This window comes from Carcharhinus amblyrhynchos, chromosome 10 (assembly GCF_965287045.1).
Source record: "Carcharhinus amblyrhynchos chromosome 10, sCarAmb.v2.hapA, whole genome shotgun sequence".
NCBI classification, from domain to species: Eukaryota; Metazoa; Chordata; class Chondrichthyes; order Carcharhiniformes; family Carcharhinidae; genus Carcharhinus; species Carcharhinus amblyrhynchos.
The window spans coordinates 76,707,397-77,190,962 of NC_137333.1; the positions used below are offsets into that span (position 1 = coordinate 76,707,397).

Here is a 483,566-nt window from a genome sequence, read left to right on the forward strand (position 1 = left end):
TGGGAGGATTTAGGATTGATACCCAATTAAGCCCACTTACAGTAAGAATTTGCTGAATTGTTAAAAACATCATTGTAAGAATGAAGTATTTTTTAAAATGTAATTGTTCCAGGAAGCATAAAGTAAAATATGGTATCCCATAAGCAACTTTATCCCAACAGAAGGTATTTGTGATAATTGTTAATCAATAAAAACATCTATCTTCCAGAATGTCTTATCTTAGGCTGACAGTAAGAAGCTGATGAATGCACAAGGCATCTTATCTCGCTTTAGTAGTATGCAGTTTAACATGCAATGATGCCCTCTCTTGGCTAAACAGGTCATTTGATTCAATTACTCTATACATAAATGGAGTTTTAGAAAGGTATGTAACATGTACTGTTGACTCAGTTGGTTTATATCTCTTCATTGAGAAACATGTAATTCTCAGCTGCGTTCGTTGTACTCTGAGAATTGAAAATATAATGAGGCAGTAGAATTTTCACTATTAGCTTGTCACCAATTGTTTGGACAATTCAGTTAAATATGTTAAAAGATATCTTTTTGTATTTATTAGCTTGAGATTAGAGGATAGTAGCGAGGATAGGTGGGTAAATGTGGATAGCAGCAGAGTACAGTGTGACAGAGTAGAATAGTAGGGCGTAGTGGGGGATCAGGATGGTGGGCAACTGGAAAATTGACGGATTGACAAACATATGGGCATCTTCCTGCTCAGAAAGGACAGTAGGACTAGAGGGCACAGCCTCAGGATAAAGGGGGGGGCGGTTTAGAACGGAGTTGAGGAGGAACTTCTTCACTCAAAGGGTGGTGAATCTCTGGAATTCTCTGCCCGTTGAAGTGGTGGAGGCTGCCTCACTCAATATTTTTAAAGACGCGGGTTGATAGGCAAGGGGATTAAGGGTTATGGGGAGAGGGTGGGAATGTGGAACTGAGCCACGACAGATCAGCCATGATCTTATTGAATGGCGGGGCAGGCTCAAAGGGCTAGATGGCCTAGTCCTGCTCCTATTTCTTATGTTCTTATTATAATTCTGGGAATAATAATTCACTAATGTAACATACACATTATATCACAATATATCTGTGCCATTTTGTATGTACCTTTTAAAGATGCAGATCTTACACTGTGGTCAATCACTACTACCAGGACAGAATGTGATTTATTAGTCCAGTAACTCTGGATTCAGTATACAGCAGCCAAGGTCAGATGTGCCTCACAGTCTTGCAGTTGTGTAAGTATATAGCATTATCTTCAATTAGAGAACGCATATTATTAGTTTCCCAATCTGTACCGTATGATTTATACATTTACGTTGAGCAGAAGGATGTAACATGGTGGCAGTGTGTTTTTTGAAGATTTGCCTAAGAAGTGTACAAGCCACAACCTTTCATACACAGCAGAAGAACTGCTCTGGAAGCAACACAAATCAAGTCCCAATCCACCTTGGATAGCTAAATAGTGGGGGGGTGAGGGTTCAGTTACACGGAAAATTAGGAAGTCAAAGTTAAAGAAGGCGTAATGATAAGTCTGAGTGCTAACAGAAAACAAAAGGTAGTGACAGATCATATGAAAACTTGTAAGAAAGGCACGGGTGATTTTAACATGCATATTGATTGGAACAATCAAATAGCAAGGGTAGCCTTGAGGGAGAGTTCATTGAAAGTATTAGAGATTGATTTTGGGGCGATATGTTGTGGGTATAGTGGTTGCCCCAACCACGGAGCAGGCTATTTTACATTTGGTATTATGTAATGAGTTAGGGCTAATAAAAGATCATGTAGTTAAGAATCCTCTAGGGAATAGTGATCATAGCATGATACAATTTCAAATTCAGTTTGAGGGTGCAAAACTGGATCCCATACTAGTATTCTGGAAGTAAGCAAAGGAAATTACATAGACATGAGGACAGATTTGGACTGGATTGGGCGGGAAGACTAAAAGGTAGGACAGTTGATGAACAGTGGCAGATATTTAAGGAGATATTCATGTCCTTCCAGCTAACATATATCCCAGAGATGAGAAAATGTGGTAAGAGGGAGCAAGGACTTCCATTGTTAAGCAAGGCAGTTAAGGATAACATAAAGACAAAAACTAAGGCACACCATATTGCAAAGGCCAGAAGTACATTAGAAGAGTGGGGTTTTTTTTAAAGATCAATAAGCAGTCACTAAAGAAATATTAAAAAGAGTAAAGGTAAATTATAAAAGAATACTAGTGCAAAATATAAAAAAGGACAGCAAAAACTTCTATAAGTATATAAAGAGGAAGAGAATTGCTAAAATGAATATTGGTCCCTTGGAAGATGAGACTAGGGAGTTAGTGGGGAACTCAGAAAAGGTTGAGACACTAAATCAATGTTTTGTCCTAATTTCACAGGAGAGGACACATGTACCATCCTAATTGTAACAGTAAGTGTAGAGGTTATTGAAAGGGAGGAACTTAGAACTATAATCATCACTCAGGAAAAGTATAATATGAATGTGGATGACCACAATATTTCCAACACTCAATTGGAAGGCAACAGACCTCTGATCTGATTCATTCTGAAAATGCATAGAGCAATGTTTTATGGACCTCAATATTTCTGACCGAGATAAACAAGCCATTAATATTAAAAATTGCTATAGGCAGTGAAGGTCTACACAGTCTGAACATATTAGGTATGTCAGATGATAACCTTAAAAATCTCGATAAATATGGCCAATGCTCAATTACAAATGAAGCTCAACTTCTGAATTCACTGTCTGGAATTCATGTGTTTTACAGCAACAACCAACAGATACCTTGATCAATTCAAGAAATAATGGATGATTTTATTGTGACTTTATTACTGAACTTGTTTTTTTTCATGGGATGTGGGCATTGATGATAAGGCCAGCATTTGTTGCCTATCTCTGATTTGCTTTCCTAATTAATTGCATACTAGCCTTTTGCAATTCATGCACTAGGACATTAAATTCCTCTGCACCTCAGAGCTCTGCAATTTCTCACCATTAAGATAATATACTGCTCTTTTATTCTTCCCACTAAAGTGGACCATTTCACATTCTCCTCCATTATCCTCTACTTGCTAGATCTTTGCCCGCTTACCTAACATCTCTAGACCCCTTTATAGCCTCCTTATGTCCACTTCACAACTTTTTTGCATTACCAGAAAATTTAACAACCATACCTTCAGTCCTTTAACCCAAGTCATTTATATGAATTGTTACAAAGTTGACACCCCAACACTGACCCCTGTGGCACACCACTCATTACATCTTGCCAGCTAGAAAATAACCCACTCATGTCTACTCTCTATTTCCTATTAGTTGGCCAATCTTCTATCTATGCCAGTGTTATCCACTACACAGTAAGGTTTTATTTTCTGCAATAACCTTTGATGTGGCACCTTATCAAATACTCTCTGGAAATCTAAGTATTATATTCACCAGTTCCCCTTGATCTATCACATTTCAGCAAACTCCAATGAATTGTTTAAATATGATTTCCCTTTCACTGTGAATTTTTCCAAGCGCCCAGCTATAAAGTCCTTAATCATGGCTTCTAACACTGATAGATGTTAAGATGACAGAGTATTCTTCTAGTTCAGAGGGGGGGTGAAAAAAGAGAAGTGAAAAGGGATTATGAGAAAGACTGGCTGACAACATAAAAGTGACTCCCAAAGTCTTCTGTAGGCATATAAATTGTAAAAATGTGGTAAAAGGAAGGATAGGCCTGATTAGGGATCTAAACATGGAGGCAGGAAGCATGGCTGAGGTGTTAAATGAATACAAAAAGAGAAAATGCTGGAAAATCTCAGCAGGTCCAGCAGCATCTGTAAGGAGAGAAAAGAGCTTACATTTCGAATCCAGATGACACTTTGTCAAAACTAAAAGGCATAGAAAGTGGGAGATACTTATACTGCAGGTTGATGGAATGAAAGATGAGTCATAGCCACAGAAACCAAGAGAAAAGACTGTGAATACCTGTCCGCAGAAAGAATAAAGGGTATGAACGGCTAAGTGGCAGAAAAGCTAAATGAGGGTAAACTGTGACAGATGAAGATGTTGGGGGAAATGGATGGGACAGACATAACATTTAGAAAAGGGAGACAACGGGTAGGGAAAGGGGATAAAGTTGGGGGGGGGGAAGAAAAATAAAGAAAGGCAATAAAGAAATAAAAGGTAGAGAACAGTAAAAAAATTAAGGGATCAAGGTAGGGTAAAGCAAATCATCTGAAGTTGTTGAATTCGATGTTGAGACTGGAAAGCTGTAAAGTGCCTAGCCAAAAGATGAGATGCTGTTCCTCCAGTTTGCGTTGAGCTTCACTGGAACATTGCAGCACGTCAAGGACAGACATGTAGGCACGGGAGCAGGATTGTGTGTTAAAATTCAAGTACCGGAAGGTCAGGGTCCTGATTGCGCACAGACCGAAGGTGCTCAGCAAAGCAATCACCCAGCCTATGCTTTGTCTCTCCAATATAGAGGAGACCACGTTGGGAGCAGCAAATGCAATACACCAGATTGAAAGGAGGTGCAAGTGAAATATTGCTTAACCTGGAATGAATGTTTTGGACCTTGGATGGTAAGCATAGAAGAGGTAAAGGGACAGGTGTTACACCATCTGCAATTGCATGCGAAGATGCCATTACTGACAGGAGAGGTGTTGAGTATAGTGGAGGAGTGGACTGGGTTATCCCGGAGGGAATGGTCTCTGCAGAATGCTAACAGAGTAAGTGAAGGGAAGATGTATTTGATGGTGGCATCGCGCTGGAATTGGCGAAAATGATGGAGAATTATGCTTTGTATGTGGAGGCTGGTGGGATGAAATGTGAGAACAAGGAGGACTCTATCCTTGTTCTGGGAGAGAGGGGAAGGATTGAGGGTCTGGCGCGGGAGATGGACTGTACTCTGCGGAGGACTCTGGCAACAACTGTAGATGGAATCCAAGGTTGAGGGGAAAGAAGCACATATTAGAAGCACCACTTTGGAAAGTGGCATCATTGGAAAAAATGCGACAGAGGTGAAGGAGTTGAGACAAAAAGATGGAGTCCTTACAGGATGTAGAGTGTGAAGAGCTGTCGACCAGATAGCTGTGGGAGTCAGTGGGCTTGTAATGGATATTGGTAGATAGTCTATTGCCAGAAAAAGAGACTGAAATGTCAAGGAAGCGAAGGGAAATGCTGAGCCAGGTGAAGGTGATGGAGAGGTGGAAACTGGAAGCAAAGTTGATGAATTTTTCGAGGTCTGGACAAGAGCATGAAGCGGCACTAAAATGGTCATCGATGTACCAGCAAAGGAGTTGTGGGAAGAAACCTGGGTAGGCCTGGAACAAGGAATATTCCACATCTCCCATAAAAAGACAAGCATAGCTAGGATCCATGTGGGTACCCGTTGCTACTCCTTTTGATTTGGAGAAAGTGGGATGAATTAAAGGAGAAGTTGTTTGGAATTAGAACGAGTTCAGCCAGGTGAAGGAGAGTGGTGGTGGATGGGAATCGTTCAGGCCTCTTTTCAAGAAAGAAACAAAGAGTTCTCAAGCCGTCCTGGTGTGGGATGGAAGAGAGATTGACCATCCATGGTGAATAGGTGACGGTTAGGACCTGCGAACTGGAAGCTGTCAATATGATGCTGTGCATCAGAGGAACTTGTTAAACAACTTGTTAAATGAATACCTTGCCCTCACTATAAAGGAGGTAGGTGCTATCCAGATCTTTTTGACAGAGGAAAAAACTATGCAAAATTTTCACATCCGGCCTGCGAATGGAATCATTGTGGGCAGGACAGAAACTTTGGACCGTTTAAAGGTTTGTTGACCTTGGCTAGGAATTTCCAGTCTTGGGGTATGTGTGGCCAGAAAATCCAACGCAGCGTCTCTAGAAGAACTCAAAATTGATAAGGAAGCAGTGTTGAATAGATTGTCGGAACTTAACGTTCACAAGGCACTAGGACCAGATGAGATCATGGATCATAGAATCCTACAGTGCAAAAGAAGGTCACTTGGCCCATTGAGTCTGCACTGACCACAATCCAACCTAGGCCCTACCCCCATAACCCCTTGCACTTACTCTAGCTAGTCCATCTGACAACGAGGGGCAATTTAGCTTGGCGACAGTACCTAACAGACTTACCTGTTGATGAGATGCATCCAAGGATATTGAAGATAGTGAGAATGGAGCATGCAGAGGCACGGACCATAAAATCTTTTAGTCTTCCTTAGACGCAGGGGAGATGCCAGAGGATGAGAAAATAGCAAACATTTCAACGTTGTTCAAAGAAGATAGCAAGGATAAGCCCAGAAATTACAAACCAGCCAGTTTAACTTCAGTGATGGGGAAGCTTCAAGAAATAATTATTTGGCATAAAATTAATGGTCATGTGAAACTGGGAATATACCTTCATTCGGCATCCAAGAGGGTTCTAGATGCATACACAATAGGCTTCTCTGTTCTATCTCTTGAGTGCTGTGCCAGTACTGCTCCAACCTTATAAGGGGAGGCATTATGTGTCAAAATAAGGTCCTTTTTGGGGTCAAATGAGTCAATAAATTAGAGGACAAAAGTTGTTGTTTAACTCTGTTGAAATCCTCTAGCTGTTGTACCCCCAAGACCACCTTTAATGTTTTCATAGGAGGCTATGTGGGGTGGGGGCAGTGGGGGTTGGGGGGACACTGAAAACTAAATTCATAGTAAACTTCCTGTAATAATTCACAAACCCCAGGAAGGATTTCAATTATGTGGGGTTCTTTGCAGTTAGTGTCTCCTTTATGGCCCTCACTTTGTCTTCCACTGGATGAAGGCCCTTGCCATCCGCCTGATAGCCCAAATAGGTCATGACACTTGCTTGGAAGACACATTTTTTTCCCTTTTCACATGTATCCCAACCTCCAAAAATCACCATAAGACCTCTTCCAGATTCACTAGATGTTAACATTTGAAGTTCCGGTGACCAAGACATGGTCTAGGTGAACCGCTACCTGAGATAATCCTTGGAGTATGTTCTCCATGACTGTTGAAAATAGGTACATGGAGATGAGACCCTAAAGGGCATATGAATGTATTCATATAGGCCTTTGTGAGTATTAATTGTTATGTAATTTTGAGAGGCCTCATCTAGTTCAAGATGAAGATATGCATGGCTCACATCCAACTTTGAAAATGTTTGGCCCTCAGTTAACCGGGCATACAGGTCTTGGATTTGTGGTAACTTATTTATCAAGCTTAGAAACCCTACTGATCATAAGCTTATAGTGTTGTAAAAATCAGCCTGTTTTAACCCTACTGATCATAAGCTTATAGTGTTGTAAAAATCAGCCTGTTTTAACCCTTATACGGTGGACAAATAACTTTGAGTAGACGTCTTAATAGTACAAACAATATTTATTTAAACCCACATAATCAATCATCACCCACCTGACCAACAATAAGTTATCTTACAGAAAATGCTAGAATTCAAGTACAATACAAGACCTTGACTTAACTTTGTGTGACTGACAAATACCCAGACAGATACTGGCCTTTATCTGTGTGCTGGTCTTGGTAGTTGTCTGTGTAGTTTGGTCCTTTGCTCTGGTCTGGCATTCTGGCTGTAGTCTCTCTTTCTTCCTTCTCAGGTGTGGTGGCTCTCCTTTTGCTGGCGATGTTCACCATTGTTGTAGCTCGTTCGTGGGGTAAGAGAGAGAGAGAGATTCCTGGTTGTGCAGCATCCTTTATACCCCGTTTGGTTTCATGCCCTTTTTTTTGGCCATTGCCAATCAATCGATCAGGACTTGATCACCCTGATCGATAAGAGTCCAATCAGGTGCTACCACACCGATCTCTGGGTGTGTCCCCGGCAGCCATCTCCGTAGGTGTTGTAGGCACATAGGTCACATACCTTCCTCCTAAATAAGGATTCACGGTGCCTTTACGTCTGGCACACAACCCAGTGTGACCAGAAAGTCTCTTTCATCCTGGAGATAGCCCATATCCTGTGTATTCACTCATCAGGGTTGCAGCCTGTTTGTCTGTCTTTAAACTGCAGCCTGTCAGTTTAGTTTCTTGCCCAGTTGTCCCAGAGTGCTTTACAAAACGCCATTTAGATGGCCTGTTTGGCTACAATAGTTTTCACAAAGTTGGACTAACTTATCTGGTTTAAGAACAGGAATAATGGGTACAGCCTACTGTGCGAACTATAGGGTCTTCTGATGCTCAGCTTTTCCAGGTTTCTACCTTTTTCAATAGGGATTATTGAAGTGGTCACGCTCTAAAATATTTAGGCATAGCATCGAGGTCAACATAAATTTTAGTTTGTCTCCCCTTATTTTCCCAAGCCCTCCTTGGAGGACTTCAGGATTCATATGATGACTTTGTATAGTCCCCCCATGTTTAGCCTAAAGAACTCTAGCCAGTCCAGTCTAATGCATTGGAGTCAATCCCTCCGCATAAGGCTGAGTCTTTATCTCCGTACAATGATAAGTAGAAGTCGAGCCAACTGTTGCCTGTAAGTCACAAGGATAACCGTGGTGCCCTTTATCTGCAATGGTTCCTCTGTGTAGGTGGCAGCCTGGCCTTTGTGCTTTCTAAGTTCAGGCGGTGAATACAACCCAGAGACAATTATAAGCCTGCCTCCCAATAGTGGAGACTACAGTCCATTTCCATTTTAATGGGTGGCCACTTACTAATAAATCCACCATTATAGGGGCAACCTTTATGCTGGAAGTACAAATTAATTGCATTGTGTCTGGTTGTGAGCCTATCTGCAAGATATGGTCCAATACTGGCCTTGGTCTTTTTTCAAAATTGCACGCATTTTAACTGTCCCTGTACCTTAGCCTCAATTGTGATATTCTGCACCACTTCCAATAGTCTGGAAAAGGCTTCATAGGAGTCTGAAAGCAGTCCTCAACTTCCCTTAACTGCCTGGTGATGCCACTACGGCTCCACCACTGCCTGGGATGCTGGGATATTTACAGCTGAGGGATGGGCATTGCATAAGGCCCCTTTCCCAAACTGGAAGACACTGCTATCTGCAATTTTCTATAGTTCCTGATCTCTTTTGTCTACATTCTCCAATAATAAGGCTATCTCAGTGGCCTTCTTTGGGTTCTGACAATAATTTATTTTGGACTGTTACCTCATTCATTCCATAGACCAGCCTACCTTGCAACATCTCTGCACATTCCGCTCCTTTCTTTGTGTGATTTTGGCCTGGCCCTTTTTCCTCTTCGCAACACTTCATAGAATCAGAGAATTCCTACACTGCAGAAGGAGGTCATTCCACCTATTGAATCTGCACCAACTCTCTGATAGAGCATCTTATCCATAACCCAATGCATTTACCCTGCTAGCCTGCACATCTTGGGACACTAAAGGACAATTTTAGCATGGCTAATCCACCTAACCTGCACATCTTTGGACTGTGGGAGAAAACGGGAGCACCCAGATGAAGCCCACACAAACACGGGGAGAAACAAAAAACAATCGCTCAAGGCTGATGCTGTGAGGTGGTAGTGGTTACACTGTGCCGCCATGCTGCGCCTAATTTGCTTCTTAATCGATTTGGGATCATGTTTATTTAATCTGAGCTGCTAATAGAAGTGGCGAACTCCTTCTTCCATTTTTAAAACTGAAGTGTAAGTATTTTGTAGGCCCCAAACTATTTCCATCAACTGCTCTTTTAATCGTTGTTGATAGTTTTCCATCTATGTTATAGCCATTTTAAAATAAACTCTCCAATCGCTCGTCAGGCAGAAGTTTTAACAACTTTGTACCCATATCCTCATTAATAATAGGATATTGCATTATAAATATCCTTCTATCAATCGCATTAATTTTCAGTGGATTATTATTGCTGGTGCCCTGGATGAATCGGTAGGAGACGCTGTTGGTCGCAATCTACCTTGCTGAATTTGCTGGAGTGTGGGATCGAGCGGGATGGTACAAATTGCTGCCAATCCGACCCAATCCGGTCCGTTCTTTCCCGACCGGTCTTCGCAGCGCCGGCGGAGCGGCCGCTGTGATCTGCCTGTGATAGCTCCGCACCGGAGCGCAGGTAGCTGCCCTTTGCACTGATCCTCGCTCAGTACATGGCGGAAGGTATGTCCATGGTGTATTGTTGATGCAGGCGAGGAAGCCGGCGTCGGCTAGCGAACACTGATTTGCGGAAAAGGGATCAAAGATTGCAGTCTGTGCAGGGGCAACATCTGCAGAAACACCACAGCTGTCAGCTGAGATGCTTTGTGGGCAGATGTGCGAAATGTGACAATAACTCCTCGCGTTCTCCTGTATTATTTAGTGTAAGGGAGGCAGCTGTTTGTCTTTCAGTTGTGTTTACAATACATAGCTGGGAGAGGCGAAGTGTGACTGGTCGTAACATCTAGGATCTCCTAGAAGGGAACTGCAGTTTCAAAATCTCAATTGATTTTCTCCAAATATTGAAAAGTTGTGCGGGTTTCGAGAAGGACAAACAAAAGCACCGAAAAAAAAAGCCTGAAGAAAAATCTACTTGTGATTATCATGTTGGTTTTACTGGACATTGAAGGAACATATCAGTATCAGGCTCGTTAATAAATAGTCTAGTTATAATGCATTCATTATATTCTATTGCACAACTTCTTGGAGTTTTGACCATCAGCCTCAACCCCAATAACATTCTCTTTTGTTACAGGAATAATGTTGTTTTAACATCAAGAGAGTCTTGTTTTTCGCCAATAATTGTCCTTTCTGCTATTCCTGGTAAGTTATTTCTTGTCACTTAAGTGTGACACTATCAGTACACTAACTGCGTCCTGCAATTGATGTGGAACTAAGGCTGTCGTGTTTGAGATATAAAGCAGTCAAATTATCCATTACTTTGATCAGCTAATTCTTATCAGACGGACTCGGTTTCTGAAGAATAGCTTTCATTCTGGTAGGTGCCGTTCACGGTCTGTTTGATCTATACTGTAGTTGCAGACATAACGAATTAGTTATTTAATCGGTTCGTTCTGCTCCAAGTAATGGTAAAATTGGAAGTGAGGGAGTTATTTTGGCAGGACAACAATGGAGCAGTTTTATGGTGCTAGAGTTGGCCGAAGTGTCAGCATGCTTAATTTAGTGCTGTAAGATGTTAAATATGGAAGTGTTAAATCCTTAACTGTGTAGGTGCTCTGAATTAATGAAAAGTTGAAATAAATCTCAAGTGAGGTAATTTTCCCAATTGCATTAAAGGACCCTCCATAGTCCATTGTGAGATAATGACAACACAAATATTTAACATGTGCTTTTCTGATTTGCTAAGCTTAGTTGAATGTCGGTGTTGGTAATATCTTTAATTGACACTGCTGAATTGTCAGGACAATGCAGTTGCACAGTTTTCTGTATACAGATCTAGTGGCTGTCGTTGCACACCTTTCTTTAAACTTCTGCACAGATCCTGTCCGCTAATACCAACACATGAAAAGTAGGGAGTGATTCCCTAACCCACCAGACTGCACCTGTCCTGGAGAATAGCGTCTGGGCCTAAAAATCCATTATACATTCAGCATCGTACAATTTGCAATTTACCAGACCCTTCCTAATGGAACAAACAGGATGGCTGGGAGTCCGATTAGCATATTTAAAGTAGTATTTAAATAAGCATAGCCTGTTCAAATCTCAGCGTATGGAATTCACCTGCCTTCAGGCGCGATAAGTCACTATTGGTCTCCGCAAGCGGAGACCTGTTGCGATGGGTGTGCCAGGGGGCTGAGAGGCTACTGGAGCCCCTGGGTGGTCAGGGGCATGACCAGGTAATGACCATTAGGGTGTGCCCACCTGCCACTAGACAGTTGGGCACTGTCAGTGTGCCAGGGCACTGCCAAGGGGTGGAGCCTGAGTGGAGGCAATGGCAGGGGAGGTATGCATGGGCGAACAGTGACCACAATTCAGTAAGCCTCAAGGTACTGATGGATAAAGAAAAGTGTAGTCCTCAGGTTAAGGTGCTAAACTGGGGAAGGCTAATTACAATAGCATTAGGCAGGAAGGGAAGAATGTAGATTGGGAGCAGACGTTCGAGGGCAAATCCACATCTGGCATGTGGGAGGCTTTCAAATGTAAGTTGATAGGGATTATGGTGAGGATGAAAGATAAGTATGGCAAGTTTTGGGAACCCTGGATAATGAGAGATATTGTGAGCCTAGTCAAAGAGAAAAAGGAAGCATTTGTCAAGGGTAGGAGGCTGGAAACACATGAAGCAAGTGTGGAATACAAGGAAAGTAGAAAGAAACTTAAGCAAGGTACAAGGAAGACTAAAATGAGTCATGAAAAATCATTGCCCAGCAGGATTAAGGAAAATCCCAAAGCTTTTTATACATATATAAAGAGCAAGAGGATAGCCAGTGAGAGGGTTGGCTCACTCAAGGACAGGGGAGGGAATCTATGCATGGAGCCAGAAGAAATGGGTGAGGTATTAAATAAGTACTTTGTGCCAGTATTTACCAAAGAGAAGTTCTTGGTGGATGATTATTTTGGGAAAGAGTGTGGAGATAGTTCGAGTCATGTTGAGTTCGAAAAGAAGGAGGTATTGGGATTCTTGAGAAACATTAAGGTAGACAAGTCCCCAGGGCCTGATGTGATATACCCAAAAATACTGAGAGATGCAAGGGAGGAAATTGCTGGGGGCTTGAAGAAATCTTTGTATCCTCACTGGCTGCAGGAGAGGTCCCAGAAGATTGGAGAATAGCCAGTGTTGTTCCTTTATTTAAGAAAGGTAGCAAGAATAATCCAAGTACTTACAGGCTAACGCCATTGGTAGGGAAATTATTGGAAAGGATTTACTCTTGGAAATAAGTGGACGTATTAGCGAGAAGCAACATTGTTTTTGTAAAAGGAAGTTCATGTGTCACTAACGATTGAGTTTTTCGAGGAAGTGACAAAGATGATTGAGGGTAGATGAGACAAAGATGAGTGGATGTTGTCTGCATGGACTTCAGGAAGGCCTTTGACAAGGTCTCTCATGGCAGACTGGTGCAGAAGGTTAAGTCACATGGGATCAGAGCTGAGCTGGCAAGGTGAATACAGAACTGGCTTCGTCGTAGAAGACAGGGAGTAGCAGTGGAAGGGTGTGTTTCTGAGTGGAGGGCTGTGACAAGTGGCATTCCTCCAGGATCAGTGCTGGAACCTTTGCTGTTTGTAATATATAAATGATTTGGAGAAAATGTAACTGGTTTGATTAGTAAGTTTGCAGATGACACAAAGGTTGGTGGATTTGCGGATAGCGATGAGGACCATCAGAGAATACAGCAGGATATAGATCGGTTGGAGACTTGGACGGAGAAATGGCAGACTGAGATTAATCTAAACAAATGTGAGGTAATGCATTTTGGAAGGTCTAATAAGAATAGAAAATATACAATAAATGGCAGAACCCTTAAGAGTATTGCTTTGAGACAGGATTTACTCCCACTTGGAAATAAATGGACATATTAGTGAGAGGCAACATGGTTTTGTGAAGGGAAGGTCATGTCTCACTAACGATTGAGTTTTTCGAGGAAGTGACAAAGATGATTGAGGGTAGGGCAGAGGGATCTAGGTGTACAGGTACACGGGTCACTGAAAGTCGCAACGCAGATGGAGAAGAGAGTCAGGAAGGCATACAGCATGCTTGCCTTCATCGGCCGGGGCATTGAGTTTAAAAATTGGTAAGTCATGTTGCAGCCCTATAGAACCTTAGTTGGGCTGCACGTGGAATATAGTGTTCAATTCTGGTCTCCACACTACCAGAAGGATGTGAAGACTTTGGAGAGGGTACAGAAAAAAATTACTAGAATGTTGCCTGATATGGAGGGCATTAGCTATGAGGAGAGGTTGGAGAAACTTGGTTTGTTCTCACTGGAATGACGGAGAATGAGGGGCGACCTGATAGAAGTCTACAAGATTATGAGAAGCATGGACAGAGTGGATAGTCAGAAGCTTTTTCCCAGGGTGGAAGAGTCAATTACTCGGGGGCATAGGTTTAAGTTGTGAGGGACAAGGTTTAAAGGAGATGTACAAGGCAAGTTTTTTACACAGAGTCGTGGATGCCTGGAACTCGCTGCCAGGTAGGTGGTGGAAGCGAGTTCCAGGCATCCACCACTCCCTGTGTAAAAAAACTTGCCTTGTACATCTCCTTTAAACCTTGTCCCTCACACATAGTGAGTTTTAAGGGGCATCTGGACAAATACATGAATAGGATGGGAATAGAGGGATATGGTTCCTGGAAGGATAGAGGGTCTTAGTTCAGTCGGGTAGCATGGTCAGTGCAGACTTGGAGGGCCAAAAGGCCCGTTCCTGTGCTGTAATGTTCTTTGTTCTTTTGTTCTTTGGAGAGCTGATAGGCTGGGTCATGCAGCGATGGATTGAGAAGGCGGTCTTGATGGGGGGAAAGTGGGGATCCTGATAGGAGTATGTTGGCGATGCTGATTAGGGAGTCATGTTGGGGTCTTGGTGGGGAGCATGTCTAGAATGGGGCAGAGGAGATCTCTGGGGAAGAGTTGAAGGAACGTGCCATCGATTGGGGTTCTTGATTTTTGTGGTGTGAGGGAGGGGGTCTACCAGTGCAATCCGAGATAAGGCTGCCCTTGTGAAATGGTGCCCAAGCACTCAGGAGCTGAGCTCACTGCACTGGCATGTGTAGGTCCCTCTTCCCCTTCTCCACCACCACCACCCCCCCCCCCCCCCCCCCACCCCCCAACCAGCGCAAAATTCCCAACTCTGCAAAAAAAAGACTGTAATCCTTTCACACTCAATGTGGCACATTCCTGAGAGACCAGTATGGATCACCCTGTTATTTTTGCCATTATGACACATGGAAATTTTTGGGGGGAATCCCAACAGTAATTTGTTTTATAGATAAATATTGAATACCTGCCAGAGTATTTTCAGAAGCTTATCTTTCAAAAGGATATCAGATTCATTTAAATCTGGGACACAAAGTGGTCAAAATGTTGAAATGCCAATGGCCCGTGATGTAGAGTGACACCATGTAGCTTGCGCCTGTCTGTTTTCCCCACAGAAAGGGTTGGAAATCAATGGGTGGGCCACTGTTATGCACAAATTAACACTTAGGAAAGCATGGGCACAGACCAGAGGCCAGTCATTTGCCCACCCACTTGATTGCAGGGTATGTTGAATAGAATAGGAGTTTCAGGAGATGAAGGAAAATAAGTAAAATGTTTTTGAAAAATAAAAAAGTCTGATAGCAGATAGGAATTTTCACATGAGGAACAATTCTTTTGAGGAATACCAATAACTGGTTTTGTGCATTACTAGAGGCTTGCCTTAACTTCCACCATACTCACCTTTACTAGTTGTAAAGAACTCATAGGCTTCTTTGTTATAAACAAACGATAAGTTCAGCTGCACTTGCTGTTCTCCCTCTTGCCACCAACTCTTGTTTCCATGCTGACTCTCACTCTTACCTGAATCTCTCCTTCTTCCTAGTTTATTTCCCATCTGTCTTCATGGAGCTTAACGCATCCAGGAGATCCACCTCCTCCTGCTCCCTCAATCCCATGCTGACTGCCAGTTCTCTTTTTGTGCACCCCAACCGCACCCCCTCCCACCACCCACCACCATGCTAACAGACATTATAAATGGCCTGCTCTCCTCAAGTACTATTTCGCTACCTTTCAAAACAGCCATTATCATCCTTCTTCAAAAATAATCCAACCTCCAGTCTTTGCAAAGACCGCTTTCCTCTCCAAAAATCGCGAATGTGTTATTGCCTCTCAGATGCACACCGATGTCTGTTTGAAACTCCACAGACAAATTTATGCTTCTCTTTCAATGTCCCATAATGTACATTAAATGTAAGGCAACAATCATTAGAAATTACTGGTAAATAATTCTGAAGTTGCTTATTTTATGAATTGACCTGGCATTTCTCATTAATTAGGAACGCTGTTTAGTGATAGAATACAGAGATTTCAGTTGAAAAGAGACTCCACCGTTAATAAATAGGTGCACATTATGATGCTACGCTTGGGTATTTTGTAAAGAGATGCACATTTTTACGTGCTAGTTTGGTCACAGTGTGATTTTCTGTTGTTTTTATTGATTATTCAAATAAGTTGAAAGGATGTTAAAACCACAATCCAAAGCACAGCTTAATTCAACCTTTATTAAACAGTGCAATAAAACCAGAAAGAATTTGCATTTTAGCTCATTTGAAGATCTGTTAACATTCTTTTTACTAAGGGCATCTTTGTAAAAAAAACATTTTCATTGAACTCGTCTCCAACTGCACTCAATTAACAAATGGAAATTGAAGTCTGCAATCTTTTAAATTTAATTTAAACTTAAATTTAGCCTATTATTAATTGATTATTTTAAATGCAATGTAAACATCAGAAGCCCAGAAGCACCTTTGAGTCTGTGCTTGCTGCCTCTCTCTCAGCATTAATAAACTAAGCAGCCAGATTGACCAGCTGGGGGAAATAGCTTGCAGGTGTGCTAGTTTAGGAATGGGAAATGAAAGACAATTAAGTGACATTAGAACCTTCTCCTGAGGTTAGAGATTCAAATATCACAAGTTGAAACGCATTGAAGAAGGGGTGGTTGAGTTTTGGCCTCAGACAAGACTATCTCTATTAACAAATCACGAATTATTTATGTACTTTGAAAATAAATGTACTTCCCGACCAACAGTTGGAACTTTCTCTCACATGCAGGAGGTCAGATATTGAATTAATGTATCAGAATTCCCCACCAGAAAATTTTGACATTGATTCTGCATTCAATTGAGTGCATTCAGTTCCGCTCCAAATTGTCGGTGCATCATTTAACATCAAATGGTGCAATTTGGTGTGAGTCTTGTTTGCAAAAACAATATTCATTTGTCATCACCTATGTGCTCTTATTAATGACGTCACAATAATATGTGCAGTTGTCAAAGTTCCACTGATGTCAACACCAGTCAAGCAGTCCAGTGATGGTTGTTTATAAAATCCAAAACTTTGAAGACTACTTCTTTGTCCAGAGTTTGCTGTAATTGTCAACTTTAAATTCATCTTCAAATTGCTCCTCTTTCGGTCTAGCTCTTTTGGGAACACGTTTGCGCAATCTTGCTTTCCTTTCAGCTTCCAGCAGAAGGGAAGCATCGACTGGCATCACATTAAGTTTTTTAGGCTCCTTGTATCGGATATTGATAGTGGACCCATCAGGTCGAACTACCAAAACAGGATACAGTCTGGCATAGACCTGCCTTCCAAAGGGAATTACTGATGTTCTATTGGAATTGGTCCACCTGGGTAAGCTGACCAGGAAACACAGCAGGAAGCAATCTTTCAGAAGACACAAACCGCCACAGCCGCGCGCTGCAGCCCACAGCCCGGGTGCACTGCCTCCAATTTTTTCTGAACTGCGCACGCGCAGTTCAGAGATCTGGACGGTCCCACAGCGCAGACCGGATCAGAGCTGGCAAAAAGCGTAGAGGCATGCTGGAACGAGGATTCCGGCCCTTAGGCTCTGATTGGTAAAGTTGGGCACATTGTGTTCATTGAACTTCACTGCATGATGGGAGCACTTTTATGCTCAAAGATCATCACAGCTTGTTAAATTTGTGGAAGCAATCATTAGGCATCAAAGGAAATCATTAGGCATTAAAACGATCAGGAGGATATCAATGCAACTTTTCTACATGTTATGATTCAGAAAATAAACAAATTTTATTGTTTTATTATCAAAGTTTTTTCTCTCCCTCAACTCATCCATTGCATAGAAACATAGAAAAATAGGAACAGGCGACCATTTGGCCCTTCAAGCCTGCTCCGTTATTCATTTTGATCATGGCTGATCATCTAATTCAGTACCCAGATCCCATCTTTCCTCATATCCCTTGACCCGTTCGTCTCAAGTGTTTTAGCTAACTGCTTCTTGAAAACATTCAATGTTTTGGCCTCAACAGCTTTCTGTGGCAATGAATTCCACAGGCTGAGCACTCTCTGGGTGAAGAAATTTTTCTTAATCTCTGTTCTAAATGGACTATCCTGTATCCTCAGACTATGATCCCTGGTTCTGGATACTCCCATCATCAGAAATATCCTTCTGGCATCTATCCTGTCTAATCCCTTTGGAATATTATTCTTCTGTACTTCAGCAAATACAATCTTAACCAATTCAATCTCTCCTCATATGCCAGTCATGCATTTCCAAAACTGCACACAATATTCCAGGTGTGGCTTCACCTGACTCTATATAATTGTATTAAGACGTCCCTGTCTTGTAGTCAAACCCTCTTGCTGCGAAGACCAACATATCATTTGCCTTTTTTACTGCCAGCAGCATCTGCATGCTTACCTTCAGGGACTTGTGTACCAGGACACCCAGGTCTCATTGCACATTCCCCTCTCTAACTTATGACCATTCGGATAGTAATCTGCTTTCCCATTTTTGCTACGAAAGTGGATAACCTGACATTTATCCAAATTATACTGCATCTGCCAATCATATGCCCTTTCACTCAACTTGTCTTTTCACACTGAAGGATCGCTGCATCCTCTTCACAGCTTACCCTCCAGCCCAGTTTTGCATCATCTGCAAATTTGGAGAGATTGTATTTAATTCCCTTATCTAAATCAATATATATAGTGAATAGCTAGGTTTCCAGCACTGATCCCTGTGGTACCCCACTAATCAATGCCTGCCATTTGGAAAATACTCATCATTCCTACTGTTTGTTTCCTGTCTGCCAACCAGTTTTCTATCCATCTCAATACACTACTCTCCAATCCCATATAATTTAATTCTACATGCTAATCTCTTATTGGGACTTTGTCAAAAGCCTTCTGAAACTCCAAATGATCACACCCACTGGTTTCCCCTTATCAACACAACTAGTTGCATCCTCAAAGAATTCCAGTAGATTTGTCAAGTATGATTTCCCTTTCATAAATCCATGCTGGTATGTAACCCCTTCCCTCCAGCAGCTCTGCTGTGCTGACTCTGCCAAGGTGACTCGCTCTGGGGGGCGGGGGGGGCGGGGGGGGGGGGGGGGGTGGAACAAGGTAAGTATCAAAGTAAATGTGACACCATTAAGAAATTAGGATGCAGAGGAGGTAAATTTCAAAGTATAGCATGAAATGATAAAACATAAAACATGCAAGTCACTAAGGCTCTGCAATAATCTTGGGCCTTAACAGCATTGCCCCCCCCCCCCTTTTCCCCACCACCACTGCATCGCCCCCACCACCATTCCCAGTTCTGGGCCTAAATCCCGCCCCCCCCCCCCCAGTCTCAGGCCTACACCCTCCAGTACTCCAGTAATCCCCAAGTCTCAGTGCCTGCACACCATGCGATGTTTCCCCATCTGCCCCCCCAAACAGTGCCAAAATCTGCAAACTTCATTCCCATCCCTCAGTCTCAAGGCCTATATCCATTTCTGGATTATACACCCCTCCCCAGTCTCAAGGCCCACATCCTCCATAACGTCTCTACCCAAAAGTCTCGAGACCTACATGCCCTACCATCCCCCCAGCTTCAAAGCATACATGGCCCAACACTCCTCAACGTCAAAGCCTACACTTACCACCCTTCCTAGGCCTGGACCTCTTCACCCTCTGCTGACCTTTGCACCTGAACCTTCAGCCTCCTGCCAAACCTCAGCCTCTCCTCCATCACCCTGCCACCCAATTGTTGGCCCATGTGATAATTTTATATTGAACAGTATGTAAATCTGGTTTAACATCTTAAATGCTTGGAAGGGAGCTCTCATTCATCATGGAATGGACCAGTCACCATTTAAGTTTCTGAATAGTATATAAATAGTATACAAAACTAATGCTCTGGGTTTAAAAGTCTCACCGCCAGGATTTCACATATATTGTAAGATAATAATCTACTGTGTATTATTAACAACTTGCAGATTTGATGCAATGAAAAGTGCCTTAGGACATTTCTGAGAGATCTAATATTAACACAGATTTCTGTCAAATTTTGACTGACAATACTCCTGGTACATTTGCATTATGCTAAAAGCACTATATAAATTCACATGTTATTGTTTTGTGAACCAATTAGTAATTTTATTTGGAAAATTGTTTAATGCACCCGTTCTTTCGGGTCTTTGCACCCAGTGCTATTACATTCACCAAAGTGATTTGTGCACTGACCCTATGGCGAACACTCTATCAGCTGGGATTTAGTAAAATCTGATATATGAAACTTTACAGTCCTTTATTACTTAAGGCATCAGTTCAATGCTTTCTGCTGAGCGCTTTGATGCTGATCATGTTGTTGATCACCAATTATGTCAGTTGAACACTTAACCATTTTGAAGGAAAATAAATGTTCACAATTGATGAGGTTTGAGTGTGTCATTTCAGGTCAGTGATTTCATTTGATCACTGTTAGATGTCAAATTATGACCAAAAAATCACTTCGGAATGCAGATTATCACAGACGAGTACAAATGAGCACAGAACGATGTCAAAATTTTTCACTGTACTAACATGCATTAGACTTTTGGAAAATTGTGTCTCACCCATTACTTTCAGTGAAATGATTCCCATTTAGTCTGGAACCATTGTTTAAAACTTGTGATCTAAATTTGATAGCTTCTGAAAACTGGCATCGGAATAGCGATACTGTATAGGCAATGGGCCAACTTTATGCTGTCTGTTCATTTGAATAATTTCTGCGTACAGCCGGGGTGAACCATTCTGCTCATTAGCTTCATGCAGTGTTCCCAAAATTGTAACTTCGTAACACTGTTTAAAACTAGCTGCACCTCTTTAAAAGGGTGCTGCATTCTGACTTTCAATGAAGTTGTCAGTCTTGCAAGAAATGACTATGACTTGGGAAAGTTTGGAGAATGGCACGATGTCGGAGAGAGGACTTCAAATGACTTCAGTCATAATGTGACATCTAACAGTGATCAAATGAAATCACTGACCTGAAATGACACATTCAATGCTGCATTGGAGGCCTTGGTGGTGGAAGTGGAAAATAGGAGAGATCCTGTAATTGTATGGGCCAGGAGGTCTTCCAAACGCACACATAAGGCACATAACAGGGGAGTGAATACCAGGAGCCAAGCGCAATGAATGGAATGCAGTATCAAAAAAATTCAATGCTCTCACAAGAAGCTAATGTTAGTGAATGCCTCTTCAAATGTCATATCCTACCAAATTCACCACTAGCTTCTGATTCTGCACAAATCACCACAGTGCCATATTACTTACCAACAATCTCTGTCAATCAGATACCAAATACTCAAATGCTTTACCTTACCCTCACATACTTAGCACTGCAACAAGCCTCAGATTAAATTCTCGCAGTTATTCAACCATGCCAGCCACATCAACCAAGCAGGTTGCATGACATTTATTGAAACATTTCCCACTCTCTTGCAAAGCAAGGTCCATTTATGGTGTCTATGGACACCATTTTAGAGCACTGAGAGCAGTTATAGCACCCAGAAAATGGGCACTAATGAATCTAATTTCTTACTTGCAGTGTCTAACTAGGAAGTATGTTAGAATAGTTATTTCAATATCAGGTCATCTATGGAAAGTGAAGTAAAGAAAGACAAAGAAAGATGGGATTAAGAGAGAGAGAAATAAGAGGCAGGAAGAAAAAGTTTACATTTAAAAAAAATTCTAGCAATATTTAAATCAGAAGGAATGAGACTCCATGGTTGTAAAAGTTCATTTTCAATGACAGAGGAGTTGTTTGGAAGTAATTAGGACTTATCATGCTATTACAAATTCATTTAGAGCAGTAATTTCCTCCTGAATGTTTAGTGGATATTTAGCATGTAATTACTGCAATTTCAGGCCCTATGTCTTTCAATAGGAAGCACCTAGTGAGATAATATTAGGGCAAAGCTTTTAGAGGAGAAGAACCAATTGGACAGCAGCTTTCTGCTTTCTGCATTTAACTGTGACTGTGCAGTTACTGGACATTGCTGCCCAATTTACCCTTTGATAACGGTGAGCGTTCGTAGCTTCACTCTTTTACTGCAAAATCTGGTTCACTGTAATTAAACTGCATTTTGAGATTCAGTTTAAATGTGGGTTTCGTTACAGCGGTTTTATGCATTTTTATATAACCTATGTTTCTGATTTATTAATGTAATTTGAAAGGAGTGCATATGGATGCATCAGTTTACCGGATGTTCTTCTGTAGTTGTTGTTGATGTAGGAAAGTGCTTTTGATTTTTCTGTATATATGCTGACCCAGATAGTGTTGTGATAATAGGTTTGCAAGTAATCTGATCTCCAAGCACTTCTCTCCTGTTATTGAAAATAAAATCTCATGTGATTTTGAAGACAGCCTATTTTGAGAACTGAAATAAAAAAAGGCTGGAAATACTCAGAAGGCCTGTTAGCATCTGGGGAAAGAAACAGTTTTCAAATCAGTGATAATTTACTAGAACTGAAGGAAGTTAGAAGTGCAGTGGGTTTTAAGCCTGTGTAAAAGGGAAGAACATAAGGCAAGATCTGTAATCACATGGAGAGCAGGGGAAATTAAATGACAAAAGGTTCAAAGTATAAAAGTCAATGAGAGTGGCAATGGATAAAGTGAAGTAACAAAAGATGTGCCCAGATGAGGTACGAATAGCTAAAATTTCAGCCACTTGAAAGCAAAGTGAAGAAATAAAGAAAGAAACAAATCACAACCAAGTCAACAAAAAGGCACATAGAACAAAAGGGAGGCGATCTAAAATTGTTGAACTCAGTGTTTAATCCAGAAGGCTGAGGCTGTTTAATCCGGAAACTGAAGGGCAGTTTCTCAAGCTTGCATTGGATTTCATTGAAACATGAGCAGGTCAAGGACAGAAAGGTCAGAGTGGGAGCCAGGTGAAAAACAAGGTCTGCAGGAGGCTGGGGATGATTATCGAAGGTTGTTTTTTGTAACTGGAAGCCTGTGTCCAGTGGTGGACTGCAGGAATTTGAACTGGGGTCCTTGCTGTTTGTCATATACATTTAGTGATTTAGATGTGAATGTGGGAGGAATATGATCAGTAAGTTTGCAGATTACACAAAAATTGCTGGTGTGATAAATGATGTGGTAGAAAGCCATAGATTAGAGGGTTATATAGTCGAGCTGGTCAGACGGGCAGAACAGTGGCAAATAGAATTTCAAGTGCTTATCTAAATGCTTCTTAAATGTTGTGAGGGCTCCTGCATCTACCAGCCTTTCAGGCAGCAAGTTCCAGATTCCCAGCAACTTCTAGATGAAAAGGTTCTCCCTCAAATTCACTCTAAATCTCTTGCCCTTCCTTTGAACCTATGCACCCTGGTTATTGACCCCTCTACTAAGGGGAAAGATTTCTTCCCATCTACCCTATGTCCCTCATAATTTTGTACACCTCGGTCAGGTCTGCCCTCAGCCTTGAATTGCTGCAGTCCATGTGATGCAGGTACATCCACAATACTGTTGGGAGGGAGTTCTACGGTTTTGACCCAGCAACAGTGAGAAGCAGCACGGTGGCACAGTGCTTAGCGCTGCTGCCTGACTGCGCCAGGGACCTAGATTCGATTCCCAGCTTGGGTCATTTTCTGCACATTCTCCCTGTGTCTGCGCGAGGGTTTTCTCCAGATGCTCCAATTTTCCTCCCACAATCCGAAAGATATGATGGTTATGTGCATTGGCCATGCTAAATTCTTCCTCGCTGTACATGAACAGGTGCCAGAGTATGGCATCTAGGGGATTTTCACAGTATCTTCATTGCAGTATTAATGTAAGCCTAATGTAACCAACAGAATAAACTGAAGGAACAGCAATATTTTTCCACATGTGTGAGCTGGAGGGAAAATTGAAGGTGTTGGCATTCCCATATTTCTGCTGTCTTTAGATCCTTCTAGATGGTAGAGATTGCAGGTGACTTTTTTGCTATGTGACTCTGTGAATAACATCACCATATGTCATTTTGGGTAGAAAATATTTTCCCCACTATATTTAAAACCACCAGCTTCCCATTTGTTTTGTAGTAAATTGAAATCCAAGTAGAAACAATGTTTTTGTATGACCTCATGTTCTACTAGATGTTGAAAAACATTTTAAACGTCAATTGCAAGTATTCTTACTTAGTTTCAATTTTTGAAATGCCAGTGAGAAGAAGATTGTAATTTAGAAGACGAAAAGCCTGCTTTTCCTGAGAAGAAGTGTTAGAAGCTTTAGACTGAATAAAGACCTGTGATTTGATTCCTCAGGAAATGGGCAATGTCTTTGCAAAGCTCACCACTTGTCTTGCAGCATGAAAACCACAGCAGCTTTCATTTAATTTTGTAATGGAGTTCCCTTAAGCTTCTGGGGAGATTATGCTGGCTTTGCACACGAAGTACAATGTCGGAAAGTTATCAAAGCTGTGGTGTGTTCACTGTACTTTGTACATCTTTTTGGTTAAATAGATACATTTGCCAAGGCAGTAGATTTCTGCACACCAACAGAATTCCCAGTAGTGTCAGTTGGACTCAGACTAGCTTGTACTGTAATACATGTGTGTGCATGTGCTTGCGCATGTGCATGCGGGTCATTGCAGAATCTCCAGAATTGCACCTTTCTGGGTCAGCCAGTACAGCAAACTGACCTGGCTGCAGAATGTCCACCTCTTTGAACTAGTCCTAAAAAAACATCATTTCTGCGTGTGACTCCAGCTTTTGAATTTACTTAACCTGCACTCTAACATTGTGTTACAAGTCTTTACTCTTCCTTTTCCTACTGGTTCTATTTGTTGCAATCCATCAGGTTTCAGCAAAAACAAGCTGTCCAAATCGCTACTCTGACTGCTAAGATATGCTTTGCTAACTTTGTATTAGCGACCATGAAGGCCATGTTAAAGACAGCTTCACCTATACCTGTGTAGGTGTAGGTACACCTACACCCGCACAGATATAGGTGTAGTATAGACAGGGCCATGTAGATACAAGGCAGCGTGTTGGATATTGACGAAGGGTAGAGAAATGAAAGCACTTTGATTCGAGACCCCATTTCCTTGTCCTCTCTTCCCATCATCGCTCCCATGGTTCACTGACACTTCCTGCTGGGAATGAGCAGACTTCTTTGTCAGTACAAAACATTATCCCCCTTGAACCCTTACAGCGCCTGCATTATAAACAAAGAACAGCCTTTTAAAGCATGCACTCTATTCTGTTACTTCCTTGTGTCCTACTCCCAAAGCCAGAATCCATCAAATTTCATGCTTGCAATGTCCCTTTATTCTGGAACTGAAATCAACTTACACGGTAAATTATCATGCCTGCTCAATGTAATTGGTTTGGAAGCCTGTAAATAATGTGATAATAAAATGGCTGAATTAATAAATGGCTGACAGATATGCTGAGTTTACTTCTGGGTCTCTTGCAGACTCCTTGACTTTATCTCACCCACTCTGATATTGTCAGCAACTTAAAATCCAACCATTAGAGCAGATGACCAAGAGTTTAGTCAAAGAGATAGGTGTGACCTTAAGTCATAGAATCCCTACAGTGCAGAGGGAGGCTATTTGGGCCATCGAGCCTGTACCAACAACAATCCCACCCAGGCTCTATCCCCATAACAGCACTTATTTACCCTGCTAGTCCCCCTGACCCTAACGGGCAATTTTGCATGGCCAGTCATCCTAACCTGCATATCTTTGGTGTGTGGGACAAAACCGGAGCAGCCGGAGGAAACCCACGCAGTCACAGGAGAACGTGCAAACTCCACAAAGACAGTTACCCGAATCCAGAATTGAACTGTGTCCCTGGTGCTGAGAGGTAGCAGTGCTAACCATTGTGCCACCGTGCCACCCAGTTAGTCACTTAAGGAGGAGTGAAAGGTGGAGAGACTTAAGCTTGAGGCCTAAACATTAAAAAACCAAGAGTTGCTGTGAGGAGCCATAACACGAGTAACAGGGGACTGAGGAGGAAATTGTCAGAATGTCTGATGAGGGACCAAGAAACTTATTTCACAGAATTCTGCTGAACATAATTAGAAGCATGGATATAAAAGCACAAAGTAGCCTGTCATATCTAATTTTAGAATGCTGAAATATAAATGGAGATCACTTTTCTTGCTGTTTATTTAAGACCCAATAAAGTTCTGAAATATTTTAAAAAATTCTTCCATGGGATATGGGTGTTGCTGGCAAGGCCGGCATGTGTTGCCCTTGAATTGAATGGCTCGTTAGGCAATCTCAGGAGGCAGTTTAAGAGTCAACCACATTGTCTGAAGTCACATGTAGGCCAGAGCAGGTAGGAATAAGTGCTTTCCTTCCCTCATGGATATTAGTGAACCAGATTGTTTGTTGTAAAAATCCATGATAATTGACTTGGTCACCATTAGTGATACTAGCTTTCAACTCCAGATTTATGAACTGAAATCAAATTCCATCAGCGTGAATCTGGAACTTTGGACTAGCAGTCCACTGTTATTATGGTAGGATATATACTATGCTATACTAGTATATACTATACTATGTCCAAATAACCTGTATGACAAGCAACTATTTAATTCTTTTCATTCCGTATCCTTATTCTTTATATTTTGAGATTTTAGAGAACAAGCTATGAGAAATTAAGTGCTAATTGACATACATAAATGTATAAAATTAATGCATGCCTGTTCTTTGGAAGAAATTATTTTCTCAGTACACCTGTACCTTTTGTTAGCAAGTGCCCAGTAAAGGATGTAATTCTGACTAACGTCATATTACTCCCTTGTCTTATCACCGCAACCTGAAGAATGAATTCTGTCAACAGATGGATGATTTGTGGCCTGTGCATAATCGATATAATGGCAACATTTGGTTAATGTTTGTGCCTTAGGGCGACGAATGTCTTCAACCATCCAAATCGAGGGCTCAGTGTTTGATTTTTATGCTTTCATGGGTATAAATGGCATGAGTTAACCATCGTTGGTGACAAATGTCTCATGTGAATGTCATCATTCTACTGTAAAATCTACTGCTTTTTTCATTTTTCTGTGCTTAGTCTGACTGACATTTTTAATTCCTGACAAACCTTTCTTTATTGTTGACTGACAGCAAACCCTTCTCCTGAGCTGCTGCCAAGTTGCTCATTCAGTGAACAGAAGAATCTCTAGAAGTTATTTTGTTGCATAATTATTACTCATAATTTTCACTGAGACATTTTTGGAATGTAATACCTCATTCAGATTTTTCAATCTCCTGGCAAGCAAGTTATTGTTGCAATAATAGTCTTGTTTTGAGGAATACGTCCAATATCTATATGCACATGATCCTGCTATGTATGCTGCAGGTGATTTTAATTCTCCTTTTGCTGGTGGTACTAAATCTTCTGTGCCAGTTTTTATGTTTCCATAAAGAGGCACTAATCGATATTTGTGGGGAAGGTAAAATTGACACCTGAACAATGCCATGGGAGATCTTGTAGTCTATCAATAAGAGTCCTGACCCAGTAATTCAGTATGGTCAATTGCACCAAATTTGAACCAGTGAGTTGGGATTTGTACTCGCCGATGCTCTGCAGAGCTTAATTTCTATGTTTTGCAAAATAAATTTGTTTAAATATCCACTGGCGATTCTCTAGTGAAAATCCAACATGAAATGGGAGTGCTATGCTGAGGGATCATGCAAATTAGTGTGCAGCCATTAAAAACATAAGTCTGTTTGAAAATTACAACACTTAGCAGGGGTCAGGGATGGTCAGTAATTGGAAAAATATTTGACTCTGTGAGTTGACTGGCAGGTGAGTGCATTGAATGATGCATTTGAAGTTTGTACCACTCCTCACAAGTGCTTTCCACTGGCAGTCAAAAAATGACAAAGAGCCTTGCAAGGAAGATGAGTGTAGTGTTCAATTTCAGTGAATTGCACTTCCAAATGTTCTTGATTGGATTCAGCAGCAAAGAAATATGAATGTCCATGGGAGGAAACCACAAAAATAAGTTCCATGTAAAGAAAGGTGATAATGGTGTATATTGCCAACTCTCTCAGTCCCAGAACTGTACATCAGTGTGGGAAGAATTTAGTGACCTTACAATATCAGTCAAAGGTCACATTGCTACTCCATCTTCCTTCCATTACATCGAGCATACTTTGTTTTCAAAAATTAAGAACTGCACAACTAATTTTTCACACCGTAATCTAGTTTCAGGAGACATCATTTGAAATGTTACAATATGTGATACCATTTTCCGCAACAACGATTACTCGTTTGCAAATAACCCCCAAACTGCTTCTTTAACTTTGAACAGGATGATATTAGCAGAGCTGTTACACCAACTTTCCAGTACTGTCCAGACAATCATAAAAGCCATCCTTTAGTTAACCTTGACATCACAATGCCTGCGAGAGGCAGGAAGTTGTTAGACAATTGTTTTTGAACTTCAACAATGATGTTGCATGGAGTGTGATTACAACATTAAGGGGGGAAATGCAAAGGCAAGTTCCCTGAGACCTTGGACCTGGTTCATGTCCCTCTGTCAGCATTAAAAACAACTGGCATTTATATAGAGCTTTTAACATTGCATGGAAGTCCTCAACCACCTCACATAAAAGTTAACACTGAGCTACAGAAAACGATAAAACTGCCACAGAAAGTGATATTAGGGCAGGTGACCAAAAGCTTGCTCAGAGAGATAAGTTTTAAGAGGGTGGTGGAGAAGTTTAAGGAGACAATTCTAAAAATTAGGGCTTAAGCAGCTGAGGTACAGCTGCCAATGATGCAGTGATGAAAATTGACTTTGTGCAAGAAGTTAGAAAGAATGCAGAGATCTGGAAAGATTGTGGGACTACAGGAAGTTGTAGAGACATGGAATGGTGAAGCCAGGGGACAACTTGTCCAGAAAGATGAACATTTGAAAACTGAGAGATTATTGGACTGGGAATAACTGTAGCTGAGGATGCACATTATTGATAATTGTGTCTTGTGATGAGTCAGGTATGGGCAGTACATTTTACCTGTGCTCAGGTTTAGAGGATAGAAATGGGAGGCTGAGCAGTGTTCAAGTGCTGAGGTAACAAAGGCATGGATGATGGTCTCAGTAGCAGATGAGCTAAGGCAGTTTTTCTCGTTTCCATTCGTCAGCTCTAACACTTGCGTGGGTTGGGTGGAATTATGTAGTGCTGGTGGGGATGTGGCACCAGGTGAATCACAGAGAACAACAGGAAAAGGTTGCTCTGGGCTTCAGAGCAATGGGACCCATAACTCATGGTACTTACCCGAAAAGAAGGTATTTAAGGAACATATCAAGCTCTGAGCTCAGTTTTTGATATGTAGCAGGTTTAACTCTGAAACTTACAGCTAATATTTGGAGCAATGTCAAGGGAACATTTTATTCATTGGAGGCATAATTAGAGCATATAACAGTTTAACTGAAATCTTTAGCATCGCACTAGTCCTAAGAATAGCATTGGAGCCAACCTGTGCCATTAGTTCTATGAAGCCACACAGAACCACACAGGTTGAAGTAGGAGAGTAGTTTCCACATCCTGGGAATTGAGTTGCAATCTGCCATTTCAAGATTTGCCATTGTGCAGGTCAGTGGGGGCACAGTTCCAGAGCTCAGAGGAGCGGCAGAGGCTGGAAACGATTTAATTTTGATCTGATTTATTATTGTCATATGTATTAGCATACAGTGAAAAGTATTATTTCTTGTGCACTATACAGACAACACATATTGTTCATAGAGAAGGAAATGAGAGAGTGTAGAATCTGTGGGTTCTCAGGACTTCAGCATATTTGTCCAGTTAAACATTAGGAAGACTTGAAACTATTATGGTTGGTCTCCAACCTGTGCTCCATAGGCTTGTATCTGATTCCATCCAAGCCATTGTCAAAGACGCTCTCATTATCAATCTAGTACTTCTCCTAAGTGTGGCCTGAGGCACAAGATGTTCTTCCAACCACATATCCTTTCCATCACAATGTATGTATCATTTGGCATAATACTCCTAGGCCAGAATTTTTCAAATGGCTGAGTTTCCCTTCCTGCCATCCAAGGAGTTGGCAGCAAACACATTCCACCCAGTATTGGCTGCCTCGCTGCCATTTCGCACTGCAAGGAGTATTAATTGGCTGGAGACAGGACTTCTACTCCTTACTCAGGAGTAAGTGCCACTTCAGAGAGCTGCTGATCTATCTGATAGGCCAGCAGCTTTATAAATCCAGCAATGCCTAAGGCTGCAGTGGACAGGACTAAGGGTGGAATTCTCCCAGGCCTCTATTGGTGGGGTCAGTGGTGGGTGGGAGGAGGTAGAGAATTCAACAGGAGTCCAAGGGCAAGATTTTCCTGCTGCGCTCATCCCAAAACTGGAAAATCCCACCCCAGGTTAATGGATCTTTGCATGTCCACTCTCACCTGCTACAATTCCTGTGGCGGGTGGAACAGGAAATTTCCCTCCCAAAAATCGGTTTTATGCAGGTGCCAACTTTTTGTGGGAACTTCCGCTAATGTTCACCTTGGCAAGTCAGGAAACCCACTGCAGCCTAGCATGAAACAGATTTGCATCCTGCTAATGTAATGCAGATGAAGGCCTGACCAGAATCTCAACCCATACCCAATTCTCTGTGACACCAGCAGGAAATACGCCAGTCCAGAGCATGTATGAACAACATGGCATGAACAAAGCCTGGGGCTGCCTTTAGAGTTCAAAATGGAGGTCACCAGCAACACTTGACCCTAGAACACCACAACAGAGGACAGGACAAACATCTACAAGCGAATCTTCCTGATTTAGTGTCACTGAGAAGCTCCATGTTCCAGCCTCAGTGTTCCTGGGAGTCCATCTTTTTCAGGAGTTGCATCTTTCCTCAATGGTTGGTCAGTTATTTAAATATGGCATCCAGATGTGCAGGCAGGCCACATACCATTATGCCCACCCCATCAGTGAACATGTGCTAAAGCTTGGGTGGAGTCCAGAAGATATGACATAGTTTGCTGTTGCCCTCCACAGAGGGAAACAATCCCTGTTCCTGCCCCCACCACAAGACTTCATCCCAGATGGGAGAATTCTATCCCAAGTTCTGGGAGTCAAGGACCAAGTAAGTTTTTGAGGGTCCAGGGTAGGGAGAGGAACTGTGGCCTGATGGGGATAGTGGTATGGGCAGAGTGGCATAGTGGTATTGGTGGAGAAGCTGGTGAGAAGGAAGCATCCACAGTGCCCAGATCTTTTGGAGGGGCCCCCATTGTCAAAGGCTGCCATTGATGGGGGTGAAGGGATGCTCCTTCCTATTCATGGCCAAAACTGGAGGAGGGAGGTTTTTCAAGCTTCCCCATTACACAAGAACTCCTCCCACCAAGCTGCAAATTGAAGCTGGCAGGAGACAACTCTTAAGTGGTCATTAATTGACCACTTAAGGCTCTTATTTGGGGGAAAAAAAAACAGGGTTTGGGATCAGCGGCTCAGACTTGAGCCGTCCCACCATAAGATTGTGAAGAGCCCTAGGAAAGGTCACTCAAAGAATTTTAAGGTCACTGCCTCCATCTACAAACCCACTGGCAGGGAATATAAAATTTTGCCCCCAGTATTATTAAAAACTGGGTGCAACAAGTTTGTGGATGGCACTTGCTTCTTAGAGGGAAATGGTTGTTTTGGAGAAGTTCTGTTCTTCTTAGCATTATATGCATTTACTACTGTATATGGGTCTATGCATTGGTTGGTTTTTGCTAGATATCCCTGTATATCTTCTGATTTTTTTCCATCTAATTCTCCCTCATACTCCTCAAACACTTCCTGTTAATACTGTGTGCTCTGTTAAAGCACTGCCCCTCAGAAAAGATTGAATATAATGCATGAAATTTGATATTTGCCCTCCAAGCTTTCAGTTCCTTCCACCCTGTCATTTAAATTAGATTATACCAGCCCTTAGGAATGATTCCAATTTAATAGGAAATATAGGCTGTCATCTGTGGCTAGTCGATAGTCATGCAGCTTCGTACAGTATAATGATTTAAATTAAAGTCCCCATTAATGAGAATTTATTTAACTTGATTATGCAGATTAGGTGCTAGATTTGAGGTAGCTGAAATATATTAGCTGTTGAGGGATTAGCAACTCAACAATATATCAGTACTTTTAATGAAACAATAGTAACTTTTTACATTTATGTTCTCCCATGCAATACTGAATAATTCCACTGTAGCAAATAGTTAATTTGATGTGCGACATCAAACAGACTAAACAAAGAATTCAAGTATCACTTCTTTCTTTGATGTGGAATTGCACATTTCCCCTATGGGATAGTGGAGAAAATATTGCAGAGATAGCAAAAAGCTTAGTACTGTATTTGCATATTATTACTTCACAAAAGCGCAAGATTAGCAATTCTATCACTTAAGTACAAATATCTTCTGAATTAAAATAATAGACCATACTATCCATTTAAAATATTGGCCTTTTAAATCATTATTTTAATTTAACCCTTATTATGGATTCCTTTTAATTTAAAAAATATGCAGCATTGCCATTTGTAATCGCATCTTTTTTCTACTAATACAACATTGTAAAGATTATGTTAGCTGGGGATTGTTTTATTTCGGCTCTGAGCTGTTCAGTTTTTAATCAACAGTACTGTTCAGTGCTTGTTTCTTGGTGGCCAGGATGCTAATTAGGAGGGGAGATGTTTGGTGGTTACACCACAGGGGATCTGTGCTCACCACTCCCCAATTTTAACAAACAATGGAAGCTTGTATAATTATTGTTGTCTGGGGTTGCAATCTGTTTTGATGTAATATTTAAGGATACAATCATTAACATATTAAGGCAGGCATACTGCTATAAATTAATGCCTACTTTGAGCGCTGGAACAACTGCTGATCCGACGATAGTAAGTATAGATCCAGTTTCAAAATAATCCAGTGAGAGAGGAAAGCTTAGAGCAGTTGATTGATGGTATTTATATATTTTTTGCACTTTATTGAATCTTTAGGTGTGCTTTTTCCTTAAAATATTTTTACTATTTATACAGTTCTATGAATTAAATGTTACAACAAGGTTAGGAATTACTTAGGCACAGCGTTTGATATTAATTATATTTTAAATCTTCTGAGTATAATTGAAAGGTATCATAGCATGAATGATTTGTCACGCTATGTTGGTAATTCCTTAGATAATTTTTGTCAATTGCTATGAAACACAGAAAATATTTCTAATTGTTTATCTAATTTTATTGCTTGTATAATTTATCATGTTCTGTTGATTGTTAATGTAAAAATAGGCATAATGCTCCCTGTTGTTGTTTTAGGAGGTTTTATTTGTTTATGTAAATGAAATAATAATTTACTGTTCAGTTTGCTGAATGGGGGGCATAATAGTGTTTGTAATATGATGATTTTAAAGATGCTTCATGCATTGTAGGAAGCATGTTAGAATTTGTTTCTTGTAAAACTCTTTATTTTGAATGCCAGGACCCTGCTGAGATTATATTCATGTGCTGATAAATTTTTAAAGAGGCATGAAGCATATGAGGATTGTTAAAAAAGCTAGTTTGTCAGGCTGGTCATATGACAATATGATTTGAACACTTCCACATTAAATCTGTTCAGATACATGATCTGTTTTACATAAAATGAGTATAGCAACATTTCTGCAAATATGTTTTATTTTATATTTTGTTGATTTATATGTAGCTGTGATCACTTATTTATTGCCCTACAGACAAATAACAGAATTGATAGTTTATTTGACAGGTAGACAGACAAGGTTACTGTATTGAGCAGTTGGCAGTTTTTGCATATTATGTATGACATGTATCATTGCGGTCTTGCATGATGATTAATGCAGATTATAACTAATTTAACCAGCAGTCTCATGGTACAATGCCAGCTCTATCTACCAGCAGGTGTAATAAAATCTGGTGAATAGATTACATTTAGAAAAACTGTTTAATTTTTGTCAAGTAACATGCTAATAATTCAGTAATATATCCAGTAGGGACCCTTGCAATAAAGAAACTCCTAGCAACATTTGTTAATGTGCAAGTACTTAGATGTGGTGTAAAAGACCAGTGTGAATGTGAAGAAGACTACGGTAATGAAAGCCACCCCAAAAAACCTGTTATGTGTACAAGGCATGATATTTTCCTGTCAAGTAAAATCACGAGGTCCATTTGTAGCTGTTTTATCCATGACAGTTTAAGACAATTGCGAACTTGACACGCAGTACTTCATTGTCTGAATTTCCTCAGCTGGTAAGCATTTTTTTGCAAACTATAAAAATTGCTTCTAAAGGAATAAATTAGTTTTGGTTTGTTTTGAAATACATTGCCATTTCTCACTTTGCCCATTGGGTTTCCAACTGTCCATACTCCAATAAATACTTTCACAATCATCTGCCAGAGCCTCTAGCAGGATGACAAAAAGAGGTCAATCCTTCTCACTAAACTTCTGGATGAACTTTGTTCTGAGCTGTTAGTTTGTCCTGTTACTTTGACATTTTAACTTGGGCAGTTGAAAAGTTAGGATCAGGATAATTACTGGATATCTTCGTCTTGCAATATGTTTACTGTACCTTGGAAATCTGCAAGCTTTGTTCTCCACTAACATTTAAAGATAATCTGACAATTTATGCTGTGGAAATGGCTTTAGTGCATCCCGTTCACTTTCACAGAATTGGACACGTATCTGGGACTGGGAAAAATGGAAGCAAAGCTGGGTATGTTATGTTGTCACGCAATACTGTGCAGTTTTATGTGGGGCAAAATTTTCCCAGACATTGGCAAATGCCAACAGAAGGTGAGAATAGTGTTGTTGAAGCCTCTGGCACCAACAGCGACTTTCTACAACATTTATTTGGGACTTGGGAAAAACAACAGTAAGAGAGCAGGTCCTATGATGTCATGCTGGTGGAGTGGGCCCACTACACCAGCAACTTAGTTTTTTGACCGGGTATGGTTTTTAAAGGCAGGGCAATACAAGGTATAAACTTCTTCCCCACTTGAGTGATTTACGGACCTGAGCTCTTCTGGGAGGTCTGTTTGCCAGGTGCATGCCTTGGAAGACCAGGTGGGTTTCACGTCGGCTTGCCCTCACACTGATGTGAATGGACTTCCTTATGGGTGGGGGCGGATGGTTCAGGTAGAGGCCTGATAAGTGTATAGCAATTACGTTCCCAATTTTCAATGCTCTACGTCACTGGCGAGAAGAGGGGACAATCATGTCATGTACTTACATTGGTGTGAAACATAATTTGGACATTGCATGAGATTTTCTGCTCGATGAAGATGAAAGGGGAAAATCCCAACCTTAGTGCTGGCAGTTTATTGTGACTTGAATTCATTCCACCTGAATCACATTCAGCAAGCAAAAGAACTGACTTTGTAAATGAAGAGAATAATTCCAAAAGATAGGAGCTACTCCCAAACACACAGGGCCTGATTTTACCATCGCGTTGCACCCGTTTTCGGATGTGAAAAGTCGGGCATGAGGCAAGTAGTGTGATCTGTGCCTTTCTCCACGCCGGTTCCCCCTTTACCAACGCCCGAAAACGGACGCAGTTGGGACCGCGTTTGAAATGGGCATTTGCATGCATTTAAATTGACTCAATGGACTGCATGCCCAACTTTACCAGCACTTCCCCTTTTACCACTGCGTTCGGCCATCCAGAATCGGCGCAAAACAGACATCCTCCACAAAAGTCCCATTTGGGTACTCCAGTTAGTGAGGAGGTAGGTGTCGGTGCAGCAGGCGACGGTGCAGAGGGACCTCGGGGTCCTTGTGCATGAGTCGCAAAAACCCAGCCTGCAGGTGCAGCAGGTGGTCAGGAAGGCGAATGGGATGCTGGCCTTCATAGCGAGGGGAATTGAATATAAAAGTAGGGAGGTCTTGCTGCAGCTGTATAGGGCATTGGTGAGGCCGCAGCTGGAGTACTGTGTGCAGTTTTGGGCGCCGCACCTGCGCAAGGATATTTTGGCCTTGGAGGGAGTGCAGAGGAGGTTTACTAGGCTGATACCAGAGTTGAGGGGGTTGAGCTATGAGGAGAGGCTGAATAAACTAGGCTTGTACTCATTAGAGTTTAGAAGAATGAGGGGAGATCTCATTGAGACGTATAAGATGATGAATGGGATGGATAGGATAGAGGTGGAAAGACTCTTCCCGCTCAAAAAAGACAGTAGGACTAGGGGGCACAGCCTCAAGATAAAGGGGGGGCGGTTCAGAACGGAGTTGAGGAGGAACTTCTTCACTCAAAGGGTGGTGAATCTCTGGAATTCTCTGCCCGTTGAAGTGGTGGAGGCTGCCTCGCTAAATATTTTTAAGAAGCGGGTTGATGGGTTTTTGATAAGAGAGGGGATTAAGGGTTATGGGGAGAGGGCGGGAAAGTGGAACTGAGCCACGACAGATCAGCCATGATCTTATTGAATGGCGGGGCAGGCTCGAAGGGCCAGATGGCCTACTCCTGCTCCTATTTCTTATGTTCTTATGTTCTTATGTGTCCGATGTCCGACGGCTCTCTGCTTTAGATCGGTGGCGGCGGGGGGTGGTGGTGCGGGGGTGGGGAGAAAGAGGAGGAAGGGGAAGGGGGTATCCGCTTCCAGTCTGCCTGAGATCAGTTGGGGGAAGAGGGGGTCCACTGTCACTCTACCTGAGATCAGTGGGAGGTGGGAAAGGGAGGAGGGGCCCACGATCGGTCTGGGTGACAAAGGGGGTGGGGGGATAAGAGGGTCAGTAATGTTGGGGGATGGGGCAATGTCTGTGGGAGCCAGGGGGAGGCATTCTCCACCCAGGAGGGATGTGGCAAGGGAGCAGCATTCTATCTTTTTTTTCTGCATGTGCACAGTTAGAGATGCCAATTGGAACTGCAGGATTTTGGGCGCATTAAGCCCCGCCCGTGGGCTTGTGTGCGGCGATTCAGAATGGCTGATATTTTTGCAGGCAAAGTGCATACGGGGACACCTGAGAACGGGTCTAAAAGTCAGATCTAAAACACTCCCAGTTTTAAGTCCACCCAGCACTTAGAATCAAAATGGTAAAATAGGGCCCAGATTGTTAATGTGACTCCAGATATAAAATCTAAAAGGCGAGATCAATGAAGAATGAATTATTTGCAAAATTGGAGTTCTGTCCATGTTCTTATTTTCATTAAATACTGTGTGAAAGGATGAATTCCCCAAATTGAAATGACTATTTGCTTTAACAGGAATTTAAATTAGAATCAAGTTATTGTAGATGTACAGACTTACAGTCAACTCACATTTTAAGAATGTTTGTTGTTGAAAATATACTCATTTTGGCAATTGTTGCTCTATTAGCAAACTAACAGTGGGTGGAGAGTGTCCAATGTCTGCCTAAGAATTCTGCAAAGCACCAATTATCTTAATTTTTTTCGGATGTAGTTTCGGAAGAAATTTTGACTCTGCAAGTGAGTTCTCACTGACCTCTGTCAGGGGCTGCCAAATGATTTTACCATTTTTTAAATGCACTAGCTTTCCCAGTGATGTTAAGATCAAAACTACCATGAAAATCTTTATTCCTGGTTCCTTCCAGGTTCTTAGTTGTGATTATTTGGGGATCTGTCAGTCAAATGGTATACAAAACATCATTGCTCTGCATGGCATCCAATTATAAATATTTTTCTAAAGCAGTGAAAAGTTGCAAAGCTTTAGACCTTTTCATGTTTCCTATGTAATAATCAGTTCATTAAAGTAACAGTAGGGGCTGTTTATAGTATTTGATTATTTTCCCCATGATGACTATATAGTTCTATATGAGCTTAGTACATCTGTCATCAATTTGGACATCGCCAAAGCTTTTGTTAGAGCCTGGGGTACACTTCTGAATATGTTATCATATGGTTCTTTTTCCAAAGCAATACTTATGACAAGCTCATTCCCTCAAGGTTGCTGTAATTGATGGTTGTCCCCTGCCTCTTTTTTTCATCAAATCAGAGATTGCTCAGAGTTTTGTTCCCCCTCGGTTTGTTCTTCATTTTAACATCAAGTTTGTTTATCATTCAGTTCTGTCCACTCTATATTGAATTGTTTTTTGCACTCTATATTGAATTGTTTTTGCACTCAAGTTCTAATTGTACATCTCAAGTGCACACATCACCTGTTCCTCCAGATGAACTGGTTACCTCTTTCATTCCAGTTTTTCTCCCCACCCAGTGAATTAAGCAATTTGTACTTGGATATGCAAATTCCTTTGCTCGTCCACAATTTCTAATCTCTGGCCATTAAGGAAATAAAGTGATGATATTTGCATATGTTGTGCTTCATTATGTCCTGACTATGATGTGTGTTTATATATGACTAGAGTGTTGCAGGAAATTAAGAAAGCTAATAGAACGTTACCATTTATTGTGAAGGGAATTGATTACAAAAGTAGGGAGGTGATGCCTCAATTGAACAGGGTATTGGTGAGATGATCTCTGAATGGCTGTAAATTGGGAGAGAGGAGTATGTAGCAGGACCTGGCTGTCCTTGTGCACCAGTCACTGAAGGTAAGCATGCAGGTGCAACAGGTGGTAAAGAAGGCAAATGGTATGTTGGCCTTCATTGCTAGAGGTTTTGAGTATAGGAGCAGGGATGTGTTGCAATTATACAGGGACTTGATGAGGCCACACAAAGTATTGTGTGCAGTTTTGGTCTCCTTTTCTGAGGACGGATGTTCTTGCTCTCGAAGGAGTGCAGCGAAGGTTTACCAGGCTGATTCCAGGGATGGTGGGACTAATGTATGAGGAGAGATTGTTGAGGTTAGGATTGTTTTTGCTGGAGTTCAGATGAATGAGGGAAGATCTCATAGAGACTTACAAAATTCTAACAGGACTAGACAGGGTAGATGCAGGGAGGATATTCCTGATGGTGGGAGAGTCCAGAACTAGGGGTCACAGTCTGAGGGTTCAGGATAGATCATTTAGGGTGGAGGTGAGGAGACATTTTTTCACCTAAAGAGTGGTGAGCCTGTGGAATTCATTACAACAAGAAGTAGTTGATGCAAAACACTGAATGTATTCAAGGGGTGACTAGATATAGCACTTGGGACGAATGGGACCAAAGGTTATGGGGAGAAAGCAAGATTAGGCTATTGGGTTGGATAATCAGTCATGATCATAATGAATGGCAAAGCAGGCTTGAAGGGCCAAATGGCCTCCTGTTGCTCCTATCTTCTATGTTTCTATGTTATTCCAGGACTGACTTTCAACACCAATTTTTAGAGTTGAAGCCATTTTATATTTGGGCACTTGATTTTAATACAGTTGGATTGCATTAAGAGATTATGGGTGGATTTTTACGGCTTTGCTCTACCCAAGACCGGAAAATCCCACCTGAGGTCAACGGACCTTCCCATTATCCATCCCTTGCCCTCTCTGATTCTGTAGTGAGCAAGGCAGTAAAATTCTGGTGAATGCCTTTATTTTTTTAATTCACAAGTTTTAATTTGAATTTAAATATCATTACCATTTTCCACTAGTTCAACTGCTTTTGTAGATGTTTGGGATTTCTTAATTGTATCTGGGCAGAAAAGAGTCATGATGTGGGAATGCTGGCGTTGGACTGGCGTAAACACAGTAAAAAGTCTGACAACACCAGGTTTTAGTCCAACCGATTTATTTGATAATACAAGCTTTCGAGGGGACTGCCTCTTCGTCAGGTGAATGGAGAGTTCACTCTCCATTCACCTGACGAAGAGGCAGTCCCCTTGAAAGCTTGTGAGTATTATCAAATAAATCAGTTGGACTAAAACCTGGTGTTGTCAGACTTTTTACGGCAGAAGAGGCCAATGTTCTTTTGACAATAATTGTACTTCCTAATAAGATATATGTATAGTATTTCTGGCTGCAGTGTATCTGTGTTTCACTGATTGAACAGGAGCTTGTCTACATTCTGCATATCTGTGAATGTATTTGCTTGTGCAATGCCTCAGCTAAAGGCAGTAAATCTATTTCACTATTTAAATTTTATGATAGTGATAGTATTCCTCTCTAGAGAATAAGAGCTTAAATGACGAGGTCAATTGGTGTAGGTCAAGGCTCTCCAATGGTACTTGTGAGAGTGAGGGAGGGAGGGGCAAAGGGAATTTCATTTGAGCACATAAGAGACAACGGGTTGAATTTCATCTCAGCCTGTGTTCAAAATGGGGCATATCAGATACGGTACACGTTGTATGTAGTACCTAATATTCAGTTGGCTGTGTGGGATGGAGGGAGGGGGGAAGGGTGGTCATGTGTGGAGGAGGAGAAAAGTGAATATTGTTAACTTACATAAAAGTGGCTTCACTGAATTGTGTTAATTACTGGTTGTCCTTGACCTCAGCTGTGACTCATTAGTTTGGTCCAGGAGAAACTTCACAGGTAAATGGTCATTGATGCCTTGTCATTCAGCCATTAGAACAAAATACTAAAAAAAACTGATAAAAGGTATTGAAGCTAATAAAGATGTTTGTTTAGTATAAACATTTCCTCTTTTTTTTTCTTTCTGGAAATCAAATCCTTTCCCAGGATTTAAGAGCTGAAATTGGTCGGCTTCCCAATATTTCCTGCAGATTTGTGGATGTTTCTGAAACAACCAGGATTTCTGGATGATACATTCTTCCAGCAGAAACCTGACATCAGATAGAGGTTCTATGCTGAGTACTGAAAAGGCCACAAATATCTGAAATGGGAAAGATTATTTTCAGATCCAATCTTTAGTTCATTCACGCTCTCTTGCCACCCTCATTGGATTCACGGAAGTACGGAATTGTTATGGCACAGAAGGACACCATATGGGTCCATCATGTCTGCACCAGCTCTCCAATCGAGCATTATGACTTAGTGTCCGTTCCCCTGCATTTTCCCCATTACCCTGCATATTGTTTCTATTCAGATAATCATCTAATGCCCTTTTGAATGCCTCAGTTTAATCTTCTAGCTCTTGTACTCTATGCTGAGAATACTATGTGCTTTATTAACTGCTGTTTTCACCTGTTCTTCCTCCTTCATTGATCTATGCACATAATCACCCAGGTCCCTCTGCTCCTGCATTCCCTTAAGAATTTACCCCTTATTTTTATGTTGTCTCTCCATGTTTATATTATCTCCATATTTTTCCTACCACAATGCATCATCTCACACAGCCGTGTGTGCCATCTACAAGGTGCACTGCAGGAACTCACCAATGTTCCTTCGGCAACACTTTCCCTAAACACTATGACATGGAGGTTCCCCTCCAAGTCAGTCACCATCCTGATTTGGAAATATATTGCCATTCCTTCACTATCACTGGGTCAAAATATTTGAATTCCCTCAAACGGCAGTGTGGGTGTACATATACCTCGGAGACTGCAGTAGTTCAAGAAGGCAGCCCACCACCACCACCTGAAGGGCAGCTAGGGATGGGCAATAAGTGTTAACCCAGCCAGTGATGCCTAAATCCCATAAAATTTAATTTTAAAAAATGTGTCTCTGCATTGAACTTCATTTGCCACCTATCTGCCCATTCCACCAACTTGTCTATGTCCTTTTGAAATTCTCACTGTCCTCTTCACAGTTTACAATACTAAGTTTTTTATGTCATGTGCAATCCTTGGAATTAACCTCAGTACACCAAGATTTAGATCATTAATATATATTGGGGAAAGCAAGGGTCATTTTGGTGTCAGGGGATTGGCAGTGTAAATTTGATTTATTATTGTCACATGTATTAACATACAGTGAAAAGTAGTTTCTTGTGCGCTATACAGACAAAGCATAGCATTCATAGAGAAGGAAACGAGAGAGTGCAGAATGTACTGTTATTTGTGGGGTTACAGGGATAGAGCCTGGGTGGGCTGAGTAGCCTCCTTCTGCACTGTAGGAATTCTATGATTCCCAACACTAATCCCTGGGGAACACCACTACAAACTTTCTTCCAGCCAGAAAAATATCCATTGACCATATTCTTTGTGGTCCTATTATTCTGTCAATTTTGTATCCATATTACTACTGATCCTTTTATTCCATGAGCTATGAGTTTTCTCACTAGATTGTTGTTCGACATTGTACTGAATGCCTTTTGAAAGACCACGTGCTCCACATAACAGCATTTGCTCATCAGCTCTGTTGCCTTGCATTTGGATTTCCCACCAAAGCTGCTGCATCCTTATGTCTGTAGCTTGCCCAACTCAAGTACTAAAATGGCCTGTTCTTACTGGTGCCCTGAAATTAAAGATGCAAGTCTTATAGGGACTTGATCTTGGATAGAGAAGAGCCCTGTACTATTAGCTCTGTGATTTTATCTGATTCAAAAGTAATGGGCCGAATTCTCTGACCTTGGTCATGGATGGGATTCTCCCGTCCCATTGCAGTGAATGGAGTTTTGGCTGAACGCCAGATTCTCCACCTCGCTGGTAGCAGAGGCATCAGGGAATTCTGGCCAGTATCCATATCTCCCATTGTTGCAATTCAGAATTCTGATACCTTTGATGTGCTCAATGCAAAATGTAAATTCTCATTGCTGATTCTGCATTTCCTATCAACTGAAGGTAGAATGATCTTTAAAATATGTGAGAGATGCATTTTGGTTATGCAATTCTTCATCTTAGCCTTTTCACACCTTAACGTAGTATAGGCCATGGATAAATTCTTTCCGTCTAACCCTGTTTTGGGCCAAACTCTGCAGTTGTTACCATGTATAGCCCTTGGCTGTCATCTCCGTTTGTATCCCACATCTGTGTGTTTCTTAGTCTGCCATGCTTTCTTTTCCTTGCAGGTTCCATGTGACAGCTTGCCATGTAAGGTTGTTCTGAAGCTTCCTCAAAGTATGGCCTGTCCTTTTCCATGTTCACCTTTTTGAGTTGAAGGACCATTGAGTCTTGTTTTGTCTCCTCCCATAGCCTGATATTGTTGATGGTATTTGGTCCTTGGGTATCCTAAAAATCCTTCTGAGGCATCTGTCAATGACGGATTGGATTTTGGTGTCCTCCATGTTTCAGAACCAAGAAGGAGAACGGCTTTTATGTTGGAGTTGAAATGTTTGTCTTTGTAGCCTTGGTGATCTCTCTTGATTTCCTTGATATTGGAGAGAGTGATGAATGCTGCTCTAGCCTTCCCAATTCTGATCTTTACATCCTTGTCTGTCCCACTAATTGTACTTACTACACTATTCAGATTGGTAAAAGATGTTACATCATCCAGCTTGGTGTTCTTTATGTTAATAGAATTGTTGATGTCACTGTTCCTACCTTTGCTCACGTTTGATTGGATTTTGAGCCAAACAACATCAAACAGAAGAAAAGGGGTACAGTAGAACCTTGCAGTACAGCTAGAAGATTTAGACTTTGTGGATGACTTGGCTTTATTGTCACAACCACATACAGATGCAAGATAAAACCCATCACGTGATACAAATATCAGCAAAAGCTGGCCTTAACATCAATATAGAGAAAACAAAGATGACGTGATTAAATACCAGGAACAACAGTTCTATTAAGATAAGATTATGCAAGAGCACAATCTATTCACTGTGCCCCCTAGATGTCTCTATATAAGTGTTAAATGCTGCACTGATGCCATGCTCATGCCAAAAATTATTAATGTTTCTGAAAAAATAAATTATTCACAAAAAAGAATGAGCCCGTGACTATGTGAACATAATCCCATTTGTTCCAAAGTTTTTAAATGTTATCAGTTCTCTCCAGTAACTTTGAACAGGAATCAGTGATGAAATAAATGAACCTGACAGAAGCCCTTGATGTGCTAATTTGCACATTGCAGAGAGAAATATTTTTAAAAAATTGCTTAATTGCAGCACACTAACCTGGTGATATATACCTTTTTGGTTTGGATGCCTGAGATAGAACAAAGGAAGAAAATTATCCTTCCCACGACTGACCCATTTTCAATCATTTTCTGGACGTTAGAGCAGAGACTGAGGAATCTGTAGGTGCAAACAATCTCAGCCAGCACCAAACCTCAACATTTGATTTAATTCAGTTTGGTTTTTTATTGATTACTACTTATGACTGAGACATCAGACAATTTTTGTAACAACAGAATTATGAAGGCCAGTATATATTTCAATTAGTCTGCTAGCCCACAAAGTGGATAAAAGCATTTGTAATTAATTACAGCAGCAGTTGCTTCCAGTTTAGATTTTCCAATAACTAGACCAGCCTGCAAGTTCATTTTAAAAAAAAAAGTGCAATAAGTTGGACAAATTGCAATAATGAATGCAGTGTTTTCAATGTGTGATTAACCAATGTTTATCTGTTGTAATGGAGACAGCACACAAATTCTACTCTGATTGTTAATTTGAATTATACTGGGATTCAGTCTAGCACTGAGTAAGCTGCTACACACCTTAGCAGGATCCCTAGTGTGCAGATGGCTAGCAGAACTTAAAGATAGCCTACAATGTCTAAAGCCACTTGGTAAGACACTTTGACCACCAAGGAAAGTGGAAACGGTATAGTCAGCTCAGGTGTGCACTTTAGGGTTCCCTGACATATGGAAGCATTGGTGCATGTGATAGTACAGGAGGAGAGCGATCCTTCACCCAGAAGGAGCCAGGAAACTCCCGATGTTGAGAAGGCAATGGGAACAGATAGCCATCACTGTCAATGCAAACGATATAACTCTGAGGACTGGAATGCAGTGTTGAAAGAAGACCACATGAGTGGTCATGTTCAATTAATGCATCTACAATTGTCATATCGTTACAATTGTACCACTAGACCTACACTAATATTCTATTCATCATCCCTCATTTCACCATGAGTACATTCCATCTGCTTCTCTCTAGTCACAAAGATAATGAACTTCCTTCTCCTGAACCTTAGTAAGTAGTCTCACATCACCAAGTTAAAGTTCAGCGGGTTTATTTGGTAGCACGACCTTTCAGAGCGTCGCCCCTTCATCAGGTCACAATCCTGAATCTTGGTCAGCACCCTCATGAAACATTGGCATGTTAGTAGGTGTTACAGATATCACTGTTTATCCTAGGAGGATCCCAATGCACTGAAATTCAGGGCTAGTCAGTTTCACAGCCCCTGGCAACACTCTCATTACCTGGTCTGAGGTTCTGCCTGAAAGAGATGGGAGATTTTCATGAGCACCTCTTCTGTAAATCAGAATCAAAACACACACCGTGCTTGACTTAGGCTGAGGGAGGAGACGTGCTCCTGCAAGACTGTGGATAGATAAGACACCCTGCAGCTAGCCGAGTTTATCCTTCCCTTATTCGATCTACCAGAAGTGAGGCCCCTCCAGTGCTGTCTTTGCTCCCTCTCCCTGTCATACTGCAGATCAAAGAGAGTGGTAACTGTATTCCACACACACACACACACACACACACACACACACACACACACACACACACACACACACACACACACACACACACACACACACACACACACACTCTCTTAGCCCCATGGCTGGGAGCAAGTGGTTTGACCAGAACCCTTGAAGTCAAAACCAACACCTCTTCCACCATCAGCACTACTCCTTGTAGACTTCGTCAACTTTTTAAACAACTGCAAACAACCAAGCAGTTCTGCAAATGCAAAAGCAGAATCTTATTCCCTTTAAAAAGTAATCAAGGGTAAGAAGCATTTCTGGGGCCTGACCCTGCTCTGCTTGGAGATGGCCAATTGAGAGACTGGGTTTTCTGTCTACTTAAAGAAAACAGGTGGGCTCCTGAAACTATGGACACAATCTGCGGCCTGATCTGCCTTGGATGGACAACAGCCTCACCACAGAGGGAAGCTCTGCACAAGATGGATTGTGGCCTGCTGATCAATGCTGTTCTGCTGGTGTGTAAGAACAAGAGACCCTGTGAGACCATTGGATAGCAACCAGCAAGCTGTTAGCTTGGCCCTCGCCATTCAAGATGGTGTCCCCAGCCAGCCCACAAAAGAGCAGTAATTATTCAAATTGGTTATTCATCACTCACGCTGATCATGATCTGTCTACTCTACATGCTTCCAACACCTGTGCCTAATCCCTTTACTAATGATGGCTCCAAAATGGCATTTGTGGAAGCCATGTTGGAATTGTGCATTTGAAACATGGAAGTCATTTCAGAAACAAAATGGCTTCCATAGTGCCAAAACCATAGGTGTTATGGAGCTGGATTTTGAGACTAATGTGAATGATTTCTGATGAATTGAAGCTAGCTAGTATTGGAATCTGTCACACGCTTCAAAACAAGACATACATGTGTAAGTACTAATTATCTTAAGAGTGTTATTTGCTGCTGAGCTACACTTAACATATATTGACCATGATGGGCGAGTTGTGACATTATTCTTTGCTCCTGCATCATATTTTTGCTCTTGTTAAATTGTTTGCATTATATTGTTGGAACCTTCCATCTCACTAAAGTCAAGACACTGTTTTAATTGTAAGCATGGAACCTTCAGAGCTAAAATCATTTACTGCTAAGAAGATATGTGCAGCTTTTGTCAAGAGCAAAATATTTTGGCACAAAATCATTCTCAACTAATTTAAAGGCTACTATCACATTTGATGTATCTGTTGATACTTTCAATCTTTTCAAAAGTCTCACTGTTCAAGATTGTGCCTTATTCATTGTAGATGTATGTGCAGATGGTGTGGGCGATTAAATGATAAAGCTGTAGCTTTAATCAGTAAACATTTATTATGACCCCCTCAATCTCATGTCACAGAAAGTGACAGTTCATCAGATAAAAATGATCAACAGCACCTGCCACCATGGAATAAAATGTATCTGTAACAGCCATACCCTGCTGCTGAGGTTTGCAGTTCCACCTCACTCTGCGTTTGACTTTAAATTTGAGTTTAGTTCATATTTTCTGTCTTTTGTGTATAGCCCATTTTATTTTGAAATGAAATCAGAAAAATAGAGTATAAACTGATTCTGCCACAAGAATTTGGAAAATACACTGAAATGTAAGAGCGAAAGAGCCTTCCATTGCTAAAGGTTGTTAACATGTGCCAGATGGTCATTAGTGTCTGGGGTGTTTATATGTACAACTATTTTTACAAAATTTGGCAGTGCACATATGGAAAGTTACTACAGAGTTCTAGTTGGGTAACTTATGAAAGGACTGATGATGATGCTCTGTTCAAATACATTTATTGTTCCTCCCAGAAACATTTAGAAATATGAAAGAAGATTTTAACAAATTGTAAAACTCCACTGGGTGTGTCAAAAATTGGCCATTTTTTAAAAAATAATGGCCAATAGAGCCAAAAATAATAATCTGGTTTACAAAGAGATGCTATCAGCGACTCATTATGTCATGGATCAAGGTTTCTGTTTTAAGTTTTCTCACCCTCTCCCTGCTTGATGAGAAGCCTACCTTAACTTTGCCAAGTTGTTGTTGTTATTTCATGTGCAATCTCAAGCAGCAATCATTGGCACCTTACTCAACACAGAATTGCATCATTGTTACAGCATAGAGGGAGGTTATTTGACACATCGTGTCTACACCAGCTCCCCAGATGACCATTATGACTTAATGCCATTCCCCTGTCTTTTCCCCATGTCCCGCTAAATTGTTTCTATTTAGTTAATCATCAAATGCCTCAATTGAACCTGCCTCCGCCTGCCACTTCCAGGCAGCGAAATAGGAACAAAGACTGTGCCTGGAGGAGACTAATACAGTAAGTGGTGGGGTGGTTGGGGGAGGGGGGGTGAGATTGGGTAAAATAAAAGGTGGGGGTTGGCCTCGAGGCCTGCATATCAAAGCTTTGCTTCTGCACTAGCATTGACCATTAACTTTATGCAATATTTTCTCCTTGATGTTCTCAGCAGTACTCAGGATACCTATCCGAATACTAAATACTGCCAGATACTAGAGAGAAGTGGAAGGCCTATCCTTGTCCTCACTCATTGACACCAGTAACTCCTGCAGTTGTGAATAATCAGGAGTTGGGACTCTGTTCCATTTCTTTCTTCCTACACTGTTACACAATTGGACAAACTGTAACACTTGCTGTCCTTCATTAAGCTATTACTACAGGGCAGACCAGGAATTAACAGAGAGATTAGTCAGGTGGGATTCTTTGCTCGAGTGAAATCTGAGTATAAATTGGTGCGTTTGACTTTGTGCATGCCTCATGTTATTCCTGATCAAGGTGCTTTAAACCTCATCACTACAATAAAATGTCCCTCTGCAAATAAAAAGTAACTGCAAGGTTTTCCTCCCTTCCTTGAGATGGTGGGGTGGGTTTGATTATGGCAGATTTTACTTTGACACGGGAGCCTGAAGCTTTTGGTATACTATTGCATTGCTGGTGGATTCTGTTGTGAACCAAAAATATTTTTATTGTGATTATAGGGACAGAAAAGTTTATCTTGACCAATACATTTAGGCAATTCAACTCATTAAATTTTAACCTCTTTAGCCTATTCCCTTAACCACCCAAGATGCCAGGAATAGAATACTGCCCAGCATTACAATGGCACCAATGCTGAAAGAACTACAGCATCTTCTCATTTTGTGTGGTTTTTCGATTGCTCATTTTCAGGTGGACCTGTTCTTGCATCACTTGTCACCTCGAGTGGGAAGTTCTAGAAGTGGTGGAATCTCTGAGGAGTTGGTGGCACGGTTTCCCAACTTTCTATCCTCTGCTTAGTGTGCCCAATCTCATGCCTGCATAGTTCATGGAGTGTATATGGTATATTTTTCCTTTGGGTAATTTGAGTCCTCAAGTTATTCTGGTTACTCTGCACAATAATAAATAAGTGCAGTTCAGTGTCATGATTTTGGAGATGTTTCCAATCTGATCGTGCTTTGTCCGCTATGATCGGAGCCTGCACAGAATCATAACATTTTATCTCACTGTTTGATATTCATTATGCATTATGTCAGACATCAAAATGAACAGTGATCGTGAAAGAGAAATGTATTCCCTACTATTTGCTGCCCAACATTTGATCCAGGCTGTCTAGAGCATTGAACAAACTAGTTTGTATTTTAATCACTGCACCAACTCATATTCATTGTGCTTATATGGTGGTGTATCACTGGCAAATGGTCATTAATATGACTTGGCCAGCAGCACCAATGTTATTTTGTTTCTTCAGCAGCTCACAGTCATCAGTCATGATGCTGTAAATATCTCCTCTGAGATGATGTATCAATTTTCGTATGTTACTAGCACATAAAAAGTTGAGTACTAACATTTGGCTCTCGGAGCTTGCAGCCTTGTTCTTCCATAAACCTTCCCTTAATATTTTGTTAGAATTCATTTCATCAGGAGGAGTGAGAATGAACGGCCACCTTTTACTGCTATCATTGGGTGTAGCTGTGTTTTCCTGGGCCTTCTGTGGCTTTCACTTTAAATTAAGATTGCAAAGCCTCCAAGGATGACCCTGGAGTCCCCGGGGATTAAAGATGAATCACCTGGACGCTGCAGCAAACAACTGCAAGAAAAATCATAGCGGTATTAAAATGTGCAGTTTCTTTTAACTTTCTTCAATAGTTATAAAAATATTGGCAATGGGGATAAAAGCAGGAAGAGTCTGAGGATAGAGCTGATGATGGTAGATGGGAGCCAGAGGTTATGTGATGAATTGGCCTGGAATGAATCCAGACTTGGCAACTTTACATCAAACATGTGAAAGAGCATCTGAATCAAAATATAAACTCTGAAAGCAGTCATCATGGAAATTCACCTTGTGCTGCCATATCTAATGCATTGATGGCATGATGATCTTATGAATAACATTATGAACACTCCTAGCAATAATTAAATCTTCTGGATTATTCTGTAATGCCACAATTCAGTATCTGTATCTACAAATGCTACCCAGTACTACCCTGAGGCATCAGAAGGTTGATCGAATAGATGGAGTCAACATTACGCTGATTGTCTTTGGATTTATTGTGATCTGTTATGCAGCTGTACACTTTGTAAGATGCTGATCATGATCCCTTCTATAACTGCATGTTGAAACAGTCAGTTGCTTTCATGTGAACTATTTTGCAGGGAATGGTAAACTTTGAAAGAAATAATGTGTAAATAATACTGGTAATCCTGATAATACATTTTGATTGATCCTTAATAACGTGTTCAACAAGGAATAGCCAAGCTCTTCTCAAAAAATAATTCCAATGCCCAGCTGAGCAGAAATAGTAATCCAAGCTTTTAAATGTGATTGACTTAATAAGCACGGGGTAACTGCCAAATTGTCTGGCTTACAGTACAGATATTTTCATTAGAAGTGGTACAATTCTAAGTATTAAATTTCACTTGGCTATATAGGGATTGTGTAATTACGATAAAGAATATTATTATAATAGTTATATTTGTAGATGAAAGAATGCGAAATGAGGTGATTGTGAACTCATTAAAACTGATTTGGTCCATTGTTTGAGTAGAGTGTGTTTTCAAGTACAAATAATGGGACTGCCATTCCTCAGTGAATCTTAATGAAAAGGTAGACAGGACTGAAGGGTAGTGGGATCTTGGGATAAAGCAACAAAAGAGGCTTGGATTTCCTGCTACTTGTGTGCTTTTTCAGTGCAAAAGGTTCTGGAATTTTAAACACATTACATTAAGTGCAAATTGAGTTTCCATGATCATCTTTGTTGATTTTAAAAACATTGTGCTGGAAGCAGGCCCGCTCTCAAAATTGGTCAAGTCCCCACATCGGATTAATCACCATGGTGAACTTCTGTTCATTATAATTGTGCACATTTACAGGCCATTGAAGAGCATTTTAAAATTAAGTTTTTTTTTGAAGACACAAGGACACCCTATTGAAGTTTCTAAATAATAAAACTTCTTTAATTTACTAAGAAACTGACTACTCTAACACCAGTCAACTACCAATTGTTTCTGTAAAGTCTTGGAGGTCATTTTAGGTATTTAATACAATGGTGGTGGATTATTTAGTTTGCTTTTTGTGCTAAAACCAATTTCAGATATATTGAAAAAGTGCCATTGGATTATTGTTCTTAAATGTATGAAGGATTTTAAAAATGAAAACAATTATATTCCCAAATGTTGCTGGTTCATAGAAGATTTTGCATTTGCTGATGTGCAAGTGTGTTTGAATGGAAACTTGAGCAATAAATTAATTTTGGAAAACCACCACAGTTTTGATTGCAGTTTGAATCTGGTTTACCAATTGGGCTCAAAGTGAATACGCAGCAGCTTATCTTTTGTGCTTAGGGCTACTCTGAAATTCCTACCCTTCAATTTAGGTTTTTAAAATGGAAGGGGAAGGTTCAAAAGGGCCAATTTAAGTCTAAAAGGCTTTTTATAAAAAAAAAACATACAAATTAGGAACTTGTACAGCATTCAATAGCTGCAAGGCACATTGAAAATTGAATGCATTGTAACAGTGGTTACACTTCAAAAAGTTCTTGGTTTTCTGTAAAGTGCATTGAGATGTCTTGAGGTTGGTAAAAGCACCAAGCAAATTCAGGTTCTAACATTAATTTAGTAAGCCTCAGGTTATATCCAGTTTAAGCTGATTTTTCAGGTTCCCCTCATCTTCTGTGGTGAAATCTCACTGGTCTACTTTTACTGTGGAAAGCTTTCATCAGTGAGACAGAATCTGACAAGACCCAGTTCTGTGGCAGCGCACCTCTTATTGGTTCATAAAAGAACAGCATGTATGTTCTGATGCTAAGCCATCCTTTCTCAGGATATCAAGACCCAAATTTTCACTACCAGGTCAGGTGTGCAGAGATGAGAGAGTTCCTAGTTCTGTGAATGTGACCTTTGAAAATGGCAACCCACAGTTTAACTTTTTGTTGGGCTTGATTCGTAGTCAGGCCCATCATCCTGAGGCTGAGGAGGCAGACTTGTCAGATGGCCTGCTTCTGTGCTCAGGCGCTTTATTTAATTAAATAAAAATTGATAAAATAAAAATCAGCCTTCAACTCTCCCCCTCCACATATTTCTCATACCAACCTATGTCACCTCATGCCCTGCACCCACTCCATGGATTCTCATGCATTTATGCCAATCCATGCCTCTGCACCTGCTCCCCCATGCCTTCCACATCTCCTTGGCTCTTTTTCTAGCACCTATGCCAATTTATTTCCAATTCTTGCCGATCCATCACCCTTTGTCCTTCCCCCAAGCCAACTCAAAGCAACAGTAGTTAACACTGCTGCTTCACAACACTAGGGACCTAGTTTTGATTCCTGGCTTTGGTCACTGTTGAAGGCTTCATGCGTTTCCTTCAGGTGCTCTGGTTTCCTCCCACAATCTGAAAGATGTGCTGGTTGGGTGCATTGACTTGAACAGGTGCTGGACTGTGGCGTCCAGGGGGAATTTCACAATAACTTCATTGCTGTGTTAACGTAAGCCTTACTTGTGACTAATAAATATACTTTTACTTTTAGAATCCACCATGTGCAAATCTCAGGAGGTGTGCTGTCATAAACTTGTGTATCTATTAATGACATCATTATTATAAACAAAAATGCACTCCCACTGATGATGACCACAACATTCCATGTTGTTCATCATGAAAAAATATTTCAAAGCTTTTCCTGGAGGTGAGAATGGAAACAGATATACAAAAAAAATGATTACTCGAATGTTTGGTCAAAGCAATATGTTATAAGGAGAGTCTTATTGGAAGAGAGGGAACTATAGAGCCAGAAGGATTTAGGGATGAAATCATAAATAATGAAAACATGGTCACCAATTGAACAGTAAAGATAGGTAAGAATGCACAAGAGACAGAGCTAGGAATAGAGAGTCCTAAGAGAGTGGCATTACACCTCCCAAACACAGCATTGTCACAAATACAACTCATGGTGCATAAGCTGATGAAGAACTGGAAAGGAGGCAAAGTCATTTTACTCGCCTTTTAAACTTTACCCTACCTCCAATCCATGATTCACGTCTCCATGCATCTGGTTTAAATGCCAACTCTACTAAAGTCCAGCCATCTCAATGAAACTTAAACTTATCCCTGATGATGGGCTCTGAATGAGCCCACAATGCACTCACACGCCTCCATTTATAGGAGTGGGAAGGTTCTAGGGCCTGGTCATTCCCCTGGCCCCTGCCTGCATGAAACAGGCTGAGATTGGGAATGGAGGCAGGACATTTGGCTGCCTCACTTGGTAGCCTTTTATTTTCTGTTGCATCAACGTTTAATCCCAGTTGACAAGGCTAAAGAGGTTCGGGGATGATGAGAACTGGAAGGAATGTCAAGCCTAAGAGAGAAAATAAAGTTCTCAACAAAGCAAAGAAAGATTATGGGCAGGATTTTCCAGCCACGCTCACCCCTAGACTGGAAAATTCCACCCGAGGTCAACAGACATTTGCGTGGACAGCCCCTGTCTGCTATGATTCCTGTGGTGTGTAAGACAGGAAAATTCTGTCCTCTGTTTGAGTATCTTTCTGTAATAACTTTAATCAGGCAATTGAAGTTGGCCTGTTAGAATATGAACTCCCTGATTAAGAGTCAAATTGATGGGCCTATCAGGGGGCTTCTTGCTTTGTACTTAACCAGGAGTGTCAGTTCCTCTGGCACTCCTCGTGTAAACTGCTAATTGAAAGCACTCTGTATACTGTTGTCAGATTTGTAAATAAAGGGATCTTGGGGAAGGGACTTCTGTCTCTGAGGACTTATTACACTTTCAGACTCCACTAAAGAGAATCCTTAGAGCTTTCGGTCATTCATTAAGAAAATCCAAAACGAAGAAGTGAACCCTTCAGATATCATAATAGAGTTATATGTGATCCTAAGGGCAAAACAGAAACACTAAGTGATCTATTTTCCAGTTTTTACCAGAGAAAATTTAACATCCTTGCCCAGTTTAGACAGTGACCACTTACCAAACATACTAATCCTCATCATTGGCAATGAATAGGTGGGATTTTGTTTGACCTGAGACCATAAAATCCCACCTGAGGTCAAAGGACCTTCCCTGTGTCTGCCCCTCACCCACTCCAATTCCCGTGGTGGGCAGGGCAGTAGAATTTCAACAAATGTCTTTTAAATGTAAAAAAAATTGTTCATGGGATGTGGGCTTTGCTGGCTAGGCCCAGCATTTATTTTGATCCTTAATTGTCCTTGAGAAGATGTTGGTGAACTGCCTTCTCGAAGTGTAGGTACACTCACCACCCGTGGTACTGTTAGGGAGGAACTTTCACAATTTTGACGCAGCAATATATTGCCAAGTCAGGAATGCTTGGAAGGGGAATCTCTGGTGGTGGTGTTTCCATTTGTCTGCTGCCCTTGTCTTTCTAGATGGTAGCTGTCATGAGGTGTGAAAGCGTCCTGGTAGTTCTTGTAGATGGTACGCACTGTGTGCCACAGGAGCACTGTGCTCCTGTAGAGGGTGTGAATGTTTGTGGATAGAGTGCCAATCAAATGGGCTACTTGATCTGCTTTGACTATTGTAAGAGCTGCATTTCCCCAGCAAGTGGAAAATATTCCTGACTTGTGTCTTGTAATTATTGCAGGCTTTAGATGATCCTAGTTACTCACTGCAGAATTTTCACACCAGGATTCAAAACAAAGCTAAATACCCAATGGATGGGAAAACAGGAGAATTTCCAGCCAATTTTTTTGGGCATACTTACCAGAATGAATCTCTGACGCTCTGTGCGATGCAAAGTGTCACAGAGTGATACATGCTGAAAAGTGGGGAGCAGGGCCTCTCCCTGCTGGAAAGGCCAGCAATATTGTGCTGAACAGGTCACTGTGTGTGTGCCGACCCAACCGCCGCCCCCACCCCCACTCCATTTCCAGCCTATTGATCGCTGGCCTTCCCAATGTTCCCGAACACCCTCACCCCCACGTGCTGGTCTCTTCATACCCTCTCACTCCATCTCCTGCTGTTCCCACTTGCAGAGTGGCAGTACCCCCCACAGCAATTGTGCTGCCCAATGGGCAGTGCCAAAGTGCCCAGCAGACAGTGCCAGGCTGGCTCTGCCCAAGGAACATCCCACTTGCCTCCAACCTCTTGGGGGAGCCTCAGTGGCCTCTGTCCCCACCAGCTGGGTGAGGATGCCTGTTCCCTGAAGGCTACCGTCTGGGGCTGGCTAATCATATTGAAATAGCGATTTCAATATGATAATCACCCATGTGCTGATTTCCATCACAGAGCTGTTTGCACTAAAAAAAAGCACTTCAAAGATTCGCAACCAGCTGGTCTGCTCTTGTAGTCACTGTATTTATATGGCTAGTCCAGTTCAGTTTCTGGTCAATAGTAACCCCAAGATGTTGATAGTGGAGCATTCAGCAGTGTAATGACATTGAGTGTCGTGGGGAGATGGTTAGATTCTCTTGACGGGGAATGGTCATTGCTTGGCACTTGTGTGGCGTGAATGTTAATTGTCATGTATCAGCTCAATCCCACATATCCAGGTCTTGCTGCATTTGGACATGGACATTTTGAAATTATGGCAGTAAATACATCCATATAAAGCTTTGGGTCCAGATGAAATCCCTCTTTTAGATTTTAAAGCTTGCAGCTAATGAACTGGCTACAATGTTTACCAATCTCTTTCAAGTGTTAATCAGGACCAGCTACCTACTAGATGAGAGGAGGCAAGCTATCATCAGTGGCATATTCCAAACAGGGAATAAAAGTCAGGCAGAAACTACAGTCCGGTATCTCTCAGCGGTGTCATTTACAAATTGCTTGTACTTGTTGTTCATTCTGCTGTCATGGAGCACTTTGAAGTTCACAATGTCCTGGTAGATACTCAGCATGGAAAAGTTACAGCACCATAGAAACATACAGAACCATAGAAAAGTCACAACACCAAAGGAAACCATTTGGCCCATGCTAGTCCAAAGACACCCAGGTACCCTTTCTAATCCCACTTTCTTGCACCCAGCCCATGGCTTTGAGTGAAGAGACCTACCAAAACAGACTGTCAAAGAGCTAGTTTCAAGTCTCAAAAGATATGAAACTATTCATATGGCAATACTAAATTTCTTAAAAGCCTTCAACAAAATTCCTCATGAAAAGCTCTTGTGGAATTACAGTGATATTGTTAAATTAGATCTGGCATTTCCTTATCAACAGAAGACAAGGAGTGGTATGTGATGGGGAATCATAGAGAGATCTCCTCTCCAGGCTGCCTTAAGGAACTGCATTTGGACCTTTACTCTTCTTGACATATCTAAACAACCTTCCCCACATGATAGTGCAAATGTGTTTTTCTATGTAGTTTATGAATGAGAAAAAATCTATGTTATATCAGTTCACTGCAAAATGATCTTCTGGAATTGTAAAAAATGGCAATACCATGAGATGACGTTCAATGTCAAAAATGTTAGGTTTTGTGCATTAACAACAGAAAGGACGCACTAACATATAGCTTTAAGTTCTGTAAAGAAATGCGCTCTGAAATGGCCTAGCAAGCCACTCAGTTCAAGAGCAATTAGGGATGGGCAGTAACTGCTGATCCAGCCAGTGACACCCACATCCCATGAATTAATAAAATAATCAAATTCTCCACCAGGCAGATACACAACCATACCTGGGAGCTCTTCTTAAAAATAATCTGCAGTGAGGCTTCCACATACAATAGTTAACATATAAAGCAAACAAGGTTCTTGAATTTCTGAGGAGGAATCTTTGGTATTGCAACAGAAATATCAGAGTTATAATTATTCATCCAATCCTGGGAGTAGGTAATTTGTGTATGGGATCATTATATGGTGAGAAATGTTAATAAGACTGAAGACATCCAAAGACAGTATGGGAAATCACTGGTGTCACATTCTTGATCAAAGATTTGGAATGGGAATCACAACAGCAAAACAGGGAGAAAAGTAAACAGACTATACAATATAGAATGGACTGGTCAGAATTGACAGGACCAAGTACCTGATGCCCACTGACAATGACAAAACATGAAATGGTCATCCAGACAAACTTACAAAGAACTTTTGTTTCCAAGATATTGGATAAACAATCTTTCCTTCCAAGGATAATTCCACATTGGAACAGGCTGCCAATGGAAGTAGTCACAACCCCATCAATGGAAATGTTCTAGACTCAGCTTTCAATTATTTATATTATCAGGACTAGCTTCTCAGCAGGCCATGTCTGATTAGCAAGCACTACCCATATAAATGTTGAGTACTGCTGAGAACCAAGATGTGTTATTGAAACTTTTGCCTTGCTCTCATCGAGCGCAAGCCTACCATTACACCCTGCCAGCTGACTGCGGGGAGAGTAGGTAAGACCATGAGAGAGCCAAGAAATCAGGTTTGCGTCCAGATTCTCGCCTCTTAGCACCAGATATCTGGCGTGATCAGCCTCGCGTGCTTTTCATTATATTATTTAAATATATTTAAATCCTGCTTTTAATAGAATTAGCAAGCCCGGGACAGAATTTTCAGACTCGTTTGCCTCTGTGGCCTTGCTGGAAAAGGTCCTCTCCAGCGCAGACCACACATGGTCCCCCATCAACAGGGTCAGACGAGATGGCTTCACCAGGAGACCAGTGAGACACTCCCTGAGGTTGGAGTCAAAGGGGTGCCCCTTGGGAAGTGCCAGCCTGGCAGTGTCCACTGGGCACTAGGAAGTGCCAAGGGGTGGGTCTGGCAGGGGTGGGCAGGGCCAACTAAAGGGCATGGCGCCAGACCAGGAATGGGCTATCTGGTCAGACCGGGGCAGGGTGGGGGAGGTACGGGGGGAACTGCGATGCGCTCAGCAGTAACCCAAAAAAGGTGCAAATTTCTCTCAAATTCATGCTTGTTTGGCACTTAAAACTTTTTTGGTAAGATTGCCTCCATCAGGATAGATTCACAAGGATGCCAAATTTCAAAGGGAACAACAAATATGAGAAGGTTATAAATGTTGGCAGCATACAGCTATTAGTCTGTGATCCTGAACCATAGCTGAGAAGCAGAATCGGGAGCATGAAAATCTGGCCTTAAATCTTCAGTATTCCCAATGGATAGCTGAAGCCATTGATGACATTATCATGATTGGTTATAATATGCAGTCTGACAACACAGGTGCAGTGGAGGAGTTAGAACGGGTATTGTCAGAATACATCTAAATGCTAATTTGTGGATGCTCTTGGCAAGGTGAGCTTAAGAACGGGATAGGACAATGGGAGTGACGGTGCAGTGGGGAAAGGGCTACAAATAACATCCTCTAAGACTGTAACCATAGTGCACTACCCTACCTCATGCTTCTTTACCTCTGCAGCTCTGAAACAATTGATTACACTCTCTTCCTCCAATGCCTCATTTCCATTGTCCTCTTTTGTGGGATTGCCTTCACTTAGTTCAATTTTCACCTGTTCAATTGTAGTATTTCCTGCACTATCACCTTAGGAGATTCATAAAATCCCTACAGCGCAGAAGGGTTAAGGTTAGAACAATCCCAACTAGGCCCAATGCCCATAACCCTGCTAATCTCCCGAAACTAATGTGTAATTTAGCAAAGCCAATCAACCTAACCCGCACATCTTTGGACTGTGGGATGAAACAGAAGCACCCGGAGGGAACCACACAGACACAGGGTGAATGTACAAATTCCACACAGACAGTCACCAGAGGCTGGAATTGAGCCCACTTCCCTGGCGCTGTGAGGCAGCAATGCTAACCACTGTGCCAGTATGTTGAGTTTACCAAGCCTCTATTTTTATCTCTCTTCCCTTTCTCATCAGTATGCTACACCTTTGTGACCTTACCTGCAAACATGGGGTTAGCTACAAAATGTATATTGATAATGTCCAGCTTCACCTCTCCATTTTTTTCTGTACCCACAGACGTTGATGTTGTGGGAAGAGCCTTAACTTTTTCAGCTAAAAACTGGATCTTCAGCCTTTGCCACAAACTTCATACAACTGTTACAAATCCCACTCCAATCTCTGGCCATTGTCTTAAACTGAACCAGATTTTGCACAGCCTCAGTGTCTTATTTGACTGCAAGCTGAGCTTCCAAGCCCTGGTTTCCTGTGCCACCAAAAATTGTCTGCTTTCAGCTCCATAAATTTGCCTACTTCTATTCTTGCCCCAGCCTTTCTGCTACTGAAATTCACATCTAAGCATTAGTTCTGATGAAAAGTCATCAACCCAAATGTTAACTTACGTATGTATTTATATTATATTAATAATAATATGTACAATTCATCCAGTCAGTTGAAACACCTTTCAGTTACATTTATTTTAAAATTATATACAGGATATTCTTGGTGTATATTTTCTGCTATTCAACTTAGTATTTACTCAACTTTACCTTTTTGAACTTCCTTGCTGCACTTTTTCTCTGTGGTTTCTAATGTGAGCTGCCCATGCCTTTCACAGAAAAATAAATGTGAGAATATATGTGGAACCCACATGACCAAAGAGACTATTAACGTATTGTGGTTTACCTAGATATTTATGTTCTTTATATATTGAAATATATGTACATCCTCTTTATTACTCACTTATCACTAAAAGCTATTATACCTTGATAGTTTGCTGGTGTTATTGTTATAGTTGCTTTGTTTTTTTTTGAGGTAATTGCTGGAATGTGTTTCAAATATGAACATAATTCACCTTTTCCTGTGCCTTTTGGGGAAAAGTGTATAATTCTGCTGCACCCCTTGCGTTGACCTTTAAATGAGAAAGGTATGGAGAAAATGAATGTTAAGATTCATTAATAATATTACAGGTAATGGCACATTTGCACAACATGTAATCCATTCCTGCTCCAGCTGTGACAAAAAGCCATGACACAAATTGTTGGCTTGGCAACTCACCGAGTTTTAAAGAAAACTTTGCTGTTCAGTCAAGGTCACAGGCAGAAAGAGATCTATAAATGAAACATTTCATACTTATTGCATTTCCAGTTGAAATTTGCAGCACAGTAAGCCCACCATCTGCCAAAGAGTGTATAGGGGACAGCTGATCCCTATTACATTCCTGTCACTGATATCAAATAATTATCTACTTAATGCATCAACTGAAGAAGTTCTTTATTGTGCTGAGGTTTCTAGCCCTCTGGAATCTGTCTCTGTCTCTAAGACAGAGTTTAAGCACTTGTGGCAAAAAGAGCTCAACTGCATGTACAGATGTCTACAAAGATGCAGTTGTTCTGACTGCCAACTTTCCCTATTAACGGCTTTTTCTGAGCAGCCGTCCAAAAATATGCCATTCTTGGTCTGCACAGGGCAAGTTGTAGACACTGAGGGCTCAGACCAGCCACTGCTAGCCTATGTTGTCTAGTTTCTTTAGCAGTTTCATTTACTTCTGTTACCTTTGACACAGGGGAAACTTTATATCCAGAGATAGATCTCTGTGTTGTTGCAGGCATTAGCATTGCGTGTTTACATTATCTACAAAGTAATATACAGCAGCACGGTGGTTAGTACTTCTGCCTTACAGCGCCAGGGACTTGGGTTCGATTCCAGCTTTGGGTGACTTTTTCTGCCTGGAGTTTGCACATTCTATTTGTGTCTGCATGGGTTCGCTCCAGTGTCCAAATATGTGCAGATTAGGTGGATTGGCCATGCTAAAGTGACCCAAGTGTGTAGGTTAGGGGGATTAGTAGGGTAAATTCATTGGGTTACTGATTAGAGTGGTGGAGTGGGCCTAGCTAAGATGTCCTGTCCAAGAGTTGATGCAGACTCGATGGGCCAATCGGCCTCCTTCTGCACTGTAGGGATTCTGTGAATTCTATATTATACTATGAAAAAAGGAAATGGAATGTGAAGTGTCATGGATCGGAATTATATTTATAATACAGTCCTGCCACTTGCATCTTTATTGACGTTTAGCAATAAATAATGTTGATCATCTGAGTAAGAGCTCTTAATTGACTTGCCCTCAGACCTCTGATAATTAGACTGTTCTCATAGAATGATTGAATTACCACAGATATCAATATTGAGGAAATATAAAAGCAGGGAGGCCTTGCTGCAACTGTACAGGGTACTGGTGAGGCCGCAGCTGGAGTACTGTGTGCCGTTTTGGTTGCCGCACTTGCGCAAGGATATATTGGCCTTGGAGGGAGTGCAGAGGAGGTTCACTAGGGTGATACCGGAGATGAGGGGATTGGACTAGGAAGAGAAACTAAATAGACTGGGTCTGTACTCGTTGGAGTTTAGAAGGACGAGGGGGGATCTTATAGAGACGTATAAGATAATGAAAGGGATGGATAGGGTAGAGGTAGAGAGATTCTTCCCACTTAGAAAGGATAGCAGGACTAGAGGGCACAGCCTCAAGATGGGGGGGGGGCAGTTTAGATCGGAGTTGAGGAGGAACTTCACTCAAAGGGTGGTGAATCTCTGGAATTCTCTGCTCGTTGAAGTGGTGGAGGCTACCTCACTAAATATATTTAAGTCACAGGTAGATAGGTTTTTCACAGACAAGGGAATTAAGGGTTATGGGGAGAGAGCGGGAAAGTAGAACTGATCCACTTCAGAATAGCCATGATCTTATTGAATGGCGGGGCAGGCTCGAAGGGCTAGATGGCCTACTCCTGCTCCTATTATGTTCTTATGACATTTCTGTCAAAATATTTCCTCAAACAGTGTAATACAGAGTTCATAACATCTACACTGATAACTTTGAGGTTTTATGAAAATAACCTGTGTGCTGTTTTTTTGTTATGCACACAAGATATTGACTAATTTTATTTTAAGTGATCTTGCCCAACATGACAGTCATTAAGGAGACCTTGGCCTGGATTTTCACTACCAAGGCAGGTAGTTCAGGTTGGAAAGTTCCCCACTTCAATATGCGCACTTATGTTTCAGGGAGATGTGGGCTGATGAATTTGGGTCTGATAACCCAGAAACAGTTCAGAGGCAGCCCCTCAGAGGTAACTGAGTGCTAAGATGGCTGAATAGAATGTCCATCTCAGTTCTTTGAAATTTTGGTCCTGTTGTTTTAAAGGCTGTTTGGCCTTTGGACCTCATTCTGAATCCTTACCTACCCCAAATGTCTCTCATTCCATCATCCTATGCCACCTCCATCTGCCTGATATCCCCCATGCCCCCCATCCCCCACTTGTATCTACCAATTCAATATTCTGTGTGGGAAGACCTCAGGAGCCATATGGTGACGAAACATAAATACATTTCTAACAATTTGAGAGCTCAAACTCGTACTCAATAATGAAAAAACTCTCATTCATGGAGCCCATTTAAATTTTTAAAATCACCTAAAGTGGTAATGTGTAAAAACAAACAAGCTTCTAGTCACTAATTACATCAAAGACAGTCAATCCTTTAATAGGCTGTTAAAATAATCAATCAACAATTGAATTCAACAGTCTTGCTCAGATAAAGGCTGGGATTTTACCATTCCAGTTGCCACGAGAATCAGAGCCGATGAGAGGCAGACCATGGAAAGGCCTGCTGACCTGAGGAGGGATTTTATGGTTTCGGGACGAGCAAGTCTGTAAAATCCCACCCACGTAATCTGGAAGCCTTTGAAAGTCAGCCAAATATTCATTATTGACTCAGCTATAATAAGAATATCTGGGAAATTTCAAAAAGAAGTCGTCAAACTGCAGGGACAGATGGAAAATGTTTTTTTTCCAATCTACAGTAGATGATTCACCTTCCAGAGCCAGATAGGGTTGGGGGGTGGGGATGCTGAGTGGTGGTAGGAGGGGAGGGAATGGCAGGAAATTCTGCATGGGATGTGGGGGTTGGTGGTGGGACCAATGATCAGGGGGAGTGATCAGAGCTGACGACTTGGGGTGGGGCGTAATGGGGCTGGCGATTGGGGGGTTGAGGCACACGTCAACTGATCTCTCAGTATATTGGGATATTGACGCACACATACTGGCCCCTTCAGCAATTTGCCTCTCAGGTGGGATTAAACTCCAACCCTCCACTCCTCACCGCCCGCACCCCCCCCCCCCCCCCCCCAACACACACACACACACACACACACCTTTATCGGTGTAAATCCCCTGATGGCCTCTGTAGTGCACAGAGTGCTGGCAATTCATTAAACTAAGCTCTCCCAAAAACAGATGGGAAAAGCTCCCATTTTCCCACCTGTTGGGAACTTAGGGTGGGATTTTACGACCTCCCTCGGGCAACATCGTAAAATCCCATCCGAGGCCAGCTGAGACTTCTGTTCTGCGAGCCTTGCCAGCCCCAATTTCCGGGTGGGCAAAATGGTATCGTTCCGGCCTTAGTTTTTTTTGGGAACTGAACTCACGCTGAGGAATTTTGCAGGAGACTTATTGGGTTGGATAGATTCCGTAATGGACATGGTTTGATGGGCTATTGATGGGTCTTTTCTTATAACTTACTTTCTAATTTACGATACTTCCAGTACTATTTACAGCTAACTAAACTGACATGAGATGCTGACTAAAACAAAGATTAATGCAGTTTTATAAACCAGATTACACAGGTGATACAGTTGCTCTGGAAGGAACCAATTTAGAAAAATGCAGAGCATTTAATATTATAATGTCACTTGTGGCATTTTCAAACTCATTCATGGGGAATGTGTCTGATAGAACACAAAATATCAATCGAGAGTTTATAGCTGTGTACTTGCAGCAGTGACAATGAATTACAGTTTTCTGGACAATGTACAGTTTGTAAGTCAGTTATAATACTGAATCAGCTTCAACATTTTGTTGAACAGTGGTCAGATTAATTCTTGAAAGGGTGTGATCTGCTGCCAAGTAGGCAATGACCATGATCCAAGAATGTTCTTGTGTACAATGTATTTTCTTTTGCTATGTCATGTTGTTACAATTCTTGTCTTAAAACTTTTCTTTCAATTGTATGTTCAATCTTTCCGTTTCATTTGTTCCTTCTTTCCTGACATGATTGAGAAATTATTTCAAGACACATTTTTATTTGGAAAACCTAACTGTTTGTTATTGTATAGCGACTGTCAAATGTTATCATATTTATTCAGCGGCAGTGACTTCAAGAGCAGTGTGATAACCCACAAGGTGCCATCTTCTTATCAGACTGTTTCTAATTGTTTTAAGCTGAGCTGCGCAACCAGGTTTCCAATAGCTGTTATCACTTTTTTCTCCAAGGTCCACAAAACCATATATGGCATTTGACAAGGGTGAAACCACATTGTTGTTAATATGAGAAACAGTGATATATGTGACCATTCCTTGCAGCCACAGATGCACAGGCTTACTTGGGTTAATGGTATCCAAGTGAGCATTTCGGTAGTTCCAATTAAGTCCCTAAAGCCCTGAGCTAGGCTTCTCTTCAGCCCATCTATGAAAATAACCGTTATTGTCACTGCAGAAGTAGTAAGTCCCTTTTCCAGATGTGCTGAAAATGTACTGCAATTATCTTCTAGACTACTATATTGACTGGGTGATTCATGCCGTAGTTCCTGTATTGTATTGGTTGCAGGATTTCTTCAATTCATTCACAATTTGGAACATGTGCATGGAGACTGACCGTCTCTACTGCCTGTACATGCAATTAATGTTCCTGAAACATAGCTCCGGGCTCCTGAAATATTGATTCCTGTGTTGCTCAGCTGAGGTAATTTGTTTCTATCTCGGGAGAGAGAAGATTGTTTATTTGTCACTTCCTCCCAAATCATCCTGTTCACTACCCCTCCGTGATTCAAACTGTGATGTATTTACTGTTTACTTATTTATTCATAGGATATATTTGGAATAAGTGCCACACAGAATTGGTTGATTAGGTAAATGAAGTCAATGTGTCCCGCAGATCTCTCCGCTTTTTCTCAGAGGTTTCTTTTTGTAAATAGGCAGCATCTGTGAGGAACTCAAAATACATGATTTTTTTGTAGGGTGAGTTCTGGATTGTGCATCAGAAAATATAGTAAAGCAATAACTGGGAGGCCTTTCAAATAACCAGAATGTTTGAAGACAACTACATCTCAAGAGTCTTATAAGTAATCCATCCCTTAACCAACCTGAACCTGACAGCTTTCCTCCAACTTCCCTATTTTCCATTCACTCCCCTGTGTTTAACTGCAAAGAGGCTAAAACGCTTCCTCCTCATTTCACAAATCTACAAATTATTCCTCAATCCTTTTCTCTTTCTCACATTGTTCATCTTCTCCTTCCTCTCTCACTCTCTTCCTTGATCTGTCTCATTCACCTCTGTATTTCTTTTCAGTCTTGAACTGATTTAGCTTTCGATCACCAGATCTAGTTAGATCAAATCATTCACTCTTCATTGTCAAACTCGCCCATTATACTCAAGCATCATCCTAAAGATAAAAGATAAAGCCTGCTGACAGTCTACATAAACCCCTCTCTTCTGCCCCTCCATTGACACCTCTGACAGGTGCTATGAGCTTAGTTGGCTTTGTTACTAGGATTTATACCATTGGTTAGCTGCCTCTATTGCATACTCTCTATCTCCAGCTCTGAATTCATGCATTTTCTCTAGTTTCTTCGCCATATCCTCATATGAACTCTCTGGGCTCATCTTATCCAAGGGAACCCACCTCTCCCCCCATTGTTGCTTCCATTCCAATTCCCATTAAACTGAATCCGACTTCCCTTCCTAGCCCATGTGCTAGCCAACATTGTATTTCATTCCTGTCAAAAACTGCTTCCTCCCCTTCAAAATCTATCTCATCACCAAAGTTCCACAATCAACTCCTCCGTCCTTTCAAAATACATCTCTAACTTCCCTTTTCATTCCAAAGTCCTTGATTGAGTTTGTCTCCCAATTCTGTGCCCAACTCCCCTGCAGTTCAGTGTTTGAATCCTTCCCATCAGTCTCTATCCCACTGTAACACTTGTAATGGCCCTTATCAAAACTCCTTAATATGTTATATTTATGACAGTAATTGGAGAGGAAAAAGTGAACCATGTGATTATCTAATAAAGTTCATTCCTCATTGTAAACTAACAATTATGTGCTTACCTCAATGTATTCCAGCAGCATCAGTTGAGTCAATGGACTTTCCTCATCAATGAAATTTGAATCAGTGCAGCCTGTCATATCCTTTTTGTGAATTTCTTCCTGCCATTCTTTTGCACTTATATTATCAACTGTTCGTGGGCACTTTTTATTTATATAGTATTATAGTTTTTTTTTCATTTTCCTGGCCCATTCCCCACCCTATCTGTTTTCATGTATAGATGATCAGGTGAGTGTGAGCTTGTGTTCAAATTGTGTTCATGTTTTAACCTACAATATTCCTGCTGCGGTTTCAGCATAAAGTATCAGTCTATGGTGAACATTAGCAATTATTCTGACAGGATCCTAGGGTGAAACTTAATTAGCTTGTGTCATAGCACAAACAGAAGGAAATAGATTAGCTGAATGTTGTGATGACTCTACCCACCATACATGACTTCACATTTTAGAAATAAAACCAAGGGAGTCACATATTTTCAACAAAATGTCTTTCACTGCAAGTTTAATATCAGCAGCAGAATAAAAACGACAGTTTTAATGTTATTCTGTTCTTTCCTTCTACTCTGACATTTAATAGTGCTTAATAAATTCCATCTTGGTAGTGACTTAAAAGCTTTCCAAAAGAAAGATTTATTAGTTTAGCAGCCTCTAGTTTGATTTAACATGGAGGGTTTCTAATCAAGGTTTTATGTTACCCTGATGAGTTCCCCATGGCTTTCAGTAGCAAGTTCAATAAATGGCAAAGTGCCTGTTACTAGATTCCGGTAAGCTTCAACAGATTTCAGTGGACATATGACTAATTATCATTTTAACTCTTCATATAAGAAAACATGTAGTGTCTGAGTACAGTTAAATATTTTTACTATGTATCATGTTATTGATTTTAAAGTTTTTAGTTTTCTGACTAACTATATTTCTCTTCATAATTATCTATCCTACTCAGTTCCAAATTGTATAAAATTAAATTCAACAACTCACGCTAATAGTATAAAAATTAATCTGTTGTTACTGATGCATTTGGTCTGTTTTTACAAGTCTTTTCAAGGCCTAGAGGCAGCAAAGGCTTTCAATGTAATAACCTGAATTGACCATAAATCAATGATGCACACTGAAATGTGATGAGTTCTTAGTTAATTCTGTTCCTTTGAAACACTCTACTTTGCTGTCCGTGACCTATAAGTCAGATGGTTGGTCAGAAGTATTCACCAAGTTTATGGTTTTATATGTGGCACATCCAGTCCTTTTCCCAAGGGTATCACACCCACAGGTAGTGCTTCAGGGCGTGTTATGCTGCATTAGGTTATATGACAGGGCCACCTAACAAGAAAAGTGTTAAGTATGATTGATAGGAGAAGAAATGCAGTGGATGTGCTGTGTGTGAGAAAATTCAGAATGCCTTTGTCAAGTTATTTTACAGAAATCTATTGAAGTTGATGAAACACAATGGAATTGGGGGAAGCGAGCACTGTTCAGAAGAAGAGTGGGGTTCAGGGAATGTGTTTACAATGGTTGGAAGTGGACAGTGATTGGGTTATAAATAATTAGGCTTTAGGCGTAGTGGGGAATCGTGACCAAATTTATTGATGATATTACAGTGGGTGGCATAGTAAATAGTTCTGAGGGCTAAAGGATTGGAATTAAAATGGTGAACTAGGCAGAAAACAATGGATGGCACAGTGGTTAGCACTGCTGCCTCAAAACACCAGGGACCTGGGTTCGGTCCCTGGCTTGAGTCACTGTCTGTGCAGAGTTTGCATGTTTTCCCCATGTCTGTGTGGCTTTCCTCCAGGTACTCCAGTTTCCTCCCACTTCTAAAAGACATGCTGGTTAGATACATTGGCCACGCTAAATTCTTCTTCAGTGTACCCAAACAGGTGCTGGAGTGTGGCAACTTGGGAATTTTCACAGTAACTTCATTGCAGTGTTAATGTAAGCCTACGTGTGACTCTCATAAATAAGTGAGAGTGGAATTTAATGTCAGTCACTGCAAGGTGGTATATTGTAGTTCAATAAAATCAATGTTATTATTATACTGTGAATGGGTGGAAACCCGATGACGTGGCTGAGCAAAAGAATTTGAGTTTCAGCTTCATGATGTTGTTAGCATATCTTCACACCCATACTACTTTTTTTAAGCTCTTGGGGAATAGTGAGGGAAGTAGTGGAAGGATTTCCATGCTGATTATCAGCACATTGAACGCTCCTTTTGTGCCTAACAAGTCCTAGCGTTGGACTCAACGAACCTGGAACTTCTGGTTCAGCAGTAGGCGCACAGCCACTATGCCACAAAGCCTCTTCAGGTTCCCTAGAAAGCAGGACCTTGATTGGCTATGGCCATAAAAACCTTGCAATGCTGTATTTTCTATCAAGAGATCAAGAATATGAAAATAATGAGATATACTGGTGAGTGTACGTAAAATCTCAGACCACAATTGCAGTGCGATAATATTGAGGCAATTGAGAGAAGATAAGTGCAAACTCACTGGGATATTGCCTCTAAGAGGAAATATAAATACACACAAAGACTTAATAAAAGTGTTTAAAATTGTGAAGCGATGCAACAGACCAAATAGAACCACTGTTTGCAATGATTAAGGAGTTTGTAACAAGTGATTTTGAAGTCTATGGTTTATGAAGCAGGAGAAACTGTTTTACAGAGCAGGAGTTATTATGTAGTCATGGCAGGCACTATAGATTATTTGGTTTGTACATAAACAGAATAGTAAACTCCAGCTGCCAGAAAGATAGATGGAATTTGCCCAAAAGACAAAATCAACCTTTCCAGCATCCGACCTGTAAGATAAGAGTTCCTAAATGCATAAATCATTAAGGACAAGTAAAAGATTAATGACAAATTACAGATACTGCTGAAAAGCTCCAGTAAAAGAAGCAGAAGAGAATGGCAAAAGAAAAGTTGGAACTCATGAACCAGAATGCAGAAGTGAAGCAAAACAGCAAAATGTGCTCTTGTCCCCATTGGGGCCCTAGCAACCCCCCCACCCACAACTTAGACATAAATCTCACCAAGGGCGTTGAAAATTAGGCATATATAAAAACATAACAACCTAAAGGAAAATTAAAGCAGCATAAACCCTGACATCAACCTCTTCTCACACACACGAACAAAAATTCAACCCAGACAATCCCCATCCAGCTGAAAATATAAGAATGGTGACACTCCCACGCAGAATAATTATCACTCACGTTGGATAAGATCATCCATTGAAAGAGAATTAATTCCTTCCATCCTGAGATTGTTCATGCTGAAAGTGAGACAGGAGAAAAAAAGTGAAATTTTATTTAGCGTTTTTCATGATCCAAAATAACAATGACATATTGATCAGATAATTTGGTTCAGTGTTGTTATTTAAGAGATACATGTTGACCAGGATGTTATGATCCCAGTTGGTGTTATAACTGGACAGGAAGATCCCAGGATTGAATGCTGGCTCAAGGACTGTAACTTTTGCTTTTATAAAAAAACATGGAGGATCAGAGTCACAGGACCACTAATTAGTTTTAACAACAAGAAAAAACATTTATTAAACATGGAAAAATTGGATTATAATACAATATTCCTTTACTCTCCCCTTATCTTAACAAATACACACACAAATTTTAAGATTAACACGGATTACAAAGTACATCTTAAGCTACAATGGTTTTATCAACACCAAGTCCATTTAAAGCACACGCATTTCGCTCTGAACCTACATTAGGGTCTGTGGATTTCTTCTCAGAATTCCCCCAGATGGTTGTCCCATGAGAGTTTCCAAACTCCACCCTTTAAAAAGGAGTAAAATTTTCTTCCATGGTAATGCTTTCCATTAGTGATTTGCATTCTGAAATCCAGTCCAGGTTTTTCAAATGACTTTTTAAAACACAGTTTCCACTCCACTTTTACCAATAAATCCAGTACCCAGGTTTTACACCTCCCCCTTCAGAGTTTTTGTTTGGACTGCAATATAAACAATTCACAATTACTTCAATTCCCAAACTCTACTAAAATGGCATCAAGCATTTGATTTACCTCGGACATCTGCTTTCCCACTTAAAATCAGTTACTGAATTGTCCCTTTAATTCAAAACACTTTGTTTACTTTTAAGAACATAAGAACATAAGAACATAAGAAATAGGAGCAGGAGTAGGCCATCTGGCCCTTCGAGCCTGCCCCGCCATTCAATAAGATCATGGCTGATCTGTCGTGGCTCAGTTCCACTTTCCCGCCCTCTCCCCATAACCCTTAATCCCCTCTCTTATCAAAAACCCATCAACCCGCTTCTTAAAAATATTTAGCGAGGCAGCCTCCACCACTTCAACGGGCAGAGAATTCCAGAGATTCACCACCCTTTGAGTGAAGAAGTTCCTCCTCAACTCCGTTCTGAACCGCCCCCCCTTTATCTTGAGGCTGTGCCCCCTAGTCCTACTGTCTTTTTTGAGCGGGAAGAGTCTTTCCACCTCTATCCTATCCATCCCATTCATCATCTTATACGTCTCAATGAGATCTCCCCTCATTCTTCTAAACTCTAACGAGTACAAGCCTAGTTTATTCAGCCTCTCCTCAACCTTAGTCTATGTTCTCTTAACTTCAGTCATCTTAAGACATTCTTTCTGTCCAATTCCCTGGTTATCTGGACTATATCTTGTTACTTAGGAAGCTTGCTTCTTTACACCAGCTTCCCCTTACAGAACTGAGAGATATTCACTTCCTAGTCTCCTGTCTCCAACTGCCAACAAATTCAGCTAAAACTAAGAACAGAGGAAATCCCTTCCATCTGGAATATGGTCCCCTGTTGCTAAGCAATGGCCTAACCTTTGCTAGGTTTTTGTCCACTCTTTGCACTGCAACTCTCTCAAAGCCCAATAGATTCACAGATTCACTTAACCGACCCCCACACGGACAAATTATTTTGTCCAAAATGAATCTAACTATAGGTTTTACCTTTCTAAGCATAGAAACATTAAATTAAACTTGCTTAAAACTATACTTTTTTTTGTAATGTTTACCCATACCAATATAAATCCCTTAAATACTTTTGTTAATCTAACAACTGCCCCTGATTATTTTTAATATAGCCATTAAGACAGGCTTACAATTCATTACTTCATCCAAGAGATAGCTCTTCTGACGTTGCAGCAAATCCCCAGTAGTACACTGAAGTATCAATCTAAATTTTGTGCTTATCTCTACTGTGGGGCTTGAGCGTATGACTTTTTGACTCCATTGAACCAAGGCTGACACTAGTCCTGGAACACACATTTCATGAACTAAATAGCTAATCCCAAAGAAACCTTGAGAGATTTCAGTTAGGTTACATAATTGATGTAACTGTCCGGAAATTCCTGGATGCCTGTTCTGTTGATGTAAGTGTTCAGAGCAGAACTTAGGACTGAAGGATGACCCCGTCAGAAATTCCAGCGCCAGAAAATCAAATGATGCTGTCAGAGTAAGGACAGGATGCCAACCAGCATGGAGGCCAAATCTGCTGAGGAGCTTTGGGACATGTGTGCAAAGAAATAGAACAAAGATACAAATTCCCTACTTAAATACCTACCTTATAGTAAGGAGCCAAGACAGGTTCTTGGCAGAGGGGCCGAATGGTTGGAACTAAAGCAGAACAGAAAATGAGCATCGCATTTCTCTGAGGCTGACGTGGAAATGCTGCTGACCCAAAATAGAGAATGGACAGATGGTGTTGTTGCAGTGCCAGAGAAGAGATCAATACATGCATCTACCTGGAAGGAGGTGAGTGTTATGGTTGCATGTAGATGCTTCATAATGACAAGGAACTCCTTAGTTACAGTAGCAAGTATTGCTGCAAAGCAAGCCTTTACAGTCTACTCTACTTTTGACAATCCTAGTGACTGCCCATCCATACTGTCATTCATCCTGTCCTTTGTGCTCAGCAAACCAGAAACACATTCAGATTTGTAAGTGAGGAATTGACATGTAATGGAGCCCAGAGCCCTACGGTGTGCCGAGAGATGTTGCACATGTTGCAAGACAGCTGGAGAAAGTGGAAGCTGCAGCAATATTGGCAAATCTTTCCCTACTTCATGAGAGACCCAGGCAAGTTAATGTGGACGCACTGAATTAAGTACTTCAGGTTTTGGGGAAAATTACCTTGAAGGGTTATTGTAAACTCAGTTGTCAAGTATGCTGGGCAACAGAAAGAGTATGGAAATTGCTTGATGATGAGAGAACACTGTTTATCACATCGTGTTGATTGTTGGGACTATGATATATTGTACATTTAACAGGAATGTCTGATTCACTTTAAAGTGTTAAATATCTCTTTTATTTTGTCAGACGTCCCTTGTAATATAACAAGTTCAAAATTTAACCTATTCATAAACGTCATGTTCTGTAAAGTGGGATAATACTTGCTTGAATGACATACTGTATAATTGTTTCTGTTTATGGATACTCATTTTAGGAAATCAGTTAAACTGCCACTTATTCCACTTGTTCCTAATTTTCATATCAGTCGTTATACCAATTAAAAGAGACAAACTGAGGTTGTGAGTGAAAAGGAAGAAAAATAATTGCAGTAGAAAAATTCATTTCAGTTTATAGGTGTAAAAGCTCTTTTAGTTTTAAGTGCTCGAGGCATCCATTAGCAATGGATTAAAATACATGGAGAGCTGACAGAAGTGAAAACCTCCCATGAACATGTGATTTTCAAGTGTCGTTTATCCCCTGTTTCTGATTAGAGAATTGCAGGTTTTTGCAAGAATATAACTTGGGTGTATTTATGCCCGTGCATCTGCTGAGTGCAGGTGTTTTGAAGGAGCAAATGAAGTTTTATTATTTGTGTGTGGTGGTGATCCCATACTCACAAATGCAGACACATTATACATTTTTTACCTGTTTGAGACTGTATTCAGAATTTCTGTTTATTCTGGATGCAAATTAAATTAAGCTGTCAAAATATGATTGAGATAGTAGAAAGTAAACCAGATGGATTTGATCTTTTCTCATCAGCAATCCCTTTGTTCCTACAGTCTCTGCTTAAATTCTCTTTAGAATAATTCAATTTAAACATTTACATGGAGTTAATATTCTTCACTTTCCTATCAGCAAGCAAGTTTGAGTGTGCAGGGAAGCATTTTCTTATTTGTTTCACTACATTTGGCAGTACTCTTGCCCTGAGATTGAGAGTCATGAGTTCAAGTTCCGTTTCACGATTTGGACACATGGAACTTGGATAGCCATGCACTGAAAGATAGAACACTGAAGCCTTGCCTTTAAACAAGTGTATGCTTTTATATACATAGATGTATCTGTAGCTCCAGGCACTCTTTCAGTCTCACCTATGCCCTTTTGTACATAACCTATTCAGTATGCACCTGTACTATTTTGGTTAAACTAAATTAATCAAACATGGGGATAAAGCCTGCACCAATAATATGCTCTTTTGCAAACCAATATGATTAACTAATTAACAAATAAACTAATGAACAAATTAATAACCCACTTAAAAGGGAATATATGGCACAGGCATACATGCAGCATCTTATCACTTTACAAGTGCAATCACTGTTATACTGAGAAACAAAACAGCCAGGTATATACAGCAAGATCCAATACACATCAAGTGAAATGAATGACCAGCTATTTTCCTGTTGGTGTTGTTGGTTGGAGATTCATTGGTTAGAAGAACTCCTTGTTCTTATCCAACTATCTTTTCTATCTACAAGAACTAGGTTTTAATATATTGTCCAAAAAATAGCACTTCCAGCAAAGCACCAAATTGACATCCACCATCCGAATACAATTATATCCAATTGAGATATACAATTAACAATTGTTATTCCAATTCAGTAGTAAGGAACTGGTGCTTTGCCAGAAGTGCTATTTTTTGGACAATATATTAAAACCCAGTTCTTGTAGATAGAAAAGATAGTTGGATAAGAACAAGGAGTTCTTCTAACCAATGAATCTCCAACCAACAACACCAACAGGAAAATAGCTGGTCATTCATTTCACTTGATGTGTATTGCACCTTGCTGTATATACTTGGCTGTTTTGTTTCTCGGTATAACAGTGATTGCACTTGTGAAGTGATAAGATGCTGCATGTATGCCTTTTCCTAATTTTCACAGATAGCTCTGACATAATTCATTGTTTTAGTCAATTTTGCCTAACCAACTGAGGAATTAAAATGTAAAAAAAAACCCGAGAGTCTTCTGGCTCTTGCGCTCTGCCAGCATCAAATATTTCCTGTCCAGGAAGGGATGGGGGAGAGTGGAGAGTTGACACTGTACTGTCACAGCATTGATTCTTTCAACACACAGTGCAAATGTGCTGCACTCTAGGGCATGTATTGTAGGGCATGTCTGCTCAATTCTTAGAATTGAGAGAGTTAACCCTGACTTTAGAAGAACACATCTCCTGCTTCAGACTTGTGACATTTATCTATTTTCTATTTCAGGCAGAGACAGATTTTTGGCCTCTCTAAGTGAGCTTACCTAATTAGAGCTGAGTTATGGGCTGTTTTATGTTGTGGACTTGTGTCTGCTGGGAACTAAATTGAAACTGCCCAGACTAATTTTAATTTAGCTGATCAGACATTAGAGCATGAAAACTTCATCCAGTCTGTGTGAATTAGATTCAAGTCCATGTCTGTTAAGCTCTAGCATGATATTCTAATGTGCAGTTACACTTTGTCCATCAAGACTCATTCATTTGGGATTCTTTACATCTATTATTGAAGGCAAACCTTATCCATCACTAGTCTCAGAAGTACGTTTGAAAATTGATAGATCATTAGATGAAGGATCGATTATGATTTAAACCATAGTACTATCAAAACATCCACACACATAATATGATCTTGACCATTTGTTGACAAAGAGGTTCTCTTCATTATTCTTACAATTCTAGATCTAGAGCAGTAGAAGTACATTAATCAATGCCACCACATTTAAGCAAACCCATTACAATATCTGAGCATAGAAAGGTCAAGAGAAGTCCCATTTCTTGTGCACGCAGTTCCTGTGAATTTTGCAGGCAGTCAGACATTCAACAGCTCATTTCACCGAGGTATGATCATCTTAAATTAGCTCATTAATATGAACCTATAGGAAGAAGATGGAGAGAACAGGCCGAATGGCCTGATAAGTAGAGCAGAATCTGAGCCCAATGTTCATTCACTCTTGTTTTTTTTTTGCCCCATCTGTTTCCTATAATTGACACTACTTCATTGCTGTGTATTTTCTGCACAGCAGTTCTAGTACAATGCATAGCTAGTTATGGAAATTTGAAAGCTGGTGATTTAAACCATAATGTCATTATGGCATAATAATGATCACAAACAGACACTGAGTGTTGTCTGTTTGACTGCTCAGAAGCATTAGAATTTATGCTTAATCTTGGTCTAATACAATGTTCAGGGCTAAAACTTTGATAAGACCAAAGTACAGGCATGGGGATCACAATTTAAACAAAAAATATTCATTCTTGGACTGTGAACATATCTGGCAAAATCAGCATTTATTGCTCATCCCTAATGTGTGATTATGGCAGTAATGTAGCAGCGGATACAAAATTGTCAACAAAAGAGGAAACTGGTCAATGGATACTTTTTTGGGCTTGAGGAATGTTTGTGGTGGAACATAGAGCATAGAAAAACTACAGCACAAACAGGCCCTGACATCTCCTTTTGTACCTACTCCCCAGCACCTTAAACCTGTGTCCTTTCGTAGCGACCATTTCAGCCCTGGGAAATAGCCTCTGAGAATCCACCTGATCTATACCTCTCAACATCTTATAAACCTCTGTCAGGTCACCTCTCATCCTTCGTCTCTCCAGGGAGAAAAGACCAAGTTCCCTCAACCTATCCCCATAAGGCATGCCACCCAATCCAGGCAACATCCTTGTAAATCTCCTCTGCACCCTTTCAATAGCTTCCACATCTTTCTTGTAATGAGGCAACCAGAACTGCACACAGTATTCCAAATGGGGTCTGACTAGGGTCAGAGTTCTCCGGTAGCCAATATTGGGTCCTTTGCTTTTCCTGATATAAGTTAATGATCTAGATCTTGGTGTATAGAGCCCAATATCAAAGTTTGCAAATGTCAAGGAGCTTGGAAACATTGTAAACTGTGAGGAGGACAAAATAAAAATTTAAAAGAGCGTAGACAAATTGGTGGAGTGGGCAGATAGGTGGGGGATGAAGTCAAATGCAGAGAAATGTGAAGTGATGCATTTTGGTAGAAAGAATATGGACAGACAATACAAAATAAGGCATACAATTCTTAATGTGGTGCAGGAGCAGAGGGACTTGGGTGTGCATGTGCATAGATCATTGAAGGTAGCAAGGCAGGTGGAGAGAACAGTTATTAAGGCATGCAGTATCCTAGGCTTAAAAGGGACATAGTGTACAAGGGCAAGGAGCTTATGATGAACTCGTACAAGATGCTAGTTAGATTAGTTAGTGTATTGTGTATTGTTTTGGATGCCATACTATAAGAAGGATGAGAATGCTTTGGAGAGAATGCAGAGGAGATTTACAAGAATAGTTCCACAAAGGTAAAAGGATGAGAAGAGAAGGGATAGGACCTATAAAAGGTGAAGGGGGTAAGGTCTGTGTGGAACCAGAAGAAATGGCAGAGGTGCTTAATGAGTACTTTGCCTCAGTATTCACAGTGGAAGCTGATCTGGGAGATTTTGCTACGGATTTGCAGCAGATGGAAAAGATTGAGTTTGTTGATATTAAGGTGGAGGATGTGTTAGAACTTTTGAATTCTATCAAGATTGATAAGTCGCCGGGACCAGATGGGATATACCCCAGGATACTGTGGGAGGCGAGGGAAGTGATTGCAGAGCCCCTGGCGATGATCTTTGCGTTGTCAATGGAGACGGGAGAGGTTCCGGAAGATTGGAGGATTGCGGATGTAGTCCCTATTTTCAAGAAAGGGAACAGAGATAGCCCGGGAAATTACCGACCGGTGAGTCTGACCTTAGTGGTTGGTAAGCTGATGGAAAGGCTTCTGAGGGACAAGATTTACGACCATTTGGAGAGGTTTGACATGATCAGGAATAGTCAGCATGGATTTGTCAAGGGCAGGTCGTGCCTTACGAGCCTAGTTGAGTTCTTCAATAATGTGACTGAACACATTGACGAAGGAAGTGCCGTGGACGTGGTGTACATGGACTTCAGCAAGGCGTTTGATAAGGTCCCCCATGCAAGACTTCTTGAGAAGGTGAGAGGGCATGGGATCCAAGGGCCTTTGGCCTTGTGGATCCAGAACTGGCTTGCCTGCAGAAGGCAGAGAGTGGTTGTGGATGGGTCTTTTTCGGCATGGAGGTCAGTCACCAGTGGAATGCCCCAGGGATCTGTTCTAGGACCCTTGCTGTTTGTCATTTTCATAAATGACCTAGATGAGGAAGTGGAGGGATGGGTAAGTAAGTTCGCTGATGACACGAAGGTCGGTGGTGTTGTGGATGGTCTGGAAGGATGTCAAAAGTTGCAGCAGGACATAAATAGGATGCAGGACTGGGCGGAGAAGTGGCAGATGGACTTCAACGCGGATAAATGCGTAGTCGTCCATTTTGGCAGAACCAACGGGATGAATGAGTACACTATCAAGGGCAGGAGTCTTGGTAGTGTTGAGGAGCAGAAGGATCTTGGGGTCCGGGTCCACAGGACTCTTAAATCGGCCTCGCAGGTGGAAGAGGTGGTCAAGAAGGCGTATGGTGTACTGGCCTTCATAAATCGAGGGATTGAGTTTAGGAGTCGGGAGGTAATGCTGCAACTTTATAAGACCCTTGTCAGGCCTCATTTGGAGTACTGTGCGCAGTTCTGGTCGCCTCACTATAGGAAAGACGTAGAAGCTATTGAAAGGGTACAGAGGAGATTTACAAGGATGTTGCCTGGACTAGGAGGCATGCCTTATGAAGTTAGGTTGAGGGAACTGGGTCTCTTTTCCCTGGAGAGACGTAGGTTGAGAGGCGACCTGATAGAGGTTTATAAAATGTTGAGAGGAATAGATAGGGTGGATTCTCAGAGGCTATTTCCCCGGGTTGAAATGGTCGCTACGAGAGGACACAGGTTTAAGGTGCAGGGAGGAAAGTACAGAAGTGATGTTAGGGGTAAGTTTTTCACTCAGAAGGTGGTGAGTGAATGGAGTTGGCTGCCGTCAGTGGTGGTGGAGGCGAACTCACTGGGGTCTTTTAAAAGACTTCTGGATGAGTATATGGGGTTTTATGGGATTGGGGGTTATAGATAGGTGTTGATGTGATCGGCGCAACTCGTGGGCCGAAGGGCCTGTTTGTGCTGTAGTGTTCTATGTTCTATGTTCTAAACGAGAAACTTCAGTTCAGAGGTTAGGACTATTGTCTTCAGTGAGAAGAAGGCTTAAGAGGAGATTTGATAGAGGTGCTCAAAATCATGAGGGGGCTGGACAGAGTAGATAGGGAGAAATTGTTCCTGCTTGTTAAAAGATCAAGAATGAGAGGGCACAGATTTAAAATGATTTGCAAAAGAAATAAGTGTGATGTTGGCAAGAAACTAAAATTAAGGAATCTAATAATTGGGAGTATGGTCTGGTGAATGTTTGCTTAAAAGACAGCAAGCTATTTTAAAATGAGAATTGGCCAAGAAGACAGAAATAAATGACGTCATTAATATGTGGATTAGCCAAGCAACACTGTAAATAGATATATATCAGCAAAAAATGAATAACAATAGAGCATAGAGTTTCAGGAGTTAAAACACAGAAAGTAAACTTTCAAAGGATGAATTTCACACTTACATTTCTGTAATTCTGACTGATGTTATGATTTACCCACACTGCATAACTCTGACGGATGCACTTAACACCCACACCAATACCCTTGGTATTGTCATCATATGGGACAATGAGCATTAGCCATGCTTGAGATGGTACCAAGGAAACTCCCCTGCCCACTTTTCCCTCAACCAGCTGCCATATTGCAATGGAACCCAATTTGCCAGGCCCAGTTTCCACCAGGAATATTGATGGGCAGGAATTAGAATCCTAACCTCAGCATGTTTACTCAATGTGGAGATTTAAAAACAAACTCATTATTGCGAGATTAATACTCCTTTATGTGATTTAGTAAAAACTCAAATTGAAATTTTGCGTTACTGGTTATTTATGCAGTATGCTCCCATTGATCACTGTGTGCTAGCGCCATACTTGAGTCAGGATGACTGATGAAATGTTGGCAAATGTAATGATGATGATATTGGCCCTACAGCCCAAAATGGAACAGTGTTGAAGCTAGGCTTAGGATGAATGATATTTCAGCCAATATGAAGGCATCCTTATAAAAGAAAAGTGGTTTGCAGACACTTTCGTTTTCTTGATGTGACAGAGGTGTGCAGTTGACAAGATCGTGGGTGGAATTCTCCAATTTTCAGACTAGGTGCTGTGGTGGAGCAGGAACATGGAATGTTTCCTGCTGCAAAGACTGATGGGAAAACATGGAAAACCTTTTGACCCCTACCTCATTAATTATATACCCGAGTGTTTTACACTGTACTCCATGGCAGGGTGGGCTTGGATGGTGCATGGTTCGCCATTGTGTCCAGGTATTGTTTTGAAAAACACCCATTATAACTGACCCATTATTTCAGAAAAGAAGTGGACCACCTGAAAATGAAGATGGATTTCCTGGAGCACTCTGAGACTGGAGGGTGGGCCTCCTGAGAATGAAGATGGAACAGCAGAAACACTCTGAGGCTAAAAGTTGAACCTCTTTCAGAACAACTAATCTGCAAGGTTCACCTGCAGTGCACCCCCAACCCACAGCTGCAGTGGTCCAGGGTTCCATGAAGATCCCTCTGTAAATTCATGCCAGTGTGAAATGATTTCTGAACTTTCCACCATATTCTCCTACCATCGAACCCACTTAGGAGAATTCTGTCCTATAATATTAATACAATTAAGCAGCCATTTACTCCAATTTAATTCGCCTTCCTCGAGAAACCCAAAGTCACATATCACAGCATCCAAATCCATCCTTGTTAATGAATCCATCTATAGTTTCATCCCAGTCTATACCAGAAATGATGTATGCTATCCTGAATACCCAAATTCCTCTGACTTCAACCTTTTGTTCATCCTTCTCCACTTCTCATCATGATAGTACCGCTTGCAGTTGCTTTGGTCCCACACTCCAAAACTCTCTTCTTAATGTGGCCAGGTCATTTGGCTTGACCAAGAGAATTAACAATTCTTACCAAACACAAGAAACCCATTAGATATGAACCCAGTATTCAAGAACCGGAATTCATTGCATTCTAACATGTGCTCATTTCTATTAGAGCAGACTGAAGCTGTGGCTGTTGGATTGGAAGTGCATGATGTGTAATGTGCATTTTGTAAATCAAAACTTGTAAGTATTTAAAGTCTTGGCTCCAGTTCTCCCCTTTACCATCTTGGTGTCTGAGTTCTAACACCCTGGCATGGGGTTTTAAACCATAATTCTGATTTAGTGGTGCGAAATTATCACTGAACAAGGCTCACCTGACTATTATGAGTAGTGTTTATATAAATGTAAGTTGTTGCTTCTGTTAAATGACTGCACAATCCTCTTAGAGCAGCTTGTAAAGAAAACCATTCAAAATACAAAAAAGACAATTTTGGATTAATCTCGATGTGTCCTTTGTCCTACTTTAACTTTTGAAGTATGCTGTCTGTTTACATTTTATATGCTGCTTAATATACGTTTAAAATAAATATTCTTGTGCATGTGAGTGACCAGTTTATTCCGAATAATCAATTTCATTATTTTACTATTTATTGATGGAAACTAATTAACCTGCAGTTCTCTGGTCCGTTTTATTACCTTTTATCGATTACACATGGTACGTTAACTTCCACTCCAGCTGGAGCTTCGCAACATTCCCTCAACATTTTTCAAATCCCATTTTTGTCTCTTAGTATCCTGGGACAAATATTACTTCTCCCTTGGAATTTATTTGCTTCAAGCTATTTATAAGGCCATCCTGTAAATGTTGAAGTTGTTGAGTCTATAAATTATTTCTGATAATGGAGAATATGGTGCTATTCTTCTGTATAAAAGGTACTAAGCAAGTTTTATTTGTTTCAACCCCATTAGCACCCTTTTATGGGTCTCTTTCTTAAAAGCACATCTGTACTCTAGAGCTGAAGGAATTCCTGGCTGTTACTCTTAGTCTACAGCTAAACTTATTGTAGTCCCCTGACTGTTGGGCCATTTTCTCTTTGCTGACCTGTTTTTATATTCTTCAGCTTTTTTCACCTCAACTTTCTCTGTTCAGACCTTTGTAAGTGTATTTTCCTTTCTTATTTCACATCCTATCACCTTGTTGAATCATTCGAAGCTTGCTTGTTTATTCTTTTCTTGCTAATCCTTGCCATACAGCTACCCTGCATGCTCGGCATTATGTTCTTAAAGGTATTCAATTTTCTGTGACAGGCGAAATGTTGTTGAATATTGACCCCCCCAGTCAATTCGCTAAACTCTTTCTCAATCGCTTGAATTCTGTCTTTTTTGAAATTGTTTGGTTGGACATGGGTTCTCAGCAGCATTCAGTCTTAGATCATATCAAACTTAATTGTGTTCTGATCATTATCAGCTAAAGGTTAAATTCATCTGATTGTCCCACCTGGCTTCATTTGAAAGTCCTGCCAGGATAACCTAGTAACTGATCAACAGGCAACACTTGCAGATAAACAGCTGACCTTCATAGCGGCTGCTATGCATGCAGGGAAAATGCTAGAAATCGGAAACAAAAGCAGAAAAAATCTGTGGCATGAACAGTTGATATTAAGGGTTTGTGCCTTAATTCTGAAGGGAGATGTAAGCTCCATATGTATATTTTATTCTCTGTCTGAAGCATGATTTGGCTATTGATGTCCTAATGTTAAACATCTTTTCCAAAAGAGTTACAGAATGGCACCGTTTTCTATTGAAGATATTTTTAATAAACCTGAGGAAAAATTGAATTTGGCTGGAAAATGTGCACAGGAATTGCAATGTACAATTAACCCATGCCTGTTTGTGGTGATGCAGGGAAACTTTATGCTGTCTGCTAATTTATTTGATGATAGCATACATCCCAAAGGCAAGCATGCTGTTGAGTAGCTACATGCCTTAGCAGGAAGCTCATTTGTGTGAGGCCTGCACCACTTAAAGCATAACCTGCCTACTTAAAGCCAGTCTGTACTACTTAAAAGTGAGGTGCATTCTAACTGCAGCAGATTCTGGAACTCGTTACAGAAGAATCCCTGAACAAAAAGAGTGGAAATGGGGCCAAGTTTCACAGCCTTTTGGCTAAGATCAAGCATCAGACCAAGCCTAAGATGGGCTGCAATGCCTCATCTCATCAAGATGGATCTTGTTTATCTCCCTTATGGGGACCTTGAACAGTACAGTGGCACAGTGGTTAGCACTGCTGACTCACAGCACCAGGGACCCAGGTTTGATTTCCTGCTTGGGTCATTGTCTGTGTGGAGTTTGCACATTCTCCCCGTGTCTACATGGGTTTCTTCCAGGTGCTCTGGTTTCCTCCCATTTGAAAGATGTGCTGGTAAGGTGCATTGACCCAAACAGACGCCGGAGTGTGGCAACTGGGGGAATTTCACAGTAACTTCATTGCAATGACAATGTAGCCTTACTTGTGACTAATAAATAAGCTTTACTTTAACATGAAATGGATTCAATTGGATTTTGAATTTGGAGCAAACAAAGAATGGATTTGGGTTTGCTCAATCCACTCTGAGCATTCACTAGCTTTGTAACATTTAAGGATGGAGTAAAAAAAAATTAAAAGCCCAAGGGTGTGCTCCAGAGTTTTCTAATGCAGCACTGGAGCTCTTAGTGTAGAACATAGATAGGAGGAGAGAGATCTTCTACTCCGGGGAATGAGAAAGCAAAGCGGAAGCAGATAACATACATTCAATGTCAGCAGTCCAGTCTTGAGGACCTGGTTACAATGTTGAAAGAGTTTCAGTGAACTGGTCAAGGTCAGTGAGTGCATCTTCAAATGTCATGCAATTAACAAGTGAATGCAATCATCTCATGTACTGCTCAATGCACCGTATCCCTTTCACTCACTCAGCGAGCTATCAAATCTATACCAAATTTCACATTCGTAGCTTCACCTCACCTCATGAAGCATTGTAACAAGTTTCATACCTATGTCTTACAGCTTCCTCACACTGCCAGTATTCATCCACAACAGGCCATCACCCAAATATGTTACACCACTGAGGGGGACAGGCACGCTTGCATGTATTCACCTCCTTGAAGGAGACAGTGTTTTCCCTCATTGGATTGGCTGCAACTGAAGCTGTGGCCAGCAACAGGGCTGAAACCATATGAGATGGGAATATATTCCTCCAAATCTACCTTCTCACATCCTATTCTCCCCTCATCCCACAATCTCTTCCGAGTTACAAACTTGGGGTTTGTGTGGGTTAGGTTGATTGGCTGTGTTAAAATTGCCTGTTAGTGTCCTGGGATGCGTAGGTTAGAGGGATTAGTGGGTAAATGTGTAGGGATATGGGGGTAGGGCCTGGGTGGGATTATGGTCGGTGGAGACTCGATGGGCCGAAGGGCCTCTTTCTGCACTGTAGGGTTCTATGATCTATGACCTATTCCTTCCCCAGCACTTCCCTCATCATAATCCTACTATTGTGCCCTTTCCATTCAGATACCCAAGAACTGTTAGCCGTGAAATCATTGAATGTTTATGACACAGAAGGTGTCATTTTGCGCATTATATCCAGCCAGGGCAGTGGGAAAGGATAATGTATACGCTAGCTCACCAGTAGGCAAGGTTACAAGGATTTCTGCAACAGACAACTCAAATGAGAACTTTGCTGGGGTGATGTGTGAAGAAAGAGCTGCATGCACAAAGAATTTCCTGGTGCATTAACAAAGCTGCCAGAAATCCTGATGTCAGTGTCGGGAGCATGGAGATTTTGTACATGTACAAGACTTTGTCTGTAGCTTGAAGTCTATCCCTTCCAGTTGGAATTGATGGCAAACTCCACAAAAACACTTGCTGAACCAATTATGATGCAGTAGCTGCTGACCAATGTCTCAGTTTCCATTGCAACATGGTCGAAAGTATCTTGAGTTCAGCTGTGGAAACTTAGATCAAGGTCATGTCATCTCAGGTTTCTGCCATGCAGGCTGAGACCTGCTGCCAATGTGGCTGTGGCTACCAGTCCTCAACATTCACGTAAACAATCACTTCTTCCACCATTGGTGCACACTGGCAGCAGTGAGTACCACTCACATGATGCACTGCAGCAACACCAAGGATCCTTCAATATTACCTTCCAAGTGTATGACCTAGAACAACAAGGACAGTAGATGCAAGGGAATGCCACTACCTACAATTCCTCTCCAGGTCACACACCACCCTGACTTGGAACTTCCTTGCATTCTTTTACTGTCGCTGGATCAAAATCCTGGAATTCTCTCCCTATCACACTGTGTACGTGCACCAGATGCACTACAGTTCTTCAGGAAAGTGGCTCACTATCACCTTTTCAAGAGCCATTAAGGATGGGAAATAAATGCATTGCCCAAAAATTAAAGAAAAAAACTTATATGCAGGGTTTTACAGTCTTGCTTGTCCTGAAACTGTAAAATCCTGCCCGTTGTTTAAGAAGGGTGGCAGGCAAAAGGCAGGGAATTATAGGCCGGTTAGTTTAACGTCTGTTGTAGGTAAAATGTTAGGATCCGTCATCAAGGAGGAAATAGCAAGGCATCTTGAGGGGAATTGCTTGATAGAGCAGACGCAGCACGGTTTCGTTAAGGGGAAGTCGTGTCTGACAAATTTATTGGAGTTCTATGAGGATGTGTCTAGGGCGGTGGATAGAGGAGAGCCGGTGGATGTGGTCTTTCTTGATTTTCAGAAGGCGTTTGACAAGGTACCTCACAAGAGGTTATTGCAGAAGGTAAGGGGGCATGGAGTTGGCGGTAGGGTGTTAGCGTGGATAGAGGATTGGTTGTCAAATAGGAGGCAGAGAGTGGGGGTTAATGGGTGCTATTTGGATTGGCGGTTGGTGACTAGTGGAGTGCCCCAGGGGTCGGTGCTAGGGCCTCAGCTATTTACCATTTATATACATGATCTGGAGGAGGGAACCGAGCGTATGGTGTTGAAATTTGCTGATGACACCAAGATTGGTGGAACGGCAAATTGCGCGGAGGGTGTGGAGAGTCTGCAGAAGGATCTAGATAGGCTGGGCGAATGGGCCAGGAACTGGCAAATGGAATTTAATGTTGGCAAGTGCGAGGTGGTCCACTTTGGTAGGAATAATGGTAGGAAGGACTATTACTTACGTGGAGAAAAACTGCAGCAGGTGACGGTGCAGGGGGACCTCGGGGTCCTTGTGCATGAGTCACAAAAACCCAGCCTGCAGGTGCAGCAGGTGGTCAGGAAGGCGAATGGGATGCTGGCCTTCATAGCGAGGGGGATTGAATATAAAAGTAGGGAGGTCTTGCTGCGGCTGTATAGGGCATTGGTGAGGCCGCAGCTGGAGTACTGTGTGCAGTTTTGGTCGCCGCACTTACGCAAGGATATTTTGGCCTTGGAGGGAGTGCAGAGGAGGTTTACTAGGCTGATACCAGAGTTGAGGGGGTTGAACTATGAGGAGAGGCTGAATAAACTAGGCTTGTACTTGTTAGAGTTTAGAAGAATGAGGGGAGATCTCATTGAGACATATAAGATGATGAAAGGGATGGATAGGATAGAGGTGGAGAGACTCTTCCCGCTCAGAAAGGATAGTAGGACTAGGGGGCACAGCCTCAAGATAAAGGGGGGGTGGTTTAGAACGGAGTTGAGGAGGAACTTCTTCACTCAAAGGGTGGTGAATCTCTGGAATTCTCTGCCCGTTGAAGAGGTGGAGGCTGCCTCGCTAAATATTTTTAAGACGTGGGTTGATGGGTTTTTGATAAGCGAGGGGATTAAGGGTTATGGGGAGAGGGCGGGAATGTGGAACTGAGTCACGACAGATCAGCCATGATCTTATTGAATGGCGGGGCAGGCTCGAAGGGCTGGATGGCCTACTCCTGCTCCTATTTCTTATGTTCTAGGTCAACGGATCTTTCCTTTGTCCATCCCTCGTCCACTCCAATTCCCGTGGCAGGCAGGACGGTAAAGTTCCGGCTATATGGTCTCAAGGTGGTCTAGCAACTTTGTTCCAGAGATTTTTGGATTGCTGAGGTACTGTCGTGGAGAAGTGGCTCTGTGGAAGGTAAACGTTCTGTTGTTTCTCAGGGGGGGGTAGTCCATAGTCCATCAGGGAGTCAGTATTTGTGTTCCCTCTCCTGCCACTCTGCCAGATGATGCCTGTCAGCAAGCCCAGACTGCTGCTACCCGTGATGCAGTGGTGTAGTCCGAAACAATGCACTGTTAGCCATCTTTACTATTGAAAATCAGTAGCCATCCAGATTTTCAAAAGGCCTTTGATAAGGTTTCTAATGAATGTCAGAGAATGTGCTGCTATGCTCAAGACTACAAGAAACTATAAAAGGTTGTGAATGTAGCCCAATCCATCTCGCAAACCTGCCCCTCCATCCATTTATTCTGTCTACACTCGCCCCACCTGCGAAAAGCAGCCAACATAATTAAGGACCACATGCATCCCAGACATTCTCTCTTCTACCTCTTCGTCGGGAAAAAGATACAAAAGTCGAAGGTCATGTACCAATTGACTCAACAACGGCTTCTTCCTGCTGCCATCAGACTTTTGAATGGATCTACCTTGCACTAACTTTCTCTACACCCTACCTATGACTGCAACACTACATTCTGCACTCTCTCCTTCTCTGGATGGTATGCTTTATCGTATAGTGTGCAAGAAATAATATTTTTCACTGTATACTAATACATGTGACAGTAATAAATCAAATCAGGGACAAGTAACAAAATGAATTGCTTTCAGGCTTCAACACAAAGCAGTGAGTGAGAATAAAGGGTAGCTATTCAGAGTGGCAGAAGGTGGCTTGTGGTGTTCCACAAAGATCAGAGTGCTGCTCACAATTCAATTTGGACTTTGAAATCAAAAATATCATTTGCGAATTTACAGATGATACCAAATTGGGAATTGTTCAATACTGAGGAGGATTGCAACAAATTACAGAGGGACATTACCAAACTTGCAAAATGGGCAAATAATTTAGAAATTAAGTTCAACACAGATCAATGTGAGTTACTACATTTTGGCAGGAAGAATATAGAGGTCACTTACTATTTTGACAGTGCAAGTCTAGGTAGGGTAAGGGAAGAAAGTGATCCAGGAGTACAACTACACCAATCCCTAAAGGTTTGTCATTGGTTAGCAAAGCTCTGACACAAAACCAAGCACTAGCTTTTATTTCTAAAGGGATACAATTGAAAAGTAGGAAAGTTGTATTAAACCTTTATCAAATTTTGGTTGGACCACACATACAGACTGTGTGCAATTCTGGTCACCATATTATAGAAAAGGACTGAGTGAGTGCAGAGAGGATTTCCAAGAATGATACTAAGAATGCATGGGTAAAAACATCAAGAAAAGATTGATAGACTGGGTCTCTTCTCTCTTGGGGGAAAAAGGTGACCTAATAGAGGTATCTATAACAATGAAAAAATTTTGATAGTGGATACAAAGTGAATGTTTCCTTTTGTGGGGAAGAGTAAAACTAGAGGACATTGAAAAAAGATAGTCACTGAGAAATCCAAGATGGAATTCAGAAGAAACTTCTTTATCCAAAAAGTGGTGAGAATGTGGAACTCAGTACCAGAGTGAGTGGTTAAAGTGAACAATATAGGGACATTAAAGGAAATTTAGATAAACATATGAGAGAGAAGGGAATAGAGGATCATGATAATAGAGTCTGAGGAAAGATGTAGGGGGCTCCTGTGGAGCATAATCACTACATAGATTGATTGGACTGGCCTGTTTCTGTGCCTAATATGCTATATATCATATGTAATCTTATGTAAACCATCTACAGCCCTGTAGCTACCATAGGAATAACACTGCATAGCAACAAAGAACAGTACAGCGCAGCAACAGGCCCTTCAGCCCTCCAAGCCTGTGCCAATCACGTTGTCCTATCTCGATCAACTGCTTATATCCCTCTATTCTCTGTTTGTTCATTTGTCTATCCAGATAAGTCTGAAATGTGGCTAACGTATCTGCCTCAACCACCTCATTTGGCAGTACCTTCCAAGCCCCCACCACCTTCTGTGTAAATAAAACTTCCCGCACACGTCTCCACTGAACCTTTCCCCCTTATCTTGAATTTATGCCCTCTGTAATTGTCATTTCTGCCATGGGGAAAAAGCTTCCAACTGTTCACCCTATCTATACGTCTTATAATTTCATAAACTTCTGTCAGGCTGCCCCTCAGCCTCCGCCTTTCCAGGGAGAACATAGAAATAAAACATAGAACAGTACAGCACAGTACAGGCCTTTCGCCCCTCAATGTTGTGCTGAGCTATGTCCAAACCCAAGATCATGCTATCCCATTCCCTGTAATTCTGGTGTGCTCCATGTGCCTATTCAATAACTGCTTGAAAGTTCCTAAAGTGTCCGACTCCATATCATAGCAGTTAGCGCATTCCACACCCCAACAACTCTGAGTGAAGAATCTACTTCGGACATCCCTCCTATATCTCCCACCATGAACCTTATAGTTATGCCCCCTAGTAACAGCTACATCCACCCGAGGAACCAGTCTCTGCATGTCTACTCTATCTACCCCCTCATCATCTTATGAACCTCAAATAAGTCACCTCTCATCCTTGTCCGCTCTAAAGAGAAAAGCCCCAGCTCTCTCAGCCTTTCCTTATAAGACCTTTCCTTTCGGCCCAGTTCTGCATCCTATCAATGAGTCTTTGCAGCCTGCAAGAGCCCTCTGCCTCTCCACCAATCTTGGTATCATCAGCAAATTTACTAACCCACCCTTCAGTCCCCTCTTCCAAGTCATTGATAAAAATCACAAATAGCAGAGGACCCAGCACTGACCCCTGTGGTACACCGCTGGTAACTGGCCTCCAGTCTGAAAATTTTCCTTCCACCACCACCCTCTGTCTTCTATGAAACAGCCTGTTACTTATCCAATCGGCCAAATTTCCTTGTATCTCATACCTCCTTCTTCATGAGCCTACATGGGGAACCTTATCAAATGCCTTACTAAAATCCATGTATACACATCAACTGCTCTACCTTAGTCTACACACTCAGTCACCTCCTCAAAGAATTCAATCAGATTCGTGAGGCAGGACTTACCCCTCATGAAACCATGCTGACTATCCCAGATTAAACTGCATTTTTCCAAATCGTCATAAATCCTATCTCTCAGGACCTTTCCATTAACTTACCAACCATTGAAGTAAGACTAACTGGCCTATAATTACCAGGGTCATTCTTATTTCCTTTCCTGAAGACAGGAACAACATTTGCCACTCTCCAGTCCTCTGACACAATCCCTGTGGACAGTGAGGACCCAAAGGTCAAAGCTAAAGGCTCCGCAATCTCATCCCTTGCCTCCGAAAGTATCCGAGGATGCATCCTATCTGGCCCAGGGGACTTATCAACCCTCAGGTTTTTCAAAATTGCTAATACATCTTCCCTGAGAGCATCTACCTCCTGCATCCTATCAGCCTGTATCACACACTCATCCTCAAAAACATGGCCCCTCTCCTTAGTGAGCAATCCTAGTTTATTCAATCTCTCCTCATAGCTAATACCCACCATACCAGGCAACATCCTGGTAAAAAGATGGACACAGTATTCCAAATGTGGCCTAACCACTGAGCCAGGCAAAGGCTGAAGCAAGACAGTCAGAGGGAATGCACAAGAATGATGAGTTGACTTTAGGATGGAATATTGGATGGTTTATTTGGTAAAGTTGCTTTGGAATCTTTGTTTTGTGGTAGATTTTATTTCAGCATTCTGATCATGAGGACTTGGTGTTGGTCAGTATCAGAGGGATGGTAAGGTGACTTGTACAATAGAGATTTGGGTTTGTTTTTAGTTGACTGCAGTCAAATACAGCAATTATGGACATTTAGCTGGCATAAGGATGTGCTGGTTTCCTCTTCCCTTCCTCTTGTTCCTCTTTTTCCTCCGTTGTCGGCTCCTGTTACGCTTGTTGTGTCTCTGCCTTCCTGATGCCCAGATCATGGAAAATACAGAAAACTATTACAAATTGGGACACCTGCTCCAGTAAGTACTGGAGAACTTCTGCAGAGTGGTACAGGCTCAGAACCATTGCTTCAGCAATCCAACGATGCTATATAATGTTTCATGTGGCAGAATAGCTTTGACTGTACTCATACTGGCCATGTGTGCTTGGGTGGTGAGGTAAGGCCATGATCCAGGTATTAAGTTTTTATAGTCCTATTGGCCTAGCAGCCATCCTCAGGTTTGATATGGTGGCTCAAATACCAAGGGAGCTATGGACTGGCACAGAACAAATGCATCATGGTTGCTGTCAGGATAGCGTGTATTCACCAGCATGATGTACTGAGCATGGTCATGCATCAGCTGCCCCTTCAGTGGGTGGTTACTTTATGGCTGCGATGCATATCCATATTTAATTTGCAGAGCTACATAGTGCAGTTGATGGCACCCTGCACCATGAGGAAGCTCTTGGCAAAGCTATATGCACACATTGGTTGCTTCTCCTTGGCCAGACAGAATGCAATGATTTCCCCTTCCTGCCATAAAGAGCATCCATCACTTTCTTTACGCAGCACTGGATGGAGAACTTAGAGATGTTACAAATGTCAGCCTGCTAGCACTAGGAAAGATCTTGAAGCACCTGGTCGTGTTATCCTTGTTCTGTTGTAAGGTTGAAGTCTGGATGCAAAATTAGCAGAGTTCTATCTGGCTCTCATACTGCAGGCAAAGAGGAATAGTAACTCTCCTGGTGTTAGGAGAAAATGGTCTGATCAGAACACTTGAAGTCAGAATCAATGCCATCTCCACGTGCAGCACCAGTCCATTTCGACTTCCTCAATTTTAACCAATTCTGGAAACCACTGAGCACCTTCACAAACTCAGATAGAAATTAATCAGCAACTAACTTGAAAGTGGTTGATGATCTCTTTAGGTAGGTCTGATGGGTGTTGCGGGGACCCTTCCAGCTACTGAATATATAATCAGCTATGTGTGTTTAAGAAAGGTTATTACTCAAATCTGCCTGGCATCACAGTCTGCCAAATGTAAGCATACCTTAGGCACATGCTCATGCCTACTCTTAATGCCCTCACTTGAATGGCACTCCGTGTGAGCCATGTTGGAAGTGTGTGTGCATGGTTGAATACCATTTTAGCAGCAAAATGGACCCTATATGCCCAATTATTTGGTGCCAAGACTTCAGATTGTGATTACTATTCACACTTTATTCAGAAAGAAAATGATAAGTTTTCATCTTTAGGGCTTCTAGCACGGAGTCTGCTTGTCAGAGATTTTCCTTACAATTTTTGGTGTGTGCCTGAATTGTAGACTCAGTTTTGCATTTATTAATCTGATTTGTGTACTTCCAGTTCATGAAGTTTTGTGCCAAGAGTACGAAAGATCGAAATTTACCTGAAGGCCTTTTAAAAGTGCATCCAATTATTTCCTTGCTCGAATTTCAATTGCAAGTCTGGCCCTAGGTACAAGGACTTCTTTGTTTCTGCTCTTTCAAGATCCACGGTCTGCAACGTAGAAATGGTTCCTGTGATGTTTTGCTTTTTAAACTATGGTGATTGTGGTTCCAGCTATGAACTTGAACTGCTCATTCAGTCTCCTCGATGAAAGTAATGATATACAAAATAACATGGCCATTGATAGAGGGATAATTTGTACTTGTATAAATTGATTTTTGGGATTGGAGTTAAGGAGAGGCAGCTTACCTGCCATATCCAACTTTAGATCACATCAGGTTCCAATTTTGATTCATTGCTCACCCTCCGGAGAAGCAGTCTGATTTTCTATTCTGGCAATTCTCCACAAACATCTGTGACATTAACCAGTGCATGCCTTAGATTGTAATTTGATGTTGCCCAGTTTACATTTGGCTTCCTGACTCATTAACTTCCTAATCACCATTAAAGATTTGTAGATCATGAAAAAAAAGTATGGAAGGAGAATGTCGTTCCATAATTCCCCGAATGAGCAATGTCGTCCTTCATTGCTGAGGTAACCCAGATGTTCAATCCTTGTTCATCTCCCCTGAGGAAAGAATTACTTTAAATCAGGAATTTAAGCTTAGTGCAAAAAATGATGATAGTTGTGGACATATTGCCTTGTGTGTTTATGGTTTACTTTTGAAGATATGTCTGTTGTGATTGGAGTTTTGTTTAAATGTTCTTCTCAGTCAAAAATGTAGGAGGACTTATGGTGTACAAGTGCACGCATTGCAATGACTTAGCTTTTGCAACTTGCATAAAATGAAATTGAAAATATTGAAAGCAAAAAAAAGTGATGAATTGTTTTCCTATTATTAGTATCTGTCTGAATCTTAATGTACTATTTAGTGCTCTTCCACATGCTAGTGCTGCTGTTGCTTTGGACATTAGGGAGGATTTAGTATAAAATTTGAACGTCACCCTTACTTAAAGTGATGATTTGTCCATGCTGCCTGGTGACTGTTTGAGTATCACTGGGGTCAGGTTTCCTAATACACTTCATTTGTGGTTGCTAAAATATCGCAAGAGGCGACATAGCAGCAATGTTCCATCTCTTCCAAGGTGACCTGAAGGGTATAACAGATCAGTCCTGTATGGGAGGTCAAAACTATAAAACCCTGTTGGCAGCATTTAGCATGCTACATCAAAGAAAATGTGACTTCCCTGCCATCCAATGTGATATGTTGTGGAAAATCTACGCCACCCTTAAGGGCAGGAGGGGAGTCTGTTATATGCTGTGTAACATGCCGTGGGCCAAATTATTTTTGGAGCAGTGAACTAGAATTCTGCCCACAGTGCCTAATTTATCTTGGTGATTACTGAGTGCTAGCCCCTGCACTGGTTTCTGCCTGTTTATCTTTTGTATTGTTTAAGTTTGACAGATAAACTTCAGCATAAAAGTATTCTATGCTTCACAAATTAGTAAATAACTTCTGGGAAGTGTGGCATCATTAACTCATTGCACACCGAGACACTATATGCTCTGTATATATTTGCTGCTTCATAATATGTGAACATAATTTCCAAAAAAAACTTTGTGATTGTCTGGCAAATGGGTTAGAGATCTACAAATTGCAATATATCAATCCTATATATTAGCTGAATATACAATTTACATCATTTTTAAAACTTAAGTTTATTTATTAGTGTTGCAAGTAGGCTTACATTAACACTGCAATGATGTTGACTGCAACATGTGTTCGGGTATGTTGAGGCAAAATTTAGCATGGCCAATGCACCTAACCAGCACATCTTTTGGACTGTGGAAAAAAACAAAGCACCCAGAGGAAACCCACACAGACACGGGGAGAACGTGCAGACTCCACACAGACAGTGACCCAAACCAGGAATCAAACTCAGGTTCTTGGTGCTGTGAAGCAGCTGTGCTAACTACTGTGTCACCATGCCACTCCCTTTATAACATAATTGGATAATTTTATTCATGTGCTATTGAATACGTGCACTGTTGAATTTATAATCATGAAAATAACAATAGTGCATAAGCTCCGAAACTGTAATCTGGTTTTAATTTTATTGCTGAAGTGATTGCTTTCAAAGTCAGTGTCTAAGAACAACTTTTCACCGCCAGGGTCACAGGGCAACAGATCTCATTATAGCCTTCGTTCGGTCAAGGAAAAGAGCTAGATTCAAGAGATGAGGTGATAGAGACTTCCCCTGACCAAATAGTTTATAAAGGAGCCATAGCAAAATTGAAACCAGTAAGAATTGAAAACTCCCCACTGGAGTCAGAACTGCAACAAAGGAAGATAGTTGTGGTTCTCGGAGGCTAATCATCTCAGCCCCAGGATATCACTGCAGGAGTTCCTCAGGTTTAGTAACCTAAACCTACAATCTTCAGTTGCTTCATTAATGGCCTTCCCTTCAACTAAGGTCAGAAGTGGGGATGTTTGCTGATGATTGCACAATGTTCAGTATCATTTGCAACTCCTTGGAGACTGAAGCAATGTTCAGGCTTGGGCTGATACATCTCACAAATGTTATTTGCCATTTATGTGGCAGCAAAAGATTATCTCCAATCATAACCAACTTCTTTTGATGTTCAACAGTTTTACTATTGCTAAATCCCCCACAATCCTGAGGTTGCCATTGATCAAAAACTGAACTGGGCCAGCCATGTAAATACTATGGCCACAAGAACAGATTAAAGTCTGGGAATTCTGCAGCAAGTGACTCACTCCCTGACTTTCCAAAATCAGTCCACCATTTTCAAGGCACACATAAGGACTATGATGAAATACCATCCACTTGCCTTGGCGACTGTTTCAACAATGTTAAAGAAGCTCAATACAATCCAGGCTAAAGCAGCCCTCTGGATTTACACACCTTCCACTCTCTTAATCATTCATTCCTTCACCACTGGAGCACAGTAGCAGCAATACAGATTGAATACCCGTTATCTAAAATACTCAAGGCCAATCGCATTTTGGATTTCAGATCATTTCAGCTTTTGGATACCGTATAATAGCTGCAGCCTAAAGAAGAGAAACATCAACAGAAAATAACAAAAGATAAAGAAAAGCTGGCAACATGCAGTTCAAGCATTCCAGGTACTCACATTGGGACTGGTGGAGATCTTATCTAAAAACTTGTATATTGCAAAATATATGAATTGTTTCTGAGAAACCACTTTGTATTGTATGCAACACGGTTTCTGTCATTTCATCGTCAGATGAATGCTTACTGACAGATTAAGAAGCTTTTAAACAAATGTCATTCATTTTAGTGTCCTCATAAGCCAATCTGCTTTAACTGTAACTGGTGAAGTTACAATGGCTAATGTCTATTTTTCCAGTCAATTCTATCCTGTCCTCCAGGTATTGACCCCATTTTATGGTAAATAGTTGATACAGGGTACGTGTAATAAGGTTGTGTCAGCTCAGGCCAGGGACTTCCCACACTCAAGGTCAGGTACAGTCGTCAAGGTTCATTTTGGCTTAGGTCAGGGATTAATGATCAAGTTGCAAATGTCGGGGGGAGAGGGAGGATAGGATCAGTAAGTTTACAGAAGACACAAAAATTTGTGATATGGTAAATAGTGGAGAGGAAAGCCTTGAAGGGTAATATAGACAGGCAATTCAGATGGGCAGAACAGTGACAAATGGAATTTAACCCTGAAAAGTGTAAGGTGATTCAGTTTAGGACTGCTAACAAGGCAAGGAATTACCTAGGATGTTAGGAAGTACAGAAGACCAGAGGGAACTTGAGGTACACGTCCCTAGGTCCCTGACGGTAGCAGAACAGATAAATAAGGTGGTTAAAAAGACATTTGCCTTTATTAGCTGAGGCATAGAAGTAAATCAGGGATGTTATGATAGAGCTGTATAAAATGCTTGTTAGGCCACTCCTAGAGTACTGTGTGCAGTCCTGGTCACCTCATTATAGGAAGGATGTGATTTGCTGAAAAGATTCACCAGGATATTGCTTGGGCTAAAGCATTTCAGCTATGAAGAGAGACTGGTTAGGCTAGGGTTGTTCTCCTTAGAGTAGAAAAGGCTGAAGGGAATATGATTAAGCTGTACAGAATGATGAGGTATGTAGATAGGGTAGATAAGAAAAAATGTTCTCCCTGAGTAGAGGGGTGAATAACCAGGGGATGTAGATTTAAGTTAAAGGGCAGGAGATTTAGAAGGGATTTGAAAATCTTTCATCCAGAGGGTGGTGGTAATCTGGAACTCGCTGGCTGAAAGGGTGGTAGAGGCAGGATCCCTTATAACATTCATGAAGTATTTGAAGCATTCTGAGGTCCTTATCTGCTTCAAGAAAGTGACCATCATTCCGGTACCTAAAAACAAAAGCCAAGCAGCGTGCCTTAATGACAGTCGGCCAGTGCTGTGACACCCATCATTATGAAGTGTTTCGAAAGGTTAGTTATGACATGAATCAATTCCAGCCTCCTGGACTACCTGGATCCACTACAGTTTGCCCACTGCCGCAACAGGTCCACAGCAGACGCCATTTCCCTGGTCCTGCATTCAACCATGGAACACCTAGGTGACAAGGATACCTATGTCAGACTCCTATCTATTGACTACAGGTCAGCCTTCATCACTATTATTCCCGCGAAACTCATCTCCAAACTCTGTGGCCTTGGCCTTGGCATCTCCTTCTGCGATTGGATCTTGAACTTCCTAAGTCACAGACTACAATAAGTAAGGATAGGCAAAAACACCTCCACGGTCATCCTCAACACTGGTGCCCCACAAGGCTGTGTTCTCAGCCCCCTGCTATACACCTATGACTGTGTGGGCAAATTTCCCTCCAATTTGATTTTCAAGTTTGTTGACAACACCACCATAGTGGGTTGGTTCTCAGACAATGATGAGACAGAGTACAGGAATGAGCTAGAGAATTTGGTGAACTGGTGCAGCAACAATAATCTCTCCCACAATGTCAACAAAATGAAGGAGATTGTCATCGACTTCAGGAAGTGTAAAGGAGAATATGCCCCTGTTTACATCAGTGGCGATGAAGTAGAAAGGGTCGAAAGCTTCAAGTTTTTAGGTGTCCAGATCACCAACAACCTGTCCTGGTCCCCCCATGCCAACACTATAGTTAAGAAAGCCCACCAACGCCACAGAAGACTAAGGAAATTTTCACATGTCCACTACAATTATCACCAACATAAGAACATAAGAAATAGGAGCAGGAGTAGGCCATCTAGCCCTTCGAGCCTGCCCCGCCATTCAATAAGATCATGGCTGATCTGTTGTGGCTCAGTTCCACATTCCCGCCCTCTCCTCATAACCCTTAATCCCCTCTCTTATCAAAAACCCATCAACCCGCGACTTAAAAATATTTAGCGAGGTAGCCTCCACCACTTCAACGGGCAGAGAATTCCAGAGATTCACCACCCTTTGAGTGAAGAAGTTCCTCCTCAACTCCGTTCTAAACCTCCCCCCCTTTATCTTGAAGCTGTGCCCCCTAGTCCTACTATCCTTTCTGAGCGGGAAGAGTCTCTCCACCTCTATCCTATCCATCCCATTCATCATCTTATACATCTCAATGAGATCTCCCCTCATTCTTCTAAACTCTAACGAGTACAAGCCTAGTTTATTCAGCCTCTCCTCATAGCTCAACCCCCTCAACTCCAGCATCAGCCTAGTAAACCTCCTCTGCACTCCCTCCAAGGCCAAAATATCCTTGCGTAAGTGCGGCACCCAAAACTGCACACAGTACTCCAGCTGCGGCCTCACCAATGCCCTATACAGCCGCAGCAAGACCTCCCTACTTTTATATTCAATCCCCCTCGCTATGAAGGCCAGCATCCCATTCGCCTTCCTGACCACCTGCTGCACCTGCAAGCTGGGTTTTTGTGACTCATGCACAAGGACCCCGAGGTCCCTCTGCACTGTCGCCTGCTGCAGTTTTTCTCCACGTAAGTAATAATCCTTCCTACCATTATTCCTACCAAAGTGAACTACCTTGCACTTGCCAACATTAAATTCCATTTGCCAGTTCCTGGCCCATTCGCCCAGCCTATCTAGATCCTTCTGCAGACTCTCCACACCCTCCACGCAATTTGCCGTTCCACCAATCTTGGTGTCATCAGCAAATTTCGACACCATACACTCGGTTCCCTCCTCCAGATCATGTATCTAAATGGTAAATAGCTGAGGCCCCAGCACCGACCCCTGAGGCACTCCACTAGTCACCATCCGCCAGTCCGAATAGCACCCATTGACCCCCACTCTCTGCCTCCTATTTGACAACCAATCCTCTATCCACGCTAACACCCTACCCCAACTCCATGCCCCCTGACCTTCTGCAATAGCCTCTTGTGAGCTACCTTGTCAAACGCCTTCTGAAAATCAAGAAAGACCACATCCACCAGCTCTCCTCTATCCACCACCCTAGACACATCCTCATAGAACTCCAGTAAATTTGTCAGACACGACTTCCCTTTAACGAAACCGAGCTGCGTCTGCTCTATCAAACAATTCCCCTCAAGATGCCTCGCTATTTCCTCCTTGATGATGGATTCTAACATTTTACCTACAACAGACGTTAAACTAACCAGCCTATAATTCCCTGCCTTTTGCCTGGCACCCTTCTTAAACAACGGCGTAACATTAGCAACCTTTTCAGATGCACCATTGAAAGCATTCTTTCTGGTTGTATCACAGCTTGGTACGCCTCCTGCTCTGCCCAAGACCACAAGGAACTACAAAAGGTCGTGAGTGTAGCCCAATCCATCACGCAAACCAGTCTCATCTACACTTCCCGCTGCCTCCGCAAAGCAGCCAGCATAATTAAGGATCCCAGGCACCCCTGACATTTTCTCTTCCATTTTCTTCCTTCGGGAAAAAGATACAAAAGTCTGAGTTCACGTACCAACCAACTCAAGAACAGCTTCTTCCCTGCTGCTGTCAGAGTTTTGAATGGACTTACCTTGCATTAAGTTGATCTTTCTCTACACCCTAGCTATGACTATGACTGTAACACTACATGCTGCATTCTCTCGTTCCCTTCTCTATGAATGGTATAGTTTGTCTATTTAGCGCACAAGAAACAATACTTTTCACTGTATGTTAATATATGTGACAATAATAAATTAAATAAAAATTTTTAAAAATCATTTAGATGAGAATTTGAAACATGATAGCATATAGTCCAAGTGCTGGAAAATGGGATTAGAATAAATAGGTGCTTGATGCCGGTGCAGACACAATGGGCAATGGGCCAAAAGGCCTTTTTCAGTGCTGCAACACCTTTATAACTCTGTCTTCCTATGCTAAAGGTTGATGAGATTCAGAAAAAGTCTGATTTTTGGATGTATTCAGTTTTTGGATTTACGGATGACAGAAGGTCAACCTGTAAATACTATATAAAAGATGCACTGCAGCAATTTGCCAAGGCTTCTTCACCATATTCAAGATCACAATCTCTACCACTTAATAGGACAAAGCCAGCAGATACATGGAAACACAGCCACTTGCAAGTTCCCTTCCAAGGCACACACCATCCTGACTGAGAAATAGATCGCAGCTCCTGAAGCTCCCTTCTTAACAGCACTGTGAGTGTACCTACATTAGATGGACTGCAGCAGCTCAGATGGGTGGTTCAGCACCATTGTCTCAATGCCAAATTAAGTATGAGCAACAAGTGCTGGCCTTGCCAGGGATGCACACATCCCATGAACAAAGGAAAAATAATGGGTATTATCTGTGTCTGACTCATTTGATAGCCTTATATTGTTGTCCCAGGGTAACCTCCTGGCCACCTTCCCTTCATTAGCTGGGTAATGTAATTTAATTTAATGAATGAGGCCTGTTGATATGGAGCTTGACCTGGCAAGAGATGTATGTGAAACTGAAAGGTTAAAATTGGTTGCTGTTACCAAAAAAAAAGATGTCAGCCTTGCTCTATTGCGAACATTCTTGACCCTGAGCCAGTCCATTACATCAGGCCTTGAGTATGTAATCTCGACCAAGTGCAGCTTTGAGGAAACTACTCCATTCTCAGAGGTGTTACCTTTTGAGTGAGATATTAAACTGAAACCCCACTGTGAAAGCAAATAATTCCAAGGGGCATTGCTTGACAAAGGACAGCAGAATTCCTTGGGTGTCATGGCCAAAAATTCCCGCTTAGTCAACACCACCACAAGACAGTGTATTGGATATTCATTTTGTTTGCTGTTTGTGGAACTTGCCGCTTGAAACTGGCTGCAACGCCTGCCTACTGGAAATCTTTTTAAAATCTGGGGAAGTGGCCCTTGCAAACAGTTTTGTTTTGAGTTTTACTCAGAGTTTAGTTTTACACATTCAATATCTTAATAGACTGTAGGACTTTGGAGGAAAAAGGTGTGCTCTTGTGAAACTGGTCTATATTTGCTTTCATATGGTAGAATTGTTCTCCTTTTTTAAGTCTCACTGGATACAGTCCTGCTCTGTTACAGCTGACTTCAGTTGATCCTGCTGCAATGTGTAACAGGATAAGAAGAAGTTGAAGGGGATATCAGTTGGATTGTGCAAATTCTGCATGTGTTCCCAGATGTAAGAATCTACATCAGAATGGCTTTTCATGGAATCTGCCTTTATATTCACTGGATATGGAAAACAAGTGGCAACCAGCAAATGGAGCTTTCATGAACTTAAGGGAACTCTCAGACCTTACAAGAACTGCTGGGTCTCTTTCGTAGAGAATGAGGGGAAACAAACACAGGAGATAATATGGCAGCTGGCTGCAGCAACCATATCAACAGGCCAAGTCACAACTCCCTGGCAATGATGGAAAAGAACTCTCCACAGGCTCTGGTTCAGTGGGGAGGCAATGACAGAACACTACCATCTGTTCTGTGGAGACCTACAGCCAAACTCTATCATAAAGCCAATGCTGTCAGTAATATATTACTGTGGCCCTCAAATATTACGCCTTGCTTCTGCCATAAGGGGAGATTGAAATATCAGCCAATTTGCTGTCCAGAGATTTATCAAACATCCGATAGATCCATTATTCAATACTTTTATGTTCATTCCCAATGAATATCAATAGCAGCATAAGAGAGCTTCCCAGTTTGACCACATTGCTGTACAGTTGTGACCCACTGTTGTAGTAAAATATTTTAGGCTGGATTTTCTGGTCCTGCCAGTGTTAGCCATCATTGTGAGCAATTAGAAAATGGGGAGAGCCAAACCTATGATAATGTCCATCATTGGTGGTGCTGAAACTCCTGGTCATAGGCTGCAAAACTTGGCTTCATAGTTGAAGTAGCTTTGGTGCTATGTTTTGGTTCCAAAATAATGTCTAGTTGTGCACACACTTGTCTAGCATGCCCGTTTTGAGGAGTTCGCTAACACGGGCATTAGAAGCATGCGCGAAACCAAGATGTCAGCAGGTAAAGCTGATTTGACACAATTGCTCCCATTTTCAACTACACTACTGCAACTAATGTCCTCTGTTAAACAAAGACATATGCATTCAGCAATTGAAAATAATTCCCACACCCTTATGCTGAAATACTGACGCTACTTTGACCAGTGGGAGATTGTGACCTGGGGAATCATTGTAAAATAGTAAATGACTATAGTAGAAAAAAAACACTCTCATCATTGGTTTTGGACCAATCCACAGCCATATCTCAGTATGAGGCCCCACAATTGACTCGGGCCCTGCGCTGCAGCTTTGTGTTTCATTGCAAGTCCACCCATCTCTGTGTTCTGGAAATCTGAAATAAAAACAGAAAATGCTGGAAAACTCAGCAAGTCTGGTACTTACTGGCATGCATGCTGTGGGCAGCACGATGGCACAGTGGTTAGCATTGCTGTCTCACAGCGGCAGGGACCCAGATTCAATTCCAGTCTCGGATCACTGTCTGTATGGAGTTTGCATGTTCTCCTCGTGTTTGCGTGTGTTTCTTCTGGGTGCTCTGGTTTCTTCCCACAGTCCAAAGATGCGTTAGTTAGGTTGATTGACCATGCTAAATTGCACCTAGTGCCAGGGGATTAGCTTGGTTAATGTGTGGGGTTTACGGGGCTAGGGCCTGGTAGGACTGTCGTCAGTACGGACTCATTGGGCATAATGGCCTCCTTCTGTTCTGTAGGGATTCTATGATTGACCCTTTAAGGATCAGTTGGCAGAGTGAGGTTTACATGACCCGGGGAATCAGTCAGGGAACAGGATGGAGGATCACTCTGGGAAGCAGGGGTTGCTATATTGGGAGCTGACTGTAACCATGAGGTTGCAAGCCTCTGTATTGCCTTATTGCCTTTACCTGTAAATCAATGTGTTGTTTTTCCCTAAAGTAGTGGACAAGAATTATTACACATACTTAAAAATAAGACAGAACTTGCATTTATACAATACCTTTTGTGATTTCAGGATACCCAAAGTATGTCAGCACCGGAAAAGCACTTTTGAATTGTGACCACTGCTGTAAAGTTGAGCATGCTTAACGCAGTTACTATGTATAGAAAGGTGTGGGTAACCTGAGTTGGGTAGTTTTCTGCCAGACTGCCATCTCCTTCCTTATTCATATCATGGCCACTATTTGCATGGAAAAGTTTTCTTAGAATGGCAAACAGCAATACCTTACTTTACTCCACTTCCAGAGCATGGGCACAAGTGTTTCTCCTGTGAAGTTGAGTGTGTGCTGTCACTCCATTTCATTGCAGTCATTCACCTTTAGTCGCCTGAGATTGCTGGTCAATCAATAAGGCAACCTGAAATGATGCAGACCTTCAAAAATTTCTAACAACCTCAGAGAGGCGGCTAGCTCATTGTATGGATAAAAGCTGAACTTGAATTAGGTTTTGGCAGGACTGTCCGTGCCTGCAATTTGGTAGGACCTCCCTCTCCTTTGTATCCCAAGATGTATTGGTTAGGGGATTAACAGGGTAAGTATGTGTGGTTACAGGGATAGGGTCTGGGTAAGATGCTCTGTTGTAGACTCAATGGGCTGAATGGCTTCATTCTGCACTCTAGGCATCCATGAAAGATAGCAGTGCTCACAAGAGAATAGGGATTTTCATTGTCGTTTCAGCAGAAATATCACCATTCGTTGAAAAATCTGATGAATATGCTCTGACTTTTAAATTGGCACCATTAAACAAGTTTCAGTTCCTGGTCCGGGTGAAAGAGTTGTGAAGTTACTAATTAAAAATTTCAATTATAGAAGTTTAATGCAAAGATTTCACTTTTGCTTTTAATTTTTTTTGCTGAGTATTACAGCAGGTTAAAAGTGAAATGCTGACAGAGAAAACTGAACACGTCCAACTATATATAGCAATATATGCGCTTAGCAGAAAATGACAGCTTTTTTAATATTAGAACTTGGAGCAGTATGAAATTATTAAAGAACTTACCCATGCTCAGTATTAAAATGATTTAATATATAAGGAATTAAAACACAAGTATTAAAGCAAAGCATATATAGGGTAAACAGTCTATGTTATAAAGTACAGAAGTTGATGTCATAAACCACAAGTTCTGTAAACATCGCCTCCTCACTGCTACCTTTTATTTCACAGCCTGAGGACGATCCTAAACATCTCCCATAAATTCATAGCAGAAATTCTGTCTGATCCTGTAAGCAGACATCTGTATGAAAGCTCACATCACCTAATCTCTACTGACAGATGCTGAATGCGAGGCAAAGATTTTGAATGGTTTCAAAATTGACTTGGACAATATGAGTAGGATTAGAGGACACAATGAATATAAAATTCACAAGAAGAAAACAAGGTTAAATATTAGTAAACACCACCCCATCCTCCACACCCTGCCCTGCCTCCCTGTCTTCCCAGAACATAGTGGAACAGAGTACAAGAGTCATTGTTTCTGGTCAGTTGACATTTTTGACATGAAACAGGACCTATACCTGTTAGGATGGGGATATGAGGATTATGGATACATTACCGCCACTGCTTATACTTTTCAGTGATGATAGGGGAATGCAGCTAGGTTAACTTTAACCAGGCAAGAAAGTGACAGGTATTATTTTGGTCACCCAGTTTACACCACACCTGACATGGAAAGTTATTTGGGTCAGGTGTAAAACAAGCAGTTCGCCAAATTTCCTGTACCTTGCTGGCACAAAGTTAAAATCACCCTTTTGCTGTTCAGGAGATCAACAGATAGTTGGAGAGAAACTCATGACTAAATAATTGAATGTGAATCCATCATAATATGAGATTAATGGGCTGACTTGTATTTTGTTATTTTCTTAAGGGGTGATTTTCCTCAGATATCTTAAGTGTGAAGGAGACTGCAGTGCCAAGATGGGGTCTTGAGCTGCAACACCAGTTTAGCTTGAGTTTAGAGCAAGATGAAATCCAGGTGAAGGAGTTGAAGCAAGCATTAGAAACAGCTGCCCACAACTTTGTTACGGCTCTGACAATTAAATTGCAGGCTCGTACTCATTATTGAGGCTGTGTGGCTATCTTAATGGCTAGCATTCCAATTAGTGAAATATTTTCCCTTCAGTTTTCAATGACCAAAACCGTAGCGGGTTCGTCCTTGGCATTTCAGGGCGTACACAACATCCGTGGCAGTAACGGTCTTGCGCTTGGTATGTTCGGTGTAGGTAACCGAGTCCTGAATGATGTTCTCCAAGAAAACCTTCAGGACTCCGCGTGTTTCTTCATAGATGAGGCCTGAAATACGCTTAATGCCCCCACGCCGAGCAAGCTGATGGATTGCAGGTTTAGTTATTCCCTGGATATTATCGTGGAGAACTTTCCGGTGCCGTTTGGCACCGCCCTTCCCAAGACCTTTTCCAGCTTTACCTCTACCAGACATCCCGCCCTGACAGCGAGTTCAATAGTGACCTCTCATAACAGTGGGCAACAGAACAACAGTAATCAAGTCCGTGCTGAGAATTTCAAACTCTCCTTAAAGCTATGAAGAATGCTTAAAGAAGAGGAGACAAATTGGGCTTGTCATTTCTGTGTTGTCTCTATAATGGTAAAACGTGCAAAGTGATAGTGTACAGAGATGTTGGAGAACTAGGAAGCTGGTAAAATAGTTAGAAGTGAGTGACAGGATGGAAAATGGAAATGCCTTTTCGATGTTCAGATCAGAGAAGGAATTTAAGTTATCACTCTTGGCTGGCAGCATTGTACAAGGCAATGAACAACTTCAGCAGTGATTAAATCAAAGTAGAAGGACCATTTGGTACTGAGAATTGCAGACACATTTTTCAGTGTATTTGGATTTCAGCCTGATGAATCCACTAATGTCACATTAAGATTGGATTGAAGGCACTGGTCCATTTTCTTCCAAAGCTGTCAAACGAGCTGCAGTATCTAAAGAACTCCAGTCACTAAATGGGCAGTGATAGTTTTCCCAAGGTGCATTTTTTTAATTGGAAGAGAGATAAATATTCCCTGATGCTGGCTGTTCAAAATAGTGCCTTGGGGTCTTTTGCATTCAACAGAAAGGCCAGACAAGGCCTCATTTTAACATTCCCTCCAAAAGAACAACACCGCATTCCCACAGTGTGAATCCAGCCTCATTTTGGGCTCTGGAGGGGAATATGAACTTCCAACCTTCTGACATATACATCAAAATTTTGCTGCCATTTCTGCTGGCAGGATCTTATAATCCCACGACAGTGCTCCTCCGTTTTGGGTTTCCTGACGATGAGGATATGTTCAATAGGAAATACTGTTGACAGTGGTGGAACCATAAGATACCACTGCCAATAAGCGGCGCACTGCCTCCTGCCACCGTGAAATACACCGCACCCATTGTTAGGACTTCTACCCACTGAGCTACTGCTGACATTTGCTCATCTGTCCAAATTCAATGGTGGAATTTGTGTGGAATTAATTTATTAGGCTTGGTAGACTATTAAACAAAGGTTATCCTTAACATATTGGTACCACTGCCACCTCAGTCAGATTGGCATGGGCTCAACTCCTCCTCCTCTGTAGATTTAACCATTTAATCTAGACTAGTACTTTAGTGTAGAATTGGTGGTGTGCTACGTTGTTCAAGTCAGCTGTTAAACTGAGGCTCAATTGCCTTCTGAGTTGTAAAAGATCCTATGACAGTATAAGAATCACAGTGGAGTGCTCCTGTTGTTCTGACAACATTTATCCCTCAACCAACAGCTAAAAATGGATTACCTTTTCTGTGTGCAATTGGTAATGTTTCCTGCATTACAGTAGTGATGGTGTTCCAAATTTATTTAATAAGCTGAAAAGCAATTTGGGATGTGATTTCTTCCTCTCACAATTCCTTCTTTCCACATTGACCCAACTTTGTCAATTCAATTTGTACTCCAGCATCAATTGCAAAGGCTTTAGGAAGCTAGTTAAATAAACAGAATGCTTCAGAAAAAAGGAAGCAAAATGAAAGTATGCAAGATTCTCAATGTACAAGTCAAGAAAGGTTTCCAACAACAAAATAACTAGACTTCAACAGTTACTGAAAAAATACCAACCCTGCTACTAAGAAGTACCAGACCCATTTCGATATTAGCAGCCATTTTATCTGGACAAAGTGTGTGCTTGGCGATGAACTTCATCTGGATTTATACATAGATTTTGATTGGCTTACATTTTAAGTAAGTCCCATCCACAGCTTCAGGTGAATGTCATTGCACCAAATTTAATCTTAGAAAATTAGGTGAACCATGAAACAGGCATGCGTTGGTTGCAAAATATGTCTTTCAAAGAAGTCTTTGGGCAGGATTTCCCAAACCACCCCCCACCCCAGTGTCTTATAGTGGAGGCAGCCCATCATTGGCTGGCAGCAGAATCTTCCAGTCCTACCGCTGTCAACAGATTTTCTCATTGTTTGCATCTTCCACCATCTGGAATCCTGTTGTGTGGGGGGTGGGGTCACCATCGGTGGAACCAAAAGATCCCGCTGGTGGGGATGGCAGGAAGATCTTGGCCTTCCTAGTTTTCTGCTTGTTAACAGCAAGTCTTTACTAACTACTTGTAAATATACACAATGAAGGGTGTAAGTATGGAGCTATGTCCATCACGTTTCTAGCAAAAGTCACACTGACCCTTGGTCGAGGTCATGTGCTTTCTTCTATCACTGTGTGGGTGGTACTGTACTCAGTCCCATATTAAACCTGTAAATACTGGACCCTTCTCCTACAGTGTGCAATTTTGTGGGCCTGGCGTTTTAATCTGCATCTGACACTAGCACTGTTGGTGAAGCATCGTAAAAATTAGCTCATGTGTTAGTCTGTTTTCTTAAGATTTCATTTTATTGTTTTAAGTTGTTGACTTGTGTTAAAGTTTGAAAAGTTTATTTATTAGTCACAAGTAGGATTACAATAACACTGTAATGAAGTTATTGGGAAAATACCCTAGTTATCACACTCCGGTGCCTGTTTGGGTACACTGAGGGAGAATTTAGCATGGCCAATGCGCCTAACCAGCATGTCTTTCGGACTGTGAGAGGAGACTGGAGCACCCGGCGGAAACCCACGCGGACATGGGGAGAACGTGCAGACTCCACACAGACCGTGACTCAAGTTGGGAATCTAACCCGAGTCCCTGGCGCTGTGAGGCAGTAGTATGAACCACTGTGTTACCATGCGTTTGACTGTTGTGATGTTGTGGCTGGAGTTTACTCTATGGGCCTGATTTTACCAACGATTTGCGCCCGTTTTTGGGTGCGAAATCGCAGTAGATTTGGGTGTCAGGCCTTTAATACGATCTGCACCTGAATCCGAGCAAATCGCGACTTTACTGACACCCGATTTGGGTGCAGATCCAGTCCGCATTAGCATGCATTTAAATTCATTTAATGAACCACGTGCCCAACTCTACCACTAAATCCCACTTTACCTTCTTCTGGTCCGTTCCGAATCTGCGCTATAAGCAACCTTCAAAATAAAAATTCAAAGTGGATTTCTATTCTGCATGGAACTTCTGAAGCTCTCTCTGCCGAACCTCCGAAATCTCTCTGGTGTAAAGTCAGTCTGCAGCCGCCATCCTTCTCAACCATCCTTCTCAGAGTGCCCCAATATCCAGCCCACGCCCCCCAGCAGAGGCATTTCCTCTACCCCCCTCACCCTGGCAGACTCCCCTGCTAATCACCCTGACAGACCAAACCCCATCCCCTGGAGGCAGATCCCCTCGACAGGAGGCAGACACCCCCGGCAGAGGACCCCACCCCCTTCTGAGCCCCTCGGGATCAGACCCCTTGGGAGGTAGGTCCCCCTCGGCAGACCACACCCCCAACCTGCCTCGATCGCTGGTCTCCCTCCACTATCCTTCTTGACCATCTTCAATCCTTCGAGAGCCTGCAGCACCTTCCTGGCCACAGACTTGGAGCCACGGCTAAAGTGACCAGGCTTGACCATTCTGCTGGTGTCTGCCGGAGGTGGGGGGAGGTGCTCAGATGGATCTCTGGTTGGGGGGGGTGGGGGGGGTGCTCAGAAGGATCTCTGGTTGGGGGGTGAGGAGGGGGCTCAGATGGATCTCTGGTTGGGGGGGGGGTCTGCCGAGGGGGGCCTGCCTCCCAGGGGGTCTGTATTATTAAACAGGCCAAAAGGTGGGTGTCCTGGGTCATGTGACCTTGCTTCTCCACAAAAAACTTCAGAAGGGATGTTTATCTAATGTCTGGAATGGGGGTGCTCAGATGGATGTTTATCTAATGACTGGAATAGGGGGCATAACTCAAAAGACTGAATGCACATATATCACAGCGTGAAAAGCCAGCATTCTTTTAGATGAAATATACAGTTACCATAGACTTTTTGTCAACTGCAGTAATGACTGAAGTGGCCAATATAGTCGGAAGAGAGCTGACAGCCTCCAGTGTAAAGTGCAGCAAGACATTTCAGAGTCCAGTGAATGGTGAGATTTTTATTTCAGCATCAAAGGCAAAGAAGATAATTTATTGACCAAATTCAGTTGTTCCAGGTGAGACTCGATGATTTCCAGGCAGCTGGACAGAGATATTGGTACAGATGGATCTATCACTGACTGATAGACTAGTCTATGGAAATCTTTCGGCATCCACTCATTATCTGTGTTTAACAACACAGATTTGTGGCATCATGAAAATATTGGAAGTTACTTCTGATCAGCAAGAATGATGCAAACTGCAAATGTAGTTACTTATGTGCAGCTGCGTTTATTGCTTCTGAGTGGCTTGCACAGGAACAGGTTATATTTCTAAACTAACAAATAATTGTCTTTCTGAGTGAGAAATTTACTCGCAGGTATGATTTTAAGTCAAAGCATCATTTCTCCTCCTCAGATCTGTGATCTGATATGGGCCTGTTTTTTCAGATTTTTTTCGAACTGCACGTGAGCAGTTCAGAGCTCCAATCATTCCGGCAGCGCTAAGCCCCGCCCACAGCATGGATCAGACTGGAGCTGACAAAAAGCATATGGGCATGCTGCTAAGAGGATTCCGGGCTCGGATCTGTATTATGCCCAGATTTGGCACTTAGACTCAAAATGGTAAAATCGGGCCCTATGTTTAGCCACTGCACCACAAATGCACTCAGGAGATACATTATCTGCACTTGAAACAAATGGAGTATAAAGTCACAAAATCATCAGAAGAGAATGCACAAGGAGTGCTCAATCTGTATATGGGAGTGAGACTCTAACTGCAGTAAAGAGGAATTAAATTCACAACACCATAACTCTCTTTTCAAATGTAGAAATATGTAACACTGCAGTTTGTTGGCTTTTTTCTCCATCAATTATTTGAAGCCATCTTATAAAGTCATCATGTTATACAACACAGAAAGAGGCCCTTCAGCCCATCGTGTCTGCACTGGCCTTCAAGCACCTATTCTAATCCCATTTTCTAACACTTTGTCCATAGCCTTGTATGCCGCCTTTGTTCAGTTAAAATTTGTTGTACTGCAATATCTTCATTAAGATTAGAAAGCATGGAACATGTTGATGTAAATCTATGGAATCACCTTGATGGACATTGTGACACATTCAGGCTATTTTAATTGTTATAAAGCAGATGTGATTTTCAAAGTTCTTCGAATTATTTATAAACAGAGCACTCAAAATATGTGCCGCAATATCAGTAAGTTATCCTTTCAATTACCTTTCTACAGAGTGGAAGTACTCCACAGGAGTATCTGTGACAGCAATTGTATTTTCACCAGATCAATACTGTTTTCAGATCAGCACAGAGATTGTTGCATTTTGAAACTTTTTAGATCAAATTGCAGTCACTTTTTCAAAAATGTTTTAAATGTTTATCTGAAAATTTCAATATGTAGTATTTTGAATATTATCGATTATCTGAAAAATACCATATATACCTATCTAAAAGTAGATTTCTGAGACACAAATTTTTAGCCAAAAAACAGGGGATTGACGTACACAAAAGCAGGGATTAAAATCTACCCTCGTTCATCATCTTGCTCCTTAACTGTTTATGGCAGTACATCAGCTAATCGCAGAGTGGTCAGGCTAGAGCGCAATGGGAGCCGTAAAGTATTTTTATTGTTCTGCACAACCAGGAAGAGCTGAACAGCCCCCTTTGAATGAGTAGGTTTGCATCAGGATGAGTTTGACTTCAAAGAGCAGGAGATAAGTATAAGGAGTTCAGAATTTTGACCAAAGGTCAGAGTTTGATTTTCACGCAAGATCTATTACATGAGTACATGTGATATTCCCATGTTCGTGGATCTTCTGTGACACTGCATATTGCAAGATAGTAGTAAAGCTTTTGCAAGAGAGCAGTCAGGTTTTTGTAAGCCTATTTCCCTTTCTCATACACAATCAAGCACTATTTTGATGTGGTTAAACAGAATTATTAATTAACCATAAGAGTTGTTTTCATTGAGGTCAGAGCATCATTGCAAGATGCAATATTAAATCAAAAATAAATATTGCATCTTGGGTGCAATTCACCTTAATCATTTCCCATTGATGTTAGCAATGCCAGCCAGGTGGGATTCACCCACCTGATCAATGCAAAGTTATGCACCTCAGGAGACACGACAGCTGGTCTAGCTTTTCTAAGATCAGAGTGCTCTTTGATTGCAGCATTCAGACATGGGCTCCCTTTCCTCTCACTATGGAAAAAGAGACCCCTTGCTGGCAAGGAGAGCATCCCCCAACCCCCTCAGCACAGTGGGGAAACCTTCCCCTCCCCTCCACCCATTACCAAGAGAATGGGTCACTCTCCTCCCACACCACACAGACATGAGTGTGGCCTGACCCCCACCCTACAAGACAAAGACTGTGAAATAGGATCCTCTCAGGCCTAGTCCCTTCAGGTCCTGCCTCTTAGCAGTGCCAACCTTGCACACTCCTCTGGCACCCTGCACTGACATCCTGCCAATGATCCCCTGATCTGGGGTGTTGGACTTTGAGGGGGGGGAAACGCAAGGAGATAAGTGCTGTGCCCACATGCCCCTCTGCAGACATCTCTCTGATCAAAATCTTAATTCTTTTCTGTGTACTGTGAATACTGGCTAATTTAATCTCAATCCCCCTTGGATACCTGGAAGGCTTCCAAATCCCAGCAGCGCTCCATTCTGCAGAAGGGATTCCCTTTTCTTGAAGAAGAATAAGTTGCAGGTGTGAGAGGACCCCTTTAAAGTCCACTGACTCACAGGAGGTCAGTTTTACTGGGGAGCATGTTGGTGGGAGGGGTGGAATTCCCTCCTTCACAGCTGCTCACTCAGTCCCAGTCTTTTAATATTACACTTTTTCAAGTTTTTAAGTCTTCCTAGAAAGCTCAATGTTTGCAAAACTTTGTTTTCATTCAGTTTCATGGTCTGGTACCTTCAACTAGCCTTTGATTGACAGCTTAATGGTTTTTACGCATGTTTGAGGTTTGTTTATTTATCTTTCCCTTCACAGTTGAATGCGTCTAAAGTACCTCCCATTGTTCCTAACTGCAATGTTTATAAACATCCTGTTCTGCTTGACAGCTGTAGGCAACTTTAAAGTGGCTAAGTGCTTTTATTTCTTCTCTAAATGCAGCGTTTATTGAAAATAGTTAATTTTTTGGAGCAGCAAGAAAAGCTGCTTCATAAGTTATGTAGGGGATAATTAAAAGTGTAGCAGATACTCTGGCTATGATCAGATAGGCAAAATTGGAACCAGGCAAGGCGACAGCTAATCAACTAAAAAGAGAAGAAGGTAAAAGGCAAAATACTCCTAATGCTGGAATCTGAAACAAAAACAGAACATGCTGCAAAATCTCAGCAGGTCTGAAAGCATCTGTGGAGAGAGAATAGAGTCAATATTTCGAGTCTGACACTTCGTCAGAGCCAAAACTCTGTTGGCTCTATTCTCTCTCCAAGAGATGAAGAACATAGGAAAAGGATGACATGGTTGACTGTGTTGCAGCAAGTTTGAAAAGGCCAAGGATAGGTTATGCACCATAGTCACTGAGGCCACAATTGGTTATTTTGATCAGGGCTGTTTCTGTACTGTGGCAGAGATTTAAAAAAGAATTGGAGAAATTCTTATTCATATGGAAATTCATATGGAAAAGGCGGGCATGGATTTGGGAAGCCACAACACATTCAACCAAAACAAAAAATGATAAACTGAAGAGGTCTGGCAGCATTTGTGGAGAGAGAAACACAATTAAGGTTTTGAATCTGTATGACTAAAGTTCACCACCAAAAGTATGAAGAAGGGATTAGGAGAATTTACTTTAAATATAGAGGCTTTTTAGGCCATGAATTATCCTATCAGAAACAACTTTGGATCCAGGATCTACAATTATAACTTTTAAAAGGAAAGCTGATAAATATTTGAAGAAGAGAAACTTGGAAGGGTATGGGGAAAGGGCATGAGAATATAAGAAAGTGAATAGTTTCCCATGTCTGTATGGATTTGCTCTAGGTGCTCCGGTTTACTCCCACAGTCCAAAGATGTGTGAGTTAGGTTGATTGGCCATTCTAAATTTATCCTACTGTCAGGGGATTAGCAGGATAAATATGTGGGGTGATGGGAAAAGGGCTTGGGTGGGATTGTGGTCGGTGCAGACTCAATGGCTCCTTCTGCACTGTAGTGTTTCATAAATAATTTTTAGTTGATAGTAGTTTCATAAAGCCTGAATACTTCGACTGATGCATCAGTAACGAAAGCTACATATATTTATTTTTCTTATTTGTCAAAAAGGATAAGTTGCTTCATATTTGTCTAATCTACTATCGAACCTGATCCCATCATCTGAGTCGGTTTTGCTCCCTTTGGACCTTGACTTCCTCCTACTTAATGACCTGTTCACATTTTACACTCTTCAGTATCATTATAGAACCTGGTCAGCACAGGAGACTTGAAAATAAATCTTTATGGAACTTCATTTTCCACAGTCAGAGTAATCTTTCCTTTAACATGACCTTTTGCTTTCTATTACTATGTTTTAAGAACATAAGAACATAAGAAATAGGAGCAGGAGTAGGCCATCTGGCCCTTCGAGCCTGCCCCGCCATTCAATAAGATCATGGCTGATCTGTCGTGGCTCAGTTCCACTTTCCCGCCCTCTCCCCATAACCCTTAATTTTCAAGCAAGTTAACTAATTTACCATTAATTCCATGAATCTTAATCACCTCTAAAACTGCTAGCTTGAAGGGACTTTCAAAATGCATGCAAATACATTGAACAAGTGCAAATTGCCTCATTATTGTGGGGAGTATTAAAGCTATCTCAAATGCTTATAATAACTTTAATTAAAGAATGCTGTTTTAATTGTTATAAAGTATGCTCCTGGTAGTTGCAGGGTACGTTTTAATCTCTTTTGAGGAAGAACTTCCTCTCTCATTCATAAATCATATTATTTCTATTATCACCAGTCTTCCAGCCCACCTGGTCCTTGTACTGCACAAATTCCTTTTAATCATATTGATATTTATGTTCACGTCTTTGTCTATAGACAGAAGAGTCATACGCAAACTTTGAACAAACACAAGTAAAAAATTCTGCTTTCTTAACTTGCCTCAGTTAGAACATAATCATAATTAGAATTATTTTTTATAATTAGGTTAGTTTTAAACATCCTTAGCTTTATCATAGAATCAAAGGATACCTACAGTATACCTACAGGATACCTAAAGATACCTACAGGAGGCCATTCACCCCATCACATCTGCACTGACTCTGACAGGTTGTCTTAATTTCACAAATATCAATATCAAGATGCTGCCCTGCTTTCTTCAACTCATGTTATGCACTGTACAGCCTACCCCAGTGCATAGAAACTTCACAAAAGACTGAGAGGGTACAAGGTATCAGGAATGATTGAATAAGCTGGAGGACATTTGCTTAGAAAAAAAACCTAAGAGTGACTTGATGGGGGTCTTGGAGGTAATGAAAGGGTTTGCCAAAGAATGCCAAGGAAATATGGGGAAAATGTTTCTACTTGTGGGGGTTACCAAAATTAGAGGCTATATAATATAAAACAGTCACCAATAAATCTAATGGAACTTGTAGGCGAAACATCTTTAACATCTTTCCAGGGGCTGGTAAGAATGTGGCATGTGGTAATGCAAAGAGTAATTACTAAGCAGTAAAGATGCATTTGAAGGAATGTTGGATTACCATGGGAGGAAGAATTGAATAGAAAAGTATGCTATTAGAATTAGATGAAGAGGTGTGTTCATAAAATCCCTAAGGTACAGAAGGAGGCCATTCAGCCTATTGAGTCTGCACTGACTCTTGACAGAGTATCTATCTTACCCAGGCCTTGTCACCCACCCTATGTGTAAGACAACACATTTACCATGGCTAATCTACCTAACCTACACAGCTTGGGAGACCATGGGGTGATTTAGCATGGCCAGTCCACCTAGCCTGCACAGGGAAACTGGAACAACCAGAGGAAACCCATGCAGACACAGGGAGAACATGCAAACACAGACAGCTACCTGACGCCAGAATTGAACCTGGGTTCCTGGTGCTGTGAGACAGCAGTGCCAACCATTGTGCCACCATGCTGTGGGAAGAGGCTGGGATGGACCAGTTGGGCTGAATGGCCTGTTTTTTGTGTACAAGACTTGCCATTGCTTACAGTAGCATCGTGGTTATGTTACTGCTGTAATCCATATGGTCTAGGTATACCCACAGATGTTGTTTGGAAAGGAATTTCAGGATTTTGATCCTGTGACATAAAGGAATGGAAATATGGTTCCGGGTCAGATGGTAATAACTTAGAGGGGAACTTGCAGCTGGTGGTGTTCCCATGCATCTGCCGCCCTTGTTCTTCAAGATTGTAAAGATAGCAGGTTTGGAAGGAATTGTTGAAGGAGGCTTGGTCTGGTGCTGCTATGGATCCTGTAGACAGTACACACAGCTGTTGTTGCCTATTCTGGTATTTCTACAAAGTGCAACCCAAGTGGCAGGAATGTGCAAGGTGGACTCCCCCTGAGAATCTGAAGAGGGCAGCTCAAATATCCTCCTGTGACACCCTTGAGAGGCCTTGAATCATGATGGACTTGTTTCAAGCTACACTATCTCTGCATGAACTTGTATAGTCATGATGTAGATATGCCAGCGTTGGACTGGGGTAAACACAGTAAGAAGTCTCACAACACCAGGTTAAAGTCCAACAGGTTTATTTGATAGTAATCCCACAAGCTTTTGGAAACGGTGTTCCTTTGCCAGGTGCGTGGAAGGTTCTGATCGGAGAAGGGCATATAAAGTCAACACACAATTTACAGAATACTGATTAGAAGACATTGTCATTCCCTTGAGCTTCCACTACAGCACATTATCATTCCATTGAGCTTCCGTTACAGCACATTATCATTCCATTGAGCTTCCATTACAACACATTGCCATTCCATTGAGCTTCCATTACAGCACATTCTTATTCCCTTGAGCTTCCATTGCTGCATACTGTCATTCCCTTGAGCTTCCATTACAGTACATTGTCATTCTATTGAGTTTCCATTACAGTACATTGTCATTCTATTGAGTTTCCATTACAGCATATTGTCATTGCCTTGAGCTTCCATTACAGGACATTGATATTCTAGTGAATTTCCATTTCAGCACATTGATATTCCATTGAGCTTCCATTATGGCACATTGTACAAATACACAAACATGTGTGGGCCTGATTCATCAATCACCCATCAAAGGTCATTGCACTCTAGTAATACTTAGCAGGAGACCATTACACCCCATTGAAATGCACCGGTCTATTGTTAGAAGCCCAGATCGGGCCAGAAGTTCTGTCACCGAGAGTTCCTGCAGTTGGCTTAAACTGTTAACAGGTTACATGTAAGCAACAGCATGGTGTCCTGTCAGGCAGACATCAAGAAACCTACTGGGTATTGGAATCCCCTGCTGGGACCTCATTGGCCAGAAGCCAGAGAAGTTTCTGGAAAGGCAAGCAGGCAGGGAATAAAGGAACACATTTTCAGACACCAGCAGCAAAGACTCGATGAGGGAAGCACATTGACCATTCGGACGACTGACCAGAGAAGGAAGAAGCTGCCATGGAGACTCACCTTTGTGATGGAGGACCAGAGGGACTCAAAATCGAGCCTGCAGTTTTAACCAAATCATCTTTGCGGGTTGTATACTTGAATTTGGGGTATCCTGTTGTTTTATGTGGGTAATTTAAGGGTTAATAGTGTTATTATAAATAAAATTGTTGAACCTTTACTTGTGTTTATCCTTTGTCCACCTTGCAAATAAGGGCACCTGGGTAAAACCTTGCAGTAAGGAAACTGGTAGAAAGTATCTGGGAATTAACAGGTACAACACCTCCTCCACTGTACTGCCTCCATCAGTGCTGTCTCTGTGAGCCCTCTCTCTTGTACCTTGAGCAATCCAGATAGGTGCCTGTCGTCTGTCAGCCAGCACACTCCACATCGACAGTGCAGGCTACAATATGGTGTTCCAGCAAAACTGCTTCTAATTTGTATTTGAGTGCTAAATGTACAGGTCAATGTTTTAGCACTGCTAGGAGTATTTCAATCATGGTAATGATCAATTAGCCCCAGAATTTTGGGCTAAAATCAGAAATGTGAATAAGCGTGACTTAATAGCATAACTCCAATTTTTCACCATTGCCCCAAAATAACGCTCCACCATTGCCCCCCACCACCCTCCCACGTTTACTTGTAAATTACATTCCTCAATCAAGCATGTTACACCCATTTCTGGAATGTTCTAATATCCATTTAGCTTTGATATTTTGATGACGTATGGGTGAAATGTGCTGTTAGCATAAAAGATGCACTTTACTTCTTTCATGCAGGTTCACAAATCCATGAAGGTTGCGTCATAAGTGGAGAAGGTTGTTAGGAAGGCGTATGGAATGTTAGCCTTTATAGGAAGGGGTATAGAGTATAAAAGCTGCCGTGTAATGCTTCAGTTGTACAGAACGTTGGTTAGACCGCATTTGGAGTACTGCGTCCAGTTCTGGTCACCTTACTACCGGAAGGATGTGGAGTCTCTGGAAAGGGTGCAGAGGAGGTTTACCAAGATGTTGCCTGGCATGGAGGGGTTGGGTTACGAGGAAAGGTTAGAGAAACTGGGACTTTTCTCCTTGGAAAGACGGAGATTGAGGGGGGACATGATAGAGGTATATAAGATACTGAAGGGAATAGATAGAGTCGACAGTGAGAGACTGCTCCCTAGACTGGGCACAAACACGAGAGGTCATGATTTAAGGGTGAGGGGGGAGAGGTATAATTTGGAAGTGAGAGGAAGGTTCTTTACGCAGAGAGTTGTGGGGGTGTGGAACGCGCTACCGAGTAGGGTGGTGGAGGCAGGAACATTGGACTCGTTTAAGGTTCAGTTAGATAGACACGAGTGAAACGAGGATGGAGGGTTATGGTAGGGGCTATTAAATAAGGTTAGAACCTCGGGAGACACCGGAAAAGCAGGCTTGTAAGATTAACGTTTTTGTCTTTTTATTCCGCAGGTGGAGGTCCACCTCGTTGTCAAACGAGGGGCATGCACACGGTGGGTCGTGCGTGGGCTGCTCTTGGAAGTTCCGGGAGTGGCCTAGTACTTCGTGTCGGTGTGTGTGCTTGATCCTGGACCGGTATACAGGCGCCGCAACAGCTCAGTGACTAGCACTGCTAGCTGTGCAGATACATGGATTTGGGCCTGTGTCTGTGGGAGTTTGCGCATTCTCCCTGTGGTTGTGTGGGTTTCCTCCCACACCCCAAAGATGTGCTCTTAGGCTGATTGGTTTTGCCAAATTGACACTATTCTCCCCTGAATCTGGCTAAGTTAGGAGTTCCATTCGTAGACATGCAGGGTAGAATAGGTGTGTAGGGTGATGCGGCGGCACGGGCTCGTTGGGCCGAAGGGCCTGTTTCCCGTGCTGGGTTGTTCTTTGTTCTTTGTTCATAGGATGTGGGTGTCAAAGGCTGCTACTGAGGAAGTGACAGTATCTACTGATGCCACTACTTGGCATTGGTAGGCTACCTTTATGATTTGCTTCATTGTAGTGGTTTGATATCATTGAGTGTCTAACGAAGTCACTGTAGGTCACTAAGTAACACTCATAATGGTGTTGAACTTGACTCACATACAGACCAGACTAGGTAAAAGTGACAAGCTTCCTTCCCAGCAGATTAGTGAACCAATTGAGTTTTTACAACTATCTGACTGCTTCATGGTCATTTTCGTTGATACCGGTCTTCTTCAAATTCTTAAAAAACAATTCTAAATCGTGTTCTCTGGGATTGTTTGTCCAGAACTTTGGATTGCTCATCCAGTTATATAACCATTGCAATACATTATTAAATATGCAATGATACTGGGGTAATTTTCTGTATGCTATTTCCTGGCACTAGCACAGTCAGATGGCATGACACTTCAGGGGTTTAGCTCTCATGCCAGAACTCTGCCATGCAACGCAGTGTGACTACATTGGCCAGTGAGAACACGGACTGTCGTTGGTCTACCAGCATGGGGTGTTCTGATCGACAGCTGAGAGAGAGAGAGAGAACATTTCTGTCCTCGTGATATTATTTGTTCTTATTTGTTCAGCAACAGTCTTCCCACAAAGCAGCTGACTATAATCTCCGACAGCTCATCTCATCTATGAATACCCAGTGAGCCAGTGGCAGTTTGGCATCCTCATTGTAAAAGTGAGACAGTGTACTACTGAGTATTGGACCGTCATTTCAAGCTTTGTTATTTTCTTCCATTGCTTTTTGCATTGAGAAGCCAAAATAAAATCAGGAATTGTTACATTGATGCCCTTTACATTATGGGTGTCTTGCTTACACATTAGAATTAAAAAACCCCTGATCTGTTTTCACTGAAATTAAACTGACACCCACCCACTTCCACCCTCAGCTGAGTTAAACTCTACAGAAAGAGACTCCTGTGGCAGCTGCATAATTACAGAATGTAGAAACAAAGATATGAAGCACATCCATTAGGTCTGCAGTTTTATTCTGTCAAATACATATGTTTGTTCTCAACCATGTTGATGCTGCAAAAATGTGAAGCTGATGCGCTTCTGCACAGAAAGAGAGAAAAAGATAGCATTCTTCAGGCTAATTTGCCATGCTTCTTAGAAGCTAGTTGATAATGAGATTAACAGAAGCCAAGGAGAGTTTGTCCACCTCCTTTCTCTTGGCCACAGATTAAGAATATTTTAGTGACTGAAAGACTGGAAGCAGAGCAGTGAAGGTATGTTTTTTCTTGAAAAGTGGTGAATCTGGAAACATCGAATGTGTATCTCATATTTGTGTTTTGTGGCAAAAGAATTGGCAGTGTCCATTCGGTGTAAAATGTATTCCATGTAATCTTATTCTAATATCTAAATCTTTAAAACATTAGTAACCTGTTGGTATTATTGCAATGGGAAGCATTTATTGTCCATCCCAAACGACCTTGAGAAGGTATAGTCAGCTTTCATAAAAGTTGAAGCTCAGTAAAAACATGTTGGGGTGTTCTAATTGCTTGGTCTCATTATAACCTCATTGTCATATGGTCAGCTGTAACCACTTGATGCAACTGAGTGGTTTGCTAGGTCACTTCAGGAGCATTATGTTGGCAATTATTCCCTGGAGAATAGAAGAATGAGAGGTGACGTCTCTGAAACATAAACAAAATCTAATGGGACTTGAATGGTGAATGCTGAGAGAATGTTTTCCCTGGCTGGGGAGTCTAGAACTACGGGTCACAGTCTCAGAATAAAGGATCAGCCACTCTGGATTGAGGTGAGGTGAAATTTCTTAGTCAGAATGCTGTGAACCTTTGGAGTTCTCTATCCCAGAGAACTGTGGATTGTTGAATATATTCAAGACACATCAACATATATTTGCGTACTAAGGAAATCCAGAGATGATGTGAGAAAGTGGACTTGTAGTAGAAGATCAGTTATGATCTTATTGAATGGAGCAACAGACTATGAGGGGCAAATGGCCTAACCATCTCCTACATTTTAGGTACTTACGTTTCTTTCCCTAAAGAATACCTCTGAACTAGTTGTGCTTTTATAACAATCTGACAGTTTTATTGAAATATACCAAACCAGATACTTGTAAACTTAATCTAGTTCCTCAAACTGAGACTTAGGGCAATGTCCTCTGGATTATTAGTCCTTGACACTGAATTGTTAGCCTGGTATCAAGCACAGTACATAAGCCACTATGTGGTAATTCAGTGATAGATATCAAAGAGCCTGGTGATTGAGATTGATGCGAATGAGCTGTAGAGGCAACAGAACGTAACTGAGAACAACCATGATGACACTATACTGAAGATAAAGGATGCAAAAGGGAAAGCCATGTGCAGAACCTCCCCCTTTCCCAATGTTTTGATGTATATTTAATCATAATGGGAGACTTTCAGTCATTGCCCCTTCAGCGAACTGGATTATTCTAGATTTTAAAAAAATCATGTATGCTAATTGAATTGATATATTGTTTATGATATTACACTAAATACTCTGATTTCAAACCATTCCGTATTATCACAAGATCAAGCAGCCCTTTAATTTTTTATTTTGTTGAAGAATGATCATGTAATGAATCTTAAAACACATTCTACATTCTTTCTTCTGCATAAACTAAATGTTTGGCAAGAATGATGGTACAGTGCACTGAGTTTATTTTGGTTGAGAGAAAAACCTTCATATCTATCAGTCATAGAATTTCCCAGCTAATTACAGATTATTTCTTGATGAATAGTTCATTTATTTGTTTTTGAGTACCATATATCAAGGATACGGAACTGCACAGCGGTTTGGTTGGTCCCCATGCTACCAAGTGCTGATAGCATTAGAATTGACCAAGGCTGCACGCAAGACAATTAAAACCATATATATTGTGTATTTTGATCGATGACTAGGCTGTAATAAAATCTCCAGTTTCAGATGACAATTCTAAACAGTTTAACTCCTTTCTTCTGGTTTATGAACTCATATGAGTTCTTAAATTAAGTTAGTTTTGCCCTCATTCTCAGATATCTGTTGTTCCATATATAACTATCATACCTTTACGACACAAGTTATGACACCCTTCGCTCCCATGGAATGAATTTGGCATTTGCCATCAATCTCAGACAGGTCATCAGAGGATATGATGATCTGACAAAAGATATTTGTACATAAAGGGAAAAACTCAGCTCAAAGAATTACTCTTACACTTTTCCCAGCAGCATAAACCAGGACCTCAGAGCAGACCAACTGACTGATGTCTGGAAATGGTGTGTGAAAATGGTGGGGAAAAAAAACAAAACTTGCTGTATATAATGTGTATTCTCTAGCCAGCCACCTTTTATTGTTCCTGTTTATGACAGATGATTCCTGCGTAGTACTGGGAGAAAAACTGAAAATGACTGCAAATACATTATCACTTATCTGGCTAGTGTTACAATATCCTTGTGGGAACCTTAAACTAAAATAACCAAATTTACCAAACGCCCCCCAGATAAAGAAATTACTAATAAGATTTCACTTTTTTGTAATCTTTACTTTGACACAAATCAGAACTTATGCAAATTAAATCTTAACAGGCAAATAATGCTTCAAATTAATGTGCATAATGTTCATGAGGTGGTCATACATCATCTGGATGGTCGTGGAGGTATCTTTTAACAAGGAGCATCCCATATCAAGACAGAGCTCGAAGGGTGACGTAGGTGCCATCAATGGCCCCTTTAACCTGGAGCATCCCTGGGATCCTGGTGGGCCTGAGGAAGGTGATGTTGTCTGATGCCCAGGTATACAGGACATCTGTCACCTCACAGATGCATCCCAGTGCACAGAGGTTTGTGGTGTTCTACACAGGTCCCTGCTTGAGCCCCGGAATGATCGAGATTAAAAAAAAAAATTCAAAGCAACTCTGAGCTTCATGGCCACCAGAAGAAGGTGTCTTTTTCCAGCTGCTGTTGTTGCCAGGTGAGCAAAAGTCTGGCATAGTTGTTGCACCATCTCCCTCTGAAGGTGTAGTCTTCATCAGCACTTCATCTTCATCTGACAGCTCGTTGAATGATCAGCGCCTCCTGTACACCCATGGCCTAGAGAAAGGCTGTCTTCATATTCCTCCTTGGTCTGATGGGCAGCTGTGACAGCCCCCACATGTTCAGAGTCTGGTTTCTTGTGATGTTGGATCCGGCATGGGATGGCTCTGGCACTCTCGCCAATATCTATCTGCCTTGGCAGCAGACAATATCATGAAGGCTAGCTGGCCTGGTTGGAAGCCAAAATTTATCTTCTCTGTGGGGAGGAAGAAAGAGAGAGAGATAGACAATCAACATCATTAACCATCCTGTTGCCTTCAAGTCCTCCCTTACCCCTGAATCATGTTGCTTTTGAAGGCTAACCGGTGGTCTCCATTGCAGGTCTAGAGCTGCTTTCTCCAAGAGAGATATGGCAGGGTCACAAACCCTGGATCTTGATCCCTCAGACCGGCCTCTGGTTTGGGTGATCCCTAACCTCACTGCACCATGTTTGTTGAGCTTCCTGCATTCTGAAAGTGGAAGCCCCTCTATAGCCCCATGTCCACAGGCTCATGGACTGCCTATAACCATTTCATGTTAGTTGGATGTTAAGGCTGGGGTTTTCTAAGTTCTCTTTCATAATAGTCAGTTGATGGGAGGCTCTGGGCTAGCAGCTAGGCAAAAGGGGTCACGTGGGCAATATGAGCAGGCATGAGTACAAGGCCAGCCTTTTGATGGCACGTTATCACACTCCAAACTGCAGTGTGGCCACAAAAGAACTAGGCAACTTTCCCACTCATGCCTGATCCAAATGTGTCTTCCCCACTGCCAACCTTCCCCAAGCCCTTCCAAAGCTTCCACCTCAGTTGACAATGATCTCCCCCCGTAGGTGACCTAGCAACTGCCCTTTGGGGTTTGAACCCTCAGACCTCACATATGCTCCCATCCACATGAAGAGCCTGCATCCGCAACTGAAGGTGTCTACAATGGGCTCTACTGAGCTCCTGCATTTCCCTGGGAGCCCAATGGAGCAATGTTTGTTAAGGGACTCAGGCACCTCCCTATATGAGCTGTGTCAGGACATTTGTGGTGGAGATGTGAATCCTCTGCCTAGGAGGAATGGGCTGTCATACAGCTCCTCAGATCTCAAAGACGGGTGGTGGTTTAAAAGATTTAAAATTTAAAAATCTTATCCACTGGCCTGTAGATGTGATCAGATTGAGTAGCTGCGGGGCTGAGACATAAGGGATGATTTTTAACATCGCATTGCACCTGTTTTCAGGCATGACATGGTGGTAAAGTCGGGCTTAAAGCGCTTAGCACAATTGGTGCCATGTTCCGAGCGCCAGATTTCCGGTGCAGTCAGTGTCACACCGAAATGGGGGAGAGGCAGGTTAATGTATGTAAATTTATTTTGGTACGACTTTACCACCCTTCATAACCTCGCAGGAAAAGGTTCATGCCGGCGAGGAATGGACAATACTCCCTATGGACAGGGAGCATTCGATTTTGCCACGTCGGTGGAACACGAGGCCATTGATGCCCCCTGGAGAGGCCGAGGGCAAAGCAGGTGTAGGCAGTGCCAGACTAGCAATGCCATCTGGACAGTGCCAATCTGGCACCTGGGCAATGCCCACTGGGCAGTGCTGGGGCAGGGCTAATGTGGGGGAGGGGCCCACTGCCACTCTGCAATGATTGTGGAGGGAGGGAAGGCAGGAGAGGGAGAGGAGGTGCACTGCCACCGTACAGCGATTGGTGGGGAGAGGCCGACGAGTCCACGATTGGTGAGGAGTTGGGGGGGGGGGGGGGGGGGGGGTGCGTGGTGGGCGGTGTCGGTGGGGACTGTATCTGTGGGCCCCCATGATTGCAGGGGACATAGAGCTGCTTCAGGGGGCTGATAGCTCTCTCTTTTCTGTCAGACCCTTGCTAATGCAGACATGCAACATCAGAGGCCTGCATATGCGCACTACCTCCCCCTCCAGGGTTTTGGGTGCATTAAGCCCTGCTCACAGCTTCTGCAGAGAGCAAAAGGCTGGCTGATATTTTTGCAGGCAAAGTGCATGTGGGAGGGCCTGAAAACATGCCCAAAAGGCGAAATGAAACTCTCCCAGTTTCAAGTCTGTCCAGCACTAAGATAAAAAGTGATAAAATCATCTCCAAAGAGTGAGGTTCTTAATGGGGTCTTGAGTGACTGGCTCAACAAGCAATTCCTCTATTCCTCTATGTCACATGGGCTGACTGGCAGAAATCAGCTGATACTGATTGATGTGTTTGTTCAGATAACTCCCCTTAACTGATCCCCTCATTCACCAGTTCTGCAACTGTGACTGGTAGGAATTGAGAGAGTTTATACAGAGGCCACAGTCAGTTTTCATCGGGTGAAATCCCTATCAGGACTGACAATCCCCATGACTAGGAGAAGCTCATGGAGCATGCCACCAGCTCTGGATCATTGACTGAACCATGGGCAGGCCCAGTATACGAGTGGATTCCTTAGGGAACAATGTGGGCTTCTGAATGGACAGGGTGCATGGAATTATCATTGGGAAGGAGACATCACAGCTGAGACAGGAAACCGATAGGAATCAATATAATGACAGGCCAGCTGCCTGAAAGTGACGCGTTAATGATCATTCTCAACTCCTGCGCCACAACATAAGGATGTTCAGCTAGGCGACTCAATAGCTGGACCTGCCTAGGTGCATTGGCATTGTGTAGAAGATTTTATTTTCAAGAAGCAATACAATAAGAAACAGTCCTCCAGCTCCCTCCTATTATATCCCACACACTGCCCACAGTCTAACTATACCACCTCATGCCACTTCATGCCTTTTTCTCACCCACATGGCTTTTAAGACCCTTATACCAATCTATGTACCTTTACCCACTCCCATAGCTCTTTCTGGCCCACGTGCTAATTTCATCCCAGCTCATACCAACCCATGCATACCCCACCCTTATACCTACCTAGTATCTACCAGTATCCCAGTATAGACCTCTGCAGCAATACTGAAATTAAATAGAATATTATTCTCCATATTTATTTCAGACTTTATTTAAAACAAAATCATTCATAAAAGCCTATTTACTAAATTTACATGTCCTCAATTGCATCCATAAAGCAAACATTTCATTCAAGTTCTTAATTCCTGAAAAAAAATTGGAATTCACAGTCCCACTTCAAAGAATCTATAACTTATTAGATCTGTCAATCACACTGAGAAATGACAGGCACACCCTACCAAGCAAATGGAAGGTTCTGAATTCAGTTATGCAGCACTAAGCCAGTAATTACAGCCCTCAAACCTACGTTAAAAGACAGAGTTAAATAGCAAGCGATGTTTTCTTTAAACACTAATTTTTTTCAAATACTTAAAGGACAAGATTTGTAAATGCCTTGACAGCTTGACTGTTACTTTTGACAGTTCCGTTGAGCTTGATAGATTTGATTTATTGTCACATATATTTGCATATAGTGAAAAATATTGTTTCTTGTGCGCTATAGTCTAAAGCATACTGTTCATTGAGAAAGAAATGATAGACTGGAGAATGTAGTGTTACAGTCATAGCTAGGATGTAGAGAAAGATCAACTTAATGCAAGGAGGCCCTTTCAAAAGTGTGACAGCAGCAGGGAAGAAGCTGTTCTTGTGTCGGTTGGTACATGACCTCAGAGTTTTGTATCTTTTTCCCAACGGAAGAAGGTGGAAGAGAGAATGTCAGAGGCGCGGGGCATCCTTAATTATGCTGACTGCTTTTCCAAGGCAATGGGAAGTATAGATAGAGTAAATGGATGGAGGCTGGTCTGCGTGATGGATTGGGCTACATTCACGACCTTTTGTAGTTTCTTGCGATCTTGGGCAGAGCAGGAGCCATACCAAGCTGTGATACAACCAGACAGAATGCTTTGTATGGTGCATCTGTAAAGGTTAGTGAAAGCTTTGGCTGACATGCCAAATTTCCTTAGCCATAGAGACGTTGGTGGGCTTTCTTTATTAGCCTCAGCATTGGAGGGGGGGTGTCAGGATAGGCTGCTGGACACCTAAAAACTTGAGGCTCTGGACTCTTTGTACTTCATCCCTGTTTATGTAGACAGGGGTATGTTCTCCACTACGCTTCCTGAAGTCAATGACAATCTCCTTCATTTTGTTGACGTTGAGGGAGAGATTATTGTCGCCACATCAATTCACCAGATTCTCTATCTTAGTCCTGTACTCTGTCTCATTGTTGTTTGAGATCCGACCCACTATGGTGGTGTCATCAGCAAACTTGAAAATCGAATTGGAGAGGAATTTGGCCACACAGTCATAAGTGTATAAGGAGTATAGTAGAGGGCTGAGAACACAGCCTTGTGAGGCACCGATGTTGAGGATGATCGTGGAGGAGGTGTTGTTGCCTATCCTTACAGATTGTGGTTTTTCTTAGGAACTAGGATGATGATCGTCTTCTTGAAGCAGATAGGGACCTAAGATTGTTGTAAAGAGAGGTTGAAGATGTCTGTGAATACCCCCACCAGCTGATCTGAGCAGGATCTGAGTGTCTATCTGGTACCCCATCTGGATGTGGAGATGCCGGCGTTGGTCTGGGGTAAACACAGTAAGAAGTCTCACAACACCAGGTTAAAGTCCAACAGATTATCCAATTTCTCAAACCAACTTTGCACGACTTTCTTTGATGGATTCTCCTGCTTCAGTTTTTGCTTGTAAGCCGAGAGCAGGAACGCAGCCTTGTAGCTTGATTTGCCAAAACAAACCTGTTGGACTTTGACCTGGTGTTGTGAGACTTCTTACTGCGTTTGCCCCATGTAGGTTGACCTTCGAGAAAGTGTTCTGACATCTGCAATGGTGACCCCAGATACAGGTTGATCTAGGGCTGTCAGAGTGGAGGGTATGCTCTCACTGACCTCTTGCTCAAAACAGGCATAGAATGCATTGAGCTCATCAGAGAGGGATGCGTTGAAGCTGGCGATTTTACATGTCTTCATCTTGTAGCCTGTTACGTTGACAGACCTTGGCATAGTTGGTGGTGGTATGTATGGCTAGTTGGGACTCTAGCTTGGTCCGGTACTGTCTTTTAGCATCTTTGATGAATTTCCTTAGATTGTATCTGGCTTTCTTGTATAGGTCAGGGTCGCCTGACTTGAATGCCTCAGACCTGGGCTTCAGAAGCAGTGGATATCCTTGTTTTTCCGTTTGGGGAACATGCAAATTTGCTTCTTTGGCACACAGTCTTCTACACACTAAGTAGTGAAGTCAGTTACTGTAGTGGTGTACTTATTCAGGTCGCAGAGTTTTTAAATACTGACCAGCCCACTGACTCCAAGCAGAGATTATCTGATTTCTCAGACCAACTCTGCTCGACTTCTTTGATGGATTCTCCTGCTTCAGTTTTTGTTTGTAAGTCAGGAGCAGGAGCACAGCCTTGTGGTTTGATTTGCCAAAGTGTTCACGGGTGATAGAGCGGTAGATATGTTTGATATTTGTGTAGCAATGGTCTAGGATATTTAGGCCTCTGGGGGAACAGGAGATGTGCTCGTGGTAACTTGGTAGTACACTCTTGAGCTTGGCCTGATTGAAATGATGAACAAAGCCTTGGGATGTTTTATCTCAAGGCTACTTGTAGTTGTGTATATTTCATCTAGCGCGACCTTCATGTCCACATGGGGCGGGATGTAAACTGCCATCAGGGTAATGGAGGTGAATTCCCACAGAAGGTAGTAGGGGCGGCATTTTAGTGTCAGGTATTCTCGGTCTGAGAGTAGAGACTTGCCAGTATTGCTATGTCTAGTACCACTAGGTGTTGATTAGGAAGCAGACCCCACCTCCTCTAGCCTTGCCTGAGACCACTGTATGGTCCATTCGATGGTTTGAGAAGCCCTCTGGTTGTAGGGTACAGTCTGGTGAAGCAGAAGTGAGCCATGTCTCTGTGAAACAGAGTACACAGCAGTCCCTCAGTTGTCTTTGTTTGATGGTTAATGTGCTTCTGCACTTTTTCAGTACATTCATGTCTAATTTTAACAATTCCAATGAGCACCTGACCTGTTTCAAATGGGAGCTCCCAAAAAGTGTTGTTCCATGATCATATCCAAAGGGGCAATATACACTTCAAAAGGGTACCCATCTTTTTCAAGGGCAGAACAAAGTTTAGACCTACTCCTACCAGGCTTAATCTGTGCACCTTGTATTTCACACACCAGGGTCACTAAAATTAGACCTGACTGGAGGCAGGTGCTGATTTATAAGAACATTGAAATGTACATGTACAAATCTCAACCTGCGCCTATTCCATCCCCATGAAAATGATAGGTGCCACGGTCAAAGACAGGAATTTCAGATTTCAGCTTCTTCCATCATTTGTGCAGTCAACAACTCTCCATCATTATGAAAGTCCAGGCCTAAAAGTAATTAGTTTCAGATAAACCTAAACAAAGCAATTAAACTGTGTAGCTTTAAGGGAGTAGGTTAGATTAAAACTCGTCAGTAATTCACAATGGAACTATCATGGAATCGTAAATTCTTGGAATCCCAACAATGCAGAAGAAACCATTTGGCCCATCAAGTCTGCACTGACCCTCGGACAGATTATTTTACCCAGGCCCACCCGCCCTGTCTCCGTAATCCCACTAATCCCCCTAACCCACATATTTTGGGACACCAAGGGGCAATTTGGCGTGGCCAATCCACTTATACTGCACATCTTTGGAGTGTGGGAGGAAACTGGAACATCCAGAGGAAACCCACACAGACACAGGGATAATGTGCAAACTCTACACAGACAGTCACCCAAGGTCAGAATTGAACTTGGGTCCCTGGAGCTATGAGGCAGCAGTGCAAACCACTGTGCCATCGTGTCATCCATTGTGGAATTGGAATTGCCCATTGGAATTATCCATTATGCATTACATGAATTATTACTACACAATAAGATATCATTTGACTTACTCTGAGATTCACTAGTATAACAAAATAATTAGCTGATATTTTCTTGATGCTGACCAAGCATTATTTCTAGGTGGTAGCTTGTATTTTCTTTTTCATCAACTGATTTTGGTAATGATGAGTTCTGTGACCCTCGAATTGGATTCATGTAGTGGAAAAAAATATTAATTATACTGTCCATAGATCCTGAGGTTTGGCCTATTGACAAGGTACTTCATCATAGCCATCTGTGGACAGAATTTCTGTATCAGCTGATGCAAATTTTTGACAAATGTTAAAGAAAAGAAAGCCCCTTTGAGCCAACAGTGCTTTCAAGTTGAAGAAGCAGCATTTTTATTCAGGCTGTGTTTGATCTCTGCAGATTTTTATTCACCATGTTGATCGAGTGCCCAAGAAACCTTGACAAACATCTGTTTGCACAAACTATTTTCAACATCAAATGAGGGTAAATTTCAATGAATGAGCAGCGACACATTTTTATTGAAAGTGCAATATGGTGAAAATGAAACATGACAAGAGCATTTTTTATGCTTAGTACAATTCATTGAGTCAGTTTATTTCCAGAATTACTGTTGCTGATTTGTTGACTTTGATTCTTAATGTTTGTCACTGGGGAAAAATGAATGAGAAAGTTTGCAATCATGGATTAGAATGACCAATAGTAATCTCTTTACTGATTTCATAGATTTCTGGTAAAGTTTGTATCATTCTTTATCTATTGCTAGATAATGTTATCTTGTATATATTTCTCCAACATTGTATGCAGTGCATAGTAAATCAAGATTGCCTGAGTTCTCAGAGCAATGATTAAACTGCTGTTGTGACAGCAAGGAGAAATTACTTAGTTTACCAACTTTTAAAAAAAGTCTAAGATGAATGGCCAATGCCCGTTGGTGCAGGTTAACAACAAAGCTGAAGAGATGAATGATTAAATGACCTTGAGCTTTAAAAGCATCAAGAGTATTAAAGTATTGAACAATTGTGGAATTTCAGGAATGCCAGTTATAAGAATATTACAAATAGGTGTAGGCCATTCTGCCTACTGAACCTGCTCCATCATTTAGCTGGACTATGAATGATCTGCACCTTAGCTCCATTTCCAGCTTTTGCTCTGTAACTTTCAGCATCCTTACCTGACACAAAACTATTTGTCCCAGTTCTGAAAACTTCAATTATCTCAGCATCACCTGTCTTAATGCCTTTTATGTGAAGAAATGCTTACTGGATTTACTCTTGAATGGCCTAGCTCTAATTTTAACAATAGGTCTCCTTATTCTGGATTTCTCTTAATCTATATTTGAAACCTGTTGGAACACTCTTCAATCTTTTGCAAATAGAAACAATATTCATGAAACTCTCCTCAGAATTTCACTCTATATGTGCTGCACTTCCTCCAGGACCCTACTTGAAATTAGATACTCAAAATTAAACATTGTCCTCAACATTTCTGACCCCATGGTGGCACAGTGGTTAGTGCTGCTGCCTCACAGCAACAAGGACCCAGGTTTGATTCCCAGCTTGGATCAATGTCTGTATGGGTTTTCTCTGGGTGCTGCAGTTTCTTCCCACAGTCCAAAGATATGTGGGTTAGGTTGATTGGCCATGCTAAATTGGCCCTTAGCGCCAGGGGGTTAGTAGGGTAAATAAGTAGGGTTCTGGGGATAGGGCCTGAGTAGGATTGTAGTCCATGCAGACTCGATGGGCTGAATAGTCTCCTTCTGCACTGTGGAGATTCAATGATTAAGGTTCTGTACACCTGTAGCATAACTTGCTCTCATTTCTGTTGCATTCCATGGTTCCCTTGACCTTCTCAAGGACAACTAGGGATTAGCAATAAATGTTGGCCAACCAGTGACGCGCATGTCTCATTACTGAATTAAAAAAACATCAGGGCCAACAATCAAAATCAACCACCCTGATTGTTTTCTGAACCTGTCCACTAGCTTTTAATGAATTGTAAAATTGGATTCCCATGACTTTATGAAATAACATTCAATGAAGAGCTCAATGTTTGTTTTGAAAAGCCATTGCTGCCATACAAAAATGTAAATTATTTCAATTTAGAATAATTATAAGAATTAAATAACCATAAGATGCAGGATTTTGAAAAGATGAGTATTTTCATGTTTAATTTCATAGAAAATGTTGCTATGATAGTATATTATGCATGAGGGTTAAATTGTTAGGTTGCCTGCAGATGTCTTTTGTGGTACACGTTGTGCTACATTCTCATCTTTAACAAAGATCATAAGACAATATGATTTTTATATGGTCATATGGGAGCCGAAGTAAGCCATTCAGCCCATTAAGTCTTCTCTGCCATTCAATGAGATCATAACTGATCTGATGTCTCTAGTGGTGAGCCTCAGGGGTCAGTGCTGAGCCCATTGCTGTTTGTTATCTATATCAATGATATGGATAAGAATATACAAGGCATGATCAGTAAGTTTGCAGATGGCACTTAAATAGGTGGTACTGTGGACAGTGAGGAAGGTTATTAAAAATTGAAACCGGATCTTGATCAGCTGGGGAAGTGGGCCGAGAAATGGCAAATAAAGTTGAGTACATATAAGTTTGAAGTGTTACTCTTTGGAAAGTCAAATCAAGGTAGGACACGGTGAATGGTAGGATCTTGGGGAGTATCATGGAACAGAGAGACGGTTCTCTAAAGATGGAGTCACAGGTAGATAGGACAATGAAGAAGACTTTTGGCATGCTGCCCTTCATCAGTCAGGGCATTGAGTGTAGAAGTTGGGAAGTTATGTTGCAGTTGTACAGGACATTGGTGAGGCCACACCTGGATTACTGTGTTTAGTTTTGGTTGCCTTATTATAGGAAAGATGTTACTAAACTGGAGAGAGTGGAGAAAAGATTTACAAGCATGTTTTCAGGACTTAAGGGACTGAATTATAGGGAGAAATTGGACAGACTAGGACTCTTTTCTTTGGTGTGTAAGAGACCGAGGGGTGATGTTATAGAGGTGTATAAGATCATGAGAGGCATGGAAAGGGTTAATGCACTTAGTCTTTTTCCCAGGATTGGGGAATCGAGAACTAGAGGGCATGGTCTTGGTATGTATATGGAATGAGCTGCTGGAGGATGTGGTTGAGGGAGGGACAATGACAACATTTAAAAAGCATTTGGATAGATACATGGATAGGAAAGGTTTAGAGGGATATGGGCCAAATGCAGACAAATGGAGTTGGTTTAGAGGCATTTTGGTTGGCATGGACCAGTTTGGACCAATAGGGCCTGTCTCTGTGTCGAAGGTTCTATGATTTTATGTAATATCCTCAACTCTATGTGCCTGCCTTATCCCTATGACTCTCGATTCCATCACTGATTAAAAATTTGTCTATATCAACCTTGATCATATTAACCATCCCACGTCTACAATCCTCTGTGATAAAGAATTCCACACATTCACTAACCTCTGAGAGAAAGAAATTCCTCCTCATTTCTGTCTTAAGTGAGTGACCCCTTACTCTGAGATTATGCCCTTTGGTCCTAGACCTTTCCACAAAGTGGAAGTGGGAATTTTTGCACCATACAATTTTTAATGATTATTTGTTGAGGAGCAAAATAATGGAGACAATTGTAAAAAAAAATGCTTCAATTTATCTTCTTTACATTTATTTACATTTTAGGCTAATCACTTCTGACATGCCCTGACATGCCATCTTACTTTATGTTGGTGATCCTTTTGTATCACTACATTCTGCTTCTTAGTCTGTGGGTCCTGGGTGTTCCCAGCAGTTTGGTAAATTGAATCACTTACCTCTTTGCTACTGACCTGTTTTGAATCATAAGCACGGTGGCATTGAAACTACTCAGCTCCTTCAGCAATTTCTGCTTTAATTTTGATGAGGTAAGCTGGAACATCTATAAACTCCACCAGGATCTAGATGTGCCAAACTGAAATCACATGGGGGTTTCTGCTGACAAGAAGCCTTGCATATTTCTAAGTCAGGATGGCGAGTGACTTGGAGGGGATGTTCAGGTGGTGATGTTCCTAGATATCTGTTGCACTTGCACTTCTAGATGGCAGTTGTCATGGGTTTGGAAGATGCTGCTTGAGGAAACTTGGTGAGTTCCTATAGTGCACCTTGTAGATGGTACATACGGCTGCCACTGTTCATCAGTGGTGAAGGGATTGAATATTTATGAAAGGGTTAGCAATCAAGCAGACTGCTTTGTCCTGATAATATTGAGCTTCTTGTTGTTTCAGCTGAACTCATCCAGACAAGTGGGGAGTATTCCATTACACTTCTGACTTGTGGATGGCAGACAGGTTTTGGGGGCTGTCAGGAGATGAGTTACAGCATGATTCCTAGATTTTGACCTGCTGTGATAGCCACAGTATTTATATGGCTAGTCCAGTTCAGTTTTGGTTATGTTAATAGTGAAGGATTCAGTAGATGGTAATACCTTTGAATGTCATGGAGCAATGGTTAGATCTTTTCATGTTGGAAATGGCCATTGCTTGGCATTTGTGTGGTATAAATGTCACTTGCCACTTGTTAGCCCAAGTCTGAATATTGGCACAACTTTCACAACACCACTGACAAGAGAAAACGAATAAACGTCCAGTTATTTTTACATATAGTCATTTTAAGAAGTGCACCAGAACAAAAAGGCAGCAAGGACATGATGGTTCTTTAAGGTTGCCACAAAGAAGGTTGCTGTCTTAGAATGTAACTGCATTGACTTACTTTGTCAAAGACTGGTTGGAAATTGGTTTTGAGTCATTATTTCCCCATTTGCTACTGATGAAAATAATGAGCACAAGATTAGCATTTCACGTAGGGAGAGACAGGACCTTGAAGGGGAGTTACATGAACTGAGAGATCGTCATGTATATGGCCAGACTGTAAAGGGATTAACAGAAAATATGAAGTCACTTCCTATTGACCCTGTTTGAAGAATATAGAAAATAAAAGGAGAGATAAGACAATTAAGTGTAAATTAAAAACTGAAATAATTTCTAATAAGTGTTGAGAAAAAAATGGTTTATTTTAACTTATGAAGTGATGCAGGCACTCTACAATGCTTGATTCCTCCCTCATTGGAAACTGCTCCCCCCTGCCGCACCCACACCACCAATCAGCCAAAACTGCTTCCCATCCACCAACCCCCATGATGGGGCTGCTTCGCCTCAATATCAGGCTTTGCTTGCTGCACTCTTCAGCTATCTTCCCACCAGAAAGACAATCAAACTGTCAGTCTGGCTGTCTGTAAAAACGTTTTAAAGAAGATCTTGCCATTAAATATGGTAGAAAACCCTTAATTCTATGCTTTCCAACCACAATCTCTTGCCTTTGCTCCGTCTGAACTGTGCAGTTATTTGCAAGGCCATTTTTATGTTTCTCATGTCTGTTTTTTGATGCCACAATATACTCAGCTCTTGTGACTTTGAATTACTACAAAAATATAGTGTTGAATTTTGTCGTAATCTGCATTGTGGATTCGTTACTCAAGGATTTTAGTTACCCTGAGGATAGAATAAACAATTATTCAGGACCAGCAATTCTGAAAAATAGGATACTAGTTGCAAGCTATGAATGATATGTTCGCAAAAGAAAGGAAAGCTGTGGATGCTCTGGAAGCTGTTAGGAATAACTATATGGAAAAAAAACAGAAGTTTTTCTTAGGACAGAATTTAATGCACTCTATGGTGATAAGTTTGTTAGTGGGGGAGCTTTTATCAGGTAAGTAGGGACTCTGACACCTTCCCACAATTGCCTAGATTAATTCAGGGCATGATAGCTCATACACAGCCCACTTAATGCCTGCTTAAGAGCCTCATCCCACTGCTGCTGGTATTAACCCAGCACTGGGCACAGCAAGGAAACTCTGGGGGCTTGTGGACTCCTAGGATGTCTTTCATTCAAAGGCACTCACTGCCTAATCAAGAGATACATCATCAAGATGGGGAAGAGTACAGAGTCAACCCCTTCCCCTGCTGCTGACCCCCATCCCCTGCAACCCCTATCTCCTGCCATCATTTACCTGTGACCTGAAATCACCCTAGGTCTTGGGAGGTGTCATTACTAGCTATGTCTCCTCTCTGGTGCTGCTGCTGTTCAATAGAGCTGCTGCTGTCTGATTGGCCTGCAGCTTTCAGAGTAAAGGACTTCTGTCTCCAGGGTCCTTAGCTCCTGGGGAAGGGCCTGTCACTAGCCTGTCAAATGCCTGAGTAACACATGATGTGGCAGACCTTCCCAAAAGGAGGTACCAAGTCCCCCATCACTTTCATTAGATTCTAGTCTTGGTCTTATATATTCCAAATAGTTGGCATTTTTGAAATACTGATTTTATTTTAACATATAGAAACTCGATTTTTGCCCTCCTCATTTTAATGTATCTTTCTTCCACGAGTGCACCTCAAGGTAAAGAGCTACCTCTTTTTCCTTTTGTCCCATCGAATTTAACAGATTTCCAGCATTGGGCACCATACTTTCAATTGTTCCTTTCCTAAACTCTGGATTTCCATCCCTAACCCTCTTCACCTCATTCTTACTTTAAGATGTCTCTTAAAATCTGTCTCTAAGAAAGAAAGCTGTCAATCAAGTGAAGATTTCGCTTAGACATAGCCATTTCAACCAACTAATGAAGGAGTGGGCTTTCAGCAAAGGCTTGTTGTGCATTTTTGGCATTTGCCAATAGGTGGGTGGGTATATGGGACATGGGTCATCATGGGGGAACCTGAAACCCAGCAGGGTCACTTGAAGTTGGTGCTGAGTTCAGACAGACCCCTTTTCAACTGGAGAGGGGGCCTTATCCCTCAGTGTGCTATTTATAATTTTTTAGTGTTGATGTAAATGCTCAGAAAAGGTAGATAAAGGATATGGAACTGTCAAACTATTTAAATCCCATGTCCTTCAAAGTTTGGGAAAAACAGCCTGTCTCGAAGTTGACAAAAATCTGTGCTTGCTGTTTCAATACATGTTTGTTGTCAGAACTCTAAGTGCTATCGTTATAGTATTGAGTTTAATTGTTAGTGTCACAAGTAGGCTTTCATTAACACCGCAAAGAAGTTACTGTGAAAATCCCCTGGTTGCCTCATTCTGGTGCCTGTTCGTGTAAACTGAGGGAAAATTTAGCATGACCAATGTGCCTAACCATCACATCTTTTGGACCGTGGGAGAAAATCAGAGCACCCGAAAGAAACCCGTGCAAACATGGGAAGAACGTGCAGACTCCGCACAGACAATAACCCAAGCCAGGAATCAAACCCTGGTCCCTGTCACTTTGAGGCAGCAGTGCTAACCACTGTCCATCGATTATTGCTACTTGACAGCGGGGGAGTCTCGTATTTTCAGTTTGATTGGCAGTTCCAAATGTTAAAGGGATTAACTGTCTTTGATGTGGGGTTAAAAATACTAACATTTTATACCAGATTAAGTACTTGAGGGGATTTAAATGTATTGAATAGCCTTTCATCAATGAGATTGCTAGCGAAATGAGGGAGATAATGCTCAGGAGGTATGTGCTCCCTTGTCCCCCACTGGTTCTGCTCTGCTCTGCTCTGCTCTGCTCTCTTCTATTGTGTGCTATCTTGCCTGCAAGAGAGAAGCTGAATTTCATACTGTGTTTGGATGATGTGGATAGGTGTAGGCATGGGGAGACAGCAAGAGATGGATGTGTGCCTGGCAGCATTGGTAAATGCGCGGTGGTGAGGTATAGTACCTGGATGTTAGGCATAGCCCTAAGTGCCAGTGAGTGCTAATGGATGAGTGATGGGAGTTTGGTGGGCATTGAGTAGCGTGAGAGGTTGGTGGATCTTGACCATCCATTTTGACATAATTAGACTTCTTGTGACAATTGCTGCAAGGCCCTTGGGTTAAACTGCCTGCTGCTCCCACTCCTTTTTTTCTGAGGGTGATCATTCAGGGTCTCCTAACCCCCACAGAACCATGGCATCTCCCAATGATGTTTCCAGTGCCACATCTGTCACTGTAGAACCCCCCTGTCTGCCCTGGTGTTGGAATAGTTTATATTGCAGGCATACTTTGTGCAGCTGTAGTAGGTGGTCAGCAAACAATACTGCTGGCACTCCAACTGAGCATAGAGGCCTCTGACAGTGTGGAACTGCAGACAGTAGCACAGGACCCCCTCTGCCTACCCTATATCAAAGAAATGAGGTAAGTCTACCAGACCTGCATCTTGTGCACCACGATCTGCATAAAGCGTGGCTATGCAATTTCAAGCTCACGGAGATTCACTATTAAATTCTGCCCTTTGGGAAGATGAGACAAATTGGACAAGAGCGACAGTGTTTCCTGTGGGGATCCCTCTCATCTTGTGTTTGAAAAGGAGAGTAATGAAGAAATTAAAGAGGCTGGATCCAATGAACTTAAAGTGAAGTATCACAGAAGATGGTTACAACATACTGGTACCCACTCCTTTCCAATTTACAGACCTCAGAGCTCTTGTGAAGATTTCTCAGCCCATCAATTATACAGAAGGCTGCATCTTCCTCCAGTAATTTATGGGGAGGTGTACCATCTGTTCACTAAAGACCCACAGCCACCCTCAGCATTGTTTGTAGCTGTCAAAGTAAAAACTGCCTTGAATTATTTTTACACAGGATTGTTCCTTGTAACCGAGGATGATCTTTGTGACATTAGTCAGGCAGCAGCTCACTGCTGTGTAAAGAAGTCACCGATACCGTATTCATGCAGTCCTCTCGATTCATTTATTTCTCAAAGGAAGTCGCAAATCAAAGAGCAAGCGATCCAGTTCCATATGTTAGCAGCATTCCCACAGCTGCAGGAACCAATTGATTGTACGTGTGTGGCTGTGCATGTCTCTACAGCAACCCCTCAATTCCATTAATAGGTAAGGATCTAATTTAATCAATATATAATGCCAATATCTTTTCCTCTGTGTAAATGCTTGGGAACCTGTCACATGCCTGTCCATAATGCCATCCAGAAGAATCTAGGATCAGTATCAGGATGATTTCCTCATAACAGAGGAAATCCCCTCGTGTCAGCCTTCGGAATTATGAGGAAAGATTGGGCTAATTTGGAGTTTTTTCAACTGTCAAGGAGAGACCTAAGGTGATCTTATAGAGTTAAATATAATAGTAAAGATTAATACAGAATTCTATTTTAAAACAAATGGTGGAAGTGGGACATGGAGACAAAGGTTCATAACTAATAAAAGTTAATTTTAGAACTGATACCTCATCAACCAGAGTCATGGTGGTGCAGACAAACCTGGTGGAATCATTTAAAAAATAATTAAATGGGTGTAATGTGGGATTGTTTGGGAAGAATGAATTAAGATGGATCAAACAGTCTTCCTGATCCAAAAGTGTCTTCTGATCTTCTATTTGTACATTAAATGCAGAGTTAGTACCTGACCTGAGACCGGAGCTTTGGAGAGGCAATTTCACTTAGCTTTCCTTCTGGATGAGCTCAGATTTTGATAACCAGATGTGCAGGTTACAGAAATTGAAGAAATTTAATTTTGGAATGTGGCCAAAACAATTTTGCTCTAATGCTAAACTTGCAGTTTGAATTTGCCATAGTCCATTTTTCTCACACGTTTTTGCACCAGTTGTGTTTATGTCACAATCAACACATTATTCACACTTTTGAAGCTAACAATTTCATCTGATGATTAGGGTAAGTGCCTCTTTTATTATCAGGGAAATTGACTTGCCTATAACCAAAAGCCTAGGACTCACTGCACACAACAAACTAGTGCTTACAAAATTCAAAACATAGGATGTGATCTAGCGGCCAAGTTAGCTGCTAAATTCTGTATTGTCTGCTAAATAGGACAACACGGTGACATAGTAGTTAGCACTGTTGCCTCACAGCATCAGGGACCTGGGTTCAATTCCCAGCATGGGTCACTGTGCGGAGTCTACAAGTTCTCCCCATGACTGTGTGGGTTTCCTTTGGACTGTGGGAGGAAGCCACAGGACCCGAAAGGCTGATTTAGGTATATTGGCCAAGCTAAATTTTCCCTCAGTGTACCTGAACAGGCACCAAAGTGTGGTGACTAGGGGGATTTTCATAGTAACTTCATTGCATTGTTAGTGTAAGCTCACTTGTGACACTATTAAATACGTACTTCAAATCTCGAGTGGCCAAATAGGGGATTTGTGCTGGCAAGAGCTCAGAAGATCCTCTGTGTCTCCCGTTGGTGACATCATCAGGTTCACATCCAGAAATGGCATGAAGCTGATTTCCATACATTTGAATTAATTATATAATTACCCAGTATGAAGTCTTAACTTCTGCCACTCCTCTGGTCACACCACCGTGAATCACTACTGGTTTTCAAAACAAAAACCAGTTAGGATGACCATGCTGGCTGTGTGAAGATGCCTGTAGCCCCTGGGGGTTGAGAGGCATGCCTTGGCAGTACTCCCTGGCACCCTGGCACTGCCTCCAGGAACAATGCCAGGAGGCACTGACGGGGAACTATCCATCTCCATCTGGGGGTGCTTCCCCTTCTGTGTGTGGGGGAGATAGTCCCTTTATCCACCAGGGGCACCTGATAGGCAAAGGCAGTTGTTAAGCTGGTGAGTTTCACACAGCTTTTCTCACCTGATACAACACTGTGTACAACTCTGGGAGGATTGCACCCCCAGTATCCAACATTAGATGTGATTCTGTGACTGGACAGCACTTTTGATTTCATTAAGAATTATACTGAAAACCAGTTTAATATTTTGTTTCCAGTGCGTCTCACTTACACAAGCTAGAAGCCATGCATATCCACACACACACACACACACACACACACACAGCCCTGTTCTTTGCAGACAGAACGAACATGCCATCCATTGTGCCTTTTCCAACTAAAGAAAAACTTGGGGGAACAGCCATTCCCTATGCATTCTCTGTGGCATCCCTTGACAAATAAGTGTCAACCTGCCTGTTTTGAATTTGTAAAGCTCGTCGGTTTACTGTTCTCTGCTGCATTCTTCACGGCAACACCTTTAAAAATCAGAATCTGATTACCAACCAATCAGCACTCTCTTCTCACGCAATATAATTGTTGTTCCATTTATTGTTGGTTTATCTTGTGAACTGTCCTGATGAAAAGCCTCGATAGCATGTCTCTTTTTTCAGCAATATTAAACTTATGATTTATAGATGGATAGGCTGCCTCCTGCAACCTGTGTGGTGGAGGCAGATTTCAATTTAGGATATGTTGTTAAGTTTCAGGGGATGTCTAAAGATTGCCCATTATTGATAGCTTTGGTGCAACAGAAAGAGATATCCTTTGTTTGACGACTAAAAAAATGTACTGTAGAATCTTAGAATCCCTATAATGCAGAAGGAGGCCATTCAACTCATTGAATCTGCACTAAATCTTACACAGGCCCTATCCCCATAATCTCGCATATTTACCCTGCTAATCCCCCTGTCCTTTATATCTTAGGACACTAAATGGCAATTTAGCATGGCCAATCCACCTAACCTGCATATCTTTTGAAGTTTGGGAGGAAACTGGAGCACCCAGAGGAAACCCATGCAGACGCGGGGAGAACATGCAAACTCCACACAGTTATCCAAGGCAGGAATCGAAGCAGGGTCTCTGGCACTGTCAGGCAGAAGTGCTAACCACTGTGCCACCAGGAACTGATATATTCTGTGTTCACTATAAAAGATTGTGATTTTATTATTCACCTACAGCGAACAATAAACAACCCATATTTTCAAGAAAGCTGATGATATTGCAAGGCAGTTGGGTAATCAATCTCCATGCTGTTCTTGATAGGTAACAATAGGAATGGAACACAGTACTTGTACTGTGTAGCAACAGCACCATTGGAAGTTTTCATTTTAAATAAATGCCATAGATTAAGCATTATTATTAAATTCCATATTCATGAACTGACTGACAAAATACATTCTAGTTGTGACATATCAGTTTAGAAAAGTGTAGGTTCCTTCTTGCCAGTATGCTGAGGGTATATAATAAATACTGTCTGTCCAGTGATTGTTTAAACAGTGAAAGTGAGAAACGACAATATTTTGCATATACAGTAACTCATTCACAGCAAAACTGGATGAATAATTCCTTCATTTCATGTCAAATGCTGCTGAGAAGTTTAATGTTTCATTTCATAGTTGATGTTTTGGAGTGTACAATATTTACATATTCCAGGATTTTGGGTAACCATTCATTATTAAGCCATTAAGTTATTGGAAGAAACATTGTAAATACACAAGTAAAATCTTCTGCTTGTTTTGATTGTTGTGCATAGAACTGGCAGTGTGCAATAAGCCATAAATCAAAATATATTGTTGGAAATGTATGCATTTGCAGATGCAGGAATTACAGTCTAATAATAAATGCAATTCAGAGATTAATGGGCAAAGCCTGCTGGCTATAAGGATGAGACTAATTTGCACAGTCTCAGTTCAGTTCCTGGGGCCATGTGGCATAAAACTTGCAATTATTGTCAGTCTCATTTACAGGGATCATAGAATGGCTGCTGTGCAAAGTGGCTAAATGTCACTGATGCAGTTGAGTGTTTCTGTGTAGCATATTGTTAGAGTATAGAATGCTGGAGTGCTATTCTACATTTTACTGTGTTATACTGCTGATTATAATTTAAGGTAGTGACAAACATCCAGAAGGTGAAAGCACAGATGAGGAAAATGGATAACAGTCCTAGATAGTCTGCCAAGTTAAGGGCAGTCAAAATTGTAAATATGAAAGCATGCAAACCACGAGCCGTTTCCTCTCGTCCATATAAGCTGTAATAAAACACTTCCTTCCAAACTTCCTGTACATATTTTATTTCACACTGTTGCCACATGTGATGATACTGTACTATTTTGATATATTTTGTGTTTAAGGTGGAGCTGTTTTGAGAGGCAGTGTTTTGTTTGTTACAAGAGTCGATTTGCATGGGAAACACGCAGCAGATGTTTAGAATGTAGGCTAACAACAGACTTTAGCTAGGCTTGTGCCACTTTGTAGAGTTAATATATCTTTTGTTAAGTTCTCCTGGAATTTTAGACTAGTATATTGTCATGTGAGTTCTGTTTAGTCGATTGATGGGGACAATCATGTGGATAATGGAAGGACCTACATTTGCAGGAAAGAAGCGTGTTTCATTTTCATTTTAAACCAAGAGCAGTTGTTACCTGAAGAAGTGTCTTTTTGTCTCTCTCTCTCTCTGTCCAGAGGCTTACAGAAAACTCCAAGACTCTCAAGCTAAGTCAAAGCAAGTATGTCTATGTTTTGCTAACTAATTTTAAAGAGAGATTTTAAGTTTTTAAGAGGAATATTGCTTGAATTGGAACTCTGTGATAGGTTAGGAGCTAAGAATTGTATCTTGTCATGTTTATATGTTATTCAATTGTTAAAAGTTAAGCTAATTAATTTATTATAGTTAAATTGTGTTATTAAATTTGCTTTGATAAAAGTTTCCTAGTTTGTTAGAATCACACCTGGAGAGAAACATCTTCACACAAAATAGAAAATTATTGGGGTCTATCTCCCAAGTTCACCCTTAGCCCCACCTTCAAGTTACTTCCACCAGGTGTTCCAATTCCCAGGTGTTTTTGGCTGTCCTGGAGGATTTGGAGAATGTCTGTGTTCCCTTATTGTCATCTTGGAAGGCAAACACATTGGTGGAATGGGATAGTTATGGCATTTACAATGATATGAATGTAAAGGTAGTGAAGACCAATCAAAGAAAAACTGATTCAAGAGAGAATCCTCCAAGAGTTCAACGATCAGAACTCCTTCAAAAGGAAGACAACAAACTGAATTTCTCCATTATCTTTTTGCTGCATTACACACTGTAAGGGTACCAGATCAGAAACTTCAAGATATGTTATGAAGCCAGACTAGACCCCAACAATTTTCTATTTTGGCATTTGTGTGAGGATAAGATCTTTTCCTCCAGGTGTGGTTCTACTGAAACACTGGGAAGCTTTTATCAAAAAATATCTTATTTAACACCACAGTTTAACTATTGCAATTGAATTAGCTTAACTCACAATGCGTATGTATGGCAAGATACAAGTCTTAACTGTTAACCTATCACTGAATTCAAGCAATATCCCTCTTATAGACTGTTTAAAATTAGTTAGCAAAACACAGGCATATTTGCTGAGTCTTATGTTACAACCTAGGAGCTTTCAGAAAGGTCTTCTCAGAGAGAGAGTCAAAGCTACTGCTTTCTTCTGACAGCATATACAGAAACATCCTTTGTTTTTTAAAATGAAACTGAAACAGTTTGGTTTGATTTGATTTAATTTATTATTGTCACATGTATTAACATGCAGTGAAAAGTATTGTTTTTTGCGCGCTATACAGACAAAACATACTATTAGTAGAGAAGGAAATGAGAGAGTGCAGAATGTAGAGTTATAGTCATAGCTAGGGTGTAGAGAAAGATCAGCTTAATGCAAGGTAAGTCCATTCAAAAGTCTGACAGCAGCAGGGAAGAAGCTGCTCTTGAGTCGGTTGGTACGTGATCTCAGACTTTTGTATCCTTTTCCTGACGGAAGAAGATGGAAGAGAGAATGTCTGAGGTGCGTGGACTCCTTAATTATGTTGGCTGCTTTGCCAAGGCAGCAGGCAGTGTAGACAGTCAATGGATGGGAGGCTGGTTTGCATGATGGATTGGGCTATATTCACGACCTTTTGTGGTTCCTTGCAATCTTGGGCAGTGCAGGAGCCATACCAAGCTGTGATATAACCAGAAACAGTGCTTTCATGGTGCATCTGTAAAAGTTGGTGAGAGTCGCAGCTGACATGAGAAAGTAGAGGCATTGGTGGGCTTTCTTAACTATAATGTCAGCATGGGGGGGACCTGGACAAATTGTTGGTGATCTGGACACTAAAAACCTGAAGCTCTCGATCCTTTCTACTTTGTCACCGTTGATGTAGACAGGAGCATTTTCTTCTTTACGTTCCTGAAGTCGATGACAATTCCTTCATTTTGTTAACATTAAGGGAGAGATTATTGTTAGCGCACCAGTTCACCAGATTCCCTATCTCATTCCTGTACTCTGTCTCATCATTTTCTGAGATCTGATCCACTACAGTGGTGTCGTCAGCAAACTTGAAAATTGAATTGGAGGGGAATTTGGCCACACAGTCATAGGTGTATAAGGAGTATAGTAGGGGACTAAGAACACATCCTTCTTCCATCAGAGTCATTAAAAGGATGGGTGAAGTTTATACCTTGCAAACTGGTAGTGATAGAATTCACCAGCAGCATTTGCCTGGAATTGTAGTGAAATTACAATGTGGAAATAGGCTATTCAGCCCTATCAGTCCTGTTGGTCTTTATCATTATTATTATTGTTATTATTATTATTACATGAGCAGTAATCATAATATCAATGGGCTGCTGTGTTCCTGTGTCTTTCTTTTTAGTTTGCTTTAAGCAATTATATAACATCTTAAAATACCAAAATGGTCTCTACTTCAGTCACTATTTCCAGTCGGGTATACTGCATCCTCACAACTTTCTGTTCAAGGTTGCTCCCATTTGTGGTATTAAATTTTTGACGTTTAATCTTTGGCTGATAATTCCCTATTCATGATTCAAAAAACTTTTTCAACTCACTCTGTAATCTCTTATTTTAATAAAAGTAATGCCATTTCATTGTATCTTACTTTTTCATTAAAGGCAGCATCCTAGAGAAACTGTGCTGAAATCACTCTATTGCCTCTACATGCTTCTTGGTGTGGGGTCCAAACAACCCTCATGGCTTGTTGGGTCACACAAAGTTGTCTTTGGGTATTCTCAGTACTGGCTCTTTGAAAGAGTTGTCCAATGAATCTCACTCTCTGTTTTCTCTTTAAGGTCCTGCAAATGTTTTCTTTTCAAGAATACTCCAATAGTGACCTTACTAAAGTTTTATATACGTTCAGTCATATATATCCATTAACAGAATTGTGGTCTGAGCATGGAGCATTTGGCAGCTGCAGTGTCCATTGCTGCTGAGGCTCTAATAACAATCTTTTATAAATATCAAAACAGTTGTGGTAGCCTTATCATTTACTGTGCTTTTTGCTGCTCTGTGCAGTTTACTGGATATCCTGAGACACCATCCAGCAATTGAGGCATGCTGGAAATGGTCAAGGCTGCTGCCTCTTTGGACATTGTCATAAGCAGCTCCTTCAGTTGTGCCCAAAAACAAATTCAGGAATTGCTATCAGCACTAAAATGCAAGCAGTGAAAGCAGCAGAACCGCTTAATGGCCCAGCACAAAGGACTGGGAAGATGTTAGAATTTCAAGATGATTTCACTGATACACACTCACTCTTTCTCCAGGAGCAGATAGAAGGAGCACAAGTTTAAATTTTGTATCTCTCAAAATATGTATTGTTACCAAGGCAAAGCTTTGAAGCAACAGGTATGTAACACTTACAAATCATCAACTGGATAATGAACTTAGCAGTCATTCGTTTTAACTGTACTAAGTGATGGGCTAGAATGAGCTAATAGCAAATTAGAAGTGTTAGAATGATCCTATATGATCCATGAAGAATATAGAATTGTGTGAAGGCCACCAGTGACCAGGTGCTCTTGGGGAATCTGATTTTTGAAAAAAATTACAGAGCCTTCTTATTCCCATGAAAAATGAGATGAATATATTTACCTTGCTGAAATGCATCAAGTCACCTGGTTGGTACGTCTGTAGACTGAAGGTTAATTGATACTCTTGTGGCACCAAAGTTCAGGTCTGTGGTAATCTTGACAGGTAGTGATTGAGATGACTGGAGATCAGATTCTAAAAGTCGGCACAACCTCTGTCAGTGGCTCCCTGGTGAAATGGAGCCTGCAAAGGCAGTTTCCTTCAAGCATTCTAAGCATGATGTACCCCTGCCTATTAACACAGCTTCATGAGCTAGGGCTGATGCATGGTTGCTGTGCTGGACTGCAGTTAAGATGTGGTTGCTGTTCAGGTATGTTGCTATGGTGACATGGAACAGATTACTACAATTGGACTGGTTTATACTGAGCATGTGAAGTTTGAATGGCTTCCATTGTGTGAGGTAATTTATCATTGATGTTTCTCCAGTTGATTTATTGTATGCCTTGATGTTGAGAAATTAATGCCATTTTAAAAAACTTATTGCCTTATATTCTACAGTTCTGAAAGCATTGATAATGCAAGTTCACCATTGCAGTAAAACATAAGACATTAAATTTTGTGTTTTTGCTGGATTGAATCAAAATCAACAAAACATTGAGGTGATTTTGATAATCAGCTTTATTGACAATCTTTCTACCTTACTAATGTCACAATTCCTGGCAGACTCTAGGGAAATCAACGGACCTGAATTAAAAAAGCTCAAGGTTAATTGTTATCACAAAAAAAAGCTATAAATATTAATTAAAATATCTTCCTAGGGATAATTCCCTGATTTGGTACTCCTAGCAAGGCATGGTAATCAGAGTTTATCTGTCAGGAATGATTCTGGTTTTGGATTGCGGCAGAGATTGAGCAGTTTCCTGTTGTGTTATGTAAATTATCTTGTTGCCGTGAGCAATTAGCTGGTGGTAAGGTGCAGTATTACAATAAGAAAAATGGAGAGGGGGGTTGGTGTGATGATGGAACATTGTTTGATCACAGACTTCACTAAAACAAGATCTGTGAGTGTTTCATTGAAGAAGATTGTGTCATCATGGAGTAGGCAGAGGATGGGAACAAATTTTTGAGAACAATCCAATTTGAGGACATTCCATAAGTCCTTGCAGTTGACAAAATCAAAGACTTTTATCAGGTCGAAAAGGGGCAACTGCCTTCTATGGAACTCAGTTGTGGACTGTTGAGTGTGGCTATGAGATCTTGACAAGACTGTGTGTGCTGGGGACAGACCTGTGAAAATCAGCTGTTGCCACTCTCATTTGGTTTGTCTGCAAGGCTTTTGAGGCAAGCCATGGCTTCTCAGTATTGAATGACAGAGAGGGAAAAGCCTGTGTAAAAATCCCCTATAGCAGCAAAGCATTTTGTGGCAACATTACTGGAAGTTTTCATATATTAAAAGTCTTTGAGAACTTTTGCCATCAAATGGAGGTTTGGTTTACCTCTGAGTTTACTTAAAGCTAAAATTTTGTGGGGAATGTTTCTAGCAGTATTATTAACTTGAGTCTTTCAGGGTTATTTATTTTTCCTTCTTTTATTTTAATAAATATTTAAATTTACTTTAAAATCTCCACAGGTGGTCTGAAATTTATTTCTCCTGACTTCAGATACCTCCTTATGGCATACAAATTGTAAAATTGTTGTGGAAGCTTGTTCAAGTTCCCTTTTGGGATTTGGGGAGTCTGGCACTTAGCATCTGCTGTATTAACAATACCACTTGGAGGAGTTTCATAAAGACAAGCATGGGAAGTAATTTAGCATTCATATGGTTGAACTGAATCACTAAGACTCGAATGATCAGAACCCCTTTGCAAAAGAGCTTCTACTAATCCTCTAAAAACATAGGAACAGAACTATTCCATTCGGTCACTCGAGCCTGCTGTGCCATCCAGTTAAGCTCGACTGACCTGTGCCTCAATTCCATTTACCTTTACAGGTATGCTTAGTTAATGGAACTGCATCTATATCAGTCGTCAGAGCTCCAGTTATCCTGCCATTTACAATTTTTGGATGAGAGTTCTAGGTTTCTACTACTTTTTATTTATGAAAAAATACTTCCTGATTTTGCTCCTGAATGATCCATATCTAAGTGTAAGATTATATCTCCTTATTCTTGACTCCTGCACCAAACCTCCTTATCTACATTTTTTAAATATCTTGATCAGATCATCCATCGACCTTCAAACTTCAAGCTAAGTGCGTGCAGCTTGTGCTCATCATTTAGCCACAGTTTAAGACATTTCCATATTTAAAGTAAAGTTTATTTATTGGTCACAAACAGGCTTACATTAACACTGCAATGAAGTTTCTCTGAAAATCCCCTAGTCGCCACACTCTGGCATCTGTTCAGGTATACTGAGGGAGAATTTAGTATGGCCAATGTGCCTTACCTGCACATCTTTGGACCATGGGAGGAAATTAGAGCACCCAGAGGAAACACAAGCAGACACAGGGAGAATGTTCAAACATCATACAGACAGTGACTCCAGCCGGAAATTGAACCAGGTCCCTGCGCTGTGAGGCAGCAGCACTAACTACTGGGTCGCCCTGAAGGGGGTGGCCATTTTGGTGGTAGGCCCTTTTTAAAATGGAGTTGGCTACATTGCCAGTCTTACCAAACCATCACTTGCCTCATCCATTGCAGTTGAAATCATTCCTTATGTTTCTCGACACAGACCTTCCCTGACGGATGGATGAAAAATGACACCACCTAACTTTATGGATGAACCCATCCGTGGCCAGAGCAAAGTGACAACAAAAGCCATTGAACATTGCTTCTGTAACTGTATGTCGTCTCTGGTGGTACATTGATTCCGCTTGCTCAATCTGGAGTTGGTGCTTTAAATCCAAACAAAGTATTGATTATATCAACTGGCATTGCAATGTAGAAATCATTAAATCCTCTCAGGCCATATCCTAATGGGTAGCATCAGGGCCACTTCGTTAAACAGTAATTTTTTTTAGAAATCAAGTGATCAATAGGAAAAAATATCAGCCAGCTGTTAATCTTTCTAACAGTTTGATCTTTAAAACAAACACTGCAGCTGCAGTTGATTTCAAACGTGAAGTTTCAAGGCCAATTGATTACTGCTTCTGGCTCTGCTACCGATGCAAAATGTATGACAGTAAGCACAGTGTACTCTTGGATGTAGCATATAATTTGTGCCCACTCAGTAGTTTGAACAAATTTTTGTGTGTTTTTTTTTTCGGAAATAGCTTGTGCTAAATTTGTGCTGAAAAGAAATTTTTGATTTCTTTTAAATACCTGGCAGATGGCCAAGGCTGGGGAAGAAAAGGGGCCAGAATAACGAGCAGCAAGAGAATCTCCAAACTGCAAAGGCAGCAGTCGATGGGTGAAAAGCAAACATGAGGTAGAAAAAGAAGCAAATTTTCCTGCTGCTCTGTCTGGTCGTGGATTTGTAATTAGACGTTTGAGGGCTTGCCTCAGAGAAAAAAAAATTCACACTCCATTGGCAATAACTGACAATTCCTGCCTGAGTTGCCCCCTCCCCCTCCCCACTCCATGACACACACACATACATGCACACACCCACCATGAACATGGACACCTTTTTTTTCACTTTGAGACAGCCTCCCAAGAGATTGCTCAACGTTCAGTCAGGAGTCACCACAATAGGAAGAGGGCTGAGCTGATTTTTTTTCTACTGAATTGTCTTGAAATCACAGTTGATTTATTTTTAGAGTAAGGAAATGACGTACATTTGAAACAAAAATATACTTGCTCTGTTGAGGACAAATGCTTTCCTTTTTACAATGAGAATGCTTCAAATCTGATCAGAAGCCTTCTTGCTAGTATCTGTTTTGAATTACATTTTTGAATTGAATGTGAAATTTTGGAGCAAGCAGTAAAAATATTTATTGTGATTTGGGTAATCACGTGCATGCAGTGAGTCTTTTGCACTTACGTTTTAGGCAGTGGCTCTGTCTGAAACATAAAGGAAACTAAATATATCCAGTGAACGGTGATTATTCTTATAAACATTTATTTATGGAAATGTTTAAAATGTTTTATTCAAGTTGAAGGATGCATTAATTACCCAATTTTTTTGTTTAAACTGGAAAATAAAGCATTTTGCCATAGTCTGTTATCCAGTCAAAAAGAACATGATAATTTCCTCTGATGACTGAGGCAATTACATTGCCTTGATCCTACGCCAAATGTATCGTTATAACTTGACGGCTACCTTTCGAGCAAATTAAAAAGTGCTTTTTTCTTCCAGTTCAGACTCAGACAAAAATAATTCCTAATTTTTTACGCTTATTAAATCAAAATCTTTGGTAACATTCAAAGGGAGCATGGGGAGTGGGGGGGGTTCACATTTTGCACTCATGTTCCTAGTAGGAAAGGCAAATAGAAAGGGCTATATAGAGTATGCGAATAGACTTGCAAATAATGTTTTAATCTCATAGCATCATGTGGTCTAATTTAGTGATTACAGAGGATAATTTAAGACCAGGACTTGGATTTTCAGAATCATATCCAATCTATGCCTTAGCCAAAATGGTGTTAAGATCTTGGATCCGGACATTACACGCCCAGATCCTATTTTCCCCAGTGGGGAGAGCAGCGTGATTCATGCGTGGAAGAAACCTAATCCAACAGGGGTATTTGAACTCTGTGCTGAGTTCAAACAAAACCATTTTTACTGGTGTGAAGTTCGCTACCTGCAGTCTATGACTTAGATTTTTAAAAGTAGACTGGAATTTGCTTAAAAGGTGGATACGGTCTGTGCAACTGTGGAGCTGTCAAGTTTATTAAATCCCCTGTTCTTTAAATTTGAAAAGAAAACAGCCTTTAGTGTCTCTGAATTGAAGAAAATTGGTGCTTGCAGTTTCTATAGCTGTTTGTTGACATAAGCCTCAGAGTTTCATGATGGTATTATAACTGCGTTGTTGCTTCCACAACCTATCATTATCACAGTGGGAGGCTTGAAAATTCAGTTTGATTGACTGACCCAATCGGTTATAAGCTTGCCAGTTATGAATACAAATTTTTTTTATATGAGAGATTAAATACTTAAAATTGTTTGAGTTTATTGATTAGCCTTATTTATATTCATTCAAGGAATACGGACTTCGTTAGCTGCCCATCTCTAATTGCCTTTGAGAAGTTGGTGGTGAGCTGACTTCTTGAATCGCTGCAATCCCTGTGACATAGGTACACTCAGAGTGCTGTTGGGGAGGGAGTGCCAGGACTTTGACCTGGCGACTGTGAAGGAAAGGCAATAATTTCCAAGTCAGGAAGGTGAGTGGCATGGAGGGGAACTTCTAGGTGGTAGTATTCCCAAATATCTGCTATTCATGACCTTTAATAGGCTAGTGATTGTGCATTTTGGAAGGTGCAGTCTAAGGAGCCTTGGTGAGTTCCAGTAGCTCATCTTGTAGATGGCACGCACTGTTGTTAATATGAGTCAGAGGTGGAGGGTGTGAATGTTTGTGGATGGGTTGTCAACCAAATGGGCTGCTTTGGATTATGTCAGGCTTATTGAATGTTGTTAGAATGGCACTCATCCAGGCAAAAGGAAAGTATTCCGTCATACTCCTTACTTATGCCTTTTGGGGCTTCAGGAGGTGAGTTACTTGCCACAGGACTCCTACCCTCTGACCTGTCCTTGAAGCCGCAGCATTTATATGGTTTGTCCGCTTAAGCTTCTGGTCAATGGTAATCCCCAGGATGAATTCAGCAAGGGTTTACTGACGATCAAGAGTAGACTCAAGGAATGGTAACTGGCCAGGTTAGATTTGTTCTGCTTCTTGCATCCAGAACATACCTGTGCAATTTTTCATATTGCCAGGCAAATGCCAGTATCGTAGCTGTGTTGGTACAGCTTGACTGGGAATGGCAAGATCTGGAGCACAAGTCTTCAATCCTATTGCCGGAACATTGTCAGGGCTCTTGGCTGTTACAGTATATGGTTGTTTTTTGATACAGCTGGGAGGGAATCAGATTGGCTGAAGACTGGTATCTGTGGTGCTGGGGACCTCTGGAGAAAGGTAAGATGGTTCGTTTGCTTGGCATAATTGCAAATGCTTCAGCCTAATTGATTGTACTGATGTGCTGGGCTCCCTCCTCAATGAGGATGGGGATATCTGTGAAGCCTTCTCCTCCAGTGAGTTGTTTAATTGTCCACCACCATTCATGGCTGGATGTGGCAGAACTGCAGGTTTTGATCTGATCCGTTGGTTGTGCAATTGCTTAGCTCTGTCTATTACTTGCTGCTTATGCTGTTTGGCACGGAAGTAATCCTGTGTTGTAGCTTCACCAGGTTGACACCTCACTTTTAGGTATGTCTGATGCTGCCCTGGGCATGCCCTTCTTACTCTTCATTGAAACAGGTTTGGACTCCTGGCTTGGTGGTAATGATAGAATGGAGGATGTGCCAGATCAAGAAGTTACAGATTGTGGTTGATTCTGCTGCTGCTGATGGCCCACAGTATCGTGTGCTTGCTACATGCTTTAGTTGCTAATTCTGTCCCTTTTAGCATGCTGTAGTACCACACGACATGATGGAGGGTATCCTCATTGTGAAGACAGGGCTTCCTCTCCATATTGACTGTGTGATGGTCACTCCTTCTGATACTCTCATTGACTGATGCATCTAAGGCAGGCAGGTTGGTGAGGATGAGGTCAAAGTATGTTTTTCCCTCGTATTGGTTCCCTCACCACCTGCTGCTGACCCAGCCAGGCAGTCATGTCCTTTACGACCTGGCCAGCTCAATCTGTGGTGATACTGCTGAGCCACTATTAGTGATGGACATTGAAGTTTCCCACCCAGAGTACATTCTGTGTCTTTGCAACCCTCAGTGCTTCTTCCAAGTGGTGTTCAACATGGAGAAGGACTGATTCTCCAGCTGAGGAGTGGGGTGGTATGTGGTAAGTTTCCTTGATGCCATAAGTCTTCGTGAAGGCTCCCTCTTGTCTCTATACCACAGTGTGGCCACCTTTGCCCTGCTGGTGGGACAAGACATACCCAGGAATGGTGATGTGGTGTCTGGGACTGTATGCAAGATATGATTCCATGAGTATAACTATGACTCACTTGTGTCACAATTATACTCACTATAACTAGCTCTCAATTTTGGCACAAGCCATGTTGCCAAGGAGAATGTTGCAGGTGGGATTTGAACCCAGATTCCCAGAGCATTACTCTGGGCCTCTGTATTACTGATCAGGCAACTATATCACTTTACCACCACCATCAATAAGAGTGTTGTGAATATGTGAAATCTGTCATAGATACTTAGAACTTTATTTTACTTAATCTCAGCAATGCTCTTTCAGTGTTGAAATATGGGTGAATTAACATGGATGATGTAAGGGCAAAGAGTGGTGGTTAAGGGACATGGATTGGCATGAGTGGACACTGAATTGGCATACAGGCTATAGTGCCAAGGGCATGAATAAGGGTCAAGGCTAGCATTAGTCGGCACTATAGTTGGCTTAGGGACCATTAAGGGCCATGGGGTTAGATAGAGGGGTAGGGATTGGTTTGGAAGTTGAAATACCATGGGATTGGGTGGGGCCATGAATTGATGGGGCATGGGGAAAGGGTGAGTCATGTGAGGAGTGAAGGCTTTTGAGACGAACTACTTTCACTACGGGTGTAACAATGCGCCAGAGCACTGAAGCGGGCCTGTGAACCAGCCCGCCATGGCACTCAGCAGTCGCTGCTACTGCCTCCAAACTATTTTCAGAGGTAGTGGGCCAAACTTCAGCATGCAGTCCCAGAACAAGAATGTAACATCCAGGAAGACCTGGAATTTTCCTGACTCTGCACACTTGCCTTGGGAGCAAAAATCCCAGCCCAGGTTTCCTTGAAGAACGCCACTTACAGATTGGCAGAAATCATGGGCAAAAGTCCATGTTTCTTTTGTTTGTCTGGCAATCATTAAAGGCACCTTTCCTGATTGAAACAGATGCTGCATAAAGTGGGTGTGAACATAAGATATTGGAGCAGGAGTAGACGATTTGACCCCTTGAGCCTGCTCTGCCATTCAATATGATTCTGGCTGATCTTATACTTCAGCTCCACTTTCCTCCTTGCTCCACATTCCCCTGATCCACTGATAGATCAAAAAACTGTCTATTCCAGTCAGTAATTGAATCAATGATGGTGAATCTACAACACTCTTAGAGAATTCCAAAGATTAACAACCCTTCATTTCAGAACTATTTCCTTATCCTTAAACTGTGTCCACTTGTTTTAGATTCCCCACCCAGGGGAAATTACCTCTGTGATCACCCTGTTGAGTTCCTTCAGAACCTTGTATGTTTCAGTGAGATCACCACTCATTCTTCTAAACCTCCAAGACTATGGACCCAATTTACTCAACCTCACCACAGGACAGCCCCCTCACACCAGGACCAAACTAATGAACCAGATCAGGAGAGGTCAATTGAGGGGATTACCTTTAACAAAGCATTATAACATCAGGAGTAGCTTTATAATAGTAATATTAGCCGTAAATTGCAAAAAATACACTTAAAAACGCATTAATTCGTGGACCCTGGACTCTGAAACCACCTAGAAAAGTACTGATGCCTTTTTCAGGTCTTAAGATGCCAGATATGCAGCAAGAACTAACTTTTACCTGCTGATGATCCTGTTCCAAAAGTTAGGTGTGGATCATTTAAGTATTTGGGAAGCGCATCTTGTGGCTGTTGAGGTGCAACTGAAGCCTATGTCCCTACATTACTGCTGGAAGCTTGGAATGTATTATGTCACTTTGAAAGTGGAAGCCTGAAGCAGATTGGGCCAAAAAGACAGATAAACAATTATTTTGATTTTTCCAGATGGTGTTGTAGGCTCAACTTCTGCAAAAAATAGGAAAATTTGTAATAGTATTTGATTTCATGGAGTTCTGGAACTGGCTCAATAGACCTAGACCAAAGTCCATAATGATCTGAGCAGTTATGGGTGCCTGGGCCTGTCTGATTCTTCGACTAGTAATTTGGGGTTACCCTGGAATGTTGTCAGAATTCCTTAAAATGCTGCCACAATAGAGGAATGCTGAGCAAAAGAGGTGTTAATTCCCTCACTTCTTCCATTGGAATATACAAATTGGGCAGAAACTTGTTTGTTCCAGATTCTGCCCAAATTGCAACACCCCCAAAACAACTCTACAACTCCACCGAGATTCCACAATGTCCGGGGTCAAAGTTTTCTAGCCTATTGAAAGAATTACGGCAAGCAGTTTGAAATAAAAAAATTAAAACACAAAGGAGAGAATTTTATAATTTTTTGACTAAGTATCAACTCGGGTGAGAAAAGCAGCGTATAGCCCACTGGCTCCACTGCCCAAATTTCCTGCCTTTTTTTTGACACGTTAAAAAAATCCTGGAGACAGGCCCCACAACGCCACACTGGACATAGCTAGAATGCTGCTTAGGCATGACTCCTGGGGCTGTGCTTACCTGTGTGGCCTCGGCAGGTTATCTTTGCCAGGGCCCTGTTTCTCAGGACTTGTTGTAAACCCCACTGATGTGACATCATATTGGTAGGATGGGGAAATCCTATTGTGGGGGGAATGATACAATGGAGAAGTCCATATGTTAATGTATGCTAATGGAGTTTCTGACCTTTCATGGGACGGGGACGAAGGGAAATCCTGCTGGTGTGAAACCCATTTGGGGACTCACGTTGGATTCTTTTCCCAACAACTTTCCTACCTCCTGAAAATGGGAGCAGAGAATGCTGGCCTAAATTCCAACAGAACATCTTCTGGCAGAATCTTTACATCAGCCAAAATGCTCAGTAGACTTTTATCCCACAGTATTATTGTCCAAATTATGACCATTTTCTGCTCTTCAACTGGGAGGATGCAACTATAGATTTTCAATTGTTGAATAAATATATATTTGGTTTGATGTGAGGTGGTGACATTTTCAGGGTTACAGTGCAAAAACTCAAGAATTGTAGCCGTATTTAATTATTTATCCATTGTGGCACCTACTGTATATTTTTGTCAGCACAGCTGCGCTTTAACATTCTTGAGCTGTTTTTACTGGATTCAGAAATGTACTGCGTTGAAAAGAAAAGGCAACTCAGGGAAGCAACCTTGTGCCACAACAAAAATGACTTGAAAGGTAGCTGATGGAATTCGATTTCTTGTACTATAAGTAAATGACAATATCAGTTTGCTAATATTTCATCAAAAATAAAGAATGTTTGTTTGATGTTGCTGTGATCAGAGGTGAGTCAATGATCCATAAATAACCAAGGAATGGTTTCTGTTACTGTATCAGGGTTTACATTAGAGACTTGTTTTACTGGCAGTTAGCCTTTTAGGCTGGGTGTTAGAGCATGAAATTAATCTGTGCCTGTACCTGTGGTGTTAAATTCCACTGGGTGCGTCAGATATTTTGGTTAAATATAGTTTGTGCACTTGGCTAATGCTCCAAATGTAGAGACTGACGATCTGTTTCTGTGTATGATTTTTTTTCAACAGATCAACCAGTCTCTATTTCAAAGAACCTGGGAAAACCTTTCAGCTGCATTGAGGATTAAGGAACTGCAGGGATAAGGATAAAGAAGCTGGTTTGCTATAGAACACAAGATCAGCACTCAAGGGGTGACAACATTAATAAATGAATGTGAAAGAAAAGAATAACAGGAGTGAAAAAATTCTACAGTGAGAAACAGTAAAACAAACACGCTTGTAAAATTCTAAATTGACTGTGGAAAGAACATTTTATCAACACATTCTTGCACAAGGTTCCTTCACTAACAAGTCATCAAAAGATATAACAACATTGTCAAAGTGAAGCTTATGTTTCTTTCCATTTAAAAAAAAAACACAGCCACATTTAATATTTATTTATCACTAACAACTCTGGTCTTCTATTGAAGTAATAATATAAATCTGAAAGGGGAAGGAAGACAGAGCATGACTTCTTCAGTTCAGAACACCACATTCTGCACTGACAAGGAGGGCAACAAAAAGGAAGTAAAGAATAACAATGAACAACCAGTTGGAACAGATGGAGATACCAATGCAAATGAAATAACATCCCGGTCTTATATCACAGAAGAAAAGGAACAGAGACAAAATCTAACAGCTGACATTATAAATGAGCATCTACACATGCCAAAGAACATAACAATGCCGAATAAAACGCTGGATGACTCTGTGAAGCAAGGTGGGGAGTTTCAATCAATTGAGGTTGGAGATCAGTTTCACAGAAGCAGAAGCCTAGAGTTTTCTGAGCCAAATAAAATTGGAACTGTGGAACTGGAAAATACCGAATCTACTGAACACCACGATGAAGCTTGCAGTTTGCAGTGTCCTGACAGGGAAGATCGGCAGTTTGGTATAGGTAAAATTGTTAGTGTTTCTCAAATTCAAAAGGAATGGTATCCTCTAAAAAGGCACACCTACACTACTGAAGCTGCTGCAGAGCATGAGTGGCCAAAAATAGATGAAAATAAAAGAACGCATTTCATACCGTTATCATGCAAGGACTCTTCACCTTTCAGTTCATTGGAGAAAGTTACTAAAAAGGATTTATCAGTAGAGGTTGCTGCATCCAGAAAAGATGGTGTTGGGTGTTTTCCAGATAATGTCTCATTGACTGACTGTTGTGTTGGATCATTGAATTTTCAGGAACTCCAGATGAATGCCAGTGATAGCACTCATGATTCACGGAGGGCATCAGAGGATCTGTGCAAAGCTATCTCCCCATCTGACTTCACCTCAGCTGAAACAATTGCGTTTCATTCTAACTCATCTACCTCTGAAAATAAGAAGTCAGCTCCAGAACTACAATCGAATGTAGAGAGGCCACTTGATCTGGTCAATGTAAGCACATCGCATTGTGAAAATATAGTATCTGTCTTAGATCCAGGTTATGAACCACAGGTGGCTATTGTCAAATCTGAAGTCCAGTTAAACTTGAATGCATTGCCCAATAAGTATAGGGCAATTGATGAGCACAACCAGCCCTCTACACGTGACTGGCAGGAAACTGGTGATTTTTTGTCTGAAGTAACAGGAGTTCAAAACAGGAAAAGTATTTTTGAAGTAAAAGAGGAAGTGGAGCCTTGTGATATTAATCAACAATCACCCTCCAGCCTTCCTGAAGAGATAGCTAAAACAGTGCAGCACCTGCCAGACAGCACAAAAGAACAACACCTTAATAATTTCAATGTTGAGAAAGACCAATTCTCACACCAACAAGCGAAAAGTTATGTTGGTGATAGTCCAGTATCTGCAAACAATTCTTCAGTATTAATGAAGCAGTGTTGTCAAAATAAAATCTGCGGTCTAATACATACAGAACTTGGTGCCCAACATTCCATAGGAGCAGCTGAACATCTTGGAAGCTCATTTCCAAATGCTACTAACAATGTGGCCAATGTGAAATCTACTATTTCTGGAGTTTCAAACATGGCCTATGAGGCAGCTAACAACATTGGAAATGGTAAAGTGCCATGCACACAAATCAATGAACTTTCGAAGCAAGAATTTGATAGCCTTCATGATACCTTTGAAATTATTAGGGACATAAAAGACACAAGGCGATCTTGTGTGAGCGGCAGTAGTTCATTAGAAAGTGAACCCGTTCAAGTGAAAAGCATTTCTAAGTTGATGGAAAAGGATGGTGCTGAAACCCTTAGGGTCACACACTCAGAGCTGTCAAAGCAACATCCTTGTCACCAAGGTGCAGATACAGGCAAGGATATATTGCCAGGACCAGGAGTTAGTCATGGTCAGCACATTGATGAATGTTCTGTCGAAAAGGCAGAGTGCTTTTTACAAAAGGAACTGAATGAAATAAAGAGTAATGTGATGATAATTGGAGAAAATCAACCTGTGCGGATTTCTGAAGAGCTTCAGCACTCTGAGAACCTGGTAGCCTTGCAGACTGTAAATCCTGCATTTACTCCTTCTACAGAAGTTGATATGAAAGTTACCAATAAATCCTCAGATCTTGCTGTTAAGGAAACCTCCCTGTCTCATGCTGAGGTACTGTCAGAATCTTCGCTACTCCCCCCATTAGAAGCACAGACAGCAAACTCATTCCCTAAAGCTTCTGATAAAGCTGTATGTAACAGTGGAATCCCTAAACCAATACTGCAGCATCCCAGGACTGTTCTAACAGACAAAGGAGAAGCAGAAACAAATTACCAGTCCAAGCCTGAAGGAAAGACTGAAGCTAAACTCATTCCTAAACCCAAGTATGTAAGACCTAAAATTATAACTTACATTCGAAAACCACTTCAGGTAAAACCACTGGATGCTTTACATGATGCTTTGGGACTATCTCCAAAACTCTCAACATGGACCGAGTCCATTTCAAAACCTTGCATTTCAAAAGAGTACAAGACCTCTACATGTGAAAATAAACCCCTCTCACTGCTCAGTGTTCCCAGTTCCGCTCATGACAGGAGACCGGAGTTGCAAAGAACTAAGATATATACGACAGGGCTGATGGTATCTGGGATCAAACCTCCTACTCAGCAGGCTTTTCCCAGAATGATGGGAAAACCATTTCCTCCTTCCAGTGATATCACATCAAAGAAAGCTACTGAAGTGTTTACGCAGGAGAGCATTTCTGAGGTAAGAGCAGCCTTTAACATTTTAGGTTGTGGGTACATGTATTCTCATCAATTCGAATTAGAGTCAGTCAAGAAACTATTTTTGAGTGCAGGTTGCCGGATTAGTGAGACAGTAAATGGATTTTAAGAAGTATTTAGTCCTGCCCCATGTAAAAGCTTGAGTTGCACGAGAAAGCCAAATAGAAATGCATTGAAAAGCAAAATGTTGAAAATTTGAAACAGAGTTAATGTTTCAGAACAAAAGGTCATTGACCGAAATGTTAACTTTGTAACTCTCTGCAGATGCTGCCTGCTCTGCTGAGCATTTTCAACGTTTCCTTGTCTTATTGGTAATGTATTAAAGTGATTTTAAAAAAATGATTTGATATAACAAATTAAAAGCCATCGGGCTGGGAGTCAGTTAGTCGTATAGCTGAGGAATCGGTTAGACTGGAGTCCTTTCAAAGGTGTCCAACTTTGCAGATAATATCAAGATGGGAGAAATGTCAAACGTGGAGGACCAGAGTACGCAAACTCAAGAGAAATTGGAGATGGTGAGTTTGTATGCAGTAAAATGGCAGGTTAAATAAATCGTAGCCAAATCTAAATTGATGAGATGGACCAAAAGAAAGTGGACGTGGCAATGTACTATAGAACAGGAGGGAGCCCCTGGGAAATTAGTGCCCTGGTTAACGTCAGCCAAGTGTTGTAGAGAATAGAGAGGGCAATTAAACTGTTGGTTTTTATCACAATTGTCAGGATATTTAAATTGAAAGAGATCATTTTAAAATTGCATAGGGCTTTGGCACGACCATGGGTGGAACTTTCGAGTGATAAGTTCATGGGCAAATGCTATCATCACAATTATATTGCCTATGAATAAGAATGTTGATTAAACATGTCAAGCTTTTATATGCAAACTTCCAAGATCAAATGTTTCTACCCTTGTATCTGGAATATCGTGTAGATTTGGCCCTAAAGTAATTTTCAGCTTTTTAAATTAAGGTTCCTGACTGATGATGGACTAGACACTGTTATTGAAAATGCTTACTTTGTTATAATGAAGCCTATTACTTTAAACTGCACTGTTAGTACTCGTTAATATATCAAGGAGTTTTTCTAATGTGAAATAAAAATAATTACGTTCCAGATTACTACCCAGTTGCGCTGCATGCTTCATGGCATGATTTTACCTTGCAAATCAATCTCCACGAAAACTTTAGGGAAAAAAACTCCACCGTTTGATGCAGCTTGTGTATAGATTGACAGTTATGCCCAAAGTGTGATGTTTGCTCCATCTTCTGAGTTTCTGGTGTGAACCGGTATATTTTATTGGATGTCTGTGTTGTATTTCAGTGCTCATTATTTACACACCAGCCTCGATTTCTTTTTGTCCGCGTTCGCTGCTAGCGCAAATGGTGAGGTGGGAGCAAAATCATTCGAGACTCGGGAAATGAGAATCTGGCCGGCGGAGTCCTGGGGGTGGATTCTCCCAGCCCGCGGGAGACATCAGCCGAGGCCAATTAGCAGGCTCTGCGCAGCTCTGCGTCCCGGAAATTGGCACGGAGCTGATTTAAATATTTAAATATTTGTACTTCAATTCTATTAGCGGGCCTTGGACTGACGTTTCCAAGCTCACAAGCCTCTCCTCCTCTCTTCTCCGCCCCCCCCCCCCTCAGGGGAGCTGCAAGCTCACTGGAGTGAAGGGAGGCCATCCAGATCTCTCAGGGACAAGGGGGTATGCCCCCTGGGAACTGCCAGCCTGGCCCCCTGGCACTGTCCAACTGGCAAAATGGCAGTGCCAAAGGGATGGGGCCAGATGGAGCAGGGCCTATGAGGGAGAGATTGGTGTGGTGGGGTGGGGGTGGGGGGGGGAGGTGTTCCTGCTGCTACTGCTACTGCCACTCTGCATAGGCATCAGTGGCAGAGGGAGAGAAGGGGCTGATCGGGGCTGGCCACCCTGGTAATGATGTGGGATCAAAGGGCTGGCCGGCAATCAGGAACCTGGAGCTATGAAGCAGAAGTGACCTGGGTTCAATTCCCTGCTCGGGTCACTGTCTGTGTGGAATTTGCACATTCTCCTGTGTCTGCATGGACTTCGTCCGGGTGCTCCGGTTTCCTCCCACAGTCCAAAGATGTGCAGGTTAGGTTGATTGGCCATGCTAAATTGACCGTAGATGTAGACATGTGTAGATGTATAGGTTAGAGGATTAGTGGGTAAAATATGTATGGATACGGGGATAGGGCCTGGGTGGGATTGTAGTCGGTGCAGGCTCAATGGGCCGAATGGCCTCTTTCTGTACTATAGGGTTTCTATGATTTCTATGAAGTCCTTAAACATGTTCAACAGAGAGAGAGGTATTTTAATCAGTTGGAGAATTAAGGGTTATGGGGTGATGGCTTGACCTCCATAGAATTGCCACTCTTTGAGAGTAGAAATTCATGCTCAATGAGTTACTTCAATGAACACCCCATACTCTGCAACCGTACCCTCTGTTCTTACACTCTCCCAATGAGTGGAAACATCCTCCCAACATTTGCCCTGTTTAAATCCCGAAGAATCTTATGTTTCAATCGTATCACCTCTCATTCTTCTGAATTCCAAGGAATACAAACCTAATCTGTCCAATCTTTCCTCATATGAATCCCTCACATCCTAGTAAACCTCCTCTGTACTACCTCCAAAAATTATGTTGAAATTCTCCAGCTGTTTACACCTCATCATCACTGCCAGTGAGAACTGGGAAATTGACGCTCAGCCAAATCTCCATTCAATGCAGTGGGACCAGAGAACCCCAGCTGTGGGAGAGGTTGAAAAATCCGGCCCTATATTTCCATAAATAAGGGAACCAAAACTGTACAATGTATTCTAAATGTGGCATGACTAGTACCTTGTACAGTTGGAGCAACACCTCTACCTTTATACTCCAGCCCTTTGAAATAAAAGCTAGTATTCAATTTGCCTTCCCTGTTACCTTCTCATAGAAATCAAAGAAACCCTACAGTGCAGAAGGAGGCCATTCACAATCCCACCCAGGCCGCACCCCCATATCCCTACATATTAACCCATTAATCCATCTAACCTACACTTCTCAGGACACTAAGGGGCAATTTTTTTAGCATAGCCAATCAACCTAACCTTTGGACATCTTTGGACTGTGGGAGGAAACTGGAGCACCCAGAGGAAACCCATGCAGACACGAGGAAAATGTGCAAACTCCACACAGACAGTGACCCAAGCCGGGAATCAAATCCAGGTCCCTGGAGCTATGAAGCAGCAGCGCTAACCACTGTGCCACTGTGCTGCCCACCTGAATGCTAGCTTTCTGGGTTTCATGAACAAGGACTTCCAAATCCCTCTACACTACAGTTTTCTTCACTATCTCTCCATTTAAATAATAATCCTGCTTCTCATTCTTCCAAAATGAACAATCTCACACCTTCCCACATTGAATTCAATTGCCAAAATTCTGCCCACTCACTTAACCTGTCAATATTTCTGTGAGCTATTTATATCCTCCTTAGAGCCTGCCTTTCCTGCCACCTTTGTGTCATCTGCAAATTTGGCCACAGTTCACTCTCTTCCTTTCTCCGAATTATGAATGGCTGGAATTTTCCAGCCTTCTCCTGTCTTGCTGCAGTGAATGGAGATTTGACCAAGTGCCAAAGTTTCCATTCTTGCTGGCAGCAGCAATGGGGCATGTGAGACCAGAAAATTCTGGCCAGCATAGATTGTGAAGAGCTGCAGTTCCAGCGCTGATCCCTGTGGCACTCCACTGGTTACTGCCCTCCAACCTGAGAGTGACCGCTTATTGCTACAGACTGCTTCCTGTTAGTGAGCCAACCCTCTATCCGTGCCAGAATATTACGTTCAACACCATGAGCTCCTACTTTGTATAGTAGTTTTTTGTGTGGCACCTTATCAAATGACTTTTGAAAATCCAAATGTACAACATTGACAGGTTCTCCTCTATCCACCTTCTCAAAGAACACTTTGTCAGACATGACTCCACCTTCATAGGCCAGTAAGTTTGACGTCGACAATGGGCAAGTTATTGGAAGGTGTGACAAGGGATAGGATCTACAAATGTTTGGACGGTCAGGGACTTATTAGGGAGAGTCAACAAGGCTTTGTGCGTGGTAGGTCATGTTTTACCAATCTATTAGAGTTTTTCGAGGAGGTTACCAGGAAAGTGGATGAAGGAAAGGTGGTGGATGTTGTCTACCTGGATTTTAGCAAGGCCTTTGATAAGGTCCCTCATGGGAGTTTAGTTAGGAAGGTTCAGTTGCTAGGTATACATGGGGAGGTAGTAAATTGGATTAGACACTGGCTCAATGGAAGAAGCCAATGGAGGATTGCTTCTCTGAGTGGAGGCCTGTGACTGGTGGCGTGCTGCAGGGACCTGTGGTGGGTCCATTTTTGTTTGTCATCTATATCAATGATCTGGATGATAATGTGGTCAATTAGATCAGCAAATTTGCTGATGATACAAAGATCGGAGGTGTAGTGGACAGTGAGGAAGGTTTTCAAAGCTTGCAGAGGGATTTGGACCAACTAGAAAAATGGGCTGAAAAATGGCAAATAGAATTTAACGCAGGCAAATGTGAGGTATTGCACTTTCTACTTGGAAACCAAAGTAGAATGTACAGGGTAAATGGTAGGACTCTGAAGAGTGCAGATGAACAGAGGGATCTGGGAATACAGGTACAGAATTCCCTAAAAGTGATGTCACAGGTGGGTAGGATCGTAAAGAGTGCTTTTGGTACATTGGCCTATATAAATCGGAGTATCGAGTGTAAAAATTGGAGTGTTATGGTAAGATTATACAAGGCATTGGTGAGGCCGAATTTAGAGTATTGTGTACAGTTTTGGTCACCTAGTTACAGGAAGGATGTAAGTAAGGTTGAAAGAGTGCAGAGAAGGTTCATGAGGATGTTGCCGGGACTTGAGAAGCTGAGTTACAGGGAGATATGAATAGGTTAGGACTTTATTCCCTGGAGTGTAGAAGAATGAGGGGAGATTTGATAGAGGTGTATAAGATTTTGATGGGTATAGATAGAGTGAATGCAAGCAGGCTTTTTCCACTGAGGCTAGGGGAGAAAAAAAGCCAGAGGGCATGGGCTAAGGGTGAAAGGTGAAAAGTTTAAAGGGAATATTAGGGGGGGGCTTCTTCACGCAGAGGGTGGTGGGAGTGTGGAGTGAGCTGCCGGATAAAGTGGTAAATGTGGGGTCACTTTTAACATTTAAGAAAAGCTTCGACAGGTACATGGATGAGCGGGATGTGGAGGGATATGGTCCACGTGCAGGTCAGTGGGACTAGGCAAAAAATGGTTCGGCACAGACAAGAAGGGCCAAAAGGCCTGTTTCTGAGCTGTAAATTTTCTATGGTTCATGAAACCATGCTGTCTCTGCTTGATTAGATTATGACTTACCAAAATGCACTGCTATTCTCTCCTTAATAATCGATTCTGATATTTTTCCAATAACTGAAGTGAGATTCATTGGCCTGTAGTTTCCTAAATTTGCCTCCTACCCTTTTTGAGCAAGCTTACCACATTGGCAGTTTTCCAGTCCTTTGGCACGGCTCCAGAATCCAAGGATTTTTGGAAAATGACTACCAATGCATCCATGATCTCTGTAGCTACTTCTTTTAAGGTCCCTGGGGTACAATCTGTCAGGCTCATAGGAAGTATCAGCCTGCAACTCATTCATTTGCCTAAAACTAATTCCTCTGGTGATGGTGGCTGTATTTAATTCCTCCCCTGTATTTTTTTTACTATTTCTGGGCTGCATGTAGTATTTTCTACATTTACAATGGGGACTGATGCAGAATTTCTGTTGAACTCCTCAGACATTACTTTGTTCCGAATAATTACTTCCCCAGCTTCATTTTCTAAGATGCCTATGCTTTCTTTTACTTTTCTTTTAAAATCTCTTACTATCTGTTTTTTGTTTCTTGCTAGCTTGCCTTCAGTTTATTTTTTCCTTCCTGATTATTTTTGCTGCATCTTGAATCTATCCCACTCTTCTGGCCTACCACTAACCTTTGCCATCTTATGTTCTGCTTTCAACTTAATACTCTCCTCAACTTCCTTGGTTATCCATGGTTGTCTTCCTCATTGGAATGTATTTTTGCTGGGAGTCATGGGGCAGGATTTTCCGGCCACACTTGCCTGAAACCAGAAAATCCCACCCAAGGTCAATGAACCTTTCTGTGGTCCACCATTTGCCTGCTACGATTCCCGTGGTGGGCAGAATGGGAAAATTCACCCCATAGAGTCCCTACAGTGCAAAAGGAATCATTTTGGCCCATCAAGGCTGCACCAACTCACTGACAGAGTTTCTTACCCCATCCCTGTTACCCCTCTAATGTCCTTAACTTACACATCTTGGGACACTAAGGGGCAATTTAGCATAGCTGATCAACCGAACCTGCACATCTTTGCACTGTGGGAGGAAACTGAAGTACTGTGACAAAATCCACAGAGACACCGGGGAGAACATGCAAACTCCACACAGTCACCCAAGCCCAGAATTGAACCTGGCACTATGAGGCAGCAGTGCTAACCACTGTGCCACCATGCTGTCCCATGATAACTCGATCATGATTTATCTCCCTGAATATCTGCCACTACTCATCTATTGCCTTACCTACTAATCTATATGACCAGTCCACTTTGGCCAATTACATCCCCATACCTTTGTAATTTCCCTTGAGCTGAATGTTAAATTCCATCAGACTGTGATCACTACTTCCTAGAGAATTCTTAACTTTGAAATCATTTATCAGAACTACCTCATTGCACACTACCTGATCCAAAATAGCTTGATCCCTAGTTTGCTCCATAACATATTGCCCCAAGAAAACATCCCGAATGCATTCCATAAATTCACTCTCTTGACTACCATTTCCAATTTGAATAGCCCAATCTATATGAAAAAGTAAATTCTCCCATGATTAATACATTGCTCTTTTTAACATGCATTTGTTACTTCTTGATTTAAACACTATCCTACAGTAAGGCTCCGGAAAAGTAGCCAATAAAATACTCTTACTGCGCTCTTCTGACCTTTGATATTTGTCGCTTCCACCCAAATCAACTCCACATCCCCTTAGCCAAGGTCATCCCACTGCCTTGTCCTTGCTAGCCATCATTCCTAAAAGTCAAATAACCCTGAATATTGATTTCCCAACTTTGATCTCTTTGCAACCATGGCTGAAATTTCACTGCCCACTTGCCACGGGAATCGGAGCGGGTGAGGAGCGGAACATGGAAAGGTCTGTTGACCTCAGGCGGTATCTTCCGGTTTCGTGACAAGTGAGGCCGTAAAGTCCTGTTCCATGTCTCAGTAATGGCTATCAAATCGTACCCATTTAACTCTGTGCAGTCAGTTCATTTATCTTGCTATTTATGTTACATGCATTAAGACACAGAAAACCCCAGAAGGGTATTGGTTTCGGTTCTATTAGGGTGTACCCATCCAATTTGTACAGGTTCCACCTTCCCCGGAACCTGTCCAAGTGCCTCAGGAATCTGAAACTCATTCCTGTCTACCACCCCTCTAGCCATGCACCCATCCTACCTCTCCTCTGATTTCTGCTGTCCCTAGCATGTGGGAGTAATCCTGAGATTATTACCTTGGAGATCCTGCTTCTTAATTTAACACTGATCTCCCTGTATTCAGCTTTCGGAACCTCTTCCCTTTTTTACCAATGTGTACCATGACCCAGTGCTCTTGGCCTTCCCCTGCCAAAATGTTCTGCGGCCACTTTGTGACATGCTGAACCCTAGCATCAGAGAGACAATATACCATCCTGGAGTGAGTTGGTTGGGAACTTTGGTTGGGGGGGTGTTCCCCTCGTATATGTGAGGGGTGGTGTTCCTGTTTTGTTCTATCAGAGATCAGGGTGTCCTTTTAAAAAGAGCACCCCGATCTTGGGATTGCTGCTGTTGGCTTTTTTGGCCCTATCCTGCCAGTGTGATACACACCTGCAGATTTTTCTGCACAAAGTGCAGGATTATCTGACAAGAAAGATCGGCTGTGCGAGTTGCTTGCTGATTTTTTCAGCTCAGTCAGCACTCTGCAGAGTATGGAAAATTCTCTTGGGCTCTCTCACAGGGCTCAGTTAAGATTGGTTAAAAACAGCTGATTTCATTGACTTGATCACACAACAAGAAATTATTTTAAAATAAACATTTTCTTAGCAAGCCTAAAGTCAGATATTAAATAATGCTTAAAAATATTTCTATGATTCCTACCCATTAGCGGATCAAATTATAGGCCAAAATTCTCCGGCCATTCACATTGGTGGCATTCTACAGTCCCACTGGCAGTGCACCCCTGCCTGTGGGTTTTCCGCCTGCATTGGGTTACGTTGATGGGAATTCCCATTGACAGCGACAGGACTAGAGAATCCTGTCACTAGCAAACAGTGCGCCACGTCCTTCTAGCTGGAAACACGAGGCTGGAGAATTTCACCCATAATGTTCGAAACAATATTAATAGAATTTCCAACATATTTTAGAGACACAACAATCAAGCGTGGGCCTATTTACAAAAAACAAACAAAAGGACATTCTTTGGGCCAAAATCCAAGAATAGTCCAAACCTAGCAGCTCCTAAATCAGTTTCAGCAAAGAGTTGCTGTTTACATATTGCCTATAAGAACATAGAATCATAAAAAATAGAAGCCAGAGTAGACTATTCAGCCTTTCAAACCCATTCCACCATTCAGCAAGTTCATGGCTGATTTGATGTGACACTTTCCTGCCTGTCCCCATGACCTTTGACTAAAACCTATCTAACTCAGCCTTGAATGTATTCAATGGCTTTTAGCCAGTGCTGCTTGTGTAGAGAGAGAGTTCCAAAGATCAGTGGCCCTCCTCATCTCCAACTTAAATGGGAGACCACTTAATTTGAAACTGTGTCCCCTTATTCTAGCTAAAAGGAGCAGGTTTTTCACAGACCCTCCCTTACTTGAATGACAGTACATTTCCTCCTTATCTGTTTGTCTGCCGCTCTTATTTTGGAATATTTGTAAGATTGTATGGCATGCTCTGGCTAGTTAGAGTAGTTAAATCTCTTTCAGTCATGAGCATTCACGTGCGTCTGAGAATAAAAACCTGAATCTTCCTTAACCTCATTAACGCAAGAAAACTGTTAATATTTCCTCGTACAAGGAACTATATATCCGTATATATATTTAGGGTGGACAGTGATAGCCTTTTTCCTCGGGTGGAGAAAGCTAGCACGAGGGGACATAGCTTTAAATTAAGGGGTGGTAGTTATAGGACGGATGTCAGAGGTAGGTTCTTTACCCAGAGGGTGGTGGGGGAATGGAATGCGCTGCCTGCTGCAGTTGTAGATGTGCCTAGTTTGGGGGTGTTTAAGAGATCCGTGGATAGGTTTATGGATGGAAAGGGATTGGTTTAGGTTAGAGGGTCATTGCTTTTTTCTTAATTGGTCGATGCAACATCGTGGGTCGAAGGGCCTGTTCTGCGCTGTTATGTTCTATGTAACTATTATGAGGTAAACAATTCAAATGCACCAAGTAAAATGAGAAAACCTGAATGAAAAAGAAAATGCAGCAGACGCTGCGCATGTGGAAACAGTCAGCAAGTCGAGCAGAAACGTAGAAAATATCATATTTTACATGTGACCCGATTAGATGATCTGGAGGAGGGAACCGAGTGCAGGGTGTCGAAATTTGCTGATGACACCAAGATTGGGGGAACGGCAAATTGTGCGGAGGGTGTGGAGAGTCTGCAGAAGGATCTAGATAGGCTGGGCGAATGGGCCAGGAAATGGCAAATGGAACTTAATGTTGGCGTGTGAGGTGGTCCACTTTGGTAGGAAGAATGGTAGGAAGGACTATTACTTACGTGGCGAAAAACTGCAGCAGGCGACGGTGCAGAGGGACCTCGGGGTCCTTGTGCATGAGTCGCAAAAACCCAGCTTGCAGGTGCAGCAGGTGGTCAGGAAGGCGAATGGGATGCTGGCCTTCATAGCGAGGGGGATTGAATATAAAAGTAGGGAGGTCTTGCTGCAGCTGTATAGGGCATTGGTGAGGCCGCAGCTGGAGTACTGTGTGCAGTTTTGGGCGCCGCACCTGCGCAAGGATATTTTGGCCCTGGAGGGAGTGCAGAGGAGGTTTACTAGGCTGATACCGGAGTTGAGGGGATTGAGCTATGAGGAGAGGCTGAATAAACTAGGCTTGTACTCGTTAGAGTTTAGAAGAATGAGGGGAGATCTCATTGAGACGTATAAGATGATGAATGGGATGGATAGGATAGAGGTGGAGAGACTCTTCCCGCTCAAAAAAGACAGTAGGACTAGGGGGCACAGCCTCAAGATAAAGGGGAGGCGGTTTAGAACGGAGTTGAGGAGGAACTTCTTCACTCAAAGGGTGGTGAATCTCTGGAATTCTCTGCCCGTTGAAGTGGTGGAGGCTGCCTCGCTAAATATTTTTAAGAAGCGGGTTGATGGGTTTTTGATAAGAGAAGGGATTGAGGGTTATGGGGAGAGGGCGGGAAAGTGGAACTGAGCCACGACAGATCAGCCATGATCTTATTGAATGGCGGGGCAGGCTCGAAGGGCTAGATGGCCTACTCCTGCTCCTATTTCTTATGTTCTTATGTTACCATTGCATCAAATGGGCGTGAAAACTTGGTAAAGTCAGGTGTGAGGTGATTAGCGCAATCTGTGCCCTTGTCCATGCAGATGCCCACTTTACCAAAACCCGAAAATGGCCACGACCCAAACCGTGCCTGAAGTGGGCGCAATGGCGCTTTAAATACCTTTGCATGTATTTAAATTGAATTAATGGGCTGCCCACCCAACTTTGCCAGAATTCCCTCCTTTACCATCGTCCATCCAGCTTCAACGTGAAACAGATATGCTCGGCAAAGGTCTGTTTTGGGCACTCCAGCTTCTGAAGAGGTAAGTTCAGAGCTTCCAATGGCTCTCTGACTGAGATCGGTGGTGGGGGTCAGATTATTCTCTGGTGGCGGGGGGAGAGAAACAAAGGAGGGAGGCCCGATCATTCTTAGAGAAGGTGGGTCAGGTGTAACTTGTGTGGGGGGTGTGGCCTGATCATTCTCTGGTGGGGGGAGAGGGAGGCCCCATCATTCTTTCGTGGGGGGAGAGGAGAGAAGGGAGGCCAGATCATTCTCTGGTGGAGGGGAGCAGGGGGCAGTAGGATCCACTGCCACTTTGTGGGTGATCGGTGGGGGGGGAAGGGGAGTAGGAGGTTGTGATCAATCTGAGTAATGGAGGGGTGGGTGGATAAGGGGGACAGTTATGTTGTGGGGATGGGGTGATGCCTATGGGGTCATTGCTCTCACTTTTCACTCCCAGGTCGCTTTATCTGCTTCTTACGGCCTGGGAATGATGTGACGGGCACATTTTTCAGATTTATTTTTCACTGCGCTTGCGTGGTTCAAAGCTCTGATCAGAGTTGTAGAATTTTGGGTGTGATAAGCCCCACCCACAGTGCGATTCAGATCGTGATTTTTTTTTCGGGCTAAGTGCATATGGGGGCACCTGAGAACAGTTTTCCAAGTCAGTTCTGAATTGTACTTAGAATCAAATTGGTGAAAATGAGGCCCATAGGCTGGAATTTGGCAGCCCCTCCCCTTGGTGGCTCACCATTGGCTGACTGTGACACTTTCATATTCAACTACTGTGTTTTGCAAGACTCATCCAATCTGCTCAGGGCAAGAGTTGACTTCAGTGGGACCAGAATTTACCCTGTTGGCAGAGAGGGCTGGAAAATCCAATCCATAGTTCCAATTAAAATCCAACTCATCCTGATCAGGGGCAATGCCTCAAATGTTACATTTTGTTTTCTTTATTGATGCTGCCTAACTTGCTGTGTCTTTTCAACAATTTCTATTTTTCTTTTAGCCGATAGGGAATTCTTAAATTAAAAGTAATGAATTATTTATTTTGGAAGTATGTCTTGCTAAATATTTATTGGATATAGTAAATTATTAATCTGCATTTTGTCAGATCTTTGTGAAATGGTTTTAAAGGAATGTTCTAATCTTTGGACCGCAGAAGCCTGAACTCAGGCCTATTGGATTTTACTGATATCTAACAAAATAAAACAGAATAAGGGAATAAAAAAACACAAAAATTACAAATGCTGGAAGTCTGAAATAGATGCTTAAAGTCCAGATTACTGTCAAAATTATAGACTTGTCTTTTTGTAGGACATGCAAAACACTCTAGAGTGGAACTTGCATAGTGTTGCTCTCATAGCTCAAAATGGGTGCAGGGAATAATCTCTGTGTCTGAAATTGAAGGCCAAGAATTGTAAGACTTTGTCCTCTGCCTTTTATCTAAGGGTCATGTGAGTAGCTCACCCAATGGAAATTTTGAGCCAATTTCCTCACCAGCAAATGTCTTGAGGTAAGTCTCGGTACATAGGGCAGTTTGAAGAACAATAGGAAGAGGGTGACTGAGGCTGGCAGGGACCATTGGAAATACCATGGAGCAGTGTGGAGACCTCTCATTCCTACTTTCACAAAAAATTGGAAAGAAATGCTTTTCTCTAACTTAATTGGGGCAGCCATTGATCAGGCTCCCACCCAGATTCTAAATTTCTAAACGGAGTAGGACCAAAACTCTCCGGCAATCTAATTAGTTGTAAAACCCCTTAAACAAGTGTTAGGTCTCTCACTAGTATATTCAAGTATGAATTTAACCTCAACTTGTATCACGTTTGGAGTATTACATGCTGGCACAGTGGTTAGTGCTACTGCTTTGCATTGCCAGGGACCCAGGCTCGATTCTGGCCTTGGGTCATTGTCTGTGTGGAGTTTGCACATTCTCCCTGTGTCTGCGTGGATTTCATCCAGGTGGTCCGGTTGCTTCCCATAGATCGACAATGTGCAGGTTAAGTGGTTGGCCATGATAAATTGCCCCTTACTAAACAAAGATGCAGAACAGTCAATCCATTTCGTGGTTGGCCATGATAAATTGCCCCTTAATGTCCAAAGACGCAGAACAGTCACTCCATTTCATGGTGAGATGAGTGGGAACCCCAATACGCATTGGCAGGAAGCAGGGACAATCTCAATGGAGAATCCCAGTAGTGTAAATGCTGTTTTGGGACTCCTATTGGATTCCCCACCCTCTTTGACCTTTCCTTCTGCCAAGAACAGGGGCAAAAAATCCCCCCATTGAGTTTGCATTGAACGAAATATCATTCACTGAGTTAGCAATCTAAATTCCAGGGTTTATACCCACGAACCTCTTTTTACCCAGAGGCAGAAAAAAATGCTGCCAAATTTTCAACCACTTTACGCTGTCTCGAGCTTTCTAAAGTTTCCCTTATGGGGTGCTGAGTGCTTGTGCCAGGCGTTAAACTGGGGATAATATTATCACTGAGTCATTATTGTTCTTTCGGGTGGGCCGAACCAAGTGAACAAACTTAAATTACATTCGGACAAAGAAAAAGGGGGCAGCTCCCCAAAAGGAGGGGGAACGGCCCGAACAGAAACAAAAAGTACAAAGGAAACTTAAAACAAGTCAAATCAAAATGTGATTGTCGGGGTCTATAACGCACCTCAGCCCCTGCGGTGCCCAACGGGCACGGAAGGCCTCGACTGTGCCCGCTGACACCGCGTGCTCCCTCTCCAGGGACACCTGGCCGCGAACGTAGCCATGGTAGAGGGGTCACTGAGTCATTATTCACTGACTGAGAATCTACTGAATCAACATTCACTGGCTGTATTTGCTGATTCAGCATCTGCTGAATGAGTTTTCAATGAATCAACATTCACTAAGTCAGTGTCAGCTGAGTCAGCATTCAATAATAAGAATTCACTGACTCATTATTTCTTGAGTCAACATTCACTGTCAAGATTCATAGAACCATCAATCATTAAGTTGTTCCTCGCTCAACCAGCACTCACTAACACATTAATAACTGCTTATTGTATATTGAATCAGAATTTGCCAAGTCAGCATTCATTGAGTCATTACTTCCTGAGTCAGCATTCACTGAGTCATTACTTCCTGAGTCAGCGCTTTCTACAATCTGGGAATCATTTTACGAACTTAACTCCAATAACTGCAAATTTTTTACCTGAAACGTCAATGCTCTGCTTCGGGATTTTTGATTACTTTTCCAAAAAGACTTGGAGTTACATTAAGGGATTCTCATTCAAAGTAAGATATGCTCACACAAGTTTAAAAATAAAAGCCAATGAAGCAATACGTAGTTCAATCAAAATGAACTCAGCTTTGAAAGCCCCAGTCTCCAAAGAACGTAGGAAATGAAACATTTCTTCACCTATCTCAGTAAACATCTCATACCCATTCTGGTCCTTTGCACTCAGTAGGGTTTTTCTAACATAGATCCTCTTTGGGTTGTGAACCAATGGAGATATAAGGAGGAACAGGTGGTTAGCATGAAGGTGAGATTTCACCAGCTTCAAGAAGTTTCAAGGCGTAAGGGTATGTTGGAGATTATGTCATGCAAGATCAATCCTAGGAATCACAGCATGTTTAATTTTTAATTAAATAAAGATACGTTTCACTGGTTGTTCTGAGTAAGTCTATAATGTGTACTCGAACGGGTATATGGATAGTAACTATTTCTCTGGATGTTCATATGCTGTGAAAAATAAAGCAGCTGAAGTGGTTTGTATTTGATCTCATGTTACTAAGTGCTTTCTCGACTAGCCTTAAAAAGATTACAGAGTCATCTGTCACTTTGTAATCATGCTTGTTATCTTTAGCTGAAAGTTATTGTACATCTCATAGGACCAAGTACCTCATAAAGCCTCATTTGACCAAATGAAATTGAATTCTTGTGCAATGGTTTGAAAAGTATTGATATATTTAGTTTGTAATGTTCCAAACTCTGCCAGTTTTTAATATAATTAAAAGTGAAGGCTCATTGATTGCATGTCAAATTCTTACCACAGATTTTAAGTGCTTTCCAGCAGTAAAATATACAAAGCTGCATGGAGACCAGGTAACTCATGACGCATTTCTATGTGGGCGGAACATTTCTTGAACATTATACAATTCCTCCAAGTAAAAGGAGACTTTGCTATTTTCTTCAGTGTCAAGGGAAGGTGAGCGAGAATGATGGCTAGAACAACATTTAAAAGCATTAGCACTAATTCACAGAGAATCATCCTAGTTGGGGCCAAAGATAGTTTTTCCAATAATATGGGGGAATGCAATCGTTCTATCACTGGAACAAATATTATGGTCAATGAGTTCAATGATGAGATTGCCTAAGAGTTATATCCAGATGGCAATCAGATATATCTGAGGACTCCCTCAAACACTTATAGGCACATTTCAGTGTCCTATCTCCAGCCAAAAGACGAGATGGTGTAAGATAATTGACCATTATGGGGGTGTCCATTGAAACCAAAGATGATGATGTCCTCAAACCCAACCCTCCATCTTATCCCTCAGGTACCTGTAAATGTGCCTGTACGTGTTTGAGGCAGTCCTCAGATTTATCTGATTGCCTTGGCATATCTTAGAGCAAAACCCTTTCCTGCAGAGTTAAATCATAACTTAATCCTGAGCCCTCTCATTTTAATCTCATAGCAATACAAAGGGGTTGGATTAACATTCGGTCACTTATACAGAACAGCAATGATTTCTGGCATCTAGGATCCAACATTACACAGAATCATAGAATCCCTATGATTCTACGTCAGAATCATAGAATCTTTCCAGTGCAGGAGGAGGCCACTTGTCCTGTCAAATCTGCTCCAACTCTGACAGAGTGTCTTACTCAGGACCTCTAATCCATCCCATCCCCATAACCCCACACATTTCCCATTCTGAAATGGAGTGACTGTTGTGTGTCTTTATCATCATTTTTTTTTGTTGCTCCACTGCCTGGCCAGGTTGTCAGGTATCTAAGAGAAACAACATTAAGAGAAATGGTTTTGCCGAGGGGAGGCTGATAGAAAGTAACAGGTACACGGAAATTCATGAGACAGTGTGGAGTGAGGGGTAAGAAGGAGGGTTGGGTTTGAGGACACCATCATCTTGGGTTGCAATGGACACCCCCATTATGGTGAATTATCTAACACCATCTCCTCCTTCAGCTGGAGATAGGACAGTGAAGTGTGCCTGTAATTCTTCGATTAGCTCCTGGTGCCTCCAGTTGTGCACCAGTTTGTCCTGATGGAGAGGGAAGCATTTGAGTGATGTGACTATAGTGTTTGAGTAACTTGCAGCATGTGCAAATTTTGAGATGTTGGTATGAGGCTTTTCACAGTACTAATTGTGCGAGGTTGAGGTGAAGCATGTAATAGTTTAGTATGATTCCTGATTGATGGGCATTGTTGGTAGGTAAGTTGATGGGAGGGCTTGGCGATTTGAACAATATCTGAAACTACTGGTGCATTGTAGAGAATCATTCCTGTGAGGTGATTGTATATCTTGCAGCACTGCATCCTGGTCCTTGAGGCTTCACCAAAGGCATTGACCTCCACAACTATCTGCTCCCACTGTCTTTTGGCTCTTTGTCGAAATGGCCACCTGGCCATGTGTGAATACTGGATATCCATCTGTTTCAATAAGTCCTCCAGAACAATGTCTGAAAACCTTGGAGTCTACATTCCCCTGTATTGTTTCCCACATTAGATTCAGTTGCCAATTAGACTCAGACTGCCAATATTTGAGAGAAATATAGGCTAACATTCGATGGAGCTCACATAGTTCACATTGGTTGGACAAATTAATCATTCATATGAGTAGACAGCATGAAGTTGGAGTGCTTTCTATTTTGCAGTGAATGGGTGTGGATTGATTCTAATCATACATTGAAATTCCTGATTCCATTTTCAAGGAACTATCCAATTTACTCCCAAATCTTATTTTACCAAAACCTGGACAAGCAATTGAATATATCAAATGATTGACAACATTACACACAGAATCACAGAATAATATGGCACAGAAAGACACACTATGGCCACTTAGTCCACAGTGTGTCGAGATTCCTCTTCTGTCACCATGTCCTGGGTAGCATCTACCTCCTTGGTAAGACAGTTGCAAAGTATTCATTTAATACCTCAGCCATACCCCTAGCTTCCATGTATAAGCTCTGCTTTAAGTCGTAATTGGCCCTACTTCTCTTTTTACCGCCTTTTTGCTATTTCTATGCCTGTAGAAGACTTTGGGATTCTGCTTTATGTTGGCTGCCAGTCTTTTCTCATAATCTCTCTTTGCTTCCTTCAGAGTGTTTTCAGCTTTCCTGTGAACCTTCTGCATTGCTGTTGGTTCTCAATTGTATTTTCTAACTGACACCTGTCAGTTCTCCATCCTTATCTTAATGCCTATCTCCTTTTGCATTCAGGGAAATCCAACTTTGTTTGCCCTACTTTTCCCTGTTAATGTTATTTACCTTGATTGTGCCCAAACCGTTCCTAGTTTCAAGGCAGGCCATTGTACAGCTACAACTTTTCCTGCCAACATTTCATTCCAACATAATTGGCCCAGCTCTCTTCTTGCCCCATTGAAGTTAGCTCTCCCCCAGTTAATTATTTTTACTCTGGATTGCCTACTCTCCTTTTCTATCATCGTTCTAAACCTTACAATACAATGATTGCTGTCTCCTAAATGTTCCCCTACTGATACTTGGGCCAGAATGTTACTGCCCTGCTCGGAATCGGAGCAGATGAGGGGCTGACAATGAAGAGGTCTGTTAACCTTGGTCAGGATTTTACAGTTTTGGGACGAGCTAGGCTGTAAAATCCTGCCCTTGGTCTACTTGGCCCACCTCATTTCCAAGAACCAGGTCCAACAGTGCATTCCTTCTTGCTGGATTTAGTGTGTAGTTGAACAGTACCATTCCGCTATTGCAATTTTCCCTGCACACTCTGTTAGAATTAGTTAAAATGCTACTTAATATTTCAGATTTTCAAAAATGTGTTGAATGCTGAAGGCAGGTAGGTTACAATAGCAAAAATAAAGACAGAAAATATTGGAAATAAACAGATAAACTTTTTTTCGGTTTCTTTCTCTTGCTTAGTGACAGTGGGCAGAACTTTACCAGCATGTCAGCCCGAGGTTTGCACGATCCTGCCTGAGGCCAATGAAGAATGCCGTTCTCTGAGCCTCACCTGCCCCCGGAATCGGGGCGCGTGTGCCGGTAACATTCTGGCCACTGTTTGCTGTTCTTTTTTTAAATTTACTGCATGTGCAGTTTTTAAAAATCTCTATTGTTGGATAATATAATCATGTTTCAGATCTAGGTTTGAGCTTCAATCTAATCCAGGTTGACAGAATGCAAGTTTCTTTTCCATAAGTATTCCACACAGTTTGAATCATGCATTAAATCCTGGAGGAGCCATGTGCACTGTGCGACACTTCTCACTGTTCATCAGAAATTCATATATCATCTTATTGACTGAATGTGAATTGGATCCAAAAATTTAAGTATGAAGTTATGACTTCCCGCTTTGAGTTGGCTGCATCACCTTTACTGGCACCTACCTCAAGTGCTCGTCTGGCACTACCAATATAACAGTTGTTTTACTTCCGTTGTAACAGCTTGAATTGACATAATACCCTAGATTCTGATGTGTAAAATAATGCTGCACATTGAAAGCCCAATCCTGTCACACTGGAGGACAGTATAGAAATAATGCATTTACAACCAAGTTGTAATGTTGCTTACAGTGAGTGCTTGATTCTTGTTGCAATTCAAAGCTCCAACACGCATGAGTTTTTAATGTGTCTGCTAATAGCAGTGACATGTTGCATTTGCTCAGAAGAAACTGGAGCCGATAATGGCATGTGCAAATTGGCTGGTTTCTTTAATGTTTGTCTCTATCAGGTCAGCCGCTGCCAGATTGATACACAGCAACATAAGGAAAGCCACAAGCAGCTAGTGTGGGAAGGAGAAGATTCCAGGTTGGCACAGTAATGACTGCTTCCCTGTAATTGAGATTGCAGCATATTGATAGAAGGAGCTTGATTTTGAAGCATAGCATGATCAAGAAGCTTCTATCAGTATTCCTCTCCTGAATTATGGAGAAGCCCTCATTACTGTACCAATTTGATACTTTTCACATACCAGGCTAGCTGTGCTTGAGGCGTTTCTTATGGCATTACTATATTTATCTAGTTGACCAGATAGGGACTCATTAAATTTCCAGTTTCACTTCTCCCTACTCCTTCCTCCCCTTTCATTTCATCTGCTTTCCAAAATAAGGCTTTATTTCCTGTCAATATTCATCTCTCTTCAAAAAAACGAACCAAATTAAAATGGGCAAAGAAACTGGTGTTCTACCCTTTTCTTTATTTGTGTTTTTCTCTCTCTCTCTCCCTCTCTCTCTCTCTCTCTCTCTCTCTCAAATTTTCTGGCCATTCCCACTGGTGGAATCTTCTGACAAATCCTCACCGTCGATTCCCCAGCGACGGTGGGGTGGGAGGTGCATAAAATGGGAAATCCTGTTGACATCAGTGGGACCAGAAGGAAATAAGAATGTCAATTGTATGGCTGTGAGCCTTTTCTAATTCATAGAATCCCCACAGTGCAGAAGGAGACCATTCAGCCCATTGACTCCTTGCTGTCCCGATAACAGAGCATCCCACCAGGGCCCACCCTATTCCTTGACTCCACACATCCGCCCCATTAATCCTCCCAACCTACACACCTTAGGACACTAAGGAGCTTTGCCAATCACTTAACCTGTACATCTTTGGACTGTGGGAGGAAATTGAAGCATCCAGAGGAAATCCACGCAGACACGGGGAGAGTATGCAGACTCCACCCAAACAATCACCTAAGGCTGGAATTGAACCTGGGTCCCTGATGCTGAGGTAGCAATGCTAACCATCATGCCACCCCTAATTGTCATTAAAATACAGCTAAAGTAATGAGCTAGCTTCAAAATTCAAACATTATTTCAAATATTGGAAAAGGACATACTTTTTCTCCTCATCATTCCTCCTTCACACTCCCCCTTCTCACTCTGACCTTAGTCTCTGACTTGCACACTACCCTCTCTTATTCTCTTGTTCTAATCCCAGACTCTCGGTCCATCTCTCAAAATCCAAAATACACACAATCCACGTAGTGGGGAGCAGTTTCCCGGCAATTGGAGGCCAATTTGCATGTGTGGAAGGAGTTAAATCCCCAGACATTGTTATTGCATTAAGATCCTGACATCTTCCTACCCACTTTGGGTTTCTGAGGGATGAGATTGAAACTGAGCGGGAATCTGCTTGGACATGACAGATAAATTATGAAGGTAGTTTAAGCACTGTTTTAACTCTCAGTTCTGGAATTTGCAGCCAGGAAACCTGTTTCTTGAACTGTCAGCAACTCATGAGGCCATTGAGTCGGCACCAAAGGCACAGTGGGAAGAGCTTGTTCAGTGAAACTGATAAACTGGAAAGGCTGTGATCAGATACTCAGTAGAAGGAGTTCCCCAGGGATCAGTGTTGGGACCTATGCTCTTCCTGATGCATATTAATGACAGGGCAGTTTCAAAATTTTCAGATGATACCAAACCTGGAAGCATTGTGAACTATAAGAAGGATTGAACTTCAGAAGGACATGGCCAAGCTGGTGGGATGGGTGGACAAGTGAAAGATGAGGTTCAATGAGGAAAAACGTGATGTAATTTAATAGGAAGGATATGGAGAAACAATATAAAATAATATAAAATTCTAAAGGGGGTGCAGGAGCAAAGGGACCCAACTAGATATGTGCATAAGTCATTGAAGTTGGCAGGACAGACTGGTTAATAAAGCATACAGAGTCACTGTCTCTGTTGAAGGGACATAGAGTACAAAAGCAAGGTAATGTTGAACTTATATAAAACACTGATTCGACTTTAACTGGAGTATTGCATCCAATTCTGGGTGCAGCATTTCAGGAACAAATGTGAATATATTGGAGAGGATGCAGCAAAGATTCAAGAGAATAGTTTGGGGTGAGTTACTTCAGTTATCTTGATAAATTAAAGAAATTGGGATTGTTCTCATTGGAGAAGAATAGGGTGAGAGTAGATTTGATAGAACTATTCAAAGTCATAAAGGGTCTGAAAAGAGTAGAAAGGGAAAACTGTTTCTGTTTGTTGAAGGATTGATAATTAGAGGACAGATTCAAAATATTTGCCAAAATAAGCAAAGGAGACATGAAGGAACTCTCACTGAGCGAGTGGTTAGCATCTGGAGTGTGCTCTCTGTGAGTGTGGTGGAGTCAGGTCCGATCAAAGCTTTTAAAAGGGATTATTATCTGAAATGGAAGAATGTTTTAGTTACAAGGAAAAGGCAGGGTAATGGCATTAGGTAAATCACTTTTTCAAAGAGCCAGTGCAGACATGATGGACCAAATGGCCTCTTTTTACATTGTGAAAATTCTATGAAGAGCTCCAGCCATGGTCAGGTGAGAGGCTGATGTTCAAAGTACTTCTTCTCAAGCGAAATATTCTCACTGCTGGACAGGTAAATGTCAAATTGTTGGATAACAACAGAAGTTCACTTTTCTCAAGCTGCCAGCTGCTCCTGTTCCATTTCCTGCTGCCAGCCTCCAACTCAGCATACAGAAGCATGAGCAGATTCACCATTAGCATCAGGAGGAACAGCTGCAGTACCAGCTGCCTTCTCCTCATCTGCATGCCCTTTCCACAGAGCAGAGGGGATTCACTCAGAAACAGCTGGAAAGAGGTGAGACCCAGAATCTGCAAGGCAAGGATTAGCTCTCTTGACATGTCTGAGCAGGTGCGCCTAGGGAAGCTCAGGTTTTCCTCCTGGAATAAGACCTCCTTTGCAATGGAGCTCAGAATCCATTGCCTGCGATTGAAGGGCCACTTGCATTTCTGCCTCTCGCCAAGTTGTCTGCTCCCTTCTGCAAGGAGAAAAAGCGGAGAGGTTCCTGTGTGGAGGTGAGGGAAGAACAGCAGTTGTGGAGGTTTCAATGCAAGAGGGCAATCGCATGAGGGAAGTCTGAATGTTGGCTGTTCAGTTGGAAATGTGAGGAGCTGTTTGCAGAGGGAGAAATGAGTGGAGCTGCAAGATGTATTGTTCTGAGAAGTGCTGTGCAGGAGAATGCTGGGAAAGTTGGAATGTGGGACTTGGCATCTGACAGCACTCAGCTACCATCTTACCCATCCTCCTGTGGTCCTTGATCCTTTTGGTGCACTCCAAGTTGGGTCGACCACACTTCTGTTGATTAACCAACCCTAGCCATGCTTGCTCGGAATCAATTCTGAGAGACAGGATAAGCTGTCATTTAGAAAGGCACGGATTAATCAAACATAGCATGCATTTGTTAAGGGAAGATTTTGTCTGACTATTTTGATTTATCCTGTTAAGGAAATAACGAGGAGACTGACGAGGGGTCTATTTGAACTTTAACAAAGCTTTTGACAGGATTCCACGTGGCAGACCTGGTCAAGAATATTAAAGCCCTTAAGATCCAGAGGAATATAACAAGCTGGTCACAAAATTGGCTCAGTCTCAGGCAACAAAGCATAATTGTTGACAAGTGTTTCTCCGATTGGAAGGCTGTTTGAAGTGGCATTCTGTAGGCCTCAGCATTAGAGCCCAAACATTTTGCAAAATATATTAATGATTGGACTTAAATGTAAGGGTAATGATTAAGAAGTTTGCAAGTGACACAAAAATTGGCTGTGGATGATACTGACGGGGATTTCTGCAGACTGCAGGGAAGTTATCAATGAACAGGTATGGTGGGCAGAAGAGTGGCAAAAGGAATTCAACCCAGAGAAGTGTGAGGTGAAGCTTTTGGGGGACTCAGACAAGGCAAAGGAATACACAGTGAATGGGAGTATACTAAGGGGTGTAGAGGAAGTGAGGAACCTTAGAGGAATGCCCACAGATCCCTGAAGGTCAGGGCAGGACAGGTCAATAAGTTGGATAAGAAAGACCTATGAAATCCTTAGCTGAGGCATAGAATAGAAGAGCAGGGAGGGTTATCCTGGAGATATATAAAACACTAGGCCACAATTTGAGTTCTGTATGGAGTACTGGTTACATCATTACAGAAAGGGTGTAATTGCATTAGTCAGGGTACAAAGGAGATTTATAAGGATATTGTCAGGACTGGAAAATTGCAGCTATGAGGAAAAATTGGACCTGCTAAGATTGTTTTCCTTGGAGAGAAGAGGCTGAGGGGAGGTTTGATTGAGATATTCAAATTGTGAGGAGCCTGGATAGAGTGGATCAAATGGGCCTATTTATCTTAGCAGAGAGGTCAGTGACTTGGGGGGCAAAGATTTAAAGTGCTTGGTAGAAAGATTAGATGGGAGGTGGGGAAAACTTTCTTCACCAACTGATGGTATGGAATGTTGGTTTTTATCACGAGGGGGATAGCATATAAAAGCAGGGAGGTCTTGCTGCAACTGTACAAGGCACTGGTGAGGCCGCAACTGGAGTACTGTGTGCCGTTTTGGTCCCCTTATTTGTGTAAGGATATATTGGCCTTGGAGGGAGTACAGAGAAGGTTGATACTGGAGATGAGTGGGTTAGCTTATGAGGAGAGATTAAAGAGAATGGGCCTGTAGTCATTGGAGTTTAGAAGGCTGAGGGGGGATCTTATAGAGACTTACAAGATAATGAAGGGGCTAGATAGGGTAGAGGTAGAGAGATTCTTTCTGCTTAGAAAGTAAACCAGAACTAGAGGGCACAGCCTCAAAATAAGGGGGGGGAGCAGTTTAGAACAGAGTTGAGGAGGAACTTCTTCACTCAAAGGGTGGTGAATCTCTGGAATTCTCTGCCCATTGAAGTGGTGGAGGCTACCTCGTTGAATATAATTGAATCACGAGTAGATAGATTTCTGATAGACAGGGGAATTGAGGGTTATGGGGAGAAGGCGGGAAAGTGGAACTGATCCATTATCAGATCAGCCATGATCTTATTGAGTGGCGGGGCAGGCTCGAAGGGCTAGATGGCCTACTCCTGCTCCTATTTCTTATGTTCTTATGGTATGGGTCTGGAACTTGCTGCTTGATGGGTACTAGAGGCAGAAACCCTCACCATGTTTAAAAGGTGCTTCGATGTGCACCTGAAATGTTGCAGCCTGCAGAGCAGCAGACCAAATGTTGGAAAGTGGGATTAGGCTGGATGGTTCAATTTTCAGCCGACACAGACAAGATGGGCCAAGCAGCCACTTTCTGTGCTGTAAATGTTTTATGATTGTAAGATAACCTAGAGCATGTTCCTTCCCTCACTATTTGGTTGGGGAAGCTGCAGGTGGATTCCAAATGTCGTGGCTCTGGAAAAGGTCCTTGACAAAGGCCACCTCTTCAGGATCTGGGTTTCTGACTGCAAATGGTCTCACATTTCCAGCAGAAGCCATTCTGTTTCTTTATAAAAAGCTTGTTGATTAAATTGTTAGAGAATGTAATCCAGGGTGGAAGTGTAGAATGGTACTGAGGCATACTGGGACATTAGGAGAAGAATGTGTGCAAAATGCCAACTCCAAACCCATGTTTTTGAGATAGGATGAGGTTTTCAAGCAAAAACTCTAATAAAGCCATTAATAGAGCCAAAAATAAAATCAACAAACAAATTTAATCATGTTACTGTGAAATTTTAGTATTGTTGCACTGTTACATTTGTTGTGACCACCCCAAAGTGAGGTCCCCAGAAATTATTGATCCTTGCGAGACCCCTTGATTTGTCCCAGTCTGGCTGAAATACCCCCAAAATTGTTCCAAACTTGGGTGAGAGAGGATGACTGGGGGAGTTTTCCCATCTGCCCCCCCCACAGGAATTGCATTGGGCAGGGAGTGGAACGTGCAAAGGTCCATTGATCTCGGGTGGGATTTTCCAGTTTTGGTGTGAGCACGGCTGGAAAATCCCTCCCGTTATCTTCATTCAACCCCCTCTGCTGGTAGCAACAGAGTTTACTTTAACAAGGTTCCCCTTCCATGGGTATCTTTTCCAGTTTCAATAGTTATGCTTTAAAAGGAGTCAATCTAACCAGGCTTTCTTCTGTTAAAGATAGAGTGAGTTTATTAGCCATTAACAAGGCTTAAAAAGTTTATTTATTAGTTACACAAGTAGGTTTATGTTAACACTGCAATGAAGTTACTGTGAAAATCCTCTAGTCAAGATACTCTGGCACTTGTTTGGTACACTGAGGTGGCCAATGCACCTAGCCAGCATGTCTTTTGGACTGTGGGAGGAAACTGTGAGGAGGAAAGTGGAAAAAACACATGCATACTCGTGCATACAGATTAGAGGTGAGAGTTGAGTCCAATAGTAAGCGAATATAAATAAAAAGATATGCAGAGTACTCCGTGATTTACAAGGGATAGATGAAGCTTGTGATTGTTATAATTCAAGTTTCCAGTAAAGTTGACTTTAGTAGGCGTATTGTCAGATTCAAGGTTACAGTAGAGTTGATCTCAGCAGGCGAATAGTTGGTTCTTCAATTCCAGTATCCTGCGATTGCTTTGTTGGCTGGCCTGACTTCCACAGTTGCAGAGAGATTTGTGATATACCTAGAAAAATGACTATTTAGCAGGGGCACTGCTGACTTCTTTACTATGCCACATACCTGCATTGTGAGAAACTTCCAATTGCTTATCCTCACATTGCACACACAGATGGACACTGGGGCAGCTCTCTTTGCTGGCTTTAAACCTATTCTTTGCATGTTCCGAATGATTAGCAGAATCTACAATTCCATCTAGGCATTACACACAGGATCTGTTAAGATGCAATGGACATTACATCCCTATGTTTTTACCAGATATGATAATCAGTCTCTGAACGCTTTTGGCAGTAACTTGTCTGGAAACAGGGAGACATTCCCTTGCCTCTTAAAGAGAGGGCAGCAGTGTGGTACAGTGGTTAGCGCTGGTGCCTCACAGCTCCAGGCACCCGGGTTTGATTCTGTGGGGAGTTTGTACATTCTTCCCGTTTCTGCATGGATCTCCTCCGGGTGCCCCAGTTTCCTTCCACAGTCCAAAGCTGTTCGGGTTAGGTGGATTGGCCATGATAAATTGCCTCTTAGTGTCAGGGGAACTAGCTAAGTAAGGTCAATACCTATGGTTATGGGGTTAGGGTCTGGGTGGGATTGTGGTCGGTGCAGACTTGACAGTCCGAATGGCCTCCTTCTGCACTGTAGGATGCTATGACTCTGTGACAAGAGAGACACCCTGCAGCCATTCCTGTCAGTAGCTGACTCTCAGCTGTCTTTGAGTCTGTATCCATTTTAAAAAATAAAACTTGGCTCTTCTTTTAAGTTCAGTAATTCTGTGACCTCCTTCTCCATTATTGTGACACTTTGGACATGGAAATTTTAATTGTGGAAAGAATGGCAGGTAGAAAAGGAATTCAGAAACGACCTTGAGTGAACAGTTCAGAACTGGGCTACAGAGCTGGATTGCATAACTGATGAAGTAACATAGTTGATGCAATGACTACAATCAATTTGTCATAGAGAAGTTGCCTTAAAAATTGTGACAGTGTTGAAAAGCTCACATTGTTTACAGTACATTCTGTCTCTGCTGATATGATTATTTTCAGTATATTTTTTGCTACTATGCACCATAATGCCCAAACCCATTCTGAGCAGTTTAAGACACGAGCAAAACCACTCTCCCGGTAAGTAAAAGCTTCTATACGTGAATTACGTTACTTTAAAAACAAGCAGAAAAATTTGATCCATCACTAGTTGTATATAGTCTTTATCAACAACTTCTTCCAATATTGACATAAAACTGAAGGGTAGCTTTTTCTGCCCTTGCTGAACACCTGACCAGCAGCAGAATACTTGCAAAATAGACTACTGAGTATCTTAAAAACTTATTAATTCATGTGATTTGTCAAGATCTGCACATTGATTTCTCACTATCCAAAAATGGTGGTTTAAGCCATTAATCATCTAGTTTAACATCAAAATGGTTACTAACTGCAGAAGCCTAACTAAGTTTAAATATGATATTTTGGAAAAACAGCACTATTTCTTAATGCAAATAGGTTCTTGACAGATACCCTGCTTGTTAAACAGGAACAGAGGTCTTAATTGTAACTATCTGCTGCATGTGGCAGACTGAGATCAGCTCAGATTTAGCACCGGGGGTTCATTTATATCCCACCAGCTAACTTCCTTTCCATTCTGGGCAGTAGCTGGGAGCGTGGTGAACTGAGAGACAGCTCGCTGAAAGTAGCTAAGTGGCAGGATTGGCTGTTGGGGCCATCCTGTGGGGAATTGGGGATAAGGCAGCTGTGGAGAGAGGATGCAGGTGGTGGTGGTGATGGCAGTGGTGGACTATGAATCTGCAGCAGGGAAAACATTAAGTTTCTTTGAGAATCAGGAGGGGAATTTCTGTTTCCTGACTCCGCAAAGAAAGATCAAAAGGAAAGTTTTTAAAAAAAAAGCTTACCTATTGGCCTCATTTCTCTTCCATGCAATATCTTAGCCTGGCGAGAAACTCACTCTGACTTCCCGTTTATTAGGTTGCTGTGCTAAATTTCAGCCAGCTACTAATGCTGTCATCTGGACCCAACTGACATATGTATGAAAAGATCTGCACATTTAGGATGGGCCTCCTAGCTGCCTGCTCAGTTGAACAGCTTAAAACCTCATTCAGATGGCAGCTCCAGGGCAGCAAAGTAACCAGGACACTTCCCATCTGCCTGAATTCTGTACGGTCAATAAATTTAAATATCGGAAAGACTTGAACTTTTCACAGCCAACGTTCACTTTACAGCCACTGAAATATTTTTGAAACAGTTGTTTGGTAGTACAATACTTGACTATTGCTCAGAAAAGAAATAGGTTGAAGTTTTTCGCCTTGCATTCACTAGGACACTACAAGATACCAGTATAAAGGGAAACCAACATTTTATACTGTATGAGAAGAGAATGCTGATTGGTTGGGAAGTGGATTCTGATTGGTAGAGGCATTGACATGAAGAATGTACCAGTTGATGGTGATTGACAGATAACTGCCAAGCATCATTTGAAATTTAAACCAAGCAGCTTGACCCTGATTAGTGAAGACATTGCCCAGAGAAATGAATTAACAAGACAAATAATCTCCCAGCCCTGCATATTTCCAGTATGTGGATGATACGTTTTCTATATTTAAATCTGCAGCTGCATGTAATAATTTCCTTACAAGTCTTAATGGGCACCATCCTGCACTCAGGTTCAGAGTTGAAATGAAGCACTCAAATTCTCACCGGCATGCGGAGCCGAGAGAGAATCAGCCTTTGGGTGATGATGTTTGATTGAGAGTGTTGTCCGCTATCCACAACAAGTCATACTTGTTGAGGTAATGAGACAACACCCATTGGCACACCACCAGTCAGTGCTGCTGAAGGTGATAGACAAATCCAGTTGAGTCATGGCATGTTCAATCAGATTCCTCCTTGAAATAACGTGTGTTTCCCTGCTTGTGGCTCTGGGTGCAAACAATCTCTCATCTTTGTACAATGCTTACAATGCAGAAGGAGGCTATTTGTCCCATTGAGTGTGCACCAACCACAATTCCACCCAGGTTCTGTCCCCATAACCCTACTTATTTATCCTACTAACCCCTTGACACTAATTTAGCATGGCCAATCAATCTAACTTGCGCACTTTTGGGATTGTGGGAGGAAACCGGAGCACCCAGCGGAAACCCACACAGACATGGAGAAAACATGCAAACTCCACACAGACAGTAACCCAAGCCAGGAATTGAACCGGGGTCCCTGGCGTTGTAAGGCAGCAGTGCTTGCCACTGTGCTGCCCTTTCACTGGTTTAAAGTCCAACTTCAGACTGAAACATCTATTTGTAGAACACAATGTGCAAATGAAAATAAATAAAGCTTTTAAATAGATATTGGTTTTACATTCTGCATTGCATAATAAAGTTGGAGCAAAATCGAAAATTCAGGAATCTTGAGATTAACGAAGCCTAGGTTCAGTTTTTTTTAAGAGAATGAAACAGAAATATCATTGAGACAAAAGTCTGTGGTTTGTAACTGATGTCTACAATAATTGGATGTTAAGGCACTTAGATGGCCAACTGTCCCTCCCCCATTTCTGTTGCCATTGATCATGGAACCCTGCCTTCCAAAGCTTTTCAGTATGACGCAAATAAACAACATAAGCAACAATGTCATAATAGACAAAAGTTCTGGCCAGAATTTTTAAGGTATCGGGGTCATATTCCCACTGCCATTTTATGCTCTAATGAGGACTGATTGGCAGTAGATGGGACTTCTGCCCATCACTTGGGGGAAAGCCCCATCTTGGGGAGCAGCTGACCAATCAGATTGGCTGGCAGCTCTCCAGTCCCTCCAGGAACAACACTGCAGTGGCTGGAAGAGGCACTGCAAGAAACTTCCTGAGCTTAAGAACGTAAGAACATAAGAACATAAGAAATAGGAGCAGGAGGAGGCCATCTAGCCCCTCGAGCCTGCCCCGCCATTCAATAAATCATGGCTGATCTGTCGTGGCTCAGTTCCACATTCCCGCCCTCTCCCCATAATCCTTAATCCCCCTCGCTTATCAAAAACCCATCAACCCGCGTCTTAAAAATATTTAGCGAGGCAGCCTCCACCACTTCAACGGGCAGAGAATTCCAGAGACTCACCACCCTTTGAGTGAAGAAGTTCCTCCTCAACTCCGTTCTAAACCGCCCCCCCTTTATCTTGAGGCTGTGCCCCCTAGTCCTACTGTCCTTTCTGAGCAGGAAGAGTCTCTCCACCTCTATCCTATCCATCCCATTCATCATCTTATATGTCTCAATGAGATCTCCCCTCATTCTTCTAAACTCTAACGAGTACAAGCCTAGTTTATTCAGCCTCTCCTCATAGTTCAACCCCCTCAACTCCAGTATCAGCCTATTAAACCTCCTCTGCACTCCCTCCAAGGCCAAAATATCCTTGCGTAAGTATGGCGACCAAAACTGCACACAGTACTCCAGCTGCGGCCTCACCAATGCCCTATACAGCCGCAGCAAGATCTCTCTACTTTTATATTCAATCCCCCTCGCTATGAAGGCCAGCATCCCATTCGCCTTCCTGACCACCTGCTGCACCTGCAGGCTGGGTTTTTGTGACTCATGCACAAGGAACCCGAGGCCCCTCTGCACCGTCGCCTGCTGCAGTTTTTCGCCCCGTAAGTAATAGTCCTTCCTACCATTCTTCCTACCAAAGTGGACCACCTCGCACTTGCCAACATTAAATTCCATTTGCCATTTCCTGGCCCATTCGCCCAGCCTATCTAGATCCTTCTGTAGAGTCTCCGCACCCTCCGCGCAATTTGCCGTTCCACCAATCTTGGTGTCATCAGCAAATTTTGACACCATACACTCGGTTCCCTCCTCCAGATCATCTATATAAATGGTAAATAGCTGAGGCCCCAGCACCGACCCCTGGGGCACTCCACTAGTCACCAACCGCCAATCCGAATAGCACCCATTAACCCCCACTCTCTGCCTCCTATTTGACAACCAATCCTCTGTCCACGCTAACACCCTACCCCCAACTCCATGTCCCCTGACCTTCTGCAATAACCTCTTGTGAGGTACCTTGTCAAACGCCTTCTGAAAATCAAGAAAGACCACATCCACCGGCTCTCCTCTATCCACCGCCCTAGACACATCCTCATAGAACTCCAATAAATTTGTTAGACATGACTTCCCCTTAACAAAACCGTGCTGCGTCTGCTCTATCAAGCAATTCCCCTCAAGATGCCTCGCTATTTCCTCCTTGATGACGGATTCTAACATTTTTCCTACAACAGACGTTAAACTAACCAGCCTATAATTCCCTGCCTTTTGCCTGGCACCCTTCTTGAACAACGGCATAACATTAGCCGTTTTCCAATCTTCCGGCACTTCCCCAGAATCCAGCAACGTTTGGAAAATAACCACCAAGACATCCGCTATCACCTCCGCCGTTTCTTTCAGAACCCTCGGATGCATTCCATCCGGTCCTGGGGACTTGTCCACAATCAGTCCCTCCAGTCTGTCGAGCACTGCCTCTCTAGCAACAATAATGTCGTTGCGACCCTCCAGTCCTACCACCTTTCCATCACTAACACCCGGCAAATTATTCACGTCTTCCTCCGTGAAGACCGAAACAAAGAAGTTATTCAAGGCCTCAGCCATTTCCCCATCCCCTACCACTAAGTCCCCCTTCTCATCCTCTAAGGATCCAACGTTCACCCTAGCCAGCCTCTTCCTTTTTATATATTTATAAAAACTCTTGCTATCCTTTTTTATATTAAGCACTAGCCCAGCTTCATAGTTTCTCCTACCCTTCTTTATCAACTTCTTTGTCAATCTTTGTTGACATTTAAACCTCTCCCAATCCTCTTCTCGCCCAGTACTCTTAGCTACTCTAAACACCTCCGCTTTTAATTTAACACTTTCCTTCACCTCCTTCGTTATCCACGGCTTATTACCTCTTCTCCTACGGTCCTTTTTGACCATCGGAATAAATTTCTGCTGAGCACCAAGAAAGATCTCCTTAAAGATCCTCCACTGCTCCTCAGCAGACCTACCTTCCAACGCGCTCCCCCAGTCCACATCGCCAATTCTCCTCTCATCCTACCGTAAAATATGTCAATGATCAGGGATATAAGGACAGGAAAAGAAAAGTTAGGATGGTGCTGACGGGAATGATCAGAAGATAGGCTAGCAGAGGGAGTGAGGCAGGGGAGGCATCCCCATTTGGCAGGGGGCTTCTGATGGAGGCGTACCCCTGCACTCCCTGCCGCGATATTACTCCCCCTTTGGTATTTCCCCCCACCTTGATTGTCAACCTTGATCATTGTTCTCAAAACCTGGAGCAGGATTTAAAGCTGGAGACTCAAACAGAAGAACATTCTACTAACTGAACCACAGCCGACACTCATCCTAAAGTGCTTATAAATATTGACCCTGATAGATGCAAAATAAGTAAACTAAAGACCTTACATATAAAAAATATCTTATATGTTAAAAATTATTTTGATGTCTATGGTTTGCATGTTTCAGGGGCATTATTCAATAGTCTGTTCATTTTGTTAACTAGGTTAAGTAGGCCGGAATTCTCCGACTTTGCCTGTAGTTGGGATTATCTGGTCCCACTGCAGTGAATGGAGTTTTGGCCGAGCGCCAAATTCTCCATTCTCGGTGGCAGGGTGAATGAGATCAGAGAATCCTGGTCATAGTCAGGTGCGTTGGTCACACCAGCTACACCAAGTAGCTACACCAAGCTGAGCATTTACCTGAACTGATATAATTTAGACACGTGTGATAATGGGTTAAGTAAAACTTCCTTTTTGCTCATTTTTAGACAGAAACCCTTGCTCCAGGTCGAATTGGCTCTGAACAAAATGCGGCTTCAGTTTCTGAAGAGTGCTCGAGTCTGGCATCACATCCAGCTGTTTCTAGATTACCTAAGACTCTCAGACCACCGTTGGGTCTCAGTGCTATCTCGAGGCTTCCTTCGGCAAAAAGCAGACTGGCATTCCAGAACCAAAGAACATCAATAAATTCCACTGCGATTCACATTCAAGGGCAAGTTGGCCAGGAAATTGCAGGTAAATAATTACTCATTTTGGTATTAGATCATTGATCTACTTGGATCAAAGATCCATATCTGCATCTGTTCTTTTGCACACAAAATTGTTGCTGCACTTTTTGTCATAACAACTAGAGTTGGCAGCTGTGAGAGAGATTATGTTTCCATTATTAATAGAATTAATATAATTTACAATACATAAACAGGATTGAGTTATTTGAAGAAGTACAGAGGATTGACCAACCTATTATGATTGGTGCACTTTTAACTAGACTTTTAAAGTGCACCCAATAAAGTATCATGTAATAGACTTACTTTAAAAATTAAAGCTCAGGGTATGAAAGGAGCAACTGCTAAACTGGCCAATGGACAGAAAGTAGGAAGTGGTGATGAACGGTTGCTTTTGAGACTGGAGGGAACTATTGGAAAACTGTTCTGGATATATATTTGCAACCTGAACATGGGCATATGGAGTATAACCTCGATGTTTATCAATGATACAAAATGTAGAAAATAGTGAAGAGTATAGTGAAATACTTCAGGAGTACATACAATGGTGATAAAATTAGCAAATCTGCTAAAAGGTATGTGGAATCCAATTGGCCTTATAAATAGAGGCATAGGCTACAAAGGTTGGCCTACTTGTACTGAAATCAATGCTACAGATGCCATTTTGGTCTTAAATTGAGTCCAGTGTGAATTGTGCGAGGTGCCATTTTGGGGATGTCAGTAACATGGGTGTTAGAAACACATGCCAGAAATTTGTAGAGTGGGCAGATCAAAACATCAGCAATGCTACCATTTCTGACCATCCCAGCTCTTAAGCACATACATTTAGACATGCTTAAAGCAGCAGGAAGGATTACCCCAGCAGCGCTAGGTAAGGAAGTGATGCTAGACGTGGTTAAAGTTTGGTTTAGATGTCAGGAATTCTGGTCAGATCTCTAGCTGCTTATCATGAGTGATGTAGCCACCACCCCACATGACCTACGTCATGAGAGGGTGACAGAGTAACAAAGAAGAGGACAAGCTGCTCGTAGATGGAGGAGGAGAGGGTTTTCAGCAGGAGGCCTTATTCACCCAGGATCTTTGAAGAGTTGCTCAGACCTGCAACCTCAAAGGAGGGTAGGGACAGCACTGCTAGTGGCTATACAAGCGATAATGATTTTGAATTTCTCAGTGTCTTCACCCTTCCAGGCTGGAGTGGATGATGTCACTGAGTTCACCATTCACTGCAATACAAGGCAGGTGGCTGGCGTTCCTTCTGCCAGGAGAGGGAAGTTCATTCTGTTTGCCCTGACCAAATAAAGAAAGGCAAAGTGTTCTCGTGGCTTTACAAGGGTAGTGAGCTTCCCCACAGTAGAGGGTGCCATTGACTGCATTACAAGGACGTCAGTAGGTGCCTGCTGCGTTTCACTTGTCTGAGCAGATCCTGTGTATACAGAGGGCTTGTCCGTAGGGAATGGCTTCTTTAACATGTTTAGGGTGGAAGCTGAAGAAGTGGAGCATCGTGAGGTTATCTGTGGGCTTGCAGTTGAGTGAAGTGCTGAGGTGACCGTCCTTGTTGAAGATGCATGTGTCCAAGAATGCAACTGATTCTGGAGAGTACTCCATGATGAGTTTGATGGTGGGATGGAACTTGTTGATGTCATCATGTAGTCATTTCAGTAATTCTTTGCCATGAGCCTAAAAGAAGGAAATGTCATTGATGTATCTGGTGTACAGCTTCAATTGACAGTCCTGTGTGGCAAAGAGGTCTTGTTTGATTTTGTCCATGAAGATGTTGGCATATTGAGATATGAATTTGGTCCCCATGGCTGTTCCATGGGTCTGGATGAAGAACTGGCTGTTGAAGGTGAAGGTGTTGTGGTCCAGGATGAAACAGATTTGTTGTAAATTTGAGTCCGAAGATCGGCAGTTGTTGGCGATGAGTACTAAGGCTGTTGCAACAATGCTATTGTTGTGGGGGATGACAATGGATGTCATGGTGTTGGGAGCTGAGACATCCATTGTGATGAGGAATATTTCTGGTTCAGTTAGTCCATGGGTGCTGAGTTTCTGTAAGAAGTGTGTAGTGTCAAGACAGAAGCTGGGAGTTCCTTGTATAATGGGTTTCGGGATGCTTTCGACTTTGCTTCACTCATCTGATGAAGGAGCAGTGCTCTGAAAGCTCGTGATTCCAAATAAACCTGTTGGACTTTAACTTGGCGTTGTGAGACTTCGTACTGTGCTCAACCCAGTCTAACACCAGCATCTCCACTGAATTTTGTGTGACCGTGCTCAGCACATCATGCACATGAATGTCCGGGTCCTAGCAGCAATCACAATGCTTTTATTCTGTACTAGTTCGCTGGTCCCTAAGTTTTTGAGCTATTCCGTCAGAGGATGGTTACTTGGCAACAAGGGCTATCTGCTGACCACCTGACTCACACAATCCAATTAATGTGGCCAACATATGCGTAATGGATGTTGTGCTGCCACACATAGAGCAGCCATGATGTGGAGATGCCAGCGTTGGACTGGAGTAAACACAGTAAGAAGTCTCACAACTTCAGTCCAATAGGTCTATTTGTAGCAAACACCACTAGCTTTCAGAACTGGCTGTTCCTTCATCAGGTGGGTGGGAGTTCTGATCACAAACAGGGCATATAAAGACACAAAGTCAATTTACATGTATAATAATTGGAATGTGAGTCTTTACAGCTAATCAAGTCTTAAAGATACAGATAGTGTGAGTGGAGAGAGCTTTAAGCACAGGTTAAAGAGATGTGTATTGTTTCCAGACAGGAAAGTTAGTGAGATTTTGCAAGTCCAGGCAATTTGTGGGGGTTACAGATAGTGTGACGTTAACCCCAGATCCCAGTTGAGGCCGTCCTCGTATGCGGAACTTGGCTATCAGTCTCTGCTCAGCGACTCTGCGCTGTTGTGTGTTGTGAAGGCCACCTTGGAGAATGCTTACCCGAAGATCAGAGGCCAAATGCCCGAGATTGCTGAAGTGTTCCCCGACAGGAAGAGAACAGTCCTGCCTGATAATTGTCGAGCAGTGTTCGTTCGTCCGTTGTCGTAGCGTCTGCATGGTCTCCCCAGTGTACCATGCCTCGGGACATCCTTTCCTGCAGCGTCTCAGGTAGACAAGGTTGGCCGAGTTGCAAGAGTATGTACTGTGTACCTGGTGGTGTCCTCACGTGAGATGATGGCAACCATTTCGATGATCCAGCACATCTTTCAGATGTTGCTATAGCAGGGTTGTGTGGTGCTGTGGTCACTGTTCTCCAGATGGCTAGGTAGTTTGCTGCGGACCATGGTCTGTTTGAGTTGTGCGGTTGTTTGAAGGCAAGAAATGGGGGTGTGAGGATGGCCTTGGCGAGTTGTTTGTCTTCATCAATGCATGTTGAAGGCTCCGGAGATGATGTTGTAACAATACACATTTTTTTAACCTGTGCTTAATGCTCTCTCCACTCACATTGTCTGTACCTTTAAGACTTGATTAGCTGTAAAGACTCACATTCCAATCATTATTCATGTAAATTGAGTTTGTGTCTTTAAATGCCTTGTTTGTGACCAGAACTCCCACCCACCTGACAAAGGAACAGCCAGTTCTGAAAGCTAGTGGCGTTTGCTACAAATAAACCTGTTAGACGTTAACCTGGTATTATAAGACTTCTTGCACATAGAGCAGACCATTGGGGTACTGCAGCAATGGTTCTGTCACCTGGAGGAGTGCTGCACACCTTACTGGACTACATGTCTTGATTCAAGGTGGCCTGCTCTGCCCTACATCACATTGCTGTCATGAGGATACTGCCCTTGCCACTGGGCAAGCAGTTTAGTGCAAAAGGGTGAAGAAGAGAAAAAAGGAAGAACGGTCTGAGTGAAAATGGGCTGTCTACGTTGCCTCTTCCCTTTGTCTTCCTCCTGTACCTCCTTGCACTTCCACGCTTCTTCTCCACAGCTGGTCACCATGTGGCAAAGGTTGTTCCCTCATAATGGTGAGGTTACAAGGTATGCAGCAGACAACCATGAACCTTGAAAGCCTCTTTTCTGAGTATTACGAATCTCGCCTCAGAGCAGTCCAGGCAGCAGACGCATTGATGGTGGATTTGAAAGGGAAATGGACAACCCCCGAGAATAGAGTACCATGAACACTATCAGCTAACAGAGAAGCCAAAATGGGAAGTTGGTTGTTTTGCAGTTAAATGGGTAAAGGCTCAGGAGAACAGGAGGTGTGTGTCTCAAAGCCAAAATGAACTCAGAGGGTAAATGGGGAGAAAGAAGAGACATTGAAGAAAGTTGAGTGTAGGTCAAGTGGGATTCTTATAGAATGTTTGGCCTGGTGGGTGTGGCAAAACAGCAGTGGAAGCTGAAGAGATCGTCTTAATGATGAAGAAATCCATGAGTTTCTTTCACTGGTTGTTGGAAGAGACAGGCTGGAAGTTTAAGAAGACAGCTTTCAGTAGAACAAAAATCTAAGTTTCTTGCATTCCAGAATTTTTCTGGAACAGTAAACTGCTTTATCAGACTAGAATAGAACCCATATGCAGACTATGGTTCGCAACTCCTTGGAGAGGCTGGGAAACACAGCACTTTGAAAACCTGGCCCAGCTTCATGAAAACTGCAGAGAAGTAGGCCATGCCTACACGTGCAGTGAGCGGACCAGTACACAGGCTTTTGACCTGAATAAGCCTGCACCTATAAGTCAGACAGCCCTGAAATGGGGAACCTGGAATCAGGACCTATTCACTATTTTAAATAGCTCCCTTCCCACCAGTCAGATATTCCGGTACTGCTGAAGGTGACTCCCCAACCCCACCCCGGGTGGTGGTAGAGGAAAGCCATGCAAAACACCATTGACATTAATGGGACTGGAAGATCCCACTCCTTGTGTCTGCAAAATGTTTTGCATGCAGTTGATAGTATCTTACACCCTGGGCAGGCCTGTGATCTTAGAAAACACAGGTGCTTGCCTTGCCTATTTCACTTTGGCAAGAGAGAATGAAGTGTACTTAGCAACCGATGAGTAGAGAGCCTCAGCGACCTCCCTCGTGCAACAATGGACAGTAAATTGCAAAATGTTAAAGGAACTAGATCCATAAGAGTTCAGAGGCAGAACCATCATCACAGCCATTGGCATTGTGGTCCCTGTCCTGTTTTGATGCTGCAGTTGTGGCCGTGATAATTGGCAGATTTCAGCGACTGATCAACTGTAATTGCAGGTGGCATGAACACCTGCCTTGGGGGGTGGGGACGATATGTATTCTCTAACTATCTAGATTAGATTCCAATGACATAATTAAGACCCGATCTGTGATTTTTAACCTGAGCTGTGAGGAGAGCTGCCAGGGAAAAGCCAGCTCCCTGGTGGCTTCCTCTGAACAATACCATTTTAAGCTGTTTCTTGTTAACTGCTCAGCCGCTTTAGTCAGGATTTTGGAAAACAGTAAGGAATTGAGGAGCGACTGTTAGAGTTGGTTGAACATGCCATTGCTGATCCCCATGAGCATTACAGTCACTTTGCTGCTGCACTCCTGCTCAGGAGTAAATATTCAGGACGAAGTATCTGTCAGTAACACTGCTATTTCTGTACTACCTCTTGTGAGTTTATCTTGTTTATCCTTTAGCTATCCTATCTCTGTCTTAATTCTCCTTATAATTCTGGACTTCATGGAATACTTTACTTTCTTCTGTATTCTTTGACATTCCCATTTCATATATCTCTTTATGTTTGTTGTTGGTCTTGAATATTTTTCACTTATTTTTCCTTTCTTTTCCCAGTTGTCACTGTACCTTCTCAGCTAAAGGATTTGGCTCTTTATTGGGGTAAGGTTCTATGGCACCAAGCATCCTCTAATTCCTAGGTGTAATGGCCATTGCCAAGAGTCCCTTGTTAATACATTAGACTTAACACATTATTAGCGGGTGGTTTGTCTGCTGGGACATTACAATCAAGCTGTTCCTCTGTTACATGATATTGCGGGACATACAGTCACCCAGATACACAGACAAAGATATGCACGCACAGATAAACAGAGACATACACAGAAATGCACACACATGCACAGATAGACAGAAAAATACATATAAACACACAGATACACATGAAAATACACACTATGTACACAGAGTTAAATATTCAACATGTGTACACACATGCACACATACAGATACACATCTACGCATATATACTCAGACACATGCACAAACAGAAGAACAGAGTTCTACATAGAAATATATATAAATATACAGAAATACACGGATACATACATAGAGACACACGTTTAACTAGAGTAAATAGTTCCATTTAAAGTACTAACATTAGCCACAGTGAGCTGAATTAACACCTTCTGTGCTGTAGTTTTGATGGGTTTATTATTATTTCCATTGCTGAACTCAAAATCAGTATAAACTCAAGGATTGAACCTCACAACTATCTGCTTGGTATGAGTGGGAAACTCACTAACTTGCTAAGCTAACAGGTGTCTGTTATTAAATAAAAGCAGAAAATGCTGGAAATACTGAGCAGGTCTGGCAGCATATGTGGAGAGAGAAACAGAAATAACAGGTGGAATATTATCATTTCTAAGTTTTTTCTGCTGTGGAGATCAAAAATGAGTTCCAGCCCCAATAGTGTTGGCTGGCCACATACCATCACAAACATGGCAGGCAGCCTACTAACAGACTGCTTCCTTGTTCCCACTTCAATTAAAGACAGAGGTGGGAGGCCCATTCATAAGCTGGGAATGGTCAGGAGTCCCAGTGGGAAGTGTGAGTGCTGCTGATGCAGGTAGGGAAATTTAATGACATCTCAAATTGGAGACAGTGACTGAAGTAAAGAATAATGAATGGCCACAGCTACTTGCCATCATTGTGGGAGGGGAGCCCCCACACAGGATAGTTTGTAATCGCAGCCCTAGTTTTCTTATCCCTGTATGCCTGAAAATGTCCTTTCCACGTCCATCTTGTCATTACTGTTCAGGATTTTGTATACTTCAATCAAATTACCGTTTACTGTTCTAAACTTGAATGGAAACAAGCCCAGCCTTTCCAGCTTTTCCTCAAAAGACCACCTGCTCATTCCAGGTATCAATCTAATCAGCCTAGTTGACTACCTGCTGCTGCTGGGCAGGTGACAGCTGCCATATTGACCCTGCCTTCAGCAAGAATGGTAAGAGGCAGGATAATGTCTGAGAGCTGACCCATGCACTCCCATCAAATTTTGCTCAGCAAATATGTCTCACCTCCAACCCCACTTTCTTGTGTCCAAGAAGATTCAGTTATTTCAGGTTGGTGACAATTCCACAGAACTGGGAGTGCTCAGAGATCCAACACTTCATAAATCTACAGGGGGCAGGAGAAAAGAGGAGACAGTAGTTCTGTGTTAGGGTGGATGGCAGCAATAATCAAATGACAACAGGGACGATGATGAATGGTAAAGACAAAAGGATGATGGAAATAGGACAAGAAAGAAAAGATGTGTCTAGAGGAGGTGTAAACAAGAGAATGCGGAATTGTTATGAACAACTTGCATCTGAAAGAAAAGCAGATTTGTGACTTTTAAGGGGCGCCTTGACAAGTACATGAATAGGATGGGAATAGACAGATATGGTCCCCGGAAGGGTAGGGGGTTTTAGTTAGTTGGGCAACATGGTTGGTGCAGGCTTGGAGGGCCAATGGGCCTGTTCCTGTGCTATAATTTTCTTTGTGCTTTGTTCTATTATGATTTGGAATGGTTGAATTCACTGAGTCCAGAAGGCTATAATGTGCATTATTGAAAGATGGTGCTGTTCCTTGAATTTATGTTGAGCATTATTGGAATAGTGTGGGAGGCAGAGGATAGAGTGGGAGTGCAGCAGTAAATTAAAATGAGGCCACTGGAAGCTCAAGCGTTGCCCATGTGAACTGAGTGGAGGTATTTTGCAAAGTGGTCACCCTGCCTGTGGAGCAGTGAACGCAGTATACTAAATTGACAGAAAGGCAAGTAAATTGATGCGTCACCTGGAAGGTGTGTTAGGAAGAACTCCTTCTGGACGGTAAGAAGGAAGCAGATAAAAAAAGAGGTCTTGCGATCCTTACACCTTAATAGATACACTAACCACCCAATCACCTCACATTTAATTCTCTGCTTCACTCCCACTCTAACCTCTCTGACCTCTGCCTTCCACACTGCTTCAATTAAGCTTATTGTAAACTCAAGCAACAGCACCTCATCTTTTGAATAGGCGTTTTCTAGCCTTCTGGATTCTATGCTGAGTTCAACAATTTCAGATCATAACCTCAGTCGTTTTTGTTGGAAGGCAGCTGTTGTTTCTGATTTCCAATTTTCACCTCCTCTAGACATACCTTTCTGTTTATTTGTCTGTCCCATTACAACCTTTCACAATCGTTCCTTTCGGCAGTTAATCCTTCTTATTACAGCCCTATCACAAAATTTCTTATTTATGCTTTCCTCCCTCACCTTTCATCTGCAGCTTCAAAGAATACTAGATTTCTGAGCACACCATGTTGTAATGAAGGGTCATTATCGATCTGAAATGTTAACTCAGTTTCTTCAGATTTTGCCAGACTCTGCTGAGTATCTCCAGCATTTATGCTTTATTTTAAATTTCCAACATCCACGGTACTTTGTTGTTGTAAGGGTTCGGTGTCGCTGTTTCTATCTGTTTGACAAGATTATATTGCACTGTTTCCTGTCAGCTGCCACTTGTATGGCTAACATGGCAGCATGGTTGCTAATTAAATAGTGTAGAGTCACTAATATAGTTCTGAATCTTTGATTCTGATAACGTGACTTTCCTTCTTTTCCCCTTCAGCAGTATGAACTATGTGCATATACAGTGCAATATCTTGAGTGCTCTTACTTTTATGTTCTTAACAATATCAACTTGCATTTATATAGTGCTTTTTAAATAACAACACAGGTTCTCTGCCTGTCTACAGTTTCTGATTGATTCGTGGTTTGATTTGGTAGTGGAGCCTGACGAATCAGCCTCATTTACTGGTCAGTAGCCCTTGCTTTCACTACTCCCCAACCTTGGTTCTGGGCACTTGAAGATTGGCAGGGAGTTGGGGGGGTAACAGAAGAGGGTGGGGTGGATGAAATAGTTTGCGGTGGGAGTGGAACATGTAGAAAGGGTTATGGAATGGTGTAGGAAGAAGAGATGGGATAACAGTGGGTTTGATATGAGAGAGTTGAAAAGAATGGGGGATGCAATGACATAGGAGAGAAGACATAGGAAGGATAAAATGACATGGGATGCAAATTTAAAGAAGTATTGTTGCAGGAATGACAACTATTTCACTGCAAATGTTTCATGGGCCTCTGCTAGCTTATCATAATAAAACATCCCAAAGACCTTCACAAGAGCACTATAAATCATTATTTGACACCCAGCATTGTTAGGACAGAGAACCAGAGACATAGTCAAAGAGGTCTAACCCAGTCCTTGCTGACGCAATGCTGCACTCAAGCCTCCTTCCGTCTTCTCATCTATATCTAATTGAAATTAAAAGTAACATTAAAACCAGGAATACTTAAGAAGCCAGAATTACAGGGACATAAAGTGCAGGTGTTAGTGGGAATGAAGGCAATTTTAGAGATAGGCAGGAGTAAGGCCATGGAGGGATTTGAAAACTGAGAATTTTAAAATCAAGACGTTGCTCGACAAAGAATCGTTGTTGGTCATGGGTGACGGGTGAATAGATTTGGTGTGTATTAGGACAGGCAGCAGAGATTTGGATGACCTCAATTGTTTGGAGCAGGGACCGAAGATAGATATTGAATGGGAGGAAATTTCTGCTTATCCAATACTGGATGTTTTTCGTGCAGTCTGATAATTAAGCAGGACTTTGCAAATTGCTTGCCTGCATAAAAACAGTGGCTTCCCTTCAGGAATGGTAGCAGCACACTCTGAAACATCCTGAGAACAGGAAAGAATATAAATCCTCATTACTTCTTTAGCTGTGACCAGATATGGTTCCAGAGACTGTGAACTAATTAGCTCTGATTGGTAATAAGTTAAGCCTATTGATTAGCACCATTAGTTGTATTGTGCAAAATAGTACCTGCTGGCTAGGTGATGTCAGAGAGAGGATATTCATTCAGATTTAGTGCTATTTCCAACAGCTTCTGTGATGAAATTAAGATTGAGCTAATTGAAGCACGGAGTGATAGCTGAGGATTCATTTACTCAGATCCCACATATTCATTTTTTATTATGGGCCACTTTGTCTATTCTGTGGTAGTATTGATTGCATAATTAGCATGGATCCACAATGCTGAGAGCCAACATTAATTTAAAAAAAGGTTTCACTTTTGCCTATTAATCTATAGATGTTAACTACAGCCTTACAAAATAAATGCATTCCTTCAGCTGCTTCTTCTTGACCATTGATACTAAGATCATCAGGTCACTTGTGAAGAAATTATCAGATGTTTTCTTTTAGTTTAAAGAACAAAATAAAGACATTTTTATTCCTGTTCTGAATCGCAAGGAATTCAAATTATAGTTGTATTAAGTTTTCACCTAATTATTTAGAGGTTTTGTAACAGTATGTGGATTTGGAGAGTAAGAGTCTACTCCACAAAAAATAGCACTGTTGTTTAAGACAACTAAATGGTTTTAAACAAAGAACAACACAGCACGGGAAACGGGCCCTTCGGCCCAACGAGCCCACGCCTGACTGTAACTTGCTTGCACTTCAATGGGACAAAGCAGTACTGTTTGCGATTTGTAGTGAAATTATAAATGCGTGTACAGATTAAGATATTAACTATAAAGAGTGAACAGTAGAAATATTCCCCCAAAAACACCTGCAGCCACATCTTTCATGGTCATCATTAGCAAATGTAAAATGCATTGATGCACAAACAAATTGGCTGGGCTTTCTCTGATTTTGACCAATTTTGAACAGAGGTTTGTAACATTCTCTCTCTCCTTTCAAACTATTGAGTATGTGGCAATGACTTAAACGTACCATAAGAAAAGCAGAAGATTAGAGAATATGAGCATTGCTGAAGGCGAGCATAGTACTTTTGAGGACTATGGGGAATCAGCCTTTGAAGACACTAATATTGTAATGCATGATTTAAAGGCTTATGTAAATTTGATGCAGAAATGAAAGAAACATGAACATATTGCTTTTGGACTTCCCTTTCTTGCTCATTACATTTCATGTCAAGTGTTGTGTTTAACCCTGGAGCAATTTTAAGACAACTGGATGAGTTGGAGAGAGTTCTGATTGGTGCTAAACTGGATGTATATTGTAGATTCTGCAAAACATAGTAGATACACAATATAAATCAAGAAAATAAAACAAGTGATATTGTCTGCTTAATTCAAAAATTTTTGATTGACAAGGCAGATGTGGAAATGATGTTTCCTCTTGTGGGTGAATCCAGAACTTAGGAGCATTGTTTTAAAATTAGGGTTTGTCCTTTTAGGATAACATAAGAACAAAAGAAGTAGGAGCAGGAGTAGGCCATCTAGCCCTTTGAGCCTGCCGCTCCATTCAGTAAGATCATGGCTGATCTGAAGTGGATCCGTTCCATTTTCCCGCTTTCTCCCCATAACCCTTAATTCCCTTGTCTATCAGAAACCTATCTACCCATGACTTAAATATATTCAGCGAGGTAGCCTCCACCACTTCAACGGGCAGAGAATTCCAGAGATTCACCACCCTTCGAGTGAAGAAGTTCCTTCTCAACTCCAATCTAAACTGCACCCCCCCCCCCCTTATTTTGAGGCTGTGCCCTCTAGTCCTGCTATCCTTTCTAAGCGGGAAGAATCTCCCTGCCTCTACTCTATCTATCCCCTTCATTATCTTGTATGTCTCTATAAGATCCCCCCTCAGCCTACTAAACTCCAACGAGTACAGACCCAGTCTATTCAGTCTCTCTTCATAGGCTAAGCCCCTCATCTCCGGTATCAGCCTAGAGAACCTTCTCTGCACTCCCTCCAAGGCCAATATATCCTTCCGCAAGTGCGGCGACCAGAACTGCATACAGTACTCCAGCTTTGGCCTCACCAGTGCCCTGTACAGTTGCAGCAAAACCTCCCTGCTTTTATATTCTATCCCCCTTGCGATAAAGGCCAACATTCCATTCGCCTTCTTGATCACCTGCTGCACCTGCAGACTGGGTTTTTGCGATTCGTGCACAAGGACCCCCAGGTCCCTCTGCACCATAGCATGCTGCAGCTTTTCGCCTTTTAAATAATAATCCCTCCTTCTATTATTTCTACCAAAATGGATAACCTCACATTTGCTAACATTATACTCCATCTGCCAGGTTCTCGCCCACTTGCTCAGCCTATCCAGATCTCTCTGCAGACTTTCCACACCCTCCACGCAATTTGCTTTTCCACTCATCTTTGTGTCATCAGCAAATTTCATCACCCTACACTCAGCACCCCCCTCCAGATCATCTATATAAATGGTAAACAGTTGAGGCCCCAGCACCGATCCCTGCAACACTCCACTAGTCACCAACTGCCAACCAGAATAGCACCCATTGATTCCAACTCTCTGCTTCCTAATGGACAACCAATCCTCTATCCACGCTAACACCTTACCCCCAACTCTGTGCACCCTAACCTTTTGCAGCAAACTTTTGTGAGGCACCTTATCAAACGCCTTTTGGAAATCTAAAAACACCACATCCACCAGTTCCCCTCTGTCTACTGCACTAGTCACACGCTCACAGAAATTCAATAAATTTGTTAAACACAACTTCCCCTTAACAAATCCGTGCTGCGTCTGCTTGATCAAACCATTCTTTTCTAGCTGCCTCGCTATTTTTTCTTTGATGACGGATTCTAGCATTTTTCCAACTACAGATGTTAAACTAACCGGCCTATAATTCCCTGCCTTTTGTCTGCTACCTTTTTTAAACGGCGGCGTAACATTAGCCGTTTTCCAATCTTCCAGCACATCCCCGGAATCCAGCGAATTTTGATAAATAATTACTAAGGCATCTGCTATCACCTCTGCCATTTCTTTCAGAACCCTGGGATGCATTCCAACCGGTCCTGGGGACTCGTCCACCTTCAGTCCCGTTAGTCTATCAAGCACTACCTCTTTAGTGACAGTAATCGCATTAAGGACCTCATCTCCTACCATCCTTCTATCTTTAATATCCGACAAACTATTCGTGTCCTCCTCCGTGAAGACCGACACAAAAAACTTATTTAAAGCCTCAGCCATTTCCTCATCGCCCACCGCTAAATCCCCCCTCTCGTCTTTCAAGGGTCCAACATTCACTCTAGCCATTCTCCTCCTTTACGTATTTATAGAAATTAGGAAAATTGTTTCCCCTCAAGGTTGTGTGACTTTAGAACCCTCTGCATCAAAAGGCAGTGGAGGTGGGGGCCGTGGAATATTTTTAAGCAGTGTTAGATGGATTCTTGTTCAGCAAGGGAATCAAAGGTGACCAGAATAGATGAGAATGTAGAATTTGAAACACAAACAGATCAGCCATGATCTTATCAAATGACAGAGCAAGCTTGAGTGGCCAAATGGCCTACTTCTGCTCTTATGTTGAATGTTTGCAAGTCTGTTGCTTTGTAGATTATAAATTCCTGCTATTTACCTTACTTACACCACAGTGAGTCTTTAAAGTCTACACAGATTGACATTCCATGCAGAAAATTGATGCTAGAGCTTCCAGCTTAACAGGCAGTGTGTACATATTCCAGCCTAAAAGTGTGTTATTTGCAGTGTTGCTAAAGGCAGGAGAAGAAGCATTGGGAGTATAATAACCCCAGGAGTCAACTGTAAAGGAACAGTGATTTATTGCAGAAAATAAAGGTAAAGCTAAAAACACCACAAGCCTGTGGTGAATATACATAGATGCCAACCAGGGAAATGTAATAATGGATCCACTCAGAGGCCTGCTTTATACAGGGCTTGGTTTACAAACTCCACTTAGTTAGCTAAGTACCACTCCCCAGGGAGCTGTTATTCAGTTAGTTTTACGGAGAGGTCAATCAGTGATTCCTCATGCCAGTCATGCAGGTTATCACATAGAATCCACACCTATGAGAAGTGTTGAGCCCTTTACAGATGCTTAAAGCCTTGAGATTGCCTTTGCAAAATTAACCTGCCCACCTGGCCAATCCTACTTCCAAGAACGAATCACACTGCAGTCCCTCAATGGGCCCCCAAGACTTGTCTGCGACAAGTGCCCCCAGATTTTGCTGGATCTTTAAATGGCCTTGCTGTCTGCACTGTTTACTTAAAAGCTGTCTCATCCCTTACCTTTCTACAACCCTCATTAAGGAGATAGATGGTTATTATCCTAATAGGTAGAATCCACTTCAATCTGTGCTCTGGCTTTGCCTTTTTTACTGGCTACTCATGGCCGATAACCAGGAAGGAACCAGTGTAGGAACAGATGCTTGGTTGGAACTGAAAATAACAGTGCAATTAAGCACTGTTTTCAGAAACTTAAATACGCATTTATTTCTGGGCTCGCTGAAATAGCACAGCTCCTTTTAAATTAAAGGATTATTTTTAGAACATTAACAGATAACATGGGAGATAAAAAAGAGAAAACTACAAGCTGCTTTGACAGGAACTCCAGATACAGTAATGACATAATGTGAAAGAGCACAGCTTGAACAGGTTAAAAGGTCAAATAACTATGAGCTCATCATAATAAAGCTCTCCTAATATTCCCTTTTTAATCTGTTTCTATCTTTGGAAGCCATTGATTTTCCATTTTCTCTGCTCGTGTCTCTATGAATCATGCGTGTACCATGACCCCAGCTAGGGGAACAGGCTGACCAACTGCTGCAGTTTTACTCAATGCCAGTTTTGAGTTGGCTGGAACGAGATCTAGTTGAACAGCCCTCGATGACTCACCATCTAGTTTTTTTTACTTTGTGGGAAAATTCCTAAACTCCACTTCATGCTTCCTGCTGATAGCACAGCTTACATCAGGAATTTGCAACATATGGACTTGTGACTTGCAATCTGTAACCTGTAAACACGAAGGGTGTTAAAGGATTGACATGTACCTTGCATATCCATTTTTTATAACATTTCAATCCCTCACTTACAAGAATGTATTATTTATAACTTAACTGCTGTTGTGTTTCATCATGAGAAGGGATGCTTCTTCATGTTTTGTCATGTTCTTACTGCAGTAATAAATTATCATGCAAGGTGCAGCTAGTTTGGAACTTAAAGGCACTGAGGGCCTTATGTATATTATAAATTTACAAACAGCACACTACATGTATTTAATGACTTCCATGCAATTAAATCCTTGCTACAAATCTTTCTAAAATGAGATGGTGAGAAATTAGCATTTGTGAGTGTGTAAACATATGCTAGAAATTCTTATCAATCATTGAAGTAGTCTTCAGAGCCATGATTGTTCCTTCATTTTTTTTCAACCTTTGGGAATTCTGTTTTTTTTTTGGCATCATTGAAATGAACATCAGCCCTAAGATCTATTCTTAGAATATGTTCTGAATTTTAGTTCAAGGATTTGAAATAAGAGTATGCTTTTCAAACTCGCCCCTCCAGTTGCACATTTGGGATGCACATGTTTGCCTGGGGCACCAACACATCTACCCACATGTTATGTTTGTGCACAGCGTGCATGGAGCTTATTATATATTCTGTTTGTTTGGATGTAGTTTTGGCCACCATTCAGACTTGTCTGCAAGCTGGAGAATGCCCTGATTTTTATACACTGCTAAGGTGACATTTGGCTTACATTTCCTGCTGGGTTCAACAGGGCAATTTTTAAGTAGCAATCAAAATTGATGTGAAGTGGTTCTGTCTGCCTGTTCTTGCCAGTGCATGGCCCAAGTCATCTTAAGGCTTAAACTTCATTAAGGGGTTTCCGGTAGTCTGAGGACGCACTGCTATAGCATATCAATTCTGGGAGTACAGAAAATCATCTGGCTCCATTACTGTATCAGTCTGCAGGTTAGGCTGGTTGTTCAAAGAATTCAAATATTCCTGGACCATTTTCAAGCCGCCTCCAATGTCTGTTTAAGAACCACTGAATAAACTATTTAACATCTGACATAATTCGAGAGAGTATGCATGGTGTCAGACCTCAGTTTGAATGTTCAGGCATCCTAATGTCTATCAGACAGACCTTTTAAGATGTTGAGTCACCCCCACCATCGATCCTCCCAGATTTTCAATTGCTGGGCACCCATTTTTCAGGCAAGAAATGAGCAGATGACAGTTGGCACTCAATCGCATTCTGTCTTATTCTGAGCCATGCAACTTACCAACCTCAAAAAGGTTTTGTTACAAGTGAGGAATTTTGAGAAGTGATTGGAAAACACAGTTTAGATTTGAATGAGGCACTAATTGTGCCTGTTTAAAAATTAACAAATCACTTGATCTTATTTTCAATTTGAAATATTTGGTCCCAAAAATGTGACAGAGTGCAACCCTGTCTGACATACCTGGTCTCAATCTTCACCAAAATTTCCAGAAGATCTTATGAGGTGGAAGCTGTATTCACCGTAAACGTTATCCTCTGCATGAGAGGCCCTGATGCTGAGGCAGAGACTTTCGTATAATGGAGTTCCCATTTCCCAAGCTGAAGTTTAGAGATTGATGTGCCCAGTGGATCTGACCTGTTGTAATGTCTAATGGATCTCACCTGAACTAATAGGGATGTGGCTAGGAAGACAACCTGCATCCTGGAAGACAACATAAATGTAACTTGTTTCTTATTATTAGCCCTCTTCAAATTGTTTCTTTTGGATACCCATCCCAAGTTGGTAGTAGATACTTTAGTATTTTCTAACCTTTGTGCATAGGCGCTTGTCAGGTCCATGGTAACAGGATGTTTTTCCACTCATTCCTGGATGGGTTTAACATTGGCATGAAGTGGTAAACATGATCCTGGCATAATTGCTGAGACAAATTGCATCCGCAAGTAACTTTTGGCCCTCCATTACTGGAATCTTGAATTGGATCACAGGTATGGAACTCAAGGTGCAGAGCTGATATGCAAACTGAGGATCAGATGTATGGAAATAACTTATAAATCCCTGCTTTCTAAGCAATTTTCTCCTTTTCTTCTTCAAGGTTACAATCCTGGTAGGTCTCAGTTACCCTCACCTACCATGCCCAACTGTCCATTGTTAATAAGGAAACCCTGACAATGAGTGTCAGCAGACCACTTGTCAATGGCAGACATCTCAGTGAAACTTAATATCCACAAAAGCACACTTCAAGTAGTAATCACTAGATGATAAACAGGGCAGAAATTTCACCTGCTTTTCCTGTCTCCAGTTTTTGGGACCTGAGCCAATCTCAATGCTACCTAGTCAAGATCAGCTAACTTAGCATATATCATGCTCTACTAGATGTGAGCTTTTGCTCAGTGGTAGCTGTGGTAGCTACCACTGAGCAAATTAGGTTGTCCCTGCTTTACGTGTGGACCCAATACTGTGTCTTGTGACTGTAGGTCACCCACCACATTGGAATAAATTTGTCTGTAAGCTGCCAAGACACATTTAGAAATATTAAAAAGTCTCACTATTATTTAATAAGGATCCTAGACATGTTGTTATGTGAAATCACTCTGCTACTGCAGCACCAGATTCTCAATATGATCAGCATTAACAAGCAGAAAGGACCTTTTATTATTTAAAAAGCTCATCCACTCCATACAAGTTGGTTGTTTGCCCATTACTTTGATGGTAAACGTCTAGTGTTTTTTTTCTGCATTTCACAATTGATTCGTGACTTTTGTGAATAATCTTCTATTGATTAAAGCTGGCCGCTTTTATCTATCAGTTTTGGATTGGTCTGTTAGATCTGCCTTTGGGGCTTGGGCGATAAGGGTGAGCTGTCAAGGTGACAGGAAAGAGCAGAGGCAGCAGGGAGAAGAGGATAGTGGGGGCACTACACAGCGGAATATATCCACCACAGCTCATCGAGGAGCATCCCTCCCTTCGCTGGGCATCAAACATCATCACTAAGGAATTTGTTACTGAGCTATGTCACTTTCTGCAGCCACAACCACAGTCTCAAACCAAGGCAGAGACAGAACTGTCCATAGCTATTGAGGTCAATGTGTTCTTACCTTTAATCAAACAGAGTTATTCCAACAGCAGTCCACAATTCACTGCTATTAAAAAACAATGACTGTGGCTCTTCTACCCCAGCTGTAACGGTTACCATCCTTTTCCAATGAACAGACCAAAGCAACAACCGCAAACTTAGTCTAGATTCCCCAGGATACAAGATGAGATGTTGGGTGGGATTTTCTGCCTCCCTCACCCCCCTTGGTATGTTTTACAGTGGTGGAGGAGATTCAACATTGGTGGCGGTGGCAGGGGTCACTGTAAACGGGAGCAGAACATCCCGTTAGTGGGAACAGCTGGAAAATTTTGGTCACTGCCTTGCATACCATCCTGGCATCTTTCTGAATGGAAAAGGATTCCATCCCTCAAAGTCTAACTTGTTTGTGACCATAACTGAAGGTTTGCATTTTACATGAATCATAAGGTGCGTGCCTCAATAACCAATATGAAGTCTACAACATAACATAATGTAGGCCAGTGGCAGGTTCTCTGACTGTTTGTATGGAATCATCATCTTATGTCAACCCAGCATCCCCCCACTTGTTTGAGAAAGGAAAAGGCATCAGACCTCGACCGCTATGGCTGACCACATCTTGGCCTACACTAACCATCTGATGAAGCTCAGCAAAGCTGCAATGCTGCCTGAATCACTGTGGAGAAAACAACAGAGACTAAAATAGAGGTTCCATGGCTCTGTTGGTTTAAGTTCACGGAGTGAATGACAGAATGCACTGGAGCTAGGTTATTGCCAAATCTGTGACTCCAAAATACAGTTGGATGTTCTTATGGGAGAATAAGATCTGAGGGCATGAGTTTCAATGAGCCAAATGGGCTTTTACCATCCTGTTCTTAACTGATGTTTTATGCGCAACAATAGCCACCACTGTGTTAGATTTAAGTTGGCGCTCAATATTGCAATGAAAACGGGAACATAAGAGATAGGAACAAAAGTGGTCGTTCAGCCTCTTGTGCCTGCTACTGCTGTGCCATTCAATAAGATCATAGCTGATCAGATCGTAGCCATAACTCCACTTTCCTGCCTGCCTCCCTAGCATAACCTTCAAAAAATTGTCTAAGTTACCTAGCCCCCACTGCTGTATGGGATAGGAGCTGAAGATTCTACCCCAAGCAATTTAGTTATCTGTGTAAATGCTCACACTTACCTGGTTCCTCCTAGTTAGCATTACACCCAAGTTCTTGGCATGGTGTTATTGCAAATGATGGCTATTGGATTCTTTGCTGTGCTGTACATGCCACTGTCTTCATGATCTCTCTTCTATTCTTAGGAAACAGAGCATTTCTATCCGGTTGTACATCATGCTACAGCTGATCAACAACCTTGTCATCAAATCAGGGAGCATAGAATGCTGGTGTGCTAATAGATTGCATTGTGTTTCATACTACTGCCATGAAATCATGCTCTTTAGCATTGCCAATGATCTGCTGGCAAAATAAGAACATAAGAATTAGGAGCAGGAGTAGGCCATCTGCCCCCCGCCTCCCCAAAGCCTGCTCTGCCATTCAGTGAGATCATGGTTGATCTTTTTGTGGACTCAACTCCACTTACCCACCCGCTCACCATAACCCTTCATTCCTTTACTGTTCAAAAACTTATCTATCCTTGCCTTCAAAACATTCAATGAGGTAGCCTCAACTGCTTCACTAGGCCGGAAATTCCACAGATTCACAACCCTCTGTGTGAAGAAGTTCCTCCTCAACTCAGTCCTAAATCTGCTTCCCCTCATTTTGAGGCAATGCCCTCTAGTTCTAGTTTTGTCTGCCAGTGGAAACAACTTCCCTGCTTCTATCTTATCTATTCCCTTCATAATCTTATATGTTTCTACAAGATCTCCCTTCATTCTTCTGAATTCCAATGAGTATAGCCCCAGTCTACTCAGTCTCTCCTCATAAGCCAACCTTCTCAACTCTGGAATCAACCTCATGAATCTCCTCTGCCCCCCTCCAGTGCTAGTAAATCCTTTCTCAAGTGAGGAGACCAAAACTGTACACAGTACTCCAGGTGTGGCCTCACCAGCACCTTATACAGCTGCAACATAATCTTGCTGTTTTTAAACTCCGTCCTTCTAGCATTGAAGGACAAAATTCCATTTGCCTTCTTAATTACCTGCTGCACCTGCAAACCAACTCCTTGGGATTCCTGCACAAGGATATCCAGTTCCCTCTGCACAGCAGCGTGCTGCAATTTTTTACCATTTAAATAATAGTCCATTTTGCTGTTATTCCTACCAAAATGGATGACCTCACATTTACCAACATTATACTCCATCTGCCAGACCCTTGCCCACTCGCTTAGATTATCTTATCTCCCTTTGCAAACTTTCAGCGTCCTCTGCACACTTTGCTCTTCCATCCATCTTAGTGTCATCTGCGAATTTCAACACACTACACTTGGTCCCCAACTTTAACTCATCTATGTAAATCGTAAACAATTGCGATCCCAACACTGATCCCTGAGGCACACCACTAGTCACTGATCGTCAATCAGAAAAACATCCATTTACCGCATTCTTTGCTTTCTGTTAGTTTACCAATCCTCTATCCATGCTAATACATTACATGTAACACTGCACCTTTATCTTATGCAGCAGTCTTTGGTGCGACACCTTGTCAAATGCCTTCTGGAAATGCAGATACACCACATCCACAGGTTCCCCATTGTCCACTGCACATGTAATGTTCTCAAAGAATTCCACCAAATTAGCCAAACATGACCTGTCCTTCATGAACCCATGCTGCGTCTTACAAATGGGACAATTTATATCCAGATGTCTCGCTGTTTCTTTCTTGTTGATAGATTCAAGCATTTTCCCTACTACAAAAGTTAAGCTAATCGGTCTATACTTACCTGCCTTTTGTCTACCTCCGTTTTTAAACAGTGGTGTCACATTTGCTGTTTTTCAATCTGCGGGAACCATCCCAGAGTTCAGCGAATTTTGGTAAATTGCAACTAGTGCATTTGCTATTTCTCCGCCATCTCTTTTAGTACCCTGGATGCATTCCATCAGGACCAGGAGACTTGCCTACCTTTAGACCCATTAACTTGCCCAACCTCCTTTGTGATAATGATTGTTTGTAGGTTCTCACCTGTCATAATCTTCCTGTCATCAATTTTTGGCATGTGATTTGTGTCTTTCACTGTGAAGACCAACGCAAAATATCTGTTCAGTGTCTCAGCCATTTTCTCATTTCCAGTTATTACATCCCCCTTCTCGTCATTTCTTACAGGCACTCAGGGATATTTTGCAGCAAGCCACAGATTTAACAAATTTTTCACTTAAGCTTCCATGTTTTCTCCTAAGTCCCTTGAAGCAGCTATAGACTTTGAAGGATTGCAGTAGCATTGCATTTGCTTATGCTGCCATAACTATGCCCAGTAGGAAGTCTCAGCACCCACTGGTGTGTGGCCAATGCAACATGCGTTAGCCTAGATAGGAAATCAGGGTGCCAAGAAGGCATGTTGGGCGTCCTACTATTTTACACAGACAACCATTTTTGACACACTCCTCGAAAATTGTCCCACTGTTTTTTTAATTACTGTAAGTTTATGCAAAAAAAGTCTGTGCTATCCTTTCCCATTGGAAGATAGCATGGGGCTATTCAAAAGTTTCAAAGTCAGAGATCTCCCACTTAAGACAGAGATGAGGAAGGATTTTGTCTCTCCGAGGTTCATTAATCTTGTAGTTCTCTATCCCAAAGAGGAGCGGAGACTTGGTAATTGAATATATACAAGCCTCAGTTAGACAGGATTTTGAAGGTTATGTGAGGGAGGGAGGCAGGCAGGAAAGTGGAGTTAAGGCCACAGTCTGATCAGCCATCAGACAAAGGTGCTTTGACAAAGGATCATCTGGACTCGAAACATCAGTTCTTCTCCCTCCCTCCAAACCTGCTGAGATTATCCTGCATTTTCTCTTTTCATTTCAGATTCTAGCATCCGCAGTAATTTGCTTTTATCTGATCAGCTGTAATCTTATTGAATGGCAAAGCAATGGCAGACACAAGAGGACGAATGACAACTCTTGTTCCTAACTCTTATGTTCTTATGTTCATGCTTTCATTGCACTATTGAATGCCAACTTAAATCTAATGCAGTGGTTGCTATGGCTGTGCATAAAGACATCAGTAAAAACAGGATGATAAAAGCCCATTTGGTTCATTGAAACTCATCCCGTAGGATCTTGCTTTCCCACAAGAACATCCAACAGTAATTTGGAGAACCATGATATTTGGGCCTTTACTATTCACCCTGGTAGATAACTTTAAATGTGTAAAATGCTTTGAGAAATGAAATGCTTTGATAACTTATTTAAATTAGTCTTTTAAAGGAGAAAACATCAAACTCTTTTGGCAGCAAAGGAAGACAACTTGAATCCATTTTTCTTGTCACAAACAGTAAATTTGTCATCTAAATTCAGTAGTGCTAGAAAAGGGTGAAGGGATCAAGACACCATCAATCCATGACTGTTGATTGTAATGTGAATGAATTCAGCTCTTTTGTCCATGTTTGAACCATGGCTGTAATGAGATCTGGAGCTGAGTGACCCTGGTGGAACCCAAACTGTGCATCACTGAGCAGGTTATTGCTGAGTAGGTGCTGCTTGATAACACTGTTGATGACTACTCCATCACTTTACTGATGATTGAAGTAAATTGATTGGGTGGTATTTGGATGGGTTGGATTTGTCCTGCTTTTCATGTACAGGACATACCTGAACAATGTTTTACATTGTTGGGTAGATGCCAGTGTTGTAACTTTATTGGAAGAGCTTGACTAGGGGAGTGGCAAGTTCTGGAACACAAGTCTTCAGTCCTATTGCTGGAATGTTATCAGGGTCCATTGCCTTTGCAGAATCCAGTGCCTCCAACTGTTTCCTGATATCACGTGCACTGAATTGAATTGGCTGGAGACTGGCACCTGAGATGCTGGAGACCATTGAAGGAGACGGAGATTGATCATCCATTCAGCACTACTGGCTGAAGATTGCTGCGAATACTTCACCCTTATCTTTTGCACTGATGTGCTGGGCTCTTCCGTCATTTAAGATGGGGATATTTGTGGAACATCCTCCTCCAGTGAGTTGTTTAATTGTCCACAACCATTCTTGACTGGATGTGGAAGGACAGCAGAACTTAGATCTGATTCGTTGGTTGTGGGATCGCTTAGCTCTGTCTGTCACTTACTGTTTTTGCTGTTTGGCATGCAAATAGTCCTGTTTGGTAGCTTCACCAGGTTGACACCTCATTTTTAGGTTTGCCTGGTGCTGCTTCTGGCATGCCCTCCTGCACTCTCCATTGAACCAGGGTTGATCCACTGGCTTTGATGGTAATGGTTGAGTGGGGGATATGCCGGGGCATGAGGTTGCTGATTGTGCTGGAGTACAGTTCCGCTGCTGTTGATGGCCCACAGTGCCTCATGGATGCCCAGTCTTGAGTTGTTAGATCGGTTCGGAGTCTGTCCCATTTAGCATGGTGATTGTGTTGCATGGCACTATGGATGTTATTCTCAATGTGAAGGCAAGACTTCGTCCCCACAAGGACTATACGGTGGTCATCTTATGGATACTGTTATGGACAGATGCATTTGCAGCCGGCAGTTTGGTGATGATGAAGTCAAATATGTTATTTCCTCATGTTGGTTCCTTTGCCACCTGCTCTAGACTCAGTCTAACAGTTATATCCTTTAGGACCCGACCAGCTCGATCAGTAGTGCTGCTGCTGAGCCATTCTTGGTGATGGACGTTGAAATCTCCCATTCAGGGTACATTTTGCGCCCTTGCCATCCTCAGTGCATCCCCCAAGTATTGTTCTACATTTTGGGTGAAGAAGTGTCTCTCTTCTCCGCTTTCTGAGGTCTGGAGACTGGAATCTGCTAGGAAATAAATCTTAGTCTGAGATTCTGCTGTTTGGAGGTGGAACTTTCTCTGGAAGTTGTTGCATGAGAATTAGAAGACAAAGGTCTGGCTGAATCACTCTCCTGAGGCATTAAAAGGCCAGAAATCTAATCCCCACATTATTGGGTTTTCTGTGCTAACTGATTCTGAAGAAGGGATTAATGTCTATATGGGGTTACTATTAAATTGGAGATAGAGATAGCTAGAGATAGCTAGCTGTTAGGAATTATACTTTGTCATGTTTAAATATTTTAATTGGTAAAAGTTATGCTAATTCTTTTTGTTATATTCTATCTGTGTTCTTAAATAAAGTTTGTTTTGATAAAAGTTTCCTAATGAATCACTTGAATCAGACAAAGAGAAAATAGCTTATGTTCACCCTAATGCCAAAATCAAATGTAAAAGTTAGAATCTAAGCTAACTTTTAAAATATACCTTGGAGTTTCTGATCTTATCCTTAAAACTTCGCTGTATTAGTTGAGGGATAAAACATAGAGCATGGGGAACTATATGAAACAGTGTTAGACCACAGCTAGGTTACAGTACATTTCTGGCCTCAGTATTATCAGATCTTTGTGATTGTACTCAAGAGGGTATGGTGCAGATTTAAGAGGATATTACCAGGAATGGAGAATTTTAGCTGAGAAAAGATTCTTGGGAACAGATTTGGTGGAAGACCATAAGATCATAAAACTTAGAAGCAGAAGTTTGCCATTCAGTCCTTCAACTCTGCTCCACCATTCAGTGAGATCATGACTGATCAGATGTGATAATCCCCAAATCCACTTTCCCACCTTATCCCCGTAACCTTTGATTTCCTGTCTGTCCTCAGCCTTGAACATATTTAACGACCCAGCCTTTATAGCTCTCTGTGGTAAAAGACTTCCATAGATTCACTACCCTCTGAGATAAAATTCCTCCTCGTCTCTGTTTTAAAGTGGATGACCCCTTACTCTGAGATTATGCCCTTTGATCCTAGACTCTTCCACAAGGTGGAGCAGTCTCTCAACATCTACCTGTCAAACCTGTAAGTCCATTGTGTCTCAATAAGGTCACCTTTCATTCTTTTAAACTCCAATGAGCACAGGCCCAACCTACTCAACCTCTCCTCATAAGAAAATCCCTCCGTATCTGAGATCAACCTAATGAAACTTCTCCAGACTGCCTCCAATGCCAGTGTATCTTAACTTAATAAGGGGACCAAAATTATTGACAGTGTTCCAGCTGTGGTCCCACTAGTATCTGGTATAGCTCTAGCAATATTTCCCTATGTTTAAACTCTATTCCTGTTGAAATAAAGGCCAACATTTCATTTGCCTTCCCTATTACCTGCTGAGCAAGCATGCTAGCTTTTGTGAGTTATCCATGAGGACGCCCAAATTCCTCTCTGCTGCAGTTTTCTGCAGTATTTCTCCATTGAAGTAATATTCAGCTCCATTATTCTTTGTAACAAAGTGCATAACTTCACATTTTCTTACATTCTGTTCCATCTAACAAGTCTTTATATGTAGACTCTTTGTGTCATCTTTGTCTTCCCATCTTTTTTGTCATCCATGAACTTGGCGATAGTACATTCACTTCTCTCATCCAAGTCATGAACATATACTATAAATAATTGTGACCCAAACAGTGATCCCTGTGGCACTTCACTAGTTACATGTTGTCATCTTGAAAATGCCACTCTTATCTCAACCCTCTGTTTTTTGTTAGTTAGCCAATTCTCTATCCATGCTAGCATACTATCCCCAACACCATGGTCTTTTATCATATTAAGTAGGCTCTCTCTTCCTTTCTATTCTTCTAAGTAAATTCTTCCTGTCCATTTTTATATTACTTGCTAGTTTATATTCTCCCTCTTTATTTTTTGTTTGGTCACCTTTTGTTGGTTTTAAATCTGTCCCAATTCTCTGGCTTACTATTAATCTTTGCCACGTTATATGTTTTTTCTTTCAGTTTAGTGTTATCCTTAACTTCTTTGGTAACCATGGTTGATTTATCCCCTCCCTAGAACCTTCTTCCTCATTGGGATATATCTTTGATGTGAGTCATGAACTATTTTCATGAATATCTACCATTTCTGATCAGCTACATCCTTTCCCAGTCCATTCCAGCCAATTCTGACCTGATTCCTTCTTATTTAAATTTAGGACATCTTTTTCTGACCCTAGTTTCATACTCTCAAATTGTGTGCTAAATTCTACCATGTTATGGGGATCTTTTACTCTGAGACTGTTTACTAAACCTGCCTCATTACACCTCATTTAATTAAGTTGTATAAAATAATAAAGGTCCTGGACTAAGTGAATAGGAAGGACCTGTTCTCCTAAGGACAAAGGTCACTTAATCAAGGGGCAACAATTTAAAGTAATTGGTAGAAGGATTATCAGATAGTAACAGAATGGTTACAGGACAGAAGGAGACCATTCAGCCCATCATGTTAGTCCTGGCTTTCTGAAGGAAGAATTCATCTCGTGCCACTGCCTTGTCTGCTTGGCCCTGAACATTCATCACTTCTAGATAATAATCCAATTCTTTCTTGAAGGCCTCGATTGAACTTTTCCCCCACCACAGTTTCAGGCAATGCATTCCAGATCCCAACCACTAGCTGAGCGGAAAGAGTTTTCTAATAACATTACTGCTTCATTTACCAATTATCTTAAATCTGTTAGACAAGGTTAAGGAGAAATATTCTTCCTAGAGGACGGTGAGAGTCTGAAACTCACTGGCCGGAAAGGTGGTACAAGCTGAAGATATCTTCACATTTTAAAACACTTGGATATGTACTTGAATATCGTGACTGACAACCAAGAGCTGCAAATTGGGATTAGGCTAGTTAACATTTTTTCAGCTTGAACAGACACTATGCGCTAAATAGCTTTTTTTGTCCCGTGTACATTTCTGTGATTCTATGATAATTCATTCATTTGCTTCACTGCATTCTAACATATTAAGCATTGCTGAATGCCTCACATTCACATCTCAAAGCTTGCACACTGTCAGCTATTCAACCATGACAGCCACGTCAGCCAAATTAATTGCGCAGTTCTCATTTGCAGGACATGGCGACACACAACTACAAGCAGCAGGAACTATCTGGGGGTGGGGATTAGGGGAAAATGGCATAGTGGTAATATTACTAGCCTAGCAATCTAAAGGCCTGGATTAATACTCCAGAGACAAAGGGCAGAATTTTACAGCCCTCCCACCAGTGAATTCACAGGCAGGGGTGGCCTGTAAGATTTTGTGATTGTCCACTCTGGCAACTATCTGCATGTCCCCCCACCCCCCCAGTTACAGATTGATAGAATGGATCTGAATGGATGGTGAGCACTGTGGACAGGGCACGGCAAGAGGCCCTGGAGCGTTGTGGTAGGGGGAGGTAGGTGCTGGGTTACAAAGGTGGGGAGGAGGTACCTATGGGGTTGGACCCTTGATCAAGAAAAAGAGCATCTGAGGAAGGTACCCCACCCCTATTTGGCCGAAGCCAAACATGCAAATCTGCTGGGCTTTCCAACTTGCTGGTTGGAAAATCTCGCTGGATGGGAAGTGGCCCTTATGTTTTATAGGAGGGACATAGCGTAGGATTAACCCTTGGGATCTTAAGTGGCAAATTAATGCCTACTTAAGGACTGCTTCCCATCCAGCATGATTTTTCAACCAGCAAATTTGCATGTTTGGCCTCGGCCAAGTAGGGATGGGGTATCTTCCTCAGATGCCCCTTTTCTTGATCAAGGGTCTAACCCCATAGGTACCTTTTCTTTACCTTTTGTAACCCAGCGCCCACCTCCCTCCACCACAACGCTCGAGGGCTCTTGCCCAGCCCCCTCCAGGAGACTCCACAGTGCTCACCACCCATTCAAATCCAGGCTCCTCTTCACTGATACTGGATGTAGTTTCAACAGTGCCCACCACCCTCAATGGCACTGCTGGAACTAGAGAGCTGCTGGCCAATCAGATTGGGCCAGACAGCTCTCTGAGGTGGGGCCTCCTCTCCAGATGGCTAGAAACGGAACTAGGAGCAGGAGTAGACCATTTGGCCGGTCAAGCCTGCATCGCATTCATTATGATCATGGCTGTTCATCCAACTTAGTAACCTATGCCCGCTTTCCCTCCATATCCTTTGATTCCTTTAGTTCCAAGAGCTATATGTAACTCCTGCTTGAAAATATGCAATATTTTGGCTTCAACTGCTTTCTGTGGTAGGGAATTTCACAGGCTTCTCCAGCAAATACCATCCTAACTGACTCAGTGGTTGGAATTTTACCTGCCCGCCTTCCACAGGAATTGGAACAGGCAAGCTGCAGAGCAAGGGAAGGTCCGTTAGCCTCGGGTGGGATTTTATGGTTTCGGGATGAGTGAGGCCATAAAATCCTGCCCTTCACCTCTTCATATGTCAGTCTCAGCAACCCATTGGTAAATCTTTGTTGCACACCCTCCACAGCAAGAACATCCTTCAATAAGGAGAGCAAAACTGCACACAGTGTTCCAGGTATGGCCTCACAAGAGCCCTGTATAACTGCAGTAAGACATCCCTGCTCCTATATTCAAATGCCCTCACTATGAAGGCCAACATACCATTTGCCTTCTTCACCACCTGCTGTTGTACCTGCACACTTGCTTTCAGCGATTTGTTTACAAGGACACCCAGGTCTTGTCCCCACTCACAATCCATAGTCATTCAGACAAAAATCTGCCTACCTGTTTTTGTTACCAAACTGGATAAACTCACATTCATCTACATTATTTGGCATCTGCCATGCATTTGTCCTTTCACTCAAATTGTCCAAATCACACTGAAGCATCTCTTTATCTTCCTCATGGTCCTCAATAACCCCCCACCCTGCCCCACGGGTATATATTGTGAATAACTGGGGGGTCCTAGCACTGATTCTTGCAATGTCCCACTAGTCACTGTCCGCCACTTGGAAAAAGACCCATTTATTTCTGCTCTTTGTTTCCTGTCTGCCATCCAGTTTTCCATCCATCTCAATACACACTCTCAATTCCATGCACTTTAATTTTACACTCAAATCTCTTAAATGGAGCCTTATCAAAAGCCTTGTGAAATTCCAAATAAACCACATCCATTGGTTCCCCTTCATCAACTCTACTAATTACATCCTTGAAGAATTCCAGTAGGTTTGTCAAACATGATGTCTCTTTCATAAATACAGCACAGTCCCGTTATAACGCGATGGTTGGGGTCCATAAAATATTACAACAAAAAAACCAGGGTCGCGCTAAATCGGGGTGCTATAGTTGTGTTACAGATGATCTCAGCGTCCATCAGAGCTTTGTTTGTTTAAACAATCACTACACTCTTCATTAACTTTTGAAAACCTTTTGATTGGCAGGTCCAGGCTAGTTTAAAACAGACAGTGGGGATGTTTATTTGCACAAACACTTTCATGGTCCATTAAATGTGAAGTACTTCCTCTTTTGAACAACTGTCTAATGTAGTTTTTTTTCTAAGTGAGAACCCCTTTTATCTGAACTGGGCAAGGGGGGAAGCAAGTGTTTTCTGTCCACAATTTCTTTCTAAGGCAGATTATTTTCACTTTAGAAATAGATTGCAGTAACCAAAAACTTTTCAGTTCTCCAGAAGGAGCAAAAAAAATCCAATGATTCATCGCGTTATATCTGAATTCCTGTTAAATCGGGCAGCGTAAAATCGGGGTTTCACTGTACATGCTGATCCTGTCCAATCTTGCCACTCTTTTTCAAGTGTTCTGCTCTTAAATCTTTTATAATCATCTCTAGTATTTTCCCCACCACTGACTTGAGACAGACTGGTCTTTTAATTCATTTTACAAGCTGTAGGCATTGCTTAGATGAGCATTTATTGCCCATCCCTAGTTGCCCTTGAGAAGGTGGTGGTGAGCTGCCTTCTTGAAGCACTGTAGTTCCCTATTTTCTCTCTACCTCCTTTTTAAATAGTAGGGTTACATTAGCTGCCTTCCAACCCCAAGGGACTGTTCCAGAGCCTTTAGAATCTTGGAAGGTGACCCCAATGCATCCACTATTTCTTGAGCTACTTGCTCTGGATGTAGATTATTAGCCCTAGGGATTTATTGGCTTTCAATCCCATCAATGTTCTCACCACCATTTCCCACTAACACTGATTTCCTTCAGTTCCTCCCTCCTGCTAAATCCTGTGTATCCCAACTTTTCTGGTATGTTATTTGTTTCCTCCTTTATGTTTGGTTGGTCAGTCTCTTTGTTTCCGATTATAAGTACCCCTATTTCTGACGGTAAGGGGCTATATGGGCAACACGGTGGCACACTGGTTAGCACTGCTGCCTCACAGCCCCAGCGACGTGGGTTCGATTCCCAGCTTGGGTCACTGTCTGCGCGGAGTCTGCATGTTGTCCCCATGACTGCATGGGTTTCCTCCGGGTGCCCTGGTTTCCTCCCACGTGCAGGTTAGGTGCATTGACCCAAGCAGGCACTGGAGTGTGGCGATGAGATAAATTGCACAGTAGCTTCATTGGAGTATTAATGTAAGCCTTACCTGTGACTAACCTACATTTGACTTCACCAATCTTCTTCTCTTCACAGAGAAGCTTCACAGTCAGTTCCCCACATGCTTATTTTCGTACTCTGTTTTCCTCTTTTTAATCAATCCTTTTGTCCTCCATTACTGAATTCTAAACTTTTCCCAATCCTCATGTCATTTGTTTTTTCTGGCCAATCTTTATGCTTCCTCCTTGAATCTAATACTATCTCTAACTTGATGTGGAGATGCCAGCGTTGGATTGGGGTGGACCTGGTAAAAAGTCTCAAAACACCAAGTTAAAGTCCAATAGGTTTATTTGGTAGCACGAGCTTTTGGAGCACTGCTCCTCTAACCTGATAAAGGAGCAGCACTCCGAAAGCTCGTGCTACCAAATAAACGTGTTGGACTTTAACTTGGTGTTGTGAGACTTCTTACTGTATCTCTAAATTCCCTTGTAACCCTTGGTTTGGCCACTTTTCCCATTTTAGTTTTGCACCAAACAGGAATGAATAATTGTTGCAGTTCACCTATATGCTCTTCGATTGTTTGCCATTGCCCACCATAGCCAACGCATGCATTGTACCACCATAGTTTCCTTTATTTATATTCAGGACCCTAGTCTCAAAATCAAGTACGTCACTCTCCATTTTGATGAAGAATTCTATCATATTATGGTCACTTATCCTCAAGACATCCCACACAATTAGATTGTCAGCTACCCCTTTCTCATTACATAACACCCAGTCATGGATGGCGTGTTCTCTAGTTGGTTCCTCAACTTATTAGTCTGGAAAATCATCCTATATACACTCAAGGAATTCCTCTGGTATGGTATTGTGACTAATTTGATTTGCTCAGTCGAAATGCAGATTAAAGTCACTCATTACAGATGTTACTTTTTCACATGGATCTCTATTTTCCTGTTTAATGCCATCCCAAACATCACTACTACAGATTAGGGATCTGTATACAGTGCCCACTAATGTCTTTTGCCCCTTAGTTTTTCTCAGCTATACCCATACCTTCAGATCCCTGATCTCCAATGGACGGCCTCCGAGAACAAGCCCCACCAGCAGCCCATGCCCTCCATGCAGTGTTCCCCTACTGTTTGCTGCCCTACTTCCCTCCAACCTATGTCTGGCTCCACCCCATCTGGCCCTGCCTCTTCAGGCACCATTTCCTTGGCACTGCCCAGTGCCCACAGGGCAGTTCCAGGGTCCCCAGTGGGCAGTGCCAGACTGAAACTACTCAACTGGCACCCTGTGCCAGTGATCTCCCAGGAGACCTCAGTGGCCTTTGGCGCCATCAACAAAGGCCGCTTAGTCCCTGTTGGTGGGGACCATCTGTGATCCCCAGTGGCAAGGAGCCCCATTGGCAAGGGCAGAAGCTTTAGTGAACCCGAACAGTTGAGTCTTGGGCTCACTAAATAGATGGAAATGCTGATTCCCATATGGTAATTAGCATTGTACCCTTCCCCGGTGAATGGGAAATGGGGCTGATTATGTCCAAAAAAATGGACAGGGAAGATCATGACTGGCTGGACACATATCTCATTTTCCCCCCGTTACAATTTCCTGGCTCACTGTGGGCCGAGAAAATCGTGCCCAATATCTCTCCTCACTATATAATTTCCCCTTTAACCAGCGATGCAACTCCACCACCTTTTCCTTTACCTGCACATGTTAATTTCCCATCCCGGGTCACTCTGCAACAATGTCTCCATAATCGAGGTGACATTATACCTGTTTACATCTACTCACACAATTAATTCATCCACTTTATTGCAAATGTTCTGTGCGTTAAGGCACAAAGCCTTAAAGCTTGTCTTGTTAACATTCTTATCTCATTCCCATCCCGGTGCAGAGGGTTGACCTGAGCACTTTGATGGGATAGTGTACAGAACAAGGCTATTGGATATGCACAAGTAAATGTTTGGTGTGCTGGCACGCCTGATGGTAAGTTAGTGGCCAATATCCAGGATATTGGAGGTGTCTGGCACCAATGTGGTACGGAGCTTTGTGAAGAGTTTGGAGTTGTCCTTTCCAGAATAGGAGTGGTGGCCAACTCCATTCACACTCATACAAACTCAACCATGAATTCAGCACAAGAGCCTCACAACCCAACTTGTGAAAGTTGCAGTCTGCTGGCAGCATCACTGTAGATTACAGTGTGCTAAGGAGATAGAAATCTCTCCTCCAACATGTCACAAGGATTACTGAGGTGCCAACCTGTGGAGACTGCAGTGCCTCTGTGGAGCTCGAGCTATTGTCCTTTGTCCTTGGCCACTCTGTCAGTGTGCCCCTGCTATTGCCCATCAGACAACCAGACTCTCCTACAGAGAGGGTGTAACCGCAGCCTGGCAATTTAGGGCCAGAGCTGCCAGATGTCATTCTCGAGGGCCATCTGCAATCTCCCCCAGTGAATGTCAACAGGCTTCTTTCCACCAGCCATGCTGCAGCTATTGAGGTAGCAATACATGGGAGCACTGGGGCAGGCACTAAAGGAATGCACAAGGGTGATTGTTGAGTTTTTTATGCAATCTGACGTGAGTTTGTTTATGGACTTGGTTTGGAATGTCTATTTTGTGTTGGTTTTTGTTTTTGCGTCGTGATCAAGTGCGTGTTGTGCTGCTCAGTGACAGGGTAAAGTAAGGTATGGGACTGTTAGTGAAAGGGGAATTGGGGCTGTGGATATTGGTACTGCATTCTGATGAGTTCTTCACAGACAGTGGGTGGAATTTTACCGGCGCATCCACCTGAGGTTCATACGATCTCACCCGAGGCCAACAGAGAATGCCATTCTCTGAGCCTTGCCTGCCAAGGAATCAGGATGGACTTGTCAGTTAAAGTCCGGCCAGTGAGTGCAGAAAGGAACTGTCTGGATTTCCTCCTCTTTCTCTTCTCCCTTTTTATGCTCCTCAATATATCTGTCCCCACACAGTGGTGAGTTTTGCAGCATACAACAGACCAAAACAAGATCTTGACACCAGTTCTGCTGAATGTTCCAGGGCTCTTCCAGAATGGAGAGTTCCATGCCAGTTTTCTTACCAGAACTGACACTGCCAAATTCTTGTAAGATTCTGCCCTTCAAATGGCCCTTTGCTGCGCACATATGCTTTTATCTTACTAATGTAGTGCTTGGTAAGACTCAGTTAAAAATGTGTGCCCGCACTTCCTGCATCAGTTTGGAGGTTCAATTTTTTTGTACCCTTTAAACAGGCGTCATGCCTAATATATCGGATGAGAAACTGTTTGTAAAGCTTATTATTCTGTCCATACTGATTCAATCCAAGATAGATGTCCAGACATTGTATTTGTTGACGCACATCCTGTTTTCTTTAAAAATAAATTGGGAAATATTTTATGTAAAGAATGATAAAAGTACTGCTGAAAAGAACAACATGTTTCTGAAGCTTTTCATATTTCACTTGTCAGGAAAAATGCAAGAATGCCAAATTTCAAACAATCACAACTATTTATTCTATAGGAAGAAACAGTACTGAGGTAGGCAATTTGACTCTGATTGACTGAGGAATTAGCATGGAGAAACCAACAGTGAAGAAAGGCTCCCCAAGTACCCAGTGTGTAAGACTTGAGCATATTCCTTTTGTTTTTAGAGACCAGGTCCCTGAGTAGGAATGTAGGTCACTTCCAACAAGCATGGATTAACCATGTTAGGAGATTGATTTCTTTAAATTGGTTGACAGTGTAGCTATTAGCACACTCAGGATTGCCCAGTGAGTGCTGCCTAATCACTGAATCACATCTGACAGTAATCATTTTGTTTTGGGTTTTGCAAGTGCAGGCTGGTTGTGTACGGTCTGTACTCTGCCTATTGTGAGCAGCCAAAGGAACATGGAGTTTGTTTGCTAAGCCAAACACTGGGACATATGACTTACATACTTGTCACCACACTAGTGCTGAAATTCAGACATGGCACTGCTGAATTATGTGGTAGGCAGAACATCTTTGTGGACTGATGGTAATCTCCCATTAGTGGAAATTATCGCTTGCATTGCCACATGAAATGCCTTCCTTAATCTGTTGTTCAATTTTTCAAGATGCTTAGCTAATCAGGAGAGCTGAGAGAGCTGACATTATTACTGAGGCTTTCTGAAAGGCTCACATCATAGCAGCTAAAGATAATTGATCCTTGAGGGGATTGAATACTTCAAAAATACAAACTTGCTGGTTCCATTGGGAGCTGAAGATAAAGAAAGCCTACCAGTTCACGATTTACCATGTGTTCAATTTATTAATAAAAGCAAATTTATAATTGCAGCATCTTTTAGATTGTGCATCTTCCCTTCCTGTTCTTCTCCTCTGCAGAATTGACACAATTGGCACAGCTTCTGGCTCCAGTATCATTCCCCTGGGAATGATATGGGACTGCCCTCATAAATGTAGCAAGTGCACCTCCAGAAATGCCTTCTCTTCACTCCCCCTGACAGTCACCTCAGCATTCCATGAGGAACAATGCTTGGCTCCTGCTTTATCCTCATCAAAGTTCTAATGCTGTAATAACACCATCCACAGGTTCAGTGCCAGCTTTCAGATGGCAGTGGTGACACCTAGCTCTTTCTCTCCACCACCTCTTTCAACTTCTATTGGAAAGCTTGGCTGACATTCAATGCTGATGATTTGATTTGATTTGATTTATTATTGTCATAAGTATAGCATACAGTGAAAAATATTGTTTCTTGCATGCTATACAGCTAAAGCGTACCATTCATAGAGAAGGAAATGGGAGAATGGAGAATATAGTGTTACAGTCATAAATAGGATGTAGAGAAAGATCAACTTAATGCAAGGTAAGTCCATTCAAAGTCTGACAGCAGCAGGGAAGAAGCTGTTCTTGAGTCAGTGACCTCAAACTTTTGTATCTTTTTCCTGATGGAAGAAGGTGGTAGAGAGAATGTCTGGGGTGTGTGGGGTCCTTAATTATGCTGGCGGCTTTGCCGAGGCAGTGGGAAGTATAGACAGAGTCAATGGACGGGAGGCTGGTTTGCGTGATCTACGTTCACGACCTTTTGTAGTTCCTTGTGGTCTTGGGCAGAGCAGGAGCCATACCAAGCTGTGATACAACCAGAAAGAATGCTTTCTATGGTGCATCTGTAAAAGTAGATCTGAGTCATATCATTCTCAAGGTCAGTATTGGTTTATGAATCTGCCACAAACTCTGCTTCTTGATGGGGATGTTTTCATCCCCATCCCCCAGTTACCGAGTGGAATTTAATGCCCACCCTGAGGTGAGTTTGATGGATCCCATCACTGTCTCAGTTAAGTCCCTTCCTGTCACCAATTGAAGCCCTTAAATTGGAATCAATGGATATCAGGGGGCAAACTCTCCACTGGTTGGAGTCATACCTGGCACAAAGGAAGACAGTTGTGGTTGTGGAGGGTCAATTGCCTCTGCTCCAGGGCATCTCTACAGGAGTCCCTCAGGATAGTATCTTAGGCTCAACCACCCTCAGCTGCTTATTAATGACTTTCCCTCTGTCATAAGGTCAGAAGTGGGGATGTTCGTCGATGATTGCACAATATTCAGCACCATTCGCGACTCCTCAGATACTGAAGCAGTCCATGTTCAAGTGCAAGTAGATCTGGGCAATATCCAAGCTTGGGCTGACAAGTAGCAAGTAACATTTGTGCCACACAAATGCCAGGCAATGACCATCACTGATAAGAGATACTGCAACCACCGCCCTTGACATTCAATGGTGTAACCATCACTGAATCCCCACTGTCAACATACTTGGTGTTACCATTGACCAGAAATTCAACTGGACTCACCACATTAGCAGTGGCTACAAGAGCAGGTCAGAGGCTACGAATACTGTGACAAGTAACTCATCTCCTGACTCCCCAAAGCCTATCCACATCTACAAGGCAGAAGTCAGGAGTGTGATGGAATGTACCCCACTTGCCTGGATGGGTGCAGCTACCCTCAAGCTTGACGACATCCAGGACAAAACAGCCTGCTTGATTGACACTACATCTACAAACATCCACTCCCTCAACCACATGCTCAATAGCAGCAGTATGTACCATCTACAAGATGCACTGCAGCAGTTCACCAAAGATTCTTAGACAGCCCCTTCCAAACCCACGACCACTTATCTTGAAGGACAAGGGCAGCAGATACATGGGAACACCACCACTTGCAAGTTCCCCTGCAAACCACTCACTGTCCTGACTTGAGTCATACTCAAAAAGGCAGGGAATTATAGGCCGGTTAGTTTAACGTCTGTTGTAGGAAAAATGCTTGAATCCGTAATCAAAGAGAAAATAGCGAGGCATCTTGAGAAGAATTGTTTAATAGAGCAGACGCAGCATGGATTCGTTAAGGGGAAGTCGTGTCTGACGAATTTATTGGAATTCTACGAGGATGTGTCTAGTGCGGTGGGTAGAGGGGAACCGGTGGATGTGGTGTTTCTTGATTTTCAGAAGGTGTTTGATAAGGTGCCGCACTAAAGGTTGTTACAGAAGGTTAGGGGGCATGGAGTTGGGGGTAAGGTGTTAGCGTGGATAGGGGATTGGCTGTCAAATAGGAGGCAGAGAGTGGATGTCAATGGGTGCTATTCAGATTGGCGGTTGGTGACTAGTGGAATGCCCCAGGGATCGGTGCTGGGGCCTCAGCTATTTACCATTTATATAGATGATCTGGAGGAGGGAGCCGAGTGTAAGGTGTCGAAATTTGCTGATGACACAAAGATAAGTGGAACGGCAAATTGTGCGGAGAGTGTGGAAAGTCTGCAGAGGGATCTAGATAGGCTGAGCGAGTGGGCGAGGACCTGGCAGATGGAATACAATGTTGGCAAGTGTGAGGTTATCCACTTTGGTAGGAATAATAGTAGGAAGGACTACTACTTACAGGGCAAAAAGCTGCAGCATGCTGCGGTGCAGAGGGACCTGGGGGTCCTTGTGCACGAGTTGCAAAAACCCAGCCGACAGGTGCAGTAGGTGGTCAGGAAGGCAAATGGGATGCTGGCCTTCATAGCGAGGGGGATTGAATATAAAAGTAGGGAGGTCTTGCTGCAACTGTACAGGGCACTGGTGAGGCCGCAGCTGGAGTAGTGTGTGCAGTTTTGGTCGCTGCACTTGCGCAAGGATATTTTGGCCTTGGAGGGAGTGCAGAGGAGGTTTACTAGGCTGATACCGGAGTTGAGGGGGTTAAGCTATGAGGAGAGGCTGAATAGACTGGGCTTGTACTCATTAGAGTTTAGAAGAACGAGGGGAGATCTCATTGAGACGTATAAGATGATGAAAGGGATGGATAGGGTAGAGGTGGAGAGGTTCTTCCCGCTCAGAAAGGACAGCAGGACTAGAGGGCACAGCCTCAAGATAAGGGGGGGACAGTTTGGAACAGAGTTGAGGAGGAACTTCTTCACTCAAAGGGTGGTGAATCTCTGGAATTCTCTGCCCGTTGAAGTGGTGGAGGCTACCTCGCTAAATATATTTAAGACGCAGGTAGATAGGTTTTTGGTAGGCAAGGGGATTAAGGGTTATGGGGAGAAAGCGGGAAAGTGGAACTGAGCCACTTCAGATCAGCCATGATCTTATTAAATGGCGGGGCAGGCTCGAAGGGCTATATGGCCTACTCCTGCTCCTATTTCTTATGTTTTTATATCATTGCTGCTGAATTCCCTCTTCCCCTCTACCCAATCCCACCCCACAACTCCCACCTGTTCCCTAGGACCCTTGTTGATCCTGGGCCTTGGGTGTGTACATCATCAGTGATGCTACTGAGCAATGCTTTGCTGTCAGCCTCAGGGATATCCTGCATTTGGTGGGCCTTCCTGAAAGGAGGCAACGTTGGGCTCTCGCTGAGTCTCCAGCAAGCGGGTGAGATCCCCTTCTTTAAATGCTGCATTTCCAACACTGCAGCACTTACTCAAGTATTCCAACTGTCAACTGAGATTATGTTAGGGTCCTTGCAGTGAAACTTGAACACAAACATTTACCTCGGAAGCAAAAGTTTCACCAACTGAAACAAGCTGACGTTGCCTAAGTTTTTTTCCTTTAAATGTATTCTAGGAATCTTATAAAAAGAAGTTTAATTACACTGTTGCAAAGTGTGATAGTGTCAGCTGATGAGGCTAGTGAGGTTCTAATTCTGTAGCTACAAGATAAATTCTTGCTTGCGTATGTAGCTTATATCTTGGCATTAATAACCCCGTACCCCTTGTGAATTTTAAGTTTATGCTCAGTGTGTTAACATTATTGATGGAGAAATAATGAAATAAGATCCTGTAATTCTATATTTTATAACTTCTGAATGAATGTGGACATGGGAACAGGGATGGATTCTAGCGATAAAAGGGGGCAGTAATTGAATTTTTTAACGAACTTGAAGAGCATTGAAGTGTTGTCAAATGATCAAAAAAGCTGCAATGAGTGGCAAGTAAAATTTCTTTAAGTAAGTGAGTGGCTTCCGTTTTATCTGAGTTCCCTTTGAGCAGAGACTGCTCAATTTAAAATATTCTTTCATGTGCAGGCCAATTAACACCCTGAGATGTCTGTGTAATTTTTTTGACAGTGCAGTTGAAAGTCTAATATAAATAGAACTCAAAGTGAACCTGTGGATCATTGAGGTCTTTGAATACTTTATTGTTGAGGTTTGGGTTTAACTGGTCAGTTGACCTTGAAAACAAAAGCAGGAATTACAGTAAGACTTGCTGAGAGTCCACTTTGCTTGCTTTGTTTTGAAAAATCCTCCATGAACAAATTGTAACTGTAATGTTACTGCAATGCTTTCAGCTTTCTTTGAATTTATACCTCTTTGGTAAATTTTTTGTCATATTTTAATTGTGTCCACACAAAACATGTAGTCACACAAGATTTGATATGAATAACAATAAACTGCCATTTAACTTCTTCTGTCTGAATGAAAATACCCACAGATGGCACAGCAGTACAATGGTTAATACTGCTGCCTCGCAGTGCCAGGGACCCAGTTCCATTCTAGCCTCAAGTGACTGTGTGGAGTTTGTATGTTCTCCCCACGTGTGCTTGAGTTTCCTCTGGCTGCACCGGTTTCCTCCCATGGTCCAAAGATATGCAGTTAGGTTGATTGGCTACGCTAAATTGCCCCTTAGTGTCAAGGGCATTAGCAGGGTAAATACGTGGGGTTACCACCTTGGGTGGGACTATTGTCAGTGCAGGTTTGATTGGCCAAATCTTCTCCTTCTGCACTGTAGGGATTCTATGAACGTTTCCTGATCATTCATATGAATCTTCCCAGGAATACCTTTCAAAGCAACAGGGATGTCCAGAACTATGGATAATATTCCAACTTTGGGCCAACCAGTTCTTGTCAAAAATTTAACATCACTTCCTTGCTTTTGTGTCCAAATCTGTGTGTAAAACGTTATTTGCATTTTCCGAAAGACATTTTCTATCTGTGTATCCAGCTATGAAGTCTTAAATGTCTACATGTCTAACATCCATTCTGCTGAGAAGTTTAGGGTATGCATGGGCTTGCTTTCCCCTATTTGTGCCAGCATAAGTTAGTCAGTCTGCTGTTTGCATAGGCCCAATTTGAACTTCAATGAATCTTGTCTGGTTTGGTTAGCTTTTTTGTACAAGATGTGGAAGGGCCCAGGTTGGACTATCTCTCTTGCATTTGATGCTACCTCAATAAAGGGTGTGGGAAGTTGTGCATTGGTACAGTGGGGTATGTGTGTGTGTGTGTGCGCACGTGTGTGTGTGTGTGTGTGTGTGTGTGTGTGTGAGGGGGGGGCGAGGAGGGGGTGTAAGGGGTTATTTAATTACCACAGTTGCTGTTTGCGCAGCAACTAATTTCCCTAATAACTCAGTGAGGGCACGTTGCAGCAAAGAATTTGTGCCTGCAATGTCTGAACAAAGAAATAAAATTAAAGGAAAAGTTATTGACTACCCCTTCTAGTGATCCTTCAATCTGAAGGCATAATTTAAGGTAAATAAGAGCTCTAGGTGGGTGGAAGCATTATATATTGAAAACCTGAAAAAATCCTTTTGATGCTGAGAGATTAGCAACCTGAAGTGTTAACTGTTCCACATCTGTTGACTTTTTTTTAGCATTTTCTGTTTTACTGAAAGAAAACTTAACTGGGCAGATTCTCCGGTTTCAAGTTGATTAGCTAATTACATTTTTCCGAATGAGTTTCGCATCCCCAAGCTGCACACGGACATGGTACACACCTGCAGGATGTAATCTCAAGTCAATTATTTAAAGTGCCCACTTAATAGCACAAGGCAGTGCTGCTGACTGCAGCATTATAATGAGAGTCTGAATCATTACAAGAAGGTCGCAGCAGCAATTTTGATTGAATCCAGTGATCACCGGAACAAACCCATGCAGCGTGCCCCATCCCCAGTGTTTAATGATCAGACCTGAAATTCTGAGGCTGAACAGGCCAGAAAGTCATAGAGTCATCGAAGTTTACAGCATGGAAACAGGTCCTTCAGCCCAACTTGTCCAGCTGCTCTTTTGCCTGCTAGTCCCAATTGCCTGTGCTTGGGCCATATCTCTCTATACCCGCCTTACCTATGTAACTGTCTAAATGCTTTCTAAAAGGTAAAATTGTACCCGCAAGTGACAATGATATCAGCAGACAATTGCAATTTGGGGTCAAACCTGAAATTAAGGATTTTCAACAATTTGTACGTTTTGGAAATTTCAATCTGCAAGAGGGACACATACGTTTTCTGCCCACTGCCCAGACGATTAGGCAATAACAATGGATTGTATTTCAATAGAACCCCTAAGGTAGTGAAACATTCCAAGGTGACTCACAGAAGTGTTATCAAATAAAATTTGACACTGAGCTGCAAAAGGACTGAGACACAAAAGCCTGGCCAAGTATATAAGTTTTAAGAAACAGCTTAACGGAGGAAAGTGAGGTCAAGATATTTAAGCAGGGAGTTCCAGGTCATAAGGATGAAGCAGCTGAAGAAGCAGCCACTGATGGTGGAGTGATTTAAATCTAGGCTGCTTAAAAAAAAGTTGGAATTAAAGAAGGACATAAATGTAAGAGGGTTTTGGAGACAAGGAGGGGCAAAGCCACCAAGGAATTTAAAGGAGGATGAGAATTTTGAGGGGTTACTGGACTGGAAGCCATTGTAGGTCAGTGAGCATAGGAGTGATAGTCAAATGGAGTTTGGTGTGAGTTAGAATGCAGGTAATAGAGTTTTGAATGAACTGAAGTTTACAGAGTGTGCATGATGGGAGCCCAGTTAGGGGCACATTTGAAATGTCAAGTCTGACGTAAGGGAGTCCAGAGGCTAATGAGGAATTCCACCCAATTCCTCTTATTAGGCCAAGTAAATTCCATGCCTGCTGAGATCAAAAGTGATGAAACCCTCTGGGATGCGGAGTGAGTTGTGGTTTGAACAGCACTGTTCAGATCCATTGATTCCCTGGGAACAGACAGTGCTGATGGCCACTCCCTGAGTGCTCTGTGTGATACTTATCATTGAAGAAACCAATTCACTCCATGCTAATAGCAGCCAGTAGCACTGCCTGCCTCCAATGGATCAATGCAGTCTTTGCAAACAGATTATTCCAGAGCGTTTAATGTCTGGAGGATAATTTATTTCCAAGACAGCCTATTCTGTCCTCAGTGGGGGTTCTGACATCTTTGCGGGCCTTATTGTCACCTTGTCAAGGGCCTCTGGCTTTATCTTTCAGGATATGGAGATTAATCGAGGGATTGAGTTTAGGAGTCGGGAGATAATGCTGCAACTTTATAAGACCCTTGTCAGACCCCACTTGGAGTACTGTGCGTAGTTCTGGTCATCTCACTACAAGGAGGAGGTGGAAACTATTGAAAGGGTGCAGAGGAGATTTACAAGGATGTTGCCTGGATTGGATGGCATGCCTTATGAAGATAGGTTGAGGGAGCTAGGTCTCTTCTCCCTGGAGAGACGAAGATCGAGAGGTGACCTGATAGAGGTTTATAAAATGTTGAGAGGTATAGATAGGGTGGATTACTTTGTCTCTTAAGTCGATCTTTCATTCTCCAGAAACCAGTCTAACACTGTTCTCAGCTCCCAGTCATTTGATTCCTTTTTCTATTTCTAGCTAGAAAACTTCTAATCCCTACACTAACTTTCACGGTAAGGATTACTCTGGAGATTATTCCGTGTTGCCAAGGTTGGGTGAATCTTCCAGCCTCATTTATATCCTTATGAAATTGGCCGTTACAATCTGAGCACAAGCTTCCATCCAGATGATGCATGCTTATCAATAGAGACAAGCTGTCACTACCTTTCTGCTCCTTCTGTTATTTTCTGTCCCTTTCTGTCTGATTCTTGTAGGCTGATCTATCTGTGAAGTTCAGGGATAACTTAAGAAACCTGTAAACCAGTACCAAAATGGCTTGCTGTGGACTCTTCTCATCTCAGAGCCCATCTTCGTGGCAACATGAATCATATGGGCATTGTATCCAAGTGGAAATGCCAATTAGCTATCTTCTAGCACCCCCCTCCCCAACTTTATTGTATCCTAGAATTAAATTGGCAGTTTAAAATGTAACAGTTTACAAAACATGACTTCTCTCACACCTCCTTGTGAAACTTAGATCCTAACAGTCTATCCACTGTCAGCACAGCTGTTTGGTTCATTGCTTACAAGTATGAATGTCTCGTACATTCTTCCCAGATACATGACTGGTTTAAGCTTCCAAGCCACCCAAGTTTACTCTGACAAAGAGTCATCCAGACTCAAAACGTTCTCCCTCCACAGAATTTGTCAGACCTGATGAGATTTTCCAGCATTTTATGTTATTTTTGGTTCCAGCATCCACAATAATTTGCTTTTACCCAAGTTTGTTGTTGGGTAGAATTCAGAATTGATCACATGACCCCTTTATTGCATTATTTTACCCTAAGCTAAAGAGAGAGTCCCAAAACATAAAAATCTTACAATCTTCATATTTGTATGGAAAGAAAATGCACTTGTGTGTTTGTAGTTATCTCCACATAGTGGTAAGTTTGATCAATTGAATGATCACTTTCTTTTCCATTGGAGTGGTCAGAAAAGTCACGCAGAAAGTCACCATTAAAGCTGCACACTGTTTTGAGGTCAGCCTTTAAAATGAAGCCTGGCTCATTTTGTTTGACATTTGACAGTCTTGTGTAATGTTTATAGTTGTAGATGATTTCCTCATACTGCAAATCAATATATGAAGAACCAGTGGGATTTACTTTAATTAAAAACTCTACCATCAAAGTATAACACCAGGCTGAGTTCATGCAACTCATTACATTACTCAGTGGACCACATCTTGTATAAAAACAACTCTAAAGCATTGAAAATTATGGATTAAATAATTTATAAATAGATTGGAGCCTTGATATGATAAAGTTGCACATGTAAGACCAAAGCTGATATTCAGAATGATTTATCTCTGTGGGACACTTAAGTAGGTTCTACTTTGAGAATTCTGTTTAAAGAAAATTATTTGGATCCCAGTTTTTGCTGCTTTCATCAACAACAACTGATGTCAAATGACCGGAAAATAGTCAACTCTTTCTTAAACTACATTATACATCCTTTTTAATTTCAAACATAGCCTTTTTACTTGACAGCCGGCTATTAAGAGGAAATGTAGTCCAAGTTGCCAATTATGAAGCAGTTAGTAGTCGTTTGGTAACACAGAACTTGAGTATTGCTGAAAAAGGAGACATGTCAAAATCTTTTGTCTTGCACTCATAAAGACACTTAGCAAGAATACTAGATTAAGGGAAAAAAAAACAGAAAATTATTCTGCATGAGAAAAGAGTGTTGATAGGTTGGCAAGTGGACTTTGATTGGTAGATACACATTGCCTGTGTATCTGGCATCACACTGGTACCGAAATTCATATACCACATTATTTACTTGTGTCAGGATGTACTTTTACCCTGATGATAGCATCCTGTTAGTGGCAAATACCAGCAGTGTTGCTACTGAATAATAGCAGCATTAAACAGCTGTTGCTCAAATTTTTTATCAGGTACCTTGCCCTTCCAAGGTAATCTGAGGTCAACTAGGCATTGTTTAGCACTGAATCCGATGGCCTTAGGCCCATTCATGAGCCCGCATGATATACAGCACAAAAAATCTGATCAGGATAGCCATTATCCTGCAAGATTCCTTTGATAAGCCTTATTTCCACATTAAACTTGTGTGGTGAGCAAATGGCTTAGGCGTTATTTACAAGGTTACCAATCAAGTCAATCTTATAGCACGTGAAACTGTAAGAATCCCAATGCATGTATTAACCAGTGAAGATTGACTTGTGGTACACTATGGTAGAGAATCCCCTGACAGTTTTTGCAACTAGTAAATCAATGTAGAAGATAGGAGCTGGAGGAGGCCATTTGGCCCTTTGAGCCTGCTCCACCATTCATTACGATCACGGCTGATCATCCAACTCAATAGTCTAATCCTGCTTTGTCCCCATAATCTTTGATCCCATTCCACCCAAGTGCTATATCCAGCTGCCTCTTGAATACAGGAAAGGAAATAGATTTGACTGCTTCATTTCAAAGGTGAAACTTACATCCTAAAGACTGGCGGATCGTATCAAACAGCATGCCCCAGCGCAAGATACAGACTATAGCCAACCATCCTGTGCTTTCATAACTCAAAACATAATGTCCAGTGTTTGATGTGATTCTTAATAGGAGATTTGTTAAATGATCCTCAGTGTGCTGACTCATTCCTCAGGGCAATGGCTTCACCAATCAGTAAGAAGTCTCACAATGCCAGGTTTAAGTCCAACAGGTTTATTTGGAATCATGAGCTTTTGGAGCATTGCTTCTTCATCACTCACCTGATGAAGGAGCAGCGCTCTGAAAGCTCGTGATTCCAAATAAACCTATTGGACTTAAACCTGGCGTTGTGAGACTTCTTACTGTGTCCATCCTGGTCCAATGCCGGCATCTCCACCTCATATTCACCAATCGGAGTCAAGCTGCCTGGTTTAAATTTCAAACAATGCTTGGAAGTTAACTGTCAGTTACTATCAGATGGTGCATCCTCCATGGCAACTTGCCAAACAATCAGCACTTTCTTCACATATGGTATAAATTGCTGTTTTCCCCTACATTGGTATTCTTCCAAAGTGTGATGAGTTCAAGATGGAAAACTTTGATATGTCTCTTTTTTTTCAGTAGCACTTTTAATTATTGTCTTCTTTCACAGTAAAAGCACAATATTGGTTGTTGAGTGAGACACAACAGCAGTTTGCAGTTACTGTTTGTTTACCATATGTCATTATAGCACTCATTTACATCAAGGAAGGTCAATTATATTTCAAAACTAATATTGATGTTCTTCCATTAGATGTCAATAGTGCAACTAGCAAAAAGAATTTCAGGTTTTTGACATATCAGATTTTTGATAAATTCGCTGTGGGCCTTTGCTCGGGATTAACATTTCTGCTTGTGAGCCAGATAACTGTTGGTCCGGGTCCTACTCCAAAGACACGAGCACATAATTTTAGCCAATTCCTTTTAGGTCTTTGATTTAGTTCTATTCTACTTTAGTGAACTGTGGTGTGTGTGAGCTATCCTCAATAATGGCCCAAGGTTTCATACAGAGAAAATAGGAATTAGAAGAATATTTAATCAAAAGAGACTGTAAACTATTAGCTTAGATTGCAAAATTAATATCTGACATAAGTTCGCATCCCTCAAATTCTATTCAATTTTGCTACAAACGTTTCTCGAAGTAGTGGGGTCATGCTGCTGTGCCTATCCTGAAGCAAACATTGATGACAGCAATGTGTAAAGCCCTTGTGGTGTAGTAAAGCTTGGTTTCTTTTCACTGTAGCCACTTCTGGAATTCCTTTGAAGATTTTTCTGTCTTTGTCTTGCAGTGATTTCTCTTGCTGCTTCTGCCAGTCTGTGGGCTCTTCACTAGTTGCTTCTTTATTCAAGTTTTCCACTGCTCCCATTGTTATCATCATTGTGGGTCTTAAATGTGATAGTTCAAGATACTGCTGGAGGCAAGGCTGGAGATGCACCTTTTTTATTGAACATTGTACCATGCACAGTACAGACTCTGCAGGAGCCTGTACACAGAACTACCTCTCCCCATGCTCTGTTCTCATGTAATAGAAACATAGGAAAAATACAAAATAAGTGCAGGAGTAAGCCATTTGGCCCTTCAAGCCTGCACCCCACCATTCAATATGATCATGGCTGATCATGCGCTTTCAGTATCCCACTCCTGCTTTTTCTTCATACCCCTTGATCCCTCCAACCACAAGGACCACATGCAGCTCCCTCTTGAATGTATCTAATGAACTGGCCCCAACAGCTTTCTGTGGTAGAGAAATTGCAGATTCACAACTCTGAGTGAAGAAGTTATTCTCATGTCAGCCCAAATGGCTTACAGTGGCTCACATTGTTAATGTGCTACCATTATTCAAGTTGGAAAGTAGGGAAAAAACAGATAATTACAGGCCAGTGAGCCTAACATCAGTGGTAGGGAAATTATTGAAAAGAATTCTGAGGAACAGAATTAATCTCTACTCAAAGAGGCAAGGATTAATCAAGGATAGCCATCATGGCTTTGTTAGGGGGAGATCAAGTTTAACAAATGTGATTAATTTTTTGAGGAGGTGACTAGGTATGTAGATGAAGGCAGTGCCGTTGATGTAGTCTACATGAATTTCTGTAAAGCTTTTGACAAGGTCCCACATGGGCAACTGATCAAGAAGATAAAAGCTTATGGGGTCCAGGACAATTTGGCAAATTGGATCCAAAATTGGCTTAGTGGCAAGAGGCAGAGAGTAGTGATGTAAACTTGTTTTTATGAATGTTAGTTTAGTTTGTTTATTAGTGTTACAGGTAGGCTTACATTAATACTGCGATGAAGTTACTTTGAAAATCCCCTGGAATGGAAGCCTGACTCCAGTGGTGTGCCATAGGGATCGGTGTTGGGTCTCTTACTGTTTGTAGTGTATATTAATGATCTGGACGTGAATATTGGAGGTATGATCAGTAAGTTCACAGATGATGTAAGAATTGGTGGTATGGCAAATCACGAGGTGCCATAGCCATAGATTACAAGATAATATAGACTGGCTAGTCAGATGGACAGAACAATGGCGAATGAAATTTAATCCTGAAACGTGTGAGGTGATGCATTTTGGGAGGACTAACAAGTTATGGGCATGTGCAGTGAACAGTACAATGCTAGGAAGTGCAGAGTATCAGATGGACCTTGAGGTTACATGTCCAAACATCCCTGAAGGCAGGTAGATAAGGTGCTTAAGTAGGCATGTGGAATATTTGCCTTTATTAACTGAGGCATCGAATATAAGAGCAGGAAGGTTATGATGGAGCTGTGTAAAATGCTCGTTATTCTACAGTGAAATTACTGTCTGTAATTCTGGTTGCCATGCTATAGGAAGGAAGCGATTTCACAAGAAAGGGTGGTAAAGGGATTCAAAAGGATTTGACGTTGGCTGGAGCATTTCGGCTATGGAGAGAGGTTGGATAGGCCGATGAGATTGTTTCCTTTGATTTGATTTGAGTTATTGTTACATGTATCGAGATGCAGTGAAAAGTATTGCTTCTTTCACGCTATACAGACAAAGCATACTGTTCATAGAGCATCTAGGAGAGAAGGAAAGTAGAGGATGCAGAATAGCATTACAGTCATAGCTAGGGTGCAGATAAAAATCAACTTAATGTAAGGTAGGTCCATTCAAAAGTCTGATGTCAGCAGGAAAGAAGCTGTTCTTGAGTCAGTTGGCCCGTGATCTTTTTTCCAATGGAAGAAGGTGGAAGAGAGTATGTCAGGATGTGTCAGCTCCTTGATTATGTTAGCTGCTTTTCCAAGGCAGTGAAAAGTGTGGACAGAGTCAGTGAAAGGAAGGCAAGTTTGTGTGATGGACTGGGCTTCGTTCACAACCATTCATAGTTTCTTGTGGCCTTGGTCAGAGCAGGAGCCATACCAAGTTGTGATAGATCCAGAAAGGATGCTTTCTGTGGTGCATCTTTGGAAGTTGGTGATAGGCTTAGCAGACATGACAAATTTCCTCAGTCTTCTGAGAAAGTAATGGCGTTGGTAGGCTTTCTTAACTATAGCATTAGCATGGAGGAACCAGGACAGATTGTTGGTGATCTGGACATCTGGAAACTTAAAATGCTTGACCATTTCCACTTCATCCCCTTTGATGTAGACAGGGGCACGTTCTCCACTACGCTCCCTGAAGTCGGTGACTATCTGCTTTGTTTTACTGACATTGAGGGAGGGAATATTGTCATCACACTATTTTGCCTGATTCCCTCTCTCTTTCCTGGACTCTGACTCATTATTGTTTGAGACCCGAAGGTGGTGTCATCAGCAAACATGAAAATGGAGTTGGAGGGGAATTTGGCCACACACAGCTGAGAAAGCTGTGGGAACTGTACAAAGCTGATTGAGGTGTACACATTATGATGGGCATAGATAGTGTAGATAGGAAGAAATCTTTTCCCATAGTCGAGGGGTGTATAACCACTGGACTTACTCAGTTAATGGTAGGGCATTGGGGAGAGTTACAGAACAAAGAGATCTAGGGGTACATGTTCATAGCTCCTTGAAAGTGGAGTCACAAGTGGACAAAGTGATGAAGAGGGCATTCAGCATGCTTGGTTTCAGCGGTCAGAACATTGAACACAGAGTTGGGACGTCTTGTTGAAGTTGTACAAGACATTGGTACGGCCACACTTGGAATACTGTGTGCAATTCTGGTTATCCTATTATAGAAAGGATATTATTAAACTAGAAAGAGTGCAGAAAAGATTTACTAGGATGCTACCAGGACTTGATGGATTGAGTTATAAGGAGAGGCTGAATAGACTGGGACTTTTTTCTTTGGAGCATAGGAGGCTGAGGGATGACCTTATAGAGGTCTAGAAAATAATGAAGGGCATAGACAAGCTAGGTAGTCAAATCTTTTCCCAAAGGTAGGGGAGTGTAAAACTAGAGGGCATAGTTTAAGGTAAGAGGGGAGAGGTACAAAAATGTCCAGAGGGGCAATTTTTTCACACAGAGGGTGATGAGTGTCTGGAATAAGCTGCCAGAGGTAATAGTAGAGGCGGGTACAATTTTATCTTCTAAAAAGTATTTAGATAGTTACATGGGTACGATGGGTATAGCGGGGTATGGGCCAAATGCGGGCAATTGGGATTATCTTAGGGGCTTAAAAAAAAGGACACCATGGACAAGTTGAGCCGAAGGACCTGTTTCCATGCTGTAAACATCTATGGCTGTATAACCAGGGAACCTAGATTTAAGTTGAAGGACAGGAGATTTCAAGGGAATTTGAGGAAAATCATTTTAATCCAGAGGATGGTATGAATCTGGAACTCATTGCCTCAAAGGGTGATAGAGGTAGAAACCCTCACATTTAAGAAGCATTTAGATGAGCACTTGAAACACCATAGCATGCAAAGCTGTGGACCAAATGCTGGAAAATGGGATTAGAATAGATCGGAGCTCGTTGGCCTGTGCAAACACGATGGCTAGACAGGTCTCTTCCTGTGCTGTCAAACTCTATGGGGTGATCTTGAATCCACTCTCACTGTCTGGCGGGGGCACAAGAACCACCAACATACACACACACACACACACACACACACACACACACACACACACACACACACACACACACCCCCCCCCCCCCCCCCCCCACATGTTGGTATGAAACACGCCCCCTTGATTTTTTTTTTAGCAGATTCTCTTAGGATCTGGAGAGAGAAATGTCAGATTTCTTACCAGAAACATTCTGCTATGTTTTGATACGATTTAGCCCATTGACTCCTGGATATACAGTATATTTTTACATATTTATTAGGGACAGGTCTTTCATTGAAATAGTCTAATATTCACAACTTGACTGTCATCTGTTTGGTAGCTGGACTGGAAGATCTAAAACACATTGTCTGGTTCACATTGTGAACTTCCTTTGTACAAATGCTGATAAGCTGGGGACAACCAATATTACACCAGATTACAAAGGTGTTTGGCACGCTTGTTCATATAGGTGTGATTGAGAAGTTAAATGGATCTGATATTCTGTTCAATGGATTGCTGACTTTCTCACTGACTGCAGAATGTAATACAACCTTTTACGGTGGGAAACATGGTGCCTGGATCCAGTTGTGGGAGGGCCCATGCATCAGTTCCCCAAAGACAGGAAACCTCCTGTGATTACGTCAGTGGTGGGAAGGGCCCCATGCAGGAAACCCACCTGTTTACAACAGAATGCCAATTGGACTCCTTAATGTGCCACTTGATATCAATTCACCTTGAGCACACCTCAGTTTAGTGGTGTCTCAGAGATTAACTGGGTGAGACATGGTTTTCACACGTCAGGGATTTGCTTGTGGCTGCCGAGGATTTCTTGTTGAGAATCGCCTTGATACCAGAGGAACCTGGCATTAAGAAGGGAGAGCCAGCAGAAGACTATATCTTGCCCTTGTCTCCAAACTTTTGATCTTAGCAATGAATTACTTCAGGGTGAGAGGTTACATGGAAAACCATATGATGACTAGAGCCGTGGAATCATAGAATCTACAGTGCAGAAGGAAACCATTTGGCCCATCGAGCCTGCACCAACAACAATCCCACCCAGGTCCTCTCCCTGTAACCCCACATATTTACACTGACATTAAGGGGCAATTTAGCAAGGCCAATCAACCTAAGCAGTATATCTTTGGACTGAGGGAGGAAACCGGAGCAAACCCACGCAGATACAGGGAGAATATGCAGACTCCGCACAGACAGTGATCCGAGGCCAGAATTGAATCTGGGGCCCTGGCGCTGTGAGGCAGCATTGCTAACCACCATGCCACCCTGACTAGGCCTGCTTATTGCTGCAGATTATTTTCTGCTCTAGTCCATCACCAATACCTGACATGCAGCAAAGGGAAAATATAGTTGCCTTTCCTATTTCAGTTTTTTCTGAATTTTTGCTCAGAGAAGCAGCTGGCTGGCCATTTTATCACTTTTTCCTACTTCAGCCCCATAACTCCAATTCCACCCTCATGAAATCATCAGTTGATTTTCATGGTTGCTATATTTATTCTTGATTAGAGTGTTTATTTCCTTCACCGGATAGCAGTCAATTTACAGATCTAGAAATGGAAGAGTAATTCCTTAAATGGGGTTTTGTTTATGATTTCTTAGCTTATAGTTCTACCCCTTAAACCTCTAATGCTTTTGTGGAGTATAACCCTTGAAATCCATGCTATGCATTTTCTTCAGTTTTTAAAAACGTGGATTGCCTCCGTCCCGAAAAATCCACTTTTCCAAAGAGGACATTAAAGTGTATCAGATACCATTGCTGAAAGTGTTCAGATAGCAGTAGGTACAGCTCAGGGTGCTTGACTAGGGCCAATTTTTTTCTAATCTCCATTGGTCTTTCTTTCTATGTTCTTTCTTCTTCTGTTCTCTGTTCTGTGTTCTTTCTTCTTCTGGTCTCACGTACCGAAAATGTGTGGATGATGTGACACTGCAGAGTCTCGGCCCCAGGGTGAACTCAGTGAGGTTCAGGAAACACTCACCCTCTTATGAAACGCTGTGGGGAAAATGCTAGTTAAATGCTACTAAATATAATGCCATGTGACTAGACTTTAATATAAGTAAATGCATGTCCTTGACATAAAGTTAGGCAATTGCAACCTAGGGAATTGGATCAGGAATTGGCTAGCGGATAGGAGACAGAGGGTGGTGGTTGATGGTAAATATTCATCATGGAGTTCGGTTTCGAGTGGTGTGCCTCAGGGATCTGTTTTGGGGCCACTGCTGTTTGTAATCTTTATTAATGATCTGGATGAGGGTATAGTTGGGTGGATTAGTAAGTTTGCTGATGACACCAAAGTCAGAGGTGTGGTAGGTTGTGATGAAGGGTGTCATAGTTTGCAGGAAGACTTGGACAGGTTGCAGAGCTGGGCCGAGAGGTGGCAGATGGAGTTTAATGCGGAGAAGTGTGAGGTAATTCACTTTGGTAGGAATAACAGATGTGTCGAGTATAGGGCTAATGGGAGGACTTTGAATAGTGTGGATGAGCAGAGGGATCTAGGTGTATGTGTACATAGATCCCTGAAAGTTGGGAGTCAAGTAGATAAGGTTGTTAAGAAGGCATACGGTGTCTTGGCGTTTATTGGTAGGGGGATTGAATTTAGGAGTCGCAGCGTCATGTTGCAACTGTACACAACTCTGGTGCGGCTGCACTTGGAGTACTGTGTGCAGTTCTGGTCCCCACATTACAGGAAGGATGTGGACGCTTTGGAGAGGGTGCAGAGGAGGTTTACCAGGATGTTGCCTGGTATGGAGGGGAGGTCCTATGAGGAGAGGCTGAGGGATTTGGGGTTGTTTTCGCTGGAAAGAAGGCAGCTAAGAGGGGATCTTATTGAAACATATAAGATGATTAGAGGTTTAGATAGGGTGGATAGTAATAGCCTTTTTCCTCTGATGGAGAAATCTAGCACGAGGGGGCATGGCTTTAAATTAAGGGGTGGTAGTTATAGGACGGATGTCAGGGGTAGGTTCTTTACCCAGAGGGTGGTGAGGGATTGGAATGCCCTGCCTGCTGCAGTTGTAAATGCGCCTAGTTTGGGGGCGTTTAAGAGGTCTGTGGATAGGTTTATGGACGAGAAGGGATTGGTTTAGGTTAGTGGGTCATTGTTTTGTAACTGGTCGGCGCAACATCGTGGGCCGAAGGGCCTGTTCTGCGCTGTTATGTTCTATGTTCTATGTAACAGACTGACTTGAAATGAGATGGCCAAGTGGACAAAGTAAGAAGTCTCACAACACCAGGTTAAAGTCCAACAGGTTATTGGAATCATGAGCTTTTGGAGCGCTGCTCCCTCATCAGATGACTCATCTGATGAAGGAGCAGCACACTGAAAGCTCGTGATTCCAGGTAAACCTGTTGGACTTTAACCTGTGTTGTAAGACTTCTTACTGTGCCCACCCCAATCCAATGCCGGCATCTCTACGTCAAGTGGACAAAACCACAGGTGAATGGAAGTTTATTTTCACATTATTCATCCCTTTTATATTCCCGGTCCTCGATCTGTTGTTGACCTACTCAGGCAGGCTGCATCCATCAAGTAAATTGTGCCTTTGTGGCACTCTGGCCTCGAACATGCACAAGCAGCCCAGATTGAAAGAATACAGAAGCAAGTGCTAAGAGTGATTTAGGCCAGCAGTAAAAGTCACCAGAAGACAAGAATTAGGAGCAGGGGTAAGCTGTTTAGCCTCTCGAGACTGCTGCGCCTTTCAATAATATGATGGCTGATCTGATTGTGGTCTCAACTCCACATTTTTGTCTGCCCCTCCCATATCCCTGGACTCCCTCACTGATCAAAATCTATCTAACTCAGCTTTGAACATATGAAATGACCCAGCTTTCACCGCTGCCTGGGCCAAAAAATTCAACAGCCGCATGGCAAGTCCCTTCAGCTAACAAATCTTGAAATAAGAAGTTAATATTTTTACAAAGTTTGGGAAATCCTTTATGCAACCTACCCAATTTCATCGCCCGGTTGCCACCACTAAACCCAGAACAATCAGAGGTTCACTGAATTCAGCCCCATAAGAGATAGTATAGGAATATACTGATATAGTCCTATTTCTGATATGGTTTTGAGTTCTCAATTCAATACTTAAATGAAGAATTTGTATATACTTCACTACCTATAATGTTTTGTAATATTGATATAATTTTAATTTACCATTATCCTTCCTTTACTTCCCATCCATCAGTACCTTGTTACTTGCTGAATATGAGGAGAAGACAGGAGAATGACACAAAGTTGCAATACTCATTTGGAGAGCCAGTGCAAACGAAGAGCCTTCTTCGTTATTAGGTTGTCTCTGAGATTATATCTTCTCCATGATTAGAAACCTCTTTAGATATAGAACATTTCCCATGATGATCATCACTCCCCTCCCCTCCCCTCACTGTAATCACCTGAGGTCCCCCGATTTCTCCCTGACCCACCAGACCATGCTGTACCCAACACCCCTGCTGAATTACACTGTGTTCTGGGACTGGAGCTACAGCTGGGGAGCAACTAAAGCAGTGGCATTGAGCTGCTCATCCACAGGAGTCTGTTAAACAGAGGATCTGGCAAGGATCAGATAGCTTGTGATTCACCTCTCATTATCAAGGTCATAAATGTCTTGATGACCACATCACAAAATTACACGCAGCAAGAGGATTTTATACCTGGCGTTGCATTCTCCAGGATCCAGAGGTTGCATCAGTGACATTGGTGCTGGCTATTCAAGTACCCTGTGTGGTATTCATCAAGAAAGAAGGATATTACTGTCCAAATACCTTAATGTTTCTTCCACCACCAAGAAATTTATTATGTCATTGCACCATTTCCAAGGAGTAACCATGATTTCCAAGGTGATAGCCTTTTGAATGTCGTCTCTCAGCTGCAGCTTCCGATGTTTGGACCATAGCATGGCTAGTCTGCAATACATCCTGGCGAAGATTGACAGTTTGCTATTCGTGTATCTCAGGTACTCAGAGATCTGTGGGTAAGCTTGTCCGATCACATGAGGATCCAAGGCAAGAAACACATGATCCTGAGTAGGCGCCATTCTCAAATCAAGGAACAGACAACAACAATGAATATAGGCATGGAAAGAGAACATCCAGTCCTGTATGAACTAAAAATCCCACCCCCCGCCCTCCAACACACATTAAATTAAACACCAGGGTGTGGAATGTCTATGAAGCAACTACAGATTCCGTTCTGTAGCAACTGATTTCACTTACCTCCTTCATCACCAACCTCTGTCTGATTTAATCCTGAGCTGAGTTTTTGGTTTCATAAGAACCGCCTACATTATATTGCCTGTCTCTGTGCCACAAACCATCTGCTGCTGCGATGCTCATCCATGCTGTTGTTGCCTCCACACTTGACTGTTCCAGTGTTGGCATGGGCACCCTCCCATCACCCCCCTTTGTAAACTTAATTCATTGAAAACTCGGTTGCCCAAGTTTGAGGTTCATGTCAAAGACGTGCATCTTTAATGGAGGCTGACACATCTGTGCGTTTCACCATCAATGGCACTTCACCATCAATATGGTGTCTTTTAAATAAGGTATTAAGTTAAAAGCAAGGGGGACCTTGCTTTTCGCAAATTGACTTACTGTATTTTCCCACATTATAACAGTGACTTCATTTCTAAAGTGTTTCATTGGCTGAGAAATTTTTTGGGATATCCTGAGGGCATGAAATGAGCTTTCCAGATTTTATGAAATTTGAGATAGGTGTGGAATGGAATATGTCTGCATTATAATGAAGATATTTTGAGGCGTTTGGTAATCATTTATTTGTTTGGCTGTGCATGGGTTTTGTGAAAACCTGGGAATACCACTTAATTCCGAGTTACATAAATCATTACTGTTCAATTAGTATTGAAAGGTTGGCATGTAATTACTGGCATAAAAAAGTAATCGAAGAACTGTTTCAATTTGTCACATTTTCATAATGTCATGATTTATTTATTCAAGGAGTGCCCAAACAATGAGTAACTATGTCCAAAATAGCAAACTTGACATGATTACAACAAGCTGTCATTTTCCAGAGATATTCAATCTATAGGCTTTTTGTTAGTTTTTAAAGAATTAAATATGTGGGTTATAGTTGATAAATGTTACTTTCTTCCCCCTATATTTCAGTGGAACAGAAGAAAAATACCATCCCAATTGTTCAAAGATCAAACCTGCCCAAGCCTGGGCATTCGGGACTCCGCCCTCCGGGTTACTCTCGATTACCAGCAGCTAAACTCGTGGCTTTCGGATTTGTCAGAAGCTCCAGTGTGTCATCAGTCTCCAGCAACCAATCAAATGACAGTGTTCACAGTGACCACAGCAAAGCTGCGAATCGTAAGCTATTGATTTCTCACTTGATGGAGGAAGTGTTCCCTATTTCTTTCATCACCTTTCTACTTAAAACCTTTATGAATTCAGAATAGCTAATCTGAACATTAGTGGGGGAAGTGTTATACACAGAGGTGATTAATTAAATTGAATTGCTGCAGGGCATACAAGCTCAGCATCTAACACTTTGTCACAACACATTTAAAAGAAAACATTTCCTGCCCACACTGTAACATAGCCTTTTGGAGACATTTGTTCTAAATGAATGTTTAGGTTATTACAAAATATCCCTAAATGGTAATACATGTAAGATTTTGGAGGCAAGATTCAGTTGCTTTATAATAGATGCTGTGTTGAAACGAAAAGTCTGTAGCTACAGTTATACTACATTTCTAGTCTGAAGCTAATATCCATGAAGTGCATGGTGCAGCCACAAGAGTTAAGTTAGACTGTTGATTATGCATCACTGAGGAACATGCTGTGTTTAGCCGCGAAGCGACTCTGTGCATACCTTCCGGCATGAAAGTATGGGCTCAGGCTGAGTAATCTTTAATAGTGGAAGAACTTTGGCAGGCAAAAATGCTTGAAAGTAAATTAAATTTGAAGGTTAGAGACTACTTTACAATGGGCTGAATAACACTGTGCCTGCCATGAGCTCAAACAATTGAAACAGCTTCACATGTTACGCTCTCATGCTTGTATCAATGCTCACTCAAAACTGCTGTCAGCTGATGAAAAGGTAACAGTTAAACTACACCTTCAGAATGAATCCATCCATTCTCAACAGAAACAAGAAAATAAATCAAGGAAAGTAATTTTTTCCTGTTTCCAAAACACGCTTGATCTATAGAAGTTGACTCCAGGTGTAAATGATTTTTAATCTCTGATTTGCTTTAGTAAAGTACAGCTTCTGAAGCAGGTGCGTTGCTGCTAATAATCAATGTACCTCTCTCTTCTTGCCCTCACCACTTGGTTCCAGAGTTGCTGTTCACCGATAGACTTTCAGAAATTAAGTTGTTTCTATTGGACAACAGATTTGGGAGAGTCATGACCAGGTTTCAGTGTCTGTCACCAATAGTGGGTCAACAGCACCACTACTGACCAAGATGGCCAAGTCCAAAAGGATACAGCTGCTAGTCTAGGTCTGCAGCAGGTGGTGAGGCGGGGGGGTGGGGGGCAACAAGAAAGATAAACCTACGTTATCTTGTCCCCACCAATTTACCTGTCGCCGATGTATTTGTCCATGATAGGAGTGGCCACCAGACAATCCTTGTGGAGGCAAAATCCTGTCTTCACATACTGTATTCTTAATGCCCTCCATTGTTGTGTGGTACTGCTACTGTGCAAAATAGGATAGATTTTGAGCAGATTTAGCAGCTCAAAACTGGGCATCCATGAAGTGCCTTGAGTCATGTGAAGAAGCAGTATTATATTCAACCACCGTCTGTATTCTTGGCCCAGCATATCCCCATTTTACCATTAACATCAAGCTGGAAGATTAGTTGTGGTTCAATGAAGAGTGTGTGCCAGAAGCAATACCAGGCATAACTCAAAATAATGTGTCAACCTGTTAAGGCTACATCCCAGGCGTGCCAAAGAGCATGACATATATAGAATTAAGTGATCCCACAACCAATGAATCAGATCTAAGCTCTGCAGTCCTGCCACATACAGTTGTGAATGGTGGTGGCCAACTAAACAACTCAGTGGAGGAGGCAGCTCCACAAATATCCCCAAGCTCAATGATGGGAGAGTTTAGCACATCAGTGCAAATGATAAGGCTGAAATATCTGCAACCACCTTCAGCAAGAAGTTCTGGGTGGACAATCCATCTCAGCCTCCTCCAGAAATCCCAATATCATTGATGCCATTCCTCAGCCAGTTCACTCCACGTGATATCAAGAATCAGCCAAACACACTGCAAAGGCTATCGACCTTGACAATATTCTGGCAATAATACTGAAGACTTGTGCCAGCCACAGTCTTAAGCAAGCTGTCTCAGTACATCTACAACATTGAGATCCACCTAGCAATGTGGAAAATTGCCCAGATAAATCCTGTATATATACACCAGACAAATTCAACCCAACCAGTTATTACTCCATCAATTTACCGACTACCCAAAGCCTGCCTATCATCTACGAAGCGCAAGTCAGGAATGTCATTGAATACTGTCTGCTTGTCTGGATGAATGCAGCTCCAACACTAAAGCTTGATACCTTTCAGGACACAGCAGCCCACTTGATTGATACTCCATCCACCACCTTCAAAATTCATTCGCTGCACTACTGATGAGCAGTGGCAGCAATGTATATCATCTACAAGATGCACTGCAGAAACTCACCAAGGCTGTTTTGACAGCATATCCCAAATCCACGACCTCTATCATCCACAAGGATAAGGGCAACAAATGCATGGGAACACCACCAGCTGCAGATTCTCCTCCAAACCACCCACCATCCGGAGTTGAAAGTATACTACTGCTGGGTCAAAATCCTGAAACTCCTTCCCTAACAGCATTGTGGGTATTCCTACATCAAATGGACTGTAGCACTTTATGAAGGTACACTACAATCTTTTTATTGGCAATTAGGGATGGGCAATAAATGCTGGCCTGTCCAGCGATGCCCTCACCCTGTGAAATAATAAAAAAAACATTTATTTTGTAATTATTTGTCATGTCTTCTCTTCTCAATTGCATTACCTCATATCTCCTGTATTAATTTGAATCATTACTTTTCTGACCACCTGACTAGTCCATTGATATATTCCTGCAGTCTAGTTTTCTTCCTCACCATTAATCACAAGGTCATTTCTTGTCTCATCTGAAAGTTGCAAATCATGTCCTCTTTATTTAAATGTAAGTCACTGATACTGACCAATATAAAAGCAAGATTTTAGCGTCTTATCATCCTCAAGATAATTCCAAACTGCTTCACAAGCAACCAACTACATCTGAAGTGCAGCCAATTTTTGCAAATTGTACAGTTCCACAAACAACAAAAAAATGAAATGAACAATCAACTCAATTGTTCTTGCATTGGTTCAAGGAGAAATATTGTCAAGAGTCCCAGCAGAACTCCCCCATCCTCCTCTCCATCTCTTTTGTGAATAGTGATATTACATCTTTCAGAATCACAGAATCCTACAGTACAAATGAGGTCATTTGGGCCATCATTCTGCACTGACCACAGTCCCATCCAGGTCCTATCCCTATAACCCTACGTATTTACCCTAGCTAGTCCTGCTGACACTAAGGGGCAATTTAGCTTGGTCAATCAATCTAACCCACACATCTTTAGACTGTGGGAAGAAACTGGAACACCCGAAGGAAACCCACGCAGACACAAGGAGAATGTGCAAATTCCACATAGCCAGTCACTGTAAGCCAGAATTGAACCTGGGTCCCTGGCGCTATGAGGCAGCAGTGCTAACTGCTGAGCCACCGTAAGGGGCAATTTAGCATGGCCAATCCCCCTAACCTACACATCTTTAGACTGTGGGAGGAAACCGGAGCACCTGGAGGAAACCCACACAGACACGGGGAGAACATGCAGACACAACACGGACAGTGATCCAAACCAGGACTTGAACCCGGGTCCCTGGCAATGTGAGGCAGCAGTGCTAACCACTGTGCCACTATGCTGCACCTCTGCTTAAATAGATAGATGGCCTCAGTTTAACTATTCAACTGGACACCAACATTCCCAGAACTGTAGCACTCTGTCTGTACTGTGCTAGCTTATGTGTAAGGCATGAATCTAAAACTCTGTTGCTCAAAGGGGGAAGCATCACCAATGGGACCAAACTGGAAGTTCCATTAGAAGTACTTGTTATTTATATTAATCTCCTTTTACTTGAGGTAAAATCACCATTATGTTTTGTACTCTACATTATTTCAAAAGAGGCATGTTGCTGGAGAGGAATCTTGGAATAGTTAATGTAACCAAATATTTAAGTGTAGTAACTGATCTGGTTCTTTATCTGTGAAAATACATTACAGCACTGCAGAGTGCACAAATGAGCTCTCACATTTGCCTTAAAACTGATGGTGACTGCTCAGAAAATAATGACTGTGAGGTATTTTGGGACATTGTGGGTATGTGAAAAGCGCAATATAAATGTAGGTTCCTTCTTTCAACACATAACCCAATTATTTCTGACTGTTCCCTTACATGAGCTGCTTTATTATGCAGCATGTAGAGAAGGACATTATCTCTGTGAATGTAGAATGACACCTGGTGGCAGCACAGGCATTGAAAAGAACTCTCAGCAAGGAGATCTTATACGGACTTGTACAGTGCACAAAAATATTAAAAGGCTGATACTGTGCTCACAGAGATAGCTATGACTAAGTGCTGCTTGCTTGGCTCTCAAGTTGAGCTGCCCTTGTAAGGTTCTGCGTGGGGGTTGTGGCGAACATCAACACGGGCTTTTGTGAGTTCTGGCAAGAGGATGAGTTGGAAGGAGAGGATGAGGTGATTTACATTTGGCAGCTTCTGAGGTTTGTCATGGCCACACGAGGAGGGGTAATAATGACTCACTCCCCTGTACTGCAACCCCCACTTCAACCAAGCCTTTTGTGAATTTGTAAGGATAAAGGGATTTACTCAATGTCTGTGTAACTGTTTACATGCTGATTATAAAGAAACTAGTCTGGCAGGCTCTCTTGAATTTAAAGCAAAAGGGGTTTGTTTTTATTGCGTTAAAAACCCACCCAGATACATATATAAAAATACTTAAGAAGGTATATTCGCACCTGACTTTCACAATGCACACGCATACATAAGCATACAAAGTTACAAGTTATACAACGTGTAGTTGCTTTCTTAGTCAAGTTAAAATTCAATGACAAAAGATTTTAAAAAAGAGAGTTCACCGTTTGAGGCCTTTACTCAGTAAGAAGTCTCACAACACCATGTTAAAGTCCAGCAGGTTTATTTGGTAGTAAAAGCCACTAGCTTTCGGAGCGCTGCTCCTTCATCAGGTAAGTGGGAGTTCTGTTCGCAAACAGGGCATATAAAGACACAAATTCAATTTACAAAATAATGGAACGCTTACCCGAAGATCAGAGGCCAAATGCCCGTGACCGCTGAAGTGTTCCCCAACAGGATGAGAACACTCTTGCCTGGTGATCGTTGAGTGGTGTTCATTCATCCGTTGTCGTAGCGTCTGCACGGTCTCCCCAGTGTACCATGCCTTAGGACATCCTTTCCTGCAGTGTACCAGGTAGACAACATTGGCCGAGTTGCAAGAGTGTGTACTGTGTACCTGGTGGATGGTGTCCTCACGTGAGATGATGGCATCCGTATCGATGATCTGGCACGTCTTGCAGAGTTGCTGTGGCAAGTTTGTGTGGTGCTATGGTCACTGTTCTCCTGAAGGCTGGGTAGTTTGAATCATAGAACCATAGAAACCTACAGTGCAGAAAGAGGCCCTTCGGCCCATCGGGTCTGCACCGAATACAATCCCACCCAGGCCCTACACCCATAACCCTATATATTTTACCCACTAACCCCTCTAACCTACACATCTCAGGATACTAAGGGGCAATTTTTAAGCATGGCCAATCAACCTAACCTGCACATCTTTGGACTGTGGGAGGAAACCGGAGCACCCGGAGGAAACCCACGCAGACACGAGGAGAATGTACAAACTCCACATGGACAGTGACCCGAGCCGGGAATCAAACCCAGGTCCCTGGAGCTGTGAAGCAGCAGTGCTAACCACTGTGCTACCATGCCGCCCTAAGATATACAAGACAATGGTCTGTTTGCTGCAGAAATGGTCTGTTTGAGGTTGTGCGGTTGTTTGAAGGCAAGAAGTGGGGTTGCGGGAATGGCCTTGGCGAGATGTTCGTCTTCATCAATGACATGTTGAAGGCTCTGGAGAATATGTCGTAGCTTCTCCCTCCAGGGAAGTACTGGATGATGAAGGGTACTCTGTCCGCCCTGTCCCATGTTTGTCTTCTGAGGAGGGCGGTGCGGTTTTTTGCTGTGGCGCGTTGGAACTGTTGATCGATGCGTCAAGCGCCATATCCTTTTCTTACGAGAGCATTTTTCAGCATCTGGAGGTGTCTGTTGCGATTCTCCTCATCTGAGCAGATCCTCTGTATATGGAAGGCTTGTCTGTAGGGGATGGCTTCTTTAACGTGTTTAGGCTGGAAGCTGGAGAAGTGAGCATCATGAGGTTATCCATGGGTTTGCAGTACAGTGAAGTGCCGAGGTGACCGTCCTTGATGGAGATGTGTGTGGCCAAGAATGTAACCGATTCTGGAGAATAGTCCATGGTGAGTCTTATGGTGGGATGGAACTTGTTGTTGTCATCATATAGTTATTTCAGTGATTGTTCACTATGAGTCCAAAGGAAGAAAATGTCATCGATGTATCTAGTGTATAGCATCGGTTGAAGATCCTGTGCGGTGAAGAAGTCTTGTTCGAGCCTGTGCATGAAGATGTTGTAAATGCGCCTAGTTTGGGGGCGTTTAAGAGATCTGTGGATAGGTTTATGGACGAAAAGGGATTGGTTTAGATTAGTGGGTCAGTGTTTTTTTTTTAAAAAGCTGGTCGGCGCAACATCGTGGGCCAAAGGGCCTGTTCTGCGCTGTAATGTTCTATGTTCTATGTTGGCATATTGAGGTGCAAATTTGGTCCCCATGGCTGTTCTGTGTGTCTGACCCTTCAGCCCATTGTATCTGTGCCAACCATCAAGCAACTTTCTATTCTAATTCCATTTTCCAGCACTTGGTCCATAGCTTGGTATTTCAAGTGCTTATCTAAATGCTTCTTAAATGTTGTGAGAGTTCGAGTCTCCACCACTGTTTCAGGCAACGAGGAGAATATTTTTCTGGGTCAGTTGATTATATTCAAGGCTGAGTTTTCCAGATTTTGGATTGATAAGGGGGTGGATGGGGAGGGGACGGGGATGGAATTAAAACCATAATCAGATCAGCCAGGATACAATTGAATGGTGAAGCAGGATTGAGGTGCCAAATGGCTGATTCCTGCTCCTGTTTCATGTATTCCTATATCTTTTAAAAGTATAATTTTTCTCCCTTTTTCTCACACATTTCCAGGCCTTGTAAAGAAATCAGAGTATTTTAAATGCATTCTTACCATAACCATGGCCAGTATTAGAATTCACCAGCTCGATGATCCACATAGACTGCCTCCAGGATTCTATAGTTTCTAATTTAGACAAATGCTTCTGGACAAGCAGCTAAGTTACCGGGGTCCGAATTCACAAGTGCAAATCGGGATCCAAAAAGAAACATCAAATAATCTGACAGAAAGCTTATCAAGAACTGTGCAAGAAAGTTATTTACCCACCATGTGAAGGCCAGCATTGGGAGAATGAAACAACTCTCATTGTAAATTATCTGCTTTTTGTAGTGGGGACTGGAGGAGGGCCTGGAAAAGCAGGAGTGTCATTCCTGGCCTGAAGAGGAAAGTTTGCCCTGGTCTTTTCTCTCCCAGCTCTTTCCAGCTGCTGCATTGTCCTGAATCTCCAGCAGCTTTGGGAAGTGGATTAACAGAATGCCAGTGAAGCCTGGTGGTCAAAATGACCTCATACTTCTGTCGGTAACTGGGAAACAAAATAAAACAGTAGCGCCCTGTCAGAAACCGCTAACATTTGAAGCCCCTGAGCAAAGAGTACAAGGCACATATGTATTTGATTTTGTTGAAATCCTTGGATGTTTGGGCTTGCACTTAGGGTGGAATTTTACCGGCGAGTCTGCCCGAGGTTCGTAAGATCCCACCCAAGGCCAATGGAGAATGCTGTTCGCTGAGCCTCGCCTGCCCCCGGAATCGGGGCAGGCATGCCGATAAAATTCCACCCTCAGATTCTCTTTGGCTCAAGACAGATCTTTGACATCGTTCTAAAAAGCTAAAAGTTGGAAATGCACAATATGGAACCTCAAATTTTATGTCAATAGAGAATAATTTGTAATGTTCTGGCGTTAGAAAATATACATATTTTTAACCCAAGCATTTCATTTGCAATATTTTATCTCATCCAAAATCAAATACCCAGATTAAACCTTTTTTCTCTCTTTTTATCTTTAATTGAGGCTATTTTAGTTTTAATTTCAACATTCACACTGAGAGGGATACCAGTGTATGTTGTTCGTCAGGTTTGACTAGAAACTGTAGTTTATAATAGAACCCAGTGGGTATACAACAAATGTAAGGACATAAAATAAGAATGCATTTGTTATTTTACAGTGTATATTCAACTGTGGAGACTGGTGTTATTTTGTACAATCTCCCCCAGTCCCTCAGCTTGCATATTCATAATTCCACAAACTATCTTGCATGATTTTACACAAAGCTCATTTAAATTTCTAACTCTGGAGGTCTATCTATATTAAAGAATGCATTATGATATCACATTTTTCAAATATGGAAGTGAAATGAAACACACACACACATTTTCTATGTTTTTACCAGCATACTAAGAGCTGCAAAGTGAGATTAGGTTGGGTAGGTTTTTCTCGGCAGACTTGATGGGCCAAAATGGCCTCGTGTGCCGCAATTTCTGTTTTTATTATTTGCACTTCAAATGGTTGTGAGTGCGTAGTTTAACATATGGTCTTGAAAAAAATCACAAGCTCAAATTATTGTAGAGGTATTAATAAAGGGAAGGCGATGGCCTAGTGATATTATCACTGGACTATTAATCCAGAAAGTCAGCTAATGCTCTGGGAACCTGGATTTTGAATCCCACCACGACAGCTGATGGAATTGAATTCAATAAAAAATATCTGGAATTAAGGATCTACTGATGACCATGAAACCATTGTTGAATATTGGAAAAACCCATTTAGTTAACTAATGTCCTTAAGGGAAGGAAATCCGCCATCCTTACCTGATCTGGCCTAATGTGACTCCAGAGCCACAGCAATGTGGTTGACTCTTAACTGCCCTTTGAACAAGGGCAACTAAGGATAGGCCATTAAGGCTGGCCAGCCTGTGACACCCATGTCCCACGAATGAATTTAAAAAAAAGACCAGGGCAGCAAACTTTGTCTCCATAATGCTGATTCAGCTATGGTTGCTAATTTGGAAGCAGAATGACAGTTGCAACACTCCTTCCTGCACTTCCCACGCTGAATACCATCTTAGTGAAGGGATTACAAATGTGCAAAACAGGTAAATCATGACAGTCAGCGTCAAATATAGAGAGCTCCAGACTCAGAGCTGAGCTGGGATGATGCCACCAGTGATGGTGAAGGTGACTTATAGCTTTTAACTTGTACACATTAGCATTCTTTCAGACTGGAACGGGCAACTTTGTTATTATGTCAGAGTTCTCCAATTATCATTCTTCAGATCACCATCCTTTACTGCAAGTGAGAGGTATCTGAGGCTTTATACGTCAGGAGGGGGGAATTCATTGTGCTATTTCTGAACAGAGATGTCAGTAAAGAGTGCAGAAAGTTTTGTCAGATAGCCAATTTCCCCATGGTGCAGGGAGTCACTGAATGTACACATGTGGCTTTGCTGGTATCAGATCTTAATTTTGAGATGTACTGGAACCCCAAAGATTGTGTAGTTGGTGTGTGACTGTACGCTGCTGCCCAATGCCCACTAACCTGGCATCAATCATGATCCAATATGCTGGTAGCCACCACGTCAAACCAGAAGGTGGCCACAGCAAGACAACAACTCTCCTTTCTACACTTGATTAATAGCTTCCCACTACATCCCCACACTCATGGCCAGCATTTATATATTGGGAGGCATGCTACCACGAGAAACATCATTGAGTAAATGATTGGGGTACTGAAGCAATGGTTCTGGTACCTTTACCACTTTGCAGGAATCCTCCAGTTCTTGTTAAAATGGGTGCCCCAATTCATGGTGCGGTGCTACATTATCCACATCCTGGCAATTGCAGCCCTTGCCACCACAGACTCAGCAACAATTTCAGGTGGAAGAAGAGAAGAAAGAGTGGGGGTAGGGAGGAGGCAGCTGACACATTCATGTTCTAGACAAGCAATCCATGCGTATCTAATTGGACTCTGATTCCCCTGAATATAACCTCATATCCGCATTGTCTGAGCATCCCATATTTTACTGAGCGCAGTTATAAGCCACCAAAGCATTGTCTCAGCCAATCTCCTGAAATGAAAGCCGTCACAAAACAAACATTGCATTTCAAATTAATACCAAAAAAATCCAATGATCCATACAAATCTGAACTAATCAGCTTCATACATTCTCCTAATCCCAATCCTGTAGCCAATTTTTACCTGTCCTGGTGCACCTACACAATGTTACCCCAGTGGCTGTGGCACACCTGTTGGAAGGCTGCTGACTTTTAGTGGGGGAGACTGCAGATTGTTTTGCTCTTAGGGCAAGGTCTCAGATTGCCCCACCTCAGTATGAGCAGCAGCAGTGTGGGCAGGCTGGGTCTGAGGCACCAGCAAGGGCAGAATGGTGGTGGTGAAAGCACAAATATTGTCCTAATGACAACAGTTTCAGGCTTAGAGCCACTGCCACACCTACAAGGCAGTACCTCAGCAATCCCAACAATCTGATGGAAGAAAGATGGCTGGAATGTTGGGAGATCCTGCTCAATCTCTTTTATCTCTAGGCCTTCAGTCTTTTGCACCACTGGGTGTCTGGGGTGGCAGTTCCTGGATGTCTAAAAGCATAAAGGAGCAAGGGCAGAGTTCAGAGAAAGAAAGAAAGGAAGAGGGACTTGGTCACACCATCTATATAGATTGCATGATGAGGGTTAAAGTTGGATGTGAGAAGCTGGATTTGGCAGAAACCTTCCATCGTCCTTGATACTTACAGTCCCAGGGCTGGCCACTACCCAATGATGGCTTTTCAATGATTTCTAGCACTGCCTCCTCGATGGAGGTGAACAATTACATCATTTTAAGTGGGTGAGAATGAAGTGAGTCTTTGAATGTGAGATATGAGTCGAGGCTGATAGAGATTGTTGGTAGACTAATGAAGGAAATGTTGTGACTATAGCAGTGAGTGAGATTCATGCACTTTTGGTAGGATGTAACTTGTGAAGGTGCAGTCACTGACTTAACCAGTCAAGCAAGTCTTAACCTTCTTTTGACATTGCATATGGGTCCTGGGAGCTGGACCGCTGACGTTGACAGATGCAGATATCTGTTCCCACTGCCTTCTCAGTAGCTGTCTGGAGGATCTCCAGCCACCCCTCTCCATCCCACAGTGTGCAAAAGGGACCTCCTCCTCCATGGCACCTTCAACATCAAGACCTCTAGCACAGCATCCAAACTTTGGAGTAGGTTGTCTAACTTGTTGCGTCATATTTGTATGTTCTTGTGATCTTTAATTCTCCTGTCATTATTTCCAACCTTGGCTGTCATCACAATGCATTTTGTTTTTAAGAATTATCATCTGGTTCTAGGTCACATGGGCTATCTTTGACTGGAGCTAGCCTCACACATGCCTGAGTCCCCTACTGAGGCTTGTCGTCACTGAACTGTTGCTGCAGTCTTTGTCATTAGCAAGCAGAATGGATGTGTGCTAACGAGAATTATGTTGAATGGGCATAGGTTAATTGGCATCATGATGATTGATTTTGAGGCTTATCCAATTTAACCCCCTAAGGATCAAATACAAAAACAGCTGACATTCAGCCTAGCACCCAACCTGTAGAAAAATATCCCAAGGTGCTTCACAGAGACCTAATCAGAAATCAGTTGAGCTGAAGAATACATATTTGTCAAAGTGATGAATTTTAAGGAGGACCTTTAAAGGGAGAGAGAGAAGTGAAGAAGCCAATAAATTTAGGGAGGAAATTCCAGAGCTTTGGGCCTTGGTGGCTGAAGGCAGGACCACCAATGTTGGGGTGAGGGTTTAGGCATAGATGATTAGACAACAGGTAATATCCCTTGCAACAGTGAAACATTACAAATTAAAATATGTGGAAAAATGACCAGATAATCTGTTTTACTGATGCTTGAGGCAGAAATATTGGCCGAGAAATCCCCTACCATGAGCAGCACGGTATCGCAGTGATTAACACTACCGCCTCACAGCACCAGGTTTGATTTCTGGCTTGTGTGACTGTCTGCCTGCGTGTGTTCCCTCCAGATGCCCTGGTTTCCTCCCACAGTCCAAAAGAAGTGCTAGTTAGGTGCAATGGCCATGCTAAATTCTCCCTCAGTATACCTGTACAGGTACCAGAGTGTGGCAACTAGGGGATTTTCACAGTAAGTTCATTGCAATGTTAATTAAGCCTACTTGTGTCACTAATAAATAAACTTAAACTTATCATTCTTCAAATTGTCATTTGGACAAATGTGTGTTTATTCAGGAAAGTCAGCATGGAGTTGTTAATGGCAAATCATGTTTAACGTGCCTGAGTTTTTTGATGAGGTAACAAAGAGGATTGTTGAGGATAATGCCATTGATATGGTGTACATGGACTTCCAAAGGCAATTGATTAAGTACCACATAACAGACTTGTCAGCAAATTGAGTTCATGGAATAAGTGGGACAGGAGCAACTGGATGTGAAAATGATTGAATGACAGGAAACAGAGAGTAATAATTAATTCTCCATGGGCTGGAGAAAGGTGCAGTTCAAGTCATAGAGGTTTACATCATGGAAACAGCCCTTTGGTCCAGTTTTTACCGCTAAGCTAGTCCCAATTGCCTACATTTGGCTTATATCCCTCCATATACATTTTACTCATGTAACTGTCTAAATGCTTTTTAAAAAGCAATTACCCAAGGGTCAGTGTTAAGACCTCTGTTCTTCCTGATATGTATTAATGACCTGGTGTACACAGCACAACTTCAAAATTTGTTGATGATACAAAACCTGGAAGCATTGTGACATGTGACAAGGGTGGTGTAGAACTTCAGAAAGACATATTTGGGTTGGTGGGATGGGCAGCCATGTGGCAGATGAAATTTTATGCAGAGAAATGTGAAGTGAATCATTTTGGAATGTGAAGGGACAATATGAAATAAAGAGTACAATTCTAAGGTGGGCACAGGACTAGAGGAACCTGGGTGTATATGTCTACATACGGTTGGATGTGGAAGGACAAGTTGAGAGCATGGTTAATAAAGCAAAAAGCACCCTAACCTTTTTCATTAGGAGCACAGAGTACAAAAGCAGGGATTTAACGTTAAAACTGTATGAAAGACTGCACTTCAGGAACAATGTGAAGGCATTAGAGAAGGTGCAGAAAAGATTCACAAGAATGGTTCCAGAGATGAGGAACTTCAGTTATAAAGATAAATCGAAGAAGTTGAGAATGTTTTTTGGAGGAGAGCAGTTTAAGAGAAGATTTGATAGAAGTATTGAAAATCTTGCAGGCTGGAAAGAGTAGATAGGGAGAAACTGTTCCCATTGGTGGAAGGATCAGGAACCAGATTTAAGGTAATTGGCAAAAGAAGCGATGGCGATACAAAGAAAAACTTTTGATCGAAGCATTGAGGAGAGAATCAGATTACTATCTAAAAAGTTTCATGTGCAGGGCTACAGGAGAGAGTGGCAGAGTAGCACTAAGTTAATTGCTCTTTCAGAGAGACGGCACTGACATGATGGGCTGAATAGCTTTTTCCTGTGCTGTAACCATTGTATGATCCTATTGCTGTGAAATCTTTTACATTGGGCTGAGAAAGCAGAGGAGGTTTAACAGCCCATCCAAGAGACAGTGCTATGCTACTGGCAGCGGGAATGTCAGCCTAGATTACAAGTAGAAATTTCTGGAGTAGGACAAGCTCCTCTCTGAGGTGATAATGCGACCATTTAAACAGCAGGTGATCACGCAACAGAAGCAATTTACTGTGAACAAAGGTTATCATTCAATTCTGGGTAGGCTACCAGCTGTGCTGCACATCACTCCAGTGTACAATGCCAGAAATATCAGAACAAAGTGCATAATTAGGTCTGCTTTAGTAGCTTCTACTTTATAAAATTTAACAAGATCAGTCAAGTAAAATACTTTTAATCTCTTAAAAGTGCCTCAGGTTACTGGTGTCATGTTATTTTGGTGTGAAAAAGCTGCATGTTAGTTTCAGTAGACGTTTTGAAACAACATCCTCCAGCCTCAAACCGTCAAGTTCTCTTAATGTATTGTGACAGCTACAGAATTCAAAAGATTTTGAGATTCACACAATTTCTGTATATATATTCCTTCTAGTCTATTAAACAATATGGAATACATTCTGTACCCTCTGTGTAATTCCTGGGTAAGATATTGCTATTTAATTTTATATTGATCGGGATAACTAAAGTGGAGAATTTAGTAACATTATAAAGTGCAGTAAACTTACAGCGCAGTCCTCCATTTTCCTTACCTCTGAAAAAAGCTTATTTGCTTTAACATGGAATAACAGATTAGATATACAGATTTAAAAAGCAGCCATCTAATAGACGGGCTTGAGTGATGTAATGAACCACAAGAAATAAATTTTAAGGAACATCATTTGAACCTCAATATGCAATTACTCCTTTAATTCACATGACACACACTTAATTTAATTAGTTTACTTTCTTATCGGGAAGCAGCTGGAGATTAATGTGTGGTAATTTTGGTAACGTCAAGATGAGAGCTGTGCAGACTTGACCTGGATTTAAACATTGCTATTTTTGAACTGGAGAATCACTGCAATTCTGAGTATAACACATGTGGGGGAAGGGTGAGGGGCGGGGCATTTTTGCCCAAAGACGATCTTTGCTCATAGTGACGTTGCTAAATTTCTTTTACAGTGAAACAAAATCTGATATCACTGCTGTTCAAAAGTGATGGATTACAAAAAAGGATAAAAAAAAACAACACACTGTCCATACATTATAAATAAAAATACAATATGTTTCAAACAGATCCCACATTTCAAATGAATTTGATAAACCTAACTCTGGCAGATGTGGCATCATTTTGAACTCTTTGATGTGCTGCTGTCATGTTACTCATCTCTAGGAAACAGTGTCTTAAATTGAATGACAATACTACATATAAAATGAAGATTGATTGTTTTTTTTCATTGAAGCTCGCTCTTGGACCTTGTGTTTGAGAGGCATGACTGAAATAAAAACAAACTACATAAAAATCATCACCAAATCTTATTAATAAGCTGGGGATAGGAAGGGGTGACCTGTTGTATGGTGCATCTTCCTGACATGGATGATTGTACCTTGCATGGGATTGTTGAGCTTCTTTGCAGAATTGGATAAAGACAGCTGTCTACATTTGAGAACAAACGCTTCAAAACAATAAACTGGAAATAACAGCAACAGAAGACAAAGTGAATTACTGTGTGATGGTGGGATATGGTAAAACAATAACAGCATTTGGGAAAGTTGGTATCATTAATCAATGCAACTTACCATATCAGTTAGTAACTTTGGTATCTATCACTGAGAAAGGAAGAACTAAATCTGACAAAGACCGTGAGGCAAGATCTGAGATGAGAATGATCTGGGAAGTTGCACAAGAGTTCCAATGGAGGGACAAAAAAATGGAATGGATGATTGGGCCTCGGAAATCAGGCAAAGATCAATGTCACTTTCATGCTAAATTTGATCCTTCAGTCAGCCTTTTAGAACTATCACCCAAAACGGGTGCAAATTTAAATGGATAAGTTTCTCAGTGTGATCTCCGCTTTCTGTAATAGTGATGAGTAGGATCGGATATGGCGGGCCACATTGGAATCTTTGAGGACCACAGTGGGGTTAAACAGGGCTGTGCTCTGCCACTGAGACTTGGCAGCATATTCTTCTCATTGCTGCTCTCATAAACCTTCAGGTCATTCACAGAGGGCGGTTACTGACATTCCAGAACTGATGGAGAGCTGTTTGCCGTGTTCACCAGAGATTCAAAACAAAAGTGCAGCATTAAGCCTTCATCAGAGAAGGTGCTAATGATGCCACACTAGTGTCATGGACAGGAAGGGGTTTCATATTTCTCCTCTCAACACCCATCCATAAACAGAAAGGTATTTTGATTTTCCCCTTTATAAATTGTGGCGACCCTCGGTTTTGGTGTGATCCAATTTCTAGCAATAACCCCACAGCAAACCCATGAGAGGATGAACTCAGAAAATTAGTTTACTTGCAGGATAGTTATCATGGTTCTTACTCAGTCTTGCATTGAAATCCCCCAGTAGGTGAGGATGCCCTGAATTTGGGGATTCTGCTGATAGCAATGTCAAGCTCCTCATAAAGCTGATCTTTCTCCTCTCTAATGGAGAACAGCATTGGAGCATTAATACTGCTGAGATTAACTGGCTCTGACTAGCTGCAAGTGGCATCAGTCCCTTGCACATGATTCTGATTTTGCAGTTTGCCAGTTTAGGAGTTGGCATCTTCTTTCTTTTTGTTTGTTTCCCTGGTACAATGGAGTATGTCCCCTTGCTGAGCAGCCATCTTAAGTTCCAAGCAACCATTGAACCAATTGCATTGTGGCAAGTCAGCACCTTACAGATTGGGGCTGCCTGACTTGAAGTGGGCGCTGGCTGATCTATTGGGACATGATGGTTTGTCCCACCATTGGAGACACCCATTTTCTACCAATTGAGTCGGGCTTAAGAATAGAATTCAAAAATATCACACAGGAGACCATTTAATCCATTAAGTTTGCGTCGACTCTTCCAAAGAGGAGCTAGTTAGTCCCGTGCCTTTGCTCTTTCCCCACAGTGCTGCATTTTTAAAATATTTCACCAATTCCTTTCTGAAAGCTATTATTGAATCTGTTTCCACCAGCCTATTAGTGCATTCCAAATCCGAACCATCAGATGCTTAAAACGTTTTCCCTTCAGTCACCTTCGGTTCTTTTTCCAATTACCTTCAACGTATGTCTGCTCATTATCGACCCTTCAGCCATTGGAGATAGTTTCTCACTAGTTACTTTATTTAAACCCTTCATGATGTTAAACACCTCTATCAAATCTCCTCATTCATCTTTGCTGCTCTAAAGGAAAGTAACCCCAATTTCTCCAGTCTATTGAGGTAGCTGTGATTCCTCAACACTGGGACATGTTGGGATGTTTCTCACTAGTAGTCCCGCAAAGGCAGCTGCACCAGAGTGACTCCAGGCAGAAATATTTCCTGCAAATGGGGAGATTAGAGGCAATCTCGCTCTCCACAAACTTCTACATCTCGCAGCCCCAACATACTGCCTTAGTTAATTAACAGTATTTAAATCTAGAACTAACAGAAAGACTTAAGATCTCACACTACATGACCTGATGGATTAGTTTGATTTGAAATTAATTGGTAATTATTCCTTATGTAAAGCAGGTTTCTGTTTAATGGAAAATACAAAGGCAGCACAGTGGTACAGTGTTTGGCATTGCTGCCTCACAGCGCCAGGAACCTGGCCTTGATTCTGACTTCGGATGACTGTCCACGTGGAGTTTGTATGTTATAGAGTAATAGAGTCATTGAGGTTTACAGCATGGAAACAGGCCCTTCTGCCCAACTTGTCCATGCTGCCCTTTTTTTAAAACCCCTAAGCTAATCCCAATTGCCTGAATTTGGCCTATACCCATCTTACCCATGTAACTGTCTAAATGCCTTTTAAAAGATGAAATTGTACCCGACTTTACTATTACCTCTGGCATCTTGTTCCATGCACTTATCACCCTCTGCATGAAAAAACTGCCCTTCTGGACACTTTTGTATCTCTCCCCTTTCACCTTAAACCTATGCCCTCTAGTTCTGGACTTCCCTACCTTTGGGAAAAGATATTGACTATCTAGCTGATCTGTGCCTCTCATTATTTTATAGCCCTCATTCATCACCCCTCAGCCTCCTACGGTGCAGAGAAAAAAGTCCCAGTCTATCCAGTCTCTCCTTATAACTCAAACCATCAAGTACCAGTAGCATCCCAGTAAATCTTTTCTGCACTCTTTTTAGTTTAATAATATTCTTTCTATAATAGGGTGACCAGAACTGTACACAGTATTCTAAGTGTGGCTTTACCAATGTCTTGTACAACTTCAAAAAGATGTCCCAACTCCTGTGTTCAATGTCCTGACCGATGAAACCAAGCATGCCGAATGCCTTATTCACCACTCTGTCCACCTGTAATTCTACTTTCAAGAGCTATGAACATGTATCCCTAGATCTCTTTGTTCTGTAACTCTCCCCAGTGCCCTACCGTTAACTGAATAAGTCCTGCCGTGGTTCAGTCTACCAAAATGCATCACCTCGCGTTTATCTAAATTAAATTCCATCTGCCATTCATCAGCCCACTGGCCCAATTCATAGAATCATGGAATCATAGAAACCCTACAGTGCAGAGAAAGGCCATTTGGCCCATCGAGTCTGCACCGACCGCAATCTCACCAGGCCCTCATATCCCTACATACTTACCCGCTAATCCCTCTAACCTGCGCATCTCAGGACTCGAAGGGGCAATTTTTAGCATGGCCAATCAACCTAACTCACACATCTTTGGACTGTGGGAGGAAACCAGAGCACCCAGAGGAAACCTCTGAGCAGACACAAGGAGAATATGCAAACTCCACATAGACAGTGACCCAAGCTGGGAATCGAACCCCGGTCCAGTTGATCAAGATCCCGTTGCAATCGGAGATAACTTTCTTCACTGTCCATGTGCCACCAATCTTGGTGTTATCTGCAAACTTACTAACTTTGCCTCCTATGTTCTCATCCAAATCATTAATATAAATGACAAAAAGCAGTGGACCCAGTACTGATCCCTGAGGCACACCGCTGGTCACAGGTCTCCAGTTGGAAAAACAACCATCTACAACTACCAATGTCTTGTCCGTCTTGGGTCAAGAAGCCAATTTTGTATCCATTTAGATACCTCACCCTGGATCCTGTGAGATTTAACCTTATGCAACAACCTACCATGTCAAAGGCCTTACTAAAGTCCATGTAGACAATATCAACTGCACTGCCCTCATCTACCTTTTTGGTTACCCCTTCAAAAAACTCAATCAAATTTGTGAGACATGATTTTCCATTCACAAAGCCATGCTGACTGTCCCTAATCAGCCTTTGTGTCTCCAAATGCCTGTAGACCCTGTCACTCAAAATAGCTCCCCACCACAGATGTGAGGCTCACTGGCCTGTTCTGTTCTGTCCAAGTGTATGTGGATTTCCTCCAGGTGTCCTGGTTTCCTCCCACAATCCACAGGTGTGTGGGTTAAGATTGGCCATGTTAAATTGCCCCATAGGTTCAGTGGGATTATCAGCATAAATACGTGGGGTTACAAGGATAGGGCCTGGGTGGGATTGTTGTCGGTGCAGGCTTGATGGACAAATGGTCTCCTTCAGCACTGTGGAGATTCTGTGTGTTTAAGTGCATTCTCCAGTTGGTTTATTTAGTTTGTTTAGATCAATTTAGGCTATTTAGATTAATGGGTTAATTTGTTTAGCTAAAGGACGTAATGCTCTTAATTTAACATTTATCTTAAGTATTAACACCCTATTCTAACACTTCAGCATTGCCACTTTTCACTGTATCCTGACAGTGATATCACTTTTTTGAGATTTTCCCTCTAATTGGTATGACTACTGCATGGAAAGTCTCCCATGTTGTGTTAACTCTCTGCAGTGGAACTGGGCAAGATGTATGGAGACCTTGGGCTGCCCAAACATCAGGCTAAGGGTGTAAACCTGATAAGAAAAACCTGGAGTGGCAAACAAAGATGGATTAATGCCCTAAATGTGCCATTTTTCCAGCAACTCCTGCAATCATGCTGTGCCAAATGTTACAGTTTGCATTCCTTTGAACTCTGTGGGGCTGTTGTGAGGAGGAATCCTGACAGCTCAATGTTTCCGTAAATTTTGTCCAGGCTTTCTCTGTATATGTCTTCAAAATATAAATAATAAATGCATCACACATACAAAGCATAATTGTAGGTCTTTTCCTAAGAAGCAGTCTACCATATTTGTAATTTTTGAAGAACTACAATATTTATGTCTGGAACTTTTATATGATAAAAGAGTTGAACTGAGCATACAGAATACTTTGCTCTCAAGTATGTTGCTTCTTCACTGAATTTGACACATGGATCATTAGTCTGGCAGAATGAAAATCAAGCGTGAATATTCATCCTGAAAAGCTTTTGAAATCCTTGATGCCAAACTCTGGCTGCACTCTGTTCGTTGCTGCATACTGCTGTCAACCAGTTGTACTTCCCTTCAGTCAACACATGACACCTTCTGATCTGTGGTAGATAAAAGAGGAAAAAAAGTAATGAATTCTTGTGTTTATTCCTCTGCCAATGCCAGTCGTCGTAATGAAGGATACATGGATCATTAGATGTTTTTTGGTTTGTGTGTCAGAGAGTTGAGATGCAGAAACAAACAAAAGTAAGACCCCGGGGAGTGCTTTCTTTACTGCCCGCACATTAAGCAGCACCTGGGTGTAGTGCAGAGAAGTAAAACCTGTTGGAGAAGCAGCAGGCACAGGATATGCCTGCACAGTAAATCTCCGCCCTCACGATTGTTGCATTCCTTAGCTGAGGCTGGAGAGCGCATCAAAAATATTTAAATAGCTCTGAAGTTACCAAATTGACAGGATTACAGGCCGATCCCCCATCATGATGAAGGTCACCACAGTTCTGCAAAGTTAGGCTATCTGGGTTATTATATCTAATCATTAGAATCCCTAAAGCACAGAAGGAGGCCATTCAGCCCATAAAGTCTGTACCAACTACAATCCCACCCATAACTTCCGTAACCCCACACATTTATCCTGCTAATTTAGCATGGCCAATCAACTTAACCCACACATCTTTGGAGTGTGGGAGGAAACGAGTCTCTGGAGGAAACCCATGTAGACACAGAGGGAAAGTGGAAACTCCACACAGACAGTGACATGAGGGCGGAATTGAACCTGGGACCCTGGCGCCTTGAGGCAGCAGTGCTAATCACTGTACCACCGTACCGCCCATTTTAAATTCCACTACCTGATTATGGGGAAGGGATTCCTACCCGTGCCCCCAGAGCACTGATCGCATTCGTGACAATATCGCTTGGCCGCTGATTTTGAACAATCAGATAGTTGTTTTCGGCTGATCAGCAGTCTGCTCTGTGATAGTATGTGGAAAAGTAACTTAGCTCCTGGTAATCCAACAAACCAATGATCAATAAAGGTAGGCTGGCCCTAGGCAGGGAAATTAGTGGAAAGTTATATCATCACCCTGTATTTTTTTAGCCAAATGGTCATAGCTGTTTAAATCCCAGCAGGGCCATTAAACATGCTGTGGGTCAGTAGGGAGCAGTCTGGCCTCTGGGTCATACAGTTGTACGTTCAAGTCCTACTGTTTGTGTTAGAATGTAACTGGTGACAACTTTATATTGGACGTAATGTGACCAATGGGAACAAGATGTAAGGGTCAGCTGACCCAGTAAACCATGGAACCAGTTTCAGAATGATGTAACAATCAGCTGACCAGCTGATTCACTATAAATAAGGAACTATGTGGAATTGTAGGGAGCTTGGAGTGGCCCAAGGCAAGACCCCAAATTTGGAGAATTGATGTTTCTTTGTTCATAAGAACATAAGAAATAGGAGCAGGAGTAGGCCATCTAGCCCCTCGAGCCTGCCCCGCCATTCAATAAGATCATGGCTGATCTGACAGTGGTTCAGTTCCAGTTACCCACCTGTTCCCCATAACCCTTAACTCCCTTATTGATCAGAAATCTATCTACCTGTGACTTAAACACATTTATCAAGGTAGCCTCCACTGCTTCAATGGGCAGAGAATTCCAAAGATTCACTATCGTCTGAGAGAAGAATTTCCTCCTCAACCCCTTGTTAAACCCTTTCTTTGATTTATAAGTTGGAGTAAGTTTTGTTGTATTTTCATTATCTGCATTTCTGAAGAGTTCCTTCTGAAGAAAACATTTGCCCACAGAAACCTACTAGTTGACGTTCCGGTGCATTACAGAGGGAGTGCTGCACTGTTGGAGGTGCTGTCTTTTGTTTGAGATGTTAATCTGAAATCCCCAAGTGCCTTGCTAGTCCCACTGCAAAATTTGAAGATGGGGGGAAATTATACTTGGTGTTTTGGTCCCTATCTATCCCTCGATTACTATCACCAAAAAACAGAATATCCAGCCATTATCACATAACTGTTTGTGGGAGAGTTATGTGCATAAATTGGTAGCTGTACTTCCTACATTATAAAACTGACTACACTTCAAAAGCACTCCGTTGGCTGTAACATGCTTTGGGAGACTATGAAATCATGAAAGGTGCTATATAAATGCAAGCTTTCCTTTCATTTCACTTAAGGGGTCCTAGTCTTGGCTCATGTGTTTACATTTTCTGGGCTTGGGTGTGTCCCTATGGGCATTCTATATTACAACAACAGAATCAACTTGCGTGGACTTTGCAGTATCTTGATTTAAAAACTTTCACAGTGATGATTCCAGCATTTCAAACACCAGCGTGAAGGAAATGATCACAGATGTATTTCAAATTTGCATTTGAATCTACGAATACAGCAAAAAAACAATTGAAGGGACAGATTTTTCCAAATTGTTGTTCCCAGGGTGGAAGAGTCGATTACTTGGGGGGCATAAGTTTAAGGTGTGAAGGACAAGGTTTAAAGGAGATGTATGAGGCAAGTTTTTTTTTACTCAGAAGGTGGTGGGTGCTTGGAACTCAGCTGTGGAAGCAAGTACGATAGTGATTTTTAAGGGGCATCTTGACAAATACGTGAATAAGATAGGAATAGAGGGATAAGGCCCCTGGAAGGGTAGAGGGTTTTAGTTCAGATGGGCAGCATGGTTGATGCAGGCTTAGAGAGCTGAAGGGCATGTTCCTTTGCTATAATTTTCTTTGTTAGCAGTAATCCAAATTTACAGAATTTTTGTGTGCTTTGCACTGTGCTGCTTTATTGATTGGTTTGTGGTCCTATTGTTTTAGTTAGATAAAACATTAGTGAGAAAACCTTTCAGCGTTCCTTTTGAAAATTGAAGGGAGAAATCCCGCTGAGACCATAATATGTATTGAAGTTAATCCAGTTTAATTTCTAAACATCTCCGAGTCTGCTCACATTTTGATGTATTGTCATGGATTGCATCTTCTTAACAATTCATGATGATCCAATAAACTTTCAGCGCTGATGTTATCCCACTGAAGAATGAATGGAAAATTACTTTTGTTAGTAACTGTGCAGTGACAGAGGAAATTTAAATTCCCTGTCTACGATTTGACACTTTAATTTAAGTTTAATTTATATAATTTAAGATAACAATTTTGAAACAGAGTGATCCTGCTGGCTTACAGGCAAATTACTTACCTGCATTTTCTGATGCCAAGAAATAAATCATTAGAAATTTGGAAGCATTATATATCTGATGCCATCACAGCAATTTTCATTGTGTCCTCCACAGCCACACCAAAGCAGATAAGCTAATCAGATGTTTTTGAAATAGAAAAATAATAGAAAATTCTAATAATATTCAGCAGATATCTGTGGAATAGAAAACAGAAGGTTTCATTTTTATCTGCCTTTTGGGGACAGGTTGGGAAGCTGACAAAATGGTGTGGGTAGACAGTGGTTGCAGAGAGTCATCTCCCCCACCCCCATAATACCATATTGAGAGCTTAGGAAATAAGCCTACCCAAAGTCCAAACACACTACTTAAATAGCCAGTTAGGGACACCTTTCTGTCTCCACAGGCATTTAGCTAATGGCAAAAGGAATTCCCTGGTGATTGTGACAATGACTGTTCCCGAGGCATTGGTGACCACCTGTCTTCACCAACCCCACCTCTACCTCTTGCTGGGGTCTGCTTAACTGGCCCCAGCCCCTGTAGAACCCACTTGCCTGTGAGGACACACAACCATCGATAAGGCCGCCGCTTCCAGGCACAGCCCTAGCAGTGACCATTAGTGCTGCTACTGAGCTGCCAGCCCTCTGATTGGCAAACAGCTATCCTTAATTGGCTGTTGTTAATATGTTGCTATTCTGTCTCCCACCGAATGTTAAAGTGGGTTCACTCCCTGCTTTTGGGCCTAGTGTCAGGACCCCTACTCCCACCACCTATTCCAGCCCTCAGCCAACTTTATAGGTCAATGATCTTTCATCAGAACCTTAAAGGTCATCGGCCTGAAATGTTAACTCCGCTTCACTCTCCTTCAAAGCAGGGTGTCTTGCCGAGAATTTCCAGCATTTTACATTTTTAGTTCCGAATTCTAGTATTTACAGCATTTGCTCATGCAATGCACTTTGGCTAAAGTATAATTTAATTCCCAAATGCTTCTTATTTGTATATTTACATTACCTTTAAGTTGCATTTGTGATTTTGGAGCCAGTGTGGTTACTGACAATGCAGGACACTGGGGTGAAGTGACCACCTGTTACCAGGCCACTTATGATTTTTAAACTCTTACTAATCAGGTGGCAGTGTGGATTTTACTTCCTCCCATTGCAACCATGGAACAGTTTTCTATTTTAAAAATTACTGACTTAATAGATCCTTACACATCAATGGGCCTTACAATGGCTAATTGTAAACTTGCTAAATAGGAACAGGAATAGATAATTCAGAACCTTGAATCTATAACTGCCATTCAGTTCGCTGATGGTACCTCAATTTCATTTCACATGTCTTGATCCTCTCTCTCCAGGTATCATACCCTAAAGAGGGTGTTGGTGACCATAGACTTCCATTGCATTGGTCCATGATTACGCTTGGACATGTAATGCAGTGGGATTTGCCATTGCATTCTGCAGTAATGCTGACCAGAAAATTCTCCCACACTTATCTACTATCAGATAGTTTGGAAGATTTACAGGCTGATAACCAATCTGTTTGGCCATGTTATGAATGATGTGGGTATGCCGGCGTTGGACTGGCGTAAACACAGTAAAAAGTCTGACAACACCAGGTTTTAGTCCAACCTATTTATTTGATAATATTCTCACAAGCTTTCGAGGGGTTACCCTCTTCGTCAGGTGAATGGAGAGTTCTGGCCTCAGACAGAGCATATAAAGCACAGACAGTTTAGAGATTACTGATTAAAATGCGAATCCTTACACCTAACCTGCTGTTCAAGACCTGAAGTGGCTGACAATGTGAGTGGTAGGAGCACTGATCACAGTTTAAAGAGATGTGTATTGTCTCCAGACAGTACAGTAAGTGAGGTTTTGCAAACCCAGGCAAGTCACGGGGGTTACAGATAGTGCGACATGAACCCAAGATCCCTGTTGAGACCGTCCTCATGTGTGCGGAACTTGGCTATCAGTCTCTGCTCAGCGACTCTGCGCTGTCGTGTGTTGTGAAGGCCGCCTTGGAGAATGCTTACCCGAAGGTCAGAGGCTGAATGCCCGTGACCACTGAAGTGTTCGCCAACAGGAAGGGAACAGTCTTGCCTGGTGACTGTCGAGCGATGTTCATTCATCCGTTGTCGTAGCGTCTGGGTTTGCAAAACCTCACTTACTGTACTGTCTGGAGACAATACACATCTCTTTAAACTGTGATCAGTGCTCCTACCACTCACATTATCAGCCACTTCAGGTCTTGAACAGCAGGTTAGGTGTAAGGATTCGCATTTTAATCAGTAATCTCTAAACTGTCTGTGCTTTATATGCTCTGTCTGAGGCCAGAACTCTCCATTCACCTGACGAAGAGGGTAACCCCTCGAAAGCTTGTGAGAATATTATCAAATAAATAGGTTGGACTAAAACCTGGTGTTGTCAGACTTTTTACCATGTTATGAATGGCAGGGGAGGGCCATTGATCAGGCAGGGGACCCAACTAGCCCATTGCACCTGGAGTGTGCTGATGCCTCCAATTATGGATTGCCTAGGCTAGGGTAGAGCAAGTGATCAGGGTAAATGAGGTTAAACTGAGGCTTTACCTGAGATTTTTCAAAGCCATCTCAGCCTTTGGCTAAGATCAAATTCAAATCAAGCCGAGGAGGGACTGTAATCCCTCATCCTGTCAGCTTGGATCTTGTTTGATCAAGCCCAAGAGGGGTGTATATTTTTGTCTTGTTAGCTTGGATCTGATTTGTCCCTCGTGTGGGGATTCTGATTGGACTTAATTAGCTTTTTAGATTGGGAATAAAGAACGAAAAGGTACAAAAAAAAGCACCTTCCATCATGGCCGTCAAATCCTGAAATAGGACTTGAACCCAGAGGTTCTGGCCCACTGTGGGACTTCGAATATCCCTTGATATTACCTGGCGTAATCTATCACTCTCAGCCTTAAAAATAATAATTGAACCAGAATCTACAGAGTCAGGGAGGCAGGGTTCCAGCCTGTACAGTACACTTCAGATGAAAAACTGGTTCTTGATTTCACACCTAAATAACCTAGTTCTGGTTTTAAAATTATGCTCCTTGTTCTAGTTTTATCAGAGGAAATCGTTTTTCAGGTGTCTCCCCTATTGAATCTCTTTATCATTTTAGATAAGGTTACCCCTCAAATCATTGAACTCAGTGGAATACAAACATAGTATATCATACCTGTCCTCATAATTTAATCCTTTAATCTACCATCCAAAAGGCATAAAAAAGGACAAGGGCAGCAGATGCATGGGAACACAACTGCCTGATAACTCCCCTCCAAACCATTCATCATCCTCCCCAGGACAATGTTGCCAATTCTTCACTATCACTGGCTCAACATCTTGAACTACCTTTCTGTCCGCACTGTAGGTATACCTGCACCACATGGACTGCAGTGATTCTGAAAAGCAACTTGCCATCACTTTCTGCAGAGCATTTAGGTACAGGAAATAAATGCTGTCTATGTCAATGGCACACACATCCCATGAACAAGTGGAAAAAGTATCCCAGTATAATGTTTGTGAATATTCGCCTCATTCCCTTCAAAGCCAAAATAACTTTCCTGAGCGCCTGCTCTGGTACACTGAGGGAGAATTTAGCATGGCCAATGCACCTAACCAGCATGTCTTTCAGACTATGGGAGGAAACTGGAGCACCCAGAGGAAACCCACACAGACATGGGGAGAACATGTCCCCACACAAATGATGATTTCCACACAAATAATGACCCCAAGCCAGGGATCAAACCTGGGTCCTGGTGCTGTGAGGCAGCAGTGCTCACCACTGTGCCACCGGGGTTTGGTAACCAAAACTGAATGCTGAACTTTGGATGTGGACAACTGAAGCGTCACTTCCTCAGTTTTATATTCCATTACAGTTGAGACAAAGGCCAGCTGGTACATTAACCTTTTTGATTACTCTTTGTACCTAAGCACTAGCTTTTAGTGATTTATACACGTGGACACCTAAATCTCTTTCTTGACAGCTCAAAGTCTTCCAGTATTATGAAAATATTTTGTTTGTCTTTCTCAGGCCAAAAGCCTCATATTTCCTGCATTGAACTCCATCTGACCTAGTTTTGCCTACCTACTTGTTTTGCCTTGCTAGCATTAATTACTGCTTATTTATTAGCTGGCTAAATGCATTTGTTGTCTGATTAAATTTGTGAGCCATTAAAATAAGCGGAGTACTTAATGCTTTAGGCAGGCACCTCATCACAGATTAATATTTGAAAAGGTGGAAGCGTTGAGTACACTGCTTGTTTTCACTTGTTCAGAGTTAAAATTGTCCCTGGTATTCTTGTTACGTTTGAAAAATAATTGTTATTCTTTTACTTTATATAACTGGAGCTGCATGTTGAACTCTGTTATAAAAAGAAAATATGGATAGTTGCAGTCCCCTTCAAAAGCCAAAATGTTTCTAAATCTGGGAAGGAATTTTTGTTGTGCACCATGGCAAATTTCCAAGTAAACCTTGTTTGTCTCTTCCATTGATCATAAAATCCCTTGTAAAATGTACTGTCAACTACCAACTCACAGGGATAATTTGATTCACTTGTTACTGATGTCTTTTTTAAAACTGACAGCCTTCAAGACCTAGTCAAAAAGTAAATAAAAATCGCTATCCTACGAAGGTCAGATACAATCTTAAGAAGTAGGAGCAGGAGTAGGCCATTCGGCTCATCTGAAATTGCTAATGCAGGAATTCTACCATTAATACTTTATAAATTGAACTATTATGAGTATTTATTAAAAACCCAAAGTTTGCAAAAGCCAAGCAGCATAACATTCCAGTCTCATTAACAAGGTTTCTCCTGCTTTGCCAATGTGCAAAGAGGGCATTGTTGACCACAGACTTGGATTGGTCCATGATTATGCTTGGCAAAGTGGTGCAATGATTTGCTATGGTATTCTGCAGTAAGGCTGACCAGGAAGCACACTCATTCTTACTATCTGGCATCGGTTGCATTGGAAGGATTTGCAGGTTGACAATCAACCTAAAAATAAAATTAAAATACTGTGGATGCTTGAAATTGGAAATAAAGGTTGTGATGCTCCTAAATTGGAACTAAGTGCCCATGCCACTGGGAAAACAAGAGTGCTTCCCACTGGTATTGGCAGCCTCTCTCAGGTAGGATTCACCCACCGGAACATAGAACACTACAGCACAAACAAGCCCTTCGGCCCACAAGTTCCACCGATCACATCTATGCCTACCAAGCCATAGAACTATCTGTAACTTCCAATGCCATTAGATCCCATATACTCATCCAGAAGTCTTTTAAAAGACCCCAGCGAGTTTGCCTCTACCACCACTGACGGCAGCCGATTCCACTCTCACCACCCTCTGAGTGAAAAACTTATCCCTAACATCTCCTATGTACTTGCTTCCCAGCACCTTAAACCTGTGTCCTCTCGTAGCGACCACTTCAGCACTGGGAAATAGAATCCACCCTATCTATTCCTCTCAACATTTTATAAACCTCTATCAGGTCGCCTCTCAACCTTCGTCTCTCCAGGGAGAAGAGACCTAGCTCCCTCAACCTATCTTCATAAGGCATGCCTCCCAATCCAGGCAAAATCCTTGTAAATCTCCTCTGCACCCTTTCAATAGCTTCCACATCTTTCCTGTAGTGAGGCGACCAGAACTGCGCACAGTACTCCAAGTGGGGTCTGACAAGGGTCTTATAAAGTTGCAGCGTTACCTCCCGACTCCTAAACTCAATCCCTTGATTAATGAAGGCCAGTACACCATACGCCTTCTTGACCACATCCTCCACCTGCGAGGCCGATTTAAGAGTCCTATGGACCCGGACCCCAAGATCCTTCTGCTCTTCAACCCAGCTAAGACTCCTACCCTTGATATTGTACTCCTGCATCCCGTTGGTCCTGCCAAAATGGACCACTACACATTTATCCATGTTGAAGTCCATCTGCCACTTCTCCGCCCAGTCTTGCATCCTATCTGTGTCACGCTGCAACTTCTGACATCCCTCCAGACTATCCACAACACCACCAACCTTCGTATCGTCGGCGAACTTACTAACCCATCCCTCCACTTCCTCATCCAGGTCATTTATGAAAATGACAAACAGCAAGGGTCCTAGAACAGATCCCTGGGGCACTCCACTGGTGACCGACCACCATGCAGAAAAAGACCCATCCACAACCACTCTCTGCCTTCTGTGGGCAAGTCAGTTCTGGATCCACAAGGCCAAAGCCCCTTGGATCTCATGCCCTCTCACCTTCTCAAGAAGTCTTGCACGGGGGACCTTATCGAATGCCTTGCTGAAGTCCATGTAAACCACGTCCACCGCTCTTCCTTCGTCAATGTGTTCAGTCACATTTTCAAAGAACTCAACTAGGCTCGTAAGGCACGACCTGCCCTTGACAAAACCGTGCTGACTATTCCTGATCCTTCTAAACTTCTCCAAATGCTCATAAATCTTGTCCCTCAGAATCCTCTCCATCAACTTACCAACCACTGAGGTCAGACTCACCGGTCGGTAATTTCCCGGGCTATCCCTGTTCCCTTTCTTGAAAATAGGAACCACATCCGCAATCCTCCAATCCTCCGGAACCTCTCCCGTCTCCATTGACGATGCAAAGATCATCGCCAGTGGCTCTGCAGTCACTTCCCTCACCTCCCACAGTAACCTGGGGTACATCCCACCCGGTCCCGGCAACTTATCTATCTTGATAGAATTCAAAAGTTCCAACACATCCTCTCTCTTAATATCCACATACTCAATCTTTTCAGTCTGCCGCAAACCTGTAGTACAACCTCCCAGATCACTTTCCACCGTGAATACCGAGGCAAAGTACTCATTAAGCACCTCTGCCTATGAGATGCCTATGAGCTCATCTTGGGGAACCCACCGGCCAGTCCCGCTGCTAAGATATTGAGGCACCATTACTAAAGGGCATCTCAATCTCTGCACTGGGAGACAGGCTCCCCTCCCTCTAAAAAATGAAATGGTGACCCCGCCCCAGCTGACCAGGGGAGCACCATCAACCCCTCACAAATAGTAGGTGGTACACCCACACCGAGCAAGCATATGGGTGACCTGACCCCCTTCCCCCAATCAGACCCTACTCAGGTCGCCCTTCAGGCCATGTGCCTTGACAGTGCCAAAGGTGCATTGCCCCCTGGCACTGACACCTTGGCCTGGCAGAGGTAATGAAACAGATACTAGTTGAACTGAAAGGTATGTATGTAATCATTACCTTTAATAAGAAGTGGCCAAATCCAGTGAGTGCATATTAGAATATATTGCTTGTGAAACAGCTGCATACTTTACCCCTAGCACGTAATTGTAAAATTCCTTCAATATATAGGCTAGAATTCTCACAAATTAATTCTAAGTGTCATATTCACATTAAAACTGGAGGAATTCATGTTGTTGTTTCAGTGGGAGTTCAGAAAAGAATCTCCCACATCCTATGCAATACAGAATATTATTAAAAACTAGGGTGCGGGGCCTATTCGCGCTGGAGAGGCTGAAATCAGTAGGTCACTGTGCATACGCTGATCTCTCAGTGCTGAGATTGGTGCATGCGCAGTGGCATGGCACTGCCAGCCTCCTGATTGCTGGCCAGCTTGATGCTGCCGCACCCACCCCCCACCCTGCGTATTCCCGGGCCCCGCCCCGACCAACAGCTCTTCTGCCCCACCCCACCCCACTCCCAACAACCAGTTATTAACCCAAGCTCACCCCGATCGCTGGCCTTTCTCCCTCCCACACCAATCCCAACTGCAGAGTGGCAGCGGGACCCCCACCCCTCAATGATTGCCTCCAAGTCCCACCCCCATATGCCCTATCCCCTTGGCACTATCCCATGCCAGTTGGGCAGTGCCAAAGTGTACCCTGGGCATTGGCACTTTGTCCCTTGGGCAGTGTCAGGGGCACAGGCTGGCACTGCCAGGGTGCCCATGCCCAGAGGATACCAGCCTCTGACATCTGACCCCCTGAGGGGGCCCTGACTGCCCCATTCACTCCGGCAGGGTCGAGCTGCTAGTTCCCCGAAAGTGGGAAGCTATTGTAATCTCCACTGGAGTGAACCACTCTGCTGGTGAGGGGGATGGGGGTGGGGGTTTGGGGTGGGATAGAGGCTAACAGGCTTAAAATCCTCAATCCCTGATCCACTAATTGCATATAAAGCATATGCAAAATAAGATTAAAATTACTTTGGTGCCTCCCCACCAATTCCCGGCACAGAGCAGATGCTGTTAGAGCAGGTACCTGTGTGTGGATCCACACATTGCCCGCTGTTAGATTCTCCCATCCTGCTGCGCTAAAAAATAAGTACAGTAACAATGAACTTTTTCAGTGCTCTTCTCAGGACAACATTTAAAAGATGGCACTCAATCAAAGGCAGCATAGCTGAACACTTTTAGCATAAAATTGAGACCTCCTCCCCCCCTTATATTTTATAAAAATAAATCAACAACATTTTCAAGGATTGGAAAATGCTAGCATTCCTTTTACTCCCAGTAGGTATTCATCAGTACCTCCCCTTGGAGTCACTTTACTGATGTCAACCACACGGAGTGGCTCCAGGTTTTTGTTGTAGCCAACATGTTAGTTGGTATTTGTATGGATTTTGATCCAGGAAGATGGAGAACTGTATTAACAGATGTCTAATTTTAGTTGTTTATTTGTCGTACGTGGCCAGTTGGCTCCTTGTACAAGTGTAGATTTTTGTAATCACCTTCTTTCTATATGACTGTCTAATAAAAACAAGCTAAAAGTACCAAATTATTATTTAACTTTTTGCACCAAATTATTTAATTGAATTTATTGTATCTGTCCATTGAGGTTCTTGTGATAGCTGGGATTTCCCATTTTTTTTTATGCTGTTTACAAAAAAAGTACCTTTAGATTAAACTCCTAAATGTATGGTTCTCTAACAGCCCTCTGAACAGGCGTGTTTTCTCTAAGTTGGACTTTGATTCAGAATAGCTGTAGTTCTCTGTCCATCTTCATATGTGTCCACTTGATACTGCTCAACAATCTGGCATCATTTAGTGGCTGAAAGTAATGATAAATGAGCTATTTTCGTGCATCTGCGATGTGGCCGTGGAACAATTAAAGTTCCTGACATAGCTCTGCATGTGAGATCATCTAAAGAGTGTGAAGTAGTTACCCTGTTAAGACATCTCACCCTGAACCATTTGTAATGTGAAGTGTACATTATGTAACAAAAGATATTTAATTACCATTAAAGCCTGCGTACAGCCCCAGACCTGAAATTCCTTCACAAAAGCGCTGAGGTAGAAAATCTTAACAAAGTTGATCACAAGGTAGATTTAAATTCGAATTCAAACATATCCATATCATACACCTATTGTATCATGTTTAGGATCCGCTGCACATTAACCTGTTTTGCAGGCACTGCAATGTGTTGATTTACAGTGATAGAAAAATCCAAGATCTGTAATCTTTTCCAGTTGGCAGTAAGTGACATTAGACGTCAGTTTTAGGGATACCATCCAGTCATTATAGCAAGTTTCTCACTAAAGTCTGCACGGACATATCTAATCACACGGATGCTTGGCATAGTAGACTTTCCTCTGAAGTGTAACTTCTTTCAGATGTACTGTACTTCAGAGTGGGATAAAAATAGATCTACTCCTGTTACTTTCCCTGCGTGACACTGGCAAATCTCCATGTCAGTTACTGCACATGTAGGCTGGCATGGACTGCTTCATTACCAGAGGAATTGTGAATGGAGCTAAACAATGTAGAATGATCAGCACCTCTGACCTCATCCCGAAAGAAAGGTCAATGATAAATCAGATCAAAATGTTTGCAACAGTGTCCTGGGCCTGCGATGGTCAGCCACTGAGAACCAGCTGTTCACAACCCATTACCATTGCCAGCGAGAGTGGAGAATTTGGCACTCAGACAAATCTCTGTACGCTGCAGCAGGTCAGGAGAATCCCAGCTGCGGGTGAGGTCGGAAAATCCAGCCCAATATGTTTTGCTATGATTTCAGCCACTAGAAGGTTATTCCTCAGTTGACCTCAGATTCACTATAGTCCTTTGATGCCATCTGATGCCATGAAATCTCTTGAATCATTGTTGAGAGAATTCCTGGATCCATGTCCATGCATACATATATTCATGTATACAACTGTGTTCCCATGTCTGGTGGGCCTGTCTTAGTAGTGGGATAGAACGTATCCAGGGCTGATGGTAGGGAACTGTGTGATGTTAGATAAATGAAACAACTTGATGAGCACAGTTATGTCAGGTTGTTGCATTTCCAGTCTGTAGGACAGCTCTTGTAATTTGGAAACCACGCAGTCCCCAGCTGTTGTTGAGGTAAGCTTTATAGGATTCACAGGGGTGGAATGATCTAAGATTGTCCTAATCTAATCTAAAGGTCATTGCAAATTTTCTGTCTGAAATTTCTTGTTTTTTTTGTTTTGTTTTAAAATTGACCATTTTGCTAAAGCCACTTCAGACTGTATTGTCCCCCTTGACTGCCCTCCCCCCTCGGTTATACTCCCATGCTGACCATTCAATTCCCCTGCCCCCCTTTCCTGCTCCATCCTACATACTTATCTTACAAACTTATCTTCCCCCGGCTTCTCAAAGTGACTGGACCTTTAAACCTACCGGCTTTCTGGCAGCTAGTGTTACAAAAAGGGGGTGTGGCTGCTTTCTAACTCAGCTACCCTCCACACAAGGGCTTGGGAACCTGCTATACTGTGCCTGTCTCACTAGCATGAGTTAGAAGGTTGGGCAAGAAAGGAGCAGCTTGATTTTAACACAAGTAACTCGGAGCTAAGTGACAATATGACTCTGATTGTCACTCTGCAACAGTTACGGCTCAACATGTCTAGCTTTCATCTGAAATTGCTCCTGCAAAATTGAATGTTAATCATCAGATACTTAACAAGCTGTCTGCTCACAAACAAGTGTGACAACAAATGTGATATGGAAAATACATATTTTATCTGACCAAGTACTTGATGCATGCTAATATTATCCACAGCCGAATCTCTGTTTGGATTTAAACCTCTATCTCAATTTTGTGTTTTCACATCTGGCATTGTGATTCACAGTCAGCTGATAGACGGCCTTTTCAGGTTTAACCTTTGTACTCAGCTCAAATCTACCCAATTTCCAGGGTTCTTCATGACAAAACCTGACCTGCAGCTAAGACACAATATTCCTAACCTGCCACAGATATGTTGTACAGCAGCTGCCTTCAGAGTTTTAATGAACTCGCCTTGTCATTAGCTGTCTGTGTTTCTCTATTTATAACTGCTGTATATGGAAAACACAGATAACTTATTAGGTTACTGGAGGATCGGTCCCCTGCTGCGGAGTTTGTTTAGAAGCCTGTTATTTTCATTGGTTAAGTTGAGCTGGTTGTCATGCTGAGTACTTCCTGGCTCCATGGTGTACATAATGAATGTAACCAACAGATGTGGCAGGTACTGAGCAATAGGCACTCACTTCAGAGTTAACACCTTATGACGGAGTCCAGAAAGAAAATTGGACTGTAATGCTTGCCACTGATGTCTCCACCAGTTCATTTTTGCATGAAATGCAAGGCATCCTGATTTATATAATGATTTGTTATGGTGTGTCCTTCCTTTCCATGGTTTATAGAAGAGGTTTTTCTGGAATTGAAAAGCTTCACAGACTAAAATGTAAGTGTCAACTGTTTTGCTGTTGCTAGTGACTATTGGAGGGTCATGTGTAAGACCTTGGCTTTGTTCCACAAGGTGTGTGTCTGATGAATATTCTTTAATTAAAGTGTTATTTGATAATGTCAGTAAGTGGCGATGAACAGGTATAAACTGGACCTTAGTTATAATGCAGACTGCTGATTTGGATTGTTTTTGCTCAATATTATTAAAGTTTGGTTTATTTATTAATATCACAAGTAGGCTTGCATTAACATTCTAATGAAGTTACTGTGAAAATCTCCTAGTCACCACACTTCAGTGCCTGTTTGGGTTCACTGAGAGAGAATTTAGCGTGGCCAATGCCTCTAACCAGCATGTTTTCTGACAGTGGGAGCACCTGGAGGAAACTGACGCAGGCACAGGGAGAATGTGCAAACAGTGACCCAAGGTGGGATTCAAACCTGGGTCCATGGTGCTGTGAGGTTTAAGTGCTAACCGCTGTGCCACCATGCCTTACATTGATTGTGTGTAGTGTAGAAAATCAATTAATAGTTAAAGAGATGTGTAAAAACTTCCCAATATGTTGTTGCTGGAAAATAAGATTGCTGGATGGCTTAAAATTCACAAAATCTTTACCATGCAGAAGGAGGCCATTCAATCCATTGAGTCTGCACTGACTCTCTGAAAGAACTTTCAACCTGGTTCCACTCCCTTGCCTTATCCCCACATCCTTGCACATTCTTTCTTTCTTTTCTGTTCCCTTTTGAATACTTCAATTGAACCTGATTCAGACGCACTCTCAGGAAGTTTGTTCCAGATTCCAAACATCTTCTGGGTGAAAACATTTTTCCTCATACCATTTTTACTCCTATACTGCCAATTATTTTGGAATTGCACCTTTTAGTTCTTGATGCTCTCTTGAGTGGGAACAGTTTCTTATTATTTTACATATCCATACCCCTCAGGAACTTGAATGTCTCTATCAATTCTCCTCTCAGCCTTCTTTCCTCCAAAGAAATCAGACCCATCCTTGCCAATCTATTCTCATAGCCACAGCTTTATTTAACCCTGGAATCATTCTTGTGAATCTCCTCTGTGCTCTCTCCAATGCCTTCACAATCTTTATCAAGTAATGTGCCCAAAACACTAGATAAGGCCTAACTAATGTCTTATTCATGTTCAACAGCTCTTTACTCTTGTACTCAATGCCCTTATTAATAAACCCAAGATAGGATATGCTTTATTAACTGCTGACTTCACTCAACATAACCCTGCCATCTTCAATGACTTACGTGCATAGACACCAAGGTCCCACTGTTCCTGCATCTCCTTTAGAATTTCTCCCTTTATCTTATACTGCCTCTCCATATTCCTCCTGCCAAAATGAATCACCGCACACTTCTCTGTATTGAACTGCACCTGCCACTTATCTGTCCAATCCACCAACATGTCTATGTCACTTTGAAGTTCAAGACTATCCGCATCACAGTTGACAACATTTCCAATATGCGTATCATCTGAAAAAGTTGAAATCATGTGCTGAATACCACAGCCCAGATATCAGTTTATATATCAGGAAGAGCAAGACTCCCAACACTGACGCCTGGGGAAGTCCACTAGAACCCTTCGTCCAATCTGAAAAACAACCATTTATCATTGCTCTGTTGCTTGTCACTCAGCCAATTTCTTACCCAAGAACATGAGCTAGATTTTTGCACTCATGTCTGATGTGTGCCATTGTATCAAATGCCATTTGAAAATCCATATATACCACATGGACAATGTTGCCCTTATCCTTCTCTGTTATCTCCTCAAAAAAAACTCCTGCAAATTAATTAAGCGTGATTTTCCTTTATTGAATCCATACTGGTTTTCCTTAATTGTCCTGCACTGTCTATAGTGACAGTTGATTTTTCCAAACTATGGGGCCGATTCTGCCATTGCGACCCGCAAATTTTCTAGCGGGTCTGGTCAGGAGAATCGCATGTTGGCCATTTTGTGGGATTTGCGCATGCGTTCCCGATGTATGTGCACCTCCCAGAGCTAGGGAACAGTCACAGTCAGGACTGCGCATTAAAACAACTGGGAAAAGAGATAAGTGATTTAAATCTTTTTTTAATGTGTTTTAAATCTATTGTACGCGTGATTATCAGGCCCAGCGCAGAACTTGCTGGGCCCAATATCATCTCCCACCCTGCCAGAAGTATTTCACTCTGGTGGGGTTTGAAGTAGCTCCCCATGTTGGGGAAACAAGCAGGAGACCCCACCAGATTGATGGGGGGCAGTCAGGGCCCCCCAGGAGGTCAGATGGCAGGTGGGTGGTGCCCGCTGGGCATGCGCACCCTGGCAGTGCCAGCCTGTGCCCCAGGCAAGGTGCTTATGCCCAGGGGGTACATTGGCACTGCCCAGTGGTCATGTGGCAATGCCAAGGGGACAGGGTGTATTGTGGGCAGGGCCTAGGGCAATCGCTGGGGGTGGGGGTTCCTCCTGCCACTCTGCATTGGGATCAGTCTGGGCTAGCGGGAGGTCAGTGACCGGGCTGGGCTGTTGTGGGCCTGCCTCCTGGTGGGATAGGCTACCTCCCGTCCAGGGGCGGGTGGGGGGGGGTGGTTCTGCCTCTGGGGCGGTCAGAGAGGGAGAGGTGTCTGCCAGGGTGAGGGGGTGTGGGGGGTTGCCACTGCTGGGTGCAGGGGAGCTGTTCATTGGGGCGCTTCAGGACAGGGGCTGAGGGTTGGCCTTGGAATTGCGGTGGGGTGGGGTGCTGGAGGAACAGCACTAGGAGGGTCCCGGGTTGGTCAGTGATTGACAAATCAGGAAACTGACAGATCAGGGCCACTGCGCATACATTGAGTTCCGGAGTGGCTCCTCCCCCCCCCCCGGAGCTTTTCATGATATTCACTATTGTGACGACTGCATTGCACAAAATGGGGAGATTTGAGTCTGAACTGAAGACCAGTTTCCTTGCCAATTCAGCACTCCTGGGAAAATCGCCCCCTATAATTCTAGAGGTCTTCCTATCACTGAATTCAGACTAACAAGTCTGTAGCTGTCGGCTTTATTCTTGTACCCTTTTTCAAATGAGGGTGTAATATTCACAATTGTCAGGTTCTCTGATATCAGCCCTGTGTCTGAGGAACGCTGGAAAGTTATTAGTTGCAGCTGAAATTTCCACTCTCTCTCCCATCAGAACACTTGGGTGCATCTCATCCAGTCCTGGTACCTTATCAATTTTAAGTAAAGATAGTTTTTCTATTACCTTAATTGAATGTTCTAAGTACCACAGTTTGCATTATCTAAGAACACTAGCATCTAATTATTTCTGCCTCCTTTTTGACATTTTACAGTTTCTCCACCACTCATCACCTAAGGTTCTAGAACCTGGGCCAAACTGGAACTCCAGCAGTCTAGGGGCCCAGAAGGTCAATTATGTTTCTCTCTTTTTCTGTTTTGTTATCTTAATGGCACATCATTTGTATTGCTGTATAGTAATCAACCACTTAGGCAATCATAGCAAAATGTTCCTTTGGGTGTTTGATACTGTGCATTGGTAGTTAAATATTCCAGGAGTATATATCAATGCTTGCAGCAGTTTCCCACACAGACAAGTTTATAAACTACAGTGGAGATATTGGATCCCTTTACAATGTTTATTTTGGACATAGAACATGGGGTATTGCTCCAATTTCCTGTGCTGTCTCCCAGTGCTTCAGTGGTGCCTAGAATACATCCAGTACCATGTTCTGTAGGACAATACACAGGTAACACAAGCAGTTGCCTAAAACTGGCAGTCAGTCTCTTGTGTATATTAATGAAGGGCCTAATACTTGTTATAAAAACTCTGCTGGGAATTTATTAGGACTGTGATAACAGGACATTTAGAAAATATCACCAGGATTAGACAAAGTCAACATGGATTTGTGAAAGAGAAATCATAAGAGAAAGATAAACCTACTGGAGTTTTTTGAGGATATAAGTAAAAGAATAGGTAAGGGCAAACTGATGGATGTGATGTATTTGGACTTTTAGAAGCTTAAATGTCCTACAAAAGTGATTAGTGTGCAAAATCAAAGTGCATGGGATTGGGGGTAATATATTGGCATGGATTGAGAATTGGTTAGCAGCCAGGACACAGAGAGTAGGAATAAATAGATTTTTTTCAATGTAGCAGGTAGTGAGTAGTGGGGTCGCAAGAGGATCAGTGCTTGGGTCCCAGCCATTCACAATATACATCAATGATTTGGATGATGGAATCAAATGTAATCTTTCTAAGTTTACATTAGGACATTTAGGACTGAGATGAGAAGAAATTTCTTCACTCAGAGGGTGGTTCACTTGTAGAATTCTCTACCACAGAAGGCTGTGGAGACCAAGTACTTGAATATATTTAAGAAGAAAATAGATACGCTTCTAGACTCTAATGGTGTCAAGAGGTATGGAGAGAGGGTGTATGGCGTTGAGGTAGAGGATCAATCTTGATCATATTGAATGGTGGAGCAAACTCAAGGGTTCAAACAGCCTACTCCTCCAATTTCTGATGTTTCCATGTAATAGCAGTATTGAAGAGAGAGATTGCAGAACACTACTGGTGCATGAATCAGGAATGGTTGAGCAGGTTGGACCTATATCCTTAGACTTTAAAAGAATGAGAATTGACCTAATTGATATAAAAACAGTACGACTTTCCTTCTCAGCACTAGATTTCTAAATTACTAATCATGCCTCATCACATTTCATGCAATAGCAAATCTGTCTACCTTTTTTAGAGATCTGATGACTTGCATCCAAGTTGCAACTGCTAATTCAGCTTCCTGCTACAGTGATTAACCCTTATTCCCTTTCAGTTGATTAACAAATAATTGATACTGCCCAAACAGGTTCTGTTAGCTCGGCCTTTGACTAGCTTCCAGTTTTAATATTCTCGATCAGTCTGATTGCTAACCTAAATTAGCTTCAATAAAATTTACCAGATGCCCACCTGTTCTGAATTCCCAAGTTAACACTGGTAACTCACCTCACTTGTCACACATGCTCCCACATTCTGTTGTCCTGATGGCAGACTCGAGCCAGAATTTTACTGCATTGCCCACCACGGGAATTGGAGCGGGCGAAATGTCCGTTGACTTCAGGCAGGATTTTACGGTTTCAGGAGGACCTAGGCTGTAAAATCCCACCCTTGAACTCTAATCAGCTGTTTATCACAGCAGGGGGCACTGACTAATTGCATGCCATCTCTCTCATTTTCCTAGTTCTGTATCCTATGATGTTAACAGCTCACATGAACCTTATTCTCATGGAGTTCTATTGGCTATTACAAATGCCTGTGTATAAATGGTTACAATAGGGATACCACGGCAGGTTTAATATATTTTTAGTTATTTTTGCAGGGGAAAATCCTATGAGTTGAAAAAAGTACAAGATGCTCTGTTACCTAGTGCTACTGCTAATTGTGGTTTTAATAAGCCCATTTTGTAGTGCATAGCCCACAGGTCTGAAAAAATGTTCATTATTTCACTTTTCAAGGTTAAAAGATCACAAAAGAGCACATGGCAGAAATATGTAAATTGAATACAGAGCCAGGAATTTCTGCTCACCCTCTAAGTAAAATTACTAGATTTTTTACACGCATAGGGATAAATATCTAACTTGTCTCACTGTGTCGCTATGTAGACATGTCAAACACAGCCAAGTTGCGTTTATTGCTCAGTTTGAACTCTTGCTTTCCTACTTGCTTTTTCAAAGATCATTTGACAAACATAGGACCATATTTGGCAGAATAATGACTAATGAATAATTTGTAGACCTCAGTAATACTTTCCTGATTGTGATTTTTACAATGCAGCTTTCAGCTTTTAAGTGTATCACAACAAGATCTTTCCAACAAGACCTTTGCTGTGGGCGAAAGTGAAAACCTGTGCCAGAAAATAAACACGTAGGGAATTGGCAATTATGATTCATCAAAACTCATAACTTTTCAGCATTGCCAAGATATGCAAGTGTATGTAGGACTGGTTTACCGCTCCCAGATTCCACCTTATTTTAGTTTTGAGAACTTCCTATATTTGGAAGTTTTGCCCAACTATCAGCAGGAAGGTGACCTTTTACGAGGCCTATGCTAATATCTTTCTGCAGCTGAGAGGTTGCCAGGGCAGCTGGTATTTCTTCCTTGTAATTACACTTCAGTACCTAGGAAAAAGCACATTGGGCAGAATGTTACCAAAATTCTTGAAAGTGTTAGGCTCAGACAGAAAACTGGCATGAAGCTCTCCAGCTCCACTGCCTGTTTTTCCTCCAGAGTTTGAGCCTCTTAGACTAAAACAAATGAATTGGCGTGGTTTACATCATCACTCTGGCAGGGCAAGGACTCTTAGAGCTGGCTAGACCAGCTGCATAGAGATCAGGGCATTGATTTTAAAGGGTGCTGCGATCAGAACAAAGAAACACCCCCCCCCCCCCCCCCCCCCCCCCAATTTCACAACCAGGGAAGCATCAGCCCTCTACCCCCCTTCCCCACGATCATCACTGGCAGCCTACTGCCAATCTGTATCAGAGGGCAGTGCCAAGGCAGTGCCTGCCCATGTCCCTTTCTCCCAAGGGCTTTACTCACCAGGGAGATCCCCTCAACAAGTTTACGTTTTTAAAAACCTATTGAGAACCTCTACGATGTGGCTTCCTGTTAGCAAGACATGGATATACAGAGAGGGGAGATAATGTGGCAAGAGGACTATTTAATCATATTTTAATTAATTAAAATGCATTAAAATCTGGTTCTTGCCCATTATATGCATGTACCTAATTATGTCACCACCGAGGAGCGGGGAAAATTGGAAATCGTGATGCTGCTGGTGAGATTTGTGATTTCCAGTTGTCTCCGTGTTTTGGTCCACACTGGTGATCCTGCGGAGAGTCTGGGTTCAAGATCCCAACAGTAGTTTCAACAATAGTTTCTGCTCAGCATATCTCTGTAGTGACACTGCTGAAGCTGGCAAGCCCCATGTGTGGAAAACCATTGCCACCACCGCTTTGTGCAGCATGCCCTTGTGCCTGCCAGAAAGATAGTAAAGAAGGCATTTAAACTTGAGAAAAGCCATTTAAACTTTCTATGTAGAGGACAAGTTTCTATCCACATATGGGACAAATTTCAATCCATGTACAGGCAAATTTTGATTTATGTACAGGACACATTTGGACTAACTTTATGTCCCTGATATCTCAGCAAATCTCGATGGCTTTGTAATTTAGAATCAGATTCCTCACTATCCAGTGCTTCTGTAATTTTCTACATTATTTATTTATACTTCGTACAATGGTTGCGACACTTTCAAGATATCAATAGTATCATATTGCATCATAAATATCTTTGATTAGCAACATTTCTCTCATCAATAAAATGAGCGCTGCTTTTCCAATATACATGAATTCAGCAGGATGTTTCTGTCTATCCTATGTCTTTACTATCAGCAACCTGAGCTTTCCATTGGCAAGGATTCTGCTATTATCTCTTGTATACAAATTAGAAGGCTTTTCATATTTTTTTCTTTCAAATCTGCCTTTTTCCAAAGAGTTTGGAATCTGAAAATCCTGGGACTCAATCCCAATTACTATGCCACAATTTAAGTGTCAGTGCCCTCCAGCATTTAGCTCGTGATCTTAGTGGGAAGAAGTTTAATTTCTCTAATTTTCAATGCTTGCCTGTCCCACATGACTGGAAAGTCTGCTGACTACCTATCACTGAGAAAAACGGGTGCAGAGGACCTCCAGCTGAGACCACATCTGTCACTTTATTCTGCTGTGTAAGAGAATCATTATACATTTTGGCATTTTTTAAACATTTAAGTTCCAGACTGCTGTTCTTGCATGGACTTCCTGATGGGTCCTCATGCCCATCTGGGGCTGATTTCCCCTACCTCGGTTGATTTGTTGGCCTTCAGTACCACGTTGGGCATCTTCATAGCTGGGGTATTGGAAGTTCTTGGTATAGGGATAGGTGGATCCAGAGAGTAGAAGGGGGGGGTGTCGTTTTCTTCTTCCTGGTGGATATTACTGAAACCCCCGCTTGAGTTGCTGCAGAATTCAAGGGGAGCTCATAAGTAAATTTTGTGACTTAATTTACATAAAAGTTAAAATTCCCAATGTTTTCATTTGTTTATGACCAAACTACAATCCACCAGTGTAGCTCACGCTGAGTGGTGAGGCTGCCAACAGGTAAACCTAACAACTTGACTGCTGGCCTGGGTTGGAAGGGGTTTACCTTCCTGCCCGCAAAGGTAATACACACATTGCTGTTGTTTCCTCTAAACTAGACTACAAACCAAAATCAAGAAATATCTGTGTAAACTTTTCATGATATTTTGTTTAAGACAACATACAACAGCATGTTGTCATGTATGTTGTTCCAGTGTGCCAACAACTCATCTAATAAATGCAACCAAGTAAACATTATTATAATAATAAAGCACCCTAGATGGAAAAATCAATGAGTTGACTGACAAGGTGGATTGCCAAACATGCCAAAATGCAGCACCACAAATATTTTAATTGACATTCCTTGAGTAATACCAGCTAAAGCCATCTGTTAGTAAGACACAATATATGTTTCATTTTAATATTTGATATGCTGGCCCATTGGATGATATTATTATCTTGAGAAATAGGCTTGCTATTATAGGCGGATGTTCTATATAAAAAAAAATCACTCTTGCGTGTAAATTTGTTTAAGTCTGGCCATGACAATATTGAATTTCACAATGCCCTTCTTCCTGCACAGATACAGAGGAGCTTTGCACTAATCTTTGTCATCAAAGCAGGCCAGTAATCTTTCAGTGTTTTCACTGACAGCACTAACACTTTTATAGAACTGACATTGATGATCAGCTGATGGGTTTTATCATGGAGCTCCAAGTAGGAGATTGCTTTTGACTCTGATATCCTCCCTCAGTGCTTAAGAACCAGGTGGGTGGCAGATGGAAATGCACAGAGGCCATATATCAAGCCAGAGAGCAGCAGCTATTAACTTAAATACAAAGGCTTAGAATTTTCCATTTGACCAAGGAGAAAGAGAAAATACAGCCTAGGTGATTTAGCAAAGAGAGACATAATGCATTTATTATTTTATATATAGAGAGAGAAATGATTCCATAATTTGGTTAGTGAGGAAAAGAATTTACGATATTTTTCAGCGAAATCAATTGTAAAATGAAGATGAACCACTTACTTTTCACAGTGTGTGGCTTCAGCTACCCATGGTGAGCTGTAAAAGTGACCTGTTCACATTGTCTAATAATAAGTATATGATTTTGTTTTGTTCATTACTGTCTATAGAAACTGCAGGCAACTGAAACTGTTTAGTATTTATGGACAATAAAACCATTTTTAGTATTGCATGTTCCAGGAATTTGTCCTGCAGTGTGACAGTCTTGTATGTTTTATGGATTGCAGTGTTGTATGTTTTGGAGCAAAACCCAGGACACATTAATAGGAAAAAACGAGAATTGTGCAATGCAGTGAGCCTAAGTGTGGAATTCTAATTTTGGTCCTGTCAAACTAACTGTGCACTATTAATGAGCCAGTTTTAAATACTGAAGCCATTGCTTTTGTGGTCTGATTACTAGGCTGATACCGGAGTTGAGGGGGTTGAGCTATGAGGAGAGGCTGAATAAACTGGGCTTGTACTCGTTAGAGTTTAGAAGAATGAGGGGAGATCTCATTGAGACGTATAAGATGATGAATGGGATGGATAGGATAGAGGTGGAGAGACTCTTTCCGCTCAAAAAAGACAGTAGGACTAGGGGGCACAGCCTCAAGATAAAGGGGGGGCGGTTTAGAACAGAGTTGAGGAGGAACTTCTTCACTCAAAGGGTGGTGAATCTCTGGAATTCTCTGCCTGTTGAAGTGGTGGAGGCTGCCTCGCTAAATATTTTTAAGACGCGGGTTGATGGGTTGTTGAAAAGAGAGGGGATTAAGGGTTATGGGGAGAGGGCGGGAATGTGGAACTGAGCCACGACAGATCAGCCATGATCTTATTGAATGGCGGGGCAGGCTCGAAGGGCTAGTTGGCCTACTCCTGCTCCTATTTCTTATGTTCTTATGACTCCAGCACTCTATAATGTGATGTAAGCATGAAATGGATACAAATATTGGCTGGTAAGAGAAAGTTGTCCCAGCTTATTATAAAATTCTATTATAAAATAGAATGATTGTTGGGTTCAGTAATTTGGATCTTGAAACTCAACTGCAGCTATTCTTTGTGCACAATTTAAACCTGCAGCCAGGACTGGAGCATAACAGGGTTAGTTCTTCCTGACATCAGTCAGGGATTTTCTGAGGTTATCCTCATTATGTATACACAGTATCCTTCTTTGTCTGTCCCTGAATAAAAAGTCTCAATTCATGTACAGCTGCAATTTCCAAATCCCAACTATTTAACTTTTGGCCACAAATTCTACAGTTACTGATTTGCTCAAGTGCAATTTCAGGTCCATCTTCAATTCCCTAGTTCCCTGAAAATAATACGCTCCCTCATTCTGGCTGTTCCCCTTGTACAGCTCTTATCTCTGCTCCTTTAAGCCTAAGGCACAGACTTGGACTGATGTAGGAGACAACTGGCTCAGCCATTCATTGCCAGTTTTGGCAGGACCATTTAAAGCTTAACCCTGTCCTGTGCTAAACCTGCTCACTATTCCAGGATCATCTCTGAATGTAAAGATGCAAACTGCCTTCTCAAACCCCTCTTCCTTTTTTCCTCCACCTTCACCTCCAAAAATAAGTGCGAAGAGCTCTTGAACTTCTTTGTCACTCTGTTTACTATCTGGTTAATTGTCTGTGCCGCTGTAATCTCCTCCCGCGTCACAACCTTCAGAGATATCTGTGCTCATCTAATTCTGGCCTGCTGTCCATCCTGGTTTTAATTACTTCACTATTGGTTGCTGTGCCTTGCCTCCCTAAAACTCACCCCTTTCTATTTTTAAGATGCTCCTTAAAACCTACTTTATTGACCAGGTGACCTAACCTGATATCACCTGATGTGGATTGTGTCTACTTTTGTTTTGTAACACTCCTGTGAAGAACCTTGGCCTGTTTGATTCTGTTAAAATTGTCAAATGAACCTTCTTGTTGCGAACTCTTGACCAGATTGAGTTTACCAGCAGGAACATCCTGCCAGCCACAAGTGGGAAATGACATGCGGTTGGAATTAATAAAGGTTGCTTCATTGTTGCTGGGAAGAGAAGCTAAAAATGGTTGACCAAAGAAGGATGATCTACATTTTCAACTGCGACTGAAGCATTTTCTTTTTAACGAGTAGATCAAGCTAATAACACATAAAAGGAAGGGCATCCATGTCAGTTGTGAAGAGGGCTGAAAGTATATTAGGTGAAGGTGGCACAGATGTGGTCTCTATAACATTTACTGTCTTTTACTCTGTCTTTCTGCACCCTTTGCTGTCGATGGGTTTCCATCATCTACAAGGAAATTAGGAGAGCAAAAAGGGGACACAAAAAGATACTGGCAGTAGAAGAAGGGAAAATTGTAAGTTTTGTACTTTTACAAGTATATTAAGGGTAAAAGGATAACTAGGGAAAGAGTAGGGCCCGTTAAGTACCACAGTGGTAATTTGCATATGGAACAGAAGAACATAGATAGGATTCGAAGTAAATATTTTGTGTTGGTGCTCACTAGTAGAGAGACAATGTGGGTATAGAAATCAAGGAGAAGGACTGTGATTGTATTTTCAAAAATACCATAGACAGAGAAGAGGTTCTGAGTGGTCTGACAGGCTCAAAGGTAGGTAAACCACCAGGGCCAGATGAAATTATCCCAGGGCTGTTGGATGAGGCAAGGGAGGAAATAACAGGGGCACTGACAATAATTTTCAATTCCTCCCTGGCTATAGGAGAGGTGCTGGAGGACTGCAGGACAGCCAATGTATACCATTAGTCAAGAAGGAAGAAAGGAATAAACCAGGAAACTACAGGCCAGTCACTCTAACCTCGATGGTGGGGTTCCTATTGGAGACAATTCTGAGAAACAGAATGTATCTGCCTTTGGAGAGGCAGGAATTAATCAGGAAAATCAGCAGGATTTTCTTAAGAGGGGGGTCATGTCTGACCAACTTGATTGAAATTTTCAAAGAGGTGATCAGGTCTATAGATGAGGGAAATGCTTTTGATGTAGTCTGTCTACTTGGATTTCAGCAAGGCTTTTGACAAGGTCCCACATGGAAGACTGGTAGCGAAGGTAAGAGCCCATGGAATCCATGGAAACTTGGCAAACTGGATCCAGAATTGGCTGAATGGGAGGAGCTTAGAGGGTGAGGGTTGAGGGGTGTTTTTCTGACTGGAAGACTATGTCCAGTGGGGTCTCACAAGGCTCAATGTTGGAGCTTTTGCTGTTTGTGGTTTATTTAAATGATTTAGACTTGAATGTAGGGAGGTTGATCAGCAGTTTTACAGATGAGATGAAAATTGGTAGGATGGTAAATAGTAAGGAGAATAGCCTTAGATTAAAGCAAAATATAGACAGACTGGTCAGATGAACTGAGCAGTGGCAAATGGAATTCAATCCAGATGAATGTGAGGTGATGCACTTGGGCAGGACAAACAAGGCAAGGGAATACATAATGAATGGAAGGACCCTGGGAAGCACAATGGGTAAGAGATACCTTGGTGCACATGTACACTGGTCCCTTAACGTAGCAGGACAAGTGGATAAAGTAGTTTAGAAGGCATATGATATACTTGCCTTTATTAGCCAAGGCATAGTGGTTAAGAGCAGGGAGGTTATGCTGGAACCAAACAAAACATTTGTTAAGCTGCAGCTGGACTATTGTGTGCCATTCTGGAATCCACATTATAGGAGGGATGGTGCAGAGAAGATTTATCAGAATGTTGCCTGGGCTGGAGAGTTTTAGTTGTGAAGAGAGATTGGGTAGACTGGGGCTGTTTTCCTTGGAGTGGACAAGACTAAGGGGGAGGACATGATTGAGTTTTATAAAATTATGAGGGGCATAGATAGGATAGACAGGAGGAAACTTTTCCCCTTGGTAAAAGGATCAATGACTAATGGGGAGAGATTTAAGGTAAGGGTTTGGAGGGGATGTGAGTAATAATGTTCTCATCCAAAGGGTAGTGGGATTCTGGAATTTACTGTCTGAAGGGGTGATGGAGACAAAGACCCTCATAACGTTTAAGAAGCATTTAAATGTGCACTTGTGATGCCAAGGCATGCAAGACTATGAGCGAAATGTTAGAAAACGGGATTAGAATAATTGTGTGGTACGTCTTTGGCACAGATGCAATGGGCCAAAGAGCCTTTTTCGGTGCTGTAGACCTTTCTGACTATGACTGTTGTTCAGCCTTTCCTGGCAAGTTGTGGAACATGCAGCATTCTGTCATAAAGTTCGAGCAAAGAGGTTTTGTCAGAAGGCACTCCATTCCATGGCATTTCTTCCAGCCGTCTATGGTGTATTTGATAAAGACTCCTTTGGCTGTTTGAGCCTCAGTGTCTTCTAATATTGTAACGTTGTGCAGCTTAATGTCGCAAGCCATGGCTGAAAAGTATTGCCTTTGAGTCTGGCTTCTTGTTCAAAACGATTTTCTTCAGGCTGTTGGCTATGAAATTATTAACCACTATAATTCTCTACTGTTCATCACCTATTACCCAAAGTGAAATTTATTGTGATTCAGATTGCTTATGTAAACTTGGAAGGCTACATTGGCACCATTAATTATACCCCTTAGTTAAAGGAAACCTACTGTGTGAAAAGAAGTGTTAGGGCTTTCTCATTCTGCCATTAGGCTTCAAGGTACAGTGGAAAGTTGTTTGACATATCTATGATCTCTGGATTGAATAATATTGTTGATGTGCCCTACAGTAGCTTGTAATAAGCCTGAGGCATTGCTGCTCAGGGTTGTGGTAACCTTGACTGCAACCTGTGTGGAAGGCTGTCTGTCGTCCAGATTAAAACAAACAGAAGTTTTTACTACTCCCAAATGAAGTGGAGCCTGCACAGGCAGTTTTTCTTGGACATTCCTCCCATTACTTCTGTCAGTAGCTCAGGTCTGAGCGACCTTGGATACCAGTTCACATGAGTGGGTTGTTGAAACAGCTGGAATGCTGATAGTTTCATGAATGATATTAATTAAGGCCTCATTTGCAGACTGTCATGTATTGTCAATACCAGAAAAAATGCTACCAGAAATTTGTGTGGGTGCTGAATAAGCAAAGATAATTCTCGACCCTAATCTCCCATTGATTTTATCCAATATATGCCCCTTCTAGCAAAGCCAAATGGAAAATCTTGGCTATTATTTACCCATGCGAAAGATTTTACTAATAATTTATGGCTCTCCTGATGATTAGGACTAAATGCCCAGATTACCTCGTGAAATTTAGATTTATGTGAAGCAAAATGGTAGCAAATACTCATATTTATAGTGCATATAGTACTTCAGTGCAAGCTGCCAACATGGTAAAGGAGTTTAAGCCAATGCTAATAATGGCTACCAGAAGTATTGCAAAAGGCCTCTTTGAGAATTAAATTGCCTTCTAGCTCTCATTAAAGAGGCCAAGCACTATTTTGGTGGATTGATCTTTGTTTAACAACCTCTTCTAACAAGAACCATCAGAACAGGAGTACATAAATCACTGTTTTACTGCTCACTTGCTGCTGGAAGTTTGGAGAAGAGCTGTGAAACACGTTGACAGATTTTCTGGGTCATTTCGTACAAGTCATCAAGCCTACATTTATTCCAAAGATTTCTGAAGGCTTCACCTGAAAAGAGTGAGCGCTGTGCTGCCTTAACTTGACAGAGAAAAAAAATGCCATGATCACTGGCTTCTTGCTAGTATAGGAGCTATAAGAGGAGATGAAGCCAGGCAGGGCAACACCAGCTGCTGCAGGAAGGAAAGATAAGAGGGAGAGGTGGACTGCTTCCCTTACTGCATGTATGGGACATCCCTCCTCCTCTGGATCTCCTTCACCCCCTGTGCCATGTCCATCATCTGCGTGCCTCTCACTCACTTCCTGAGCTATTCAAACACCAGTCATTGTGTGTCAGTCCATGTCAGTATATGTAATGCTCCATAAAGATTGAGTCTAATATCCACTCGTCAATATGAAACCTCAAGGGGTCTCAGCATGGTGGCACAGTGGTTAACACTGCTCCTTTATAGCACCAGAGATCTGGATTCGATTCCTGGCTTGGGATACTGTCTGTGTGGAGTCTGCACGTTCTCCCCATGTCTGCGTGGGTTTCCTCCGGGTTCTCCAGTTTCCTCTCTCAGTCCAAAGATGTGCTGATTAGGTGCATTGGCCATGCTAAATTCTCCCTCAGTGTACCCACCCAAACAGGCACTGGAATTTTCGCAGTAACTTCATTACAGTGCTAATTCTATTTGTGACACTAAGAATAAATAAATAAATTTAGCTGCCAAAAATCTCTGTCCTTATTCACGGTGGGATTCTCCAAGACCACTGAAAATGAATGGAATTTAGCTGAAACGCCAAACTTTCCATCATCACTTGCAGCAGGGCAGCCGTGGATGAGATCGGAGAATGTTGTCCAGAAAGCTCAAATTATGGTCATTAGAAATTAGGATGAAAGTTGTGGGCTAAAATCAGACTTACAAAAATGTCACCCATTTAGAGTCTGTTTTCACCCTTCTACCAAAATAACTCCCATATTACTTATAACTGTGTAAATGCCTTTACTGTGCCAAGACACTCTGTTTCATTGACCGAACTTACACGGTGAAAAATGGCTGTTTGTGTTTCCCAGTTACATCCAATAAAGTTGAAAAAGACAGGTTAAATGTTTACTATCTTTAATAGAATGGAATCCCTACAGTGCAGAAAGAGGCCATTCAGCCAGAATGGTATTTCATGTTTTCTTTGATAAGGGTTTTGATGATATTCGGAGCTGAAACTTTCAGCAGAGAAAGATAAGGGGAGATTTAATAGAGGTGTCCAAATAATGAGGAGTTTTGATAAGATGAAATAAGGGAAGACGTCACTGGCAAATAGGCAAACAAGACTTATAATAATTGCCAAATGAATGAAGAAGAATTGTGAATTGTTTTTACTCAGTGAGTTGTTATCTGCAACGTGAGGGCAGTGGAAGCAAGTTCAGTGGTAACTTTCAAAAGGGAATACTTGCTGAGCCTGGGAAAGAGTGAGGGAATTGAACTAATTGGATCGTTCTTTCAAAGAACTGGCACCAGTACGGTGGGTATTGTATAATTAATAGTACTTTTTGATTCTATGAACTTCTTTAATATTACAGAGTCAATATCATCTTCCACAGGGCATCCCTGAAGACTGAGCTCCATTGGATTGATAATGCTTCCACTATATTTGTTTAAGCTTTGTTTGGTCAGAAGGAGAATGCATCAACTTTGTCAATAATGAGTCTTAAAGACTCTTGTTAGCCAGTGCAAGTGGCCAAAAAGTGAGTGAAATAGAAGTCAGTTAAGCTGTAATGCTTCCTTTTTTTTTAACTAACCTGGTGACACACATCATTGTCGTTCACACCTACCATCTTGAGTGAGGTACCAATGAGGTACCAGCATAAAACACTATCTAGTATCTGATCACCATCAAGAACAGCAAAAGGGAAGTAACTGGGAGTCCAAAATCTTTAGCAGTGTGCCGTGAAACAGTGAACCAATACATTTTTCTTTTTAAGATATCATTTTGAAACTTTATAGATGTTGTAAATCCTTAAATCAAGAGATTGCCCAGTGAATTTCAGTGTTTTGTTTTTGGCTACACTGAGAGGCTTAGCAATCCCAGTCTCTCAGAGATGGCGTTTCCTGGTAGGAATCACTCACCATCACTAGTGATTTTGCAGCTTAGGCCTAACAGCAACTTGGGTGGGATTTTATAACCTTGCTCGGGCGAGACTGGAAACTCCCGCTTGAGGTCAACAGAGATTTCTGTTGTTGGACCCATGCCTGCACTGATTCTGTGGCAGGCGAGATGGTAGAGTTCCAGAATATGTCTAATTAAATTTTACCTAGTTACAGCATCCAGTAAACTTACTGCTAACAGCAAGACCAGTCAGTGTCAATGCACAATTTCAAATGGTACTGATTACATATGGATCGTCCATCATGGCATATCCAGCAATCAACTAAACATATTTTTTGTACAGTAAGTAAACAAGTGGAACCATAAGGCCATAAGACATAGGAACAAATTAGGCCACTCAGCCCATCGGATCTGCTCTGCCATTCAATCATGGCTGATATTTTCCTCATCCCCATTCTCCTGCCTTTTCCTCATAACCCTTGATCCTCTTATTAATCAAGAACCAATCTATCTCTGTATTAAAGACACTCAATGATCTGGCCTCCACAGCCTTCTGTGGCAAAGAGTTCCACTGATTCACCACTCTCTGGCTGAAGAAATTCCTCCTCATCTCTATTTTAAAGGATCATCTATTTAGCCTGAGGTTGTGCTCTCTGGTTCTAGTTTTTCATACTAGTGGAAAGATCCTCTCCAAATCCATCCTATCCAGGCCTCACAGTATCCTGTAAGTTCCAATAAGATCTTTCTAAACTCCAACGAATACGGACCCAGAGTCCTCAACTGTTCCTCATATGACAAACTCTTCATTCCAGGGATCACTCTTGTGAACATCCTCTGGACTCTTTCCAAGGCCAGCACGTCCTTCCTTAGATACGGGGCCCAAAACTGCTCACAATACTGCCAATGGGGTCTGACCAGAGCCTTATACAGCCTCAGAAGTACATTCTTTTACTTGTATTCCAGCCCTCTCGACATGAATGCTAACGTTGCATTTGCTTTTCTAACTGCTGACTGAACCTGCATATTAACCTTAAGAGAATCTTGAACAAGGACTCCCAAGTCTCTTTATGTTTCTGATTTCCTAAGCATTTTCCCATTTAGATAATAGTCTCTGCCTCCAATCTTCCTTCCAAAGTGCATAACCTCACACTTTTCCACATTGTATTCCATCTACCACTTCTTTGCCCACCCTCCTAGCCCGTCCAAGTCCTTCTGCAACCCCCCTGCTTCCTCAATACTACCTGTCCCTCTGCATATCTTTGTATCATCTGTAAACTTAGCAATAGTACAAATGTAATATGAAACGCGAGTTCACAATTGCCTCTGATCTGTTTTTGTTTAAACTTTACATCCCCGTACGTTTTTGAATATGAGTTTAAGAGTGACAAGTGATAATCATTTTGTAGATGATATAATGGCTGGAACTCTACCACCTTGCCCGCCACAGAATCGGCATGAGTGAGGCCGTAAATATTGAGTAGGTGAAGGATGATAGGAGTGTAATTCTATTACTTACAGCATATAAATCAATCTGTTACTCCAATTGTAGAAACTCAAATTCCTCTCTACAGACCTAACCAAAATTAAAAACCTGACATCTGAAGAATCTCATGCCTGAATTCATTTTCCCTCACTTGGCTAAGCACGATCATTTGCCATAATTTTTCAAATGGACAGAATCTTTGATAATACAGTTTTATATTTATAAAATCTGCTTTTTATGAATACAAAACACATGGTAATTTTAGATAGACTAAGGACACTTTTCAAGTCAAGGAGGGTTGGTGTAATGGTTGAACCAAAGTGGGTATGGGGTTGTAGAAAGGAGGGGGAGGAAGATAACAGAGTGGGGAGAAAACAGAAGAAAAGGTGAGGTAAGGGAACTTGGGTGAGCAAGGGAAACAAGAGGAAAAGCAATGAAGTGGAGCAGGTTTGAGGAGGGAGCTGATTGGAAGGCAAAGAGTAATAGGGGAATCAAAGGCAGAGATGGAGAGGAAGGGTAGAGCATAGTAGTAGGGAAATAAATAGAGAGAATGAGAGGATAGGGAAGATGGAATGTTTGGAAGAGGAGAAGGGAAGGAAACTTCAAGAGGAAGGGGACACAGCAAGGCTAAATTGGATAGGGCAAGAGAGAAGGGGAAAAAGGCTTGAGCTGTGCATTGAAATATTAAAATGTTCCCATCCTTGGGATTGAGAGCAGAGTCAATCATCTTTCCCAGAGATGGATTGAAGGCACACCTTGCTATATTTCTAGCAGCAGGGTGACTTCTGGCAATTTCAGCCCTTTCATTGAATAAGTTCCCTTGATGTCTTTTGTTATTCATAATTTCTTGATCCTAATTTGTGTTCTCTGGTATTTACAGTAACTGAGATTTTATTGGAACAATCCATTTATCTATGTCATCAATGAGACCAAGACTGATCCTTGTTTACCCAACTCATAACCACTTTTCAGTCAGAAGTTAAGTTCATGATAATTGCCTGTTTTCTGTTCTTTATCATTGTCGTATATCAGGGTTACCGGGAATGTTTAGGGAAAATTCAGGCTTAATCATTTATCAAGATTTGGGAAAACAAATAGCTCAGCACAAAAATGTCAGTTTTATGACTGTTAGCAACATTTAAATACTTTGCAAGCATAATGCTGATGTTAAATCTGAATGTGAGGCCTCTGGTAGTGTTTCTGGGTGGATCATGTGAAAAAAAGACTTGAATTCCTTTTGCATCTTTCATGACCGCCAGACCTCACAAAGCACTTTACTGCCAATGAAACACTTTTGAAGCGTAGTCATTGTCATAATGTAGGAAACACAGCAGTCAAATTGCACACAACTGCAGTAATATCCAGATCATCTGTTTTTGTGACCTTGATCGATTGGATATACATTGAACACAGCACTGGGATGATTCACCTCTTCAACATTGTCAGATCTTTTACATCCACCTGAGGGAGTAATGCCTCAACTTCACCAACAGCATCACCAACAACACAACACAACATTGTGATGGAGTGTCAACCTTGATTTGGTTTTGGGCTCAAGTCCTGGAATGGGATTTGAACTCAGAGTCTTCTAACTCAGAGGGCAGATTACTGCCATCTATGCTACCAAATGACACAAGTACAATCCTGTGATTAGAAGACTTGGGGCAAACATTGTACAGGCGTTGCTTTCCTTGTACTGAGCAGCTTTTCTGAAGCTAAATTTGATACTCTTCCTCAATTCTGAGAACTATTTGCACATTTGTTCCTCTGAGTTATGGACAATGGGCCACTGTTTTTCCTTAACATATTCAGACATGCCTGCTGTGCAACATCTAAATTTGAAGGGTTCTCACTGGCCTCAAAAATAGTCACTTCCCATAGTAAGTTTGGCAAACCGTTATGAGTGCAATACTGGAGTTCAACTGAAGCAGGCACATTAGCAACGTTCAAGGTGTATCTTGATAGACACATGAACCAGAGGCAAACAGAGGGATAGAAAGCACATACTGGCGCAGGCTTGGTGGGTTGATAGGTTTGTTCCTGTGCTGTTTTGCTCTTTGTTCTTTGTAAACTCCAGTGGGTATAAGCCCAACTTGCTTAATCTTTCATTATAAGATAATCAATTCATAATCTTAGGTCCATAATCGAATGGACCTTGTATGAAACTGATTTTAGACTCCCACTGAACTCTTCACCCCACCTTCCTTCAGTCACTGAAGGTATGGTTGCTAGATTACTGATGACACAAAGATAGATGGGAAAGTAAGTTGTCAAGAAAATATAAAGAACATAAGAACATAAGAAATAGGAGCAGGAGTAGGCCAACTAGCCCTTCGAGCCTGCCCCGCCATTCAATAAGATCATGGCTGATCTGTCGTGGCTCAGTTCCACATTCCCGCCCTCTCCCCATAACCCTTAATCCCCTCTCTCATCAAAAACCCATCAACCCGCGTCTTAAAAATATTTAGCGAGGCAGCCTCCACCACTTCAACGGGCAGAGAATTCCAGAGATTCACCACCCTTTGAGTGAAGAAGTTCCTCCTCAACTCTGTTCTAAACCGCCCCCCCTTTATCTTGAGGCTATGCCCCCTAGTCCTACTATCCTTTCTGAGCGGGAAGAGTCTCTCCACCTCTATCCTATCCATCCCATTCATCATCTTATACGTCTCAATGAGATCTCCCCTCATTCTTCTAAACTCTAACGAGTACAAGCCTAATCTATTCAGCCTCTCCTCATAGCTCAACCCCCTCAACTCCGGCATCAGCCTAGTAAACCTCCTCTGCACACCCTCCAAGGCTAAAATATCCTTGCGTAAGTACGGCGCCCAAAACTGCACACAGTACTCCAGCTGCGGCCTCACCAATGCCCTATACAGCCGCAGCAAGACCTCCCTACTTTTATATTCAATCCCCCTCGCGATGAAGGCCAGCATCCCATTAGCCTTCCTGACCACCTGCTGCACCTGCAAGCTGGGTTTTTGCGACTCATGCACAAGGACCCCGAGGTCCCTTTGCACCGTCGCCTGCTGCAGTTTTTCTCCACGTAAGTAATAATCCTTCCTACCATTATTCCTACCAAAGTGGACCACCTTGCACTTGCCAACATTAAATTCCATTTGCCATTTCCTGGCCCATTCACCCAGCCTATCTAGATCCTTCTGTAGACGCTCCCCACCCTCCGCACAATTTGCCTTTCCACCAATTTTGGTGTCATCAGCAAATTTCGACACCCTACACTGGGTTCCCTCCTCCAGATCATCTATATAAATGGTAAATAGCTGAGGCCCCAGCACCAACCCCTGGGGCACTCCACTAGTCACCATCCACCAATCCGAATAGCACCCACTGACCCCCACTCTCTGCCTCCTATTTGACAACCAGTCCTCTATCCACGCTAACACCCTACCCCCAACTCCATGCCCCCGACCTTCTGTAATAACCTCTTGTGAGGTACCTTGTCAAACGCCTTCTGAAAATCCAGAAAGACCACATCCACCGGCTCTCCTCTATCCACCGCCCTAGACACATCCTCATAGAACTCCAGTAAATTTGTCAGACATGACTTCCCTTTAAGGAAACCGTGCTGCGTCTGCTCTATCAAGCAGTTCCCCTCAAGATGCCTCGCTATTTCCTCCTTGATGACGGATTCTAACATTTTACCTACAACAGACGTTAAACTAACAGGCCTATAATTCCCCGCCTTTTGCCTGGCACCCTTCTTAAACAACGGCGTAACATTAGCTGTTTTCCAATCTTCTGGCACTTCCCCGGAATCCAGCGACGTCTGGAAAATAACCACCAAGGCATCCACTAACACCTCCGCCATTTCTTTCAGGACCCTCGGATGCATTCCATCCGGTCCTGGGGACTTGTCCACAATCAGCCCGTCCAGTCTGTCGAGCACCGCCTCTCTAGTAACAGTAATGTCATCGAGACCCTCCAGTCCTACCAGCTTTCCATCTCTAACATGCGGCAAATTATTCACGTCCTCCTCCGTGAAGACCGAAACAAAAAAGTTATTCAAGACCTCTGCCATATCCCCATCCCCTACCACTAAGTCCCCCTTCTCATCCTCTAAGGGACCAACGTTCACCCTAGCCAGCCTCTTCCTTTTTATATATTTATAAAAACTCTTGCTATCTTTTTTATATTAAGCGCTAGCCCAGCTTCATAGTTTCTCCTACCCTCCTTTATCAACTTCTTTGTCAATCTTTGTTGACATTTAAACCTCTCCCAATCCTCTTCTCGCCCACTACTCTTAGCTACTCTAAACGCCTCCGCTTTTAATTTAACACTTTCCTTCACCTCCTTCGTTATCCACGGCTTATTACCTCTCCTCCTATGGTCCTTTTTGACCATCAGAATAAATTTCCGCTGAGCACCAAGAAAGATCTCCTTAAAGATCCTCCACTGCTCCTCAGCAGACCTACCTTCCAACGCGCTCCCCCAGTCCACATTCGCCAATTCTTCTCTCATCCTACCGTACTCCTCTCTGTTCAAACAAAGGACGTGTGTCCGGGAACCCACTTTCTCCTCCTCCATCTGCACCAGAAACTCCACCATACAATGATCACTCTCCCCAAGAGGATCCTTCACCGCAAGTTCCCTAATTCTACCCGCCTCATTACATAGCACCAGATCCAAGATAGCTCGCTCCCTCGTCGGCTCCAACACATACTGTTCAAGGAAACTATCCCGGCAGCATTCCAAGAACTCCTCCTCGAGCCCACCGCGTCCAACATGGGTCGACCAATCAATATGCAGATTGAAATCCCCCATAACTACTGCCGTCCCATTCCTGCACGCCGCACTTATTTGCGCGTTAACAGCCCGCCCCACCTCCAGATCATTATTCGGGGGCCTATAGACGACACCCACCAGCGTCTTCCTCCCTTTGCTGTTCCTAATCTCTACCCACAACGATTCCACCTTCTGCTCCTTGGCTCCAATATCATCCCTCGCTACCACCCTGATGCTATCCTTAATCAGCAGAGCTACGCCCCCCCCTTTTCCCTCCAGCCTATCCTTCCTAAACACTTGATACCCCTGGACATTCAGCTCCCAGTCCCTGTCACCTTGCAGCCACGTCTCTGTAATGGCCACCAGATCATATCCATTTGTGTCGATCTGCGCCACCAACTCATCCACTTTATTCCTAATGCTTCGTGCATTCAGATAAAGCACCTTCATCCCAGCCTTCACCTGGACCTTATTTGCTGGAACGCCACCAACCATACTCACGCCCCTTACTCCCTCTATTATTGGGACATCCTCGGCCTCTATCTAAAGGGAAGCATTCTCCCGATGTCCTGCCAGTGGCTTTAATGGAAGGTGGGGTGAAGAGTTCCGTGGGAGTCTAAAATCAGTTTCATACAAGGTCCATTCGATTATGGACCTAAGATTATGAATTGATTATCTTATAATGAAAGATTAAGCAATTTGGGCTTATACCCACTGGAGTTTACAAAGAACAAAGAGCAAAACAGCACAGGAACAAACCTGTCAACCCACCAAGCCTGCGCCAGTATGTGCTTTCTATCCCTCTGTTTGCCTCTGGTTCATGTGTCTATCAAGATACACCTTGAACGTTGCTAATGTGCCTGCTTCCACCATCTCTACTGGCAGTGCATTCCAGGTACCTACCAACTTTTGTGTGGAAAATCTTCCCTTCACTAAACTTAACACTTCTCACCTTAAACCTGTGACCTCTTGGCCTCTTCCCTTCCACCCTGGGAAAAAGCCTCTGACTCACCACCTTATTTATGTAGACTTCTGTCAGATTGCCCCTTAGCCTCAGCCTTTAGAAGAATGAGAGGAGATCTTTTTGAAAAACACAAACCCCTGAGGAGACTTGATATGTTGAATGCTGAGAGGATGATTCCCCTCGTGGGAGAGTTGAAAACTAGGAGACAAAATTTTAAAATCAGGTGTCTCCCATTTCAGACTTAAATACAGAGATTTTATTTACATCAGAAGATCATTAGTTTGTGGAATTTTCTTCCCTATTTAGAGGTGGAGACTTGGCCATGGAATGTTTTCAGGGTTAAATTAGATTTTTTTTATCAGCAAGAGAACCAAAGGTTATGGGGGCAGTCAGGAATGTGGAGTTAAGGCCACAATCAGATCAGCGATGGTCTTGTTGAATGACGGAGCAGGCTCGAAGGGGCGAGTGGCCTACTGCTATTCCTAATTATTGTGTTACGCTTGACTATTTTCAGTGAAGGCTGTACTCCTTGGTGTAGCTCGAATCATCTTTAGTAATAGCACTTAGCCTCCCACAAATCATTTTAAATGCTATAGCACTTTAATAGCTGCTGCACTCAGGATTATCCACTTCCCCAGGTAGTAGAACATGTTAAAAATGCACATGAGCTTAAACAAAATGCTTTAATGAACCGACTCCCAAGGAGTCTAGCAGGGTCAAGCTACTGTGCCAATATACTGTGCATACAAACATTGGCAGTGTAGACCATTAGCCCTTTAGTATATGATACACAGAAGAAATAATTGGTGGCTGTGATTTTGTTTACTCTGTATCTGTTGCAGTAAATGAAGACCGGTATTCCATTTACCAAAACAGTATGATTAACTAGAAGAGTGATTTAGCAGCTGGTGATGGAAGTATTAATCAAGCACTGTCATGAGTTCTTTTAACTGCCTGTACTCATTGACTTTATTTATAATTTCCTCTGACACAAAGGTTGGATATATTCCTTTCAGTAAATACTTGCTGCAAAAAATACACACCTTCCTGTGTATTTTTGTCACAAGAGATAATAAAAACTGGGAAATACATTCTTGTTCTGGCTCAGTTGGTAAACACAGTAGCACTGAACAAAATAAATCATGGGTGTCCCAGCATTGATCTTTGGTCCAACTTGAATTGACTAGTGACGAGAGGTCTACAATTGGCTGTTGTGGGGTAGATTTGCATAGGCGCAGTCACTGCTTCCAGAAGGTGGGACATCCTCCATGTTCAAGTGAAGGCAAGCATCCAGCAAAGGGCAATAGAGTGGTGACATCGATTGGCTGTTTTGGGGGAGAAGATTTGCATAGGTGCAGTTACTGCTACCAGAAAATGGACCGTGGAGGAGCTGTTGTGAAGGGACAGTTAATTTCTTTTGGGGAAGGCATGACTTGTTCAAGAAGGATGGATTGTACCTGAACTGGAGGGGGAAACCAATGTCCTGGTGGGGAGTTTTGCTAGACTATGCAGGAGGATTTAAACTAGTTTGTTGGGGGGTTGGGACCCAAAGTAGTAGGGAGATAGAAGAGAAGGTTGAGGATGGCACTGAAGTTAAAGAAAGCACATTAAGTTGTAAAAGCAGTGTCAGTAATCTTAACACTAGACAGGTCAGGCAAAAGCAGAGCAAAGAGCAAAGGAAATCCAGGTTAAACTGCATTTATTTCAATGGCCTGATGGGAAAGGCAGATGAACTTAGGCGTGGATGGGTACATAGGACTGGGATATTGTAGCTATTCCTGAAACATGGCTCAGCGAGGTTCAGGACTGGCAGCTCAATGTTCCAGGGTACAGATGCTATTGGAAAGATAGAACAGGAGGTAAGAGAAGAGAGGGAGTTGTACTTTTGATGAGAGGAAACATCACATCAGTACTGAGAGGGGATATATCTGAGGGTTTGTCCACTGAATCTATATGGATAGAACTGAGAAATAAGAAGGGGGAAATCACGTTAATACTGTAGGACTATTAAGCCCCCAGTCAGTGGGAAATTGAGGAGCAAATATGTAAGGAGATTACAGATAGCTCCAAGAAAAATAGGGTGGTAGTAGTAGGGGATTTTAACTTTCCCTGCATTGACTGGGACAGCCACAGAACATTGGATGGAGAGAAATTTGTTGAATGTATTCAGCAGGAATTTCTCATTCAGTATGTCGATGGCCCAACTAGAGAGGGGGCAAAACTTGACTTCCTCATGGGAAATAAGGAAAGGCAGGTGGTGGAAGTGTTAGTGAGGGATCACTTTGGGACCAGTGACCATAATTCCATTAGTTTTAAGATAGCTACGGAGAACAATAGGTCTGGCCCAGAAGTTAAAATTCTAAATTGGGGCAACTTTCAAAAGTTAATTGGAGGAATCTAATGGCAGGCAAAGGGACGCCTGGTAAGTGGGAGATTTTCAAACGTGTGTTAACCAGGGTTCAGGGTAAGCACATTCCTCTTAAAGTGAAGGTCAAGACTGGTAGAAGTAGGGAACCCTGGATGACTCAGAATATTGAGGCTCTGGTCAACAAGAAGGAGGCACATGTCACATAAGCAGCTGGGATCAAGTGGATCTAGGAGTACATGTTCATAGCTCATTGAAAGTGGAGTCACAGGTGGACAAAGTGGTGAAGAAAGCATTCGGCATGCTTGGTTTCATTGGTCAGAACATTGATTACAGGAGTTAGGGCATCTTGTTGAAGTTGTACAAGACATTGGTAAGGCCACACTTGGAATACTGTGTACAGTTCTGGTCACCCTATTATAGAAAGGATATTATTAAACTAGAAAGAGTGCAGAAAAGATTTACTAGGATGCTACCAGGACTGGATGGTTTGATTTATAAGGAGAGCCTGGATAGACTGGGACTTTTTTTTCTGGAGTGTAGGAGGCTTAAGGATGATCTTATAGAGGTCTATAAAATAAGGAGGGACATAGATCAGCTGGATAGTCAATATCTTTTCCCAAATGTAGGGGAGTCTACAATAAGAGGGCATAGGTTTAAAGTGAGAAGGGAGAGATACAAAAGGGTCCAGAGGAGCAATTTTTCCCACAGAGAGTTTTGAGTGCCTGGAACAAGCTGCCAGAGGGAGTAATAGAGGGTGGTACAATTTTGTCTTTTAAAAAGCGTTTAGACAGTTACATGAGTAAGATGGGTATAGAGGGATATGGGCCAAACATGGGCAATTGGGACTAGCTTAGTTGTTTAAAAAAAAGGGTAGCATGGATAAGTTGGTCTGAAGGGCCTGTTTCCATGCTGTAAAGTTGATGACTCTAATAGGTCTCAAAGGGCCCAAATACCCACAGGTTTGACATCCCAGACTTCCAGCTCTTACTTCCCCAAAGACAAATGCCCTCAAAACTTGGGCATTGAGGATTCTTTTGTCCTTGGTGGGCAGCACTGCATATCAAAGAATAAACAAAGAACAATACAGCGCAGGAACAGGCCCTTCGGCCCTCCAAGCCTGCACCAATCATTTGTTCCTAACTAGACCATCCGTTTGCATCCCTCTATTCCCAGTCTGTTCATGTGGCTATCTAGATAAGTCTTAAAATGATCCTAGCGTGTCTGCCTCAACCACCTTGCTTGGTAGTGCATTCCAGGCCCATATCACACCATGTCAGACCCTTTGTTATTGGGCTTATTTGAAACAACCATGGAAGCTCCTTGGATTGACAATTTGGGTCCTGGCTTAACTAGTCACTCCTTTTGAGGCGTGTGTGTGTGCGTGTGTGCGCGCGCACATGTCGGGACAGCCAGCTCTATATATAGATTTCAGTTAATGATGGAAAACAATGTTTCTTATTCCCCAACACTTCCTGCTTGCAGTGTAGGTATGTAAAGCTGAATGAAGCTGGAATCAACTTCACTGTGTTCTTTTACAAAGCACCTGCTGACAGTACTCACTGTCCAGGCCCTTACCTAAAGAGTAGTCACTTGTACAAAATAGCAAAGGGCACCAATTCAACCATTCCCATCAACACAACCAGGAATAAGGCAGGAAGATTGGAGAACAGAAGTTCTGGGAAATAATATAACAACTTATATTTATGTAGTCCCTTTAACATAATCAGGTGCCTCGAGGTACTTCACTGGAGCGTTATAAAGCACATTTTGACAGTGAAATACATAGGGATAGGACATGACTATCCCCAGAATGGAGCCAGCCAGATTAAGATGCCAGCTGCAGGATTTTGGCAGGAACCTTTTAAAGGCATTCCCAGAAATCAGACATCCTGCGAATGGGGTCAGGAATCTCAGAATAGGGCCCTGTCCGACATTTCTAAAGGGCTCCCGAGTCATCCCGATTAGGTGAAAATTCAGCAGCTGGATTTCTGAATTGTCATGAATAAGTTTTGTATTGTTTTCCATATTTTCTAATCAAAATAACAATAAATGAGATGACATCTAATTACTAAAGGCTGCCTTACTGCGTGTGAAAGATGGCACATTTGTCTTTTTATATACAAGGAGAACCTGGGTGATGAGAAAGTGCATCTTTTAGCAGCCCATTAATTTCAACTGTTCTGGACTCTGTTGATTATGGGGCAGGATTATCTCTGCTGTGCAGTGGTGTGATGAGTGTTGGGCAGGTAGTGTGAGGTACAGGCAGTAGGAGGCAGGAAAATAGAAGGAATCTTGGTTGGTACAGTTTTCCAATGCAATCCCAGTGCTGGGGAATTTTTCTGGCAATGGGACTGGATGTGAGGTGGCTGTCTGCCAAATGAAATTAAGCAGCAAATTTAAATCTTTCTGAACTCTATTAGAGTCATCCAGGTTGGTGGTGGGGGGCATTGAAGCTGGAGACTCACTCCAGGCTCCAAAGAGGGGGCCATATGGAGGGAAAGCCCCCTTGGTTTTCATTCTTTTACTTACCTCTGAACCCTCTTTGTCTCTGAGTTACCTTAGTCGGTTGTTCTCCCAGTGGGGCTGCCAAAGTCCTGGAGCTGCAGGACCTCTGGGCCCTAGTTAATGGGACAATGAGCCTGGAAGTGGCCAGTTAGGAGGCTGCATCTGGAAAAACGGCTGGTGTGCACCCTTTGCTGGAAAATGTAGATTCAGATTTCCCATTTCAGCCCAGCAACAGGATCCTGAAGCCCATGGGAAAGTCCTGCCCACATATTCTCCGAAGGGAGCTGAATAACCAAAGGCGAAGAAGACAGAACTGTGAAATTTCTTCCTAACCCCCAGCACCTTAATCATGAAAACCACAAGCAAAAATGACTCAAACTTGACAATGATAATCACTAACACTACACCAGTAATACTTCCATGTCTAAAGCGGCACCATATTATCCATTACAATTGTTGGCCACAGACAGTTTTCTATTGAAGGAATGCTGTCCATGTCAGGCATGCAGTACTCATTGTCAATGTTGTTCTCTAATGTAAAGGAGGGAACTTCCATTGTCCCACCATTGTGGCCATGCTGAAGTTTGTGAGTTGTTGCCAGGTTTCTATTTAGAGCTGGAACTGGACTTTCTTTTGTTTCTTTACATCAATCGTATCGATTTCTGGCCTCCAACAGACCTTGATGTTGAGTAGCAATGGCAGGAGTGATAAAACAAGGATGGCACGTAGTGTATAAGGGGATCAATGTTTCAGCACCATTGTCCCCATTTTACTATAAAGTGCTTTACATCTATACACAGCCTAATAATCAACTCAGTTAAGATTGACTAATTGTTCACTTAACTGCTTTTTAACACCGTTAATCAGATCAGCACTGACATTTCAAGGATGTTTTATCTGCTCTGGGAAAAGATGTAAGGCTGGTTTTCTTCTTCAAGCCTGCTGTGGGGTTTCAGATAGACACTGTAAGGTCAGGAAAGGGTGGTTATGATTTTCCCAGCCTATGCCATCGATAAGGTCTAGCATCAGTCTGCCCTTGACAGGGATTAGGGGAAGAAGCATGGATATACCTGCAGACTTAGAACCTTGAGCAATGGCATTGATGCCTTCTGGCATGAGGTCAGAAGGTTCCACAGCACACAGGTCACAACGGTAGTTGGGAGGAGGAAATGCGATTGTTATAGATTGTAGAAAAATGGAAGTTACCTCTCTTTGAACCAACTTTGTCTTGTCGTCAGCAACCCTGCAGACCAGTTACCTCTGTTGGATCCCAGTGCTATTTTCACTCCCAAGTTTCTTTGTGCTATGTAGTGATGCACTTTCAGAGACTTTATCTGTGAACAACAAGGGATTTATCAACAAGTCATGTAGAGCAGCAGCATGTTTGCAGCTAAAACTTCTGCCTAGGAGGTCTCCTCCTTGAGGTGGTCCTTCACTCTGAGTCCCAATTGGTCACCCAGGCCAGATGATCATTACTCTGCTGTGTTGCCCTTAAAGGGACAATCACCACATGTTCCCTTCTTCTGAGGTGCACTATGGGCCAACAAACAGGAAAAAAGACACAGGCAGCCAGGAATGGTCAATCTCACTACATTACAATGCTCAGGCTGGGTTTATCTTCTGGATAGCTCCAGCACAAAGATATGTGATGTTGGGATAGAATAAGATTGTGGGAGCAGACCGCCCTCCAACCTCATTTCCTCTTTACTGCGTCTGGGAACTGAGTGCTTTCCAGGGACAACGATAAAGAAGAATCTCTAATTCTTGCTAATTCCTTCTTACACCCTCTAAAATCACAGCTAATGGTTCAGTGCCTGCATATATCTATTAGGGATAGTTTTTAAAATTGTTTTCTGACATTGGCAGCCAGTGAGGAACTTCATCCAGCAAGATAGCATAGTGGAAATTTGCGCACACAGCCCATGCTTTTCCAATTATGATTTAAATGTTCAGAAAATCAGTGGGGGACCAGACCCTTTTGTTTTGGTATCAGTTATTTTGTATGTTCTTTACAGTTTTTCATTTTGAGCCTCTCCTCAGGATGTAACGATCCCCATTTCATTGCCGGTGCTTTTCGCTTATTGGTCCCTGGGATTTACAAGAAAGTGTCTGGAAGTGATTGTCCCCGCAGTCTTTGCACCTGCCTCCTTTCAGTGACAAAGCTGACATCAGTTGCAACTGTTTGGACTGCAGTGCATGGTGGAGCACTCTACACAGTAGTGTGAAGGGCTCTAATCGACTTTATTATCATCAGTGCCAGGTAGTACCTTTGTGGTGACCCACTCTTTCTCTTCATAATAAAACGTCTCAAAAAAAAAATGAGAACCTATTCTGAGCCCAAAAGTGAAAGGAGGCTAAATATATTTAATGCTGTTGTAGGCTTCTTAGTTTCTGTTAATTTGTTCTACTGGTGTATATATTGTTAACGAATAGTGCAGTAGCTGTCATATAGCAATGATTGACCCCTTTGTGCACATTATTTATAATGGAAATCATCTGTAGTAGCAATTATGATGGCTCCTTAAATAATTTAATTGCTGGGAGCTATAGAAAACTTAATTTACAGTGGTATAAAAAGCATAATTTGAAATTTAGTTCCATAGCACCACTGGTGCCACTGAAGCCCAACGCAAGAAAATAACACCTCCCATGTTTCTCGTCATTTCTAGCATGGTCCCCTTGGTTCTCAAAGAAGGGAAAGTGCAAGAATCTGCTCATATTACTTGCAAGAATGTCTCAGAATCCTAAAGGATAGCTTGAAACACTGCTTCTTAGTGGAGTATATTTGTTTGGAATAATGTGAGAAACAATGTACAACCGAGTGACAAACCAGTCCAGCCATTAGTAAACAATTAATTACGGGGGTGATCTTACCAAAAAAATTTGAAGTGCCAAATGAGCGTGGAAACAGGAGAAAATTGCACCCATTTTTTGGGCGAGCTCTCAAACATGATCTTATACCTCTTAGAGAAAAAGTAGATGTAAAGTGTGATTCACGCTAGTAGAGGGAGTGGATAGAGTCTATTCTCGCCAGGAAGCCAGCTACTGACTGTGAGGGGTGCTATTGTGAATGCTCCTTGATCTCTCAGTGTTCTGTGTACAAGAGATCTGTTACTTCCCCCACCCCTCTGCATATCACCCCCACCCCCTAGATATTGCCTCCCCAGCTGATTATTGGCGTCTCTGCTGATTACTGCCCCGATACCCCCGTCTATACTCGTTTAGCCTTTCTAAATCCCCTTGAAGCCTTGTTGCATGATCCTCACAACTCCCATCTCCACATAGTTTTGTGTAACTCCACATAGTTTTGTGTAATCAGAAAACTTAGAAATATTACATTTGGTCACAATCAAATCGTTGATATATATTGTGTATGGTTGGGGCCTCAGTACTGATCCTTGCTGGATCCTAGTAATCACAGCCTGCCAACCTGAGAATGAACCATTTATTCCCACTCTGTTTTCTGTATGTGGACCAATCCTGAATCCAACGCCAATATTTTAACCCTAATCTCCTGTGCTCTAATTTTGTTCCTGTATGGAACCCTAATGAAAACATTCTGAAAATCCAAATGCACCACATCCATTGGCTCTTCCTTATCTATTCGGCTAGCAACGTCCTCAAAAACTCCAAGATGTTTGGCAAAAATGTCATTTTTCATAAATCCATGTTGACCCTGCTCAATCAGATCATTATTTTCAAAGTGTCCATTGTCACATCCTTTATTATATATTCTAGTATTTTCCCTACTCCTAGATAACAGCAGCCAGATGTTGCATCATGGCTGGGTCCCCCAGTACTGTGGAGGAGTTGACCACCATGGACACAGAGTGTCCCTGCCACATTGGAACTGCCACTTTCAATATTCTTGACCTCTGTGTGATATCCTGTCTTTGTGGAGTTTGTACCTTCTCCTTGTGCCTGCGTGGTTTCCTCCGGGTGCTCCAGTTTTCTCCCACAGTCCAAAGATGTGCGGGTTAAGTTGATTGGCCATGCTAAAATTGCCCCTTAGTGTCCTGAGATGCGTAGGTTAGAGGGATTAGTGGGTAAATATGTAAGGATATGGGGGTAGGGCATGGGTGGGATTGTGGTCGGTATAGAACATAGAACATTACAGCGCAGAACAGGCCCTTCGGCCCACGATGTTGCACTGACCAGTTAAAAAACAATGACCCTCTAACCTAAACCAATCCCTTTCCATCTATAAACCTATCCACGGATCTCTTAAACGCCCCCAAACTAGGCGCATTTACAACTGCAGCAGGCAGGGCATTCCAATCCCTCACCACCCTCTGGGTAAAGAACCTACCCCTGACATCCGTCCTATAACTACCCCCCCTTAATTTAAAGCCATGCCCCCTCGTGCTAGCTTTCTCCATCCGAGGAAAAAGGCTATCACTGTCCACCCTATCTAAACCTCTAATCATCTTATATGTTTCAATAAGATCCCCTCTTAGCCGCCTTCTTTCTAACGAAAACAACCCCAAATCCCTCAGTCTCTCCTCATAGGACCTCCCCTCCATACCAGGCAACATCCTGGTAAACCTCCTCTGCACCCTCTCCAAAGCCTCCACATCCTTCCTATAATGTGGGGACCAGAACTGCACACAATACTCCAAGTGCGGCCGCACCAGAGTTGTGTACAGTTGCAACATGATGCTGCGACTCCTAAATTCAGTCCCCCTACCAATAAACGCCAAGACACCGTATGCCTTCTTAACAACCTTATCTACTTGATTCCCAACTTTCAGGGATAATCAGGTATAGACTCGATGAGCCAAATGGCCTCTTTCTGCACTGTAGGATTTCTATGATTCTATGACATTACAGTCTGGCAGGCCTGGCAATACTCCAAACATCTTAGTGTGCATGTTCATCCATGTTCTTCTGTAGGTTGCCTCAACAAAGTCTTCATGTGGCAAAGGCCATTTGTGATCACACACTGTGGAAGCTGGTACATGTGCTGTTTCCTGCCTCTCTCCTCTTGACGTGGTCTGGGACTCAACAAGTGTTAATCCTAACTTGATACTGTGAGAGCCGGGTCAAGTGATGTATTCTCCTCATTGTTGTAGACGGTGCTATACCTCTTCCTCCTTAGGATGCTATGGCTGGGAAGGTAGCAGTTCTTGTGTACCAGGAAGCATAAAATCAGAAGGGGACGATTGAGGGTGTAAAGCAAGAGGTTCATATGCACAGCGTCAGCAACTTGCACATCTTGCTGGATGGCAGGATGGGGATGGACTGGCAGTGGAGAAGTGGCATGAGGCAGTTACACACCATCTTTATGAATGATCTTGGGACAAACCAGTTTGTTGCCCCATTATTTGCAGCACCAACTCCTTTGTCAAGTCACTGAATGCACGCGTGCCTGGCTCTCCCACGTTCTCTGCTACTACTAGTGACTGCAACCTTGTCCTGCAAGAATCTTATTGATTGATTTGCAGGATGATATGCCTGCCATAAGCTGAACAGCTGGAGATATGAGTAGGCAGTAAGAGGTGAGTGTGAGTTTGGGATCAGTAAAAGGTGTGTGAGGGTCAGGCGTAGTATGTGAATATTAGGTTCGTTGCTGGGTGAGTGATGGAGGTGTGGCGCATTGAGCAGTGTGAAGCACCAGTGCTGAGATTGTAGGAGAGCTTTTGTGAAGATGTATTGAACAGTGTGAAAGGGCAGTGGTGAGGTAAATAGGAGACGTCTTGTGAAGATGTATTGAACAGTGTGAAAGGGCAATGCTGAGGTAAATAGGAGAGGTCTTGTGAAGATGTATTGTACAGTGTGAAAGGGCAGTGCTGAGGTAGATAGGAGAGGTCTTGTGAAGATGTATTGAACAGTGTGAAAGGGCAGTGCTGAGGTAGATAGGAGAGGTCTTGTGAAGATGTATTGAACAGTGTGAAAGGGCAGTGCTGAGGTAGATAGGAGAGGTCTTGTGAAGATGTATTGAACAGTGTGAAAGGGCAGTGCTGAGGTAGATAGGAGAGGTCTTGTGAAGATGTATGGAACAGTGTGAAAGGGCAGTGCTGAGGTAGGTAGGAGAGGTCTTGTGAAGATGTATTGAACAGTGTGAAAGGGCAGTGCTGAGGTAGGTAGGAGAGGTCTTGTGAAGATGTATGGAACAGTGTGAAAGGGCAGCGCTGAGGTAGGTTGGAGATTCACTGATGTTGCCATCTACATAATGTCATTATTTCCTTGTGGCATCGATGTCAGATCTTTGGGACCAGACACCAGGAACTGACTTCCTTTGCCAGCTATTCAATAGAACCTTTTAGAGGGCCCTTGGCCCCCACTTCTGTTCACTTTCATGATGAGTACCTCCAGTGTCACACCCATAAATTACAGAGTTCTACCCTGATGTTTCATCTCTTATGGCAGTGGTAATCAACAATAGCCTCCTGTAAAACAATGCAGCTTCCCTTTAAAAGGGACAGTTTAAGAGCTGAAGGTTGGCTACAACAGGTGCTTCTGGAAAAGATGGTGGTGTTATGGTAATGGACCAGTAACCCAGAGACTCAAAACTAATGCTGTGGGAACAAGGGTTCAAATCCCACTGTAGCAGCTGGTGGAGTTTCAATTCAATTAATCAAGTCAGGAATTGAAGTTGTGATTGTTGTGAAGACCTGTCTGATTCACTCATGTCCTTTAAGGAAGGAAATCTCTGCTGTCATTGCTGGATCTGGCCCACATGTGACTCCAGACCCACAGCAATGTGATTGATTCTTAACTGCCCTCTGAAATGCCATTCAGTTCAAGGGCAGTTAAGTTTGTGAAACAAATGCTGGCTTTACCAGTGATACCCACATTTCATCAAAGAAGGAAGACGCATTAGTTCATGCAGCCAGTCCGCAGTGTGGGTTGCAAAGGGCTGCACATTGAAATGACAGAAACGAAGTCTGCTGCCAGCCTTAATGGGAAGCAGCATGGGTAGGTTGTAAATTGTAACCGCTTGCACTCCAAAAAGACATATGCTAACCAAACTTTCCCCTGCATAATTAGTCTTGCAATGCAAATGAGTTTGTTTAGCTTACATTATTTAAAGCCAGGTACCAAGCTAATTCAAGTATTAAATATTTAAATAATAAATTGGAAGGTGAAAGAGATAAAGAAACATCAAGTTAATAAATGCTGTATCTCAGCACTGGCGCTTCACACTGCTCTTGGCACTAAAATTTAGTTAATAAAACATAAGAACATAAGAAATAGGAGCAGGAGTAGGCCATCCAGCCCCTCGAGCCTGCCCCGCCATTCAATAAGATAATGGCTGATCTGTCGTGGCTCAGTTCCACATTCCCGCCCTCTCCCCATAACCCTTAATCCCCTCTCTTATCAAAAACCTATCAACCCGCGTCTTAAAAATATTTAGCAAGGCAGCCTCCACCACTTCAACGGGCAGAGAATTCCAGAGATTCACCACCCTTTGAAGAAGTTCCTCCTCAACTCCGTTCTAAACTGCCCCCCCTTTATCCTGAGGCTGTGCCCTCTAGTCCTACTGTCCTTTCTGAGCGGGAAGAGCCTCTCCACTTCTATCCTATCCATCCCATTCATCATCTTATACGTCTCAATGAGATCTCCCCTCATTCTTCTAAACTCTAACGAGTACAAGCCTAGTTTATTCAGCCTCTCCTCATAGCTCAACCCCCTCAACTCCGGTATCAGCCTAGTAAACCTCCTCTGCACTCCCTCCAAACAATGTGGTAAGTAAGAGAAAAAGAGATTGTTCTTTCTGATTCAAAGCATCTGCAGTATTTTCATCCCCCTTTCCTTCATATAATGTTGGAGGTTTGCAGTGGTAAGACATAAATAGTTCTGAGATGTACTTTCATTCAGTAGTTTGATGGATGACCGCAAAGCATTTTGAAGCTAGAAACAGGTGGGTTAAACAAAACACTTCCTGAATAACATGGTGTAGATGAGCAGCAGAGATAATGCAGTACAGACAGAATGTCCCATGTAGCGTTGCTGCATCTTCCAACTTTAATTTTGTCCTCTATGAACTCAGACTCATCCAAAACTCCGTGACCTCCCAACAAACTCTACTAGCCCATCATCCCTGAACTTGGAATTGAATAGGAGAAACTGCATAAAAAGGTTGGCCAATCCAATACCTCCCATTTTGTGCCCTTGAGACAAATTTCTGCCCCAAGCCTTATTGTTCTGAATAAAAAAAGTGGTGTTCCCAAATTGCCAGTGGAAAAAAGTACAGAATAAACCCTGTAGGTCAATCAAAGAGATTTGCAAGTTTGCTTCTATCATATCTTCTACACACTTTTGCTGCGATTCTTCCATTGTGACCCACAGCTTTTCTGTTGGGCCACGGTGGGAGGCATGCATCTGTGACCTTGAACAGGGATTTGCACATGTTCTGGAAGTACATGTGCATCTCCCAGAAGTGGTGAATAGTTGTGGGTCAGACCTCGCTGGAAATTGGTGGGAAGGCAGGTAAGTCATTTAGATCTGCTTTTAATCTATTTTAAATATGCATATTAGGAAATTGTCAGGACCTTTCAGGTTTGGGGAACAAGCAGGAGACCCTGCCTGAAATGAAGGGGGGGGGACAATCGAGGCCCCCCAGGGGGTCAGGCAGCGGGGGAGATGGTGCCCTCTGAGCATCCTGGCAGTGCCAGCCTCTGCCTCTGGCACTGCCCAAAGGTCAAAGTGCAGAGGGCAACTTGTCACTGCCCATCAGGCATTGGGCAGTGCCAAGGGGACAGGCCCCTCAGGGGCAATCGGTGGATCCTGCTGCCACTGCACTCTCCACAGGGGTGGAGAGAGGGCAGCCTTTGGGGTGTGCTGGGGGGTGGGGGGGGGGTGGGGGGTGGTGGAGGAGGAGCAGGGGCGCTGCCTCTCGGGGGGGGATCAGGGATGGAAGGAGGGTAGCTTTTGGGATGGGCTGGGGGGACGGTCTGAGCTTCGGGGATGAGGTCAGCAGTGGGGGGGGAGGTGGGGGGCTGGTACGCTGGAGAGAGAGGGGTGGAGAAATCGTCACTGCTGGGGGTGGAAATCGAGACGCTCCAGTACAGGGGAGGGAGGGTCAAGGCTGGCCTGGAAATTGTTGGAGGGGCAGCACTGTGGGGTACCCAGGCTGGTCAGCGATCGAACTGGCCAGCAAACAGGAAGTTGATAGTTTGAGGCCACTGTGCATATGCAGAGCTCCAGAACTGTCAAACTCTGGCGCAAATAGGCCCTGCCCCCTGAGTTTTTAATGAGATTCATGATTGGGACCTCTGCATTGCACAGAGTGCAGAGATTCAGGTGAGAAACTGAACTGACAGAACAGTCGGGATTTAGAACAGTTTTCTCACCAATTCAGCACTTTTGGGAGAATCGCGGCCTTTATTTCCCTTTGGGGAATAGGATGGAAATGTTGGAAGGATAAGCAGGCTGATTATCAGCCTGTTGAACCACATCATGAATGCTCCTTATGTAGCCAACAATTCCAACACACCAGGAGATGTAACATCTAACCCATTATTTCCTCTTCCTCACCATCCAAGGCCCCAAATTCTTCTTACCTAACCCAAACCCACACATTTTGGGGGGGATTTAAACTCACCTCCTTTATGTTTGATTACCAGCAACATGAGTTTTTTTTATGTGCACTATAAGGGGAAAGATGCAGTCACAGCAACACTTTGTTGTGCAATGCCTTCAGATTTATTCTAAACCTGTATTAAAGTATTGTATACTTGAAAGAGAAAGGCAGAGAAGTTGAGATTATTCCCATTGGTTCCATTGTGATAACTGAGTCATGTAACAATTAACTAGGAATGCGTTCCCTCACGCTTTGTCATGTACTGGTTTGGAGGCTGGTGACGAGTAAGTTTATTAAAGATCAGGTTACTCCAGTTTTTAAGCTGAAAATCTTCAGTAGGTTAGCATTTGAAGCTACAGGGATGTTCACCCATTTTACAAGTATGTGTTAAAAAAGCACATTGATGGAAGAATTTGGTGAAAAAAATCAGCCTAAACATTTTGTCCAGTTTGGTTGAGTCATGAAAAGTCTTCTGTCCCATGCAGATAACTGTGCAAATCTTTGGAAATTCATCTATGATATTGAGTTTGTATTTGGAATTCACAAAACTCTAAAAATTTGTAAAAGCGTATTTCCAAATTGGTTTGATTTGCAGACTTCTACCTTGTAACCCATTTTTTAGTATAGGATTGCTGTTATGAAAGATGAAATTTTACACAATCTGAACTTTGAAAACCATGATAAAGAGAGCGGTAAAAATATGACTATATGCTGTAACTGTGCCAAAAGCTAGATGGAAAAATAAACCTAAAGAAAGCTGCTGTCTATTATAATCAAAATATTTCTGTTTTAGTATGCCCATAGAATGAAGGACTGCTTAGGTTAAGCACGTGATTACTACTGTTTGTGCCGACATGTTAATCAGTAAAGAGCTCTTTTTAAACATCTATCTGCTGCTTGACGGAAAATGACAGTGGTATTCAAGCAACAAAACAGATGACAGAGACTGACGACAGATTGACTCTTTCCCTATCCACTGATTAGTTAAGATGCTGTGCAACTGATGTACAGCTTTGTAATTTTATCTGTGCGTGCTCTTAGTTATTAAAACAGTCCTGTTCCTGCAGTCATAGTATATGTAATACCAACACCTTCTATAGAATAATTGGTACTGTTCACAAATAAATTCTGTCAAGTCAATGCAAGGACGGTTGGAGCTTTTATATTGGCTGTCCCTTGATTCGAGGACGACGTTTGTTCAGGATCGCAAGTTCCTGACTTGGGCCTTCATGTGACTGAACAGGCCAATTTTCAATCCACATATCTTCGCACACATGAAGAATCTGTAAAATTTATGGTTAAAAAGTCACAAATTACCCAAAATAGATAGTCAAGAATTCATAAGAAGCAATATTAAATATGATACAGAACCTAAATTAACAGAACAGACGTATAACCTGCAACAGGTGAATATGGTGTACTGCTCCAAGATGGGAGAAACAGATGGGGGAAGCAGCGGAGTACTGATCTCCATGGCTAATGGAGGCAGAATTATTTCCAAGAGTCCCAGATTAGATAAATGGATGGATAAAGCTGATCTCCATGGCTGGAAGTGACAGTCATATCTATTTGCTAACGGAAATCTTTGCACTTTGTCTTGTCAAATTGGCCAACATGACAGGAAGCTTTTTATCTTTTTCTAAGCAAGGTTGGGAGGGGCTGTTTTTCTGTTTTCTCCTGTCTTGAACTAACCAAGGTATGAGGCTGGAGCCAGCATCAGTCCACCTTGAGAAGCTCTCCTAAGTGTTGTTATTCTCTTTGGGAAGCCTGTTTATATACCATATTTCGGGAAGTTTGTGCCAATCGTATATTCAATTGTCCATTGGCAAGGGACAGATAGATATTGAAGGCAGTCCCTCCTATTTCAGTCGAAAGCCAATTAAGTCATCCTGTGGTTCATCACTTCTTAGGACTCCCTGCTTGACCTTTAGACAGTTGGTTTAGTACAGGATTTGCTTCCTTTTTTTCCACTCTCCCGCCGCTCTGCCTCATCATTAAGACATTGTGACTCAAAGTGTGATCCAACTTGATGGACAAGTTGTCACCATTCTGAACAATTGGTAACATGCTCGGCCCCAGTACTAATGTCAATGTTGCTGCACTTCAAGCAGACCTTCAGAGTCTTTGAAGTGTTTTCTGTGTCCTCCCCTGGAGTGTTGGGTATTTGATAGATGAGAAAATAGGACCTGACAAGGCAGATGGCTCATCCAGCCACAGGATTCAGTCTGCCTTAATTGGTTTTGCACGAGTTATTCCTGAATGCTTGTGGAACTGGCTTAAAGAAAGACACTAGCATTTGTTTGACAGTCCTTCCATTGAGTGTAGGAGATGTGACAGAGTCACTGCCATTGAAATTTATCTAACACTCTTTGACCAGAATTTTCCTGTTGGGGGGCAGCCTGTGCAAAGGTCCGTTGACCTCAGGTGAGATTTTCCAGTTTTGGGCAACCCAGAAAATCCTGTCACTGTGTCATTGATATGGAATCCAGGAGTCTAAATTTTTGTAAGGGTGGAGGGGCTCCGTGCCTTAGCCAGAATGTTGCTGAAGTTCTGCCCCACAGACCCAAACATGTAAAAATACAGTTGCCTTCAGATAGAAGCAATTTTTGTTTCTGGGACTTCCAAAATTTAACCCATGCACTTCAGACATTTGGGGAAATGATCTGAACCTAACAAAGTTTTTTGGCAAGGTAAGATACTCTTTTGAAGAGGTAACATACCGTTTCACAGAAATAAAGTGCCTTTTGAAGAGGTCATTCTTTCGCAGGCATCACGTATCCCTTTGGAAAAGGTCAGGTACCTTTTTGAGATAATTAGGAGGAGACATGAATGTGCATAAAAAGTGGATAACCTCAATGGAAGTGTCAAGCTGTCAAATCACTTAAATCCCCAAATTCTTCTGATCTTTGAGGAAACCATCCACCTTGCAACTGAAAAAAAAAGCACTTGCTGATTCACTGTTCTTTGATAGAAGGTTAATATTGTACGACTGCTTTTACAACCCATCATTATCATTATCACAGTGTGGGACCTGTAAGTTCACACTATGATTTACAGTTGCTAGTGGTTATAAGGAAATTAGGTGTTTTTGATGTGAGCTAATCCGCAGAATTTTCTGATATCTCCGGGGATCTTTTGGTCCTGCTGAAATCAACAGGGATTGGATTTCCATACCCACCATTGGAAAACCAGCTGCAGTGGGATTTGAAAATACAAAGAGGTGTAGGAGCTAAGGGTGTATATGTGTATAAACCAATGAATGCCCAAGACTGCAAGGAAATATAAAAGGTTGTGAATGTAGCTCAATCCATCATGCAAACTAGCCTCCCATCCATTGACTCTGCTTACACTTCCTGCTGCCTTGGCAAAACAGCCAGCATAATTAAGACCCCATGCACCCTGGACATTCTCTCTTGTACTTCTTCTTTTGGGAAAAAGATACAAAAGTCTGAGGTCACCTGCCAGCCAACACAAGAACAGCTTCTTCCCTGCTGTTGTCAGACTTTTGAATGGACTTACCTTGTATTAAGTTGATCTTTCTCTACACCCCAGCTATGACTGTAGCACTACGTTCTGCACTCTTGTTTCCTTCTCTATGAACAGTATGTTTTGTTTGTATAGCGTGCAGGAAACAATACATATGACAATAATAAATCAAATCAAATCAGAATGTGGGAGGACAAGTTGAGGGCTCAGTTAACAGCACCCTAGGTTTTATCAATAGGGGCACTGAGTACAAAATCAAGCAAGTTATGTTAAACCTGCCTAAAACACTGGTTCAGCCTCATCTGAAGTATCCACTGGAATTCTACTGTCCCGTCCACCACAAATTGGAGCAGGCGAGGGATGGACAATGGAAATTGGGCGCCCAAGTGCAGTACGAAACAAGGGTGGCACAGTGGTTGGCACTGATGTTTCACAGCACCAGTGACCCAGGTTCGATTCCTGGCTTGGGTCACTGTCTGGATGGAGTTCACTCCATGTCTGCATGTGTTTCCTCCAGGTGCTCCAGTTTCCTCCCACAGTCCAAAGATGTGCAGATTAGGTTGATTGGCCGTGGTAAATTGCCCCTTAGTGCCAGGGGGACTAGCAGAGTAAATACATGGGGCTATGGGGATAGGGATGGGTGGGAATGTGGTCAGTGGAGATTCGATGGGCCGAATGCCCTCCTTCTGCACTGTAGGGATTCTATGAAATGCCTGTTGACTTCAGGCGGGAATTTCCAGTCTCACTCCAGTGATGCTGTAAAATCGCACCCATCTTGTCCAATTCTGGACTGAACACATTAGGGACAATGTGAAGGGTTTTGAGAGGACGTAGGGAAGATTCACCAGAATGGTTATAGGGATGAGGAACTTCAGTTATGAACATTGACTGGAGATGAACTCCTTGGAGAGGAAAAGTTTGAAGAGGAGATTTCATGGAGTTATTCAAAATTATGAGGGGTCTAGACAGTGTAAAAAGGGAGAAACTGTTCCTATTGGTGGAAGGATAAAGAAATAAAAGGCACAGATTTAAGGTAATTGGCAAAAGAAGCAATGCTGACATGAGAAAGAACATTATCACATTAGGATGTGAAATGTACCTTTAGAGTGTGTGATGGAGGCAGGTTCAGTTGAGACATTCATGAGCGAATTAATTGGTTTATTATCTAACAGTGGTACATGTGAAGGGCTATGGAGAAAGGGCAGTGGAGTAGCTTGAGATGAATTGCTGCTTCAGACAGCCAGCACAGTCATGACAGTCCAAGTCGGCCTCGTTTGTGAATGCTGTATGACTCAATGTTTGTTTTTTCAAGGAATTAAGTATTTAAAGAGATTTATATGTTATCAAGTGTTCTTTAAAATATTGTGAAGTCTGCAACAGGCAAATGGGGGACAGGAAGGGAGGGGGTGGAATTTGCACCCGCATCCGCCATGAACAATGATCTGGGAACAAATTCCATGAAAGTTGGGAAAACAGGTTCTCGCTGGCGAGATCTCAATCATTTCCCCACCCCTCACCAGTGATGTAATGTTCCACCCACAAAAGGTAGGAACCTGATTTCCATTTATGAAGGGCTTCCCAGCCACATGATCCCTCCCCCCACTGAATATTCATACCTCGTTGACATTCACAATAGCTATATAAAAATGGGAATCTGTTGAGTGGAATCTGCCAGGGGTGCCAAAATAAGTATAGCCCCCAAGGGAAAATGGACATATCCAGGCAGTACTGGCACTGCAAAGCTGTCGTAAGAAGTCTGACAACACCAGGTTTAAGTCCAACCGATTTATTTGATAGTAAACTCACAAGCTTTAAACTCCCCAGTCCAACGTCGGCATCTCCACATCATGACTGCAAAGCTGTGTCAGGGAGCAGTGCAAACCTGGTCGGGGGCAGTTCTTTTAGGAGCCCCATTAGGGGCTCGCCCCGAAAGTGTGGTTGGGAGAGGGGTTATGGGAGGTGATGTCTGTTAAGGAAGGGCAATGCCTGTGAAGGGGGGAGGAGCTTGTGAAGGGCAATTGTGTCTGTGATATTGCTGCAGTGGAGGGGGAAGTGCTCCCAATGCTTGTGCTGGGGGGAAGTGGGGGGGGGAGGGGAAGACAGCCCCCAAACTTGTGCAGTTGTGGGATGGGGAGAGGGAATGAGCACTCCCAATACCTCTATGTTGGAGAGTGTGTCACCCCAATTCTTGTTTGGTGGAGGTATCCTTCATGTCCACAGTGGGGTGGGGGGAGTGGTGCTGAGTTTGATATTAGCACTGATCGGGGCACCCTGATCTCTGTGGAGCTTTACCAGCTCCATCAGGCCCCGCCCTGCCAGAGTGATCGCGTAAGCCACACCCCCAGACTCTCTGTGTGCTTAGCCCCAGAAAACTGGTCTGAAAACTTGGCAAACAGTGCAACTGGAATTGGGGCATCAGCCAAAAAGCAGGATTCCCATTAGGCATGAGGTCGGCTTGGATACAATCCAGGATACAATCAGTGGGCTTGAAGACCCATTTAATGCTCCTCCCATCCCCTCCCCCGCCATTAGGGGAGGCGATAGCTAGGCTATTAATTCAAAAGCTCAGCTAATGTTCTGGGGACCATGTTCAAATTCCACCGCGGCAGATGGTGGAATTTGAATTCAATAAAAGAAATCTGGAATTAAGATTCTACTGATGACCATGAAACCATTGCTGATGTTGAAAAACCCATCAGATTCATTAACATCCTTACCTGGTCTGGCCTATATGCGATTCCAGAGCCACAGCAATGTAGTTGATTCTCAAATGCCCTATAAAAGCAACTAGAGATGGGCAATAAATGCCCATCCAATAAACACCCATGTCCCATGAACGAATAAAAAATAACAACCACTCGTGCAGGAAATGCACCATGTGGGTTTTGCTGTTGGTCATGACCAGTGTGGAACTGGCATGCTGAACCCCAGGGGGGCTCAAGGAGCTCAGTCCAGTGGCCATTTGCTCCTCTGCCAGTGCCTGGCCGCTTTGGGAGGGAGAGGGACCTGTCTGCGAGCATACTGCCAATTTCTGAACAGCAGGGCTGGCCCTGTGTGAATCACGGGTGCATATATTTGCATCTGTTGTGTGGGTGAAACCCACCTGACAGACACTCCCATCAACAGCGTGAGTCACTCCTGTTTTAACATCGGCTGGAGGACGTTGCCTGAAAAAAGATGAAGTGCAGCCGTCTTCTGAAAGATAGAAATCCCTATGTATTTCATTAAAGTTCAAGCCAAGATTATGTGCTCAAGACTTTAGATAGGGGATCAAACCTTCCTACTGAGCCAAGACTGACAACTTCCAACCTTCCCTTTATCCTTCAGGTGCCAATCCTGAGCTTTTGTGCCCTTGTTAATGATTCACCAACCTGTAGAAATAATCTTTGGTCATTTACTAGCTCAGATCCTTTGACAATTATGAACACACCTATTAAAACTTCTCTTAACCTTCTATGCAGCAATGATTATGATTTGTGATTTCCCTCTCCCTATAATTACATCCTCTTGTGCTTGTCTAATCCTAATGTAATTATGTTCTAATTTATCTGTTACTTCAGTGTTTTTGACATACAGATTTATCATTGGTTCCTGACCATTATATTCAATGCCCTTATGGTTAAAACATAGAATTCTCTTTTTATGGCTTTGAGAGATCTGTTTATTTGTATCCTGAGAACTTCCATCCTGTACCCCACTGTGAATTATACCATTTTAGATATATTTCCATTTTTGTTTTTTTTCTCAAATTCCATAATTTTAAATTTACTGAACTATAATTGAAGAGACATTTGACAGAAGCAAAGATTGTTTCCAGTGTTACCGTCAACAATACATTCAACTAACATCACCAACAAAAGATTAATGGATATTTCACATAATTGTTGTTACAACAGAGAATGACTCAAAGGTTAATCACGAGAACGGAATTAGAGTACAAGAGGAAGTTAGCTAGGAATGTAAAAATTGACAGCAGGAGTTTCTACAGGTATTTAAATAGGAAAAGAGTAAAGTAAGTGTTGGTCTTCTGGAGAGTGAGAAAGGAGAGCTAATAGCAGATAGTAAAGAAATGGCAGATGAAATAAACAGATATTTTACTTCTCTGCTCACAATAGAGTCTAAAAGAAGCCTGCCAGTAATAGCTGTAAATAGGGAGGTGGAAGGGATAGAGGAACTTGGTGAAATTACTATAGTTAGGAAAGCAGTACTGAGCAAAGTAATGGCGCTGTGGCCAACAAGTCTCTGGGTCCTGATAAACTTCATCCTAAGATTTTAAAAGAGGCAGCTAATGAGATGGTAAATACATTGGTGTTAGTGTTCTAAAATTTGTTTAGATTCTGGAAAAGTTCCATCAGACAGGAAAGTAGTAAATATTACCCCTCTATTCATGAAGGGAGGGGGGCAAAAAGCAGAAATTACAGGGCAGTTAGCTAGACTCTGCCATGGCTAAGATGTTGGAATTAAAGAGGTTATAGCCGGGCACTTAGACCAGCTGAAGGTAATTGGAAAGAACCAGCATGATTTAATGTAAGAGAAAGCATATTTAATCAACTTACTAGAGTTCTTTGAAGGAATAACATGTGCTGAGGATAAAGGGGAGCCTGTGGATATAGTGTACTTGGATTTCCAGAAAACATTTGCTAAGGTATCACATCGAAGGTTGCTACAAAAAATAAAAGCTCATGATGTAGGGGATAACATATTAGTTTGGACTGAAGATTGGCTGGCTGGCAGAAAACAGAGAATATGCATAAATTGATTGACAGGAATGGAGTCTCTCAGTGGCATATGCTGGGACCTAAACATTTTTACAGTTGACATCCAATGACTTAGATGAGGGAAGCAAAGCATGGTAGCTAAATTTGCAGATGGCACAAAGATAGGTAGAAAAACATGTTGTGAAGAAGACATATAGATTTGCAGATGTGAATAGATCTGTTGAGTGAATGGGCAAACATCTGGCAGATGGAGTATAGTGTGGGAGAATGTGAAGTTGTCAACTTTGTAGAAAGAATTAAAAAACAGAGCTTTGCTTAAACGGAGAACAACTACAGAATGCTAGGGGTGCAGAGGTTTTAGGTGTTCTCATGCATGAGTCACAAAAAGTTAACATGCAGGTTGTGAAAATCCCCCATGAAGTCCATGGGGAATCATCAATTGACCTCTCTGTGGAGCTCATTGAGTATGAGTTTCCCTGGTAACAGGTCATGGCTTGCCCAACTGCAACTCATTACCTGAGTCTTTTATAAGGCAGGCCCAGGAATGGGCCTGCTGGACAGCAGTGCCAGGCACAGAGTTGTGTGTGTACATCACATAGTGGTTTTACTTTGCATTCTGTAATAAAAGTCAGGCTTCCTGAGTCATTACACAGATGCAGCACATAATGAAGAAGACTAATGGTATGCTATCCTTTATTATGAGAGGAATTACATACAAAAGTAAGGATATTATGTTTCATTTATACCAGGCATTGATGGGACTGCATCTCAAATACTGTGTGCAGTTTTGGCTTTCTTATTTCAGGAAGGATGTAAATGCATTGAGAGCGGTTCAGAGGAAGTACCTGGAATGAGCAGCTTTTCTTGCGAAGGTAGCTATGGTGACAGTGTTTAGCACTGCTACCTCACAATGCCAGGGACCTGGGTTTGATTCTGGCCTTGGTCTGTGTGTGGAGGTTTCACGTTCTCCCCATGACTATGTGGGCTGCCTCAAGGTGCCCCTATTACCTGCCACACTCCAAAGATGTGTTGGTTAAGTGGATTAGCCATGCTAAATTCCCCTTAGAGTCCAAAGATGCATGCATTAGGTGGATTAACCAAGGTAAATGCATGGTATTATGGGATAGCATGGATAGGAAGGCTTGGGTGGGATGCTCCTTTGAATAGTTGATATAGACTCAATGGAATTTTACGAGATTGATTCTAAATGTTCAGCTGGCATGAAGAGTTCCTGATCTGTTTTTGGGGTGAATTTTCACGTCCAATCTAACACAATTAATTGCTGAAAAAATGGTCTAGAATGTTTCTAGCTGCAGCAGGCAGTGGGCTGGGCTTAATTTGCCAGTTAGTCTGTAGAGAGAGCTACTCTGGATATGCAGACCTCTGATTCTGCACATGCTCAGAAACGACTGCAGGGGTCTGACAGACAGCGAGAGAGCTGTCAGGCTCCTGCTGCTAAAGCCAGCCTGAACCAGCCATCCACAACCCTACAATCGCAGGGGCCTACAGCTGACCACGAGCTCCACAACACATGGGTATCTAGCCCCCTCCCTCTCCACCCCCACTGCTCAGAATGATCGCAATCCCCCTCATCCAATCCCATTGCAGAATGGAAATGGGATCACTAAATAGCTTTAAGGCAGAGATAGATAGTTAGGCAAGGGAAGCAAAGGTTATTGGGGGGAATATGGAACTCATCACAAACAGATAAGCCATGATCTTATTGAGCGAAGGAGCAGGCTTGAGAGGTCGAATGGCCTATTTCTGCTCCAATTTTGTGTGTTTATACGTTATGGAAGCTTGTGTGCACAAACTGCTAGCTGCATTTATTTGCGTACTAACAACATTGATTCATATGCTTATATACAGTGATGAAACTGTCTTAATTCCATGGTCATCAGTAGAGTGCACATGATATTGAATAAGGAAATTCTTAACATGGTGCAGGAGTTACGGAAAAGTGCTTTGGCAATTAACTGTTGCATTATCATTAATGGATTCATGAAGATTTCTTCTGGCCACTATTTTTCACAGTGGTAATCCCATTCAAAAAGAATGAGTTTCATGATATTTTCAGATGGTCTGATCGAAGAAAAGTATATGAATGATTTAAGGCTGCAACATAGAGCAAACAGAGCAAATATAAAATGTATTGTTGTTTACGAGTACTGCCGTTACAGCTGACAGTGTATTCCAATGTTTTAACATTGCCATAAAACCTACTCCATGGCAGGTCTTGTTTCAGCTGATGCTGATCTTGTTCTAGTTGTTTTGATAATTTATGGTCTTATCAGTACAGACTAAGCACAACTTCATACCAAATCCTCCAGCATTTTTTAATGCCTTCCCCCAGGAGCTGCAAATGAGCATTGCAGACAATGATAAATATCTGTTTACTATTAACTAATCATCTCGTTTTCCAGCAGTTCTTAAGTCTTGCAGAAGGAATTGAAAACATTCCATACTCAGACCTGAAAACCTTCTGTCAACTGAGTCATAACAGAATCCAGTCACAGCTAGTTGGAGAGAGGCAGCTCAACTGGGGGAGAAAATGATGTCACCTCCTAATTGAACAAACTGTGACCTGTTGTAGACCTGCAAGTATTTTAATAATCACCACTTGAAAAAAAAACTAAAACCAAATCTACTGCAGGCCATTCTTAAATTGCATTTCTCAGGTTTACCAATGTTATGAAGAAGATGGTACTGTACAAGGAATGTCATCATATTAGGGAACGCAAGCTTAAATGCACTGGATCAGCCCACTCATACCAAAATTATATTATGCTATCACAGGACATTCAAGAGCTGTTTCTTAAATTGCAACTGCAGCATTAATGGGCAAACAGAAACATTCATTAGGCAGCTTTAAGATCTCTGCTACTGAACAGGCCTTTGCACCAGATATCTGGTGCCAACTACCTGTCACATCAGTAAAGTTCTGCAGCCAGCAAGTTATGATTGTGAATTTTCAGCCACAATGTTTTTGCAGCTGACCATATTTGCAGTTTTCTTCCTCTGGCATGATCTGCTTTACAATCTAAGTATAACCAATTGTAGAGCACCATAATCCAACCAGTTCCTGGAAAACCACAGAGAGAGACACATTGCTGCAGACATTTTTAAAAATTACCATTTGAATATTACCACATGAATGCTTAATGCACATTTGTGCAACATTCTTCCTTCCACTGTTTTAAGGGAGATGCTAGCCTGTTTATTTTGGTTAATTGCTCTGTTAAAATGGTGGATAGAGGAATTCCATATGGGTGTGTTTAACATTCATGCATTAATATTGCAAATATTCTTAATGTTTTTATATGTGATAATTAAGTGAATTCTAGCAGCTGATGAATGTTCTGCCAGTTCGAATAATATAAGAACTTTTAAGTAACTGAGAAAAATTCTGTTCATTAATCCAGCGAAAAGTAAAAGTGTTTAATCAGCCTTGCACTGTTTCCTGTGAAGGAATTGTGTATGTTTTAGTCCTGATTTATTTATATAATGTCCAATCTAATTCCGAATATAATGCTAATGTCACCACAGTGTAGCAAAGTTAGAAGTGTTCAGACTTTCACAGGGAGTGCAAATCCCAGAACATGAGTTATTAAAGTAAACAAATTCAGTAAAGCATCCTTGGGATTAGAATGTGAATTTGTGATATGGTGCAGTGCTATGGAGTGAATGGATAGTAAATTTATTGTATAATCCCACTCTGCCATTACCCAGGCAGATGACATATTGAAACAGTAAATTTTTTTAAATAGGAAAGAATGATTCAATAAGATCAAGTTTGTCTGCACTCTGGAGTCCCCAACAATGGGCTGTTTGGGGAACCCCACCTTGCGCTTTAGTTTCATGGTGTGGCTAATCAGCTGCTGTTGGGGCTCCAGTCTCTTTCAAAGATGGGAGCTCATCCCGAGAGCTGCTGGCCAGTCAGAGGACTGGCAGCTCTTCAGTCCCAGCAATGCCACCAAGAGTGGCAGCCGCCACTGGGACATAATGATGATGCTGCCCCCAGAACAAGGTGAGTGGGGTCAGGATCATCGGGGTCAGTTGTATCCCTTTTGGTGTAGAAGGGGGTTTGCAGGGATTGGTGATAGCTGGGGATCTTGTTTCTGCAGGCGTGGCCATTGCTGGAGGGGGACTTCTCCCTGGGCTGCAGAGTGCCTGATTATGAGGCCTGCCCCCAAGTCCATAAAGAGGCTGCCAGCTTTCACAAGGCAATCACCCCACGGGCCCACTGGTACAATGCCAGTAGCAGCAGGAAGGGACCCTTGATTGGCCACTCGTCATTGGTGAAATGCCATGGTGTCAGGAATGTGATGGATACTCAGCCGCCAGCCTTCCCTTACTTGTAAGATCTAGCCAAATATGTGGCACAGGAGAGAGGAATCTAACGTGCTAACTGTAAAGGTAAAACTATGTAAAAATAAAGAGGGGAATAATAGAGATTGCTATGAAAAAGTATTAGGTTTATTGCGAGGTCCAAGTCCAAATGGTTTAAGTGTTTCAATGTATCAAATTAGAACATCATCAGAATTTATGAAAACTAAGGCTTTTAGTGAATGAAGAATGGTGCTATTTTAGGTGTTAAATATTCAAAATGGATTGTGTCATCAGTTCCAGCAAAGTGCAAAATAAAATCCATTAGGACAGGATACATGCGAGTGGCAGGGTTGCAAGAAGAAACTATCTGCTGTGATAAAATGATAAACTAACCCTTGCGTGTCATTCTTTCTTGCAAGGTTTTTTTTCTTTATAAAATCCGTGTTTATTCAGTGAGCATCTTGACAGTGGAATTGAGTATGTTTTTGCAATCTGCTATCATTCCGACTTTTGGGACTAACATTTTGAACGTTTTAAAGTTTTTAATTATAGAAACTGCGAATGTGAATGTTTGTCATGCATTTGCTACCAGGTTTTGCCATCTTATGTTAAAGAGTTAACAGCCATGCTGCATTATTGATGTGAATTGCACTGTATTATAAATATCTTTCTTCAAAAATGCAAGGGCTGAACTTGTAAAGCGTTCAGCCACTGCTCCTATGAAATATAAATGTCGACGCAGTTGGTTCGAACAGCTTTCAATCTGTCAGAGAAATTGAATTGCAAAAAATGAGAAAATTTTTTTTCCCCCGAAACTTGATTAAAACTGCTAAAATACATGGCTGTAAGAAAATGACATTTGTCAGTAGAATCTGATCTGCTCAATATAATGTGGGATCAAGTCTTCTTCCTGTTCTGCCAAAACTTTACTAGAAATGTTTGTGATTGTTGGTCTTTGGCAGCACGGATTACAAGCTGGCTAGGTGATAGGAAACAGAGGATAGGTATAGGTGGACGTTCCTCTACTGGAGATGAGTTGAAAGTGTTTTTTTCCCCAGGGATCACTGCTGGGACCTTTGCTTTTTCTGATTTATATAAATGATTTAGAGACGGGCGTTGAGGGCAAAATCTCAAAATTTGCATTTGATACTAAGCTAAGGAGAATAGTGAATTGTGAGCGTGATGCTGCTGAACAACTTCAGAGGACACGGACAAGTTGGCCAAATATGGCAGACACCTGACGTATGAATTTCAATGCAACGAAAATGTGAGGTAATGCATTTTGGTAGAAGAAACATAGGGAGACAATACAGGCTCAATTATACAACTTTGAGGGGAGTACAGGAGCAGAGGGACCTCGGGGTTCAAGTGTATAATTCTCTGAAGGTGGCCGGACAATTGAAACAGTTGTTAAGAAGCTGATAGGATCCTTGGATTTATAAATAGAGGCAAAGAATATAAAAGCAAGGAAGTAATGTTACACCTCTACTTCTCAGACCACATTTGGAATATTGTGTTCAGTTCTGGGCACCTTATTTAAGGAAAGATGTTAAAGCCCTAGAGAAGGTGCAAAGGAGATTTACTAGAATGATACCAGGAATGAGGAATTTTAGACACAAGAAAAGATTGGAGAAATTGGACTTATTCTCTCTGGAGCAGAGAAGATTAAGACGTGATCTTATTAAAGTATTCAAAATTATGAACAATTTGACAGGGTAAAGGAAATTCTGTTTCCACTAGTTGGTATGTCAGTGACTAGGGATCACAATCCTCGGGATCACAATCCTCGGGATCACAATTTCAAGATGATCAGCAAGAGAGCCAGGAGTGAGATGAGGAGAAATAGGAGGTTTCAAAAGAGAGCTGAATGCATATTTGAAAGTGATATTTAGAGGGAAATGGACATAGGGCTGGAGAATGGGACTAGCTCTTTCAGGAGCCGGTGCAGACATGGTGGGCCGAATGGCCTCCTTCTGCATTGTAAAAATTCTATGTATATAATTGACGGGCATAAAAGTTATCAGTTGTGTTGGTGTACATTAAATACAACATTGTTTATTTGCAAACAAAGAGACTGATAACCAGATATATGTGATATGTCTCCACTCACTGAATCCAGTTAATAGTATCTGAGTTTAGTTATTTAGAAAAATCTGTACACCTGGGTAATTTCACATTGAATTGAATTGTAAGCAAGAAATTAACACACTGTTATTGGCATGACAAAAAAAATCTCATTTTGTTTTCTTAAGGTCTTTAAATCAATGGGCGCAGCGAAGCATACAGTGTGCACAAGTTGGGTTTGAACTCTATTTCGTTACATGGTATTTAAATTTAGATTTGCAATCAATACTGTCTTTCAATTAGACAGCAGAAGCTACACGTTGTGCCATAGCTGCTGAGTAAGTAATTACACTGCTTTCCACAACACTGATTCCACTTAAACCTGAGAGTTGTAGAGCCATAACTTCATTCCCAGGAACAAGATTTTCTCGAAGACCATCTGAGGCTATTTCATTCCTGTTCGTAATATTTTATCAGTATCATAGAATGTCAAAAGGGTGTGATGTTTGCCAGTTAGAATCATTTGCATTCTATAAATTTTACATTTTTAAAATTTAGATTTCACGTCTGCAGAAATCTGTTTGCTATAAATCGGCATACTTAATTGTTCACTACAAGACAAGCTGCTAATAAAAATAAAACAGTAAAATTGCCCCTTATCTTGGAGCACTCCTGGACCTATCCTTTTGATGGAAGTGTCAGCACAGTATGTTATAAACTGGCTTTGAAATCCTATAGATAGTAGCACCTGAACTGAAATGTATTCATGTATTCCAGATATTTGTCAGGTAACTGACAACATTGTGGGTAAGTTGAAGAATTGATCCAATTTGGTGTGATGTCCATGTAGACTTACTGCATTGCCATGGATTCCTAATGTGGAGGATGGACTAGATGGTACAGTTATATCATTGCAAGCCCTTATTAGTAACATCCTTAACTTCCTGAATTGTAAAAGGTACTGCCTGCTGGATGCCAAATTATGTGTGACCAAAGGCGAAGAATAGTTCGTATCATTGCCAGATTGACTGGAACCTACTATGATTCATCTCAGGAATTCCTTCCTCCCTGACTTCAAGGCCAGAATTTTATGTTACTCGGGCTGGCTTGACCAGGAAGATCATGAAATTGCATGAGAATTATCAGCTACGCGCCTCAACATCATCACACCCTCATCTGATATTTCAATCAATGGGTGCACGTGGGAATCAGAAGTGTGCCCACCAACAATTAAGCAGGCGTTAAGGCCCATTAAGGACACAATTAAAAGTGATTACATCCTCTTTTATGGTTGGCGAGAGGACCAAGTGGCCAGCTGGCCTTCACGTTTTACCTGCGACTTTGACCCAGAGTGGGATGAAATGTCAGGGCTGAGGTTTTCCGAGTTCTGCTGTCAGGTATTTGAATGTGTTACCTAGACACAGTTTGCTGCATTCATTCGTCACATTTAATTGGTACTTGTCTGCAGATCTCTGAGACAACTCTGCAACAGCTGTCTGCCTTGAGGGAGCCCATTAGAAGTGCCATAACAAATCATAGAACCCCTACAGTGCAGAAGAGGTCATTCGGCCAATTGAGTCTGCATCGACTCTCTAACAGAGTGTATTACTCAGGCCCTCTTCCCTGCTCTATCCCTGTAACTCCACACAATTACCACAGCTAAACCACCTAACCTACACATCGTGGGACACCAAGGGGAACTTATCATGGCCTAACCTGTGCATCTTTGGAGGGGGGCAGAAACCAGAGCACCCAGAGGAAACCTACGCAGACACGGGGACACTCTGCAGATAGTCAGCCAAGGCTGGAATTGAACTCAAGTCCCTGGCGCTGTGAGACAGGAGTGCTAACCATCTTTTTTGCCTTCATGAAATCTAAATACATCCGCTGATTTCCCCTTTACCCATCACACCTGTTACTCTAATAAATTGCTTAAATTCTCATTTCCTGAACTTGGGTCATCTCTCCCTAATGTGTTGCTAGCCTCATTAATTAACTTTGATGGCCTTGTGAATTTTCTGAACAAATTTCTCTTTTTCCTTGCTGTGCATCAATTCCATTGTTTTCTATACTGTTTCTTTTCCCTTCTATCCCAGTTCTTTCTTTATTCTTTTCTATAATTTGTATGCAGCATTTCTAAACACATTTCCCTGTCAGAATGCAGTCCATTCCACATTTCTTGATTAATTTCTCATTCATAATGAACAGTGCACCTGCAAGAAATAAGAGACTTCCAGAGTTCAAATCTCCGACCTTTAGGTTCATTTGTTTGCAAAATTCAGAATTGCAACCTTTCTAAAGTGCTATGATGCCTTTACAATAAGCGAAGTGAGATGAGAGATGTGCAACAACATGGAAAACTCAGCACATTGCATCTGAAGAAATGGTCCGTGTGTGCATACTTGCAGAACACCTGCTGCGGCCACTTGTTAAATGCTGTTGTAATCATTATAGAAAAGCTGCTGTTCCAAAAGATCAGAAAAACACCTTATGAAGTCTGGCAACTGGCAGATGGTATTCCATTTGGTCCTGTTATGTATATATTTTTTAAAAAAGCTAATGAATCAGTGAGCACAGGTTATTGGTAACATGGTCTCCAGAAGCAAAAAGCAGGTTAAACCAGCATTTTTCGTAACATAAAGTTTAGTAAACTTTGTTCCCCACTTCTCCTCCCTCCTCCCCAATTGTCACCTCTTTGCTGAATGTCTGCTTCATGTTTGGGTTTTAGTCCACCATTAGCAATCTCTGAGTAGTACCTCACCCAAATTCTGAGCACACAAGTCAGGTCGACACGGTATTTCCTGCTGTCGCACCATGCTGGGGATTGTAGCTAAGCTTAAATTTGTCTCTATCTGATGCCTATACACATTCCAGCAGAGTTATTGGCTATCTATCAGAAACCCTGACTGTCTTTCCCCTCAAGAGCCCAAGACACTGAGATAATTGCTGCTGTCCTTACTTAGATGTGTTAGCCTGGGACATTGTACCTTCAATCTTTTATTACAGATCACTGACCAAATCCCAGTACATCCTTGGATGAAGCAACAGTTTCAGCTGCATTGATCCCAGCTGACTTTTTTTTCTGCATTAGAGTCACTTGCAGTTATTTTGGTGAGCTTCCGGTCGGATTCTTGTTTCTGTCAGAGAGGCTGCTGGAGGTTTGGGAGATGAATGGCTGCACCCAGCCTTAGAGAGAATCACACCAGCCTTGTACAGCCAGCATCTTAAATGCTCATTTCTTTTTTTTCCAAGGGGTCTTTGTTTATGCAATCACCTGAAATGTCCCTGGCTCAGATGACATTTTAATTTTTGAAAGTTCAGATTGTTATAGCTGTCTGAAAGCAAAGAAGGAACAAATGTTCCCTCGAGGCGAGTGTTGCTAGGGTGAGAGCAACTGATGATTTCTTTCTGTCATTTACACGATGTTATAATACATGTACCTATATTTGAGTAGACATATTGGTGGTTATTCTAGAAGTTATTACAGAACATTGGTCTGCTGGAGCTACGATGGAAAAACTCTGCCTATTGCCTTTACCCATTGAACCAGAGAGAACTTTTGTAAATGTCAAATGTAATCCAGCAATTGAGACACATTTAAACATTACAGGGATTAACATTCTTAGGATTGGAAAGGGCACAGCTCAAGCAATTCAGGAATGTGGAGCAATTTGGAGTGGCATTTAGATCTGCCGGTTTCCATTGCAGTGAAGTTCCTTCCTAAATTAAGTTTAACCACCTGCCTTCTCCTACTCCACAGTGAGCTTTCTGGAGATCTTTCCTGTGGCACCTTCCATGGACCTCGCAGAGAACAGGCATACATTCCATTGGGGGTAACCCTAAGACTTCAAATATGCTGCAACAGAAGGTTAACCATTCAGTTCCCTGCACAAAAAAATAATTTTTCTCATTCATCTTCAGCTCATTAAGAGCCTATGTTTCCATCAAAGTAGCACTGTGTTCAACATTTTATGCTGGGTACTCCAGATGGGTGCCCCTGAGCTGTCCTGCCTAACCTTAAGATTTGAGTCAGTATCAACAGCATGTCCAGGACAATGCCAAGAGTGCCCCTCCACCACATGGCTGCTTGTGGACAGGGACCCTAGAATTTTGGGCCCTATGTTATAGAGGGAGGGCCGTTCTTTTGATTTGATTTATTATTGTCACATGTATTAGGATGCAGTGAAAAGTGTTGTTTCTTGCGCACTAGACAGAGAAAACATTCCATTCATAGAGTATATAGGGGAAAAGGAAAGAAAAAGGTGAAGAATATAGTGTTACAGTCATAGAGGGGGCGTAGGGAAAGATCAGCTTAATATATGGTAGGTTCAAAAGTTTGATGGCAGCAAGGAAGAAGCTGTTCTTGAGTCAGTCGGTCAGACTTTTGTATCTTGTTCCTGACAGAAGAAGGTGGAAGAGAGTATGTCCAGGGTGTGTGGGGTCCTTGATTGTGCTGGCTGCTTTTCCGAAGCAGCAGGAAGTATAGATAAAGTCAGTGGATGAGAAGTTGGTTTGCATGATGGACTAGGCTACGTTCACAACCCTTTGCAGTTTCTTGTGGTCTTGTTCAGAGCAGGAGCCATACAAGCTGTGATATATCTGGAAAGGATGCTTTCTATGGTGCATCTGTAAAATTGATGAGAGTTGTAGTGGACATACCAAATTTCTTTAGCCACCTGAGAAAGTAGAGATATTGATGGACTTTCATTCTGAATTACAGATACCAAAATCCCAGAATGTGATATACAGTTTAACATTTCCTGGTTCCGGTTTCATGGGCCCAGGAATATAAGTATGTGCCTCATTGTGGGAAGAAACATAACACAACGAATGGTTTAATATTCCCTTTACATTATTGACCTGTTTCAGGAACTTGCTCCATTAATTCAGTTTACTTTTTGAAGCTAAAATTAAGCCCAATACCAAGTTAAAGATCTGTACACAGAAGAAATGGAGTTGCGAGATCAATATACTTCATAGTAGTTACAAAAAAGTCTTTGTCCACCAAATTCTTCGGAGACTGTATTGCAGAATGTGCATCAATGAATGTTGTACAGCTGGGCATACAGTACAACCAGGAAAATCATCAAAGATTTCCAGTAGCTTACAAGCAAATGTAACTGTGAATGTTAGCACGCAATGATAAAAGAGAGGTTGTTTTTGGTTTCAAATTCAAGAACCGTAATCATTTGAATTCAGATTCTCAAAATTCAAATGCGAATTCAAAATTCAAATTCAAAACCTTTACATTTGCTAATGTTTTATTTATTAATTTACCTTTAACTAACTATCATTTTGATTGAATGATAGGGCTCATGTTACATTGTTGTGAAATTATAATGTAATTATAATTATAGCAATGGTGGAATTTTTGCAGGTTCCAACAGTGGAAGTGAGGAAAAGATCGGTTTGAAGACAGGAACCTCCGTTAATGATGCTTCCAAAAGGGCTGCAAAGATTGGACTGCAGCCTCCAGGCAGTACAGCAGCAAATTGCTGGAGTCTGTTTCCCGCACCTAAATCCACCGTGGCAAGCAGTGAGTATTAACATAGTTAGGATAAAATGTCTAAAACTTTCTACATGCAGTTTGTGTTCTGAAGCATTTCAGCCCTGACAAAGACCCTAATGGAATTGTAGTCTCCCAGAGATTGCTTTGAGCACCAAATATTCAATTGATTAAATTTGGGGTGGCATGGTGGCAGTAGTTAGCACTGCTGCCTCACAGCACCAGGGACCCAGATTCAATTCTGGCATCGGGTCATTGTCTTTGTGAAGATTGCACATTCTCCCAGTGTCTGCGTGGGTTTCCTCTGGGTGCTCCAGTTTTCTCCCACACTCCAAAGATGTGCAGGTCAGGTTGATTGGCCACGCTGAATTGCCCCTTAGTGTCAGGAGGATATATGGGGCTAAGGAGATAAGGCCTTGGTGGGATTGTTATCAGTATAGGCTCAATGGACCAAATGGCCTCCTTCTGCACTATAGAGATTCCATGAGTCTATGAAATGATCAGAAAGTATATAAGTTGGGAATATGTTCAGAAAAAAAAACACTGTGATCAATATTTTTTCCCAAATGTTATTTCATATACTGGTGTATAAAAAAAGAATGCAAACATTTCAGTCCCCACACTCTAGAGAGAGGTATCTCCGTATAGCACTGAGATTTCACTGTCAGTAGATTTCTATACTCACAAAGGCCAAGAATGATTTTCTCAAATTTGTACGAGTGCCGGAAGATTTCATTGTCTGAAAGTGCTTTTCTTATACCCCAGGAGGAAAATGAGTAATCATAACCATGAAGCTGGAGTTAATGCCCTGAAGCATATATGACTTAATCCTCTATAAATGCCATTCAGAAGCTGGTGCTATCTAACCATTCAAATATTGCACAGTTAAGCCAGTTATTAGCTAATCAATTGGTTTTCATACTCACCCAATTTTCATAAAATTCTAATGATATATTGGGCTGTAACTTCTAAGCTCCCCAGTATCCTCTTGGAGAGATGCACAGGGGAACCCCTCTCGGAACTTTACATGTAAGGTTTCCATGACAGTCGCCCAAAAGTGCCAATAAGCACCCTGCACTGGAACCATCTAAATATTTTTATTTAAATCACAACTTTGATTGGTTCCAACAGGGATACAGCAATAGTTACCCAGAAAATGTTAGAAGAATTGAAACCTCTTCTACCTTCAGGATAACAATTATACAGATCTAGATCAAACCCCTGTGGGATTCCCCCGCACCTCCATCTGCACAGGACTCAGGACTGGTTGAGTTGGGGTACCAACATCTTCTTGAGGCTGCTAGTCTTTTGCCTCTGTGTTCCAGATGTCTTGCATGGTCTCATGAAGACTGGTGGGCAGGAGTGAGTGATGTGAGTGTGCTGGGTTCCCAGATCTTCGAATGTGCTAGCTGATGGTGGCTGGATGAATCAGCTCGCAAACTGGGGCATTGCTGGCTCATGTATAAATAATGAGGCTGCACACATGGAACAGGACGCAGATTCATACCACTCTGGAATCACCTACCACTGCACTTTGAGAAAGAATGGAGAATTGCATCCAATATATTGGGAGAATCATAGCATTGGATTTTACAATCCCCAGTCAATGGGGTGGTCTTATCAGCTCATCATGCTGGCCAACTGGCAAAGCAAACCGGTAAGATCGCGAGGGAGGCGGAAACCGGGTTTGTGCCTTGTTTCTCACCTCTCGCAGTCTTACCAACCCTGTTCTGCCAGTGTAATCAACTTCACGCTCGGGAAGGCACGAGGCTGATTTGAATACTTAAGTTTGAATTTAAATATCATTAGTGAGCCCAGGGCCCGTGCCTTAAAGGCCTCACCGGGAGACATCCTCACATATGCCCCCCAATAATGTGGATCAGATTGATTACTTTGACACTGAGACTGGAAGCCATTGAGGGCCCCCAAATGGTTGGGGGCAGAGAGGGCAATGGCAAGCTGGCATTGCCAGCCTGGGACCCTGGCACTGCCTGTCAGGCACCTTGGCAATGCCCATTGGAGACTGGGCAGTGCCAAGGGGTGGGGCCTAAAGGGAGAGTAAGGGTAGAGAAGGGTAAGGGGTGTGGTGGAGCTTGAAGGGGTGGGACCTAAAGGGAGGCAATGCGTGGCACAGCCATCAATGTCGGGCGTGTATGGGGGCAAGATTGGCTGGGGTGGTGGGCGTTGTGAATGAGTGGGAAATCAGCTGAGGGAGTGGTAAATAGAGGGGCAATTGTGCAGAAGTAGTGAATAAGGGCTGGGGTGGGAATTCCAGCCTCAGAATTGTTTTGGTAATATCAGTGTGTTCAATGGCAGGGCTCATAAATTGTAGCTCTTGGCCTTCCTACTCACGTCCAACCTGTCTTCCATTTTACAGAAGGTTGGGGGACGCGTTGGACTGTTAGTTTATCACAGCAGAGGGAGGACCCATGCCATGTGGGAAGCCCAACAGGTGTTACTAGGCAAGCTGCTGTTTGACAAGTTGACAAAGTAACGTGGGTTGGCATGGGGGGAGGGGGAGTGGGTGCTCCTTTGGGAGTGCCTGCAGCTATCAGGCAGCATCTCAAGATCACACCCCCTTTTAGCCTCTTCCCCCAAAGCCTCTCAGACTTGGACTCCATCAGCTATTTACATCAGCGAGGCAGCAGCAAACCATCAGCCTCCTCTCAGTCTTAGCAAAGTGATGAAGGGTACCATCAACAGTGCTAACAAATAGTCTTTACTCAGCATTAACCTGATTTTCAGTCTGGATTCCACAAGGGCCATTCTTGATCTAAACATGGAGAAAAGAGCTGACCTCAGGGTGAGAGTGATGCTAGTACTGTTGCTGTACTGGAATAGCATCTGGTTCTGGACTCTTTAGTACTATTGCCAGAATATTTTCAGGGCCCATAGCCTTTGCCATATCCAGTGCCCTTGACCACAAGACAACATTTGACCAAGCATGGCATCAAGGTGCCTTAGCAAAAATGGCTGTCCATGCAAAATGTACCTGCCCCATATGGAGTTCAGCAGTTCAACAAGGCAGCTCACCACCACCTTCTCAAGAGCAATTAAGGATGGGTAATAAATGTTGGTCTAGCTAGCGATGCTTACATCTCTTGAATAAATTTTTTAAAAATCAAGATGATTATTTCCACCATACAACATTGCCCATGTCCAAGTCTATCTCAACCCTTTCTGAATCCAGTGCTTTCAGGGTGGCACGTGGCACAGTAGTTAGCACTGCTGCCTCACAGTGCCGGGCCCCCGGGTTCGATTCTCGGCTTGGGTCATTCTCTATGTGGAGTCAGCAAGTTCTCCCTGTGTCTACTTGAGTTTCCTCTGGGTGCTCCAGTTTCCTCCCAAAGTCTGAAAGATGTGCTGGTCTGGCAGTACTAAATTTTCCTCCATGTACCCGAACAGACATTGCTGGAGTGTGAGGACTCGGGGATTCTCACAGCAACTTCATTGCGGTGTTAATGTAAGCCTACTTATGATGAATAAGTAAATAAACTTTATAAATAATAATAAAACCCAACTATTACAATGTTCTCTTTCCTGGCATTTCACCTTCCTAAAGCTCCAATGTGCACAATATGCGGCAGCTCATATCTAGTCCTGTATTAGGTGTTCATTCAGCACTTTAAACAATACCAGCCCAAATTAGCTTACAGTCGACAAAGTATATTAAATTCAAAACTCTCATCCTCTTCTTCAGATTATTCCTCAGCCTTGCCTCCCCCTAGCTCTGCAACATCTTTTAGTTTACAAATCTATTCCTTCACCAATAAACTTTCATCTGACTGGCAACAGTAATGTAAGAAGACACCTCAAGGAGCTTAGGACCTCTGACTCTGAAACAAAACAATTTTTTGATACCCGTATTGATTTACATTTCTAATTTGCCCTAACATTTATTATTATGCAGACCTTATTTTTGTTTCATGTTACCAAGTCTGCTGTGAGATGCATCTTTGTCCCAGTGCACTGTCTGAAATCATATTAAAACGAACAGTTCTATAGGAATTGTTAAAAGCATTGCTGTTTGAAGTGCTAAATCAATGGTCCATGCCGAGTGGATGTAATTAGCTGTTTCATTATTTACTCTATTGCTTTTGCATCTGTTTACATTAGAGAGATCGCTGCACAAGCATTATCTTTGTTTATTCGCATTATCAAGGGATACCTCAATGGTTAGGGAAAATGCTGCATTCATTTTTTTATTGCTGATAACATCATAATTCTGCAATTTATTTCAAAGGATAAGAGCTTATAGACCCTACCACTCCATTGCAAATTAAAGTGGTTTCATGAAGACACCTCCTTTCAAAAACGTTAGCAGGTTATTTGATCATGAAGTGTATTGTAGCTGAGTCCGATACTCTCTTTATCCAATATCCATTGCCAGACATGCCGACTTCCTTAAAATTATTACAATATTATTTCTCAGTAAAATGAGGCCTCTCTTGCGGCCTCATGAAAGAGCTTAAAATCCTGACACTTTTGACAAGCCTGACTACTGGTATCATTGCTTCTGTTCATGCGCCTAGCATAATCATTACAACAGACAACTCTGAAATAAAAGCAGAAGATTTTGGAAATATTCAGCAGGCCAGGCAGCATTTGTGGAGAGAAACAGAATTAATATTTCAGCCTTGTGACCTTTCATCAGAACCTGAAACGTTAACTCTGTTCCTCTCCCTATACATGCAGCCAGGCCTGCTGAACATTTTCAGCATTTTCTACTTTTATACCGAATTTATTAGCAGTATTAAGGATTATTAGCAGGAGCAAGATTATTACCTAACAAATAAGGGAATGGCATGGCTCAAGTGCTATCCGGGAACTCCAGGAGACATCCTGTGTTCTAAATGTCTATTCGTACAGGAAGTGTCATCAGTTGCAGCAGCTTGAACTCTGGGTTTGGAATTTGAGCAGCAGTTGGGGCCATTGCGAGGCACCCATGAAGGTGAGAAGATTGTAAATAGCACATTTATATATGTGGTAAGCCAAGCCTTTGTTATCACCACAACATCATATTTCCACATGGCAATCTGTGTCTGTAACTCATCAAGCTTATTTTATCACACTCCATTCACTCACATTCATGCAGAAAAACCCTAATTTAGACTTCATTACTTTCTCTCTTATTCTTATCTCATCTGTTAGCTTTAATTTCCTACCTGAGTACCATCTATCTCTCACAGTATTCTTTGCCATGGGGCATGGGGACTGGCTCAGGGGCAGATGGGACATGTACAGGCTGGATGGATTGCACCTAATTTGAACGAGGTTCCGTATGGGACATTTTACTAGTGTTAGCGTGAATGGGCGAAACGACCACTACGGACTCGGTGAAGTTCAATAACGGCACTGCTTCATTTTCTTTTTACATCGACGGAGAAGCACAGTCAGGACATACAATCGGACTGTCCCAAAAGTGCTCTAAAGACTCCCCCACAACGGGCTACACTTATATCTGAACTTCGCATTTCAAATGCTAATCCTTTATTTACAGTATTTGACTTCAGCCATCCTGTTTCGATGTTTTCGAGTGTTGGAGCAATTGTTTTAAGTGTGTGTTAATCGCTTTTGCCTGGTTGGTTATCAATGGTCTAGAATCTCTGGGGTTTGAAGCATACGTGTGTTATTGATCTCAAGAGTCTTGAGGGACCAGGGACGTTTCCTTAACTGTGTTAATTTTAGGTGTCTCCATGGGTTGTTTGACTGGTTTAGAAGTGCTGATTTTGATGGGGTGGGGATGTGTTCTTTAATTTAGTTCCTGTAGGTGCCATCCTGTCCAATTTCCCTTATGTGCTAGCCCTCATCTGCATGCTCTTGCCTACTGCTCAGTGTCTGTTACTTTGTGATTTTAGTGGAGGGCTCTGAGGATAGCTTTAGTTTGCTTCCATTTTGTGTGCCCAATTTTATAAAATTTGTTGTCCGATAACACTAGTGCTGTTGGAAGGATTTAAACTAACTTGGCAGGAATCTGGGAACCAGGAGATCATATCAGGGAGGAATACCAAGGTGCAAAGAATACTGTGAGAGATAGATGGTGCTCAGGTAGGAAATTGTAAGCTAACTGATGAGATAAGAATAAGAGAGAAAGTAATGAAGTCTAAATTAGGGTTTTTCTGCATGAATGTGAGTGAATGGAGTGCGATAAAATAAGCTTGATGAGTTACGTACATACATTGCCATGTGGAAATATGATGTTGTGGTGATAACAGAGGCCTGGCTTAAAGAAGAGCAGGACTGGGTGCTGACTATCCCTGGGTGCGAGGTGTTCAGCAAATATAGGACAGGAAGAAAAGGGAGTGGGTAATGATATTGATTAAGGAGAGCACTGCAGTATTGGAGGATGAGGATGTCCCAGAGGAGTCAAGGACAGAATCTATTTGGCTACAACTAAAAAACAACATAAGTGAAATTATATTGCTTGGTGTAGTCATTGCTACCTGTCACACTTGGACTGGGGTTAAACAAGGTCGTGTGATCACCCCCACCCTGTTCATCATTCACTGACCATCATCATCATCCAGCTCATCCGAGATGACCCACCATCCGGTGTCATCCATTATCATCTGGATAGGAAACTTTTCAACCTTGGTCACTTCTGGCAAAAAGAAAGTTGACCACCATGGACATTCACAACCTTCATTTTGCATGATGGCTTACTCTGTACAGGACATGCAAAGGACATTTGATCTTTTCAACATCTCCTATAAGAGGATTAGCCTATCTTTAAACATTGCCAAGATGAAGGTTGTTCAGCAATCTTCCCCAGGCCAGACGAACATCCCCACACCATCCATATAGATGGGGTGGTTCTGGAACATGTACAACGTTTCCAATATCTTGACAGCCTCCCTCAATGGAGGTACAACATGATAATACACTGCAAACATTTGGCACCGCACCTCTCCCCCACACCTTCCACAGTGATGTGCTATGATTGCAGTACGTGTGTACCATCTAAAGGTTCATAAAATCCCCACAATGCCATTCAGCCAATCGAGTCTGCACCGACCACAATCCCACCCAGGTTCTATTCCCACAGCCTCACATACTTACCCTGCAAATCCCCTAACACTAGAGTCAATTTAGCATGGCCAATCAACCTAATCCACACATCTTTGGACTATGGAAGGAAACAAAAGCACCTGGAGGAAACACACGCTAACACAGGAACAATGTGCAAACTCCACACACACAGTGACTCAAGGCCAGAATTGAACCCACGTTCTTGGCGCTGTGAGGCAGCAGTGCTAACCAGTGTGCCACCATGCCATCCTGCCCTGCCACAACTTGGCATCCTGAGTTGGAAAGATATCATTATCCCTTAACCACCACTGGGTCAAAATCCTGAGACTCTGCACACCAACATTACAGAAGCACCTTCATCACAAAGACTGCAACACTACTAAAAGTAGGCCCACCCAACACTGCCTTCTCCATGAATTAAGGGTGGAAAATAAACCACGTCTTGACAATAACATCGAAAACCATATTAACCACATTTTAAAAAAGGTTAAAATACATAAGATATTAATGCACAAGATGTAGGAGATTGCAGTGGAGAATATAAATGGTGTCAGATTCTCACTATTTGTATTCAGAATATAAAGCATTGATATTGGTACTTTCAGCTTTGGTTCCAATATAATGATAGTGAACAGAACGACAAAAGGCAAATAAAAGAAAATAAGCGCTGTAGAGAAATTCTCCAGTGGCCACTAAATTCCATGACAATTTCCACAGCCACACAATTGCGGAGAGTATTAGGGTACAGGTTTACAGTGAACTGTTACGCAGTTTAATTTTATCAGAAGAGGTTGCTATGTGTTGGTTCAATTACCATGCAAATGAATGAGAATCCACTTTTACAAATATTACTTTGTGCTTATATTAAATATTGGTGCAACAATCCTTTATAATCAAACCTATATGAACTAGCAGTGCACATTGCATAGATTAATGGAAATAAGTGCTTCTGGCCATATATAATTAAAGTTAGGAAATTGCACTTTACTATTGCATTAGAGGCAGTGACATAATTATATTGAATCTTCTAATGCCTCCATTAAATTTTGGCAAGGAACTTTGATACAATTCACGTAATATTCCAAGTTCAAATATCTATTTGGACACTAGCTTTCATCACAATTCAGATTAATTGATTCTAACTAGATTTCCCTGTGTTTGACCTAGCAGGCGACAGAATGATTTAGTCCCAGGCACCCATGATAAGCTTGCTGGTATGAGATTGACACTCGAGGGCTATCCTTCACTCAAACTTAGATTTCTTCTGGCAGAGTGGTAAAGTACCTATTCAGTACTCTCTGGAATAGTGCAGCTGATATCGGAAATGTGCCTGCATGGGAAATTGTGGAATTAAGTGCACTTTTTAAAAGTACTCATTCTAATTAAGCCTGGAATTTCATCCTTGAGGTGGGTCTCGGGAGTCAGAAAACTCCTGGCTTGGCCTGTCTTCCTTGGAAGAAAGTGCCCACAAGGATGGGATTTTCAAGACACGCATGAAGAGATCAGACAGGCCAGGGAGGAGAGGTGTCTGACCATAAGGAGTTGACACAGTAAGAAGTCTCACAACACCAGGTTAAAGTCCAACAGGTTTATTTCTAGCAAACTCCACTAGCTTTCGGGGCTCTGCCCCTCCATCAGGTGAGTGGGGAGTTCTGATCACAAACAGGGCATATAAAGACACACATTCAGTTTACAGAATACTGATTAGAATGCGAGTCTTTACAGCTAATAACTGACGAAGGGGCAGAGCCCCAAAAGCTAGTGGTGTTTGCTACAAATAAACATGTTGGATTTTAACCTGGTGTTGTGAGACTTCGTACTGCGTTAAGCCCAGTCCAATGCCGACATCTCCACATCATAAGGAGTTGACCAGGCATGCTGGATTCAGCAAGTCATTGGAAAGGCATTTACCTCCTGGTCCAACTGTCGTTTGCCTCAGTTTAGCTGTTGGGTTTCCCAAGGCCTGGGAAATCTTCCTGGACAGAGTCACATTTCAAGCAGTGAATAAAAATGAGGCCCTCAGCCTCACTATAGTATCTGAAGCGTCAACCAGCCTCCTGGGAGAGGGTTTGCTGCCTCCGACAGGAATGTGAAGAAAAATAGATCAGTGGAGATAAATGTGGGTCTCTTACAGTCAGAAACAGGGGCATTTATAATGGGGAACAAAGAAATGGCTGACTAACTGAATACATACTTTTGTTCTGTTTTCACAAAGGAGGACACAAATAACGTACAAGAAATGTTGGAGAACTCGGTGTTTAGTGAGAGAGTGGAACTAAAGGAAATCAGTACTAGTAGGGAAATTGTGTTAGGGAAATTGATGGAATTGAAGGCCAATAAATCCCTAAGCCCTGATAACTTATATCCCAGAGTACTTAAGGAAGTGACCCCAAAAATAGTTGATGCACTGGTGATCATCTTCCAAGATTCTATAGATTTTGGAACAGTTCCTATCAACTGGAGGGTAGCTAATGTAACCGCTCTATTTAAAAAAAGGAGGTAAAGAGAAAACTGGAAATTATAGGCCATTGGGTAGTGGGGAAAATGCTAGATTCCATTATAAAAGATTTAATAGCAGAGCACTCGGAACACAATGGCAGGTTTGGACAGAGTTAGCATGGATTTACGAAAGCGAAATTAAGCTTGACAAATCTACTGGCATTCTTTGAGGATGTATTTAATAGATTTGATGAAGGAGATTTGGTGCTTTTTAGGCTGATTGGTGTCAACAAATTGTCCCTAAATTGGGTCTCCCTTAATCTGGCGCACATATAATTCTCTAAATTTGCACTCCTTCATTGTAGAGTCCACTAGAGGTAGACAAAAGTTGTCGGTAGAAAAAAGACTTGAATAAGGCACTCACTGAGTGTTAAAATGGGTGGCGCAGGCTTGTAGGGCCGTAGAGCCTGTTTCCTGTGCTGTGCTGTTCTTTGAGAACCAGTAGACGTGGTTTATTTGGACTTTGTGAAGGCTTTCAACAAAGTCGCACTTAAAAGATTAGCATGTAAAGTGAAAGCATGTGGGATAGGGAGTAGTATATTGAGATGGATAGAAAACTGGTTGGCAGACAGGAAGCAAAGAATAAGAATAAATAATGTGTACAGTTTTGGCCTCCTTTTTCTGAATGTTATGGTGAGGTTCTTAGGATCCCAGATATTTACAATATATATTAATGATTTAAATGAGGGAACTAAATGTAATATCTCCAGATTTGCAGATGAAACAAGGCTGGGTTGGAGGGAAGCTTTGGAAAGGATGCAGAGATCCTTCAGTTTGATTTAGCCAACTGAGTGAATGGGCAAATGCATGACAGATGCAATATAATGTGGATAAAAGTGAGGTTATCCACTTTAGTTGGAAAAACAGGAAGGCAGATTATTATCTGGATGGCTATAAATTAAGAGAGCGCAGTGTGCAACAAGAGCTCGTATACCAAACGGGTTAGGTAAGCATGCAGATGCAACAATCAGTAAAGAAGGCAAACGGTGGGCCCTAGTTGACCATTTTGATTCTAAGTGCTGGACGGGCTTGAAACTGGGAGTGTTTCAGGTTTGACTTTTAGACCCATTCTCAGGTGCCTCCTTACACACACTGCCTGAAAAAATATCTGCAATTCCGAATCGTGCTTCAGAAGCTTGTGCACAGGGCTTAATGCACCCAAAATCCTGCAGCTCCGATTGGCATCTCCAATTGCACATGCGTGGAAAAGAAAAGATAGAATGTAGATCCCTTATGACATCCCTCCCAGGCCGGATAATGCCTCACCCTGGCCCCCACAGACATTGCCTCATCCCCACAACATTACTGACCCTCTTATTTCCCAGCCCTATCACTCAGACCGATTGGGGGCCCTTTCCCTCTTCCACTGATCTCAGGCAGAGTGGCAGCGAACCCTCGTTCCCCCCTCACTATTGTAGGCAGAGAGGCATGGGACTTCCACTTTCCTCTCACTGATCACAGGTTGGCAGGGGACTCCCCCACCTCTCTCAAGCAGAACGCCATCGGACTCCGCCCCCACCCCTCTCCCCACTGATCTCAAACAGAGTGTCGTTGTACAGTCAGCACTTACCTTCACACTAACTGGAACGCCCAAATTGGATTTTGTGGAGCAAGTCTGTTTTGCGCCAATTCAGGATAGGCGAACGCAGTAGTAAAGGCGGAATACAGTCCATTAAGTCAATTTAAATGCGTTTAAATGGCCATCGTGCCTGTTTTGGCACAATCCCAATCTCAGCCATTTTCAGGCCTTGGTATAGGGGGAACTGGCGTGGGGGCAAGTGCGGATCACGCTACTCACCTCACGCCGACTTTACCAAGTTTTTATGCCTGATGATAAAATCGAGACTGGTACGTTGGCCTTCAGAACGTGAGGATTAGAGCACATGAGTAGGGATGTACTACAGCAATTATACAGGGCCTTGGTGAAGCCACACTTGGAATATTGTGTGCAGTTTTGGTCTCCTTATCTGAGGAAAGATGTCCTTGCTATAGAAGAAGTGCAGTGGTGATTTACCAGAACTGATTCCTAAGATGGCCACACTGGTGTATGAAGAAATTGAGTTGGTTAGGATTTATATTCAGTGAAGTTTAGAATTCTGAGAGGGATCTCATAGAAACCAATCAAATTCCAGCCGGACTTGAAAGGGTAGATGCAGGAAGGTTGTTCCCAACGGTGAGGGAATCCAGAATCAGGTGTCTAAGGAAATGGGGTAAACCATTTAGGACTGGGATGAGGAGAAATTTCTTCACCGAGAGAGTGGGGAACCTGTGGAATTCACTACCATAGAAAGTAATTGAGGCCAAAACATGGCAGAGCAGGCTTGAAGAGCCAAATGGCCTACTCCTCCTCCTATTTTCTATGATTCTGTGACACAACCTCATCCCACCTCTTTTAAAAACCAGAAATGTGTGGACTGAAGGGGGATCATGGATCAGGATTCAATCTTTAATACTTCTACCCTCCCCACCTGAGCCAAATCTACCCCTTTTCTGGGGTTAGAACTCCCTCCATTATGTCTAATGTGGCTGACCAAGATCATTCAAGGATTAAGCTGGATCTCAGTACTTCCAATCCTCCAGTAAGGAACTCTCTTTTCTGCTACCACAGCTACAAGCCCATCAACTCATTAAGAGAACTTCAGTCAAGTTTACAGAAAGTAACACATCGAGCTTAAAGTTTGATCAAATTCCTCACATCTGGGACTGAGATGTAAATTGTACTAATCAATAGCTATCTGAGTTGTTTAGTTTAATTTAGTTTTCTGGCATCTAATTTGGGATTATAGAAGTAAACAGCAGTACCCAAAATTGTTATTTTAATCTATTATGATTACTGATTTTCTTCAAAGTATTGTAGATTTATTTAATTGATTTCTTGGTATTGACTGCCTCTTAAACATGTTTCTTTCAAAAGGAACAAAAACAGAAATATTTTTGATTTTTAATTCTGTGTAAAGCAATATGTGAATTATATCAGGAAATATGCATTTCACATTTAAAATTTTCTATTTTTGACATTACTCTGTGAATCTGGCTTGGCAAACTGCCAAAATGCATTCCATCTTAGCAGAAGATTGGATATTTGTATCCTGTGGCTGTCTTTTACTGTGACTGGATTGCTCTATTTTGTGAATGATAAGACTATGATGATAACATTATCTATTTGATAGCTTGTAATGGAGTAGAACTGGCCAAACATACAGCTTGGCCAGTGGTTGAGATCACCCATCCTGCAAACTGGAAATAATACTTCAAAGTTTTAAGTAGAGATGGAGAAAAATAAATCTGACTGTGTAACCTTACAAAATGATAACATTTGCATACAAATACAGTGTTGGTTCATCATCATTTCCCTGAGAGCATCATTTGAAATAATTTAGAACATAACATAAGAAATAGGAGCAGGAGTAGGCCATCTAGCCCTTCGAGCCTGCCCTGCCATTCAATAAGATCATGGCTGATCTGTCGTGGCTCAGTTCCGCATTCCCGCCCTCTCCCAATAACCCTTAATCCCCTCTCTTTTCAAAAACCCATCAACCCGCGTCTTAAAAATATTTAGCGAGGTAGCCTCTACCACTTCAACGGGCAGAGAATTCCAGAGATTCACCACCCTTTGAGTGAAGAAGTTCCTCCTCAACTCCGTTCTAAACCGCCCCCCCCTTTGTCTTGAGGCTGTGCCCCCTAGTCCTACTGTCCTTTCTGAGCGGGAAGAGTCTCTCCACCTCTATCCTATCCATCCCATTCATCATCTTATATGTCTCAATGAGATCTCCCCTCATTCTTCTAAACTCTAACGAGTACAAGCCTAGTTTATTCAGCCTCTCCTCATAGCTCAACCCCCTCAACTCCGGCATCAGCCTAGTAAACCTCCTCTGCACTCCCTCCAAGGCCAAAATATCCTTGCGTAAGTACGGCACCCAAAACTGCACACAGTACTCCAGCTGCGGCCTCACCAATGCCCTATACAGCTGCAGCAAGACCTCCCTACTTTTATATTCAATCCCCCTCGCTATGAAGGCCAGCATCCCATTCACCTTCCTGACCACCTGCTGCACCTGCAAGCTGGGTTTTTGCGACTCATGCACAAGGACCCCGAGGTCCCTCTGCACCGTCGCCTGCTGCAGTTTTTCGCCACCATTTCATGGTGGCACAGTGGTTAGCACTGCTGTCTCACAGCGCCAGGAACCTGGGTTCGATTCCCGGCTTGGGTCCCTTTCTGTGTGGAGTTTGCATGCTGTCTCCATACCTGCGTGTGTTTCCTTCCCATAGTCCAGAAGACGTGCTGGTTAGGTGCATTGGCCGTGTAAATTCTCCCTCAGTGTACCCGAACAGGCACCGGAGTGTGGTGACTAGGGGATTTTCACAGCAACTTCATTGCAATGTTAATGTAAGCCTACTTGTGACTCTAATGAACTTTAAAACAAAATTGCACTACAGATTCAATCTTTGAAACTACTGAAAACATTGCTGTGAGGTTTTAAAGATGTCCAAAGATTTCTCACCTTCAAATGGGATAATTGTTTAGTTTGTGTGGCTTATTGCCTTGCAACCCTTTGCTAATCCCTTTAAAAATATTGCCAAGCACCCTGTAAGAAAACAAAGTGACATTGGTTTATAAAAAGATTTTTGCATATGACTGGTTTGAGTTACAGATATGCCCTGTGTAACACAATGAGAAAAGAGATACTGTCTAATAATTTAATTGTTCAAACTCCTGAAATAGCAATGAAGAAGGAAGCACAAAAAGATCATGACAGTCCAAAACCTGTGACTTCATCGCCCAAAAGACACGTTACACCTGCAAGCAAACTTCACCCACCAGGTATGTGTATGTTTATGTTTCAGCATATTACTGGAATATTAAAACATAACAGTGAATGCAGCAGACATGTGGGACATGTTCAGCACTTGTGTTCAACATAACTCTTTTTCTAGGTACAAAATGTTTAGTTATAAAAACTAAAACATTGTTAACATAGGGACATGCCTAACAGGTACAGTAATTTAGTTTCTTCACATTTTATAGTCAAGCAAATTACTCATTGCAAACGTAGGTGAATTAAATGCAATCACTAAGCCTCATGTAAATCTGCAAGTTTATATTTGTCTGTTCATTAAATTTACATTTTAATGCCCCAACAGCTGTCTAATTATCTATGTTACTGGCACTATGATGCCTTTCACTCTGATACATCTCGTAGCTCATTAAAATACATATCATTTCAAACATGTGATTCTCTCCCAGCTGATCTTCAATTACACTTCTCATCTCATAGCTTCCCACTATGGGGAAATCAGAGGCATTCTGGTGGCTCTCAGGTTACAACATCCACTGAATACTCTGCCAATTACTTGGGCTGCCTCCAAGTAAATGTGGAGCTCACTAAAGAAAGGGAGCTCATCCTCATCATTAGAAATAGTGGCAGATACATGAGTGATCTGTTTTGTGTGCCAGCATTTTTGCCACCTTCTTCAGGGCCATGAATTCTCAACAGGGAAGGCTGAAGCAACTCTGTCATTACATCTCGCCAAAGAACCACTGGAAAGCAAGACTTACACTTATATAACAGTGGCTATTTGAATCAGCCAATGAGATATCTTTTGAAGTATAACCATTGGTGTAAAGTAGAAAACCTAGCAGCCAGTACGTGCACAATTAATTCCCACAAACAGCAATATGATAATGAGCAAGTAATCTGTTTTCATGTGATGTTGATTTAGGAATAAATATTAGTGAGGGTACCTTGATAACTTCCCTGCTCTTCCTTCAACAAGTACACGGGATATTTTACATCCACCCTAGCAGACAGTCACCCAACATTTCACCCAAAGGACTGCGCCTACAACACTGCAGCACGCCCTCAGTGCTGACATCAGCATTGATTTTTGTACTCAAGCCCGTCAGTGGGACTTGAACACAGAACCTTGTGAGTTGGAATTATAGAACCCTTACAGTTCAAAAGGAGGCCTGCACTGACAACAATCCCATCCAGGCCCTATCCCTATAACCCTGTATATTTATTCTACAAGTCCCCCCTGACACTAAGGGACAATTTAGCCTGGCCAATCCATCTAACCTGCATATTTTTGAAATGTGGGATGAAACTGGAGCACCCAGATGACACCCATGCAGACACGGGGAGAATGTGCAAACTCTACACAAACAGTCACCCAAGGCTGGAATTGAAACCAAGCCCTTGGCACTGTGAGGCAGCAGTGCTAACCACTGTGCTACCCAGAGGCATTTAGAGGCAATGTCGCTATCAATTTTGCCACTGCTGACACAATGGCTGGAACTTTACTGTGCCACCCACCATAGGAAGCAGACTGGGCAAGAGGTGGACCATGGAAAGATCCGTTGACCTGGGGTGGGATTTTACTGTCTCGGTACGAGTGAGGCCATAAAATCCTGCCAAATGTGTACACTGTAATCAATATTACGAGCTTTCCACATTAGCCAGCTACATAATAGGACAGGCCTCCTGATTAATACAACTCAATAAATATCACTTTGCCAGAAAATTGATTTCATCATCCGATGATAAATTAGTAAAACTCCAGTTGGACTGTTTTGCCCTGTTAAACCTGCTTGTGTAATCTGCTCAAAGCACTATGAATCAGGAGCATCTATTCCAAATTAGATGGGACACTTTTTGTATTTTTCCTTTGATCACACGACAAGAAATAGGGAGAATAAGTAGAAGTGTTGTTGCTGAAGAGTTTTTACCAATCAACTCGAGAGTGATGTTGGAAGAGAGCCAGGCGTGGTTTATCTGTCCAATTTCTTGACGAAATCATAAGCTGGGAAAGACAAGAGGCCTGATTCTCCCAAAAAATTCTAAGTGCTGAATTCGTGGGAAAACTGGTATAACTCACGATTGTTTTTTCAGTGGGAGTTCAGACTCCCACACTCTATGCAACGCAGAATGTCACAATCATGAATATCATTAAAAGCTCAGGAGGCGGGGCCTATCCACTCCTGAGTCTGACGTTCTGGAACTCTGCGCATGCCCAGTGGCCCCGGTCTGTCAGCTGGCCAGCCCAGGACCCCCACACTGCTGCCCCTCCAACCCTCTGCCCCTCATGGTATGATCACGGCCCCCATGACCATTCCGGGGCTCGTCCTGACACCCCGTCCCCGACCCAGAATGTCACGATCTCCAGCACCACCTCCTCCAGCAGTGACGATTCCCCTGACAACCCCCCACTACCCTGACAGACCCCCCACCCCCACCCCCACTCCTCTCCACCTCCACCCCCACCCCTCCAGCCCTGACCAATCCCCATGCAGAGTGGCAGCAGGACCCGCCACCCTTACTGATCACCCTATAGTAGGCCCTGCCCTCTTGACACTGCATGACGCCCGTTGAACATTGCCAAGGTGCTCCCTGGACATGGACAGTTTGCCCCTTGGGCAATGCCAAGGGACACAGACTGGCACTGTAGGGTGTCCATGCCCAGGGGAGACAATCCCCCACTACCTGATCCCCATGGGGGAGGGGGCGAATGCCCCCCTTTCACTCCAGCGGGCATTGGGAAAGCATGCATGAATCCCGCAAAATGGCCGATACCCAGTTCGACACTTTAAACAATTAGCGTGCCATGATGGGAGAATTCACCCAGGTGAGATGTGCAGATAATAGAGGAGGATTACAACAAAACATAGTGAAGACATTAGTAAAGTTGCAGAGTGGGCAGAAACTGGCAAATGAATTTCAACATATTCAAGTATGAGGTAGTACATTATGGCAGCAAGAAAAAGCCCTATACTGCTTTGAAAATAAGCATTTAAACAGTATAGAGGACAGAGGATTCTGAGGATACGGGTACATGCATCACTAAGAGTAGTGCTGTACGGTAATAAGGCCACAATGAAAATTGAACAAAGTGCTAGAGTTTATGAGGGATAGAATTGAAGATCAGGGAATTTATATGAACTGAAGTTAGGTTGAGCTGGTTTTTGCCCCAATTTGAAGATGAGAATATAGAGGCAGACAGGTGCATGATTTCAGCATTTACGGCCCAAGCCATTTCCTCAAAGCAGAATTGGAGACAGAAAGGTTACCAGTCTGCAAGCAGCAATATGTTTGACACCAGTTATCAGATGTAGATGGGGATTTTCCAGTTGGCCTGTGGCCTCTCTGCGGTCTCAAGGACTGGCTAATTGCTTGGAGTCAGCCACCTGGGAAGGGGTCTGAGCTTCAGGCCAGCTTTGAGGCCCTGCCTATACATGTGGCCATAACTGCAATGAAGGCTGCCATGCGGAACAGACCTCATTCCACAATGGTGGTTTGGCAGCCATAGCCATCATTTTAATTCAAAATGTTGAAAAGTGCTGAGAAGGTACCTCAAGGTAGGACCCCTTCTCTCTACCCTTTCTTCAGTGGCCGGCTGCAGCTTCATCCATGCTCCTATCCAGCTTCAAGAGCCATCCCCCCAACTCCATCCCCATCTTCGATAATTGGCGAATCTAGGGAAAGTCACTGCTGCATACTAGCAATGAAGTGCGAGGTCAAGACCCTCATTTGACTCTGACAGCTTAGTCCCAAATCAAAACCTAAAATCATGCAATTAGTTGGACCACACCTGGAGAACCTGAATCCAATAGAAAATTCAAAATAAACTTCCTCACCCGTCGAGTGGTTAGAATGTGGAACATTGTACCACAGCTGGGGGGAATAGTAGATATACTGAAAGTTTCAATATAATCCCAACAGTGCACAAGGAGGCCATTCAGCCCATCAAGTTTGCACTGACTCTCTGTCAGAGTATTTTTTTCATTCATTAGTGGGACTTGGGCATCACTGGCTGGTCAGAATTTATTGCATATCCTTAGTTGCCCTTGGGGGGGGCAGATGAGAGTCAACTACATTGCTGTAGCTCTGGAATTGCATGTAGACCAGACCAGGTATGGATGGCAGATTTCCTTTCCTAGAGATCATTAGTGAACCAGATGGGTTATCGTGACAATCAAAAATCGTTTCAGGGTCATCAGTAAATTCTAATTCCAGATATTTTTTATTGAATTCAAATTCCACCATTTGTTGTAGTGGGATTTGAACCCAGGTCCCCAGAACATTAGCATCTGGATGTAGAGATAATACTACTAGGCCATTGCTTCCCCTCTTAACCAGGTCCTCTCCTCTGCTCTATCCCTGTATCCCCACATCTTTGGACACTAAGGGGCGATTTAGTATGACCAATCCACCTAACCACCTTTGGACTGTGGAAACACTCAGAGGAAACACAAGCAGACACAGGGAGAATACAAACTCCACACAGACAGTCCCCCGCAGCCAGAATTGAACTCAGGACGTGGCACTGTGTGGCTGCAGTGCTAACCACTGCATCACCATTCCGACCCTAGAGGGTCTTCTACTTGGTGAAGCCAGATATGTGGAAGAAAGCAATAGGTAGAATGCTGCTGGGACCAGATGATAGGAAGAGGGTGTGTATGCTGCAGGAAGCCCCAAACTGGTTATCATGGATGAGATTCTGGTGTCACAAGCTTTGAGGCAGCAATGGCTGCCACATAGTTTGGAATGAAAGCTTTCGGCTGCATGGAATCCTGGAATTTTTTTCTAGTGGTGAACACAGCCTAACAGGCAGATCTTTGAGTCTTGTTCCATAAAAGCCAGTGCCATATTCAACCTCAGGACCCTCACAAATCTTCCTCACCGCCCTTAAAAGTACCCCCATCACTTTCACTAATCCCACTGCCCTTAAAAATCCTCCCATCGCTCTCACTAATTCCCCTCCCCCACATCGTTCAACCTTCATAACCGGGTCACAATGGGAAAAGGTTGAGGAAGTACCTGAAGTAGAATCAGCAGCATGGTCTTGTTGGGCTGAATAGCCTTTTTAAGGACTGTACTTATTCAATGACATATTGAATTCTTAAGAACATGTCTCATATGAAATGCCAACGATAACTTTCTTGACCACTTTTTCTTGCTCATTGAATGTGTTTTTCTCCTCTGCACTTCTCAAAAGGTTTTCAATGTTACTTAGCTGATACGATGCAAACTAAAATTCAGAATGGAATGCACAGCTTCAAGGTGTGTGATTTAATTATAATGAAAGAAAATGATTTTCAAAACACATTCAGCAGGACTACTCTTTATGGTGCCTGCTGTTAAATGTGAGAACCGTATCAGACAATTACATTAATGTATGATCGAGAAGATTGCTGTAAACTGACAAGTTATATTTTGCACCAGGAATTTGATAATTGAACATACTAATTTCTCTTTGCAGTTCTGTAAAACAAAGGCTGCTAATTCAAAGAATTGGCATGTTCATGATCAACACTGAACATTTTGAATTCTTTGCCTGTGTTGTATTGAAATTAAAACTATTATCTAATGTTCTTGTGCCAAGGATGAAGTCATGTTGCTCTGTGAAGCTTGTACTATGCTGCATCCATATTTAGACAGTTATGTTTTGACAAACTATGTGCAAGGCAGTTCAACATGACCTTTCACAGAGGTGCACCTAGAAGAATTTTACTTCATAATACAAAATACAAAAAATCATTGTAAGTAGATATATTGGTGTTATTGCAATTATAACTGAAACTTAGATAACCCTGATTTTGTTTCAGATTACAAGTGCTGCGCTGGTGCTATTCTTAATTTCTCCTCTTGTGCTCACAGAGTACATCCATCTTCTGACATGTTTCTAACGTTACGTAAGGAAGTTTAGGATCGATTGTGATCATCTGCATGGTTTTGCACCATAATGCTCGTAACATTTTGACAGATTGCTTGGAAAGAGGGGGAGGATCAGATTTGGAGGCAAGGAAATGAGAAACTGTAGAAAGTTCCACGGTTAACTTTTCTGGTTAGTACATCTCATTAGAGAACTGCCGTAGCAGCTAGAATTTTCTGCTCACCACCCGGTATATTCTGGGAGAGAGCAGCGTAAAATAGCGTGGACGGGATTCCCTCAAGGACTCCGCCTGATCCAGACCTAACTTTACAGTGGGATAGGCAGGGCCTTGGAGTGAGGAGGGGGTGGAGGAAGCCATCCCTTGCCCTTATTAAGGCCCTTAAGTGGCTCTTAAAGTTGGTGGGTGCCGATGACTGAAGGTGGGAAATTGAAGAAGTTGTGACCTTCAATCTCGGGGGGGAAAGTTGGGAGGAGGGTCACCTCAATCAGAAAGCCCCTCCAGACTTGGTGAGCCCTTCCCCCAGGGACCTGGAAACTCCATCCCCCACCACACACACACACACACACACACACACACACACACACACACACACACACACACACACACACACACACACACACACACACACACACACACACACCAGTACACCTTGCATGCAGTCACTGCAGTGTGCCTGAAGCTGGGACTTCTGTCCAAGTGAAGACGGCAGTTGTGCCTGCTGCCAATCAATGTCCATTTGAGTATGGAATGGCAGTGGACCTGTCAGAATCAGCGGGGAAGTGTTCCCAAGTGTTGTCAGGCTGGCTGTCTGCATGGGATTGAGCCTGATCTTTCAGACTTTTATGGATTTAAGAGTTACAATAAACAAGCAAACCAGTATGAAACTGAGATGTTTGAGAACCTTCCACACACCTGACGAAGGAACACCATTTCCTAAAGCTTGTGGGTTTTCTATCAAATAAACTGGTTGGACTTAAACCTGGTGTTGTGAGACTTCTTACTGTGTAATGCTCAGGAGGGCAGCTGCACTTTGGGAGCCAATGTCTCCTTTCCCGTTAACTCTATTCTCAGATTGTTAGAGGTTCAGATTTCTGAAACCCCAGCTTTTTAAATCAATCACTTCAGCCTATCAAGGCGTTCATTAGAAGATAATATTTTCAGGTCAGAAAAGAATCAGTTGTTACCCTGCAGTTTAGCAAGATATCACAGATGTGTAATCTGGCCCTGTGGGAGGCTGCTGTTATATTATAGTTATATTTTCATTAAGCATCAATACTCACGTACAAAGATTGTTTAACCTTTGACAAAAAGCTTTAATGTAATCTAGGCAAAGCATATAAAAATATTTTTACTCTCATTTATGGAAAGGACAACACAGGTTTAAAAAAAAATACATATTATGGCCCCTACACTATAATCAGTTGTGATCTTTGCCATAATTATTAGGATAAACCATGGATAAGTGAGGAAACAAACAACTCCAATCAGTGAGAAGGCATTAAGATAGATTTTTGATCTGCCTGCTGCTCACACCCCCCTGGTTTGAAACGGGTGTTCCATTTTGTTGATGTGCGAAATCTTCCAATCTAGAGTCTATGTCCTTGGTGGGCGGGAAAGTGGATGATTCCTGCTGGGTGTCGAGGGAGCTGAACGCCCACAACCTTCTGTGTTCAGCTCACGAAAAGCACGGCGAGTCTCATGATGCAGCTGGCAGGAATCACCCACCACTCTGTTACCTCACGAGGTCAAATATCCTGGCAGTGTATCTTAATTGGCACCCACACAGCCAATTACTCAATGAAGGCCAGGAGCTCCACATTACTTCCCAGAGACCTTGTGGCCACAACTAGTCCTGGAGAAGCTGACATATGTGGACAACCACATCCCAGAACAAATGAAGGTGCTTCAGGCAATAGCTTTCTCTCAATTCTAGATAAGAACACCACCATGTGATACACCTGTGGTTGAACCAATGCTCACATTGGCAATGGACATTATTCAGCCAGCATCTTGACATTCCTGAGGCCCCGCTGCCTCTTGCTGCTCAAGTCCTGACTCCTTTCGGCCTGGTGCCAACCTGCAGTGGAGACTTCATCTCTTCATTCAGATGAGCACCATCATCAAGGCAGGGTTACATCATCAGCACCTCAGTGGATCTGTGAAAGGATCGGTGATATATTTAGTGAGCATGTCCCGTTACGTGTTTCCCTATCAGCAGGCCGATGCTAAGCCCTTTGCCTAGCCTCCGCTTAGATCTGTGTGGGCTTTACTATGGAGAGGAGATAACAGTTGAGCATGGTTGACATCCAATTGTCTCATAATATTTAGGGAGTCCTTTTAGTCAGCTACTTGTGCTGAGTTTGAACTCCACCCATCCGAAAAGACATCTTCTCACATCTTGAGGGATCTCATTTACTGACTAACTGTATGGTCCACTCGCAGCTGAGACCCACTAACTTGCCCCCATTACCCTTGACCCACCCAATATCACCACTCCTCTCCCCTCTGCCACCGTTGAACCTCTGCTTGTTACCCTGGACCCAATCACAATCCACTTCCACATGCCTTCCTTCCTCTCAGAGCCGACACCTGTTATTGTCCCATGCCCAACCTGACCCTTCCTCCTCCCCTTCCTCCTCCCATTATTTGAGTCACCTGCCTACGCGCCTCCCCACATGACCCTACCTCCATGAGATGTTTATCTACCAAACTCTCACTCTGGGCCTGCCACCCTACCACATCCCACTGCCCTCTGACTGTGACTGTTCCATCTTATCACCAGTACCCTGTGTTCACCTCCCAAGAGTCCACAGTTGACACCACAAACCCTGCCTTCTAAGACATCCTCTTTCCCCCTTCCTAGGCATCCTTTACCACTCAACCCTTCCCTGCTTGGCCTGCTTCCCATATCCAGCATTGGCACAGCTTTTGACAGCAAAAGCTATCAGGAAGAATGTTTCAAATGTTGGGGAAGTCCAGAATTAGGGGTCAGAATCTAAGAATAAGGGGCATGCCATTCAGGACTGAGATGAGGAAGAACTTCTTCACTCACAGTTGTGAATCTGTGGAATTCTGTACCACAGAAAACTGTTGGGGTCAGTTCATTACATATATTCAAGAGGGAACTGGACATGGCCCTTGTGGCTAAAGGGATCAAGGGGAATGGAGGGAAAGCAAGAATGGGATATTGAAAGTGTATGATCAATCATGATCATATTGAATAGTGGTGCAGGCCCACAGGGCTTAATGGCCTACTCCTGCACCTGTTTTCTATGTTTCTATTAGCAGTTGACATGAGTGAGGTTATATGAAGTCCCCAAAAAGGCGACACAGTATCTATAAGCTTGACATCATGGAAGAGATGAAGTTCACAGGTGCTTGCCAGTTACAGGTGCAAAAATGAACGTTCTAAATTCTCCATGGCAGGGAAAGTAATTTGGAAGCTGAACTTAATTCCAGTACGGGGGCCTTTTAATGAGCATGCACACAATGCTAATACATGCTAATTGAGTTCCTGATGTTGTTCATCAGAAAGTTCAAGCCCGCCTTTAGACCATCTTGAAAATCAGGGGAGAAAGATATAAACAGTGCATCTCGTCATCGGGAAACGTATTAAGTGCCCACCTGCCACAGGTTCCACTGCTGGCAAGACCAGAAAATCCCGCCTATTGTGATTCTGGATAGAATTTTAGTAACTTACCATATTAAAGAAAGGATTTGCATTTGTATAATGCCTTTCATATCTTCTGGCCAACAAATATAGTTCACAAGCAATAAGTGAGATTGAGGTTGGTGTGGCTGTTGTTAAGTAGTCAAACATTTAGTGAGGAGTTGGCTTCTGCATGACAATCACACAAACCACAACATAAATAGTTAATATGTGTTGGTGGGAACAGCAGGAGAACTCCATTACCTTTCATCAAATTCTGCCAAATCACTTTAATTTTTACAGATGGGATTAAATAGGATATAGGAAACAGAAACTCCACTCAAGCATGCTCCACTCAAGCCCCCTCCTATCTTTCCTCTGCTAAATCTATCATTGTAATGCTAGCCCCTCCTCCCTCAGATGGGGAGCATGATGGCACAGTGGTTAGCACTGCTGCCTCATAGCACCAGCGACTCGGGTTCGATTCCCGCCTTGAATCACTGTCTGTGGGGGGTCTGCATGTTCTCCCCATGTCAGCATGGGTTTCCTCCAGGTGCCCCTATTTCCTCCCACAGTCCAAAAATGTGTGGGTTAGGTGGATTGGCCATTCTAATTTGCCCCTTCGTGTCAGGGGGATTAGCTAGGGTAAATGCATGGGGTTATGGGGATAGGGCCTGGGTGGATTGTGATCAGTGCAGACCCAATGGGCCCATTGGCCTCCTTCTGCACTGTAGGGTTTATTTAATTCGATGATTCTTCCCCTGAAAATCAACTGTAGTATTTGCTTATGTTAGGAAATTGAGATAGTTTTGAGTGATCTGTATTTGTGCTGTGTGTATTAGGCAAAAGATATAATGTAAGTTTTTGAAAGCTAGGAAAGGGCTAAAACTTCAGTTTAGCTTCATGTTAAACAAAGATGCCGACAAGTCTGTTTTAGTTACAACTTTGCCTGTATTGTAATTCAGGGTTTACAACGTAAAAGCAATTACAGGCTTTAAAAAAGAATTAAACTGTTACTTAGCAACAAGCAGCTCACACTGAAAAGCAGAAACATTGAAGTTCAAACTGGAAGGAGTTAACTCAGGAGCAAGAGTTTTTTTCTAGAAACTTCCAATACAGCAGACAATAAAGGGGCAGAAAGCAAGTACCATAGGTTAAGAAACAGAAAATTCTAGAAACCATAGAATGAAAAGAAGAGCCCCAGGAAGACTAAGGTCAAAGAGACAAAAAACCAGAGCAGAATTCTCCAATTTTTTTTGAGAGTGTTGCCTTGGTTGGGAAATGTGGAGTGCAGCCATCGGTTGCCTTGCCAGCTTTTCCTGCCATAGTTTTAAACTCTTTGGAAAAACAAATGGAAGGGACAGGTGCCATGAAGTGATGCTTCAGGAAGCCCCAATTTTAAGGAATAAAAATGGAAGCTCCCCCCCGAGATGGAACCTGCCGCTAGGGAACCTCACAATCATAGACACAGGACTCCCATCCCTCCCACAACAACCCCCCCCTCCCCACACACACACACACACACACACACGCAACGAACCACCCTCTCATAACTACCTTAATGGAAGACCTGCGCCGCCCCCCAACCCCCGTTTCCCTGGGCACTGCAAGAATGCTGTCTAGGCATCACCCCCTCTCCCTTGATGGATGTACTTACCTGTGTGCTTCCAGCAGGTTCTGTTCACCTGGTTCCTGTTTCACAAAACCAATTGTAAACCCCATCAGTGTGACATCTTGCTGGCAGGTAGGAGAATTCCCTACATGGGGGTGATATAGCAGGGGCAACCAAATAGGGAAATTCTGCCAGTGTGAAAGCCATTTTGGAATACCCACTCAATTCTCTGCATCCATTGTCATTCCTTATAAATCTGTATATACCTGCAAAGGTATAGAGTCATAAGATCATAGACGTCTACAGCATGGAAATAGGTCCTTTGGCCCAACTTGTCCATGCCACCCACTTTTTACCACTAAGCTAGTCCCAATTGCCCACATTTGGCCCATAATCCTCAATACCCATCTCATCCATGTAACTGTCTAAATGCTTTTAAAAGACAAAATTGTGCCCACTTCTACTACTGCCCCTGGCAACTTGTTCCAGACACTCACCACTCTCTGAGTGAAAAAAATGCCCCTCTGGATCCTTTTGTATCTCTCCCCTCTCACCTTAAACCTATGCCCTCTAGTTCTGGATTCCCCTACCTTTGGGAAAAGGTATTGACTATCTGTCTTATCTATAGCTGTTTAATAAAATGTTCCATTCTTTTGTTAAAAGTTAATCGGCACTCCTGTGACTCCTCTAGTTATGGTCCCTAGTTCTGCTCCATAAGTGTAAACATTCGCTTTGTATTCACTCGTATCAAAATCTTTCATAATTTTAACAACTTCTATTAGGTTACTCCTCAATTTTTTTCCAAGAGAAGACACCCAGCCTGTCAAGTTTTTCTGATATGTATACCCATATTTTCTGGTATCATCCTTGTAAATCTCCTTTATACTCTCTCCAGTACTTCTGTCCTTCCTATAATATGGCAATCAGAACTGCACACAGTACTCTGTGTGATCTGTCTTACTAACTAATCTTGGTTACAGCACTGGTTGCAATAACTTAATGCAACTGCTCTGGTATTTTGAGGGAAAATCAGCTAGGATTTCCACTTCTAGTAGATATACAATGACGCTGTTGAAATGTATATGGATATCAAGCTTAACTTTACCCAAAATTATCACCAAAGTTAGATTGGCAGCCAGTATTTTCTGTCTGGGTCTGGACATGAAGAATTGATACTTGGTTGAGGTACTGCTGTGAGGCAGCTGTTTGTGGAATCAAGGCCAAACATGAAGAAACAATATGGACAATGGTGAAAGTAACGCAGACAGTAAGGAAAAAGAGAGGTTGATTCAGAAAACTGCTAGGCCGTTGATGTGGAGGCAACAGTTCCATCCAACAGGCAGAACCAGTGATAATTCTATCATAAACTGTTGGATTATAGATGGGATTAGTGTTCCTTGAAAGCAAAACTACATAATGCAAGAGTACACCACTATTGAGAATGGAAACTTTGAGTTTAGGTCTTTGGATAGCCAAAAATGACTGAAGATTAAAGCTGCTGGCTGGGGGTAAGTAGTGGACATCTTGCAAGATGGAGATAACTGTGAGGCAGCTGTAAATAATGGGTAATGTGAGACTTTATGACACGTAAAATGTATGTCATCTGGTGGGAGAACAGGCCAACAAATTCAAAGGAAAAAGCAGCCAGGGCTTTTGTTTGGTACCCATCACAATGCATAGAACATAGAACATAGAACACTACAGCACAAACAGGCCCTTCGGCCCACAAGTTGCGCCGATCACATCATCACCTACCAACCTACAGACCTATCTATAACCCTCAATCTCATTAAACCCCATATACTCATCCAGAAGTCTTTTAAAAGACCCCAGCGAGTTTGCCTCCACCACCACTGACGGCAGCCGATTCCATTCACTCACCACCCTCTGAGTGAAAAACTTACCCCTAACATCACTTCTGAACCTCCCTCCCCGCACCTTAAATCTGTGTCCTCTCGTAGCGACCATTTCAAACCGGGGAAATAGCCTCTGAGAGTCCACCCTATCTATTCCTCTCAACATTTTGTAAACTTCTATCAGGTCGCCTCTCAACCTTCGTCTCTCCAGGGAAAAGAGTCCCAGCTCCCTCAACCTAACTTCATAAGGCATGCTTCCCAGTCCAGGCAACATCCTTGTAAATCTCCTCTGCACCCTTTCAATAGCTTCTACATCCTTCCTATAGTGAGGCGACCAGAACTGCGCACAATACTCCAAATACTGCGCACAATACTCCAAATGCAGTTGTTCCTTTATATTGAAACACCAGCCTAGATTATGTGGTCAAATCCTTTCATGGCCTAAGCCAAACTGATACTTTTTTTTAATAAAAGAAACCTTCTGGTATGGATTTGGATGTTTCCAGACTTCCCATTTCTTAGCGTCACACAGCTGAATCTTGCTGTATTTTTTTTCACAGTTCTCATAAGCTTTCTAAAATGGGCTTCTGAAATTGCACAATAATGGCCAATGTTGATTGTACCAATTGAAGTTAAATGCTTACTGGTGGAGGCATCAGTTAGATGGTTACTTAAGCACGTACAGAGAGACACTGTTATAGTGTTCCTTTAGACCCTCTCCAAGGCCAGTGAATTGGTTAATTGATTGTTTGTTTTGTTCAAAAGAGTATGAAGAAACACGTAATGACATCAGAGTTAGGTAGATACTTGTAATGTTTCACTCTGAATAAATCTAAGCCAAGTAAAGACTAGTTTGGGGTTCTTCATTCACTATATGGTTATCAGGAATATAACCACTTAACATCTGAAACAAATTCCATATAATGTTTCTTGGCTTCATTCCAAATCCCAGAATTCAATTTTTTTTACCTTTGTCACTGCAATCCCATCATTAAAATTAGCAGCATATTCACCTTAAGATTTCTGTCTCTGCACTGTTTTAGTAATTCAGGTTCTTCGTGTGTATTTCTTTTCACCATTTCTTTAAAAAATACTTTTCCTTGAACAGTTTCTGTTCCTCTCTGCTAATTTCATTGACCAACTGAAGTCTTCTAGCAAGCTCCCATGTCCACTTTCAGTATTCATGCTGCACCCATCTCTTACTTACAGATACCTGGTATTATCGGTATCATCATTACTCTTTTCTCAACTTACTAAATAACAGACCACTTTACAAGAATGAATCCTGTGCAGTTGGAAGATTGGTCATGTTGCTGCAAGGAGAATTGATCATTGCCAGAGTCCTGCAAGCGGTTGCTGTTTAGCATCTTTAGCGTTAATATGGAAGACGATATCAAGAAAACAGTTTGTAAGATTTTGGGTGATAAAAATGCAGGTATCAGAACATAAAATGAGGAAAACAAACTACAGGCAGATCTAAATGTAATGGGCCAATGAGCTGTCCTTTCTAAGTGGCGTTATGCTCATATTATCATATAAATCAAATCTAGGTCTCACCAAATATAATCTAGCATATGAAGAAAATGCAAAAAAAAGAATGGTGAGTTCTCAATCTGGTCCCTAGTTGCAACTTTGTATAACATTTTAAATCAGAGGCCTTATGGGAGGCACAGTCTTTTTGGTAACCGATTCTCTTCGCAGTAACAACACTGATAGTCAAAGAATGAGACATTCATAGCGATCATAGCAAAATGCTAGGTCAAGTTTCTGTTAAAGGAAGGGATGCAGTCAAATATACAGCAGGAAATTGATTATTGTATTGAAGACGGGACAATTGTCACAGCATCACAGGCAGTGACAGATAAGTTCAAATCGCAGAATTTCTCTGCGTGTTTTAGTTTTATAGTGGGAGATGGGACAAGGTAACAGGAAGCAATTAGTTGTGACCTGGTTGTTTAATTCATTTCAGGATTAGGATCATTAATCTCTCATGTCTAATTATACAGAGTCAGCTTTCATCATTACAACAGCTTTTAAACTGTGCATTGTGTAAGGTACAGTAATTCTGACAATATTGCATATGTTTGTTTTTAATCCTAATATCTGAAATAGTTATGGCTCATTACCCAGGAAATATAAGTATTAGTTATTTACCAAAGACTGAGAAACAAATGACTATTGTAGTTCAGTACAAAATGCGATACAAATGTAGAACTTAGTCTATGTAACAGTAGTAACCATGGAAACTTATCTTTTTCACTTATGACTATTCATTGTTGTAAGGTTTTAGATAAGTAGCTGGTGGTATTGAATATAACACAAGTTGAAAGAATCAGATAAAGATGCCTAGGCCAGCTGAAAAGACAATTGATGCATTATCAGAGAAATCTCACCTTTAAGCGCACATTTCCATTAATTTCTTCACATTAGAAGGCAAAAACAACAAGTCATAGGAATCACGGTGTGATCATTTTGTCAAAGACAAGATACGTAGGAATGGGGAAGGCCATTTGGTCCATCTTATTTCATCCATCCAGAACAACTTTCCATTACCCCTTGCTGCTTTGAATTGTTCCTTAAACAATTCAGAGCTTGCGCCATCATCATTCTTACCAGAAATCCATTTGAAGCATTGATCCACTCCTTGCATAGTAAAGAGCTAAACCCGTTGTATCTATGTACTTTGCCCTGACATCAATTCTATAGTTAGATTTTCCCAATTTGAAAAGATCTTCTCCTATTTCCACTATCTAATTAAAAGTAGTGTTGCAGATTTACTTCTCCATACCATTTACTACCTTGCATCTCACGATATGAAAGTCCCAAAACTTTCCAGCTGCTCCTTATAATTCAATCCGCTGACAAACAAGGGACCTGATCTTAATTCTGGATGGGTTTTGACTGAGTTCAAATCCAAGACAAGCCACATGACTCCTCTTCACAGTGCCTTAAGCTCTAGAGTGCTTCCTTTGCTTTTTAGTGAGCACTTTTGGATGCAGTACTCAAGATGTGCTCCAAAGAGAGCACTTGACAACTTCCTCTTATTTACATTCTACTGTTTTGGCTTTGTAGTTCAACTTTCTTTTGGCTTTGCTGATTGCTATTCTGCATTAGCTGGATATATTGCGCCTAAGTGGCGAGGCCAAATGCACCCCGATATTGGTCTAATTTACAACGAGACACATTGATGGAGTGATACATGATGCAGCAGTCATGCATTACATTCATCAGCTCTGATCCTAGGCCATCTGGATACACTTAATCTATATTGTGTTGATTGAATAACTTCCCTGTTCTCACACATCTCTTCAACGAGTAAACTGTTCGCAGTGGGTTGACCTGACAGCTTATAGCAAGCCCTGGGCGCTATTTCAATTGGAGAAATCTGCACAGAATAGTTCTCTCAATAATTTACTCACTTTTAGTGATAAAATTTGCCCCCAGTATCAGTTCAAAATTAGATATGTCATTGATGTAAATGAAAACTATTGTTGGAAAAGTTTCCTGCCCAGTAAATTTTGGGCTTTTATAATCATGTCATATAGTTATGAGCTACAAGCAAGAAAAGGAATGATGTATATTTATAAAACCATTTTTCTTGCATGAACCGTTGACCATAATAAGAGAATGAACGCATTTAAATCAATGTAAGTACAAATCAGAGAAACCTGTTTTCTTCTTAAACTAACCTTGAAAGGGGAGGTCATAAAGGTTTACAGCAGGGAAACAGGCCCTTCGACCCAACTTGTCCATGCCATCCTTTTTTTTAAACCCCTAAGCTAGTCCCAATTGCCTGCGTTTGGCCCATATCCCTCTATATCTATCTTTAAACAATGTAATTGTCTAAATGCTTTTTGAAAGACAAAATTGTACCTGTCTGTACTACTACCTCTCGCAGCTTGTTCCAGACACTCACCATCCTCTGTGTGAAAAAATTGCCTCTTTTCTTTCCCTGACTCTGGATCAACCTAAACAATATATCAACACACACAAGTACATCACAAAGGTGATTATTTATGATGTATTAACCATTAATTTCCAGAAGAAAAACATCACTTAGATAAAGTAGCAATGCTGAGCTCCCTATCTCTGTCAGTGGAGCACAGAAATGAATATCTATGCAGGAACCTTGTAGGATGAATTAAAATCAAAGCACTAAAACATATCAGAAAGCCCCTCCTGGAGAGCTGTCAGCAATCAGAGTTGTCCAGTCTGTGAGGGGAGGATGCCCCATGAGACCGCGACTATTTTTATGTCCCACCCTCATGTATCCAGTGCCTGTCAGCCTGAACATTGAAGCTGGGTAGAAAAAGGAACTTAAGTGCCTCAACAGGGGCAAGGGCAGCCTTCCCATCTAAAGCTCTGCCCACCCCATTGTGCATCTGGGTTGGGATGGGTGAGATCCCAGGTGGAATCCCGCCCATGCAATTTCACACATCCAGAGGACTTGAGGGATGTCCTCATAGCATCCCTGAAGAGACCAAACATCCCAGCTCATTCAGAGGAGTTCTTGGTTTGTGACCAACCAAAATGGAGAAGATGCATTTGGGAAGAGACCAAGCACATTGAGAAACATCGTCAGCAGCATAGAGTGGTGAAGTTAAGGCATCGGAGGGAGCACACAAACCTCTAAACAACCCATGTACCCAACTCCTGAAGCACCATTGTCCCAGCATGTCCACAGATCATACATTAGATTTATCAGCAATCTCATAAATCATTGCACTGGAGTGAAAGCATGTCTTCCTCAATCCTACGGAATTACATAAGACTGCGGTATTGTATTCATGCCCAACTAATTTTGCATACAGATCAAAGTTTTGACTTAGCACTGTTAAATAATGTGGAAGTAAAGAAAAAAATAATGTTCTTTGAATGAAAGTAGAACAAGGGATCCTTTATGAACTGAATGAGAAACTGAACGTATCAAAGTATGACAATTGTTGAACGTATTGACCTGTAAAGGTTCAAAGTGGAACATCCTTGTAAACATTATACAAATAAAATAAACTATACTATCACTTAGCTAGCTGGGCAACAGGGAAAAGCAGGCACAGCCATTTGTGATTTGGAGTCCTACAATTGGCAAATGATCCCAACCACAGAATCCCTATAATGTATAAGGAGGCCAGTCAGCCCATTGAGTCCGCACGACCACATTCCCACCCAGGCCCTATTCCCATAACCTCACATCTTTACCCTGCTAATTCTCCTGACACTAGGGTCATTTTAGCATGGCCCAATTAACCTAACCTGTGCATCTTTAGACTGTGGGAGGAAACTGGAATACCCAGTGGAAACCCACACAGACACAGGGGGAAAAACAAATTACTGCGGATGCTGAAGAGAAAATGTTGGAAAATCTCAGCTGGTCTCGAGCATCTGTAAGGAGAGAAAAGGGCTGACATTTCGAATCCAGATGACCCTTTGTCAAAGCTTTCTCTTTTGATTTCAAACACTGGGAGAAGGTGCAAATTCAGACAGAGACCCGAGGCTGGAATTGAACCCAGGTCTCTAGTGCTGTGAGGTAGCAGTGCTAACCATTGTGCCACCGTGCTGCCCTGTCCTGATTTGTAATTTTTTGCAAGTGCCTGAGAGTGCAGTATCTGCCTTACGTCTCACCCAGAACAACACCATTGAATGCAATGCAAATTTCAGAACTGCAGCCCACAGTCTATGGGCACAGAGTTGTTGGCTGTAAGTAGAATTTCATCTGTGGAGCGTTTTGATTTTCACCAGATGGTATGAAAACCCCCATTCAAAGAAAGAGAAGAATGAGATTTAAGGTGAGGAATGTAACTTTTATCATTTGCAAATAGATTCTGAGTGAGAAGAATTCATAGAAAATTCAGTTTATACTGTCAGGTATCTGAGATACTGAAGGATTTGAAACCATTGACTTTTCATTTTGTACAATTTGCTTTGGATGATCAGTATGCCTGTTTATGAGCTCAATCTTCCCTGTATAACTAATCTTGTGGGTACTGCAATTAAATCACAATTTCACCTCAGCCTCTTTATTTTCTGTATCTTGCTCAGCTGGTGACTTGAGTGCTGTATAGTCTTAACAGACCATAAAATCAATTACATCCTCTGTTTAAATGACTTCAAGTTTTAATGACCACTGACATTTAATCTTACTTAATTGGATGTGGTATTTAACAAAGCCTTGTCTATACAATGCTGGATGATGCAGAATAAACAAAGGCATTAGTTACGGGTTTGGTTTTTAAACTTGATGAAAACCTTTCTGTAGGATCTCTAATGTTTGCTTTACCTCTCCCCAAGGACTGAGCAAGCTAAGGACTGCTGCAAGTGGAACAAGAAATGGATTTTCAGCAAAGCCCGACCTGCAGTCTCGAGAGACTGAGCGGCAAACTGTCCAGAGACTCAAGGACAAATGTAAGAAGCAGGCCAAACAACTCCAATCTCTCCATGAGCATTTAAAGAGAGCAAGCCTTGGTATTGAGGTGCTTGCTGTGACAACACAACATTTTCACCATAAAGTGAGTACATCCTTTGCTGCATATTTGGCTTCTGTAGGAAATTGTCAAACATCATTAATTTCATTCATTTACAGAACCCTGGGTAATGAGTGTTTTTATCTTTCATACAGATGAAGTCACTGATTTAATAATAGTATTATGCCAAAATATTATGCCAGTTTGGACTCTGAGACATATTGGCAGAACCTATATTGATTGCAACCAGTAGGCACAGTGGCACAGTGGTTAGCATTGCTGCCTCATGGTGTCAGGGACCTGAGTTTGATTCCCAGCTTGGGTCACTGTCTGTGTGGAGATTTCACATTCTCCCTGTGTCTGCATGGGTTTCCTTTGGGGTGCTCCAGTTTCCTCCCACATTCCAAAAACATAGAACATAGACGTGCAGATTACGTGAATTGGCCATGCTAAATTCTCCCTCAGTGTACCCAAACAGGAGCTGGAGAGTGGCGACTGGGGGATTTTCGCAGTAACTTCATTGCAGTGTGAATGTAAACCTATTTGTGACTAATAAATAAACTTTAAAAACTTTCAATAAACTATTAATTAGATGTAATGTTATTATCCTCCATTGAATTCTATTTTCTACATTCTACGAAGTTGCATGGAGTTAGTGCCATTAATGCTACATTTGTTGTAAATTTATAGTTGATTTGCAATAACAGTGCAAAAATTGTTTATATCATTGCACATTTCAACATGGCTGCGAATCAGTACTCATAGATGAGATTTTATAACTCATTAAAACTCACCCACTCACCTGGAGTTGAAATCAGGCCCTATGTACCCATTGTAAACCTACTCCCAGTTTCTATGATTTGAATGATGTTTTGTTTTGAAATTGGTTTGCTAAATTCAAACCAAAACAGAGGAAAAAAATTGGACTGCACCCAAATTGGAGCATGATCCTCGTGCAGCAAGGGCTGCATGTGGCTAATGCCCATCTAGTACATGCCCACCTCATTTGTTTAATACTGACACCCTGAAGGTTCCAACCAGGGGCCCAGGGGCAGCCCAAAGGCTTGAGGGAAAAAGGAAGATCAGTCAGCTCAGACACCAGCCCATTTAGTAATAAGTGTCTGGGGATGGGTGAGAAGAGGAGGAAGAGTGAGTGACAGATGGCTCTGCCATCATGTAGATAAATAGAAACTTACCATTCAGTAGCAGCCTTCAATAGCCTCTTTAAAGGAGGCTGGTGGGGTTGTCAAGCAGGTGAATGTATTGACCTCTGCATACACCAGTGTTCATTTGCTTCAGAATTTCAGAACAGGGACCTCAAAACAGGCATTATGTCCCCTGTATTAACGTACAAGAGTTTAAGGCCTGTTTCAGTTGAGCGCATTGGATGCCTGGACAAAAGTGTTTGCCAACGTGGCTATATGTTGGTATATATGGTATATCAGCTGTAGAATTTTGGAACATTCCTCACCTGCCATATTAGCTGTTTCGGTGCCTGGTTTATGCTGGGAAAATGAAGAAGGCACCAATTAATTCTGAGGCTAAAGGGCCTTCTTTAATTGAGATATTGATATTTTTGGACTTTGTATTACACCAGAGCGATTTGTTCACTGGCTGCTCTTGCACACAGTTACTGAATAAATGACTGGAAAATTGTACAGGGCCAATAGCTAAATTTGTGATCTGCATTCCTGGTAGATAAGGCTGTCCTCAAAGTTCACACAGTTGACGGAGCTACAGACACCATTGAAAAAAATGCATTTTTAACCGAACAGTACTTTGCCAATTTAGTTTCTTCCACAATCCCATTCTAATTAAGTTTGGACTGATAGATTGTGAATATCAAGCTTAAAAATAAACAAGAGTGACAGCAGCTACAGAGGATATCCACTAATTGGAAATTGCCAAATAATTCCACTTCTGAGCATGTTATTATTTGAATATGGTTTTAAAATACGTGCGCTGTTGAATGCCTTTTAGAGGTTTGTGCTGTCAGTTTACTGAATGAGAAGCCACAATTAAAAATTGAAACAGTTCATTCGAAGAAACATCGGGCAGGATTTACTGCCCTCGCCTGTGGCAAGTTTGGTGATGGGTCCGGTAGGGATGCTGCTACCTTCCCGCCACTGATTCGATTAAGTCTGTGATGGGAGGGGCTGTGCGCAGTCTTCCAGTCCTGCTGCCAATCAAGGCCCCTTAATTTGGCAATTAATGCCTACTTAAGGGCCCTGTCCCACCACCCCTCGTAGTCACCCAGCAACAGATGGGAGACTAAGCAGGCAGGGAGTCTGAAAATCAGACTTGTCAGGGTTGCTTCCCGGCTCCTGAAGGGGGCCAATCATCAAAAGCATTTTGTACCTAATGAAGGGAAGGGAAGGGCCTGCTTAGAGTCACCTGCCTGCCTTTGCTGCTGACCCCTGCCCCCTCCTCACCTTCCACCCCTTTCCCTGCAATTCCAACTCTATGATTCCCCCTCTCGCCATTACTCATCTTTTGCCTGTGTCCCTCAGGTGGGTGTATTATTGGCAGCAGCCGCTACCTTCCCAGAGGTAATGCCTACGTTTAGCTAACGGCTCTTGGTGGGTAGGACTTTCATCCCTTTGGGAGTAGGCCCGTCACTGCCCAGCTAAGTGTCTGATTGGCAAAAGGTATAATGGGCCTTCCCGAAAAAGAGTGACATGGGGGCCCTCATTGCCTCTCCCCCCTGACAGGCGAGACTCACATTGCCCCCATATTACACTGCCTGAGAACAGTATTGGTGTGCTGTTGCTATCTGATCTAGTTCTGCAGCATTTCCTTAACACATCTTGGCAGTTGATTCTTGATGCCATAATTTCTCTTCACTGCCTGAGTTTATCTTTGCAGCTGCAAGTCAGTATGTTATCAGCTGCAATTTTCAGAAATATTCACAATGCACAATTTCACTTGATGATTTTTGATTAGTGTCATCATATCTCTGAATTCATTTGTGTTCAGTCTGATGAGGATTGATGACTATGGGTGACCTTGTCTTGATTTTGCATTTGCTTTGGAATTTTTTTTGATTAGACTCTTTGCCATTCTGATCGGGATAGATCACTTCATGGTTCCTATGACATGTTTGATTGAATTAGCAATTTGCCATGATACATTAAAAGAAATGTATATCTGTCAGGATATCAAGGCTCAAATAGTCATGAATTAGCATCCCAGCACACTTGTCAGAAAATCTGCTGTTCAATCCTATTACACAGTCCCTGTGTTTGAACCAGCACAGCTTGCAGGGGAGTGCTAGCTTTGTTCGATTGATATCTTTATGACCATATAATAACCTGGGGCACAATTCTACAATCTCAGTCTGGCTGGTTTGCAGGGTGGCTTTCCTCCTACGTTCCCACATGTCCCTGACTGATCCATAATTTTATTTGGGGGTGGGGGTGTGGCAGGAGAGGCCAGGTGGCTTGCCCACCCTCACCCAGATTGAGGTCCTTAAATTACATATCAGGTACCCGCTCTAAAATCTGCTCCCTATGGATACTGTTTCCCCACCAGTCTCTCCATCTAGATTTCCATTCTCCTCTCCCAACCACATTGCCAAACCACCACTGCCCAGACTTCACTTCCTCTCCCTGCCATCAAACCACCACCACCGCCACCCCCCCTACCCCCCGCCCACAACTGCCTGGTCTAATCCAAACAAATTGCCCATAAACTCTCTGAGCTTGAACTTCTGCTCCAATGAGGAGCCATTGAATGCACCTCAGCGCAAATCTTTAGATGGCAGAGTGGGAAACCCCACAGTCCAAAAAATCCTGCCTCTGAGCTTTCTTTACAGGGTTTTTTCCAATGCCTGTGTGTTTATTTAGGATTGAGAGTTGTGATGTGGATAAAAGTATTTTGTCATTGTTACTATGAATGGCTGTGATTAATTGGCAGCTTTATGAGAAGATAAGAGGAGAAATGTGTTTCAATGGAAATGTTGATTGGCTCTTTTCTCTTTGTTTCCTGGTGTGGGATTAGGGTTCCCTCATGGTTTATGACTGCTCTGAGATAGCTTTGCAAAAATCTTGTCCTTAACTTGCCTGATAGATTCATAAAGTTGCTGCTTAATAAAGCATTTGTAAATTAATTGCCCAGTATTATCCCCATTGAATGTTATGTTATGAATAGCTTAAGTACCCTTTACGTCTGGTGAGAATTATCAGTACAAAAGCAAAACACTGCAACTGCTGCAAACCTGAAATTAAAATTGAAAATGCTGGAAATACTGAGTATTTGTGGAGAAAGAGACAGTGTAAATGGATGAAGTTTAATGGAGCCAGCTGAGCAGATTCATCAGATTCCCGGTATTGGGAAAAATGTCCTTCAATAAATGGAGAGCGGGAAGGTTCCAGCACGGGAATCTGATCTGCCACTGGCAGGATGGCACTTGTTAATTGGCAGTCATTAATTACCCACTTAACAGCAATTATCCCTGAGCCCATCAGAATTTATTGGTGGATCAGGGACTTAATGGGACCGACATGGCGGCCCTGAAGGCCAAATCCTATTGGGTTTGCCTGTGGCCGTCTAAAGGGACCCTCATTGTCAGACACCTGGTAATGGGAGGAAGTGCCACTGGAAGTCATACCATGCACTTGCATCCAACTCCTCTATCCCCTTCTGTGACAAGTCCCTCACTGTGACCGCACCCCCCATCCATCCATCCCACTGCCTTGTGTCTAGGGATCTGGCAGGGATCCTCTGGCTGGGCCTGGGAGGATTACCAATGGCAGGAAACACTCCCGGCAATGGAAAGCTGCTGGCTTCTGATTTGCCAGTAGTTTTTGGGGTGGGATTCCCGTTGGGGCTTAATTGTGTGGGAGGCCCAATGCTGACCAGAGAAGTGCCTGAGGGCACTTTAACCAGTGGGTAGGATTCCCATTGCTAGACTAAATCCCAATGAACTTTTCAGGTTGACTTATGTGAGGGATCGTGGTCCATATCATCTGGTCTGCATCATCAGAAATTGGATGTACAATTCAAGATGAGCATCGGGACCCCACAGATGCTCTGATGCACTGACCCCTATGGGAATTACCCAGCAGTGTGGACTTCCTATGGGCATTTCCTCAGCTCTCTGAATGACCACTCCCCCCATCACTCACTGACAACTCACGACCACACCCCCTGCCTATCTGCTCAACACAACCCGACCACTCTGATCCATCTCACCCACCTGCCACCCTACCCACTTAACTCACCCACCTACACATCTGACAGCCCTACCCATTTACGCATTCATCCACTCACCCAATCATCCATTTACTAACATCCACACTGGACGTTAAAATATGCTTCTGGCAGCTAGTGCTGTATAAAGGGAGCATGTCCGGTCTTTCCCCGCCGACATAACAACTTTGTTCCGCACATCTGGAGTAGCCAAGCTCAGAAGATCCAGCAAGGAATGCGGAGCAACATGGAGCTATGGAAATGATGGAGCGGAGGGGCAGTCCAACAATGACTGCCACCTTTGCGAAAGATCCACACCCCTATAAAATACACTGAGTGAAACTTAGCTGCCTGGTCAGTAATGTTACAAAGAGACATGACTGTCTGTCATAGAACTGCCCAATATTTATTCCATTTATTGATTTCAGTAGAATGATGATCTGTCACATTCTGCAGCAGCACAATTACTTTATTACCTGGGTTGCAGGTTAGAAAGCTATCTCCACTATGGAGTATGATGAACTTTATAATATTAAGACCTTATTACATGTAATAAACAACAGCCTTAAAATAATGTGACACTTATTTCTCTCTGACTACATCCTATGCCTAGGAATGAGTTGGCAATGGAACAAAAAAATTGGCAAAAATGCCTACTTACTGCTGGTGGCACGTCCAATATTGTTTTGCATGGACCTCAATTTGAGTGCTAATTCCTCCCAATGGGAAGGGATGGAGGCCAATTCCGTTAGGAGGCCTGAAACCATTCTTAATCAATCAGCACTGCTACTTTACGAAGCCACCCATAAACCACAAATAGTTTATTGGGCTGAGGCCATTGCAGTACTATTTAAAGAGATCATTAACTGCAGTGAAAAAACGCTGGTAGTAGGTCTGACACTCATTTTGTCCCTTGGGAGTTTTGAACCTTAAAAGCCCCCTGAAGTACATCACCTTGAAACTGCGCATCCTCATTAAACTCCCTAACACTGAAATCTGCTGCTGCATTTAAACATTTTCCAATGAGGTGGAGCATTGCAAAACCTGATCCATTATTGAATAAGTGAAGGAGGAATAAGGTTTGCCATTATACCATCTTTCGTGGGGATGGTACTGAAATCTATTATCAGGGACAGAGTAACTGAAACTTGCATCATTATTTTGGTTAAAGAGAATCAGCATGGATTTGTGAAGGGGAGGTCATTGCCACGTTTTGAGGAGGTCACGAATTTGGTGAATACGAATGTTGATGAGGTTCTGCATGCCAGACACTGAAGGCACAGAGAATCTAAATTAGCTTTGAAATATGTGTTGGAGGGCTTGAATAATGCCTTTCAATAAATTGATTTGTAAGATGTAAGATGTTCACCAGGGATCTATACCAGAGCTCAGCTTTTTCACTCTATATATTAACGGTTTGGATGAACAAAAAGAGAGTGAATATCCCAAGTTTGCAGTTGACACTATGTTATGGGACATAATTTAGAATCATAAAGTGCAGGAGGCCATTCAGCCCATCTGCACCCACCATAATGCCACCCAAACCCCATAGCCCCACACACTTACTCTGCTAGTGCCCCTGACATTAAGGGTCAATTTAACGTGGCCAATTAACCTAACCCACTCATTTTTGGACTGTGGGAGGAAACTGGAGCACCCGGAGGAAACCCATGCAGACACGGGGAGAATGTGCAAACTCCATCCAGACAGTGATCCGAGGTTGGAATGGACCTCAGTCCCTGGCATTGTGAGGCAGCTGTGCTAACCACTTTGCCACCATGCTGCCCCAAATGGGAGCAGGAAGTTGCACAGGTCAGAACCTGCTGAATCAGTACCTGGTATTCTTTGGCGTCATGTCACGTCAACCCCTGAATCTCCAGCTGGAAGTGGACAATGCCACGGGAGATCTACCAGTACCACAATATTAAAAAGTCATAGAGTCCATGAGAAAATGACCCCATCGTTTGATCCAGATAATTGGCTGTTTAAAATAAGGGGTGAGTCAGATTTCAGGAATCAGTCACTTTAGCATCTGGATATCGTAAATGAAGTCAGCGATATTGATTTCACTTTTCAAAGGCATTTAATGGGACATGGTAACTAAATCAGTATTCTGGATATATCAAATAAACACAGTGCTCTCTGTTGTTTTAGAGGCAATCCTGTCTCCTGCAGGATCCTGGCAATAATAAGGTTCAACCACTGTCTCAGAAACTAAGGGGTAGAAATCCATCTTCATTGGTGATGTAAAATAGGTCCTATCGGCTCAGTTACCTGTTATAGCACAGTACCCGATATTTAATTCCAATACAATCCACTACAAGTATCAGGCACTGGGTAAAACAGGCGACTAATCCAATACCACACATGGTTTGACAGCGTCATTAGGCAGCACCTTCCAAACCCATGACCACTATATTCTAAAAGAATAAGAGCAGCAGACACATGACAACACCACTACCTCCAAGCCACTCACCATCCTGACTTGGGTATAAATTGCCAATCCCTCAATGTTGCTGGGTTAAAATCCTGAAACTTCTCTAATAGCAATCTGCCTGTACCTACACCACATGGACTGCAGCAGTTCAAGATGGCAGTGCACCACTGCCTTCCCAAGGTCAGTTAGGGTTTGGCCAATAAATTCTGGCCCAGCTAGCAGTTCCTCTGAATCAATAGAAAGGAAAATCTTCCCCTAAACATGTCCAGGTGCAAAGAAGCTTAAAAATCACTGCAGAGTTTTGTACAAATCACTGATATAAAGTTGGGAAATGGCAGCCAGTCCGTACACTGCAAACCCCCACAGGCAGCAAAGTGATCGTGGTGAGATAGAGCCACAGAATTCCTGCAGTGCAGAAAGGCCATTCGGCCCGTCGAGTCTGCACTGACTCTCCGGCAGAGCATTTCACCCCTCATATTTACCCTGGCTAATCCCCCTAACCTTCACATCTTTGGACACGAAGGGGAACTTTAGCATGGTCAATCCACCTAATCTAACCTGCACATCTTTAAACTGTGGGAAGAAACCAGAGGATCCAGTCATCTGTTTAGTTATTATGACAGTTGGGGGATAAATATTGGCCAGGATATTGAAAATATAACTCTTGTGCTGTTCTTCAGAGCAGTGTCATGAGATCTTTTACATTCACCTGAGAGTGTAGGCAGGGCCTTGGTATAACTTTTCACCTAAAAGACAGCACAGTTGGCAGCAACTTTCCCTCTGGGAATGCCAGCTGCATCTAATGCTCAAAATCTCTGGAGTAGGACTTGAACTCACAGCCTTCTGACTCAGAGGCAAGAGTGCTAACATTGAACGAAGGCTGGTCCACAATGAAAACATATCGAATACAACATTATCCAGTAGCAGACATTGATCAGTATTATCATTTTTTGTGTGACTCATATGCCATCTACTGCCTGTTTAATGTAATTACAAGCATTTTGTTTAATTTTACTAAATGATCTATTTATACATTGCTTTATAATTAAAGCACAAGCCAACCGATGAGAATAAATGAACCAGTTAACACTCGAAGAAAAAGAGATGAATGTTGTATAGCGGGATTATTCATAACATTTTGCAGAAGGCCTTATTGTTACATTATTAAAGGTAAATCTTCATTCATTTCTCTTTATTGCAGCTGGCATTTCCAAAAATCTGCTGTTCCCTCTCAGAATTCCTTTGCTTAATCCCAGATAATCCTGGTTTAGATGAAAAACACTTTGCTTGCCCCCTCCATGCCATTCTCAATCTGTCATTGTACACACTCATGGGGATGAATTTCTCTCTCACTTGCAGTATGTTTTCAGCACACATGAAGGGGGAATTATGGTGTGAGACATATGAGGTGGAAGCCATAGACACTTGTTTTCTGTTCAAAAATCAGTGTTTTTTAATTCCCTTTGGCTCTTTCCATGATCCGCCTGCTAGGTTCTGAGTGCTTTTATTTAAATACATGATAACAATAACTGATACTGCATATTGCAGCTCTGAGTCTCCTGCTTTTAACTACAAAACACTGAAGTAATTTAGACCAATAATTGTAAGGTGCAGAAATTGCCAGGATCAGCTGAGCCTGACAGATGTGGTGAGCTTCTGAACCCAAATACTGTGGGGAGTTTTACCAACAATTGCTGCCTCTGGGGCTGTGTTTGCCATTCTGCCTACACAGACCCAGAGTTTATCACTAGTTATGACACTGCAAGACCACAGGAATATTCACTCTCACACTCAACACCCTACCTCCATCCCCATCTATTGGCTTCTTTTAATGAGATTAAAAAGTAACTTGTTTTAGTTTGTACATCATCATCTGCCATGACGATTTCAAGAGGAACAGGTATGCCACTTCTTCTGGGCATTCGTTGTATGTGGAACAGGCTCGAGGGGCCAAATGGCTTACACCTGTTCCTACTTCTTATGGTCTTATCATGGAGATGGGACAGGAGTAGCAAAGGCGGTTGCAGGCCAGCAGACATTACCCTCCTCCTTGTGGAATATCTAGGCAACAGTGGTCACGTGAGGAGGCTGCATATTAAAGGGGGTTGCATCTTCCAAAAGGACTTAGAAATTGGCCACCATGTTTAATGTTTGTGGCACTGGCTGCTTGGAGGCCATCATGGACAATCATACAATCCCTACAGTAGAGAAGGAGGTCACTCAGCCCATCGAGCCTGCACCGACCACAATCCCACCCAGGCTCTATTCCCGTAATTCTACATATTTACTCTATTAATTCCCTGACAACCTAACCGGCACATCTTTGGACTGTGGGTGGAAACCCACGCACAGACAGTGACCTGGGGCCAGAATTGAACCCGGGTCCCTGGTGCTGTGAGGCAGTAGTGCTATCCACTATGCCACAGTGCCAATTTATGCACTATCATAAGCCACATCAGGTCACTGATACACTTTAATGGAGAGACTGAAAATTCATCACCTTTGGCATCCTAGAAAAGCAGCAATAAGGTGGACAGTCTAGTTTTACTTGTTTGGTGACTGTCCCAAGATGCAAAATGTAACCTACACCCACATTGCATTGTGTTCCTTGAGAAAACTGCTCAACTGGCTCCACAGGAAGGGCTTCTGGTTCCTGAATGTACAACATTCAATGGATTCTCCACATCAACACAAATATGTTAGAAATTGTCATGAATTCTTAACCATCATTAAGAATTTGCCCTTCTTGAAAGTTCTGACAGCATATGACTTGTGGTCTACCCTCATCTTTAATAGTAGTGATCAGAACAGAGAAGTGCTGCAACAAGGCAATGAGGCATATGCTTCTTCTGCTAGTTGATCATCAACTGGACCACCAGAGTCATAAGCGTACACTTTCAATTAGCCAGCAAAGGACATCTCTGCAGTTGAATTTAGATTGTGTGTCACACGTAAGTGTAGCCTCCTTCACTTTGCCACACACAAAAAGCATTGTGGAGAAGTACGTCCTGGCTTTGTTGAAGCAGAACTATATGGAGGAAAGTATCATGATCACTTGGACTTAGAAGGATGATTGCTGAGAATACATTTCATCATTGAAACCTTTTTCTGTGTAATATAGTCCAACTCTGACACCCAAACCTTACCTTCTACTTGTCCACTTTACAATCAAATGGAAAATAATACAATCCAGCCTACTCTTTTCTAGTGCATGCTTCCTTGGATGGATGTCTTTCACCTATTCTAAACTTCTCCTGTGTGCAATTTGCATGATGTGAGTGTTAGCTACTCTTGCTTTACAAAAAGCTCCTGGGACCAATTTGACCCTCTTAGGGCAGTTTGCTTCTGGCACCATCTCTGTCCTTGGGCAGTCTGGTGTTGTGTCTCAAGTTCCATTGATACAGGACTTTGGGTTGTGGGGGGGAGGGTACCAGGGTAATTAAAATGTTCAAGTCTGAGATTGATAGATTTTAGTTAGGCAAGCATATCAAGGAATTTGGAATAAAGGCAGCTAAATGGAGTGGTGTTACATATTAGCCATGGTTCACAGGAATGACAGAACAGGCTTGAGGATTTTAGTACTGCTCCAGTGCACTACTTTCCTGTAAGATGACAGTGCAAGCAGTCACCACTCTACTGAGTCCTGGCCAGGTGCCTCGCTAATCAGCAGTGCGATCTAATGGTAGCTTTCATAGCTAGCAGGATGCAACGCAGCTACCATGTTCTGAAACCCAGTATGCAGAACTCTTAACAGTAATGTCTCCTCCAAATGACTGATCAGAATCGTTCAAAGGATTACAATCCAAAATCTCTCCCTGACTTCCACAACACCTCTTTTATTATTGGAACAAATCCTCAGAGATTAATAAGTCTTTGCAACAGAAACGCAGACCCATGTATCACAATGAATGACTGCTCCACAAAAAAAGCTTTAAAAATTCTTTGGGATCAGGCAGAAAGCTGATTAAATACAATATCCGATGCCATCGCTTCTTTTTGTACTTGAACAGTCTCAATTCTTAGAGAAACATTCACACACACTTTCACAATATTAACATTGCCTGAACTTGCAAGTAACAAGAAATTAGAATTTTGTGTTGTTAATATTCATGATTCAAATGAGAAAGGTAAAATGAACAAAAAATAGATTTTAAATTTTCAAGCTGACTCACAAAACAAAATGCTTCCAAAAAGATAAATCACAGGATTTTTCCATTTCGACAGTAGCCTGCTCGTGATACTTCTAAACAGTTGCAAGCCAGCTATATGCAAACAGTTTGAACCCAGTCGTCAAAAATTGGATTTCCCCAAAGTTGAAACCAGCGTACTGAAAAAGGGGATGAGGTCCTGAAAGCGGCTTTAAGGAGGTAGGAAGGAGATTGAAAAACAGGACATCTAAAGAGTAATCAATCTCAGGATTACTCCCAGTCCTATATGTATGTGAGTATGGAAATAGGAGAGTTATACAATTTAAACACAGGGTTAGAAAGCTGGTGTAAGAGGGAGGGCATCAGATTTCTGAGGAATTGGGACAGGTTCTAGGGATGGTGGGACCTGTACAATCCTGACTGTCGACACCTCAACAAGACTGGGACAAAAATCCTTGCAGGAAGATTTGCTAGTGCTGCTGGGGAGGGTGTTAAACTAGATTGGTAGAGGGTTGGGAACCAGAGAGGTAATTCAAAGCAAGGAACGGGAGGTGGAGAATTAGTGAATGACTCTGAAAGACAGATACAGCTCAGGTTAAAAAGTGTACAGCACAGGAATTTGGTAGCGTTACATATAATGTGTATATGTGTAATGTCCTAACTATGTTAAACTAAGGTTAAATCTTATGGGTGTGGAAATGGATACAAAATTGGCTTAACATAGAACATAGAACAGTATAGCACAATACAGGCCCTTCGGCCCTCAATGTTGTGTCAAGCTATGTCCAAACCCAAGATCAAGCTATCCCACTCCCTATCATTCTAGTGTGCTCCATGTGCCTATCCAATAACTGCTTGAAAGTCCCTAAAGTGTCCGACTCCACTATCACAACAGGCAGTGCATTCCACACTCCAACCACTCTCTAAGTAAAGAATCTACCTCGGACATCCCTCCTATATCTCCCACCTTAAAGTTATGCCCCCTAGTAACAGCTACACCCACCCGAGGAAATAGTCTCTGCACGTCCACTCTATCTATCCCCCTCATCATCTTATTGTCGCCTCTCATCCTCCTACACTCCAAAGAGAAAAGCCCCAGCTCCCTCAACCTTTCCTCATAAGACCTACCCTCCAAACCAGGCAGCATTCTGGTAAATCTCCTCTCCACTCTCTCCAATGCTTCAAATCCTTCTTATAATGAGGTGATCAGAATTGCACACAACATTCCAAATGTGGCCTCACCAAGGTCCTGTACAGTTGCAGCATAACCCCACGGCTCTTAAACCCCCTGTTAATAAATGCTAACACACTTTAAGCCTTCTTCACAGCTCTATCCACTTGAGTGGCAACCTTCAGAGATCTGTGGATATGAACCCCAAGATCTCTCTGTTCCTTCACATTCTTCAGAACCCTGCCGTTGACCCTGTAATCTGCACTCAAGTTTGCCCTACCAAAATGAATCACCTTGCACTTAGGTTAAACTCCATCTGCCACTTTTCTGCCCAGCTCTGCATCCTATCAATGTCTCTTTGCAGCCTACAAGAGCCCTCCACCTCATCCACTACTCCACCAATCTTGGTGTCCTCAGCAAATTTACTAACCCACCCTTCAACCCCCTCTTCCAAGTCATTGATAAAAATCACAAATGGCAGAGGACCCAGCACTGATCCCTGTGGTACACTGTTGGTAACTGGCCTCCAGTCTGAAAATTTTCCCTCCACCACTACCCTGTGTCTTCTATGAGACAGCCAGTTACTTATCCAATTGGCCAAATTTCCTTCTATCCCACACCTCCTCACTTCCTTCGTGAGCCTACCATGAGGAACCTTATCAAATGTCTTACTAAAATCCATGTATACGACTTCAGAGAATCCAGAGGGCGGTTGTAGAGGCTTATTTTTCAAACTGGAGGCCTGTGACCAGCAATGTACATCAGGGATCAGTGCTGGGTCCACTGTTATTTGTCATTTATATTAGTGATTTGGATGAGAATGTAGGAGTCATGGTTAGTGAGTTTGCAGATGACACCAAGATTGGTGGCATAGTGGACAGTGAAGAAAGTTATCTCCAATTGCAATGGAATCTTGATCAGTTGGGCCAGTGGGCTGACAAATGGCAGATGGAGTTTAGTTTAGACAAATGCAAGGTGATGCATTTTGGTAGATTGAACCAGGGCAGGACTTATTTAGTTAATGGGAGGACACTGGGGAGAGCTACAGAACAAAGAGATTTCAGGGTACATGTTCACAACTCCTTGAAAGTGGAGTCACAGGTGGACAGAGTGGTGAAGAAGGCATTCGGCATGCTTGGTTTCATCAGCCAGAACATTGAATGCAGGAGTTGGGACGTCTTGCTGAAGTTGTTCAAGTTCTGGTCACCCTATTATAGGAAGGAAATTATTAAACTAGAAATAGCTTGCTACCAGGACTTGCTGGTTTGAGTTATAAGGAGAGGCTGGATAGACTGGGACTTTTTTCTCTGGAGTGTCGAAGGCTGAGGGGTGATCTTATAGAGGTCTATAAAATAATGAGGGGCACAGATCAGCTAGATAGTAAATATCTTTTCCCAAAGGTAGGTCATAGAAACCCTACAGTACAGAAAGAGGTCATTCAGCCCATCAAGTCTGCACTGACCACAATCCCACACAGCCCTAACCCCATATCCCTACATATTTTACCCACTAGTTCATCTAACCTAAGCATCTTAGGACACTAAGGGCCAATTTTAGCATGGCCAATCAATCTAACCCGCACATCTTTGGACTGTAAGAGGAAACCAGAGCACCTGGAGGAAACCCACGCAGACACGAGGAGAATGTGCAAACTCCACACAGACAGTGACCCAAGCTGGGAATCGAACCCAGGTCCCTGGAGCTGTGAAGCAACAGTGCTAACCACTGTGCTACCATGCCACCCACAAAGGTAGGGGAGTCTAAAACTAGAGGGCATAAATATAAGGTGAGAGGAGAGAGACATAAAAATGTCCAAAGGAGCAGTTTTCTCACACAGACATTGGTGAGTGCCTGGAACAAGCTGCCAGAGGTATAGTAGATGTGGGTACAATTTTGTCTTTTAAAAAGTATTTAGAAAGTTACATGAGTAAGATGGCTATCGAGGGATATGGGCCAAGTGCAGGCAATTGGGATTAGCTTAGTCATTAAAAGAAAAGGGCGGCATGGACAAGTTGGGCCCAAGGGCCTGTTTCCATGCTGCAAACTGCTATGACTATAAGGATTTTATATGCTGAATACTATTTACTTTGAGATAATCCTCAAACTCTCGACCATTGAAGCTCTCGACCATTTCTACTTCATTACCATTAATTAGACAAGCTTGACTCCCCTATATGTCTTGTTTAGTTAAAGCCCCCTCTACTTCACTAGTTATGTGCTTTGGAAGAACATTTATCCCAGGTGTACACCATCCCAATGGTACGGCCCCCCACTTCCTCCAAGACTGGTGCCAGTGCCCCATGAACTGGAACTCATTCTCCCACGCCAGTTTCTGAACTATGTATTCAATTCTCTAATTTTATTTGCTCTAGTGGTTTAGGTAATAATCTAAATATTATTACCTTTGAGATTCAGCTTAATTTGGTACGCAGTTTCTCAAACTGACCATGCAGAACCTCTGTCCTTGTCCTTCATGTGTCGCTGGTACCTACCTGGACCATGACAGCTGGATTCTCCCCCACCCACTGCACGTTCCTCTCCAGCCCTGAGAAATAACCTCCCTGCATCTACTCTGTTGAACACTAAGAATTTTATACATTTCAAAGAGATCGCCTCTCATTCTTGTGAATCCTTGGGAAGACAGGCCCACTCTCTTCAATTGCTTTTCATAGGACAACACCATCACCATGATAGAAATTAAAAGATATCTGAATTGTAGCTAGATATCAGAGAAATTATAGGAGTTAGGAGCACAATTTGGCCAATCAGCCCTTCAGGCCTACTCCACTATTCAGTAAGATTTTGTTTGATGATGTTCCAGGGCGACATGGTGGCACAGTGGTTAGCATTGCTGCCTCACAGTGCCAGGGACCCAGGTTCGATTCCCGGTTTGGGTCACTATCTGTGCAGTGTCTGCATGTTCTCCCTGTGTCTGCATGGGCTTCCTCCGGTTTCCTCCAACAGTCTGAAAGATGTGCTGGTTACGTACATTGGCCATGCTAAATTCTCCTTCAGTGTACCCGAACAGGTGCTGGAGTGTGGTGACTAGGGAATTTTCATAGTAACTTCATTGCAGTGTTAATGTAAGCCTACTTACATTATAATAATAAAACTAAACTTTCCTGTGAGGCATTTTGGGATGCTTCATCACATTAAAGACGCTGTAAAGTTACAAGTTATTGTTGTTGCTGGCAGGCAAAACTAAGAGCAAGTCTGGGATTCATTTTTCTCTGCAACCTGCTGTAATTTTAAATTTGTGAAGGTTTCCATTATTCCAGTTCCTTGCTGCTTCAGGTGCTACAGAAAATTCCCCGCCAGTGTGATCTGTTGCTTCAGTTAATCGTCGTGCTTCATCCCGTCCCTTAAAGGGATTCATGCAGGTCCATGATGTCTGGATGCCTTGCACATTTCCACATTCTCCTGCCTTGAGCTGCCTACAAGCACTGCAGTTAATGCAGTTGGCTCGCATGGAGGGATGCTTACTTGAACTGGCCTGGCTTAAAGTCAATACCATCATATACACTTGTATATGGAAATCACTTCCATTATTTTACAGCTGCCCACATGAGAGTTGTTTAAATATAAAAGTGAATTATTCACCTACCAGCTGCAGCACTATAAATATGTTGTTTGTGAATAAAATATTCAATAAGGGTAAGTTTATGATAAAACTTGGGTTGTGTTAATGTTCCATTGTGAGCCCAAGCATTTAACCTGTATAAATTATTCTGTAAAGATCATTTTCATTCATTCATGGGATATGGGTGCTGCTGACTAGGCCAGTATTTATTGCTCATCTTAATTGGCCTTGAAAAGTACTGTGGTGGTCCATATGGTGCAGGTATACCCACAGTGCTGTTCGGAAGTGGTTTCCAGGATTTTGACCCAGCAATAATGAATGAATAGTCAAGATGGTGAGTAACTTGGAGGGGAACATACAGATGGTAGTGTTACCATGCATCTGCTGCCTTTGTCCTTGTATGTGGTACAGGTCACACATGTAGAAGGTGTTGCCAAAGGAGCTTTGGTGAGTTGCTGAGGCACATCCTATATGTTGCAGACACTGCTGCCAACATTCATCGGTGGTGGAGGCAAACACACTGCTTTGCCCTGGATGGGGCCTTGCTCCTCAATGCTGTTGGAGGTGCATTCATCCAGGCAAGTGGAGAGTTTTCTGTCACACCCCTGACTTGTGCCTTGTAGATGGTGGACAGGCTTTATGGAGTTGCTGCTGCAGAAGTCTCAGCTTCTGGCCAGCTCTAATCAGCATTTATATGGCTAGTGCAGTTCAGTTTCTGGTCAGTTGTATCCCTCAGGATATTGACAGTGGGGGAATCAGCGATGGTAATCCCATTGAATGTCAAGGGGCAATGATTAGATATCCTCTTGCTAGAAATGGTAATTGCCTGGTACTTGAGTACGTAAATATTACTTGCCACTTATCAGCCCAAGCCTGACTGTTGTTCAGGTCTTGTTGCATATGGACATAGAATGTTTCAGTATCTGAGGAGTTGGGAATTGTGTTGAACATTGTGCATTCATCAACAAACATCCCCACTCCTGACCTTATGATGGAAGATCATTAATGAAGCAGGTGAAAATGGTTGGATCTTGGAAACTACCCTGAGGAACTCCAGCAGTAATATCCTGGGACTGAGATGATTAACCTCCAACAACCACAACCATCTTCCTTTTGTGCCATATGACTCCAACCAGCAAGGTTTTTCCATTGACTTCACTTTTGCCAGGGCTCCTTAGAATCATAGAATCCCTACAGTGCAGAAGGAGACCATTCAGCCCATCTAGTCTGCATCGATCACAATCCCATCCAGACCCTATTCCTATAACCCCATATATTTACCTACCTAGTCTCCGGACACTAAGGGGCCATTTAACATGGCCAATCAACCTTAACCCGCACATCTTTAAAATTTATTATTCACAGCAGGCTTACATTTATATTGCAATGAAGGCACTGTGAAAATCTCCCAATTGCCACACCCCACTGACTGTTCGGGTACACTGTGGGAGAATTTAGCATGACCAATTCATCTAACCTACACACCTTTGGACTGTGGGAGGAAACCGGAACGCCCAGAGGAAATCCACGCAGACACAGGAAGAACGTACAAGCTCCACACAAACGGTGACCCGAGGTTGGGATTGAGCCCCAGTCCCTAGCGCTGTGAGGCAGCAGTGAGAACCACTGAGCTGCCATGCAGCTCCTTGATGCCACACTTGGTCAAAGACTGCCTTGATGTAAAGGGTATTCACTCATACCTCAGCTTTATTGTCTAATGTTTTCTGAAAGGCTTTGCAACATATCAAGACATTGGTTTTTTAAGAAAAATATATAATGCAAATCTCTGTTTTGATTAGACTGAATCTTTGCATTACTGACACCTTCTGGAATTCTTTTGTAAGTGCAGGTAAGTATTTCTCTAAAATATTATTTTGGTCCAGACTCTATCTAATGTGCAAAAAAGTTCCATTTTTCTTGCTGATGATTTTGTTTATTTGATTATGTCATTTAGTCAGGCCTTATTTGGTTTGTGGCAGCAAGATGCTTTTTTGAATGTTTTAATTGAACTCTTGACAGAATATTAAAAATTTATTCAAAATTAAACATAAATTGGAGTATATAATAAGCAAGTGGAAGGCATTAAGTAGTTATAATTTTTAATAACTGTATACTAGAAAATGGTGCCACTACTTTTTATTCTGTGGTCAAGATTACATGTCATTAAAATAATTAAGAGTTTCACATGGAAGATAAAACGTGCTTAATATGATTGGAAATAAGTGAATTTAATAAAGACGATTAAGTTTCAGGTTTTGCCAAGAATATGTCTCCAACAGTCAGCAAACAGAGATCACAAAGGAGTATTTTGATAAATAATTCCTGATTTCACTCTATACAGTATACATGTCCAAAGAACGTGTTGTGTACATCCAATGAAATTGCCAAATGGACAGAGCAACCAATATTGAGTAGCATGTCTATGCTAATATTCTATTGAAATGCATTGTGAAAGCAGGAAAAATGTTTAATTTCCCAGCTGAGGCTGATGTTTGCCCTTACAAAATAGTAGCTTCAAATTGCTAAGTGTTCATGTGAACCGTAGAGACCTGCGCCATAGAAATCAATCAATCTTTCCTTTTGTATTTGTTTGCTTTTAATAAGGCTGCTCAGAGTAGTTTTGTGGAGAAAATATGAATGGAGTTGTCACAAAAGCAATGAGCCAATTTGAAATAGGGAGGAGGGAATGGACTCTGTATTTCTAAATGCATTGTAAAACTTTATGGAAGATTGATGGTACTAATATCAAAAAATAAAAATACATACATTCAGCTGTTTTAACAGAGATCCATATCTCTTGACAGTGGCAATTCGGAAATGATTCTCTAATGATATGAAGATATTCATGAAAGAAATGTCAAAGTGTTTAATGTTAATAAAGTAATTTCCACACTAATATAAAAATTCTTCCAAAACCTAGGTCTAATAACATAAAATGCATTTGCAGAAATATTCACCATTCATTATTCCCAACAGGTTGTAAGCATGTGCTGACATGTGTTTATGATATGTTAGAAATATTGACCCGAGGAAATCTGCACAGTGTAGCATGCTGCTACACCTAAAGCTGGATCCTCAGTCGCTGACAGTTTAACACTGGCAAATTATTTTAAGGGTAGCCTTAAAATACTAGCAATAGGAAAGTCAAGACGACATTGACCATTGAAATTCATGTCTCCCTGTCACTGATATGCCTGTGGTATGCCACCATCTCATTCAGACAACTTTTCAAAAATGAATTTACTGTCCCAGAATTGAAGAAGTACAGGGACAAAACTGGCAATCTCAGACCTTGCAGGTTTTAAGAGCAAAAAAAGAGAATCTTAATTCCATTAATAGACACACAAAATCAAATTAATAAGTTTAATTTTATTAAATTTTGAAAAAGAGACACACAATTGTGGAGAAATAACATTTGGAAAAAGAATAAGATAGGTAAGCGTGGGTTGGATGGATTGACCAGGCTGGGTCAAATGGAGTTAAAGGTCACTGGGCTTATTGGGACTGCGGGAAAAGGCTGGTGTGCAAAGCCTATCGCTTGTCCAGCACGCCGCTGCACTTACACAGCATTCAGCCAAATTGACCCAGTAACTGATTTTACTAATTTGCCATCAATTAAAAGTGATGCATAGATGCTCATAAAAATGTCTAGTGTTCAGTCAAATCTAGTTTTCAGATAGCCAGATTTGAGACACTAACCGATTCTGGGGTGGGCAAGGCTTGCAGGATGGCATTCTCCAGTGGCCTCCGGTGCGATCTTATGAACCTCGGGTGGGGAAGGCCGTAAAATTCTGGTGACTGTACCAATGGTAATCAACATTTTTTACTCATCTTACAGTGTACAAAAAAAGTACTTAGAAAGGCAGACATTGGCCAGAACTTCCTGGCCATTCTCACCAGTGAGATCGTCCAATCCAGCTGATGATGAACCCTCGTGCTGGGAATAGAACGGGAAACTCTGTTTACAGCAGGCAAACCAGAAGATCCCATTGCCAGCCAATGGCGGGTCACTTAGCCACCACAAAACACACCACAGGGGGCATGGAAAGACCCCACCCATTGTGTTTACTGACCTGAATCTCAGTACTGCATGTATTTGCAATCATCCAAAATATTAGAAAGTAATTTGTCAATATTATTTACCAGTCAGTAATTCAAAAGTCAAAAAAACATTTATTGGTATTATGATCACTCAGCGTGTGGTTACGTATGATATTCAGGGCAGGAGTTTCTAATTCTGTCAGTGGCAGGACTGGAAATCACTGCCCTAAGTCAACTGACTTTTGGCTGCTCTCCAAATTTTCCAGTCCTGCTCCACGCCAATTCCAGACTGACGAGACTGGAAAATCCCAGCCATCTGTGAGTGCCCGTGCATCTGCTATAAACCAGCTTTGATTTTTATGCATATAACCATATGATGCTCAGCAATGAAAGAGAAGTCATACTTACAAACCATTTCCATTCCCGACAGCCTACTGAGCAAAAAAGATATGTATCTCACCAAGATCAGGTACTGCTTTCTAATAATTGCTTGTGGCTACGCACTCAGATGAGGCACATTAATCTAGTAATGGTCCTCTACGTACATTATAAAATGTCATTAACCAGCAGCTCACAGATTGTTTCACACTTATTATTTCTAATAGTGGCGCTTCAGCAATGAGCACGGTTAAAATCGAGAAGGAAAATTACATTTTATGTGACTAAGATTTAGTACCAAAAATTATCTACACGGTATAAAAATGTTGCCTTGCTTTACTATTATTCCAATATAAATGTCAAAAAGCACTTGTTTTATGGGAGTAGGTTTTGATTTTTTGACATTTTTATTTCAGTTGAATTTATAGGCAACAAATTTAATCAGTTTTTCTTGTCATTGGCAGTGGCTCATCTTTGCTGTTGTTTTTGCTTTAAAAGACATTTATTTTAAATTTTTAGTATGTTACATGTGCAACTAAGAGTAACATTAACAAAGGTCTTAACCTTCTTACTAAGAAGCGGAGACTTCTTGGTGCATGAAAAGTGCAGGCTCTATTCTCAGTATACCTGACTTGGGAGCCTTAGGGAGTTTTCCTCAAGGATCCCCTTCCGTTCAATGTGTAGGATCAATAAATAAAGCCAGTAAATGAAAGTTTCAAGAGATCACCTCACCTGTCCCTTATACTTATGCTGCAACTTTATAAGACCCTTGTCAGGCCTCATTTGGAGTACTGTGCGCAGTTCTGGTTGCCTCACTATAGGAAAGACGTAGAAGCTATTGAAAGGGTACAGAGGAGATTTACAAGGATGTTGCCTGGACTGGGAGGCATGCCTTATGAAGTTAGGTTGAGGGAGCTGGGTCTCTTTTCTCTGGAGAGACGAAGGTTGAGAGGCGACCTGATAGAAGTTTATAAAATGTTGAGAGGAATAGATAGGGTGGATTCTCAGAGGCTATTTCCCCGGGTTGAAATGGTCGCTACGAGAGGACACAGATTTAAGGTGCGGGGAGGAAAGTACAGAAGTGATGTTAGGGGTAAGTTTTTCACTCAGAGGGTGGTGAGTGAATGGAATCGGCTGCCGTCAGTGGTGGTGGAGGCGAACTCGCTGGGGTCTTTTAAAAGACTTCTGGATGAGTATATGGGGTTTTATGGGATTGGGGGTTATAGATAGGTCTATAGATTGGTAGGTGTTGATGTGATCGGCGCAACTCGTGGGCCGAAGGGCCTGTTTGTGCTGTAGTGTTCTATGTTCTATGTTCTACTTTGGTAAGCTGAGATGGATCTCACAATTGCCTACTTCCATGTGACATTTTGACTTTACTGAGGTGAGGCGGAGGGAGGAAGGGAGGTTTAGTCAGGTTTGGGTACACTTTGAAAATAATGCACTGGGACCGTGTGCCAGTGTCCTGATGCCTCCATGAAATGCTACAGTTGGGGTGGGGGGAGGTGGCAGGGGCAGGAGTGGGGAAGTTGGCAATCTACCTGCCTCTAATTAACCGATTATTAAACTCATTGCAGGGCTTGTTAAGGGGCTGGAAAAGGACAATGCCATTTTCAAAGGGAAAATCAGGAAGAACAAAAGGTCTGGTGAATTGTTAGTGTACTGCTGTTGAGAGCAATGCAGGGAATCATTATTGTGACTGCTGATTTAAGGTCTTGAAACAAGTCCATCTAAGAGGCCCATGCGATGACATGAAGCTGCCTTCACTTGAGCAGAGTAGATTAATGACCTAATATGAGAGCCTTTGGGAGCTAGCGTGAACCATGAAGCTGCTGGTCCTCTGCTGACCTCCCTGCTCCGTTCATCCAGGCAGCAGTAAGTCCAGTCATGGCTGCCTCTACCTTTGAGAATCACTCTCCAGAACCAATCCCTGGCTCCAGACAGGGCCTGGCAACAAGAATTGGGCACTGAACTTGCGTCCGGGCCCAGTTAGTGACTTTGCACTAAAGAAGGGGGCAGCCGGGGGAGAGGCTGAGGGAAGAAGGTCTGGAGGCCACTGATTTTAAAAGAGGACTTCTGATTAAGGTCTCCCCTCCCCACACCACTTCCTGCCCCATTGTGTAACTCCTTTGCTTTTTGGCTTTCCCCCATGCAAGTTCAATCCTCCCACCAGTCTAAAATTTGAGACTGGGCGGAAAATGGCCCTAAAGTGCCTATTAATTGACCTCTTAGGGGCCTCAACTGGGACAAAGGCAGGCTTCTAATCTGAGGCCATGCCTGCCCCAGTATAAAATTGCTGCATAGTAGGGGTTTCAATTTCACACACTACACCATCTCTTGCCCACCTAAAAGCCCACTAGTGGAGGAGCTTAAAATTCTGGTCCATGTCTCTGGTTTCCAAGTGGTATTCAAGAAATTTGTCTGTGATATTGAAGCATATAGACTTGGAAGATCTTAAGTTTGATCCTGGTATTATTACCAAATAGACAAGGGACAAAATTTAATGATCAACATTGGGAATTGTCTGCGGGCTAGAAAACTGGAGTGATTCCTGTTGTAGACGTTGTCAGGAGGTTTGACGGGACTATGGCTGTCAAGTTTGCTTGTCTTTCTCCCCCCTTCCTACCATAAATCCTGGTGCAGACCAGATATCCTGTCTCTGAGAGCTATCAGCCAATCAGAAAACAGCAGCTGTCCAGTACCAGCATCACCATCGGGAGCAATGGTCACTTCTGGTATTCCAGTGAGACAGAGGCAGAAGATGGAGCCCCAGGAACAAGCTCTGTGGGCAGAGGCACCAAGGCCAGACAGGAACGCCCAGTCAAAATTGGGGGGAGAGTGATGCATCAATTTAAAGGGGTGGTGGGGGTCTCACTGATGCTGAGGAGGGATGGGAGGAGGCTCAAGTGAAGCATAAAAGCTAGCATTGGCTGATTAGGCTGACTGCCCTGATTCTGTGCTCCTCAATCTCAGTATACTCAATCATTGTGGCATGTAAGGAGGCCATTTGACCCATTGAATCCATGCTGGTACTCTGTAGAGCAATCAGTCAGTCAGTTCCATTCCCCCGCTCTATCCCTGAGGTTCTGAGAGTTTATTTTCTTCAAGTGCCCATCAGGTATCCTTTTGAAATCACTGTTTGTCTCGGCTTTCAACATCATCGTAGGTGATGAGTTCCAGATCATTACTACAGGCATTCCTGAGGTCTAACTATAGCTTGGCCCTATGGGATGAGGCCTGCCAGTGGCTTTCAAGGGCCTCAATTGCTTTCCCGCCCTGGACTAAATTGAAGGAGGCACAAAGGCATTGGGATCTTCACCATATACCTTCCCACCTGGTCACAGGCCCACCCCCCACCTCCCTGGCAGGAGGAGAGGAGGGAGTTGGAGGGGGTTGGGGGGTGGGGTGATTGGAGAGAGAGGGAGCACCACAATTGGTGTTAATAACCCTGGGAAACAGAAGTAAAATCAAACAGGTTTCCCACTCTAAATCATTGGGCAGTGACTACTACTGGAAAGCTTGGTGGGGGGTGTGGTTGAGCTCTGTTTCTGGGCAATGGGATGACCACGTGCTTAGAGCAAAATTTAAAAAGTAAAAATCAGTAAGGATCTCCTGTGACCAATCCCTCTGGAAGTGCATTTTTTGGCACAGGACCAACTTGTATGTTTGGATGTCAGTCAAGGACACAATTATGCTCAGTGACAATATCTCCCTTCACGAAACACTTGCTGAAAGTCACCAGGCTCACACATGCAGAATGTAATTTGAACAAGCTCCTAGAAAATCTGAACTCTAGCATGTCCGTATCAGAACAGAATGGAAAACCATAGAAAAATAAATCATTCCACTTTCTATTGAGGAAAAGGAATAATTCTTTAAAAGTTGGTCATTATTTTCAATTATAAAATAATTAAATGTGTACCAGTTGTGAAGTTTACCTATGCAATTGAAAAATGACTTAGTCATTAACTGCATTGTGGTGGTGAGCCATACAAATCAGCATGGTTCCAGGTTGAATGGTTCCTGGTTTGTGCTGTGTTCTTTGGAATGGGTACCGGTGTTCCTTCATCATTGCTAGGTCCCCGTAGTTGCCTATCCAGTGCCAGAGGGTTCGTCTCCTTCCTGGGTTGACGGGCTTATCTTACGAAGAAGGGTTAAACAGTTGGGGTCGAGACCCACTGGAGTTTAAAAGAATGAGAGGTGATCTTATTAAGATACATGGGGCCTGAACTTCTTCAAGTTAAAGAAGATGAATCACCACCACCTTCTGAAGAGCAATTAGGGGTTGGCAATAAGTACAGGCCTCGTCAGAGACACCCACATCCCTTGAAAGAATAAACAATGAAGAAAAAATACATTGAGAATGAGTCGGCATCTTCAAGAAGGGAAGACAGTGAAGTGGAGAACACTGAAGAAGGGAACAAACGGTACTAAATCCTTATCCCGTATGCATGTTATGTTGGTATAGTTTAGTTTTGTAAGTTTATTTATTTATTAGTCACAAGTAGGCTTACACTGCAATGAAGTTACTGTGAAAATCCCCTAGTTGCTACACTCTTGCACCTGTTCGGGTACACTGAGGGAGAATTTAGCGTGGCCAATGTGCCTAACCAGCACTTCTTTTGGACTGTGGGAGGAAACTGGAGTCCCTGGAGAAAACCCAGGCAGACTCGAGAAAAACGTGCAGACTTCAAACAGACAGTGACCCAAGCCAGGAATTGAACCCGGGTCCCTGGCGCTGTGAGGCAGCAGTGATATTGTGCCACCATGCTTATCTTCCCTTTCAACAATACTAATGAAGTACTGTAGCCTTGCCTTGAACCTTGAAGCATATATGATCTCATTTGTCCCAAATATGCTTTTCCCCCACTCTTCTATATCTTATGTGATGACACCTGATACTCCACTGGCCTTTTATACCTGCAAGCCAGCTTTTAATGACAAAGTGCTTGGATCACTAAAACCGTTTATTCATTTAAATTGAATAAAGCTTATATGCAGCATTTCAGAGGTCTTCATAGCAAATTAAGTATTCCAGAGATCTTCATAGCAAATGAAGTATTACACAGTGGCACAGTGGTTAACACTGTTGCCTCACAACGCCAGGGACCTGGGGTCAATTCCTGGCTTGGGTCACTGTCTGTGTGGAGTTTGTACATTTTCCCTGTGTCTGCGTGGGTTTCCTCCACGCATTCCAGTTTCCTCCCACAGTCCAACGATGTGCAGGCTAGGTGCATTGGCCATGTTAAATTCACCCTCAGTGTGCCTGAATAGGCGCCGGATGTGGCAAGTGGGGGATTTTTATAATAACGTCATTACAGTGTGAATGTAAGCCTACTTGTGACAAATAAATAAACTTTACTTACTTTTACTTTTAAAGTGTAGTTACTGTTTATTGTAGGAAAACATGGTAGTGAATTTACAGATTGCGAGGTATCAAAAGCATTAATGAAATAAATGACTAGATAATCTTTATAATATAACCACAAAATTTGCTAGAAAAACTCAGCAGGTCTAGCAGCATCTGTGGAGAGAAACAGAGTTAACATTTCAAGTCCATATGACTCTTCTTCACAGCTGATAATCTTTGTTAATGAAATTGGCTAAGGCATACATGTTTGCTACTGTCCTGGATTTTTGCCACTCACCTGTTCTTCAAATGACTTGAAATGTTGACACCCACCTGATAGGGAAAGGAATGGTGGCACAGTGGTTATTGCTGCTGCCTCACAGCACCAGTTTGCTAGCGATTAAGACCATCAGCGGATACAGCAAGATATAGATCGGTTGGGCAGAGAGATGGCCGATGACAAATATGAGGTAATGCATTTTGGAAGGTCTAATACAGAGAGGAAATATACAGTAAATGGCAGAACCCTTAAGAGTATTGATAGGCAGAGGGATCTGGGTGTACAGGCACACAGGTTACTAAAAGTGGCAATGCAGGTGGAGAAGGTAGTTAAGAAGATATATGGCATGCTTGCCTTCATCAGCCGGGGCATTGAATTTAAAAATTGGCAAGTCATGTTGCAGCTTTGTAGAACCTTAGTTAGGCCGCACTTGGCATGTAGAGTTCAATTCTGGTCGCCACACTACAAGAAGGATGTGGAGGCTTTGGAGAGGGTACAGAAAAGATTTATCAGGATGTTGCCTGGTATAGACACCATTAGCTATGAGGAGACATTAGAGAAACTTATTTTGTTCTCAGTGGAACGACGGAGGTTGAGGGGCTGACCTGATAGAAGTCTAGATGATTATGAGGGACATGGTGGCGACTGGGTGGATGGCCAGAAGCTTTTTCCTAGGGTGGAAGAGTCAGTTACTAGGGGGAATAGGTTTAAGGTGTGAGGGTCAAGGTTTAATGGAGATGTACGAGGCAAGTTTTTTGCACAGAGAGTGGTGGGTGCCTGGAACTCACTGCTGGGGGAGATAGGGGAAACAGATACGATAGTGACTTTTAAGGGGCACCTTGACAAATACATGAATAGGATGGGAATAGAGGGATTTGGTTCCCAGGAAGGGTAGAGAGTTTTAGTTCAACATGGTCAGTGCAGGCTTAGAGGGCTGAAGGGTCTGTTCCTGTGCTGTAATTTTCTTTGTTCTTCGTTCAGGGACCAGAGTTCACTTCCTGGCTTGGGTCACTGTCTGTGCAGAGTCTGCATGTTCTCCCTTTGTCTGCAAGGGTTTCCTCCAGGTGCTCTGGTTTCCTCCCACGGTCCAAAAGATGTGCTGGTTAGGTGCATTGGCCATGCTAAATTTTCCCTCAGTGTACCCGAATAGGTGCCAGAGCATGGCGACTAGGGGATATTCACAGTAACTTAATTGCAGGGTTAATGTAAGCCTACTTGTGATATTAATAAATAAACTTTAAAACTTTAAAGTTTTAAAACATTAAAACTTTAAAACAGGCAGCAGCCTGACAGTTCTTAGACTATTGAAAGTGGCTATTGAGCTTCTTGAGCCTGTTCTGCCATTCAGTTAGATCATGGCCCAAAGATGTGCGGGTTAGGTTTATTGGCCATGATAAATAGCCTCTTACTGTTGGGGGGAATTAGTGTGGTAAATATGTGGGGTTACGGAGATGGGTGGGATTCTGGTCAGTGCAGGCTCAATGTAGATTCTGTACAGCTGATTCTATGGTTGACCTGTAGCTTATCTCCATCTACTCACCTTGATTCTGTAATCCTTAATAACCCTTTGCTGGACAGAAATCTCATATTATGAGCATTTGTGATTGACCTAGCCTTAACAGTATTTTTGGAGTGAGGAATGTGGGACAGGATTTTCACCAGGACATTCTGAATCCTGCTGTCTGGCTGAAATGTGGGTCAACAGAGTAAAAAGTCTGACAACACCAGGTTTCAGTCCAATCAGTTGGACTTTTTACTGTGTTTACCCCAGTCCAACACCAGCATATCCACATCATGAAATGTGGGTCAACAGCCTGCACTGTGCGGGAAACACTCGCTCATCTGTGCTTTTATTGAGGGGGTTGGGAGGGCTTCTAATAATGGCCAGGGCGTGAACTCGGAATCTAATTGAGGATGCAGGCTGGACCCTCTCTCAGCTGGTGGGCCAGTCAGCTTGTAAAGAGCAACAGGCTCAATGGAAAGTAAGTAAGAGAGCGGGTGGTTCAAAACAGATGCACCAAATTTAACGTAGCCAAGCTCTACCTCTGCCTCCTCCCTCCCCAGCCAGCTGCTATGAAGCTGCTTCAGACTGTTCATGTGGCCCTCCACACCTGCAGGTACCTAGAGACTGACTGGAACCTTGAATGACCATTAACTTAAATATAAGCAAAATGCCGGAATCTGAAACAAAAACAGAAAATGCTGGAAAATTTCAGCAGGTCTGATAGCGCCGATGGAGAGAAAATAGTGCCAACATTTCAAGTCTGACTGAAGTTGTTTTCCTTCGAGCAGAGGAGACTGGGGTAGGGGGGACATGATTGAGATGTATAAAATCATGACAGGCATAGATAGAGTAGATAGGAAGAAACCTTTCCCTTTGGGGGCATAGATTTATGGTAAGGTGTCGGAGCTTTGGAGGGAATGTGGAGGTGGTGGGAGTTTGGAAGTCACTGTCTGAAGAGATGGTGAAGGCAGAGACCCTCATAATGTTTAAGTATTTAGATGTGCACTTGCAATGCCAAGGTATAAAAGACTATGGACAAAGTAGTGGATTAGGATAGTTGGGTGGTTTGATTTTGACCAGAGCAGACATGATGGACCAAAGGGATTTTTTTCTGTGCTATGTAGTATCTGTTAAAAGGGGCCCATTAGTCTCCCTCTTTCTCTTAATATATTTGTAAAAGCTTTTAGTATTGTCCTTGTTATCCCTCACAAGTTTTTTTTCTCAGATTTCTTTTATTTGCCTGTGCAGGTTTCTCAGTATCCCTTTGCAGTCTTGTTAATATCTCTCCCCCGGAAGGGTCAGTCTAGGTTATGTGTTTAAGTCTCTGGAGTATAGGCTGACACCCCTTAACCATCTGACTCAGATGTATGAGTACTATAACTGAGTCAAGCTTGAGACTATATTGCATTGCGACAGTAATAGCGTGACTAATGTAGCGTTTGAAAAAAACTAGGACAATGATTTTTTTTAAATCTTCACCTTGAGTTTCAAACCCCACATGATATTTGGAGCAGACTTGTACCAGACTTGAAATCATAGAATTGAATTGCCAAGGGGAACTCCATCAGTGTATTACTGTCTCCATAATTCCTGAATCTGGTTTCCTTGGTAACATATCACAAAGGGACAGGCAGTGATAAGCTGCCTGCTACTGCAATTTGCCACAAATGAAGAAGGCAGTCATCAGAATCAGCCATATAAATATGGTCTTTCCTTTTAAAGTAAACTAAATTTTGAAGAAGGCTGCAGGATTCAAGTCTGTGGTTTTGGCAAAGCTGTTCTGCTCCTGCTTACTCTTGGCACAACTCAGGCCAAATGCCATATTAGTGAGGGTGTCAGTGCACACATCATAAGCATGCTTTATATGTATACAAAGTAGTCAGAATGTGATGTCCTTCAGTGTCCAGTGCCATTTTGGACATTGTTCCTCCAATTAACACCTCTTAAGCACAGTTATGATTCTGGACCAGGCCCCCGAGGTTTTTGCTATTGTCTGGTTTGCGGCCAATAACTTTTTGTTTAAAGTAGACAAAGTTTAAGATCCAAGGCTCTTAATAAGAAAATAAAGCCATAAGATTTTAGGGCTTTGAACAAACAAAATAAACTTTACTATACAAAGCCAGAAACATAAAACAATTGACAATCTATCTTGTACTCTCACATTCACAATCAACATAAGGTGCATGTGAATTAACAGGCAAACTCAGGTTGAACACATGACACTGCACAACAAATGACAGATGTGACCACGACAGATCCCATAGATTTCTCAGCCACCCACCCCGATGTCAGTATCCACTGCAAATTATACAATCTTGTTAAAACTGTCTCTCTTATAAGGAATCGCAAATCTTTTTCTTCCCTTTTGAAGAGCTAGCCTCAGAATTGCCTGAAAAAGTCACTCCATCTGATCTGATCCCAGGGTTTCAAACTCAACTTCTGAGACTCTGTTCTGTTGGATTCTTGAGTCTGTAGTCAAGCGCCAACTCACAAGTACAACTTCATTCTTCAGCCATACGAAGCAGAACACTACTGCTCCAAAGGGTTACCTTTGTCCCAATGGCCCACAGCATAGAGTCATGTACTTTCTGCTGCCTGTTCAGCTCTCCGGGGCCCGGGTCAAGCCCTGACTAAAGTCTGTTGAACGCAGCACTTTTACTCCCTCAAGCCTCCCTTTCTGCTCCTCTCCCCTGGTCCTCTACCATGTTCCCTTTACCTCTCTGGGACCTCTCCCTGTCTCCTCTTCCTGCCCCATGTGCCAGAACTCCTCTGTTTTATGGAGTCCCACTCCTGGGTTCTGATATTGGATTTTCTTGTCAAAGTCTTTCCCACCCAGGTGCACCGAGCACCTGTCCCTGGCCTGAAGATCTCACAATGTTGAACAGTGTGTGGAAACTCCCTGGGCATCTGTATATGTAGTTCCTGACTCCAGCAGGAAATCAGGTAAATTCCTATTTCCTGACAACACACAACCAAACGTACTGAGCGGAACAAAGGGCCCCTCAATGGCATTATTTACAGACATTTGCCAGGATTTTATCGCCCCACCCGACAAGGGAATCGGAGTGGGCGCGGGGCGGGCGATGGAAGTGTCTGTTGACCTTGGGCAGAATTTTATGGTTTCGGAAGAAGCAAGGCCCATTGGGTAGAATTTTCTGGCCACACACCCCAAAACCAGAAAATCTTGTGCGAGGTCAATGGATTTTTGCATGGTTCTCCCCACCCCCCTACCCACTGCGATTCCCGTGGCAGGCAGAACGTGAAAATTCCTCCCAGAGTCAGCAACCTGCCTGTCGGTTAATGATTATTTTCAGCTTGTGGAAGTCCAGGGATGTTTGAAGTCTTGGTTACAGTTTGTAAAGTTGGTCGGAAGTGCCAGTTCACATGCAAAAGGTGTTGACTGTGACTGGCAGGGGTCTGAGTACACCAGTTATTCTCAGTAATGGGTGTCATTTAGGAGCTGTGCCCCTTTGGGCTGCAACATGAGCGGGAGATGGTACACAGGCAGCAACAAGACATCAAAAGAGAAAATGCTGGAAAATCTCAGCAGGTCTGGCAGCACCTCGAAGGAGAGAAAAGAGCTGACGTTTTGAGTCCAGATGGCCCTGTGTCAAAGCTAAAAGGCCTTTTCTCCCCATTTGCTTCTCCTTTTCTAAATCTTACCTCTGTCCCATCCATTCCCCCTCCCCCAATATCTTCATTTTAGCTTCTCTGCTGTTTGGCCATTCACATCCTTTATTCACAGCCTTTGTCTAAGTGAGTGGGTGAGAGTCTGGCAGATGGAGTACAGTGTTGGTAAATGTGAGGTCATCCATTTTGGTAGGAACAACAGCAACATGGGCTGTTATTTAAATGGTAAAAAAAATTGCAGCATGCTGCTGTGCAGGGGGACCTGGATATCCTCGTGCAGGAATCTCAAGGAGTTGATTTGCAGGTGCAGCAGATAATTAAGGCGGCAAATGAAATTTTGTCCTTCATTGCTAGAGGGATGGAATTTAAAACAGCGAGGTTATGTTGCAGCTGTATAAGGTGCTGATGAGGCCACACCTGGAGTACTGTGTTTAGTTTTGGTCTCCTTACTTGAGAAAGAATATACTGGCACTGACGGGGGTACGGAGGAGATTCACCAGGTTTTCTCCGGAGTTGAGAGTGTTGGCTTACGAGGACAGATTGAGTAGACTGGGTCTATACTCATTGGAATTCAGAAGAGTAAGGGGAGATCTTATAGGAACATATAAGATTATAAAGGAAACAGATAAGATAGGAGCAGGGAAGTTGTTTTCACTAGCGAAGTGAAACTAGAACTAGGAGGCGTAGCCTGAAAATAAGGGGAAGCAGATTTAGGACTGAGTTGAGGAGGAACTTCTTCACACAAAGGGTTGTGAATCTGTGGAATTTCCTGCCCAGTGAAGCAGTTGAGACTACCTCATTGAATGTTTTTAAGGCAAGGATAGATACATTTTTGAACAGTAAAGGAATTAAGGGTTACGGTGAGCAGGCAGGTAAATGGAGCTGAGTCCACAAAAAGATCAGCCACGATTTTATTGAATGGTGGAGCAGGCTCGAGGTGCCAGATGGCCTACTCCTGCTCCTAATTCTCATGTTCTTATTCTCTCTGTGGACAGCCATTAACAGCCTCTTCCCCTGGTTTCTGTGGCTATGACTCATCTTTCATTCCTTCACCCTGCAGTATAAATATCTCCTATTTTCAATGCTTTTTAGCTTTGACAAAGGGCCATCTGGACTCAAAACATCAGCTCTTTTCTCTATTAAATAAAATAAAATGAAAACAAAGGGGTCAAAATGGGATAAAGCAAATCGTCTGAAGTTGTCGAATTTGATGTTGAGACTGGAAGGCTGTAAAGTGCCTAGCCGTAAGATGAGATTTCAGTTTATGTTGAGCTTCACTGGAACATTGCAGCAAGCCAAGGACAGACATGTGGGCATGGAAGCATGATCGTGTGTTAAAATGGCAAGCAACTAGAAGGTCAGGGTCCTGATTGCACACAGACCGAAGGTATTCAGCAATGCGATCAGCCAGTCTATGCTTGGTCTCTCCAATATAGAGGAAACCACATTGGGAGCAGCGAATGCAATAGACTAAATTGAAAGAGGTGCAAGTGAAACACTGCTTAACCTGGAATGAATGTTTTGGACCTTGGATGGTAAGCATAGAAGAGGTAAAGGGACAGGTGTTACACCTTCTGCGATTGCATGGAAAGATGCCATGACTGACAGGAGAGGCGTTGGGTATAGTGGAGGAGTGGACTAGGTTATCCCAGAGGGAATGGTCTCTGCTGAATGCTGACAGAGGGAGTGAAGGGAAGATGTGTTTGGTGATGGCATCACACTGGAGTTGACGAAAATGGTGGAGGATTGGGGAAGTGCCGGATGATTGGAAAACGGCTAATGTTACGCCGTTGTTTAAGAAGGGTGCCAGGCAAAAGGCGGGGAATTATAGGCCGGTTAGTTTAACGTCTGTGGTAGGTAAAATGTTAGAATCTGTCATTAAGGAGGAAATTGCGAGGCATCTTGAAGGGAATTGCTTGATAGAGCAGACGCAGCACGGTTTCATTAAAGGGAAGTCGCGTCTGACAAATTTACTGGAGTTCTATGAGAATGTGTCTAGGGCGGTGGATAGAGGAGAGCCGGTGGATGTGGTCTTTCTGGATTTTCAGAAGGCGTTTGACAAAGTACCTCACAAGAGGTTATTGCAGAAGGTCGAGGGACATGGAGTTGGGGGTAGGGTGTTAGCGTGGATAGAGGATTGGTTGTCAAATAGGAGGCAGAGAGTGGGGGTCAACGGGTGCTATTTGGATTGGCGGATGGTGACTAGTGGAGTGCCCCAGGGGTCGGTGCTGGGGCCTCAGCTATTTACCATTTATATAGATGACCTGGAGGAGGGAACCGAGTGTATGGTGTCGAAATTTGCTGATGACACCAAGATTGGGGGAATGGCAAATTGTGCGGAGGGTGTGGAGAGTCTGCAGAAGGATCTAGATAGGCTGGGCGAATGGGCCAGGAAATGGCAAATGGAATTTAATGTTGGCAAGTGTGAGGTGGTCCACTTTGGTAGGAATAATGGTAGGAAGGACTATTACTTACGGGGCGAAAAACTGCAGCAGGCGGCGGTGCAGAGGGACCTCGGGGTCCTTGTGCATGAGTCGCAAAAACCCAGCTTGCAGGTGGTCAGGAAGGCGAATGGGATGCTGGCCTTCATAGCGAGGGGGATTGAATATAAAAGTAGGGAGGTCTTGCTGCAGCTGTATAGGGCATTGGTGAGGCCGCAGCTGGAGTACTGTGTGCAGTCTTGGGCGCCGCACCTGCGCAAAGATATTTTGGCCTTGGAGGGAGTGCAGAGGAGGTTTACTAGGCTCATACTGGAGTTGAGGGGGTTGAGCTATGAGGAGAGGCTGAATAAACTAGGCTTGTACTCGTTGGAGTTTAGAAGAATGAGGGGAGATCTCATTGAGACGTATAAGATGATGAATGGGATGGATAGGATAGAGGTGGAGAGACTCTTCCCGCTCAAAAAAGACAGTAGGACTAGGGGGCACAGCCTCAAGATAAAAGGGGGGCGGTTTAGAACGGAATTGAGGAGGAACTTCTTCACTCAAAGGGTGGTGAATCTTTGGAATTCTCTGCCCGTTGAAGTGGTGGAGGCTGCCTCGCTAAATATTTTTAAGACGCGGGTTGATGGGTTTTTGATAAGCGAGGGGGATTAAGGGTTATGGGGAGAGGGCGGGAATGTGGAACTGAGCCACGACAGATCAGCCATGATCTTATTGAATGGCGGGGCAGGCTCGAAGGGCTGGATGGCCTACTCAAAGAACAAAGAACAACCCAGCACGGGAAACAGGCCCTTCGGCCCAACGAGCCCGCGCTGCCGCATCACCCTACACCTATTCTACCCTGCGTGTCTACGAATAGAACCCCTGACTTAGCCAGATTCAGGGGAGAATAGTGTCAATTTGGTAAAACCAATCAGCCTAAGAGCACATCTTTGGGGTGTGGGAGGAAACCGGAGCGCCCGGAGGAAACCCACGCAACCACAGGGAGAATGCGCAAACTCCCACAGACACAGGCCCAAATCCATGTATCTGCACAGCTAGCAGTGATAGTCACCGAGCTGTTGCGGCACCCATCTACCGGTCCAGGATCAAGCACACACACCGACACGAAGTACTAGGCCACTCCTGGAACCTCCAAGAGTAGCCCACGCACGACCCACCGTGTGCATGCTCCTCGTTTGACAACGAGGTGGACCTCCACCTGCGGAATAAAAGACAAAAACGTTAATCACAAGCCTGCCTTTCCGGTCTCTCCCGAGGTTCTAACCCTTATTTAATACCCCTACCATAACCCTCCATCCTCCTTTCACTCATGTGCCTATCTAACTGAACCTTAAACGAGTCCAACGTTCCCGCCTCCACCACCCTACTCGATAGCGCGTTCCATACCCCCACAACTCTCTGCATAAAGAACCTTCCTCTCATATCCAAATTATATCTCTCCCCCCTCACCCTTAAATCATGTCCTCTTGTATTTGTTACCAATCTAGGGAGCAGTCTCTCACTATTGACTCTGTCTATTCCCTTCAGTATCTTATATAACTCTATCATGTCCCCCCTCAATCTCCGTCTTTCCAAGGAGAAAAGTCCCAGTTTCTCCAACCTTTCCTCGTAACCCAGCCCCTCCATGCCAGGCAACATCCTGGTAAACCTCCTCTGCACTCTCTCCAGAGCCTCCACGTCCTTCCGGTGGTAAGGTGACCTGAACTGGACGCAGTACTCCAAATGCGGTCTAACCAACGTTCTATACAACTGAAGCATTAGACGGCAGCTTTTAAACTCTATCCCCCTTCCTATAAAGGCTAGCATTCCATAAGCCTTCCTGACAACATTCTCCACTTGTGTCGCAGCCTCCATGGATTTGTGAACTGCACTCCCAGGTCCCTCTGTGTTTCTATACTCCTAATTTGTCTACCTTTAATCACATAGCTCCTCTCTACATTATTCCTTCCAAAATGCATCACCTCGCATTTGTCAGGATTAAATTCCATCTGCCACCTATCTGCCCACTGCACCAACCTATCTATATCCTGTTGTATCACCTCACAATCCACTTCGGTACCCGCCAACCCTGCCATCTTGGTGTCATCAGCAAACTTGCTGATCACACCACCTACGCTGTCTTCCAAGTCATTTATGTATACTACAAAGTGGAGAGGTCCCAGTACTGAGCCCTGCGGCACACCACTGGTCACTGGCCTCCAGCCGGACAAAGTCCCCTCCACTACTACCCTCTGTCTCCTATTACCCAGCCAGTTCTCAATCCACCTAGCTACCTGACCTCGTATCCCATGCGCCTTAACCTTTTCTACCAGCCTACCATGAGGGACTTTGTCAAACGCCTTACTGAAATCCAAACTCCTGCTCCTATTTCTTATGTTCTTATGTTCTAAGCTGGTGAGATGAAATATGGGAACAAGGGGGGTGCTTTATCCTTGTTCTGGGTGGCGGGGGAGGAGCTGAAGGTCATGGCATGGGAGATAGACTGTATGTTGTTGAGGGCCTTGTCGACAACTGTAGATGGGAACCTACGGTTGAGGAAAAAGGAGCACATATTAGAAGCGCCACTTTGGAAAGAGGCATCATCGGAACAAATGCGACGGAGACGAAGGAGTTGACAGAAAAGAATGGAGTCCTTACAGGATGTAGGGTATGAAGAGCTGTAGTCCAGATAGCTGTGGGAGTCAGTGGGCTTGTAATGGATATTGGTAGAAGTGGAGACAGAAGATCAAGGAAGGGAAGGGAAGTGTCTGAGATGGACCAGGTGACCATTTTATCCAGCAATAAGATATGCTACTCACAGGAGTGATGGGTTCTGAGCAGAAAGCCTTATCTACTTATCATGAGCAGATTTCTACCTCCAGCAAAGGTCCCCTGGGAGCTACTGGCCTGATCTTCTCCTGAGCCCTCACTCAGCAACAGTTTGGGAGAGGGAAGTGGTGAACAAGAGAGAGTGGCAGAGGGATGTAATGAGTGTAAGAATTGGCGAATGGCAGAGTTGGCCAGCGGGAAGGAATCATTAAGAAGAAAGATCTTGGAGGGAAGCCACTATCCAGGCGAGGCAGTAAACGGAAAGGTCAGAAGGGAGGTGACAAGCAGGAGAGACAGCAAGCAGGAGTAAATGCGAGGAAGGCAGTGAACAGAAGGACCATGGAAGGAAGTGACGAGTCATGAGAATTGGGGCCAGAGGTGGCAAAGAGACTGGTCAAGGAGGGAAACAATGAGTGGGAGATACAGGAGATGTGGCAAGACATTGGGAAGTGGTGAGGGGTTGGGAAAAGTGTCGAGGAGATGGGAGAGGCAGGCAGAAAGACGGGAGAGGCGGGCAGGAGACGGGAGAGACAGGCAGGAGACGGGAGAGGCAGGCAGAAAGATGGGAGAGGTGGGCAGGAGATGAGAGAGGCGGGCAGGATACGGGACAGACAGGCAGGAGACGGGAGAGGCAGGCAGAAAGATGGGAGAGGTGGGCAGGAGATGAGAGAGGCAGGCAGGAGATAGGAGAGGCAGGCAGGAGACGGGAGAGATGGGCAGGATAAGGACGACGGACAAGTTGGTGATGGGAAGCAGTGAGCAGAAGGAAGGTTGGAGGAGCTAGTACAGTAATATAAAGTATTTTGGTTAGTCTGAGTTCCTAAGAGAATTTTTGAACCAGCTTGGATCAAGGCAACCAATAGGTTTTTAATGCAAAATTTACAGGTCGGGAACATAACCCACCCTTACTACATGTTTGATAATGTCACGTAGTATCATACTGTTTTATTTGTCACATTTTTGTTCAGCGCTTCATTGTTTAGAAACACATCGGGAGTGCTAACCGAGGTAGCTGGAATTTGCCGGATTAGATATGTGGGATTTACCTGGGCACTTGTCCACATAGCCAGGTAGATGACTGTGCTAAATTCACAGCTAGTTCTGGAACATGTGGTTTTAATATTATTGCTGGAAATTTGTCAGGGCCCATAGCTTTTGCTGTATCCAGTAACTTTGGTAATTACTTGATATCACATGGAATGAATGAATTGCCTAAAGAATGGCATCTGTGATTCTGGGCACTTCAGGGAGATAGCAAGATAAATCATCCACTCAATACTCCTGGCTGAAATGGTTCCAACCTTGTCTTTAACACTGATATATTGGTCTCCCCCATCATTGAGGATGGGGACACATTGAGGAGGGACACTCCTCCACTTTTATTGCCCACCACTATTCAGGACTGAATGTGCCAGGACTGCAGGATTTTCATCTGATTGATTGTGGGATCACTTTGCCCTTTTCTTGCCTCAGCTGCTTGTCTTGCAAGTTGTCCTTTTGTTAGCTTTGGCAGGTTGGCAGCTCACAGAATCCCTACAGTGCAGAAGGATGCCATTAGCTTTGTTTTTATGCATGGGCTAGTGTTTGTTGGCCATCCCTAATTGCTTTTAGTGGCTTGTTAAGCCATTTCAGAAGGCATTTAAGAACCAATCACATTGCTGGGGGTTTGGAGTCACACATGAGCTAGACCAGGTAAGGGCATTAATGAACGTTACAACAATCAACAGTTGTTTCATGGTCATCATTAGACTTTTAATTCCAGATTTTTTTAATGGATTCTGCTTTGGTGGGATGCGAACCTGAGTCCCTGAATTGCTAGTCCAGCGGCAATATCATTATGCCACTGTTGCTGCTCCTGGCACTTGCTTTGAACCAGAATTGATCCCTCAGCTTGATGATAATGGTAATGAAAAATATGCTGGGCTATGAAATTGCAGGTTGTGGTTGAATACAATTCTGCAGCTGTTGATGGCCCATAGCGCCTTGTGGATACCCAGTTTTCAGTTGTTAGATCTGTTCCAAATCTATCCTGTATAGCATAGTGGCAGTGCCACACAATATGTTAGAGGATATCCTCATTGTGAAGACACAATCAAAGATGGTGCAGTGATCGCTCCTACCAGTACTGTCAGGGACAGGTGCACCTGTGACAGATAAGTTGATGAAGGCAAGGCCAAGTCGATTTTTCCCTCATGGTTCTCTTGTCACCTGCCACAGACCTGGTCTAGTGTCCTTTAGGGCTTGGCCAGATCAGTCAGTGGTGGTGCGATCAAACGGTAGTGAACATCCAGATGGTATTCTGTGCCTTTGTTATCCTCTCTTTCCTCCAACATGGAAGAGAACTGATTCATTAACTGAGGGAGGGCAGTCACTGATAATCAGCAGTAGGCTTCATTGCTCAGGCTTGAGCTGATGTCATGAGACTACATGGGGTCCGGGCTTAACATTAATGATTTCTGAGTCATTCCCTCCTGACTGTATACCACTGTGCCTGGTGACCCTGGTGGGAGAAGACTTACCCAGGGATAGTGATGGTGGTGTACAGGGCATTGTGTGTAAGCTATAATTCCATGACTATGACTATGGCTGAGAGTTTGCACCCGCGTTTGCCACGTGTGTAATTGGTGATATGGGTGTAAAATCCTGCTATGGGCCAAAACTCCAATTATCCCTGCCCCTGTCATTATGTAATGAGGGTCCCACCCAGAAAGGTTCCCGCACGGGTAAATATGGCCCATGGAGTTTGGGGGGGGGGGGGGGGGGAAACGACATGCCCAGATAGTACCCCAACATTGCCCCCTAGCACCTGAGCACTGCCTCCTTGATGCATGGGTACTGTATCCAAGCACACTGACTTCCCTCCTTTCCTCTCTGATGGTTCCCCAGGGGTACCATCTTCCCCAGGGGTGGACCCTCTGGCGAGTTACATGGAGTGGAGGGTGGGGTGGTGGTCTCTGTGTGCATGGGGTGGGATTGTTCCTCTTTTTTATCTGGAGGATTTGGGAAAATGTTGCTGACTTTTTCAAGCACCCCCTGCCAGCGTGACAGACATGTCCCCAGCAATTTTTTCTTCTAAGTGCTGGACAATAAAGCAAGAAAAGCCGGCTGTGCAGCCAGCAAACTGCGCGCTGCTTTTCTCACCTGGTCCAGCATTAAGAGAAGATGGAAAATTCTGCCCGACGGCAAGCTGTAGCTTGTAACAGCTGTCCCAATTTTGACACAAACTAACCACCCCCTCGCCCATGTTAGTAAAAAGGATATTGCAAAGTCAAATACATGTCAGTTTTACCAGAGTAAAACCATGTTAACTGTATAATCTTCGGAAATTAATTGCAGCATTAGCTCAATGGCTAGCATAGGCATGATGGGCCAAATAGTCTCCTTCATGTCTTTAATGTTTCTGTGATTCTATCATCTGGTAAAATATCTTATTGACTATCGCTGAACTGCAAATGTCTTCCTTTTAATGAAGGGAAACCAGATGATTAGGTCTTGGACCTAATTAGGAGATTTGTGGGTTATTAGTTCTAAAGATGGTCATACACAGTTCAACAACAAGTATAACAAGAATGTAGAGTCACCTTGGCTCAGTGATAGCACCTTTACAAAGATAGCTCAGTGATTACCATAACAAAGATAGGGTCACCTTGACTCAGCACCATTATAAAGGTACGGTCATCATGCCTCAATGATTACTGTTTCAAAGGTTAGAGTTACCTTGGCTCAGTGATAGCACTGTTACAAAGATAAAGTCTCCTTGGCTCAATGATAGCACCATTAGAAAGATAGGGTCACCTTGACTCAGCACCATTACAAAGATAGGGTCACCTTGGTTTAGTGATTGCTGTTACAAAGATAGAGTTACCTTGGCTCAGTGATAGCAACGCTTTGAGTATGAGGTTAGTAAAGTGTTATGTTTTGGGAATGTGTTTCTTTAAGGATAAATGAAGGGAATCATGTGACTGTTCTGAGTCTGCTTTACAACAGGCCTAGGTCACATGGCTGTTAAAGGTCAAAGAACAGCCTGAGTTGCTTTGCTGAAAATAAGATGCAAGTTGTTCATATTTGGTGACAATGGCAGCAGCATTTATGTTTACAGTAGCTGGACTGATGTTCTTCCAAGTCCCAGACAGATGTTGAGAATATTGGGTTGTGAGTTTGTTAAATTTGTCTACCTCAATCTTTAAACTACACATTTACTCCTAAGTTGAAAGAGAGTTGGTGTCCCAAGGATAGTTAATAGTATTTCTGCCTGGATACGAGGCCCCTGCAATTCACATTACCATGGAAATGAGTTTTGTGAGTGGATATCCCTGAAAATAGACACATAAATGGAAACGAATTTTCCTGTTCCACCTGCCACAGAAATTGGAACGGGCAAAGGGCAGACCATGGGAAAGTCTGACCTCAGGTGGGATTTTCCAGTTTTGGGTGAGTGTGGCCGGAAAATCCCGTCCGTGCAGTCGATCAGGATCTAGCAGACAGGAGGAATCAGCTAGAGGCTGAATGTCTATTATTTACACTGTGCAAAGAAGTGGATGGGATCTCGTGCTCAGATTGAAAGGACCTTATTTGTGAGGCTGGAAGATTTACCTGGCTTGCACTGGAGAGAATCTCCAAAGAAAAGACAATTCTGAGGTTAAAGTTACCAGGCTGGCAAAGGAAAGGAATGGAAGTTAACCCTTGAAAGCTAAGAATCACATTGGATTGGGTCCAAGAAAACCAAATGACTGCTTAGGGGACAGTGTCAAGTATACCTGTGAAGTGTTTTTTTTTGGTTGTATTAAAAGTAAAAAGGGGTAAGTTCTGTTCAGTAGTTTAAAGATTGAGGACGGTATTTTGAGCTAGCTTTCGCCATCTGCAAGATTGCTGGCTGGGGGCTCAAGATCAGGTAGTTCTTGCCAGCGAGAATGCAATTTTGGATCTTCACACCCCTCGCAAGTGACATCATCAGGTGGGCGTGAACCTGGTTAATGTGGATTTCCGCTCATTTCAATATTATTGTTACATGATGTCATGACAGCATGGTTTAAAACAGATTGAAACAGAGGTGAACCTGTCGTAAGGTCTCCCCAGGGGTGTAAAGGTAAGTATAGCTGCCACGGGACAAGGGACATGGTCGATAGTGCCCATAATCGTGGGGGGCGGGGGGAGAAAAGGAACCAGACTGAATGCTGGCTTTAATCAGGATTGGGGAGGAGAATCCCTGAGACCTCCATAATGGGGTAGGGGGTAAGTTTATTACTGCTCTGATCAGGGCACCCTTTAAAGGTGGCATCCCGATCTCTGTGCAGCTGGGTTTTACTGATGTGTTTAGTCACCCCCATCCCCACCCAGTATGACGGTGTGAATCACGCCCTGTTAAATTGTTTGGGAAGGGTGTGGTAGAATCTGGAGAGAAACACACTGGTTTTCCTGCCAGAAACAACTCTGGTAAGATTGAGCCCTAAGAATCCTCAAAAAATAGCATTTAGTCAATATTGCTTTTAGTTTGTTGGTTACAGTAAATGTCTTAAAATGTGAAATCTTGTTATGTCATCTTTTCAGCTATCAGCTGGAAGCTCAGATTTATTTTTCTAAAGTTATCAGTCTGGCTATATTTGCCAACACAATAGCAGTTACACCACTGCAAAATTATTCCCTTATCTGTGATTTGCTGTTGATGACCCGAAAGGAGGACGATAATGTTTAAAAGTAGGCCCTTTATTTGTGGTAATGCACATTATTCTTTCTTGATGCGTGTAAGGGATATTTAACCTTAAATTTGTCTACCTCATAAGTTAACTTTCGTTACCTATTGCAATGAATGGTTGTTTTAGAGTTGCTACATTCAGCTTACATGAAGGTAAAGCAAAAAAAACTACAGACATTTGCAGACTAACAATAAAAACAGAAAATATATCTGCATCAGAAAAGAGAAAAGGCACGGCTGACATTTCAGTTATAACAAAAGATTTCTGTGAAACATTAATCTCTCTTTTTACTTCTCGGATGCTGACGGAGTGTGATTTTTATTACTTTTGCTGTTTTAAAATTCAGGCTGTGTGTGCAATCTTAAAAGGTACACAATAAACTGAAGGAAAACAAATCTGGATTGATTGATGTGCTGTGCAGTACCACTTTAGTTCGTATGTACACTAAACAAAGGTATCTTGCATACATCTGGATTTGAATTATCGTAATCCCACCCATTACCACAATGAAGCTAATGGCTGTGTAACGAAACAGTGGCTTTTTAAAGGGACCGGTTGTAAACACATGACTGGTGGCTTCAGCCAGCTGCCAGGAATGTAGATTTATATCGATGCTACAACTGAAAGCAGGGAACCAATTCTCTTCGTAAAATCAGTGATTTATGTACTTTCCGCAATGGATTTTTTTCCCCCTTTCTTCTCTGTATTACATTTACAAATCTCCATAGCGCCGTTATGCAGTCAGCTTTAAGAGTCACAGAATCAGTGACATACCCTTATTGATCAGCCTCACTCTGATGCTGCATGCACCGGCACAGTAACCTCCCCCTGAGCAGGATCTCGATCATCTCCCTGTGTCTTTCTTTCCCCTTTATGTGTGTCTGGCAATATTAGGAGGAATAAGGTAGTGTGTGGTGCCACATGCAGGTAGGGGTAGCTGTTGCCAGTGTGCAGCGTTTACTAAAAATCATTGCAGCAAAGGACTTGTGAGCAGACCGACTGAATGAAGCAGGCTTGTGTATCAGCAAGCCTGCTAGGATGGGCCATTGCTGTTGCAAGCTGTATTACTGCTTTGGTTGTCTGGACAAGAGGGTAATTTAGCTTCCGTTGTTTCTTTTTGTTCCACTGACGCTGTGTGGTGACTAAAGTCATGGTGCAGTTCCAGTTGAAATAATTTCGGGGTTGGCTTTATGATTGTCAAAAGTGTTTTATGAGGAGGAAAATCCTATTTAATTCATAGTGGCCTTGCAGGTTTACATTATTATATTGCGAATCTTGAAGATCTAGGGCATGTGGAAAGCTGCTGTTCAGTTCACAACTCTACCCACTGTGTTAACTTAAACTGACCATTTTCTGTCTGACTGGGTAACATTTATAATTAGGGGTCAACTCCAAGGGGGTGTTTTTTTTTCACTATTTTAATCTATATGTTAATAATGTTTTATTGTCACTGTTTTTTTTATAACTATTTGAATAGGATGGGAGAATTGTTGGGCTCTTCATTCTCTCCAGAAGTTAGTTTTTCAATCTCGTGTTTCTGTCTTCCCAGTGTGGACAGAAGTTTATTTTTGTTTGTTTTTTCCTCAAGATTTGGACATTATTGTTAGGATAGATCTTTTACTAAATTTACTAATCTCCTGTAACTATTTCATGTTTCGCAGCTCAGAAATAATTCTGGATGTGCAAGTCACAGATAAGGTAGTTCCTGAGTTCAGTAGCTGTTAAGAAGGCCTCAGTGAGTTACTGTGATAAATGATAGATTGAGGCCTTTGTAGAAAACACATTAAATGCAATGTCCAGGGGAGTATGTCAGTAATTAATTGTGCTTGTGAACACTTACCTCCGAACAGATGTTTGTCAGGACATGTGGAATCCAGAGGTAGATTTCCACTGTCATTGTCTGGGCAGAGAGGATCACCCCTGCCTGTTATAGAACCCCCCTGCTTTTCACTCTGTTTGTTTCACTGGGTGGGCATAGTCCAAATTGCCCTATGATTCCAATTGCCTATTTCCTGTACTCTAAACATTTCTATCCTTTTTGTTGCAGAATGAAAGCGTTCTTATCAAAGAGAAAGAACTTTCAATTGAGCTTGCTCATATCAGGGAGGAAGTAGGTAAGCTGAACAATGAAATGTTCTACAAGTATTGCTGCCTGTCCTCTAACTGTATATTTTTCCTGAAACAATACACAAAGATATGGGTCTAATGGCTGATTTTATTCCAATGGGGAAATACAGTCACCCTCCTGATGTGGTGATGAGGTCACGACCTGTTAGTGTCCTCGCCTGAGCGTCATCAAATGGTTGTCTCACCACACGTTCAAATGCTGTATAGTCTCCTTTTGCATTTCGTAAGGCTTCATTACACAGTTACATGAATATCTACAAAAATTCTGTTCCAACTTTGCTTCATGTTAATGGATGTTTTCAGATCCTAGTTGTTAGTACAGCCAAACTGAAGTAAATGTTTAAATGTTATATTGAATCACTGAGGCATTTCCAAATAAGGTGCATCATTCCTTTAGGCTGAGGTACAGACAGAAGTTTAATAAATTGAGTAAAATAAACATTCAAAAGTTCATGCGTGTAAGTTTACCTTGCTCTATAAAGGATGAGAAATAAACTGTGCTCGATTCATTTGCACATTTATCTATGTGTATTGGTAGTAAACAATAATATAAATACTACAAGGAAAACTTTAAATGTATTGCTGAAAAGAAAACACATGCTATCTAAGCTTTTCCTCTGAAAGTTTATTTATTAGTGTCAAAAGAAAGCTTACATTAACACAGCAATGAAGTTACTGTGAAAATCCCCTAGTTGCCATACTCTGGTATCTGAGGGGGAATTTAGCATGACAGTGCACCTAACTGGCAAGTCTTTTGGACTGTGGGAGAATGGGAAGAATGTACAGACTCCACAAAGACAGTGACCCAAGCCAGGAGTGGAACCCAGGTCCCTGATGCTGTGAAGCAACAATTCTAACCATTGTGCCACCATGCCGCCCTCATCAGGGTAGCTCACAAGAAATTGCCAAGTATAATGGAGGAACGTTTGGGCAGCACGGTGACACAGTGGTTAGCGCTGCTGCCTTAAAGTGCCAGGGACCCAGGTTTGATTCCTGGCTTGGGTCACTGTGTGGAGTTTGCACATTCTCCCTGTGTCTCGTGGGTTTCCTCCGGGAGCTCCGGTTTCCTCCACTGTCCCAAAGATGTGCGAGTTAGGTGGATTGGCCATGCTCAATTGCCCCTGGTGTCAGGGGGACCAGCTAGGGTAGGTGCATGGGGTTATGGGGATGAAGGCTGGATGGGATTGGGATCGGCACAGACTGGGTGGGCCAAATGGCCTTGTTCTGCACTGTATGATTCTATGATTATAACATCAATTTATACTGCATGAGAGGAGAGTGCTGTTTGGTTGGCAAGTGGGCTCTAGTTGTTGGAGGTGTTGCCATAATGTATGCAACAGGGAGCAGTTATTTGCCCAGTTTTATTCCAATTCAAACCAGGCAGGTTGACTCTGATTGGTCAAGGTATTATCCTGGGAAATGAACCAAGGAATGCTTGATCCCTAAATTTTTGTTGAGGTGGCAAAGTGAGTATGTACATGTTCCTTCTGACTGCAAAAATTAAGAACAGTTCATTGAATGATTACGGTTAATTTGGGAGCAAAACAAAGGCTTACAGTACTATAAAAGCATTGTTCCTTCATAGAACCCCTGCCGTGCTGAAGGAGGCCAGTCGGCCCATTGAGTCTGCACAGACCTTCCAATAGTGCATCTTATCCAGATGTATCCTCGTAACCCCACATATTTACCCCGCTAATCCCCCTAAGCTACACATCTTGAGGTACAAAGGGGCAATTTAGCATGGTCAGTCCACCTAACCTGCACATCTTTGGACTGTGGGAGGAAACTGGAGCACCTGGAGGAAACCCACACAGACATGGGGAGAACATGCAAACTAACCCAAGTTGCTGGCACTGTAAGGCAACAGTGCTAACTACTGTGCCACTGTGCTGCCCCATTTGCCTAATTTATTAAATTTTAAACAATTTAACTTTGAACCTGCAGGACCCCAATTCAACTCTGTCAGTGGTTTTGAATGAGTTGAAATCTCAGTTTCAATTCAGAAAGAGAGGACAACCTGCATTATAAGAGCGAGATGCCCAGCCACTATATTTATAGAACCATATCGTGTTTTCAGCTGGGGACGGAGGGACTGAATGGCACGGTTGTAATCACACCTCTAATCAGGATGATAAAAGAACAGCATTAATTGCAGACTGGGCCACAGTTAGGATTGCCTGACACTTTCAAGTGATAGGAACTGCCAAGAAATTGCTAGAAATTGGGTGGCACAGTGGTTAGCACTGCTGCCTCAGAGCGCCAGGGGCCTGGTTTCAGTTCCGGCCTCAGGTCACTGTCTGTGTGGAGTTTGCACATTCTCTCCTTATCTACGTGGGTTTCCTCCAGGTGCTCCGGTTTCCTCCCACTATCCAAAGATGTGCGGGTTAGGTTAATTGGCCTTGCTAAGTTGACCCTACCTAGTGTCAAAATGAAGGAGATTGTCATCGACTTCAGGAAGCGTAAAGGAGAACATATCCCTGTCTACATCAGTGGAGATGAAGTAGAAAGGGTAGAGAGTTCAAGTTTTTAGATGTCCCGATCACCAACAACCTGTCCTCGTCCCCCCCATTCTAACACTATAGTTAAGAAAGCCCACCAATGCCCCTTGTTTCTCAGAAGACTGAGGAAATTTGGCATGTCAGTTACGACTCTCACCAACTTTTACAGATGCACCTTAGAAAGCATTCTTTCTGGTTGTATCACAGCTTGGTATGGCTCCTGCTCTTCCTAAGACCGCAAGGAACTACAAAAGGTCATGAATGTAGCCCAATCCATCACGCAAACCAGCCTCCCATCCATTGACTCTGTCTACACTTCCCACTGCCTTGGCAAAGTAGTCAGCATAATTAAGGACCCCATGCACCCCAGACATTCTCTCTTCCACTTTCTTCCATTGGGAAAAAGATACAAAAGTCTGAGGTAACATACCAACTGACTCAAGAATAGCTTCTTCCCTGCTGCTTTCAGACTTCTGAATGGGCTTACCTTGCATTAAGTTGATCTTTTAAGTTGATTGGGTGGCATGGTAGCACAGTGGTTAGCACTGCTGCTTCACAGCTCCAGGGACCTGGGTTCGATTCCTGGTTTGGGTCACTGTCTGTGTGGAGTTTGCATATACTCCTCGTGTCTGCGTGGGTTTCTGATTTCCTCCCACAGTCCAAAGATGTGCGGGTTAGGTTGATTGGCCATGCTAAAATTGCTCCTTCGTGTCTTGAGATGTGTAGGTTAGAGGGATTAATGGGTAAAATATTGTAAGGATTTGGTGGTAGGGCCTAGATGGGATTGTCGTTGATGGGCCAAATGGCCTCCTTCTGTATTGTAGGGTTTCTATGATTTCTCTACACCCTAGCTATGATTGTAACACTACATTTTGCACTCTCATTTCCTTTTCTATGAATGGTATGTTTTGTCTGTATAGCTTGGAGGAAACAATACTTTTCACTGTATGTTAATACATGTAATAATAAATCAAATCAAATCAACATCAAGAGGGGTTAGCAGGGTAAACAGTTGGGGTTGCAGGAATAGAGCCTGGGTTGGATTGTGGTTGGTGCAGCCTTGATGAGCCAAATGGCTTCCTTCTGCACTTAGGGATTCCATTATGTTATTTTATGAAATGATGTTCTGGATTATATCTGATGGCAAAATTATTTTTAAATAATCAGGTACTTTCCCTTTTATAATCTTGAATGACATTTCCTTTCACCTCTACGTAAAGCCTGCAGGATGTCATCAATTGACAAGTTTAACACCATTGTCATAGGTCACAAAAATGGGAAATAATAGGAAAATAGAAGGACTTAAATGGAGAATCTCACCTTAAAGCTGTTTGAGGTGAAATTGGTGCAGACAGCGTGAATGCTTCTGAATAAAGAAACGGCTGCACCGTCACTCAGCTTCTCCGATGCTGCATTGGAGATATTGGTTTGGCCCAGTGTATGGGGATAGGATTCTGTTCCCACCTCAGAGTTAAAAACACCCCCAGCAACACTGCTGCCGATGGTAAAAGATTGTAGAGGACGTTAATGTCAGGAGCTTGGCTCCCATGACAATATTGCAGTTCAAGGTGAAATTAATTATCCTCACCGGAATATTACTCCCTGACTTTTTCCCTACCCTTTCACTGCTCTCAATCCTCCACTCCCTGCTTCCATTCACTCTCCTGTATCACTGCACCATGCCACTGTACCTTCTAACCTTTCTTTTGCCACCACAATTGCAGCCCTCACTTCTCCAGACATTGTCACTTCCACAGAACAGCCATTTCATCATGACGGGCAAATTCCCTATACACTTCCCAAGAACATAATCCACACAGTTCCTTCTTTCCTCAAGAGAAGGTTATGCATAACATGAGGCAAGAGTTGGTGATCGGATGAAGCTGAGTCTGCTTGCATATCCCTGTGGAAGAAGCCACACTGGTCCTCATGGGCATGGCTGTGGTGAGAAGCATCACTAAAGGAGATGACAGGTAATGCTTTTTCAAATGTATTCTCACCTTATACTCTTTTGTTTCTTTCCTTCTCCACCTTGCACCATCTGCATGACAAACTGCAGCTTCTTTTACTAGCCACTCATCTCTTTCCATTCCCCCTTACGCTGACAGCTAAACCTTCTCAATCTCTTTAATTTCAGCTGCTGAAAATGTAGGTGTTCTTGTGCCATTTTATCAGAAGTGGTCATTCTACCTGAAAATGCACAGTCTCTCACTCTGACACCAGGACCAGTACCACATGTACGTTAGAGGAGGGTGGGGCTTGCACATGATGAATCATTAGCAGCAAGTGTGGCAGCTAAGGCAAGGAGATAGGAAAGAACAGATGCCAGCTCATCAGAGGACCAGGTCGCATATCAGCTCTGTTCCAATGCAAAGGATGTAGGTGCCAACTACAAGGTTCCAGGCAACCAGGGAACACCATGGACATGTCAGGGAATGCTGGATGTACCATGCAGCTGGCTAGTGAGCACTTGCACAATATTGCAGAGATGGGAGGAATCCAACTCCAACATTTGTTGGGTTTTCAAGCCGAACATAGAGACTTGTCATCCAGCATGGAGTGAGTGGTCAGCTCCATCGATACCACAGTAGCCACAAGCACAATCGAGCCTCTGCCGACAGTTCTGACACCTGCCAATGGAAATACAGATGGGTGCTAGCTTGGCTGTGAGAGCCAGTATTCACAAGGGTATTTGGCGTGTCACCTCACCCCTGCACTCTCTTCTCACACAGAACCAGAGGAGTGATGAAGCTCAGTTCCTTGCCAGTGGCCTTGGATTCATGGGATAGGCAGCAGCATTGCTCCCTCAGAATGACAGAATGCCTGCTCCCATCTGTGGGACAAGCTCAGCTTCTCCAGCCCACACCTGAGCTTGCTATCAGGCCCTCAAGGCTCAAATGGTTGCCCACCAAGGCCATTTGAAGGGCCCTCAATGGAAGTTTTTAAAATAAGCATGGTGCATTCTTTTTGACGGTTCATACTATAAAGAAATATGAATAAGTCAGACATGTTTTTGGTTTCTTCTGCTAAATTGTTGAATAACTTATATTTTAAATGATCATTGTTTATGACATTGTTCAAAAGATTGCTGACCCTGATATTGTGAAGAAATTTAATCACTTGATTCCGAGGCCATATGCTGATGTTCGGTTCCTTCACACTGCTGACCCAGACAACTTGTTTAAGATATTTCCACCATTGCTGTGATTGCCATTAAATTTTGAACAATGCACAATAAACATTAAACCAATGCTAATGTCACGCGTGGTTCCTTGCACATGATTTTCAAAATAGATTCTGTTGATAAGACGTATTCTGCTTCAGTAGCTCATTATTATTCCAATTAACTGTAATATACCTCCTATCTGCTCATGCAGTATAATGTACTCCTTTCATAGCTTTTTAATAGAGGCAATATTTTAATAAAAATGAGTAAGTATCATTTTTCAATTCCTATGTCTTTGTTGGGCAAGATTCATTTTATAATGATATTGCAACATCAAAATTTTATAATGCCGTTCTGATTATTACTTTATTCCTAATGATGGTTAAGAAACACGAAAGAATGTATCCCAAAGTCCATATATTAAATAATATATACAATTTAAATTGTAATTAGACACTTATCTGAAGACCATTCTCAAACTCCAAGCAGAATCCATGAAATGTATGATGATTTGTTCAAATCATTCAAATAATTATTTTGGGTCTACTTTCATCAGATATGGTGAGTAATGACTTGGTTTTAATTATTTATTATCGCAGTGTTGAATTAAACATTACTACATTTTAGCCCAGAAAAGATTGGAGATCATTTTTGACTTTGGCAGAGGTGGAAAACTGATGGTAGTGAATCGGATGATAGAAAGGAAAAATGGTGGGATATGTTCAATTTAAAAGATAAGGTTTATTTCATACTCACAGGTAGGCTTACATGCAGTAACATGCAGTGAGGTTACATGTGAGAATCCCCGAGATGCCACATTCCGGCACCCATTCAGGTACACTGAGGGGGAATTTAGTATGACCAATGTACCTAACCAGCACATCTTTTGGACTGTGGGAGAAAAATCAGAGCACCTGGAGGAAACCCACATAGACACGGGGAGAATGAACAAACCCCACATAGACAGTGTCCTGAGCCGGGAATCGAACCTGCATCTCTGGCGCTGTGAGGCAGCAGTGCTAACCACTGTGTGACCGTTCACCTGCACCCCCGATATGTAGCGAATAGCCCATTCAATAATGCCAGTTTTAAAATTCTTATCCTTGTTTTCATTTCAAATCCCTCCATACCCTGTCTATCTTTATCTCTGTAACCTTCTATAGCCCTACAATACTCTGAGGTATTGGCAGCCTTTGATTCCAGTTGCTTATACATCTCTGTTCTTTTTTGCCTTGACATTAGCAGCTGTGTCTTCAGCTGTCTCGGCTTTAATTTCTCAAATTCCCGTCCCAAATCTCGCCACCTCTCCATCTTGCTTTCCACCTGCACAGTGGCACAGTGGCTAGCACTGCTGCTTCCCAGCACCAGGTACCCGGGTTCGATTCCCAGTTTGGGCCATTGTCTGTGCAGAGCCTGCATGTTCTCTCTGTGTCTGCGTGTGTTTCTTCCAGGTGCTCCCGTTTCCTCCTACAGTCTGAAGTGCTGGTTAGGTGCATTGGCCATGCTAAATTCTCCCTCAGTATACCCGAACAGGCAGCTAGGAGTGTCGACGAGGGGATTTTCACAGTAACTTCATTACAATGTTAACATAAGCCTACTTGTGACACTAATAAATAAACAGAAAGATGCTCTTTAACCAAGTTTTTGGTCACCTGTTGTGGCACTCATATATGATTCAGTGTCAAATTCCCATGGGTTATTGCTGCTGTGAAGGGCTGCAGGAAGTTGACTAAAAGTGCTGTATGAATGAAAGTTGTCAGTGTTGTTGTTTTCCACCCCCACTCAAATTGAAATTTATCCCCTTATTTCCAGCACTGTGTTCATGTGGAACTTCCTATCCACTGGATTAAAGGGAAGCTAACACAGAAAAGGCTGGAATTCTCTACACTCACATGCCCCACCGTTGCTGCTAGCAAGAGTGGAAAATTTGGCACTCAGTCAAGTCTGTGTTCACAGGAGAGGATAGGAGAATCCCAGCTACGGGCAAGGTTGGAGAATTCCAGCCAAAATATGCAGGTTAACGTCTCCCAAAAAATATTAAACGAATAAGAGACAATCTGTGTGGACCCTAAGCTTTTCGTGGGATATGACTAACGTTCCTTGTTCTAGACCTATTCAAGGCTCTTCCTCATCTCTTTCTCCATTACATTGATGACCATATTGATAATGTTTCCCACACCTGCCTGGAACTGGAAAATTACGTTTACCATGTCAAAAATTACGTTTACCATGTCGAAAATTACATAGACCATGTAGATAATGGCCGCGATTCTCCCATTGTGACCCGCAACTTTTCTGTTGAGTCGCAGTGGGAGATGCGCATCTGCGGCCTTGGACAGGGATTTGTGCGTGCGCTGGGAATGCATGCGTATCTCCCAGAGCTGGCGAACAGTCGGTCAGGCCATGCTGGAAACCAGCGGGAAGGCAGGTAAGTCATTTAAATCTTTGCTGCAGGTATTTTAAGTATGTATATGAGTTAATTATTGGGACCTTTCGGGTCCCAACTGAATCTCCCAATCTGCTAGGAGGACTTCATTCTGGCAGGGTTCAAACTAGCTCTCCACATTTGGGGAACTATTAGGAGACCCCGCCAGATTGGAGGGGGGGCAATCGGTAGCCCCCAGGGGGTCGGGCAGTGGGGAGATGGTGCTCCCTGGGCATGGGCACCCTGGCAGTGCCAGTCTGTGCCCCCAGCACTGCCTGTGCCCAGGGGGCACCTTGGCACAGGGCATTGGGCAGTGCCAAGGGGGCAGGGCCTACGATGGGCAGTGCCTAGGAGCAATCGGGGGGAGTGGGAGGTCCCGTTGCCACTCTGCATTGGGATGGAGGGAGGGCAGTGATTGGGGTGGGCTGGAGAGGCAGGCTGGTCTGCCAGGGAGGGAGGAGGGGTGCCTGTGCCGGGGGGTGGCGGTTAGTCTGCCGGGGTGAGAGGGGTGGACGGATTGCCACTGCTGGGGGTGAGACCTGGACATGAGGGTGCTCCAGGACATGGGGTGTCAGGGTTGGCCCGGGAATTGTTGTGGGGGCCGCCATCGGGCTGTGGGGAGGGCTGGAGGGACAGCAACGCGGGGATCCCAGGCTGGCCAGTGATTGGGCTGGCCAGCAAATGGGAGGTTGATAGTTTGGGGCCAACGTGCATGCGCAGAGCTCCAGAACTGTCAAACTCCGGTGCAAATAGACCCTGCTCCCCACCCCGGGTTTTTAATGAGATTCCCTACTGGGGCCTCTTCAGTGCACAGAGTGCGGAGATTCAGGTGAAAAGCTGAACTGACAGTAGAGTTGGGATTTAGAACAGTTTTCCCAGCAATGCAGACACTTTTGGGAGAATCGCAGCCAAGCCTCCCAAGCTCTCTTGGAACTGGAAAATTACATTGATTTTGCTTGCAATCATCTCTGCCTTCACCTGGTCCATCTCCACGCTTTCCCCCGCTTGACTTTTCTGTCTCCATTTCTCAGGGTAGAATATAAATCAGTATTCATTGTAAATCCTTGGACTTCCCAGTTACTGTGACTACACTTCCTCCCCTTCACTTCCTGTAAGAACTCTTACTCAATTCTCCCCATTTTGCCGACTCTGTAGTGTCTGTCCAAGTGATGCAATCTTCCATTTTAGCACTTTGAATATTTTTGCTTCTCTTCAATCAATGCTTGCCCTCAGTGTGGTTAGCAGGGTCCTTCACTGTGTCAGATCCATTTCACACATTTTGAGTCACCCCTTCCCCCCCACCTCTCAGAAGCATGATGAGGCTCACTTTGCCCTCACCTTCCACCTGTCAGCCTCCATATACAATAGAGCATCCTCCACTATATCCATCATCTCCAGTGTGAGGCTACCACCAAACACATCCTCCCTTCTCCTCCACTTTCAGCATTCTGAAGAGACCATCTCCTCTGCGATGTTCTGGTCCATTCCGCAGTCACCCCCAATATCCCCTCCATTTCTTACGGTACCTTTCCATCTAAGCACGGAAGACACAACACCTGCACTTTCACCTCCTGTACTGTACAAGGCCACAAACACTCCTTAAGTGATACAACGATTCACTTGCTCTTCTTTCAATTCAGCATCTTGTATTTGTTGTTCACAATGTGATCCCCCTCCATTGGGGAAATCAGGTAATAGACTGAGCAATTCAAAATCTAATTCCAATTTGAAGAAAATCTACTCTTTGACATATAACAAATGAAGCATTGGTAAGGTAAGGTTTATGCCCAGCTGCTGGCCTGGATTAGTTTCTGTTGTAGCATTCTCCAGAATTACTGTAATATATTAATGGAATATAGTGAACTATATCTTCCAAAAACAGGAGAGGTCTGCCCTTTATTGTCACTTTTTCCTATTAAAGGGCTATTTGGTTTTGGAATGTGTACTTCCCAAGAGTGCAACTTTATTAAAAGTGACAAAAAAATTGGCAGTCACAATGTACTTGAGTTAATTCTCTCAAGCTACACAGTCATTTAACTGGCTTCTATTTTCAACAAAAAAAATACTGGTTTATGAAGTTGTGCGGTGCACAATATTCATAATTACTGATTCAATGAAAACTGACAAGACTCTGTTTTAGCAATCAGGTTCCGGATAACTGGTAATTCCTGTAATGGAATATCACAATCAGATTTGGTGGGATAGGGTGGCCCCACTGGGAGGTTTGGGAGAAGATGTATGACATAAAGATCACAAAGGCAAGATGTGAATATTGCTGTCACATTGCAGATTATACATAGATCTATTGACATGAGGAAATAATTTTGTTAAAGCTGCATGCAAAATCTGATCTGTGCTTGTGTTTCAGCGAGGAAAGAAACATTGCTGATTGAGTTATGGAAAATTTAGTACTACTGGTGACAGTAAGAGAACAGTTAGGAAATAATGCATGTAATGATGTCAGGTTCAGTGCAAAAATACAGTCAAAAATGAGGATGCTAAACCAGAAAAAGGGAAAAGCTTAGCTGGATCAGAAGATAGCTGACCCAAATTAACTGGGTAGAAAAGTTACAGAAAGCTTAACATATCAACAGTGCAAAATAACAGCTTTCAACATGAAGAGGATATATCCAAGAATTGAGGCTGGAATTTTCCAGCCTTTCACACCGGTGCGATCTTCCAATCCCACCGATGTGAATGGAGGTTTCAGTGGCTGGTTGGCCCAGTCGCAGTGGTGAGACTTCCAAGATGTGTCTGTAACTTATTCAAATCATTTAAATCTCCTGGCCTCCTCTTGATCATACAGACCTTGGCAATGTCCTTTTTATTAACTGTATCTCCGTCATTTCTTTGTCCTCCAGACTAGCACTTTAAGCCTTTCCACATATAGTAAAAGAAAATAATTAAACTGTTTGTAGAACCACTTAGGGATGAAAGAGATTGTGCAGGACAAAAATATGGTGAAGATGTTAAATAAATATCTTGAATTAATATTTATAAATCATGGTGAAACTAGATGGTTGGTATACTGGAGAAGCATTTGGAACAAATGTTAGATGTAACTGCGGAACCCAATAGGATGAATCGCTGTGCTGTGATGACAGGAGCTCCAAGTCATTGGAAGCCAGTCCCAACTGGAGAACAGTCCCAATGTCTCCAATTATCCTCAAAACTGAAGGCCACGATTCTCCCAAAAGATTCTAAGTGTTGAATTCATGAGAAAACTGGTATAAATCAAGCTGGTTTTTTCAGTGTAACTTTGGACAAGAATCTCCCATACTCTGTGCACTGCAGAGGTCACAATCGGGAATTTCACAGTAACTTCATTGCAGTGTTAATGTAAGCCTGCTTGTGACACTAATAAATTAACTTTATATCATTAAAAGCTCGGGAGGGGCAGGGCCTATTCACGCCAGAGGCTGACAGCTCTGGAACTCTTGTACATGGACAATGGTCCCGAACTGTCAGCCTGCAGTTTGCTGGCCAACTCGATTGCTGACCAGCTGGGGAACCTCGTAGTGCTGCCTCTCCACCCCCCCATGGTCTGACCGCAGCTCCCACCGTCCATTCACAGGCCAACTCCAAACACCCGTCCCATCCCATCCCAATTGCTGGCCTCCCTCCTGCCCTCGTTGATCACAATGACAGAGTAGCAGCGGGTCCCGCACCCCAATTAATTGCCCCCTGGGCCCCACCTCCTTGGTATTGCCCTATTCCTGATGGGCACTGCCAAGATGTACCCGGGCACAGGCAATTCTGCCCTTGGCTAGTGCCGGGGTACAGGCTGACACCACCAGGGTGTCCATGTCCAGGGGGCACCACATCCCCCCGTCACCTGACACACTGCTGGGCCCTGATTGTGTCCCCTTCACTCCAGCAGGATCGGCCCACGAGTTCCCTGAAAGTGGGGAGCTAGTCTGAACCCTGCAAAAGTGAACTACTCTTGAAGGGGTGGGAGATGCTAGCAGGCCCGGAGAAATCAGTCCCAGGCTCGCTAATCAGATTTAAATTACATTAAAAGTAGATTTAAAGCACTTATCTGGTGTTCCCGCTGGTTTTCAGCATGGCTCAGATAGCGCCGGATATCCAGTACTGGGAGATGTGCACGCAGTGGGGATGCATGCACGAATCCCATGTATTAACAGACATGCGATTCTCCCAGACTGCCGCGCTAAAACATTAACACAGCGGGGAGGAAGAATCACCCCCGAAGTTTCTCATCCCTGGAACAATTTTGTAAACCTCTTCTGTACTCTGTCCAGTGTGTTCACATCCTTCCTATAGTGTGATGTCCAGAACTGTACACAACATTCCAGCTGAGATCTAACTCTTGTCTTCCCTTTCTTCCTTCTTTGGGGACCTTTCCTCCTCTGAAGGTTATGCTCTGTTTGTCTGTCAGACCCAGAGATCATGCAGCTACATTAACTATACTTGTTGGTGACACGGCGCTGAATTTTTAGGTCCCACTGACATCAGGAATGGAGCCAGTTAGAGCTTGAAAAGTATGAGGCCAGCCATTGTATTGCTTCCTAGCACCATTCCCCAAATTGGCCACAAGGATGGCAGGCAATTATACTCGTTAAGAGCTTTCTTTAAGTGGAGACCAAAGTTGAATTTTATTCCCCTCTCTCAAAGTCCCAAGTTGCTGTTCTACATAACATTCAGTTCATTCCAAAATTATTTCAGTAACGATTGGCAGCCCTAATATTTTACAATGTAATTTGTTAAAGTAAATTTGTTAGATGAATACAAATGATGGATTAAATGCTAAAACGAATGGCGATAATGAAGCACATTCTATTGTTTGTGACAATCAAGATGTATTTTAAGGCGGTTGCATAGATCATGCAATTGTAAAATGCTGTTAAAAATCATTTGTGTTGACAAAGCCCATGATGCCTCTTCAGTGATGAACAATTTATTTCAGTAATGTTGCATCACAGTGTTGTCTCCCAGACAGGTCAGACATCTAATCAGAGAATTGTGACTAAGGTTCCATTGTGCCTGAGGATTGCTCAAGATAAGATCATTCACCATCTTAGGGATAAATGCTTCAGCATGATGTGTGGCCTTTTCTGGAAGTAATAATGAAACTAGACATTCAAAATTAGCCAGCCCTAAAATAATTCAGACATAGATTTAACCCTTTGATGTCCACAGTATTTATGGATTATGATATCTAGTAAAAATTCTTGACCCTGAATTTATGCTAGACATAAATCTGTCCTCCCCTAGAAGGTGTTTGATATTAGAGGTGGGGACAGGAGAGAGAATCCTCTGCTCTCAGGGACCAGTATGCCGTCAGCACGTGTGTCTGGGTTCATCAGAACCCTTAAAAGTTCAGTAGGGTCAGTGGCAGAGTACTGTGCTAGCACAATCCCAGCCTATTTGTTAGGGTCACACCCCCTCCTCTCTCTCTCTCTCTCCCTCTCTCTCTCTTCCCCCTCATCCCCCCCTCGATTTTTTAAGGCCGTTGTTTGCTCCAGTGTTACTTGCATTACGGAATACAATTTAGGAATGTGCCATTGTTTATATCATGCAATCTGAGGGGAAGAATTGTTGGTCAACATGTTGAAGTGTGATCAACGTAAGAACTAGGAGCAGCAGTAGGCAATTCAGTCCCTTGAACCTTCTCCGCCATTTAATATGATCGTAGCTGATCTTGTCTCATTCTCAGTGCCACTTTCTGCGTGTTCTCCATAAATCTTCAACCCATTATTAATTAAAAATCTGTCTATCTCCTCTTTAAATTTACTCAATGTCCCGGCATCCATTGTACTCTGGGGTAGTGAATTCCACAGATTCATGACCCTCTGAGAGAAGCCTCCAATGCAACTATATTTCCTTTTCAAGTAAGGGGCCAAAATTGCACACAGTACTTCAGATGTGCGCTCACTAATGCATTGTACAGTCACAGCAACATTTCACTACTTTTATACTCTATTCCTTTAACAATGATTTTCAATATAATTTACCTTCCTTATTACCTGCTGTAACTGCATACTAGTTTTCTGTGATTCATGTACAAGGACACCCACACCCTCATTCCCCCTGATTCCTCTACACTGAAGCATTCTTTTCTCCATTTGGATAACAAGTTGCCTTTTCAATTTTCCCAGCCAGAATGGATAATCTCACGCTTATGCACGTTAAACTCCATCTACCAAATGTTGGCCCACTCACCTAATCTATCCATATCTGTTTATAAATTTCTTATTTCCTCATGGCAACTTACTATCCTACCTACTTTAGTGTAATTTGCAAATTTATAGCACCCTCTATCCCTGTATCCAAGTGATTTGTGTAGATTGTAAATAGTTGGGGCCCGAGGACTGAACCCTGTGGCACCCCACTAGTTACATCTTGAAACCCAAAAAAGACCCATTTATCCCTACCCTCTGTGTTCCATTAGTTAGCCAATCTCTACCCAAGCTAATTACCCCTAACCCAATGTGATCTTACCTTGTGTAGGGCATAAAAATAACGATAATGTGTAGGAAGAAAACTTCAAATGATTTGTTTGTGAGTGGGCTAATCAGTGGCAGATGCAGTATAATTTGGACAAGTGTGAGGTTATTCACTTTGGAAGCAAAAACAAGAAAGCAGATTGCTACCTGAAAGGCTGTAAATTAGGAGAGAGGAATATGCAGCAGGACCTGGATGCCCTTGTGCACTAGTCACTGAAGTTAAGCATGCAGGTGCAGCAGGCAGTAAAGATGACAAATTTGTATATTGGCCTTCATTGTGAGAGGTTTTGAGTACAGGAGCAGGGATGTGTTGTTGCAATTATACAAGGCCCTGGTGAGGCCGCACCTAGAGTATTGTGTGCAGTTTGGTCTCCTTTTCTGCGGAAGGATGTTCTTGCTCTCAAGGGAGTGCAGCAAAGATTTACCAGGCTGACTTGGGGATGGCAGATCTGATGTATGAAGAGAGATTGACTACGTTAGGATTATGTTCGCTGGAGTTCAGACAAACAAGGGGGGAATCACATAGAGACATAAAATTCTCACAGGACGAGACAGAGTAAATGCAGGGAGGATATTTCCAATGGTGGGGGAGTCCAGAACCAGAGGTCACAGTGTGAGGATTCAGGGTAGACCATTTAGGACAGAGGTGAGGAGACATTTCTTCACCCAAAGAGTGGTGAGCTTGTGGAATTCATTTATCACAGGGAGTAGTTGAACGTATTCAAGAGGCGGCTGGATATAGCACATGGAGCGAATGGGTTTAAAAGTTGTGGGGAAAAAGCAGGATTAGGCGATTGAGTTGGATGATCAGCCATGTTCGCAATAAAAGGTGGAGCAGGCTCAAAGGGCCAAATGGCCACCTCCTGCTCCTATCTTCTATGTTTCAACACTGTGTTGACATACCTCATCTGTGGTACTCTCAGTTTTACTTACAGTGACCACCACAAATAACAGATGGATAACCATCACTTCTCCACCCTAGTTATTATGCATCTTAAAATATGCTTGTCAGACACAACATGGTTTTGAGAATAATCTAAACAAATTCTTTTTATTATTACATTGCCTTTGGTATCATTAATTCTGTTTGATATATTTACATTAATGAATTATTTTGAGGCATCCACTGCTCATGAAAATACGTCTTCCTTCGGGAGGCACAGTGGCGCAGTAGTTAGCACTATTGCCTCACAGCGTCAGGGATCCTAGTTCGATTCCCAATTTGAGTCACTCTCTGAGTGGAGTTTGCATGTTCTCCCAGTGTCTATGTGGGTTTCCTTTGGGTACTCCGGTTTCCTCCCACAGTCCAACGATGTGCGAGTTAGGTTGATTGACTACAATAAATTGCCCCATAGTGTCAGGGGGACTAGCTAGGGTAAATGCCTGGAATTATGGGGATAGGGGCTGGGTGGGATTGTGGTTGGTGCAGATTCAATAGGCTGAATGGCCTCCTTCTGCACTGTAGGGATTCTATGATTTTTCTGATCACTGTGTTCAAATTTTTAATGTTTTGTTAAAGTATTACAATGGCAGCCAGTTTAGAGGTGCGTTCCTGGTATTACTTCCCAATCTAAAAACAGTCATCAATGGTTTCATTTTATTGTAATGTTTGTTTCAGCCCTTAACACAACACGATGTGAAAAGCTGCAAAAGGAGAAGGAGGAGCTGGAGAGGAGGTTTGAGATTGAGGTACAGAGGCTCCATCTGCAACAACAAGAGGAGATTCAGGCCCTTGAAGAAAGGCTGAAGGATCATTACACTGCAGAGAAAGAGCGTCTCATAGAGGAACACAGGGAGCATCTCAACAAAATTCAATCTCACCACAATGAACAGGTCAATGTCAGTCATTTATTTTATCATCCATTTGATTTAAAGAATAATAGGACTGAAAACTCATAGCCCTTCCAGTGCACTTCCACATTCACTCAGCATCCTGAAGAGCCATGAGGGGAGGTGGGATAGTGGCATAGTGATAATGTCACTGGGTTAGTAATTGAGGGGTCCAGGATAATAATTTGGGGGTGTGAGTTTAAATCCCACCACTGCAGTAGCTGCAGAATTTAAATTCAGTTAGTTAATCTGGAAGCTAAAGCAAATCTCAATAATGGTGACCATGAAGCTATCACCGATTGTTATAAAAACCCATCTGGTTCACTAATGTCCAACAGGGAAGGAAATCTGCCATCATTATCTGTCCTGGCCTTCATGTGACAGCAATGTGGTTGACTCTAAACTGTCTTCTGAAATGGCTGAGTGAGCCACTTGATGGCAAATGGGGATGAGAAACCAACTGATGCCCACATCCCATCAAATAATTTATAAAAATCGGGCCTGTAAATTTTAAGTGCCCTCTTTTTTCAAGACTTCCCCACTCCCACCCCGCGAAGAGGAGACAAGGGAGGGAACAGCAAGGCTGGATGTAGCTTTCTCCTTGGTCTGCTGAGATAATGGTGGGTTAGTCTGCCAGGTATGTGCCAGTCTAGGGTACCAACACTGGAACTGTAGTCTATTTTGTTTTGTTATATTTCATCACATTGCCAAGCTTCAGATCTCTTTTTCCAGAAGGAATTCAGTAACCTATTTTGTGACTCTCTCACACTGCCCCGCACACTAATAAAATAGGTAGCATTCACAGACCTCCCCCACTGGTTCCCATCCAATTTATTTAACTTAATCAGCCTAATCCTCACCTTTCATACTGAGTTACAGGTAGGCACATCCTGGCATTTCTGGATAGATAGCCTACACATTTTGAGGCACATTGTCCCTGGATGTAGTAATAAAAAATGTATGACACTATACAAATACGCAGTATTTTAACTGCAAAAACATGGACTTATTTTTCCTTTTCTTTTTCCTAAAACCCTTTAAGTATTATGTATACAATTACTTTTAATCACCTGAACAAGAACATAAGGAGATATTAGGCATATGTCATAGTATTATCCATACTTTGACAGTAATTGGCCAGCCTCATTGTGGACAGCTACTGTAAGGAACTGGTGCAGTAAATGCTGTTCTATTGAGGGTGAGACTAAAACACCATGTTGGTGAGAATAGAAAGAGAGAATGCACACTATTGAGCAATGAGTTACCAAATAAATTGAGTTATTTGCATTTTTAGTACTTTATACAATTATGCCACAACTGGCTGCCAACTTGAAACTTCCATACAAAAAAAGAAGTATAAACTTATGAAGCTCTTTTGACCCTAAATCTTAGCACATTTCCTTCACTGTCATAGTGCTAAGATGACACTTGAAAAATGCATTAGAAATTTTAAGAAAATAATTGAACATTTATATGATTTAAATGTGCCTTTGTCAGTAAGAAAACAATACTTGGTCACATCAACATGAGAGAATGCCTGTGAAAATATGTTCCCAAATCTGTAATAACACTCATTTGATGAAGTGTAAATCTGCCTATCCCCTTCATCAACAATGTGCTTTGGCCTTAACTTCAAATACATAACCCCATTCATCTCCATAACATTTCAATGTCTCACACCATTTTTGTAGTGACTGACATTGCCACTCAGTGCCACTTAATTTTACCCAGTGGCTTTTTCAAAACCTGAGAGAAAACAAGAATTTTGTCTGATTAGCCTGAGCTGTATTGAAGCCAGCTGCTCCATTTAAAGTGACAGACTGCTGATAATGCAGCCACTTGGTCCCACCAACACATTTTCCAGCATTCTCTTACATCTAACCCATCAAACCATCATTTGTGATAGAGTCGCAATCATAATATTTTTGTCATAATTGGTGTGTCACTAAATTATCATATTGGGACATCTCCAGTTAAACATTTGCAGCTTCAGACACTTAGCACATTATGTAGAAAATGTTGGCACTTTAATATTCCAATATGAACTGTTATTATATTTGTATTACAAGTTAGCGTTTGGTTGTAAGTATAGGAGGAACTGGTTGTTGGAGAAAACAGCTGCGATGTTCACAAGTAGGGACTTCACAGGGAGAATTGTTCTACAGCTCTTTTATTCTTGTGCTTTATCAGATGGAAGAAATATCAGCGACCCATACCAGTGTAATCACAGAAATGGAGAACAATCACACTGTTACAATAACCATTCTGCAAGATGATCATGAAAAGAAACTTGAAGGTAATGCATAGGATAAATATAGTGAAAATTGCTATGTGACGTAGTACTGAAAGAACTGATTGTTTACAAGAGTGCAGGAAAACCCTAGGAGAAAATTGTTGTCAGCAATTGTTGAAAGAAGCATTAATGAGACTAATTGTAAAGAAATCCGGCATTCTGGAATTATTATTTTGCATTACTGCTACGTCCTGATCTTTTTATGGTAAAGCCCTGGAGGAAGATCTGCACAGTTCATTTGATCTTGTTTTTATAACAGAGTTTACAGATGATTCTGTGGACGACTGAGACACTTGTACTTACTGCTTGTTTATTTTTCAAACTCAACAAATACTTTTGACTTCCAGAGGAATAGTAGATGCCAAAACACTCTGATACCTCATTCATAGAATCCCTAGAGTGCAGAAGGAGGCCATTCAGCCCATCGAGTCTGCACAACCCCAATCCCACCCAGCCCTATTCCCGTAATCCCTCATATTTACCCCACACTAGGGTTAATTTAGCATGGCCAATCAACCTAACCCTCACATCTTCCTGAACAGTTATTCTTCTGCAAACCATTTAGTGGGTGTCAGTGTAGGGAGGGTGTTTGAGCTGCACCTGGTGTTTGTTCTCTCCTTTGCAGAAGGGGATCGAGGCTAATTCTAGGTGTTACTGAGATCAACAAACTTGGTACAGATCTCAAATCAAAGCAGACCTTTGCTGCTCTGCAGTCTTTAGTCTGACACCACATGGTGCTAATAGCCATGATGCCATAAAGAGAAATAAAAGGTATTAGAAGAGAGAAATTGAACAGCAATGTGATTTTTTTGGGATATTAATGATTTTTGTTGGAGAATCGTAGAATCCCTACAATACAGAAGGAGGCCATTCGGCCTATCAAGTCTATACTGATCACAATCCCACCTAGGCCCTTTTCCTGTAATGCCCTTGCTAATCTGCCTGGCACTGAAGGGCAGTTTAGCATGGTCAATCAACCGAACCCATGTTTGCATTCACTTGGGTAACAGCACTCCAAAGGCACTCAGCCAATTCTTCAAACAAACAGCATGCATTCAATACAAGGTCTTCAATTATTTATGCACAAGGCAAACTCTTAAGAGCCAACACCGGATGGAGCACTTCTGAGGTTACAGAGAAACAACTCAGCGATTATAATCAATTACAGCAAATCAAGAACAAGAGATTTTTCACATCTGTGATTAACATCCATATCCACCAATCATAGCACAGCCCTTTTGCCCTTTCTTATCCAATAGAAAACCAATCCTTCATTAGCATAATGTCCCCTCATCTTGCTATTTGGTAAGTGCCATGGTAATTTGTTCTTTGTTTTCATCCTGCTGCCCTGACCTGGAATGCAGTGTTCACAGAACAAGATTTTAGATATATTTGCTTATCCTGTGTACATCAGTGTTGGCCTTACTGAAGGCCATGTTTGGTTAATAATCACTTTCCATTACTTGACAGTTTTTTTTTGACAATTATGGAACTTCAGTTTTCACAATTGTTGTAACCTATCTTCCACCCCCACACACCTTTGGACTGTGGGAGGACATGATGTGGATGTGCCGGCGTTGGACTGGGGTAAACACAGTAAAAAGTCTGACAGGTGTCCTGAAGAAGAGGGAATCCCCTCGGAAGCTAGTGAGTTTACTATCAAATAAATCGGTTGGACTAAAACCTGGTGTTGTCAGACTTTTTACTGTGGGAGGAATCCAGAGCATCCAGAGGAAGCTCGTGCAGACACGGGGAGAATGTACAGACTCCACAGACAGTGACCCAAGCTGGGAATCAAATCTGGGTCCCTGGCATTGCGAGGCAGCAGTGCTAACCACTGTGCCACTGCGCTCCCCCCCAGTATTGCTATGTGACTTGGAGGGGAACATCCAGGTGTTGGTGTTCCCATGTATTTGCTGTCTTTGTCCTTCTAGTTGGTAGCAGTCATATGTTTGGAGGATCGACTAGGCATTAGTGAGTTGCTGCAGTCTTGTAGATGGCACACAGTGCTGCTACTGTGCGTAAGTGATGGAGGGAGTGAATGTTTATGAATGGGGTGCCAATTCAAGCAGACTATCCTGGATGGTGTTGAGCTTCTCCAGTGTTGTTGGATCTGCACCCATCCAGGCAAGGAGAGAGGAAATTGGTGATGTGAAGGGATGATGTGGGTCAAAGGAGACAATGGAATTCAATAGGGCGGCAGGGTGATGGTTCGATCATGTTGCGTGAAGGGGCAGCAAGGAGTGTTTAAGTGCCTTGTAGACGACGGACAGACTTTGGTGAGTCGGAGGGTGAATTACTTACTGCAGAATCCCCAGACTCTGACCTGCTCTTGTAGCCACAGTATTTAAGTGGCTGTATTTATAGCAGATTAACCCTCAAAAGGGCATTGATGGATTGGGGAAGATTCTGAACATAAGAACATAAGAAATAGGAGCAGGAGTAGGCCATTTAGCCCTTCGAGCCTGCCCCGCCATTCAATAAGATCATGGCTGATCTGTCGTGGCTCAGTTCCACATTCCCGCCCTCTCCCCATAACCCTTAATCCCCTCTCTTATCAAAAACCCATCAACCCGCGTCTAAGATGGCAGAAAAGATTATTCTGGAACTTAAAACATCCGAGGAATCATTGAATCCCTACAGTGCAGAAGAAGGTCATTGGGCCCATTGAGTCTGCACTGATTCTCCGATAGAGCATCTTACTCAGGTCCTATCCCCATAACTCCGCATATTTACCCCAACAATCCCCCTAACCGACACATCTTGGGACACCAAGGGGCAATTATAGCATGGCTAACCCACGATCCTCATATCTTTGGACTGTGAGAGGAAACCAGAGCACCTGGAGGAAACCCACGCTGAGATGAGGAGAACATGCAAACTCCACACAGAAAGCCACCAAGATTGGAATTGAACCCGGGTCCTTGACGCTGATAGGCAGCAATGCTAACCACTGTGCCATTCAGCAGCAAAATTTATTCTCATTGGCAAACAGCAGATTGTGAAGAATCAAGACATTTGACAGTGAAAAGTTGATTAAATGTTAATAGACCCGATACTGTCACCTCAAACTGGTTATCATATACAGTTCAGATGGTGTTGCTGCTTTAAGGGAATTTGACCTTTTCACAAGCATTTATTCAGTGAGATTTCACTTGTAGCATTTTTTCTTTCAGAGCTAAAAGCCATCCATGAACTTGAGAGGATAACATTAGAAGAGAATTTTGAAAAACTAAGACTTTCCCTTCAGGTTGGTACTTGCACTATATATGGAAAATTATGCTTGATAGCATCTGCCTTATTTGTTAATTAGGGGATGGCTTTCACAAAAAAAACTTCTGCAATCTTTTCCCATATTTACAAACTTGTACTGTATGCTGAAAGTTGTTTTGTCATTTGTGTGTGATAGTGTGTCCAATGCAATTTCTTGTTATTCCTGAAACCATTTTTCTCCTGAAGATAGCCAGCTTTTGAAAGTACCAAATGTGCAAGGCAGATGGCCACATTTCCTTTACAACTGACTGCTGGAGTAATACCTTCCCAGTCCCCAAAAATTGCTGAGTCCTGGGGTGCAAACCAAGGGAATTGGTGATATGAAGGGATGGTGTGGGTCAAAGGAGACAATGGAATTCAGTAGGGTGGCAGGGTGATGGTTCGACCATGTTGAGTGAAGGGGCAGCAAGGGGTGTTTAAAGGTAGACAAAAGAGCATATAGATTTTGGGGGTGAGAAGGTCTAATAACTTAAGGAGTCGACTGTAAAGGAACAGTGCTTCATTGTACAAAATTAAGTAAAACAAAACGCTCAAGACTGTGGTGAACACAAACAGGTCCCAGTTGGGACAAAAGGTGAATGGATCCACTTGGGGTCCTGCTTCATGCCAGGCTCAGTATATGAGCTCCATCTGGTTCATTAATTACCAATCCCCAGGGAGCTCGTATTCAGTGAGTTCTACAGTCATGGAAGAAAAAGGCTTTTCTACATTGCCTGGGGTGGGATCCTCAGGAAGGGAGGGCACATGTACATTTATCTGTGTGGGACAAAGGGTAATGGAAGGACTTCAGGGGTGACTGTGAGATGACTCGGAGCGGTTGAGGGTTCACTTACCCTGGCAGCACAGATGAGATCTTTCATCCTTTTCCTGCCCTGCAGGGCTGTCCTCTGGTGTATATTGTTGGCACTCACTGCCCTGGAGACTGCCTCCCAGTAAGGCAGGGCTCTCCCTTCCATCCGTGGAGTAGAGGATGTCTCTCCAGTCCTCTGCTGCATTCAGCAGTACTTCCAGGGATGCATCACTAAATCATGATGCTGGTGCTGCCCAAGGTCTTTGAGCCATTTCCTGGATGGCTGTTCAGAGTGGGGTAGAGCAGCAGCTGTCCAGGCACCTGTTAAATATGGCAGCTGAATCTGATGGTGGGGTGCAATATCTTCTGCCTGCCCTGTCACCAAAAAGGGTCAGGAAAACCCCAGTTACATAATTTTTAAGCTCGGCATCATGTGATTTGCTGCACTTTTCTTCAGGGCTCTGTGGAGGGAAATACTCTCGCCTGCAGCTCCCACCACAAGACAGAGGTCCTGTGCAAAAATTCCAGGCCTATTCCTCTGGGAGGGTTTCCTCAGCCACAGGAAGTAGGTGATTGAAGGGAATATGTGTAGAATTTTCTCAGCTATGGATATCAGGTTGAATACCTTCACAGCTGATTCACCTGTTTTCTTGAATGTGACAATTGTCACATTCCTGAAGTCAGAAGGTGTTTGTGGGGGAGGGGGTGTTGAATTGTTTTTATTCCCAAATCTGTGGGATAAGTGAATTGAGCCTTGATGTGAGCCCAATCCCACCAACTTTGAAGTCCTCAGTTGGAATACCATTGGGGCTGCAAGTTTTATTGTTTGATTGCTTGTTAGAGCTGTCCGATTGATGGTGGTTCCCCATGTCTCCTACCATGGGGTGCCAAGGAAATAGCTTGGAGAGTATCAGCTGTCACTGTGTATTCTCAATTGAAGATTTATTGAAAATGTTCTTTCCGGAATAGCCGGATGGCATTATCACCCTTGAAAAGAGAAATAATATGCTTTGAGCAGCAAAGAGAGTTTTGTCCATTTGACTTTGGTCTATAGGTGGCCCTGATGTCTTCAAAAAAGCTTGGCATGTCATGGTGGTCAGTATCTTGTTGGATCTTTGGTTTTCTCTTTCCACCACATGCCCTTTGTCTTCCAATTTTGTCGTTGGGCATCAGCGTTATGCTGTTTTGATACTGCCTTCTTGACTTGTGACCTTGGATTATTCTGCAGCAATGGCGGCTGCTCATTTTTGTTCTAGGAATTCAGATATCAGTGTTTTCATTGAACCAGTCCTGGTGATGACAATGCTCAAACACAATGGACCCAGGAGTCTGGAGCTGAGTTTTATTTGTTCCCACTCTTCTGAAATTGAGTTGGGTGTATTGAAGGTTATCTGCGTTGGCTGTGAGCTGTGCTTTGAATTCCTCTTTTTGGTCTGGCTGCTTTAGAGCTGGGACATTGACCTTCTGCCTCTTTGAGGTTTTTGGGTCTTGAAATATCTTGGTGCTGGGTGGATGTTCATTACCAGTCAAACAAATCAATGATCTCATCAGCAGGCATCAGTCCAGTAATGAGCAACTTAGTGAGTGGGTTGCATGAGTGGCCCTCCTTCACCTCAGTGAGCTACAAGATTGAAATCTGACTTGTTCACTAAGTGTGACCTCATGAGTAAGATTAAATGCATTTAATACACACTGAATATTTCATAATGAGTGATGGAAAATGCTTCATCATTCATATTTTAGTAGAACAACCAACTTCAAACAGTAAAACAAAAATAAATATTTATACTTTGCTTGGAAGCAGAGCTCTCATATTCAATGTTGTGTACAATCAGTGCGCACCTGATTAATGTGCTCTTGCTTTATGTCTGCATCATTTCAGTCATTACGTGGATGGAAACCAGCAGAATCTGGCAACATTGCACTTGAGCAACAGTCAACAAGATGTCTCATAGGGCACACTCAGAGCCCCAATGGGCCCCATGTGATCCGTGGGCCACAGATTTCCCAATTAGTCCCTCACAGGGATCAAGTGATACAGACATCACTTAGATCTTTGACCTGAAAAATGACATAATCCAGGAGGGAGCAGCCTTTGAGGTTGGCAGCTCATCTCGTGGTCAGATTTGAAACCAAGTTTGTGAACAGTCTGGTTCATCCTCATGATTGTCAAGGAGAAAAACAGAGTCAGTAGCTAGAGAATGGAGTTTGTAGTGGGGACCAAAGACAGTGCTCAGAATTCTTGTTCCAGGTGTGGGCTCCTCATATCAGGTGTTCTCTCGTGTTCCAACCCTGGGTTTTGGCAGTGTAAAATTCCTGTTGCGATTTATGAAGAGGTTGCCAATGAATTGCCAAGATGTGTTCTCACTATTCAGTGAAGGAAAGCGGATGAGCTCCAGAGTCTGCAGGGCAAAGAGCAGGCCATCTAGCACCGACAGATCACACCCCCATCGTCAGAGATACAGGAGAGAGACGAGAGCATCTCAAAATGGGGGCAACTTGAAGACTTTTGGAAGTGAGAATGAACTTGGCCACAGCTGCCAGACTGTTAGCACAGAGAGGGAGCTCTTCCACAGGGCAACTTAGCTGCCAGAGCACTGGTGCAGAGAAGTAGCTCTTCCACAGAGCAACTACTGTGGCCACCCCACAATTGCAAAAACAAGTAAGTGTCAGCAATGTTAGATGGAGTGTTGATCCCCCAGTTTGCTGCCAATGGAAACTTCCATTCCTGGGCCAAGTTTCAGCCACTGTGGGATGCTTGCCAATTGAAAAATCCCAGTCAGCCTCTGGGCACTGTAGTTGGCCCTTTGAAAAACTTAAAAGGTTTCCCTCATGACCAAGCAGCCAAACTTGCTTGCTCCAACGCGGCCCAGAGGAAAGAAACATTGTGACTTGCTGCTCTCTAATAACTTCGGGGCCTTCCCACCTCTGATGAGAATAGAAAATTCTGCCTAATACTTAATATTCCCAATCACAGTATAATGCTCAGCAAGGAAAAGGTTATAGAAAGGAAATAACAGTAAATAGGAAAAATAATCTCCTTAAATGTGATGGTCTTAATAGCCCTCTTATTGTGAGAAAGGCAAGGTTGTGGTTCAGCTGGTTACACCAATCAGCAACTCAGAGGACTGGCCTACCTAAATGTTGCATCTTTACTTCATCTTAAAATGTAGGTGCTTTACACATGAAAAATACCCAAAGGAGAGGAACAGCATTCTGAATGGTAGCCCCTCTACAGGGAAACTGCAATGGTAAACCTCTGTCTCCCTCACTGTCTCCCTATATGGGGGAGGTGATGGCCTAGTGGCATAATCACTAGACTATTAATCCAGAAATTCAGCTAATGTTCTGGAGACCGGGGTTCGAATCCCATCGTGGCAAATGGTAGAATTTGAATTCAATAAAAAATATCTGGAATTAGAAGTCTACTGATGACCATTGTTGATTGTCGTAAGAATCCACTAATGTCCTTTAGGGAAGGAAATCTGCCGTCTTTACACAGTCTGGCCTGCATGTGACGCCACAGCCACAACGATGTGGTTGACTTTCAACCACCCTCGGGCAGCTAGGGATGGGCAATAACTGCTGGCCAGCCACCAGCACTCATGTGCCATGAATGAATTTTTTTTAAAATGACGGTCTGTAAAATCTGCCTGTTTGACCAAGCTTTTGATCATCCAGAGCTCCCCCTCTGCATTAGCGGTCTGGCAGTGGTGGCCAATTATATTCTCACCCCCCATACGGCTTGGTGAAGCACTAGATCAGTATAAGATCTTGTCATTGTCGCCTGTAGTGACAGAATTCCTAAAAATGGAGCAAAGGAGAAATGTGGAGAAAACTGCAACTTCTTATTTTGAAGAGTTGATGTTCGTCCAGATGCTGAGGTAAATAAGGGCATCTCTAAATGGAACTGAATGCCACTCTTCAGTTAACACTCAGATAAAATCTGAAAGCAGAGTACTGCAGATGCTCAAAATCTGAAATAAAAACAGAAAATGCTGGAAGTTATGATGGGTGAAAGGTCACAGACTTGAGACATTAACTATTTTTCCTGTGGTTTTTACTGTTTATATATATCTCAGTTAAAATTTGCTTGGAACTAGTTCTCCAACCAAGTCCTGCAGTCATCAAGGTATTTGATAACTTGGACCTAAATGAGATAGAGACTTGCTGGGTATCACAAGGAAAACAAAAACTTGTCACTCATTTTGTATACATGTCTTCAGCAGGCTTCTTGTAGTATTTCCATTTTCCAAGTTATGAGGTTATTGAAGGAAGGAGAAACTTAGCTTCAGGATCCTTTCTGGCTTTTTGATATAATTTGGTATGATTTGATATAATTTGATACGATTTTATATGATTTGATATGATTTATTATTTCATGTATACAATGAAAAGTATTGTTTCTTGTGCACTATACAGACAAAGCATACCATTCATAGAGAAGGAAATGAGAGAGTGCAGAATGTAGTGTTACAGTATACCTAGGGTATAGCATTTACTAGAGAGTTTAAAAGAGTGAGAATGAAGTTTTAGAAGCATAGAACAAGGGTAAGTGATAGAATTAGAAGGTATGCTGGGCATAGCTTGCAAGAAGCCGTCTCGTCCCAGCACCATCTTCAGAAAAAAAAGACCATGGTTAGGCCACAGAGTAATAACTGTCAGAGACTGCACAGCACTCAGTCCAACCAATTCAGCCCAGAAATAACAACTGCTGTCCTATTGGCATAGAGACATTGGAAAAATTGCCATGTGAAACAATACTGTACCACAATTCACCAGACCAAGTTAGCAAACATACAATGTTGATTTTTGTTCCTGCATTCCAGGATCAAGTTGACACATTAACGTTTCAGAACCGTTCACTGAAGGACAAAGCAAAACGATTTGAAGAGGCCTTAAGGAGAAGTTCAGACGAGCAGATTGAGGTAAATAATGTCTGAAATGTGTGTTTGCAATAATTAAGAAATGGATGAATGGATTAGTATTCTTTATTTAATATCTCACCCCCACCTCCCCCCCCCCATTTTTCTCTCCATCTCACACACCCAATTATAACCACAAGGGTAGTTATATAATTCACTTTGCAGTATCCACAATTGCACTCAGTTTACTGCCCTTTTTGCAGGCTAACACCTGAGCAAACAGCAGGCATGTAGGTTCTGGTATTCTCAGTTCACTGCACAACAACTGCTAGGGCCCTGTAACCATCCTTGACATTGGCTTGAAATTGACATTAGATACATCGGTTATATGAAATTTGACTGCTCAGACTTTGAACACTCAGCAGATTGGAAGACCGAAGTTGTATCCCGCTATTCGATGATACAGCATGTTCAAACATATCAGACCATCTTATCCCTTGCAGCTGGATGAGGTTAATATCAAATATATTATTGTCAATTCCAATGCACAGGAATTGTTCTGTTAACATAAGCATGTGAGAGAGCTCTAGAAGGTTATTTCTTCATGAAATAATTGGTTTCTTGCTAATGCTGCTCTGTGTCATTGCCTGGTTGACATTTTCCATCAACTTGAAGAAATCTTGCAAGACCTTCATTGAAATGGCAAGTTGCATACTAGGGTGTATTACTTCACAATTGTCCATATTCTAAGTTTCAGGCCACAGTCCCACCCTGTATTGGGGCTTGGATTTTGAGAGTTAGGAAGATCCAACAGACCTTTAACAATGGCAGGCAAACCCGAAAACAGATGTCCCACCCCCATTTTGGAATGATCTCATTTTTGCAAGTTGCGGAAAAGGATAAGACATGATTCACAAAGGAATGAGTTCAAACAGACCCCATTTTGACAACATCAAGATTCTTAACCACAGTGTGGGAGTCACAAATTTATGCAGGCAACGTAAACAAATGCTGCAATATTAATTTTATTGATAGGTCAGGTGGTACAGCTTCTGTTCTAGCACTTTAAATAGTTGTTTGTTGGTAAGGGCTCTTTATGAATGTTTGGCTGATTTTCAAAAGCCACAACAGTTTCAGCAAAGTGTTCAAAGTCTGTGGGCAGGATTGGATGGCCTCGCTCGTCCTGAAACCGTAAAATCCTGCCCGAGGTCAGCAGAACTTTCTATGCTCCGCTCCTTACCCGCACAGATCCCCGTGGCAGGCAGGATGGTAAAATTTGTGCCCACGTTTTAATTACCAGGTTAAAGAACCTATTCAAGAATTAACTGTCTTTGATGTGCAGCATGTAAAGAATATTGCAACATTCTGAGATATTCTTTCCTATGTGGTTGTTCAAGTTGGAAATATTCCCGACTTGAGCTGCCTGTCTGAATAGTGAAAATTCCAGCCTTACGTTTTCCCATTCAAATTAATGCTGAATGTTAGTAACAGTATTTCCTTTCTGGGGAAAGGAGTTCCTAAAGATATAGGATAACTTTTTTAATGGCAGCATTTTATTAAGTATTTAATTTTCTTGCAGTACACTATTGCCATAGATTTAATTGATTGAAGATAAGGAAAACATAATAAGGAATACAATGAGGATCGAGTAGAATCTGAACTATTATACCACCAACAGATCTAAAAGCCCAGAACGTGGGTGGCATGGTGGCACAGTGGTTAGCACTGCTGCCTCACAGAGCCAGGGTCCCAGGTTCAATTCCAGCCTTGGGTGACTGCCTGTGTGGAGTTTGCATGGTCTTGCTGTGTCTGCATGGGTTTCCTCTGGGTGCCCCGGTTTCCTCCCATAGTCCAAAGATGTGCAGGTTGGGTTGATTGGCCACACTAAATTGACCCAAGTGTCAGGGGGATTAGCAGGATAAATGTGTGGGATTGCAGGAGTAGGCCTGGTGGGATTGTGGTCAGTACTGACTCGATGGACCAAATGGCCTCCTTCTGTAGGGATTCAATTCTATTCTATGGATTCTGTTCTACATGGGCTTCCTAATGATCAAAAGGATGAACTTCCACAAGTTGCGTAGCTTTATGATACGCTGCAAGCCCAGCTTCACACAATCTCGTCCACAGATGCCTTTGCCAGCAATATTCAAAGTCGCCTCCCTCCTCTATTGTTACAGCTCCACCTCCTCGCAGGCCAACACATGGCCATCTGTCACAATTAGTAAATTTCCTATTCAAATAATAAATATGTACCAGATACCTCAAGTACTTTCCTTCAAGGTCAAAGCCCGGAGCTTTTTTCCTCCTGAACAGTATGATGCAGTCACCAAATGTTGTCATGTTATGGTGTAGCAGCACACTCTTCTTTCCATCAGAGAATGATGCCTCTATCCAGGACCTGAATAGGCTGACACTGCAGCACGGAGAGATTGCTGCACTGATTTTTGGATGAGATGTGCTAGGTTGTCTGTCCTGTGACTTATGTGGATGTTAAAGATTCCTGAGCATCATTTGAGGAAGAGCAGTGATTCTCCTTATTTCCTTCCTTAAGCAACATCACCAGCAATGATGAGTGGATTGTTGTTATTACTATTTGTGAGATTTTGCTATATGGAGGTGAAAAATAATCTGTCTGATTTACATGCAAATCAGCAACTAATACGAATACTTCCCCTGGCTTCCCCGTGGCATTTTTCTTGGCTGCCGGTGGGATTTTCTGGTCCTGCCAGTGTCAACGGGATTTCCCATTGAATCCACCCCATGCCCGGGAAATGGGTGCAGCGGCAGTGCGCCGTAGTGTGAAGAGCCAGGAGATGGCACCCCTAACGTACGAAGTGATTTTGAACAATTTTCTGAGTGGGCTGATTGAAATTATGTTAAATATTGGGAATTAACTACTCCAAATTAAAATAAGTATCTCAACTAAGTGTTGGGAAGAGACGACTGAAACCGTTGCTTTTGATTCCCACTCCAAATTCCATTACCGGTTACTAATTCTGGGTGGACTTTTCCCAAAAAATGACTAAAGACGGGATTTTTCAGCCGCCTTCACCCCAAGACTAGAAATTCCTGCCCGCTAAGCTTCCAGTGGCATGCAGGATGGGATAATTCCTTCCTAAGTGTCACAACAGTGAGACAACTGAGCAATCTGTACCAACCTGACCAGTGAATTCCGGACTGCAGCCGTCCCACACTTTGTCATTTTTTTTGGGACAGCGGTGAATTGTGCGCTGGTTCTGGGAGGGCAGGGCCTAAACACACCAGTCAGTCCGGCTGCAAAACAATTGGGTGCCATTTTGAAAGGGTGTTCTGATTTCACTGTGCACTGGAAAACACCCTCCCTCCCCCCACAGACATTGGGAATCCTCTCTTATTGGTGGCATGTTTCCCCACCCATTCCTTGACTTGGATCATTGGCATCGGGGCATTGGAACCTTCCCAATGGGTCCCCTTTCATGACCCCCAGCATGCCCCACCCCTTCACCACCGTCCTTCATAGCTCTCCCATCATAGCGCCCCTCTGCATAGCTCGCCTTCGTGACCCAGACAGGCCCCACTCCCACTCAGGCCCCATCCCCTTAGCACTGCTCCAGCACACTGGCAGCGCCAACTGGCATTGCGAGTGTGCCACGTGGGCACTGTCAGATAGGTACTGCCTAGCCATGGCCTGACCACCCAGGGACTTCAATGCCCCCACCCCCCACCCTGTCTAGCCACTGTGCCAGGTCTCCGCTAGTGGAGACCAGTAGGGAGTCTTGTCAGGTTCTCACTGTGCCCAAGATCCTGGGAGCTGGGAGGATCCAGTATCGAAGTGGCTAGGCATATTTAAATGCTACTTTAAAGATGCTAATTGGCTTTGTGTCCTTTCTGGACACAATCCAGTTTGTGACAATAGCAAGGGGCCCGGGTCAATTGCAAACCGTTTGGTGGCAGGCACAAAACCTGTTTATAGGCCAACACGCAATTTTCTGGAATTGGTGCCATTTGTGCCAAGTGCGGCAAGGCCAGAAAATCACCTGCTATATCTCTCTTTCTGGCAACTGTCTGGGACTAAACCAGATTGTTCACAAGCTTGAGGTCACATCTGAGCCCACAGTGAGCTTCTGATGACATTGAAACTATCACCACTATCACCTTGTTCCATTTCACTACCATTTTCTAACTTAATACTTGACTCCGTTCACTTGCTGCGGAAACCCTCTGTTGTTACCTGTAGACTTAACTATTCCAAAGCCCTGCTGGCTGGTTTCCCACGTTCTACCCTCTGGAAACTTGGGTCCTTCCAAAACTGTGCTCTTATGTCCTAACTTGTAGCAAGTCCCATTCACCTATCACGCCTGTGGTTGCTTACTGGCTCACAGTCAAACAACTTTGAATTTTACTAATCTTGTTCTTCTTTTCAAATCCTTCTATGTACTTGCCCCTTCCCTATCTCTGTGTTCTCCTCCACACCACAGCTCCTGTATCAATCCTGTATCATTCTCTATCTTTAGTTGCCGAGGCCACAAGCGCAGGAATTCCCTCCCTACACCGCTCTGTCTCTCTGCTTCTCTTTCCTGTCTTAGGACACACCTTAAAATCTATCTCTTTGACCAAGCTTTCAGACATCCGAGACATATTTCGTTTTTTTTTACCAGACCTGTGAAGTGCCTGGAGAGTTCTTATTACTTTTCAGGTGCCTTATTAGTATAAGTTGTTGTTATTGTTGTACATATGTTTTCTTAATTAATGGAGTTCCTGAGGTCCAAGACACAATGATCTGCATGAATCAAAAGAAATTCAGCTGTGTCATTGTACAGTTGGCCAATGATCAGGAATACTGAGTCATGTTGGTCAGTTTTCCCACTCAGCAGTTCATGGTGCATTCATTAAAAGGTGACGGTTCGTGGCAACTTCTTGGAAACCAAAGGTACCCAGCTACTCAGCCCTGGTTAATGATACACCAACACCAGACAAAGATTGATGTGTGGATAATCTCAGTAGGTCTGGCAGTGTCTGTAAGGAGAGAAAAGAGCTGATGTCCAGATGAGTCCAGATGATCTTTGTCAATGCTTTGACAAAGGGTCATATGGAGTTGAAGCGTCAGTTCTTTTCTCCTTGCATATGCTTCCAGACCTGCTGAGATTTTCCAGCATTTTCTCTTTTGGTTTCAGATTCCAGCATCTGCAGTAATTTGCACTTATAGAGATTGATGTGTGCAGAGTTTGTCTGAAGAGCCAATCGTGATATGTGGACAAACTGGGATGGATCCTAACATTCTTTCAGATACAGCAATCTTCTGCACTTTCTTTTTGGAAAATAAAAACCTAGATATCAATGCTGCTAATGATGTTGATACTTATACTTTCAAAGCTCTAGTTTATCAATTACCATCCAGTTAATTCATTGCAGTGAGTTTCCACCACATGTGTGTTCATGTGTACAGGTGACTGTATATTTGAACCTCCCTCTGTACATAATACACAAAATAGGCTGGATTCATAATTAAGATGCCTTGTTCTTCTATAATTCAGGGAGTTGCTCCAAATGATGCTAATATCTCCAGATACAGCAGCATCATCTAAGAAGGAAAAGCTAAGGCCTAGTGGTATTATTGCTAGACTATTAATCCAGAAACTCAGCTAATGTTCTGGGGATCACGGGTTTGAATCCCGCCATGTCAGATGGTGGAATTTGAATTCAATTAAAAATATCTGGAATTTACTGATGATCATAAAACCATTGTTGATTGTCAGAAAAACCCATATGGTACATTACTGTTCATTCGGGAAGGAAATCTGCCATCCTTACCTGGTCTGGCCTACATGTGACTCCAAAGCCACAGCAATGTGGTTGACTCTCAACTGCCCTCAAGCAAGTAGGGATGGGCAATAAATGCTGGCCAGCCAGCAACGGCCATGAATATAAAAATGGGAAGCTTCCGTTTAAAGTGGCTCCAATATTTTCCTGTTTGACAAATTATTCATTTTTATTACATTGACAGGTTGCCTTGGCACCGTACCAGCACCTGGAGGAAGACATGAACAGTTTAAAACATGTTCTTGAAATGAAAAATCAGCAAATCCATCACCAAGAAAAGAAGATTATGGAACTGGAAAAACTGGTTAGAAGAAAATCTGTGATTCTTTCTTGAAATTTCTGGGGTCAGATCCAATTGTGCAGCTTACAATCTGTGAAGTTTTGATGGAAGTTTCATATTGCAGAGTGTTGTATTTCAGTAAAGTATCCTATTGGTCAGGTTATCCCAAATACTGACATTCTGCTTTAAACTGGCTGCAAACTGTTGAAATTGTACTGGACCTGCAAAATGAGTGCTTTTTTGCAGAATGCCAGTGCAGACTCAAAGGGCCAAATGGCCTCCTTCTGCAACTGTAAAAGTTCTGTGAACACAAAGATTCTGTGGTGACTTTAAATTAGATTAGTTTCAAAAGTAAGGTCCTCACAGCTTTCTTAATCCTGACTTTGTTTTCACAAAGAGCTGCCTAGAGGTTCTGAGTTATCAGAGGAACCATTTTCTTCAACCCACTCGAGACATTTGTGGACGTGTGCCTCACCTCTCAATTTTCTGGCCACGGTGATGCAAAATCGTGTGGTAGGGCGCAAAGAATTCTGGACTTTGTTTGGCACGTAACACTTCATGCCCAGAGTAGAGCTGATAAAAACTTGTCTCATCATCTCTAAGCTATAAACAGAAGGCCAATGTGCAGTCCCTATTCTCTGCCTTGGGTTAGGGAAGAACAAATTGATTGATCTCTGCTAGAAGTGTGTGTGTGTGCAGAAAAAGGGCAAAGGCAGGATCAGATGTGATGTTGTATGTCACAGAGCTCGCCAATACTCAGACGCTATTTTAACCTACCTCGCCTGGCAGGAATCTGACGGGGATTGGATTGGATGAGTATTTTATACTCCACCCAATTTTATTTTCTATATGTACAATCCCATCAGTTTTCCAATAAGAAAGTTAGCTGATAAATACACATTTGTCCCCATCCCTTCCACAGTAAACAATATGTAGGGCAGGATTTTTGCCACCCTTTCACCAAAGAGTAGGCAGCAAACATATCCCCACCAATCATGGCAACACAGTGGCCACTGAACACTCCAAGAAACTTTTAATTGGCTGGAGATGGGATTTCCACCCCTCATTCAGGAAGAAGTCCCGCCTGAGAAAGAACCACCCAATTTGTCTGGCCGGCAGCTTTGTAGCCCCGGCAGCAGACAGTGGGTAGGACAGGGCCTACAAGCGCTCCCCAAGTTGCAGAGTTCAGGAGCAGGTAAAGGCAGTGGAGAGTCTTACAGTGGGGAGTGGAGGTGAAGTCCGGGAGTTAGGAAGGGTAGATGGAGAGGCTAATCAGGGACAATAAGCACCCACAAGGGCAGACCTTGAAAGGTGGCACCTGATGTGGTAAGGGGGTCCTTGAAGGAGGAGCCCCACCTCCCCACCAAAGGCTGAGGAGGGTGACCTGCCAGGCTTCTCCCTCCCCCAAACTCCCCCCACCAGCCTCAAAACTTTGGCCGAGTGGGAAACAACCCTAAGTAGCTAATAATTAGCTACTTAAGAGCCTGAATTGGGCTATCCGAGATCTTGCCCACCAGTGTAAATTTGGGGATAAATCAGAGGCATGCAGGAGGACAGCAGGAAGACCACATGGAAACCTTAATGGCCCTACCCCACAGCAGGAAACTGTACAATTCTGCCCAGAGTGTGATGGAAGCCAGGTGGAAATTTTGGATTTTTTTCCCTTATTCTTCTTACTCCCATAGAGTAAATATTTCTCTTCAATAATCTCATGAAATGGAAAAATATGCAAATCACTTAAAAATGATAAAGAAATAAAAAAGAGATAAAGATAGAGGAAAGAGCAAGAATAAAACCTGAGTGAAGACAAAAATCAGAGATGGAGGTCAAAAGGTAGAAGCTGCACTCATTTCAACATGGCCAGAGTTACATAGCGGCATGGTGGCACAGTGATTATCACTACTGCCTCACAGCACCAGGGACCCGGGTTCAATTCCAGCCTTGAGTTACTGTCTGTGTGGAGTTTGCACATTCTCCTCATGTCTGCTCCGGTTTCCTCCAAAGATGTGCAGATAAGATGGATTGGCCACACTAAATTGCCCCTTAGTGTCAGCTAGGGTAAATACATACAGTTATGGGGATAGGGCCTGGATGGGATTGTGGTCGGTGCAGACTTATTGGGCTGAATGGCCTCCTTCTGTACCATAGGATTCTGTAATTCTAAGTTACGCTTACATGCCCTTAAAGAACACTTACATGATAAATTCAGTTGTATTTCTGTAATACCAATATATGTTTGGACCCACACAACCAACTTCTCAAGTGTGCACCCATTGCAGAGGAGCATATGTTACGGGTCACAATGCACAATTTGCCTGATCTTTCATGCATAACGAACAGAAAGCTATAGAGATCATACACAATCTTTCAGAATGTGGCCCCAAGGGAATGTCCAATTGAAGAATCTGCCCTCCAACTCTACTTATTTCATTTATTTACCTAGATGGTGTCCTGAACACCAGTGATCACAATATAACATTAAAACATAGAAGTTAAATTCCCACCCAAAGTCAATGGAGCTTGGGCTGGTCTGTCAGATTTTCCATCGTGAGCGAAACTGGAAAATCCTGGCATTGTTATCCGGCTATGTTGCTCATCTGTAAGACTTCTAAGTCATCATATTTACATGCATGTGGTTATGGGGAGAGGGTCTGGGATTGTTTGAAGCACGATGCTTCTGTATTCAGGAAACTAAGTTGTTTTTATGTCATCTTTGCAGGCTGAGAAGAACGTGATATTAGAAGAGAAGGTTCAAGTGCTTCAACAACAGAATGAAGATCTGAAAGCCAGGATTGACAACAATGTTGCCTTAACAAGGTAAACAGCCACATGGAACAAACAACTTTACAGCTTCTCGACACCAAGCTAGATACAGAAACCCTTGAGAGAACTGGCAGAATGTTCATGAACATGACAGCCGATTTTACAGGAGCAGTGCTTGGAGACGAATGTATCATTAATGTGCAGGCTGTGATTTCCCACCTATTCTCAATGGGCAGAAAACCACAGGCTTTTTCTTGATAGTTTCCCTCAATGAGATTCCGTAAGCAGTGGAAGCTGGTATGGGGTTCACTTGCAAAATTTCTTCCATTCCTTTTCTTGGATGTAATGTTTTCCTGCCCTGAAAAGATGGTCTTCGTCGCCTCAGAGGCCAGTGCATTATCACTGGGGCAACACGGTAGCACAGTGATTAGCACTGCTGCCTCACAATCCCAGCGACCCGGATTCGATTCCCAGCTTGGGTCATTCTCTGTGTGGAGTTTGTACATTCAGTCTGTGCCTGCGTGGGTTTCCTGCGGGTGCTCTGGTTTCCTCCCACATTCCAAAGATGTGTGGGTTATGTGGATTGGTCGTGCTAAATTGCCCCTTAGAGTGTTGGGGAGGCTAGCTAGGGTAAATGCATGAGGTTATGGGGTTAGGGCCTGGGTGGGATTGTGATCGGTGCAGACTCGATGGGCTGAATGGCCTCCTTCTGCACTGCAGGATTCTGTGATTCACTGAGCCAAGGATAAGAGAAAGCATTCCTTAATTTTGAATGGAAACTTTTTCAGACATTCAGTTTCTTCAGGTTATTGATTTACTGTGTGAGGAGGGGCAGTTAACTGCACTTCAGCAATCTATCCGATTATTTAGGTGCTGGGGAGTAGATGCAGAGGAGATGTCGGGAGTAAGTTTTTCACACAGAGGGTGGTGGGTGAGTGGAATCGGCTGCCGTCGGTGGTGGTGGAGGCAAATTCGATAGGGTCTTTCAAAAGACTTCTGGATGAGTACGTGGAAATTAATAGAATTGTGGGTTCTAGGTAAGCCTAGTAGGTATGGATATCATTGGCACAACTTCTGGGCCAAAGGGCCTGTTTGTGCTATAGTTTTTCTATGTTCTGTGTTCTATTTAGGAAAAAAGTGTTTTCTTTTTACTTGTCCTTACAGACAACTGTCCGAGGAAAATGCAACACTACATGAATATGTTGAAAAGGAAAGCAAGGAGAAGAAAAGGCTGAGCAGAACGAACGAGGAGCTTGTCTGGAGACTCCAGACCGGAGAACCTGTTAGTCCAGTCAAAATAGCGCCAACCTCCTCCAACTTCCAGTCTTCTCAGGGCACACTGGTTCCATCGGCAGTGAGTGCAAACCCAAGATGATGGAAAGGCACTAGAATGAAAACATGTGGGCCGTCTTGTTACTCATGAAGCTCAGCTCCAACTGCTGGATATTCTGCTTGGTTTTGCTCAAAGAAAAGCCACCATTTATAAATGGTGCAGATTTACAAACGTCGCTTTGAGCATGCTTATTGGCATACAGCAATAAGCAAAGAGGATTTGCTTTTAAATCCCCCGTAGGCCTTGCTATTGAAGTCACTGACTAATGCAGTTTCTGTGCATTGTCTCTTATAAAGATGCACCTTGTACAGTTTGAAATCAGAAATCCCTTCTGCAACTGTATCAAGGCTTACCATGTCCTATTATTGACCAGGTATGCAAAAACTGAGGAGGGAGGATTCCCTTGATTAGATGGGCTTTTAAAATATTTGAACCGTGCCCAAATGTATCTTTTTGGGTTCACTCTGGTAGCAGTTTGAAGACAATACTTTTAAGTGAGAGTTCAGGATTTTGCTTTTTTGCCATTAGTATTGGACGAAAGTGCAAAATTATATATTTTTACACATTTGTTGAAGTATCTTAGCCTGGTGCCTCTTTCAAAATACGCCCTGAACAGAGTGTGGCAATCACTCCCTCAAGTAAATCTCCCCATCGCAAAATCTCAGTATAGAGTGGGGGAGGTTGGTGGAGAAATGCAGTCTCGTATCACCAGGTGGTGCTACAGATCACTGAAGTGCAGAGCAAGCAGCTTGAGATGGAACAGTGCCACTTGCCCTTTACACAACAGCAGCTTTTAATCTACACTCCAAAGCTGCCTTTTCTTTTACAATGTGTTTGTAGTTTATTAGCTCACGAAAGAAAATGTTATTCTGTAGCAGCAGGTCAGTGTTAGGTAACCCAAGATCTATCTCTGCTGTCGGTATTTTCCCACCCCTGTCAACCAACGGTTAAGGAATGAATGTTCTGCTGGTCGCACAGTTCTGAGTCGCACCACACGCAGTGAATGTAAATACGTACGAACTGAACAGATATTGAAAGAAAGACTCGTAGTAGCTTTTTCAGTAGTCACACACAGGCACCTTGCCTACCGAACTTAACTATTAAACGCTGGAAACTTAAAACTGCCAAGAGACAAAGGCTCTTTCTCGAAGCATCACCACTGTCAGAATTTCAGAGCCAGTGCCACACATTCAAATTTGCTGAGCTTTAATGGTTCAGGCTGTGCTGCATGTACAAATCTGGATACCTGTGTGAACTGAAAAGTTCCATCTTTTGGTTACCTTTTAACAAAATTTCAAAACATTTCTAACTGTCCAGAAAGCTTCAAAAACATTCAGGCAAGTGAATTTGTTTACAGCTGTTAGCAGTTGCAGCTAGGGATGTGGAAATGGTAGCAATAAATTGGAATAGCTGCCACAGGGGCCGGAATTCAATCATTATTTAGTTTGTGTACAAAATCTTCAAAAGCAGCATATAATCAGATTGCCAGAGGAGATTAGAGTGAGGGAATACACTTCATTTACCCAAAAGTTACATTTTACAAAATTGATGAAAATTATGAAATGATGTATATATTCAGTACCTCCTTGACATGAGTTTGGGAAATATCTGTCCAGTTCTACAAGTCAGGAAACTACAGGCCAAAAGCTGACATAACTTGGCAGAGAATCCCTACACTGCAGAAGGAGACTATTTGGCTCATTGAGTCTGCACCAACCCTCCAATAGAGCATCATAACCAGACCATTCCCACCACCGCCCCCCCCCCCCCCCCCCCCCCCGAACCTTCTCCTGTCAACCTATGCCCCTCTCACTCCACAAGCAGAAAATTCCACCCAAGGCCAATAGACCTTTGCATGGTCCACTCCTCACCTGCATGTATTTGGACTGGTGAAGGTGAAGGAAAAAAAGAAATGCTTTCAGAAAACATTTCTTCACACATTTCAGAGGAGTGAAAAAGGACCCTGGTTTCTCTTGTCGAATGTTTGGATTTAAGAATTAACTGAAAGATGTTGGATTGGACATTAATTTACTAAAGGTCACCAGACCTTTGCATGGTCACTCCCCGTCTGCTACGATTCCCGTGGCAGGCGGGACTATCCTGTTCATTTTCTCCCTGTCCCTCCCATTTCCCCGATCTTGGGCTAGTAAAATCCAGTCCTTATTTTGTGGCACTTTGGAACCCTGCATACAGGATGTGTGTTGGGAGTAGCAGGATGTGTGTTGGGAGTAACAGGCTGTGAAATGCAGCTATCACATTCAGGAGGAGGGCCAGAGATATTTGAACCTGAAAAACAGCAATCCACCCAAGTTATACCATTGGATACCATTCATATCTCATTAGGCATTGGACCTTATCATCCAAGAATCTGTTCATAGCAAATCATTGTTACCCTTTTGCTAACCCTTTTCTGCGCTGCTTCAATTGATGGGAAAAGGTACCTGAGTGCATGGAGACAATCTTGAGCCTGCGCTCGCCATCCTTGAGAATACCAATGGGGCTCAAGATCCAGAAGTCTCTCTCGCAAGAACGTGATTTAGATCTTCCCCACCCCTTGCCAGCAACCTCATTAGGTTTATGCCCATAATGGGCGTGAACCTGCTTTGCATTGATTTGAATGTATTTAAATATTATTAACCTGCTCCTGCACCAGACATTGGGTCCCCTTTGAATATTGACACCGCGCCGATGTGATGTCACACTGTTGCAGCTTACAACAGATTCACACAGATGTGAACCTGTCATGGAGGTCTCATCAGGGCACAGGGGTAAGTATAGCCCATGGGGGGAGGCGCTGAGCAAGCAATGCTCCCTGGCATTACCCCTTTGCAAGATTGACACTAAGGGGCAGCATACGTTGGGAGCCTTATGGGAGAGCGTGGAATTAATTTAGATATGGGGTGTCGACCAGACTTGGATGGTGTGCAGTTTCAGACTGTGGGGTGAGGGTAATGGGGCCATTGATCGGGTGGGGTGGGGTGGGGAGTAGGCAGAAGGGTCCAATCATCAGTAAGGAGAAGGGGCCAATCAAATTGGGAATGGGGAAGGGTGCCCCTGAGACCTCCCTGGTTGAAGAAGGGGGAGTGGTTTCAGGTTATGATCAGGGCACCCTTTACAGATGGCACCCCGATCTCTGTGCAGCTGTGTTTTTCCAGCATGTTTAGGCCCTGCTTCCCACATGACAGCGTGAAACAAGCCCCCTTGATTTTTTTGGCAGAATGTCATAAGATCTGGAGAGAAACATGGCGGTTTTCTCACCTGAAACAACAAGCTGCCATTTTTTGATAAGATTTAATCTTATGTTTCTGAGATTGGCTATTTAAGACACACTGTTGGGGAATAAAAAGAACAACTTGCATTTTTGTAGAGCGTTGAATGTAGAAACATTTCTTAAAGCACTTCACAGGGGCATAATCCTTTAGAGGGAGTTTTACTGTGCTTACGTCCCCTGCAGTGTGCGATCTACCCAGCAGTATAAATCAGTATTAAAGAGGGGCTGACATTTACTGCATTTGCAAGTTTTGTGCTATCTGCAACTTTTAAAATTGTGGCCATCATGGTCATCAAATTATATCAAAAAGAGCAGAGCTTTTGACTCCTACCTAGTCTATTGCTATTGCTTTCCTCCAATCTGAAAAAACAATCACTCACCACCACTCTCTGATTTCTGTCTCTTAGTTAATTGTCTATGCATGCTGCTATTTTGATATTATGGGCTTCACTTTTGTAAATATCTATTATGTTGCACTTTACAATCTCCGTACGTAACATCACTATATTACCTTCATCAACCCTCTTCATCATTTCACCAAAGAACTCAGTCAAACCTATTGGGTATTACTTGACCCATGTTGACTGCAAGGTTTTTCCCTCTGAAAGTTAATTTTGTTGTAGATAATGACCTAAAGAAATCCCCCACCCCCATGAACATTAGGCTATTGAGCTTTTTAGTTATCAGGTTTAAATCTCCCTCACACTCTTTTTAAATAGGGTGCCAGGTTTACTACCATTGTATGTATTTTGTCTTATGCAGGGCCAGCACTGATGTTTTTCACAACTAAATTGAGTTAGTTTGATTTTGATCATCATGTTTAGGATTGAGCTGCCAACCGTACTTTATTGTAATTTCTTTTAAAGTCTTGGGTCTCAGAACGAAGAACAGGCATTTGTTTTTGCTTTCAAATCGAATTAAGCAATTCATGTTGGTGAATTTTTTTAACCTCTAGATCATAATTCTGAGTAGCAACACGCACTTACGCAGCATGGTAGACAGCCATTGGGCCTGTTGAGCTGGTGCTAGCTCTTTCAACAACCAGCCATTTTTAGTTCTCTGCCTAATCCTGCTAGTTTCTCATTCTCAATTACTCGTCCAACTTATCTTTAAAATTATTTATGGAATCAGCTTCTACCATGTCCAGTAAAATGTTCCAGATACGTTCAACCCTGCAAATGGAAAAAACTTATCTCCCCAATGGTTTTGAATTTGCAGCCTCTGGTCATTGACTCACTTGCTCAGGGGTCTCCTATTCTATCTATCAAACTGCTCATCATCTTGAAAGCCCCGATTAGGTTACCTTTTAATCTCGTCTGCTCTAAGGAAAACAGTTCTAACTTTTCCAACCTCTGGTCCCTTCTCTAATGCCTTTGATCTTCTAGAGTTCCCTAGTTTTTAGAATGGTCTCTGCCAATTAGAAGGTACCACATAAGATGGCCAATGGAATTGGAGGTAATAGTTTGACATAGGCTGAGGATTGAGGATAGACAGAGAACAGAGTAGGAACAGAAGTGTCATTTTCTGATTGCTAGATTGTAACTGATAGTTGCCAAAGGATCAATGTTTAGCCTCAGCTATTTACAACTGTATCGATGACTTAGATGAGGGAACCAAGGGTATTGATTCCAAGTTTGTTAACAGCAAAAGGCAAGGTGGGAAAATCAGCCGTGAGGAAGACAGAGAGAGGTTCCAGGAGGATACAGACAGCTTATACTGGCTAGAAAAAAAAGGATGTATTATAATGTGGAGAAAGTCATCCACTTTGGTAGGAAAAACAGACAGCCAGAATAATTTTAAAATTATGAGAGACTGGGAAGTGTTAGCATTTAAGAGGCCCTTGTTAGTCACAGAAAGTTGGCATGCAGGTACAGTAAACAATTAGAAAAGCAAATGGTTTGTTAGCCATTATTGCAAAGAGTTTAAAGTATGAAAAAGAAGACGTTGTACTGCAGTTATATAGAACCTTGGTGAGACCATGCTTGGGGCAGAGTTTTTAAGATGATGGGATTTTCCACCTCTTTGCCCTGAAGAGTCAACAGGGATGGGATTCCTGCTGATTGCAATAGCCCCACAGCCATTTAATGCTCTAAGGAGTGTTCATTGGCCGGAGGCTGGATTCTTGCCCCTCACTCCATCTCAGAGAGGTGCCTGCTAATCAGATTGGCCAACAGCCCTGTCGCCTCAGAAGCATCAATGGCAGTGGTAGACAGTACTTAGAATCTGGGCATTGATAGCGGTCTATGTCCCATAGTTTAGGGCCAGTTAAATTTAGCTGTACAATGGGAGGCAGGGTGGGTGGGGAGGAAGGGGAACGTCACATTGCACCAAGGGGAGGTGAGCCTCAGGGATATGAAAGAGGGAAAGAAGTGTTGGAGTCTTGACGGAGGGGCCAGAGGGGCAGAGAGCACCCAAGGAGCTCCAACCTTGGGGTGATGCCTGATATGGAAATAGGGTCCTTGAGTTCCAAGCGGGGTGACCTTCTTGGTTTCTCTTGGCCCCTGAATTCCTCCCACCAGCCTCAATATTGACAAGAAGTCCCTCAGTGACCAATAATTTGTCTCTTGACCACCCTTGGTCTTGCCTGCCCTACACCTGCAGGCAGATTATTGCCCTTGGAGTACAGTGTGTGGTTTTGGTCTCCTTATTAAGGAAGTTCCACTTACCTCCACAACAGTGGTCCATCTGCCTGGTTCCCGAGGAGAGATTGAATAGAATGGACCTATATTCTGTAGAGTTTAAGAAATAAGAAATAATCGCATTGAAACATAAAATTTTTAAGGGCCTTGACAGGGTAGACGCTGGGATGTTTCCCCTGATTAGGTTGTCTAAAATAGAACTCAGTTTAGAAAAAGGGATGAACCATTTAGGAAGTTATAAAACATTGGAATTCTGTACCTTGGAAAGTTACAAATATCCAACCATTAAATAGGTTTAAGACAGAGAAGATAGATTTTTGGATATTAAGTCAATTGAGAGATATGAGGTAGTTGAGGTGGAAGCCAAGTCATGATCTTTTTAATCGGCCAAGCAGTCTTGAAGAGTCAAATGGTCTACTGCACATAGTTCTTATTGCTGTGGGTGATCTACGTATCATTTGGGCTTTCTAGCAAGCAAAAGGAGTTTAAAGATACTTCCTGAAAATGTTATTTTTATCTTCTTACATTTTTGAAATGTTCCCCTTCCCCTTCTGAAGAGATTGACTGTTGTTGGGCTTGTGCTCTTTGGGTGCTAGTAGTCCTCTCATACCTCAACGAAATAGGTATCCCAGAACATTAGTGATGACTGTGTGAAAGCTATTGTTTCATGGGAGGACATCACAACCGAGCCAAATCCTATCATCACCTGACGACTGTGCACACCCTTCCAGCTGGGCTCACTGAATGGTGATCAGGAGCATGAATCCTGACTAATTTTGTTTGTGCTCCCCTCGCTAACCCAGAGTCACTAAGGCCAATTGAAGGGCCACAGCAACAGAGATGCTGATAGAAGCTTAGGAGTGTTCTAACTGTGTATAAGGCTGAAACACAATGGACAAATAGAAATCCACTAAGTCATCAGGGAACCATAAAAATGATTTTTGTTTCAAATTGTTTCTGTTCTGTGACAGGTTCAATGTGTGCAGCAACATGGAAGAAGCAGTGTTTCATACATGTCTTAACCTCTGTAGGTCAGAAACGGAGTCATCATTTATATGCAAATTACACTGGTGTTTTGGGGCGATTGCAGGACTGATTCCTTTGTAGTTAACTCGAGTGTTGATCTGACAAGTATTTGAGCAAATTTGTATAAAGTAACAGAAACATCAGGTATTTAAAGTCTACACTAATTGGATGTGTCCTGTGGACACGCAAAAAGATTATTGAGTTTGGAGTTTGTTTGATACGTAGAATAATACAAGTGTCATTTAGTTACAGTGTTTGATGAGCTGTGAAGAATTTGTATTTATTTCTGCTGGTTGCGTTGGATTCTGTGAGAATTGAGTGTAATACTGCACTGCATTCTGTAAGTATAGCCATGCTTCTGCACAATTAAAGATGGAAGCATGCAAACCCCATTCTTGAAGTGTTTTTGTCTTGTTTATATTCTGAAACTTAATTGATGGGCAAAAACGGTGCAGTTGATACCTTCTCATGAAAGATAAGTCAAAGACTTTTGCAGCTCACCTTTCTAGTCTGTTTCTTTAAAGCAAATCTGGGGATTAAGCATATCAGTTAAAAAAAAACTGACTTCGTAACAGTGATACTGATCTTGTGATCACATTGGGGACTAGGGAGTTATTAAGCCCAGTGGGAATAAGATTAGCTCGCATCAGAAAAGATGCAGGAGATCTTGTGTGTGACCAGCCTGTGCCAATCAGAGAATCAAAGTTGCAGGCTGGTTACTCAGCAACAAGGGATGCCCGCTCTGGATCTGGTTCATGATTCCTGTCAGGAAGCATTGAACAGTCACAGAACATGCCTAGAATGAGTGCCACAGAAATATCAGCAACACTTCCGCTGCCTGGACCATTCAAGAAAAACAGTACTCTGCACCAAAATTGTGTTTCCATTGACCTGTCTTTCCCATTTAGTTAGTTGGCGGCGCAGCAGTTAACATTGCTGCCTCACAGCTTCAGAGACCTGGGTTCAATTCCCGCTTGGCTCACTGTCTGTGTGGAGTTTGCACATTCTCCCCCATCGGTGTGGATTTCTGATGGGTGCCCCTGTTTCCTCCCACAATCCGCAAGTCATGCTGGTCAGGTGCATTGGCCATACTAAATTCTCCCTCTGTATCCGAACAGGCGCCAGAGTATGGCGAACAAGGGATTTTCAAAATATCTTAATTGCAGTGTTAATGTAAGCCTACTTGTGACTAATAAATAAACTTTACTTTCAGTCAGGAATTCAAAAGATACACAATCCGCTAAAGAAATTTCTCCTCATCTCAGTCCTCACCTTCCTGAGCTTGAGCCATAATGCATGGCAGGTGGGTACTTGGGCAGTGAGTGGAATTTCTGCCCCTTACTGGGGAGGAAATCCTGCCCTTGGGAGCTGCCAGCCAATCTGATTGGCTGATAGCTTCAGCAGTCCTGATAGCGCCAAGTGTGCATGGTGCTATCAGGACTGCTGAAGCTATCAGCTAGTGGGCACTGCCAGGACTGCAATCATTCCTAAGAAGATGGCGTGAAGGAGCCTGGAAACGGAATTCCAGAGTCTCGGGTGGGGAAGGTTTTAGCAGCTTTGGAAGAAGGTAGGATCCTTCTTCCTACCTCTGGGGGCAGTTGATTTTACAAAGCAGGCAGCTTGAAAGAATTGGAGGGTTTGGACGTTGGGTTATGCACTATCTTAGGAGTGGTTGCACACTAATGTGCAAAGGGCCCCCCTTTCCTTCTCACCCTATTAAAACATTTTATAAAAATGTCCTGGACATTACATGCCAACCATACGACAGCATAGGCAGCATTTAATTGACCCCTGATTATTAATTTAGATATGGCAGGTGGGTTGCCAATTTTGGCACCAGCCCACCTGCCATTTTACGGGGGTGAGTTTGGAGGTGGGCACCAACTCTAATTAATGTGCCCCCTCCCCATACTGGAAACATGCCTGACGAGGGCAAGTAAAATCCAGCCCAATGTTTAAAATCTACCCTCATTATTTAACCTTTTAAATATTACCATAATTCTGGTGAATTTGTCTATACCCTTTGTTATGGAAGGCAGACTTACCTTGTTGTAGGGGTGGGGGTGGGTGCCCTGCAGTTTCCATGTGAACTGGGCATGGGCTGCACCTGTGCAATTCAGCATAGAGGCTTAAAGGCTTACATCATGGAAACAGGCCCTTTGACACAACTTGTCCATTCTATCCTTTTTTCAAAAGCCCCTAAGCTAATCCCAATTGCCTGCATTTGGCCCATATCCCTCTATACCCATCGCACCCATGCAACTATTTAAATGCTTTTTAAAAGATAAAATTGTACCCGCCTCTATTACTACCCCTGGCAGTGTTCCAGACACCACTCTCTGTGTGAAAAAATTGCCCCTCTAGACACTTTTGTACCTCTCCTCTCTCACCTTAAACCTATGCCCTCTAGTTTTAGACTCCCCTACCTTTGGGAAAACATATTGACTATCTACCTTGTCTATGTCCCTCATTATTTTATAAACCTCTATAAGGTCACCCCTTAGCCTCAAGAGAGAAAGGTCCCAGTCTCTCCTTATAACTCAATCCATTAAGTCCCAGTAGCATCCTAGTAAATCTTTTCTGCACGCTTTCTAGTTTAATAATATCCTTTCTACAATAGGGTTACCAGAATTGCACACAGTATTCCAAATGTGGCCTTTCCAATGTTTTGTACAACTTCAACAAGACATCCCAACTCCTGTATTCAATGTTCTGACCGATGAAACCAAGCATGCCGAATGCCTTTTCACCATTTTATCAGGCCAAGGATTGACCCAGTGTCTCTATACAAAAACAGTGTGAAAAAAACCAAGTCATGGAACCCAGATATGGAGAAGAGTTCCCTGAAGCAGACAGGGAGGGACCCCAAAAGAAGTGTCCCAGAGAGGGCACAGGGAATGGCCCAGTTGAGTTAAGAGAGAGCAACAGAGAAAGAGGCCCCCAGAGGAGGAAGAATTGAAGACAGCAGGAGGTTGGTAACAGCATGCTGCAGGCCACTGGGAAGAAAGGTAACACTTTGGGCCAATAGTATTCTGCTTGGCCTTGCCAAAGAGCTGAAGTTTTGCATGTGAGTTGGTACTTGAGTGCATGCTCAGGAATCCAGAAGAATGGAGACTCTGGAGACAAAATTAAAACCCATCTGGGTTGGAGCAACGTTTGGAGACAATTCCAAGGTGAGATCTTCGTAGGTGACTGGCATTTCGCATCAGAAGGACAGATTAAAAATGAGATTAGTTGCTGCATAGCCTCATTGATGTTTGGATGGATGGTTGGGAAATCCATAGAATCTACCTTTGTTGCATCTGCCATTTATCATGCCATGTGTGTTTGCCCACAGTTTGCTTGTTAATTCACCTGCAACTCATAATTACTTTGAATGTTGGAGTATAAAATATTGTAAATTGTTTTACCTTTCTGACCTTGTATTGTAATTTATTTTTGTTGGTTGAAAACCTGCGGAATCTTGAGACTTTATTCTCTTAATAAGCATCTTAAATATCAAACCCAGTGTAATTAAACAGTGAATTACTGGTCCCTAACTGAATTGTATCAAAAACCTGGGCATCTGGTCTAGGATCAGGACCTCCTCCAATGGCAGCATATCTTTCCCATCCGTGCCCCAAAACCATCTATTATATGGACCTGACTGAGGCTCTGTATAACAGAAGAATCAGTTCCTTTGGTTTGCAATCCAATTCCTATCAAGATAAAGGTTAACATTTCATTAGGCTTTAACTATCTTTTAAACCTGTGTATTAGCTTTTGAGTGATTTGTGTACTTTGATACCTAAACCCCCTTGGCTCCTTCTCTGTACATTATCTCACCTCATTAAGAATTTAGTCTAATTTGTTTTTCTCAGATCCGAAGTGGATGACCTCACTTGCACCATTGTGCATCCATTGTCGCAGTTCTGACTTCCATACCTTTGCATCAAACTAAGGAATAGTTTTTCTGCATTTGTCTGATCAATGGCAGGATTCTCCATTCTTGTTCGGAGTGGCCCCACTGCTGGTGAGAATGGAGAATTTGACATTCCAACCAAACCTCCATTCCCATTCAGCAGCATTGGAGAATCCCAGCCATAAATGAAGCCAGAGGTTTTTGGTGCAAATCTTGTCATTTTAAACATCTCAATTTTATCACTCTTCTAAAGCTGGAAGTATTTGAGGAACTCAGTTCAATTTTATCAAACCTCTCATAATCTAACAGTTGAAGCTGCAGTCTAATCCTACAGATGCTGTCAGACCTACTGAGTAATTGCAATGTTTTTTGTCATTATTTTGGCTTAGAGTTGTTTAGCTGGAGTCTGAACTGCAGACATTGAAGGGCATCAGAAAAGGGATGATTTACCTGGACACTTTGTTCCAGGAGCCACTCACACCCCCATAGACTGTGTAGAGCTTTTAGTTGGTCAGTTGTCAAGGAGATGTGATTGTAAGTCCAGCAAGTTTGGGAATCCAGAATGAAGTGATGTAGAAGTCTCATACCTCAACTTCAGCCAATCGATATTATGTTCTTGTTACCTGGACACTAATCAGCAGGGGATAGATTATGTTCTCTTCAGCTGCAGCCACCCATTCCAAAAGTTGTGTTCCTTACCAGAGGCCTGGGTTTAAGACCTCTCCTCATGGCTGCAGCTGAACTTGGAATGCGATGGAAAGTTTCCATAAGGAAACTGCAGCTTGTGGATGGTACACACTGCTGTCACTGTGTGTTTTGGTGGTGGAGGTTCAGTACAAACATTGAAGGTGTTGGATGGAGTGCCAATCAAATGGGCTGATTTGTGTTTGGTAGATGTACAGGCTTTGGGAATTAAGAGGTGAGTTACGAATCACAGAATTCCTAGCCTGCGTATACACATAGGGCTGGTCCAAATTCCATTTCTGCTCAATGGTAGCACCCCCCCCCCCCCCCAACCCCACCACCACCAAATAGAGATAAACATAATGACAATTAGCTTTAAACTGGAAACATAGGGCAAGACCATACAGGTGACAAGATTTCATGTCCTAACACTCAGAGTTGCCAAAGACTGCACCCCACCAAAATGGCTGCCCTGTACCTATATAATGCTCCAAGGAATGTGAATTAACTGAAGCTGGGCCTTACACCTCTCCCCACCGCCACCGGCCCCCCCCGCCCCCCCCGCCCCACCCGCCCCACCCCAAATCAAGTGGGAATTCCACTTCAATCAAACTTTAACTTTACTTTACTTTTGGGACTTTAACTTTACTAATATTGATTGGAATTGCTATAGCTCTAGCTCGTTAGAGGGGTCAGTTTTTGTACAAAACGTGCAGGAGGGTTTTTTGACTCAGTATGTAGATAGGCCAACTAGAGGTGAGGCTATATTGGATTTGGTGCTGGGAAATGAGCCAGACCAGGTGCTAGACTTGGAAGTTGGTGTGCATTTTGGTGATAGTGACCACAATTCGGTTACGTTCACCTTAGTGATGGAAAGGGATAGGCATGAACCTCGGGCCAGTAGTTTTAGCTGGGGGAAGGGTAATTATGAGGCTATTAGGAGAGAATTAGGAAACATAGGTTGGACTAGGAGATTACAGGGACTGGGAACGTCCGAAATGTGGAGTTTTTTCAAGGTGCAGCTACTGCGAGTCCGTGATAGGTATGTCTCTGTCAGGCAAGGAGGAATTGGTAGGGCTAGGGAACCGTGGTGCACTAAAAAAGTTGATTCGTTGGTTAAAAAGAAAAAGGAGGCTTATGTTCGGATGAGACTTGAGGGCTCGGGTAGTGCACTAGAAAGCTTTAGATTAGCTAGGAGGGAGTTGAAGAGTGAGTTAAGAAGGGCTAAAAGAGGACATGAGAAGACTTTGGCTGATAGGATTAAGGAGAATCCTAAGGCGTTCTATAGGTATGTCAAGAACAGAAGGTTGGTTAGGGCAAGATTAGGGCCAGTTATAGACAGCAGAGGGAAGTTATGTGTGGAACCAGAAGAGATTGGAGAGGCATTGAACCAATATTTCCCTTCGGTGTTCACGCAGGGGGACAAGAATATAGCTGAGGAGGACACTGGGTTGCAGGGGAGCAGAATAGACAGCATTACAGTTGATAAGGAGGATGTACTGGATATTCTTGAGGGTTTGAAAATAGATAAGTCCCCTAGGCCGGATGGGATTTACCCTAGGATTCTCTGGGAGGCAAGGGAAGTGATTGCAGAGCCTCTGACTCTGATCTTCAGGTTGTCGTTGGCCTCTGGTATAGTACCGGAAGATTGGAGGTTAGCGAATGTTGTCCCATTGTTTAAGAAGGGGAACAGAGACTTCCCCAGGAATTATAGACCGGTGAGTTTCACTTCTGTTGTGGGCAAGGTTTTAGAAAAAATTATTAGGGATAGGATTTATAGTTATTTGGAGAGTAATGAATTGATTGGAGATAGTCAGCATGGTTTTGTAGCAGGTAGGTCGTGCCTTACTAACCTTATTGAGTTTTTTGAGAAAGTGACCAAACAGGGGGATGGGGGGGGGTAAGGCAGTTGACGTGGTATATATGGATTTTAGTAAGGTGTTTGATTAAGGTTCACCATGGTAGGCTTCTGCAGAAAATGCAGATATATGGGATTGAGGATAATCTAGGTAATTGGATCAGGAATTGGCTAGCAGATAGGAGACAGAGGGTGGTAGTTGATGGTAACTATTCGTCATGGAGTTCGGTTACGAGTGGTGTGCCTCAGGGATCTGTTTTGGGGCCACTGCTGTTTGTAATTTTTATTAATGATCTGGATGAGGGTATAGTTGGGTGGATTAGTAAATTTGCTGATGACACCAAAGTCGGAGGTGTGGTAGATTGTGAGGAAGGGTGTCATAGTTTGCAGGAAGACTTGGACAGGTTGCAGAGCTGGGCCGAGAGGTGGCGGATGGAGTTTAATGCGGAGAAGTGTGAGGTAATTCACTTTGGTAGGAGGAACAGATGTGTTGAGTATAGGGCTAACGGGAGGACTTTGAATAGTGTGGATGAACAGAGAGATCTAGGTGTATGTGTACATAGAGCCCTGAAAGTTGGGAATCAAGTAGATAGGGTTGTTAAGAAGGCATACGGTGTCTTGGCGTTTATTGGTAGGGGGATTGAATTTAGGAGTCGCAGCGTCATGTTGCAACTGTACACAACTCTGGTGCGGCCGCACTTGGAGTACTGTGTGCAGTTCTGGTCCCCACATTACAGGAAGGATGTGGAGGCTTTGAAGAGGGTGCAGAGGAGGTTTACCAGGATGTTGCCTGGTATGGAGGGGAGGTCCTATGAGGAGAGACAGGGATTTGGGGTTGTTTTCGCTGGAAAGGCGGCGGCTAAGAGGGGATCTTATAGAAACATATAAGATGATTAGAGGTATAGATAGGGTGGACAGTGATAGCCTTTTTCCTGATGGAGAAATCTAGCACGAGGGGGCATGGCTTTAAATTAAGGGGGGGTACTCATAGGACGGATGTCAGGGGTAGGTTCTTTACCCAGAGGGTGGTGAGGGATTGGAATGCCCTGCCTGCTGCAGTTGTAAATGCGCCTAGTTTGGGGGCGTTTAAGAGATCCGTGGATAGGTTTATGGACGAAAAGGGATTGGTTTAGGTTAGTGGGTCATTGTTTTTTAACTGGTCGGCGCAACATCGTGGGCCGAAGGGCCTGTTCTGCGCTGTAATGTTCTATGTTCTAATGTTCTATGTTTAAACTGACTAGCAACCCTGCAGTTGCCAGGACTAGCAGTGCAAGCACTCCCCAGATTCTAAACTTCACAGTTCAGGACTAGATAAGTGGAGGGATCTCATGGTGAAGTGGAGAGTTGAGGCCACAGTGGGTGAGGGTCTTAATAGAGAGAACAGTGCAGAGTGGGAAGAGCAGGAGACAGATCTTTGGTTGAAGGTGGGGAAGTGAATGCCCAATGTGGAAAGAGAGCTCTTAAAAGCAGTGTCCAAAGCCCAAGCAAGTTGACTTGCCAGGCTGCCCTCTGACCCTGACGGCCTCCCACCAGCCTAAAATTTATGGGCTGCTTAGCATAGAGGATGTAGAATCTGTATGGGTCGAGTTAAGAAACAACAAGGGGCAAAAAATGTTGCCGTGGGTGGTATACTGGCCACCAAACTAGAGGTAATGTTGGGAAGAGCTTTAGACAGGAAATCAGAGATGCATATGTTGAAGGAACATCTGTGATTATGGGCAGCTTTAATCTGCATATAGATTGGGAGAGTCAAATTAGTCACAGTACAATAGAGGAGGAATTTCTGGAGTGCATATGGGATGGTTTTCTGGAGCAATACATTGAGGAACCAACAAGGTACCAGGCCATCATGGACTGGGTGTTGTGCAATGAGAGGGGCACATTGGCTATCTAGTTGTGAGAAAATCCTTAGGCACAAAAGGCCAAAATTGTAGAATTCTTTGTCAAGGTGGAGAGTGATGTAGTTGATTCTGAAACCAGGATCCTGAATCTCAATAAAGGTAACTGTGATGGTATGAAGCGTAATGGACTGAGGAACTTTACTGAAAAGAAAGATAATGGACAGGCAATGGCAGACACTTATAGGGTGAACTCCAGAAGTTGTTTATTTCTGTTTGGTGCAAGAGAGGTGAGGGAATTGTTGCCCAACCATGGTTCACAAGGGAAATTAGAGATAGTGTTAATTTCAAGGAAGTAGTATTTGCAAGAAAAAGCAATAGGTGTGAGGATTGGGAGCAGTTTAAAATTCAGCAAAAGGAGGACCAACGGATTGATTAAGAAGGGAAAAAACAGAATATGAAAGTAAGCTAATGGGGAACATAGAAACTGACTGTAGAAGTTTCTATAGGTATGCAAAGAGAAAAAATTGACAACAAATGTAACCCCCTTATAGTCAGAAATGAGAATTCATAACAGGGAATAAAGAAATGACTGAGGAATTAAATTTAAACTTTGCTTCAGTCTTCACAAAGGAAGACATTAAAAATGGACCAGAAATGCTGAGAGAAACATGCTTTAATGAGGAGCTGAAGGAAATCAGCATTAATAGAGAAATGATTTTGGGAAAATTGATGGGATTGAAGGTGAATAAGTCTCCAGGCCCTGATAATCTTCATCCCAGAGTACTTAAGGAAGTGGCCCTGGAAATAGTTGGGGGCGGGGGCTCATCACCACTTCCACACAAGACAGCTCGTCTTTTATCATCACATCTCAGCCCAAGACTTGCAATGTTTTGACTTACAACATGGTATTTAGGAACTACAGTCAAGGGTGGGGCTTTAAGGGCCTGATGCGCATCATTAAAACTCAGTCAATGTTCAGACCTGGCCGTCCACCCACCTTCATTTTGCCTTGTGTCCAGCTAGCTCAATCAGATGTTCAATGGCAGATATTTAAAGGGATATTTTACAATTCAGAGAAGACATATTTCAATGAAAAGGGAAAAATCCCAGAAATCAGACAGGCAGCGGGGGGTGGCAGTATTTCTTTTAAAACAGGTCTGCCGGGTGATGCAGCTTTCCTCTTTGGCAATCCGGCCTCAGTGATAATCTGACCCGTAGTTCGAACCTTCACAGTAAAAGACAAACCACAAAGAGGATAGACAAAGCCCTAATAAGGCTAAGGAACTTTAATTATTTAATGTTAGCAGATATAAGGGTAAATAATTTAGAATTGAGACAGTGAGAAATTTCTTTACTCAGAGGATGATGAATCTCGGGAATCCTCTACCTCAGGAGGACTATAGATGCTCTTTTTTTCCAGCAAGTTCAACACCGAGATGAATAGATTTTTGGCCTGTCGTGACTCAAATTATATGGAGATTAGGCAGGAAATTAGAATTGAGGCAGATCAGCCATCATCATATTGAATTGCAGAGCAGGCTTCAGGGGCCTGCTCCTATTGGAAACAAACATGACCAACTTTCATTTATGCAACAGTTTCTTGGTGAATGATTGTATGTGTCTTTTCTTCACCTTTAGTGTGTAATGTGATGAAGACGCAGTCATATACCTTGGGTGTTGGTCAAGGAGCCATGACCAGATCCAGATCCTGAAGCAAATTAATCTGACCCAAGAGGCCTGAGTTAGGCCTCAATAATGAGATACAATTGGTAGCAAGTACGCATCAGGAGAGAAATCAGCTTCAATAACTTCTAAATTGTGTTCAATTTAAAATTATACTTTTGTGATTTTTTTTGAACATTGCATACATAAAACAAAGAATGGTATCTGCGTCAGTCTCTGTGGTGTAATTAGTCAACGTTTTTGGCTGTTAGCGGAAAGGTTGATAGTTCCAGACCAGGGATGGAACTTTCGCTATTTTTTAGGTGGCACAGTGGTTAGCACTGCTGCCTCACAGCACCAGGGATCCAAATTCGATTCCCGGTTTGAGTCACTGTCTGTATGGAGCCTGCACATTCTCCGTGACTGTGTGGGTTTTCTGCAGGTGCCTCTCAGTCTGAAAGGCATTTCTGGTTAGGTGCATTGGCCATGCTAAATTCTCCCTCAGCGTACCTGAACTGGCGCCAGAGTTTCATAGTAACTTCACTGCAGTGTTAATGTAAGTCCACTTGTGACAAAAAATAAACTTGCTTTGCATTCTTCCCACATGTAAGAACAACCCAGAATGGCATCCATGGCCAAAGACAAAACAATGTGTGTCATTCAGAGCAAGAACTAAACAGAAGTGCTTAGATAAAAGTACATCTGACCAAAATGGCTGAATAATGATAGGAATCAATTAAAGCAATACTGATCTCCAGCAATATTTTGGTTTGCATCAATGGCAAAAGGAAATTGTGCGTAGTATACAAAGACTAAAGCATTTTTTAAAAATGATGGCAAATTCATAGAACGCCTATAGTATTGAAAGAGGCTATCCTGCCCATCGATTCTGCACCAAATCTCTAAAACAGCATCCACTCAAACCCCCTCTCCATCCCTGCATATTTACCATGGCTAATCCACCTGTCCTACACATCCTTTGGACACTAAGGGGAAATTTAGCATGGTCAAGCCACCTAACCTGCACATCTTTGGACTGTGGGAGGAAATTGGAGCACATGGAGGAAACCCACATAGACATGATGAGAACATGCAAACTTCACACTGACAGTCACCCAAGGCTGGAATCGAACCCAGTCCCTGGCGCTATGAGATTGAAGCACTAACTACTGTGCCACCCCTAAGCACTGATTCATAAGTTTTGAAGTTCTTGTCCACTTTTATTGGTTCTTACCAATTTTATGGGTACTGTATCTAGAGAATCCACACATTACTTACTAAACAGTGTAAAAGAAAGTAAAATGCCATTAAAAAAGCTCTTTATTATTTACAATATGTAAGTCAGCAACAGCAGATAAAGGTACCAAAAACAATCCATTTGTTACAGATAAGAAATAATAGGATATATATTTCATAAATGATCAAAATCATCTTTCCAAATAAAATCATGCAAAAAAATTAATGCATTTTTAGCCCCATGAACAAAAGCAAACAGTTCCAGCCAATAACTTACCATAAGGAGAAACAAAACCACAAACGTATACTTCAGATTAACTTATTTTTACATAAATACAGATTCTTAACCACATGACTATATACAGTCAACCATCCCGTTTCCTTTTGTACTGACAACACTCGGCTATTTACATGACATCACCAAACATTCAATGTAATTTGAAAACACAATAGTAGTTCACGTTTATTTTACCTCGGCATGTGATGAGCTTTAAAAAAATAACGTACCCTTTTTGTCTCTTAGCAAATGTCAAGTTTATTGGTAGACGAATAATGGCAAATGAATCAATGTTGAAACTTTACTGCCATACTGTCAATTGAGTCATTGACATTTGTTATACTGCAACAGTCTGTAAACGCAACACACCCTTCGAATTCATTGAGATAGTGGTGTGTTTATTTTGCTGTGTGAATTATGTTTCTTGTTCCAAATTATTATACACCGATGATTCTTCAATACCAATCATTAATACTCCAACAAACATTTATGCATAGTGATTTCAGGTAAACAGCCAGATACAGCCATACTTGGTGCTGGAAATATTCACAAGTCATTTAAAAAGAAATTACATCTTTAAAATACATCGGTCAAACTTTATGGTCAGTGTACCATAAAGTACACTGCAAGAGCCAAGATAGATTACTGGCAAGGTATTATCTGATGTGTCATCTATGCAATTGCCCTGTAACTCTTACGTGTACAGCACAGGAGAGCACGGCCTGAGATAGCAAAGGCTTTTGTAAATCAGACACGATTTTGGTTCTGCCCCACTCTAGTTCCAAATCAGCCAAGTATGCTGTAGCTAACTCAAATACAGGCCACTCAGCTCCTCAAGACTGCTCCACCACACAATGATAACTCCACTTTCCTGCCTACCTTCCATAACCCTGGACTCCCTTGATGATCAGAAATCTTGTCTAATTCAGCTTAGAATATCTTCAATAACCTAGCCTCTACTGTTCACTGGAGAGGATTCTGAAGACCAACCATCCTCAGAAGAAAATCTTGTACGTTTCAATAAGATCACCAAGTTCAAGTAGTTCTGGACTCCAACAGGTTTGGCCCAACCTTTCCTCACAAGGCAAAACTCCTTCATCCCAGAAAACTACAGGTATCCATGAGGTCAGGTCATTTTAATGGGTCCAATGCAGCACCAATGGAGATAGACAATTTAGAAAGGCCTTACTCCTGGAACAGGGCAGGAGAGCAAGGCCCACTGTCAGTGAACACCACTACCTTTGTACCTTTGCCAAGTGGATGTCCAGGTAAAAGAGGGCAGTTAGGTCATGATCTCACTTCCACCTTATTCACACAGGATTACCAACATACTGCCACCCTTCTCAATAATCCACAGCATCCAAGCAATAAGGAGGAGCTGGAAACCCCTATACCCCTCTGCATTTGCGAAATAAACCAAGAATGAAAGAGGTAAATAGGTTCCTTGCAGTCTCCTCAGTGCTGGGCATGATGTGGAGATGCCAGCATTGGACTGGGGTGTGCACAGTAAGAAGCATCACAACACCAGGTTAAAGGCCAACAGGTTTATTTAAGATGATGAGCTTTTGGAGCACTGCTTACTCACCTGAAGAAGGAGCAACACGCTGAAAGTTCGTGATTCCAAACAAACGAGTTGGACATTAACCTGCTATTGTGAGATTTCTTACTGTTCCCTTGATGGGCACAGGTCCTGTTTTCATAATCAAGTAATTATTGCTTTAATTCCAACATTTGGGGGGAAGGGGGAGCAGGAAGAGAGAGATCCGGTGTGCCAAGATTGCGTCTTGGGAATTCTCAGATCCACAAACTCTAACTTCTCGCCATTCATTTTTAAATAAATGGAAAATGCCCATGATTTTCCAAGAAGCACCTCCTATGAGAACCAGGCAAAATTACCTTATAGGTATCAAAAAGCCACCATGATTTATCTCGAGAAAGAAATCTCATTCTCTCTCACTGAAAAGCAACAGCCACTTCCTTACAGACTCCAGTTATGTTCATACAAGAAATTCTGGGATCAAGTCTCCTTAGGTTATACCTAGTGATGCATCTCCTGAGTCATCATAGCTTCCCAGTAAATCACCATAGAAGACTGACCATGTTACATTTTGTGCTATGCGGAGACTTATTAAAGCTGGAGGCATAGCACAGCAGTAGCCAACTGCACATCTTCTAAAAGCTATTCTACTCTGAATGTAGAGTTAAGCATCAAGCAAAGCGCCTTCACCTACTCTACTCAAATTACACTTGGGGTGGATTGTTAAACAACATTTCTGTCACACATTTGGTTTTCCTCGCCCCCACCCCCCACCGATGAACCTTCAACAATATGTTCTCCCCGTTTAAATCTCTTTCCATGGCGATTCCTGGAATCCCGACAGGAATACAGGAAAAGATATTGCGGTATTTACCAGTGTGGCAAATCTTTCGCACGTTCATAAAACAGGAGGAGCAAATAATATAAAAGTAACGGTTCAGTGACATTCAGGGTATTTGGCTGTGGTTCTAGTTCTTCTGAATCAAGGGCCACTTCTCTTGTATTGACATCTGTCGTAGCTGGCATTTTGGAATAACAATGTTTTATAAGGAGATTAAAGATGGCAATTCTAAAACTCAATACCCAAGTTTGTTTCTCAGAAATGATGCAACTGCAAAAAAACCAGGCATTTCTATACTCTTAACAGAACAAAAAGATCAATAAGTTGAACAGAGGGAGTGACAGCCCCTGGTGAGAAGGGGAAGGGATGGCCGGGGTGGGTGGGGGGGAGGGGGGGGGGGGGGGGCGGGGGGGCCGTGACACAATAGCAACTAAATTGAAAATGTTGTTCCCGCTGAGTGAGCCAGGGATGACGTTGCATCCCAGCTCCTGCAGCGCCCACTGAACACAGAAGACCTACACAATGTACCAGTGGACACTACATGCTCCCTTCCCAGGAACACCCGGCCATGAGCACAGCCACAGTCGAGGGACCAATGGCCAGATTAATTAACACACCCACTCTCCCCTCAATTGCCTGCTGCCTGGACCTATTGATGGCCACCTGGGCCACGCCCAGGGGCAGGCTTACAAGGAGGTCCTTCCTCACTCACACTGCGCGTGTACACACACGAGACATGCACACACACCTGGGTGACCAAAGAACAGGAGCGTGGAGCTGAAGCCCCTTCAAATAGTGAAGAGGAAGCTGCAAGCTTGACTAATCTACATACACGTGGAACAGGGAAAACACATGTGGCTTGGGAGCCTGTGAATCTCTTTAACCTTTGATTGCACAGCACTGCTGCATGTTTCATTTCTACATATGCTTTTTCATTTTAGAATGAGGAACTCTAACCAGAGTCTGAAAAAATACAATACCAGCATTTTCCAAGTAAACGGTTCAGGGTAACTTCATTGATTCTATTGTCCCAGTAGGGGTCACACTTTAAATCCAATGGGATGCCATTTCAGAGGATCTATGTTCAGGGTGTAGCCATATTTCCAACCCACACTCCCTTGGAGGGCAGGACCCATTTAAAATACAGGATGGCTGTGAATTGATCTTGAAATGCGACCCTGTATTTCATTCTGAACCTTCTATGACTGCTTCCTTAACAGTCCAATTCTGTAAACTGCCGTATCCCACAGGGATCAATGTCTCTATACTACTTCCCAATACAAAAACAAGCTCAATATTAAAATAAAAGTGAATTATTGCAGATGCTGAAATCCAAAACCAAAAGAAAAAATGCTGGAAAATCTCAGCAGATCTAGTAGGATTTGTAAGGAGAGAAAAGAGCTGACGTTTCCATCCAGATGACCTTTGTCAAAGCTCTGGGTCATCTGGACTCAAAACGTCAGCTTTTCTCTCCTTACAGAAATCGCCAGACCAGCTGAGATTTTCAAGCATGATATTAACATTTCCACAAATTATAAATGCAGATTGACTCTTACACAAGTACCACTATCAGTCATTCCATTGCATAAATTACGTAGAATTAAACTACCTTCCTGCAAATATTTCTTAGGCCAGGATAGAAAGATTAGTGCCAATGTTGTGCATCTGCACAACTGACTAGGGGAATCGTGCCTGCTGAAATACAGACTGGAAGATCCCACGGCTGTCTCCCTCGATTTTCCAATGTGCTGATCCCAGTCAGCAAGACCCCAGCAATCAATCATGGAGTTGGCCAACCTGACCCATCATCTTCCCGCATGCAATCCCACATTTTATACTGTCAGGACAGACACACCATCTTTTCCAATAATGCGCATTTATCTGATTATCAAGAGCCACTCAAAAGCCATGGTGATCCTTTATATTTATTTTTCTTTCAGGAGTTAATCATACATCCAAATTATTTTCATTATGGTGGTTATTTGAAAATTGACAAGAAATTCATCTTAAAACTAGAAGCTGAAGTGGGGAACATTTTATCAGTGTATTTTTCCCTTAATTACTTACTACTTTAAAACTCTCTAATGTCACTCAGCATTGAGTAACTGGGCAAAGATGTCCTTGTCAAAGTGCTCAGAGCAAATGGCAGCCAAAAGCAGAGTCTGATGGCTGCACTTCACCAAACATTAATGTGCATCAGTCACATGTGACCTTAGGTTGTAATCTTTAAAAAGCATTTTAAAATGTATCCCATGACTTGAAGATATGAATGGTAAACATCATACTTCCCAATTACACTACACAGTAATATAAGATACACCAGTGGATCGTCACTAAAAGAATCATTGAGTTATTACCAGAAATGAAGCTAAGGATAAACAAGTAATCTTTCAGAAACCTGTGCCAGTTTTTTGCTACAGCAATCTATTGCCACTGACCTGCACTCCCTAGAGAGCAGAGTCTTTTTCCACGTTGTCCGTTAGAAGATGCAACGTCTGCATCATCCCCTGACCAGCCAAGCATAGAAAGCTCCAATAACCTTCTGAATAAAGGCATTTCTCTTCATTCTGACCATCGGTGATTAAGTTGACATTGTTATTAACTCGTTTTTGACTCAACCAGGGAAAATGGTTACGATCGCTATCAAAACCCTCAAGTGTTTTTAAAACTCTGTAGTAAGTTTTGTCTTAGTTTTCTCTATTCTAATGGAAAGAGCCCTGGTATTTCAATTCTTGCAATTATGATTTAACATCTCTTGGGTAATCCTAGTGAATCTACGCTATATTGTTTTTATAGTTTCAATGTGTTTGCTATAATATGTACAAACCCATACATTGCTGCAACTATGACCTTTCCATTGCCTTGTTTAAATTCAGAGGTAGCGGGAGAGGGGTTGCATGGTCCATTTGCCCGTGGGCCAATTGAGGGTCTGAAGCAACAATTAACTGCCCTCCCTCCTGCTGCCACTGGGCTATTACTTGTTTGTGGGGGCAGGGGGGTGAACTACCAAGTGTCCAGGCTGCCTCCTTTTTAGACTTGTGTGCCAATCAAAAGTCCACCCTCACCTTTATAAGCCTGATCCTCCACCCCCTCACTGGGGCCTGCCTGGCCTGGCCTCAGCAAGATCCCAGGTTTATGTCTCAGTTCCATCACTGTCCCCCCACTTCTGGGCTGCCTGTAATGCCAGCAGTGGCCCAGCAGGGTGTTGCGACAAGACAGCCACCAGCTTCCTGCTCCCACGATAGGACTTTGATTCAGATTAACAGCCAAAGAGGATGCAGCCTCACCCACCCAAGATAAAATTCAGCCCACGTTAAATATATCCCTATTTACAAAAACCAAAAGTGCCATTGAAATTTTTTTTTGTAACATCTATTTCAGCCCTAAAAAAGCCCCACCCAAACTATTTCATTCCTCTAACTACAGTTCTGTGCATCGTTCCCCCTTTCTGTCATTGGATCCCATCCTCCCAACCACCAAGCTCTGGAATTACCTCCTCAAATCCTTCAGTCCCTCTATCACCTTCCCCACCTTAACAATCACCTCTGAACAAGGCTTCAATCATCCTGGTAATGTTTGTTGTGAAATGTTGGGGGATGGTTTTCTGCATTTCAAATGCTTTGTGAATATAATTTTCCTCATCAAGACTTTAAAGCCATTGCCAAATGGACAAAAGCTCTCTTTGCTCCTTCGTCATTTTGCAATAAAGAAAAACTGTCAAAGGTCCAGTAGCTTTATTCTACAGGATTGAGCTCCATATCTTAACATTTTACTTTTGGCGAGGTAATTGGATTGGAAAAAAAAACACACGTATTGCCGTAAATTCTTCACTTTTATCACATTCACAATCACCCCCTTGTAAGATACTCCCATCTCCAGATGTGGAGGAGCTAAAGCTTAGTGGTCATTGTACTTGCAGCCAGCAAACCCATGTGTTCAAATCCCACAAGCAGACAGCTGATTTCAATATACTCATGCCATCTGCCGTCTGGCAACAGATATGATAAGCATGAAAATGACTCTAACCTAACTGATTCACTAATATCTTCCAGTAGAGGGAGCATGCTATCCCCAAGTGTGACTCCAGTCCCAGACCATGGGGTGGGGCTTTAATGCCCATAGTAACAACTGCCAGTGCTGCCATTTTGCAACAATATGATGCATCACCAATAGTTGCAGACATGATACAAGGTGTAGTTTAAGTGCATTATATTGCTTCAGGGGATTTGTTACAAATAATATGTATTTTGTTAGAATCACAATGTTCATCCCAACACAAAATTGCTCTTTCGGCAATTCCCAGAGGCATGATGCATTCAAAACCTCAGGATTTTGCTACCAAAATCTCCCTCTTTTTAAAATTTGATTGGAAACGTAGTTTGACTTCTCAAAATCGATTGACTGTGCAGAGTGACCTTAATGGAGACTTTGATGCGACTTTTGCAGAAGACTAAATAATGTGTTTGTTAATGCCGTAAATTTTGGGGTATGAATTTTAAAAGTCTCAGTACCATATTTTGCTGTTCCTGCTAAACAGCAGTTGATAAAAAAAATTACACCCATTTGTTCTGCTAAAGTCTCAACAAAAATTGCTGCAACACAAACTGATGAAATGCAGTACATGGTGCACACTGCTCCTCAGAAATTGCATTGCTGGTTCCTTCCAGAATCCAAATCTCTCTACTAAGTAAATCAATTTTCATGTGCATTAAGGTCCAATAACTGACTGAGGTCCTGCCACAATAACATGCACGAAGGAAGTTTTTTGTTTAAAAATGAGGGGCACAGTCTCTCTCATGATTAGAGCTCTACCTACTCTAATTCTACATGAAAATCTCCTCCCAGAACATCTGCTTAGTCACTGAAATGCAGTGTCCTAGGTTTTCTGATTGCATTGCTACGAGTAATTAAAACCTTAGATGGCATCTCTTGACGTTGTAATGATTGATTAAAAATTGAACAAATAGTTGTGTGTGCAAATATGTTTCTAAAAAGGTGCCATATCCACCACACCTTGATCAGGAAAGTATGCCTCTGCTCCATGATATCGGACGTCCATTTCAGCAGTGCACACAATTCCATTCCTCATTCTTTGTCTCCAGCAGGCCAAGCTGGTTCATGGTCAACCTTTGGGTGCTTAATGCTTCAGAAAGCATGGGAGAAGGAAGAGCACTCAACGTGAAGCCCTATGCTTCCAGCTGAATCAATAGTCTGGACTCTTGTCCAATTCATTCATGCCAATGCCTCTCACGAGCTTGCCCAGGCTTTTACTGCTTTCCAAATATAAAGCAAACAAAAAAAAACACAACAGAATGTCACCTAATTTAAGATTACAAACAACTGGCCTTTCATTGTCTGAACCAGAGAGTCATCCAACTGTTTTTAAACTGTCATGGTGTTAACTGATTCTTTGTCCTACTGAGGAGGAATATGTACTTGTGGTAGATTCCAGGCTTGGATTCCTTCTCCACTTTTAGCCAAAGGCAAAACACTGGTTCCTTTCTAAAGCTATAGAGGTTTTGCCACCACAAATAATTGGCACAATTACACAGTGATCCCTTCACTGTTCTTTCTGCAACATAATATGCAAATTTTGCTCCTGCATTTAAAGGCAACTGGGTGTGACATTCTCCACCCGCTTCCCCCATCATCCGAAA

The 483,566-nt window shown here is 42.5% G+C and overlaps 2 protein-coding genes across 8 annotated transcripts; one reads left to right on the forward strand and one right to left on the reverse strand.

The window, feature by feature from the left end:
• The first annotated feature begins 10,619 nt into the window (after window positions 1–10,619).
• On the forward strand, window positions 10,620–464,458 carry LOC145349086 (microtubule-associated tumor suppressor candidate 2-like). Of its 7 annotated transcripts, none has more exons than XM_080197411.1 (19): window positions 10,664–10,698; window positions 137,137–137,266; window positions 150,977–151,038; window positions 155,494–158,604; window positions 190,843–191,089; window positions 196,844–196,888; window positions 247,214–247,420; window positions 340,667–340,825; window positions 355,047–355,145; window positions 374,401–374,618; window positions 419,275–419,341; window positions 435,529–435,743; window positions 437,931–438,036; window positions 441,210–441,283; window positions 446,926–447,024; window positions 452,945–453,064; window positions 455,760–455,857; window positions 456,968–457,157; window positions 464,018–464,458. In XM_080197411.1, the coding sequence occupies exons 4-19, from the start codon at window positions 155,932–155,934 to the stop codon at window positions 464,066–464,068; spliced, it is 4,668 nt and encodes a 1,555-aa protein (XP_080053537.1). In that variant the 5' UTR covers window positions 10,664–10,698; window positions 137,137–137,266; window positions 150,977–151,038; window positions 155,494–155,931; the 3' UTR covers window positions 464,069–464,458. The 7 variants fall into 7 exon arrangements, 6 of the variants coding, with proteins under 6 accessions (XP_080053535.1, XP_080053540.1, XP_080053541.1 ...); XM_080197413.1 differs by lacking the exon at window positions 137,137–137,266 and adding an exon at window positions 148,296–148,394 and having other exon boundaries at window positions 10,667–10,698; XM_080197410.1 differs by lacking the exon at window positions 137,137–137,266 and having other exon boundaries at window positions 10,636–10,698.
• LOC145349306 (histone H4) lies at window positions 103,637–103,948 on the reverse strand. Its single transcript, XM_080197807.1, has one exon. The coding sequence runs from the start codon at window positions 103,946–103,948 to the stop codon at window positions 103,637–103,639; it is 312 nt and encodes a 103-aa protein (XP_080053933.1).
• Window positions 464,459–483,566: the final 19,108 nt, after the last annotated feature.

Excerpts from the sequence above, each read along its gene's own strand:
- LOC145349306 (XM_080197807.1), bottom strand. The coding sequence starts at position 103,948 with ATGTCTGGTAGAGGTAAAGCTGGAAAAGGTCTTGGGAAGGGCGGTGCC.
- LOC145349086 (XM_080197409.1), top strand. The coding sequence starts at position 155,932 with ATGACTTCTTCAGTTCAGAACACCACATTCTGCACTGACAAGGAGGGC. Across the intron at positions 435,744-437,930 it reads AATCTCACCACAATGAACAG|ATGGAAGAAATATCAGCGAC; the intron begins GTCAATGTCAGT and ends GTGCTTTATCAG. Across the intron at positions 438,037-441,209 it reads TCATGAAAAGAAACTTGAAG|AGCTAAAAGCCATCCATGAA; the intron begins GTAATGCATAGG and ends TTTTTCTTTCAG.